The 576,716-nt window shown below is 36.3% G+C and overlaps 1 protein-coding gene across 1 annotated transcript; it reads left to right on the top strand.

Annotated features, from left to right (window-relative positions):
• The first annotated feature begins 226,150 nt into the window (after window positions 1-226,150).
• On the top strand, window positions 226,151-531,377 carry NCAM2 (neural cell adhesion molecule 2). The gene is made up of 18 exons (XM_055703179.1): window positions 226,151-226,329; window positions 385,809-385,883; window positions 386,691-386,897; window positions 389,201-389,344; window positions 394,865-395,002; window positions 400,899-401,016; window positions 406,279-406,439; window positions 413,670-413,815; window positions 432,549-432,699; window positions 445,851-446,038; window positions 447,638-447,734; window positions 459,110-459,283; window positions 482,004-482,123; window positions 484,027-484,148; window positions 493,004-493,184; window positions 517,609-517,813; window positions 522,190-522,309; window positions 528,695-531,377. The coding sequence occupies exons 1-18, from the start codon at window positions 226,278-226,280 to the stop codon at window positions 528,804-528,806; spliced, it is 2,511 nt and encodes an 836-aa protein (XP_055559154.1). The 5' UTR covers window positions 226,151-226,277; the 3' UTR covers window positions 528,807-531,377.
• The last annotated feature ends 45,339 nt before the right edge of the window (window positions 531,378-576,716 follow it).

Here is a 576,716-nt window from a genome sequence, read left to right as displayed (position 1 = left end):
AGGAAAAAAGGAAAAAAGGAAAAAAGGAAAAAAGGAAAAAAGGAAAAAAGGAAAAAAGGAAAAAAGGAAAAGAAAGAAATTATCTTCATTTTTGCATATTTCCTGTGCATGTCATTCAGTACTAAATGTGTTGAATTTACGGAAATGAAATTTTGCATTTTTCAGCTATTTGCTTTCAAAAGCAAAAATCTTAGGTTTGTGAATGTTTGTTGTAAACAATGTTTTGACAGGATTAGACAAAGATTAACCTATTGCATATTTTTTTGGCATGTGACTACCAAAACAGTATACTTTCATTGTTTTTTGACTGAAGGAATGAAACTTATGAATGAGAAGAACAGTAAATGATGAATAACAAACCCATAAAATTGTTCATGAATGCCAGGGTTTTTGCATGCAAAACTAAATATTCATACATAGAACAGTAATTTCCTAAATATTCACATTGAACAAAAACTTCTCTGCATGAGTGTTTGCTAGCAATGAATATTAAGGAGCAGGAACAAGATCTACAGAAACAGCTGTGCAGAACTGAAACAAATGTTCGCTTAACCCTATTTTTGTAGTAGATGTACAGCTCAATTTATCAGGAATCTTTCAGTCCTTACTTATTGCTTCGTCAAGATGCACATATACATAGAGCGAGCTCTTCTATTCCTTCTACACAGTTCTGCCAATTATTGCCATAAATCAGTGTTTTACCTCTTTGCCTCACCTCCACCCCGGTGTTATACAGGACTTGAGATCTCAGGAAAGAAAGAAGAGGGTAACTAAATTATTTCCAAACTGCTGGGTTGGAATTAGATGAAGCATTTTACAACATTCAATGCCTTTCACTTTCTTGTCACAATCGTTAAAGACAAAGGTTCTCAGTGCACTAATGCTGATTTACAGTATTGAAACAAATTGTCATTTTTTGTGAGTTTGAATTTGTAAAGGGAAGTCAAACTCTTGGTATTACAGAATCAGGGATTAATGCTGTCAAGCTAGGTACATTGCACCATTGATCCTCCAAACAGCTTGATAGAGCTACATTTGATTTGGTTGACTGACTTCAGCAATTTAACGTGGAACATGACCTTACAAAAAGAAAATAAAGCACCAGTAATAAATGCATTGCCTGTATAGTAAATTGAAACAAACTGAAGGAGTAGATAACTGAAAGGATAATTGTCCCTTCTTATTAGTGAAATATTTGGTGGTTATGAATAAAGCCCACACTTCCCACTTTAAAGTTATTTCCATTACAATCTCCACTCCTGGTCCCTTAGGACCAGACCATGGTGATTAACATTGCAATGAGCTCCTCACTTGCCCCTGCTCCTCTTGGACTTATTCACAAACTGCAATTGCTTAGGGGTGTACTTGCTCCAAGTGGAGCCTTATCTCTGAACCATATTTAGAAATGCACTGCAAAGTGACAGACAAAAGTGAAAAGAGAGGGGGTTTTTACTATGCCTTCCCCTTTTATGAATACTTTTTAGCACTACATTCTGTCCCTACATTTTGTTAAAACACTACTGAATGATATAATATGATTGCTTTTCAATCACATTTCATATTTTTACTTGCAGTAGATTTTGTTAAAATTATAATGGCCTTTATTGTATGAAAGAACATTTGCATTTGACAGTTTGAGTAGCTCTGAGAATTTTTTGCATTTTACCACATTACTTTTTCGTGGTCCTGGATGGAAATATAAAACTCCAAGAATCCATTTAAGAAAACAGAATCTGTTACAATACAAGTGGACTTCCTACGATTCCCTTAATTTATATTTAATATTGTTATAAGAATTGAGTGCTTTGTCAGGTTACTTTTAAGAATATGTGGATCAAACTTTCTAGAAACACATTGGTACTAATAAGAATAGGTGATTAAATATTTGATTTACTGTTTCACTTCTGAAAATGCCAAGAAGCTCTATTAATCTACTATAAATACAGATTTCATCATGCTTTTCAGCAGTGTACTTTTAGCCAGGGGACTATTGTTAGCTCTTTGTCAATAAACAAAGTCTTGACAAAAAAAATTTTTACTAAATTGTGTCCATTATATCTTTTTTAGAAGTCAATATTCACATATTTGTTGCAGAAATTTTTTTAAAAATTCATATAAAATAGATAGGAAATATCGTGCCTTAAAGATAAGTATTTTTTTTTTCAAGTGGAACTGTTTTTCAGCACAACTTAGCAATATTAGACTTATGAAAGGGTAAGGTTTGATCTTACAAATGCCCTGTATCTGATCTGATCTCTGCTTTCCTTTAGCTATAAACAGCTTCATCAAAATATTGACAGAGGATTTGCAAAAAAAAAAACCCAACCACAACTCACTGATGGAAAGGAAAGCATATCAACCAAACAAGCAAGTTGGGTGGGTTCACTTCAAAGATTTTGAGTACATGTTCTGACACAATTAACATCTTTTCTAATTCATCGTAAGAGTCAACCATTGAAAAGAAGATTTAGTTTCTTCTTGGTTAGGTGGTGTTTGCATTCTATTATTTTTAGCATAGAATGAAAAGGTACTTTGTGCCAAGCCACAAGCTCTAAACAAGCAATTGCTGGAAAATTTAAAAGGCAGTATGAAATGCAAGAGCTCAATGTACTTAATCATGCCTAAGCGTTGCAAAGTTACACCACAGACTAAATAGATTTTGACAGATAATTTCACTGAATACTCCACCCACATTTTAACTTTATGGGTTCAGTCCTATATGCAATGCAATTGACTGGCAGTTTCCAGTTGATTAGCACAGGAATGTGGTTCATCTGCTTCTCAGAGCGGGCAAAAGTAAAGGGATTTGGGGGCATTCCAAGTTGTCAAACATCACAGGCAAGCTGAGGGGACATCAGTCCTTGTTCCTGCCTGTTCAGCTTCAGCTGATATGGAACACCCAATAGATTTGGAAACACTGCTTAAGCCTGCCCACATGTAAATTAAATTTCTAGACTGGAAGAAAAACTAAAACCAGAAAATAGAAAGGCCCCAGGAAATCTGTTGGAGATGTATCTATATAGCAGCTGCAATAAAATAAAAGTCAAGAAGAAATGTATTAAAAAAAATAAATATCAAAGGAAACAAGCCCATCCTACATCTTCCATTTCCTGGTCTCCAGGCTGTATCATGTCTGCCTCCTCCTCACCTAGTTTCCAGGATGATTTGATGGACTTTTACTTTTCCAATCATATGCTGTTACAGGCCAGTTTTACTAAATTACATGGCTGTGGCAGGGAGGCGTTGGTCTCTCTTTCTGCTGCAAGGGAGACCTTGATGCTCAGCACCACATGCACCAATCCCCACACTTCTGATGCAGTATGTGAAACAGTAATTTAAACATTTACAGATGTGTTGCTAGTACTTGCTTTCTCCTCTTCAGCTCTGTATAAACCAGCTATGTATAAAATCAGACCACAGGTTTTAGTCTGAAATGCGGCTTTTATATAGAAAGTTTCAAAAAGAGAAAAAAATCCATGATTAAAACATGATAGAAATTTTCAAGAGGGAGAAAAATATTCTTGATTTTTTAAAATGTTAATATTTTCTTTTAAGTCCTTTAATTAACAATGAAACTCATTCTGCATTCATAGCCCAAAGAAAATTCTATTGGACTCTATATTTAGTGGCTGTTAAACTACATCTATAATTAATATACACATAAAAATGTGAATAAGATTAGAAATGTCAGCATTTGTTTGAAGTGGCAGAAAATTTAACATGCGTTTAAAATTACATTCTTATTCTGCTTTATTAGAAAGCTGTTTGTTTTATTGAAATATATCTTGAGGCTCTATTAAGACAGATACCTGATTCCTGCAAGTTTTGACATCTAGTGTCAAAATCATCTCAAGATTGAAGAGCAAACACTGACTTCTAAAGAATTTACAGTTTTCAACAACCATAAGAATTGGTTGCCTTCTCTGTACTAAATATTGGGGGGGGGGGGGGGGGCGGGGAGCATGCATAGTATGGTTGATTTGCTGGGCATGCATAATGAGGCTACTGCCCATGGCTGAATGCCATCTGGATTACCCCCGACCCCCTCAGATGAGTAAAGTAGGATTTCAAGTTTTAGTTTTTAAAGCATAACAGAAGACATGTTACTTCACTGCTTCCACTGCTTGAATAACTTTTTGTGCTGGTTTACTGTAGAACTACATTGACACCAGTGTCTCTCACAATCATTTGATTTCATGCTTTCAAGGTCCAGTAACAGATCCTAATGCTAATTGTTTACTGTAATTAACAGAGAAAGACATGGCTTCCCCCCCCCTACTGGGATTACCATTATTGGCTGAAAAAAATGATAACAGTGTACATTCACTGTAATTTTCTGTATATTCTTACAAATTCCCTTAAAAATATTAATCATTAATAATCATTAATAACATTAATTGCTGAACATTGTCCCATATTTTCTGTTAAAACAACCCCTCTGAAATTATAGCCAAAACTCAGTGAAGTCCGTGGAAATTCTTCTATGAATGGGTAATGACTCAGACCTTTGGTTAGGCAACTGGTCTCCTCTGGCAGTAAACAAGTATTATGAATTTTCCTCTTAGTCTCTAAAGCAACAGGGTAAAACAGAAGTATCACCGCCTTTCAGTTCTGCAGGTAACACACAGCTCTAACGTAAGTATTTAGGGATTTTATTCAGTGCAAGTGACATTTTGATATCTAATTAAATTGTTCTTTAGAAAAAGAACATCATAAAGCTGGCTTCAAAAGACCATGAAGCTTATTAGTTAAGTACTTGCTCTTTAAAAAGTGCATATTTTATGTCACAAAGTTGTTGGGGGGGTACACTTTCAGTAAAAATGAACTTCTGATATGAATTTACCAAACTGCTCAAAAGGCTGCAGACAGTATCTCATACAGTATATGCAGATTGTTTTCAGAGTGTATTATTTCAGAACAAATAGCCATCATAGCAATGTCATTTTCCGGATTAAATATTATTTCTATTTAATGATATTGTACAGTATCTTCACCTCATTACATTTCATTTTTATATTCTTTTTTGTTATATAAGAGAATCCCATTAAGTTTGTTTAAATAATCTATAAAATCCAGAAGAATGTTGATTTTCCATTTATTCACCCCAGAGAGTTCAGGCCACAAAAAAGCTTCATTTGCTGAAAAAACTGTCAAAAAGAAAAGTATTCAGTTCAAAGAGATATGAAAGATGAAACACCAAGAGAGAGATTATAGTAGTCTCTAATTCATTGGCCTTCCACCTCTTACACTAGCTTTTGTTAAACGTGCAATCCAAATAAAGAGAGAATTGTATTATTTTTGCTATTGCTATTTTCAGACAAAGCAATCACAAAATTACAAAGTCCTTCAGAAGTCTTTTTTCAGACATATCGGATATCTCAACAAAATTAGAATTCAGTATTCACTTTCCATGCCCTTTGAACTCATACTGTCTGCCTTTTGTTTTTCTTTTTGATGGGAAAAGAACCATTTATTACATTCAGAGTGTTTTATTTCAGTGATCACCTGACAGATTCTTATGGGACATCTAAACCAGTTCATTTCTACTATAGGAGGTACTTGCTACTAAAATAAATAAATAAATAAAGTTTATTTTCTCATTTTCTGTCTTTCTTTCTCCATATGAAATGCAAAACATAAATGGAGGTCAATCTCTTCTATTTTACATACAAAGAAAATTGAAATCTAAATTCAGATTCTTGATTTAAACGCAGATTTAGATCTACGGTTTATTTTGTAGCACAAACCCATCACAAACATGGTTCAACATCAGGCTGGATGGGGCTCTGACCAACTTGATCTAGTTGAAGATGCCCTTGCTCATTGCAGGAGGAGTTGGAATAGATGACCATTAAAGGTCCCTTCCAACCCAAACTATTCTATGATTCTATTTTCCAAGACTTCAGGTGTTTTCTGACCTGTATTGAACTGCACTTTTCCTTCTTTTTTTTTTTCTTTTTTTTTTTTTCCTTCAGAAAACATAAACCAAATACTTAGCTTCTGTTAGAGCCAGTAATAGATCCTTCATATTCTTATGTCATAATCTTAATGTATCATATCTGAATAAATGTTGTCTTCTCTCATTTTAATCCCTTAATGTTACTCTGTGATACAGCTATCTCAACAACTCTATTCTACTTTTGTGCATTTGACACTAAGCTATTACTTAAACCATCTCACTTTCTTCTGCATGTCTGCTCATTTTTCAGAATTCAATCCATTTATCTAATTTAGCAAGATTGTGCTGATTGTAGATCCTATCTTCCAAAACAGCTGTGATCCTGCTTAGTCTGCAGTTGAAAATGAAAGTCCAAACATTGCAGAATGAGGTTTAGGATTTTGCTAGGGCCTACTGTTTTGCTTTTTAAAATTATTGTTTGGGAGTTTTGTTTCCATTTGATTTGAGGTTTGGGTTTTGGAATGTTTCTTTTTTCCTAATATTCACTTGATAATTAAAATAAATTGAAACAAGTTACATCTACGGATGAAAGATTTTTTGGGGCATAGGATTCATTCTGATAAAGGGTAACTCAGGGTATCTCAAAGTGCACAAAGTTACTTCCCCACAGTGTTATATATGCACAAGGGCACTGTTGGTGAAAGATCTTACAACATAAGTAAATCACAGTCCATTGCTCACCGGAAAAAAAAAAAAAAAAGCTACTTGTCACAAAGACTGTGTTTTTGTTTATTCAGAAGCACCCTAATCAAAAGGAAATTGCAGCAAACAATTCTTCCTCTTCCTAAGCCCTCAAGTCTACAAAGTTCACCTTCAGTAACTCCACCCTAGTTCTGTCAGCCAAGCACACATTTTGGAGTGATTTTTTTCTATTTTTGGAAAAGACATGCAGAGTCAAAAGTCTAATCTCATGATCAGTAATATGTACTTTAAAAAAGAGTGTAAGTAAGATAAAGTGTTTACTACACATAGTAAGCTCTGTTTTCAGACACCCTGAGGCTTAGACACTTTTTGAGTCAGGTGTATTATCTTTGTGTTTAATAGCCTTCAATGGGTTCTACATCCCAAATACGTCTATTTGGGGTTTTTTGAGTTCAGCTGTAACTTTTTCATATGCTGTAGCTGCAAGTTCCACAGTGATCAAACAGGACTGAAAAGAGTGAAACACACTATGAGGAGCAAATACACAGAGTTAAAAGGAATAGCTAGGTTCATCATTGGGCCATTAATAGATACTATTTCATTAATCGTCTTCATTAATTGGCTGGCAATGTCAAAAAAACCCCAATGCATGTCAACAGTTCACAGTCTAATTCTGATATTGTACTAGAAAGAGCATGATTTTATATGCAAATTAGTATTACCTAATCAGCAGAAAGATAAAAGTGGAAGGTGCAGGAATAAAGTAAGACTAGCAGTTAAGTGTCAACTGATCTCTAATCTAAATGCTAGTGCTAAAACAGCAGTTGGATTTTACTTTGAGAAACAAATCCTCAAAAAACCCAGAAATGAAAACAATCTCAACACTGCAAGTAGAATACTGTCTCATTCATCTTGTTTGAGTCATTCTGCCCCCTTAGCTGTATTTTGGAGGTATTTCCTCTAAGTGCCATTTCTTTTCACATTTTCTGCTATCTTCATGTGGAGTTCATTTACCAGAACTTGCCCCAGTTCTCCAAAGTTTGAGATTCCACTAAAATGGATTACTGACATTCATTACAACATACGATATTTGTAGCTTTTACCTTCCCCTATTTATTTATCAGAGAAATAGTAATATGAAACCTTTCCTCAGAGTTTCTTTCAGTCTGTTCTTTCAGGTGGAAAGGAAAGCAATCACAAACCATTGCAAAAGAAGAAAGAGCAAGCAGATTTTGCAAAAAAATCTCAATTCTTTCATTAAAAAAATATTTTTAAGGACATATCTAAAACATCCCCTTATATACAAATATATCTGCATTAACTGTTACTCTTTGACTTACTGCTTGAAGCAACCCATCAGGTATAAAGAAATTATATCATTATTTCTGTGTAACATTTCTACAGTAAGAACAAGTTTTCCAAGACCAGAGCTTAAGACAAGATCCGTTTTTCTTACTTCCATTTTCTTGCTGGAAAAAAAAATAAGGGTCTCACAGCAGCCTAAACAAATCCAAACTACCGCAGAAGTTGGTGAGAAAAACCACTCCAAGATCCTCCTGTTCATACCTTTTTTTCTTATTCATCTGCTGAGTTATAGCAGCATTTACTTCTTTACTCTTTATTCTAACTATGAAACCTCTCCTTAACTCATCATTACCTTTGAATTCTAAAGATACTGTGCCTGTATTCAGTCACCCTGTACATATGAGTAATACAGAGATATGGGGTAGGGAAAAAAGTGCCAGACAAAGGAAAAAATAGGCAAAAGCTCTCTGAACTGTATCTTTAAAAGCCTAAAAAGCTTAATCTCCATTAGAAAATGCAGGAATGGATGAAAAGCTGGCAGAAGGATAGTAGCAGCAGAGTTGATTGAACATCAGACGTTTCCAAACATTAACCAAATTGTTAATTAATCAACTCAGATATCTCCATAAACACAAGCCTTTTTTACACACACAGGAGCACGTAATGGAGAAAGGAAGACCAATTTTCATGAGGTCTTCAATTCTGTTTTCACTAAAATCTTTTGTTCTATCCTACAGTCATGTTTTGTCATTTTACGAGTACTTTTTGGGGGGTGGGTTTTTTTTGTTTATTTTTACATTAGTAAAGAATTATTATAAAATTGTAAACATGTCATTCTTAGCTGCAACTTAAACTTTCAGGGGAAGTAAGCATGCCAGTCGTGTAAGGAACTTACTGTGTGACACTCCAAAAAAATTGCAAACACATGGCACAACCAAGTCAGTAACAATGTACTTTAATTCACAATACACGTATGAGTTCCCACAGCCTCCTGAACTTGGGTACTTACAGAGGTATTAGCTTTCTTCCCTGAAGTGAAACTGTAAAATAAATAAATAAGTGTTTTCATGCTGTGTGATGCACCAGTAGTCAGAAAGCGGCTCTTTCATCAGGAGTCAGTGCAGGGTTGTTTGCTGAAAAGTATGTCTGGTGGCTAGGGCTACGAGACTTTATATGGGATATAATGACTGTAGTCATTAAAAAGACCTCTGGGCAGTTTTCCTTTTCAAAGAAATTGTACACCAGCTACATACTAATGGCTGATTCTACACTTCCCTCATAGCTTTCCCACCAGGTGAGTCATACTTCATACGGCCTACAGATCTTTTGAGTAACATCTTAACGCATGACTAACAACTACCTTGCTCCAATATAAAATACAATGTGATTTGTCAATATGCAGAATATTTTCCTATACAGGAAAAACTCCTATACAGGAGCCTAAACCTATAGATTTTGTGCACTATGGGTTATGTTCTACCACTGAAAGAAGAGAATTGCACTTGCCCAAGGACTACAGAGTTAGAAGCACACAAAGTAAAGGATGTTGAGCTGGAAATGTCTGGACAGTTATTTTGTTTTTCCTTTAACTCAGTAAGGTTTTCCTATATTTTAAGTGAAGAAAGTCTCCAGCTGTGCAATATTCTATCAGAATGAAGGAATTTTTACAGGCCAAAATCAGTGCCTCTTAGAGTAATGAGTGCTCTCTGGAATGTGGCACAAAATGGCCCTCAGCAAAGCAGAGTTACTGAGGAAATAATAAATAGAACTCCAAACTACCTGAATACAAAATTAAAGAAGGCAGACCAGTGCTACCTGCAAAATATTAGTGTACGAAATGTCCTGCTGTCTCAAAAGCGTGGGCCATCTATTTTGTCTCTTCAGCTGGCATTAGGAGATGCTACTTAGAAATACACAGAGCATGCAAAACTAATCATCATCTGTGGGCTATTCTGCTCATACTCCCTCAGCAACTATAATCTGGTAAGGTCATTAGTACGTTTCTACCTAGTCCTGTATAGTATTTATTCCTGGACTTGCTGTCCAGGAAATTATGTAATCCCTTGAACCTGCTGAGGCTGTCTCCCACCAGCATTTCTTGTGGCAGTAAGTCACACAAGTTTATTGTCTATTGTTTAAAATACCTGTCTCAAATCAATCTTACTAGTTTCATCAAGTGCCTCCTAGTTTTTTTTATTGTGGGTATTGAAAGACAAATCCACATCCAGTTTATGTGCTGCCTCATGACTTGACAAAGTCCTACATTTGCAGATTTGGAGATTTCACTTTGCCTGCCCTGCCCCAGTTTTGGCAGGCTGACACAACATTTCCCTTTACAGAAGCCATATTATCACTTTCGCAACAGAGTGTTTCTGCATGAAATCAGTCTTCTTAATTCATATGACAGATTCTGCATCTTACCTGTGACAGAAGTCAGGCTCACTGGTCTCTGATTCCCTGGACTCTCTGTAGAGCTCAGGAATGGCAAGATACACATAAAGAGCAACTTAAGCCTATAGCAACAAATTACTACTACACGAACTGCCAAAAATGCTTAAATCCACAACCCAAACAAACAGTTATCCCACTACATTCAACATGATCTATTCATTCCTATTCAATGAAAGACATAAGAGTTTATGCTTAGATCATGTCCTTAAGGGCACTGCTGACCTAGAGGAGAGACAAGTATTGCCAGCTAAAGAGCCTCCACTGTGTTAATATTCTCTTGGCACAACAACCAAGCACCAAGATCCAGATTAACTATAATGAGAGCTATACCTGTAATAGTGTCCCAAAATAGACTGTTATTTACTTCCCCTCAAAATTACTGCAGAATAAGTGATTCCAAGCAAATGGCAGAGTGTTTTGATGGAAAAGTATACCGAGCGAGGTTGAAACATCTGAGAACCTAGCACTACAACAATTAGTTTATGTAGACTGCTCATCAGGAGAAATGGTCTGCCATATGTTGACTTTTGTCTAGAACATGAAAACAGAGAGAAAATATGTGTAAATAATTTGCTGGCATCCTCTATTCTGTGTATAGCATGTATAAAGACAGAACTCACCAGTCTTGAAATCTTCAGAGGGACACATGCACAGTGATCAGAAACTTTTGGTATGTGGTTACACATCTCATTAATTCTTTATGCTCTTGATTTTAATAATAATTTCAAGAAGTATTGCAATAAAATGCCAATCCAACTGAGCTAGGAAATCTGATTTGAAAAGCCCTCCCTAAGAATCAGACTGAAATTTTGCCCATGGCCTGTTAACTTGCATTCTAACATCAACAGCAGCTTGACCTAAAACGACTTGCTGTAAAACACCAAATTAAGTAAATATGGGAACATCTAAAATTTTTTTAAAGTAGGTTTTGTATCATCAGAAAAAGAGTGTTTTAATCCACAACTCCTGCCAGTCTACTACTAATGAAAGATTCACTAAATTGTCTTCATAAAGGTCAGAATGCTAATTAGGAAATTCTTTTCAGTGATAAATCAGGGAAGTGGAACAAATGATTAGATCAGCTTTTTCTAGAGTTCAATTAGCCTTCCCTTCATTTTAAAAACATAAGAAAATTAAAAATAAGAGCTGAATTCTGTATCATTAAATATTTCTTCTTTTTTAATTGGATAGAAAATTATCTTGGAAGGTTTGAGTTTATATAAATTACATTTTAGTTAAATTTATGCACATTTTTACATGTACTATTAGTATTTACTTATTAGCAGCAATGCAATTGATGGCTGTAAAATAATTTAAAAGATATCTTCAAGTTAATAAGTGTACTAATAATCGAAACTATATGCTTTTAAATAAAATTCATCTTTCTAAACTACACAGAGTTAAAATACAGCAATATATAAAGAGCAAGCAAAAATATAAAGTGATTTAAATGAATTTAAATGACAAAATATTATTTTTCTGTAAGCCCTCAGACTTTCAGAAATGATCTACCTAGAATTTACAGATATAATGATCCATCTATGTTCCTGAAACAAACAGTGATTAAGAAAACACTGTTAATACCTCAGCAAACTAAAATACTAGCGTTTCTCACTCTTACTTGCAAACTTGCAACACTACTGTAAGTATAAGGCTTGTCATGTATATTGAAAATGTGTACTACTGGACAAAAAATAATCCTTTTGAATTCCAAGGCTGCAGGACAGTCACTATAAACTGTAAATAACTTTGGTTTAATTACAACACCAATTAATACAAACATTTATTATAATAGCATTTTCAGCAAAATGGTAGGGAAGCAGAGGCAAGTTCTTGTACCAGTAGTTCTCAACTCACCATCAAAACTGAACTATTTATGTCCTCTGGAAAATTTCCATGAGCTATAAGGATGTTGTATGCTTAACTAATATACTTCTGATAACAGACAAAGTAGAAAAAAAAGATCCCAAGAAGTTTATATATATAGTATGGGATTAAAATATCCAGGCATGCTATAAAAAGAAAATTAAGTACCCAAATCTCAAAGTCAAACCATGATATAGTCTGGACTCTGCAGTCCTAGGCTTACCTATCAATAGGTGAGAATTTACTCAAGTACTCATTTTTAAATTCTCCCAGGTATGGTGAGATGTGCAGGTATTAACTGGGCTAATAATTGAAGATGATTAATTCATATTTCATTAATATTTGCAGCATATAGAGTCAGACATATTCACATGGATTTCACAGGTTTGGTCTTTTACATAGACAAGACACTGCAAATTTTTGCAAAAGTTCTATTGAACAGATACATATTTTCCCTGACATCTGAGACAAATGACAAATTTAAAACCTTAATGACACCTCCTTCTATATTTATTTTTTTTGATGAAGTTGTATTAGTTAAACTGTATTTTGGACTACGTAAAACAAAATGTGAGCATTTAGCAAATACATACCTGGGCTTGTTTAAAAATCATAGAATCGTTTAAGTTGGAAAAGACCTTTAAGATTATCGAGTTCAATCATTAGCCTAACACTGCCAAGTCCATCACTAAACCATGTCCCTAAGTCCCACAGCTACACATCTTTTAAATACCTCCAGGGATGGTGATTCCACCACCTCCCTGGGCAGCCTGTTCCAATGCTTGACAACCCTTTTAGTGAATAAATTTTCTCTAATACCCAATCTAAAGCACCCCTGGTGCAATTTAAGGCTGTTTCATCTTCTTCTGTTGCTTATTACCTGGGTAATGAGACTGAGCCCACCTCTCTACAACCTCCTTTCAGGTAGTTGTAGAGAGTGATAAGGTCTTCCCTGCGCCCCCTTTTCTACAGACTAAACAACCCCAGTTCCCTCAGCTGCTCTTATTAAGACTTGTGCTCCAGACCCTTCACCAGCTACATTGCTCTTTTTTGGACACACTCCAGCACCTCAACGTCTTTCTTGCAGTGAGGGGCCCAAAACTGAACACAGGATTCAAGGTGCAGCCTCACCAGGGCCCAGAGCAGGGGAACAATCATTGCCCTGGTCCTGCTGGCCACACTGTTTCTGATACAAGCCAGGATGCTATTGCTCTTCTTGGCCACCTGGGCACACTGCCGGCTCATATTCTGCCAGCTGTTGACCAACACCCCCAGGTCCTTTTCCTCCAGACATCTTTCCAGCCACTCTTCCCCAAGCGTGTAACATTGCATGGGGTGGTTGTGACCTAAGTGCAGGACCTGGCAACTAAGCCTTGTTGAACCTCATACCATTAGCCTCAACCCATCCATCCATTCTGTCCATATCCTTCTGCAGAGCCTTCCTATCCTCAAGCAGATCAACACTCCCTCCCATGTTGTTGTTGTCTACAAACTTAATGAGAATGCACTCAATCCTCTTGTCCAAATTGTCAATAAAGATGTTAAATAAAACTGGCCTCAATACTGAGCCCTGAGGAACACCACTTGTGACCAGCTGCCAGCTCATGCACCACAACTCTTGAGCCTGGCCATCCAGCCAACTCTTACCCAGCCAGGTTTTTACCCAGAAAAATGTAGGCTCATTCAAACCATGAAGAGTCAGTTTCTCCAGGAGAAAGCTGTAGGAAATTGTCAATAGTCTTTACTAAAGTCCAGGTAAACAACATCCACAGACTTTCCCTCATCCACTAGGTGGGTCACCTTGTCATAGAATGTCAGGTTCACAAAGCAGGACCTGCCTTTCGTAAACCCATGCTGGCTGGATATGATGCCCTAGTTGTCCTCCATGTGCCATGTGCTGACACTCAGGATGGTCTGCTCCATAACCTTCTCTGGCACTGCGGTCAGGCTGACAGGTCTGTACTTCCCCATATCTACCTTCCTTCCTTTCTTGTAGATGGGCATCACATTTGCTAGCTTCCAGTCAACAGGGACCTCCCTTATTAGCCAGGACTCCTGATAAATGATGCAAAGTGGCTTGCTGAGCTCTTCTGCCACTCCCCCAGTACCCTCAGGTGGATCCCATCTGGCCCCATAGACTTGCGTGTGTGTAAGTGGTGTAGCAGGTCACTGTATGTTTCCCCTTGGATTAGGGGGGATTTATACTGCTTCCTGTCCCTGTCTTCCAGCTCAGGGGGCTGGATACCCTGAGAACAAATGGTCTTGCTATTAAAGACTGAAGCAAAGAAGGCATTAAGTATCTCAGCCTTTTCCTCATCCTTTGTGGCAATATTCCCCCCTGCATCCAATAAAGGATGAAGGTTCTCTTTAGTTCTCCTTTTATTGCTAATGTATTTACAGAAACATTTTTTATTGTTTTTTTACAGCAATAGCCAGATTAAGTTCTAGTTGGGCTTTGGACCTTTTAATTTTCTCCCTGCGTAACCACACATCTTTGTAGTCCCCTTGAGTTGTCTGCCCCTTCTTCCAAAGGTCATAAACTCGGCGGGTTTTTTTCTGAGTTCCAGCCAAAGCTCCCTGCTCAGCCAGGCCAGTCTTCTTCCCCAGCTTGTTTTGGCCCAGTCTGTGAAATGGTACCTGAGCATTCCACAAAGAACAAAAAGTTTGTGAAGAACAGCACATTGTTAGCTTTTGAAAGAGGATGAAATCAAGAGAAAAAATCTGAGGAAACAATTTAGCTTTTACTGATGCCATTCAGAGATGCGGATTTACCTAAGACATGGAGAAAAGCCCACCCTCACTTGACAACACTGAGAGACAGCTTTGCAAGGACTTAGACTTACTCTGTGTTAAGATACACTTAGCTGCATTAGCTAAAGAATATTGTAAGCAAAGATTTCCACCTTTTTTTGAAAAAACACTGTCATCAGTGATTTACAAGTTCTCAATTGCATATCACCACTAAAGAGATATGACCCTTAATCAAGAAAAGGTAATATACCAAAATCCCAGTCACAGAGGAAAAATTCTACACTCAGCACTCAATATGGTGAGAATACGTGCCAGCTTTTAGTGTATTTTAGTATGTATGACTTATTTTGAGCTGTACGTAGGTTGTAGCGCTGACTCAGCTTATTATTATAGTTGTACCCAGAAAGAAGCTACATGTTTACCCCATATCCAGGGTGAGGACAACCCATAGCCCAGCAGCCTGTGAGCTTTGTGAAGCATTGCTGCATGACTTTGGCCCAGCTGATTGAAAAAATCAAGCTGTGAGAAATTAGGTAAACTAAAGATAAAACTGTGCAATAGTCAAGGACTCCAGGGAAGAGTCAAAAGTCCCAATAAAAGGGCAAGAAATCGGAAGACAGCACTTCAACAGGATGAAGGATCATCCTGCACCAAAGTGCAACAGAGCTCACCTTCCCCACCTGGCTACCACTAGCTGCATGTAATGACTCACCAGGTGCCTGTGTCAGGAGTAACAAATAAAATCCCTGCGTCTATACAGTAAAAGGTTCCCCAAAAAAGATAGTGATTAAAGGAATACTGTGGGACCTCTACCTACGCCAAGGAGTAAGAGCGGTTTGAAGGGATTGCATGTCAACCTGTTATTCAACCTCTGAATTTGTGTAGACACAATAGGATTGAACTTAACTAATTTTAAAAACATGGCAGAATCTCTACATGCCCTAAATGTGTAGAAGTCCTTTGATAGATGCTCTGTGTAGTCTAAAACATAAAACTGATAGCAAGATATAAACTTCCAGGCATTATATCACCAGCCCAGTATGGAAGCAGTTTTATGAACTGAACATTGAGCAGAAGCATGTCACAGGTGTGCCAAATAAATGATCTCTGAGAAGATTTACAAGTGCTGGAATAGAAATGCTAAACATAAAAATAGACAGGCAAACATTCTTGATGAGACAGGTTGTACTAACTCCTCATATTTCCCATAGCTACTCGTGTTTTCTAAGTCAAATGTGAGGTGCCTCCAGTGTAATAGAACTTTTCTCAATAACTCACACTTCTATAACTTAAATCAATCCTCTCCCCACATTCTGTCAAAATAAATGTCTCAAGGCCTAGAAATTCAGTCTTTAATGACTAATGCTGTCAGACACTCATAGCACATATCTGCTGGGTGGGTGGAAAACATCAATATGATTTCATTGGAACCAATCAAGAAAAGAACAGAATTTGGTTTTAATGGTCCTGAAGCTTCCTAGACATCTGTTGAAAAAGAAAGAGAGAACAAATCTATGCATTGATTGGGCAGCAGGTATATGACAGAGTACCTCCTGATATTCTCTTTACAGACCTTTTAATCTATATTCCCCAGGTTTCTTTCCCTTGGAAACCAAAATATCATGGAAAATACTGTACACATACAGAATCAGGATGCAACTACAGTTTCCAGGACGTGCTTTACCATCAGTAGCACTCCCAGGCCCCACAGGTGAGAGAGACAGAGACATACTAGCTGCTTCAGGCTAAGATATGTTCCACAGTGTTTAGTCAGCTTAGCTTTGATCATCTAAATCCTGTTAAACTTAGATGCCTTGAATTGCCTAAACATTACACGTAGCCACCAGACACCTTTCCATTACATTTTTGGAAGCTAAGCAAAGGTTTGCTGTCAACACATACCTAAAAATGCCTGTCTACCAGGCTGAACTCAAAATTCAAGGATGGCACAAACTGTGAAACAGTACATTTCAATGTTCTTAAGAAAAACAACAACACTGGATCAGATAAAGGGTCTATTCAGTCCCCTGTGTTTCCCCAGTAATATATAATAAGGGATGCCAAGAGGAGGATAAGAGTAAGCAGGGGTACCTGATATTTCTGGTAGAAATGTTCTTTACCTCCAACTATTTTCATTTTAGTAAGTTGTCCCAGACCAGGAGTAGTCTCACTCTTTTAGCAAGTCTTTGTGAATTACTCTTACATGTATTTTCCAGTCTGGCCTGCAATCTTCATTAATTTATATATCCATGTCACACTGTTGTAATGGGTTGCACAGACCTTTTCTCTGCTATGTGAAGAACCACCTCTTGTATATTTTGAGTCAGCTCTGACTATTCTGAGGCTCACTACTTACACTGGAAGGGAATGTGAACAACTAATCCCTATTTCCTAATGCCATTTAGGATTTTGTAGACCTTTATCTTACCTTCTGTAATCCCAAGACATCTCTTTTACAGCACTAGCTTATTCAGTATTTCTTCATATAGAAGACATTTTTTACCTTTAGTCATTGTCAGATTTCTCAGAACATTTTCCGGTTCAATTATTCTCTTTTAGAGATGAGGGAATCAAGATAAGGGGAATTCCCATACTTTCATATTCAAGGTATGGGTAAACTAGGAATTCTACAGTGTATTGATAACATTCTCTGTATTTTTCTTAATAAAGCCTCAGTAAGTCATAACATTTGATTTTCTTTTTTGTCTGCTACTGTGCACTGAGCTGACATTTTCACAGAATTTTATTCCATAACATCAAGATTTTGCTTCTGCATAGTAATAGTCATCTTAGAGCTTTACATATAATTCATATTTAAAATTAGGATTGCTCTTCCCCACGTTTATCACACTTATGCATACTGAGTTTCATCTGCCATTTATTGCCCAGACACTCAGTATTATAAGGTGTCTTGATAATTTTTCATAGTCAGCATTTATCCTTAGACTCCTCAATAGCTTAATATCATCAGCAAATTTTGTCACTTTGTTGCCCATCTCATTCCCTACTTATGAATGTGTTTCACCACAAACCCCATTGGAATGCCAGTAGTGAATTTCCTCAGTTATGAAACCTGCCCTTTATTCCTGCTTTCCCTTTTTGGTACATTAAACATATTTAACCATTCAAGTGAAGAAAGAGGAAGAACAGCAAAATAATAGCGATATATTTGGAAAGAACCAGTTAAGTAAACCTAAAGAACATGACTTATCTTTCCATGGAAAGTATTATTTTTGCTTCTATGGGTGTGATGAAGATACTGAAAAGATTTATTTAAAGTAATGAGTTCCTAGTGCCAGAAAGACTTCCAAAACACATGTCAACATAAAAACTTCATGCTGATATGAAAATATTCATGCAAAATATCTAGTAGTCAGTACTTAAGCAATCTGATCTATTTCAGATGAGTGCTGTGAAAGTATGAGGGTTTTTGATATGAAGCCTGATGTCTCTAATATACAGCTGTATATAGAAAATTTACAACTCTTATTATCCATATTCTTAATGCTTCATAAACTAATACCCCAAAGCAAAAATAAATTAGTAGCTATTGAGGTTGCCATAAACAGAGATGCTTACAACTGATTACATTAAATTAACTGTTTAATTAAATGCATTTGCCTGGTTGAGTAAAACAACAAACATGTCTTTTTCTAATTGTATTGGTTTCTGCCTTTGGTTCACTGCCCTTTCGTGGGCTAACTATAGCTGATATTAACAAATAATTTTATTGTTTATGAAGCTGTGATAAAAAGCAGATAATCTGAGTTTTAGATTGTCTTCCACATTGATTGAGAAGATCCCCTTCTTTCCTTCTAACCTCAGAGTTAGAACTATTCTGCTAAAAATCGGCACTGTCATCCTGCAATATCTGTGGATATAAGAATGGTAAGGAAATGCTATGCAGGTTGCAGAAGAGTGCTTTTCACTCCTTTTTAAGAGCTCAGAAGACTTGCTCATAGAGCTCAGGGGGAGAGGTTTTCTCATCCTACAAAACATCCTGATTTTTTTTCTTCTTCAATTTCCATTGGGATGAAATCAAGAGCGCTCAAAAAATTCCCCCCAAAAAAGTGGTGGGGGGGGGGAAGGACAACACTTTATACAACTTGTTCTGTTCATTCTGTCAGAGTTCTGGTGAAACAGAGCAGCAGTCAAACCTTTCATCTTCACACCAGGAACTAAACTGCATTTTTTCTCATACGTTAAGTCAGTATCTTATAAGGAATAAGTAACTACCTTAACCACTGGGTAGTTGACTAGTCTGCAGAGAGAAAAAAGAGATTCTTTTTATCTCTCCAATTGAAGAGTCTCACTCAGAAAATGTAATTAGTGAGATTTCATATATTTAATTAAATACATATGAATTAAGACAAACACTTTAACTCCATAGCCCAGAGACATGAACAACCACATCAAAGGCACAATACCAAAGTTCAGTTCTCTATTCCTATGCTTATTTAATTAGCATACAAAGAGGCAGATTTGTATGATACACCCTAGCAGAGCTCCCTGCTGTTGCCATCTTTGAAGAGACTAGATGACCTTTCTTTCTGTCTTGCCTTGATGAGAAAATCTCTCTAAATCTCTGCTTGTAAAAGTTGCACATATGATGCAGAAATGATCTGTTTTTTTCATAAATTCTCATATGTAATGAAAATGTTTTATGTGCAAAAATTTCAGATCAGTTATCCTTTCTTTTTACATGTGCCAAGTAATAGGGTTTTGATTCAGAACAACTTCACACGTCTTTCTGGAAAAGAAGATCATATCTACTTAGAAAGCTTCTGCCACCATAACTTCCCTACAAAAGCCAGCTAAAACAGTTACTTCACACCATTAGGAAAATCCTGTTTCTGAATCAAAATGCAGACAAGCCAGTTGATACTTAGGCTGCAAGGGTAGACACAAATAATTTTTGAAGATATGTTGCTTACCCTTAACGGTTCATGTTTATTAATACATTATTTATTTGTTTGTATTTAACTTATTTTTTGTTGTGGGAAAATGATTTTTATATATATATATATATTTCAATATATGTTGCTCTGTTTGTAAACCACAATTTCTGTAATATTCTTTCTGCTCCTACTGATTATGTTACCTCCCACATTTGTGATGGAATTGATATACACTCATTATACTTAGATTTTTCTGGCACATAATGTTCTAAATAAATAAGCAAAGTCAATAACTCATGCCACTGCTGCAAATGTACTATTAAAAGTGAGACAGTTCCCTGACTCAATCTACAATATAGAACAAATGAAAAATGATTAAAATTATGCCCAGGGCAATATCTATTACTTGTTCAGCATGTGACAATGAAATCCTGTTTAAAATTTGAGGTTTTTAATGAAATGCATTAGAAATTCAGCTGAGAGCTCTTTGCACTATTTCTGTAGTTGTCCTTTCCCTTTGTGAAACAGCTCAGGACCTGAGACGGAGACACGTAGGTTTCACTTAGTGATAAGGCAACTTTTCTTGGTGAAATACCACATTTTGCTTATTTACTTATTTATTTGCTTATTGAAATTTAGAATACTAAGCAAGGAAACTAGCAGGTATTTCTCACCCCATGAAAACCAGAAGAAGAAAAAAATAACACAAACAACAAAAACCCCACAGACATGACTACTTCCATAATGTTCCTAGTTTAGCAGACTCCCTACATCTCAGCTCTTCTCCAGCTGATGGCACACAGAACTAACCTTTTACTCATGTAGTTTTCTTTTTTCTTATTTGGTTTTCAGATTCCTGTGACTTCCTACTGAAATATTGATATATGATTTTGTTTTCTCCCTTTCAATCTAGTGATACGGTGACATTTTTAAATAATTGTTGCAGGGACCATGTACCACTCTTTCACTTCAAGCTCAAGTAATGTGTATGTTCTAAAAACCAGAGGCATTTCAGCATCTTGCATTATGTATACAAAGACTAAGACAAGTATAAGATACTGTAAAGGTCTGAATACTGCAAGAAAATCTTATCTAAGCAAATTTTAAAAGTGCTCAATGTAAGGAAAAAAAAAAGACAGTAAGACCATCGAAACATCTGTAATAAATGTAACATATATTATTATCCTATCTTAGAGTTTTTCAAACTTATTTCCTGCAAAGTATTTGGAAACTTATTTTTTTAATTTATGTTTCGCTTTTTCCAAATCTGTAAAACTTTCTGTTTCTCTGTACATGGCTGTTCCAGGTATCAGAGCACAGTGAAGGTTTTTTGTTTCTACTGTATAGATAGAATAAAGTTGTAATGAGTCCATGCAAAAAGATTCCAGAAAGTCATATTAAAGGAGGTAAGTACATACATATATATATATATATATATATATATGTAAATTGTTGTATTCCCTAAGTCTCCACTTGTGACTCAATTTCTCTTTATTCCTCATCAATAAAGCGAGAGTCAATAATAGGAAGTAAATATTACATTCTTCTCTTTGTTTCTTTGTGTAAGTCAATTTTAGACCTCAAAAGACAGAGAAGTTGCCTCTTTCAAAAATTAACAAAGTACAAAGGCTTTTTTCCAGTATATTTTTCCCTTTTTTTTTCTCTTCCCCACTCCCCCATTTCCCTCATCCAAGAGGGTAAGAATCTGACCTTAAATCCTCTCTTTTTCTAGTTCATGATCATCATTAGCAGCACCAGAATTTTTCTGCTCCAGTGATACCACCTCAGCTGGAGGCTGTCAGCACAGTGAATACAGCTAGCTTGTCTGAGATGGGGTTTATATTCTGCTCAAAGTATCTGCAATCTTACCTTGTTGCCTCCAATCAGGAAGAGAAGACAGGTCGAGACAACATATCTGAAGGTCACAGAAATTCCAATATAGCATTTGGAGAAATATTAGCTGCTTCAAAGCCCAAAGTAACTGCTAATGAACTTGAGCTGCTGAAATCCTTTAGAAAGTAGCTCATTCTGTACACCTTTCTGTCCATGCCAGCAATCCTGCATGAAAATATAGATCCTCTGGCTTTACAGGGAAAGCAATACATTTTCTCCATTAGATCTTGCCAGCATTTAAGACAAGGACTGTAATTTCTCTGTATAGCCCCTTTTTCTATTTCACCATTGCATCATTTTACTGAATATGGTTCAAAAACAGATTCTGTACCTTGTTTCCTGATAGTGCATGGTTTTGCACCTTACATTGATAATAATGATGCTAACATGACATCTCTGAACATGATAGCTCTGAAAAGTCTCCGCAGAACTGTTTTGGGGTTTTTTGTTTGGTTGGTTTGGTTTTTGGGGGGGGGGGGGGGTGTTGGTTTTTTTTGTTTTTGTTTGTTTGTTTGTTTTGGTTTTTTTTAATATGTGCTGTTGTTCCTCAAAATATCTATGTTTGAAAGGCTTGGGAAAGCTCTGAGACCTTCTATAGAAAAATAAAGTCAGTCAAGTAAAACTAAAAAAAGATTGACCTTCGTTTTGAGTTGTTGAAATATTAGGGTGGAGTATTTGCTGAGATATCTTTTGTTCGTTCCTCATTTAATCATTCTGGTTTTGGCTGGAAGAAATTAACCCAAAACTAAGCAAGAGTTTCATGCCCCTCCAAGCTCTATGGTAAGGTGTCTTCAAATACAGATTTCTAAGACCTATTATCCTTTAAAAAACCCCACATATTTTGTTTTTGTTTAAAACTATATAAGATGATGGTGAAAAGAAATTGTAAAATTTAGATTTATCCTCCTCTGATCCTTCCTTAATGACTTCAAGGATTTCACATCATCTTTATTTCAGCTCTGATCAAGTCATAACACAAACGGAAGGTGTAGCAGTACTTAATTTTTTGCTAAGATGATAAATTGTGGCATCATATGAACACTTTTTTTATCATAGGGCTCTGCAAATTTCTCACATGGCACTGCCACCACATGCGTACATATATAAGCCATGTATGGCATGATCAATTGGATAATTTCACAATATATACCTACATATCTATCTATCACACTTTTGTGTCACAAGAGCAGAAAAGGAAACATGCCTTTTATTTCACAAACCAATGAAAAGGAGGGTAAAACCATTAATGTTTAATGTTTTCCATCAGGTAAAGCCTTTTGGATTTTTTTTATAAAAGCATGTGATCACTCAGAAATATGGATCTTAGAAGAACTATCCTCTAAAAGTCATATAAGACTACAATATTTTAAAATAAATTTTAAGTGTATTTTTACAGATGTTGTCTGTGGTATACTATGTGCATTTGTGTTTGAACATCAGTTCTCACCATCTTAATTTTTTAGAAAGTTTTTTAATGATGAAAAATGTGTTGACTTTGCCATTACTGTACAATTTCCCTATAGTAACTACCAAGCTTTGCAAATTCTTACATTAGTTGTCCTTACAGTGCAAGAAAGCTCATCATGATTCTAAGAATTTCCAGGCATGCAATCTATAGAAAATGACCAGCATTGCATACCTAAAAATGGCTTATCATGTAGTATATCATTATATATACAGATATTTATATAATTTTCTTTTCTCATCTACTTTCTGAGCACTCTCTGAGAATCTCACAGCATGTTTTTTGGAAGAGAAATTATCCCAGGAAAAATTTGTGCAGACCTATTTTTATAGAATAATAATAAAAATTAATATCTATTTTTATTTCATTAATTGAAAAGACATCAAAACACAAATACCATCTGTTTGCATTTGGTAAACAACTGACCAACTGCTAGCAGTGACAAATCATTGAACTTAATGTGAAAGCCATGTACTACCAAATCACATATAAGGTAATGCTTAATCCTTAATCAATGAGCCATAAAATTGCTAGGCTGTCTCTAAAGCTTAGTCTGCAGTTGTCTTGCTATCTTCTCTTTCTCTCCTTTTCCCTTTGCAGACACAACTTTCATTCACTGACAGTCTTACTCATTGCCTTCTGCATTCTCCTACACATCACGGCACATGAATTTTTGTTCTTTCAAACTTTACTTTCAACATAGTCCACAAATTTTCTCCAGAAAATTTTGTCCAGAAGTATTTCTTCAAACCACAAGTTCTACTTCTCTTCACACATATGGAGGCTTCTGTGTTTAAAACCCTCTTACACTCCCCATCTGTAGTCTTTTCCAACTCAAACCCACCTGTATTTGTCTACAGAGAGAAAACATAAAAAAATGCTGCTGCTAAGAGTTTGTAAGAATTTTTATAAGGTTACTTTCTTCCTAAGACAGAGGAACATCTGCACTTTACTCAGAGGAATTTCTTTTGGTCACTTGCTTTCTATAAGCCTCAACTACTTGAAGAAATGATCTATAAAAATATATGCAAAAAGGGTTATGAGAGTTCTTGTTACCACCTGTTGTGAAATCAAGAAATAAATAAGAAAAGAAGAAGTATCTTGCATAATGAAATAGCCGATAAAAAGGTGACTTTGGCTCCAAACATAGTCAGGCCACCATTTCTTAATAAAGTACATTAAAAATGTGTGTGTGTCTGTGTCTCTGTGTGTGCCTGTCTCTGTGTGTGTGTGTGTGTGGACAGCTTTTATTAGTTATTCTTTTGAAAAGATGTGTGTGTCCATGTCAGGCAAGACTCAGTTGTAACAGCAAAGCTAAGCCTACTTCAATGTTTAAGGTCACACTAAAATTCTAATATAAGAGGTGGTAGACTTTTTGAGGTCTAAACCCAGCTGAATCTTACATAGAAACTTAGCTGAATTTCAGTAACTGAAAGCATTCATGCCTTTGACATGATCTTCTCTGCCACGGAATTTGAATTTACTCACATGTTGCAAATTCTCAGGTCTTTATTGCACATTAGTAGAGTCAAACCTGGAAATACATGTCACATAGGGGTTTTTTTCCTGTTCTGTAGTAGAGCAGAGCACAGACAAAGAATAATTTGTAGTGAATCACACAATTTTCAGAACTGTTGGTAAATATATATAAAAAAGAAGCAGTAGTTGATTAAGCCTCAAAAAAGTATGTTCTTTTGGATTATACATCATTTTCCTATACTCTTAATGAAAGTAATGTTTTTTGTTGTTTAAAGAAATGTTCTTTCAAAAGGAAAAGGTGAATTATTTAATTTCCAGAGGACTAAGTAAAGATTTTATCACATAATAAATAGTTTATTTTTCTGTGAAAAATATTGCAAAACAGAGAAATTTTGTTTCAACATACATTCCCTTCTTCCTATTTATTCCATCTAAAAAAATGCACTGCATTTGATGTAATTTTGAGCTCCAAAAGGTTTAAACATCCTGCAACTCAGTTTCCAGATATTTGCTATTTATTGGTAGAAAAAGGAACCTGAAAAATGACAAAAAATCCCAACAACAAAAATAACGCAAAAAACAGCCTTCCTCCAACTCCTTACCTAAGTTTTCAACACACATCTGAAGAAAGTAATCCCAAATCCTAAGATTGCTTTTCTGGACACAAGTGAATGGTGCACTTTTGCTTTTCTTGTCTACCATTAACTCTGGTAATAGCATGTGAGCTCTGTCAAGAGCCTGTCAAATTTGTCAGATTTATAACATTATTGTTTGGCTTCCAGGCTCTGCCAAACTTAAAGCAGAGGAAGCTAAGGTGCCTTCAGAAGTTAAGGTTGAAGTTTTTTTCATTATATACAGACACACCACCAACAAAGATTGTACAAATTCTTTTTTCATTTTATTAAGCAGAATTTATAACCCCTGAAATGGAGACTCATGTCTCATTCTCTTACGAAAAAAACAGCTACCTGAAAAGCAGTCCAGAGCAGACAGTTCCTGCCTGTTTCCAAAACAGATTACACCTTCAATTTAGCGTGCTGTCCCTCTAGTTTCCCCTCTATTCCAAGTAAACATTGAGATCTTTCCCATATTGTTGTAGTACCTGTACATCATGATTACAGCAGTGCTAGGGTCACCAGACATAACTTTTGTAACACAATGTAATGCCTTTTTTAAGACCAGCTGGAGGAAAAACAAAGAAGTTTCTGAACACAAATGTAATTTTCAGCTTTTCAGGTGAATTTTTTCCTACAAACATTTTTGTAAAATGTTTAGTTCCCTTACTGAAACTTCTGGATCTTCTGAATTCAACGGAGATTTAAGGATATCTGTGTCAGACATAAGCTCTCAGACTGTTGTATGTTAACTTTATTTTTGTACCAAGGAATTTTTTTACAAAGAGAACAAACAGGTTTTCATATCCTATATATTAAATCCTATAAATGTACTAGATCCTGTTTGTCTGTGTTTCTTTATTCCTTCACTAAGTTTCACCTTGAAAGGAAATAACCTTATTTCATGCCCTATAATGTGTAAAAAGTTATTTGTGATGTAATACTGCTTTAACATCTGTAGAGAGTTCTGTGTCTTCTTTAGAAGTCACCTGTGAATTTCCCATTTCCTCCATGGAATCAATCTCCCAAGACTAGTCCTTTCATTGCTTTCCTCTTCTTCTTCACCCCGTACTTCAGAATAAAATAATGATACTATAAAAATTTTGAGATCAATAGCTTTCTGTAGCAATCTTTTGAAATTGTTTGAAATTAGAATCCTTTGGTTTAGTCGTTCTTCATGGTGAAATCTATCCTCAATTTCCAAATTAATAGAGAGGCTGAATTCTTCTTTATATATTTTATCTATTATCTAATTAATATTATTTAATTGCCCAAAGTGACCCTAGTACCTCTCCTAGTTCTATCTGGAAAAAATGTTTATGATAATTTATCTTAATAATGCAAATCTATTATAATCTTAATTATAGATGGATGTCACTTCTTACAATATATAGGGTGAGAATGGGTTGACAGATTACTAACAATTATGGTCTTACTACTAATTCACATTACTCAGGCAAAGACCTCAGTTTGCGGCTTACAACTTGTAATAAGCTATTTGTCACATAAAAATAGATTAATATCTCAATATTAATCATCATCCTATGCTTTATATTTGCTGATTTATTAAATCATAGTGCACGATCCTAAACTAGAGGGTCATTGAACTTCCCTTTAGGTTTTTATTGTTAGGTAAAGTATTGAAATATTTAATAACAACATCAATGTCACGTTCTACTTATAAGATAGCATAGCAGCAATGCGTTGCTCATCATTGTAATAAAAGGAGACTTTATGGACATTCACTATGAGTCAAGCAGGAGTTCCGGTCATCATTTGTGGATTAAACCTTAAGGAACTGTGGAGACAAATGTCTGCTGGTCCAGACATTGGACTGTAGACACATAAATGTTTTAGATGGGAACATTCACTATTACTGTCTGCAATGGCACTTTATGCTGCAATCCTCTGTTACTTTTATTCCTGTTTTATTTTGTAACACTAGTAAGTAAAACGATGAATTGCTCATGACAGTGTAGTCAAGGTTTCTCTGAATTTTGTTACTGATCTTTTTAATTACATTCATTGCAAACACAGGTACTCATCCTAGACCTGTTATTCATGTAGCACTCAATGAACACTTAAAATTATTAACATATACTCAGAGCTGTTATCAGTAAGTTGTTCAGAAGAACCACCGCTGGGATCCAACAAGGTAGTAATGTCCCTGCTAGGCAGCAGATTTGTTTTCGATAGTCATCTGGTGCCAACCCTTTAGGACTGTTCTGAGACGCTGCCAGACAAAAAAAATTAATGGGTTTACTCTGCCCTTCTAAGAAGCCTGCAAACTAGCTCAATGTGCTGGAAGAAGGCAGTCAGAAAAAGTTCAGGATTAAAATACTCCTAGGTGGATGAATAAATTCATACACAATTATTAAAACCACAAATTTTCCTGAGGGAAGTCAGCAGGAAAAGAAAGCACAGGACACAAGAACCCATGGGATCATGCACAAAATGCTAAGACTGTCAGGTTCACTCTTATGATCGTAATACCTCAAGTATGATAGAGACACATAAATATTGATATTTTAAAATCCTCCTTTCTCTGTGGTTTTTTTTCCCTACTGTTAAATAAAATATATTGTCAAGACAGCTGTCAGTCACTATGCCACTAGCCACAGTTAGCTCAAGGAATGAAGCACAGATTCCTAAAATACTCACACCCTCAGCACAGTAAACAATTGGTTCAGATAGGTGGGTGTTCATGACTGCAGCATGAAGGAGTAAACTGCAAGATTTCACTCCAGTGAGAGGACAAAAATACAGCTAAGACCATGAAAGGGACAAGAAAAGTGCTGGAATGAAAACTAAAAAATACTATTGGATTTCATTAGTGTTCTTCCAACACACACCATCTGATAAGTGCTTTCCTTTTCTTACCTGTGTCACACATTGTATGGAAAGTCAAGCAAGAAGAAGGTATAATGTACTGCTACCTATCATTATTGATGTGTCTATTAAAATGGTTGTATATAAAATATTTCCTAGTAAATACAGTCTGTTTTCCCTATATCATACTTTCTTTATCAGCAGTTTAGGTGCTTTTCATTTTATACATGGAACTCAAAAGATTCAGAACTCATATAATGGAGTGCAGAATTATGGCTTATGTTAACAATTAACTGGGAGTTATATGTTTGTACATCTGCATGTGTGAATTACTGTGTCTCTAAGAATGTTGCTCCCAGTGATAATAATAACAAAAAAAAATTTCTTTGTCCATTAAATCACACATTATGTATTAGGTGTCTTCAGGTGTTACCTCCTTACAAAATTTCCCTTATAAATGGCTTGCTTTCTTAATGAGAAAGATATTATGCTAGATAATTAACTGAATGTAGAAAAAGATACATGAACATTGGAAATAAAATTGGACACAGAACACTTAGAAAAACATGGAGAGAGAAAAAATTCCTCATTAATTACTAAAAAAATGCACTTAATTCACAGATTAACAGAAATTTATATTAGTTTAAAATTTAGTAGTATACCATTGTACTGGTTTGGGCTGGTAAAGAGATAATTCTTTTCAGAGACTATTGCATGGTGCAATGTTTTGGATTTGTGATGAACACAGTGTTGATTACACAGAGATGTTTTAGCTATTGCTGAGCAGTGCTTACACAGAATCAAGGCCTTTTCCGCTTCTCACCCCACCCCACCAGCAAATAGGCTGGAAGTCCACAAGCATCTGGGAAAGCACACAGTTAGGACAGCTCACCTCAATTGACAAAGGGATATTCCATACCATATGTTATCATGCTCAGCAATAAAAGCTGGGGGAAGAAGAAGGAATAGAGGACATTTGGAGTTACTGTGTTTGTCTTCCCAAGTAACCATTATGCGTGATGGAGCCCTGCTTTCCTGGAGATGGCTGAACACCTGCCTGCCCATGGGAAGTGGTGAATGAGTTCCTTGTTTTGCTTTGCTTACATAGATGGCTTTTGCTTTACTTATTAGAATGTCTTCATCTGAACCCATAAGATGTTGCACTTTTACCTTTCCATTTCTCTCCCCTATCTCACCGTGGGGGTGGGGGCTGGGGTGGGGGAAGTGGGGTGAGCAGCTGCAAGAGCTTAGCTGTCTGATGGGTTGAAACTGAATGAAAATTGCCCTTTAAAACAATGATATTAAATACTGAGACCACATTTTAGTCAGGCTGTCAATCTCAAAGGTAGAGAGTTTGACATAGTTAGGAGTTTTCTCTCTTTTTTTAAAAAAAGTTTTCTGTAAAGCCCTGTAACCAGAAAAATGAGCAGCTGAGGCACATGTTTAGAGGGCCAAGTGCTCACTCTTTCAAGAACAGCTGGTATACAAGCAGATTATAAAAAATACAGAAGAAAATGTCAATTTGTATGTACTTTACCATTCCCTAATCCAGAAGCAATTTTATTTGGCCAGTCAAGTTCCTGGGGGACTATAGTACTTATTACATGTCTGCAAACTCAAACCACTTGAATACAGTCTGTTTCTTTCCCTTGAGTCATCTCAAATGAGACAGGAGCCAAACCCACACATCTTTCTCTCCTGATTTTTAGGGGGGAATGGTAAGGGACTGGATTTTCAGTTTGGGAGCTAAGGAGGGTGAGATGCAATTACATTGCAGAAATTCTGCAAATACTTCATCCAATGCTGCAATACACTGCCTTCCTAAAGAGGGGCACATTTCAGAGGCAGATCAGCCTACACAGAAAGGAATAGAATAGAAGCAATTTCTCAACCATACAGAATTGTTTAGCTAAAAAACCACCGAAGCTGTTCCACAAGTATACGTTTGGAAGCAGCAGATTGATTCATCTCTGTACTGATTTAAAGGGACTAGATGTATGCAGAGTCAAAGGACATATCTACACAAAATTATTAAAGGCAGGCTCAGCCCTGCTTTGACCATGGCCCAAGTATTCTCACAGCAGTTGCTGCAACTCTAAAACCATAGGGATATGTAATTGCACAGTGGTGAAACTAATGCATCCCACTGAGACCACAGTGCTCTCACACAACAACGTTGTTACCAGATAAGAGCTGTCTGACTGGTAGACCACTTAGACCACACACAGCGTATCATGGATCTTTTGCACCCATCAGACTATCAACGGAGCCTACATCATCCCATCTTTGTAGAATATAAAATATTGAAAAATTCAGAACACACCAAGATTTGTAAATTAGCAATTACAATCTCAAAACAAAAGGAATCAAATAACTAAAATAAAAAAGAAATTAGAACAAATTCTGAAATTATACAAAAGGATAATCAATATCTGTTAAAATCACACCATTATTGAAAAAAAAAAAAAAAGTTGGAAACAAAATGTATGGCATTTAAATCACTGTGTTTACCAGTCTGTCTTTATCTTCAGGTATACTAGTTTTTCAAGATGTAACACGTACAGTAATTTGGGTGTCCTATTACATATAGTATTACCTTCTTCATTTTCATCTCTCATGAATCTTCTGAGGAACTGTGGTGTATCCTTCTGAATACATCATCATTGCCATTTAAAGATTAAAATTTTTAATTTCTAAAATTTAGAAATATCATAAGTGTGAGTAGAAGAACTGTCCTTATCCCTGGCATATCCATCTCACTAGGCTTTGCTTTAATAATTTTAAATGTATCAGTTATTCCTATAACTCATCTGAAATAACCTGTTATTTTTCTGCTTCCAAATAGGATATGTCACTGCGAAATCAGTCTTATAGAAACAGATTTCAAGCTCACAAAGAACAAAGTTGGATTTCTTTCTTTTCAAGACTGAAAAAAAATGGAAACTCAGTAAATAAGGATATCTGCAGCAGTAAAAGTCACTACTTAAACGTTGATATCTTAGACATGGAATCTTTTTATATTGATCTGAACAGATTTTGACACACTTTGCATCCATCTATAAAATTCTGTATATGAAAGTTCATATCTCATCAATGTATTCCCTTGACCAACTTAGATCTTTTTCACTGGAAGTCTTTTATGTGACTCTTTTAAACAGGTAACACATTCTGCTTTATGTTGTTAGGAAAAAAGTTCATCTTCCAACATCAATAAACCTTGTTGCAGTGAAACAATGTCTTTCAGAACCCAAACCAGTCATAATTTATTTTGTTTGCCTCTGCACAGACAACCCTTACATGCCGTTGGTGTTATTCTCACATTACAGGATCTATCTGTTCTTTTCTGATTGTTTAATTACACCTTTCTGTCAGTGATTTCCCCTTCTGATCCTTTACATGCTTCACATATTGCTACCTGACATCCTTGCTAATTCTTCCTAGTCCAAGGATGAATGTGGTTTTATAATTTTTCTCCAATTGAAGTGACAAATGTTGCCCTCTCTGTGAGGGACTAATAGCATTCTCAGAATGCTTTAAATATCCACCTTGTCCGAGGGACCCATGGACTACCTGTGATCCATAGAAGACTGCAGATCAAGACCACACTGGATCCCAGGGTGGTGAATACTTTCTCTCTTCTCCTTCTTTCCTTCTTCCCCTATTTTCTCGTACATCTCAAGTTTACAGATCCTTATGTCTGAAGTTTGAGAATTCAATTTTACTCTGTTTTCTTGTGCTGTGTGTTTAAGAATTCAAGTTTACAGATCTCTTTGCCACATACCAACTGCAATAAGCGAATGGACCAGTAAAAGTCACTGTTTTACACTAAGTCTCTGAGTAACCATAGTTATTCCTAGTGGCCACGCAGAGAATCAGAAGCAACCTTTCCCTCCTCCCACCAAGCAGGACAGGACACTCGCGCAGGTACTTTCAAAAGTTAAGCAATATGGTGCTGCAATTAGAAACTTAGAACTTCTGAACTCTGCACTTCAAGCAATAGATCCTGTTCAACATTATTTTGTTCAATTTTTGACTGCATTTATCTATGAGATGACATTTTTTTTGAGGCGTAGGCCTGGGTAGATTACAAAGCCTTGTCATTTGCTGTTGCAGCACTTTATTATGTGACATTTACATTGTATTTCATTAGGTTTAACTCCTTCTAAAGAAACTAACTGATATTTGTTACACTTCTTTGATGAACTGTTTTAATATTTTCAGCCTGAGGTTCTCTGATTACATTCTGCCTTAGCTGAAACAGTTATGATATATCATCAACTGCTATATGGATACCCACAATATCCAAAACCATCTATGAAACATTTCACTTGATGAGTTTGCATTGCCTGGGAAGTATAGCAAGTGAAAAGCTCAGACAATTCTTAATCTAATTCAATTTGCCAATTTTTGCCTTTCCTAAAGAGAACAGTAAACTTCCTCTTACCTGAAAATGAGGTAGAGAATCTGCTTGGAATACAGTTCTTCTGTCTCAGAACATCTTTCTGACAGTGTCTGGTGTTCAGAAAAAAACAATCCTCTGCTATGTGTTTATTTGAAAGCTATTGACTCCTAGGAAAGGTTTGGTTGCTTCAGAGATAACCTTCTGTTCTTGCTGTACATCTCCAAGTCCAGCAAATAATATGCAATGACTTGAGAGTACCATACTTAGGATTTCTTTTTAAAGTCTATTTGTCTTTGATGACATTTAAGCAATGATCAGCTTGCTACTATACAGCACTGGGTGCAAACATATATGCTGTGAATAGACTGCCGTAATTCTTAGCTGAGTCAACAAGTATAGATAGTTGTGAACTACTGTATTGAGAGTGGAATTTTTTAAACAGAAGATGCAGAAAGAAACTGAAAACATAATATGTGCATAATCTAAGTCTGAAGAATTGACTTTTACATAAACAAGTTGGAAAGGGATAGAAGATGGAGTAATGAAAAATTGGAATTCAGACTCAGGTTTTGATCAGTTTGAGTACTATTAAATCAAGTATGCATTGGAACTTTCTGTGGGTAATATATAAATAAAATATAATTAGCAGTCATATTTCTAAAATCTTACAGACCTTATTGTTTTGGATAGATAAACTCTACAGTAAAATAAGAATTATACCTATGAACAGGGCATAGAATGGGATACTCAGTAAATGCTTCCACTGAAATGATTCCTAACAGACAACAAGTATACTAAAATGAGATGATTAAGAACCAAGTAAAGAACTAATGGATAAAAGCGCTGTTCTGATTGGTAAAGGTTTCAAGCCTGTACAACAGTACAGATCATCTCAGAAACTGAGCATATATACACACATACATTCAAGTGAACAAGAATAATATGCTGGGTACAAATTACAGTAAGGGTGATTCAACACTGTAGCAAATTAGAAGGAAGCTGTGAATGCTCGCCTTTGATGACTCAAATATACAGTAGGCAAACTACATCTGCCAAAGAGTAATCAAACATTGGTCATCATTTAACTGTCAGTTAACTAAATTAAATGAGATAAAGCATAATTATCTGTGATTTGACTTCAGTTCCTATCAGAAACTAAACAGATTTCCACTTTCCTACATCCTCCCCCTCTTCTTTAGAAACATAGTTTTGGGACAATCCAAAGTGTGTAATTCAAGCCAGTAAAAAATATTTTGCTTTTTTGTAGAACTTTTATCTTTTTCCTTCTGTTCTTACCTTAATAAAGGATTTTTCAATTTTGAAATTATAATCCTAAATATTTTCTTTTTGAAATATTTAAAATTAAATTTTCTCTTTGTAAAAAAAATAATATAATTTAAAAAAAAAAAATGTGTCTGCAGCTATTTCCTAACTTTGAAAATCTATTTGGCCTCCTTGAATTTTACTTTTCATCAAAAATTTGTTTGTGGACTAGGATCACAGCAGGTCAGAGAAGATAATTTAATAGTCACTCTGGCTTCATAAATGCTCTATTCTAAGCCCTAAAGATGAGAATTCAGTAGGAAACCTGTTCATAAAAACAGAGACCAAAGTGTTTTACAGACTATCAAGTTTGACCCTCCATAGCTGATGAAAAGACCTGTATATTAACAACATCACATCTATTGTGAAGAGCACTTGTGGTATTTTGATAAGAGCATAGCAGTTTCTGATGAAAATCAGAATTAGAGAAGGAATATCTCAACTGAGACAGATGATCCAGGTGTTCTTAGCCAGTGCTGATAAGTATCACAAGTTGTGCTGATGGACTGATGATTTAATTTTTTGGGATGCAGAGGTGAAAAAGGAAAACTATTAGAACTGATTGAAGCAACTGACACAAAGGAAAAGTGGTCAATAAATAACATATTAGATGTCTTTCACTCAGACATTACTCTCCTGAATTACCTCATAGTACTTGAGTCTGGTAAAAGGAAGACATAGAGGCTAAAGAAACAGTCTGAAGCTAGTTAGAAATCAAAGAGGAGAGACAGACTGAAAATTTTATTGCAAGAAAACCATAAGTAGATTCTAAATTCAGTTTTTATGCTTTGAAATCTCACATCAAATCTGTCTCCTAGAAGCAAATGTCTTGCCATGAAATGTGTACACTTGAAGCTTGTTTTGTTCTTGGTATTCAGTGATGAGTGATATCATAAAACTATTTTCATATCTAAAAAATATGGTGAAAATTCTACAATGTATTATGACTGTGCATCCACTGTGGAGGAAATGGCATCCATTCACAGGTTGGAATGGAATGGAATGTAACTAGCTTTTGATTTGATCACCATCAAGTGGTAGCCCTTCCCAAATTTATTAGTGTATCATTGAAATATTATGTACTGAATTTCAAGACTATTAGCTGTAAATAAAATGGTCTGGGGCTACCGCTGAAGGATCATGATCTCATAATTTCCTTCCCTATTCCAAAGTTCTGGATGTTTCAAATAGCTCACTATCAAACACCTACATTCCTGTCAAGCACCAGTGTGGTGGGAGTGCTCCTGAATGAGATGAATGTCCTTATTTGTTCCAGCAAGGAAAACGATTTGCCTTGATGAGTCTTTTATATAATTTAGGCAAATGTAGTCAGAGATTATGAATCTTACGTTCTGCCTTGTGAAAGATAAGGTGGTTATGTGCCAAAGAAAACTTTTTTCTTACCTGAAGGATTGGTTTACATTCCTACCTTTGCTCTCTTTGTAGTATCAAGCTTCAAATGTAAGTTCATGAAGTCATACTTTTTGCGGGTTTTGTATCTCACCTATAAAAAAGAGGTATAATTTGGTTTTTCATGTTTATTACATTAAAGCTCTGAGAAGCACTCCCCACACAAGTGTTTATTAACTTAACTGAACTATAAAAATCACTGTAAACAAACATATTCATAAACAGTAACTAGTTTTTAGTCCTGCTGTTTGGGGCATAAAACATGACACTCATTAAAAGATGAGAGCAAAACAGAGGACATTATGTGTTTAAAGTGTCCAACCTACTACTTCACAAATATTTAAATACTATTTGTCTTAATTCTGTGATGACCACCCGTGTCAGACCCAGAAAGGGTCATGAAACCCTATACATTTTGTCATGACTAATATATTTGTTTACCACTTACATATATTTTACATTTATGAAGGTTGTATGAAATGGTTTTTTTACTATTTATTTGGTAATTATAATAATATTTAATTGTTAAAACTATATTATAATTATATATCATATAAATATATATATATATAATTTTAATATAATAAATAAATAACATTATTTCTTATAAGAAAACCATGAAATGGTTTTCTACTAGCTACAAAGGCCACTGAATGTTCCTATGTCTTCAGCGTCCAGCCAAACAGCACTGCTATATCAAGAAAGACACTTCTTAGTGTTCTTACATATATTTGGAAGTAATTTCTGATCTGTTAAACTCAGGATCAAGAGATCATAGATTATTCATGGCATCAAAATTTATCTCCAAAAGGATTAAAACACTCACATTTGCTACCATTAGTGAGAATTTACTTAACTCACTTCTTAATGAAATTTCATTTTCTGTCAAACATTTTACAAAATAACATGAAACTTTTTTGGAAAATAAATATGTTCATAAGACTTTTCATGCCATTAGAGCTTTTGCTGCCTATAACAGATCCAGATGACAGATTGGGTTTTACAGACACTTATTTTCAATTTACTTTTTTTTAAAATTGAGCTCCACTTTCTTAATCTCAACTAAATTTGTTATTTACAGTAAGAAAGTCAACTTGTGATACCACTGATAGGAAAGAAACCTAACTAGTACAGGATTACAAATAAAATTTCTTGAGCAATTTGATCAAAATATAGACAGTGCAATCTTAGGACCTGTACTAGAACAACCCTCCAAACTATAGCCATTTTGTTTAGCGAGCATGAAAACTGAAGAGCCGTTAAACACCCATTGAATGGAATTACTAAAGGAAGGAAAATGACAGCAGGATTTGAATAAGATATTGATTAACACTTTCTTCCTTCTTCACCTTGTAATTCTACCTCATTACCTCTACCTTTTCACTTTTTTGCCTATTATTTTTGATTTATTAACTCCTTAAACTTCAAATAATAGAACTTAAGAGCTAGAAGCATATACTGCAAGCTTTTGTGAGTTTGTACTCATCCTATATTGCATTACCAGAATGCATATATTGTTATTCATTCCCTCAAGACTGCATTTTCTCCTGCTTCTGTGTATTAAAAATGAGCCATTTGAGATTATGATCACTGAAACGTCCCAAGCTGACAGCACAAAGACACTTAAAATGAGTGGCTCTCTAGCTCTGTTAACAGTGTCAGGGTTTGATTATGATTGTGATTCCAGGGATACCTATCACAAACAAATATTTAGTATTTGGTATTAGGAGATAGACATTCATACTTCTATTTAATTCTATTCTAATTATATGGGATGCAATATTAAATATGAAAATATTTGGGTTTCTGAGGTCCAGCGGTTTTATTTTTCTTTCCTAGCTGCCTGTATTGCTATGCATCTGCATCCATATTTAATATTTTTGGAAGGGATAAAAATGGTTACTTGAATTGTGCTAGTTAAACAGTTTAAAGAGGACAGACTGCAGCTGTCATGTAAAGAATAAGAGGAACTAGAGAATACACACTAGGGAACAGTTGGCACAGAGATATAAAGCTTTCACTAGATGCCCACTATCCGAAAAAGCAGGAGGAAAAAATATGTGGAGCAAGTGGTGGGGGAAAAAAGCATAATACAAATAAAAATAAAGAATGCAGTATGCAGTTTCTATTTAGTTTCTCTTTTGGTTTCGCAAGAATCACAATAAGAAGTGATAGTTGACTCTTCTGTCTCTTTTAGGCCACTATTATTCAGGTATTTGAAAACTGAATTTCCCTTCATTTGGAGAAATCAACCCCAGCAGCCTCCAGCCTCCCCCTAGAATCCTGGCAGTTAACTATATCCTTTAAGGTAGATGGACTTTAGGGAAAATCACACACCCCTTTGAAGAATTTACACATCTTTATACCATACACCACTTAATTTCCCCAGCTTTTTATCTAACACTAGAACTGTCCCTTGCCCTTTATTCCTGAGAGCCTTATGGAATACATAACCTAGTTCTTCCCATCCTCTTGCACTTTAGGCCTTATTGTCACTTACCAACACTGCTCTGGTGGTTATTAGCCTTTTACAAATTCATATTAAATTAACAATATAATACCTGTTAAGTATGTATTTCTCCTGTTTTATCCTGGAAAGCCACATATTTGCCTTTATGTGTGCTTTCTTAATGGGGAATGCTAAGGCTGATGAAAAAGCAAAGCTGACTTCACATTAAAAATGAGTTAAAACCTCATAACTCAGCCCCAAGGGCTTTTAAGAAAGAGGACTGAATCTGCAGGCTTACTCTAGCATGAAACTGCTGCTTTCTTCATGCAGAAATCCAGACCCTGTGACGTGCCTGTTGAGAGCTTACTCTAAAACAGCAACTGAAAAACGGTGACCAACAAAAGGCAGCCTCTTAATTGCCATTAGAATGAGTGGAGCATCCTCCTCATTAATGACCTAGAAAGAAATATTCAATTATGATAAATACAAAATAATGCACACCATTCTCTTGAGTCATATAATGCAAACCATTTAATTGTACACACCGTCAGACAACAGCAAGAGCAGGGTGTTACCTAATGGAAGGCAAGCTTGAACCCAATGGGAACCGTGATGGCAGTGCCCTCGCTGGCAGGGCACAGCTCCACAACACCAGCAGCAGACCAGCACAGCACAGCGAGGTCCTACCACCAATCCAGCAAGCACCATGCAAAGGCAAAATACCAAGCCAAATCCAAGGTCAATCCAGGAAACAAATTTTAAGAACAAGGCAGGGGGCAAGCCCACCTACAGCATAGCCAGGGCAGGAATAAGGGTAGGGGCGAAGTGATTGTTTCTCAGAGACAGCCACTGAAATTACCTGGCAGCATCTTAACACAAAGTGCTTTCTTATGCAAGGTGTAATTCAACTGCAGAAAATACAGTCACCAGTTTTAATGGGGGCTAAAGGAATATGTACATTCAGAGCAGTTTTAAGTGAATTCACAGATTTTAAGTCCACCAGTAGATATTATAATTGTGACAGTTGGATCACCTGGTTCTTAATTCCCAAATTGTTGATTGCTGAACTGCAATACTGGAAAAAAGGCCATTACCAACTTTTTCTGGAAACATTTACTGGTCACTGTTAGGAGCATGATGCCTTAGCCTTAGTTTGATCCTTCATTTTCCTACAACAGCCTTTTTATTTTTTCAACAGAATGGATTTATGTCATAACCATAGGGTCAAGGATATGAAAGATCTCATTACAAAATGAAGACATAGAAAAGAAATATGTATAGACAATAAAGTCAAGTAAACAGATGTTGTCCAAAAAATAAATTTTAAAACTATCTGTTAAATCCTAAAAAAACTTTTTACACAACCTAGACAACTAATCTTTGTGTGAGAGGATTAAGCAGGACTTATGTTAAAACTGATGAGGATAAACTGAAAAGAAGGTAAGCGCATTTCCAAAAGAGTCTGAATAGAATAAAACCTAAGTACTCACAGAAAAGCCCAAAACTTCACTAATTAGTTGTGACCTTCCAGTAAATAGGAACCAACTGAAGCTGGTGAAAAGGTATGCAGGAAGCTGCACGGCCAAGGCAAACTATCAGGCAGAATGTGACTGCAGTATCTGAAAGAAATGACCAAGCATCTGCAATAATGCAATGAATACAAAAACTTATCAATCTGAATTGTCATAGTGCTACAGAAGGAGGATGAGCCAGAATCTATTAAGCAGCTCAGCAGAACATTACTGTCACTTTCAGGAAATGTACATAGCAGACTGATATTACAGCAAAGGAATTCTAAGAGAATAAAGAAGGTAAGAAAGGAATCTACAGGTGTCAGAGTAGGATATTATATACTGAATAAATACAGTGTTTTGAGGCGTCTTAGGAAGATACATTGAAACACAGAATACTAATCATTATTAATGCATATAGTTCTGAAAAATCTTGTTATTCTTGTAGAAAATAATAGAGGATAATGGCTGGCTGTGGTATACAAATTAAGTTAGTGAGCATGGTAGGTTAACCTTGGCCACCAGCAAAATGTCCACCCAGCCACTTGCTCACTTTCCCCCTCAGTGGGATGTGCGGTGAAAATAGGAAGACTGAGAATACCTATGGACAGAGGTAAAGACAGGGAGATTTTTTACCAATTAGCATTGCAGACAAAGCAGACGTGTCTTGTGAAAAATTAATTTATTATCAATTAAAATAAATACTTAATTACTGATTTGGGCAGTGGGAAACTATCAACACCTTGCCATCTGCACCCAATACATCAAAAAAGTCTATGTTAAACCAGCATATTTTGACCACTCTCAAGCCAAAACTAATGTATCATTTATTGACAAGAATGAAAAGCAAACCATGCAATTGATCTTACTTGTTGACTACATTGTGAGAACAAGGCTTGAAAGAAAAAATATGGAATGACTTGGACTATGAGTCAGAAATGTAAAGACATAGATATTGAAGGCAAGTATTGACTAAACTTTATCCCAGTTTCTGCACTTTTAGAAAGCAGAAAGGGTAGACAGAATTAAAGTTTTGAGCATTACAACTATTCCTTGTGATCAGTGTTTTTAACAGGAAACCCAAAATTTCTATTAAGTAAACACTAGGCATTTTGTTATCTACAGAACTGGATAACAATGAACAATAATCCAAAAGTAGAAAAAGTGAGAATCAGTAGAGTATTTCTAATGAACACATTACATAACATCTGGACTACAGAAACCTATCCAACAGTAACAATTCCTAAGGCAAACCTGAACGCTTTTTTATTAAATATCTGTGAAGACCAAAAAAAAACGTTGAACAGATAGACCAGGTTATAAAACTTGACAAGTATAAAAGATTCAAGAACACATCAATTGCTAAATTTCTATTGTTTAAAAGATGGATAAAATGGTTTGGAAATGTCTGAAAAATAGAAGCACAAGTATTACTGCTCCAAACACTGTAACAGTGAACTACTAGTAGAATCACAAAATGTTTAAGGTTGTACGGGAACTTGAGATCACTGGGTACAATGCTGTACTCAGGCACAGCCACCTGAGTCTATTACCCCGACCATGTCTAGATGGTTATTGAATGTCTCCAAGGATGGAGACTCCCCAGCCTCTCTGGGCAACCTGAAAGATAGGTAGAAAGCAAGATAGAAAGATAGTGAGTCAGGGATCAAATAGAAAGATAGTTAAAACATTTGAAGGATTGATTTACATTTTTAAAAGTCTGTATGTGTCTTTTGTTTCATAGAGTTCAAGAAGAAATAAGAAAATATACTTACTTGAAATATTAAAGTTTTTGAATTAAGTAGTAAAAAATGGTGTTTTCATTAAAATGTTTGTATGCCTAGCTATATGCAAAGAATACAAGACATTTAATTTAGCTATTACCTATCAAACTACAATTAAGAAGCACAATAGAATCTCACTGATTGTAAGACACTTTTACGTATTAAAAATAATTTCATTAAAAATAGAAATTATTATGGAGATCTGATATATTTTTAGATCAAATGGAAGTGGAGATAAAATTAACAGACTTCAAAGGTGGACTTTCAATCCTTTATTTTAAAGTGTTTTCACTGAACTGAAAGAAGATTATAATTAGAAGGTAGATTTATAATTACAGGGGAAAATGCTGAATGTATCTGTTGATATAAAAGTGAGCAAGATGTCGATAATGAAGTATAAAATGTGTTTCACTAAAACTGTTGAGCTTCTTCAGTTTCTTTTTGTCTCCTAGAGACACACATTCCTGTTAACCTAAAGTGAGAGTTAATATTTCTCTAACTTTATGACATGCCTCTGGTACTACTGAAGTAAAATGCAGGTGCTCAGGGAAAGTTATGGGTGCTTTAGATCCTCCACTAACAGCTCCAAGCACACCATTTTATGTGTTTTGTATTACATGATACAGTTCTTGTCACAGAACTGTGAACCCTCACCCACACTGTGGGAAAATAATGGAAGATTGGTGAGGTGGAGGATTGTAAATACAGTCAAGGGACTTGCAGCTGGGATATTGAGAAACATATATTGTACTAATTGTTCAGCCTTGTGTGTCGGGCAGGTATAACATCTGTGTTTAGATAACATAGGCCTTTGACAGACTTAGAGGAACCCTATCTAACATGCCTGAGATGTGTGCTGTGGGCAAGATCAAAGGACGGTCGTGAATTATGCCTGCTCAAATACCTGAAATATAGGCAAACCCAGCAATTTTAGTAATCCTCTAGCATGGACAGCTACACGGTGGCAGCATTCCCCGTGGGGTGCCTCAGTGGGTTTCTGCTTCAGGGATCCCTGGCTGGTGAGAAATTCTTTCTTTGCATTTCATCTGTGGCTTTGTGTTTTTTCCTGCATCCTGCCTGTGCTGGCTCACACACAGATGTTTAGTTTTTATACCCCATGCAAAGCTTTCTGTTTACACTGGCAATTTCTATCTGCTTAGGATATTCTGTGAACTTATAGCCCTTACATACCGCAGCAAAGAATAACACAAGAATACCTACAGAAATAAAATATCACTTAAATTAGAGACATACGTTTAGATTTTTCCCCTTTTACATTAAGTGAACATTAATTTTGCTTAGCCAAATAACCAGCTCCTTAAATGATGAAGTAAATATCTGCTCCATGCTTCATTAACTCTATTTTTGAGTCCTTTTTACTAAGTCATAGCTTGCCAATAAAGAATATTGCAGTTTTAGTAGGAAGATATCAATGTCTTCTCAATTTATTAAAAAACACTTTAGAGTCTCAATGGATTAAACAATACTATATGCAGAAAAAAGGCAGCAATTCTTTCCCTCAACACCAAACCAACACTTCAGATTTGTGTTCAAAAAAGAGGGTGAGAAACTTACAAAGACTGTAGAAATGTAAAAAAGCTTAAATCTCTAAGGAGTTAAAAATTGAGTTGAATGAAAGTAAATGGATTCCTGCCAATGGAAAAAAATTACATTAAATGCTGTTGGCATATATGATTTGTGAAATCCCATCTTTTAGATGTACCTGCATGCACACTAAGAAACCATCAACTAGCGCAGGACCATGAGAATTAAAACGGCCTTTTGGTTCCAGGACTGGCCCAGAAAACTGATCCTTCCCACAATGTAGCACAAAAGCATATCTTTTATGATAAAAGATGGAAAAACTGACAGATGGGAAAGCTCATATTAAATCTAACCTGCATATTCCCAGGAGCATCTTTATTTCTGTATAAAGAGCAGTAAACAATGTATTTGAAATTGTAAGTTCCTCGGGGCAAAGAAAATTTGTTTTGTGTGTAATCAATTCACTTTCATAAGCTACCCTCCAGCCAGCAGCTGGGCTTTGTGGGTTCAGGTATGATGTAAAAAGAATCTCCTACAGAGTACTACAAACTTGTGACTGCAAATTGAGATGTATCCCTCCACTGTCACACCAGTGTGCCTGCTTGCAAATTGAGACCAGAAGTGCCATAAGTTTGTGTGGAGAGATTTACTATGGCAGGCTATATCACATCCTTGGTGCTCTCTGCTTCCCTTCTCAACCAGCCTTCTAATATCTGTTGCAAGAAAACAGCCTCCACGGAGGCACCTGCACCGAAATATGTGGGAACGAGTTTATTTCTCTCTCAAATGAGCTCATGTTGCAGAGGGCAAAGCTCCAATAAAACAGCTACAGGCCCAGAATGGAGTAGGTTGCTGATTGCTCTAAAAGTCAGGAAACATAATTGTGAGGAGCATGTGTGACAGGTGAGCATGAGGTTGGGGTCCCAGTCTACGGAGGCAGTTCCGGATACGGACAGGTAGTGTAGATAAAAACAGATTAATTAGAAGTACAAATCTGGATTTGGTTATGTGATTGGAGAAAGATGCACGGGGCGAATGAGAAATTGCTTTCAGAACAAATTCAGGTTCTTGCATCTGAATTTTGCCTGGTGCCCTGTATTATGTAAGGCTAATTCTGATTGTAAAATCAAAGAACGGTTTGGGTTGAAAGGGACCTTAAAGGTCAAGTAGTTCCAACCCTGCCCTATCATGTGAACATGTGAACACATCTTTCACTAGGCCAGGTTGCTCAAAGCCCCATCTAGACTGGCCTTGACCATTTCCGGGGATGGGGCATCCACAGCTTCTCTGGGCAACCTGTTGTAGTGTCTCACCACCTTCACAGTAAATAATTTACGTTGAAAAGGACCTCTAGAGTCATCTGGCCCAAACACTTGCTTAAAGCAGGGGCAGCCTAGAGGAGGGGCAGCTTGATCATCAGCAGATGAAAGAGATATCAGAGATATTGCTCCTCTACTCTGCCTTGGTGTCATGGTTTAACCCCACCCAACATCTAAGCACCACCTAGCTGCTGCCTCCCTCCCACCACACTGAGATGGGGGAGATGATTGGAACAGTAAAAGTGCAAAATCCTGTGGGTTGAGGTAAAGTCAGTTTAATAGGTAAAGCAAAAGCTGTGCACACAAGCAAAACAAGGAACTCACTCACTCCTTCCCATCGGCAGGCAGGTGTTCAGCCACCTCCAGGAAAGCAGGGCTCCATCACACATAATGGTTACTTGGGAAGACAAATGCCATCGTTTTGAATGTCCCCCCTTCCTCCTTCTTCTCCTAGCTTATATACTCAACGTGATGTTTATGGTATGGAATATCCCTTTGGCTGGTTTGGGTCAGCTGTCCTGGCTGTGTCCCCTCCCAATTTCTTGTGCTCCTCCCACCCTCCCACTGGTAGGGCCTGAGAAACTAAAAAGTCCTTCACTTGGTATAAACATTACCCAGTTACAACTAAGAATATCAGTATATTATCAACATTATTCTCACACTAAATCAAAAACACAGCATTGCATCAGCTACTAATAAGAAAATTAACTATCTCAGATGAATCCAGGTGAGACCACATCTGGAGTGCTGTGTCCAGTTCTGGCCTTGCCAGTTCAAGAGCAACAGGGAACCACTGGAGAGGGTCCAGTAGGAGGCTACAAAGATGACTGGGGGACTGAAGCATCTCCCTTGTGAGGGAAGGCTGAGAGAGCTGGACCTTTTTAGCCTGGAAAAGAGAAGGCTGAGAGAGGAGCTTGCATACAAATATCCTAAGGGTGAGTGTCTAGAGGATGGTGCCAGGCTATTTTCAGTAGCACCCAGTGACAGGACAAGGGGCAATGGGTACAAAACAAACACAAGAAGTTCTACCTGAACATGACAAAAAACTTTCTTTACTTTGAGAGTGACAGAGCACTGGCACAGTGATGAGAGGCTGTGGAGTCTCCTTCTCTGGAGACATTCAAAACCTGCCTGGACGTGACTCTGTGCAAGCTGCTCCAGAAGAACCTGCTTTAGCAGGGGGTTGGACTAGGTGAGCTCCAGAGGTTCCTTCCAACCCTGACTGTTCTGTGGGATTCTATGATTGCTGTAGTGCAGCAATACATGTCCCTTCCTTGTGTTCGGTGGGTGTTTTCTTTATAATATATTTCTTTCTGTAAGTAAGTTTATCTTTTATCATTTTCTGTAAGACTAAAGGGATGTGGTAAGAATATTTAAATAAAGACAAATATCTGAAAAAGATTACAAATAATCCATCACCTGTCACATACTTATTGTTACAGAGTGCTTAGCAAGCAGAGGACATCTATATAAATTATCTAGATCCACTGTGCATAAAGCAGAAGTGACTCTGTACTCTTGGAAAAGTTAAAAGGAAAAAAAAAAACAAGAAAAAAAACCATACTGAGAAATAGTGGCAGAGAAAAAACAGAAAGACATCACATAAAAAAGTCTAACAAATGCTCTAGACTAAGCAATTTTCTGAGTTAAAAATCCTGATAACCTTCTTAATTAAATGTATATATTCTCAGCTGATATATGTAAAATATCATGGCTCCCTCAAAACTTTTGTTTGTTCTTCATAGATCTCTTTTCATTGATACCTGTCCAATGTGTTACACATGATAAGCTTGATTTTAAACATGGAATCCCAGAAATGTTTTCCAATTGACAGAGCGCATACACTTCCAATTCAGTACTCAGGAGAGCTGAAGCAACTGGAAGTTAATGGCACTGGAAATAGACACAACAATATGCTTGCCATTCTTTGTAAAGGAAAAGGTTTAATTGAAATTCAAGCTGGTCAAACTCTAAACTAACCATAGGGGAGGAAGACTGCCTCTAAAAAATATTTTCCTGATGTTTTTAAAAACATCCTGAAAGGAAGTAGGATTGTAGAAACCATAACGTGCACTCACTGGAATAGATAGAATTACAATATTCCTCAATTTTTCCTGATCTCAACATTCTTACCAATCTTAACAATCTTACTTCCTACAGCATTATAACCTTTGGAAATATAAAGTTCTCAAGGAAATTTTGAATGTCCAGAATGTTAAGAATTGTATATTGTACAATACCAGTAGGGTACTACCCAACTAAGTCACTTGTATCTACAGCCATCCCCCCCAAAATCTAATTTTGGTCTGAAATTTATTCTAGAGAAAGTCTGCTGTGTTCACCAAAACATCTTCTTTGCTCAGGAAGAACAGATCTCTCTCGTGTACGATTTATGAGGACAGATTTTTTTTTATTTATTTTTTTTTTTTAGCTATATTCACATAATACATGAAATCCTTTTCAGAAATTAGAACAGCTTCATGTTCTTCCATCAACAAATCAAAGCTAAAAACACATTTTTCCATATTGAATTTCTGGATTAAGAACTACAAAATGCTAAAAGCCCTGGGTAATTAAGAATAACCATGATTAGAGGTAAACCTACAACAAAGTTTTGTCTTCTATTCCCACAACAGCACAGAGATGAGTAAGAGACAAGATCTGACTCCTTCATTATTATTATTAGATATTTAAACTTGTATTTCAGACTACTTAACAGTTATGTTCTCAGTAGAGGACAAACAGGATACATCTGGATGTCACAATGAATGATTTGGATATCATCTATTAACAAACAGCCCCACAGACAACAAAGTTACCATATTTTATTTATTTATTCAGACATGATCTCAAGTGAAATCAAGAATAGCAGTCATGCACCTGTGATAAGATGAATTTCTATTAGAAGATTGGGATAATGAGTTCTAATCATCTATGAAAAGCCCCATTATCTGGTGACTAAACAGCACATTACCAGTGAAATAAAAAATTATCAAAATGAACTCATCCTAATTTATCCTGAAAAGGTTATCATCAAGTGTATTTCCAGATGGGAAGACCTTTTAAAAAGTTTGTAAAAGAAAATAAATTCAATTGTGAAACATTACAGGGATCTGGTGTAATAAAGTCTAAAAGCTCTAAACAAGGTTTCAGCTTTCACACTACTAAAAATCACCGTATACAAACTGGACATCAAAGGAACAATTGAAAGTGGTTGTGTTCCTAAGCAACACGTTAGATCTCATTATGTTAATGGAGGGTATGATCTTTTCGATTTCACTGCTCTGTTACTTCACTGTCCCCAGAATATCACTGCTCCTTACGATAGGATTGCCATTGCAAGAAGACCAGGATTAAAAGACAAGGCACTCCTTTGAGGACGAATACTCCATTATCTCAATTCATTCTACAGACTTACTAATAAGGTTTATGTAGTCATAATTTCCTTTACAGCCTGAAAAATGTAACTTTCCAATTTCTGAAATATTACAATTAAACCCAGAGAGCTGTAATGTAAGTGGAACTGAAAGGGGTAAGCCCCTTTCTCTACATATGTAACTGGAAATATTATGATAGCAATGACAGAAAAACTGGAAAGGTTAATATTCATTCTGCAAATCTGCTTATCTCCCCTGTTTTCTGAGGTATTTTACCTTTAAAAATCAATCCACAAATGAATGAAATTAAGTTTGTGTTTACTGCCTTGTATGCTGTTATTCTAAGCGTCTTTTATTGATCAATAGTGTTCATCTTGGTATAAGGACAAGCACTACAGAGAGGCACTACAGAGAGTCACAGAATCACAGAACTTGAAGGCACCTCTAGATCATCAGAGTCATCATCTAGTCCAACCTTCTGCTCAAAGCAGGGCCAGCCAAAGAAGATTACTCAGGACCATGTCCAGCTGGATTTTGGATATCTCCAATAATGGAGAGTAGAGAGGAAAATTATCTCCCTTGACCTGCTGGGAACATTCTTCCTAATGCAGTCCAGGACACAGTTTTGTCTCTTAGCACTGCTGGCTTATGGTCAAGTACAGGTCCACCAGGATCTCAGAGCTTCCTCTATGAATTTGCCTTCCAGCCATTCAGTCTCCAGCCTGTACTGCTGCATGGAGCTGTTACTTCCTACATGCAAGACTCGGCATTTGCTCTTTTGAACTTCATAAGATTCCTGTCAGCCATTTCTCCAGCCTGTTAAGGTTCCCGTGAAGGGCAGCACAACCACCTGGTCTACTCCCCACTTTGCCTTTTCTCTCAAGTTTTATCACATGCAAACTTGTTGAGGGCATACTCCATCCTGTCATCCAGGTCATTAATGAAGATGCTGAAAATATTGGCCCTGGTATCAGTCACTGGGGTGTATCACTAGGGACTGGCATCCAGATAGACTTTGTACCACTCTGAGCTCAGAAGTTCAGTCAGCTTTCAGTCCAACTCACTGCCTTCTTACCCAGGCCATACTTCACCAGGTGTCTATGAGGATGTTATGGGAGATAGTGTTAAAAACTTTGCTAAAGTTAAAATAAACAACATACACTGTTCTCCACACATCAACCAAGCCAGTTATCTCTTGATAGAAGGCCTTTAATTTGGTCTGATATGATTTCCATTCATAAATCCATGCTGATTAATCTCTATCACCTTCTTGTGCTTCATATGATACTTGCTATTTGGAAATAGTTACAAGAATTATTTGCTCCATCAGTTTACCAGGGATTAAGTTGAAGCTGACCTGCTTGTAGTTTACTGTATCCTCTTTCTGACCTCTCCTGAAGATTAGGGTGATGTGGCTATGTCTAGTTTGTTTAAATGTGCCATGAGCTGATCCTCTCCCACCAAGAGTATTCAGACTTTTCCTCAAGTCTCAGGGGCCTGGGATTCCTGAAGTCAAATCCTACCAGTAAAGACCAAGGTGAAGAAAACATTGAGTACCTCATACTTTTTAATGTCCTTTGTCACCAGGTCCACTGCCTCATTCAGCAGTGGACCCATATTTTCCCTGGTCTATCTTTTGTTGCTGAGGTACCTGGGGAAGCCCTTCTTGTTGACATTCAGATTGAACTCTAGATGGGTTTTGGTTTTCCTAACCCAAATCCTGGATGTTCAGACAGTATCTTTATTTTCCTCCTGGGTCACTAGACTACGTCTCTTGGAGACAATTAAGAAACTTTTTCTAATTATGTACATGTAGCAAATAAGAGAGTTCACGTAACATTTCACTTTGGTAAAAGATTTGTGTTGAGGTTTTTGTTTTGTTTTCTTTTCTTTTTTCAATTGGAAGCTGTTCTTACATATACGATAGTACTGGATACATTTCCAGCTTGACCAGTTGTTTACAAAAGTATAAAGAACTGCATAAAACTGACCACAGAGCCTTAAAAGGCAGTAGCGCTTCTCGCTATAAAAAATGGATGAAAATGAAGCGCTCTCTGTGAGACAAAACAGTAGCAATTCATAACTATTGCTTAAATGTCAGAAGTGCTTGCAAAACATACAACAGAACTTCATGTTGGTTTTGAGAATTGCTCCCCACTACAGCAAAACACCCAGAGATTTGAGCTTTGGTAAAAGAGTTATCTTTTTCATAGCCATTAGTGACACTTTCATCATGAGTAGGAGGAATACACATAGCACAGTTAAAAAATACTTAAAATGACAAAGTTATTTCCCATAGTTAATTTTCACTATATAAGAATGAACTTGTGCAGAATTTTATACCAGTTAGCCTCTGAATTGTACTCACTCAGGAATGTCACAGCCTTTCTTCCATGTGAGGATATGTTATATTCCAGTAGGGAGCTTTTAGAAGAACTTGACATCATTACCTCTGATAGAATTTCTTTCTTTTTTTGTCGATGGTAACTTTGGTCTGCTGAGACCTTTTCTAGACATTGTTATTCCATCCCTTTTTTGATATTCCTTGTTGTTGATAGTGTGCTTTGAGTCTGTCCTGTTTCTGTAGGTCTATTAATTATATTCCTGTTGATGAAATGGGTGAAAATTCTAATGTATTGCTTTGTGCTTGAGATAAAAGAAAACTAAAATGAAGGATATAGTGCCAAATGACCCTGAAAATTTGTGCCTTGCACAAAGGAATTACACTAGTCATTAACTAATGAGCTGTAAATTGGTGCTTCACCCATGGAAAAATTGCTGCTTCTACTCATTTCCTGAACAGACATCCTCCACGACACTTCTAGCCCTGCTCTTCCTGTGCAAAACCTAACTCCCCTAACTCCCTCTAAGTCCATGAGTCATTGAGTGCAAAAGCCAACACCTCCAACTCACTCAAAGGAAAACACTTTATGTAAGGGTCTCATGGCCCTCTCCTATTATATAATGAGAGATTCTGATTTGCAAGAAAAAGACATGCTGGGATGATCTCCCTGGTAAGGCAGCAGTTCCTGCAGATTTTTGAACTCAGAGGATCCAAGAGAGGCTGTCTCACCGAGAGGCAAGCCCTGGTCAGGCAGATGCTCCTGGCCTTGCTGCTGCTTTCAGCTGCTGTAGAGTTGCTTCAAGCAGTGTGGTTGACCTGGGAGTCAGCGTTTCAAACAAGATGAAGTTACTCACCACAGTACAAGACAGCCTGAAGTCAATGGGATCAGAAGTTACTGCCTCACAGGGAGCAGCATATTTGTGCAAGACAGCTGTTGCTGGTTCTGAGTTCTTGTAGCTGTCCAAGGTCTAACTTTTGCTTAAAAAAATAGCAGGATGGTGCATTAGCTCACACTAGCAATTTAAATAGGCCCCATCTCAAAAATGAGGAATACAGAGTCCAATCTGAAGTCTCTCTCTCACAAAAAATATCTTTCTCATGAATAATATTATTTTTATCAACAAGGAAAAAGGATAACATACCAACAGCATATCTAAGGTCTTACCTCTGATTTCCCCATGTTGTCTAAATAAGAAATATAGAACAGGAACACCTTATTTAACATGCTTCTACCCATTGTTCATCTATAATATACATGATGTAATTAATATTTAGTAATTTATAAACATGCAATAGTAATTATTATACATTAAGTAACATACATTGAGTATGTTTTGCTAATACTTCCAAAATCCTTTTGTTTTACCAGATAGTAGAGGAAAACCACTATAAACTGCAGCTAGATAACTGAACCACAGGTTTTACATGCATCTTAATTTCTGCATATATTTAAATGCAAATTATGTCCCAAATTTCTAGCATACTACATGTAAACACACAATAAATTGGTACTTTCTAATTGTTCTGCCACATCTTCAGATACTATTTAAAAGCATTCTCAGCGGAGAGAAAAAACAGTACCTAAGCATTTTCATTAATTGTATTCAAACTCATTGATTTTTAAACATATTGATGTATTTGATATAAAACCTGGCAGGTCTGGGATTCTTTATTGTTTTTAACAGATCACATTCTGTGTAACTGGCTGGGGTTAAACCATGAAAATTTGTAATAGTCACATTTCGGTAATATGTATGCCATGCTAGGCAAAGGCTTCTTAGTTGCATAATTTTGGTGCCTAGAGACCATTTTTCTGTTTCCATAAGTGCTTCTACAGGTCAATATTCTGAATTGCTTTTAAGTAAATTTAGATCGAAAAAAATCTAGTTTTCCCATTTACACTCTACCTGCCAGTTTATTCAGAAACTGATAGCATTAGGAGTGTGGCTGAATTTTAATAGAAGATTACATTGGATGTGAGCTTAATAGTTCTGTATGCAGTTAAATAGTTTTGTGTTCATTGGTTATCTGAAACCTGGTATTCTATTGAGGAGAAATCAGTAGCTGAGTTAGAAGGAGATATTTAAAGTCCCATGTGTCTGGATGGAATGTATAGTCCAGAAGACTTCTGATGAGTGGTAGAGGAAGAAAATCCCAAACTAAGCAAAACAAAATACAAACAAGCACACATACAAGTTGAACAACAACAACAGCAAAACAAATTACTGAATCCTTCTAATTTAGTGACAAGTGCTATTGTAACAAAAACATACAAGTTTCTGTGAAATGGCAATGCCCTTCAGAAATAAAACCCCAGTATAATGGAATCTGCTTACTAAAAAAGTAAAAGCAAATTTAGCTTTTCTTTACACTCTTGGTTAAACCACAGCCCATCTGCAATGGATGGTAGGACACAGATATTTTTAAACTGGATTTTTTATTGGTGTTTTTTTTTTACTTTATTTTACAGTTTTAATAATAGATATCTGTCCTTCAGAATATTGTAAAATTCCTAATTATCAGATTGCTCGAAACAGAAGGGTATATACCACCTCAGTCCTGCATTCTCATGTATCCTCTGAGACATCCACCTCTGGACACTGTCAAAGACAAAACACTTGGTACAGTTGCTGCCTAACACACTGTTCTTTTGTGCATGGGATCGAACAGTTAATTTAATACCTTGGCCTCCTCATGTGTTATGAACTTTCATGACAATGCTCAGTCATCATCATGTCTAATTTTTAAAATGGTAAAGCCAAATAAACATTTTTAGATCTCTAGCTATTATAACCTGTAAGTGATAGATTAAACAAATCTGTATGGTTTTGGGACTGCTGTCAGCTGGTTGGTCATTTGAGAACTTGCATTAAAAATACATAAATGTGAAAAAAAATTAAAAGAATTATGTGAGACTACCAGGAAAAAAGGTGGAATATTATTTTCTATATTTGAAGGTGCAGTGTTGTTACACCTTGCAAATTAGACATGGCTAATCACATTCATTGACTGGGAAAGAAATCTATACTTCCTTCAGATGTGAAGGTTTATTCAGTTTACTGGTGAGAAAGTGTGCATTAATTATTCTTTCATTGTGGGTTTTTTGCTAACATTAGAGTATGGTGATTGCAAGGAAAAAAGAGAGTTGCCAGGGTTGTTTTTAAGGTTTCATATCTGAATGCTAATCAGATCAGTGATTTCACTGGACATTATGTGATCTGTTTTCATCTCAAAGAAAGACACGGTATACTGTTACAGTATCAAATGAAGGGGAAACACTGCAGACATAAAAGGACTATGCCTTCAAACTGGAACTGATTATAGAGCTGTGTCTAGGTTTACCAGGACAGACCAATAAACAGCCCTCTCATTTGGTTGATAGAAAATTCTCTTGCAATTTTTCAGGTGGATTTTCTGGCTGATTACACTATAAAGTGAGATCCTTAATATAAGATTAAAGGAGTAGATAAATTGTAGAGGAACACATAATTTTAAAATAAATCTCATCCAAATTACAGAAAAATGTTTGTCAAAATACCTTTGCATAACATTTTTAATAATATTTCAGTTTAGCTTTTTAAAAAAACTCATATATAAACTAATATATCCATGGTGACTAAATTAAATGCAAAGTTCATCCTGGTTTTTTAAAAATATAAAAATCACTATGTTAAAAAAAAAAGTGTTACATAACAATTACTTTTGAAAATACTAGTACCATTAATCCTTTCCAAACTTAATTTAGACGTCCCTTTTTTTTTTTTTTTAATGTTATGACAGAACCTTACCACTGCATACAGGTTTTAACTATATTTTCTGGGATTTAAAAAAAAAAAAAAAAAAAAAAGAGAGAAGAAAAGAATCAATCAAACCCAGAAGATATGCCATGCAAACTCCAGCATCTCCTGGTAGATCATCAGTTAAGTCCTAAGCAAACTTCACCTTGAGCTAACCCAATAATTTGCAGGAGCAATAGATTGCCATCTTCTAGATGTACCACAACTAGATTGGAACAAAATATGTATTTGGCCAGTAGGTTTCACTGATACTTACTGACAAGAGAAAGCAATCTGTTCAGCTTCCTGTCATTCTAAGTCCTAGTCCCTTGCTGCTTTAGGCCCGGTTCAAGACTCAAGTCCTGAAAAGCATTTTGTCCTTTCTCACCTGACATCACTATTTATTTATATCTCCACCCCCAGCCCTACAGATGAAAATACTGAAACACAACACCAAAAATATTCATTGAGAGGAAGAATACATATGAAAGCCAACTCTAGATTAAATCACAAAACAGACCAAAGTTAAAGCAACACAAATTCTTACTGCTATTTGTGCTTCATAAATCGTATCACATTGCAGTCTTATCTGCTTGCTTAATTTTCCCAGATAAAATTTATATACAGGTATGCTTCTTTATACATTTTATATGTATATATTCACAAAAACACAGAGAATCTGCCTCCTTCATATATTCTTGGAGTAAATACCTTTTATTTCATGTGCACTGTGTATGGACAGCCTGAATGTGAAAACACATACAAAACCAGGTCAAAAGAAGATATTACGCACTCTTAACATGCTGGAGATAGATCCACAGCTAGAAAAGGCTATCCATCAGTTTTTTAGTCAGCTAAACTTCACGTTACACACAGAAATATGAAATAATTGTATTTATTTACTGCCTTTATTATAAGAAATAACAATCTACTCTTAAATAACCTGTTTTATAAAGCCAAATTTTGACATATAACTATGGCAAATAATAGCCAAGAAAATTATTCACAAAGTATGTTTTTGCAGGTTAAAAAAAGAACAATCACAATACTATATTTCCAAACACCTCCTTCTCTGACATTTATGTTTTAGATTTCTAACATTTTCTGAATATCAATATCAAATAATCTATGAACAATTAATGCACATTGTTAGTTTTAAGGGTTATATGAAGTATCCTAGACTTACAGAACAGTTGATAAAAGGACAGAAAACTCATACTTTTGAATTATCATTAGTCTTATATTTCAAAGAGCTCAAATTATTAAAAAAATCCTTTTGTTAGGGTTTTTGTTTTTAATTTTTAAGAGTCTCAATCATTACAGCTATTAGAATGTAATAAAATGGTTACTCTGTGGAAAGACCATCACAGCAATCATCAATTGTCAAAATGTTATTGTTTGAATAGTAGTCCAATAGCATGAGTGATTTTAAGGAGTAACTCAGATTTGCTCTGACAGAAATCCTGTTTTAAAAATCTACCCTCAACTTTTCCTTCCTTTATGAATGGGAAGTTTTATTTTAAATAGCTGGAAATTACTTTAAGACTTTACAGCTTTTGTACTATTTTTCAGAGACAGCATACCAAGAATCTCTCTACCAAAATCACACTAGTTTAACCTTGGCATAAGTGTTAAGTGAAATCAGGGTTAAGATCCACAGGTTTTTTAAATGAATCTGTTACATTTCATTTTTTGATTGACAGTATTGAGAAAAAAAGGAACAAGAAAGGAAAGATTTTTTAAAGTTGTTTGCATTATATGGAGTAAAATGCTGACTGCTTTTCTTGAGGAGGGGGTGGCAGGGGTTTGAGTGTTCAATAGTTTTTTTGAGGAAGGGGGTTTAAGCTCAGAAGAATAGTTTCTTTTGTACAGAACCATCCTCTTACCTGATTGCACTATTCTTTGCTGTCTGGATCGTACATTTTAGAAGGTCATACCTTAATAAATAAATAAAGCATACTCAAAGTCGTAGGCTGCAATTATGCTCTGAAATAATAATACCAACTCCTGATATCTGTCTTTCTCTATATAACCAAATAATTCAAGATAGTACACCTGGAAAGCTTGCCATCTTGTCATGTCACAGGAAAATACTCACCCCTGAATACTGTGTGCAGATTGGAAAAAAAAATTATGACATTTATTAGGTTATTTGCAACCAGCTTCAAATTACATTGGTGATTTACTTTCCACTTTCATGATTCATAGTTGTAGTTCACTTCAAGGATGATCCCCAGGTAAGATGAACAGAAAAGCCAAAGTCATGTCTAGAACAGCCTTTGTCTTTTATTTATATCAGATTGATTTTGCCAGACTACTTCAAACACTAAAATTACCTTTGTTAATGTTTAGTTAGTATCCTGAAGGCACTCCATGCTGCATTTCAAACTCTTTGCTAACCAACACAAAATTTTGGATGAGTTTAAACAGAAGATCTATCTACCTACATGTCTTGTTTTCCCAGGAAGAGCTGACCAAGTCCTTTGTGAGATTATTTCCTGCTGCCCAGGAAGGACTATGCAGTCTAACTCCTGAAAAAAGCTTGCCTCTGCTATCAATACCACGTGAACTGCTGAGCCTTTGACTACCTGTGTGAACATTGTTATCATCAAATATGCAAAAGAATGAGAAGTAGGGTGAGGAAAAGGAAGAATCAATAACTCCCTTACTACTTTGGCATCTTTAACACTCTTTCTCGCTAGTCTGCATCCTCATATCTCTTCAATTTACCAAGCTGAGGCAACATTCTTTCCTTTCCAGCTATTTAATGGATAGATATTTTAACTTTGTGTCTAACTACTTTCCCCCGTTTTTCTTCTGACTCCAGAATTCTTCCTGAGTTTTCCCCTTCTTGGTCCATCTGTTTTCCCCAGGATTTACCACAGTCTTTTTCTACTTTTGCTACTATCTATACATCTACCTACTGTAGGCTGACTGCCTCCTCATTTGTACCCCATTTGCATCTGTGTCATGGTTTAACCCCAGCCAGCAACCAAGCACCACACAGCTGCTTGCTCACTCCCCACCACCCAGAGGGGTTGGGATGAGAATTGGAAAGGAATATAAAACTGGGGGGTTGAGATAAGAACAATTCAGTAATTTAAACAGAACAAAAAGGTAAGAACAACAACAACAATAACAATAATAATAATAATAATAACAAGAAGAAGAAGAAGAAGAAGAAGAAGAAGAAGTTATAATGGAAAGGTGGGGAAAAGGATAAAATCCAAAGGAATAGGGAGAAAGGAAAACAAGTGGTGTGCACAGTACAGCTGCTCACCACCCACTGACCAGTGCCCAACCAGTCCCCAAGCAATGATCCCGTGGCTCCAGCTAACCCCCCAAGTTTATATACCAAGCATGATGTCCCATGGCATGGAATACCTCTTTGGCTGGTTCAGGTCACCTGTCCTTGCTGTGTCCCCTCCCAGTTCCCCATGCCCCCCAGCCCTCTCACTGGCAGGGCCTAAGAAACTGAAAAATCCTTGACTTACTATAAACATTACCCAGCAACAACTAAAACCATCAGTGTGCTATCAACGCTGTTCTCACATCAGAGCCAAAACACAGCACTGCACTAGCTACTAAGAAGAAAGTTAACTCCATCCCAGCCAAAACCAAGACAATTTGCTTAAAAGCTTCCCTGTTACAATATGACCATGTTACCATGCATGTACATGCACAGCACATGCTTAACACTTTATGCAGACCAGCCAAAGGAGTATCTCTTCTTCTTCTTCCCTGCTGAGAAATGAGCCTCCTTTCTATTCATCTGAACACCTTTCATATCTCACATCCTCTACTTCTTCCTTTTTTGGTTCTTCCTCATAAACACTGCTTTCATCAACAAAATGGGAAAAGGGGAAAAAGGTACTAGACAAAATACACAGAAAGTGAAGGAAAACCAAAATCAAAAAAGGAAATCCACACCATGTACACAGCTAGGGACTGTTACTGTGCTCTCAGTTTAACAGTATTTTCACCGTTCTGTCTTCTGTGCTGGTATCTAGCAGTGTCCATTGTTTTGTATTATTGTCTTTATTATATAATGGCCTACTTAATCCCATTAGTAGTGAAATCATTCTCTACACTTGTCTTCTAACTTTGTTACTTTTCCTGCCACTTGTTTGTTTTTGGTTTTTTTTTTCCAATGGGGAGGATAAACTGCACTATCATCAGTATCAGAGATACAGACACAGCATTGAATTCCAGAGTGGCTTTTTGCTGTTCATCTTTTGTGTTTCCCTCCTATCTTCTCTATTTATTTGATTTTTTTGCCCTTTACTGGTAGTTGAATGTTGAGCTCATGTTTTCATAGAATTTATGAATTCCATCTGAGATTGTTTTCCTGAGTGGTAATAGCCAATCTGGAGTCTATCAAAGCAAATTCATAGGGTAGTTTTGTCCACAAGCATTACTTTGTGTTTACTGACACTAAATTTCATCTATATCCTGTGCCCCATCCACTCAGTATCCTGCTGCATCTCCTTACTGCTGGATTTCTGTTCTGCCCTGAATAACTGTAAGCTATTCAGAAACTGTTCAACTTTTTTTGTGTGATTGTTTCTAAACATGATGAGCATACAACACAGCAGATATTACAGTGTTATTCCAATGGTAGACTCCCTTCTTTATAAACATGGACCACATTTTTTTCTTTTTCTTTCCAGGTTTTATCTAAATGTGAGTGCAAGAAGATTAGACTCATCTTGGAGTTTAGCACCCCTTTGGAGTAAAGGCACAAAAGGCAATGAACAGGTATTAGGAAAAACTTCTTTACCATGAGGGAGGTCAAACACTGGCAGAGGTTTTACAAAGAGGTTATGGAAAATCTATCATTGGAGATATTAGATTTTTGATTGAACAAGGCCCTATAACCGAAGCACAAGTTTGCAACTCCTATACATTTCAAATGTATTTATTGGAATGTAGCTAATATTAGCTTGCCTTGAATGCAAATATAAATGTACTACACAACAGCACGTAGGGTATTCTGCAACATTGTGATGGTGTAGCCAGACAAAATGTATGAGCATTTTACATGAATATGTAGGCAATGGGATCACCAGACATGTGTACCTGCATGTAGGAACCATGCAAGTAGCAAAAGTTTGCAAGACAAAGAAGCAGCAGTATAAGGCACTGCAAATATCCAGATGGAAGAGTTCCGAATAACCTCACCTAAACTGCCCCTGCCTTGAGCAGCGACTTGAACCAGACACCCTCCAAAAGCTGCTTTCAACCAAAGCCATTCTACAGCTGACATATTTTTGTAGCCTAAAGTCTATAGTTATTTACAAACCACAGTAAGTATGATTTCTATATGTACCTCTCCTTTTAGCCTACAAAGTAAACACAAAATTTAGGTTGAAATTATTAGTAGAATAAGTGTGTTCATATTTAAGATAATTGGAGTAGATTAAGTTAACTCCCCTGTTTTAGTGAACATGTATAATGTGTACCAAAACTTTTACACTTAACATTCATACAGAAATTAATATAAACTAAAAATAAAATATTTTTTAAATTATTTCTTCGATCTGATATATAATGTAATATTGTGAAATAATACAGATAATTATACTGGGCTCATCTCAAGCGTGATCCAAAGAAAAACACCTGAAATGTCTTTAGAATTAACTTCAAATAGTCCTATGGTAATATAAATGTGAAGCTTTCTAAGCATATGTGTGGATCTTGAGTGCTTCCAACAATATATGTAATAAATAAACTATTAAGGTATATAACTAATAACTTTTGATTTTAAACCTCTTTGTCTTGAAAGCCAACAGATTTATGAAAACTATGGAGTGATATTAATAAAAATTATAATGTTCATGTTGATGATTAGCTAGGTCACATCAGTCACTAGACCTACAGACTGAGTTTTATTTGACTCAAAGGGACAAGAGTTACAGAGTATTTTATCAATTCATCACAAATTTCCCAATTTTTTCTTTTCAGCTTGTAACCCAGAATCTTTCCCAGTATTTGTCCATTATTTGCTAATGGGCAATTAGCAGGAAGAAACTGAAGAATTTTTCCTGAGCAACCTACAATGGATGCTAAGACAGGAAAAAGATTAAAAGGCTTCCAGGTGGTCTCACCTAGCATCATACATCTGCTATTTCATTACCATTTAACACTAACTAATACTTACTAGAACAGAAAAGGCACTCTGGGAGTTGTACTGATATATTTTCACCTTCTTTGGACAACATATTCTCTACCAACAGAACTTATTAGTAGTGATACTTACTGGCAGACTCTTGCACACAGAGTATTTAAAAGTCTATCTTACAGCTGAGTAGGTGCAACTTGTACTGTACATACCACTGGGCTGTTCTATGAACTTTAGTGCACTGGTTTTAACAAAGAAGCCTGCATGTGGCTCTCACTTAGCACCTGGTGAGCGAGCTACCTGCATCTCTCACCTTATCTTGAAGTAAAGCAGCATGTTTTCAGATACCAACCATTTGTTTGACAGTAGAAATGATTAATAGAATTGCTTACTTCTAAGAACATCCTATAAAAGCTCTCAAGACTACAATGCTGGTGAATCTTTCCAGAGACAGGATCTGCACAGTGAAGTGTGCTGTGTTCTGACTGAAGGTCCATCTGATGCTGCACAACTCAGGCTTCCCAGCATCTGAAAGGACGTAAGTTTATCTATGCTATCCTCTTTTCCTTTCTCATTTTATCTCCAATAAATAATATTTTAATCAATACTTTATGGGCTCTGATTGCTTTTCTTACTGGAATCCATAATTAGCACTTGCAATGTTGTCTTATAGTATTAAATATTTAGCTTTGAAAAATCCAAAAATAAGGACAATGTATATACACCAGTGTACTGTTTGACTTTGTAGTATCAGAATGTCTGATTATGATTATTCAGTATGCGGTGTAGGAAACTGCATTAAGATATAGGGACCACAAAGCAACTCATTTAAATTTTCTCTTGAAGCCTTTGTTAGAGTTTGTGTATGCAATACAAAGAACTTCATATTAGACACCAAAAAAACTTCTCCAAGCCATTTCATCTGTTAAGTTGATGGCTGCATGGCAGAATCCAATGTATTGGCTCTGGAACACAGACTTTTTAGATATTTCTTGGATTCTGAGCATAAATTAGCTCCACCGCTCCCCTACCTAAACCATTATTAATCGCATTTTAAGCTCCTAAAAGCATAACAACACATTATAGTTTATAGAAACAGATTATATCCTATAGCATGAGGAATTGCATTAAAAATCTAGGAAGCCAATCTAGATAGATTTGAAGACTGATGCTGGAACTTATATGTAAATCTTCTAATAGAGAGAAATCCCTTCTGAGAAAACTCAAGTGTGGGCACTTGACATCAGTTTAAAAACAGAATTCAGTTAAATGTTCAGATTCACATTGAGTATTTAGCTTTCCAGTGAGGTATTTAGCTTTCCCATTGCATCAGCCTTTAAAAGTAATAAAACTTTAATTTGTAATAAAACCCAAAACCTTCCAACAGTTATTTGGTGACTATATCTTAAATCACCCTTTCTGAATCCATTGGGAATGGATTTTTTTTTTTTTTTTTTTAATTATTTCTTGAATGGTGAAAATGTCATCTGACTGTTTATGGTAAATGTGTTTCTGTGGGTAAACTAATGACTGACAGAATGACCTGCAGTTCCCTCCCTTGTTTCTGCTGCAGACATGAACAAGCTAGCTATCCAAGAGCCTCACACCCACAATAGCTACTTAACTCAAATGCTCCTAGGGTCAAGCAGTGGGAGTTGGGAGGGTGGAGTGGAAGGTCAGTTTGCACTTACAGCCTGCAGTTTGGGAGCATATACAAAATTATAAAGAAAGACTCCAGAACAGGACTATCCAGGAACAAATGTTCAATATATGAAACACAACAGTGAGACCTCATGTTATCCAGTTATATTAAGACAACCTGCTAAAATCCCCGATGGTAGTTATAGCCAGTGCATGAATCCAAGTAACTCTGGCAGAGCACCATGAAGCAGGAATATCTCTCTGACAATATATATATAATATAGAAAAGCTTTAAATGTGTAATTGACATGTTTAAAAGGGCACTTACCCTTCTTCTGCTTCTTTTTTCCTTAGTTTTGTACTATTATATTGTTGCTTTTTTGGTGCAAATAAAACCGTCAATTGGACAACTAAATAAGGATAAACTAGATCAGGAAATCAGTTTAATGTAGAGATTTTTAAAAGATAAGATCAAACTCCAATCAATTCCTCAAGGTAATTCTCTTATCAGAGTCACAAGCAACTAAAGTAGCATTAAAAAGAGAAAGATGTAAATCTCTGTTAATGGTATTCATACATGAAAGAGACTGCTGGACTACAGCATAAATAATTCTAGTGAAAGCACAAAATGTAATCATATGTTGCTTAAGCAAAGCTGAAAAACACTAAAATATCTTCCCAAGAAACATGGCATGACATTGTAAACACACCAACAAATGCTTTAAGCTGTAATGGTTCTACACTCTAAGGTCACTCAGCTAAAATCTGCTCCAAGTCCTTGCACAGATTTTGTTGTTTTCAGTATTCATGTAAAAGAAACATTGGTCCTTTCCCTATCAGGTGTGCTATGGCTGCTTTTAACTGGCTGCATAAAGATAGATCCTAAACAGAGAGGAAAAAAATTCCAATGTAGAAAATAAATAAATAAATCAATAACATAACTACAACATGATCAGAGGGGAAAACATGAAAGAAACAACATTAAATTAACCATGGAGAGTAAGGATTTGAAATGAACTTAGGATCAAGAAAGAACAATATGCAAATCTAAATAACCCAAGCAAACAGAAAGTCACATATCTCAAGATATCACCTGCATAAAGCATTTCACAACAAAGATCAACATAATTTATTTAAAAAAAAAAGTGGGTAGGGAGGTGTATATATATAGAGAGAGAGAGATGGAGAGATTAAAAGGAATCTATAACAAAGCAAGCGAGCAAACTGACATCAAAGAGCAGTGCCAGATCATTTACTGGGATTATTCCAATTTATAACTCTGAAAAAACATGAAGTGCAGAGAGAGAAAATAAAATAAAAACATTCTTCTATTACAGAACTGAATTGTAACTAGTTTTGTTTCATTTATGGGCAATGAGGTGGCTTCTTTTTTTAGGTGTTCAAAGATCCATTATGGGAATTGGAAGTTGAACATTGAAATACAACAAAATAGCCATCTTTATTTTACAATTTTTGAAAAATGTAGAAAATTTGAAATGTAGAAATGTAGGTTATTTCTACATATGCTAATACAGTTGCTAAGCATGTTTTTATCTTCCCTATAGATCCATTCAAGATGTTGAAAGGCTAAAAGAGAGGAGTAACTCTTTTACACTGGGTTCTTATACAGGCATTCCCAGGATTTGTATGGATGAAGTCTGTAGCCACACAAGGGTGTTACAGAAAGATTGGAAGGGCTGAATGTCAGGCATATATGACCTCTTCCACAGTAACTTTCCCATTAGAAACATATTTTGCACTAAGCAGGTTTATTAGTCAGGGTAACCTATACCTAAACTGTTCTAAACTAAAGCACCACAGACATGTTTAGTGGGGCAAAAGCATTTAGATAGTCATAGATCTTTCAACTGATGTCTTTCTTCAACTTTTTTGTTTGGTTGGTTTTGTTTCTTCGTGTGTTTGTTTTATAGATACATCCTTGGCTGATACTCAGTTCACTGAGAACTACATCCAGAGGAAAGTACACCTCCCCACTGGAAAATCTCAAAGACCTGAATAACAAAGAAAATCTGCTACCCGTTTGTTATCTTTGGATAACCAAAAAATATTATTTTAATCTTCATCACTGTAAAGAAAACATTGAAAATGTAAGCTACAAATAATGAGTGGTTTTACACTAATTTGTGGAGATCCAAAAAATAATCATGAAACAAAGTATTTTATTTCAATGGCTGTTAATTCCAAACATATTTATGACATTTAAAGCAACAGCTCATCACTTTTTATCAGAGTAAAAAAGGAGGCAGAAAAAATATATTTACATATTAGGAATGTGGGCACCCTTGTACTGAAATAACCTGATTTTCCATTCAGTACCCAATTACTACAGTGAAAGATACCTTGCAGGAGGCAGACAATAATGTGACTTTCTTTACAAGGTATTCTTCAACGTTGGAATAGTTAAGGGTCAGTTTAGACTTTGCAACATTGTTTTGTACACCCTTTACAAGACTTCTCCCAGACTTTGTTATTGTAGGTCTAGATTATAATTTTCATTGTTTCACTGCCACCAGACAACTTATAATACCTTACTTTTAGGGGCAACTAACTCACTTTTGGCTATGTCCTCCCACTGGTATAATTGCAAAATCATTGAGATGTCACTGATTCAGCTGGGAAAACCGATGGGGAAGAATTAAACTCCAATTTTCTTTCCAAATACAGCGGAACATAGACATACAATCAAGGCAAATACTAAAAGATTGCACAATGCAGCACCACCACCACCACCACCCCACCCCACCCCAAACCCTTAATCACTCCATTAGTTCCATTATTGAGCAATTGCATAGGCATTAACAGGCATTTCTCTTATCTGGATACCAAAAGATCTTTCTCTTGGCACCAGCTGACACATGCTTATGCTGTATGCCTGGCTATTTGAAAAGAAATTTTCAGCTGGGTAGTTGTTTTTGTCAGTCCAAATATGCACAAGCAAGTACTTTGTTAATGTATGGATATGATAGAACAGTGAACTCAGCAAAACTAGGGTGAATTATACACTGCCAAAGCCATGCTAGTCAACTTACTGGATATTACTCAGGTATGAACTCAGAACAGAAAATAATCACCAAGAACAAACCTAGGTGAAAAGCGATTCCTTGAACTTTTTGACAGGATTTGAAATGAACAGAATTCCTGAAAAAAGGAGAAGGAGAAAAAAAATACAAAAAAGACACCAAAAAAGACACCCAAAAACAAAACCAAAAAGACCAAAGACAAAAACCGAACAGACATCAACAGACACTACTGCTGGGTCTGTCTGAAAAAAACTTTGTATGACTGTTTACAAGGACACAAGAAGGGAAATGAACAGATATGTTTCCTAAGCAGACCAGTCAAGGAATACACAGCAAATAGCAAACATGCTGAAGGAAAACTAAGACAAGCTATGTCCCCAGGTCAGTGAGACTAAAAAAAATTAGGGCAAAATGTATGTAAAGGGATGCCTCCCCTTTTTAGGGTATTTCTTTAGCTAGCTGAAGTACAATCTTACTGGGTCTTGGAAAGTTATAAAATTCTTGTTTTTCTTGCTTCAAATAGTGTGTCATTAAAAAGACAACAAAACAAGGTGGCAGAAAGCCTCACAGAAAGCACATGAGGAGAAAATCCAGGACTGGATGGTACCCAAACAAGGCAGGCTGTCTATGGAACGGCAGGCATGCACCTTTCTGGGTTCAGTGTGCATGAGCTGGAGCTGAAAAGAGCACTGCAGCAAATGTGGTCTTGTAAAAATGAAAAAAGAAGGAATAACAATGCATTAGAATAGCAACTGATGTGTTGCAGGATGAAAAAATTGACCAGTTTGGATAATGTACTGCAAAAGAGAACTTTAGTCTGATGGAAAGGATTAGTATTCATTGAACATGTTTTCTTATCTCAAGGCCAGACATGTTATTTCACATCCACAGTGCAAGCCAATTGCATCATTTATACTAGAAAGGTTGCCCTCCTTCTTGCAAGAAAAAAAGTAGTGCAGGGCATCAATGACAGTGTTTATTACCTCAAATAAAATCACAAATGACAAAAATGTGTTTGCTATCTGTGAGTTTCTCAGTGCACAAAATGGCTGTCTACTTTTATTTGCTGCAGCATGGATAATGGTTCTTTATCAAGAAATAAAAATGTCACCATCTTAAAAATAATACAGTAAAGAAAATGCTTTTGTTTTAGTGTTAATGAGCATAAAGTAAAAGTTGTAAGTATGAAATGGTGATTCAGGGCAAAATTTTGCCTGTAGGTGGGAGGTTTGCTAGTTATCAGCTCTTACTTCCAATAACTATTTTAGAAATCCTCAGCCCTGCTTTTACCAGTAAGGCTGCAACAGCATCCTCTTCCTCATGCTGTTATACAAAACAGTCCTGCTTCAAGTGGGGCTTTGTAACACTACAATTGTAACACAGATTTAACTACAAGGCCACATGCAATGCACCTGACCTTCCTTTGTTTTAAGTCCAGATGCTTGAAAAGATTTTCAGCATCATTACATTAAGATGTATCTAGAAACTACATTTGTTAACAAATACAAAATAAAATAGAAACCAGTTCAAATATTAATTTACAGAATGAAAGCCTGAAGGTTTTGGTTTCTGAGAACTAAGGAATACTTTCAAAATCTGAAAGACTGTCCAAATGTTAGTAGCATTTAAAGAAAAAAATGCCTTTTGAAGTGGTGAGACTGTGGTTTGTGCTGCATATCTGCACCCTAGCGGCTAGGTTTTGGCAGACAGTTTCAGAGAAAACAGGAACTCTAAAAGCCTTAAGAAACCTGCACAAATTGCTATGCATGGATTCCAGCCTGCTGCCCTTCTTTCTCTTTAGAAATGCTCAAATTATAATTTCTGAAATTTATCTTGGCTAATATCTGTTCCATATTACGTGCAACAAGCTGTACAATATTGATTTGACTGTTTACATTTACTAAGAAGAATCAAATTGTATAATGCACAGTGTGAAATTTATACCATTCTGATCATGTACCACATATGAATATAATATTTTACGTTTACTGTACTTGTTAGTTTAGTTCGACCTTTGGAGACTCATTCCTCTGTTCTTGTCATGTTAGTCATCATAAATATCCCTGAATACCTGTTTCATTAACCGCTACTCAGCTTAGCAGTTAGCATAAGGTCAAGCAGAAATAGGGAAGAAGGTGATAAACTGCATTATTTAAACACCACTTTGTTACTAGGTAAAAAGTGGAAACTATGTTTCTAACTTAGCTCTTTAAGGTCTCGTCATTAGCAGTCCATAGCAAATTCTTATCCCTAGCAAAAAGTTACTGTGAAATACTTTGATGGTCAGACTTGTTTCAGCTTCTATGAAACGATTATTGTTTTGAGAGAGAACTGAAAAAAAAAATCAGAATGACAATACTTCTAAATATCTCTCCTCTTTACACCCTAAATATGTAAAAAAATGTTTGTCAAAAAGAATTTTTGACTTAAAGACTATCTGAATGGCTAGCTGCTACTCAAAGAAATTGGTCTAAGAGAAGAAAAAAATAACAGAAACTGTTTGTAATTATTATACAGTGTTTATGTGTACTCATTCAGCTACAAACTGAACTATCCAGTTTATCCTGAAAAGCAGTCTCTTGCATGTTGTCTCCTAACTAGATGGCTGAATGCAGGGAAATACTTGTCTTCAGAGCAATCAGCAAAGGAACTGTTAGAATTCACTGAGCTTCTGAAAAAAAAACCAAAACCAAAACAAAAAAACTCAACCCCCCCCCCCCCAACCCGCCATGCTTTAATCAATATCAATAAAGGTAACTGAAAACAAGATACTTAACTTTTACTGTTTTATTTTACAGCTACAGCAATACTAACAACCAAGTTACCTCAGGCTATGTTTGTGAGACCGTACGTGTCTAAAGATATCTTCCAGGAATAAAGCAGATGGACACAAGTTCAGGTGTTGAACACTAACAGTTCCCTACTGACTTTAGTGGGAGACATATGCATTCTACAGCCCTGTAAATAGGTCACCTTTTCAGTAGTTAGGAAAGAATTAGATTCCTAGCTTTCATTATTTAATGTAACAGTAAGAGCAGACTACCAAATAGAGCATAAATCTCTTTAACTGTGAGATCTTGTTTCTAAGGCACGAGAAATAATTCAAATACCAAATACAGCATTTCAGGGTTAATACCTAGATGTCATCAGAAAAAAATGATGGTTTTATGTACTACAGAAGGTCAGAGTTCTTGGCTGCGAACCAGATAATCTATTTATCCCAAAAAGCAAACTTAGGTATGATGTTCCAACCCAGCTGAACGCAGAAGCCTGTGTGAATGAGTCTATCCACTTCAACCACTTCTCTATCTGATTCATGAGGCTATAAGAGTTCAGATTCTTCAAAACATAACCTCCTGAATGACAGCTGAATGCAGATAACGAGTCAGCATTACTGTGCAACCACCCAGCAAGTGGGTGGCTTCCCCCAGCACCTTTGGAGGATTACTGTTTTTTAAAGAGGTGTGAGGCACAGCTTAGAGGTCATAATTATATACATAGTGATTCTATTGACTGAGATGAGAAGCTAAATAAAAGCAAATTTATTTATACAAAATGTAAAAGCTTCAAGACAACCGAAGCAAAAAAAAATAAAAAAAAATCAAAGTATGATGTCAACTTAATTATAAGAGTATACAGTGAAACTGAAGATTGCAAGTTAGGTATTGAAATACCCTTAGAAAGAAATAGGATGCAGAGCTCTCCCCCTCTGGATGGCCACTTTCATGCCAAACTAAGCAAAGTACAGATGCAGCATTTGTCCAAAATGTAGCCTGTTCCTTTTCTTTTGTTGCAAAGTAAAAATTTTAGCTTACAACTTCTTTTCTTTTTGTTTTTTGTTTTTTTGGTTGTTTGTGGGTTTTTTCCCCAAAATGAACACATTTTATCATGATTTGGAAAGAAGGAGTATTTTATTCTAATTAATCATGTTCCTCACCCCTATGTTAAACGTTCAGTAAGTAAACCAAACGTAAAATGTCATTAAAATGCTTACTCAGTAGGCATTTCATTGAAGTTCCAAGCATTTTCTTCCTTTTAGAAAACTTCTTGCTACATCCACAGCTGCAGTCAGAATAAGGGGGGTTATTATAATTTCTGTGGGGAAATATTCTGGACAATATTTGTTTTGGAGTTATTTTGATTTATTCTTTTTTTAATTTGTTGCGGTTTAAGCTTTTTTTTTACATCAAACTCTTAAGGAATACTGAAGAGTACTAAAGTAGAGGGAAAGCAGTTATGTTGATTTTAATTTTGACCTCTACTCTTCCTAATTAAATGACTAAGATCAAGAAAGTTATTTGATAAAATAAAGCTCCTGGATACCTGGAGTTTCATATGTACACACACACACACATACATATATGTTTAAAGTGTGTCTTTTTCCCCACATCCCATTATGTAATGTGCTACAAAACCAATCAGAGAAAGGAAAATTCATTTTATGTCTACTTCTACAGGGGGAAACATATCCTGAAGTATATAAATATAACAAGGTATTGACATTGCATAGTGGGCCAACAGTTCTGACTACAGTGTTATTTTCTACTGTTTGTGATCTTTAGACAATTCCTAGCCAACTCTGGGAGTATAGTTGCAGCCATCTGCCATCTCTACCTGCAGCATTGGCGATCAAGTAGAGTGGGACCTTTACTTCTTTAGTGCCTCACCTTAGCCTCAGTAAAACAAGGGCTAAACATTCAGCGCAGACCCAGAAGTACCATCTCCTAGCAATCTCTCAATTTTTTTCTTCTGTTAATTCCTTTGAAGGTCAATTCCTAATTGTTTGAGCTGCTTGATTTTGGTTGCTGTTTCCACCAATCACCAGTTCAATTTATCTCTGATAGTCTTTTTTCTCACTTCTTGCACAGATACTCATAAGAAATAATAAAAATGACTCTCCACTTCATCATAAGCATTTAGAGTGGAGAAAATAGCAGAAGAGTGAAAGATGTTTTCAGCTGAAAAGGGTGAAGGTAAATTAAATTAGCAACTAAGTATTTATTCATTATCATATGAATTTTACCTGATGTCAGCTCACTCTTAAAGAAAAAAATGAAGCTGTTCTAGGACCACAAATTTTGCAGTCTCCACATTTTATTTCAGGTGTCATCATCCTTTCAGGAGCAGTGGATTATCCTGCCTTTATTCTTGCCTAGACTAGAAGCTGTTTATGCTGAGAAAACCAAATTCAAAATTAATTGAGATATGTTGACACTCAACAAAAGTCATGATGGTGTGCCTGAAGCAATGTCTATCTTGTTTCAGTACAGGACAATGGTTCTCAGTTCCTGAAAACTTCACAACATACAAGGAAGCAGAAATCTCTGTTGCTTTAAGCTTTCTTAACACATCCTAGCAGTCAAATTTCAGCTTTACCCCATACCTTCTGACTCCTGGTCAAAGTTTGCTGACAGAATGTGTTCAAGACTTGTAGCATGAGCTGATGGCTGTAGTATCGTAACACTGCTAGCTTTCTTGATACCAGTTAGGAACAATATATAAGTAATATATCATCAAGAAGATCTCAAGCTATTCAGTTATACTACCTGTTTCTGCAGTATTACACCATTCATTCAAATTCAGTCACCGTGGTTTCCTTAATGTCACTGATGATGCTTGCCCTATTGAAAATGTCCATGAAAGAAAGATATTAATAGTCACAACTAAAGTAGATCATCAAATGAAAAGCTCAGCTGAATGAACTACAGAGATTTCTTGCTGAGAAATACGGCCTGTATTTATTTTGTAGGCATAAATTTTAATAAATAAATAAATAAATAAATAAATCAAAGTAATAGAAGCAACCTTAAAAGATTTAAGAAACTTGTGAATTCTATGCAGCAGATTAAAACCATAGAAAATCTGAAAGATTGTCTCTGTGTGTCCCAGCCTTCCAAATTGCATGGAGGGAACTCTTCAGAATTTTATCTATTTTATTCCACCATCTGACTCTTCAATAGCTTTTGCGTGGACTGTTTTGCTCTTTTATGTCAAGTTTCTTTCTTTATCCTTCTCTTTCTACATCTTCCCTGATTTTTTTCTTCTAGGTAGACAACAATTTTTATGAGCAACAGCACTTCACAAACTCTTGAGCCATTTTCAGGTACCTTAGACAACAACTTAATGACTTCAAAATTTATACCCATACATGGTGAATGTGCAGATCAAGCTTAAAGCTACAAAAACCTTGAAACATATTCAGAGTGAATATGACAGCACATTTCATTGCTATAAATGAAATATATTAATGGTCCTTTAAAAATTAATAGTACTACGAATAAAGCAAAAGACTAAAGTACAAGTGCCATCAATGCTTTGTGGGTGTTACCAAAGCCACCCAGACTCCTGTCAGTCCCTCCAAATTTTAACTTTCATCACTTCTTCATTCTCTTCTTTTATTTCCACTCTTAAACCAGTGATGATTATATGAATTGAATTATTTTCCCCATGGAGCACTTGTTTGTGAGCAGCTGGCCTGCTCAGCAAGCAAAGTGCTTTCTGTTACCGTGCCTACCAGAAGCCTTTCCATTTTTCAACAGCCATAGCTTAGATCAACCACAGTTGCACACAGCTCTGAATTCATTGTCTGCGGTAAGAGAAGCGTGACATCCATATCTTCAGCTTGTTACATATCCAGCACGGAGTAACTTACTCATGGTGCTTTCAACAGCTGCCTGGATAGCGTGTGTGTGTGTTTGTTTATTGTTGGTGGTGGTGTTTGGTTGTTGTTTTTTTTTTTAAAAAAAGGCAACAACTAGCTGTACTTGGATCATTGCAATGATGTTTGGATTGAAAAGCTGCAGCAGAAATGTCTGACTTTTGTAAGTTTTATTACAGAAAAAATAAAGATAATTTCTTTGCACAGCATGTGGTACCACAGCAGAGTTTAAGGTCCACATGCAGGCCTAGAAATTTAACTACATGAGTGCAACACAGGTTAGAGTTCTGGCATATACTTGTCACAAAAAATAAATGCAATCAGAATCAGCTACCTACTCTACAAAACAATTCTACTCCACTGAGGTTAGCTACAACACAAAACTGATAACCTGCTATGGCCCCTCCTTAATTTGTCACATGATTCTTTCACAAAATGTATCTAATGCTTCAGGAGGTAGAGACAGATAACTACATCTTTATATTTTTTGCCCTGAAGATTTTTCACATGATACTCAATTGCTCATTGAAAGCATATTAAGAATTGCCAGTTTGGGAGTGGATTATAGTTATCTTAAGCAGATTTAGGCCATCCCAGTAAAATAATTTAACTATATTTAGCTTTGTTTTACAGTACTGGGATGAATAAAATGAAGGTCAAAACATGACCATACTATTAAGAAGTTATTGACATTGCATATTTTTTAAATGTCTTTAAAATATATGAAGTGCTTTAGATTTAAATAGTTTCTGTTCTATGACTTTGTAAGAAATAGAAATTGTAAGAAGCTGGTGTTTATTCACATGACTTACAATAACCTACAATAAACATCCTGTAAAGTTCACTTTCCTATTAAAAATGTAATGCTGCCTTCAATAGCCGTCCTTATCCTTATCAGAGAACATTGCTAAGCCCTACAATTTCTCCAAAATTAAAATAAATTTGTGTAGGATATATGAAAGCATTGTAGAGAAAGAATAAGAATTGAACAATTAAGTTTCAATCGATTTTGTTAAATGTTCAAAGACTAGTGATTACATCTGTGAAAAACGCTAAAAAATCTTTACAAATTACAACTTCTGACAAGACAGTAAAATCATCTAGCTAATAAGCAAATAAGAAAACACCTTCCCACATACAGTTGTCCAGGCATTCAATACAGTTATTAGGTTACAACATTAAAGAGATCTGTACTGTCCAACTGTAGAGTTTCAAAGAATTAGCTACAAGTGAAATATACTTTGCTTTTTCATGCTCATCTAACAATATTTCTAAAATATTCAAGTAAACTTAGTGAAAACAGTACTTACACTGAGAGTAAGACTGGTTAAGACGTAGAAGTGCTCACAACACTTAAATCACATGACTTCAGAAACAGTTTTCTCTTTCCATCATAAACTTCTGAATTGCTTCTCTGTTCAGCAGCTCAGTGAATATGAGTTACCTCTGCTCAGACACTGTGTTGAATATTTCTTTTGTAAAAAGATTACCACATAAGTCTCAAACAAAACTGACTGCACTAGGGCCAAATTGGTTGCTGCTGTGGAGACTGTTCAAGGCAGGAAAGCCAAGGACATCTGTTCCTGTCACAGCAATTCCATTTATTCATGTTTCAGACTTAATTGAAAAGTCTCTGAATGTTCAGAAAATTCCATGTGTCATTCCCTTGGTTTTGAGGGGATATGGGTAAAACCCCAAGGGACAACCCTGCAAAGTCCAGTTTAGGAGTTCCATCACATGAAGTAGGATGCCAAGATGCTTTAAGCAAGCAACAGAACATACTCTCCCAGAAAAGTAGTCTAAGTCATTTAGTGGGAATTCTATACTGTATTGTCAAAAACTAGGTCATATAAACAAATTTTGATAAACAAAAGCATTTTAAAAAATCAGATAGAAAAGCACGTGGCCATAATACTGTCTAGTGATGGTTTTCACAAGTTTACCACTCAAACCCTCCATATGCTGGGTCTATCCAATGCCGAAAGTAATTAAAAGCACTAAGTATCTTCTATAAAAAAAAAAAAAAGAAAGAAATCTTAAACCCCATACTTCATGTTATTGTCTTGGTTATTAGTGACTTTGTGTTCTTTAAATTGTTCCAGGTTATATTAGGGGTTTTAGTGTAAAACACAGTTTTGATTAGGAAAGATTTCAATTATAGAGATCTCGGATTCTCTCTTCACTGCTTTTTATACAGTGAAATCTATCAGCCATCAAGGTACCCTTCCAAACCATTTTAGACAAAGTATCTAGTTGAAGTTAATTCAATAGAAATTACAGTAGTTCACTCTGTCAGTATTTTTGACCTAAACTTAAAACCCAGAAGAAAAATTGAGATTAATATTAGATTTCCTGAAACTATCTACGCATAATCCCATAGCTAGCTGGAGATAACCCAGGAGAATAGGATTATAAGAACCTATATTTCAAGAAAGAACCCCTATGTATTTAAAGGTATATTGGTATGAAACGTAAGTGCTCTACTTTTTCCATGGAGTTCTCCTCACCACTCCATAGAGTCTGGTAAATTTAAACAAGACTAACAATCTTACAGGTACTAATACTTTGCTATAAAAAGAGGACTGAAAAACACTTTATTGATAATCCATTGTTCAATAATAGTACACAGCAGCAATTAGAAGAAGTTGTTAATATCAAGAACTCTGTTCTCAATTGACCTAAATTATTTCAATGGATTTATTTTTTATGAATATACTTCCAAAAGTAAGAATTTAGCTATAATTATTAGTCACTGAAATCACAGCCTTAGTCAGCAGAAGTCTAATTGCCAGGTGCTCTCCTACTTATGTATTCCAGAAACATAATTTGAAGTATTTTTGTCCATTTGAGCAAGCTTTCTCATGTAAGTATGTCATGCACAGCCTGAAATGGTAGTCATCAAAACAAGAGTGGATGGATATCTGGAAATACCCATGCAACATAGCTATGTTTGGGTGTGGCCTGGGTCGCAGTGCAGCACCCCATTGCCATAAAGAAGGTTAGGACTGTCCTGCCCTCAAGAAATTCTATATAGTTGCTATTTGTAAGGCTGTCAAACCCAATTAAACACAAATCTTCATGCTCTGAAATAGGAATCTTCCCCCCTTATCATTCTTACTCAAACAAATTCCTATATTTCCCTCCCAAAATAAGCAGAATTGCCTCTAATTTGCAGCATTGCATGATGCAACACACAGAAGTTAATCACAGTATGAATTTTAGCCATACAGAAAAGAAAATGTAATGAAGATTTGATTCAGAAGCAGATTAGTCAAAACCAAACCAAACCAAACCAAAATACTACCTTTATTATAGTATAGCATATGTAAGCAAACTTTACTTCTTAAAATTCACATTTGGAGTTGATGTACATTGATGTTAAAATTAGTAATCTACTCAATATTCTTTACACCAATCATAAAATATTAAAGAATGTGGAAAAGGGTCTTATTTTTAGATTAAGATATATATGGCAAAGGTATTTGTGTTTGCCAAGCATATTCTCAAATGCTAGGAAACATCACATAAGGTCATGCTGCTTCAAGTTGACTAAGGGGTTTTTTTCACTGATTGACAGGGTTTCTGGACAACCGCAAGAATGAGGCAGAAGCTCCATTAAATACGCATGCAAATGTGTAATTTAAGACTCCATTATAATGCTTACATCCAAAGAGACAAAATTAAGTTTGAAGATTCTTAAGTGGTTTCTAAACACTGAAGCATGTGGTAAATCAAAATGGACATCCAAAACCAAAGGCATTCCTTCAAATTTTTGAAGATTTTCACTAACCATCTTGGGTTATGTAATTATGAATATGCCACTACAGTATAATGAGTGTAATTAAAGCTAGTGAGAAACAAAATTATGATTAATAGCACACTGTAATTCTGTGTGTATTATATATTGGGTCTACTCCAACATTCCTTACTCATGTAGAAGTTTAAATAAAGATCTATGGAATCAGATGAAAAGATAGCAAAATTTAACATTCATCTCAATAGTGTGAGTGTCTCTTAAACCAGCACCACCAGCACTTCTATTTATACACTGTGTAGAACAACTATAGGTTTACAGCAACTATAAACTTACAGAAACAACCAGAATTTAGTGTCTAGAAGTTAAGCACCTAAAGCAAAGGAACAGAAGAATTTTTTTGCTCCTAGAATAATTCAACATGGAGATCAGAGTTTAAAGACATACATAAATCATTAAAAAAAAAAACAACAAAAAAAAAACAAAAAACCAGAAAAAACTTGGCTATACATTGAAACATAGAAAAAACATCTCTTTCATAGCTCCACATTTTCTAGATCTAGAATTTGGTGAAATGAATATCCAGGTGGTGTATTTACACCATAAGAAGTTTCAGAAGAGAGGTTTTAATATAACTCCAAGAAAATTAAATTATGACAGAAGCTAGTTTCTTAAGACTTGATTTATTTTTATTTTTCTGTTTTTAACGAGCATTCTTTATTTAAAAAAAAATAAAGGACAGTATCCAGATAAATGATCAGAACTGCAATTGCAGAGCTATGAAAAGTAAGCAAGCAAGCAAATAAATTATTTGCTTTGTGTCAAAAAGTTCATGACAAAATCACAGATGAGATTTTAATTTGACAGGCATTGCCCTAAAAAAAGGTAATTTCTACTGAGAAGCAAACAATTTAACACATACATATGTAACAATTATATATAACTATTTTGTAATTCTATTTCTAACTCTATATTATTTTTATAAATATAAAAGCTGTTATATAACATTAGTTTCTTTAAGGAGTGCATGCCAGACAGAATTTATGGGATTTTAGTCAGTTTGAACACTGCTGATGTTTTTAGTAAGTGCTGTAGTTTCTGCGCTTGCATCCATTTTCAATGACTTCGACAAATTTATTTCCACATATGCATGCCAGTCCTACATATTGATTTTATCTTATCAGGATGATTTACATGCATGACTTTCTGCTGTAAGGATTGGTATCTTAAAAGCAACTGGAGAAAACATGTTTGTACCCGCTTGTGTTAAAGAAAAACGTATAGCCAGCAGACACATTGACCAAGAATGAGTTGAGATACCTGCGCACATTTTTAAAAAAGGAAAAAAGAGGTGTCCTTGCTGAAATTCTCCTCTATTTTATTCTAAAGAGCCCAAAACCCCCAAACAAAGAAAGAAACCCAACCAAAAAGTCAAGGTGAAAGTATTATGCAAGGATATATTTGAATTCTAGGCTACTGATCCCACAAACTTACTGACAGATACTGAGTTCATGTAGCCTGCTTTTGAACCTTGCAGAATAGAGTAAAGCCCATGCAATTCCATCATTCCACCATAGGCTTATAAAGAGAACCCCACTGCCTGGGTGACCTATATCCAAACAACAAAGCAGCCAATCCATCTTGCAGCAGACTAGGAAAATGTACAAAAGCTTTAAATTGGACTGTAAAGATTTAGAAAGCAAAAGGTTTTTGGTGGGGTTTTTTGTTTGGGTTTTTTTTTGGTTGGGTTTTTTTTTTTTTTTTTTTTTACTTTCAGGGACAAACCTTCTGCTAACTGACCATATAACAAAGAATATTCTTCAGTGAGAAGATTGTTCCAGACTTGTACGTCAGTCTGCCCTTTTCACATCACTGTCTGTCGTACAACTGCTTCAGCACTGGTGCATGCCTGAGCTAGCTTGATTATCACCATATTCAGTGAACATGCAGAATTACATCTGTAATTTGAATTACATTCAGTCAGTACTGCTTGATTGTATTTTTAAAATACTATTTGAAAGAGATACTATAAGGAAAATATAAATGCAAAATTGTGAGATATTAACAGTAGCTTCAACTCAGTGCACATGATAAATTACAAGTATCAAGAGCCACGTCAGTCATTCAGAATATTTGTTTGCTGCTGTTTTAATGAAAATAAACTGGGGGCAAAATCTGGTGGGTTGGGAGATTTATGTTGCACATTTTTGTTAATTCAGCTTATGTGGGCTTGATTTTTCCCATTTATCAAACCCCCTCTGGAACAGACAGCTCTGTAAGAGTCCTCTAAGGGATGGCAAGCAGAGCAAGTTAGATAAGTCCTGTTCTCAGCTCACATATCCTCTGATAATAAAATACCAAATCATCCTCACTGCTATCTAGAACTTCTTGCTAAATTCACTTCCACAGTGCGAAGTATGTCGTGGTTTAACCCCGGCCAGCAATTAAGTACCACAGAGCCACTCACTTACTCCCCCGCAAGAGATGCAGAGGAGAATGGGAAGGAATGTAAAACCTGAGGGTTGAGATAAGAACAATTTAATAATTGAAACAGAATAAAAATGAAAGAACAATAATAACAATAATGACAATAACAGTTATAATGAAAAGGAGAAGGGAAAGACTAAAATCCAGAGGGAAAGGAAGAAAGAAACATGCGATGCACAATGCAACTGCTCACCACCTGCCAACTGATGCCCAGCCAGTCCCCAAGCAATGACCCGCATGCCCCAGCCAGCCCCCCAGGCAGATATGCCAGGCACAATGTCCCATGGCATGGAATATCCCTTTGGCTTGTTCGGGTCAGCTGACCTGGCTGTGTCCCCTCCCAATTCCTTGTGCCCCTCCAGCCTTTTCACTAACAAGGCCTGAGTCTCACATCAAAGTCAAAACACAGCACCACACTAGCTTCTAAGGAGATAATTAATTCCATCCCAGCTGAAATCAGGACAAAGTGTTACTATGAAACCAGCTGAATTTTGGACAGATATCCAGGAAGACATTTTAGACGTGAAGAATTAAGGGGGGAAAAAAAAAAAAAAAAAAAAAAAAAAAAAAAAAAAAAAAAAGATTACATTAGAAAAAGGGCAACATTTACTAGCAAAAACAGCATGGAAGAATAAAAGCAGTGGTAACTGGTATTAGCTGCCAATATGCGTATTGTATATACATATACAACACAGGGTTGTATATGGCAACATACAGACTTCTAAAGTCCTAGAAAACTCTTGATCAAGTATTATACAACTGTCACAGAGGACAGAAGGCACAAGGACAATAAATACATTTTTGCATCAGTATGATAAACTATTGACACAAAGAGAGGGTGGCTCAAATAACTCCCTCAATTTCTAAGCCTCTTCCAGGTCATCAGATGGCTCCTTTCATATAGGGGAGAAAATTCCAGCATGGAAGAAATATGCAGGATTGTGTTCCTACAGCAACAGGGGAGGGGGTGGGGGCGGAGGGGAAGCTAGTGGTTAAGGATGAAAAAAGGATTTTTGGACACATCTATATCAAATTAAAATATACAGTCTTAACAATTGTGTCCATTTACACAAATAACTCAGCTTCCCTCTTCTACAGCTGTTTATGTGTTATTTTCCTAGCTCAGTATTCTGTGTTACACTTCTCTACTTCCTTCTGGTTCTGTCTTTATTTTATTTAACAGCTACTTATCTTTATTTCAAAGACATTTCTAGTTTACCAGAGAAGAAAAGCCAGCAGGGGAAGTCTAGATAATTTGCTGCCAGAATGGAGATAGCACAAGGCCACTATCTACAGAATCAGCCTCTATAGCTGCCGATCTCTCTAGCAGTTGCCAAGCGAAGAGTTGTTATATCAACTCCTGTGCATCTTCAAGGAAATGTATACAGAAAGGAATAAAGTAGTCGTGGCTAGAGACAGGTAAAGCAGTGATCCTGGAACCAGCTCTTAAAATGTATCTGAGGAGGCAGATAAGAAAGAACTGTTAACACAGAAGAGGAATTTAAAGAATTGGTGTTTGTCCTAGGTACAGTGCAATAACTCCAAATACATATTTAAGTCATATACATTTTAATCATGCTTTAAGTCATAGATGAGCATGCTGCTACAATAACAAAGTTAGCTGGGTGACCTTAAACCCTGCTGTGACTTACAAATCTGACTCCTGTGAAGGTACACCCATCATGAAGCCACTTATTCTGCCCGTCATGATAGGGTACTATTCTGTCCATAGCAACATACTGCTGAAACAAAGCTCTTAAATGAATTCACTTTTTTGATGAAGCATCATGGAGGGCACCTTGAACTTAATGGCAGCTTGGTTGTGCTTGCAAAGTGTGAAGAAAGTGCAAGTCTCTGAGCTAATATAGCTCAAAGATTAATTTCTAGCCTTAATGATTTTGTGAAACAGCCTTTTGAAATCATTACAATCATACCAATTAGCTTTAAAGTCCTTCTAACAATGTGCCCCCTCTTTCACAAAATATTTCTCAAGCTGCAATGAGGACTTATTTTTATTAATGTATATTCTGGTAAGTGAATCAATAAATTCTTTGTTAATAGTATATTTGTGTCAATTTTACCAGACTGCAGCATTTCCAAGAGACTAAATTTAACAGTAATACAGTCTAAGGACCCAAAACATTACTCAAAAAAAAAAAAAAAAAAAAGAAAAAAGAGAAAAGAAAAAAGAAAAAAAGTGCTGAACTATTAAAATACACATCCTTTCTGTCTTTCTTTTCTGGTGTAAGGGGGTGAAAAAAAGATTCAGCATATATTTAGCTTTAAGAAAAGCTACATAAGATGCTGGAAATGTAGAAATAGTTTATTAAAAAAAATGCACAGATACGATGGCAATACTTGCAGTGACAGTGACTGTAGAGAATTGCCATATACATTGCCTATAAGTATGAATTTTTTTTCATATTTTAGAAGATACATATGTATTCTAGAATAATAACACTTTTTATTACACTTTTTACTTTTAGAATCATACTGAGTCATTTAAAGGATTTTACCTTGGGTTTTTCTACCTTTAAATGTTTCCATTACTCCTAGAATGCATAAAGGTTAGTAACGCAAACATTTATTTGTTTGTGTATACGTGCACCCACAATAAATGAAACACAGCATCTGGACATATTTAATTCAGAAATCACTGAACCAAAGGAATTGGAAATCAAAGCTAAGAGAACAGGCAACAGTAACTGTCATGCTCGAACGGGGATAATATCAACAACATACGCTGCACTCCCCCTAAGGCACGGTTAGACAAGGACAAAATCTTAACAGCATTTGGTGGGGGAGTATGCTTTGGGAGCAGGATGGTCCTCAGACCCAGTTTGGAAAAACTGGTAGCTACCATATAACTGACAATTTCCCATATGGAACAGCTCTTGTTTCTGAGAGCAGTGCTTGGATGAGTCCTACAAAACAGGTCTAGACAACACCCATTACAGAGGTATGGCACGCAGTACTGCTCACAGCCTCAGTAGTGCCTGGACCAAGCTATAGGTATCCACAAGATCAGAACACAATACTCAGGAGTTTTGCTTTATACCCCTTCCTCCATGTTTAATAAAGTTATCCTTGGATTCTTAGTAAAAAGTCTGTAACATCACTCCTTCCCCTCTACTGGTGACAGTTTTTGCTACATGTCTTGTCTGATGGCTTTTGGCAAAATCAGCTGCAATTACTTTTCCAAGTGAAAGATTAGCCTATTCCTGTCTCAGACAAAAGTACTTTGCAATAGCTGGCAGTTGAACAGTATTTAACCTCAAGTGAGAAAACCAAAAAGAATATTAGGTAAGGAAAAAGAAAAGGAGAGCATAAAGTATGCTTCCAATGCCACACGTATGAAGAACTGTACATAGCATGTCTGTCTGTACATAAACATATATGTGTATGTATATATAAGAAATCTTAAATACGTAAGATTCACAATAGTTACTTGTGTTAACTGTATCTGCTTTCAAGACTCATACATGCATTAGTGAAGTGTCTGAAAAAAGATCACTCTGAAACAATTTGAACATCACGGTACCATGATATGCAGATGACAGCCACTATTTACTATGAATCACAGTTGCACTGGGTCTGGCTGGAGTTTTATTCATAACAGCTTTGCATGGTACTGTGGTTGAGATTTGTGACAAAAACAATGCTGATAACACACTAATGTTGTACCTATGGCTGAGTGGTGTCTACACAGCATCAACTCCTCTGTTTCTCACTGCACTCCCAGTGACTAGACTCGGGAGCACAAGAGGTTGGGAGGGGACACAACAAGGCAGATGACCTGAATTAACTAAAGAGATATAATGTCATGACCAACAGTAGAAAGGGAAAAGAAGAGGCTTTAGGGGTGTTAGACACCTTTTGCTCAGGAATTGGCTGGACATTTGTCTGCCCATGGGAGGTGGTAGTAATTGCCTTTGCATCACTTCTGTTTTATTTTCATTCTCTCTTCTTCTACTGGTCCTTTGCTTATTAAGCCATTTTATCTTGACCCACAAGTTTTCTTCTTTTACTCTTCCTTTCTTCCTCTCATCCCACTGGGCAGGGGGAGGAGTGAGAAAGTAGCTGCATGGTGCTTAACTGCCTACCAGGATTAATCCACAAGAAGAGTCTAATTCAAAATAATTATATTTTGCAACAAGTGAAATTATCAAAATTGTTATGTCCACTAATTTAATGGCATCTGTATTCCACCTCATTTTCTGCTGTGAGGTTGGGGTTTGCAAATGATCTAGCTAGTCTCCCTTTCTTCCACCTCCTCATGCTAAGGTTGTGAAAGAAGTGTACAGGAGAGTCACCCTATCATTCAAGAAAAAAAAAAAAACAAGAAAAAAAAAAAACCAAACAACAAACCAGGATGAGATGGTATTCAGTAGCCTGAAAATAGGAAGACGTGAAAAATAAGGTTGGGGAAGGAACTGAGCCAATGAGAAGTTCAGTCAGTTCATCCAGTTGTTGATAACAGTGCCTAGAGTTACAGAGCAAAAAGACCAGTGCGGCTCCTGCAGCTGGCTTCTGCAGCCCCTCACAGCCACTCTTGGGGTGCGGTAGCAATGATGTAGTAAAAGGCTGAATTTGACATGGACGTTGTGCAGCAACTGCCAGTGAAAGTCTTCCCCATTTGAACAGATAACCACCTATTTAACCATCTCCCAGACAGACATACTGTATTTGAAGATAAAAAAGGCGGGTGTGCTACAAGGAAGGTGAAGCCTAAACATTTTTTCAGCTGGAGACGGGGTTACTGCCGCTATATTAACTGTACTTACCCAATATGAGAGGTTTGAACATGACAGGGTGGATGTACGATAAGACATGTAAGGAGGTTGTAGATGAGGCCCATGGCACACATTTGCACTTGTGTTTTACCCATGCATTTTTCAGAAGTTCATGTAGTTGTGCATCTCTAAGTTCTAAATACATTTCTATAATTAATACATTACATACCGTAAACCCCACACACTTTCATGGAGAAAGCAATTTGGAATTGAACTGCTTCAAATTTTCAAAACACTGGCTGTTATCTGAAGTACATTTCATTGACAGTAAATTTGTCTGAATCAAGTATCTTTGATACTGCAAATCTTTGACTGTACAGATGTGTGGATTACTTTAGTTCTCTAGACTTCAGTCGTTTTCAGACATTGTCTCTGGCTTTAATAATACAAACCTACATCAGGTTTCTACCATAAATCTGTTCAGACTTCTAGGAAAAGAATGTAGGTAAATGTATTTGTCCCTAAACTTCTGTGTTAGTAGTAGTAGCGAAACGATTAGTATCCACAGACACTAAAGAAAATTCTCCTGTGGATTTCCACTATTTGTACTTACACAAGCTGGCCTGAAGAGAGCTTGTGTGAAGGGTATATAAAGCAAATCTATTTATCTATTATTTTCAATCAATTTTTTTTCTTTCTTTTAATTCTTCTAATAATGCTAATTTTCAAAAGAAACTTCCATATTGTCTTTTTTGGGAAGGGGTGGTCTTGGCGTATTTAGACAAAAATCTGTTTCACCTAGGTAGGATAGTGCAAAGCAAATAAACAAATGAACTAATGCGAATATTTAACACCTCCCCCCACTGTGTCTTCTGTCTGGAATGTTTGTATAATCCAATTATGAAACAAGACTAGGTTTTGAAGTGTGCAACCTTAAAATAACTTTGAAGATTTTGAATAAGAGGTATCAAAGCCCATTTTCTGTGAAGTAATAAACTAGAGTAATACTTTGCATGACCACTGCATCGTACCTTAATGGAAACTGGCTGTTTGCTTGTTCTACTGTTATTCACACCTCACATGACTTTATTGGTTTTTATATGCTAAGAAGCGAATCTTATATTCATCTGTCAGATTCTTTTAGACAGCATTTCAGAAGTCAAAAGTTGCCACGTCTTCATCCTGTCATTAGAACTGTCCACTAAGTTTACTGTTGTTCACTTTTCCTATGAAAATATTATTTTAGGAACACCAAAACATTTTGTTTGTGTTTTAAAAATTATAAACAAATTCCAGAGTATGCATAAAACTGTATCATAAGAGACAAACATGAACAAGGATTTCTTCATAATTTTTTTGTACAATTCACAAGAGATAAGTAAACTTAAAAACTTCATGACAATGCCAGAGAAAAACATGAAAGTCAGTTCAAAGGAAAACTCACCAAGGTTTTTTGTGTACACACTTTAAAATGTCTGCAGCATTTATGTTTTCACTATCAGCTACCCTGTCACATTACAATATCATGACTAGAGTTCATCAAAATCTAATTCTATGTATAACAAGTACTGTTGTTTTGACTATATGAGATTTCCTTTTCTTTCTTTCCTTTATTGTATTTATTTATTGTGTTTATTTATTTATTTGTTTGAAATACTCTAGACTTTTGTCCTGAAAGGTTTTCAGTGAAATTTTTTCTGAGGTTTTGATTTGTCGCTGCACACCAAGGACTTATTCAAGAGGGGATGTTCCGTTCAGCACTACTTACATCTGACATTCCAAAACTCACTGCAGAGTCATGAATTTAGAATTTAGCAGCTCAATAGCCTTTTAACACTGCAGTGCATGCACATTCAAGTACATACTCCTGGAAATATGAGGGTATGACCATGTAGCAAAATAGAATACTTCCATATACATCACTAAGCACAGTAATTCCAGAATAGCAAGTAGTATAGCTACATTACCACAGAGCTTGAATTATGAATTTATTTACAGCTTTACAAGGCTCTGTTAGGAACTGACCTCCACCCTGTGCTACTTGGCGCCATGTGTTATTCACCTTTTTTTTTTTTTTTTTTATTGTTTGTGTTTGTGTGTTTGGTTTTTGTGGGGTTTTTTCTTTTTGTTTTTGTTTTTATTTTATTGTTACATGTAAAGCATTAACTTGAGGAACAGCCACGTTAAGAAGAATCCCACATATTCCAGAAAATAAGCACTTTGATGAAGTTGTTATTGATGTTCCCTAGAGATGAGACCTAATCCTTTTTATAAGCAGCCCAGTGAAAGAGGCACAGCCTTCTATTTAACTGTTTTGCTCGAAGACTGACATTAACTTTAAATTCTTTATGAAGCTTACGCAATTTAAAATACATTTTCCAATGGGTAGAAAACAACTCAAAATTGAATAGAATATATATCTGACTGTTGCTCAGTTGCATGATACTGGCTTGGAAGAAGGAGGGTGAGGGTTTTCAATCCTCATCTAAGAACCATTTATGCATTTCCCCCAGTGACTAACATTAGACATCATACAATCACAATTTGAAAATTTGTATTTATAATTAATCTCAGCTTTGTTAAATAAAATTCTATTTCTGTAGGTTCAAATAATAACCTTAAAGCCTAAATATTAACTCACCCAATGCATTACCAAAAGTCAGCAGGCTTGAGTTCTTCAGGTCCCCTCTGTAAGATTAATAACACAGGTAAAGGTCCTGTTGAAAACAACAAAAAAAAAAACCAATGGGCTTGCATTTTAGTGACATTCAGACCTCAACCATATGGTGCTTTCCACCTTTTCTAGACAGTTGTAGCAATTCCCATCTCACACAATTGTATTCTGTTCTTGTTCATGAAGCCATTTTTGGCTAATACTTGGAGATACAATATGAGCTACAGAAACGAACATCTCCTCTGCATTTTTCCCTGACCAAGATCAGCTGTCAGGCTGTTCACATGCACTCTCTAAGCCATTATTTATTCCAAATGGTAGATTACTTAGACTTTGACTATTGCCATATCTTTGCTAAAGAACTAGCAATGGCGTAACAATTTCACAGTAAATTATGTCAATTGAATGCCATAAGAAGTAATTATCTTTTTCAATGATGGATTTGTCTCTTCACCAGCTAAGTTATAGCCGTAAACAAAAGATTCTTTCAACAATTCTAGCACTTTAACAAGTGAAATTAGCTAAAACTCAGAGGTGATGGAGTTATTTCTTCCAACTCTATACATATCTGTCTCTCCAAACCAAATTTGTGTGAAAGTCACCATATCCTTAGACAAGTTCCTTACATCAGAAATACTAGGTATAAGGCTGACCTATTGTGATAACAGATGAGAGGATTTTAAAAGTATTAATGATCAAAGGCAGTTTAAAAAAAGAAGTCAGAGAAGATTTAGACTTCTGGCTATATGTTATCAGTGAAACTACTTTGGGACTACTTCAGCCTTTAGCTGAATCAGTGAAGCTGATAGTCTGTCTCACTGGAACAAAAGTAAGCCTGTGAGCCTTCAGCTGTACTTTCAGTCAATGTAATTTCATTCATATTGGTCAAGCTTTAACCTTTAATGATTTTCTGACTAGACATGTGCTTGCTGAATCACTGCTTTGAGTAAATGCTGAAAAAATATCTAGCGGAAACAGTATAATACCACTGTGATCATATTTGCCCTTTGGTTTCATGTAACCCTTCCCCAGCCTACTGTTCTCTGTAGTGTTCAGTGATTTGTAGCCAGCAATTGTCAAGTCTTCATTTGCTTCATGCATATGCACTAAATTAAGCTATTTCCCTCCCACCCATATGGTGGGCTGATATGCACAGATGCTATTACAGAGTTCTGTGCTACATAAAATCCCAGCTGTAAACTTAAAAAAAAAAAAAAAAAAAAAAAAAAAGCAGCTCTTTTACTCATTTTCCAAAAAAAGTAAAATAATGGAAAATAAACCCATAAGGAACTGGATAAACATAAACAGACCCATACAACATCTGACATAGACACAGATCAGGGTTTGAAGATGGAAGAGAAAAGAAAAGGATTAGTAATAGATTATTTCAGACAGAGATAGTAATTAATTAAAGTAATTAATTAAAAAATGCTAATCTCTACAAAATAACAGTTGACAAAATACTTTTGACAGTACTTTGTAACACAAACAAGCTCTTAATTGTTAATGTTTCTCAAAATCCTGGGTTACAGCATTTTTTAAACTGGAGTGAAGAAGTGTAAATATCAGAAAATATGAGTTCTATAGGGCAAAGTAATTAATTGGGAAAAATATCTCCAAACACCTTTGTAAATCCTTTCAGTATTTTGCATCTAACAGGTGCCTTCACCTTTTTAAGCAAACATCCATACTCCTATAATGTTCAGAGTAAGTCTAAAACCACAGCTGAAACCTGAGTTTATCGCAAAGGAAATTATTTTTCACTTCAAAACTGATTATAATTTTGTTACCTTGATGTTTCCATTAAAGTTTGACAGCCACTGCCTACAGTTTCTGATAGTCCTAAGGATCACAAAGCACCCATGCTAGATTCTCAATTTACATTAGTTATCAATAGAATTTGGTGCTTAAGTGTCAATTGTGCCTGTAGGTCATGTGGCTTCTTGTTTGTTTTTTTGTTTTGGGTTTTTTTTGGTGGGTTTTTGTTTGTTTGTCTGTTTGGGTTTTTTGGTTTCTTGAAATTGGAGCCCTAAAATTCAAAGTGTTAATTTCTTTGTAACTGAAATTGTAATTATTGGACAATTTTGACTTCAACTAACAAGTGGCCACTGGAGATCTAGTCCATAAAAGCAAAAACTATACAACTGTTAAACAATATCTTAATTGACAAATTAGAATTTCTTGGAAAATAAGCTTTTACTGGAGCACACAGAAAAATTGTTTGCCATGACATTTCATATTCTGAAAGTAGAGGAGACAAAAAGTCAAGTTTTAAAAGCAAGGTAACCTCTGATCACTTGTGAAACTACTACTGAAAAGACTAATTTAAGACAAGCAGACGGTACGTGGGAGTTTTATTACAGCCTACCCTTGGCAAAATGACCCGGATAACAATTGCTGCTAAAACAGGAGGAAAATGTGTGTCAACAACATGGGTGAATCAAGTAACCAAAACTGTCTGGGAGAGCCCAAAGCTGAAGAAGACAACCATCAGGCAGACTAAAGAGTAACCAAGGAACTACAACGAGACTCTTGCAACAGTGAAGGAGTTAACCTGAAAAGACATCTAAAAGAAGAAAGCAAATTTATAAGTGAGGGAAGAGACCCTGAAGTGAAAGTCGAGCCCTAGTTTGACACTTCTAGAAGTCACACAGGCACAAACACACATACAAACAACACAGAGACAACCCACTGACCCTGGAGATCTCGGTTTTAGCCGGAACTTGCAGCCTTGCCACTGAGCACTGAATAAGCAGCCTCTACACTGCAGCTGGGGGGACCCACATCGGGGGTAACACTGGTAGTACCTACATCCCAGGTGTTCATATGCAGACTCTTGGGGTGTTTTCCCAGTGGCTCATGCATTAGCAAGTTTTAGAGAACTGCACAAGCACACAAAAAGCTGGATCACCCACATATAGTACAGTCCCAGAAAGGGGGTGTGTGCTTGTCATCCACATTGCTCAGGGGTGGGGATGCCCCTAATTGCTTGTGTGATCCATGTGTGTGTGTGTGAGAGAGAGAGAGAGAGAGGGAGAACTCTTTGGGATCTGGTTCTTTATTAACGCTTTGTAAGCAGCCAAGACTGTGGTTTATTCATCCTGCTACTCATATTGATCCTGAAAGTATAGTTCACTCTTTGCCAGCTAATTGCATGTCATTAGTAAATCAATAAAACTACTTCAGTCTTGATTTGCTTTAATTACGTAGATCAGCTTTTCCCTGTGAAAACTGGGCTAGCTTTCTTAAACTTACATATATGAGTATTAGGTAGGATGACCCAAACAAATACAAGGTAGAAATTAAAACTGAGACAAAAAGTCTAGACTAAGTATTTCAAGCACCTTCATCATTGCTCGCTAAATAAATATTCTTCTTTTTACTAAAAACATTTCACTACCTACTACTGAAGTTCAATGTTCTTGTTGCAGGGTCATAGAAGTCAGTGACTTAAACCAGAGCACATCAAAGCTCACTCCATAGTGGAGGTGGGGGGGTGGTGGGGGGTGGTGGGGGCAGGGAAATGTTTTGTATCAATTAAGGGAGAAGTATAGGCTCCAGCCTTGCTCCAAGTTAGAAAACGATTGAACTAAAAAAAAAAAATAAAACAAAAACAAACAAAAACCCCCAAGAAAAAATCTAACTAAATACTAAATAGCAGCAATAAACCTTAAAAACAATGGTTCTTAAGTTCAGGATCTTTAAACTTTATAGCTGTAAGGAATTAAGAGTCCTGAACTAAAGGTTACATAGAACAAGGGGTGACAAAGCAAAGTCATCTGCAGAAGAAGAGTTTGGACCTACAGAAGGTTCAGCCACAGTCCTGCTCAATCTTCTACCCCCAGGAGAAGCATGAACTTTTTCAGCTGAATCCAAGCTAAGGAAAAACAAAGGTGAAAAATATTGCTGTAGTATTACCTCATTTTCCACCAGAAAAACTGTCCCTTGTGGTAAATTGCTAAATCTTACAGGATAAAAATACGTTTTAGTATTTTTTTTATCTAGTCATCATCTGCTTTATGGGCTCAAAAAACATATTGCTGCACAAACTTGTGAGTTCTACTCAATTGCAATCATCTGAACAATGCTTAGCTGAAATGTAGATGTGCCCAGTTTGTTACTGTTATGTAGTGTTAACATAAAGAAAAAGCAATTCATACAGTTTGTGTGCCAAAATATGTGTAGAAAAGAGAACCTTTGCTACAGAGATTCTATAACAGAAACTATGTTCAAAAGTAAATTAAACCAATTTCCAAGTCAGAGCAAATAAATATATGTTTCCTCAGATTGCAACACACTTCGGTTTTTCACTATCAAAAAAAGAGCATGGGTTCAACATTCTTTACTGGGCTCTTTTAGTTTCATAACCTGTGTGTTTGGGACTGCAAAGTTATACAGAGCACCTGAAATCCAGAAGCAACATTTGCATCTTTAGAGAGGTGAGAAAGTTCATGAGTTATCAAGAGGAATGTACAAACTATTTCACAAGCAAATTGGGGAAGATTAGAGTTTCCAGAATAAAGGACTCCAAGAAGGAAATAAGCTGTCACATTTCATCATTAAGATCTCCAGCGAAAACAATTGACCTCTGTCAAAGCACACAGGCCAAGAGAAACACTTGTTTTTCTTATTAAATTTTAATGCAAATTAATTTAGTAAGTTTTCATTCTACTAGTCTGATTTAAAAAAAGGTTTAGTCCTGAAAATCCCTCCATAACTTTAAGATGTTCTATACCTAAAGACGTGATGCTTCACATAACAGGACCCTAGGTCACTCTTGCAGAATCTACTACCCCAGCATGTTTGTCCTGGAAATCCTCTACATTAACAAAAACTTTATTCATACAGAAGATGCACAGGCTAGTTTGAGATCTGGAATTTCAAGAGTTTTAAAGTAAGCAACAATAACAAGAAAATTGCTATCTTCTGGAAAGTTAATGGAGGAACCTAAAAGTACAGGATCCTAGGGAAGTTTTGGGATTTATGAAGATAGAAGGAAATAAATATGTCTTTGCAAAAGTGACAGACAAAATTATCTACAAGACAGTACACACACCCCTTTGGTTGCCAAGTGACTTGCTTGCTTACTTCCTTTGGACACTGGAGTAACTGGGATAATTTGTGAAAAATATTTCTTACCTTGGTGTTACACATTGATTAGGAGTTATATCTTTGCTCTTGAAAGCCATCCCTTCATCTTCCTTTTCTTGTACATAGCACATTTTCCTCATATTAACAAAAGTTGCTCTCTGTGCATTCATGGATAGCTTTTATATAATGTTTGTTCATATCGGTGCCTTTCTGAATACACTTGACATTTTGCCTTTCCAATGATGCAATGGAAAAACAGGACAAAAGTCCACCATGGTTTCCCTTCCTCTTTTTACCACACATACTAGCTGCATATTATCCCACCAATTGCATAGCAGAGGGATTTCATAATCCAAAAGGTGAAAGGAATGCAGAACTTATTCCTGCTACTTGGTACCATTTGTGAAAAGCCAACTAGGAAGATAGAGGAGAGCAAAGACCAGATGTTCGGTTCCTGTTCTCCAACTCTGTTTGAGACCAAAATGTCTATTGTGTTCACACTGAGTATGAACTGTCCTACTCCAATAATCCTAAATATCCGTTTCAGGTATCATCAAGAGCAAGAAGTCTGGCAAGTTATTCTTCATGAATTCAGCAACAGAAAATTAAAAAACTAATTGAAACTTCACAGTATGTGTTATAGTAAAAGGAAGACCAAAAGCAGAATACAAGAGTCTGAAAGGCAAACAAACCAACCAAACCACAGTTTAGTCCTTTTCCTTCACATCATGATGTTGAATTGAATGAAAAGAATTCCACCTTAAGCATACTCAGTATGGTAATTTCTCTATTGTACTCAAATATAAATGAGTAAACAAATTAGAATAGCTTGAATGCTTTCATAAGAGCAGTTTTGAACGGGCAAAAGGAAGAATAGGAGGAGGTTGTCATCACTAAATTGCTTCTCATAAGAATTTACTATATTTTTCTGAAATACAGAATTAAGTGATCACCAAGAGACAGAACTTAATCAAATATACATTCCACCCAGAAAAGACAATTGATGTCTTCCTAAGAGGAACAAAATATGAAAAAAATAATATAAAGTAGAAAACTATTTAGCTGAATCAGTTGCTTCTGCTGCCTTAAATTCAGAGACAGAAAACATTGCTTTATGGTTATCTATTTCTGACACTTTTGGTCTTGCTTTTGTTTAAATACAAAACACAAAGTGAAAACTGTAAGCCCAGCACTCCAATTGTATTATCAGAGTATTATGAGATATTTAAAATTTAAAGAGGTATCTTCAATCTCTTCTACAAATAATACTTTCAATCTTTTGAAAGAAATGCTGTATCATAGACAAAAGAAATTAAAAAAGACCAGAGGAAAGATAAGAAAATTAATCTGATGAGAACATGGAAGACAGCAAACACAGCCTGAACCAGTCAATGGGATCAGTGAGGTGAAAGACAATCTCATTATAAATCCCTAGTCCCCTATAAGGATTTACGTCAGATTTGAGCAGGTTAAGTCATGCCTCAGTTATCCACTCCTTAAATGAGAAAAGAAATGCCTCAATTTCAGGGATTAAAAAAGTTAGGATAATGCAATTAATACTGCAAAAGTACTTGGAAACTACAAAGTAACACAAAGTATTGCTGTCTTTAAGCATGTCATAGCAAGCAGCCCATCAGAATGCAATACAAATTACTGTGAGAATAGGTGAATGGGGAATAAAGAAGATGCAAATGGGGACAAACAGCTATGGGGACAGATAAGACTCAACCAGCTAAATGCAAAGAAGTAGCATAAATCAGTAAGGAAAGTGAGTAAGCAAAGATCATTTAGAGATATATTAAAAAAATTACTACCCATGTCTCCTCCTCCTTCCCTCCAAAATTGTACTAAAGCATAGGCACACTGTACTTTTAGTCATGAAACAGACTCCCTGTATCTCCTGACAACAACCTACTTAAATAGCTGTACTTCAGTTATTGGCATGGTATTTTAAGACTAAGAGGCACTCAGATTTTTCAAAGAAAGAGTGTACCTTCCATAAATCACAGAAAACAAAGGTATAATCAGACTCGGGTGTACATTAGCTTCTTTGTGCCACCCAGTGGTTTAGACGAATACACCTTTCAGTCCAGCTGCAAACCCAGCTGTTGCTAAATGATAAATAATTTGGGGTCTATCTGAAATAAATAAATACAAAAACTCTGAGGAATGTAGTACAAGGTAGCCTCAAGACTGGAGGAGAGTAATAAGGCACATTGTATACATGTCCCATGCTGTTATTTCAAATAAAAAGGACAGGCTCATGTATTGTCTTCCATGTGATTTCTAAAACACCCCTCCCCCTTCCATTTTCACACAGTATGGGGAAACTTAGTATGTCAAGAAAGAAAAATTTATTACAGATATCTTACATGCAGCATTTTCCATAGGGAGGTTGAGACTACCTCTGAGAAGTATGGACTTAGTGAAGATGATGAAAACTAAGTTATGTTAAAAAAAAAAGAAAAGTCATAGTCTGTTAGTGTACGTTATACTGCAAAGATTAATACAGCTATGGTTTAAGAGCGAGAGTCAGATTTCTACATAATGCTTTAGCCTACTTTCTAAAGAGCTTTATCTGGTCATAGACTGAGATTTGAGCTGTCTTGAAAATCTGACTCAATAAGGTTGCTTTTAGAGAGAAAAACATAATTAGCTTATTTACAGTCTGAAACAAACTGCAATCAAATACAAAAGAAGATCCATTCATTAAAACTGAGTTGCATTCACTTTCATTATGTATGAATTTGCCTAATTGCTTGTATAATTCCATTGTTCAAAGGTAAGTAGATTTAAAAGGTTGAAATACAAGTATTAAGAAAGGCAAAGACTTTTATGCTATAAATAAGAAAACTTCAACAGAGGACTACATAAGACTCAATTATTCATATCACATTTGAAAATTACATTCAGCTGTTGTTTGAAAAAAAAATAAGTTGATGGGTTAGTTTGTAGTTATTGTTAGAACACGGAATATTTTTTTTCTTTTCAATTATCAATGTTATAGTTAAAAATGTATCTCCTTAAGCAACATTGTAACTGTATCAGGGCAAGTGAAAAGCACAGAATAACTCTCCCTGTCTTTGCTATCTGAAGTACCACTAATATAATAAATTCCAATCACAATCTCACAAAATGTTTGACGCGGGCGTTTCTTTATTTGTGCTTTGTGGAAGAGTCAGTCACCTGGTAAACATACCATGCCTGATGAATGAAAAGGTACAACATAGACTATTTACACTCCAGAGTTTTTAATTTTGAAATTAGAAAGGAAATATGACTTTCTTGTACTATTGTTTTGGAGGATTTTTTGGAAGGGGGCATGGGTGCAGAGGTGTGTTTTGTTTTTGCCAAGTCAGTAGGTTGGGAGTAGGGAACTGTGACAGCAATATCACTGAAAAGCTAAAAAGCAGAGCAGTAGACCAGCAAAAAGAAGGGTCATGAGTCTATCCTCCAACAGCATTTAACATATCTCATGTGGTTATTTAATGCAGAAGAGAAGTAGGAGCAATTGCAGTGGCAGTAGAAAAGGGGAGTTGGCTGGTAGAGTGGCAGCATAAGTAGAAACACAAAGAATTAGATGTTACTAATATTCTATTGCTTTTAATGAACTAATTTGGATTTTAGATAGATATTCTGTCAGGGTAACAGGCTCTATTTTTCATAAGCAGTAAGTCTGACCTAGTACTGGAGTTTTTCTAACTTTGAATGCAACCTGTTCTGGGTGTTAATTATGTACCCTATTCCTCTGCTAAAGAAAGGGAGAGTGAAGACACAAGTGAGTAGTCTTTTCACAGTTTAATTAAAGTAAATTCTTCTTAATTCAAGCACTTTGTCACAGCTACACTAATTAACCCCAGACACAAACACAAGAAAAAGTGGGAAAAACAATTTGATGGTAGGAGGTTAAATGAAAACTAAGATTTTCCCTGCTTTTCCTCTAAGCCCTGTTTGCCTCTCTCTCCTGGCTGTCTTTGCACCCACTTTTCTTGGGGACCCCAAAGGGATTTTGTCATTTGTTTGTTTGCAGGACTAGGAACAGTCACATTAACCTGTCAGCACTAGTATCCGCAGGCTCCTCCAGCAGCAGGTTTTAAATATAAACAAAACTCCTTCAATCTGTTGTTTAATCAATCAAATAGCAATACTGATTGAGGCCAGATGTATCCCAGTTTCCTTTTTGATTAGTCCTAGGACAGTTAAAGCAGAAAAGGAGGCATATGAGAGATGTTGATTTTAAAATGTGGAAAAGTATCAGGGATTTTGCAATTATGGCTTACAATTGTCCCATTTAAACAAATGCTGTGTCAAAATAGAAAATAAAACAGACTCCATGAGTTACTATCTCTGAATATATTTACACTTCTGTTAAACTAATCTCTACCGGTATAATGTAGGTTATGCACCAGAATAATTTCAGCTCAGGGAATTTTTTTCTTCTTTGTTAAAATGTCAAACTTCAAGTATATTTTAATACCGAAAATTTTTCTTGCAACTTCTTACACACTCACATGTGTTTCTATAATATGCACTGTCTTCGATTGTTTTACTCAGGCATAGTGATTCTTTACATGTAAGTTTATGTAAGCCCATCGCTATGATACTGTTGTAACTGGAGATACGTGCTACCAGTCAGAGGCATGACTGGTTGTGACTGCTTTTCATCAGACTTTTCTCTTCTTTGCAGTTTATTTATCATAGTCTACTAAACTTCTGTTTATCTCTTGTCAAAATCTGTGATATATGAAATTGAATTCAAAATAATTCCCAACTAATTCTATACTTTATAACTATAACTAGCTTCTAGTCAGGTTAAGCCCTACAGTCTTCTTTCACTATGAAAGTTAGGATATAATAAACAACTTTACAAAATACATGTAATTGCCTTATAAATTTAGTTCCTTATTAGTGAGAACTGAAGCACTTGTCTGTACTCTTAATCCAAACTACATTTCAAATGCCTTGAACAGTAAGTGGGATCAATGTAACAAGGGCCAGGAAAACCTCTTTGTCACACAAACTGATTTGAAACCTTCTGCTGAGATCTATTATGTCCTAAGGTATACCTACAGAATGACATAATAAAAATTAATGAATCACAATGATTTCTCCTGAGAAGCTTGTGGACTTGTATTAACAGAAATTCTATAAATTAATTCTCCTTCACATACTGTCTCTTTCACAAGTTGCTTAACTTTTTCTCCTCTTCTTTACACAAAACCCTCACTTGAATTTCTAAATTATTTTTTCCTTTCTGATTCTTGTAGTACCAGAAGTATCCATTTCCTCCTGAAGGTTAACTGAAGGTTAAAATATTCTTTTCAAAATTTGTTAACACAGTAAATTGGCTTTTCACATTGCAAAAGCCCAGACTTCCTGGAATTGAAGCTTTTTGGTTCTGTCTTTTACTTTCCAGGAAGGCAAGTCATTACACTGCATAAACATCCAGTGCATTCACAGATTCCTTGCTTTAGCACATTAGTGATGTTCTCTCCTAAATGAAGGTACAAAATCTTAATGCTGGAAATCTCTACAAAAAAGTTTTTTTATAGTCCAACGAGTGTGGTTATATTTGCCACTGCTGGGGGCAGGCATCAGGCTGTTTTGGGTCTCAAGGGGTGGCTGAGCTGCCCCTGGCCTGGGCAGGGCTGAGCTGGGTTGACCAGGCGACCCGTGGCCAAGCCCCATGGCCCAGCCTGGCTGAGCTCCAGCTCTGGGAGCGCTGCTGGGGAAGGGGCTGACAGCCCAGGCAGCGCCTGCCGGACAAATGACCCAGGGGATATTGGAGGGCTGTGGAGCAGAGAATCCTCACTGTGTCAGGGTTTATGGTACCTGTCACTGTCACCACCCTGGCCCACACAGAGCTGTGCCCTGTGGGGAGAGGGACTGGCTCAGCCTGCACCAGGTCCTGCTTCCGCTGCTCCTTGATAGTCTTCTCCCTGCCCAGACATTTCTCTGCTTTCTCCTTTTCATGCCTTCAGTGTGCTGAGAAAACAATGTACTGGTCAAAGATTACTACACATTTACAGATATTAGAAGTATTTTACAAGGCCCAGCTATGGAGCCAGGCTCTTAGTTCAAGCTGTAGGGCAGCACTTCCCAAGCTGGAGATTGTACCAGTGACAAGTGGAGTCACCAGTCTGGCAGAAATTCAATGGTTTATGTCAGCATTTCAGATTGCAGACCTGATAAGAGTGGCAGGCGCAGTAGGAAAGGATGGAAATTATTTCTGTAGAGCATGATGGTTTTCACTCTGGAGAGCCTCTGTTCAAACCTGAGTCACAGGAAGAATGGCTGCTATTTTCACAAGTATGTGAAACAGTACTTCATCTTCTCACCTCCTCCCCACTGCTTGGCTACCGCTCCTGCCCTTAAGGGAAACTGAACCCCCCATGCAAGTGAAGCTTTAGCCTACTTGGAATAAGGGCCATGCTCACTGGTCCCTAATTGAACCACTACCTTTCACAGCATCAGTATTTTCAGTTTCTCCAGTTCAGCTTGTTAACTTCATGAGTTCTATGTCATGGCCAGTAGCATATCTCGCTATTTCCTCTGACAGTGTGTCTGTATCCCTTTAAATGCACCACATTACCACACTCTGCCCATGGCAAGGAATATTACTTAGAAAGGAATCTGTTGTAAATATTTGTTGTGTTGAAGTTTTTGCTATAAATCTGCCACAGCATCACTGCGGGGTTTGTCTTGGGTTTAGGAGGTCTCAGGAGCTTGATACACCTTTCACAGACACTGCCTTGGAGAGCACTGCCTCTTGAAATCATCAGACTGTAGGTGCTACCAGGCAACCTGACTAAGCAACTGGTGCAAGATGTCTTTTTTTTTTAAATCCATCTAGAGCTATTGCCATTCACATGCTAACACAGATCTACAGCAGCTGAAGACTGATGAGCTTACAAAGACAGGAAGATGTGACACAGAAACTCCTTGAGAACTAGAGGAACAATCTAACACTGATCCTAGAAGCAACTTTGTAATCTGATCAAATGAACAGTTATGTATGCCTAAAGAGAATGTCTTCAGAGAAAGGCAGTCTCATCCAGCACAGTCATCTATGCATCACTTTGGATTTAACATAATACCAGAACAGGGTCCTGTTCTGACAAAGCTACTTGATATTCTAGGTCTCCCCTTTACCCCTAAAAGTTTGGGGGTTGTACACTTATGGGAAAAGATGGTGTTTGAAAACATGCAATGACTTTTTTTTCCATTTAGGATAAATAAATCCTCTGTCTAACTCTGCTGGATACAGCCTGAATAAACTGTTGAAATTCATAAAAGACATGACAGAAAAATACATAATGGGAAGATCTGAAACTGCTGAGGAGCTAAACAAGATCACTGATTCAGCAACTGAACCCCTCCTAGTATTTAATAAAAGACATAGTTTATGTCAAACATTACCCCAATAATTCATCAATTAATTTGGCAATAAAGGTGTCAAAAACACCTGAGTAGAACATGCAGCACAACTTAGATACTTCAGTGCCTTAGCTACAATACTCAATACTTCATTAAGACCCATGAGAAATATGAGCAGATTTCAGCAGAGGTGGAATTTCACCCAAGATCAGCCCAAAGCTCGTCTTTTTCTAATCAGCATTTACCGCTTATTCAGTGTACACTGCTCCATCTCTGAAGAGACTGGATGTTTATTTGACGTTGATCACATGCCTTTTCTTCTTGAATGGTAATGAATAATTGCCCAGGAGACAGAGATTATTCAAGAAATGGAATTTAGCACAGAAAATGTAATAAATATGCGCTGTCCCAGGATGTTTGCAGAAGATGTTCGTATAGCTAATTCTCTAAGCAAACCTCTTAGTTTATAAATTTAAAACATTCCCATTTCCTCAGAATGTGCATACGTCAATTTCTTTAGAGAGCATGCTATTACTACAATATGTATTCCATATGAGTTTTTAATTGAAAATGTAATAGAAATTTTAATATTCTGAATGCATAAAAATCTCAACATTAAAATGCGATTGGTGACACTTATAAGCCTCTGGCCAAAGCACTGTAGTCACATCCCTTCCTATCTTCTTTTCCTTTCATTTCCTTCACTTACAATGTAATGTAAAGATAAGCTAATATTAATTTACAATGGAACATTTCTGTATTAGAGATTATTTGCATTAATTGCTTGCCCTGAGTTGTGTTCATGTCTTCTTACACTTTATACCAATGGCCCTTTTGGATCATAGCTACATTGAAGAAATGCATACAGTACAAAAGTGATAGGTTTCTGCCACATTAAGAAAAACTGATTCATGTTGTATCTATAGATCAAAGGCAAGTAGGAAAAAGAGAGCTACATACAATTAGATGGGAGTCGGACAGAGGGCAGTCAGAAGCTACTGCAAAATTTTGCCATGGGAGGTGAAGCATATTCCTTGAATACCACTAAGCAATTCTTTTCAAACCATTCCTTCTGTATACTTAACACTCTACACACAGAAATAAATGTATGCTTAATTATGGCTGTCCTCTTTCTTTAGGTCAACTAGTTTTTAATGGTATCCATAACATTTCCAGTAATTCTACTATACCCTCCTTTTTCAGGCTTCATATGTTATAGCTTCTCTCCTTGTGAAAGTTTAAAAGTTCAGCAACAATTGCTTGATTAATTACTTTAATTATTAGCTTATGTCTCTTAGTTTTATGAAGTATTGACTTTCAATCAGAGGTTCAATTATGATTCTATGACACCTTATGAAATGGAAAAAGAAGGTTAAAATAGGATCCTTTTCTAGGAATTTACAAACTCATTTATATTCACAGGTTTGCACTTTCCTATTTTTCATCTTGCACCGAAGATACTTTGCTATTCACTGCTGAAAGAATGTCAATATTAGAGAATAAGTAATTGAACCTCTCAATGAGGGCAAGGCACAGCAGCAGAGAAGAAAAAAATATCTTAGCAGAAGGAAAAGTTACTGTCAGTAGGACATTAGGCACCTTAATGCCTTCGGGAGATAGTTGGTATTGCTCTACCAGAAAAGATCCTGAAGATTCAGCTGGTTGCTCCTGCACCAGATTGTCTTCCCTGTTCCTGCTCAGAGACTACTGCCCATTGCCCAGCTGTGCCAGGTCAGTCTCATGTTTAAGCTTAAAAGCTTTTGGCACTTTTTTGCCTCCTGTGGGACCCCTGTGGAGTACACATTACAAGACTGAGGAGGTCAGGAATGTAGAAAACTAAGAGCTGGGCAAGCATACCTGCCACAAAACCTTCAGCCCTCAAGTTTGCTCGTGCTGCTCTGCCACAAGATTTCTACCTGGCACTTTCTCATAATACTCTGACTCATGACTTGGTTTTCATGGTTCTGAATGAGTCCCTTGCAGTTCAGTGAGGAGAAACATGCAGGGCTTGTCAATCACCAACACTGTGTCGGGTTAAAGGCATGCTTTCTTTAATTTTACACACATGTCTATCATATTCCATGGAGTGGGAGAACAATATTTGCCAGATTAACCTAAATTAATTTGTACTACCAGGCAAGATTTGGATGGAACATAGGATATGTTTCAGCCTGCTGAAATGAAAAATCAAATAAGTAATTACCAAATTTAAAATAAAATAAAGAAAGAAGAATTATGTGCTTTGCCTTTTCGAACTGATTTCCAGCACATCTTCTGGATTTTACTGAGCTAAGGACTGACAAGGACAATTCCATATTCTTAGAGCTGCATGCCATTTTTTCAGCAGTGACTTCTCCTTGTAGAATAAATCCCAAATGGGAATCTCTAATGCGAAGAAACTTCCTTATGAACTCCTTCATATAGTGAGAATTCCACTGTGCATAAAACACCCTGGGGACTTCCTGTAACTTATTCATAATTTCTTTTAATTAGAATATTAACTTATGTTCTTTTTATGAATGTAAAGCTGTCTGACATGGCATAGATTTTGCAGAGCAGAGAGGTTTTTGAAATGCCATCTTAATCCTCAGAGGCCAAACATTGTTAGCACCCAACTAATTAGCCATCCACTCAGACATAAAAATGAATCTGTCTTTGATATAATGTAGGGGTGAAGAACTGTATCATAACTGACTTCATCCAAGTTCAAAGCTTATTTCTTTACTATTTAACTTTAGAACCAATTATACAAAAATTTTGAAGTGGAAAGAAAGCTTTTTGTTTACTGGTGATCACCTGCTACAGCAGGTAACCAGGCAGGCCTGCACCAAACCAGACCCAGGGCTGCAGCCTTCCATGCTGGAACACCTCTCTCACAGCAGGCATGTCTCAATTTAAACACTGGGAAAATATTTTTGAGAGATGACTATCACTGAGCTAAATCAAAGCTCAGACAAGCCCTAGAGAGATTTTACGAAGTACCTGACTATTAGCACCACCAGCAATCCAGCTCTAGGCCTCCCCTGAGCAGAGGCTGATTGCCAGCTAAATGGTGTCAGTGTCTGCAGGGGCTTGTGTGGTAGATTAATCGAATCCAGAGTGTTATAATCAAACCCTCTTTCACTTCAGTTGTTATCAGTACCACTGAAAGGCCAAGTCACTTTCTCCACTATGTTACATACTCCCAACTCTCTCAAGGTATTTTTTACTGTCTATAGTAAAAGATGAAATGATCAAAAGCTAGATCTTTAATACTATAGATACAATATCTATATTTCAGGTTAAAAATGAACCAGATGTTACACATACGTCTCCTTACAGATCGTTTGAATTGCAGTCACATAATTCAGGTTGTAATTAACAGCTATTTGATATTTTTCAGGATTTTTTAATTCACCATGCAAACCCTAGCATTTCTTCACCAAATGAGCAAGGTCTGTGCACTAAAGTACAAGCTAAAGTTTAAAGCATAAAGTTCTGAGAAAAAACTTTTACTTTATGAGAACAAACAGTGTGTCAGTTGGAAGTGGTGTTCATGTCAGTTTCCTAAAGTGCCCTGTTAAGGTGCAATTGATTACTAATGAATGCATACAGTTTTTTACTACAACAGAATAGGGAATGCCTTTTCCCTTTGACTTGAATTGAACTTAAAATATTAGACCAACATATAAACCACCCACAGGTCCCTGGTTTCCTTGCACTCTTGTAGAGGAAACGCTTATGTCAAGCATCATTGATATTTAAGATTCTGTAGATCATGCTAGGTAGCGTTAATATAATGGTCAACAGCTTTGATAGGATGAAATTTATAATTGCAACAAGATGTTAAAAAACGCAAGCAGCTTAAATCTTATCTGCAAAAATACCCCAGGACCCTCACAGAATGAAAAACAACTCAGGAGACATAGTTTAACTTGCATATACCTTGCTAGAAAGATAGATCTCATAATGTAACTTCATGTCCCTGAGAAGTAGCTGCATGTATACCGGTTAATTTATTCCAGTGGAAGAAATTTTATTTTCATAGTATTTAGCAAGTTCAGAAAGTTAAAATGACAGATTTGAATTAAAATGGCAAATAATTGTAATAGATACATTTTCCTGCCCTGACAGGAAAGGATAGCTAATAGTAGCAAGGCCTAAAAGAATGCTGTAAGTTTAAAGAAATGTTGGTATAACAGGTTGTAATCACAATGTGAGCCAAAAGTAAATTATTTCTAATTTTCAATTAGATACTGTACAAACTGAAAAGATGTTGTTAAGCAAAATCTTAGCAAGATACTTTTCTTTACAGGTATAACATTGAAATCAGCTGCTGGAAAGAGAAGCAATCTGTGCTGAGGAGAAAGCACACTTGTTTACTCTTTACAGCTGTCCTAGGTTAACCCCAGGCAGCAGCTCAGTCCCACACAGCCCCCCCCTCCATGGGATGGGGAAAGAGTTAGAAGGGTAAAAGAGAGAAAACTTGTGGGTTGAGATCAAGACAGTTAAATTGGTAAAGCAAAAGCCGCACATGCAAGCAAAGCAAGGAATTAATTCACTACTTCCCATCGGCAGGCAGGTGTTCAGCCATCCTCAGGAAAGCAGGGCTTTATCAAGAATAACAGTATTTGGGAAGACAAACACCATCATTCCAAACACCCCCCACACCTCCTTCTTCCCCCAGCTTTTATACAGAGTATGATGTCATATGGTATGGAATATCCATTTGGCTAGTTTGGGTCAGCTGTCCTGCCTGTGTCCCCTCATGACTTCTTGAGCCCCTCCAGCCCTCTCACTGGCAGGGTCTGAGAAGCTGAAAAGTCCTTGAGACTTCAAACACAACCTAGCAACAACTAAAACCATCAGTGTGTTATCAACATTATTGTCACACTAAATCCAAAACACAGCACTGTACCAGCAACTAAGACAACTAACTATCCCAGCTGAAACCAGGACAGCAAGGTAGACTGGGAGCTTCAAGTCCACCACAGCCCTTGCAAACAGGGCCAAGCAGCCACAAGCACACAGCGCATCACTTACAATGACTGAAGATGGAATATAGGAGGAGCATGGTTTGGTTAAGTGTAACTGGCAGATGCTGTAGAGGAAATAATGTGACATACATAGGGAGTTAAGAAGGACAGTAAGCCACGGGGAGCACTTCTGCAACTATTCAGCCAGAAAAAGCACCAAACAGTATACATTTGTTGACTTCAAGATAAGAAATTGCCGTAATAGGGACAAAACTGATAAAATAGAGATCAATTTAGTCAATACAAGCAAAATATGATTGAAATTCAGAGCAAACTATTTAAATCAACAGTCTTCCATTTGCAATAACCTTCCAAAATGCAAAAGATAAGAAGAGTTTAGTACAATTCTTTGCAAACAGCAATGCACCACACACACAAATAATGATTAGAGAAAATGGAAAAGATGTACATGTTGAGTTAAAACTTATGGTCTCAGCAAACATAGAAAACAATAAGCAGTGCTGTATATGGGAATGCATTTGGTTCTCTACAGGCAATCACAACATCCAAGAAAGGATGATCAGATGAGAACTTACAAAAGTAATGCCACATTCATACATATGTACAAGTACTTTGTGAAAATGTGATATGAGTGAATGTAAAGCCTGCCAGACAGCCAGTGAATCAACATCTTTCAGAATGTCTGTGGAAAGAACACAAGTATGATTAAATTCAGGGTCATCTTATGGTACTTAGCCAAAAGCTACTTTTTGCCTTAAGGTGGCAAGATGAAGATTTTAAAGTGTCCTTATGTCCCTTAAGCCCTTAAAACCTCCAGCTCCTTTTCTTCCCTCCCTCCACTTTACCTGAAGGATTCAGGGTACCCCTTTGTTTGCCAAGTTTATGTTCATTAATAACAGCCTAGAAAGAATTCTGTACACCTGGCAAAGCAGAAAATCACAGAGTATTTCAGAAGGAGTTCTGGAAACATTTTCTTCATACAAAAAATGGGTTCTCCCAGCAGAAGTAAACTGAGAATAATGTTTTAGTATTATGGGCTGTGTCGAAGGTAATGTACAAAACAGGCAAACCCATATTTTTTAAACATGTTATTTGTTTCAAAATGTTCACTCAGCATTAATTAGGACTCAAGCTGTTGGCTTCCAATCTTGAGTTCAGACTCCTGCTCGCCCTTTGACACCCACTGGGGCCTGTTATTCCCATTATAAACAGCCATAAATCTCACCAACTCTAATGGGTTTATTGCAGTCCTGCATATGCATCGGGGAGGGGGGCGGGGGGAACGGGACGGGACATAAATGTCTCTACTTGTGCCTTCTGATACCCATAATTGGTTAGTAACTTAATGAGATATTATTTCTAAACCAGCAAAAAACAGTAGGTGTTTTTCTATGCCCTTTAACATGATTTAGTGAGATTTTCAGCTGAAATCATTCTAGATTTCAAATGTGGTTAGTAATTTTTTCAGGCAAACTAAATGCCAACTTCTATCTGAAGACAGTAGAGGCAGGAAGTAAGGGAGAGCTTATGAAAACTTTCTCCTCATTCTGCTCCCTAAAGGACACTGAAAATAAAGCTCTGTCACCATTAAAGTGAGTATATAAATGGATCAATGAATTTGAAGAGGAAGAGGTACAGCAAAGCATGATCCACAAAAGATTTTTTTTCTCGTGAAATATGAACAAAAAAGCTTGTTTCATTAGAACAGAAAAGCAAAGGATAAGGAAGAATAAGATTGCTGTCTTCAGACACAAGGAAATGAACACAAGGGAGAGAAAACAACCACTTGAGCTAAAAAAGGATACTGGCACAAGAACAAACGGACATAAAATGAACATGAATAAATTTAGATTTAATTTACAAACAGGCTCTGAGCCTTCCTACCTATTGAATTTTGAAATGGTCTTTCATTGAAAATAATGGAGACAAGAACTTAAATGCTTACAAGAAAATTCAGTTTTTAAAGCAGTTGAATAGTATAGTGCTTGCAAGGGATTGATTTCATAACCTAGAAGCTTCCTCCCTACCTTATCTGTGTTCATATTCCTTCCCCTTTCTCTCCCCACTGTGGAGAGCACAAAAGTGGAAGTTATAAACACAGTAAAGAAAAAAAAAAAAAAAAAAAAAGGCCTTTTAATAAGCAGAACTTAGTGACACACACATAGTTATGAGGGATAATGGATGTTTGCTACAAAGATGCTATTAATTAATAACACTTTTATTTGACCTAACTATAACTCTGAAATAAAATACCATTTAAAAACTTTTATGTCTTGGTACGCCTCTTGGTATGAATTCACAGTCTCATTCTCAGGCCATGACAAACATTGTCCTGCTAACTGAAAAATTTATTTTAAGGGTCAATAGGACCTGGCACAGTGCTATTTAAACAGCAAATATATCTTTTTATACATTTATATGCAGATTAAAATAATCAGGGTGTTTTGGTGGCAGTAATTCCACTTTGTGGATGTCATCAAACTGCTGATATTTACCATTTGAAAGAAATGAAATTAATGACAGGACTTAAAAGTGTTGAAGTACTATAACATTAGCTCTATACTATAGCTGCTTGAAAAGACATAAATACCATTAAAACCCACTGATTGATCTTTTATAAATTACAGCTGAATGTAAAACAATGCTCAAGTTAATTGACTTTGCATTTTCAGCAAGTACTTTGCCAAGTAATTATTATTTATCTAACAATGGTTTCAATGCAAATTGATGGTGCCTATTTGCTATTAATCTGAAGTCATTGCAAAATACAAATAACAATTACTTTCTGAAATTACCACAAAAACAAAGAGAAAACAATTTTGACACTGGTTTACCCATTCAATTTATAAAAAGGAAACAAACAAAAGACCAACCCTAAATATTACTGTTTATCATTCTTCACTGGCAAATTGCTATGCTAAAAAATAACAAAGATAAATCAAAGGAAAAAAACCCAACTATATATGTGCACATTCCCATTAAAACAGATGCATCAAAGATCTATATGTGCTGCAGTATCTTAATGATCCGTCATGCCTCTCAAGAATATTCCTGGGAAAGCTGCCGGATCTTGAACAGTGTTGTACTTCCCAGCCAAAGGGTTCACCAGACCATGGAATACCAAATTGTGTTCAGAGGAGGCAACTACGTTTAGAACATTAATTGCTTTTCTCTGGGGGATTGCATTTAAAATACCTAGGGGAAGATTTAAAATAGCATTGGGAATGATTGGTTCAAATTAGTAAAACATTTGCTGGGAGGTTATATCCTATCATCAGCACCTGTCATTGGATATAATCTTTTGATAGTAATAAAGCTGAAATATAGAGAAGGATCACTTTGTCCATGCCCTTTGAGCTACTCAAGTTTTGTCAGACACACTGACGACCACCAAAACTCAGTTGTAATACATACTAGTAAATAGCCAACTACCAGTCAGAACTTAGATGAGGACAGAATAATTACTTGGAATTCGAAATTAACAGTAGGGAGAGCAACCTCATTCTTAAAGGAATGATATAGGTTAATAACTGCATATAATCAATGACTCACTATATTGAGATACTGGTTATATAGGGCCACCCTTAAAATAAGGAAAGGACACAATACATAGCAGTTTTTACGGATCAATGACCTAAACAGATTGCCTTGCAACTTCCTTTTGGTCCAGCCTAGGATATGGGAGCAGGAGGATCAACCATCTAACACTGCTCTAAACATAGCCATAGCAACTCAGGGGAAAGCCATACTGAAAGATTCACCTGCACTCAGTACTATAGGAGTATCCCTTCAGGGCTGTGATCCTACTGTCACTTTAGGTTGGTATATTCACCTGTTGATGCTAAAAAGAACAGTCCTATAGTGACCCATTCACCCCCACAATTCTCATTCAGCCAGGCCAACAGCTGTGTCTTGAGCCAATTCAGGGAATTAGTCCGGGTGAAAACCTGTTATTTTCCGTTTAGCCATAGGCTGGCTTCCCTCTCAGTGCACCTGCTCTGACCTTGCTCATTTCATAAATACACTACATACTACAAACTTCCTTGCGTACTGCAAGTCAAAATTCAGTCTTTCTCTTTCTAGGAATCATTTTTAAATACCTTATTTTGACACTTCTGAGCCTTTCCTTTGTTTAAAGGATTTCTAACTTCCCTTAAATCTTCCAGAAGAAAAGAAAGAACCTATCTCAACTGTGTCGGCCTTTGCAATTTCAGTTATTTGGTAAAATAGCTTCTTTTTCAATTTGCTGTAGTAACCTGTATGATAACTTTATGTTACCCAGTCAGCAAAGGCATAGATTCATTTTGCAATGTGGCAATCATCTCCAAGACAACATATGAAATGCTAAATCATTCAGGAATAGATAACTCAAGGTATAGAAAACTCTAACCAGAGTCTACCAGATAAATCTCTGAAAAAAAACCCCCAAAACCAAAGACAGTTGCACCAAAGTCTTGAATAGTCATTTATTTCTATTAATATACCCACAGTGCAATATGTATTTGTCATGCAATTCATCCCTGACATTGTGTAGTTGAATTAGCTGTGCATTTGACTTCATCTAACCAATTATACAGACACCAGACTGAATTTACTGTTACATACAAAATAAGTAACCAACACTTAGAATAGATATAGAAACCGAAACGTCTTTTCTGAGATAAAATAGACATATTCAGAGACAGGATACAAAAACTCCAGATGAGTGGGTATTTCAAATACTGTCCCAGTGGGTATCAGAGAATACACGCTATGATCATTGGTTGCATTGCTTTGCCAGATGAAACCTGAACATTGTCTGAAAAAAAACCACCAAACACCAAACAGAACACAGAGTTTTATATGCAAGTCAATAATGTAATATAAGAATTATTTTAGAATTTTAGCTAGCATTGCAAACAAGTTGTTAGATTCCAGTCTTAATGAAGGAACAATTAGGGGTATCTCACTATTGGTACTTCATTGGCATTTCTGATTAGTTGGATAACTGAACAAGAGGGAGCAAAAGGAGGTTTCCTTGGTTCCTTCCCTTTCTCTTGTGTCTATACAGGCAGGGTTGGATGTAGGCTGAGAAAATTCTGTTTGAAATAATGCTTCCACAAAGTGGAAATAATTTCTCTTTTCTTGGCCTTTCATGCTGTGAAGTATTTAGTATTAATAATTTCATCCTAGAAAAAAAATCACTGCAATCTGGAGATTTCTAAACATTCATGCTTTGATTCATCAACCAAATTCACTGCATGAAAAGCCTGGAAGAACAGTTTGTTTTCTTCTACAGGTTTTCTTTTTTTCATAATAGTTATTCAAATGCATGGTACTAACATACGGTGCTGGACAATCTTCCTGGCATAATATGTACAGTATTCACATATCTGTATGTTAACTAAAATATTCAGTCCAGATTAACTACTACTGCACTGCTCTGGATATATTTTAGTACTGTGGAAGAAATATTGATGTACATTATGGCCCAGTGTAGGTTGCAGGTGTATTGAATCACATGATATCAAACAAACAAACATTCCACCCACCACCACCCCACCCCACTCCCTCTGCCCAGATACAAATACTAAAGGATCTTCTTTTGCACTGAAACTAATATATGGCATAGAATACCACATTAAAATTATTTTAAAAATAAGGTGGCATTATACCTAAAAATATGTAATGATTTAAGGATTGCTTAAGTCCTCCTAAGCTTGAAAAATCAGTTATACACTCATAGTATTGGGATTTGACTCAGCCTATGCTGTAACAAGGACTAACTTTTAACCATAAGAGAATTGGTGCTATGTTGCTGGAGTACTTCATCAGGTGGCGATTTAGTTCAATGACACAGCATTATGGGGAGAGATTTGATTTGGAGATTGAATTTTTTCAGGCTGCTCTTCGGAAGGTCTACAAGACTGAGGACAAAAAGAAATAAGATTTTCTATCTGAATCTATGCTTGCATTCTGTTTGGTTCTCTTGCACCATTTCTAACATATCTGTATAAAGAGGACAATGATGTAATGCAGCAGCAGACTGCTGAGGTAATACTATGAATAACTCTCATCATGTTTTTCTTTCAGCTGTTCAGCTTAACTCTTCTGAAGTGCAGACCAGATTTCTGATTTCTTAAAAGCTTTGTACAGAATTAGACTGTTGGGATATTATCTGTAAAACTTAGGTGTTCAGATGTCCTTCTAAGCTTTCCTAAACAGAGTACCTTTCAATATCTTAGTAATGGCATAGTTCAGCTTCACAGTTGCCCTTGAAACAATTTCTACAATGCATGTAACATAAATAGCATAACTTGCCTGAACTTGCAATGAGGCGATTGATCAATTTGTAAAGCAGAAATCTCTTGACTGTACCTAAAGTAAGACAAATCCTGTGACTTGCTTCTAGCAGCAAGTTTTTCATTCAGACATTATTTGGCAAATCCAGGGATCTGACATTAAAGCTTATACTTGTAAGCAGAGCTGATTTTATGCTAAAATAATCTGAAATTCTGTTAGGTGGTCATCCTTGAGTTGGTTTGTTTGTTTGCTTTTCTGCAAAAAACAGCCATTGGTTTAGCACATTTCCATTCCACTTTCATTCTCAAGATGTTAAGCGTGATGGGCCAGCCGACTTGCACACAGTGAAAAATTTCTGTACAGCTTCAGAAGCAAGTCCTAGTCTAACAGCTCCCATACCAGTTCTACTAGTTTTAGCAGTTTCCATCAAGGGTGGAAACTTTTTTACCAGGGTACCCTGTCACGTAGTCTACAAGTCTGTGTGTCTGTAAAGAAATGAAGAGAGTCTCTAGACATAGATACTCCTAGCTCTTGATTTATCACATAATCTGTCTCTCATATCAGGCTTTCCTGGAGCAAACATCTAACTATGTCTGAAGGGAGCTATGGTAGGTAGCCATAAACTCCTCTAAAGGGACAAGGTGAAACAAGGACTGTGGGTTTTATAAAGCTCAGCATGATAATTCTAGGCATATCCCATGTAGTCCAAATAAAATCCATCCTCACCTCATGTTTCTCTCCCTTTTGGGCAAACAGCATTAAATGGAGAACTGTAACTCATGCATGATTCTCTGACATGAAAAGTTTGTGAAGGACCTGTACACTATGGTCAAAACACCCCATAAATTGTAATATCACTGAGATCAACATATGATATAAGATATTTACATTTGTATGTTGGGTTTTTTTCTTTAGAAATGTTTAAAGTTAATTGCAAGTCAACTAATAAAGGTATGCACAAGGTACTCTTCCTATTGGGATGGCATCTACTCGTCCCAGAAGGATATTACTGCAATACACGGCAGGAGTGTTTCATTATGCTGTATGACATAGTGGGCACACATCTATATGTCAGTGCACAAACATATACAGTTAAAATGTTCCTTGTCCATTTCATAAGAAAGAGGTGCCAAAAAAGAATTCTTTTCTTGTCTTCTTTTCCTCTGAAAAATACCTAAGAGCACAAAAGCATGGCCAGAAGTTCATCAAACTTGGGATCTGTTGGCCCTGCAGGAGGAATGAATGCAGAAAAACTAAAGCCTTAGGAACCATCCTGCTTACAGGCAACATCTAGGCTGCAGGCGTGACTGCCCTCACTGAGCTTAGCTATCATCATGTTATATCATAGCTTTTAGCGTGACAAACATTTTTCTGGAGGGCAATTTAATTGTTTCTGTACAGAAATAAAGCTGCTTTGTGGGTATAGATTTCATGATATAGTCTCATCAGGGCAAGTAAAGTAGACCAACTCTAAATGCCCTTTTCAGTGTGAAGAAAGACTGCAGACTCAAGATGGTTAATTTTTTTATCAGAAAGTCACTCCACAAAGCAGATGCTCTGACAACCTAAACACTTTCAGCTGTTAAGAGTAATTCATGAAGATTTAAATTGCAATGATACTATTTGTATCCCTTTTGGCTTCCTATACATCTGCATCATGGCAAGTGGCATATCTATAGTAATTCTAATTCAACCTGTCACACAACTGCTTAACTTCATTTTGGGTATTGTGTCCTACACATCAGGAGAATGATCCTAGTCTCTAGGATTCAAAAGCGGAAAACAGATGTCCTGATTTGTGATCCTTTGTAACACAATATCCATGGAAGCTTAGAAATGAGCTAGAATGGTGTTCAATCTTCCGTCTTGTTTTATTCTATTTTGTGCAGTTTTTTTCTTCAAGTTTTGAGTGATATATGAAAGCCCATAAAATTGGACAGAAGATACACGTAAGTGGCATTCAGGTTTCATTTCTAAATGGGAACTTTGCCCTTCTGTGAATCTGATAAATGTACCTCTCTGCCAGCCATTTCCTCTGGTAAAGCTTTTAAAAGGGCTTTTACCAATCACTACTGGCATTCCTAGAAAAAAAAGTTGTGTGCAGCATGAAAGGAAGCACCTGAATGGTTCAGTGGTGTCTGCCTGAAGGGATATGTTAAAGAAGAAATATTCGAACAACAAGATTTATTAAAGTAAATGTCCAATTTCTACGACAGAAAGCTTGACTCGCTTAACCACAAACCATCTGGGAATATTCCCTTATTCTCTTTCTCACTCTCTTTCCTAAATCTGGATTTATATGTAGAGGGGAGGCATGATGACTGAGGTCTGATATGACATTTATCTTCACAAGTGAGGAAACTAATAAATCACCAATGACATTACCACAAGTGAGTTCTAAGGTCTCCTCACAAGTGAAGATAAATGACATATCAGACCAAAGCCAGCATATATTACATGAAAAACCTAATAAGTCTCACTCTCAACATAGCTGGATTTGATGGACATGACTGAACTTATGCTACATTTCAAATCCACCACCCAGAGAAAAAGAAATTAAATTTGCCAGCCAAATAAAATCACTCACCACTGAAACAACTTTAGTACATTTCAGCTTTTTGCCATGCTACTGCTCTGCAGATCAACAAGTATCAACGTGGTTGTATAAATCAATTTAAAATGTCCTTATGAAACAAGGTATCATTAACTTAATTTTCAGTGCATGAAACATACCTGACACTCATGCCTTGGGCAATATAAGATGCTTATAAAATTTTACATAACCATGTCTGTATGAACATTTCCATCTACCTGAAATATGTACAGCTAGCTTTTATTTTAGGCATTACAGAGGACTGTAAGATTTCACAACAGCTTGTGGTCTTCCATAAGGTTGTTAGTGGCAGCTTTGTTAAAAAGCTGAGAGGTTTTAGAATTTCTAATTAGTTTAGGAGTACAATATTCTTCCTAGAATGTGATACCTGCAACTGAGATATGTCAAAAGCATGTGTGAATCAGGTGCTGGCAGCAATTGTTTAGGGAAAGTATATAATAATATACTTGGCATAGAGATGAGTACTTCCTCCAGCTTTTGAGCAATTAATGGCTGAAAGATTTCCTGAGCCGGACATAGCATCTGAATCATTACGTTGAGGAGGCAGATGTTTTATCTATATTATGGCGTTTGAAACCCAAAGTCTAATGCTAATCTTAGCCTATTTTGATGATACTGACAAAATTCTGCAGTGGAAAGAAAGAAACTCATCTGAAGCTGGTCTTGTGTGGAATTTGCTGGGATCAGAGCTAGTTTCATAAAATTTGAGAGTAACAATGTTGTAGGTCCATGAACAGAAATGTTGATAAAGGTACGTTTCAAGTCTTGTCCAGCTACATAGATCATCATGCTTTTACCCTTTCAGTCCTGTCTCATTTACAGATATTAAAATATTTCCAAGATTATTCTCAGGTTTTAATCTAAAAATCTCCTGGGGTAATGCTCCACTTAGAAACGATGTCTCTGCAATAATATTGTATTTCACATTAATTTAGTGTACTTGTAATCAAGTCCCCTCAAGGTAGAAGACTGAGTGGCATAGCAACTAAAAAGAATTGTGTTTTTCACATTGCTTATATTACATTTTGGTCACGTGCAAAAATTAGTGAGAATCCAGGTAAGTGCTAATCAAGGCATTCAACAGCCTGCAAGGTTAAGAAAACAGAAATTAAATAATCTTAACACAGTGACAGGGCACAGCACAGGCAGGGGTGGCCCAGGGCAGCATGGGCCATGGGGCCATCAGGGTGGCGCAGTGTCCTCCATCCCCAGCCACCTCATGCCACAGCCCCCAGATAACAGGCAGTGCAGAGAGGGCCTGACCCACAATGGGTTTAAATGCATCTATAGCAACAGTGGTTTAGAAATAGTTGTGCCGTTTTAGCATAGCCTTGTCTAAGTATCATTTTCATTTCATTGGTGAGAAAGTGAAAGGAGATAACAAAGTTAAATGGTCTAATATCAGAAAAAACATTCATTACTCTTAACACTAATTCTTAGCTTTAAAGCAAACCACTGCCGTAGTTATATTGACTTGCTTTCAACTATACTCATCTTCCAATATATCATACCTATGAAAGAATAGACACCTGCAGACTTATGAGTCTAGAATTTAACTTTTGCAAATGTAATCAGAAACTAAGATTAATAAAAATATTTCTTTTCTGTTTGCCCAAATTGCTTGCAAAGGCCTGAGTAAATAGGGTAGAAGTCAGAAACAAACTGTAAACCAGTTGAAAACAACATTAAAAAAGATTTATCCAGTTTTGTTATTGAAGTTAAATGACATAAAACTATCTGGGAAACAAACAGATGAAAGTTTAAAGGAATAATTTTTATCAATATTCCTGATTTCTAACATAATGAAGAATTTTTAAAGTAAACTTTTCCTTCTGATATCATTGGAATAGTAGTAAAGAAGTTCTGGAGAGAAAGGGGAGAACCAGATTATCTGTACACAGTTAAAACTGGTTTGTGAAAGCCTATGTGGTTAATTCTAAGTATTAAAAATAAACTGAATTGAACAATAACATATATGGATTTTTTTTTTCTTTTTTTTCTTTAACACTCTTTAAGGTATTAAATTATGGTCAGGTTAAGGCTTAAAATTCGGGTGATTTTACTATGTTTGACAGTAAAGATATGCATATGGGAACTAAATATTTGAAAGACAAGAAATACCAAGAGAATTCCTACCCTTCCTCAATTGTAACAATGAGACAAGGGCTTGTAGCGTCCACTGAATTAACAGTACAAGAAAACAATGACCTTTTTTTAAAAAAAAAAAACAAAAAACACCCCCCCCCCCCAAAAAAAAACAACTTTATATAGTTTTTCTGATGCATTTAACTAAGCCATTAAGAAGAAAAACTTATTAATACCCATGCAACAAGTCAATAGACTGCCCTTGGGAATGAAGTTCACAGTTTCCAAAGGGAAGAAGAAATATAAGCTTTACTCTGAATACAGAAGTATTTTCCTGGGAAATCTTTAATTTTCACAAAAAAACCTTTCTTTGGCTTTGGAGTCTTCCAATAATAAGGTTTCCCAGATAAAAGAAGAAAAAAAAAAAAAAAAAAAGAAGGGAAAAAGGCTTTGGTTTTGCTTTCAATGACTTGAACATTTCTCTAGAAGAACTGGATGAAGAATGATTCTTTTATATGGCTGTAAAATATATGCATTTTATTCATTAAGTTTAACTTGTAATCTCTAGGGACATTTCTTGCACATTACACTATTTCTCACTCTCTCCCCATTCTATTATCCTTTGCCTTATAGCTTTCTTTTGTGGTATAATGTTTCAATAAACATGTTTTTGTTTAAACCAAACTTCAGCTAATTACTTATCTGAATAATGTTTAGTAAATGGAGAACTGCCAAACAAAATAATTTTCTCTAAAAATAAACAGAATGCTTTGAAAAAAGTGAACTTAAATTAATTTTCTGTAGGATTGTGTATTTGCCACTTCATTCTTACATCACAGACATATACCTTCTTTGCTCCTAGAGGACTTACAGGTACAGACCAGTGTTTGATTATTATTTCTTTTTCTCCTCTTGTTTCTAAGGTTTGCATTTTTTCATGTATTTCATTGTTTAATAAGAATAATTTCAATTGGAAAGCCATTCTAGTGAGTCATCTAGTCCACCTTAGCACAGCAGAGGGATTGATTTGGTGTCTTGTCTCACACATTCCCAGCACATGGTATCTTGTCTAGCACTGAACAATTCACTGTTGACAACTGTAAAACATGCCTTGGCAGGCTGTCCAACTGCCTAACTATATTCACAGTCGAAGGCGTTTTTTTCCCTCCTACTCCTAAACTTATATTTTCCAGCCTTGAAAGAAAACTGTATGCTTGCATACATTCAGTAGGATGATAAAATCTAATACTCTGTTAGTAAAACCAAGTAATGCCTTGCATGGCATTTTATAGCCATGAAGCCTTTTTTTTTTTTTTTTTTTTTTTTTTTTTTCTTCAAACTAATGACTCATAATAAGGCAATTGAGCAATTAAGCAGGATAAATGTATTACACCTGTACTTTTAAGAGGTACATTTTTAGCATATGGCAAACAGTTTTAACCAGTGTATTCTTATAATTAAATGTCTCAGCTCTAACTCCCCCACTTTGGGTCACTTTTTATACATGCAGGAAACTTTTACCAGGCACGAAGACAACCTGCAAGAGAGATATACAATTTAGACCACAAAACATTATTTTTCCATTAATTGCCCAAACAATCTGCTGTCTATGTAACAAGCTAAGCTTTAATGGGCTCGCCACCACCAGTGAGACATCTAGTGAGCCTCTACCACCAGGCTGATTTTGGTCAAGTGAACAAGAGTCAACCTCCACCATCCCTTGAAAAGGATTGGTTCTTCAGGTTGCTATATACTGCTTCCCTGCATTTCTTTTTCTTAGGGTTTTATAAGAGTTTTTACAATAAATTTTCATGTTAGTGGCTTTTTTTCCAAACCATTTTGCTGCTAAACATTGTCTTCTCAATTGTCTTGTCTAGGTTTTAACTTTCCTTATGTTATGTGGCTCTGACATACCTATCTTTCAACAATTTCTCAGTAAAACTGCACCAAGGTCACAGAGTTGTGCCACAACAAACCAAAGCCTATATAACAGGCAACTCAGTCCCTGGGCTGAAGGTTACACAGTTGTCAGCCTTTAAAAGCAGATTGTTTCATCCTAACTCCTCTTACATTTACCATATGTAAAAAACAGTAAGACAGCACTTGTCATATCATGTACTGTTACTATTACACAAACATAACAGGTCATGATTAACTTTTTGCCTAGTGATTTCTCCTCTATGAAACAATCATGTGATGCTTTTCTGTTTGATATGAAATATACCACTGTTAGTCTAACTTTACTTCCCCAGATTATTGTTACATCCACTGCCTGCAGGTCGTACCCTGTAACTGGGAAAACATTGCCTACTGCCAAAACAGTCCATACTGTCATAAATCCTGTAAGAAAGAAAAAAGACTAGGCAAGATCAGGTCTCTTGAGTCTTCAGAACAAATTAGATGCTGAATTTGTACAAGTAGTAGAAATTCAATAGGAAGCAAATCTTTTCAAAAACTCCTTTAAATTAAGCCATGAGCATGGAAGTTATCTACTAATTTGGGCTGAAAGGAAAGGTAGGGACATTTTTATACCTAACCCATATAACTCTCACTTGCAGCTAAGTGGTCAATTGAATTTCTTATTAACACAGTCTCTAGAAATCAATTAATCAGCATCTTTATTGCCTAGAACAACTTCAATCAATGCTCTTCCTCTCTTCTGAAACAAAATAACCAATTGCTTTTACAAACTCTCCACACTTTTTGCAATCTCCCTTATACCTTTAAAAAAAATTCTATTCAGCATTTGAAACATGGTCTTTTAAACCAAAAAGGAAAAACCATCCTGGTTTCTGCAAACAGATGTAGAGTCCCTAGAGTTATTCAATATCATTGCTACGTATCTATTGATTTTTGGTACTTTCCTTTAAAAGATCATGTTTTCAGTTGCCTGCAATTTAGGCAGACTTTACTCAGACATATTTTTTCTCTTGCTGGATATCATGCTCATGTAAGTGTGTCAGAAAATTTCACTCAAAAGAGTTTAGCAATTTCAAAGAAAAGAGGAACATGTTGTTTCTCTTGTCCATCCCTTCTGCTGCAGCTATACCTCCCATATATTTAATAAATTTGGCATAAAAATTCCCAGGCTGTCAAGACTCCCACTTCAGTGTTTGACCTGCATTTCATTTACTGCTTCTGCACCACTGCTGGAGTACCATGCAGGTCCCATGAGTAGGCATATCACACCTTGTCCCCAGGCTAAATCACACACAGAGAAAAAAAACAGGACCAGAAGTTGGTGAGGTTAGGGGGAGGGAAGGACAGGAAGTTGGCTGGGACAGAAAATAAAGGCTAGACTCCAACATTAATCTTCCCCTTTATCTGTAGTCCTCTGGCCTTTCCAGATACACAAATGGTAACCGGAGATAATCCCAACATCTCTAAATTTTCTTTAGTACTAAATTATGATGAATAGTCACAATCTTACTGTTGTGTGGAGTAAAATATTCAGATGTATTTAGACTCAAAAACATATCCATAACATGGAAATGTAATTCAAACTAATAGCATAATGTATTCACCTAAGTATATGCAAGTCAGGCAGAAACAAAGTAAAAGATTTTAATATTGCTGGAACTGCATTTTCAATTGAAAATTGTTGTTGAACTGTTTTAATATGTCCCTATATAGAGGATTAAAGTCTTCTTACAAACTGTTCTCAAGTCTGCTGCCTTCAGCCTATTGTACTTCATACAGCCTCTGGCTTCTTTCACTCAGGCTGCAAACTCCTTCCTCTAGCGGAATTTACCATTCATATGCTCAAAGGCTTTTTGCCAGCTGGATGTTAACAGAGTACACAGAAAGGAACCAGCCAATTTCTTACAGTATTTCCTCTAATCTTTATTCTCTCTTTCATATTATTTCTCTTCCTTCTGTTCTCTGTTCCCTGCTTCAATGGAATTCTAAATCTTCATATAGGTCTCACTGTATTGATAATATGAAGTCATTACAAAACATAATATTTTTTTCCCTAGCCTCATTCTCCAAAGGTAATGATTGACTTTAAACCCCTTACACCTAAAAGAAACCCCACTACCCAACCTACAAAGCCAAACAGTAAAAAACTTAAACTAAGAAATGCATAAGAACTAGAGATTGGTGGGGTGGGGTGTTAGTCAGAATATATTTTTTTTACTGAAAATCTGTTTTCAGAGCTTTTAAGTCAATTTCAAATTATTAGCAGTATCCAGAGAGTTCAGAAATTACTTCCTCTCTTCTTACTTTCACTTCATGACTCGAGTTGTGAAGAGCTGTAGCCTGGGGGAAAAAATAACAGCACTGAACATTTTAAATCATGAAAATGTACAACAAAAGCTCACAAAATTGATCTGTGCGTGGTGTTTCATTTTCTGCAAATGCACATTTTTTTGCTGCTGTTGTCACTATTAAATATTTAGCACTTAGGTAGTGTCTTGCAAGCATTAGGAAAATAAGTAACATTAGCATATTTTACATATTAGGAGCACTTCAGAAGAAGACAGTCAGATGAATATGAGCCAGCAGTGTGCCCAGGTGGCCAAGGCAGCCAAAAGCATCCTGGCTTGTATCAGAAACAGTGTGGCCAGCAGGACCAGGGCAGTGATCGTCCCCCTGTACTCGGCACTGGTGAGGCTGCACCTCAAATACTGTGTTCAGTTTCTGGCCCCCCACTGCAAGAAAGACATTGAGGTGCTGGAGTGTGTCCAAAGGACAACAGGCCTGGCAAAGGGTCTGGAGAGCTCTTATCTTGTCTAAAGAAGTCTTATGAGGAGCAGCTGAGGGAACTGGGGTTGTTTGGCCTGGAGAAAAGAAGGCTTAAGGGAGACCTTGTCACTCTCTACAACTACCTGAAAGGAGGTTGTAATTACATGGGTGTCACTCTCTTCTCCTAAGTAACAAGCAATAGGACAAGAGGAAATAGCCTCAAGTTGCACCAGAGGGGGTTTAAATTGGATATTAGGAAAAATTGCTTCATGGGTAGGGTTATCAAGCAGTGGACCAGACTTCCCAGGCAAGTGGTTGAGTCACCATCCTTGGAGGCATTTAAAAGTTGTGTAGAATGCAGCACTTAAGGACATGGTTTAGTGGTGGGCTTGGCAGTGTTAGGTTAATGGTTGGACTTGATGATCTTAAAAGTCTTTTAAAATCTAAACCATGCTACAATTCTGATTCTAAGTGCTAGTCATATATGAGGGCTGCAGCTAGAGGATCAGTACTGTAGGCAAAAAAAAAAAAAAAAAAAGAGGGGGTATTTGCTGCCGGCTTAGCGTCACTGTTCTTCTTGGTGTGATGCAGTGTGCCCTACTGACAATACCTGTCTCCAACCCTGAGCTTACCCCTAGCGCTGTAAATCCAACACCGGGCACATTTACCCACCACTCCAGAATAAGTGGCCTGGAGATGCACAGAGAAGGGTACATTTACCACACCTGACCCATAAAGCCCAGTCTTTCCACACCCGTGATAGAGGCTGTTTCTGAACACACGCAGTAAATCTGTCCTATTGGTCTTGCACACACAAAACAAGGCATCTTTCACTAACACTTCTACAAAATAATAATTCTTTGAGGCTAGAACCTTCAGCCTGAAATGGCAAAAGCACCTACATCACTGGCGGCATTTTCAAATTAATTCAGCTGGATCCACCTGAAAGTTTAGCCCTAGTACCTGTGGCCCTCCAAGGAGGATATAAGAGGAGTTTGAATACCTTAGTAGTGTGCTGGATTCTTGACCTGCAACTGAAAGAGATTACTACTTTTAAAGATAGGAGACATTTGTGTGGTTTTAGTAGCTGGAAGATGGTGAATGTTTTCCTGAGGAACTGTATATATGAGGGCTGCTAACTACTTGGGCGAGCACATAAGAGGCTAATAATCTCTTTCTTAAGTTGTGGGTGGGTTGTTTGGGTTATTTTCTTATTTATTTAAATAGTTTTGCAAAAGACTTTAAGACTTACAAAAGTCTCAAAGGCTTTTTTGTTTTAAGAAAGATGTAATTGGTAACATGCAGCTGCTTTAAGTAGCTTCTCATGCCTTTTGCCGAGCTCTGGATAAGATAGAAAAAAAGTGTGAGTTTTTTCATTTGTTTTTAGAATTGTGAGTGTCAATGCTTTATGATGCAGAAGTTATTCTGCATGACTTATTTAATGTTATGAGAGAAGCCCTTGTCAGCTTTAGTTTTTCATATTAAGCACTGCTCCTCTCATGTTGTTTTATTTGCCTATCTTTCAGGAAAAAGAAAGAGGGTATAAAAATGAAAAACTACTACCCAAAATTTCCAGAACAATAATACTGTTCTGTATTCATTTACTTTTGAGTTCTTGATTATCTTTAAGTGTAAATTCCATTAAAAGTATGAAATTAGAATATTTTTTCCCCTGTGTAATGCTTTAAATAGTAATTCTGCCTCCTTATTCTTTCCCTTTTCCAAGGCACCCTTTCAGACCTCCAGATGCTAGTTATTGCAAGATGTGAATTCATTAGGGCAGCTCTATTTGTAAAAGAAACTTTTGTAATATCTGAATTTAAAATTATGTAGACAAATAAATAAGAAAGGAGACTGAGAGTAGAAGAAGGTAATGAGAGAAGGTCTAGAAAGATGCATTGGCTAAAGCTAGTCATAAATGACCATTAGTCTAAACAGTCCCATCTGGCAGAGATCTACAGGTTTCGCAGGAGAGGTAAGTTTTAAGGAAGGATTTAAAAGAGGATAAGGTGATACTATCTCCAAGATTATCATTGACAGATGAAATAGGCAAAGATTTGAAATGGAAAGTAAATTTCTAAGTACTCTACTTTTAAATCCAAGAATTCCACTGTGAAATAATTAATTTGTCCTCTTTGGTAATCTGGAGGGTTTTGCATGGATAGTAGGCTGGAGAAGTTTGGTGGTCTGGAGACTTACATGGATGCTTTATCTGTATAATAGTCTCCTGTTTAGTTGAAAAATAAAATGTCAGAGCCTTAATAAGGCAAGTTCAAGGCATGTAGTTGTCAGGTGAGTTCGTATGTCTGTGTAGGAGATGGTGGGGGAAAGCTATCTTCTCCAACCATTACAAGTTATGCAAAAACTCATCTCTTGTTGGCTGGTGTATTTATCTGTTAAACTTTTATTTTGTTATAAGTCTTATGAAGTAAAATGTCATGTAGCTTGATGAAGGGATGTTTCAACAGTGCTCTGTTCAAACATGTTTTTTCCCTTTTGCATTTGTTGTGGTTTAACCCTAGCTGGCAACTAAGCACCACACAGCTGCTTGCTTACTCCCACCCTCCCCCACTACCCTGGCCCTGGTGGAATGGGGTAGAGAATTGGGAGGGTAAGTGAGAAAACTTGTGGAATGAGATCAGGATGGTTTATTAGGTAAAGAAAAAGCTGTGCACGCAAACAAAACAAGGAATCAATTCACCACTTCCCATGGGCAGGCAGGTGTTCAGCCATCTCCAGGAAAGCAGGGCTCCATCACACATCACAGTTACTTGAGAAGACAAATGCTGTAACTCCAAACGTCCCCTCCCTTCCTTCTTCTTTCCGCAGCTTTATATGCAGAGCATGGCATCATATGGTATGGGATATCCCTTTGGTCAGTTGGGGTCAGCTGTTCCAGCTGTGTCAGCTTCTTGTGCACCCCAAGCACACTCATTGGTGAGGTTGTATGTTAACAGAAAAAGCCTTCGTGCTCTGTAAGCACTGTTCAGCAATAGCTAGAATATCCATGTATTATCAAGACTGTTTCCAGCACAAATCCAAAGCATCCCCATACTAGCTACTCTCAAGAAAATTACCTTTATCCCAGCCAAAACTAGCACATTCTCCAGCCCTTATTTGATACCATTTACTTCATTCTTGGGTACCATGCTATCCACTACAACCTCATTAACCACCACCCCCACTCCCATCCTTTGACATAATACACAGATATAATTCCCTCAGTCTATGGATCACCCCTATAAAATGTCCATTGAGTTCACTCAGCCCATGACTTTGGGGATCCATCTGCCATGGTCGTTATTCAGGACAGGAGAGGTGGTGGGTTGCATGGAGTTACTGGGCACTAAATTCACCTTAGGTTGGGTCACTTCTGCACTTGCTCTGCTTCTTGTAACACTTGTCCTCCACTGTTTTGGGTGGTTTCTGTTACAATAATTCTTTTAACGTGCAAGTCAAATCCTAGGTTACAACAATTTGAAATTATTTACATTACGTTCTCCACCCCTGGTCCCTCAGTACCAGACCATGGTGTTTAACATTGCAATGAACTCCTCCCCTTGCCTCTGCTCTGGCTTGGACTTATTCACAGGCTGCAGTGCCTCAGAGGTGTAACTGCTCCAAGTGGAGCCTTATCTACAAGTTGGAGTCTCTTCTGGGGTATACCAGCTGTGGCATAGACTTATACATAGCCACAGTTGCTTTGAGGTGCACCTGTTCAAGCGTGGCCTTACTCATGGCCCACAATGCCTTTGGAGACATAACTGCTACAGTGTGGCCTTACACACAGCCACAGTTTCTTCGGAAGCGAATCTGCTCTGATGTTGCCTTACCCCTGGCTGTTGTCCCTCCAGGGATATACCTGCTCTCTTGTGGGTTTATCCATAACCACATGCTTCAACATGCTCCAGCATGACCTCACATACAGCCAGAGATACTTCTAGGTGTACCTTCTCCATCATGGGCTTATCCTTGGGCCACAATCCTTTCAGAGCTGTACCTGCTGTGGCATGGACATAACTATGGCCACAGATGCTTTGAGATTTACCTGCTTTGGTGCGTCCTGCTCCCATGTAAACTCATCCACAGGTTGCTGTCCCTTCAACTTGAGTTCACACTGGAGTTTCAACCTGTCCAGTACAGTAGCACAGAAACAGCAGTGATGCCCTGGTCATTTGCCAGCCCAGGTACCTGGCCACTGCTGTTACCAAAATGTTCCCAGGCACAGCAGAGTAAGATAAGAAGCAAGCAGTGGAATCAAAAAGAATACACTAACAAGCACTAGACTCTAATATATAATAAGGCAAGCAAGCTTCATGGCAAGTACAGAAGCCTGTCAATTAATAGCTAAGCAGCAATAACAGCTGTAAATTCCATCAAGTACATTCCAGTCAAATCAGTCCTTCTTTCAAACTCTTTGAGCCTCATGATGGGTGCAGAAAAGAACTGTGTGGTTTAGCCTTAGCTGTCAACTAAGCACACACAGCTGCTTGCTTGTTCCTACCCTCCCCCACCACCCAGCCCTGGTGGGGTAGGGGAGAGAATCTGAAGAGTAAAGTGAGAAAACTTGTGGGCTGAAATGAATATAGCTTAATAGGTAAAGCAAAATCTTTGCATGCAAGTAAAGCAAAACAAGGAATTAATTAACTTCCCATCAGCAGGCAGGTGTTCAGCCATCTCCAGCAAAACAGGGTTCCACCATGGATACCAATTACTTGGGAAGGCAAACATCATCACTTCAGATTTCCCCCCCTTTCCTTCTTCTTTCTCCACCTTTTCTTGCTGAGCATGACATCATATGGTATGGAATATCCCTTTGGTCAATTGGGGTCAGGTGTCCCAGCTGTGCCTCATCCTAGTTTCTTGTGGACCCCCAGCCTACTTGTGGGTAAGGTGGTGTGAGAGGCAGAAACAGCCTGGATTCTGTGCAAACACTGCTCAGCAACAAAAATATCCCTTTATTATCAACACTGTTTTCAGTGTAAATCCAAAACATAGCCCCATACTAACTACTCTGAAGAAAAATAACTTTTTCCCAGCCAAAACCAGTGCACCAGTCAATTCTTCACTCTCTTCTTTGAAGTTGTAATGAATTAATCTTCTAGAAGGTGGATCTATAAAAAGAAGTTTATGCCATAGAATGTGTCAGAAAACTTTAAGATGGTTTTGCCTAAAACCCTATGTGTCTGCATACCGGTCCAATAGAGAGTCGTCCTTGTTATCTATTTCAAAATATGTCCTATTTTTGTGTAGAGTTTAACAGTGGCATGTTGAATTTTTTTCCTTTTTTTTTTTTCTTCTTTTTTTTCTTTGCCCTCCCCTCTTGCTGAGAACACTGCTTTTATGGTTCGTCACTAAGTATCTGGTACAGTTTAGTTTTCTCAAGTTTGTTGCAGAACACTGCTTTTCGAATTAGTTTCTACAGAAGTAGATTTTTGGATTAAAAAAAAAAATGCAACAAAAGCGTTCTTCAGAATAGGCTACAGAATTGAATGGTGCGCTTGAGGTAAGTGATATCATGAAAAAGTCCAGGATGCTAAGGAGATTGTGAAAACTGCTCAAAGGGAAAATGTCTGCAATGAAAACCTGGCTAATCCAAAATATATTCTACTTTCCCCCTTTATATGCATGAACTGCAATAATTTGTTTGCTTTGGGCAACTTAAATGCTGAAGAAGAGGAAACTGTATAACCAGACCTGCTGAAACTGCTAGCAGGGAGGGGTGGGTGGTGGAAGGTGGGAAAAAAAGCTATTTTTAAAAGAAAGTTAATGTTCTCTGATGGTGGAGCCTTGACTTTCAGCACAGTGTTTACTGCTGTTCCCTTCAGCTTCTGTTTTTACTAGGTTTATATTGCCAGACCCGTGGTGCCCCACTTCTGCAGTTCTGCTATCTTACCCTTTACACATCATTCTTGTAGAACTTTCTGCAATGACAGCGGAATTGTGACCAAAAAACACAGGTTAAGTATATTGAGAAACAACAGGTTACATATATGTGAAACCTATCTGAAATAAGGAAGATCACCACTGGGAAAATGTAATCATAAGTCTCTGAAAATACACAAAACATTTCCATATAGAAATTGTGAATTATCTTTGTTTTTGTAATCCAACAAACTGCACTCTGCAGACTGTTTACAACAGACTTTGAAATTCCACATCTTTCCAGTGAGTTTAATGTGGATTATGTCCACTTAATCAAGGCAAAATACCGAATAAAGCTAAATGCTAGCAACCTTTTGCTGTATATGCTATTGAGCAAAACTTGTACTAACTATCTATTAAACAACATGTTAAACTAAGCTATGTTTTTAATAGTTGGAGAGCCAAGACTTGGTTGCTAATGGGCCTTGACATGTGCAGCAACAGTCAGAATAATTTCACTAACTGGTATCACAGAACCGCCCCGGCTGGAAGGGACCTCAAAAGATCATCTGGACCAAGCTTTTGTGGTAAAGGGAGCCTAGATAAGACTAGCACCCTGTCCAGTCACATCCAGTGATGAGACTCTACCATGTCCCAGGGGAGGCTGTTCCAGTGATTGGCTGGTCTCACTGTAAAAATAAATACATACGTAAATAAATACATTTCCTATACTGAAAAGGAAACTTTTCTCGTGCAATTTGTGCATGTTGCCCCTTGTCTTCTCCATATGGCTCTCTGTGAAAAGAGAACCTCTGTCCTTTTTGTAGCTGCCCTTTAAGCACTGGAGTATTGCTATGAGGTCCTGCCTGAGCCTTCCCTTCTCCAGGGGGGGAAAAAGACTTAACTCCTTCTGTCTTTATTCATAGGGCAAGTTCTCCTAGTCCTTTGATCATCAAAAGGATGCTTGACTGGAATGGGATTAATGACAATACTCAAAATTAGTACGCTTATAAAGCTTTTTTTATATATAGTCCTGTTTAAAAAAGGACAACATAAATGCCTTTCGACTTACATTTACAGTTAGGTGTTGCCATTCAGTAAACTTTGGCACTCTTTTCTTGATAGGCACTTCATATTCAAGAGTGTCTGCACCTCTGAGCTCTTGACGGTACAGAATCATGGCATGTCCTAGTATCTCATAATTCTGAAATAAGCTGATATTTAAATATATAATAATAATAATAATATAAAATAAATAATATCATAATAAAGAAGATAAAAAGGCCTACATTTCAAGTCCTTACGCTCTGGGTCGGTTCTGAAATCAGAAAAAAATACTTGTTTCCAAATCTGAAGTACTTCTTTTTTATTTATTTTTTAACACATAAAACTATCATTTGCTCTTCTCATTCACTTGTTTAGCACTGGTCATCTGCATCGAAAGCAATAATAGTTAGTCTTTCACACCTCTTGGTGTGGTGTGTCAGTTTGTTTGGGTTTGGGTTTTGATTTTTGTAAACATGGTTATAGTGTTGTTATGAACTCCACATACTTGTGTGGTGTGTGTCTGGGGTTTTTGTTGTTGAAATGGTGTACTATACCTCTTGGAGTATAGAGATACAGATAGGCAGCACTCCTTAGCAGGAAGAAGAGGCTGTTCCTGCCCTCCTGTTTCAAGCTGAGCCTGCTCAAGCAGGGCAGAAATATTCAAAAGTCTTAGGGGCAGCTGGAAAGAGTCAAGGAGATTGGGGTCTTGTCAGCTTGGAGAGCTTGAAAAACAGCTGGGAAGCACAGAAATCAGCCAGTGAGGCTTCAGGTATAAGAGAAAGAAAAGCTTCCTAGGGCTTGAATGGGATATTGCACTGTTTCTCACCACTGGCGAGTTGGCTGGCATCAGGCTGGAAACAAGAACTTGCCTGAAAGGATAGAACAGGCAGAGTGAAGTACCATGGGTTTAAACTACATGTTTCTTGTCTTTCTGGCCTAGACACCTCAAGAATATCTATCTTTTAAAATATCCCTCTTGTTCCTAGCCTAAAAGAACTTGGCTTTAAACTGTAAAAGCATTTTGTCATTTTCAGAAGATGCCTGTGGGGGACAGTCTAAACAGATTTGTTTCAGGTTTCTTGCTAATTTGGGGCTGCAGCTATGATGGGAAAGGTAGGGGAAAAGATACTTCCGTAGCTATAATACACTTATCCCATTATCTCATATGAGTAAATCAGCATCTAGCCTACAACAAGCTGTAATTTATTTTTTTTTTTAAAGCACACAGGATAACATGGTAGGTGTTAACTTTCAAAAGGAAATAAAAGAAGATCTAGAGAAAGTTATCACAAAGACAATCCAAAATGGCCCCAAATCCTGTGACTGGCTTTAAAGATAAATGTTTAAAAAATACTAATCTGAAGGAGGAGGAATCTCGTTACAAACCTAGTGGCTTCTGAGTCTTTAAGATATATTTGACACACACTTTTAAACTCTTCTCTGCATCAAGAAAAATTAAATTTCCTTTTTATAAAGAAGATTAAGATTCCTGTCTTTGAGAGCCTGGGCTTTGATTAAAAGCTCAAATATCTGCAGACCACCAAAATCATGGCAGTTGGGAACAAATGAGTGGTGTGTCTGATTTGTGTTTTGTTTTGTTGTAGGTTTGCTTTTTCTTTTAACAAAAGTAAACCTAACTCCTGAACTAATTAGTAGGTTTACTTGACAATCATGGAATGAATAATTTTTATGTACAGATTCAGTGCTAAAGTGCCATGTACAGAAATTTGTGCATTAGGGAATATAGCATTAGCTCAAAGTTGCAGGCTTCAAAGATCATGACAAGACAAAATCCAGAAGAATTTAAAAATACCAAGCTCAGTGGGAGTTCAGGCTTACTTTTAGACTCTTGAACTTTTACACCTGATGTCAACCTTGTTGTTTACACACAGGGTATGTTTGAAATTTCCTCTTTTGAAAAAGGAGTCCCTGGGTTACTTGTATGACAGCAGAAACATATAGTTTGAAAAGTATCACATGAGTAATGACTCCATTACAGACCTGGAAAACACTGGAGAATGTATTACAAGATACAATAAGAAAAGTTTGGATTTCAGTTTTGAAGACCAGACCTTGTATTAACAGAGTACTCTTATAACTTTCTACAATCTCCTATATGGTCTGTATGGTGTCTTATTTCTTTAAAATGTACTGTTTTCAAGTTTTTCAAATTATTGAACTCCAACTCCTTACACTAAGAAGATAAATCTTGAACAGCAGCTCTTATTGTGAAAAGAATTGATAAGGTGTAAAGTCTTGTCAAATGGACAAGAGTCTGTCAAGCTCCCGATCATCCTGAAGCCTTAAAGCTTCACGCATCAACAATGCTCCTGTCATCCTAAACAGCTTTAATTTTTTAGCTTGGTTTCCTTGGGAAATGAACTCTGTAATCAAAGTAAGTCTGTCTTTCTGGCTGCAAATCAGTCTTAAGTTATCTGTGACTGAGTTAGCAAATTCCAAAGAAATTTCACAGGATACAGGAAGCATCAAGTGGTTTTCTTTGTTTCCTGCAGGAGGTGGACAGGTGGTAGGAAGAGTACCTGTTTAGCACTGTTAGGGAGGGGAAAGCTATTACCTGAAGCTTATGCTTTAATAATTATTGTGGAATATAAACTCAAGCTCAGCTTTGACATTTTTGTCGTGATTTCATCACCTGCAGAACTTTGTTTCACAAATTCTAGTGGGTTTGGTTTGCTTTGTTTCTTTGTTGATTTTGTTTGTTTGGGGGAGGGGGTAGTTTGGTTGTTGGGGTTTTTTTTCAGAAGCGCTTGTATATTATTATTGTCAGATGCTATTTTCCTGTGAAAGCATGGTCACATCTTCTGCAAAGCAGCACACACCACATTCAGGAAGAGAAGTTGTCCCACTTTGCTTTCCTTTGGTAAATTGTGCAAAATAAGACGGATTGTTACGTCCAGTGGCAGGTGTGATGTGTGGTGTATGCAGTCCTGCTTTTCCTGTTGCCCCATCTCAGAGTTCTGTTGTAGCATACAACACAGCTCTAGCTTCCTTGTATGGAAATCAAATCACATTAGGAAAGGTGGACATCTAGTCTCAGAGCGGTGCATGCTTGGGTGCTCTTCCAAACCAAACTTCTTTACCTGTTTTTTAATGTAAGCAGAGTCCAAATGTGCCCACAATATTGATTTTAATGTGAAATTACAATTTACTTTTTGAGGCAAATCTAAAAAATAGATGTCTGCTCCAAGTGTTCTGAATTTCCCTTATATTTCCACTGCAGTCAATGAGGGAAAACAGTCAGCTCAAGACAGAGGAGGAACCTAGACAACCTGCTTCAAGTAAATCATTTGTTCTAACTATCCAATTAACTTTGACAGCTAATTTTAGGAGATTTAAGTCTCTTCCTGCTTGTTTGACAATTGTACTGAGGGTTTAGCAGGTATTTTATAAACCTCTGAAAATCTAGTTTAAAAAAAAAAAAACACCCAGTCTGTGCAAATCTTTCAAGGGGACTGCTATAACGGAATAGATCTGAAATGTATGGGGCTTGTGGGTTATTTCCCTGAGTTGTGCAGTCACACTTCTAGTGCTGCCTGGGATTGTGTTTAGGCTGCATGGCTGGGGTGATGCTCCGAAAGGTGGCAAGGTGAGAAGCTGGTTTTTTTGTTCTCTGTCTACTGCTCTGTTCATTAGCAGTTCCAACCTCTTTGAAAAGAAGTAACACAGGTACATAGAGTTCTTTTGCAGTGCCTATCGTATATTGGGGGAAGTAGTATTAGGCATCCAGCTTTTCTGTTCTTGGCAGTAGGCTGCTGTGGTGCATGTTTGTACTGCTGTCTAGTGAAATACTTCGGTTGCAAAGGGAGGAAAAATACAGTGGTCATTTCTTTGTGGCATCAACTCTTATGTTCTAATACTGTCTAAACTTGACAAAATGCATTTTAAACTAGAAAGAGGTTTGAATTCTACTCTATCCTTTCTTGTCTCTGGATGGGAATACCGGCATGTCTAGCAGGGTTAATAGAAGTGAGTGTACCTTCTTACTCGCTGTGTGAGCATCATGGTTTTGCCCTCTTCAGAAGCAGCTTTCTTCCTATTCTACTTATAGGATCTAAAGCTGGAAACAGTACCAAGTCAAAGAATGTTTCTGACTTCAGGGACTTCTCATGCAAGGCACTAGGGCTATATAGGAACACTGTGCTTCTGAGGGTTTTCTACTTTGAAATGTTTTGTCTTTGGCTCCACATGAGGATTCAGTGTGGATCTGAACTGTTCCTGGCATCTTTTCCTAAAGCTCCTTAAGGGGGTGTGGGGAGTATATCTATGTACTTTATCCTTGTAGTAAAGTTCATTGCTTTTTCACAAAAGCAAAGGCAAAGACACAGGTAAAGAAAGCTGCAGAATTGTCACGTATGCTGAAAACCTGCTGTTAAATCTGTAGGTGAAATGGCAGGTGATCCCTTGAAAGCAACATCTCCGTCTGCCCTGCTGCTGATCTGGTCTTTTATGTAGTGGAGGAAAAAAACCCCACAGTAGCTAACAAGTACAAATGTGAAGTCTAAAGTAGCAACCTGCAATGTTTCATCCTCAGTTCTGCATTCCCACTGCACTGTGCTATCATCAACAGATGCTTTTCACTAGCATGCAGCTTCTTGTTGGGTAGGGAAACTGATAGCTGACAGAGGAGAGTGAGGAAGTCTGAGGAGAAATTAATAAAAAACATGCCTCTGTTAAAGGAGGGAGGGGGGGGGGGGGGGGGGAAATGTGTTAATTGAAAAAGACAGAAGAGGCTGGGAAGGAAAAGTGAGGAAACCTTTAGCCACATATGGAACAAATACGTTCAAAGGCCTCCAGAGAGGTGCAGTAGCAAAGAAAAACTCTTGCCAAAAAGAAATTAACTACAGTGTTAGGATTTGTGATAAGGGCTCTTTAAACTTTAATAATCCTTACACGTATGAATGATATTTATGGTCATCTGCATAATGTCAGTTAAGACTATGGAATAAGACCTGAAACACAAGTACCTAACTTTGGGGAAATGTTAGCATCTGCAGCCACCGTGTATCGGTGTTAGCAGCAACACTCACATCTGGTTTGGGGTTTTTTTGCTGTAGTTTTAATAGCTGGGGGGGGGGTTGGTTGGTTTGTTTGTTTGTTTGTTTGTTTGTTTGTTTTATATTGACAACATTCTCCTTATTGCCTGCTCCAAGCCCTGCATATCATTGCCCCTTTCCACTATGTCAGAGTCCTAATACAGAATTTTTTATTTCCAGAAAAAGGAGTTAAAGGAACAGGAATAGCCTGCACATGCACCAGCAACCTAATAAAGTATTTAGTGTAGAAGGAAGTGGTGGAAACAGTAAAAGACCTGTAGGAGTAAAACTGCATAAAAGGATCTGAAATTTACCTCAAAGCATACTTCACTGGGGTGTGGATTTTCAGAAGAATATAAAATTAGCCTGTACAGTTGGCTTCTGGAGAAGACTGCTTAACTACCGAGCTCAATTCTAATGCACAGTAGAGAGGAGGGGAAGAGGACAAAGACCTCAAGCAGAGGGCCAGAAGAAGGATAAGCTGATGAGAGAATATTGCTTTGAAGAAGTAGGTTAGCAAAAGGACACTGTCAACCTTTCAGTATGCTACAATTTTGCTGCATTTCACACGCTGCATGCAGATTGTGCTAAAGCCCTTACAGAAATAGAAGTATGCAGCATGTCCCGTATCCTGTACCCTTACTCTTCTGAGAGAGAAGAGTGACTGGAGGTCATAGTCCTTGCTGGCATCAGCAGGTACAGCTTGCCTGGAGTCAGTGGAGCTGAACACCCACTCCTGGCAGCAGTATCTTGTCCTTGTCGACTGTATTTTTCATAGCCACATGACAACATTTCAAAGTGTTACTATTGAGAATATACATTCAATAAAGATGATAATACAGTACATAACATTCTGGGTATGTTATCCACTTATTTCTGTTGTGTAGATTATGTTTATCACCTGAGATAGAATAATATACTTAAGGCAAAGAAAACTACTTTTTTTTTTTTTTTTTTCTCAGAAAATAATTTTCTAAATGCACTGGAAGAAGAAGCTTGCTTTCCTTCTGGGTAGAATAAATACCTTTTTTTTGTCTGAATGAATCATTTTCATCTTCCCATTACTGTGATTTCAGCTCTGCAAAAGCATGACTCCTGTAGATGGCAACAGGGATTTTCTAGTGATTATTGCATAGACGTACATGCATAGAATATTTCAACACTATTATGCCAAGTGTAGATGCTGCAGAAGCACAGCTTCTTGCCTTCCCCTCCCCCCCGCCCCCCCCCCCCCCCCTTTCCTTTCTTTCTTCCAAGCAATTGTCGGTGTTGGGCTTGCTAGTGACTGTATCTGAAATAGATTGGGGTGTGTGGAATAGCTACAGAGAATAAAAACCTAAAGTAGCTAAGAGACAATCATGTTGGATGTCCAATGCTGCTGCCCCAGGCCTCTGAAGACTGTACCCCCCAATGGTAAGCATAACTGATTCAGGAATGTTTCATGGTGTCTTGGGTTTGGAATATAGGTCTGTGGATTTTTGGGTTTTCTTGGGTAGGTGTAGAGGGTGTTTAGGTTTTCTTGGTGGTGCCTGTTCTTTCTCCTCTCTCCTGAGAGAGAAAAGACCCAGAGACCTGGTGAGAGAATGACGTGAAGGTCTGGAGCAGGAAGGAGAGAGGCTTTTGCGACAGGTATGAGAGAGGTATTGCCTGGAAAACAGCAGCTCTGAGCTCATTCAGACTCTCTCCCATGCTTTTGTTCTGAATAAATTAAACTGTGTTTAAAGATGAGTGGCACTGTTTTCACCTTGGTATCAGAGATACTGCTGGATAAAGACTTCTTGGCAGTACAGTCTCAAGGATAGGACTAAACTCAGTTTTATAGAAACAAGAAAATAATTCTGGGAACAGGGTCCTTGGGCACAAGGGAGAAGAGGCAGAGGGCTAGGAGGAACTATGAGACATGAGCAGCTGGAGTTACGGAGGCTGTAGGTTGAGAATACAGCAAGGAGTTGGTGGAGACATCGCTTTGTAGATGGAAAAAGGGGTGGAGAGGGATGAGTGAAGCTAGAAATGGGGAAAGGGACTTTAGAGGAGCAGGCTGCTGTTTTCCTTCTCATTCTGGGCAACTCTGGTTATTCTGGGTCCTGTTCTATGAGAGTATAGGCACTGAGATAAGCCTCTGATACAAGATCTATGCAAATGATCATAATGAACTTCACATGTCTTTGAAATGCTACAAGAAGCTTTGAGACTAACTGAAATGTCTGGAACTTAGGATGAGCAATGGAGTCCAGAAAATAAAAAACCTGCTTGAAGGGAATTAATCAATAGCTGCTGTAACCCAGAATAGTTAATATACAAGATTTTTATTCCAAAGTGAGTGTTTATCTACCTCTCAAGAATATCAAGAAGAAAAAAACCCCAGGATATAATATGGGTGGGTTCAAGAACTAAGAAAGGAAAAGAAAACATTTTTCTTGCTTTCTCTACTGTCAAGAGACTTAGGTTTTGTGGTTTTGGTTTGTTGGTTTTTGTTTTTTTTTTTTCCTAGTAGGTAAGGGGGGTGTAAACAAAAGGGCTGAATAAAAATTTAAATAATCAAAATATATGTTTCAGTAAAATCAAATGTTCTGTTAGGGATCCAGTGATGGCAAATACTTATTACTGCAGCATTTATTTAAATGTCTGAATTAATAAAATAATCACTTCCTTGTCTGCCATGATAATTAAAATATTTGTTGTACACAAAAATGCATACACATTTTGTCTTCTATTTACCTGGCATTTTTGACAAAACAGTCATTTTCAGAGAGGTAAAACTTATGGACAATCTTCATGTTGTGACTGCTAATGCAGTAGCATGAAATTTATTTCATCAAATGATAAATACACAATGTGTTCGGATTACAAAAATTCTACTGTATAATCTTTTTAATTGTGCTGGGCAAGCCAAGAAAATTTTGAGCAACCTGCTTTGATATCAGATTAGGTAAACTGGTCGAAACAATTAACTTTCACCTGCATCACAGAGAGGCCTAACAGATAGAGATAGGCACGTGACTTAAGAGTTGGAAAAAGAGCCTGAAATTCCTATGCCATATTGCCAAGTCTCAAATTAAGTCATAGTTCCTCTTAGCAATTTAACTTCTGGGAAGATGGAGGGAAGGAGGGCAGGATTTGTTCTATCCCACCTGGCTGTAGCATTATACAACAGATGTCTGAGTGAGCCATGCTAGGTTTCTGTTATGGTCAGTGCAACAGGTCTTCAAGGTGAGGCTCATCTCAGCCTGTTTTAGCATTGTCATCTGAAATTATGTGATTCACACCAATGATACTCCCGTTTCTCTTCCCTAGTTACATACCCTGTGTGATTACATTACAGATCTCTATGAATGAGTTAATGTATTGCCAGGCAGATGACTCCTAGCCTATCATGGTCTAACTGGGCAACAGAAACTGTGACTTGCCTGAGATTTGGCATCATGACAAAACTGAAATAAAGATTTATATTCCTAGGCTTAGGTTAGGGTGTATCTTGTCTGTAAGTTATGGTGGATAAATCCCATAATGAAGTAAACATAGACAAATTCTGCCCTTCTTTTCTTGCTATTTGCCGGATGCATGAATAGAGGTTTCTACGTGCCACTATAAAACAATAATGTGGTTTTTTTTCATCACATAGTAGTCATAGGTTTATAAAGAATGGACTTTGCTTTAAAAAATATAAAGCACAAAACACCTCCCCATAACTCACAGAACTTTATAGTCCTTCCTGAACCAACAATGAAGTGTGGAAATTACCACAGCAGATATAATAAGCTACATATTCAAAGTTATGCTGATGGAATTGCAATTGTCTATAATAGGCAACATGATTGATTTACACATGTACAGTAAACACTTGCATTTGTAAGTTAAATTTCCATAAATACCAACACAATGTTTGAATATCAAGAAGAAATATGTTTCAGCTTTGTTTGAATTTTTTAATCAATCAGTTTGTTTGGGAGAGTGGGGGAAACATCCTCTTAAACTCTAACACAAGTTATTCTGGAATGGTGATCTGTATTAGAACTGTCTGAGAAAGTAAATAGTGGGTTCAAGTATCTGCATCAAAGTGGAAAAACTTGTCAAGTGTTCTCCAGGGACTTGATATCGAACTATGCAAATTAGAGTTAAGACTCTTATATAGTTCAGTAGGATAGAATTTGTCATTTGCATATCATCATCATTATTGCTTTGGAAGTGGGAGGGGGACACAGTGTTAATGACATTCACAGCTTGTCATAAATTGAGAAGAGTTGGTAGTGCTAACTGAGAAGATGATAACAAAGAAACTAACAGAAATGCAATGCAAGCCAAGTGACTTCAGTGTAAACTAAAATGTACAAAGGAGGCAGGAAATGGAAAATATGCTCCAGTAAGGACGCAGACTGGTGGTAGACAGTAAAGCTGGCTGAATACTGAAATACTAATTCTTAAATAATTATCCCCTAAGGAAATGTCAGCACTTGCAGCTAGTTAACTATTTGGATGGTTCAAACAAGTAACAGATTAGAAATGTGTTTGTCTTATGCTGTAGCCACAAAAAATGGACTAAGTTTCAATATGGAGGTTACAAGTACCCATCACAGAAACTGTCTTTCTAGAGATCTGATGTACTAGGCACTGTCATACCTATCAATCAGTGGAAGAGATTTGGATATAAGTGATGAAAAAGCCTTGTAGATTTGGGGGAATTTCTCAAAAGGGATTGAGTGGTAAGACCCAGTTCAAAATCCTTTGAGAACAGTAGCTCCCAGCAATTTACAGAGAAACGATGCAAGTTTCCAAATTCCCAGAGAGATTTCTGTGATTCATTGTCCAGCCCATACAAGGACACTACTGTAAGCAGCAAAGGGAATGGCTTAGCCAATGCAGCAGCAAAACTGGGGCTTGCCAAACTGTGGTAAAGATTATGACAGTTTCTTCAGATGAGAGCTCATGGCCTGATGTCAACCATCCAAGAAAATTATGTCAATCAAACGTGAAAAATGAAGAAAAAGAACAGTGGAGGAAATGGGAAGCAGTAGAAGATGAAGACAGAATATGCACCACAGGGGAAAACCTGTCTTACTGAAAAAATACTTGATGACTATAGCTAGGTGGTTCCATGATAAAGCTCATGAAGGAGTGGAAGCAGCGGCTAGTGAAGTACAGGAAGTATGGGTGGCACTGGGTGTCTATGCAGCTGCTAAAAGAATTATTAATGCCTGTCCTGCCTGTCAGAAATCTTCAAATATAAAACCTGCACATGAATTGGGAAGTTGACCCTGTGCTTTTTTCTCAGTCCAAAAACTGCAAGTAGATTGTGCTGATACACAGTCTGTGGATATAAACATTTGCTACTGATAGTAGACCAATTATCAAGGTGAGTGGAGGCTTTCACAACAAGATAAGCAGACACTGGAGGAGAAAAAAAGCTCTCTTAAAGAAATTATTATTTAAGATGAATCTTAATCAGACCAGAGTCACTGAATCAGACAGAGGGTCACATTTCACAGCAGAAATAATTGACCGACTTTATAAAATTTAAGAATAGAAAAAAGCTTGACATTCCTTATCAGCTTCAAGCATCTGGGTAGGCAGAAAGGATGGATTGAACTATTAAGGAATGAATAGCTAAAACTAGCACACATACAGGGTTAAAATGGTTAGAAGCATTAAATTTAGACTTATGGGACATTTGAAAGGCCCTTAGACAACCTTTAGATCTATTGCCTGCCAAAGTCCTTTTTGGGAGATATTTAGCTATACTGGTGACTTACATCCCAGACAAAACCTGTTTCCTGAACGGAGATGAGCATTTAACACACTGTGTTCTAAGTTTACAAAAAAAGTTTCAAAATTAAAGGGAGTCATGCTCAATGGTATCAGCCCATACCTCTGGAGATCCAGGTACATTATCTGCAGCCCAGGGATAAAGTTTTAATTAAAGTACTTTCCTGTAAATCTAAATTGGAACCCAGGTAGGAAGGGCTGTATACTGTCTTATTAAGCTCTTTCTTTGCTGTAAAAGTTACAGGAAAGGAAGCTTGGATGCACCACTGACATGTCAAATGGTTGCCAGAGGATCATTTAGGGAAAGAACAACAACTGGTGAAGGAAGATTTTACCATAGCCACTGTTTTAGAAACTGAAACCATTTGCATTTCTTTTCCAGAGCTGCTTAGACATAAGATTTCCAAGTGCCTGAGGAAATTACGGAAATTTTACAGGTAAAGTTATTAACCTTCACTGTGTTTTTTACATGGATAGAAGGAGTATCTAAATCTATACAGCCTCAATACAAGGAGAATGAAAATGTCTATTTCAGTCTATCACAAACCATAGTCCAAATTACTAATAAAACTAACTGTTGGATATGTACTTACCTTCTGAGCCACTAAGCTTCAAACATTCCCCTGTTAGGGATCCCTATACCAAATAATTATTGGCCTAACTTTCGGACAAATACTACTTTCCATTGAGACCACATCAACTCACAACAACGGGAGGTGGTAATCCCAGAACCAAAGAAAAAATATGCAATGTGTAAAAATTCATGGTTGCCCCAATCAACCTAAGATCCTCTACAGTAGTACTACCCCTGTTGGCAACTTTAATGATTGTAACCAAAGAATGAAAGTAGGAATAGCAGGAATAGTTGGGGACTTTGCTAATACACCTTAGCCTATACCTGAAGTGAAAGTGTCATTTTGGATATGTGGTAAGAGAGCTTGCAAAACATTAGCAGTTAATTGGGAACTTATAACTTCGGAACCATTACTCCTAATATTTCTGTGTTCTCAAATTTAGCTATGGAATCAGGATTGTGGTTACAAACATTTCTTCATAGGACCAAACATAGTAATCCACTAGTAGAAAGGCCAACCACATTCCATTTCTTCAACAGATGGTTTCTTCCTTGGTTGGGAGTGATTTAGAAATGTTAACATTTCAGTGGCAATAGAATTTTTTGGCAGTACTCCTGATGCAATTGTAGCATTACAAGAAGAGGTTTCACAACTCTCCAAAATTTCACTGCAAAACAGAATGGCATTAGATACTTTGTTAGCCTCAGAAGGGGGAATATGTACAATTACTAATACCAGTTGTTGCATTTATGTTGACCAGAGTGGGAGATTTTCAGCTGATGTCTGGAAGTTGTGGGAACAAGTAAAATTAATGCATGATGTGCAATTGGATAATATTTCAACACAATTCCAAGAAGTATGGTCTTGGCTCACCACCAGGATACCAGATTTAGGAGCCTGGGTAAAATGAATTCTTTATGGGTTATTGATTTTTATAATAAACTTTGTAATACTGTTTCTCTGTATTCAGTGTTGTAATATTTGCTGTACTCAACTGTGCTCACATCTTAGAGGCTACAGATATTCAGCTCTCAGACTAAATAACAGGAGTGTTAATAAAAAGAAGGGCAGGACTGTTCTGGAAGGAACCATTATATAGTTAAAACTTAGCAATAGTAGTTTAACATTAGTAGACTAAGCCTATAGGCCATGGTACGTGGCCTGTAACAAACACATTACAACATGCCAGAGAGCTAACCACAAAATCCATTGAAACTGACCTAGGAGGATGTGAAACGGGTTATAAAACCATTGTATATTGCATAAAAGGATAGCTGCCTAGTAACCGAACAACACACAAATCAAACCAATAAGAAGCGAGAAGACCCCCAGATTTTACTGGGGGTCTATTTTTATTACTGTTACTACATGTGTAGAAAACACATCTGTACAAATACACATGAAAGGCAAAACATTAACATGCAGTCTCTAATCCGCTATGTAGCCCTATTTGAGTAAGGGTCAGATTTCCCTGGTCACTTGAAGAAATTGTTATTTTCCAGGCTGCAGCTCTTCAGTGAACTTTAGTAGCTGCAGGTTCTGTATTCAGGCTGATCCCCTGATCCCTGATCTTGGACCTAAAGTGTTATTCCACAGTAGAGTGTGTGTGGCAGGGCAGGGGGGGGAACTATAATTTGTCTATTAGCACTTTTATTCTAAATCCACTCAATGTTACACTTCACACATCCACGAGTGACATTCTATGCATTAATAAACAACTAAGCAAAAGTTTTGCTATAACACATGCCATGCTTTTTCTCCCCTTCCGCAGATCTCTGTTGAAACTTCCCTGCATATATAACTTTTAAGAACATCAACTGACAGAGGGAGGTCAACTGATAAGAAAATATGTCAGGCGTAACATCGATATTACATAGCGACACAGCCTGAGGTGACAGGGTATTTAGTTTTTTCTGTAGCAGCAAGTTGTCTAGGAAGGAAGCACTTACAATGCAGTACAAATTCTCTACATGTGTATGCATCCTTTATATTTGCAATCAAGAACACTATTTTCCCCAGCTAGAAAAATTGTCTTCTGGTTCGCTGTTCACAAAAGTCTCGAAGCAGTACGCATGTTGACAGTGTCAGATAGTAACACAAACCAAAGTTTATCTCAAGGGTATCTACAGGCTGCTGTATGCAGCAAAGTGAGGTGCTTAATGCAAGTTGCGGTATCTACTACTATTTTTAAAGTCAATGTAAATCCCAGAAGAAAGCTGGGGAATGTATATATTGATCTACTAAGGATGAAGAACCAAATAAACTGACTTAAAACCAGTCTTATAGTGGAAGCATTCATTTCATGTCCTTACACACTGCTTGAATTTTGCAGTTAAAAGTCAACAAGCAGAATTTTACAGGCCGTTAGTCTATATGTGAATTATTGCCCCTGGGTGTTGTAGAAATGAAAAACACTGTTTCATTTTAGAAATGCTCTTTTCTATGCAATTAAAATTTCATAATGATATTTAGGCACATCAGTTTAGAACATGTGCCTGGTAACTGGATCAGCATTAAAGACTTTAATATTGCCTTTGGAACAGTTGGTCTCTGGATTTAGAATCCACAAAATGAAAGAATTAGACAAAAGATAGGAGCTGCTATTGTCCATAGCAGTAAATGCTTCTATGTAATTGGTAAGTTTATCAAAATACACATACTCAAGAGCCCTGAATATTTTGAAATCATTTGTTGCAAAACTCACGTTAACCTGTTAAATTATAAACTTTTAAAAATCCTCAGTATGAAATCAACTACAGTGAATCATTTATCTGTCTGTCATCCAGGGAGGCTAGAATGGCTGCTACTGAATGTTTTTTTAACAATCTTTTGAGATTGTGTAAAGTACCTTTTATACATTAACATCGGGCAAAAGAGAAAAGACACATTTGGAGCATACAAGCAAGGCAAACTACAAAAGCCAGAGCTTTCAAATTTAAATATATAATTTAAAGATGCTTTTACTTTTGAATTTGCAGAGGTTTGTCAGCATATATCTGAGCCATAATGCTATTTAAATGCAGGGGTTTGTCTGTATCAGGTTTCTGATTGAAACAAGATAAAAAGCTGTTTGAATTCATTGTTCATGTGTGTTTGTAGAGCAAAAAGCTATCCCACACAAGTGTCAAATTAGATTTATTTTTTTTTTTTTTCCTTCTGCTTGATTCATAAGGCACAAGGATTGTGGTTCTTTTTACATTTCAGACAGACAGAAAAAATCTTTCATTTAAAAATGACATTGTGAAGATATCTCTTTCTTAGCAGCTACTTAATAACATGTTTTTTACTTTTCTTTCAGAATATAAAGTTCTTTCTAGAAAGAATATTAAAGACTACTAGAACAATTTGTACTATCATCAAAATTATATGATGAAATGCTACTATGTAAGCAAATAAACTTTAATCAGAAAAGTCTTTTAGAGAGTTCAATTCTTACCACATCAATTGAGGCTTATCTAACAGGTATGCTTGTATTTCTGCTGACTGCATATATCAATGTGGAAGAGTTGTTAAAAGTAGTGAAATCTAATTTAAAAATCTCACCTCTAAATCCAAATGCTTCTTTGAGTCACTGATTTCTCACTTCCATTTCAGCCTGCCTCACAAACTGGACAAGCACAGTCCGTGTTTCCCTTCTTCAAAACACACTTGTCTGCTGTTGCAAAATGGTAACTTTTCATGTCTCTATTTTTTCTGTTTAATTCAGTGTTTAAAGCATTTGCTTGAAGCTTCTTTTCATTCTCCATTCAACTTACCTACTATACCCATAGCAAAACATTTTCTAATAGCCTTTTTCCAAAGCATGTGCTACACTATATCTGTACCTTCTCTGCTTCTGCAGTTCTTGGTGGCAAATTCCTTAAACTGTTACTGTTAGCTGTTTCTAATTATTTTTCCTTTTTTTCTAACTTATTCCCCTCTACTCCCCTTCAGCTTCTGTCATCATTACTTTTTGCATGTAGATTCTTGTAAATTGTAAGTTTTCAGGTTCATGCTTTTTCCTTAACAAACTTTATGGGAAAGCTCATGCCCACACGTGGTATTACTAAATCTGTCAGTAACTTAGTGCTTTACTTCTGACTTCAATCTTGTTTCTTCAGTCCTGTATCTTCTATATCCTGATGTTAGTCCTGTATAACTGGCTGTCAGACTAAACTTATTAAAGGCAAACCAAATGCATGTACCTCTCTGGAGCTGTTAATTCTTTACTTGTTCATATTTCCTTATACACTGGGAAATAGTGGATATTTTAGGGGTTGTGTGGGTTTTTTCATTTTTTTTTTCAAGCAGTGTCATGGGCTACCTGAGAACAATGAAGAGCACTTCCCATCTCTTATCTAAATACACAGATATATTTCTCTCTCAAGTAATCTACTTATTTCACAATAAAGGGCAAAATCAAGCTGTGTACTTATGTAACTAAAACCTTACAACATACATGAGCTCTCCCCTTCCCAACACACGTACTTCTGCAAAGTTAAAGAACATTCCTTTCTCCTTCAGCCCTGTTCTGCCCTGGGAACTGGAGCTCAAGCCCTATAAGGGCCTTTTACATTTATAGACGAGGTGCATTAAATTACAGTCTCTTATAAGAGTTTTGTGGACAATTGATGCAAGAAAGCTGGAGAGCAACCAAGATGGAAGAAAAGGCTTAGGCTGGTGTTCCTATCGTGCTGGGGTTTTTTTGTTTTTTGGTTTTTTTGTTTTTTGTTTTTTGTTTTTTAATACAGAACTATTGACACTTTGCAGTATCATGAGGATCGTTTAAAGCTTGATGTTAATTCCACCAAATTACTTCCTGAAAGCCAAGTGTGTACAAGTAAACACGGCACTTTAAAACAAATTGTATCTGCACATCCTTACTAACTGTATCTCTGATGGACTTATAACCACTACAGGTTTGTAACTTTAAAGTGCTGTATTGAATGGTGCCCTCTAGATTAACAAAAGGTAGTAAAGAATGCACATGGGATGACTACAATGAGAAGTGAGGGTAAAAGGGCTTCCCCAGCCCCACCCCCTACCCCCCTGCCCTTTGATTCTTGGGTTTGGGGTTAGGGAGGTAGTTGCTAGATAAAGAGCAGAACATACTGCTTGGTTAAGAAGAACAAAGGAGTACCTGTTATCCTATGATTTTTTTCCTGAATGGTCTGGTCTTTGGAGGACTAAATTTAGTTTAATTTTCTTTGATTGCTTTTCATTGGGTTACCAGTGCAATAGTATTAAAAGTCTCTCAGCTTAACTTCCTTAAGAGAACCGTTAATTCCCTGCTCCCAGACCTGGATTTTCCCTTAGTAACTTTGTTGATCAGAGGGAGAAACTTTTTTTTATTCCATTGCATAACAAGAAGTTATGTTTTAAAGCTTTGGAAATTCTAGAGCAAAATGTTATAAGGACCTTTATTTTGTTACCAGACTTCCTAACAGAGGGAAAGGCATACATTTGAAGATTACTGAACATGACCTACCTGTGTAGGTGTTAAGCTATTGCTATATCCATCCACTATCTTGCTAAAAACTGACACCAGAACTACGGTAGACAAGTGTAATATGCAGTCTGAGAAGACATATGCTGTCCCATATCCCCATAGTTCCCAACCCCCATCTCCACTCCCCATAGCTCCTGCACTGCTCAGAGTTGGGGAGGGGGATGGCGACAGGGGAGATGTTGGGGAAGAAGGAGCAAAGTTGAGCCTAATAAGCAGGGGAGAAGGTTTATTTTTGGTTTTGTCTTTCTTTCTTTCTATCCCTCTCTAATTTAATTGGCAATCAATTAAATTATTTTTTCCCAAGCTGAGCCTGTTTTGCTTGTGGTGGTAACTGGTAAGTGCTCCCTCTCTATCTCAGTCCATGAGCTCTTCCGTATTATTTTCTCCCCATCCTGCCTGGTTGAGGAGGGGGAGTGAGAGAGCAGCTGGATGGAGGTGTGGCAGCCAGACAAGGTCAACTGACCACAGTGTGAAAGCTTCACTCAGTGAAGTTGAGGGAGATCAACATAAAGGGTACATCAGTAGCCATGAGAGAAGCCTAACTAGGACAGCTGTTCTAATATATTAAACATTTCCCTAGGCACTTTCACACTCTCTTTTCTTAAGATGTCAGTCACATCTTCCAGATATGTCTCTTCTGGCTCTCCTCCCCCTGGGATAAAGGAAAACAGTATAGCAGCAATATTATGTGGTGCTCTGTGTAGCTGCAAATGTCCTCCACAGCCGGAGAAGGAAGGTGGGGACTTTGGTAAGAGAACAGAATCACTTCCAAAGTTTCAGTTGGCATTAACAGGCCTGATATTTGAACACCATCAGCAACACTAAACTGCCAGAATACATATAGTTATGGTACTTCATATGCTTTTTCAAATAACTTTAGGGGGTTTCTGTTTGGGTTTTTTTGTTTTGTTTTGGGGTTTTTTTGTTGGTTTTTTTATTATTTTTAATTTGGATTTAAGGCTGAGGATGTGATACCAAACCCAGACTTTCTTAATTATGATTGTTCATCAGTCCTCTGGTATCTTCAAGTTTTAGTCTGTCATTCTTGCTCATTTGGGCCAAGCATTACAGTATCTCCAGTACATGTACTGCCACACTTGAGCTTGAATTCCTTTTAAAATACATTCTTGGTTTTCTTTTTCTTTTTCTTTTTTTTTTCCCTCCTGCTTCTCTAATAAAGTTGCAGTTATATCATGATGTTCCAGAAATATGTAGCAGCTACACCTGTCAATGCACTGGTCTTTATCTGTTAGCTTCCTTATCTGCTAGCCTGCTGATTTATCAAGCAAGCTCCTACTATGAAGATTCCAAAATGATACACTTTTGACAATAGAAGAACACTTTATTCCCATTACATGTAGCCTTAAGTATACACATTACTCATACCAATACTGTCATTTATTGACAGTGCTGAACTGTCAGTGTACTAGTTAACGCAGTTAGGTGCTGCAGCTTCAGTTGCTAGACAGAATGACATTTTGCTCACGGAGCTTATTATTATATTTTGTTTTTATACACTGGATTAAAGCCAAAACACAGACTGGTTTACAAGAAAAAAATAAAAACTAAACCAGGAATGGTTAACTGTTTGCACAATGTTTCACAGAATTTGGAGATAGATCAAAGCTTGTACCAAACTGGTGAGCTGAATTGTGTGGGTGGGTTTTATTGTTCTTTTAGAGAGGCTTACATCTATAAATGTGAAAGTATCGAATATTAATAAACTTCAACTTAATGGAAATATTAGCTTCAAATTAGATCATTTAAATGAACTAACCCATGTTAGAATGGAATACAAAACATTCATAAGAAGATTCTTGATTCTGAATTTAGGAGATAATTCTGTAGAGATTTGTGAAAAATATGAAGAAACACTATCAAAGCAAAACAAATGGGAATGTGCAAATATGTATTTAACATGGGTTAAAATGGCTTGTGTTGATAATGGAGAATACTATTTCCAGGACACTGCTTCCAAGATGCCGCTCATCATAAAATGGAAAAATGTTGCTTATATCAAGGTAAAAAATCTGCACTGTGATAGGACTACACTACAGGTGACATGTCAGCAGTTAAGAAGCATTCAAGAAACATAGTGAGGTTCTGACAGCTGTCATCTTTTTTTCTTTTTTCTTCCATGTTGTGTGTGTGAACCTGGCCAGAGCATTCAGATGCCTTGAATGGTGATTGTATGTGCCAAAAGTCATCTTGATTAAAGATTTCAAAAACAAAACCCCATCCTTTCTCCTTTATAAGTACTTCCATTAAATTTTATTACACTATTTTCTTGCAATTCTAAACTTTTAGGGTCTTGATGTTCCAGAAAGTCATATTTGTTTACTGACTTTAATAAAATTCCTAGCTTTTAGAAACTCCAAGAAACACACACTTGCCTTTTAACCTACTTTAGATGTTTTGGCCTCTGTTGTGGTTAGATCAAGGCAACAATATTTTCAGCCTGTAGGACTCTAGTCCTACAGTAATTTACTGATGTATTGTTCTGAAAGTGTATTTCATGAAAAATGGGAGGAATGCCTTCTAAAATGAATCCTGACCTAAAAACCAACATCAGTACTCTGCATTCATCATCGATGCTGAGTTTAAGCAATTCGATTTATACTGGTACTACTGGCCTATGAAGTACTGATATTTTTTTTTAAAAAAAAAAAAAGAAAGAAAGAAAGAAAAAAGAAAAAATAAAAGAAAAAGGGGAAAAATATTATTCCCCATCTCAGAGCTCAAAAATTTTAAAGTTAGGTCTCTAAAGGCACATTCGCTCTCTGAAAACAGGGTTCATTTTGTTAATTGTCTGATTTGAGAGTCTTTGGGATATACTTGGATTGTGATTTAGTCACATCTATTAGACCCCTAGTTAGCAAAGTGCAATGTTCTTTTTTTGATCTGAAATACCAGCTCTTAAGGGAAACACCAAATGCTGAAAGAAAATTGCACTTTCATGTAGGAGTGTAAAGCACAGATGCTTCTAAGTGATATAGAAGAGTCACTTTGAGCCTCTTGTTGCATTACTGAGACTTGTGGCTTAGTCCATGAATAGAAGCTGAACACAATCACTGTTTAAATTTAGAAAAATCTACATTTAGGTCTCTTTTCCTATCCTATCTTTTCAATAAATTTAAGCAAGTTAGAATAGTGCAGCAATTGTTTTTCATGAAGCCCCTGGAGTCCTGCTAAGTGGTGCACACCCAAGACTTATCCTGACAATCTGATGACAAGGAACCTGAACACACACAATCCTTTCACATGTAGATGTGTTTGAACAAGAAGAAATTCCCATCGTGTTTGCCATCACCAATCATAAAGGTTAAACTTGCCGTTTTTTCACTGCACAGGTTCAGTGTGCAAACAATTTACAAGGATTTGCATAAGTGCAACGAGAAACCTGCATATTATATTAAATATATCTTCTTATCAGATTGCCCTTTTTGCACATCTTATTTCTTCAGTGGCAATGCACAAACAATTTAGGAGCAGAAACATCAAGTGGGATGCTGAATTGGTGCTGCCTCAGCCTGTTCTTGGTACCACTTGTGCAGTTGTCGGTCTTTCAGATGCTCCTTTTCAGCACAGGTGTCTCACCACAGACAGTATTGCTTCAGCTGTGCAAGGATGAGAATAGATTTTAGACCCTTTTTTAGCGTCAGTATCTTGGTTCTTCACTAGCTTTAGCCATAAGGCATAAAGTAGTTCTTTGCCTAGAGTGGAATGCCTAACTCACTTGCTCTTTCTCTTCTCAAAAGTGATTTTGTCCTCCACTATCAATAATATACATTAAAAAAATAGTCAAAAAAACTACAAACAAAAGTATTTTCAGAAAATGTATGAGAGCTTTGTGAGAAAGTAGATAGCAAAAAGTAATTAAAGGAAAAGAAGAGAGAGGAAGTAGGGAACAGGACAGGGTAACAATTCATAAATTTTAAGTTCCACTCAAGCTATGCCATTTAATATTTCTTTTACTCTATTCCCATGCATATAATGCACACTGTATACCATCAGGACTTTTAAAGCTATAAGAAATGTTAAGAGATTGAGAAGCACAACAGTCTATTTTTGTCAGGTCGTAATGTCATAATGTCCTTGGACATCACACATTTCTGTTTTATAATGCATCAAGGGATTTGTGCAAACTGTATCTGTTTGTAAAGCTACAGCAGCATATCTGATAGCAAACCCCTCATATTCTTCTTAAGTCTGCTCTCTGTGCTAGAGCTGGTTTTGCAGTTAGTAAAGGATGTTCTAACAGCATAGTCATAGACAACTTCTATAGGAATGTTTCCTGGTATGCATTACCATCAGCTTTCCCTTTAAACATGGCAAAGTTAAGAAACTGCAGCCATAAATTAGCCATCTGGTAACTGATGATTCATTTCTGTCCCTTAGGGATAGCAATTTTGCTTTGCTTTTCCTTAAAACTTGGGTTTGCATGTGCTCCCAAAAGAATAAATTTTCAGGGGATTCACCGAGTTCAGTACTACTGTCCTCCTTGACATACTCTCTCTTTTGCAAAAGCACTGGTAGTGACAGATGTTTCTAGGGTCCGATCACTTTTGTGTGTGAGTGAAGCCATTGTAGGTTTACGCAGCCATGGATTTCAGAGCATTCAGTCCTGGTCTCCTTGACATTAGAGTTATTAAACTATGCTGAAACAGAGCTGCAAAAAGTTCCTCTACCTGCCTGTGCACACTTTCAAACACCCTGCTTATGGATAATGATGCTAACTCTTCCACTCTTTCTTGGAATTTTTTAATGAACAGAGGGAAAACTTAAAACATTGCTGGAAAGAGTTTTGCTTAGTTACACTCTCTGCCTTGTCCTGCCTGTTAGTCTTTGAGAAAATTAGATGTAAATAAGGGAGGACTGGAGAAAGATCATTCTTCAGTCTCTAGAAGTCTTTATTTTACAGGAAAATGACCCCTTGTTATTTTAGCACTGTTAACACACTTGCAAGGGAAAAAAAAGTAATCATAAATGTTCTAGTTCTGCATTTATGCAGGAACCTGATATTTGTATGCTAAAAGGTGATAACTACTGAAGTTATAATTAGAATGTTTGGTAAGAAGGGGGAAATGGTATAGTAATTAAGGTTGAGCTGTCCTTTAAATTCATCTCCATAACATTTAAATGCATTCATTAACTCAATACATAATTGGGAGGCACGCCATTAATGCAACAGTTCTGAATGTTTATCAAATTACTTCCAATCATTGGTGTATCTTGATGATGCCTGGCAATCCGGTATATGGACATCAATAAAATACTAATTATGAAATACTAATTGTAATCACTCCATAAGGTCTAAAAAGAAGCATCACTGTTTAAATTAAATTAAGTTAATTTTATTGACTTAATTATTGAAGGATGAGCTGTTCTGAGCTGTAAAATTCAGAACTGACATTTCAGATTACTTCCATACTTGAATTAATGCCAAATCTTCTAAAAGCAAAGACCAAAAACAAATAGATGCTGGAGATAATAGGTCATGCAAATTAACACACGCTTGCTCACCAACTGTTGAAAAAGATTTTGTTTAAAAATCAGTTATAAAATTTTTTTTTTTGCTTTTCAGCAGGAGAAAAAAACCAGCTCTATAATCTCAAGTAAGCCGCCTCTGCTTGTCACGTAGTTAGATAAACTACAATTGCAATAGGAACTGCTGTTAACAGCTAGGCAAAATATGTAGGTAACTCACAACTTGCTCTGATTTATTTATTTATTTCTCTTTACTTCTCTGTAGTCTCATTTCCCAATGTCTGGTCTCACAGCTAACCCTAAGGCAATATATTTGATCATTAATCTTTTCATTCATAAATTCTAGAGCATTAATAATGTAATGAATAGTCTAAGTTGAAGGAAATGTTACTATCCAAATCTTACAGATATTTAAATACTCTCTGATTTGTTTTCCACTGCATTAGGAATTATTTAACTCATGTTTGACTGCCACTTGTAATAATGAAATAATTACTTACAGGCATGCTTATAAACTTTATCAGGATTTGTTCACAGTTAACTGGTTGGTTTGTAAAATAATTATGCAAGCAAATACAGTTTTATATTCAGAGCTTTATTTTGTTTTATATAACAAATAATAACAAGGCAGTTTGGAGGGGACAGGGTCATATGGTGGTTTTGACTCAGATAGAGTTAATTTTCTTAATAGTAGCTGTTATGGGGCTATGTTTTGGATCTGTGCTGAAAACCGTTGATAACAGAGGGATGTTTTTGTTATTGGTGAGCAGTGCTCAGTGCTTACAAAACATTAAGACCTTTTATGTTTCTTACACCACCTCGCCAGCGAGCAGGCTGAGGGTACACTAGAAGTTGGGTGGGGACACAGCCGGGACAGCTGACCCGAACTGACCAAAGGGATATTCCATACTGTGTGACGTCACGCTCGCATATAAAGTTATAGCACTGGAGTTATAGCATTTAGAATCATAAAATCACAGAGTCGTAGAATCATTTAGGTTGGAAAAGACCTTTAAGATCGTCAAATCCAACTGTTAACCTACGACTGCCAAGTCCACCTCTAAACCGTGCCTCTAAGTGCCACACCTAGATTTTTTAAAAAACAATTCCATGGATGGTAATTCCACCGCCTCGTCTTTCAATGAAGAATTTTTTCCTAATATTCAGTCTAAATCTCCCCTGGCACAACTTGAGGTCATTTCTTTTTTTCTATCACTTGCCACCTGGGCAAAGAAACTTACCCCCACCTATATACAACCTCCTTTCAGTTAGTTGTAGAAAGACCCTTTTTTTCCAGACTAGACAACCCCAGTTCCCTCAGACAGTCCTCGTAGGATTTGTGCTCTACACCTCATACCAGCTTTGTTGTCCTTCTTTGGACATACTCCAGCACCTCAATGTCTTTCTTGTAGTGAGTGGCTCAATACCAAACACAGTATTTGAGGTGCAGCCTTACCAGTCCCAAGTACAAGGGTACGATCACTTCCCTCATCCTGCTGGCCACGCTCTTTTTGATACAAGCCAGGGTGCCTTTGGCCTGCTTGGCCACCCGGGCACACTGCTGACTCATGTTCAGCTGGCTGTCAGCCAGCACCCCCAGGTCCTTTTCCTCCAGGCAGTTCCCAGCCACTCTGCCCCCAGCCTGAAGCACTACGTGGGGTTGGTGTGATCCAAGTGCAGGACCCGGCACCGAGCCTTGTTGAATCTCATACAGTTGGCCTTGGCCCATTGATCCAGCCTGTCCAGATTCCTCTGCAGAGCCTTCCTGCCCTCAAGCAGACCAAAACTCCCACCCAACTTGGTGTTTGCAAACTTAGTGAGGGTGCACTTGATCCCCTTGTCCAGATCATCAATAAAGATATTAAACAGGACTGGCCCCAGCACTGGGGAACACCACTTGTGCCTAGCTGCCAGCTGGATGTCATTATGTTCACCACCACTCTTTGGGCTTGGCCATCCACCCAGCTTTTATCCAGCACAGAGTGCACCTGTCCAAGCCCTGAACAGCCAGTTTCTACAGGAGACTGCTGTGGGAGACAGTCACAAAGGCTTTACTATGGTCCAGGTAGACAACATCCACAGACCTTCCCTCATCCACTAGGCAGGTCATCTTGTCATAGAAGGAGATGAGGTTCACAAAGCAGGACCTGCCTTTCATAAAGTCATGCTGGCTGGATATGATGCCCCAGTTGTCCTGCACATGCAACATGATGGCACTCGGGGTGATCTGCTCCGTAACCTTCCCCGGCACTGAGGTCAGGCTGGCAGGCCTGTAGTGCCCTGGACCCTCCTTCCTGCTCTTCTTGTAGATGGGTGTCATGTCGTCTAACCTCCAGTCTTCTGGGACCTCTCTGGTTATCCAGGACTTCTGACAAATGATGGAGAGTGGCTCGGTGAGCACTTCCATCAGTTCCCTCATCACCTTTGGGTGGATCCCATCCAGCCTCATAGACTTGTGTTTGTCTAAGTGGAGCAGCAGGTCACTAACCATTTCCTCCTGGATTATGGGGACTTCATTCAACTCTTCATCCTTGTCTTCCAGCTCAGGGGGCTGAGTACCCTGAGGGTAACTCGTCTTACTGAGGCAAAGATGTCATTAAGCACCTCAGCCTTTGTGGCAATGTTCCCTGCTGCACCCTGTAAAGAATGCAGATTATCCTTGGCCCTCCTTTTGTTTCTGATGTATTTGTAAACGCATTTTTTGTTATCCTTTATGACAGTGGCCAGCCTGAGTTCTAGCTGGTCTTTTGCCTTCTGAATTTTCTCTCCCTGCATAACTTAATGACATCCTTATAGTCCTCTTGAGTTGCCTGCCTCTTCTTCCAAAGGTCATAAACTGTGGGGTTTTCCTGAATTCCAGCCAAAGCTCTCTGTTCAGCCAGGCTGGTCTTCTTCCCCACCAGCTCATCTTTGGGCGCACTAGTCTTCAAAGGGTATTATACTGTGTGATGGAGCCCTGCTTTTCTGGAGATGGCTGAACACCTGCCTGCCGATGGGAAGTGAGGAATGAATTCCTTGTTTTGCTTTGCTTGGTTTTTGCTTTACTTATTAAACTGTCTTGATCTCAACCCACAAGGTTTATCACTTTTCTGATTCTCTCCCCCATCCCACTGGGAGAGGAGTGAGGAAGGGGCTGGGTGGGGCTGAAAATTACTTTTTCTAGTGACTTTTCTTCGAAAGTGACTTTTGCTACCCTAAAATTCTGAACTTATCACTGGTCATTGCACATCAACAGCTCTTAGTATCAACCAGATACTCTGAGCCCAAAAGTGAAAGAAGAAACCAAAAAAAACACAGTGTAGGAGTTTATCTGGACTAGGTATGCCTCTTCCTCCTCTCTCCATGTTTTGTTAATTAAAACTGATTGGTGACATCAGAGTTGGTTTCCTTATATGGAGGACCTCACAGGAACTAGGTGAGCAGTGTCATCTAACTCTAGGAAAGAACAACTATTTAGACTAAAGCTTAGAGTCATTTTAGTGCTTTCTGGTTGCTCCAGTAGAAGCAATCAAGGTAGTTGGGCTGCTGATCTCTACAGGGAAGCCTGGCTCCTTTGAGACAGGGAGAAATTATGTGTCATGTGTAAATAATTATATGAATCAAGTGGGAATGGAAAGGCAGATGTAATCATGTAGAAAGCAACACTGCATAAAAGGATCTTGGGGTAATCATGAACTGCAGTCTGCATATGTTGGGGTGGGGTGTGGAGTTGGTAGTAAGAATGCATTTGGCTGTATGGACAGAAATGCCTAGGGGGTTATTTATGCTGCTTTGCTTATGATGTACCAGTGGGATTGGCAAGGCAGGTGGAGGAGGTGGAGGGGTGCGGTTTTGACACTGCTTGAAGAAACTTGGGGATAGACCAAGTCTTAAGGAATGTAACACAAGCACAAGACTGAAAAGAATGGGTTTGGGTATTTATTGATAACTTTACAAGTTCATAGTTCTTGGATCATAGTGAGGACATCTTTGGGAACTACTATGACCATGCTCTACCTTTGTAGTTCTATGAAACCTATTTCTTCAGCATACCTCAAGGCTATGTTGATTACTATGGATTCACTACTGTCACAAGTTCGCTAACGCTAATATAACATGGACTAAAGGAAAATCAGAAGTGGAGGGGTTTCAGAAACTAACAGCTGGCTTTGCTAGTGCAAAATTGGAACTTGGTGTTCAGTGGTTTCAGAATACAAGGGTTACTGATTTTAGTCCTGTTCTGTCCGATTTAGTATTTCTTGGCTTGCTTGGTTAACTAAATCCTTTATTGAACATTTGGATAGATGAAAGGCCTATTTCGCTATCGCCAAAGTAGCTCTAAAATCACAGTAGGGTATATTTGGAAGACTGAGAGTGAAATGGAAATATCTAATAGCCATGCAAATGCTGAGCAATGGCTACCTTGTGGTATAAGAGCTTACTGTGTTTTGTGTGGTGTGGCATATTATACTGTACATTAAGCTGCAGAGATCTTGTCATGGTAAACTTTTCCTCTTAAAACACTATGCAATTTCAAATACTTTTTCTTTAATCCTTTCTGACAACATGTGAAAAATTTCTAGTGAAACTTCATTTGCCTCTTAGGAAAATTACCAATTTAGAAAATAGTGGAGGTACTAATGATATTAGATGCACGAACTGTCAGTCAGAACAAGAAAAGGCAAAGCAAGCCAAACTTTAGATTGACACACTATAAACAAACAAAGCTGTTCAACTTTCATAGCAGTGAGAGGGACACGTACAAAATTATGTCTTGAGTAACAGGAAGATGAAGACTTACACCTACAGTAATTATTCCACGCCTAGTGGAAATGTTGCGCCTGAAGAACCAGGTGGGAGTTTCAGAACTCATCATTCTCCTCATCCTGGGTTATGAACCATGGTTCTGGGCAAAAGCCTGTGGAGGGAGCTGTCGCTTTCAGAAAGCAGAGTTCCCTGAAGAATGAAGGATATAGTTGCTTTCTGATAATACTGGTAGTTGTGATGCTTGTAAAAGTATTCCTTTAGCACAATCTCCAGCAAAATTATTGTCTTGAGCCTTTTCTTGTATACTCTGTCCTTCTCCCTTACCACTTCTCTGTCTCTTGCCTCACAGCAAGGCTCCTCCTTTCCTCTTATTAGGCATAGACTGGGAGGTTGACCACTGAGGCCAACTGAACACTATTCCTACTAGACCAGGAGGTTTTTGGCCTTGGCTATCAGCAGGATTCAACTTTATGTTCTTAGGAAAGTTGATGACATTTAAAAAGTTGTTATTGCACCTATTTGAGTTGCCATGGGAACACTGATAACACGTTTCACTTCTTCCATAATCTCTTCTCATTATCTTCCTGAAGATAAGTCATCTACTACCTAATTTTCTGGGCATCTAAGCACTTATTTCACATAATGTCTTTTTTTGTCTTTTTTTTTTTTTCTTTTTCTTTCCCCCCCTCCCCCCTTTATTAGAGAAAATTTGGGAGCTGCTTGTATGCCACTCATACAGTCTCATCACAACTGACTTTGTATGTCACTGGTTAGAACAAAGGTTGGACAGAAGTTATAGTTTGTAGGTAGAAGTAAGATAAGGAAAAGTGGGACAGAACTGGGAAACAGAATCATAGAATTTTCAGGTTGGAGAAGACCTTTAATAGGTTTAATAGGTTAGTATTCATTCTGCAGTGGACTGGGAAGCACTTCCATCAAGGATATGATAAAGCAACTGAAAGGAGGGGACTGTTCATGTATTCAAAGGGCAGAGAAGTAGCATCAAGGTCATGGTATGGCTTGTCACAGTATTCCTTAGAATGCTGTGGCATTGCCAAGATCCCAAGATTGATAAGAGAGTATGAAATGTCACTGTTTCATTGCATTCAGACAACAGTAGATCAATTCTGTGTCTGAAGTTTTGTTTCATATGACCACGCAAGGTGTACCACAAAAGTTCTGCAGTGAGAGTCCTGTGTCTTCGGAGCTAGTCATCTTAATAAACTATTGTAAATCAGGCAAGTATCTGAGAACCTTGATATATTGGTGTTTCCCTGTCTGAGACCTGCTTTGAAGATTGTATGATGAATGTGGATTTTAATGATAATTCTTAAATATGTAATTCACAGAGATATGAAGTGGAATGTATTTGGTTTATGTGGCAAGGTTTTGGTAGCAGGGGGTCTACAGAAGTGCCTTCTGTGGGAAGCTGTTAGAAATTTCTTCCCCTATATCCAATAGAGCCAATGCCAGTCAGGTCTAAGACGGACCTGCCACTGGCCAAAGCTGAGCCCATCAGTGACAGTAGTAGCACCTCTGGGATAACATATTTACAAAAGGGGGGGTAAAACAGACATCTCTCAAGGTTACTCCTACTCCTCAAGGTTAAGAGATTTCTTGCCACAACAGATGAACTATAAGTTATTAATAACATACTAAACCTGTAAAAATCTTAACTAAATGATTTAAAGAATTGATTGTGCCCATATGATCCCTGAGCTATAAACCATTGAACAAGTCTGAGACTAAGTCTGGATCCAGCCACACGTAAACTGCCCTCTGAGGAGGGGCTTAGAATGCAAGGGGGTCCTTTCTGAACCTCATGACTTGACAGGAGGGTGTCCCTGACAGTTATGTCTGACTCTGTCCTCTGTGCAGTAAATACTCAAATGTACTTTGCCATCAAATCTCGTTAAACCACTGTCATATTTACTATCAAACTTTGTTCAATTGCTGTTTCATATCAATAAATATATTATTACTCTCTTATGAGTGAAGTGCATCACTCCCTCCACAACACTGGACCATGCCAGCACCCACTCTAAGTGCCATCTTGCAGAAAGTAAAGTTTACGGATGGCCTCTGGAAAAAGGATATTATATGCAGCTCCTCCCTATAGTGCAACTATCTGGAGTGCTGTCAGCGTAAAATAAGGGAAAAAATTCAGGACCGTAGTCTAGTTTGAGATTCTTGCCTTTGTGACATGAGTATAGTCTAGAGAATGTACTTTTTTTCCAGATTTGCTGTCGTAGACTTTTCTACTGTAGCGGCTGATGTTATACAACTGTGTACTTTTTTCTTCCCAGTGCATATCATGTTACAAAGTTACGTGCCTCTTGGAACATGCAAAGGCAAATGGTCCACAACCAGCTTTGTTAGGCAATTCCAGAGCAGAAGAGCTACAATATAAAATGCCAGAATATTACAGACAATGCAGGAAAGTAGTTGGAAGATGGCCAACCTAGTACAAAAGCTATGCATGAACCTTACTTATACTGAAATAACAGAAATAACTTAATTCATTTTAAAAACTCATTTGAGAATTTGCATCAACTGGCCAGTTAACTCAAAGTAAGGATTGTGCTATGTGATCACAGGGCATTATAATTTGGAAAAAAAAAAAACACCCCAAGAGTTGATGAAAAATTAAATCTCTGTCTAGATAAGAGCTTGAACATCTGTGACCTTCCAAACTTTGTCTTGACTTTGTAAGGGAAATACTGATAAATTAAATATAGAATAGGACATGTATTTTTTTATTAATGATAATATTCTACTCTGAAAGCATCTCTGAATTTTTAAAATCACAGACTCTTTTGCTATTCCTATCCTCATTTATTTGTTGTTTTGTCATTATTCTTCACAACTGTTTCTACTGTCTCTTAAAAGATTGTTCATGCAACTGACCTATGGTATGGTATTACAGCTGCATGCAACCAAATCTATCATATAACTCATATATATATATATTTGAATTTGTTTGCTGCCTTATGCTCAAATCTATAACTACACTATTGTCTGCTATTGTCTCTGCTTTCATTTCCCAAACCCCTCTTTTTCCCTGTTTATAGTTCCATCTGCACATACAGAACTTTACATTGTTCACAAGTCCAGAAAATTCATCCCTTGTCCCATTCTTAAAAAAAAAATTAGCAGTCGTAAATGCTGTGTTCTCTCCCTAGGATTCTTAACTGGCAGGAATTCCTCAAGCACTTTTAGGCAATAGTCACATCACCTAGCTTCAGAAGGCCAGTTCCCAGGATCTTGGAACATCTACTTCTCTCTATTGACTACTTTTTTAAAAAAAGTAATAATATTAGAGAAAAACGCATTTCTCACTCCAAAGTGTATATGTGGTGTATTTACCTGCAGAAAGTGAGTGTCATAAATAGAAATGTGATTTCCACTACATGGATATGGAGCCAAGGGATTATGCCCTTTTATCACTCCATAAAATTCTACAAGTTAAATTAGTCACATAAAACCTGCAATCAATTCACATGGCTTCTTTCCTTTTTGCGAGCTTAAATCCAGCCCTCTCTGAGAAGTAGTTGGATGCATGCTAGGTTTCGTGTTACTCTGGAGTGTAGTCTACCTCAGTCACATCTGTCGCAGTGTTAACACCTGGTAAGGGTAGGTAGTCACTGAGCCAGAAAGGGTGCACAAAGGATTCAATGAAAATCCCTGTGCAGAGTTTGTGTTGCTTAATCCACAGTTTGTAGTACCTATTTCTATTGCTCACAGCCACAAGAAAATAATAAATTGAAACTCGTAGATGGACTGAGTGATGTGTGATACTGCCTGTGGCACAGGAGTTGCTCATTATTGTCAGTGGAACAGCAAACATAGGGGTACACTTTACTGACCTTAGTCCCTCTGAAAAGTATCATTATTGTAATGGAGGTCACATAAGTACTTTAACTTCACTTGCCTTTCAACTTTTTGTTATTTCAGGAAGTATAGGAAGTGGTTTACAATCTCTGGTAACATGTAGAAGCGTAACTGATTTTTTTTAACATAACTGAATTTCTATATATTTACATCATGGATTAGAAAGGGCTGGATTTTTAGTTTCTTGTGTAATGCCTGTACTGGACAAGGATAAATTAATCTGTGGAGCTACAATTTGGAAGCAGGTGCTACTTGATTTTTAAAAAAAAATAATCTTCAGGTGTACCAGTAACATCATGCAAATTGAGGAAAAAAAAACTTCTGCTACTAAGTGCTACCCTTAGCCTTTGGATAAATATTAAAGGCAAGCTCTTGTTGATTTCTGTTTTCTGTAAAAATAAGTTTCATTTTGCCATCCTAATTTAGCTACAGATATCTACATACGCTGTTGCCTGTTGAAATTCTTGTGAACCATTGTTTCAGACAGAAGTAATTATATCAAGCAGCAGATAACCCTGGATTTCAGTAGTGCAACGTCACATGATGTTAAGTCACTCCCTGCCTGATGCATACAATTTCTGGTTTTCTGTGTGGAAAGCCACAGGAGAGCTACCCCTGGCCTTCCATGAATGAAAAGCAAGCTCTGTTCAAGTGTCACCCCCTTCCAAAGCATATGGGGGGTGTGGGACTCGCATAGGTGTTGCTGTCAGAGCTTTGACTACAGCAGCTTCCACAAACCAAGACACCCCCTCATTCAGAGCTGTTGTGCCAACATGTGGAGGGGGAATGACACTGCTTTGACCACAACCATCACTGTTGACACCCGTGGGTGGTGCTCCTCAAGTTCAGGGTGGAGGTGATAGTAATTGTAGCCAATCTTCTACTGATGTTGTTCCATCGAACCCAGAAAAGTCAGTGATCTCCCTGTACTGAAGATTTGCAAGGCTTCAAATGATGCAATCTCCCTTTGTCTTCTGTGAAGTAAGGAATAATGTATGCAGAGAGCTGAATTCTTTTGTTCTATCATATGCAGTAAAGCCTGGGGTGGAGTGGGGGTTTAGATAGTGTATTGAGTATGTAATGATTACTTAACTCTAACATCATTCACTTCTGATGTTAAAAGTTTACTTTATATTCATATAGGCTTTTCTGTTGGTTGAATGATAAAGTGACAGTGAAATATTTATTTCAGCTGAGGAGCAACATATCTGTGCTCCAAACAGTTTACAGAACACACTGCACTAGATCCTCTATGACTTTATGCAAAGCGCAAGACTGATCTTTCTGAGTAAATGTGCTACTTTGCCTTCTCTGAGTGTACATATTAGTCTGTTATTGTGGGCTATTTGATACTGGGATATTTCTAGAAGCTACTGCTCTTTAGAAATAGGCTGAAATATGATTTCAAACATTCCTAAATCTAACAAAAAATGTGAAGATAAACATAAGATTTTTAACAGCAAACAGTTATCTGCAATGAAGACATGTTTTTTCTAAATTGATACAGAAAATATTTTACAAAGGTATTAAAGCTGAAACTATGAAACACTCGATGCAAATACATATGCAGGAAAGATTTTCTTACTTACACGGTGGAGCTTAACCTGAGGTCCAGAAGCTGCACAAAGTTCAGTCCTCCAAATTGCACCCAATTTCTTCTTGGCATCTCTCCAAAGGTCCTATAGACATTGGCAGTCATTATGATACACTGCTCCCATGAGTTTTAGTTGTCTTCCCTGAAGGTTTGACACATAGCTGAATAAGTCCTCCCCAGTTAATTGACAGATATTTATCTCTGTCTTATGACTAGAATGCCAGTTCACATGAAATACATACATCTGCTATATGCTAGATTCAGCAGCAGCAAGCACCCAAGCTGGGTGGGCCTGAGCCCCATAGCTGCACTGTGGGGAAGAAGTGAGGGATTACCATGGGAGACTCCCGGTGTGGGGGATGGAGATCACTGTCTGCTGACCCAGCCTGCTGTCCAGGAAGGTTTGATGCTTGCCAGGGGTTCAGAGAGGACATCATGGAGAAGCTGCTGAAACTTGTTTGGCCCTTAGGTGGTCCTCATGGCTACTTTGAAAAGCCACAAAGATGAGTAAGGGACTACAGTATCTCCCATACCAGGAAAGGCTGAGAGAGCTGCGACTGTTTAGCCTGGAGAAAAGAAGGCTCAGGGTGGGTCTCATTAACATAAATAATTACCTGAAGGGAGACTGCAAAGAAGACAGAGCCAGGCTGTTTTCATAGGTGCCCAGTGGCAGGATAAGAGGCAATGGGCACAAAACGAAACACGGTAGGCTTCATATGATGAGGAAACACTTCTTTGCTGTGAGAGTTACTGAGGACTGGAACAGGTTGCCCAGTGAAGTTGTACAGTCTCCATCCTTGATGAGATTCAAAAGCCATCTGGACCGGCTCTAGGTGGTCCTTCTTGAATAGGAAGGTTACACAAGATGACCTCCAGAGGTCCCTTCCAACCTCAACCATTCTCTGAGACTAAGACATGTCTTAGTAGGTATAGTCAAGTAGATTAATTGTATACAAGGCACCAATGTTATCGTCATGCAACTGAGCCAATATTTGAATAAAAATATTTTGCTTTTTATTTTTAAATGTAAAAATAACTTTTATTTAACCTCAGTTCTTGTAGCTGAAATATGCATTTTTATCTCCTAGCCTTCCCTCAGAGATATTAAAAAAATTTAAAAATCATTCTAACAGAAGTGCTTGCAGTCTGACAAAGAGCAGATTTGGTGAAGTATTCTTGGTAAATCATCTAAGCAGGTATGATAGGTATATGCTTGGAACATTCACAGACAAGTGCCAGAAAATGAATGCTTGTGGAAGTTGCAAGCATATAAAAATGCATAACTTCTTTGCATTCCAGAGCATGCCAGGAGTATGGAAATGTATACTATTTGTACTGACAGAGGACCTGAATATAGAAACACATTCAGAAAAATACAGGGGTTTTGGTCATTTTAAAAATAATGGCTTTTAAAAAAAGATAGAGATCAAAAGATACAAAAGTAGCAGTTGCTTCAAGTTAAGGTGGTATTTCTGATAAGATTAAGATATTGTTCTGAAAATTTGGCATAGTTGAGAGATTTTTTTTCTTTTCTTTGGTACTAGTGATATTATTAAAGTACTCCTATAATCTATCATATGTCATATGAAATTTTCTTTATATAATTATTTGTGAACGGTGTACAATCATGAAATTTCAGGAATATGTTTTATCAATCTCATTTCAGAAGAACAGCAAATGTTGCTTGCTGTTGGATTGCCCTAGAGAATTGTTTCAGTTTCCTCCCCTCTCCCGCCCAAGCTTGAGACTATATCTGAATTTATTTAAATTCCATTATTCAATTTATATTAGAGAGCAAGAGAGATATAAGCAAGCAAGGCATAAAAGCCTTGACCTGTAAGTAAGATGTTGCTTTAATAGCCTTAAATACTGTTATTCCAATTGAGATGTCCAGTATCGAAAGTGAGATAAGATGCAGAGTTAGGGGGGCAATTAAGTGAAAAAGCACTTTTTGTCAGAGAGTTGGAAATAAAATTGAAAATGCATTTGAGGAAATTGAAAATATGTTTTGGAGGCCAGATTGCAAGTACTCCTAGGAGAAGTATGGAGGTAATGCCTCTCTGTTCCAGTTGTCCCCTGCTCTGGCAACACAGCAGGGGCTCGTGTCAGTACAGGCACTGAAAGAGAGGCTCTATTTCCATGTTGACTATTTCAACATCCCTAGAAACCTTGTGATGATTATTTTTAGGGCCAAAGTGGTGTGACTTAGATCGGAGGGTGGCAAGTGCTTCAGGAGATGCCGACGCTTGTCCCATTATGTTAATCCTCATGGGAAAAAACTCTCTGGTGGAGGAATAACAAAGATAATCCAATTCTCAGATCACACTCAATGCCTCAGTGACATTTCCTAAGGAAACTGTCATAAGGTTTATTAGTGCTTAAGTTAATAATTCTGATAGCATGGAAAACTAAAGGATTTGATTAATATCACAAGTAGTGGAGAAACTGCTTTTGATAAAAGTTCTTTATTGCCTCAAAAGCCATACAGAGAAGAACAAGTATATCTGAAATTTATTTCAGATTATTATGGCCATTATTATTTTTTTTGTGTGCCTTCTTTTACCTTTTCCCCATTTTCTGCTTTTCTTTTCTTCTCTTTTTTACTATTTATACAAACCAGATAACATTTACCAAAATTTGATAGATACTGTTAAAGAACTCTGCAATGTATTTAAAAATAAATTAAGCACAGTAGAATGTCTGAGGATTATTTTTTTTTTAACATGAGAAATAAATGCTGGGATTAATGGGTTAAACATAACCAAGATCAGTGTCCTAGTTTAACAAGTATCTTGCCATTGGTAGCATGGCGTTTCTCCATTTATTTGTGGAATAGGTATACTAATGTGACATACCACCAGTGTTGAATTTTGAATTAATGTAATTCCCTGCATACACAAGATATTAATGCATGGAAGTATGCTGGTTTACTTTGTTTTAATTTTCTTTTAAAACTGAAAATATCGTAAAATTCTCAGGCATACTTGTTGGTATCTCCTTGAACAACTACAAATGACTCTATCTTGCTCTGTTTTAGTATCTTCTTTTGTTGTAATGTTTTCTACAGCCTACAAAGCAGATATCAACTATAGCCTATATAGGAATGAATTTAGAGTGGAATATACTGTTAATGAAAATACAATGTTTTGAATATTCTTTAAAATATTTGTTAGCATTTTAATATGTGCACCCTCCACTTGTTAGTAAACATTAGAAATTTTCACAAGACTTATTTCTGCTTGCTTATTTTTTAATGAAATATTAACCCAGCATTCAAATATTACATAATTGAGGATCCAGGTCTGCTGTTTCCTATATGTCACTGTAAAAAGCTGGTGAGATGAGCAGCCTGTACTATAATGTATTAAATCAGCCTTCATCATGTTTTGTGCCCATCTTGTTGAAAGTACCTGTAGAAAGTAAATGTGTGGGTTTTGCCTTCTCTTTGTGTCTCATGCACAAAAAGCAACATAGAGGCCACTCACAAATCAAGTTACTAATGGAAAATATTTCTTCTTGTTTTCAGAGTGCCTGGGAGTATCCTGCCATCTCTCTGTTCCTTCCCTGTAACATGCTGAAAAAACCCTAATTTCTGGAAAAAGGAAGACAAACATCTGTGTGTAGCTAGCTCTGAGTTCTGCATAATCAACCAATAAGTTATAATGGAAATAGATGACACCACAAATTCCTCTAGTGTAGTCATATGTTTAAAAGAAAAGTATAAGGCAGGTATCCAAACTGAAAGGAAAAATAGTATGTGTTGAAGGGCAGAAACCAGGTTGTGATCTGAATTCTACTTTTACATATGTCTGGCAGAGCAGAAGGGTTAATGATTAGTTCCTTCTCTTGGCATTTCCAATCTGCCAATTTAATTCTTCATTTGTCTGTTATTTATTTAGTTGGCTTTCTTCTTTTCTTTGGATTTGGGTTTGGATAGGGTGTTTCCTGCTGGCTGTTCAAATTCTCTCCAAGAAATGAGGTAACTGGAAGCTAAATTGGCAATGCTTAAGACTGCTATGAGTACGTGAGTATTTAGGCTAAAAAACTTGCTTGGCTTGCTCTTAAAAATTAGTGAGTACAAAGCTAGTATTTACTGGTTTGTTTAGCCTATTGCCATTTGATTGACACTGACTTATTATATGTTTTTTTCTGCTTATGGATGAAAATAAGATATATCTTAGAGAACAAAGGGTTCATCAAATTGTTAGAAGAACATACTAGCTGAAGCATCTAAGAATCTATCTTTTTCAGGACCCAACCAGAATTGTAAACATACTCTTATTTATCTGATAGCATACACAAACACAGATGTGGACAGTTGGATTTGAAAGGTGTTTGTTGGCAGTGGACATCTGAATATGTTGATATCAAATAAAAGCTCCAACACAGCTAGTGGAAGGAGGTCCTGGTTTCCTCAGTTTGGTTGTCACAAAATTCACTTCATCGGAGAGGGTGTGGAAAGTTAGAGGAAACTCTTCCTTTTCCTATTACTGACTACAAATCTGTTTCACTCATTTCATAACTCCAGGGATTTCCCTCAGAATGGTCTTTGTGACCAGAATCAAGTCTGCAATGAAACAGCATGACCCTGTGCACAGTCTGTTCTTGGCTATAGTTAATTGTCCTTTGTTGTGTTTCAACATTCTTTCAAATTTATATTGAAAACTGCTGTTCCTTGCATTCACTTTTAGTTGGAACAAGTCTGGAGTTATATGTTACTTTTGCATGTTACACACAAGGGAAAACATCTAAATATTGCATAATACCATAAAGGCTTCTGAAGAACAGTAAACATGATCCCCAATGACAACCACAGAACAACTTGTTAAGGTGATTGCATATATAAATCAGGATCTGAATTTAAAAGAAAGAAAATCACAACTAGATTATACTTCAGAAGTAGAATTATCAGAAGAAAGGAAGGAAAGTTGTGTTAAGGCTTTCAAGTACCAGGCATTCCACCACATATGCAGTCTTGCCATGGCATTACATAGCACAGAAAACTGCCTTGCTTTTCTTCTCAGATAATGTACCATGCTTTGAAATTTTTTCAGAAGTTATTACACATTGTCTCATGATGGTGATGATGAAGATTACGATGTGAAAACAATTTAAGTTCAGATACCATCACAACTGTATTGCTGTCATATCCATTGCTTTTCACATCCTAAACTTGGTAGAAAACCACAGTTTGAATCTTTGGAAGCAAAAATACAGTATTTTGAACTAAAAATGCCTATCCAAAAAAAGGCAAATGCAAAAATACTGTGCCTACCAGTCTCTTTGTCTATCTGACCCACAGAAATGTTTTTATCCCTTTGGAAAAGAATGCTGGGGGGGGGGGGGTGTAGAGAATACAGTGCTTTTTATATACTTTCTCTAAAGTTAATTTATCAGTTATTCCTACAGCTTTATTTATTCAGAACTCAAATCTTCCAGCCTTTGACTTAGTTCTGTTAAATCTTACACTCCTGTAAATCTCCATTCTGGCTAAAGGGGCACACCTTTTCACTTTTTGAGCATTTCTAAACCAGAAGTTGCTGGCATTTGGGTTGTACCTGGGATCCAATCTGCATTTTATGATGTACTGAAAGCTACATTTTCTATCCGGTGCCTGAGCAGTTTAAATCCTTGGAGGTTTTCAAGACCTGGCTGGCTAAAGCCCTGAGCAGCCTTGTCTGACTCCAGAGCTGACACAGCTTTGGGCAGGAGGTTGAACCTCCTGAGGGCCCTTCCAGCCTGCAGTTATTATATGACAGCTTGAGAAGATGCAATTCCCTAACAAACAAACTGTGAACAAGTGTTATTGAAGATATGAACTCAGAAATTAAAATGAGAAACATAAGCCTAAAAACTAGATTCTGCCACACAAAGAGAAGTGTGTTAAACATTCTGCATTTCCAAAGGAACATGAGATTAAGTTGGGGTGTCTGTGTGTGGTTTTTTGGGTTTTTTTAAGTCTGTAGTAAAAGGACTGGGCTTGAATTCGTGAATTGGGATAAACTGGAATTTACCTGAAAAAGTCCAAAATGTGGCCCTGAAATATCCTCTTCAGCTTCCTCTTAGCACTTGGAAGAATGTCATTAAGTTTACTAAGTCATGTAACATGATGGCTGTCGGTCAGTTGCTTCCCTTAATGTCTCTGAACTCAAAGGAAAAAGTACACAAATATTGTATAACTACAATTTTCATTTCAATAGAAAAAGTAAGTGTAGAAGAAAAGACTTGTAAGTGAGTGTTTTCTCTTCCCACACAACATGGGAGCATCCTTTGTGGGTTACTGAGGAATTCACGCACACCAAGAGCTCTTGAAAATGCTCTCCATTCAGGATAAGCTCTGATCATAACTTGGACAGTTCTTCAAATCAATTGACTGCAAACCATAAATCAATAGGAATTACGATCCTTTTATTCTAGCACCCACTTAGTAGCTTATTTCATTGTTCCAGCAAGATTTACAGTGTCAGCTGTATTTGAACATTTTAAATATTGCTAAAGTAGATCCTGTTGTAGCAGGAGAGAAGGCAAAAAAAACAGCTTCATGCAAAACTTCAGTGGCAATTCTAATGTCAATAATTTATAATTTTAAGTGTCTGTCTTGTGATTGCTATAATTTTTGTTGTTCAGCTTTATAAACACAGATTTTCTCACAAACATTATGGAATATGTATTCTCCCTACAACAGGTTTCCATGTTACATGAAATTTAAACCAGGGATTTATTTATTTTTCAAGGTGAATTGCTGTTAGAAAAGTTTTTTCTAATTAGTCGGTGCATTTCATCAGATCATCATAATTTTGCTTGGTATTTGTAAATAATATTATCCCCCTTACAGAGTCTTTTTCCAGGAGTGGTAACTGTCTTTAAAGGCAATAATGTTTTCAAAGATTCCTGGTTAGAGAACAAATCAATAGCTAAAAGGAAAGTAGAGATTATTCAGTGAGAAGACATAGCCTGAAAAACTGAAAAATTACATAAGTAGATCTTTCTATCACCTTTGTTTAGAAGTCTGGAAGAAAGTAGTTGAGGTTGGATGTGGTACAAAATTACTCTTGTCAGCAGTAGTGCTAACTAGTAGATGGGAATGTATTGCTGAAAGAAGATTTTGAGATGGGAGTATATGGCCTGAAGTTCTGAGATTAAAGAGTAATTTTTATTCCTTAGCAACTTACTGCTGCCCTTATTACACTGATTATATACTTCTAGATGCTGCATATTTGGCTTTAGCCTGCTTTCCCAAAATCCCCATCACCTCTTGACTTAAATCGGATTGTAAAGATCCAGCCTGGACATCATAGCTGTAAATATTCTGTAGAGAAAATGTAGGTGTTGAAAGCTCTTATGCAATAAGTCTATCACTTTAGCTGCACCATCTAACAGTCCTTGGAATTACCAATTATTTTTCTCCCAACTCATAAATCACAAAAAGGAAGGATACCTATTTTTCTCACCTTATCTAGATAGTAATCAGAAATATCTCTGTCATGTTGATTTTTAGAAGAGTCAAATCTAATATAAATTCTGTATATAACAAACATTGGTCATCCCCAGTAAAAATGGGAAGACAGTAGACATCAACAATATCAAATTTGTTATATGGTATGCTAAAGAAAATATTACCATAAATGTCAATAGGCTGTGTATTTGTGTCAATTTGACGGTAAGAGCAAATGTTAAAAGCATTAACCATAGAAAGATCATTCCAATTTCTGTAAGTTATATAACTGTGATGTCAATAAAAGACATGTAAAAAAATAAAGTGAAAAATTGGAATAATGGAGCAACTTCTTTGGACTTTAAAGTAAACAAGTGTAGTTTTTTTCAGTCTTCTCATTTCTTCTCCAGAACTGCAATTCCTTACAACACAGTAAAAAGCATTTTCTGCAAAATTCTTAAGCAGCAAATTTCTGCAAGTGGAAATAAAATAAAAGAAATGAAAGGAATTATTTATTATTTTGCCTAGTGCTGAGAGATGTTTTTCAGTATCTGTTTGTTTTACGTGCCACTCAGATACTTTCTCAAGCAAACTTACCTGACACCCTGACAGTGACAAAAGGAACTTTCTTTTCACTTTTTCTGTTCTTCTGTTGCCATAAAAATCTGCACTATAAATGACCTTTGAAATAAAGCATCCACAGCAATGTTCCATAGCTCTCATAAAATGAACTCTCTAATTAGTTGGATTTTTTTTTTTTTTTTTTTTGGAGGAACGTGTAAAAGGGCACAGTAAGTAGAACTGAACTGCTGCTGCTCATACCCATGAGTATCCAATGTTTAATTCAATAGCCTAAGTTTTCAAAACCACAGAAAGTGAAGCAGCAGAATGTGGCACTCCACATGCAGCTCAGCCCTTTCTGGGTTTCTTAGTGAATACCCAGCTGAGCAGTACCTTCTACAGCTCTTTATATGTTTTTAGGCCTTCACATGTCTCTGCTAAATGAAAATGCTGACAGGTTAAAAAAATCAGTTCTCTGCTCCTGCCATTAAGAGATATAGTAAAAGTTAGTTTGAAGCTGCTTTCATTCAGAGGCATATTCTGGAACAGTACAGTCTGCAATATTTGTAATTAGGCAAAGAATAAAATCTTGTTGTATACCCCAAGGATGAACTGAAGTACCTGAGGTGGTCCAGGCAGCCTTTTGTCCTTACTGACAGACTGCTTATCTGTAGCCCTGCTGCTACAGGTTGCAATTGCCTGGCTGTTTGCTGCTTTCTTGCCAGCAGAGCTTCCAGGGAAGTGCAGACGGTGCACAGGAGTAGTACACAAGGTGTAATGCACAGTTCTTGCTGGTCACTCTAAGGAAGCCGGGAACAGCCATGCAGATGGAATTAGTACCTGATTCTCTCCAGTGTCATTATAGAATTTATATTAATTCTGAATTTTTGCATTATTGTTGCTTCTATTACATCTGTTTTGTTCATAAATGCAGAGCATTCTGTCAAGTTTTTAATTCCTAAATCTTTAGTAAATATGGAAGCAACAAAGTAATACAGATGCCGATATGCAAAAATTCATGTAAATGTTGTATTTGACATAGGCTACCAGCACACATCAGCAGCATTGGACTCCTAGCAGAATTTGGTTAAACTCTTAAATTTCAGGGATTAGGGGTTTTATCGGTTGATTTTCTGTTTGGGTTTTGTGTTTTTGTTTTGTTTTGCCATGTGCTAATGAAAGACAAGTTATGCTTTGAAGCATTTTTCCTAAAAACATATCTTGTGTAACAGGGTAGTGTAGACAGTAAATCAATTGGGTGGTAAAGTACTTTTAACTTTACTTCTGCCTTAAAAGGAAAAATATACTGAATGCCAGCTATCTCTATCATGGAAAGAAAGCTCTCATTTCTTGTGATAACTTGCTGCCACCAGCGGTTCTGGGCGTGAAGGTGTGTGATGTAGATTAATTGTTTTCAAGTAAATATGCAAGAAAGGTGGAAGAACAAACATGCACACGCAGTTTTGATATGGATATTCCCTAACTTCTTAGAAATTGGCTTTACAAAGATGATTTTTTTTTTTTGAGACAGATATTATTTCTTAGCATTCCAGATGTAATCCACATAGTGGAGTTATCTTTAACCGTGGCTTTTTTTTAGGGGTGGGAGTGGGGTGGGGGTGGGGTTAGTGTGCATTAAGAGGAAAGTACACTTCTCCCTGCTTTTACTTTGCTTTTAAAATTAGTCTAATTGATGTAACTGGAATTTTTTTTAATCACCATGTAGGAGACTATTTTTCACAGAGGAAAAGGAGCTGAACTTTTCGTAAAGATTAGTCTAAATGTCACTAGTGACAGCTCAAAATAAAAAAGTTCTATAAGCAGTGCATTTGTGTTGCAAGTAGTGTATTAGGAGACTTATTTTTAGTTTTCTTCCCAGTTTTAGAGTTTACTTATCCTGTAAAATCTAGGCATTTCAATCATATTTCCAGTCCCACAGTGGAAAAAGTTTGGGGACAGAAATTTGGACATGAATATTCCATATTTTAGCTGAGAGGTTTTGATCACTACAGACTCAATCTCTGCTTTTGAAGAGTAACTCCCAAGAGAGACTGAGATCCACAAGAGAATAGCAAATTAGCCAGTGGTTTCTCCTCCACTCCGCGCCCCACCCCCCCCCTTCTCTTTTTGATCAGAAATTCCATCCTTGTCAAGAGACGTTTTCCAGGTCAAAAGTTTTGATGAAATGGGTATGTTTTCAATGGAAAAAAAGACAGACAACTTTGTCAAAATGTTTCTGGAGAGCTATGCTTTTGACAAAACTTTACCTTTAAATCCAGGAATGATTAGATGGTTAAAGGCAGTGAAATTCTCCAAACCATTTCAAGTTTAATAAAAGTACATGTAACATTGTCTACACACAAGGACATACAATTCTGAGTCTAATGAAGTCAGTGGAAACAGTGTCTACATATTTTTTCCATGGAGCCAAGATTTCATGCTCTTATAACCTTGCTTACGGGCAAAGAGGACTCACGCTTGTATGTAAGGAAAGCCAAGAATTGTTAGTATAACTAAAATCCTAAGTTCAATCATTATTAATCCAGATGTAATTGTTACAGAAAAAGAAAGAAAAAATAATGCAGTTAAAATTGTTGAACACACATCTTACTTTCTACCCCATCTCCTGGAGCCACGCTTACCCTCCACTGCTCCTCTCGATCCTGAGGTCGAGGGTTTCATGCTGGTGCTCAGAGGGGATGTGTGTTATGGGAGTCCTCAGTACCTGGAGTCCTTTACTGACAGGAGTATGATGCTGATGTTGATCATTTCTTCTTCCTTTGTCTAGGATCCGCTTGGGTTATTTTTTACAGATTTAGTAACACACTTTTACATCTTTCTGCTTCTTCACTGTCATAACAGAACTGTGTATCCCTACACTGAGTCTTTGTGTTAGTTGTGAATATCTTGTTCTGCAGAGTAACTTCTTGTTGCTGCTATCTATAAAAAGCCGTAGTTGTATCACACAAAATTAAATGAAAGTAGGACAAACTAGCCATGGATACCTGGTCAATTAGAGAAACTGCAGTCACAGCTAAACCAAGTAAAACAAAACTGCGGACAAGTCAAAATCAGCTTACACAGAGCAGGACTGACTAACCACAGCACTAAGGCCTTGCAAACTCAATGCAGTCCTAATGTTCCATTACTAGCAATGGCAATGCCATGCCACAGGATTACAGTTTTTAGTGAATAAGGAGAACATGTGCCATAATCGTTATGAGATGGGATTATCCCAACGGTATGCTGTAATATATTTTTTGTGGTACTAGGAGAAATGACTGGTCAACCAATGATGAGTTCAGGACACCTAACAGCCAATTCAGTGCACAGATCCTAGAGATACTCTGTGTTGTAAGGATTGATTTTTAGCAAATTGCAATAACCTAGTACATTACACAGAAGTGGATAAAAGACAGAGAGCAGAAGTCAATAATGCTTTCCTTGCCTCTGACCTCCCTAGGGAGTTCAACAGTCACCTTGTAATTATTAGTGGATTGGACACAATTTTCAAAAACCACAGAGTGACTACAGGATCTGAGGCTTGCAGATTCCTCCAGAAAAACTTTTGAATCTTGTACTATTGTGGAAGTCAAAATGGTGGAAACGCTAAAAAAAAAAATGCTTAATTAATGCTTACAATCTTGATCCTTTCCCAGGTGAGAGACTACTAAGTAGGTAGTCTGCCTTATAACTGAAATGAAACAACAGTTGCCATCCCTTGCGGCTGAAGGATGACAAAGGCGAAAGCAATTAAATCTCTGTTCCATTATACCTGTTGGCAAAGCTGATCATTCACAGGTAGCTTGCTACATGTGGCTTGAATAACAAGGTGCACAACATCTACAAGTCTGGGCAATTAAACTGACATGTCAGTAGCTCCATTCAGCTATTCTGCCTGAAGAGGAGAAGTTTCATTATATCACAGTTACAAATAGTGCTACAACTGTGGGAAAAACATGTGACTTGCAGAAACTATTGTATAGAATAATAATATGTAGGCATTTGTCTGTAAAAACATTTACATTCAGCAGGTCATAGAAAACTTAGGTTTGATTTATGTAATCATTTTTAGTTTGTCAGATAGAAAATTCCTTTGCATTTGGTATGAAACTCTGTGGCTTCTGTGTCAGTAAGTTGGAATTTTGTCTGCTCATAACTTGCAGTAGCTGCTATGGTATTTGTAATGGTGAATGCACCCTATTAATTTTTTATCATCAGATTTTGTTACACATGAGCTTGACTGCTTTTACAGATTGGTATGTTGCACACTTACCCTAAATGACTGAGAAGTTTAGAAAAAAAACTTTACTGATCAGAAAGAGCCCAAATCTAGAGATGTTCAGATAACAGGTCATAAGCTGACGTTCTCAGCAGTCATGCTGTCTTTGGCTCCGTACTGGCTTTGTGAACAGAGAAGCACTTAATCCACTGTGAATCCCTGTTGAAAGTTAAGTGAACTGTTTGGTTTTCCTGTCTTGGTTACTTCTGATTACATTCTTAGAGTCGAAGAGAAGACTCACTGTAATTTCATTGCTTGATGTTTAGGTCTGTGTGATTTTTTTTTGTTGTTGTTGTTTCCTTTCTGCATTTTCTTCAGACCTCAAAATATTGGAAACTTTGACTAGTAGTGTTTAACACTATTCAAAATACATTTCACAGAGATAATATGCATATTTATGAAATCATTAAGTACTGTACACAAAACCCACACTCAATATTAAATTAACATAATAATTGCTATATTTACAGTCCTTGATACTTTCTTGTAACCTCTAGGAAGGAACTCCAATATTTCTTTGATTCCTGTAGAGTTCCTGGTGTCAACAGATATCTGTCAGGGAAAATGATTCTCACATTTTTGCAGGGATATTAGCTCCTGATGGTTACAATGTCCCTTTTCTAACATGTATAAGTAAAGTGAAGCTGTGTGGTATGAGGGAAAGGGAGGTCTTGCAGAAATAATATTGTGGGGGTTTATCATAACTTGGTACTTTCTAAAGTGCTTTCATATTACTTGGTACTTTCACATTTTATAGATCATTATTACAATATTTTTCAACCAAAATAATTCTAAATAATTTCTGCTCCAAAACATCTTGTATTATTTATCTAAGAAAACCTATTTTTCTGAGTTTCCTTTGGCCGTGGCTGCTCACCCCTTATGAGATAAGCAGCATTGCTCAACCTGCCTCAAGAAAAACAGAACATTGAAATCCTGAAGTACCTTTTGACTGAGTTTTCTAGAAGCTGTTTGTCGTGGTTTAACCCTGGCCGGCAACCAAGCCCAACACAGCCGCTGGCTCACTTCCCTTCACCCAGAGGGATGGGGAGGAGGATCGGCAAGGAATGTAAAACTCAGGTGTCGAGATAAGAACAACTTAATTGGTAAAGCAAAAGCCACGCACACAAGCAAAGCAAAACAAGGAATTCATTCACCACTTCCCATGGGCAGGCAGCTGTTCAGCCATCCCCAGGACAGCCGGGCTCCATTGCGTGTAATGGTTACTCAGGAAGACAAATGCCGCAATGCCAAATGACCCCACCTTCCTTCTTCTTCCCCCAGTTTATATACTCAGTATGACATCCCATGGAATGGAATATCCCTCTGGCTAGTTCAAGTCACCTGTCCTGGCTATGTCTTCTCCCAATTTCCCATGCCCCTCCAGCCCTCTGGCTGGAAGGGCCCAAGGAACTGAAAAGATCTTGATTTAGTATAAACATCACCCAGAAACAACTAAAAACATCAGTGTCCTGTCAACATTGTTCTCACACCAGAGACAAAGCACAGCCCTGCACCAGCTGTTAAGAAGAAAATTAACTCTGTTCCAGCTGAAACCAGGACACTGTTGTTCAAGAAGACTCTTTTATCTAAAGGCTTCAGAAAAATAAGGACATAAAAATATAACATCAGACTATTTGTAACAGGATTAGACAGTAGAGTGGACTGAAGAAGTTTGCCCAATGTAGTACAGAGTGGATGGCAAGTTTAAGGGAGCCTGTAAGGTCTTATTTTACCCTCTTCCCATTTATTCCCTTTGAGAATGTATAATGCCATTGATATCTCACCTATCAGTAGGATATTTTAAATCTATTAAGTGTTGTACTCATCTTTTTTTTTTTTTTTCCCCCTACCCTTGAGCAAACAGAAAGTGATATTTTGTTTATATTTATTTAATAACATGCAGGAAAACCATGTCAGAAAAATTATGTGAAAGTGTGTTTTCTACATTGTATCCTGAGGGCAGTAAGATTGCTGGTTGTTCTGGGCTCCAGTGCTAATGAATTATCTCGGTGCAGACACGACACTGACTAGCTTTTGCTGGAATGCTTCATCCTGAGTCTACTGCCTGAAGTGAAAATTCCATATTGCGTGGAAAAATATAACATTGGTTTACTTGATAATAGTAAGCTGATAAAATTCTAAAATCAATATTCAGATTGACATAGCACCTCTGGCCAAACCAAAATCCTAATTGAAACTGTATGGCTGACCTATATTCCATATTGTAAGACATATGTTAGAATGGCCTGAAGCATTATTTTTTTCCCAGATTCAGATTCCTATCAACTAGGTGTGCATCCAGCAACATGTAATATGAAGGCAGTGATGATTCATTGTCAGAATGCAACGAAACTGAATAACTCTATCTCCTTGAAATATCCAGCCAATGTTTTCTTAGGTTGCATAATGCATTATTAAGTTCTTACTAAGTCAGCTGATGGGCATTCAGATTCTGATGACTGTATGACTATCAGCCACCTAAAATAGTACCTCTCAGACAGAAGCTGGTGATATTCCGGATGAGTTCTTGTCCAGCATTTTACTTGCCCTTTTATCAGTTCAGATATCTAAGTAGAAAATAAGCAGGTATTTCTGAATTCTCTACATTTAAGAAAAAATGCAGACACATTGCTGGAGTTCAGTTTAAAAAGAAAAAAAAAATAGAAAAGATATCTGTGGAACAGATATACAGTAAGATCTAGAGAATGTATTTTGCTAAATAAAAGCCAAATGTGTTGCACTTAGTCGTGTTCCCCTTTTTTCTGTTCTTTCACCTCTTTCTACTGGAACAATTTCACCCCTAAAAATAAATAATAAAAAAATCCCTCGGACCTTTCCATGCTGTTTATGGATGGTCTAAACCAGAAGAAAATTTAGTGGCTTTGAGATTCCTAAGTCCTTAACCTTTTCAGTGTTGAGAGGAAAGCAATAATGAATGAGCTTTAATTGTAGCCTACAACTTACTGTAGCCATCTGTGTCCAAAAAGTTATGGTGGCAGCTATCTAATGTTGTTATGCTTAAGAACCTGTCAACACTGGCACTGTAAATCCCATTCGACTGCTCTTTGGAACTTGGCCATAAAAAAGTGCTTCAAATTGAACCTTGCTGTGCATGGCTTTAGACTAACAGCTTTTCCTTTTTCTTCATACATATTTTAAATTAAATGGATTTTCAGTAAGCAAGAATAAAAGAAAGCTATACTTAAGGAAATAGGAGTTTTCATAGTAGTTCATTCATTTTGTCTTTATTGCTCAGCCACTAAAGAAGAAATAGATAAGATAAAAGCATTAATTTTATTTCTTTCATATCCTGTTTCTTACTCATATGGGTTTATTTATCACTAGCATCATTCAGGCATGCAGTATCTCTCCTCTTTCCTACCTCCTGTCTGTTTCATCTGTATTTTCAGTTTGTTCCTTTTTTCCCATGCTTTCTCAAGTATTTCTAAGGTCTTCCAAATGGCTTCCCAGTTACATTCAGTTACAGTTATACTGCTGTTGTAATAGAAAGCCTATGACAGATCTCCAGCTGCTGCAACTATCCCTTTTTTCTTACCTATGTTTCTTTATTCCTTTAGTATTTCTCACTTAATCTGACCTTTACATTCTCACTTTTCTACTTTTCATTATCTTTGCTAAGCCTTCTGATTGAAACACAAATGAGAAATATTGGTGTCTTCAAATATCTTTTTTTCTGTCTATCTATTTATTTATACCTTCTGGTAAGATGTAGATTAGCAGTGGTTGAAACAAAAGGTTTCCTATCTTTTTACTTTCTTGGAGTGTTTCTTCCCATTCATGATACACCACCTTCTTCTGTACAGGTCTAGTTTTGCACTGGAAGAAATCAAAACATCTCAGATTACAAGCATGAATAGCTGCTTTTCCTCATTTCTCCCAATAAAAGGCCCAGTTCTCAATGAGGTTCCAGCATACTTTTAAGACTTTCCTAAAGCCATCATTACAGTCTGACAGAACACACATCACAGTGGGCAACAGATAAAAGAGGAAAATATGTAACAAGTTTTGCCAGAAAATACAGAAATAAAACAGTAAAATTAAAATGACAATACAAAATCTATTTATAGGTAAGATAATTTTTTTTTGTTACATAACAGCACAGTGAAAAATACCATAACAGACAAATTGCTTTTTTCTAAGAATCCTTATATTTGATACAGGAATTATAAGAAATAAAAGCTGAGACTTTCTTTAGTTAAATTAAGACTGATTAGTTACAGCATGCACTAGCACTGAGGACTTTCATACCTTGCGTGCATTGTAGAGAGAAAACAAGTAACTACAAAAGTATGTCCACAGTGGCAATGATAAAATGTTACCATATTAGCACTTTGATATCACAGTAGTCTTTGGGACCCATGAGTGAATTTTATTGACTACAAATGAATTGCATATTCACAATTGCACATCAGGGAAGGGAGAGGAAGAGCAGAAAATTAAAAAAAAACAAAAACAAACAAACTCTGTAATCTTGGAAATATATTGATACTCAAGAAGATACAGGTAAAAGAAAATAATAAATTAAGCCCTCTTCACTAACAACATGCATTTGAATAACTTCATACCGTATAATATGGTTAATTCAACAAAAATATTTTTGAGAAATCCTAATATTTCAAAATGTTTTGTTTATTCTTCACATCCAGTATTAGTATGTTTTTGCTCACATTTTAATATTCAAGTTCTCACAAAAAGGTATTACATGGAACTCCAATCCTACCAATGATTTTCATAGTGGTCAGCTGTTATTTTTACCACCTGTGTTTATAAAAGATCTAAAGCTGAAGATATCTAGTGACCTGCCATTTACATTTATCATCCACAGTGATAGATCCATTATCTTTGTTGCTTTGCTATATAAATATATTAGCTGAATAACTGTTAGAGACTACTATTTAATCTGAAAAGTTTTTAACCTTCTTACAATTATTTCTATTAAATGTAGTAATTCTGACTACTGATAGGACTAGCTACTAACCCGACATTTCGAAAGTAAATTTTATTTAAAATATTTCCCTAAGTGAGCTTTATTTCAGTGATCATAAGCTTGGTATCTATGGCACACCTATGCATTTTGCTAACCAAAAGCTCCAGTTCTAGTGTCAATTACTAGTAACAGTACAGTACAGTATCACCACAAATTAATACCATCTGTCAACATGATAAGTATCAAGCTGGGTTTTTCAAACAGGTCAGCTTTTCTCTCACTGAAGTATGTGTAAAGAATAATATTTTTGAAAATGAAAAGAAGAGGCCAAACTCAATAATGTACTTATCAGTACATCAGGAATAGAAATGGCAGAACAGGATTTTACCCCCAGCAGATAACATAATATTACAATTACAATCATGCACTAAGTCTGCCTCTATAGATTTTTTCCCCCTTTTTAAAAATAAATATGGCTTAGAACTGTCACTATACCTTTGTGTAAGTCAGTTGTGTACCAGTCTACTTCCTTATGGCTATTGGATGGCCTTTCAAAGGTTACATTTGGTTTCATTCCAATTTTGTCTGAAAACAGCAGAAAGGTAACTATTGGAAACCAACTACCTCATGTATTGTTCTTCCTTATCAGAGGAATCATTTTTCTCATCTGTAATGACATAAAGAGGTACTGCAACTAGGATGAACAGATATCTTACTGTCAACTATATACTTGGTCCTGCTCTGGCAAATGCTCCAAGGAAGGGGCTATAAGGAAGAGGTTTAGGTCTGGGACTGCTGCCTGCAGCACAACAGTTTTCTTTTTACTGGCTCTATTCTACTGAATCTAATACTCAAGATTCAGATGATAAAAGTAATATGTAACATCTTTGTCTTTTGAACTTTAATCCATGCCTGACACTATGGTGGGTAACTGCTTTGCCTTGTGACACCAGGCTTAAACAGACTAACAGGCACAAAAAATTAAGTCATTGTGCTTGTGAACCAAGCCAAAAATGTTAAAGTCATCCTTGACATCTATACTTGAAGAAACATCTGAGTTTTGCATTTAAGTTAGGGCTAGCTGGTGTTACATGATGCTGTGTTGGCTACTGTTTCTGAGTAATAAAATATATTAAATTTTCCTGCAATGCTTTAGTATCACTGTACTACCTTAAATAAATGCTTATTACAAAGAAAATAATTCTGAATTTTCCAAGATCTTGGTAATAGTTAGAAAAGGTCAAACATGGCTTCTTTAGGCTGGCTGCTAATGTAGGTGAAAATAGCTTCTGTCTCCATGTGGTGATAGAGATCAAAAAAGTAAAGCGCTTGGAGGGAAAAGCAGGTTTCTTCAGACTTCTGTGCTTGTCCCACAGAGACAAAGCAGAATAGAAAAGGATGTAATATTCTTATCACAAGGCTGCATTGTGCATGCTTTTGAAATGTGAAGGAGCTTTTTGCTTATTTGAAGTGAGAACGTTGCCAAAATGAGTAGTCAAATTAATTAAGTACAATATTTGCCAGTTGTGATGTCCAGACAAGCACCTACAGATTTTATGGAGGAGGAATCATAGGGAAATTGCCAAAGTCTCAAAACATTTTTCTTCTTAACCTCACAAGCAATTGTCACCTCATGTCATTCTTTTTTTTTTTTTGCTACAGTTCGCAATTTCATAGAAGAAATGATTAGTGATACCATGCGTCATTAACTATGTGGCTGAAGTTTAAGCCCCCAGAAAAAGTGAGCCAACTTAATTTTCATTGTAGAACTACCAGCTCCAGCATGTTACTTCTTGAACCAGCAGAGGCTGAACTCACAGAGAAAGTATTGATTTCAGATCCTCTAGGAATGGTGCATCTCATGTAATCCAACTGTTATCACCTGCTGATTCATCAGAAATGGTTTTCAGGGAGTTCAACCTTTCTTGGCAGAAGGCACTTTTTGGTGTAGTGGTAATAACATATCTAGGTATTTATAATATACCCAGGTATTTATAATATACCCAGCACCATATCACCTTAATGCTTAAATTGAATCACTAGCTAGAATTTTCTCTTTCTTTTCCTATTTCATAATCCAAAGCAAATGAAGATAATTGGATGCTCTATCTATGAAAGCAATCAAGCTAAGTAATACCCTAATACTGGGCAAAATGCTTTAGTGTTTTTTTTTAAAAATACTCATTTTTCTTATCTGAAATTCAAGGATGCCCTGCCAAATGACAATGAATCTTCATAATACTTTGGATTTGTCATTGTTCCAATTTTTCTGCTGTTCTCTGAAACTTCTTTTTTAAAATTACAAACTTTAAACAGACTTGTTAGGTCATTGTTGGTTGAATCACAGTATTTATCAGTCAGGAGAATAAAATAATCTGGAGATTCCATAATTCCTGACTTTTCAATAAAAAATCCCCAGACTGTAGGGACTGTGTGCAAACCAGCACCCGTGAATTACCCATTTGGCTGACATTTATAGTGCAGAGAACCAGGGGAACCGGGTTGAATCATTTATATGTGTGACCATTGTTTCATTTCTCTTTTTGGCTGGACCCATTATTACTTCCATAAATTAGCTTAGGGTATGGTTCCCAACTGACTTATTTTGTTTGAGCAAAACTCCTTTAAACTCCTTGATACTCATTGATGAAATAGCTAACTATGCTATAATGTCCTTGATTTTAATGACACATTAACTGTACTTTCTCATTAATGATATGTCTATTATACCTCTCCATACTTCTCCTTATTATCTTGTTATCCCCTTAAGTCACAGCTAATGTTAAGATAAGATCCCAAGGCTTCAATTGGAAAAATACCTCTAAAGCCCATTACAGGAGTCCCAGACAAGCCAGAAGGCTCTCAGTCAGTTTAGCATTTTGTAAGAAATTTGTATTTATTAATTTAATCATTAAATATAAAGATTAAAATATAAGCAAATACCAACTACAGATTAAATGAAATTTAAATTAATTGAAATAAAACATTTCAGTATTATTGAAATAATAGTATAAATGATTCAGTTTGTCTTCTTATAAGTGTTAACCTTACCACGAAACTTTGGTTGCATCATTGGCAACACGTATTAAATTTATATTCAGTTATTAAGCTAATATTCAAGTTTTACACTAAAGACTATGAAATACTGAATTCAAATATTATTAGAAGGGAACATAATATAATGTATGTTTAATTAAATTCTAGCTTGTACTTTTCATTTTTATTTGCAACCTATACTTATTAAGCTGTTTGAAAGATTATTTACTTCATAGTCGCTTTTTCCTATAACTTTATGTTTTCCTATACAGAGATTAAAGTATTTAAAATGTTTATAAACTCTAGAATTTCTGTGTGCTCTGCTAATGACAAGATGAATTAACTGTATGCACCCATGTAGCTGTTAATAAGTTGTAAAAACCAAGAACATTCAGAATGTTTTATTAAAAATATCTGCAACATTACTTTCATCAGTATTATGTCAATTACAACTGATGTTCTAGGTGTCACCTAATAGTACCCACAATATCATAAGTATTTTTCAAGACCCAAGCAAAGGTTCAGCCCTTACACAGAAGAGCCTATAATGAAAAGGAAATTTGAGCAACCCCAAGGAGTAGCGTGAGAATAAGCTGAGGTGTAGATGTGAAGTGAGATGATGTTGTCTCTCAGCTCCCCAGCCTATATGTAAGTTCTATCCACCTGTGTTTTGCAAACTGAAATAGGAGTTATCAGTCATAACCTCCTGGGTCATGGGTGTTTTAAAAAAAAATAAATAATGTTTACACAATTAGAGGGAGAAGAATGCAGGGCAAGCTGGGAGTTTTGATCAATTTGTAAACATTGTGAATGCAAGGATGAAGAAGGAGAAAAAAACAATGTATAAAGGCTAATGAACTTGTGCTTTGTTAATTAACTTTTAGAACTTCTGGTTGACTGAAGTATTTTCCATAAGGGTGGTCACATATTGAAATTCTACTTTCGGGGCCTTAAAATATGATAGCCTTTATGCCACTTGCATGTTTTGGGATGATATGAGGGTAAGAAGCTATAACGGGACTGTGAGAAGCAGGGCATGGCAGTATCTTTGCTTTTCTGTATATCCATCAAGATTTAGTTCCTTTCTTACAGATCATACAGCTGCTAGAGTCACACATATCTCACATCTTCTGGGCATCTTTCATGTGCCCCATATTCCCTTGCTTTCCCAGAGGAACCCAGACAAAGCACCAACAGAAAAATGAAGCAGAGAGTCCATAAATGTAATTGAGTTTTTAACTGGCCAGAGAAAAGCCTGAGCAGAGGTAACAAGTTTGTTCTTAAGGTAGTTGAAAGGGTTAGGTTGTCACTCATACCCTATTGATTTTGCATTGTTGATGACATATATGCATCTTTCTTTTCCGAAGGTATACCTACCAGTATTTAATTGGATTATTTGCTTGCTTGCTATAAAGTTTTCTAGTAGATTCTTCCCTCTTGAGGAGCTTAAGAGCTGAGATTTGAAGCTGGAAATGAAGACTTAAATATGAAACTCTATGGAGTAAATTTGAAATGTAAATGCAAATGTGTTCTGCTGCTTTTCATAAAATTCCCATGTCTGATTTTGTACCATTATACTGGTACATTGAACTTGATTTTTCAATTGGTCTATGTGCATCTTCTCAATTAACTAATCTGAAAAGTTACGGTTTTGAGTCTTGTTCACTGGGCTTGTTAGCAAATGAATGAGGTGAGAACAGGGAAGAAAAGGACAATGGAATGTAGAGAAACAACAACCCAAATCTGAAATTTTCAAAAGCTCTTTCACTGTGGAAAGTTCTTCAATGTAAATTTTTAAAGTTACTTAGGAAATATCTGCAAATGGTCACAGCATAAAAGCTGAAGTTGTCACCTATTTAACCAAATCCAGGTAATCTTAATAGCAGACTTCTGAATAAGACCATCTAAGGACAGCCTAGATTCAAAACTATGATAGCATAGATACCATGTTTTCAAACCCAATCTATTCTCCTTAGTGAGTTACTCATGTGTTGTGAATATTCAAGTTTTAAGTGCCAGTTAACAACAGTCTATGATGATTTTTGCATCTGCCTGTTTGTATAATGTAGTTGTGTTGTTAGGTGTCTGTAGAAAAAAAAGAAAGAAAAAAAAACAAAGGACAATTTTAAAAGCACAAGACAAATCTTTAAGCTTAACATATTTACATAGCAGACCCACTAAACTATTTGTGAAAGGACAAATATATCTTTGGAAGTTGTTTTCTTTTCTTCAGGTAGAAACAATTAAAAAATGCATATTAATAACACTCAAAATCTAGTTACAGCCTAGGTGGATCCATGTAGGCCCAGTACAGAGTCCAGCTATATACTATCCTTAGCAGTAGTTAATCTGAAAAGAGAGTCAAGAATAATTTTTGTATATGTTTATTAATTCTGCTTTTTGGTGTTTTTCCTTGTCTTTCTCCCACACACCCACAGCCTGCAATTTATCTGGTCCTTCATTGGAAAGAGAAAAGACTGGGTGTAGGTGGAAACCAACATCCTCCTGCCCCATTACTCTCTCCCACTGTCACATCTTAGATAAAATGGGCTAAGTTAGAAAAATAGGCCTGCCATCATCTAGTCATTGAAAACTGAATGAGTTTTCATAACAAAGAAATTGCTTTTTCTTTCTTGCATGCTGGTTTTTTTTCAGTCTTGCTGATTTACTTTTATGCATTTCTCATCGAGCTATTAAATGCCATAATAGATTTTCTTTTACTGTGAAGCTGTATTGCTAACTTTGGAGAGGAAAGGAATCCCTCTTTTCTAATTGATGCTCTAAAATACAGTAAACTGGATGATGAATTAAACTTTCTGTGTGAGAGAAAGGTCGTCTTTGTGAATAATGCATTAGGCTTTGTTTAAACCATATAGATTTTATTTGCTTTTTATTAACTTACTACATTTGACACCGCTTCTGCATTTTTCCACCCCTTCTCCCCCTGGGGATGTTTTCTAATAAGGCATTTCATAAAATGTATAATTTCTTTTTTATCCTAAGTAGATCTAGATACAAGACAAACACATTGTTATTGTAGAAGTACTATGTTTACATCCCCTGGGTGGGAACTGGTTGCTATGGAATATTTTAAATTCATGTGTATGTATATCAAAGATCAACTATTTTTTTTAAACTTTGGGCCTAGTTTGTAAAACTTATTACCATGCATGATATTTGCTGTTTCCTGGGCCCCCTCTAGAGTTCTGTAGATACATATGGTCAATTATGCACACAGGTTTAATAAAAGGGGTGTTGGGTGTGGGTGTCCCTTGTCACACACACAACTATGAAAATAGCTGCTGTTGTTTACTATTTTTTTTTGTCCAGTAGTGCATTGCTATACTTGTGGTCTTTGACTCTATTGAGCTAACTATTGTTAAACCTATCTGTGCATTTGTCTGTCCCTTACTGCCTGAGCAGTTAAGTTACTGATTTTATTGTCACCATCTGTTGTGAAGATGGGGCACACTCCCTCCACTTTACAAATATGATTTTTATGAAGGTCACAGAGACATGTGGTTGAGCCAGGGACTAAAATCTTACTCATTTCCAAATCTGCACTGATGGTAGAACCAACTCCATTTAGCTATATGAACAATGTATGGTATGCTATATAGTAATATGTGGTAGCTATATGAACCATAGGAGGCTTTCTTCTTTTCAAGTCATACAACTTACTGCTTGGAAAAAGCCAGCCTACTCCCTGTTAAATGAGTATCAAGTTTAGGAAGGCTCACCCTTCTTTCAAAGTATTATTGCCTGTTAGACTGTGATCCTTTTTATCACTGTTCTAGTCCTGGCTTTTTCCATCAGGGCATTCTTCCTTTAGCAGCTGTAGCCTACCTGACCTCTTCAGTTGTGCTTGAATAAAGAGAACCCAAAAGCCCGAGTGATGGCTGTTGAACCTACTGTAAGTGTTTACTGATGTTTCAGACTTTTTCTTTCATGTGGCAACACACAGAACGGATCATGTCTTTGTCAACTCTGTTAAATACCAATTAAATAGTTCTAGAGCTAAGCTAGATTGAATTCCTGAATACCTGGATAATTTCATGTGTTCTTCACTAAACATTTTAATCACCAGGCCTGTAATGAAGATATGAATGTGGCAAATAAAACGAACACAATTTAATGAGAAAACAAGAAATTTAAATCCTTGGGTCGTGAAATAGACGTAGCACTAAATACATAATTGCATGAATTTCAATAACATATTTCAGTGACCAGTATTTGGGCATAGTGTTTTTCATAGAAGATTTGTGTTTTGTCAGACTTTACACCTATTGGAGTGAATAATTAAAAATGCATAGCTCATTGCATATGTATAGCATACCATTTACTTACAGCTCAGCATCATTAGTTGCAACAAAGACTGAAAAATCCAAGTGCATAAGAAACGTGTTTTGCAGAACACAACTTAGTTGACCTAAACAGAATTACAAACACCTGTCTCTGAAGCTAGTTGCCCTTGCTGTTCTTATGTCCATGGAATAAATATGCAGTTCTGGGGCACAGCAGATACTGTATCACACTGTAAGAGTGACTCCTTCATTCTGCTGAATACAAAGGCAGCCTTAAGGTGATTAGTTCAGACATTGATATCTACTTGGTTCTTTGATCCTAACATCTGTGTGCTTCAAGCTGATAGATGGTTGATTGCCTTTAAGCAGAGTGGCTCCTTAAAGGTGGCAACTGGGTCCTTATTTGCTCCTGTGAAAAGCTAATTGTGTATCATCTCTGACAAAGCATTGCTTACTGTGTGGGATCAGCACACTGTCTTAAAAACAGAATGACAAACTGACAAGATATTTTTATTTTTATTTTTCATATTTATTTACTTATTTTAATTCAAATTATCTGAGAATGCAAATTTAATTTAAGAAAGAAAACATATATTGTGGCTATTTAGGTGAGCATTGGAAACCCCACCTAAAAAAAAAAGAATAAGTGAGAAATGTGAACATGTGCATATATATACACTGATGCATTTGTTTCTGTCACAGCACTGTATGGATAAAATGGGATATTTTCTTGCATTGCACGTTACCTGAACAGAGTGCAGTCACTTCAGACAGTTGTAGTCAAAGCTGTTGCAAGCGCTGCAGTCAGCCGCTTTGCTAGTTACGCAGTGGAAGAGACTTTAATCTCTTGCAACTTGCTTCAGTCATGTCAGGACACAGTAGTACCCAGATGTAATATTGTTGCACCTCACCTTAAAATGGTCTCTGTGTGTTCCTCACCTGTTCTTTCACTCCTCCCTGCCTACCCTCTCTCGAGCTGATTTACAGGAGATATAAAGCCATCTTCCTGCTGCTGTGTCTCTACTGACAGTGACTGTTTGCACCTCTCTCTATACTACACTTTTCTCTCTCTGGTTTCAAATATTTCCCTTTATGGTCTGTTCATTTTTGCCCCTTCAGGGAAGATTGGGCACTTAAGTATATCAATCTGATGAGCAAGAGTGTAAGCCTGGAGAAGCCAGGAATATTGGATACTAGTCAAGTCTCCATGGCAGTAAGTATGTGATTTCTTGCCTTTCAAGCCAAGAAAATGTGCAAAGACAGTAAGTGCTAGACTATAATATACACCAATAATGAGTTTCCAAAATCAAACACTGAGAACAGTGACAACTCAAAGTTTTAGTTCTAGGGTTGGTGATTTTTTTCATTTCTAAGTTTTATTTTCCTTCGTTTTAGGACAGCATGAGAAGAGAAAAAAGGAAGGAAGAAGAGGAAAAGATAAAAAAGAGTAAGTAAGAGCAGGGAGTGAGGTGTGAGTTGTTTCCACTTAGTGAGATCTTTTCTCCTAAATTCACATAGCTCACTGATGGTAATGAGGCAGTTAGCAATGCTTTCCCATTACATCTCAATAACCCAGGTAGGAACCAAACAAGCCAAAATACATTGTCAGTATTCCCTGAACTGATTTATGTTTGCAGCTTTTTTGTGGTTTTGTTTGTTTTTTCTTTTTTAAAACTCAAAAATAGGAAGAGTTATGCATTTAATTCCCTAAATGCAGTTTTTAGAGTCTACCTGAGGAAATACATGTTTCATCTAATATATTAGCTAGAAAGCTGTCATTGCAATGATTAATTTGCTTTAGTTTGTTTCACTGCAGACTACAGCTGTTTTGTGTATCTGTGTCCAAAGTGCATGGGCACAGCAGAACTTTACAAACTTGTATTGACCATAATAACATCCTGACACACAGTAATCAACAAAAAGGTAAGTCAACAACCTTGCAGTGATACTTAGAAAAACACAATACTTCTTGGTCTAACGTTTGATAATATAAACACATTTCCAATTCTTTTTTTAAAGGGTTGTTAGTGCTGAATGATTTGTTTATATAGTGATTTGCAGCCTTAGACTTGTTCTCAGCCACATATTTCAGTGAAAAATCTACCACCAGAACAACCCTGAAAGGTTTATAATTGTGCCTATTTGAAAGCATATGAACTGATATACAGAAAGGTTGTGACATGCCCAAGATTATGCAAGTCCATCTGAAGAGCAAGAACAGAACTCAACTGGTAACACAGTCAGCCCTGTCTCATTTTATTCCCTGCTGTGCCCCAGCTGTCCTAATATTTTAGATAAATTGGTGCCTGGAAGAAACCCAGGGAGCTCACACTGAACACACGTAAGATGTGGCAGATATAGAGAAGGAAAATAGTTTGAGAGGCAAGCTGAAATTATGGCTTTATTTTCAACTAAGGAGAGTCATCTTCTGAATCTTGAGAAAATGTCTGAATTTTTCACTGCTTCTTTAGAAAGCAAAACAAAGCATCTAGGGGCATACTTTGTCAGCTCTTAGTCGAGTGATGGAGCTTTGTCTTCTGTTTTTTTCTGATAAGACTTTCATAAAGTCCATGGCTGGAACAGCACCCCAAAATGTCGTGAAGATTAGGAACAGAGACAAAATGTCTCTGCCTCACATTATGTTCCCTTTCCACAGAGGGAAGAGCTCTTTCATCGCGCCTGCAGTAAGCCTCAGGAAAATGGATGCTCCACTACAGCTTCACAGGAAGGCTGTTGTCACCATCTTCTTCAGGCACAGATGTGGATCCAGCAAATCAGTCCTGCTTCTGGGAGGAGCCCTGAGAGACACAGGGTCTGAACAGTTTTCTTTTTGAAAAGTTTTCTTTTTTGGAGTGGTAGTTGGTCATTCCTTGTTTCTTAATTTACCACCCAGTCACTTTCTACCTCTGAGGGAAAGGAACTTGGTTTCTCCCAGCTTTGTATGGGATCTCTGCAGCTGGAAGCCCACCTGGATTAGGGTCCACCAGTGCAGATTCTGAGCAGTTTTCTAAATACAAGTAGTAGCCACAGCAGGTCTCACTAGTAAGTGGCTGTGCCTTATCTCCTTACTGAGGACCACAAGAAGCCTTGTGATCATTGGAGTGGTACTAAGGTACTAACCAAAGTAAGGGTGCATATATGCTTGTATACTGCTGGCAGTATAACATAAACCTGAGATTTGATGCTGCTTGGAAATTCCATGAGAGGTCCCCTTCGAATAAGCTTGTCCAAAGAAAACTGCCAAGCTGCCAAAACAAAAAAACAAACAAACACGCAAAAAAACCCCTTATCAACCACTACCAAAGTTAACTAGAATTTTGCAGTGAGCTTCACCTGGACCAACACCTGACTTCCAGCCAAAAAAGATGCAAGGCAGGTGTGCTCTGTAACACACCCAGCAGTCTTGCTTCCAGAGGGTGCAGCACGAGTCCATTCTTGCTGGAGTCTGCAGTTTCTCTCCAACTCTAACAAAAAATAGGGAGGAAAATGAGGATGGAATGTGGTCTTCTGACAAGATGCAGTTAGGACACACTTCAATCCACATCTGAGTCAGGAGCTAGCAAGTGTTCCCTTGTCATAATGACAATGAAGAATCTAAGGGAGAAAATTCACAGAGAAATCTATCATTTGAATTTATCAAGGTATGTGTTTACAATTTCAGCTGTGACATGAATTTTGAATACTACAGAGTAGGTTTTCATTCTTTCTCTGTATCCATAAGGCTCTTGTGTACTATGATTTTCTATTGAAAGTTTAAGATCTAATTAGTAGCCATTGCTGGTGTAGAGTAAAAAATGTTCCTGATTCTGAGGCCTGAAATCAGACTTTGTTTTATAATATTTTATTTCAGATAATCTGCTAAAGTTCTGAACGCTTAAAATCGTAAGAAAGGAGGAATATTTTATTGATGAACTAGCAGTAATTTAGTCTTCTTTGAAGGTAATAAGTTTTAATGAAAATGAAGTAGTATGAACTGTCATAGTGCTGCTAAAACAGCATTAACAAGTATTATATAGAATGACTAGAGACCTAATAGTGTGACTGCAACAGCCAAGACAGTACTATAAATAGAGAAAGCCAACAAGTCAAAATGCTGATAATATACCACAGCTCTATAAATTGTTCTACCTAATAAATAGATTGATTTGCTAAATAAAATACTATTACTACATCATCCCTGTTCATCTTTGGTTTCTGTTCTTCCCACTTAGAAATTAATTGCTATCTTGGGTTAAGGTTTGTAGTGTCACAGGCAAATGTAAAGAGTCATTGCAAAGACTGAGGAGATCTAGTAGCAGACCTTATGACTTACCTTTTAAGAAACGTTTTCCTTCTTTGGTGCATATAATCTTGCACAACCATTCTTTGTGCATGGTCATGGGTTTTTCATTCAACTGGTATCAATATAAAATTATTGTTTTAAAGCTCCTGTCATGTTAGAAAATAGTTATATATGAGGAAAGCAACCCTCTGTAGGGTGCAGATAAAAAGGAGTAATATGCAGGCAATGACAATGTTAAGCTGCCACACTGTTCTGTCAAATACAGTCATACAATTGCAATTATACTTGGAGTTACATTGTGTGTTTCTTGCATAGTTATTACATAAGTTTCACTTCTACACGAGGTCTGTATTGGTGCACTCTCTTTGAATGCTACTGAAAACAAACCAGAATCTAATACTGTGGACAGTAGAATTGGAGCTTCATTGAGGAGGAGAAGGAGGTTCACTGTCATTTTTGTTGATTTATTGAGCTGAAAACCAGGAGAAAGACAACAGATTGAAGGCTAAGAAGAAGCTATAACTACATGAGGGAATGTAGCTGTAGCTGGAAATTCAGGAGGAAGCTATGGTGTGAGGGTTTATACAGGTCTCTGATAAAGGATCAGACAGCCAAAATGATTCATTATGATCCATTAACATTACTTTGTTCTTACAAATATCATGGCAGCTAATATATTACTTTAAAACAAATTTCAAACTATACTGTAAGTTGCTGATAATTGCAAGCAAGGTGAAATAAGACTGTTCAGGAATCAGTACAAAAATTATAATGTAATGTCAATAGAAATGGTCAATAGAAATCTAGTTAAATCAAACAAACTCCATCAAAATTCCAAATACATACACTAAGAGGAAAAGAATTTTCTCCATAATGGTCTAATAGGATATTCTTACCATTGGTGGGGAGAGGAGGGAAGTTTAATTTATTCTGTACTTATACTTAAAACTTTAGGTTTACAACTCCTTTTTCTTTTTTTTTTTTTATTCTTTTTCAAGAAGGTTGAAGTGAAGGAAATACTTCTAAGTAAGTTTTATTCTTAGAATAGATGAAGAATACATAAGTACTTAGTTGTATTGCTAAGTTATGGCATTAGAATTATCTTAAAAGTTATACATTTTCACAAGGTGTGAACACCATTTATTTTTCTGAGACTATATTTTCAGTATTTTTGCAGTTGCTTCAGTGGTGCACTGTTATTTTTCAGTTAAAAAAAAAAAACAACACAAAAACAAACCACGGTCATAATAAAGCCTTCTATATTATGTCATAATTTTTATTTGGTTTAATTGTTATCAATCTATTGGTTAACATTACATGAGAGAGTGAAAAATTACCCATACATGTACACACCTTCTCTCTACCTCTTAATTCTCTTCCACTCTCTTGTCTAGATAAAATTTTTCCCACCATACAACTGAATTTTCAGAACAAATTGGAAATGACATTTTGGTCATGGAAGAACTTCAATATTCAACTTTCATGATTGTTCAAACAGTAGCATACATCTTTCACGGTTTCTGTTTGTTTCTTTCTCATTTTCCCCCTTTTTAGGGTTTGTGGGACAGGAAGTTATTGTTAGGGTGTTTTATTTTCAGTTTGTCAACAGAAAAAAAGTTACCACCATTTTTACATCCCATTCAGGGCAGAAGAAGTAATGGAAATTTTTTAAGCAACATGACAATTTCATTTTCCAGTTTACCAAAAAAGCCATAATTGAGATTATGGTCTTCCTCAAATTATTTTACTGTTATTTTCTAACACTCCCAGTGCAACTGTAACTGACAAATGAGTCCTATATGTTTATGTAATTTAACTGGTAAATGGTGAATCAAATCAGGCTGTACAGCTTGTCACATTACGTTCTATTCTGGATCAACACTCCCTTGGATAATTGGACATTTGTATATTTAACATTTTTAAGTCTGCATTTTCATACAAGTCTACATGTTATTTGCCATGTGAGTGGGAGGTGAGGTTCCTCAAGGGACTGGGAATATACTTATTGAAATTAACTGTGTAAAGCATTGAAATGACAGGTTTTGTTTGAGGGTGTTGAGGTAATTTTAACAATTGAGTTAACAAAGGAATTACATGTGGTTTGCAAGCTTAGAACCTTATTAATCATAACAAATAATATATTATTTTACTGTTTTGTGCTTATATAAAAATAGATGTGCCTAGTCTTTCAGACAGGCTGGACTTGGCTTGAGACATCAAGAAAATCTTCTCAATAGGAATGAAATATAGGAAATTAATATTAAATGTTAAAGCTTTGAGAACATAATGTTTTTAAAAAAGTTCATAGAAAGTTTTATCATTTTACAGTACACATAGCTAAAGGACAAAGAAACAACTGAGAAGAGGGCTTGAATTTTATGAGAAAGCATGCAATTAATACAGTTCACTCCTGCTTTGCAATAAGGTGCAATGTATTTCAAGTTTCTAGTAGAAGGTACCATGACCTGATGTGAACAATAATTTGAAAGAACTGGTCACAGTGATCATTTCATATCAATGTAAACAGACTTTCTATTCACAAATCATTTATAAATAGAGTAACTATTTCAGCACTGTCAGCCTAAGGTGAATGTAGCTGTGAGGGAGAATGTGATGAGCTGTCATTTGGCTCTTCAGTGTTTGCTATTGGCACATAATTATGTATTGTCAGTCACCCACATCTCAGGTCACTGTTCTGCTCACTAATTTTTTGAGAAAAGAAGTTTAGCAAGTGAAGCAAAATGAAAACTCCTATTGCCATAGGGACAGTGTGTTTCGTGTGGTAGTATGGATATTTTTACTAAACAGCAGGCTTTTTTTTTTATTAAAACAGTTATGCAAGTAGTAATCCATTCACTTAAATGTTTTCAAATAGCAAGACATAAAGGTCATAAATAAATCAAACTGCTATGTGATCATCAAAGAATTTTATATTTCAGTGTTCTGCTCTACTTAAGTTTTACTAATCCAAATTTTGTAATTGATTTGTCCTGTGTCACTGATACAACGTTTGTGATTCAAATTCCAGAAGTGCTGTGCAAACTAAACTGCAGCTCCTGTTGACTCAGGAAACTGCATACACCCAACTTGACTGGGCCTCCCCCATGCCCTAACTGTATCTGTAAAATGAAGGTAATAATTCCTAGCTATTCTAGAGGTTGCCATAATGAATAAGCTATTAATATTATATGCAGATATGAGAATATGTAAATATGCCTAAGCACCAGATTTTGCCAAGGAAAGGGGAAAAAAAAACCCCTCTGATCTAGTATCTCCTTAAATATACCTTCTTGGTTCAGTAGCTAAGACACTATTCAAAGTACTTCAGAAGCGCAGCAGAGTAATTGAGGTACAGAAGTACTTCACATTTGATATACTGAAGGAGCTCCAAATAGTGATATTAATGGGGATTTTTTGTCCCTTTTACTCTCTATGCACTGTCAAAAGCTGAAGATCATTGTTTTTCTATGACAGAGAATGGAATAAAGCTGAGCCAAATAAAGCTTCTATACAAAAAGCTTTTGTAGTCTTTACTGTATCTCAGGCTTCTAGTCAATGCTGTGCATGGAAGGGTTGCTCAGACTATTTGATATGCAAACGAATCATGTATCAAGTGTGATAAAACTGAACACACCATTCAATTTTCACAAACTTCTTCTATCTGCTTAAATTTTGACTTATGTTTGAATTCTCTTAGGAAACTGGACTGTAGTATTTTGTCTTCTCAGCTACTCTTGGCATTTTTCTCTATTTGACTAGTTAATTGCTCAAATCATTCTTCAAGCACTGGTCAGAATTAGCACAACACTGCTTATAGTAACACCCACCCCTCCAAAGATGAATGGATTACAGTTCAATAATATGTATTTTAGTGAGATAGCATGATGATATTAAGCAATTATTGCGTTTTCTGCTTCTGTTTGGTTTTTTTTGTTGTTTTTTTTTTTTTTTAATTGTACTGGAAATTAAGTCACCACAGAAAGCTGAGTCACCCATCTTGAAAGGCGCTGGGGACCTCTGTGAAGATCTTGTGTTCTTTTAGTAGAGCTAAATCAAGAACAAAGAAGCACGTGTACCTAGACATGTTCTCACTGTCTTAATTCTTATTTTCATACTGGATATAGACTATCATACGGAATTTGTTCCTCTAAACAGGCATGTTGACTTGCTGATAGATCCTTGAATAAAACAGGCTAACATTTTGGCTGTTTACAGACAACCCAACTACTTTTTTGCAGGGAAGAATAGGCTTGTTACTTGCTAGGTAACTACATAACTTCTGAATTTCAGTTCCCCATTTTATAAGTCAGTGAAATAATACTTCCTGAAGCTGTTGTGTGAAAAATTTACTTGATATCTTTGTTTACTTAAATAAAGGTGACATGTAAGTCCAAGCCTGTATGTTTTCTTGGTCTGATTTTGATAAGACTGCCAGTTCTGACAGGTTCTGTCATGAGCTGGAGAACAAGGAGCTCCCAAAGGAGTCCAGTCCCCTGCTCTCTTGGTTGCTTTTGTGATTTCTTCCCTCCGGAGAACCAAGGGATATGACTGCAGACGCTGCTGCTGCTGCACTTTCTTGGGGTAGTGATCACTTGACATGATCTGAGAATGGACCCTGTTGACCATGTCTTCCTAATATTTTCCTACTTAAAATCAATCAACTGTTTTCTAACTTTCATGCTTTCAACTCTGTTATGGGTAGAATGATGGATGACTTCTCATTACGCAGACAATTAAAATATTTTACCCTGAGGCAAATCTTCATGTTGACATTCTTAGTAAAATTCAAGGTGTTTTCATGACCTTTAAAGCTCTGGGTAGACCACAGCCCTGTTACTGCAGCTGAGATAAGCTGGAAGAAAACTCATGTTTGTGCCTTGGTTTGAGGATGCCATTCCGAGAACTGCCTCTGGAATCTGCCTGTTTTGGCAGTTTATCAGAATTCAAGTCTAGTGACCTTCAGATTAAAAAAAAAAAAAAAAAAAAGAATGAAATGCTAAACATTAAAAAGAAAGCAAGCCATATCTACTTTTTCTTCTGATCTTTTTAGCTCAACTCTTGACTGCCTTAACAAAGGCCATAGCTGATACCAATATAAATACAAAGGGCCTCCTCCCTTTTGGTTATTTCTTTTGCATGTCTTTTCAAAACAGAACTTGTTTCACAGAATAAGTTACCACAACTTTTTTTTTAGTTTATCTACACAAGATAATGTTAATTAACTTGTTTTCTCAGTAGCTTTGCATTTTCCTTCCAGTGGCTGAATATGTTTATTCTCCTGTCTTCCCAGTAGGAACGTGTCACATACATTTGAACATACTGTATTGTATTATTAGTGCCATTCAGAATGTCTGTCTTAAATAGCACTAGAGACATTGTTCTTGCTTTCCCAGGAAATTAGGTTAGTGAATACTGCATGCCAGTAATTAATGAATGACCAAGTTACTTCATTGCTTCTGGGAATTTTGACAATGTCATTTGTATTTTTCACTCTAACTTTGTCATATTTATTGCTAGAATTTCAGCGGTCAAAAAAGTTTGAACATCAGGAAAAAGAAACATGAGAATATCACAACAAAACTTATAGTAAATAGTTGTAACATATGCATTACATCAAGAGCAGATAATACCATGTAAGTCTTAGGAACCAAAGGGGCTCTTACTCAAACTGTTAAACTGTCAACTGCTTTGTGGCCCTCTGTTTGTATGCATGAAATGTTTTAAGGCTATTGGAAAAGGTCAGAGACCTTCAAAAAAAAACAAACAAGCCAAAAAGCAGATTTATTTCCTTAGAAAAGTAGAAGGATGGTAAAGGAGGGTTTCTTCTGTCCTTGGGGTTTGGGAAAAACTCTAAGGATACAGCACATTTATAGTAATAAGATCCTGGAGTTTTTCATAAGCTCAAATCACCTCTTGCCTTTGACAATGGTCCCTCAAAAGCTACTTCAACTTCCTCTGAGTCAGTGGAAAACCTTCTAGTGATTTCAAGCGAATTGGATGAGATTTTAAATGCAGTTATCCAGCTGCACAATTAACAGCCAGAAAAGCACATTCTATAAATTATTTTGCTATTTAGGGATACATTTAGCATGTCCTCGTAATATCAATTAACTGGGAGAAGAATGACTCATCCAAGCCTTCTCTAAATCCATTAAGTCAATATCTGACTCACTTTTTGTGGTATGAAAAACGGTCTGTTCACTAAATTCACTCTGGATTTTTATCAGATCATCCAGACTGCATTAAACTGAACTGCAATTGAGGCAAAAAATTGTGGCCAGAAAATGCCAAGTTATAGTAGAAAAAAACAGGGCTTAATGTGCCATACTGCTAGGTTTTGCCATTTGACTGAAGACACTTTGGCCCTAAGTGGTATGGGAGCTTTAGGAGGATCCCTAAAGGTGAGATCATACAGCAGTGCCTGCATGGCACTACTGCTGGAGATGCAGGATGCTTGTCCTCACAGCCAGGACCCTCAGGTCCTCTCCGACAGCCCGAGTGCATTGCTTGCAGTGGTGGACTCGTGGGCCATTTCCAAATTACTAGCAGCAATGTCCCTGTGCTTCCTTTGAGGAAAATTTTTTGCAGCCCCTAAGAGCTAGGAGACATCCAGATGTCTTTTTCTTGCTGGTTAGTTGGATGAAGCATAGCTTGTGGGTTTATGTCAGGGGCTTCTGGGGTTGAGTTTAATAAAGAAAGTGGTCAGGGAGAATGAATTACCTGCAGCAAGGTTTTGGGAGAGGGGACCATACTGGAGGACACACTGGAAGCAAGTTTTCAACACATCTTAGGAAACAACTTTTAACACTGGTCCAACCAAACCAGTTGCTTAAAACCTGAAATGCAGTCAGTAAAACTCTTACTCTCCCAATGCCACATTATGCTTAGAGAATGTGACCATGGGCTGAATATATTTTACATTTTCAAATTATTGACTGCACAAGCAACATTAATATTGATGTCAAAACGTGCAGGGGCACTGTTTTGTTGTTCAGCTGAAAGGCGATCATTAAAGAGGTAGATTTACTTACCATAACTCACTGAAATGAATCTAGAAAGCAGCACTTTAATAAATTAAATGCATAGGCAAAGTGAAGTTCAGACTGTACAGTTATTTCAATTAAGTTTTCATAAGAAACTATTACACTATTTTCCCCAAAGTATGCTGTGGTAACTCCTATGGTATCCCAGTTTCGTTAACTTTCCCCCAGAAACTATAAAGATATTTATGCCTAAAATCATTCACTAAGGACTATGATAATGTTCAGATAGGAATCCTAATCATTTTTTCACTTGGGCATGAAATCTTTGTAATTCTAACTTATTTCAAAAAAACAACATTTCTTCTTTGGTGCAAGTACAGATTTTATGTTATATGGGAAAATACTATCATACATGCTCTCATTTTCATTTGTAGTCCTTTCTTCTACAAAACTTCCTTATATTTTTAGTATCTTCCTTTCACTCTGTAGAAACTTAATCTTTTCTGAACATTTAGGTCAAATATTCTGTTTCAGCCACCACCTTTTCACATAAGTCTTAGAGAACTTCTGTATGTCCTACAAAGAAATACATTTTATTCTCTGTAATTGTGATCATATGTAATCTTACTAAAGAATGCTTTTATTTTTCTGATTTGGTACAGCCAGCCCACAGTTTTTGGCAAAGGCTACTTGGCCCCGTTTTCAGAGGTTGCTCTTGCTGGACAATGATATGTCTGTTTTCCTGGCTCCACAGACTACTTGCCACTTGTGTCACTTATATTTCCCTTATATCAATAAGGGGAAATAAGAGAGTTACTTAGAAGAACAATGGTCTGAATTCTTAGAAAAGGCCGTGGACTGCTTTTCTGCTTTGATCTGTTTTGATTTACTTCTGGAAATAAATAAAATCTTAAAGTGACATGTCTGGATCATAGGATATAGGGGGACTAAGAACACTCAAGGGACCCTTCCTGCTGCTGCACCCCTTTTCTTACTAGGTACAAAACAGAAGCTTATCCGGCCTCTTCAAGAAAATCTTCAGTGATACAGATCTTGCACACTTTCTGGGCAAAAAAGGAGTGCTTTATTATCTAATCTTTACAGAGATTTTTCCAATGTCTGGCATCTTTTTCTCTGTATTTTCTTCATTATTGACATGAAAAACTGGCTACTTCCGTCCTTGTGGAAGCAGCCTTTGCGCATTTGAAAACAGATATAATGTTATTTTTTGTTTGCTTGGGGGTTTTTTGTTCTACTGTTAACTAAACAATTTCATTTCAATCATTATTTGTTAATAGTATCCTTACTGATTTCACTCTGATTTAATTTTAATGGGTTCATTTTTTCTTGGCCTTTGAAGTCCAAAAGCCTACAGCATTTTTACTACTCCAATTCCACTTCATGCTCTGAGGACCTAACAATGCAAAATAAAGTAGCATTAATTTAAGTTTACACATCTGATAGCCTATGTTCTTTTTTATTGTCCGTAGTTTGCCTTTTCCCAAGCAGTCTGAGATTGCTCATGATCAATTGCAATTATGAATCCTTAGCTTCACTTCTAGAAAGCTAGTAGCTAACATCTTGTACGCACACCATATTCTTTCATGTAAACACTGAAACGTTCTGATTTTGTTTTGTTTTTTTTTATATACTTTAACTATTTTTTTTCTTTTCTTTACAGACCACTTCTTCAGTTCGCCATCATCCTGAATTCTAATCCCAGTCCCAAAAAGTTTGCAATCCCTGTGATGTCATGTGCCCTGAAGTACATCAAAAGAGCTGGTAACTTGAAATCAAGTTCATTCCACCTTGGTATGGAAAGCAGCATCCTCTCTCAGTGCCACAGAAAACTGAAATTCAGGTCATAGTTTGTATAATATGAAGACAAGGAAATTCATTCTTTGCTTTTAGGCAGTGATTTGCAGCTTGTCTGTCTAGCAGCAGCAGTGGTATCCTCAGTCTAACCATCAGCTAATCTAGAATAACGTGTAGTTCCGTATGCATTTAATTTCCATCAGAAGCAGAACAGATAGGACTGAAGAATTATATATTTTCACATGTGTTAATTTATTTATACACATGTACTTATATGTATGTGTGTTAATGCACAGATTGGTCTCCTGCCATGTGTCAGACACTCCTAGTGCTCTTCAGTTCATTAAAACTCCATAAAAGGCTGCAGTGTAGCATTTTCTTAGGAGCCAGAAAGAAGGTAGCACATGTCTTGGTCTAGCTACCATTTTATTGTTTGGCAAGCAGAGAAATATGGATGTAAGCCACATATCAGCCTGCTAACATTTCTGTGAAAATAACCTCCAACTGCTTTGAGACAGATTTTGTTTGTAAACAGAACTTGCTACTGTTTGGATGGTGACCACTTCTAGTCTATCTGCTCTCCTCCTTTTTTCTGTGTTGTATTGGTAAAGAACTGTGAGCACTGAAACTCACAGACAACTTAAGCAACATTCAAATGCCAGCCTTTCTGTATGTGCTGCCTATCCTTACGTAATATAAGCTACGGACACAGAAAATTCAGTAGTGTACCAGATATCTTTGGCTTATGATACCTAAAGGCTTATGATAAAGTCATTGAGTAACTTATCAAAGCAAAACTAAATAATACCATTTCACATTCTTTAACATCCACATTCTATATTCACTAAAAAGACCACACTAGCTCCTGAATTCTGAATATAAGTCACATTATAATCATTCTAATGTCTTACTTGCCTTGACAAGATTAAAGTACTGGCACGTTCCTATTCTGAATCAGTTTCAGAATTAGAGGAAAACTTTCAGGCTTACATTAAGAACACTCTCACAATTTGATTATTTTTTTAAATAAAAAATCTAAATCTAAAATGCTACCACTTTAGAAAATATAGGATGAAAAAAAGTATCTTCTTTCTTTTACCACCGTTAGTTGCAAAGTGGTGCTTTCAAGATTTATGGAAACTAATCTAATTATAGTACTCTTTCTTGTGTGTTTTGTTTATTTTTTTAATTATTATTATCGATATGTTGTAATTATGAAAGACAAGGTCATAAAAACTGCTTGGAAAAATGTTCCCAGCAAAGACGTTTTGATACAGCTAGAGAAGAAATCTGGTGCTATGCTTAAAGAATGAAACTTTTAAGTCTCTTGAAAGTAGAATTGGATTTCTGTGATTAATGTTTGTTCTGCCCCCTTGTGGTTGTGGAGTCCAGTAGGGCACAGTTATGATTGTCTATTTTTCTTATTTGCGACTATTTTAAAAACAAACGTTTTGTATAGTTCCAGTGATGTACTTTTCCCGGAATCTGTATAGACCAAAAACACAACGAAAAAAGTTCTGATAGATACAAGGCAACGCATATGAACAATGGATAGATGAATGGTTATAATTCAAAGTAGTTTTCCAAAAAGATACATTTTTACATTGTGAAAGCTCAAAAAATTTGCATATAAGCAATCATTTTATCAAAAAGTAATACTAATGGAAAAAGGATAGAAATAAAGAATAATTTAAACTTTAAGCAGCTTTTCCACTGTGGTTTTACTGATACAACTCAGTAGCAGGGATGTTTTTCTTTCCTACACGAAAAAACAATTACCTTTGCAGTTTAATTCACCCAAAGCCAAAATTCATAACGTAATTCTATTATGTTTGTAGGAGTGTGTGTCTGTATGCCAAGTTTTTATTTATATAGACAAATTCTGGAAACATTTCACTTAATTTTGGAAAGGTCCTAGAGTTTGTCATAGATTAATTCTTAGACAGCAGGTCAAATTTTTAAATCAAGAGATAATGTAGTAGACAAAGTCCATGACTCTTCTGTCAGTGATGACTTGTTGTCATTTGAAGACCAGGAATTAGCTGGTCTTAAAGATAAATTTTCTTAGTATTCTGCTTTCTGCTACACAGAGAAGATAAGGTTATATTGTTACCTAATTGACTTTCAAACTTTCAGTAGAAAATACATTAAAATACTTTATAGGCAATTGTTGTTTAATTCCAGTTTAAATTAAAGATCCACAATCATTAAGTGGTATTCTTTAAATTTTATTTGAAGTAATAAAGTTAATGTTTTTATTAGTCTTCAATATCTTCAAAACTCTGTCCCATGGCCCCAAAAATCAAACAAAAAAACCCCAAATATTTTTTTTCATTGAAGCTTCAAAATAATTGAATTTTTATCCTTTTTGTTTTCCTTTCATTTTCTTTTTTTGTTTTAAATGGGCTTGTAAGTTCTGTGATTCTATGTAAAATACATTTTTTACACATACAGTAAGATACACCAAGCCTCTCTCATCCATACAGACACATCCACAAGGCATATAATATTAAATATGTATAACAATTTTTTGTGTGAGACATATATGCCTCTGTATATTTTTAACCCAAACCATGTCCTGATCTGTACAGCCATAAAATGCACTGTAGGAACGGAGCTATAGAAAAAGCATTGGATGGATAGGTATCAATCACACCATGGTCTGTAACCTGACTGAACTCAAACACCAACACAAAGTCTTTGCAAGCCATTATGTTTTCAGCTTGATTGCCAAGCGAACATATCCTCTAGGATCAAACTCTTTCTCTCTGGCGTCCTCTTCAACCCAAGTAGTGAACCTGTTGGCTTAATACAGTCACAACTGTCTGGAGGGAAGAGATAATCAAATGCATAAAAAACCCAGACAGCCTGACCAAAGGAGAGATTTCTGTTGGTGTCATAATTGTAAGGAAAGTTACAATATGCTCTCTCCTATCATTAGACTGGATAGTCAAGCTCTTGTTCAGTATGGATTAAGAAATGAGATGCTGAGTTTTAATTACAGAATATTCCTGTGACCTTGTATACAGAACAGATCTCTTCAAGGTCCTTGTCCTGCAAATGATTGCCCATGGTGACTGCACCTGTGACAAGACTGATTTTCAAAAAGTACCACTGTAATGGCCCTTGGAGGCAGCTTATGACATTGTGAGGCAACAGCACTTTGGGGAGGCTTGCAAATGTGTCTGTCTTCTACTCATGATTTTTATTACGGTGTCCAATGTTACTGAACTTTCAAAAAGATAGGTAGCAGGCCAGCAGAGTAAACACAATTTGAAGAGTCACAAGTTCACTGTTAATAGCTTTTATTAGCCCAAAAGCTAACAAGATATTTTGCATAACATCAAATTAAGTCTGCTTTAATGAAAATAGCACTCATATTGGCACGAAAGTACTCTGTGGGAGATTATATAAAGTGGATGCAGAAACAGCAGAAAATGTTAGTCTGTCCCAGTTAAAAAGTAATTGTTTGGGAAATGTGAATCTTTTGGAAATGAGTCCTCAACAGTTTTTTATCTCATGGAGACTGTAACTTCACATCCATCATCTGCACCTCAGATAATTCATGCCTGTTAAGGTAGTGTTCCTTGGTTCCTGCAGATAAGTCACATTGTTGGGTGACTTAAAAAGGATCTGGAGTAGGGAGATCAGGGCCTTTTGGGACAAACTGGGTTCTAGAGAAATTTGTGTAACAGGAATGCATTTATAATAATTGCTGCTGAATTTGTGTGTGTGGAGTAATATATGGGTTATACATGTTACAATATCGTACTTTTCATCATTCCCACAGAAGGTGAGTTGAGGTTATGAGGTTTCATAGCTGCTGCAACTATTGGGCTGCTGTGAGGCTTATGAAGCAGCTGTACAGCTTTCTTCTTTTCTAACTGTGCATCTGCCACCATAGAGCATAATGGTGCCAGGCTTTTTACAGAGCATGTAGTTATTTGTACGGTTTTGTATCCATCTAATCTAATGCTTTCCTAATGAACTCTTCACTGTGAAATTGGTGCTTTCTTGAATATGAGAAGAGTAAATCCTTGGAATTCCTGCCTGCTTTTTAGACTACACTGAGACCATGTGCCATTAAACATTTGTATTCATGAATATTTAAGCATATTTGTTCTTGTATTGATTTTGTACAATGCCTCTGGGTGTCCCCTAGCAGCACTCCCTATGTAAAACTAAGCAAGTGAGTGACTTTGGAGGGTGTAGGGCTTAAGAAATCCATAAATATGTATTTACATAAGTAAAGGATATAGTCAGTGTGTTAATATTTCATTTCCTTGCTGTGCTTCCATTCTGTGTCAAACTCTTAATGTTAAACAAGTCCTAGACTTCTTTTTTTTCATGTTCTTGAACACCCTGATGTACTTACAAAGATATCTAATGTTCTACGCTGCATAAAATGCATATTCTTCTTACTATTTTAAACTCTCTTTTCCCAGGCTATCAGTGCTTTTTGCTTTTTCTTTTATTTTTTTTTCCAAATAATTAGTCTTTCTTTTTATTTTGTGCTAACCCTGTAAGATGTTTTAATAGGTATCTGTACAATAGCAAGTACCACAGACTCCCAGCTTTCTTGGCTAGAATGGAGAATTGGGTAACAGCTTCTTCCACTCTAGTACTGAGATAAAGTTACATAGCTAGCTCTGTGTTATGCTTACCCTTTCATTTGTAATATAATATATAGGATATAGGAGATAGATAGATATATGATAACCCGATTAAATTCCTATTCTTGAAATTTTTTTGTGAAACATACAATATTACTTATAGGTATGAGATTACAAGATATTCCAGGGCCTGTATGTTATGTGCGTATTGTAGGCAAACTAATTTACCAGCATTTTGTTTCCTTTGGTTAACACAGTGCCTCCACTGATGTGCTGGGTGGATTCAGCAAAACATTTTAACAGATGGTAAAATGGAGGGTTACCTCTTGGTGTCACTGTATGTTATGAGTGCTTAGCTGTGTCTCTGCATCACATAACAGATGCTCTACAAACAGCTGGAAAGAAAGAATCAGCAAAACGAAGAAACATTGCAATGCTATATGGCACTTTCTTGATTAGTTGGGGTCATTGGCATGCAGTATCCAGATGAAAATATGTATTTAAGCACATCATTCCAAAGTCTCTGCCCTAGCAAATGAAGATAGCTCCACCAGCTCCATTGCTTGATAATAGAAAAGATGGAAATTATTTTTAAAAGGTGGAACTGTCAGTGGTGTCACCAGCTAGCATATACGATCTCTCTCCAGAAAGCATACTAGAAAATTTCTGAATGTAACTTTCTCTGCAAATATCTTCTGTGCTGTCTTACATATTGGAAAGATAATAGCTTGCTTTTTCTTCTTGGGGTGAAAGATAATAGTCTTCACTACTGACAGAAAATATGGAATATTTTGGAAAACATGGAATTATTTATTTTTACATCTTGCCTACACTGATATTACTGAGATGTTTATCTTTTACATGTCCAAAAGAGAGACCAAGACAATCAGAGCTGGATTCACATTCTAAACAACTGAGGAAATCTGTTCAACCCTCTTTGCTTGAATAATCTGTTCAGAAACATCACATGATCTTTTCTACAAGGAGTAGAAAATTATTCAGTGCAAGTTACATGAGTTTGAACAGTAATAAGCAAAGACTATCTTAATTTCCAAATACTCCCAGACCTTCCTTATGATTGTAATTTAGCTGTTTCCTAGCCAAAGTTTTGACAAACTGAATTTGATATTACAGTACCTTGTATTGAAGAAGTGTCACTTGTACTGAGTTTCCTGGGCCTGGTGCTGCATTTAACAGCTGACGCAACTTCAGAAAAGCTCACTATGTTCTTAGCCAGCCATGACAACCATATCCCTTGTTTGAAATCAGTATTTTCTGAGCTACACTTGGAAAGATTTGTCTTTGGAATACCACTTCACACTATCCACATTGTGCTGCCACGGCGTGCACCCACCAAGTCTCTTCAGATTCAGCTATGACCCCTGAACATCCAGTTCAACTACCAGAATTGCAACGATCCCAAAGTCTGATGCTGCCCAGTGCACAGCAGCTGAAGAATCTGATGACTATTTAAGACTGTCTGCCACTAAGATAAAAATGGTCCTTACCTCCTTAGATGCACATCATCTCTATCACTTAGTTAATGAAAATTCATTATATAATTTGTATAATTCCTCTCCTATTTCTTTTCCTTTCTTAATTGTTTCTCTCATGATAGTGCACTGTCCTTACTTAGATCATAAATGTATTATCATTTACAACAGAGCAGCTGTATTTTTATTTTGAACTTTCAATGTTTGACCTGTAAATAAAACTCCCCAGAAAAACTGGGAAGAATGTTTCTTAGGTACTATATGAGACACTAAATTTAATGGGTATAGGTTGTCATCAGCTGATGTTAGTGAATGACTTAACTCAGTACATACAAACTGACTCAGTGCACTAATATTTACAAAGTCAGGGCCTTACGCTTGAACGGCTCCTGCAGATATGAAACTCCTCATTAGTTTCCTGAGAGCTTGAAACATGTTCACCTTTTATAATGTATTTTAAACTCTGTTAAAAATAACATGTTGTGAGCAACAATCTAGGAAGTACTACTGATTTGGCAGGGAGACTAGCAAAAAAGTCTAATAGGCTTTCTTCATCAGTAATTTCTGTGATTCAGTTAACTGCGATAACACGGCCAGTTATGTAATTTTAAACTAATTAAACCTGTAAACATTCCCTTCTCAAAGAGCTTATGTGCTTATGTACTCTGACAAATTAAACAAACTACTGATAATAGAAAATGAACCAACCACTTAAGTAAAATCTATTCTCATGTTTTGTTCAACCATTTCATTAGTAGTTCTCCAAATCAGTCAGAAATTGACACAAAAATTTCAGGTTTTGAAAAGAAGGATACTTTTTTTCTGTTTCTGAAGTTTGGGAGGGTTTTGCTGACAGGAGAGGTATGGGTGGCATAAAGAAAAAAGCTACCTTTTTAGGTTAGATCACAGAATGGTCAGGGTTGGATGGGACCTGTGGTGATCATCTAATTCAACCCATCTGCTAAAGCAGGTTCACCTAGAGCAGCTTGCACAAAATTGCATCCAGGCTGGTTTTGAGTATCTACAGAGGAGACTCCGCAGCTTCTCTGGGCAGCCTGTTGCAGTACTCTGTCACTCTCAAAGTAAGTTTTTGCCTCATATTCAGATGGAATTTCTGAATATCACATTGGCACAATATCTCAACATATAACACAGTATGTCATAATCTACAGGACTGTGTAGATTATTTCCCTTAGTATATATCAAATATGTGTGCATACAAAGACCAAAATGTTTATTAATTACAACTGGATCGGAAGCAAAGTTCTTTCATAGAGAATGAATTGTAAACGAACTGCATCTGAAATGGATTTAGATGGACTTCATCACCCAGAAAACTATTTTTAACCCCTTAGGAAGAAATACCTGCCCATAGCCCATAAGTTTCTCATTGTTGAAGGAAACAGAGAATAAATGGGGTGCTTTAAGAAGCCCATACCACTTTCTTTACAACCTACTCTACCTTCAAGACACCTGTAATTTAGGTTAAAATGTGGTGAGAGTTGAAATCCAGATAGTCTGTAGGAAGGTCAGTTTCCCAAAGCTAACTGTATTTTTGATATTAGCTTATACCTAATGTTTTGGTTTGGTCACTTATTTGTTGTCTTCTATTCATATTTCTATTGATTAAAGGTGATTTTATCTTTTTAGTACTATCTGAAATGATACTTTTTGTGTAAATATTATCTTAAAGATTTCCAAGTTCTTTAAATTTGCTCTATATTTATGCTCAAAAGTTAATTTAGTGTTTTATTTTACAAGATAATTTTAAGCAAATTTATGTTCACTCTGACTTTGCATTACTCTAATATACTTCTTGATAATGAATAATACACATCTAATGATTTGAAAGCTTCAAATCATTGAAAGCTTCAAAGCTTCTATGACATCCTAGCTCCAAGAATATTTTTAAAGTGAATTTACAATGATTGCCAGTATTGAACATTTTAAATACAGAATCACAGAATGATTGAGGCAGGAAGGCATTGTCTAGTTCCACGCTATGCCCAAAGCTGGGTCAGCCAGAGCAGGTTGCTTAGGATTGTGTTCAGTCAGGTTGTGAATACCTAAAGGTGGAGTCAAAAAGTATCCTGGACAACCTGCTACAGTGTTTGGCCACCCTCACAATAAAAGTTTCTTAATTTTAAACGGAAATTCCTGTATTTTGACTTGTGCCTGTTGTCTTTTGTTATCTCACTGGGCACGACTGAGAACAGTCTGGTGGTGCATGCACTACACTTTGGTCGTCCTTAGCCTTCTCTGCTCCAGGATGAACTGTTCCCGCTTTCCTAGCCTCTTCTTACATGACAGATGCTCCAGGTTCTTCACCATCTCTGCCTCTCTTTTACTGGGGAACCCAGGACTAGAAAGAGTACTCCAGATGTGTCTCACCAGAGCTGGGTAGGAGGGAAGGACCTTCCTTAGTTTGCCAGCTGTTCTCTGCCTAATGCAGCCCAGGAGACTGTTGATGTCTTTGCTGCACAGAAGCGTTGCTGGATCATGGTCCACTTGGCGTTGAACAGAACATCCTGGGTTTTCTCTGCAAAGCTGCTTTCCAGCCAGTGGGCTACCAGCAGGATTGGTAAAGATGTTTTTGCCCCATTTGGTCGGGTGGATCCCATCTCTCTCTCCCAGTCCTCCATCCCCAGAGAGGGTCCCGTGGTCACAAAAGAGAAACTCTTGCCATCAAAACCATCTGCACACTCAGGCATTGACCTTCAAGATCCATTTACTCCTCAAACCTCTCTCTCTCACCAGAATGATCAAAGAGACACCACCTGGCAGCCATGCCCTGGAGCCTCTACTCCAGAGCTGTGTAGTTAGATTTGATATACTCTAGGTCTCCCCTGGCAGTACTGCTGGTGCCCATATGGGAGAACATTGGGAGTAACTGGAGGAGGTCTGGATGAGCCTCAGCAGCCTCTCCATGATGTCCTAGCTCCAAGACCCTGACAAGCAGCAAACCTCCCTGGAGAGCAGGCTAGGCTGGCAGGAGGGGGCCTGTGTCCCCTCCAGAAGGTGATCTCCTATTGGCACATCCCCTGGTGCTGCCATTTCAAGCACTCTGCTGAACACAGCTTCCAGCCCAAGTGCAGTCCAGGGAAAGCTGGAGTCATCCTGGTGCTAAAGACCTCCAGCTTCTACAGTCAGGGGATCTCCATCTCCCAACCCAATAAGCACAAGTGTATCCCCTTTCCTGGGTAAACTTGGGGGTTGAGGCTCACCTCATACCTGTGTTGTCAAAAGACGGACCTCAGATGGAGGTCTGTCTCCTCCGTGCCATCCCTGGTGCTATGCTGGCTGTTGTCCTCCTCCTGCAGCTCCTCTGCCAGGGGACACAGCCCCTGTGCCAGCAACCACTTAGTGCAGGCAAGGACGCATCTCCTCCAGGCCCAGGGGGAGGCCACCGCTGTCTCCACAGTCCCAAACCTGCAGAGCTGGTTTGACACAAGTGCCCCAACAGGCTGGGTAGCTGGGGTACAGGGGTGCTGGGGGCTGTGCCCTGCAGGGCGTCACCAACACTGCTGCACTTAGGGTCATGGTGACACTGCCCTCTGCAAAGCTTCCTCCTCCATTCTGTGCCCCCTCCACCGTACCCTGCTCCACAAAATGCTGCATCTTTTGGCTGCCTCTGTTAGCAACAGAATGCATTTTAAAGAACTGATTTGTTTGCTTGGATGTGGTTTAAAAGTGACTTCAGATGTTGGCACTCTTACACAAAACCTAAAAGTCAGTAGTTTACTTCTTCATACTAGTTCAATTCACCTTGGATTCAAAAAGTCTTAATCATAATGCTATAAAGCTTCAGCAACATGGATTCATGATTACTTTTTGCTACATTTTCATTCTGCTTCTCCACTAACATGTTTTATTAGAAATATTTCAAAAGAAGTAGCAGAAACAGGTCAGGACCTGGTATATTTTCTATGACAATGTAATGACAGAATGGGATTCTGAGAGTCTCTCATTGAAGCAGAAAGTAAAACAAAAACTAAAGTAAAACAAAATCAGTACTAACTCCCAAGTGCCTTACAGAGTTGTATATATATAAATCTACAAATATATCTGGAAAAAATAAATAAATTACCAAACGGTTCAAACCTGCCAAAATTATGTCTGATTCCCAAAATAGTTAATTGAGAAAGATAACATAAATGGAATGTCTGAGAAGGATGCTTTCTATACCACTTCCATAAGACAGTGGTTGAACCTTATGATATGCAGCAGTATACTTTTACTACTATGTAGTATTTGCAAAATGCAAATAACCTTATTAGGATCTACAATTTATTGCAGATAAGGGGAATATACTTTCAAATTAGTAGATTTTCTACCTCTTCATTTCTTCATTCCACTTACACAAATAAATATAATGTTGCCGTAATCACTTATTGCCACAGATCAAGGAAACGCTTCCTTTCTACCTTTGCAAGATACCAGAAAAGTGCAATAATTATCAACTTACTGTTTTGACTTAGCAAAATGTCCACAATGTTTTGGACCAAAATACAGTCTTTGTTACAAAACTTACATTACTCATCTGCTAATTTCCTGTAAAATAACTGTTCCTTGTCCTGAACAAAATTAGCTTTATATAAAGATTTCTTTTACTATTTAGATATTCAGTCCTGATTTGCTCTTTTGATCATGCATGAAATTACTTTGTCATCACTACTAGAAAAAATATGACTCGCAAACCCTTGTAAACCTTAAAGAAGGTGATGATTTTTTTGATAAAAATCTGGATTTATTTTTTTTTATTTTAATACTTATTTCTTCCTTTTTGTTGGTGAACTATATTTTAATAACATTTACTTACTAGCTCTGGGAAAACCCCCACATCTTAATTGCATCTAAGTTGGTTTACTACTCAGATTATTTTAGATATAACTGCTCTTCCTCTCTGCAAACTTTTTAAATGCCTTTCTTCCAATGCTGTTCATTTAGCTTCCTTTTTATACTTCTGACTAAATAGAACATTCTTCTCTTTCCAAGCCTAGTGAAAAGAGCAGCACTCAATACTGATATTTGCAGTATTGTACTCATCACATATATTCATTTCTGCCTGTTCCTTCTCACTCATGCTATTTGTCTTTACTCCACAAGTTAGCTTTTTATCCATATAGAGTGCATATATCTCCTGCAATACCAGATGACCTTGCTGAAAGTCATCTTTGGGTGGTCGTGTAATAGAGATTTCATAAGGTTTCTTTTAAGGATGTACATTCTGTCCAAAAGTTCTCTGACAAATCCTGTGTATTATTTGCTTGTATATAACTGTTATGTTTGTCTTTTGTGAAAACATCTTGATAAACCTTAAACAATGTTGCTGTTAGTTTTTCCCTGTTTTGTCTTTAGTCAGCATTATCTTGTTTGGTTTATGTAACCCGAGATGTGGATTATTTTTTTTTTAACTATTACTTCTGATTGGAAAGGCTTCCACCATCTCATTTATTGTTTCCCTGCCCCCCCCCCCCCCCCGCCCCGTTTTATAATAAATCCTGTTGATTTTAATGTGTTCCTTAGATACGTTTCTTTCTTCAAATAGTTCTTTTTTCTCCTCATGTAATGCTAGTCTCCTTCAGGTTTTTGCTCTTGTTCTGATTTGTTATGAGTGTTGCCCTGTTCTTTCTTCAGCCTTTTTTCCTCTTTTGAGAATTTTGAAGCAACAAGTTCATGTAAATAGCTCATGGTGACAGTCACCTCTACCAGTAAATTATCCCCACCGTATCTTAAAGGGTTACCCACTCCAAAAACATCTTTTCCCCTTAATATCTCTACAGTAATGTTATTTCATTCTTGGCTTCACATTTCCTTAAAATTGTTTTTCCATTCCTTTGGCCTCATTCTATAAACCTCCTATTCTTTTCTATGCTTGAAGTGTTTTGTGGTTTATGTTTCACACTTTATTCTTTTTATATTATGATAATGCCCATGCACTTCTGAAATATCTTTTATGTGAAGACCTATATGCTTTATAATAACTAATGAGTTGAGCTGTGTTACAGAAATTACATATGCCAGCCACCGTAACAGTTTGACTCCAGGTTTCCACATAAGCTGAAAGATAGATTCTTTATGAAAGTACTTTTTATTAGTAGTGCTACAGATCAAGCTAGGTGCCTCCAAAAAGGGATCCTGGACAAAAAAAATCTCGGGGCAATTATACCCTTACAATCTAAGTTCCCACCCCTCATGCAATAGTTCAGACCAATAGTAAAACTAAGGTCTGGGTTCTTCTTCCTTTTTATTGGCTTGGTTTGTTTGCTGTTTTGTTACTAAGCAGTTCCTAAATGGTCATCTTCTTACACAGTATCACATTGTTTTTGGTCAGTTTCAGCCAAATGTTGTAATATGGTTGCTACAGTTCATATACCACAATCCATAAGCTTTGTCTAACTACTAAAGTTTAAGCTGCTAGCTTTGTCTGCTTTAGCTATTATTAATGTTTAAGCTGCTAGCTGTAAATTTCAGCTAACTTCCACAAAAGCTCTCAGTACAGTATAAGAAGTCATGTCTATTGTTTCCATATTAGTAAACAGAAACAAAGGCACCAGAGTAAGCCAGCTGACTTCTTGGAGCAAAGTACTCTATCATTCAAACTGTAAGAAATGCAATCTGGTTTCCTTGTTTTGTTGTGGGGCTTGGTAGTTTGTTGGGTTTTTTTACTGTTCTGTTTATCACAATATGCTTCTCTTATAAATAAGGTGTTTCTATAATTATTATTTCCTTTTCATTCACTGATAGTCTCTACAACTACTATATGTTTTGCCATTTAACCTTGCAAAGCTATCAGAAAAGAAAGAGAACAATATTTTATAAGCTCTTTCAAGTTCTTTATATTGTGACCTTTCTCATACTCAGCATAGCAGTTCCCCTAGTACAAGAGACTCTTCTGAGTACATGTTGTGTTTATATATTTTTGCGTACTTTAAAAAGTCAAAATCTAGAAAAAGTAATTGATAATTCCCTTCTGTGCATATGTTACATTTGAATTTTTAATTATATGATGATAATTACATTTCAAGGTTGTGATGTAGGCATATGCAGCACTGTCAGATTGATGTACAGCTAGTTATCCCTTAAATTGCTTCTTTTGATGATGTCTCTAATATAAATGCTTCTCAGTAGAGACCACTTTACTAAAACATTAATACAATGTATGCTCTTATAGTAATAAGTATGTTTTAGCTTTACAGTAATATGTGTATTTTTTGATTCCATCTGTTTTTAAATTGCTGGGTTTGGTGTCGTGTAATGCTATTCTCTGCTTCTTATGCTATGTGTCTGTGCTGATTTTGGCTGGGATAAAGTTAATTTTCTTCAGAGTAGCTACTATGGGGCATTGTTTTGTATTTGTGCTACAAACAGTGTTGGTAATACAGGGATGTTTTCATTACTGCTGAGCAATGCTTACAGAGTCAAGGGCTGTTCTGCTTCTCACCCCACCCCACCAGCAAGAGGTTGGGCAGGGGCACAGCTGGGACAGATGACACAAACTGACCAAAGGGACATTCCATACCATATGATGTCATGCTCAGCATACAAAGCTGGAGGAAGAAGAAGGAAAGGAAGGGGAATGTTCGCATTTACCGTGTTTGCCTTCCCAAGTAACTGTTATGCGTGAAGGAGCCCTGCTTTCCTGGAGATGGCTGAACCTGCTCATGGGAAGCAGTGAATGAATTCCATGTTTTGATTTGCTTGTGTGTTTGGCTTTTTCTTTACCTATTACACTGTCTTTAACTCAACCCATGAGTTCTCTCACTTTTACCCTTCTGATTCTCTACCCCATCCCACCAGGGGGGAGTGGGCGAGTGGCTGTGTGGGGCTTAGTTTCTGCTATAAAACACAACAGCGTTTTATAGCAAATTTTCACGACCACCCTGCTCTCTTTATTGTCACATATTGAGCAATGGAGATTTTACCCAATATGTAGGGTTTTTCCCAAGATCCTTCCAATCTCTGCATGCTTTCACAAATGTCACTTCTACCCAATTATAAAACATGATTCTATTTTCTGCCAATTCAGTGATGTCTTTGGAGAGTCATACTGCCACTCTCTTTATGTAGTCAATGCCTGTCCCTGCATCAGAAACAGTACAGGGAGCAAACATGAAGTACTGCACTGTGCAAATCACAACTGGTCTTTTCAGTAATTCAGTTTATTTTTTTTATTTGCCTGGCCTTCACTTTTGGCAAGGAATATTGCTCTCTCAAAATTGTTTTACAGTGTTTCCTTTGGAGAAGAAAAGGTGAGGGAAAGCAAAGGAAAACAAATTATGTTGTTGCTTGTGTGAGTTGTTCTCACAATCAAAACCTCACTGTGTCATATCATGACATAAACCACCAAACAAACTAGCAGCCCCGGGGTCAAGATGTTTATGATTAGAAAATATCATAAAGGCTTGATTTTGTCTACCCTATGGAAAAAGACTTTCACTTTCCTGCATTAAGAGCCTAATCAAACCCCACATAAGTACAACTCTACTTCAGGATGAATCAGAGCAGCAAAATGTAACTCAGCTCTTTCATTTACAGACAAAGTCCTTCTAAAAAGATGACAAGACAAGTAGAAGCAAATGCTGTCATGGAGAGATATCTAATTTTAGCAGCTTATCTAGTTCAATAGTCATCTCTAACTTTCAGTTGAATAGCTGGATGCAGCTGAAGTAATACAGATTGAGGTCTTCACTGTGTGATTATGGTATCACCATGCAGCTCCCTTGCTGTAGATTCATACAGACAATGTGGACTGTGCACAGACGGTACATGTTATGGGTGTATACTTGTGTAGTGAAGGCTTAAAAAAGTAGGGAAGAAACAGGAGTTGCAGTACTTCATCCTTATATTCCCATATATACTAGCTTGCAATATTCCCCTATGTGTCAAAGGCAAATTTTAATAAACAGTATCTGCTACACAGCCAGAGGAAAAATACAATATCCTACAGAACAGAAAAAGAAATATGAAATATAAAAGATAAAAGAAGTTACTAATCTTTAATCATGTCCACTCTGAACAAGTCAATACTTCTTCCAGATGCTGGAGTTGTCGTCTTGTCTACTAAACCTATTAACAACTTTCTTTTAAAGGCAGTGTTAGCAGACCAAAACCCAGGGAAGGTCTGTAATCCACAGCTATGTTTTAATATGAGTATAGAATTTATACAATAAGGATAGATCCAATTGTGACCTTTCCTGCAGAAAATAGTTTAAGTTCTCATATTGTGCTTGAGTTTGTTTCCTGGGCAAAAATCACATACTATTGAATTCTCTGCCAGATCAGGGCAGACGTTCCCCAAGGCCACCAATCTTGACTAGCTTTTCACACCAAGCTCTTACTCTTGAATTATGAATGTTTTCTTTGCAGTGTGCCTCTTTGAGGATGTCTCTTTATATCTGGTAGATTCAAATAGCATTAGAGGCATTGTAAACGGGTGCAGTTGGCTGCTTATTATCTTTTTCTTTCCTTCCAGTTGGTTTGCACTAGTGTCACTCCTGCTATGGTTATCTTTCCTGAGTAAAAAAAAAAACAAACAACCAACCACAACCAAACCACCTAACAAAAAAAAAAGGAAAAAAAGCACAATTTTTCTACATGCATCTTTGATCAAAACTGTACCTGAAAACTCCTTTTCCTTTTAGTAAGACTGTACCAGTTTTAGTAAAAATGCTTGATTTTTGTTCTTCCCTTTGAGACTTAGGACAGTATGGAGGAAATACTTCAGTTAAGATGACTGATACTAAAGCCAACTATTACCTTCTTATGCCAATGCTACTAAATTATAAAATGCAGTAAGTTGTGGGCTAAGTAGAGGTGATCCTCAGTCTGTCTACAGAGGTGATACAGAAAAGAATTTTATAGTTGTGACCTGAACTTTAACGAGAAACTGTCTAAATATCCAAAGAAGTAATTGCAATGTTTTTAGCGTAGATGCCCCTACAGTTCTCTTAAAGGCTCTTATTAGCCCATTATACCCCAATTTATATATTCTATGGCAAAGTTAATTTACATCACTTTCTAAACTATAGGCCTAATTCACACTGTTCCTGAAAAGCAGGAGCAACAGTCTCCTTATACCTGATTAGCAGCTATGCTGAATGATGAGCATAATTCTGTTGCAGATTTTTTTCCAGTTTGTAACTAGTCAAAGAATATCTTTCCCAATAAATCCACAAAAAAACAGCTTATTGCTTCCAGAATGCGGTCCACATACAAACTGGGAGAAAGAGTATATATGTGTGTATACATATATAGACATGTATTTATGTATCTTTTTTAAACATAAATCTTCATACACATTCCCTTTAAAGCACATGGAAGCACAAACATATGTGCACATTTCTACTAAAAGTTAAATTTTTTTTCTTGTGTCTGATGAAATACTGATAAGGTACTCAAAATGAATAATACTGTCCTTTAACAGATAAACACAAAAGAGTATCTAAACATGTCCTGTCTTTGCTTCCTCTCATTATTCTATCCACTATTTCTCAAACCAACTTCAATTCAGATTTTTACTGCCAAGAGGAAATTAAAGAAAATGTGATCTTCATGGAGTGCAGTTTCTCTTTCAAACAGTCAGTAAACACTTTGCTGCTTTTAATATTTTCATGCCTTTGGCAACCACCTGTTTTGTTTGTGTCTTAAAGCCTAAGATAATTCCAAGAAATAAACATTCAGCACAAAGTTCAGGGAATTCAACAGATCATTCCTATAACTGATAATTGAAGAGTGCCCTTCAAACAGGGTGCAAAAATGGAAAACAATGTTGCACTGAATGACCAGGGTACTTTTATGATCCCAGCAGTCACAACTCCCCTTTTCTTGTTCAGGTGTTTAATACCAAACATCTTGCAGCAGCTTCTTTTTCTCCTTTTCACCCCCAGTAATCTGGGATTTGATTTTTTTTTTTGTTTGTTTTATGTTTTATTAAAAATTACTTATTGGATCAGAGGAATATAGTAGAGATACTTCCATGTATACTGGTATGGATAGTTAACTTCAATTACAGAGTACGCAGTTCCTGATGATCAAGGCAAACAGAAGTATTTGGTTTTAATGGGCTATTTTATGTTTTCTTCTTGTTTCTTTCATTTTGGACAATAAAAACTGTCCTTGCAAATATAACACAGTCTCTAGGCTGGAAGTTCAAGCAAAAAGAACTTCTTTTGTTCTTTATTAGAGTATTCCTCAGCAGAAAGGTAATAAGGTACAAATTACAGCCCACCATATACATACAGAATTCTCCCAAACCTGTTCATTGCACAATTGTGTCATTTTTTAATTTCAAAACTTCATTTTTTTTACTTGAGATTAATTAATATTCTGGGAACTTAGATAAGCACCCATTTGTACAAATCTCAGTAGGTTAAAGGGCCATTTCCTGTGTCAGACACAAGCACTGGAGTTGTGTTGGGTTGCTGTATTCTCATAAACGGTGGGTACACTGCACTTTTTGTTGCCTAAAACAAGATAGAGGGTTCCAGCTCTTCCATAGGCCAATCAGAAGTTTTTTGGCCAATATGTGTGTTATAGATTTTTTACAGGTGTAGGGCCTTTAATTACTATAGTTAATTGAAATAAACTATTTCATTTTTCTATGGTTTAGTGAAACATCACTCTTAAATCAAATATTTTTGGTAAAGCTAATCCAAGGTAAAACATTTTCTAATAGGCTAATTTTTCCCCCCCCTTTGTCAGCTATGAAAACCTTTTTCCTCCTTGAAAGAGTTAAAAAATACCCTGGCAAAGACTTAGTTACGTTTTGAAAAAATCACTATTTTTTTATAGTTAAAAAAAATAATAATTTGCTGTAATGGTAGATCTTCATATCATTGGAGAACTCATTCATAAAGGTGCCAACAATCGATCATTAAAAAAATATATATCCTTACATGAGACATAAAGAAAATAGTTTTAGAATGAGAGCAAGAATCAGAAACTTACAGCTGAAGACAGAAATAAAGTTTAAGTCTTAAAATTATGGGGAAAGAATAAATAGAAACAGACTGATAATAACATACCATTACCTCAAATACGTCAAGTTTGATCCAGTTGAAGTTGCTGTCAAAATGTCTTTATTTCTCAGGCGCTCCTCTCTGCAGGTATGAACATGGATGTGAATGCACTGAGGTCCTGTGAACATTTTCTTTGCTTTCCAGCAGATATAGTGCCCAGTGTTCTTCTAGTAGGGTATATGAAATCAGAAACAGACTACAACAGACTATCTGACCTTAGGATATTTGAAACTGGGGAGACTGGTCTGTATTTTAGCCATTTTTATGACAGTCGAAGGAACAGAAGCTTGCAATCTCTTCTTCGAGCAGAACTCTGGAGAGCTTGGTCATTGTGTTTTTCAGACTATTGCTCCCCCAGATACCCTCTAGGTAATCCACCTTAATTAACATAAAGCTGTTTGGTTTAGATCTATTTTACCACTAAGCATACCTTTGATTTTTCTTAGATCAATTTACAGCTGCAGATACTTTCAGACAAGAGAAAGTATAGTGTCCTTGCATTGCTTAATATATGCATTATGATGGAAGGCAGTGTAAATCATACCATGATACCATTTATATGTGGTAGAATAAGACATATGCAAATTCAGAATGAATAAAGAAAATACTTACACAACTTTGTCAAGTTGGTCTCCATAAAGCTTTGCTAAAGATTGAAACTTAAAAGAGATTTTAAAAGTGAATGAAGCTTTCACATGAACAAGAATATCTGCAATTATCAGCTATTGTTTTTTGAAAGTATTAGACATTTGACCATCTGCTGGTTTGGAGGTTTTTTTGAGTCATCCATTGAGTTGGCCACTAATGCATAAATAATGGAGAAATAAACAGACAAATTTTCTGTTCTACGGTGGCAATTTTGATGTTCCTACAGCAAACAATGTTTTCAGATGTTTCTAAATTCACTGTTGTTTAAAAAAAATTAAAAACCCTAAAACTTCAAAAATGCTTTTCATCTAATGCAGAGCACAGCAGCCATCACAGATTTTCAACATAATGAACTACAATTCCATTAAACAATGATCTTCTACTTGCTACTCAGGTGAATGGCCGTACCTCTGTAGGCTTCATAAAGCCCTGAGTAATCTAATTTAATTTTGAAATTATTCCTTTTTCAGTAGAAAAGAAAGACAACATGACCTCCAGAGGTCCTTTGCAACCTAACTGGGTTTTTGCTTCCATGATTTGCAATTGTATTCCAAGTAAATCTTGATTACGTTGTCCAAGCTAGAAATGATCAAAAATATAATAAGCAGAACTTTCTGATGAACCAGATCTAGTCTATGGAACTCTGTATTCCAGGAATAAAACTCATAAAAATACTGACAACAATTAGAATCAAATGCAAAATCCATTTTCCTGTTTAGCTGTTCAAAGGTACCTCCTTCCAAAGTGTGAACACACATGTACATCAGCACCTACATCTGTTAGTCTTTAAGGGGAAGTGTATCCCTTTTTCCAGCTGAGGGTTTCAAACACTAAGACAGTAAGTACTTATATTTAGTCATTTAAGAGTCATTTGCCTCTCAGCAGATAACTAGTAGTACATGAAGGGAAATACTTGCTCTCTTGAGTTTTAGACTCTTAAGTGAAAATATTGCAGCTGTTTTGAACATATATAAAAACATAATTTTCTAGGGGCCTTGACTCTCTGTTTACTTTCATGGTTTTGTGAAAATACTCGCTTTTCTAGATTAGTTTTTTTCCTCTTTTTGAATGCTACATGTGCATAGATCGTGGCGTGAAGAGTTTAAGAAATCATATCATTTGGTATTTAAAGTGGTATAGCTATGAAAATATAGGCGTACAACTTTGCATTTCAAATGGCTAGATAAAATGTTTTCAACATTAAAGTAAAAAAAAAAGGATATCTGCATTGATTTTTCTCCCCTGTATTTCCTTCTTTTTTTTTCTTTTTTTAAAGAAAAAATGAATAGATGAGAAGAAAGTAAGTACACTACAGTACAGTACTCAGACAAAAAGGGATACATTGTTTTACACAGGAGTCTCAGTAACACATTATTGTAAACTTTCTGGGTGTTAAAGCCAAAGAAAAGCAAAATCTCATTTTCCTTCTCTTTTCCTTCAAAAGACTTCTAAGGATTGAGGAGCCCTCTGAAAATGACTGCTCTGTTGACTTTTGTGAAAAGGGTTATCTATAAAAAGGCACCCTCTCAGCTCTGCAAATCTTACTCACTTTGAGTAAGAAAACAGTCTGAAATCACATTGGATACCACAGGAGGTTTTGCTTGATCACAGAAAGAAAAATCTAGATCCTTATTTCCAAATCCCATTTAGACCACAATTAAAACACTGATACAAAATAACTCTGTCAAGCTGGCTCCCAAGTAGAAACACTGCAAGCAAGGGCAATAAAATAATCAGGAAAGGCTCAGTGCCATTGTGAAATATATTACTGGCTGCAAGGTTTGTGATTTTTGAGCCAGTTTAAATAAATGACATGTGAAAAATAGAAAGTTTGGCTTGAAGTCATATGTACTGTTAATGAGATTTTGGCAAATATAGTTGCAATATTTATTAAAATACCTTCACAAATGTTAATATCATGGCCAATTTAGATTTATAGAATTCTTTTTGTGTTTTCTTATACCACAGATTACCACAACATGTGAGCTAGAGCTGTAATGTGCATCACCATGACATCTTCTATACATGTTAGTTGTGAGCTGCCTGTCTGTTCTTGTAACAGAGAGTAAGCACATACTTCTTGCACCCTTAGGCCATCAAAAGGTTTTTTTAAAAGTGCATGCTCCAGTTCAGTAGCCATGTTAACACTGTGGATGACAACTTGGGGCACAACAATATTTTGAGTACCCAGCTTATGTGAAAGTTTGGCCAAAACATGATCTGCAGAAGTATAAAAATAAAAAGCAAACATGGGCTGCAATCAGAAATAGCAGGCAAATTATATTTTTATAGGTATCAAAGCATGCTAAGGCAACAACATTTTAATAGACTCTATTAAAGGAAAATACCAAGAGAACAATTAACAACTCACCTAAGGATCTTTTTTTAAAAAAAGGGAGAGAGAAAAAAATGGAAGAATAATGTCTAGAAATAATGAAAATTGACTGAGATATGGATATGGAGGGTCAAAACTGAGTGTATCTACTAACCCTTATAAAAGAATCACACTGAGAGGAGTTTTATTGTGCAGTAGCACATATAACACAGGATAAGGTGGATTGCGCTACTCCTAAAAATGGTCTGAACCATTACTTTGTTTAGAGCCGTCTCATGAGAGCAAACAAAAGGTATTGGATAGTGATTCTGATATCTCATCATTCTTCATAAGACGGTCCCAAAATTATCTTACTATAGAAAGAGTTGTTAAGTGTAATTGTTTTTTAAATGCCACTCCTAACACATAGTATGATGCACGTGAATCACAGTCATTCCTTCTTCTTTAGTAGTTGTTTTTGGTGTTTTTGGTTTTTTGGTTGTTTTTTTTTTTAAGAAATGCCAGTTTTCCTAGCACTTAATAATAATTACTATTATTATTTAAATTAATCACACACATAAATGGAACTTGAGTTTATAGTGATCATTATTTACAGCTGGTTGGAATTTCACAAGAAGGATGCTATTAAGAAGAAAAGGAAGAAATACTTTCATGTTTCTTATGCTTAAACATACTCAAGTGGAGATTTAGTTGCTAATTAATGTAAATGAAAAAACATGAACATCTCAACACCCTCTATGGTTGCTTTGTGTGGCATCATAGAAGTCACTCAGTAGGAGGAAAGGTTCCTGAGGCAACCAGGATGCTAAGAGAAAGGAAAATACTACAGAAAGATTTAAGGGATTCTTTCACTTGGGAATCATATGACAGTCACAGAATTCCAGAAGGGCTGAGGCAGGAATAGTCTAGTCCAGGGGTCCTCAAACTTTTTAAACAGGGGGCCGGCATGCTGATGAAGTGGCAGGCAGTCATCTGCGGCTGCTTGGTTTCCCCTCCAACACCCGCCGGCGGGGGGGGGGGGGGGGGGGGGGGGCGGGGGTTGTAAATACCGGGGGGCGGATTGAGGACCCTGGGGGGCCGTATCCAGCCCACGGGCCGTAGTTTGAGGACCCTTGCTAGTCCAACACCCTTGATCGAGCAGGGTCAGCCAAAGTAGGTTGACAAGGACTATGTTCAGTCAGGTTTTGAGTATCTCCAAGCATAGAGATTCAACAATGTCTCTAGGAAACCATCCTCAAAGTAAGAGATTTACCTTAATTTTATGTGGTGCTTCCTGTACTTCAGTTTATACCCATTGTCTGTTACTGGGCACCACTGAGCAGCCTGACTCCACCTTCTTTCCTGTCCTCCATCACATATTTCTACAAACTGAAAGAATCCCCCGAAATGTTCTCTGTTCCAGGCTGAATACTGCCATCTCTCTCAGCATCCCCTCATATATCAATCAGATGCTCCCAGCCCTTAATCATCCTCGTGGCCCTGTGTTGGACTCACGCCAGTACATCTCTGTCTCTCTTGTATGGGGGAACCTAGCACTGGACCCACCACTCCAAATGTGTCTCATTTGTCATTCTTTATGAGCTTTTCCACCAATACAGATAGTCCCAAATGCAAAAAAAAAAAAAAAAAAAAACAAACCAAAAAACCCAAAAAACTTCAGTAAGTACCCTGGATCAAAAGCAGGCAGTGCCATGGAGATACTACTCTATTTCTGTACCACTTCAGTGGGTCTTGATTCCATCTATTTCTATGTGTAGAGGGAACAATCCAATCCTTACCACTTTTGAATTCTTTTTTTTTTTGTTTTGGTTTTGGTTATGTTCTGCTAAGTTGCTAAATTAAACAGAGAAATTCCTGAAAAAAAATATTTTTAAAATATTTTTTATTAATGTCTTATAGAATATTTTTTTAACTCTCCTGACAAATATTGATCGTTCCCAAAACTCCACACTTTCTTTTCCCTATTAAGTACAAATCAGCGCAGCAATATATACAGTACATTGATTTCTCTTACTTGTCAAAAACATAACTGATGATTTCATCAGTATTATTGGCACAGTTGTTCCAAAAAAAGGATTTCTTAGCTTGTTTTTCCTGATGATCTTGCTTCTTCCACAGTAATGTAAATATTCTGCAGTGTCATGCTTCATCTGTGGCAACTATGAGATTTTTAAATGTTCTTTTTATTTTCAAAGAATGTACCTAGAACTGAGGCTTCTACCTATGAAGTTGTAAGAGAGGTTTCTTATGATTTTAAAAATGTTGTTAAATACTGCATTTAAATTATGGCAGAAATTGCCAGAAGGATGTCCTTTGCTTAATTCTGAGTTCTGATCTCATTTACTGTGCCTCCAGCTGTTCTGGGGCGTAAATAAATTACCATTGTTGAATAGTCTAAGTTTAAAGAGCCTGAATGTATGGATAGACATCATGTGTACCTGAAGATAGGAACTGAAACACCTGGAAACTAGATCTTTGAGGACCTCATTTTAAAAGTATTTCAGTAGAAAGAGATCTTTATGCTTTCACAGGGCCAATCAAGCTCTGAGAAGGTTGAGGTCTGCTCACATAAAACAGTCAGGAAAATTTAGGCCTTTGTATATTTTAAAGTTTATTTCCCAGCCAGATTTTTCTTAAGTTTTCAGCTTGTAACATATAGAACTGTAGAACAGGTTACCCTGTGTGATAAAATTCGCAAATACAACACCTCTCAAACAAACATATTTAATTAGTTAATATTAAAAATGCACACAAATTTTAACTCTTTTAGACCTGTTGTAAAAAAAGGCATAAACAAGTGCATTGTAAAACTTACCATTATTATTTTATATATGTTTAATTTCAGTATGATTGTCACCAGCATATCTATGTACCATTGGTTGTTTGCTTCCTTATTTTAATTTAAATATCCTTCCAAGTGAGTTTTGCCTTGCTCAGAGAATTTTTAGTGCCCTACAAAATTTGCTGTTCCATAACTATTGTTCTTGATATACCACACTCTGTTAATGTGGGTAGTAAATAAATAAACTTGAATGGATGAAAAAAAAAAACACACCAAACCTCTGGAAAATTAAGTACCTCCAAAGCAAAATCCTATATATGTGTCAATGCACTTTGGATAACATAGATTTGCTTAACAATGCAAGATTCTGCACACAGACACACAGACACAGACACACCCCACCCCCCCCCACCCCCCCGACAAATATAATGACATTTGCCAACTCAAATGGTAATTCACTAAAAAACATTCATTATTTACACTGAAAATCTGAACAAGGAAGCAATGAAAAAGGAGTTCCCTGTTATACTTAAGGATATTGGAAATTTATTTAAAATTTTTCCATAAAGATAATTATATTTTTTTTTTCTAAATTATGGAAGATACGTGTGTTGCAATCTGGCTGTAAAAAAACCCCACCTATCTGTGGGTGTAAAAATAATTCACTAGAAATCAGGAGTTCATTCTCATCTGTACTACTGTGTTTAATTCCTTAGCTTACCAAAAGTTATAACAGATATCGAAGGATAATGAAAAACATATTAGAAATACAGGAGGAAAAACAGGTGAGATAATGATTTAATTGGGATCACACCATTTAGAAAAGATATAGGAAGTTGTTTACTTCTACAATACAGTGCCCAGAGGAACCAAACCAAGCATTCATCTTTCAAATTTAATCAAATATGAAACTAATGAAAGAAAATGTTGTGTAACCAACATGGCTAACTTTTGAAACTGCTTGCTGTATCAAGATGCTAGAAGGTGTCAAGAGCTCAGAATATCTCAGTAAAGGAGCAGAACTTGTAAAGTTCTGGATCTGAAATTAAATTAAAAGGTAAGTGTTAGTATAAACTATGCAGTTTATATCATATGTCTTTGTAACAGCCTGGAGTTAAAATACACATTCTTTTGATTTTCCTGTCACTGTTTAGTCAATAATCGCTTCCTGAATTCACAGCTGAACACTTTCATCATGACCTTTCCTCCTCTAGTTCAGAACTAGCGATATGGACACAGTTCTTTTATCACTTGTAAAAATCAATATACCCCAAACTCTATGTGTTCCCTTTCCCCTATACTTATGTATATAAATAAAGACTTATTTCAAAGTCCTCCATAAAGGTTTCACTGACTGTTGACATCCCCCATACCAGCCATCATACATCCTTGCTCACTTGTATCACATACAAGTCAACAGTTACCCAGTTCCAATGAAAAATGGGAGAGTGATGTGGATCAGGGTAGCTGGATGGCTCTGAATCTCAGATACTCTGATCTGAGCGGTGCTTAAAATGTGCAGCACATTTAGCATCACAATATAGAACTGTAACCCAAAGGTATCCATAAACTTTCTAATTTTCACTATGCCTAATTTTACATTCTGTAGATAAGTTTTCTTTCTTTGGTCTGGGTTTTTGTATGTTTCTAGTCTTTGATGTTAATGGAAGTACGGACGGCTGAATGAGTGTGATTTACATTTTGTTCTGAATGTCTCTGAAATTCATCATGATTCAAAGCACTTCAGGGAACAAGTTTCACAGTCACAGAACAGCAGCTGAGAAAGGTCTATGTTTTGCACACAAACCACTCTAAAAACAACTGCTCTTCAAATTCTCACCATGTTGCAATCATTCCTGGCTATTCCACTTGCTGAAATAACTTCTGCACATCTTGGCTAAGGCCAGCAAATCTTGTTGTCTCTTCAGTGCTGCAGTAATAAAATATTCTTGAAGGTCTCTTCAAATAACTTAACTGATACTGCACTAAACCAGATATTAGTACTTGCGTGATATGGTAATACAGTTCATGGAGGAATCATTTTTGTCTAAAAGATGGTAACAAAAGGCTGGTGGGACTTCAGTAACCAAAAGCAGGTGTTTACAATTCTCAGACATGACGGTGACAGTTCCAGTGATCTAAGGAATTGCAGAAATTTGTTAAACATTATTTGACAGCATCCACAATATTCCCAGATCAAATAAAGAAAAAAAAGGCCAAACGAAGATTCTTTGCTCTAGAAATTGTATGAATTAAAACACTGCCAACTAATAGGAAAGAAGGGTGCTAGCAGTAAAAAAAGGTGTGTGGGTGTGTTCATAAGCAGCCCACAGAACAGGTAAAGTACACAACTGACATGTTGCTAAATATGTAGGCAGTTATATTTGAGCCAGCTGGAGCACCTTAACATTGGCAGTTTCATTTTCAGGTAAAATGATAATATAAAAAAATCAGGTAAAAATATCTGAAGCTGATAGCGATGGGATAGTAACTATTGAGAGTTCATGTTTTTTGAGTAACTGATCTAAAAAGAGGAATAAAGTCACATGTCTAGTAATGTGGTAACCTGGAATATACAAAAATCTGTCTCTTGACAGAACCTTGTCTCATCTCTTAAACGCTACTTTGCTGCACTAGACACAGAAGTGTACAATGCTTCCTTCAGACATATAAATTCAGCTTATTGATTTCTTTTGTCAGCACAATGTTTTATATTGTAACCAAATTAGCACACTGTACTTCAAGCAACCTTGCTCTCTTCAAAAATTAAGCAGTGGCCTTCACCTGGACAAAATTATTTTACACATACCCTTGTCATTATTCAGTTACAGAAATGATACAGGAAATTATCCTATGTACACAAAATCCATGACTCTCTTCTTAGTATCTGAATATTTTCAAGATTGTTTTAAGTTTCTCTAACAGGAGGGAGAGTTCTTTATTTAAAGTGACTTGAAACAGAGTGGAAACAATGTGTTGCCTCTTTCTCATAAAATGTTAATCCAAAATGATAGCAATTTTACATCTTTATGAAGGTCTCTATAAGATGTGAAGAACTTAGAACATAATAGTAGTGCAAACATTTATGAAACTGTCTTTTGTTTATTGTGCATCATTTCCTCACCACAATAATGTTGTTGTTCACTGTTGTATAATTTATCTTAGTGCCACTTTAATTGTGTTTTCAGTGTTCATAGGAAGGCATCCTATTTGGGATAATTACTCACTTTGGAGATGATCAGCAATTTGGTTCATGAGCACCTCTGAAAATTACCCTGCCTGCAGAAGGCATTTTCCTGCAAGTGCAATATACCGGGTTTGCAAGGAGGGATATTTTGTCCTTTCATTTTCTCTCTCCTTTCCTGCCCCAAAACACATTTGATAATTGCTCTAGGACATGCCAATTTCCTTACAACTCTACACCAGTTATTTCTAGACATGTGATCTCTCTGTGCTATCTTTGTAACTGCGCCATTATTGTAAATTCCCCTAAAATTCTCATCTAATCTTAAGGTGCTTCCTTAACATTTCAGTAAGACAAGTAAGCAAATCCAGCTGGATCTCTTGGCAACTAGGGTGTCCACAGGGAAACATGTATTTCAGTATAAATATCCATTATGAAATCATCACCAAGATTTAAGTTTCTGTATTTAATTACATTTGCATTGAACATGTAATCATCAATCAATTTAAAAATAAAGTAATCCTTGCAAAAGCACCATGGAGATGTTTCTTGACAAGAGCAGTCACAGCAAGTTTACAGATCCTCAGTTCTTGTAAACTGACTTAAGTGCAGTGATGATAGCTTAAAATGGTTCTGTTGCCATAGACAAATGTTGCCACTTTCTTTCATACTAGCTGATAGGCTACTGCATAAACAATCTCACTGAGCAAAACAAGTAAGTAACATGGGGTAAAATTAATACTTTCTGTCTTTTTGCTAACTTCACAGGCAGTAAAAATTTGTAGGAGAAAAGCTGCATATGACAGCACAGTTGTGAAAGCTGGAGGCTATTGTGTGACAGATAAAAGACAGGGAACTTACAGATATATCCACTTTGAGTCTGAGTATGGTATCCTAAACCATCTAAAAGTACTAATCAAACATGTATGTAATATTAGGTAATATTTTCCCTTCTTTTCTCCGGAGATTTTTCCGGGAAGTCTTTTCAGTCACTGGAGTTGTATTTTAATTGCTTCAAGGACCTATCAAGGTTGATGTCCCAATTTTTGGAATAACTGTCCTCATAGATTATTATACTTCTTGATGTTGCACCTCTTGACCGTTCATATGGGATAATACTCACTGTAGTTTATTTCTGATCTTATTTTCTTACATAGCATGAAAATATGCATGTTTTCTGCCAGCATATTTGTTATGCATGTGCTACTATACGGAAATCATGTTTTCTGATTCCTTAGTCTAAGTACAGCCATTGAACTCCAAGTCAGGTTTCCCTCCAGGAAACCACATGCTCTTTAAAGAAAAGTGCTATTAGCCAAAGAATGGCAAATACTACAGGTGTGTTGTTATTGAAATTGATTAATGTTTTACAGTGTTTACTTTGAAGTGTTCATCTTTTGGTTCATTTAATGTATGGTCACAAACACCAAGAGTCATATAGATACGGATGGCAGAAATGCTGAGGACTTTCCCTCCATCTTTCTCATCCGTTTGCTTGACCTCACCGTGATATGCTGTTGTGGTTCACTATGATACATTTTTTTATAGATCTTTCTCCTGTAACAAATTAGTTGTTTCATAAGCAGCAGGAACAATGAAGACCTGCATACTTATGTACTTTTTTCCCCTCCGCTCCTCTCCATCCCTCCACTGCATGGTCTCAGGGTGTGTGCATATACCTTTTAGGTGGTGTATGTGACAAGAGTACTTGGAGCTGCTTGTCTACTGATGGATGAACCAGCTGCTGCCTCTTCCTTCAGTGAGGTTTCTGTATTTTACAGTAGTACTACAAGAATGTGAATACCTTGAGATTTATATCCATCTTTTCCAGTTTTACTCCATTGCTTCAGAGAGGTGAAGAGCTTGTTCCTCTTTTCCTTGAGTAGCTGGAGTAAACCCAGATTTTTCCAAATCTTGTAGCAATATGGTGTAGAGTCTACATGGCAGGCTCTGCTCACTGCTGCAGCCAAGTAATTAGGTAGACTTCTCGGGACAAGGAAGCCTGTTTGGAAACAAAACATCCTCATTCCATTTCAAAGGAGCAAGAACTGGCCACTCAGATCTGACGCTGCTGAAATTCTCATCACAATTATGATTTTAAACAAGAAAACCTGGATAGCAGCATTCTTTCTACTATGTTTAGTTCTTGTGGGGAAAGGGATTTCCTACTTGCATCCGTATTGAGTTATGGTAGGGTGTCTACTGTATGAATATGGATTTCAATCCTTGCACTTCTGCAACTGTGCAGATCAAGGTGCTTCTGTACTACTTTGGCCCTTAAATAAAGCAGACTTTAATAGATGTTAAGGTACGTGTACTAATTATTTGGTTTTAGTTATTAATAATGTTTTCATTTTCTTTATTTATTCCACTTTTGATGGGTACTAATGCTTCAAATATATTAAAGATAAATTCGAACAATTTGGCATCTTACTCACTTCATAGTGAGAGTTTCTTGCTTTTTGCCCAGTAAGATTTATACTTAATCTTAAGGGTTTTATTTTATACTTGTTTTCATAACCTTTCTGTATCAATCTATTAATAGACTTCTATTTCTGTAGTTCGGTACTGGGGCTGACAGAACCTTCTTATCTGGGAAAACTCCTTCACCAAAATACTTCCTTTTGTTGTGTCTTCCTCAGCCTGCACTAAAGGCCCCAGTCAAAACTTTCTGCAATTAGGCATCTCTCATGACATTTGGGAGCAGAATGGCTCCTAAATATAAATCCAGTTCTCACCTAAAATGTTTTGCTGAAGCTGACATATTTTGGATTTCCAAAACTGTATGAGAAATAACAGTTCCATTCCCACTTAAATATACATGAAAATGAATCTGTTCGTTTTATACTAGGTTACAGAAGTCTTTGGTTTCAAAAGCAGGGCCACATGGTATATAGCTGAGGTTCTGATTTATGTGGTGCAGATTAACCAACAGCAGGAAACTTTCACTCTCCCCTCTACCAGCATTTTCTGTACATGTTCCCAAGTGTCCTAAAACATCTTCTGAAGAAAGACATTCAGTTTTATCACCTATCTCCTTGATCCCAGCAAGATTTGACATGATTTCTTTCTCCTAGATTTTGTAATTTTGTAAGACTACTGTGAAGCAAGAGTCAAACTGAAGATACCAATGGTGTCGTCTGTGTTAGTTTTCTGCAAAAGGACTTTCTATCTCCCTCCTCCCCAAAATCTAAACTTCCTTGAAAAGGGCAAAAAAAAGGGGGGGTGGAAAAATTATTAGGGATGTGTTAATTTGGATTCGTCTTTGATTAAGTACTATTACTGCTGCTTCACATTAGTCTAAATCCATTTCTACCTCCTTTCATGTATCATACAGGTGGTGACACATTTATAGAAGCTGCTTCGGAGACCACAGCTTAATTACCCGCCCCTCCCCCCCATTACCCCTTCAAAGTCAAGCTGGACAAAACCCCACCTCTTCTCTTTAACGCAGGTATTTTTTTCCCCCCCTTACAAAGCAAGATCCTCAATAAGACAGCACTGAGGCATCAAATAGGTAAGCAATTTATTTTTTATCGGTTTTATTTGACGCAGCGTAAATAGCAGAGGTATTTTTCCTCTCTGTTACTATAATAACAGAAGTCAAAACAAGTGAATTCCCAGACACCTAAATGAATAGGTACAGACTCAGCGCGATTAAAGACGCGCCCGTACGCGAGGCTCCCAGCGGTCCCGCTCCCCAGCGGCGCTGCAGCACGTTACCGCACGCAGGAGGAGCGGGGGGATGGCCGGGCCCCGCGCAGCCTCCGCGCAGCCCCGGCCCGCTCCGCTCCCGCGCACGAGCGCCCGGCGGCAGCGCGCCCGCCGCCCGCTGAGGGAAGCGCGGCGGGCAGCCGCTGGGGGCGCCACCGCCGCGAGCCAGGGCGCCGCCGGCGGGAACGGGGGTGCCGAGGCCGCGCCAGCCCCCTCGGTGTGTGCCCCTCGCGCTCCAGGCTCTCCCTGCCCAGCGGGCTGGGGCTTCCCGGTAGGATTCTCCGACAAGCCGCAGCCGCCTCGCCCTTTATTTAGGCTGTTTCCTCGCAGGCGACGGCGCAGGGAGCACGCTCCGAGGAGCAGAAATTGCCTCTCCCCGCCGGGGGGCTGCCAGAGGGCGGGGAGGAGGGACGGAGGGAGGCTTTGAGCCTGCGGCAGCCTTTCAGAACGGCGGAGGAATCAACCGGCGCTGCCGCTCGTCGGTGGCGTGGCCCTGCCTGTGGCGCGGAGGGATCCGCGCGGGCTGCCGTGTTCCCGCCTCCTGCGCGGCGGCCGCCGGCTCCCTGATATAGTGCGGCACGGGGAGGCGCTGGCAGTCACTTGGCGAGCAGCGCTCCGCGGGTGCGGGGCTGAGCGGGAGGGCGCGGACGGCAGCGGGGTTTGTCTGTGCTGGCCGAGCACCTCCAACTTGGAACTGTCCGCCGGCGCGAGCTCCTGAACATGAGCCTCCTGCCTCTCTACCTGCTCGGATTGCTCCTCAGTAGCGGGCAAGGTAGGAGCAGGGCTGATTTTTTTTTTTTTTAAATAATTATTTTTCTTACCTATATTGTCTGTTCGTTCAGATTAACGTGTAACCGGAAAAGAAATGGGCAAAAAATAAAGCAATGTTGTCACCCCCCTGGAGCCTAATTAAAAAGGACCTAAAACTTGCTTCATCGCAAACCCCCCCCCCCCTTTTTTTTTTTTTAAGTCAAGTCTTCAAGAGGTATCATTTATGAGGGGGGGAAAAAAAAAAAAAAAAGCTGGAAGGAGCTAAGTGCACTTAGCTGCTTTGCATGGGGTTTCGTAATTTTTTGGGCGATAAATGTAGGAGGGAGATAACCGATTAACAAAATATATGTGTCGGGGATCGCGCTTTAAAATATGCGTCTGCTTGAGGGGAAGGCAACGTGGGCTTCATTTTTAGGACCGGAGAGAAGTGCTGTCGGTGGGGCCAGTGAGAAATGTGACCTGAAGTCTGCCTGTCGGGGTTTCTCCTCTTCTGGGGACCGCGCCTGTCGCTGTGCGGGGACACCGAGCCCCCCGGCCCGGGGGTGGTGGCGGAGGGCACGGCGCGGGCGTGTGCGCGGCTGCAGGCACTTTGCGATGAAATAACGCCGCGGGGGCAGGTGTGTGCGGGCGCGGGGCGTGCGGAGGTTACGCCTCTGGGCACTGTTCGCCTTTTGCATATGTATGTGCATTTAAACAGACAGCGCTCCGTAAAATACGGGCTTAGGGGTTGCGGTGTGGCTGGGGTTTTGTGGTTGTTTTCAGGGGGCTTGAAAGACTGATTTTTGGATGTCACACCTTGAGCATTTGTGCTACTTGAGGAGGCGGGGAGGGGAAGGGCCGCCGGGAGCGCGTTCCCGCGGGGTGCGGCACGGCGAGGGTGCCCCTCGGTGAGGGACGAGCGCGGGGTTCCGAAACTGTCCGGGCAAGTTTCTGGCGTTCCTGAGGGGCCGCCGTGGGCTGCGGAGCCGCGCCAGGCTGCTTGTGCCTCCTGTGGGATACCCTCTGCGAGACGCCTGAAAGCGCTGCATTGCCTGTACTTGAGGGGATGGGAGGAGGCCAGCGCTCGGGGCCGTTGTGAGGAGGTTTTGGGGTGGCGTGGGGGAATCAAAATCCCACCTAGGTGTCGGCGGAGGCGTGGGAGCGGCGGGGACCGGCCCTCGGCCCCTGGTGCCGCCACCTTACAGCAGGGGGCGGTAGAGCTCCACGGCGGCCGCCCGTGCTCCGGCAGTGCCCGGCGCCGGGACTGGGGCGGCTTCGCCTCCCCGCCGACCCCCGCCGCGGGCACCGAGGGGGCGCGCCGGGGCGCGGGAAGGTGCAGCCATCCGCAGGCATCTGCAGGCACCCGCGGTCCAGGGCGGAATGTCTCACCCAGACGCTGCACGGTGTTTTGTGAGAGTGCAGTGAGATCTGTTGCGCTTGAGGGGAGGGGGGAAAAGTGTGTGTGTGTGGGGGGGAGGGCAGGCAGGCACCGTGCCTTGAGGTATTAAAACTGCAGCTATGAAGGTCTCCTTCAATGCGTTAATCGCTACACCTCATACTATACAGACGTTTTGTCTCGTCGATAAGTAGCAAAGAGCCACCAGATGCTGTCAATTTATACAGAAATGTTTTTGTGCTTTGGCCACCTCGGGAAGAGCTCTGAAGGTCTCCCGATTAGCAGCTATTCAGAAACAGTCCGGAGGCTTTTCAGCATAGCCAGCGCTGGGGATGGTAAAGGAGGAGGAGAACGGGAAAGCTTCCTTCAGGCTTTGCATTGATCTACCTAGGTGTAATGTGTATAGAGATGTGCTCTGTGGTTCCTCTAACGGAGGAATGATAGAAAGCTAGTTTGTGAAGTGTGATTACTGCAGCGTAGGAGGATTACATAGTTTTGGTATCTTACTATCACAAATGTCAGGAGATAAATAATGGAGTGAAATTCTAGATGCTATTAAGCTGTGTTTTAAAAATTATAGGGGGATAGATATGAGGGGGAGATAGAAGAGGAGGAAAGCTGAATAAATATAACGTTGATAGTAAGTTATGTCTCAATTTTGAAAAACAGGGTTGGGTGTTTTTTTGGTGGTTTTTGTTGTTTTGTTTTTGTGTGGTGTGTGGTTTTTTTTTTTTTTATAAAAGGAGTGAATTGTATTGGCAAGGGGAAGATTAAAATTTTTGAACTGGCTGTAGAAATAGCAGGAACACGCAGCCTCAATCCACAGCAGGGGGTAGTAAATGGGAGTGGGAAAACATCTGCGTGTGGAAAATATTCCCATATAGGTTGCTAGGGGAGAAGAAAATTCTACAGTGGTGTGGTGTTTTTTTTTTTAATTTTAATAAGCTTCATTATGGTGAGGGTTTTATTGTGCAATTCATATTTCTTGAAGTAACCTCCTTGAAGTAATCTTGAGAATTTTTTTGAAGTGATTCAAATAATTTGAGAGGCTATTACAAATATTCTTGAGATTTGTCTCCTTTTGGGAATGCAGTGGTGGGTAACACAGATGATCAATTGAAGGTTGTGGTGTTTGTGAGGGGTGTTTTTCTTTTGTGTGGTTTTTTTGTTTGTTTTCTGAGAAAACTAGTGTTGTCAGCGTATTAGATGATAATTATGGGTTTTTTTTCTAATCCTAAAGTAGAGATAAGAGTGTGGATGGTTCAAAAGAAAGCCACTAACTAGATTTGGGTCATTTGCTTTGGAAATACTGAAAGTCTTAGGCTGAGGATTTATATTTCTGAGACTATAGCTGCAGTAGATTTTTATGAAGAATGACTGAAGCTTTTTCTTTGGGAAGTGCTGGTGTTTAAGAATAGGGAAGAGGGAACTGGGATGTATTTGTTCCATTTCAGAGAATCAGAGTGGTTTGAAAACAAGTAGCAGAGCAACCCCCTCCCCCAGCTCCTTTAAGTTAAGAGCTTATGAATGTCATAATTATCTACCAGGGCCAAATATTCTCTCTCCTAATTTCATCACAAGGGAGGAGTTTAACTAGCAATGCTATTATGCTAAAACAAAAGGATTTTTTTCTTAAACTTACAAAGCTGTCTAGACAATTCATCCAGAGTGAAAGACCTAAATTTAATTAGCTTTGCTTCAATAAGAAATGAAACAAAACACACACACAGCACCCCCCAACAAAACAGCCTACTTCATTCTGTAAATCTGCTTGTTAACACATACAGTGATACAATGCTCAGAGGAGGGGGCTTCATTGGCTTTTACTAGTGTCTAGGAAGACTGACTTATAGTGGATGAAATGGACATCTTCCCATAAGACAAAATCCTGTTTATCACTCTGCATAATATACATTTCTTCGGGTTAGCAAGTTTTTGTTAATTTGCAGTAGGAAATGTTTTCCTTGTAGAATTTAATCTATTTATGCTCATCCAGGAGATTCATAGCAGTGAGTACTTGTTCAGTCATTGTGCTTTAAGTTTTCTCTTTTCACTGCTTTGATACTGAGTTTGTTTTTGTTTTTCCTGAAGAGTTTCTCTTACAAGTGCTTATAAGGGACTACTTGTTAATAAGGAACATCCCCCAGAAGAGATGCCAGCATGTGCATCTTATTCATTACAGTGCAGTCACTTTCTAGAATCCTGCTTCTTTCTGCTTTTTGTGTAGGGAGTCCATGAAATTTGGAATTTTTGAAATCAATTTTACTGGATTAAGCAGAACTAATATTTTACTCCAGTTGTGTACAGAAATCTAAAATATATCCTGAGACTTCAGCGAACAATAATTTTCTGCTACCAGTTGATTTATACAATTGCATATAACATTAAAATGCATTTACTACCTTGTTCTTTTTCCTTTTCACCCTTAATAAAAAAAATCAGAAAAAACATATTTGATTTGCTGGTTTAGCCTATGTACCTCCTCTTCAGGTGAAGATGAAAATCAAAATATCTGCCTGAAAATAAACCTTGACTGATGAGGTGTTCTGAAAGATTGACTTAAGAATGGCTGGTTGAGAAATACGTAGACAGTTTTGTTTCATGCACTGCTATACAAAGTAGTTAGTTATTTTTGTTGTTTGCAGTGGCTCTAAATCATGAAATGTGTGAAAGATAAAGTCATGGAAATAAAGCTTTAAAGTCTTGAAAGAGGCTGAATAGTGTTTGACTTTTACAGGACAGTTCATGTATTTATTTAGATAACTAAATATTTTTATCTGTGGGAATGGTATTGGAGTTTTATGGCTATGTATGATTTGCCTTTCCTGGCCTTCTTCCTCAACAAGTATTCTGAGAATAAATACTGTATTTGTTAGCCCTTTCATTGACCTTTTCTTTGAGGCACCTTTCCCAAGTATATTCATGTTTACTTACTGATTTTTCTTCCAATTTATTCCAGTAATTCCCCAGTTACATTCAGAACATTCCATTTGATTCCAGTACAATTCAGTCAAATTAATATGACATTTTGGGAAACGTGTTAACTACACTGTAATTTGTGGCTGAGAGTTGAAAATCTGTTATTGAAAGAGTAGGACATAGATTTCTCCAGATAAAGAATCTGGATAATAACTGGTGTTTATATTTTAAACAGTTTCTACTGACTAATTCATGCCAGATGTTTTGTTTGGTTTATAACACAGACCTTAATTTTATAAAATAAAGGCAGGGTACTTGATGAAGCGTGTCCTGAGGTTTTACATGTCCCAGGTCATTTGAGTTTTATTTTCGATGTCTCTTGAAATTCAGAAATGGGAGAGAATACTTCAGGATATCATGATGTATTCAAATCTGAAGTTGGAGTCTGATGGACTAGATCCAGGCCTATTGGTATCTAGTATATCTTATCATCACTTTTTTTTTGACCTAATCAATTAATCATGGCCTAATTTAACCTAGTAATTATGTCCCATTTCCCCCCCGCCTCAGTGTATTTAACTGCTTTCTAGTTTAGGTATCTGACTAAAATTATCAAATATTTGGTAACTAGTTTAAAACTCAGAATGAATTTGAATATTAAATAGAGCGTTCTTGCTGTTACTTGAAGAATCTAAGGATTTCCAGCTTCAGTAACATAATCCTGCATTCTTTCACAAAATCTTTTTATTGCTTTTGTAGCTCAGTTTCTTTTAATATTGTGATTATATGGATTTGGATATTTGTAAAAGATATCAGGAAAATGAAAAGGGTTAATTTAAAATGGCAAAATACTCTTCAAATGTCTTGTGTTATACTGTAACATCTTAAATGGGGTATCTTTAAAAATACCAAGCTTCTTATTTTTGATACATTGCTGAATTTTTATAGTAGTTGTTATCATTTGATGATATCGTTAATTGGAGAAGACACTTTCTGATTTGCTCTGCTGTAGATGAGCTCAGAATCTACCTCTTAATTTATAGAATGAAAAGAATAAAGGAGGAATAAAAAAAGAATATAAACAGAGTAATTTGTCTGGCTACAGCTATTTGTGTTGACAGCTTATGATATTAAAATCTTTTTGTACTGGAGAAGAAATCCATTTAAAAAACACTCAAAAGTTATGTGGAAAGGAAACAAAGAATACACGTGTATACACAAATCTACTTCTTAGGAAACCTTACTTAACAAGAACCCTAAGCCTTTGAATAACCTGCATTTGAGTAGCTCCACAGAAGCAGTGTTGGTTACTGTCTTCCCCCCCCCTCTTTTTGCATCCATGCATCAAAACCTGGATCATAAATGATGTGACACAGGAGTAGTAACTACAGATATTAAGATCGGCTGCAGAATGAGATATTTATAATGTAGTTGTTAAATACAAAGATGACTGAGCATTGTGGCCAAACTCTACTGACTCTAGGCAGAGGAGAATTTCCGTTGACTTAATTTTGCGTTTGCATGAGAAGTAGGACAAGTTCCTTAAAAGCAAATATTTTACTGTCTCAAGTTAATTTGGGAAGGAGGTATACAGTGAAGTATATGATGTAAAAATTCATTGCACAGTTTCTGACTATTTAAGAATGTTACTAGCATTTAAAAAAAACAAACCAAACATCTTCTGAAATGTTTTACCTGTTTTCTGCTCCTTTTAGAAAAGAAAAAAGCAGTTGTTTGATTTTACCTGTTTTTTAATATAATATACAAGGAGCATTGCCAATAGGATAAAGAGATCAAGTCTTGTAAAAAAAGTTTTTAACAAATAATTTCAGTAAGCCTGGAGATCTACTAACAAAAGCTGTAATTTGCCACCAGTTTCCATGATCTGAGTATAACCTTATCTGAAATAACCAGTTTGTGGATGGACAACATCCAGATAAAATTGGGAAACAACATTAAGTACTAAAGGTTTTAGTCAGTTTCTTCATTGGTCCTGCATATCATTACTGAAATAAATTTCTTTTTAGCCAAGTACTATGTAAGTTCCTTCAAGAACTAGCTTTCCATAAGAAACATAAAACATTGAAATGTCAATTTATGTTTATTTAAGATGTGGCTTTTTTCCAGGAAAAAGTGAAGAGGGGAGCAAATGTGGCTTTTTTTTTTGTCCAGTTACATTTTTCTTCCTACATAAATTTTTATTGTGACTTTAGAAGGTTATGCTGGTTTTCAGTGTTCTAATTACCTGAGTAGTATAACTAAACAGCAGAGAAAAGTTGATGAGTAACTTCCTAATTCAGCAAAATTCAAAGTAATACACAATATACCTGTAGCATATTAATAACTTAATAGGGTACGAATAAAAAGTCATTTTTCAGAATGACCTTTCCAGTTAGCTAACAGTAAGCTATTTACAATGCACTTGTAGCCTAACTAACAATACCACTTGTTTGACTGGCTATGAGCTGAAATTCATATTTGAAATTCATATAAGAAGTTGCTTTTCTCATCACTTTGCCCGAGAGGTGCCATTTGGAGCATACTATGAATTCAGTTTAAAAACAAAATCATTGCCATCAATTTTCTTGCTACTAAAACATTGCACCATATTCAGTCAAGCTGCAAGCAATTTCAAACCCATTAACTTCATAGACCTTTGTACTGCAGCTGAATTTTGTTTGTATGAAGTCAGGTCTATACTTAAAATGAAGTATTTAAAGAGAGACACATAAAGCATTGTATGGAGATCTTTGTGGCATGTGTTGCGGGTAGACATAAACAGGTAGGGAGAAGTAATTTTTATACCAATCACATAAAATTAACTTTCTTTATTATAACGAGAAAGATGTAATAAAGCCTACAATGTTATTATGTCAATATTATGTGTTTATGTTATCTGAAGTAGTCAAAGCAAAATAAACTGAAGATCCAGGGCATGGGTGACAGGGTAAAAAAAGGGGAATGTGTTAAATGTACCGAAGATCAGTTAACAGCAATAACATAAGGTAGCATTTTTTTTTAAGGTTCTTGAACATCCCATACTCAAACTTGTGTTCACTGGGTCAGAGGAAAGACTGATGTACTCTAGTGACCTCTATCTGAAAAAGACTCAAGGCAAGAGTTGTAAAGAAACAAAGTACAGAACAAGAACAGTGTGATATTTCTGCCAGTGCACACTACAGCATTCAGGAATATGTCAGGTTATATCTGTGTGATCTTCCTTAATAATCTTGGCAGATCTTTGTTGCATGAATTTGTTATTAAACCTGTCAATACTTTGATCTACTTGGTACACTGTGTCAACAACTTAAACAAGAGAAAAAGGCTAAAAAGCCTGAAAAAAAAAATTAAATGTTTAGACCCTCAGTTGCTGTGTTGTAAGTAATGGAGTAATATTAGTTCTTCCTTTTACTCTTCCATGACATTAATATTTGTATGTATCACAGAGAAGCCGCCCATTTCTTGTGTGACAGGCTCAGAACTACAGGTTATATTCATGGACTTTCCGGTGACTTAATTGCATTTTTTGTTTGGTGTCTCTTTCCAGCTTCTTAGAAAATATTTTATTCCTTTTCCTAGCTTTCTGGTTATGGTTATCTTAATTTAACACATGGTAATAGGAAGTATTTGAATTTTAAGCTGATTTGCATCAAGCCAATTGTCAAAACCCCTCCTTCTTCGTAAGTATTTCTTTTGCACTGTAATCAGTTCTGCCTTACAAGAGTGTGGGGGTTAAAAGTGAGCAGTTGCCCTGTAAAATGAAAGCTGAGAGAGATTTGATTGCTGGGAAGACAACTCCCAGAGATGAGCACAGAGACTGTGCGGAGGTACTTGAAAGGGAAGCATGATATATGAGTAAATGGATATAAACTGGTTACAAAAAAACCTCTTCATGATGAAAATTAATTTCTGGCCAAAAAAGCAGTGACTCTAGAGCATTATAAGAGTGAGAGGGAAGAAGTATGGTTCTTTGTAAGACGGTTCTTTATTAAGCGTGAAAGGATTACATTTAATGGGTCACCAGAATGTCCCAGGAGATCCCTTCAAATTATGTGCTTCTAAGACATTCTTCATATAAAAGTTCTCAAGACATTGGGGGAAAAATAATTTTCAAATTGCTGAATGATACTTTCCAGAAAACATAATTGAGTTTCTCATCTATTAATAGGTGTTACATAGCAGATATTACTACTTAATTCAGTAAGAATTGCCAGAGTCTTTGGTGCCTGTTGCAAATTCTGCTGGTGTCACTAGATGTTATCCATACATTTTTTAAAAAAATAAATAAAAAAAAATTCCTCTCTAGAGTTGTTTCTGGGAAAACTTAAAAAAAAAAATCACTTGGGTGTAAAACCACTTTTTTTATTATTTTCCCTTTTTTAATGTCTGATTTTTTCTCACTTGCTGACATCCCTTTGAAAGTAGAAGAAAACTGTTCTCTGAAAATGCAACTTTAAATGATTTGTCTGCATATAGAGAATTACAAAGATAAAATGCACAACACTGAAATGTGTTTTTTTGCTGATCATTGAATGATTTTTGTATCAGACATCCATATTTCACAATAGAAGTTTTGCTTTTGTTGCTTTCTGCTTGCCTTTTGTCCCTGAATTCCAATTTTTGAAATCTTGTCTGGGATTTGAAATTCAGGATGAATTATACCCAGCTAGGCATTGCCATCAGTAATAAATAATGCTATCATCGTGTGCTCCTGTGCTTTCTGTGTTGGGAATAATACCCTAACTTTATATTTATGAAAAAATGCTGATTTTTTTCCAATTAAGACTGTCTATGGTATAATATGAATGCTACATCTATCTCTAACCTGTAGAGTGTATTTTAAGAAAACAATGTTATGTGAGATGAGTTCTTTCTGGTGACATAACTGTGCACACCCTGCAGCTGAAGTCAATGGAGACTTGTGTGCCAAGGGTACTGTTTCGGGGGTTGTACTGATTGCAGCTTTCAGAGTCTGATTGAAGCTTTAAGGAGTTGTATAACTCCCATGTGAGTATGTGGGAATTTTGATTTAGTGAAGAATAGGAAATCAAGCTCTAACTTTATGTATATTTAAGTAGTGGGCATGTTTATGAACTAGTGCTGAAAAAGTATGGGGCTAATAGAGCAGCACAGAAGAACTAACAACTAATGGGATGTTCTGATGTGCCAGGTTCTATTCAAGACAGTGCATGAGACAAAAAGGATATTTTTCTCTGTGTATGTTACTGTGTTTTTTAATAGTAAACCCAAAGACATAAGGTACAGATTTCATTTGCCCCCCCCCCCCCCCCCCCCCCCCCCCCCCCGGGGGAACATGAAAAGTTGAGTTTCATGCAATTAATCATTACCATCACTTAGTTGTAGCTGAGGTCATAGCTGTATTGGAGGTTACCATTTAGTATAACAATTATTCATTTGGTTTTATTCGTGTTTTTGAGAGTTTTGATTTACTTGTTTGTTTTTGGTCTGTGGCTTTGTGACACGAGTCAAAATTGTTCCTTACATGTTCAGTATTCAGGTTGTGCCTGTAAGTCTGTAAGTGTACTGTCTGAATGATGTTAAATGGATTTGTGCTAGTTTATGGCAGTTCCACACATTGGGTTCAGCAGCTTTTAGCATTTAGGTGAAATAATCTTCCCCAGCATCTTTGCATTACATGTCTGTGAGTGTCTTTGTATGTACACAAGCTGTTATAATCGAGAATTTATGTTGCTGGGTTTGAAAAATCTGTCATAGGTGATGTTTTCTATACAATTCTCCTAAAGTCATGGTAGGCTTATTCTTATTTTACCATTCTTGGAAGTAAATTTACAGATATGTGTTTAATGTCACAGTAGTGGGTTTCCATTCTGAGTGTGTGATTTGCTTACACGCTGCTATTTTTAAAGTGAATTTTGATCTTTTTCTCTATCATTTGCAAACATTAGTATACATTGGAAGTTTCCTAGGTGTGTTCTAAATCCTCAAGAATAACATGCTTCATTCTGTGCAGCCCTTTATGGGCCACACTCTGATAGCATTTTTTTCTGTTTTTGTTGTTGTGTGGTTTGTATTTTTTTTAGGTGTGTTTTTTGTACTTTTTTTTTTTTCCCTGGGTACATGAGTGAACACCTTATCTGCTATATGTAAGAGAAGACCTGGCTGGGGAAACTATTGTTTCCTGTAAAAATGTTGATGAAAAGAAAATATAGTTCTGTATGAGTCGTGCATTTTTCATTTTTAGCTACTCCAGATCTCATTTAAAAAAAACAAAGCAAACAACCACAACTAAACAAAACCAAGTACTCCTTTTCAAGAGAGAAAAGTCCTTTTGTTATTAGTTGGAGTTCTGACATTCCTCCTTCTGTGTCTATTTTAAACTACGAAGTACAACTGTAGCAAATGGGTGACTGAAAAATTAAAAGAAAAATAAACTTTTACGTTATTGTGACTATTTTAAAAGCTACTCTAAAGAAATCTTACTTACTCTTTTTTTGTGATGGTGAATGTTGAAGTGCTTTAATGCACCTTAAATGTGTTTGTGACTATTTTCCAGACTATGAAGCCCATTGAATGCAGTCGTGAAAGGTTTCTAAATAGTCTGTGTTTATACCTATATACAATGTATATATTGACTTATATAAGTATATAAGTCAAAGAAAGCTAGCCTTGCAGAAAACCTTTTTTTGTTCATAACTACACAGTAAATGTATTACATGTGACCTGCAGGCATTAAAGAATTAACATCTCTATCAACCTATAGAACAATATTTCTGTAGTAATGTTTTGTTTTTACCTATGAAAATGGCATAATGAGTTTCGTAGCTACAGTTGTGAAAGTTTGTTTGATCAGAAACAACAGTGTTGTAATGGGGAGGCAGGGAAAGGGAAACTCAAGCAGCAGGAAGGAACATCTCATATTTACTGAAGGTGCATGTTTTCTTCAAAGAAGAGATGCTTCTCTCCTTGGTGTGGTTTTTTTTTGTTTAGCTGTGTTTTTATTTTATTTTGGGGGTGATGGTGATGTTAAAATAATACTGTTTTCATAATCCAGGTGTGTGTTAAAGCATCACACAATGTCTGAAAGACTTCATACTTGATACCTCTAAGTAAGGCTTGTCTTAGAGTCTTTTCCGCTTGACAGGCCTTGTGTTTAGCAGAGTTGTGTTTTTTTGTCATAAGAACACTGAAGACTGAATGAATGTCAGTTGGACTGTCTGCTATTTCTATTTGAACTGTAGCCACGTTTGCAAATATGTGTTCCAAGATTATTTTGCTTGAATTATCAAATAAGTTTAAAAAGTAGTAACCTAAAACTCAGTTACCTGAGGTTTTTCTGCAATTCAGTCCTAAAAATAGCTGCACACGTCTATGAAAAAGAATTACTGAAACAGCAAAAAGGAGACTATAAGCTTTTCTAAGCAGTTGCTAGGGGAAAAAAAAAAGTGCACAGTTAGGCAAAAGTTACTTTTCACAGTTAACACTTCTATACAAAATAAGCATTTGCGTTATCAGTCTGAGTTTAATTTTTCATGAAATATCTTTATGTAAGGCTTAATTCTTCATGGAGTTAGGAATTGTGTTGTGGTTTTTCTTAATATTTACATTATAAAAATACTTTTGGGGTCCTGCTGACATACAAGGAGTAAAATGAGAGTGGAAACAGTTAACCTTCTCAGATTCATTGAGTTAAGACTGAGCTTTGGCCTACATCTATTTGGCAGAATCTCTCTTCTCTAGTAATATTTCCATTCGCTTGCATTGTGCAATGTAACAGCATTATATAAACTGAATTTTTGATGTATGATGAGGAGAGGTAAATATTTCTATGGTAAAACTTTTGATTTCAGCCTCTTACATGCGGATAGTCAGTTTACAACCTGGCAGTAAAAAGTGTAGTTTTTTTACTGGTTTCTACCAGCAAATCATGAATCACATACTTCATTTTTCAGTTCTTACAAGCATCAAGTAAAACACATGCTTTCGTTATCAGAGTACAGTATCTGTGTGCTAAAAGTACACGGTCCATCTATTCAATGTCATATACATCTAGGTGTTCGCATAAAATCTATTATAACTGACACAAATGGCATCTTTATTAGAAAATCTCCATCCTTATTTAGCATTCTTTAGCTTTTCTCTTCAGCTGTTTTATACTTTAGAAATAGTTTCTGCAGATCAGAGAAGTCAAGACCACCTTTTTTCTGTTTTCCTAGAAGGTTGTCTACTAAACAATGTGTGTTCCATAATTACCTGTTCAGTATTATAGATGAAATCTAAAAATGCTTTTGTCTACTTGTCTTCAGAACATGTGTGCCACCCAGTATCAGTAACATGCTGAGGAATTCTCAGTATGAAATGTACTAATCCTCATAATTCCCTACTTTTGCAATGGTGAGGCTGGAGGTAAGTTAGCAGGTATGTCCACTTATTCTCTTCTAGGCAGATGCAAAGTCTCTTGCACATGTTCCTAGTTAGCTGAAGACAAACTAGCTTCAAAAACTGAAACTGCTGTTCCTTTGACAGTGCTTGAACAAAATGTTGTTACGGCTTATTAACATTAGCGCAGTGTTGTGGTAATTACAGATGCACAAACTGCCATCAGGTTGCATCTGGCCAACTCGGAGAGTGTGTCTGCCTGCCAAAGATTGTGTTGACATGCCTACAGCAAGATAAAGGCAGGACAGTGCAAACATCCTCAAGTTAAAGAAAACCTAAACCAGTAAATCTAAATGGCACAGCATTGTCCTTATGCCCCAAAATGCCCACACCTGTCAGGAAGAGGAGAACTGGAGGAAGACTTTTGACTCCAAGTAAATAGTTCCATTTGTCATAGGCTGTGACCATGTTGACATAAATGTATTGTTTACAGGCTTAAGCTGAGTTAAGGTCTCTCTGCATCATATTTATTCACATTTTTGCTGATGTCGTAAGCACAGCTAGCCTTGTCCAGAGTTGTGCATATATGACCTAAATAGAGAAGATGTCACACAGAGCAATAAATTCAGTTCAGGGTCCCAAGTATTTTTCGTGGTATCCTAAAAGCTGAACCATCTTTTTGGACATTTGATGCTATTCCATAAATTCTGAGAAGCTACGCTGACTGATATTCTAACTTTATTAGGGGCATTTAATGTAGCACATCGCTCTGAGAGTGCCCATGCAGTTTATGTTCATGAAACAGCATCCTTTTGGAAGAGAGTCCGGTACCAGATTTAAACTGATATAACTAGAGTGCACGTGAGCTACCAGTGAGAAAGGAAATCCTGGCTTTATTAAATCATTAATACTTGAAAAGTGTTTTAAATTTAAAAGCAATTACTGTATCTTCAATCAAACTATATTTTTTTCCTTTGTAAAAATAAGAGACACTCAATCCAATAGATTAAATACCATTTCTAGACAATAGAATAGATATCCATTTAAACAGGGAAGAACTGTTTCATGAAGTAGTACGAGAGACTATAGTGTTCTTATTAGAACATTGCTAGCTGGCAGGAAACCTGGGTTCTCCCATTGTGAAGCTTTGTGGCAGTACAAATAACTACTTGTGCCTGAGGATTTTTACCTGTTAATATGGCCCAGTGTATACTCTGAATCAACTAATTCAGGCAGCAGAAAGAAAGGGGAGACGTTAATGTTGCATCTTAGACATAAATCATTACTTAATATGTTGGATTTTGTTTTAATTCTGTCGTAGTCAGTGAAACAAATACCTGAATTTTACTGCTTTGGTTTTGCTAAAATTTGTTTCTCTGTTTTCACATCCACATCCTTGCTTTAATGCAGTATTTCTTTACAAAACAGAAGTTATGCCCTGTGGATGTTTTCTCTTTTCTTAATTGTACCAAGAATCCCCATTTTATTGATGTGAAATGAAACATAAAGAAACTTGATCAAGGTCAAAGTCCATTGTGCATCCAGAATTTAGCTAGCTGTCCTGATTTCATTCTAGGATGCTTTAACAGTCACCCTGCTTTTTTTATGATAAGATATGGAGTCAAAACTGACATTAAAATATGCAGGGACTGTAAATGGATTTCACTGTTGTCTTTTAGGATTGTGCATGCTAGTTCCAGCAGCTCTGTCTTAAATGGGCTTTATCTGAGGGTAGAGTGTTTGGTGGATGTGGTCATTTGGCATTCCTTTAGCATCCTTAGGAATATCCCCAGAAATCCTTATTTAAAATCCGCAAATTAGCAAGCGGAATGCTCAGGGCTTGCTGGTTTTGTTTTTTTTTTTGGGTGGTGTTCTGTTTTGTTTGGTTGGGTTTTATGTTGTGTGTTGTTTGTTTCTTTTTTTTTAAGAAGACAAGGAAACAAAATAGAAATGTGTTTTGTGGTGGGAAAGTAGGCTTGAGGGGGGGAGGAAAAAGGAAAACAAACACCACCAACACAAAACCAAAAACCCCACCCTACAGATTCCCTAAGATCTGTGTTTAAATGTTTTTTTATGTTCCTCACTCGCTGTTCTGACACTGCATCAGAAATTACATTTTTGTACTTTTGAAATAATAGCTGTCATCATTTATGTCTTCGAGGAATGAAAGTGAATAACCAAATTGTTTTCTTTCCATGGCCAAGCAGGCTGTTTTGGTGGTCAAGGCTGGCTGTGAAAGCTGAACTGGTAACGTTCTAGGTAGATGAAATTGGGTGAGAAATATGCTGTCAGTATTGATAGGCTCAGGATCTGACCAAACTTTTCTTCTTCTTTTTTGCTAACTTCATTTACTAAAATTGCCAGACTGAGTATCTGTTGTGTTGTGATTTCGTATGTTTTTGGAGTTAAGGTGGACCTACCTTTGTCTTCCTGAGTTTTGTTTCCTTTGAAATAAAAGTGGGATGGTGTTACACAGCTGTCTGTGTATGATCTTCAAACACAATGAAATACCAGTACAAAAATGCCAAATTAATTGCTGGTAATGTTTCAAACACAGAAACAGCGAAATAATATTAGTTCCATCATCTGTTTATATATATATATAAAAAGGCAATAATATTACTTATGCAAGTGTTTTGAGCAAGCATTTTGCAGGGTGCCAAATGCTGGTACAACCTCTGTGGATTCTTTAATCCACCCACAGAGCAAAAATGAGGAGGGCAATGAAATGTGGCTTGGAACACACATTTCACTGATCCCCTAGCACAAATGAGAGAACAGAGTAATTAGAGGGGCAGAATTTATGCGTTCCCTGCCTTGTTTGTACACATAAGGGGTTATCTATTGCTGCAGATTGGATTAGCTGTATAAATAGCAGCATTATTTATTTAAAGTCAGGTCTCAAAGACTTGGAAAAGAATAGTAGTAGAACAAGAAGGGGATTGTGAAAAGAAGAGGTACAGAGAATGCAGCTCTACCTGTGTACAGGTAACTCATGTAACCAGTGTATAACTGGATGCATTTAATATAGCAGAATTTCTTTTTCACTGCTGGCCATGTAGAGAGCTTCAGGCTCAATATTTGACCAGAAGCTTTAAACCTGTATATCAGGGCGATTGAAATTACATATTTTAAACCAATCGTATCATAAATTAAAAAAAAATCACCACCTCCTCCTGAGTATCTATGAATATTCATACTTCTTCCCCAGACAACTTGCAGAAATTTATGATGTGCCTTCCAAATAAACATATAGAGTTGGTTCTTTGGAGTCAACAATGCAACTTCTATTTAAGTTCTCTAGTGCTTGGATTTTGTTCAGTGTACTGTCAATTAGGTACTGAAAGGAATGTTTTGGGAAGCTTCCCTGGCTACATCCATGGTGACATAAGAGGCACAAACAAGTGGCTCTGCAGAGGTTCATCAGTGGTCTGAGATACACTACTCCTCTCCTTGGTTCCACAGGGCTAAAAAGAAGGTTTCCTCTTTCCTATGGAGACTACTTGGATGAAGAAAAGTATGACCAAACAAGTTCAATTATGATTAATATTGATAGCATTTACCACTGAAGTAACTCCATAAAGAAAGGTAGTATGCCTTGGTCAAAGATAGTAGGACACTTCCTGGTTTTGATTGTTTTTGTGTGGTTTTTTGTTTGCTTTTTTTTAAACTAATTTCTCTATTTAGTTGGATCCTTAATAAATATTTTTTAATTTCTTTGATCTTTAATTAGCATCTTCTCAAATCAGGCTTTTTTTGGGGAAGTTGAAATCTAAATGCTTGTAAGTTTGTGTGTCATTTAAATACTTCTTGAAAATGATGTATCTTACTAAAAAGTATCCATTTGTTACTTAAATGAAAATGACTTTGTTTTTTTTTCTCATATTTAAATAGACTGCCTGGCAAGAACATTTATAATTATATTAGAAGTTACAATTTGCTGCATGTAATATGTATCTTGATTTTTCTAATCTCGATTGTTGTTTTTTCAGGCTAAATCTGTCACTTTAAATTTGATGGTTTATTTAATCTCCAGTCTTAAATGCAGCCTTCTAAACGAGGGATCTTTTTGAGTGCAAAGTTCGTTGTCATGTTGCTAGTGTGTGTTTCTGACCAGCATGCAAAGTAGCTCTAATCCATACATTCTTTTTTTTCCTTACTGGGATAGCTGCCAGATCTATGTCAGCGATTAACTTCTGAATGTGTCAGCTGTAACAAATACAGTTCATTGTTTCTTGACTAGTTAACAGCTAGTTAAAAGGCAGGAACAGCTCAAATGAAAGGGGAGTACTGTACATTTTGTATCTAAAATATTCGGGCTGTTAAAACTACTTAGAGAAAGAAAAAAATCTAGGATTTAGGTGGGATTTTTTGGTAGACAAAAATACTTGGCTGATTCTTCAAATAATAATAAAAAAAAACAAAACCCCAAACAAACCACCAAACCCCAGATCACTGGATAATGAAGTTGCGATGAAATTATTTTCAGTTACAGGTAATTATTAATGAAGGGTTACATAATTCAGTATTTAAGCCTCTTTTTCACTCATGTGAAAAGCAAAACTGTGTTGTTCCCCCCCCCCAAAAAAAAAAAAACAAACCAACAAACAACCAAAAGAAAACACAAAACCAAACTCAACCAAATAAACAACATCAAACAACCTACAAGAAATTTCTCTCTGTTAAAATAAGATCTGAGACATTGGTTAGAAAGAGTATCACAATAAAGGAAAATACCTTGACTTAATTTTCATACTGTCACATTCTCTAATTATCTGGAGCAAAGTGCAAAATCCGTTTAGAGGGGAGAGTTAATGATATTTTTCATCCCCACAGACATACATTTTAAAATTATTAATTTTTTTTTGCAGACTCTTTGCACAAAGTCACAACTTTTATGTTCATGTTTTGTTTATGTTACGTTCGGCAAATTTTCCTGTGCGAGTGAATGTGCATGGTTTGCTGTAAGCATTTTAAAACCAGTGTGTTTTATTAGTTCTTTAATCTTCATGTAGACCTTTTTCCTAAATTAAACTATTGCAACAGAAGAATTTTGCAATTCAGACAATTTTTGTATATGTAGGACTTTCTGTAATTTTTATTTTAAAAGTTGTTGTTCTTAATGTTCTGTCTTGTTGAGCTGAACATGAAGATACTGGTAGTAAATGAAGACAAAAGGGGCTGCTGTATCTTGCATAAGAGAGCAGATTCAGTTGTTTTCTCACAATGATGCAGAATTGTTTTTGTTGACTAGCTTGCTTGAGCCCTGTTATTTTCTAGTTGCATAAGTGAAAGGTTTGAGTGTCCTATAAGGCAGAGGAAGCCATGTAACAAAATGTCAGTAACCTAACAAAAGGGGAAAATCTCTACTGCTACATATGAAACCAACCAAAAACCTCATTGGAAAACACATATCAGGATCATGCTGAATGTGTGCTTAAGCAATTGACAGCGAAATACACTGCTGTGTGAATTTTTAAATGCAAGGAAACTTGTGGAAAAACTTTAAAATAAAATGTTAAACAAATAAGTTAGGTGTTTTAAGAAAGTGAAAGTGAGGGAGAAATAGTTTGGTATATCTAGAAATCATAGACTTTCTGTAGAGATTTGTGGAATAAAATGCTACCTCTCAACTTGTTCACAGTAGTGTGGTCTAATCAGAAAGTAGTGACTGCTCCCAGTGTACAGATTGTGAATCTACAGTCCCAGTCCTTCAGGACTTACTCTCCTGCTCTGTGCCACCCCCACCCTCATTCCCCTAGTTTCCTTTTTACACAGGAGTAATGTTTCCTTCAAAAAGGGATTCCAGACAGTGTGTTCCACTATACATGAATCAGAATTTTTTTATATTTGTAGTACATTATTCTCCGTATCTGTTGAATACTGGTTGAGTCATAAGTGGGATTTGTTTGTATACCATCAATTTACTCAGTGTGCATGGTAGAAGACAGGAGTGGCACTTCCCTCGCGCCCTCTTCATATTATAGTAGATCTGGAGCCTTTGGAGAAAAAAAATTGAAAAAATAAATCAAGAATTTCAGTAATTTCTGTCTGATATATAAACTATCTTCAACTCAAGTTATAAAGATATAGCTTGTTTTTTCCTGAAGTCTCAACCACCTTCATCATAATTTCCTACTACTGATTTTTGTAACTCTTCTTGATCATGCTGCTGACTGTGAAACATATTCTGAGGTATCCCATGCATTCTTGAATCCAGAATCTTTGAAATTAGTTACTGCAATGCCAAGATTTTGTAAGGAGGGAAAGAGGAACTAAAAAAGGTAAAGAGAAAGTGAATTTTGGAAATAGATAGGAACATTTCTGCATTGAAAGTGGAAGCCAAAATGAATGAGCAGGTAATATCAATCCTGTGATCTTGAACGGAACTGAAGATTCAGTGGCAAATGCTATACCTTTGTTTAAAAGCTAGAGGAAAGATGCCTGGCCAGTACAAGCTTGCTGCTCTAACAAATAGTGGGCAAGACTGTGTGTGTTCAAATAGATTCATCTCATCTCTTTTAAATATAATAACTTTATGTAGTTATGCCATTGTCCCAGATTCCAATGAAATCTATTTTTCTAAACATTCTTTACAAGTCTGGTAATCCATTTTCAAGAATAAATGTTAATGCAAGATGAGAAAGTAGGCATTAGAGCATGCAAGAAAATGGGCTTGTTTATTTTAAAGTGAGGAGGGGATATTTCTGGAGTCTCTAAATAAATTCTAGAGTTGTAAGTGGAAGAAAGGAGAATTACTCTTTAAGTTAAACTGTGCTTGGTGCAAGATTGAATGGATTTGAACTGACTGGACAATTTTAGTCTGAAAATGTAAAGTTCCATCCATAACAGCAAGGAAAACATGGAACAGCTTTTAAAATAATGTTTGTATAAAAACTAAGTGACTTTAAGAAAGAGGTAAAGGGATTTCAGAGGGATGTTGTAATGTTGTGCCTACAGAGGGACACTAGAATCTTTTACCCCCAAAAGTGCTGTTCTCCTGCATTCTTGAGTTAGTTTTGTAACTAAACCCTGAAATTTCTCCTTTAAGTTTGTATTTAGTAAGTAAAGTACATTAAAATTAGCTATTTAATTTCACTCATGTCATGTTCTGATTATGAATTAGTGATTAATTAAATCCAAAAATTTGAAATTGAAAACAGGTTGCATTTAATAAGTAAGTTGAAGATATGCCTGTAGAATCTACTCCTGTACACTAAAAGAAATGCTTTCTAAATGCTTTGACTTCACAAAATAAGTAGCAGTTCTTAAATAATGGAAATAATAATGATGACGACGATTAGAAAACACAAAAGCATGAGTTTTCCATGGAACTGACATGAACTGTTCTGGGGATCTTTAAAGAAGAATCTGTTTTTTAGAGAAGTCCTACCCAAATAAGCTTCACCAAGCTGTCACTGAAAACATGAAATCAAATATCAGTATTTGTATTCTCTGTGGAGATGACCTGAGAAAGTGACTCATCCTGAAGAGCAAGAATTTTACTTGTGACTCTTGTCTATGTTTTTAAAGAATTAATGATAAGGTGCTGGAGAATCATTGTACTATCTGCAAAAAGAAATATTCAGAATTGCTGTTTCCATTAATTAGTCATAAGACAGTTATGAAATATAAAATAACTTCATTCTGCGAAGTTGTTATAGGTGGAAGAATAATAAAAAATAGCTGATTCTTTAACATATTTTGCAATGTTTTCATGAAGGAAAAAATAGATGCTCTGCAACTTACAGGAATTATACAACTACAGTACTGTAATAAAAAATGTGTTGGTTAGAAAGACATCAATAGATGGGCATATTTCATAGAGGACTTGAAGTCTAGGTAGAGGTACTTGAGACTATAATTTCCTGGACTGTAAGAAATTTGCAGCAAGTCCTTGGTAAGTAGTTTCATATTAGCAGTATATATAACTAACAGGTTTCTAATAATTTATATTGGGAGGGCAAGATACAATTGCCAGAACTCAGACCACATTTGACACATCACAACTGCCAAATTTCTGCATTCTCCCTATGGTAATTTTACAATTTCTTCAATTGAGCTGTGTGTTTGGTTTTGGTGGGTTTTGTTAGTGTTTTTTTTGTCTTGGCCTTCCCCAGGCAGTACAGAAAGCTTGAACCCAGAATATAGACAGATATTCTCCTAAAATATATTGTATTTATGCTTTCAATTAATGCTATAGAAGCAAACCTAACTTGGAAAAAGAGAGAATCATAGTGCTCACAAGTAACTTACATTCAAAAAGTCAAGATCTTTAAGATTCTTAAAAAGCAAGGACAAGTGGAAAAAGATTTTGTTCTGGAATGCTTCATATCTTCTCTTATGAAAAAGCACTCAGGACATACTATCCAAATTGTGTAACTTAACAAACATTTCCTTCTTCAGTTATAGGTACTCTACTCATGCAAGTCAAAGATATATAGGCTTCAACTTAAATTTGCATTGCTCTGTCATTTAGTGTTAACTATTGAAATCTAAAAAAAAAGTCCTGTAATATTGGTCAGATTTTTCTAATCAGATACATCTGATTAGTATCACTGAAATCAATGAAGGACAGAAATTGATACCATGACTAAATTCATATGATTTGGAAGTATAGCAAACTATCCATGTATAGTACATAATTTATTTGTAGCTGTAGTTTGTGGCAGACAAGGTTTTCCAGTCTTTGTTTTTCCCTGTTCATCAACTCATAATTCCTTGAATGCCTTTTTACTTCAGTGTTAAACTTGGACCTTACTATACCATCAGAAAACATGGATAACAATTTGAAGTAGATGAACTTTTGCAAGTTTGGAAGATGCTACTTTGTTATTGCTTGCATGTAACTACTCTTCACATTGCAACCTTGCATACCTATGTATCAAATACTAGAATAATACTGAGTGTTCTCAAGCTTCTGGAAACATCTGATCTCTACGTCTGGTCCATGTTCAAATGCTTTTCCAGGCTCACATTAAATCATTAAGTGGTATCATAACTCCAATTTAATAAATCCTTAGTCAATACATCTCATCAGTGATTCCTTATTAGATCTTTTTACAAAATAATAAGCACAGGATGTCCATCTGCATTCTTCAAACACGCTGGGCTAGGTTTAACTCAGTGAGAGACTTCTAATTGAGAAATAATTGGCTGCTTTTAAGAACACCTCTGAAACACGAAATCTTCACTTTGACAGTTTACTCTTCATTTTATGATATATTAAAACATGTGTCTAAGGAATACGATGGATTCAAGTTGATTCATTTGTGTTTATTCCCTACTTGCAGTGTCATAATTCTGTATTTGAAAAAAGGTAACAAAGTATAATTAAAAAGACTTAATATTTCTTGTGATATTGATAACACTTACATTGTGTTGTCTGCCCAGAGAGGAAATTGTGTTACAAATCAAAGTAAAAAGAACACTCAAATGCGTACTATGAAAAGATTGATATAAAAAAAGAATGTAAAATGGGTGCTCTCAAGACAATTACATGTGAAGATGACTTTTTTAAAGTTCTGAAGGATTAAACCAAAGCAAAATTGTAATAAAGAATAGAGAATGTCATCCTAAATATAAAGAAAAGACTGATGCCTAATTTTAGTTTTTGTGTAATACAAAATAGCTGAAAAAATATGTAAGTACACAGCTAGACATGCGAAGTAACCATGCATTTTTTCATATGAGAAACTGACTGTATCTTTGCTTTGATATGCAATTTGAATTAAAGCTAAATTGGAGGTTCAATGCTTTTAACTTTGTTTTGCCATGGAGCCATCTGTAAACTTTTCCACCAACCTAACTCCTTATAATACTCCTGATAGCAAATCTTTTCTGTTGGTGCATGCCCTTGGAAAAGGGAGGAGTTAATGAAGAGGAGAGTATGTTCTAGCTACTACAGTATCTTTGGCTGGAAATACCCAGCTAAATGCTGATATGGGGTCTTCCCTGTTTCTCAGCCTTCTTTGCCTTTTCCTCCTTGTTTTCATTGCCTACCTTCAGTAAAGACTTAATGATGAAATAAATGCTTGCTTTTCCTTCCTGTTATCAAAACCACAAAGGTGCATATGAGTGGATTGCATTGCTAGCATAGGTCATGAAAAACACAGGGTGACTCTACTACATCATTCAAATGTTGTATTTGGTTGGTTGTTTTCTAAAGTGGTTTGTATTCCTTTCAAAAGTACATGTTGTGTTGTGAAGCTATACAGTACAAGTGGCATGGCAGACCTTGAGGAAAACCATGTGCTGTTCCCATATAACACTCTAATCTGTCTCTGTGAAGGGAGCAGTCAGGTATTGTCTTTAGACAACTGCTGCTTCTCTAACACATCCAACAGAAACCAGACAAGTGTATATTTCTAGTGATAGTAGTAAAAAAAGCCAGTTGTCAATCAAACTCATGACCTGATTGCCTCAAATTACTTTGTCTATTGTTTCTGTTAGTCATTCACATATACACACCCTCCTTCAGGTGAAATAGTGTAATGCTGCAGAATTGCACTTGAACTGGTCCTCCAGTTTGGTGACTGCTGCTGAGCCTTTATAAAGGATTTCTATATATTTTGAATTTTTAAGATCAAATCTGAGAATAATTTTAGATTTATTTTCCAAATATTGGCCCTCATGTATGTTAAAGTTGGCAGTAGGTAGAAAATATATGCAAGAGTTAAGTAGTTTAATTCGGGTTCCATTTTCATTGACTTTTAAAAAAAATTACCATAAAAATTTTAGGTTATAGAATTCTTCCTACTGTCTCTTTACATAAATAGGTAGTTTCTTATTAAATTGTCTCCACCTGGTGGCAGTATGTCATAGCTAGCAACAGAGTAACAAGCAGAACTGGAGCTTTTATTATTTTTTTTCTTTACAGAAACATAACATCAAAGCTAGTTAAATCAGATGAGTCATTTATTGCTTAAAAAATCCTGTAGATGTGCTTAAAATATTTTAAAGCTTAACTGTGGTGTCTTCTATGTAATTTCATGTAAGCACTATATGGATCTTTAACTGAGAAGTATCCCACATGTAAATGCCTTCAAAATACAAGTCTGTGGCCAAAAGCTCTGTTAGCATAACTCTGTTAGTGCCTGCATTACTTCAGTTCAAAAGATCAATGCAAGTATTTCAATGGGTAATGCCAACACTCAAGTGTTTCCCATATATGATGCTAATATTCCTGCAGCTGTAAAATATGGATCAGGTTGTGCAAAGTTTGCATAAAATACAAAGAAATGCTCTTTGCTGAAGCACAGAATTACTAGTTTTCCTCATTGAAGAAAGAAAACATTTCTAGAACAAGCACAGTATCAACCTATATTTTCAAAATACGGTTTTCAGAACTTGCCTACAAGACTTCATATCACAGCTGTCAGAACAAGGTTTAAATTGGAAGCTATACAAGGAATTATGTGTAATTTAAGGGAAGTACTACATATGACTAAGATTTTTACAGAAAAAACAATTATTTGGTTATCCATAACTGAGTGGTTATTTTGTCTTACAAATAAAGTTATCTTTTACTTCTTAGAAACTTACATCTTAAAACTAAAATTTGAAGAGTACTGCAGAATAATTCTGAAGTTTCAATTGGAGAGAAATTTAGATACTATGCTGTATTTCCAGAAAGTCTTATGACCAAAGGAAACTACAGCATCCCTGGATGGTGTAAAGTGCTTTCACTAGCTTAATTATTGTATGAAATCTTCTGTTAACATCAGGAGAGAATTCTAAGGCAATAGTTACGTTTTTTTCCTGTGGAAAGTACTTTTTTTTGACAAAAAAAAAAAAAAAAATCTCAAACGCAGTTGTAGATACTATAGCCTGAAACTACAGTGGTCGTGGAAATATTTACTTTGATTTTGCACCCACCCAAAAAAAAGTTACTGTCCAAGCACCTTTGATCAGAGCTAGTTAGCTTTTGAGGACTTGTAGAAATCATGTTTTGCTAATTGAAAAGCTTTTAAATGTATCTGTTTATATGTATTATGATTTGTCATCTGTTAAGTTTATAAACATTGAATCAAGCACAATTTTTTAATTGTCTTGTTTTTGTTTTGTTTTTTTAAATTGGCCTTTACTTCACCTTTTCAAAGAAGTTAGCCTTTTTATTATTGAGTTTAGGTGGTAGCATGTGTTACTTTGTTAAACAGTCTTTATGCAGTGTGATTTCTTTTGATATAGCTGTTTACAAAGTATACTGGCTAGTGATGAGTTCTTTATTAGTTTAAACATAATTGTAAGGAACTTACAGCTTGAACCTCATATGGGAAAGCTAAAATGTTTTTTTTTACAGATGGCGCGGGGGTGGGGGGAAGAACTGGCTGTCACAATCCAAAAAGAAGCTTGTATCTTTCTGGCAAAGTGCATGTGTTCTGCTCAGACCTTCGTGTATGCGTAGGTTTTTGGTGTGGTGTGGATTTTCTTGGGTATTTATGTCTGTATAGATACTATCTAACCCATCATTCTGGGTGAGAACTAAAGAATCCAGGTTGAAGTCATCTTACGCTTAATAGGCCACAGAAACTGTGGTCTATATGCACTAAATAGAGCAAGGGACACAGGATAGTTAATTACTTGCTGAAAACATCACTTCTGTGCAGTGTGACTTAAAATGTTTGGTTGTACTTTCCTTATTTTTCTATAGTGTAAGGTGCATAAAATATGAATTCAGGGAAGAAAGGGGACAGCCAGAGTCCCAACCAAGTAAATAATATTCACATAGCAGAACAACTAATCTTTCTTAAAAGTCAAGCCATACATCTGGGAATACTATGTTGCTTTGTTATGTCGCATTCCTCTAAAAGAATTGGCTGAGGCAATGTTTTTATTAGGATCTCTTTTCTCTTCATAGTAAGCTTTTGTGTGGAAAAAGGCTTCCATTTTTATTTGATCCATCAAGTAGTTCCTAGGCTGTTAATGTATTTCTGATTTTATCAATAGTTATATTTTTTGCTAGTTATTATTTAAGAGCTATAAAAATGAAATTAATATTAAATCAAGAAAGAAGACTGATAATTACCTTCTTTTATATGCTAGTGTATTTCAGCCTGCAGTTGTTGAACTGACTGGCTTTAACTAACTAGATGTGGTAGTATCAGCTATAGGGTAAATGTGATAAAACTATGCTTGTTAATGAAAGTGAAGTTCAAGCAATGAAGAATTTCCTGCTTTGATTTGCAGGTTTTTTTATTATAAAAGCTATTACTTCTTGTAGCTTTTTTAATCTTACGAAAGTGATAAAATAAGAAACACTGAAAATTTGTTGGGGAAGGTTTCATTTGCATGATAGAGATCTTCAGCTGGAAACTTAAGGCCCAGGTCGGGTACTATGATGTCTTCATACTGCTTCAGAAGTTCAGACCACCAGATCCCCAGTTGCCCATTTTCTTTCAGAAATTTGTACCACTTGTAAGGCTGATGCTTTATGCTGTCCTTCTGGGAAAGCAAGAAGGCTTCTTCTGGGGCCTGCTCATTCCTCTTTACTTGTATGGAGTGAAGCGATGTAGCAGCCCTGTGAGGCTTCTCTTGCTTTTTGTATATAGGCTTATAGGAAGCCTGTGAGTGCCTTATTACCTCAGCAGAGGTCCACATCTTGAGTCACATTCATGTCTTGGTGGTTAGTTTTTACTTTAGCAGAATCGGTGTTTGTTGGTGTGCAGGCATTTTGGTGGTTGTCTTGAGATGTGTGGGACTTTTTTTGTGTTTGTATTTACAGTACTAGAAAATAACAAGACTTTTTGAATTTTTGCTGCTTGCTGTGTTGAGGAAAGAAAAACAAGGAGCCTTTGAAGTCACAGTTGTTAAAGTAGACAATAATAGAATTCAGATATTTGAAAATGTTAAAGCAAACCCAACCATTATTAGGTTAATACCTGAGCAAAATTGATAGCAAATGAATATTCAAGTACTTTATTACCTCTGAAAAACTGACTAGTAATATAATCTTTCACTACTGTAAAGGTATCTGAAATAGTAGAGTAAAACATAGCGTTTAAATTAATTTCTTTACTATAGAAAAATCATTTGTTCAAATAGTATGTACTTGAAGCCTGTGAAGTTCTTATGAAACATGGTAAGAAATAATAAAACCCTTGTGGAATTGGCTTGGGAATCTCCTTACATAATACTTCAATAGCTGTGTAATTTAATACTTTTGGCCACTTCTTTCTTTTGACTCTAACATCTAATTGCTCATAACATACTGTGCCCTTACCTTAGCAAATTTGTTACTGTTTACAGTGAAAGTGAGAGATTGTTTTAAGCCTTTTCTTCCTGATTTTTCTCAGTGGTGCCCCCCCCAACCCAACCCAAGCAATTTATTAGGGTAAGTACAACAAAATATAACCAAACAACTGTATTTTTTGAAGTAATGTAGTGATGTTCTTTGTTCTGTATGAGGTATGAGAGTTCAACTAAGTTTGTAATGGAGCTTATTCTAGAAACTGACTTCTAAGCCTTAAGATACTTAACTATGCCACAAATAGGCTGTGAACTTAGGCATACTCTTTGTATTGTCTGTTTAGACTGATCTTTAGTAAAAATTCTTATGCTGTGGCATGTAACTTGATTTCTTCATATTTTAATATTGAAGAAATTCAGCAAATTAAGCAACTGAGTGTTCATACAGTGATGTACTTCTACCTATGCACTTGCTGCTACCACCAAAAAGAACTGCATAATCAAGTTATGTGGGAAATATCTTAGGGTGATGTAAATACTAACTCTTAAACAATATGGTACCACATCCCTGTTGAGGCTTCAGGAGTTACTTCTAATTGTGCAGAGACTGGTTTATAGGCTGGTGCTAATAAAGGAAACTTCTGCAAAATATAAGTACAGCAACAAACTTTTTTTCCTCCTTCAAAAGCATTGGAATATATTGAGCTTTAGCATTCTTCCAGTAAGGGTATAAATGCACTGAAACAACCATGGTATATCCTTGTCTGGGCACTCTTTTTTGTATATTATTTTCTAACAGAGAAAAATCTTTATGAATGAGTGTAATATTTTTTGAATAATCATGATTATGCAGCGCCATTTTAAATATATTGAATTATTTGTACTTTTCTGTGGCCTCTAAGTCAAGACAGGACAATAAGGTAAAACTTTAGATTACTGCTTAATTACTAAAAGAGTGAAACTAGGACAGATAGTTTATTGCTGATGTTGCCAGGATGTGTTTATTTGGGGGAGACTGAATCCATACTATGTCAGAAAGACAGATGAACTCTTAAACACTCAATAGGTTTTCTGGTGGTTCTCAGTCTTGGAGTTCATCCAAGTGTATTTCATGGTGTGTCTTAATAAAGCGCCTGGTACTTTGATGCTTGGTGTTGATGCAAACTTTACTCCCTTTAATAACAGTGCTGTTAAGGAACATGAAGCCTTGAGGTTTTGTTGTTCATTGGCTGGGTTTTTTCCCAAGTTTCTAGGCTTAAAAAGGTATATAAATGATATTTTTAATGAATTTATGACTAAAAAAAAGTGTTGAAATCAAGTAGCTACACTAACTTTTAACAAGACTGAAATTTTAACTGCCTAAGCCACTATGCATTTCTGGAAAGTTATAAAATAAAGCTTAGTAACAGTTTGTAAAATAAGTCAGTGACAGGTGCAGCTTCTCAATTTAAATGGATATTTTGAGGAAACCCCTTAATACCTAGGACTCATGTTTGTGTTCCATAATCATTCTCAAATCAGATCTATATTGCTTGCATATGTAACATTGCTGTTTATGACTTTGTTATCCGTTTTTACTTCTGTGTACCAATTATAGCCATATTTGTGGTGTAGAGTAAAACTAATAATGGTTTAAAATTAAAGTAGGATCTCAGCCTACATTGTTTTTTCATTTAGTAATCTATATTGAAATTCTGGGTGGTGTTGTGGTTTTGGTTTTTTTTGTTGTGGTTTCCCCCCCCCCCCCCCCCCCCCCCGGCCCCCTAAAGTGCTAAATACCTTATAAATAACCACCTCAGAATTCATATTATGACAACCTGGATAGGTGGCAAGGTACATACAACAATAGTTCTACATTGTACTGATTTTGAAGGGTTTAGAAATGACATAATTTGTCTTTGGGCTCTTCAATTGATTCCAACAAGAATAAGTTAATGTAAAAGTGTAGTACTGAAATTATCTACAGATTCTGGTGTGCATATCTTGTAATTCTCAGAGGGACCTCTTGTAATACTTGACATGTACCATCATATGATCAGACCTACATCCAGTCAGTAAAGCATATGCTACTTTAGACATCTGTGATCATAGCAAGACAGTTTTGCTTTTGTTTCAGGTGCAGAAAATGCTATATTGCTGAGTTCCATCTGTCTGTAAATTTTCAGAGGAAAGCTTGCATGCATACAGAGGAAAAGAAAGAAGGAATCTTACCCTTACAAATAGCTGTAACTCATTAAACTTGTAGTCTGTGTGCATGATCAGCTTGGGGATTAAAAATACCCATATACCCATCTCTAGCTTGGAAATGAGCAGTAGTCAGTTCAATAATCTAACAAGATCTTTCTTTAATGTACCTAAAAGTTTTAACCTTCTGTCAGTCACAATAATGGAAAAATAGGACAAATCTAAGAGGATGAAGAATGGTAGATTTTTATATTTCTAGATAGGTTTGAGGGAATACAGCTGAAAGATGTTTTGAGATTCAGCATAAGCCTTTTCACAGCACAGAAAACAAGTTAGCTCTATGTGATAGATACGAGGATCAACTGTAGAGAAGGCAAAGGAATTTGAGCAGCCCTGAAAATGTTCATGTCCCATTTCCCTGTCATGGGGAAAGCTCAAACCTTTGTCCTTAGCTGTCACTGGCTCCAGACCTCTGTGTATTGCAATGTTGAACAATTACATGGGGAATATGTGGCTCTCTTCTCTCATGCCTGTTGCTTTTGCATTCTTGAATAAACCAGTCCAAATCAGCCCTGCCATTTGTGTTGGGTATATGGTTATCCTGGTCACCAGGTAGCAAGTGATCTTACTTCTAAGACACTCTAGTATATTTCTGCTGTTCTGGTAGACTCTGTTTGCTCAACTGTTAAGCATTATAGCACTGTGAATAATAATACAACCATTACCTGAAAAGAAAAAGACTTTTCGATTTCTGTTGTGTGAAAACTTAATATAACGTAGTTTGGTGATGCAGATTCTATTGGCCAAGCACTAGATTCAGATAGATGTAATTCTTACAGGTGGAAAATATGGAGTGGGGGGAGGAGCAATGTGGTTTGTGATAAAGCCTCTGCCTGCAATGTACCAAAATCCCCAGGGTCAAATACATTTTATTTTAAAATGGAACAACTGACAAAAGCCTGGAGAGTAAATATATTTGAGACCTCTGATATCTTGTTCTTGTAGCTTGGGTGTTGATGTTTTTAATGTCAAAGACTTTCTTACCATCATATAGAATACCACTGATTTTTATCAAAAAAACTGCATTAATAATGTACTTTAAAAATGTTCAATTGCAAGATAAACTTGAATGTAGAATTGTGGCTTGGCAGATCTGTCCCTAAAGCAGAAGTTAATTCTGCCTTTCATTCTGTCCTTCACTACTTTAAATGTCACCTGATAGAAAAATTAGAGAAGAACTAGCTTTAAACTGTGTCCTTTTACACTTGAAACTTTAAGGGCAGAAAGCGAAACATCCTATATGGAGTAATAATGAATTGACTCCACAATTATGTTTACCAGTTCAGTTAAAATGGAACAAACATTTGTTATTAGGGTTGACAACTTCCATAGTCCTTAATACTAGTGGAAGGAAAGAGTAATTCCCAAAGCTTTGCCAGCAGAAATATGTTGTCTGTGGGGGTGGTGTCTTCCTCACCTTGGGTCTACCTGGAGTATATTTAGTGTTTACTTTAAATCAAGTGCTTATTTACTTTTTCTTTGTGTGTTGCTGCATTTGTTTTTTTTTTTGTTTGTTTTGTTTTGCTGGTTTGTTGTTTGTGTGTGTGCTTGGTTTTTTTTTTAGTTTTCCTAGGGTCATTGCTTTGTTAGAGTTGTGGACTAACCACAGGCATTATGACTGCAAGAAGTTCAACTAAAGCTAAAATTAATTTAGGAAAATGTCACCTGACCACTAGATGACTGCTGCCACAATTAAACTAATATCAGCTCAGGCCAATACAAGTCCAGAGAAGTCTGTTACCAGAGAAGTGAATATAAAAATCATATTTACTTAATACATCTATATATCCTAAAGAGGAACAACTCATGAATCTAGTTCTTAGTCCTTAACTCTTGCTCTACATTTTTCTTTGAAATTATACCATACTTCTTAAATTCTCTTTTTCTATTTATGGATTTTTTGCATGGTTCCAAGACAGCATGAAAAACTACCCATTTCAGTGAAAGATTAAGATTCAGTTAACATTTACAGAGACATCTTTCTTTTTTCTCCAGGTAAGTGTGCAAGTAAAAGTGAAAGAATGTTACACATTCACCTTACCCAAAAATGAACTTCTAAAAAGCAAAATGGCAAATGATTTTGTATTTGCCTCTTCTCATTTCTCTGTGAAGAGCTACTTTCTCCAAGTAAGAGTCGTTAGGCAAATTTGCATGGCAAAAAGTATGTTTCATTATCGGGATTGTTTGTAGAATTAAAGTAGTGAATTATAGTTCATACAGCAAATGCATTCATCATGTGGTATTATGTGACCTTTCAAAAGTGAATGACAACTCCAGTCCTTGTGTTCTACAATGTGTAAATTTCACAGCAGTAAAAGAGTTAAAATCTGCAAGTTCTATGTGTGTGTTTTTTCTTGTTATATGTTTAAGTGACCATGAAAATTCATCCTTTGGTAAGTTGCTATTTGGTTTTAGAATAGCTATTTCTTCTAATGTGTAGATCTGCTACTGCAGTGTCTCTATTTTATTTAAGCTTAGTGGTAAGCATGATCATTAAAGATCAGAGGAACTAGGAGTTTATAGCAAATTTTATTTTTTCTCCCTGGTGAAATAACTTATTTAACATATTTTAAATCCTTCATCTAGTCTCACTACAAAAAGATACCCAAAGTTACCCAATAGATGCAACTGACTGGTTTACTTCCCAGAAAACAGGGGTTCATTCAAAAAGTGGAAACCGCTTCGCTTGCAGTCAGCCTCCAATGTTTGATAATGTTGAACTTAAACTGAAGTATTGGAATAATGATTCTATTCCTCTGAAGTTCACCTGCAGTCAGTGGAACATGTATTCTTTTAATATAATACAAAGAAAATAAGTAACTGAAAACCCATAATGCCCTTATGAGGGACACAGTGAGCAGACTCTGTTAACTGTATATACGATAATATATATTGTATGTATAGATTTCTGCTTATTTACATATAAGCTTAGTAGTGGACAAAGGTTAAAGACAAAAATCTATGCTTGAAAGAAATTTTCATCACTTAACTAACTTCTAAAGCTTAACTTCAGACTTCTTTCTATCAATTTACAAAATTATCTGTTTCGTGTAATGACTTGAAACAGAAAATGATCTCGTGCAAGCACACTTTAGTGGTCCTTGGAGATTTTGTCATTCCTTCGACAATCTATTTTAGTTTTCTGGTTTGCAGGAGACCATTGGCAATATTCTCTCATTTCTTCCAGACAGTAATTAATTTTGCCTTTTCATTTAAAACTAGTAACAGCTTTCCACCTTAAATTCAGTGAAAGAAAGCAGTTTGCAGAAACATTATCTAAAGATACACAAGGAGAATAAATAGAAGTTTTAAAAGTGCCAGAGTACATTATTTAGTTCTCCTAACTAGACATCTATTTATGCAGTTCTTTAAATGCAATAGTGCCTGGCTGACTTAGGTAGCTAGATCCTTTGCAAATCTAATTGAATCAAAAAAGTAACTACTGAAGTTAATTAGCTAACAGTGGAGTCTGCTGTAACATTTGTGGTTTTTTGGGTGATGATTGTGTTGTGTTGTTTTTTTTTGTTTTTTTTTTTTAGATGCAAAATTAGAAGTTTTCTGTGCTCTGAGTTCTCTTCTGCACATCCTTCCAAACTACTTTTACTCTTTCTGGAATAATTTGAATTAGTTATAATAATTAGTGATGTTTTATAGAATGTTATTACAAGTACTCCAAATCTTCCATGGTTGGTGGGGGTTTTTTTGGGCAGGTTTTCTATTTGCTGTTTTTCGTTTGGGTTTGGTTTGGTGGTTTGTGTTGTGTATGTTTTAGGTGTGTTTTTGTTGGGGATTTTTGTTTGTTTGTTTTTTTTTTTAACCTGGCTCTGCAACTATTCAGTACTTTCATTTTGCTGTAGAGAGTATAACTTACTTGTTCTTGCTCTTGAATGGCATTGCTCTATTTTTGACTCCACAACAAAGAAAATTAGAGTCTTTAAGCTGTGTGTTTTATTCTCACTGACAACTGTCACTTCAGGCAGACCCTAAATACTGCTGAATTCTATACCTCTAAGTGATCGGCAACAGGAGTCAAGATGGAGCAGACTTATCAAACAAGTCATGAGAATGGTGACATGACTAAAAAAACCCAAGTAATTTTCATTAGAAATCTTTTCTTAAGCTCCTGTTATGTTTAAAGACATACACTGTCATTTGTCTTCTCATGGGCAATCTTGATAATGCCTCAACTCCTCCCCACCTGTCGAAACTGTTAAAATTATCTTTTGTAGTGCTGGATTTTTTAACTCTTAAATGTAAGAATTAAAGCAGAGGCAGTCATTTTAAGTTTGAACTCCATCTGTGCTGTCTGAAAAAAACAATGGAAGGCATAGAGAAACCACACCTGGGAGGTGGTAAGTTTCTTAAATAGACCATGTGAGCTTTTGAAGTCCAGCTTAGATGCAAACTCAGACAGATGTAACTTCAACACTAATAAAACTCCAGCATCATTGTGCCACATCTGGATGCTGCTAGTTGCAGCTACAGAAGTGTTAGGACTTGAAACATTTGTCATACACAGTTGTATCTCAACTTTGCAGTGATTATTTTATATGTTAATATATTTTTAAGTTGGACATGCGTATGCCTGAGCGTAAACAGTCAGGAGAGGGGCTAAGAAAGAAATAGATATGCATCGCTGTGTGGCACTTGCGCAGTTCCTGTTCCCTCATAATATGGCAGGAGTAAGATTCCACACCAAGCAGTCTGAACTTGTAGTATCAGTGTCTGTTGGTATACTAATTTGAACCTAAATTAACTCAGTTAATGCTAATTCTAGTATTAAACCTTGTTAAAGTTATTAACCAACCTCTCCAATTCTGTCACCTAACATCACTACCATTTCTCTCACAGTCACTGTTGCTGCCTTCTAATGACAAATGTCCAGTATAGTAAAACATTTTTGCAGGCTTTGTGCACATCAATACATATGCAGGCTCACAGATATTTTTTTTATTTTTTTTTTATTTAAGAAGGCTAATTCCATAACGGTACCCAAAATAGAAGCAGATTCTGTAAGTTTTAGATTTTCAGTTTCTCAGACTGAATTCAAGAAATCAAACAAAAAAAGTTAAGTATTTAAGGCCATCCTATTTGATAAGGTTTCCCTTCACAGGGAAAGGAAACAGAATTTTTCTTTCTCATCCTCATATGGTCAGGAAAAAACCTTCTTTTTAGTTTTTTAAGCTTCCGTATATTAACTATGAGATGTTGGCCACTTCCTACAAGATTTCTGATAGCTTGAAAAGGTCCTTGTTTTTCTTCTCTAGGAGGCAGCTGTTGGTGGCAGAAGAGCTTCCCTAAACGTTAGTACTCTGCCAACTCTCTCTCTAGTCTGACCACAACTAAACAGCAGCTTGTATTTGGTGATTATTTTTAGTGATATCATATCAGGGAAAAAAGAAACACTTTTTTCTTTCCCCCAGCCTCAGGGACACTAGGGTTAGGTTAGGTTCTATGTGATGTTTTTGGATACAGAAAATCCAACTAGGAATTCTAAAATTCCGTCTGGTTGATAAAGCAATTGAGATCAAATAACTGTCATCAGGGAATAGAGGCATAAAGGAACAAGCATCTTAAAGTTCCAGTGTGAAAGGAGAGGTGCTGAATGAAGATGTTATTTGGAAATGAAATTAATTGACCATATTGTCAATGGGAATGCAGTGGAGAGCAGTTACAAGGATTAGGAACATTTTGGCCGAACTGTCTCTAAGAAACAGATGTAGTTTATATGGGGAGAGTTGGGTGTATGTGGTGTTATTGAATTACTGGAGAAGGATCTGGAAACAAGGTACTCTATATGGTAGATGACATGATAGTAATGAACACTAGGCAGAACAGCAGTCCAATACAGTTTCTCAGTACCAATTTTTAAATCCTAAAACTGAAAAGTGATTTGCATAGCAGTGTTTTGAGTTGCTTTACTTTAAATACTGGGCTCTGGAGTACCCTCTAGCTATGCTTTTTCAGAGTTAAAAAAAAGAAAGTGTAAAGAACATGAAAGGTGATGATATGATTTGGTTTCTTACACTGCTGAAATTCAAGGCAGTATGTCACAGTAGGTTATGAGGAAATCTCTACTTTCTCCAGTTTTTCCTCTAATGGGATGGACCAGAGAAGTGTCTCTTCTTTTTCTTTACATGTATTTTTCCATGCATCCATGCGATGGAGTATCATCTGCAAGAGGAATTACCTGCCTGTTCTGCTTTAACTGCTGCTGTAGATAACCCTACTTTCCATCTCAATGGAATAGGAAGTCCAAATATAGAAGCACTACTTTACTGTCATTCTAAAAGTAATGAAATCCATAACCTTTTAATTTCTTTGTCTCTTTGGTGTAATTAGTTAATGTAACAGTATCACCCTGATTTACACTGGACTGCATGTTGTATATGAGACAAACATAAATGAAGATAAGTTTAACTAGTCAAATGTAATTAAAACAATTTTAATACCTGAGATAATTTGCATACCATAAGGTGCTGTCCATAGAAATCAAGCATGATTTCTAAAATGTCAGGGCTTGATGCAGTCTTTTTGCAGAACTTTCTGTGGTTTGGATGTTAGTGTTGTTCTTTTGGATCTTGTTACTCAGTAAAGCTTAAAAAGTAGCAAACGTATTGTGCTCCCTTAAAAATTATGCTGTGGTTTTATTTTTAAGTGAAATATGTATTCACAGGTATGCTGTTCCCCTATCCCCCCCTTTTTCTCAGCGAAAAGCTAAGTTCCATCAGAAGCCATGATTTCAGCGACAGAAATATACTCTTTGAATTTCATATCCTGAAATGCAGTTTCGTTTATCAAGCAAATGTCAAAGCAAATAAGTTGTATTCATTCTAGACTTCACGTTGATAGTAGTTTCAGAATAGATTTTGGAGATGAGTTATATATTCTCACTGCAGCTAATTCTGACATATGAAATGGAAAAAGTATGTTAATACGTTTTTGAATTTTGTGTTGCTGTAGAACATAAATTTTAATATGACCTTAAAATATACAAAACAGGTTTTGCTGTACCCTTTTATGCTTCTGTGGGGAGCTGACTGAAAATGTGGATGTAAAATTCAGATAAGTAAATGACACTTTAACCTGTGAGTGCTATCTCAACAGGATCAGATCAGTTGAATTACTGAATAATATATTCTGTGTCTAACAGAAAAAAAAATTCTCTTTGGTAGCTTGACTTCTGTGATAATTTATTATATTTAAAATTTATATCTATAACATTTTTTCATCTAAATCAATCTGGTACTGCATGTGCTGTATTGCAAAGTATCTTCAATAACTATTTTTTATAAAAAAGATGAAGTTCAGATCTCTATCTTTACTTGACGTTAACTGTACTTTGTCTAATAGCCTGAATATTTATATTTATAATTAGCTCATGGAAAGGATTGTGGAAGGGAAAAACATTTACTTCTTTCTAAATAAGTGGAAAATGCAGACTGAGCAAAATGAAATTCAACAGTCCTCAGTATGAAAGAAGTCGGTGTTGTTTATAAATGAGTTTAAGAACATGCAAAGCAGGTTCAAACCAGATATCCTGATTCTGTTGGTATTCCAATTCCTAGCTACTGCCACCACCACCATTTTTTTTTCTTTGTCAAATATTTGAATCTCTCTCTCTCTCTCTCTCTCCACTCCGCCCCCCCCTCCCCCCCCCCCCCCCCCCCCCTTCAGTCAGTCTTTAGCACTTAGCTTCATTTATCTGGAATGCTGATTAGAAAATTCCAAAAGTTAAATAAAATTAGACAGTTTTCCAGGGAATTTGCCTATCAGTGGACTGAAACTATTATTGGTTAACGGTTTGAGGAAATCTGTTTGCAAAGGTAGTGGAATCTCCCTTCTTTAGTTGGATCTTGTGGTGTGTTGATCTGTAGGAAACTTTGGCTCCTTACTGAGTCATTATCCTTGGCAACAGGATGAGGGGGGAGCATTGTCTGGGCCCCCAAATTCTTTACCCAAGTGTTCAGGTCCCCCTGTCAATGCCAATGATACCCTGTGAATAAACATCAAAGGGAAGAGGTCTTAGAAACCTCAGCAGTCTCTGTTATATCCAAGATCTTAGTCTTGGGTGAGCATGCACATGGGCCAGGTCAGAAGATGAGTAACTGTCACTCCCAGGAGGAGTCCCTCATGATGATACCCATCACTTTTGCTTTGTAGCACTTTGTGTTTCATTGGTCAGGTATGGCCAACCCAAATGCTTTTCAATCGGAGCTTGTTACAACTTCCCTGTTGCTGCTCCTGTACCTAGTCAACAACCAAAGCTGGCAAAGATGATTCTTGCACAAAGTGTTTTAACGCACCTCAGTCCATATTCTGATGTATCCTGTGTTTTTCTTCAAAAAGAGATTACATTATTGATTAAATATTTATTACTGAGATAAAAAAATACTATTAGCGTTACGAAGCTATTCACCTTTATTTTCACATTAGAAAGGAAGCTTGTTGAGAGTAATTTCAGTCCATCTTTGCCGCTGTTAATATGAAAGATATCTGAACCAATGACTGAAACTACTTTTGACAGCAGCTTTTTTTTTAAACCTAGTTGTAAAATTATTAAAACATTTGTGGGTGGATAGAATTGCTGTGCTGCTTAGAAATGTCAGATTAGCCTGCTAGTGTTTGAGGCTATTATGATGTCCTTAATTGTAAATTTGCATAAAATACTACAAAATTAGTTAATACCACTAATGCTCATTGAAATAATTGTGATTGAAAGAAAAGAATTGGACCCTCAGTACCTGAAACAATTATCTATTCTAAGAAGTGTCCTTTCTCTGCTCTGAGATAGATGTTGCAAGAAAGAGGTTACGTTCCTGGTTTATCACTAAAATTGTCTCCAATATTTCCAAAAGTTTGCCATGTGTAATGTATTCATGCTATAATAAGGAAAAATGGCAACCTGACTCTTGAAAATTTTGGATTACTTGTTGGTATTAGGAGTTACCACTTCTTTAACAGAGTTTAATTGTTTGTGGTAGAAGTGATAACTTTTTTTTTTTTTTGGGGGGGGGGGGGGGAACATAATGTTGAAATGTATGTAAATATTTGTAACTTACTAGGCTGTATTATCATGTTTACGTTGGATCAGCCAGTGTTTGTTGGAGAATGATAATTATGTTATGCCAGAAATCCTGTGGCAAGTGATGTTTAACAGTAGTGAATTTTGATGTACTACTAGCTATGTTAACAAAAATAATGTTGGAGGGATTATAGGACTTCCCCTATAGGAGTAGGTACATCTACTAAATGTCATAATTACAAAAAATCCCAACCAACCAAAAAATACACACACAGAGAAATGAGAAAAAGCTAAACAAGCTTAACTAAACAAAAGCTAACCAATCCCAACTGGAGGTGAAAAATGCATGTAAAATCCTGGAAAAAGATGGAGAAAGTAAATTGTTTTGTAATCAGAGAAAAGTTCCACGAGTATGAATGTGTTTTTCTGGATATTTAGCTGGCATATTGTTGGAGTATTTTCTCTTCTATATATGCAGTAGCAGGTTTGGATTTTAGATTTAGTATTGAGATTAATTTGCAGCAGAATAGTATTATTTCAGTTTGAGGTATCTGATGACTGGTGTTACCTAAAGGACAGAAAATTCTTGGGAGACTTCACTAGGTAATGGAGATGATAAATTTGCTAAACAGAAAATGTGTTCATCCTGAAAGGTACATATTCTGTCATTGAAAATAGTATATGATTGAGCTTGAGTCTATCTTCTGGAATATGTATGAACTGGAAGATTCAGTATACCTATGCACTCAACAGTATCGTATAAACAGAGCTCTATTCCCAGCACCCGCCACTCCCCATCATTCTGTGTACAAAATAGAATCACCTGAGCTTATTTGGAAGTGTTGTAATCCTCTGCCTTTTCTGTTCCCTTAAAAGAAACCAAACTTCATCTTTGCATGCCAAGTAAGATCAGTACAGTAATTGAAGACATGATCTTACGATTGAAGATAAAGACAATACAATTCTCAGATGAATTACTACCTCAGTTCTGAGTGGCAATGCTGAGTATTACCTGGTTTTAGGTTTTAATTACAAACATAGATTTTCATGACTTGAATACCTACCTAGGCAGTAATTTTACTGGCTATGCCAACTGAAATTATGTACAAGTAAGGAATGTTGACTGAAGAGTGGCAAACCTAATGAAGTTGACCTTCGTTTGTTTTCATCAGAGGGAGGTTATAAAAAGAAAGTATTGATTTGACTTACAACATTCTTCCAATTTTATTGTTACAATAGTTAGTGATTTTTTTATTTTTTTTAAATTGATAAGGTTTTGTGGTCTGGCAATTTTGAAGGCTCCCATGCGACCCTAGGATTCTGTATTATTTTGATTTTATTTTTTTTCTATTCAGTTAATGCTCATTCCTTTTTGCTTACACTCAAGTAGTGAGGTGCCACACTGCTTCTGTCTGTATAGCAAGGCATTCCATAACCAGGAAATTTGGCACAGCAGTTCGGTTTTGCATGTTATATGAAGTTTGCAGTCAGTCTGATTATAGAAGTGTCCAGTAGGTTTCTGAGATTAAACTTAGTGTATTTATATTCATAGGTGATTTAGGAGATTGACCTGCTTCCAGAAAACTTGATTGCTGTTTTTTTTTTTGTCAGATACAAGAGAATTTCAAATCTAATATTTTACACATAGCATATATTAGGAGGCTAGTTAATTAATCAATCAGAAAATTAATTTAAAGCATTAACATTTTCCACTGTATCTCTGTTTATCTTTTTACCCTATTAGTTAACATATCAATATTCATAGGTAGAAGCATCCACATAATACAAAAATATGCATGATATATCTATATATCCAATGCTTCTCAAATTATACAGCTACTCTCAGTTTAAACATACCCAATGATAATTCCTGTATGATAAACAATTATTTTCTAATTCTCTTGCCAGCAGAAATCAGTTTTACAATTCAGTGAAATAAGAGTCTCAATAGAAATATGCATATCAAGTTGGTGTGCCCTAATGACACATACTGGAAAAAATAAAGTTTAATTCTTCCAGAACAAAAAAAGGATTGTAGGAGTAGTGATGGACAGAGGCTATAATCTGCTCTTACTTTCCTGCCACTTCAAATTGTTTACAATCTATAAGCTCAAACTACGCAAACCTCAGGCATACTGGTATTTACAGATCTTCAGTGTCATTTGGAAGATACCAAGCTAAATTGTAAACTAATATGAATCAAATTACAAAGAAGGATATACTTGTAATCAGCCACATGTATGAGAAATATGATCTAAAAGAAGGGTAGGCTTTTCATAGATCCATATGGGGTTTTGTACAGAGGGTAAAAGTGGAATTTAGTAAAAGGGGTGATTTGGGTGATGACTAATAATTGCATTAATCTTGTTCATAGTATAGGAGTTTATGGAAAAAACTCTCTAGATACGTTTAAATGTATAGACCTGAAAAATACTTTGGAAATACAGTGTGTAGTTGTGAACTTAGAATTACTTTCAAGATTTGGTAATGTGAGTAATGAAATGAGTCATAGATCTGGAAATAAGTGTTTTGATGCCCTTGTGGAAGAGGCTACCAAAATGAATAACAAAATATAAACCTTATTAATAAAAAGGTAACTTTAGCATTTTCTCAGTTACACTAAAAATTCGAGTCATTAAAAATTGACGTAGTTTATTTACAGAGTTTACATCATGATGAAATTTTACATTGCCTTTGCATAATAACTTTCCTAATCATATTAAACAAGATGAAAAATGGAAGAGAAATTATTAAATACACTTTCAAAAAAAAATAATCACTAAGATAAATAATGTTGAGGTAAGTGATTTAAGTCAGACTTAAAACAAAGGTAGTTTTAAGTCAGAACTAATCTGTCTGACCACTTCAGAAACTCACCCACACACTGACAATTTCCCATTAGAATTCCCATTTCAGTGGAATAAGTTATAAAATAAATAGAACCAAAAAGTTACTATCATGTTAGTTTTTTTATTAAGAAACTGACTCTGAATTATTTTAGTTTCTCTCAAGTACTTTATTTATACTATTATGCAAAAATCCTACAAAAGTCTAAATTCCTTAATTTAACTATCTTAAATTCCCTAACTATGTGCAAACTTTCAGATCCTCTAAATAAGAAATTAGATGAGATCCATTGACTTATATTAATCCACATATTACTGTATAATATTTGAGTCTTTTGCTGATTGCTTTGGAATGATCTGGTTGATGTGTCTGTAGTTACTTTTTCAGTTGTTTGTGTTCTGCTGTCCTATGGAACTTTCCAATACATACTGAAAAGCAATATTAACTTCAAGGAAACTCCTTTACAGTTCTTCTAAATGTCCTTATTGCAAGTGATCCAAATACGATGATGTCAAAACAGCCACTACAAAACAAATCCCTGAACAGCAATATTTTAGAAGATATGCTATCATTATCATGGTTTGATTACACTGGTTATTCTGGCTTTTTCCCCATTAAAATTTTGCAAACACTTCTGTGTGATTATTGATGGTTCTATGACACTGAGTAACCATTGCATACATTTTAGGATTCATTAAATTATTTTAAATTAAATTAAATTGCCTTGGTATGAAATAAAGCTGCATAAAATGTAATTAAACCAAAGTATACGCTATTATTTTCAATGAAGGATGCTATAGTTTTGTGGTTTAACTCTGGTAGGCAGCTAAGCCTCACTCAGCTGCTTGTTCATTCATCCCTCCAGCAGATGGAGGAGAGAATCTGAAGGGCAAAGGTGAATAAACTCGTGGGGAGGTAAACACAGTCTACGTAAAGCAAAAGCTGCACATGCAAGCAAAGCAAAATGAATTCATTAATCGCTTCCCATGGGCAGGCAGGTGTTCAGCCAGTTCGTGGAAAGCTGGGCTCTATTGAGTGTAACTGTTACTTGGGAAGACAAACACCTTAACTCAAAATGTCTCCCATCTTCTCCTACCTTCTATTTCTGGGCATGATGTCGTGGTATGCAATATCCCTTTGGCCAGCTGGGGTTACTGTTCCAGTTGTTTCCCCTTCCAAATTGTGCTCCCCCAGCCTATTCACTGGTGGGGTGGGGTGAGAAGCAAAGAAGGGGTTTGACGCGGTGTAAGCACTGCTCAGCAGTAATGAAAACATCGCTGTATTATCAACACTGTACTGCAAATCCAAACCATAGACACACTAGCTACTCTGAAGAAAGTTAACTCCATCCCAGCCAGAACAAGTGCATACAGTCATAACTAAAAAATACTAATAGAAATTGTGACCCTCTCCTTCCACGATAAAAACTAAATATGTGGCTAGTATTGTGACTTAGTGAAATCTCATCACTGTGAGTTGTACTTCATAGCTGGCAGATGTCAGCCTTCTTGGTTGGACTCAAAGGACCTCCTTTTAGACTCTGGAAAGGACATACTATTGTGCTTCTACCAGATACTGTGTTGTTACTTCAGTACATTCAGTTGAAAATTCAGTGCAACTTCAGAGTGCTATGCTATATTATAGTTTTAAGTCTTTTTCTAATGGAGTAAATATGGATAGTGCCATATATTAAATTTATATATATATGTGTGTGCATGTATGTAAAATACGTAGTAAAGGTGGCATAGAGTCCTAAAGAGCAACAGTATTAATTCATTCTCCCTTGAAATACAAAACAATGGCCATCATATCAAGTTCTGTCATTTGTGAATTCTCCCAGGAATCTCTGGTGAATGCGGACTTGTCCTGGCAACTTGCTTGGAACAATTCAGTATTTACTTCCTCAATAGCTGCTTTTTAGACTTTCAATTCAGAGGTATCCTAAGGCATATTGCCTGTATAATAGGATTGTAACATAGGGATCTTCCCAGACTGAACATACCTCCAAGAACTGTTTTTTCTCCTGTGGTCTTGTCTTTCCTGAATGTTCCTTCTGTTCCATTGCCATGTATTCTAGTCTACTCTTGACTGCTTAGGTAAAGGGGTATTATTTTATATATATTTTTTTAATGGTTCTTCAGATTATTTTTTGTCTTTTGTGCTTTTATGCTTACCTTTCTTGGAGGTTTTCCTTTTCTTTTTTTTGCTTTTCTTTTAAGGTGGACATAACTCAATTTTTATGGAGCATTCCTGCTTGGCTTCAGCAAATCTTCTTTCATTGTGATTCAGTCATTCTAGTCCAGAGATTCACGGGAACCACAGGAGAGCAGGAAAAAAACCCCAAAACCAAACAAAAAACCCCAAACCCCCAAAACTAAAACAACACGTAGTGTTACCATGTGTCGGTACAATGCAGTGCTTTTAATAGTGGGTGATGTTCTTATGGTAGACTGTAACCAATCATTACATTTTTGCCTTTTTCAAGAGAGTTGTCCTTTTCTCTATTAGAGTACAATTTTTCTTTTTTTCCTTATATCCTCAATTTTGTTTAAATAGTGCAATTTAGTTGCATACAACTGTTAACTGTAATACAGTATAATGACTAACTTCCTTAACAAAACTGGATATTTCACCAGAAATTATAGAAAGGGGAAGGGCAAGGACCATTTGGGAAAACAAAACAACCCCCACAAAATAAACTAACAAACCCACCCCAAAGCAAACAGTCTTTTGAACTGAAAGGAAATTTTTTTTAAAAAAACTAATATATAAGAATGTTTCTGCCAATATAACACTCTTGTTACCTCACTCCTGCTTAACAAAAAAAAAAATACTTCAGACTGTAAAGCTTTAACTTGCTCATAAAGCTTGTTCAGAGAGTGTCTCCCATTGCTTTGACTCCTTTTTGTATAAAGCAGTGACAAACTGTAACCAACTTTTCTGCTGTCTGGGAAATGTCAAGCAGAGTTCATCCTTGGTTTACTGTCACGCAGATACCTGGATCTGTAACATAAAAATCTGGGCTTTTTGAGAGAATTAAACTGTTCATAATGTCTTATAAGATATTACTATTTCTAGTACTGCTATGAAAGCTTTCCTTTGGATAAATACCTTGACTATTCATAGAGAATCTGGTTCTGAAGCTTTGCAACAACCCTAAGAAAAGCTGGGTCAAAATTTGTTTTGTATAGATTGTTTTTGAATTTTTTATTTGCTTTGTTCTCAGAATGGCATGGGAAAATAGATTGAGAACCAAAGAAAATATTTTTCTTTGCCTTATGAAGGAATAATGTGGTACATATTATGAAGGTATACTAGAATTAAATCTCATGCTCTGTCACAGATGGAGTGATGCACTGCACTCAGAGAATCAGGAATTCCAGTAGAAGAATTCCAGTCAGTACATATAAATTATTTAATTGGTGGAGTACTTTGGGAAGTTGCATGTTCCACTGAGCCTACTGTGGTTTGAGATTCCTTTTCAATAAGCCATTAGTTCTTTCTGCTGTTCCACTTGATTGAGGGTGGTATGGGGTGTGGAATATCCATTTAATTCTCTGTTGTTTTGCCCAGTCTTGCAATTCCTTACACGAAAAGTGTGAACCATTATCCCTTTGGATAAAAACAGGAGCAGGTAGATTTGAAAACCAAAATGATAGCCCTTGCACTGTAGTTTGCCCACTGCCTTTCTGACAGTTGGGACAAGCAAGCCAGAGACTACTTCCATCCCTGTGAGGATGTATTGATAACCCACAGAGGATTTAAATGACCAGATGTAATCAATTTGCTATGTAAACTATAAAGTTGTCCCTTCATTGATATGTAGAGGTGGTGCTTTAGCAGGATGATCTGCTTGTAATTTCAATCTGTGCTGGGGACACTCTTTAAGAACAGTTCCACTAGTTTTTCTGTTTACAGGCCAGCCTTTCCTTTGTGTAGCAAACTGAAGTGCTGCTTTACCTGTGTGGCCCAGGTTTTAATGCAACCATTCTTCCAATTGATACTACTCGGGATTTAAGCTGACTCTTCCTAATTTCAGTTAGCTACCTCTTGATTCCACTTTATGGCTGGTTGCTTATCCTTATGAGCTTTTACTAATCCCATCCTGAAAAGCATTTTCCTGGCTATCTGTAGTAATAATTGCCAATCTTTGTTTCTCTAAACTGGGGGTCTGCTTCCCAATTCAAGGTTTCTTATTGACTGTGTGGCACCAGCCCACGCAGCATAGGAGATGAGATTTTTTTTATTTTTTTTTTTTACTCCACTCTGTGCTGACAAAACAACTGCTCTTATTTTTCCTATTTGTGCACTGCCTTCACCTTCCTCTATTAGTTGTTTGCCGGTGGTCATATCTAATGTAACAGCCTTAAATAGCCATTTACAGTTTTTGCTGAAGCATCCATAAACCAAATGTTATATGCTGGTGTACCCTTAGTAAGGGTTGTTGCATTCAGAATGGGCAAAAGTTTAAAAAGCTGTTGTAACGTTGAAGGGTAAGTTTATGAACATCTGTAGTTTGGACAGTTTAGTGTGTCCTTCAATTAATTGCATAACTTCCACAACTCCTGTTAGGTAGGCATACCATTTTCTGATAGCGGGGTTTTGTGCAACTCCTTCTGGGGGAGCAGCCCCCCTTAGCATTGTTTCACATCTTGGGGGAGTGAGACTAAAAGCTCTGCAATTGTGGATGAATATTTATACCCCTGTGTGAGTCTGTTAAAGATATATTGTATTCCCTGCTAAGTGAAAGCAAACTTATCTTTATCCTTCTCCTTCAAGGGAACCATAAAGAACATATATTTTACCTTTAGTGTCACCATCCATGGGTGTGCAGCTGCTTGTACAGTAGCTGTTCAGTTTGCAATATTTGGTACAGCAGCTGTTAGTGGGGCTGTATTAACATTCAGGCACCAATAATCAACTGTTACAGGCCACCTCCCATCTGGTTTCCAGACTGACCAGACAGGTGAGTTATATGGGGAGTGGGTTCTGGAGACAATTTGACATTCCTGCAAATCAGCTGTGAATGTAGAAATTCAGTTTTGTGCAGCAGCAGAAATGAGATACTGTGGTATGTTAGTAATTTTTGGGAGTGCAGAGGCTGTGCACAGTACCCACACTGGAGCCTCCCTGTTTCTGCTAGGGTTGGGATAGATGTTTGAGATGAGGACCATACACTGTCAGGTTGCCAGGTGCCAGGTTCGCCAGTTTAAAACATCAAAGCCTAAAATATTTTCATGATGGTCTTTAATTGCAAGGCAAGTAGTTGACATGCACTTCTCGCCCGGGAGCTATAGATTGACCTTGGCAGTTTGACACACACTTGCTCTGTTCATGCAGGTAATCTTAACTCTGCTGTCTTTATAGCATGTCCAGTTTCTTGGCATATTGTTGCATATTGAAATTTGTGCTCCCATATCTATTAAAAACTTAACTAATTGACCCTGAGGAGGACCAACTGGCATTAAAATTTATGGATCACTGTCATTTATCCACTGATAAGCCTCCACTTTCTGGAGAGGCGTGCCCAATTGCTTTCTGGGCATTAAGCTCCCCCCACCCCACCCCCTTTATCCAACCCCCTTCATGTCTTTCAATTCTTCCCTAGGGGAGAGGAAGGGATTGTCTCACTTTCTGGGGTCTGGTGTGGAAGGAGTTGAAATACAGTCCTTCCTTTCACTGTTTCTGGAATGCTTCAATCAGACTCAAGATAATGGCAGTAGGCTAACCTTGAATTGTAGCTCTGGGAATGCCTAGGGCCTAATGCATTCCTCCATAATTAATTTATCCATTCTCAGACTTCTGTTTGCAGATTTTGAAATTTCTTTTCCCTTGATCTAGTTGCTGTTCCCAGTTTCATGGGTCTTACTTTACAATCTCTTCCCCAGGGCTTCATGTTTTGTTTTTCAGCTGGTGCATTGTCCCAGTCCATTTCACAACTGTAGTTGACAAATCCGTGCGTTAATTCCACCCATTTAGGGAATTGTTTCAGGATTGCCATTGCCCGATTTTTATTGTATTCAGTATCTCTTTTAATCTCGTCCTGTTTTGCAGCTACATAGTGTTTAATAATTGCCAGGGTTCCTTTAATCAGGGGTTTTAACAATGCAAAATCTACTGTAGCAGACAGTGGTACATCATGGGGTCCTTGTTCTTGAATGGCAACTTCTTGAGAAAAGAATCTTTTGTGAAGGCTGTAGAGACCTCACATGGAGATTTGATGGGATTATGGAGGGTTCACCTTGCTCCGTGGTGTCTGTTCTGCCAGCCCAATAAGCTACTCGGCTGGTGATAGAACGGGGTGTATTTGTCAGGTCAGGTCCTAAAAGTAAGATGACTCCTGGACACAATCATTTTCTTTGTCCTCACTCAACATTATGCAGTTGCTGCCATTTAGATATACTTGCCACAAGTACTCGTTTTCACCTGGGTTTCTCTTATATCTCTTTTGCAGAATTGTTAATTGCAAGGGATCCTAGGGCATGGTTGGCATAGTATGTGACATGATCACCCTGAGGTCCCATAGTTCTTTCTGTTTTGTCAACAAGTCTGTCTTCATATTCAGGAGGACTTGTGGGGAACAAAGCATCGTCCTCTTCTGACTCACTGTCATTGGGATCACCTCAGATGTCACCATCACAGTTTTCAGGGAATGCTATCAGTTTCCTGATCTGTACAATGCCAGGGAGGCAGGCAGCCTGCTTATAAGCATCATATCTACCTTTTCTTTCAACTGTTTGTCCTTTTTCCTTCTGTAACTGTCTCTGCAGTTGTTCAGTTTTTAAAGGCAGTAATACCACACTTGCCTTTCTACTTTCAGTTTCTTTCTCTAGGTCCGGCTCCTTTCTACTCTCTTTTTTTATATACAGCTTCTGAACAGGTACCTAGCATCTTTCAGATTACTCCTTTCCTTTTGCCATCCTTTTTACTACCCCTAGTTACCTCTAGGTGCTATTCAATGGCTTCCCAAATATGCCAGCTGTCATGAGCCCATTCATCTGAAGGTGGGCCTCTGATTGACTCCATGCCTCCATAAATAATCAGCGATACTACTTGCCATCCTGCTGACTGTGCTGATTTGTCATCACTGGGGTGATGTATTTCACTTGTAAGAGAGAAGCAACAATGTTAAATTGCTGGTTTATATCAATAAACATAACGTTTGATAGTAGAAGTGGCAGTGGTTTAACAAAATTCAATGGTAAGGTACACTTGGTTATTTACTGCATGGAGGACATGACACCCTCCCGTTCATTCATGAGGTTCAGAAGGGACAGCCTTGCATTCTAAACCCCTTCTCAGAGGGGGTTTAGGTGCAGCTGGATCCAGACTTAGTCCCAGACTTGGTCAGATGGTTTGTCTAAAGGATTGTATATATGCAATCAATCCTTTATATCACTTGGCTAAGATTTCAATGTTTAGCATGCTATTAATCACTTACAAGAATCTGTTGTAGTGAAGAATCTCTTAATCTCAGAGTAGTAAGGGATCTCTACAGCAGGTGTAACCTTGAGAGGTGTCCCTGCTCAAGGGGAGATCTTGTGTAGCTGCCATGCAGAAGAGCTCAACGGGTGCTGGGCTTTCCCCTATTTATGGAGTAAGATGAATGACACAGTGATATTTGCATACCAGCTACACATTTAGATTCTTCCAAACTTGACTTGAGTTTGATCTTGACCAGAAATGTGGCTAGGTGGACACATTGCTCAAATGAGCCCTTGTGTTAGCTATTGTTTGTCTTTCCAAAATCCTCGTTGAGCCATCACAATCAGATGCATCCATTATGACCACTGCTGATGGTTATCACTTGAGCAGAGTTATGGGAAATGATGGTCAAGTTGAGACAGGGAGAGGTGCAGAGCATATCATCACGTGCTCCTAGAACAAGAAATTTGCCTTGTAGCTTATTCAGAAAATTGTTTCAAGATACATCTTTTCTAGTCTCTTTTTTTTTTTTAATGAAATACAAATCATATTTGGTAATCTCCTTAATACCAATACCAATTTTGAGCATTCATACAAGAATAAGAATTTATATAGCATTTGTTTAACACTGTATTTGCTTTCTCCTTTGAGTTGAATGATTGTCCAACAGTGTATGTTACAGAAATGAAGCTGGATGGAGAAAGAAAAAAACATAACTTGTTCTTTTATCTATCTGCCTGGTCTTTAGGAATTTTATGTCCTTTAAAATGCTTGTTTTATTCTGTGTTCTAGATCTTCCATTTTCAACTTTTTCTAACCTGTTTGTGTTCCCTAGCTGCCTATCCTCTGCTTTGTCAATGGTAAATCAACAAAAATGTCACTCCTAAACAACGTTAGGAGAACTTTCAGCAATAAAGTTTCTGAGGCTTCTGTATCTGTTTTGTTATTGTGGTTTTATTTTGAACTTCTAAATTTATTTCCAGTGAAACGGGAAAACTTTGCATGGTGTTTCTAAATCATAATAGCTTCTAGTTCCTTCTTGGAAATGCTTTTTGATTTTAGTTTTTTTGGGGTTTGGGGAGAACTTTTTGTTTTTGCTTTTGCCCTGCTTCTTGTTTTTATGCTAGAACAGTTGTTTAAAGCCTATTACTCTTCCCCACCCCCCTGCTTCAAAAGTGGTTTTTTTCATTGCTTTGATAAAATTCTAACTCTCTAGAACTATTAATTATTTCAATTTGTGAGAAAATGAATGAATGAATGTCAATGAGTGGGATGAAATCAACTTCTGTTGGTAGGGTTTGTAGTGGTAGTTTAAGATGAAACATCAATTTTGGGTTAGATACAGGTGTGAGACAACTGGAAACTACTGCAGTAAACAATGCATTTTTCTTTATTCCAGTGTTATCCTGTATATGTAGTAGTTTCTAGGGTATAATGGAAGCAACCAGAATGATATTGGAAAGTGATTAGTCTGATACAGAGTACCTTGATGGAAACCTTATGTATAAATATCTTAAACAGCTGATAAATGTGATAAGAGCTGATAATGAACTAAATTGTCCAAAAGATGGGTATTTTATATTAACACTTGTGCTTATGGTTAGTTGGGGGGTTTTTGTAGTGTCTTTATTAATGCTCTCCATGTAAAACGAAGATTTAATACATGTAGCTCAGCTAGGATATTCTGTAAACCTCCAACATAATATTTTATAAACCAGGTGGATGTATAGAATTAAATTGTTTTTCTTTTAACTTGCATTTTCAAAAAATGCATGTTTTGCAGCCTTTTCTAACCATAAATTATATATTACCTACTCTAGGTGAACCTGCTTTAGCAGGGGCTTGGACTAGATGATCTTCAGACGTGCCTTCTATCCCTGACCTTTCTGTGTGATTCTGTGTGATTTGTATTTGTTAGTCACATGTTACATGTGTACAAATCGCATTGCTTAAACTTTTGATGCAAAAGACAATACAAAATACCAGATATTACGTTCGGTTTTGGGTTTTCTTATGGAAATCATTACGGCCTTGAACGTGGAACACAGACATCATGTGGTTTGATAAAATATTTTATTATTCTCGTATTGCATCGAAGCCACTTCACTATTACACAAAATTGTTGATAGTAAATTGTTTTTTGTAATGAGTGGGAAGTCATGTCAAGTTATCCTTTATACAATTTTTTCAACAGGTGTCATGATGCAACTGTTACATTTCTCAAAAAAAAAAAAGTGTTTACTTAGTCTATACTCGGCACTCAGGACTAACATGTGGGTCAAGCATGAATTGACACCTACCACCCATCCTTTGTCTTGTGTTCTAGGAGTACAGTAATCTAATACTATCCAAGACAGGTTGTTCAATTTTGTTGTAAAATATGAGCATTGGGAGGTTACGGAGGAGAGGAAAAACATAAAACTTCTGCTGCATGTTGTATAAGGATATTAACTGCATATATCCCACTGCATATATGTCCAGTTCAATCTAAATCATTAATATCTTTTTCCATTAGGACTACATACATTTTTCTAATTCAGATTTCAAAATTTGGTAGTGGTAACTTGGTTTTGTTGTCAGTATTCCAGATGTATACATCTGACTAATCATCACCTGACATACTGTAGATCCTTTCAGGACTTTACTTCCGAGACAGGTCAGTATGATTTCTTCTGATAGCAAAATGGGCTACTTGTGCCACTTACATGCAAGTGATTTATGAAATTCTTTGCTGTTAGCACTATAAACATGTCAGTACCCTGTGTCACTGGTACAGTACATAGGAAAATAACTCCTGTGAGAAAGTTTTTTCCAAGTCTCGTGTGAAATCATCAGTTAAGAACTTCTACTTCTTGTTTAAAAATGGAAAAACTGAGTTAAAGTTGCTGAAGCTGCTGACATTCTTTGTATAATTCCTTATAAATTTGACTTTGAGATATTTTCCAGCTCTGCAGCTGTGTTTGAGGCTTCTTAACTTCTACCGTGCCAAGTATGTCTGCTAAGCCAATTCAAGGAGCTAAACCTTAAGCCAATAACATCTTGAAATAAGTTACTTACAGTAATGTTTTGATTAGTTTGCTGATCTGTCTTTCATTCTGTAACTGTCAGTTATGTGCCAGTTGTAGATACGTATTTCTGTTGTTCCTTGTTTATTGTTGGCCAATTAAAACCATTATCATGTTTTGAAAGTGTTATCAAGTGTATCATATGAATCAAGGATGCTGGCACAGACTACTTTTATGAGCAGAGATTGATACCAAATAGTTGCACCATTTTGTACTCACAACATGTGTTTATCACTGCTTTTTCTGAACAGCGTATATGAAAGACTTCATTGGTTTTGGAAAGATTCATTTACTGTCTAGTAGTCTGTCCACTGGCAGTTATTTTATACCTATTCATTTGTATTTAGTTTGGAAAAAAAAAAAAAATCTCCCCTTCCCTCCTCTCTGGGTGATGACATATTTATTCACCCATAAAGCTACTAGTGAAAATATGTGGAACCTGTGAGACTTAAGTTCTGTAACTTTTGTATATCATTGCAGTATCTGCATCATTGCTGCTTACAAGGTTTGAGGTACTTTTGAGGGGAAAAGAGCAACACTTATCATTTAGAAGCTCTTTGAGTTTTCTGAGGTATTCTGTTGCCTTTTTAACTATTATGTTTTTACATAGAGCTTATGTAGTGGACTGTTCTATCTAACAACTACTAGATTCTCCCTGCTGAGAGTGATAACAAAGGGCTGGTGAATATAGTAGTATTTATTTAAAATACCATATAACCTTTACATAAAAATTGTTACTGTCACTAGAAAGTAATCAAATGTTCTTATGGTTGGGATGGGTAGCTTAAATAATTTTTAGTAATGCTTTTATTGCAGTTTATAGTTAGTTTCATGTTAATTTGACATAAGTGCTACTTGTTTTCTGACTGAAAAAGTGTTGCTGACTGTTCTGACTTGATTTTTATTTAAAAAAGAAAAATACAAAAAAATCTACTACTTGTTTTCTAGACAGAGTGGATTTTGAAAAAGGCGCTCTCAGAATAATAACCTAAACTGTTTGAGTCAGATAAGAGTCCAGAAAGAACAAAACTCTTCTGAAACAGCAACTGAGTATCTACCCCACATAATTTAATAAAGATAGGATCATCTTGGCTAAATGGAGAACATTTAATAGCACTTGGGGACCCTCTAAAATATGAGTCATCTTTACAAGACTGCAAGAGATGATAGGGGACATGTAGGAGACACATCGCCTTCGGAAGGGCTTCCTTGAGGCGGGGTGGGATATCCTCGGTCACTTAAAATGCTGTGTTTATGCAACTAAATCCCACTGAGTGTATAGCACATGGAGGCCTGTAAGTATAGACCCTAAAGAATTGTGTAACACTTTGCAATAACTGACAGTACCTATTAGAATGGGGGTGGAAAGGGAAAAGGGGAATGTAGCACTAGACTTCTAAGAGTAACAGAAACAGCCAAATTGAATTGACCCACAATCGATATACATCTAAATAGATAATTTGATGCAGTGACAAAATGGCTTAACTAAACAGGAAGCACATAAAGTGTGTTTGTCTTAAGTTTTAAAGTAGTAGTGTCCTTGTTAGCTGAACAAATATGAAAATAATATTTATGTAACTTAATTTACGATGAATCAGTTTGCAAGAACCTATAGTAGTTTGTATTGCTTGCTGTGCATATAGTGGACTGCGGTTTGACAATTTGACCTTTTTCAAAGGCTTGCAGTAAGACGTAGGAGGGTATTCTGTACACCTAAACCATTTTGATCTCCATTCACAGAGGTGTAATCAAATTATTTCCTCATGGATTTACAATAATACAGTATCAGACTATTTTTATATGTCTAATCTTATTGAACCTTGACACTGCACAAGAGCAGCAGATGGACATAAAGAATGCATAAGCAATGGAAAAATATAGTGTTGTGTCTCATAATGCTGAAATTGGGAGGAATAAATTTCTTACATTAAGTAATATGATGCAGGCACCTACTTTTAAATTGAAGGACTTATTCCAGGTCCTGTAAACTCCTTTAACTGTGACCTTTTACTACAGCATATGCTGAGTGAGAGGGGTGACGAAACCCTTTGCGCCTTTTTTTTTTTTCCCCTCCAGTGGATTCTTTTTATAATTATTCCTTTCTTTACACTCTTAACAAATCCTAATGACTTCGTGTAACTCTTCTATGACACTGAAAGGAAAGGCAGATTTCACTCACTCCTGCCTTATTGTCCATAGTTATTCAGATCAAAACTCAGGACTGAAAAACATTATCCTCTTTATACTTTAGGAATGATCACTCATGTTAATTGGAAGATAAATGCTTTTTACTAACAGTAAGCATAATAATTTTCATTTTAGACAAATCATCCACAACTTTAGGAAAGCTTAAGCATACATAACGGTTTCAGTTCAAAAAAACTAGTCACAGCAAAATCCCTAATTTGATTCCTACTGATACTTAAAAATTATATAGAAGTATCAGAGAGGGTCCGTTTTCTGTAAAGATTAGATATGCTTTTCAAATGCATATTCATACATGCTTATGTTTATTAATAAATGACCAAAATTATAAAGTGTTTTATTTCTATAAGTATCAGGTAAAATATCTAAGTTTTGTTGATGGTTCATGAGGAAAGCCCCCAAATTCTTAGTTACTTCTCAGATTAATCCTTCACTGATATTTGACCTATAATGTGTTTCATACTAGTTAAGTTGTTCATGTGTATAAGCCACTATTTAAGAGGATTTTAAGGTTTGTGTGTGTTTGTGTGGTGTTTTGTTTTTTTTTTAATGTTGGGTCATATCAAAAGAAAATAATTTCAGAATTAACATTGAATTAACACTGGCTGAATTAGTTTTAAATACCTAATTTTACCATGAAATGTGATTTCTAATTTCTAAACTGTAAAATGTAGTATGCTTGGCCTAGAATCTATTTATCAATTGATAATTGAATGCTACAGAGAACAATTTGATTAAAGTACAGTTTTTATCTTTTTTTCTGTTCTTCCAAGAAATAGCTTCTCTCTAAGCTAAGTCTACAGGTATACTTGAAGAGACTTTTATATTTTGAACTAAATTAAATAAGTCATATTTCAAATGTATATTTACTGTCCTTCTGAGTGTGTTTGGAAGTCTGAACGATGAAAGCTATTTTAGGTTCCTGCTTTCTGCAGAGAAACTGGGAATGGGAGAGAACAGAAGGTAGATGCTCTTTTGTAATATTTTTCATCTTGGTTTTGATGTTATCTGTGGATTTTTAGATTGTTCAGAATGCTAAACATTCTGCTGATTGCTATGAGTAACCCCAAACAGAATATTTGTGATAATGGGTGACATTTAATACTCACACGGATTTTAATGTTACTTCCATATTTATGTGCATATAATGGTGTTTAATTATATGCTAACAGTACTCTATTACAGGTGAAACTCGTATCTCTTTAGAATTAGTTTTCCTAAAAAATGTCATCCATGGATCCTTGAAGTTCTTTTATGGGATTTTTCAGTGAAATGTAGAGAATGGGTGAAAATTAGCAACCAACAATAACAGAAATGTGTTTGTGTATAAATTGTACAGTAAGGTTGTGATCATCCTGAAAGCCTTTCCATATTGATGCTGGAAGCCTGGGTATGGAGGGGCAATAGATTGTTTTTCATTTATTTCTAATTAATCTTAAGAGCTTCTCCTTTTAATTGTTATACCCAGAGTATGGAAAAGCTCTACCTAGAGTAATATATTACTTATGAGTATTATTATGTGTTCTATAGTGCAATTATTCACTGTTTTGTTTTTTAACCAGATTCTCTCATTAATTCCACCTGCACACACCCCCACTTGGAGACATTAAAGAATGAACTACTTGTTGTTTACCTGCGAACATGAGAAGATTTTTAAGCTTTTATGATTATTTTTTTCTTCGAGCTTTTTTGTAAGGTTTTCAGCTAGCATTTTTGTGTTACAAACTTTGGTCTGTAAACTGTGTCTTAACTTTTTAAAGGACTTTTTTTTTTTAGCTGTATGTGCTGAGTTTAGCTCAAAACCTCTTCAAAGGTGCTTTCAAAGAAGAAAGATTTCAAAAAATAAACCTCAAAATTTCTGAAGATGAAAAGTAGTATACAATAGTATAAAATTGTTGAGTGTGGGTGGCAAATTCTTAGCAGCGGAGGAAAGGGCCTGCAGGGGTGGCTTTTGTGAGAGGTGTCCAGCTATGCCATCAAGCCACTGCCGGACACAGGTGAGCTCATCAGTCGACTTGCTGGTGTCTCTGGAAAAATATATTTAAGAAAGGACAAAACACTACACAAGCACTAAGGGGAGGAAAAAAGTGTGAGGAACAATCCTACAAACATCAAGGTCAAAGGAGGGTGTAGGTGGTGTGCTTTAGGTGCTGGAGCAGAGACTCCCCCTCAGCCCATGGTGCAGTACATACCTCCCTGTGGCAAGGACCACACCAGTACAGACATCCACACTGCAGCCCATGGAGGACCACACTCTGGAGCAGATGGATATTCCCTGAAAGAACTGCAGCTTGTGGAATACCCATGCTGAAGTGGGTTCTTCTGACAGGATCTGTGGCTCATGGAGGACCCATGCTGGAACAGGCATACTGTGAAGCAATGCTGCCTGTGGAAAGGACCCATGCTTGAGCAGGTTTGTCCTGAAGGAGGACTGAGCCTGTGGGAAGAACCCACATTGAATCAAAGGAAAATTGTGAGAAGGAAGGAGCAGCAGAGTGAAGCTGTTCTGGACTGACCACAACATATCTTGCATCAGTCTTTCACTGCTCAAGGTGGGAGAGGAGGTAGAGAAAACAGGAATGAAGGAGTGAAGTTGAGTCTAGGATAAGGGAGTAAGGGGAAAAGTGCTGTTTATAATGTTTGTCTTTTTTTCTCATCATTCAACTTTATCTTAATTAGCAATAAGTCAAATCAATTTTCCCCAAGTTCAGTCGATGTTCCTTATGACAGTAATTGATGAGTGATCTTCCTGTCTTTTTCTAACGCACAAGCTCTTACATCTTTTGTCCCCCTGTCCTGTTGGGGAAGTGAGAGTGGGTGAGTGGGTGGCTTGCAATCAGCCAAGGTCAACCCACTACACAGAAAGCAATCTTTTAAGAAAACACTTTTAAGGGCTGTGGTCTCCATTCTTGGCGATATTAAAAACTGTACTAAGTCCCTGCCAGTCTGCTCTGTGTGACCTTGATCTGAGCATGGTGCTTGGACTCTGTGGCCTCTAGTGGTGTCTTCGTGCCTCAGCCAGCCTCTGACTTCATGGTTCTGTGAAGTGCCTAGCAGTGGGAACGAGACCCATCCTTACTTTTCTAACAGGTGAATGTCTATTCCTTTTCCTTGACATGTACAAAGTTAGTATCATTATATGCTGTTTTGTGTTCATCATGAACATGAAAATGTTTGTTTCATTTTTGTGTTTTTCCTATTGGGGCAAATTTTTTGAAGCATTTGGTGCAACACAGGTAGTTCACATTTTCAAAAAAAATAATTCTAGAAATCCTTTTTCCATAATTCAGCAAAGCTGCAGAATGTTACCAAAAGTGAGGGAGGACAAACCCACTTGGCTGCAATGCTCAGTTCTTGCTGCAGTTGTGGTTTTAAGGGGGTTTGGGTTTTTTTGTTTCTTTGGGTTTGGGGTTTTTTTGGTTGGTTGGTTTTGTTTTGGTGCTTGATGGGTGGTGCTGGGGTTGCTTTGTTTTTTCCAGCATGTAGTACTGACCCCTACTGGATATAGCAGGCAGTTTTACTTGACTTTAGCGTGAAGCAGAACTATACAAATGGTCAAGGCCTATTCATTGTAAGTGGAACTTTTACTGCCTTTATTGAGGCAGATTTAAAGTACGATTAACTTTGAAAGTTAATGTACAACAACACTACTGTATTAGGTATTTAAAAACCTAGTCTTTCACCTTATCTATTTTTAATATTTTTCTGTGCATTTGCTTATATGTATAAGTTGCATCAAATGAACATTTGGCAAGGGGAAAGGTAAGAGGGAATATGGGAGTATCTATTCTGAACTTTTTCCTGTGCTCTTATTGCCAGTTGCTTCTGTAATCAAATATGTGCTCTATTCACAATGCTTAGTCATGCTTTTTGCTAATTGTTTCAGTATATGTAAGTCAAAGGGAGTATCAGTTGTATATTTATGTATTTATTAATCTATAGGTATATAAATTTATATATATAGTATGTCTATATTTAATATGTAGTTAAAAAATTCTGTGTCAACACAAGGTCCATAACTTCAAGTTACAATGCAGACAGAGACTGAGTTTTACTCCTTCCATTTCACCATAGAGAAAAGCTGATGTGGCCTTTGGGTCTACAGGAAGTATAGTCACCTTTTCGTTTCTTTTATGAGAATGTTATCTTTTCAACAAAAAACATCTTGTCAGTACTTGAACTTGCACTTTCATTGATATCTTTCAACACAGCAGTTTTTCTGGGACAGTATCTATGGTAAAACTTTTTAGTATGGTCAAGCATTTTAAGTGTTTTCATCTGGTAGGGGTCAGTACCATTTGCTACCTTTTGCAGGCTCTTGCTTTACAACAGTTTTAATCTGTCAGATCCTACATAAGATCCCTTCAAAAAACCCCAAACATTTGTAAACTAAATATGGGTTAGATACAGGGAATATATTATAGATCAGATGCTTCTATAATACTATCAGATACAGGTTTTTGACATTTAGTCTCATAAAAGGCTATGCTCTACATATTTCCTTTTAATAATTCTTCCTGCTTGCTGAATTTTTTTTTGTGTCTTTTTGCTTCTTTTCATTGCAGGCTTTAGTTCTGCTTCTAAGGTGTATATAAATGTCTTTTTTCCACTTGAAGTATTTTCATACATCCAAGTCTAGTTGACACTGGATTTCAACCTAGAGACTAAGACGCAAAGATTTTTTTCTTGACCTGAGCAGCTTTGTTCTTTTTTACAAGTTCAGCCTTGATCAGGCATGAAGAGGAAAGGATATGTTAACACAACACTGAAAAATATGTGTTTACTAGTATGGTTATAAATGATTCAGATATTAAGGAAACAAAAATAGTTTGAGAAACTGGGAAATACTGATTTGGCAAATCAGATTTCCTTTTAACTCCACATACCTCTGCTGTGTTTGTATTATGAATCCTTTCCCTTATTTACAACCTCTATGAGACTTTCAAACTTGCTTTTTGTGTCATAACTTACTGTGTTACTCTTTATGACTAATAGTTTGTTTTGTCATGAGTTATCTTGTGTAAGTACCTAAATATCATCTAACTGATCTGTTTCATACCGTCTCCAACCTTCACAAAGTTGCAACGTTACGGGGGAAAAAAAAAAAAAAAAATTAAGACCTTTGTTTTTCTGTGATGTGTGTTGAAGAGAAGCTATATGTTCAAGCTTGTTGATCTCATCAATCTACTTGGCTTGTTGTTTGTATCTTGTAGAGGAGGAAAATGGATGTGAAGTCGGTACTGTCAGAGTTGGCAGTGATTCACAGAAAGTAAATTAACCATATCACCGTCGGCTTCCTTGTAAAAAATTTGTCAAAGGTATCTCTCAGAATAGGAGTGTTACAGTATGTCTGTCACTCAGAGCTGGTAGCTGGTACCATGGTTTTTTCTGGTGTACTTGACTAAATGTACTTCCCAACTGCTACATTTAATGTTAAAAACACACTCTTCTGAATTTCTTGTTGCTATTACAGAATTCAGTTTTCACTTAGGCTCCAAAGATTAAAGTAGAATGCATCTGGAAGGCTACTAGACACACTATTACTGGATATAATACTAATACTTATTAATACTGAATTTTACAAATACTGGATTTTTAAAGTCACTCTTGTGACGATCAGGACTTAATTAGCTATGCATATTTGTAAACAAGTCTCAAAATAACTACAATGATTTATTAGTTACTAGGCATCTTTCACTTTTTTAAAATAACTTTGCATTAGTAGCATATTTCAGTTTGTTGCATAGCTGTTAGCCTGACAATGGATCTATTATGAAAAGCATTGTCAAATATTGCTTGAAAAATCTAACTGTGCTGTATTCACTGAATTTTATTTTTCGTAACAGTTGTTTTCAAAGAACTTCAAAAGGTTAGTTAAGTGTGACCTCCCTGTCTGAATCAATATTTGCTGTCATATATCAGACTACACTGTGTAATTTGTTTCACTACATCACTAAAGATCATTTCTAAATTCGTTCCTATGTGACATCATGCATTTCCTGGTTTTAATCATTGTGTCTTAAGATAGTCTTTATTTCTTAAACTTATTTGTGCTGTTGAGGTATGAGGAGTCATCCCTTTGACACAAAGTCATATTCTTACATGTCTTAGGAAGAGTTAAGTAGATCTGCTGTCTGTATTCATGTTAGCAGTTGCTTTTAATTACTGGCTGTGTCACTCAAATGCTTTTCCTTGGGGAAAAAAGTGCTAGATATAAGTTAGATAAAAATGCGTGTAACTGGTTCTGAACAAATTTTTAAGAAACAGCTGTTTAGAAGGCATGTTGTTGTGTTACAACTGCTTATTCTTATTCTGTAACAGTTTCCTATGCATTTCAGTACAAACACCTGTATCAAAATGCTACTTTATCTTCCCATACAACATGTATGTTCTGATACAACCTACTTTTTATGATTAAGCCTGTAGTTGCTACTTCAGACGCCTCTGTGCTACTGATGGCTCACCGTGGAAGTGCTGAGGATGTGGCATTGTTTGCATAGTCCTCTCTCTTTAGACCCTTGTTTCTTGTTGCTTCTGAAGACAGGGTGGTGCTGTAGGTACTCTGACTGAAAAGAGCAACTGTTTTGTTGCTCATGTGACAGCTCGTAACAGACATCAGACTGGAGCACTCCGCTTTATACCCAAGGGTGAAAATTCTTCTTTACATTCTAGTTTATTTAGCAATCAAGTGTAGCTTGATATAGGGGAAAAAGGAAAAAAAAAAAAAAGCTCAAGGCTTTTGTGTGAGCACTACACAAATAATTGCTGATTAGTACTACGAAAAAATAATTTTTGGAAATTAGCATTGTGGATTTACACAACGTTCTAGGTATGATTTTGTTATTTTTTATATCAGTGCAACATTTTCGGTTTATGTGAAACTGCAAAGCCATCTGGATAATTTTATTTGCTATTTGCTTACAGAAAACTGCAAGGTTAGGAGACACAGGTTGTGAAGAAGTATATTCTTCTCCTCTCCTGAATTTATGGTGTACTTTTTTTGCCAAGTATTAGTGTCTCCAGTGCTTTACAGAAGAGATCTATTAGAAACGTTAGATGCTTTGAGAGACAAAATCTCTAGAAGTAATTTTTACTTCAATATTTTTAGCAGTATGACTGTATTTTGTGTGCCCAGTACTTAGTGAAAGTCTTTGAAGAGTCTCACTGATTCAGCCGGTTATCAGGGTTTGTTTGGGGTTTTATTTCTTTGTGTTTCTAAATGGTGATTCCACAGTTCTTTACTGACCACCTGTAAATTAGTACTAATGAGACCTCATTTAGAGCCCTTGGCTGAAGCCCAGTCATCATGTTAGAGATACCTGATGGGATTAAGTAGTTCAAACAGATGTAGAATAGGAAAAGTCAGTAGGACAAAAAAAGTAACAGAACATATCATATAAGAAAAGCCTGAAGAGTGTGTGTGTGTCTCTGTGAATGTGCTTAAGTTAGTGACTCCATGTCATTTTATTAGCTCAGGCAGAATACTATGCCTTTGCCTTTCAGACTCCCCAATTTGGTTCACATCCAGCTCAAGGTAGTGGTGAGGCTCTCATCTACCCCAGCCCGCTCAGATAACAATTTTGTTGTTTTAGCTCAGCAAGATGAATGTTATGTTTAAATGTCTTCCCTTCTGTGAGAGGGAGGAATCGTAAAATCTGATAAAAAGTTTGCCAGATTTCAAGCATTAATTTGGTGGGAAATTGGAAGGGAGGCTCCTAATTGCCAGCCAAGTCAGATTCTAAGATAGACTTTCAGTGAAAATATTACTGGGGGATCAGGAGTGGGAAATAGATCTTGGATAGTTTATGGTTATAGTTACATGAATGAGGAAATTTTCTGTGATAATGCAGGATGGCCCTCCTATTTCTTTTGTGTAGTCCATTAACTTCTGAAAGCACTCTTGTTGACTTTTTACATGTTTATGTAAAACAGTTGACAATTTCAAAATGAATAAACTTAAATGGGAGACATTTAGTTAGGGTCATTATCATCACATCATGAGGTTTCAAAAAAGATACTGCTGTAGGAGATACGATTATAAAATAATATTACTTGTTTATTTACAAAGGATATACATCAACACAAAGAATTAAAATGCATTGTTTGTTCTTCTGTACTTGTGTACTCACTGCAGATTGCATTTACCTCTAATTCTATATTCCTGCTAGAGAAATTTATTTTACTTTTTTGTTATTTCTACTTCCATTATCACCCGATTTCATCTCTTTTTGTCTCTTCTTTCTTACAGTCTTTTCTGCCCTCTCTGTTTTGATTTCTTTAATTCTAAGATATATCTTCCAGAAAATAACTTACTCTAGACTTCATCCCATAGTTTGATTTTTATCATTGTAAAATGCAAAGGTATTGAGTCAGTCTGTGTGCACACTTCTGTAGGAAAATAATGAGAACTATTGCCGCGATGAGAGACGGGATGCTGTTTGATGCAAACAAATGTTGATTTATTGTACAGAAGCATGAGTTTATACACATTTTCAGAAGCTGTGCATTTTAAACAGGTTGGTTCTTGAAGCTAAGCATTGCATACTAGGCAATCCCTGATTGGTGGTTAACTACCATCAATTAACAGCAAGGTGTTACCTCTCCTTGGCGCCATCTGTCCCCCACTCCCTTATGCTCTCTCAGCATGTGTCTGTTCACACTCCTTGTCCTCCCAGGGTTCATGACCTACAAGCTCGAGCACATTCCCCTCAGCTGATTGCCACGCATGGTCCCGATTTCCAGCCCACTCCTGCATCTCCCCCTTCCTGTTGCACAAAAAGAACTTTTGAAACCGAAGGAGTCATTAGTTTTTGTAAACATTGTAAAAAAAAAAAAGGTATAAGTAATAGAACAAATAAAAAAGCACTAAGACAGATATAATTGTCTTTACTAAACTTCTTAACCATCCCAAAATGCCCCAGCCACTAAACAGTTTATCTAACCAATCCCAAGTATCACTCTGTTGGAGATGGGAAATTCCATCCTTCAATTGTTGGATGCTAGCATGAATCAACTCTGAATGATCTGAAAGGTTCATGCTATTCATTGATCGGGAGGATGATCCGGAGGATGATCGGAGTCCTCACTGGATGATTGTGGTAGGGATTCACGGAAGGGTCGTACGTTCTTCACCGGAATCCACCTGGGGCCTTTTTCTGTGGAAATACAAGTATAACCTCTTCCCCATGTCCCAAGAGGATATGGTCCCATAATCTTGCCTGTTTCTGGATCACGGACCAACACCGGAGGTTTAATTTGTTCCTCAAGTGAAGCATTTGCATTAAAATACCGAACTATTGGAGGATTATTATCTATTAAGGAACAATTCAAAAAATTGAAAACGTACAGAGCTTTCTTTAGTCGTTCCTCAGGGGTTGCAGTCCGCATCCCCCTTTTTGTTGTTGTAGTAAGCGTTTCAAAGTCTGATGAGAGCGTTCAGTTAAAGATTGACCTGTAGGGGAATGAGGAGTACCGGTCATGTGAGTTATGCCCCATGAGTCAAGAAAGTCTTTTGTTGCAGCTGAGATATATGCGGGACCATTGTCCGTTTTTATTTGGGAGGGTATGCCCAAGGTGGCAAAAGCATGCATCAAATGCTTGTGGACATCGTGAGCTTTCTCTCCTGTGTGACAAGAAGAAAACAGAGCACCTGAAAAGGAGTCAATAGAGGAATGGACATATTTTAGTTTACCAAACTCAGGATAATGTGTAACGCCCATTTGCCATAGTTGTAAGCTCTGTAGTCCTCTAGGATTAACCCCTCCTGCTATGGACGAAAAGGAATGTCTTTGGCAGTCAGGACATACGGTGATAATATTAGACGTTTGATGGGAGGTAATCCCAAACTGCCGTTTGAGACCTCAGCATTCTGGTGAAAGAAAGAATGGCTTAGTTTAGCCTGTGCTAGACAATCTGGTAGGACTTGTACTGGTAATGTGAGCATATCAGCTCGTTGATTCTCTTCTGTAATAAAGCCAGGTAAAGAGGTATGTGCCCTGACATGCATAACAAAATAGGGGTGAGGGTGAGAGACTAAGAGAAGGACAAGCTCTTGTAATAAGGCAAACGGTTCAGAATGTGAGACATCGCGTAGTACAGATGCTTCAGCTCATTCTAAAATCCCTGCAACATAAGCTGAATCAGTAACAAGATTAAGCGGTGTGGACCACCTTTGAAAAACTCAAAACAACTGCAGACAGTTCCACTATCTGAGGAGAACCAGGAACAGTTTCTATGTGAGTCCCATCATCCACACTGGTCATCCCACCATAAAATGACAGATTTGTGCGATTTTCCAGACCCATCTGTAAACACAGTAAAAGCTTGTAATGGCTGATCGCTCATTTTTGGCTTGGATATTAAGTGAAGGTCAATATTAAGCAGCTTATGTGAAGGTGCATGGGATATGAGTTGACCTGTATAGTCCGCCAATGCCATAACGAAGGCATCTGACTGCTGATAAAGCCATTGTAAATACATGCTTGTCGCAGGTAAACAGATACGAGCGAAGTCTACTCCTGATAGTGTTAATAAGCGTTGTCTAGCTTTAATTATCAGTAAAGCAAACATCTCATGCTGTGTTGAAATAGTTTTTGTAGGTTGATTTGATTAAAAAAACCCATTTGATAAACAACAGAGGGTCTGATTTCTGAGAATCCCATTGAAATATTAACACATGAGGCTATCGAGCGGGATTCAAAATAATCAAATGAAAAGGTAATTCAGGAGCCCACCGATGTACTTGTCTGTGAGTCTGTTGTAGCAACCTTTTCCAAAGAGTCAATGGCTTCTGGACTAAGGCTGCAGGGGGAACACGAGTCAGTATTCCCTTTAAGCAGTTCAAATAAAGGACTTAAGTCTGCATTAGAAATTCCCAACAGCAGCCAGACCCAATTAATTGTTCTGGGCAATTTCTGTACATCATGCAAGTTTATGTCTGTCTGTATCTGTAAACGCTGGGGAACTATAGTTTGAATTCTTATACGCCAACTTAAGTACTTCCATGGGGGTATTTTTTGAATTTTTTCTGGTGCAATACAGAGGCCTGCTGAATTAACAGCAGCTGCGACAAGGGCTACAGCTTCCTCCATGACCTCATGATGTTGTGCAGCCACTAGGATGTCGTCCATATAATGGTACAGTAGGGTATTAGGCATTGCAGCCCTAACAGGGTTAAGTATCTTAGCTGCATACCACTGGCAGATTGTGTGACTGTTCTTCATTCCTTGTGGCAGCACAACCCACTGGTATCTTAGCAATGGGGCTTGCATGTTGACGCTAGGGACTGAAAAGGCAAATTTAGGAACATCATCTGGGTGTAGTGGGGTATTAGAAAGACAGTCTTTGAGATCAGTAACAGTCAAATGCCAGCATCAAGGAATCATAGTGGGGGGCGGGAGTCCTGGTTGGAGGACTCCCATGTCTTCCATAGCATCATTAATTTTTCTGAGATCATGGAGCAAGCACCACTTGCCAGTTTATTTTTTAATAACAAAAACAGGTGAATTCCAGGGGCTAGTAGAGGGTACAATATGTCCTTTGGACAGTTGCTCCGAGACTAAATTTTGGAGTGCGCAAAGTTTCTCCAGAGGGAGGGGCCATTGAGCCACCCAAATGGGGGCATCGGTTTTCCAGGTTATTTTTAGGGTGTCGCACACTTCAATGGCCCCATCTAAAAATTGGTTCGGATAGACATTCCCCATTGTGAAAATACATCGCGTCCCTACAAAACCATAGGGACTGGTAATACAAAAGGTTTAACAGAAGCCACATGTCCCTCTGGTCCCCAGATTTGAATTGGTCCCAAATTTTGACGGCTGTTACGGTCCCCCCAATCCCAGCCAATGTCTGAGAGACATTAGGCAGTGGCCATTGCAGAGGCTGTTTAGTTTGAGAAATTACTGTGACGTCAGCTCTGGTATCAATAATCCCACTTAACACTATTTGCTGCTTTTCGCAGATAAGAGTACATTGACATACAGGCCGTTTCTGAGAAATAGATTGCACCCACAAAATTTGCGGATTCCCTGTAGATCCAAACCTTCCCCGCCTTTGATGAGATTGGCTGGGGACGGGGGAATTTGCCCCCGCTGGAATCAATATCAATTGTGCTATACTGCTACCTTTCAGTGTTGCACAGGGAGGAAACGGGGTCCATGCCATAATCTTAATTTCATCAGTACTGTCAGAGTCAATGACCCCTGGCAGTACAAAAAGTCCCGACAATGTTATAGAGGATCTACCTAACAATAACACTTGTGTTTTAGGGGGTAAGGGTCCTGAGAAATCTGTGGACAATAAGTGAACCGAGGGATCGAGTAACGTTACTATGTGGGAGGTTGCCAGGTCCAATCCAGCGCTGCCTGAGGTTGCTCGACGAAGACTCGAGGTGCTGTTGCTTCCCTCCGTCGGGGTTGGAATGTCGGCTGTGGCACTTGTGTCTGCGCGCGTCGCTGCCCTGTGCTCTGCGATCGGTTTCCCTGTATTGGTTGACCTTGGAAATCATACTTAGAATGACATTGATTAGCATGATGACGCCCTTTTTGGCATACAGGGCAGTACCCAGGGGCTTGGTGATTAGCCCCTTTATTCATAGCCAGACAATTCTGTTCTTAAGTGACCTGGTTTGCTACAGCCGTAACGAATTACCGTGCCTGACGGACCACGTACAGTTGCAAAAGCAGCAGCCAAAACCTCAAAATTGTGCTCCACAGTGCCGATTCTATTGCAGGCTTCTATCATTTTGATCAATGTGGGGTCTGGTTTAGGAAGAGATTTCAACAGTTTTTTGCAATCTACATTAGCATTTTCCGCAGCTAATTTCAATGACAATATTTCCCGCGCTTCCGCGTTATCCACCTGATGCTCTAAAGCAGTTTTTAGTCTGTCAATAAATTCCATGTAGGACTCACCGGGTCCTTGAGTAATAATTATAAAAGCTTTCTGCGGCTTTTGTGAGTCAGGGATTTTAAGAAGAGCCTTTTTTGCTTCCTCATGGACTGCTTTAAGAGCCTCCCGAGGGATATTCCGAGCTTGGGCTGCCGGGTCAGAGCACCAACTTGTACCAGTAAGGTGTTCTATGGTCAGTGCAGCCATAGCTGCATTGCTGTGACCCACATAGGTGAGGAGGAGTGCCTGAAGGCCCCCCCTCCAATGTGAGTCCCATAACGCGTATTGAGTTGGAGTTAATGACAGCCGTGCTAGAGACTTAAGATCATTAGGAGTCATAACATATGTATCAAAACCAGAAGATAACAGACTTGCAAAATAAGGAGAGGAAAGCCCGTGCTTGGTAACAGTGCAACGCATTTCCTTAATTACTGGAAAAGACAAAGCCTCCCACCAAGCCCCCCAACCCTGATAAAGCACGGGGGCCAATATTGTTTTAGCAATGTCCAGGTCTCCTCCTTTCAAGGCTTGACGCCTTATGCTAGCCCACACATTGCATGGGTCGGGGGGGTATAAATCTGGCTCTTTTTCAGGGTCCACCAGCCCCAGATCAAAGGGGTCTTCCTCTGGGGGGGTAACCTGTGGCAAAAACCTTCAAGGGGTCAGGTGGTTTCAGGTCCTCCGGTGGTAACAGAGGTGCCGTAGGAAAGTTTTGTGTGTGTGTCTCCCCTCTGCCCCTCCTCACTCCCCCCCCCCCCCCCCCCCGCTTTCTCTCTGTAACTTTTTTCCTGTGCTTTCAAAATCTTAAAAATGCTTCTCCACCATGGGAGCATGCGCTGTGCTTCAGCATCCCCCAATGTAGCCGCATCCCGTAATTTTACCCCCACATCCTCCCAGAGTTCTCGCATAAAAATATTAGATGTAGTTAAAGCGGGAACTTTCACCTGTACCCATCTAAGGAGTGCCTTGAGATCATGCCCAGGAATATTCTTTTCATGCTAATTAAGGAGAGCTTTCATAAGCTCATATGTCTCTTTCTGGGGAAGACACCTGATTCCACATGTTTTCCACAGCTCGCCTCTAAATTCCAGAGGGACTTTTTTTTTCAAATCCTGCTTCCTTTCAGCAGCTCATTCAACGTTCTGTGGGACTCGTGACCTGCTGCTCAGCCTGGCAGTTCATAAACCCATCACGTTGGGGTCACCAATTTGCCGTCATGAGAGATGGGATGCTGTTTGATGCAAACAAAATGTCGATTTATTTTACAGAAGCATGAGTTATATATATTTTCAGAAGCTGCACGTTTTAAACAGGTTGGTTCTTGAAGCTAAGCATTGCATGCTAGGCAATCCCTGATTGGTGGTTAATACCATCAATTAAAAGCAACGTGTTACCTCTCCTTGGTGCCATCGCTCCCCCCCCCCCCCCCCCTTATGCTCTCTCAGCATGGCTCATCATGTTAATTGTTGTGTCTGTTCACACTCCTTGTCCTCCCAGGGTTAGTGACCTACAAGCTCGAGCACATTCCCCTCAGCTAACCGATTGCCACGCATGGCCCTGATTTCCAGCCCACTCCTGCAAACTATTGCTCACTTATGTTCACTGAAAAGTGTAGATTTAGGATTTAAAGTCCTTCATTGACTACTATGTTCTATTCCAACAAGCCTGAAAGAAGTGCTTTCTTAAATTTTTTTGAGCCTTTTTTATAGATGCATTTGGCATTATACATTAATCTTTAATTATACTTCTGTATTATATTCTTAGGTGAGACGCTGCTCCTTTCTAAGTACCTAGTATCTTCATTTTAACTTGAGACCATGTCATATATCTGTGTATTGACTGACCTTGGGAGCGAGAACCAAAGTGTCTCTTCTTCTTCAATAACTTCTGAATGCAAACAGACTTCTTTGTTACAGGCTTGCCATCTGAGTCTGGTGTGAATGTGGAAGATGGGGAAGTAAAGACAGATTAATTTTTTGCTTGGTTTTGTAACTTGTGGCTGGAGAGATACAATGTAATGTATGCCTATCTGTCTTAAAGATGAGAGCATCTTCTAGGTAACTGTGGCACCTGAATATGGCAATATTATCATTATAGATTATTAAATCACCATGCAATGTACAATAAATATCTTCTGCATCTGTTTTAAGTCTGAATTTCTTAGACTTTTACTCTTCCTTTGTGTAGTTAGGAACGCCTCTGTTCTAGTGTCCACTGGAACTGTTGCATGGAATGTCCATTACTGCCGATGGCAACTCACTGCATAAACTCTCATTCATGAGAACGAGGATATATTCCTTTTCATTATTTCAACAGACATTTATGAAGCTTCTTTAAGAAATGTTTTAGCAACAATTGAGTGCTAATAACTTGGCCAAATGAGCATAGGCTTTCAGAAATTACATGTAACATGTTGACATCAAAAGTTACCTTTCTTGCTGCAAGTGTAGGGCCTCTACTTTTTTTTTTTTTCTTCTAGGAGATTGCTATTCAACTCTGCTTTAATTTATAATTGAATAGTTTTCATTTTCTAATCTTTAGACATCCACAGAGAGAATAAATTTATCTCTCTTGTATTCATCACTAACTGAACTAGTTTGTTAGTGCTCCCCCTTGGATCCAGTTAGAAGAAGGCGTAAGGGGACAGTGGGTTGCACAAAGGCTTGATCTTACTCTAACAAGGTTAAAATAAAGAACATCCCCAATTATGACAGACAGGGCAACGTTTGGTGGTCTCATGGTTTTAATTCCTCTTTAGGCAAGCCTTTCTCTATTGTTTGTACAGGCAACCTAAGAGGATTAACCATCTTATTTTCATTTCTTCTCTTTTCAAGCTGTGCTAATCACCAGAACTTCAGGAAGAATATATGACATTGGCTGACTTTTTTATGATTTTTCCCTGACATATGAGTGAGCAAAGTGTGAGTGCGAGGGTGTTGACTATGACAATGAGTACTTGAAATGGGATTAAAGAAGTGAAGGTAAAGTTTTGTAGGAATAATAATTTTCCAAAGCAATTACTTTTACATGCTGGGAAGCATTTGATTTAGAAGCTTGGTAAAGTAAAAAGTGAACACAAATTTCTCACCATCTTATGAAAATTATATAGGAAGTATATAAAAGAAGAATTACTACAAAAGATATAAAGCTTTTTTAAGTGACTGTCTTTAAGAATGGTGTTATAGAACAACATTTCTATGGAGGCTATTTTGTATAGTACTGTGGTCCCACTGAAGACTTTTGAGTAAGTAGTCATAGCTGTTAATTCAAATTAAATAATTGATAATTGTAATAATAATAATAATACCCCTTACTTTGCTCACTCCCTCTTCCCATGCTTCCGAAATGGTATGATGCTGTAAAACTCTGCTGTCATTAAGAAATATTTGCCATCAGGCAAAAGCAATATTTCATGAAAACTAGACCATGAATGACAATTATCTCCTTCCATCTACCTTATAGACAATGATTTCATATACAGCCCTTTTTATATAGGTTTTCAGAGGGAATACATTTTTCCAAATCTTTATAGATTTGTTGTGATTATACCTCTCTGTCTTTATTCATCAAAAATGCTCTAGTGAAAAATATGAGATGCCCTAATTAACATTAACATTGTTGGGTTTTTGTAGATGCACACCCACCCCCCCACCCCTCCCCAGTATTGCTGTAACAAAGAAACAAGTCAGGGTTTTAGTTTCTTTACGTTTTAAGAAAAGACCGCGTAAGACGACTGTTTTCTGAATGCTTTGAATGTTTTTTAAAAATGTGTGCAGATTTTGCAACTGATTTGAAAGGATGTATATTCATTATATATATTATATATATATTCATTATAGATAAATTATCCAGTAGATGCATGTCCAGTATTCTATAATCTTGACTGTTTTCTTAAGAAGAAAACAGTTAAAAGTTTAGTGCTAAAATCAATGTGAGCAGTATGCAGCTGTTTTTCTTGTTTCCAATCTGAAACTTAAATTATCTAAAGTTCATATAAGTGAATTACAAAAGATCAGAATGGAATTCTATGATTCCTGAAATTCTAGAGGAGACGTGCATTTGGGTGAATCTGATATATTATGGTTATGTTAGCCTAGAAGATGCTGTTATTATTTTTAGACTAGCTTTTGCAGTTTGTATTCTAGTGATAGATCCAGACGAAGACTTTCACAAATAGAAAATAGTTTCATGACAAAAAAGAATCTTGAAAATTTGAAGGTGTGTCAAGACTGGCAGAAGTTGTTTTAAAATGGGTATCGGTGGTCTAGGGAAGCCACTCGAGGCATAGCATTTTGTTTGAAGTCCAGAAAATAACACCGGAATGTTTTCATGTCTAACTCTGCAAAAGGGAGATGGGGGAAGAGAGGGGAAGGATGCTATCCATGCTCTGGTTACCAGGTCTGAAATTAAACTTCATGAGCCTGAACAAAGCACTTACTGTTCAGGGAGGAACAGTAGACAAACAAATGCAAAATTAGATCTACCCAAGCTTGAAGAGAGTTGTTAAGAAGGGAGAATGATAAATGTCCAATTAAGAAAGGAAATAGAAGAATCTGGAGAACTCAGTGGACTTAATTTTGTACTTAGCAGATCATAATGATAATTATGTCATATTCCTTAAATCTAAGCTGAGTTTAAGGAGAAAGGCTTTACTAAACAGTTTCTCTTTCATTACCACAGTTTGCATTTATGTGGAAAGGGAAGATTAGTGAGTTTTGGGGCTTTTTTACCTTTGCCAAGTTCAAAATTCCTCTCCCTAGAATCATAACTTGTCTGATTGTCAAACTTCATTAGATTTAATACAAACTTGTGACTGCCAACTGATGGAAATTAATGGGGTTTGGTTTGATGGGTGTGTTTTTTGTTTGTTGGTTGATGGCATTATTTTTGACTAAGGGGCCTTTAGCCATAAGTAAGAAATAAACCTGGTAGTCCTACAGTTGATACTGTTATAATCTCCTAATTGTTCTCAGACAGACAGCTCTTTATGGCTGTATTTAAAATCTAGTATGTGATAGTTGCTTTTAGAGTTTCATAACTTTTTTCGAAGGTTTTAGGGGATCATATTTTTTTTGGCAGAAAGGTAATGCAAGTTTGGGAAGCCTTTTTGGCATATGCTTTCTGTGTGACAGTGTAAGACAGTCTTTAAAACTTTGGAGGATGTTTAACTGTATAACCTGCATCCTCAGATTGACAATTGCGTCTTCATAAAATAAATAGATAGAATAAAAAGATTTTAGATACAGTTATCACTTAAATCCATCTGAAGAATAGAACCATCCTTTGAAATTAACACTGAAGCTGTCTGAAAAATTACTGTCTTCAGTGTAGGTATGACATGTATGCTTGCCTGAAATATTAAGGGAAACTAATACTTTCAAAGCTATCTGGGGTGTCATCTTTGTGTTTAGCTACAAAAAACCCAAGCTTAATGGTTTGTCACCTCTGCAGGTCCTTGACTAGTGAAAAGAGAAATAATTCATTTAGATGAAAAAAAAATACTTTGTCAATAACTTCTTTAGGATGATGCTAAACTTAATTAAAAAAAAACAAACAAAACACAACACTCCCCCCCAAAACAAAACAAAACAAAACCCTCCAAACCAAACAACAACAACAAAACACCAAAACAAAAACCCAACAAGGAAACCCAAACAAGCCCTCTTTTGGATGATATTAAATAGAAAAATAGAAATAAACTAAGATAGCTTTTCACTTTAGTATCTCTTTAGTTTTGTATTATCTTCTTTCAGATTACCATACTGATCTCATGTCTAAATTAATGTAAGAGCAAATGGCCTGCATACAATTGGAAAACTGCACAGAAGTGCAGGCAGTGTTGAATGCAATAACCAATAGCATATGATTACTCTTCTCAAATGCTTTTAGGTCTAGATTGAAAAAAATGTTGTATGGATGCCTGTGACTCCCTGCAGGTGAGGTCTTGAGAGAAGGGGAATGGTTAGACATAATTTTCTACTTCAGACTAAAATGCCCACTCCAGTTATTGGATAATTAAATTTTAACACCATGATTGCAAAAGATGTCCATTTCTATGAGCATGCAATTTTACCTGTGCCTGTAGCATTATTTTTCTCCTGAAATTAATGTTATGAATAAAAGCTAGCAACTTTAGTTTTTTAAAAAAAACATTATGATTGTTGCTTATTAATCAGCACATAATATTTCCTCTACTTTTATGTTTTCTGGATTATCTTGCTTTTGGTGGATGTGTTGATTCTTTCAAACAAAAATTGTGTAAAGCCCTAATAATAGATCCTCTCATTCAGTTAAGTATAAATGTGAGCAAAACCCTAGGACTATTGCCACTATTTACCAGCATGTAGTATGGTTAGCTAGACAGACTTTGATATAACTTCGGTCTGCCACAGTGCAGGTAGCAGTATGTCATATCCATTCATTTGTAGGCTGGGTTCTGCTGTTTTATTTGGAGAAAACATGTTTATTAAAATTGCTGACTACTATAGTAACTTATTCTGTGGATGCAGCACATTATCTATATGTCTAAACATTTGTAACCTGCCAATAAATGGTCCTCTAGGCAGTTCATGATCTTCTGTTGGCCACCAGAGCAAACTATTATGCCATAAGAAGAAACCGTATGGGTATTAATTATTTGGTGTTTCTATGCACTTGCATAATTTCATGCTGTATTTTGTTCTCACTTTTTCCCATGTACGTTCAATAACTTTAAAAAAAGAAGACTTTACATATAGCCATGTTTTAATATTAGTAAATGATACTGAAATAAAATACTGATTATTTTAAACTGATTCAGTTCAGTGTTTGGAAGTTAGAGATTATTGTGAAGGAAATTATTTTTGCTAATACGTTTAATAAATACCAGTAACTGTAATCTTTAGAACACTGTAGAAAAGGGCTACCTGGAAAGTACAAAACAGTCCAGAAGGAAGTTATACTGTAGGAATTTGGCTCATGTATCCACTTGCACTTATATATACCATGTGCTTGTTACATGAATCAAAAGAGGATGAAAATGTGCTGGAAATTTCAGTGGCCTGACAGAGTATAATGACTTAATTTTATCCCTGTATCCTCCAGGAGGCAGTTTACGGCATCGTTAAAGCCAACTCATGGTAACTATTGATTAATGTTAATTGTTACAACAGCAATCACAAAACCATTCTACTTAGGCTGTTGAATTTCAGTTCAACTCTTGAATTAATTATCCAAAACTCAAAATTTGACAGTCCACATATGGTCTTGAATATCCTTAGGACAAATACAGGAATATCTGTCCCCAGTGCTCTGTTGTCTGTTCCACAGAGATTGTTTAATTACTGTGTCCACTCCTCCTTTCTTCAATTAAACTGACCTTGCAAATATATTTGGAGTTTAATTCCAAATGTACCTAGCTGCCATCATGGAAAGGTAAGGAAGTTCAAGTCCATGTCTATGAGCTTGCAATTTCACGTTTTCTTCCATGCATATGCTTTTTCTAGCAATCTCTTTAGATTAATTATTTTTAAGTCAAACATACTTGGATCACATTGTCATCTTTTCTTAACATCTGTAGTTAGTTATGTACAATTCTGCAGTGGTACTCTCATACTTCATTAGAACTGTAGTGTTCTGAAGAGATAGTTACATGTTCCAAAAGCAAGTGCTGTGAAGTGAGCAAAAGTGTACAGAACATGGTTTAATCAGTATCTCTCTTTTAACAAGATTCATTGAATTCATATTGCTTACATTTGACTGCAGAACCACCTTTAGTCAACATTCAACAAGTTGTGCAGAAGACAGTTGCCATGATTCATGCCTTAAGAGTAGTAAGTCCTTATAGTTACTGTTCTGCTACTAGAACTTTCTGGCCTGTGAAATCTGTGGCTTGCAGAATGGCACTTGGGTGTCTGGAACCTGATGTGCAAGCCGTGGCTCTGTAGGTATCTGGTCACCTCTTTCTCCAATAGAACTTTGTATGTCTGATCTTAACTAACAGCTAAGTTGAGTTTGTGAGTTGCTCTGTTTTAACAGACTGAAAACTTTTATGTGGATTAGTGGATATTTTTTTCTTTTCATATCTACTTCTAAATAAAAATACTATGTCAGTGGTATAACAGTGAAGTTTTGATGGTTGTGTGTAGTGGCTACTATCAAAAAATATTTTCTCTTTTTCCAGTCTTCTCAGAATTTGATTACTCTTAGTTTGAAACATTTGACTTTGTTAACAGCCAGTGACACGTGCGGTGTCTGTTTTCTTAGTGTTTCATGTAGTGTCCCCTAACTATGTTAGCCAGCAGCCTCTAAGTAAATCAGAAGTCTGCCTTTGCCAGGTAATATTTAGCACCTCTAAGAATTTACAGTAGCTAAGTTGTGAGGTTTCAAATGAAAGGAGTGTTTGTGTACATTGTAGATTGGGATGACAGGCTCTGTAATTAGCCTTTGAGCCTTATGTCCTAATGTACACAAAACTACCTTCAAAATTTTTTTTTCTAAACCTAATGCAAAAGTTACTCATCTAGGAGTGACAAAATTACTTCTTTAACTACAGTCTCATATTTGTAAGTGCCCAAATGGTACTGAACTGTCAGAAGTGACCAGTCCATGAAATGTGAAAGATCCTGTGGCCAGTTCCTGAAACTAGGCTTGCATCTGAGTCTTTAGGTTCTGTATATTACATTCTTCAACTTAGAACTTATTACTCTGCTGTTATGAACTGTAATGTCTGTGCAAAGCTTCTTGGGTATTTTCTGTAATGAATGCTAGAGCACATGCAGTAATTCTGTTAAAAACTCTGTGACATAAAATGTAGCCTTTTACAACTACTTTAAGGTCATAGTTTGGTAGAGTAAGGAAAGAATGAAAATATCACAGAAAATTATCTCACAAAAAGTAGGAGGTAACATTTGAAATGTATAAAAATATTTATATTTTCATATACATTTTCTCCTGTGTGACAAATAAAAAAACCATTATGAATAATGCCAAAGCAATCAGATTGTCTGGTTTTTAAAAACTAACAGTTTTTATTTGTTTTAATCTGTCATTCTTATGGTAATTGCTATAAGACCAAGACAGGCCATATTCTGGCCACTGCAAATGTTTCCTTATAAGCCACATAACCTGAGCTGAAAGCAGTTTGGAAGTATTTTTTTCTTTTAACAGCGGGAAAAGGAAATCCCTTCAAAAGGGTATTGTGAAATTCTTTGGGAAGATTTCACTAATTAGTTTATTATTAAAAGGGAGGGTTTCAATGATACAAAATATCTGCAAAAATGGCCATCCTGAAGAAAATGTTTGAAATATTTCCTATTTAGATTGTACAAGCTTACTACAATAACTATGTTATTTTATATATAGCATCTAACACAATTGCAAAGTGCTCCGTATCACCTTTGGAAACTGCTGACAAACAGCAGAAGCTTTTGCAGTTAATATCTGAAGTTTACAAATGTTACCTTCATGGGTTGAGTTTTTAAAAGGCACATTTTCAATTCAGTCACAAATCTTAAATGATGTTAAAATTTTTAGTTACTTGAGATTTTAACAGCATGTGGTGAACAAGAGTTCTATATTGTGATTTACATAATGTAAAGTGCAGGTAAGATCTTGTCTTTCGTGTGAGTGCTATTGTATCTAGTAATGTAATTCAGTTATTCTAACTTGTAATACAACCATTGGTAGACTTTGACTTCCACGATCCAATGCAGTGAAAGTCATCAACTGATCAATTGAAAACCCACCAAAGAAATTAGAGGGACATGTTTTCTGCTGCTTCTTTTCTGCTTCCGCTGCTGCTTCCTCGTTATTATTAGTTCTCATAAAGAAAAAATACGGAAGGAAGAACCTGTTTTGGTGTCGTCTTGGCATACAAGTTTTTAATGAATGAAATGAATTCATGGTAAAAAAGTCTACTAATCAAAAATGTACAAATAAGCTACTACTAAATTTTAGTTTTAGCATTTGATGATAACAAGTGTCACGTGAAAAGAGGCTGGTGTGTGTGTATAGATTTTCTTGACCTCTAGTGTTTGACCTGTCTGTCAGTGTACCAGGAAAGCCAAGGCCCTTGTGCATGACCAGTCTGTCAGTGTCCTGTTACAGGGACCCTTCACTGATCAGTCCCACTGGATCAGAGGGTGATTCGACTGACTTGTTCAGGGAAACACACCAGTAGCATCGCGGGGGAGCTCTCAGTGGGTCTGCCCACTTTATTCAAATATGTTAATCTTCTGCTGACAACTGCTAGTGCCCACAAAGGACTAACACTAACAGTTTACGGAATAACACTTTTTATTATAAAATTGTGACAAGTTAAGGTTTGTGATTGCCAGTGATAGGGACTGTCTGCAAAAACAAGCTTGAAATGATATATAACCAAACTATATATTGCCAAAATATTAATCACGAATAACAACTTGCATGAGTTAGTTACGTAGAATACAGATTAACATAGCAGAAATAGAGTAATAAAACTGAAATAATAGATAAATACAAATAATAGAGAAAAGATAGAGGAATAAGAAATGTAAAATTGAACATAAGAAACATGGACCTACTGATCTCTGATTAGCTATCTTGTTTTTTACAGTCTGATGCAAAGTTTAGAAATAAAATTCTGTCCAGAAGTCACTAATCCACTTCTCCATAAGAATAAAATGTATATGTCAAATTTTAGTAGTGTTGTTTGACTGCTAGAGTATTACTAATAAACTTGACTTCAGTGTACCAAAGGAACTATCTGAAAGAGGAAAAATAGCCTTTAAAAATTCATATTGCAGGCTCCTAATCAGACTTTGGATATATTTGAAATAATCCATGTACTATTCTTTTCAATTTTCAAAGTCCTTCTTAAAACTAAGATCACAAATTATGTATGAAAGATGGATTTTCAGCACTTGAGAGTAAAAAGATGATGTTGGGGTCCACATGTAAATTATATTATTTGTATTTGCCTTTATCACAAAGGCACTGAAACAACACATGTATAAAACATACTTTCATTATTCAGAATCTTTTATTTTGTTGTGGTCTAAACCAAGTATCCTTCTCATGTTCTCCACTGAATTGAAGCTGTTTCCTCTAGCGGGGAAGAGAAATGGCATCAACAGGTACTTGCTGAATTAAAGTTGAGTAAGTGGTTAACCTTAGGATCAGAGAAACTGTTATTGCTCAACAAGCTGCATTTCCTGTCCTTTCTTTGCCCCATTTTCACACTTTTGAGTCTAGATTTTTCAAATTATGTACTGCACGTGGTTAAGAAAGGGTTGTGACTCCACTTGCTGTATATGGAAATAAAATTAAAATTCTAAGAATGTTTAAACCCATTAAAGTATAAGCAAAATATATTTGGGGGTGTTTGAAAGGCATTTGACTTGTCAAATTGATTATAAAACAGGTATGTTTGATAGCAATGGAGTGAATATATTTATAAAGTAACTTGGATGGCCTTGACATTTAGGAGGAAAACAAAAATGGAATGACTGATCAGACATGCAGTTATTTGTGCACAATGCAGGACTGACTTAGATTTGTTTCTAAACAAGTATCTGATTATTGCAAAACTGTGTGTATATATTGCATCCAAATTCTAGTTAGCATTCAAATCAGAATTGGGAGTTTACATGGTATATTGAAGAGGTAGTTGGTGTCAACCAACAACTGAAAAATGTAAAATTTCATCTGTTTGAAGTGTCAGCAATAACTCAAAAAATATTATAGAGATCCTTGATCATGGAAATAATATTTAAAAGCTTTATCAGTTGCAGATATTTATTATGTCATGGCTTAACCACTTGAGGTCTGGAGAAAAAGCTTTAGAAAAAAATTCATAAGTCACATCAGACAAAGTGTTTGACATTATTTAGATAATAGATAATCAGAGGTTCAATTTTTCAGTGATTGCTTATAAAAAATATTAGGGATTAAAATAATTACTGGTGTCTTTTTCCTTATAGATTTTGTAGGAAGCTACACAGCTTTGCTTGTTAAGTGCTTAGGGAAAGCAATCAGTTCATCAAAGGTTAATATATGACCAATTATTTTTAACAATGTAACTTCTCTCTGAAAAACACACAAAAGGTCTGGATATCTGGGTAAATGAAAGTAATGTTATGATAGTTTCTGAGTGATATGGTTTAATTAGGAGAACTGACAAGGAAGTACTTTGTTTTTTCTTTCTCCCATGGTTTCCATTTTAATTATTCATTGTTGAAATTATTTTAAGAGTTTTGAAAATAAACTGTAAAAAATACATAATTGTTGATAAATGTTCTATATGCAGTAGTGAAATGTACACTGGTGTCTACTTAAGACTTAATTTCTTCTGTCTCATCTGATTCTGGAGGCACCGTTCTAGTGCTGGACTTTGTGCCACTGATCACACCTTGAGCCAGCAGCACAGCCGGTGTTGAGCTGACCTCACTGTCTGCTGATCTATCCTATGCCTCATCAGTTTGTCTATGAGTATGTTATGTGTTCAGAATTTTCTGAATGTTTAAATGTAATGGATTTATGTGCATAAATCTGTGCTGGCTACACCCAGTCACCTTCTTGTGCTTCATATGTTTGGAAATAGGTTCCAGGATTATTTGTTCCATCATATTCTCAGGGATCAAGGTGAGGCTGACTGACCTGTACTTTCCTGGATACTCTTGACTACTCTCAAAGATAAGGGTGACACTTACTTTCTTGCACTCCTCAGGCACCTCTCCTGATCACATCATTTTTTCCAAGATGATCAAGAGTGGCCTCTCAGTGACACTGGCCAGCTCCCTTTGCACTCATGGAGCATCCCATCAAGCCCTATGGATGTGTGTATGTCCACTCTGTTTAAATGTTCTCTTACCTGATCCGCCCCCACCCAGGGTAGGTCTGTCTTAATTTGTACTTTCCTGGTGTCAGACACCTCAGATTCCCGAGAGCGAATTTTCTCAGTAAGACTAAGGTGAAGAAGTCACTATATACCTCAGACTTTTCCATATCCTTCAGCAACAGGTCTCCTGTCCCATTCAGTACTGGGCCCACATTTTCCATGGTCTTAATTTTACTACTCATGAATCTGTATAAGTCCCTTCTGTCGCTCTTCATGTTCCTTGCAAGATTTGACTCCAAGTGGATATTGGCTTTCCTAACTCTATCCCTACACACTCATACTGCGTCTCTGTTTTACTCATGGGTCATCTGAGGGATCTCTTGAACCCCTCTTCTCCCTAGGACTGTGTCTAATGGAATTTTTCCACAACTTTGTTTTTCCAAGTATGACATTATTTCTTTTCCATCCATTTTCACTCAGGAGATTTTCATGCATCTTCAAAAGCTTTACTTTTGCATAAAAAAGATTCTTCCAAAATTTACAGAGCTACAATAATATCCTTCCCTTAAATCTTTGCTTCCTCTTGCAATCTGTCAATATTTTCATACATTCAGGTGACTCCTGTGCAGTGTTGGTTACTGTTTTCTAGTGCTGTCTCTTTCTGTCCACCAAGAATTTCCTTACTATTTTTTGAACAATAAATTGGAGAAGTAAAATAAGCTTTTAAGTTTGTTATGTACCACTAGGATAAAGGGAAAAAGAATAGTTACAAGGACAAGTTTAATGGAATACATTTCTGTGTCTACAACAGTAGGTAATCAAAGTGCCTACGTTACGGGCAATTCACTATAGCATGAATCCATGAATCTCTAAAACGTAAGGAAAACCTGCTTAATTTTAGTAAACATTGCTTTTCCTGTGAAGTGATACACTCTTTGTTTTTATGTACTATAGTTAGAAAATATTGAAGGGATGACAATGGAAGATAATAGATAGACATTAAAATGTTGCTGCTTGAATCTGGTCAATTATGGTACCTGACCCATGCACTAACTTTATTCGATGTGATAGTCCCTCTATGTATATATTTTTCTCTCCCGAAGCAGATGTTAAGCATTTCCATAAAGTCATACTGCAATTTTATTATTTTTTATGGGTTTATGTTTTTAAGGGTTAACTGGAGAAATAATTACTGCAACTAATGACAAATTATTTTATATCCACTTAAGCACTGCAAGCTTCTTGGGCATGCTTTCGCTGATACATTCATGCTGTTTTGTCTTCTGGGTATAGAAAACCCTAATGAGGTTACCTGCTGTTTGTACTTACTAAGTTTTTGGACTTGTCCACATGATTCAATGTAGTGATATACTGGTGACCCCTGAGTCAGCTCCTGCAGAGATACCAGCTGATACCAAGTAATGCAATCATGCCTTCAGGAGGCAGGGATCAAACTTGTAAGTTCCTCTGAGGAATGCTTTTCTGATTCAGCTTGGAGAATGCTAGTTTGAGGTCAAGAGCAAAAAGCCTTGAGTTACTGACCAGCTTGCTAGATGATGTTCAGTGGTGGTTTCCTTAGCACTTTAGTTAGTCCACTTTGTATTTCTTATAAGGAGTTGAAAACAGCAAAGCTATCAGTTTTGATACTTAACTTTAATTGTGAATAACTGGGCTGCAAACTTACTATAAATGTAAAAATACTTAAAATGAAATATGAGATGCATCATTCTTCTGGCTATGGCTTAATCCAGGGGTCTTCAAACTACAGCCTGCGGGCCGGATACGGCCCCCCAGGGTCCTAAATCTGCCCCCTGATATTTACAGACACCCCCCCCCCCCCCCCCCCGCTGGGGGTTGGGGGGGAAACCAAGCAGCTGCAGATGACTGCCTGCCACTTCATCTGCATGTCGGCCCCCTGTTTAAAAAAGTTTGAGGACCCCTGGCTTAATCAATGGCAAAGAGAAGCAGTATGCACTCATCCAATAAAGGGGACTGTAGTGTCTGTGAATGGAAAAGATGCAATGTAAATTCCAGTAAGTATGCCATGGTAATCAAAAAGAAAATAGACTTTATTGATACCTAACCAGAACTGGGTTTGTTTGGGTTGGTTTTTTTTTCAATCTAGAGAAAGTAATAGGTGAATAAAAAGAGTCATGTTACTCTGTGGTAAGTGTGGAAGTTCATATTTTTCTGGAGTATTTTGAAATAAAGATGTTGCATTGTAGATGGAAGTAGTCAGTCTTCAATCATAGAAAGTAGAATCTATTTGGTTCATCAGTATGGGTACTAATGCACATGTTCAAGCTAAGAGGCCTTTTATAATTTAGTATTGTGACATTGCTTAAAAATAAGTTATTTGATTTGTTCCCTCTCTATTACTGGAATGGATAACTGGAATTCACAATTAGATTACAGGAGGGGAAGGATAAGTAGGGAAATCTAGAGAAGACTAGATGGAAACAATCAAAACCAGAATATTGTTGTGTGGCTTTTTTTTTGGTGCCTTTTTTTTAAAAAAAAAAAGAAGTTACTGACTTGTTATGTAGTTTGTTATACATTCAGAAAAATATTGTCCAAAATATGAAAAATTAACTTAACACATGTATGTTTTCTTAAAGAAAATCTAGACACAAACAAAATTCTGGCAGGAGTTATTTTTAAAACCTATGAAGGAATCCCCCTCTTTAACCTAAAAAATATCTTGGTTCTGTTTTTATTTTGTGGAGGTTCTCCTTAGTCATTTCATTTGCAGATGTAACTGAACCACAATATTCATTATGTAAAAGGTCACTTATCTAAGTACTTCCTAGATCCACATATGCATACCTCACTCTATTCCAGACTCAGCTACGTATATTCCAATACTGAATGTCTTTGACAAAAGTCAAAGGTCTGTGGAAAGAAGTTACAGCAATAAAAATGCAGTAGTTGTTAAATGCAGTTGCTGTTATGAGTAAAGAATATTTTCCCAAAGTAAACCTTGCATCTTCAGAATTGCTCTAGTACTCCCGTTATTGTATCTTCCCTGTTTTGTGTTTCCCATATAAATTACCTTCCAGGAACTATCAATTTGAAATCTTTTAAGAAAGTCTGCAGCATCGCATCATAATACGTTAGGAAACAAACAAAAATCCTGTGTGTTTTTGTAATTTTTCAATATTTCTCCACAAAGTCTGAGCTTAAAATAAAACTACCTTTAGTTATCTAATATTTGTTTGTATTTTCCCCACTCTTTATTTCTTGCTCTTTCCATTGTTGCTTAAGGCTAGTAAAAAGTCTAGCATCTTATAAAAACAAGTATATTTGGAATCAGCTGGTGATTGAAGAGATATCATATAATTTCTGTATGATTGTTTTATGGATAAAAGCAAGATGAAGATTATTTTGTGAACTTGTTTCTATTACTTCAAATAGGAAAAGAAGGAAGAGTTATGGAAGAAGGAGGACGAAAGTAGCTAATGCCATTATTGTCTGTTGTATTCTAAGACTTTTTTATACAGCACTTAAAACAGACAGACAGGATCTTCAGTATGCCATCTGCTTAGTTACTTTGAATGCTCATAATCTATTACTTTTGGAAATGGTATTAAATACATTTTTTTTTATTTTTATATCATCTTGCTCTTCCTAATCATCTCTAATCCATACTCATACACCTGTTTTATCTGTCAGTAATGCCAAATGAAAAACTTGCTATTATAAAGGGTTGATTATAGCTGACTGCTAGAGAAAAACCTGGTATAGCTATTTCCTTGACTGGAATTAGTATTAGGAATGACAAGAGAAATATTACTGGTATTTATCCTGACATGACCTGGTCATTGCCCAATGAATGACTGTGAAAGGAATTAAACAGTGATTTAAACTCACAGTTTCCGTTTGTTCACAGTAGGAATTGCATTACAGCTGGGTGGTTGGCTAAAGACCCCAGAATGAACTCTTACCTTCCCTTAAGATGGTCAGAATTTGACCATTTTGTCCAATAGTACAGAATTTTTATATTGATTGTGGTGCTTCTAGCTCTTCCCTCCTTCCTTACTCCATGTGCATATCCTTTTAGCCCATAAAATAGCTGTGAAAATACTCTGTTTGGTTATAGACCTAGATATTAAATGATTATGTAATACATACACATCTGCAGACAAGTACTATTGTTTATGGAAAACACATTACATTAAAAATTAAAATATGTATGAAAATGTTCCCATACAGTTTACAGAAGTTTAGTTTCCCCTTGTGTTCTGAAATACTGGATAACTGTGGTTTTAGGCAGAACAATTTTCAGTAAACATTTTACACGTTTTTTCAGTATGTTTGCACATTTTTTAGCTAGGAAAGTACTTATTGTTTCAATAGTGTATTTCATTGCGTCCTGTTATTCTTAGGATCTCCCTTCTCCTGAGTGTGTTGAAGATATGTTCAGTAGCTAATGTAGAAAAAGATAAGATCTAGTTAGGACTGAGTTTTGGGTTTAATTCTGTAGAATAATGCAAACTTCTTTTCTACTTATCCTAGAAGAGGCTACTCATATTAAAAGTAGGAAACCTGAGGCACATATTTCTGGTTCTGAAATTTTTCTGGAAGTTAAATTAATACTATGATTGCAGCAAGTAGTTACTTTGTGTCTCAGGCCCAAATTGTACGAGAGGTGATACTAACAATTTACACTATTTAAAAATTATTCTAAGAATGTTTTCCTATAGTAGAGATGAGGGTGTGTCAACATGGAAGAAGTGCAAATAGGATATTATGTGTCTCCCAGTTGAATGAATGGTTAAAAAATCATGTCTAGTAGGAAATTATCACTATGGTTATACAAGTATTTTAAGCAAGAATTTTAAAAATTGAGAATAAAACCCCATAACAGAGTTAAAGTATTCTTCTGTAATTCAAACATTATACTAGTTTTAAAATACGCTATGAGCTACACAAACCTCATAGCTGCAGTCTCATATGAGGTCAAATGTAGCTGTTGTGTGAAGAATCAGGGATGAAATGAGCCACAGAAAAGCTGCAATTGTCACATGACTCTACTACAGTAACCAGCATTAATGGAGAGAGAGGAAATAATGTGTCATCTGCATTTATCCATGACCAGAAGTGGTAGGTGTTTAAATATTTCCTAAACTATTCCTTCTACTTGTTAACACAACTTTTCAACATTGTTTGGCTTAAGTTTCTGTTTGTATTTTTTTCTTCACCCAAAGATAACTATCTGTGTGTCTCTTTCTATGGCCTTTTCATGTATGTTAATGATTTTCCTCCAGTGTTATGGGGAGCATACAGCTCAATATTCTTTTCCACTAAAATGGAAAATTATGCTGTCTATGTTACAGTGTCTTGATGTGGGTGCATAAACCCAAGAAGGACTGAAATACTGAAAGATTGAGGTTCTGGCCTATAAGCATACATACAAACACATTTGCATATGGAAAATAATATGGAGTAGTAACAGTAGTAGAAATAGATAGTGCATAGTTCTATGCAGAAAGGTACATAAAATATCTTACTAAAAAAAAAGCTTGCATTTCAGCATGTTGATGTGACAGTGAGTGTATTACTAAATGTCTTAGACATCATATTATGTAGTTTTAATTATTGATATCTGAGACACTGAAGTTAGGAGAAAAGCAAACTAGATGCATATCTATGAGATTATATGGCAGTAAAATCTTGAACTCAAATGTAAAAACATAATGCTTAATATTTTACAATTTTTTTTTTTGCTAGACCCCTTTACAAATTGTTCTATCTGTATTTAAATTATTACTATACTCAATTTGGATGAGAAAACTTTTATTGTAAATTATTTGATTCACTATGACTATGTCAGGCAAAAGTCTTCTGCCTAAATTATGAGCCCCACCCCTAATTTTCTGTTTGTCAGATTTGATGGAAAATTAAATTATTTTGGTCTATAAATAGAAGAAAGTACATTATGTTGGTAGACTTACATGATCAAATCTTCTACTGTGTCTTAGGGCATTGGTTGACTAGCAGAAGTCAATTGGGCCTACTAGTGAGAAGAATCCAACATAAGGCTTTTAACTTGAGGGTTTAATGGATATTAGCATAGGCGAAACTCAAAACAGGTAGTGCATAGTCAGTGTGTTAATCAAGATTTGCTGCCTTTTCTTATTTGAGTCAGACTTTTACATATGTATACAGCAGTCCAAGATCTTTCTCTGATTATTCAGTAGGACTGAGTATGTTTAAATCTGCCCATATGAACTCAACTTCCAAAAAACAGCATAAACTTTATAGTGACTATTCCATAGTAAAGATAGCTTTTATTTTTTAATGTTTAGCTTTTTTAAGCTTATTAAAATGATCATATTTTTTTGAAAATAAGCTTCTGGGAGTTTATGAAAATGTCATATAGGTTGAGAGATTGTTGAATTGTAGACTAGACTAAATTGAAAAAGCCTCTTCATGGCTGAAAGCTTTCAGCTAGTACGGACCTTCCATGAAGACGTCACACTGTTTGAAACAAATGCACTGAGTTTCAGGTTGCAGCTGTGTTCCAAGGTGTTCCTTGCAGAAGACTTGGAAAATCAGCAGCATTCGTTCACCTAGAAAATGTGATCATTTTCTGTAAGTGAAACACCAACACAGATTCTTACTAAAATGGCTAAGAGGTTAGAGTGAGGTAAAGCCAGGCTGGTATTAAACTTGTTTTTAATGAGTTCATATAAATATTTTATAATCTTATACATGAAAAATGACAAATTTTTTTCCTGAACAATTTGTATTAGAATATAAAGATGTTTGGTTACAGGGCTATTAGAATATATGGAAATAAACATCACTGTGGCATATTGTCTTTGTGGCCTACTTCATCACCTGAAACTTGAGATGCTAATTCTTCTTTCTTATTTGCCTTGTTTCTTTAGACTGTCTAGGATCACCTCTTGCCATGAAAATATCTTGATTTTTCTGTGATTGTAGTATACATTTCATACTTTAAAACACAGTATTTTGTTAGAAAATATTTAATTCATAAAATTTAATGCAATTTGTGTATTTGTTAGTATGGTGAAATTACTTGGAGAGTCAGAAACCACTGGTGTGGTAAAATAAAATGAATACTTTTCCTAGAAAAATGAGAAAACAAAATACTGTTTTCAGTAGGAGTTTTTCTGACTGTTAGCGACACAATACTGTAGTAATTTTAATTTTATTTTTATTTTTTTATGATGTGCTGCTAATTACCTGTCTGGCTGATTGATGCCTTAGCTGTTATTCTCTTTGGAAATGGTGGAATTTCTCTTATTTCTAGAATGGTACATTTTTTTTTTGTTTTCTTTTTTTTTTTTTTTTCCCCCTTCTTTTCCCTGTCAGTTTCACTGATTGGGTATATGAACCCTTTAAAAAGGTTCTTTTTGTAAATCTTAAATTAACATCAGTTCCATAGCATGATTTTTTTTTCCTGCTCCCATGCAGGTTCTTACAAACATTTGTCAAAAAATGTGTTTCTTCCAACACTGGAAGAAAGATGTCAGCTAGTTTGAATGGTAATCATTTTATTGTTTTTTACGTTTGAAGGAGAAAATACTTTTCCAAATTGCTGACTTCGAAGTACAGCTTGGCTTGTACACTTAACTGTATGTATTGGGTCTGGCTGAGCCCCACAGTAGCCAGATGGTGGGCAAGATCTTGGGAGGGGACATAACCAGGACAGCTGACCCAAACTGACCAGTGGAGCTATTCCATACCATATGACATCTGCTCAGATATAAAAGCTAAGAGAAAGGAAGCAGAAGGGGAGGCTTTTGCTATTTATGATGTTTGCCTTCCAGAGCAACTACTATGCATACTGAAGCCCTGCTTCTCAGGAAGTGGCTGAACATCGCCTGCTGATGGGAAGTAGAGAATAACATCTTTTGTTTTCCTTTGCTTCTGCACGTTCTGACTTTTGCTATTGCTTCATTAAACTACCGTTATCTTGACCCACAAGTTTGTTTTTTTCCATCTTATTCTCCTCCCCCTGCCCTGTTCTGCTGAGGAGGGTAGTGGTAGAGGCTTGGTGGGCACCTTGGTGGCATCCAGCCAAGGGCAACCACCACACTGTACTATGAAAAAAATTGTTTCATCTGAAAGATTAATTTTTACTTACAGAATTGTGGTTTAGCCAGGCTTCCAGCCAACCAGTTATTTGAGGTTTATACATTTTATATGTCTATAGTCTCCAAAGAGATGTCATTAAACTCTGGTAATTGTTACTTTTCAAAAGGACATGCAGTTATAAATAAATGCTTTAGCGTTAATTTCTGAGGAACAAACTAGGGGATTTATTTGTGTGGATTTCATTAGTGGATTTCATTAATGGGATTTGCACAATAAAAAATCCCTGTACTTTAATATTGTAAATAACTTTTTGTGTATTTGCTGTTTAATTTGCAGTATTGCTCCCTACTATGAGCTAGATAATGCAAAACTCTTGGAAGAAAAGACTATTCCCTATTGCATGTGGTGCATATGTTGTAAAGCCAGAGTCATATTGCAATGTCACAGGTCAAAAAAACATTAAGCAGCAAGCTGGGGGTGGGCGGTGGGGCACAAAAAATCGTGTTCTTAGTTGTTGGAACAGATGGTGCTTCCATAAATTTTGGCGATAATACGGAATGTCCTACTGAAACAGCGTGGCTTTGGCTTGTAGCCCTTGACTGTTTTCCCTGGTGGTTGTACCAGGTATCCAAGGTTACATTCAAGAACAGCTGTTTTACACAGATTGTAGCAAATTTGATGTCTGTCTTTCAGTTCCAGGGGAAATCCTGTAAGTGTTGTTGAAAGTTCGGCTGCTCCAGGAGTGCCATAAGCAAAACATACTGTGGTATGCATCACCGTTAATTAAATGTTCTTATTAGATGATTGTTTAAGCACCTTTTCCTGTTTCTGTCATTTTAAATAAAGGTGCTGTTCTATTTGAATTCTCTCAGAAGTTCAGATGTAGATAATTTAAGATTTAGTGTTTGTTCTTGATGTTAATATCTATAGATTATTTCCTATTAAAAAGAAAAACCAAAAGTAGAAATTCTTCCCTCAGATAATTGTATTAGTGCAGAGTATTCAAAATCATCACTACCTTTGTTCATCTTCCTATTCATTTCTCATTTCATTCTGAAATGAATTGGAGAAGAGTTTTGAACATGAAAAAAGTATTACAAAAGTGTAGCAGCATGAGACACATAAATATGTTTAATTAAATTTAGTATGAGACTGTTTAACTTGTTTTCACTTCAGGCAGATTTGCATGAGAATCTTAACTTAAAACAGGATAGAAGATGCAGACTGGATAAGGTTTTATTTGAAGGTCCTCCTTAGTTAAAATTGTGGTGTTGCATGTGCATAAGAAGAATTTTGAGTGATATGGCTGTAAGTACATGTTTCAAAACAGTCATTAAATTGAATCTATTCTAGAACATATATTTAAGAAGTTTTGGGAAAAAAGTTAGTGTCAAGGCCATATGTACATGCCAATACATTCTAATTTGCAATTGGTATTATTTTTCATACTGCATTTTACAGTTATCAACTGTTCTCATCAAGTTCTGTCTATTATAAATAGCAGCTTTTGAAATGTATCTTAAATATGAACCTCAGTGCTATATAAACAGGACTTAATTCTAACTACTTGTGAAAAATCTTTATTCTGAAAATGACTGTTCTTACAACTTAAGTTCTGTTATGCTTTTGTCTCTGCATTCTAGGAGGTGCAGGTTTTATGTGTGTCATACTTATTGAGGATTTTCTCTGTCTCAAAAAAATCACATTTAAGTGAGAGAAAATCTCATAAATTTTTATTTAAAAAGAGCAGTGCGAAAACTGTTGTACATGCTACCTCCACAGGCAAGCTTACAGTTTCATTGTGTATAGAAGTTCCCTACTTCAATTCTTCTTACCAGATCCACATTATATTGTCTTTGGGAAAGTTTGCAAGGCCATTCAATTAATGTGTCCCTTCTACTCGCTGTTCTGCCACTAAGATTTGCAAGTAATTTTTGCTTTATAGCTGTTATAGGCTATGTGCATCTGGTAAATTCCTGCTTTGTTTCCAATATTCCTTGATTTTCTAAAGCAAAGTGACATAACTATTAAAATTAAAATGGTATTTCTAAAATAAGTGCTATCTGCAGGATAGGACATATTAATGGATATTTGAAAATATGATATACCTCGTGATATATATTAAATATGATTATTGTCCTTTTTTACAGCTCCTGAATTACTAAGCACTTTATGTATGATGTTGGATGTTAATGTTCGATGATTTAGAAAGGAGTTGAAGCTCTTCAGTATGAATAATAGAGAAGTAATTTCAATGTTTATTATGGGAGATTCATAGGAATTGTAACTGATAACTTGCAACCTATTGCTTTTTTTTGTTTCTACTATTTCTCTGCTGTATCTCTCTGTTGCTTAAATTCTCTTAAAGAGCTTGTGAAGCTTTTTGGAGTTTATAGTTTCTTTCATTTCTCAATCTTCATGGTTTGTTAAAGCAGTATGAAGATGCTTTTCTTTTCCTTTATGGAAATACACTGAATATACCTAAGGCCAAACTGTATCTTTAAAATAATTGCCTCAGTTTACTGAGGAGTCATATTCTTGATCATCGGAGCAATGTGGTGTGGGTTTTTTTGGTTTGTTTGTTTGTTTTGTTTAGTTTTTAATGAAATGTGTTCAAAGATGTGGCATTTTTTCAACTTCAAAAGACTTTACAATTCCCATAGTAAAGGTATCCACTTGCAGTCTGGTCTTCTATTTCATGCAGCTGTCAGTGAAGCAACTGAGGCTCAGAAAACATGGTGAAGAAACATTAAACATTTTTTTGCAGTGCAAAGTTTTTTATATACAGTTCTACAAAATAAAACCATTCAGGTTACATTTTATAAATATTATTTCCCAATATGTTAAAAATATAAAATTAAATCCTCAATTGCAATATCTATGCAATTGGACGTATTTGTAAATTTAAAAATTGTATTCAACTTTCCCTTGAGTTTTCTTCTTGACTATCTATAGTCAAAATAATTTGTTTTATTCTCATACCCTACCCATGAGACAGGATTGTTCAATCACTATGTGCTCAATTACTAATTATTTATCATTTTCTACAAAGCTGTAGTTTTTTTCTGGTTCTGACAAGGTGGACTGCGTATCACGTGTCTACATTTTCCTGGGATAATTTGAAAAGTTTGAGGTGTGAGGAAGTAGTATCTAAAATCCTTGTGTTTAGAAAGACTTGGAAAAGAAAAGGAATGGCTGAGCTTTCAACAAAATCAGGGAACTCATGTTCAGCTTGGGCTGTGACTAGCACTCGCCTTCACCACTGTTCAGAGCTTCCCAGGTGCGGAGCACTCCTTAGCCAGTGTCTCCCTAAACTGGCTTCAAGCTCCCTTTAAGCACACAGGGTGGGGAGCATACTGGGACAGGCCTCACTAATCCATCTAATTATAGGTACAGATTCATGTTGGGGAAAAAACAAATATAAAAATCCTTTTTTCTCAACTGTTGCGTTATAACGTGTAATTCATGTCACTCACTCACATTCTCTCATGCACACATTTTTGTGGCTAGATTTTCTTGCTTCTGTTTTTATTCTTTCTTGAGTTCCTTTCTGAATAAAAATAAATCCAGGACCAATATTTAATCTGTTTATGGCTGTGATGGATTATTAGCAAGAGTAATAAAATTCATCTTCATGCAGGACATCACGAGGCTATGAATGACTTTAAGAGATAATTTAGTGCCTTAATTTGTCTGCTGTAGTTAATGCATAACTGTACATGGGATTTTTGATAGAGGAGGAGAATAAATCCCCTTTGATTCTGAAATAGTGTTCATTACTGGCAGGAAAGAAGGAAGGAAGAAATGGAGAAGCAGAACAAAACCTAAACTAAGACACTGAAGATCCTTCAATAATCAAAGGATCAGTGACTTAATTACAAATTTAAAACAATGGGTTTTATCCCTAAAAGGTATTGCAGTGTTGGGTTTGGGGGGTGAAAGAGAAAAAGAAGGAACTGACTGGTTAGTCTGTCCTTAGCTGTTATGATAATGTGAGCAATTACCACATGCCCTTTCTCTTAAAAGAGAGCTCTTTTATCTGTGGCATTGAATTATATTATCCATAATAGTTGCGAGATTTAATGGTGGTGAAAAAACAAACAAAATACCATGTTTCAATCACCATGTTATGTTAAATTCACAGGTGTTATAAAATTAGCATAGATTGAAACGTAGCTGATTGTTTCACTGAATATGCTTTTATTTCTTCCTTTAAAATTAGTATATGTAGGTGTTTGTGGAGTTTATTTCTCCCTAGCCTGATGTTTTTCAAACCTTGCCATTTACCTAAGTAATCATTCTGGAATCATTTGCTAGTAAATGCAACTGTATGAAAACAGGTAGATGAGAATATTGATATAACCAGTTATACAGCAATTTTTAAATGTTTAATTTTCCAGTTAGGCTATCCTAATCATCCTTGTATTTCTTCTAAGTTGCTGTGCACAGCTGAAGACAAGGACAGAATGGTCCAAGGACTAATTGGTAGGTTTGATTATTGACTGTACTAGGATTTTCTTATGCTCAGCTTTTGAGATCAGATCTGTCTTGGATCCCTGATTACATTTGCGGAGGTAGCCAGGGTACTTTTCAGTGTTCAACAACATCTAGACGTCTTGCAGGAAATAATGAGAAAGTAGAGAATTTTAAAAACATGTAACAAGAGTTAGCTTACTCCTGCAGTCCTTAGAAGAAAATTTCTATTGCATGTATCATTGTTTTGTACAAATCCAAACATAACACCTTTGGTGAACTGAAATAAATAAGCAAATATGTTTAATTATAAATTATACATCACAGTGTGTATCTCCTCCAACAGTCGTTTCTTCATCTTACGCAAATCAAACCATAGATATATCATCACAAAATCTGAATTTTAAGTCTCATTGGCATGATAGAAACTGACAATCGTAAAATTTTTAACAGCAGACAGGCATTCCTACATAGTTATCTTGTTGTCTTCATAATAAATATGATCAGAGAAAATAAAGATTCAAAGTCTGTTATTTCCAGGTGTTTTTTGAGGAGCTGATATTGAGAATTTGTAAGCCAAGCAAAATTCCTTTGTCCATAAAACGGTTGGTTCTTAGTAAATGTGAGAAAAATCTGGGCCTTCATTCTTCAACAGCTAGGTAACCATCCCAGAGCTGAAGTTTTAACTGGTATATTTTGAAACTTAATATTCTTTTATTTGGAGGTTCATTTTACTCATTCCTTGTGCGCAGACTGCTTGCTTAGATTGCAGTTAGTCTACCTCAAAAGAGATCAGGCTCTTTGCCTGGAAATGGGATGGGTTTGTACTTACCTGTCAACCTGCTACGATAAAGTATGCATGCGCATGCACCTACTAGATATGTTGTAACTTCAAAATTTCCCAAAATGTGTTTTGTGCACATCCATACTACTTCAGACTGTTTCCTGTCAAATGCACAATGGGCTAGAACTGTTGTTTTCTGAAGTCCGTGTCGTTCCCCCCCCCCCCCCCCCCCCCCCGGTTAGGCAATCCCCTGGGTGTGCCATGGCCTGTGTACACTTACTTGGGAGCGCTCACCCAACAGTCAACCAGGGCCAAAGTGCAGAGACAGACATCTTAGTACCTCACTTGTTATATAACATCTTAGAGGTCAGATTTGTTTTCGAGAAAATGAGGACAGTGGGTTCACATCAGTCTGAGAGAAATGCAAATGGTATCTTCTCCCCCTCAGCAGAGTTCAGAACTCTGTCTTATCTGTCAGGATCTATGTCTCCTTAGATGCGTGAAGGACAACCATATATATACACTGAGGAGATATTTATCTTGTGCGTATTGTGAGGCTGGCAACACAGTATGAACTTTGTTCTAGTGTTGTCAGAAGATCTTGTTTCAGTATTGGTAAGCCAAACAAAACCAGTCTTTGTAATTATAAAGTAGGACAAAATGGATCCTTCATTTCTAAAAGTACTAATTCTGAAATAATATGCCAAATAAATGCAAAATGAGAATTTTCATTCATGTATAAACAGTAGATATTTTTTTAACATACAACAGTATAGCTGATGAAAAATAATCACAATTTATTATACTTAAGATAGCCAAAATAAATATGCAGCTTTTAAATATTTGCAGTTCTAAATGTTGTTCTGTTACACATAGGTAGTTATGTAAGAGTTTCAGGGTTTTGTGTTTTGGTTTTTTTTTTATTATTATTTTTTTTTAAACAGTAAAAATACCTTATATTCTGAAGGTCTAATATGATTGCTAGTCAGCCCAAGACAGTTTCTGAAGTGTACCAAATGGTATGATTTATTTATATATAGTTCTCTCACTGCCTTTTGGTATCCATGCATACAGAGATGCATACTTTTAGACCAGCTTCCTGGTTTTTGCTAATACAGGTAATGAGCTGAAAGGTTTTTAAAAGCTAGGTTAAGTTTATCTTAGAATATCAGCATATAGAAAATGCTTTGAACAGCACTGTCAAAATACGGAACTGTAGTTCACAGGAATTACTGTATGTTTTTTAGACTGGCCCAATTGTACTGTATTATCACTTTTTGTGTGTGTGTAACAGACAGATACTGAACTCGGCAGAAGGTAAATAAAAGACAATGGATCTTTTAGAACAAGAAGGCCCTTTTGTAATACACTTTGCTTCTTGCAAAATTGCCATGGAAATTAAAATTTTATATACACAGAAAAACGCACTGCAAGTTTTTTTTGTTATGTTTGTTAAGATTAACCACGGTTACCTCTTCAGTCTCTTTCATAGGAAGAGTCCTACTGAAGACAACTGGCTTTTCTGAGGGGTGAAGGAGAGAGGGATTTTTTGTACAGCTTTAGGAAAGGCAAATATTAACATCCTTAGTTTTAAGCTTTTTTGAGACTACAATTGAAGAATGTATCAGCAGTCACTATCAGGAAATACAGATCGCTAACTCCAAGATGGTTTTGATTTTGGGCAAATGAAGAGTATTGGAGGGGGCACTACTCTGTCAGAATGCAGAAAACAGGATTGTTAGCTTAACCAGGATGAGTGGCCAGGAGCTGATTACCTGGAATACATTTAATAGCATTTAAATTCTGTTTTGTCAAAACCTGTGAAATCTTGTGTTGGATTATAGGGACAGCCATATGCTGACTTGGCGGGGTTCTTTAAAATATTCCAATAATACTTTGGCTAGAATTAGAGCTCTAAAGAGAAGACTAAAGCTGTAGCAGTAGCTTTTGGCATCTTTTTCATGCAGTTAATCATGAAGTAGAACCCTTGCAAAGTAGGACATCAAGAGTTCTAGTTCGCTGAAGTTCTAGCTTAAGAATCTGTCATAAATATTTGATATGCTAGATGTGTTTAATATAGGATGAATCTATAATGAAAATAAACCAAATTTCTCCTTTGCCTGTTTGACTTCTAACAGAGAAGCTCTTTTGTGGCTGAGAAATTACACATTCTGAAATGCGAGTGTAACCAAGAGTTCCCTATTTCCTACCAACCTACTCTTTACCTACTTAAGCCAAGACTAACCCTGCATGCTGTTGTTTCTCCATTGCTGAGGCCCAGCAGAGCACCTCTCCTCATTGGCCTGTCACTTCGGTTAGGAAGTTGTCTCTGATGCTATGCAGGAACCCCCTGGATTGCTCATAGCCTGCTGTGTTGTCCCTCCAGCAGACAATGGAATGACATTCCCTCATGAGGACCAGGGCTTGTGAATGTGAGACTGCTCCTAGCTGCCTGTGGAAGGCCTCATCCACTTGTTCTTCCTCACAAGTGGCCTATAGCAGACACCAACTATGATGTCACCTTTACCTGTCTTCTCTTTAATCCTCACACATAAGCTCTCAGTTGGCTCATCATCCATTGCCAGGCAGAGCTCCATGTATTCCAGCTGTTCTCTCTTTGTATGTTAAGTAAGGTCCCTGTTGTCCCTCGTGAGTCCCCCCCCACCTCTTATCAAACTGCTGAGTAAACATTGAGTATGTCAAATAATGTGTCAGGAAACATTACAATATTGATAGAACACTTACTGAAAAAAGCTGTTACTTCTTTTGACAGGTCACACAAGTTGTTATATATTTAAAAACTTCCTGCTAATCCAGTATACAAGGAATAAAGCTAGAATAATTTCTGCAGTTTATTAGTATTTTGCAAGCTGTTATGGGCTTGTTGGAGTTCAGGGAAGGGAGATGGGAGTTATACAGATTTGAATATGTATCTGGCAAGCCACAGAATCTAAAGGAAATACCGGATTGCATTTTACATGTTTCTAAGCTTTATACATGTGAATCCGAAGAACAACTTTTTGGCTGAATTTTTTTGCTTTAATTCCTGAAGTGCAAGTAGAATCATAGGATGAAGTCTGAAAAAGCTTTATTGTGTTGAAATTAGAGTTGTGAACCCTTTCATCTCATTCACCTTTTCTCTGATCAGGTTGTCAAAAAAAGTGTAGTCTTCAGCACCATGTCTAAACCACTTGGAGGGTGGTGTTTTTTGTTTTTTTAAATTTTGAGCTCTTTGGAATAGCCATGTATACTTTGTCTTTCAAATTCTATTTTAGAAGGCTGCAGTTCCCTGTAAATTAAACCAGTGGATTTTAGTGTAAGAAGGGTTGGCAGTTACGGGTTAGGGTACTTCATCTGGACCAGGGAAATGAAGATTCATTTGCCTGGTGTATATAAGGCAATGGCTAGCGCTACTTATTCAATTAGAGAAGCAGTTAGTCATGAAAATCAGGTTATTTATAGTGGCTGTCAGAGATACTTCTTTCTATGGAAGGAAGGGTGTTGTGTTAGAGGCTTTCCGCATATCCTTCCTTTCCCAATCTCCAGTACCTAGGGATATGTACTAGGTGACTAGAAGCTGCTGCTGCTGCTGTGTTAGGTAGAAGAGAGAGAATACCAGAGGGTTTAAGAACAGTCTAAAGAGGAGTGATCCCATACAGGAAAGACATAAGACATCCTATAAGGGGAAGCTGGGATGAGACACACTTCTAAATTCTTACTAAAACCTATGACTTCTGCAAAACCCTGCAAAAACCAGTGGATTCTTGCAGAAAATTAGTTCTTTCTAATTATCTAAGAATTCTTAAATTGGCTTTGTTCCAAAAGCCAGTTAGAGTAGGAGGAAAGAGAAGTGAAGAGACAGTTCAGGATTAGTTACTTACAAACTGCTTTTGGTCACTGGGTATTAAGGATGCCTATGCTCTGTTTCTTGCTCTGTCAGAAAGTTTATTTGAACTCTTGGACCAGATACTTTTCTTCTTGGTGCCTCAACTTACTGAGTAAAATTTGAGATTCTTCTACTCCTTTTTACCTGTTTTTAAAATCTTGTTCTGTGTATAGTGTTCTTCATATGCATTGGCCATAGAGCCTCCTGTACAACATCTCTGTATAAAAAAAGTTCTGAGAGGAGGGGTTGCACAGTATTAAGGGGATGCAAACAATAATAAAATATTATTTGAAAATGTTGATGACTAGATGTTTTAAACCTATGATTCTCTTTTGTTAAATTTTATGAGGATAGGATAATGAGAATAGAAAAAGTCAATGGGACAGAGAGTAGTATAACATTGGGTATGTTTCAGAAAATTTTACCTATCTAAATGTTGTTGGCATTGTAGAATTCAGATATATGAAAGTTTGATGGAAGTTGGAAGGCTAACTGGATTTTTTACTAGCTTTGTTGAATGAGAGGGAGTTGTAGAGCACTCAGTAGGCAGTATTCAGATTGTCAGTCCACCCAAACCCCAGTTCTCCAACACTAACCCTAAACTCAACCTCAACCTTGATGTCTAAATGCGGTGCATGCTTTGGAGCAAAGAATTCCTAGCAATTTTGCCTAGTCTTTCCCATTTAGACTCACAGAACAGGCAAGCAGACTGCTTCTTTCTTTTTTGATTTGGACACTGAAAAGAAACGCCTAATCTCTGACTAGCTTCTGTTGAAGGATTAAGACATAAATTATGTTAATTCATTTAGAGTACATTGGATTCAATGCAAGACTCACCACTTTCCTCTCAGAACTTCAAGTGATTGGCGGGTAGATAGAAGACATATTTCAAAATGTGTTAGTACTGTGAGTACTACTTCAACCTGAAGAAATTTCATCTTATATCTCCTCTTTCCTTGTTACTGCTTTCAGCCTGGATAGTCAGATGCACACTGGCATCAGGATGCTTCACAGACAGTTAAAGCATGACTTTGTTACAGTCAAGAGTGAACTAGGTGGTGAAATGGAGTTAAATGAGAAGGAGTCTGCTTCCTTTTCCAGTGGTGGTTTTGTATTCACTTTCATTTTTATTAGGTTAAAAAAGCTTAAATGGTCCTTTGAACAAGAACAGGGCTAATTGTCTTATATTGGTGTCTGGTTCCCTGTCTGAAGAGAAATATTTTCATAGAATTATAGAATCATTCAGGTTAGAAAAGACCCTTAAGGTCACAGAGTCCAGCCATTAACCTAACACTACCAAGTCCACCACTAAACCATGTTTCTGAGCACCACATTCATTACACATTACATTAAATGGAATAGTTATTCATTCAGACTATAGGTTTGGGAACACAGGGAGGACCTTAAACAGGTGCATATGGAAGTGGGTAGTACCCTATTGGTGCAGGACAGTTGAGCTGCTTCATCTGTTGAAGTAGAATCTAATTTCATGGTAAGTAGCATATCTGTCTAGAGTCTCATATATTAATCAGACACATAAATTATTAAAGAATTCTGCAACAATATATTAATAGTATCCTGAGAGAATTATTTGTGTATTGTGTACTATGGTAGTGAAATGAGAACTGTGTTTTTAAGACACTATTTTATTAGATGCCATTAACAAAACTGTTGCTGTCTACGAAAGAAATAAATGCTTTTGCTTCTACTTGCTCCTGACTAGGTATCATTTTGTGTACCTTATTTATTCAGTATACCAATTTAAAATTACATATTGAAGCTTAAATGACAGACAGTTTAGAAAATGAAGCCTACGAAGAAGCCTACAAGTACAGAACTGTATAGAGTTATCATAAAAGAGAACAAAAGGGAGAAAGTTGATAGTATAGAGAAAGGGAAAGATTTATAAGTTGGGCAAGATCCAGCAGTTGTTTGATAGTAGGAACAGAGAAAGTAGGCAGTTATGGAAAGTAATAGAGAAAACATTACCAGAGAAATGTGTGAAAATGTTTAGTCTCCAGAATGAACCAAGCGTATTCTACAGCTGTTTTAAGCTACACGAAGATGCTCTGTTGAGGCAACCACCACCAAATACTGATAAATAGAGACTTTTATTCTTTTAAATTTATGCTTCATAAATGGGTTTATTATCAAGTTGTTCAAGTTATCCTGCTTCATAAGCCTAGCCGTTTACTTTCTGGTGTCTTACCAAATACATATTATACCATTCTAAATGGTTTATTGAACTACCCAAGAATTTGTATGGTTCTTCAGTTACTGTTCCTTCACTGAGTATATGAATTGTCAATTTCACTTTAATGACATTTAAAAGGCTCAAGTTTACTGCTTCAATGTCATAACTGCAGGTACCAAAGAAGTTCTCTGTCAGGGAGGACTGAAAAATCTCTGGAAAAGTATTGTGCCCTCACTTGTTTGTGCCTCGTTGATTTTTAAAGTACTGGTAGGTAAGCAAAAATGTTGACATCATCTAATGTCAGAGATAATTTATTGGTTCGTTAATACCATGCTTTTCAAGTTTCCTGAAATAATGATCCATCTGAGGAGTAGCATCTGTTTTGTATGCAGTAAAGGACCTTTAGTTTGGCAACCTGTTAATCTACTTAAGTGCATGTAAAAAAGCATGTGAATCAGTACATTTCATGTCAAATGTGTCTTTGAATGCTCTGTTTTCATTCATGTTATCATGCAGATTAAGTTAATTAGTGGACTTTTTCTTTTAAGATTTAATGGATAGGGTGATTAATATCATTTAACATAAGAAATACTTAATCTTCCCCTCTTGGTTGTGATTTTGCAAGCTAAGGAGGAGTGATTTATGTTAGAAGACTACAGATTAAGCAAATAAAGCCTCAAGAGACTCTTCTGAGAATCTTGTGTGTGCTCTTTCAGAATGAACATTCAATCAGTTTTCTAGAGTAAGGTGTGCAAGGTCTGAATTGCTACAGAAGCCGTGGTTTTGTGTGTTGTTTAGAAAAGCTCTTACCCCTGACAGGTACCACTGTTAAAATATTATGGCCTTTTTTCGGAGGTCGGTTTTGGGTCTTAAATACGTCTTTTGTTTGAACAGTTACAGTGTACTTTATGTTTGAAATTACAGCTGTCTTGCTGTATTTATTGCTGTCATTTTTCTAATTAAAATCATTTGGGCACAAGGATTAACTGCCCTTTATTGCACTTTGGGTTATAAAAAGATCTGGGAAAGTATATAGAGAAGTAAGTGTTTTAATGATGTCAAACCTAGGAAAAAAAGCTTCAAAACTAGGTAAGTCCAGAAACTGCAAATCTTTTGTGTATTTCAACATAGATATTAAATTAATTTATTTATCTCCCAAGCATTTTTATAGATTTGCCTGGCCAGAATGTTGATCAAATCTAAACGGAATTTGTGCATAAGTATCTCTGTACTTGCGCTGTAATACTTTCTCTCATAATGCTTTTCAACATGAAATCCTTTCAAGATCAAGATATTACAGAGAGAGGGAATTTAGCAAAAGAGGTGGCTATGAAATAAATATAAAGTTTGTGTGAAATTATGCACAAAGGATAAAAGATGTTTCTATATATATCTAAAATCAATAGAGTGTATGAATATTCATCAGAGTGCAAGAAAAATGGAAAAGAAATCTTCCTAGTCCACAGGACAGTCAAAAGATTTATGTTGTTACTTGTAAGAATGTCCAGATTATGTGTTACAAACATTAAGGATGGTTATGAAATTGAGTACAATGTCTATATAAATAAGATTTTACATTTTGAGGTTCTGCTTCAGATAGGAAAGCTGTAAATGGACAAAAAAGTAATTTAAGTAGAAATCAAAGGTAAATAAATAGAGATATAATCACCGATAAGTCTCATTTGCATGGTTTGCTAAGAAGGGAAGGAGGACACAATAAATTATTAATATATTGCTTCCTTTAACTGAGTTCTGTGTTCTCCACTTGGTCTCATGGATGTTTAAACATATACCAAGATGGATATTTCAGTTATATAAATCTCTAGTAAGTTCCTGTTCAGTTACTGAGCTTTTCTGCTGTTAGAAGTTGTTAGTTCTAAAATTTCTTATATTTAATCAACATATTGGCTCTTAAGAGTGAATATAAATTTTTAAGCTGCGTAATCTGTGAAAAAAGCAGGATATATGGTGAACTAGGATTGTTTGTAGGAAATCCTGTTAGAAAATAAGGTAAATTTTGAAAACGCAAATCAGGATGAGCAGGTATACCAAGAATTTTGGACAAAGAGTCTGATGGAAAGTTTTGTTAAAAACGACAAAGTTCATGCAGTAACAAAACAAACAAAAAAATCGTAACGTTATCATGTAGCAAACATCCTTTGAGGAGAAGTTTGGGAGAAATATATTACTTAGCCTACAAACATCAGGGGATGTATTTGCTATGGCCGCTAGATTAACTTTCTGGGAACTTGGAAATATAATGTTCCAGGCAGGAATCTGAATCTGATATTTCCTCTGGATTTGTTGACAGGCCATTTGCTCCTGCAGTGTTCATGGAACTGTCAAGAAAATCATTGAAAGTAGAAAGGACTACTTTTTTTTTTCTTTTTTTTTTTTGTAAAGTGGAGGGGTGGGGTCTGTATTCTCATGCCTTCAGCACAAAATTCTTTTAAGAAACTTTGCTGGAGGGGTGTGTATATGAGTGTATATATCTATTTAATTGCTAGGTGAAGAAAAAAACCCAACAACTTTAAACAAGTGCAAACAGCAAGGTATACTTTCTTGATTTTTATTTTTTTTCCTGCTTGACTGTTTGTAACTTTTCTGCTTGTTTTTTTCTATTGTAAGGATGAGGAAGGAGCAGTAGTAGATAAGAGTCTGATAGACTGTGAGAATTTCTGCTCTGTGCAGCTAGTGCATCTGTATGATTAATTTGCAATGAACTATGTTTTTGAAGCAATGCCTTTTTTCAGTGTATACCCTAGAGAGAGTCCTGACTGTTGCAAATAGGTAAGTTAGAATTATTTTTCTCCACTGTAATATAGATATTCTGTTGGATGTGAAGAATTAATAATTTTCCAAATCAATATGATTTTTATTCTGCGCACTAAACAGTGCATTTTTGTTTACTAATTAGAAGTTCAATACAGGCTTATGTATTTTCCTTGCACAGCAGACAGAACAGGATGATCACATCATTTTTGAGGTGCTGGTTTGGATTAAAAAAATGTTACCTGCAATTTCATTTTCATACAAAGCAGCTGCTTGGTTGCAGGTTTTATATTATCATCATCATAATCATAATTATTTTTAAATCTTATTGTTGTTATTGTTATTGTCCTATCCTTTGTTTTCCCTTGTAATCCTTTACATTACTACTCCTCCCACCCCCAGCCAAAAATAAAGAAAAGAAAAATACCTTAGTGGCTAAATTCTAAATTCTGCTGCAGGAATTCTTTTCGTCACCAAGGAAGTTAACATGTAATACCAACATAATGTGCTGATTTTGCTTTAGATAATATCTTACAATTCATATAAAAAGTCTCCCAGAACTATTTTTTTAAGAACTGGTTTAATATATTCCTCTTGTGACCAAATTTATTTTCAGAGTTGTTTATTTTAAATGAAAAACTATTAATTTTATTTTCTGCTGTTCCTATTTTTAAGTAAGAGGAGCACAGGTGGGGGCTGCTTTTGGGTTTTGTCATCAATGCATTCACTGTATAATTCACAAATACATATTCTATAGAAATTGAGTGCTATCTTTTAAAAAAATGCAAATGACTTTATAAATGACTGTTGCAGCCTCAAAAAAAGAGCTTATTTTTCTTATTATCACAGTCAATCACAGTCAATGTGGATGAACATACTTATGTTGATTGATTGAAAAAAGGTTTCCAATAAGAGATGAACTCTAATACTAAACAGTGCATGAGAATTCCTGTAATGCTGGATAGTGCATAACCTTCAAATAACTTAATTTCTGATAAGACAATTTTTTCCCCTCCACTTTAGTGCAAGGTAAAATGATGACAAATGATTATTTAACAATAGATTATTACTTCTACTACTACTTATTTTTTCTTAATAACTGAATTACTCTCTGGCAAAATAGATTATAACGGAGGTTTTAATGTAGTAGCTTTGTCAAATCATTATTTTTCTTTCTGAAGAGCTGTGTTTGTGCAGTTCTGATGATGAATTTGAGAAGCACTAGCGTGCTTCTCAAATCTATCTCATTATTCAAAGTCCGGTTTTTCCACAGCCTGAAACAATGCCTTTCATTAGCAACTTACTAGAGCCTGCAATGTACAGTAAAAAGAAAAGAAAAGATAAACCCAAACCAAAAAGGGTAATAAATACCAGATAAGAAAGGCAAAAGTGTTCAGACTGTTAGGACAGATAATTTATAAATTGTCTTTACAAGTTTAAATCCAAGGAAAGTGTGCTATTAAAGCTCATCTCTCAACTGCTTTTCCGTGTGATAGGTATTTCTGTCCGAAGTATTTTTTATTGGTTTTAGTACAGGATATAAGGGACTTAAACAAATCTAAACACATATGGTGGGATTAATTTGCTTTGTTTTAGACATCTATATCTTGATTCCTCTTATCAGCAATGAAGGAAAGTACTTTGAGAAACTCAATTGATTTATTCTCCTAAAGAACATGCCTTCCCTAGAATGGAAGGGATTTATACTGATGTATTTAGTCATTATAAGGACAAGGCATTAAATTCTCGCTCTGTGCCAAATAAAGTTGTGCTTTTAGTGTTGTATTTAGAAACCACAGATAACCTACATTATGTGCCTTGAATTTTGTACCAGTAATTCCTACTATCAGCCTCTTCTTTGATCTAACTGTAGGGAGTTTCTCTGTCTGAGATCCTGCACAGCTGAGTTTCTGCAGCCCTTACCTGTAAATGTTGATTTGACAGCAGTGCAGTATAAAATGCCATTTTCTAGGCATCCGCTTTCAAGTTATTAAACGTCTTCCAATTGTTCCTCAGAACAGAGCAACTGAAATATGTCTGTACTAGTTCAACCTAAGAATTTGATTTTAGTTTATTGATGTCCTGCTTCTTTCCAGAAAGGTGCAAAATGATGGGTTCTATTTGAAACTAAATAGTGGCTGTCTGTAATTAGTGTGACATTTCCAATGGTTCTAATGGAATGAAGAATTTTAATCTCAGGAGATGATACCTGTTAACAAAGTGATTACCATTTCAGAAATAATACTGTATGTCATAGCCTGTGGCCATTATTTTTTAATTGTGGTGAACATGATGAAGGCCGTGTTGCTAAGAATTACCAAATGTATGGCTTAATTAAGCTATTAAGGATGAATAGTTGTTCCCATTAAAATTATTTAAAATAAAAGATACAGTCTATTCCAATTATTGACTCCTACCTGTAATTTCCGTTTGGAAAATAATTGTATCAACTGAAGTGTTGCTTTTTGGTTTTTTGTGTTTGTTGTTTTGTTTTTTTAAAATATATATTTTAGGTACATTTTAGTTTGAGATTTTTAGAGGACATGCCAAAATCAATTTTCTTTCTCTTAGAACCCCTCTTGCCTGTTCTTACTAGATTACTAGCAAATCTGTTTCTACAATCCTGAAATCTAAAGCATTCTTAAGTCTGCATGACTGGATTTTGAACTATTCCATTTTCAATCAGAGGTTCTTGGAGCACTTATAAAACCTAGTGAGGCAAAGAAAAGTGACTTGTCACTTCTTTTTGGCCATTAATTTGCCTGTGTGTAAGAAATCAATTGCTGATAGCCATAACTGCCCATCATGACTCTTCATGACTATCTCTCTAGTAAGTTTAAATATGACAGCCTGAAATCTCCAAGCCCAGCCTTCTTTCCTTTATGTGATGTGATTTTTGTACATGTACATATTTGGGATATTTGAAAGATGCAGGAGATGGAAAATATGAGATAACTTTTGCCATTTCTTCATTTCATTTCTACATGATTCATTAGTATAAAATGTAGTGGAGTTTATGTTTACTTAGTTTTTCTGAATATACCAAGCAAGCTTTGATGAAATTGGGTTTAAGTATTTGAACCTGGACTGTTTGACTTTTAAATGCAAAAGATTCATCTGCCATGCTCACTAAGACCATGAAATAAGTTAGAAAAATGACAACTGCTTAACAACTATTCAGTTTTGCTTCTATTAAAAAAATAAGTATTGTAAGTGGGTTTGGTTTTTTTTTTTTTTTGAGATTAAAAAAAACCAACAAAAAACGACCCACAAATAAGAAAGAAAAAGAAAAAATTCAGTGCTCACTTTACATACTTGCAGTGATTTAAGGTCTTATTGAACCCACCATAGCATTTCCAGTACTAAGAAAGAAACTCAATGCTTCATATTCTAGGCCTAAAAGCTGTGGGGGCAGTGAGATGACAGTTTTGCAAAATACAAATTTATTTATACATACAAAACTAAAACAGGGTATTAGAGCCTATTCAGGAGTATCTATTTTTAATACGTAATAATCCCATTAGCAACACAGTGTTTCTTATGTCATACACAGTATAACGTAAAATGTAACAGAAGAGCCTAAGGCTTTCAGCTTTGAGAAATTTAATTTCACATCTAGCCAAAAATGATTCATCCTTCATTGTGACATTAAACCCAGATCAACTTTTTTTAAGGCTGAATTCTCGCTGTCTCCTGTCCTTGTAATCTCATAGATTGATTGTTACTTGTATCCTAGGTATGAAACTTGGATAAAAGTTAAAGGAGGGAGAGAGCAGGGTGCAGCAGAGTAAATGTGAGTGAGCAGCTCAGCAGCTTACAACTTGGGAAGAAATAGTTCATCTTTATCTCCTCTCTCTTCTCTTGCTGGAGATACTGAGTCAATAATAGCAGTACTAGCTTTGATTGTGGCATAGTTCTTTACACTTACATATGTAACTGTACAGAAACATATATGCATTTATGTACAGTGCTTATATTCCCTATTCCCAGAATTAACTTTAATATGGGGGTTTCAAAGAGGAAAAAACCCATCAGGTCTGCTAGGAACAGAACAGATATTTTTTTTTTACCTCGAACAACAGAGCAAATCAAGGAGGCTAGCTTTTCTGTACATGCTGGCATCTCTAACCAGAGAAAAGTGATTTATTTTTGGAAGCTAGCTATAAAATTAATAAAGAACAGAGCAAAGAAAAAGACATTTCACTTTAATCTGTTTTCTACTTACTTACTCCTACTATATGTTTCCAAAAACTTAATCTAAGTCTGGATAAGCTTTCTGTATATTTTTGTTCTCCCTCTCCCCCTTCTCCTAAAAGGAAGCATGTTACGCTCCTCCAAAAGCTTATTCATGTCTCTCTTTGTTCATCTTTCCCAGCCATGCTTCAAGGCCATATTTGTGAGAGCACCGGTGAGGGTGGCCAGGGGTGATGGATCTGTGGGTCCATCAGGGCAGTATGGTGCCTCCCACCTTGAACAATCCAGTGAGCTGAGCCTGGTTGGGACAGGGATGGTGACAGAGGTCAGCTACAGCCTGGCCATCCCCAGCTTCTACTGCAGGCCCTGGGCCCAGCTAGGAAGGCAGACCCTGGGTCAGGATAAGAGGGGTCCAGGGCAGTGCTTGGCTCAGTGGGTCCCAGGGCAAGGCCAGAGCTGACAGCAGTCCCAGGGGCAGCAGCCATCCAAGGAGGCCTCTCCCTGTCTGGGACCACCCCCACCCAGACCCCAGGGAGCTGCTGTAGGACTGCTTTCCTATGGTAGAAATTGTAGTTACAATTCTCACGTGACTGCTGTGTGAAGTTCTTTATAACTTACCACAATAGTTACTATTGTGCAGTTAAGTGCTGATGGCCGTGTTCCTTGATATCACCAAGTCAAGCTGGTCAGACCTGAGAGGTCACCAGGTGCAAGGGAAACCAGAACCAATGTGGGCTGTGTTCTTCCCTTCTTTATTCTCTCAATAATGATGTTTTATGTTTCTCTCCCCTCCCCAAAAGGAGATGATCTCATCTGTTCTTGACATTGTTGATCATATTTTTGGGACTAGGGCTTGCTCTAGTTTAGCCAGACATCTTTCTTGCTTATTCTATGGGATTATTCTGGTTCCATCAGACATCTTTCCTGCTTGTTCAGTGGGTTTATTCTGGTGGTAACAGACATCCTTCCCACATTCTCTGCAGGATTATTTTGTTTCACAAAACGTCTGTTTTGTTTTTTCTACATCCTTAGTTCTTAACCTTGCAGATTTTACTACGTGTACAAGTTTTCTTGTATCCAGTTTGGAGAAGTGTCTTCGTCTATGTAGATTAAGATGTCAATCTAAACTAAGAGGGTCACAGAGTTTTCTGCTCTCATAGAGGATCTCTGCAGAAAAAAAAAAAAAAAAAAAAAGAATAAACTCTACATTTTATTTTCAAGCTGGCAAATGTGACCAATAATAATGAAGCTTAACTTGTTCATTAGAATGTTTACTTTGCTCATACAAATAAATTAAAAAAAAAACCAAACCAACCAGTTTATTTCACAAGGTAACCCTATAATTCTGGTTCATTTACCTATAAAAATAGCATGTAATGAATACAATTGTAAGGTTAACAGTTGGTCCCAGTATGATTGTTCCTTCTTTAGATTAACTGGAATAATTCAAGACAGAGAACATCTTAACATTACAGTGTTACATTTCATTTGAAGTCAGTAGTGCTTGTTTGCCTCAGAATACTACTATTTTACTACTTCTGCTAGTTCTTTAATGTGTCTAAGTTGAATCATTCTACGTGGTGAATTTTAAATAAAGACAGCTCTGATTCTTTTCCACCCTAGGAAGATGAACACTTGGAATGTGTCTTACCACTTCTGCATATGGTATTCTTATTTTGTATTGTAAACTTCCACTTTTTGAGCATCCCAGCTAATTCTAATAATTTGATGGTCTAAATTTATTCTCCTTTGAGATCAATCCCTAGTGAAGGTCTGTGCTGGTAGAGAAGCAGTGTCTGTTATCAGAAAAAAATGTTTTTAAAAAATTAATACCACCTGAAAGCCAGTATAAGAATTGCATGGAAAGCTACCAGGTATTTCTGGTGAGATGTGTTTGTAGACATTAAAATGGTAGTGTAGCAAAGTTCCACAATAAATTCAAATAAAATGCATTTTCTTTTTTGAATATTTAACTCTGTTAATTTTAAAACCAATTCTTCTGTCTAGGCTGCATTTATAATAGATAAACTCTTCTTGTCATGTAGAATGAGGATTAGGAATTAAATACTTATGAATGAGTCCATGAGACTCGCAAGGAGAATAGATGTATTTGAAAGCCAATGACAGTGGCCTTTTTGTACTTGTATAAAACTTGTGGTGGCTTAGATTTAGATTCCTCTCTAGCTGGTCTCAAGTTCTTGGGCAACATTAATATAATTTTAATGCAAAATATAGTTCTGTAGGTGTGTTGCAGGTTGTCTCCTTTGGAAAAAAAAACCTTTTTCTCCTAGCTAGACACATAACTGTGGCTTTGCAGGCTCTGCAGCTTGTGTTGTGCATGTGTGGGAGCATACATGTACGAGTCTGAACCAGTCTATTTCAGTGCAGTCCAAAGTAGACTTAACTATGTCGGATTATTAAGCTTTTGGGCATGATATGATATTTTGGCCTTCATATTATGCCGTTGTAGAGGGAGACCATGTGCATCTGCTGAAAGAGATGAAACTGTAGGAAACTGTATTCAACAGAAGAATTAATGTAATGGTAATTAAATTGGCAGATGCGTTAAAGCAATCCTTTGGCATATAGTATGTTTTATTTATATTATACATGTTTAAATTCAGAAGAATTGAGCAGACGTCTTGAAATGTTCTTCAGCACTAAAGACAAGTGCAAATATTTGCAAATATGATCAAATTATGCAGCTATCAAATACAATTTTCTGTAATTAGTGGTTAACCAGAAGTTGTTGACTTTGTAATTACATGACAATTCTAAAGGAAGTTCCCCTTTAATTTGTCTTGGTAAATACCTCCAATGCAGTCAGAATTTAAATGCAACACAGTTGTGCTTTGACTCATCAGCTGCAAGGCTAGCTAAGCTACAGGAAGAAAAATATGAGGAGGCAGAATTTTCTGCCTTTTGAGACATTTATATACTGAAAAAAAAGTGTTACTTAATAATTATCTGGAATGTTGTCCTACCAGAACTGAAGCAGTGACTAATTGGCTGTCTCAGAGATATTCGGCACTAAAAGGAAAAGGTATTAAAGAAAACAGAAAAGTATTAATTGGAATGTGGAACTCAGGAGGAATGTAGATACTTGTTAAAGTCTGAAGGAAAATGAATGATGTGCAAAGTAGAAAAACATGGTGACCAGAAAAAGAATTGGTAATACCAGAAAATAAAAACTACTTCTTTTACAAGCTGCCGCATTTTGAAACAAAGCAACAAGAGGAAAGATAATAAAAAAAGGATATAAGCAGTCAGTGTTGCTCTGAGAGGAAAATCCCAGTGCAATCTAAAACAGTCTAAAATGCGGAACAAGCCTACAAGTAATAGATCCAGTGACAGGGTGACTGGATTGTCAGTATTTTTTTCTACATGAAATAGAAGAAATACAGAAATAATCAAAATTGTAAACTGGATGTGAAAATATCTTAATCTTAAGTATTTCAGGAAAGAGAGCTAGAGGTTTCTGGGTCAATTAAAATGGAATAATGTATCAGCCTGTGGGGGGGAAAAACCAAAACGAAAACGTTTAGATTATTACAAAACAAACTGAGCAGAATACTAGGAAATACTTAGACATACGCACTCTGGATATTTGGATATCCTTCCATATTTTTTCCTGTGAAGCAGAAGACTTTTCTGTCAAGAGACAAATGGAGAGAACACAGCTGTTTGAGTTGTCCAACCAGCAAATTAATTGTCTAGCCTTGAAGGATTTAAGTTATAAGAAGTATAAATGACTAATGAATAATTTTCTTGTGCATGGGATAGCCAGAATATACTGGCCTAAAGTGTTGTGTATTCATTGATTAATACTTGCAAAAATAAATGACATAATTTATGCTAGTTTTGAAAGTGTGGTTAATATTACTTTTCATTTATCAGTGATTTATCGTCCTGTGACATTCTTGCATTATACATAGCCATACCTCTGAAATACTGGTAGTTAATACGTTATATAATTTTGGCCATAAATAGTCTTTCCATTTTCTATGAGAGAAAAAAATGGAAGTTTGAAGGAGTATGGATTAAGTGTAATTTTATAATACAATCATACAGATATAATTTCAAGATTTTTAAAAATTCTTTGCTATTGAATGGCAGCCCACCACTGCATATGTCGCAGGAGAATTGTATTATCTCATACTGATTAATCTGAAGATGCCCAATTGTGAGGCAAGAAGGGTAAACAAGAAGTCTCTTACAGAGAGAGCTGAAAATTGGCAGACTCCCACGTGTGACCTTGGACTTGATTCAACTGTCATCTTCCATACAAAGAAGCTGGAAAAGAACCCATGGATGTGTGCATAATTCTGAACTCTTTTTATTTAATTAATGGGTGACAGCAGTTTAACTGCATAGAAAGGTACTTTTTTCCTTATTATTTGGCTAACATCAAATTTCTTTAGTGTTATTAAAGTCCAAGTCCAGTTGTCCAGAATAATACAGTAGATTGAGTGTGCATATGGTCCAAGCACATTTGTCTCAGAAACGTCAATTTGTTGTTGATTTCATTAATTCAGTATTGTGTAGGAAAGCTGGCTATGGAGTTAGAGCTCTTTCATGTCTCGTTGTACTCCTTCCAGCTGATAGGACAGCTGCAGTCAATAAGCAATGTTCTAAGAAAGTTTTCGAAACTTTTTGGTATAAGTGAATCCCAAAAATATGGTCAGAAAGATAGGCTGAATTATATGAAGAGGGAGGTCTTCCATGGAGATTTGAATTGTTCACTTGGTAACATTTTAAGCCATGCATATATGTAGGAAGATAAAGTGAGGAGGATAGCGAAGGAAGACAGGATGGAAAGAAAAAAACAGAAGTTAGTGAGCTCTGGCATATGTGGGTGAAAAAAAAGGAAGGGAACACAACCAATCAACTATAACAGATCAGTTGAAAAAAAATACAAAACAAACCAACCAAAGGAAAAAAAACCCCAACAACCAACCAACAAATACAAACACCAAAACCAAAGAGGAAGGTGGGCATAGTGAAAAGGTTTACAGCAGGAGAGGATCCAAGCAAAAGAGGATTTTGTGGGTGTGGACAAAAAGTAGAGTTGCTGGGTTAAGAGAATGCCAGAATCAGAAAAAAGCAGACACTTGTAATTACAAAAAACTCAGAATAATGCAGTCTTTCTCTTCCTAATGCTCTGAATGGCCTGAATATAAGCTGGAACTACAGTATGCTTTACTTAGAGTGGACATAGAAGTAGGAGTAACAGATGTGTCTTGAGAAGAGCTCAACTGTGCACTGTTGTACACTATTTCTTCAGTATAGGACCAAAAAATTCTCTTAAGAGCACAGATGTTTTGTCATTCAAAAGTTAAATTATGAGTTTAGGATGTATTTTAAGCAATAGTTACAACTTCAATAATTGAAACATCTATCTAGTTTTATGTGCTACTGAGGTAGAAGTAGGGTTTTTTGGAAAACGTTATTTTTCTGTGTAGTAGATGTCTTCCCATTATCCACAACTCCCGTGTTAATGCCTGTATGACTGTTTTTGCAACTGTTAATTTAATATCAATCAGTAAGTCATGCTGACATTTTTTAGCATGATTCTTTAGATATTCTCAGACGTGTCTTAAAATGTATTTGTTCTGTGATCCATTAAGGTTGTTAATAGTATCTTCACATGATGCACAGTTCATTTTTATCCTAATGTTATGAGGACAAATGTATTACTTATTTGAAATAAGAAGGCTGGCTTTGGTACATTTGCAAAAGGTATATAAAACTGAAGGTTTTAGTGCTGGTCAGACTTCCAGAACAATAACACATTTGGTGTATATTGGTGCATGGAAATCTAATTGAAACTGTAATTAAATGCTGTTTTCTTTTAATAAAAAGACTGATGGGGCAGCAACTGCCCCATGGATTTCCTAAATAGCAGGAAAATTGAGAAACAATCCATTTTGAATACCTTTTCACCTTACTAGCTGTTCTTCCTGCTACTCTCTATATAGTCAGATTTTTTTCCTATTCTCAACTCAGCCATACTACTAATGTGAATTTTCACAGTAGTGAATGTACTACTGAGGATTGCCCCCAAATTTCAAAACTGTTCTCATTGTTCCAGGTTGCTGAACATGTGATGACATGATAGTTCGTTGGAAGTTGAGAGAGCATTTAACTTGTTCCTACATATGAAGAAAAGTGTTCTTTTTCTGTATTGTATCTCTTTGATCCTCATAGTGCCTCCTGTTACTGTCAATGGTAACAGCTGTAATAGCATCCTAAAAATAGGGCTTGTTTATAAATATGTATGTGTAGGAAATCCAAACTTCTGTCTAATGGCCATGCCAAAAATGTGTAATACTACTAATAATAACCAGCTGCATGTGACCACACGGCAAAATACTTGTAATAAAAATAACGTAAGATAATATTGTATCAACCTAATGAAAGTTCAAATATACATTCTGCAATTAAATGAGGAATTTAGGTGATGATGGAGTGAAGGAGAGGGAGGAAGACTATGTTCTAATACTTTGAAAGATAATTCCACTGAATTTTCAAGTTGATTTGTCTTGAAAACATCTTGACACAATTGCTACACTTCACTTGTCCTATGTTCCTCAGCAGAAGAGTTCTTAAAGCTTTACTGAATTGAGTGTGCATTATTGTGTCCGCTTTCTAACTACGAGAGTGAACCAGAGCTAGCTCTAGTGATTCTGCAGTACCTGAGAATATCCACTACCCTTTCTGTGGAGTGCAGTGCTGTTCTTCTGTCAGCGTTACATGTTTCACAGTTTTCAGATCCTACCAGCAAAATGTCACCGTGACTGCAGTTTTTATTCCAAACCATTTCCTCTGGGTTGTCACACCTACAATTTTCCTCTCAAATTCTCACTATTATGCACCTATGATTTTTTTCTACTAATAAATTAATCCTCACGATGAAAATCTGTTTAAGTTTTTAAACTGACATCTGGTATACCTGAGTGCTTTTGTTTTGTGTAAGTCTAAATTCAATGAAACATCTCTTTTGGGACATGCTACCTTCTTTGTTGTTGTTCCTTTTGCAACAAAGATCAAAGTAGTGGCACAAAGTGAGAATAGTTAAAATTAGAATTATTTAATGAAGTCCTGGAGCTTCAGTTACTTTTTATGATTGTGCATGAGTAATGTAGCCTGTTCTGTGATTTAGGTTTTGGGTGGCATTGTTCGGTGGGTTACCATTTTGTTAAAAAAAAATATTTTATTTTTAAATCTCTAATTATATTCTGCTTTTGGGCACAGTTGTCCAATAATGTGAGAACAAACTATGTGTGTGTATTATTTCCATACAAAAAATGGATATATTGGTGCACTTTGAAATAAGTGTGATTTTTTTAGTGATTACCTGATATCAATGTTTGATATGCAAAAATGTTTTCCCTTACTTTGAGATCTTAATGGGCAGATAAGCTGTCTTTCCTCACTACAAAATGATATTTGCAGTGACATAGGATCCCTTACAGCTATTCATGACTAACTAAAGAGGCAAGATGAGAAAAAAATACTGGCATGTACTATTTACTGAGGACAGTAAGTTAATGAAATATTGCTTTCCTGCACAGATCAGTAGTAGTTGATATTTTATAATAGCTAAAGTGAAGCTGAACTGAAACTACATGGGAAAGAGTTACATCTTCAGAATGAGAGGAAAAAAGTTTAAGTACAACTACTTTATAAGCTGAGTACGTTGAAGTATTGCAAGTGTCAGCTTTACAAGGATGTGCAATGACTGATTGGCAGTCAATGCAATGATGATTGATAAGTGACTTCTCTTTTTCTATTCTGAGGAGACTGGCTGAGACACTGAATTTTGAAATAGAGACTGTCCTTGAAACTTTCCTAAATGCTGTTAGCAGAGCAGGATTGTGGCGTTCTGCTCCATTTATATTTCCAATATTTGTTCTTTCGTTTGGAAGAGCTAATGTCAACATCAGATAAACTTTTCACAATGCCGTGTGTTTTCTTTCTTTTGTCATTACACAGAAGTCATACACAGCAATCAATGAAAATTTTGTCTGGGAGAAGATGGTTGGACTAGGTCGTTGTTAATGATTGTGTAATCACAGAAACAGAGATTTCGATCACAGAACTGTTTATCTGTATGTGAGGGTGGTTTGTTTTTTTATTGTGATTCAGATGCTGCAGCTGAATATGAGAACTAGAACTGTTGACCATGACATTGCATGGCTGTAACAGTATGTAGTAGCAGCACTCTACAGAAAGATAATAAAGTAGTAGTGACTCCATATTAAGATAATAATAAGAGGGGGATAGTAGGGCCACTTAAAAATGTTGTTATTTTTAAACTTAAGGCTAGTCTTTCCCATCTTTCAATATTTAGTAAAGCCCATACTTGCAAATTGCCAGAAAATAGAAATTTCACTGAGGTGTAGCCTTAGATGGAAGGAAAAAAGCTTTAACATGTATTTGTGAGCCTGTGTGCCCATATCTATGTAGATGAACTGAGAGTACAATTGAATTTTCTTAGCTGAAAATCTGCCATTCAAAGACAACAAGGCAGAAATCTATGGAAAAAAATTGGAGCAGGGGGAGGGAATTGGGAGAGATTTTTTTTCCTGATTTTATAGTGGAAGTAGTATTAATCGGTGACCAGATAACATATCAAATAATCAGATGGATAAATTACTAGTTGTGTGGTTTGCGGCTTGTGTTGTTGTTTTGTTGGGGTTTTTTTCTAATAAAAGCCTACTGGATAAAATGCACCGTGCATTGTACCATGACAAGCTCCAGAAGAAATAGTTTCCAAATTCATGCATTAAAATACTATTTTGTGGAAATTTCTCTAGCTTAACTAAAACTGTAAACCATCATAAAATGGAGCATTTTTAGTGTTAAATTGGTGCTATGAAGTGGTGACCCTAAGCAAAAAATACTTTTTACAGTAACTTATTTTAATCTTGCTAAAAAATACTTCGTTTTCAAAAGTGGTATGTTTCGTGGGTAAGGGGAGAAGTTCCAAAGTTCTTTATTGATGATATGCAATATGTACAACTGACTAAAATGCATGGGCTAACACTAGTCAGATTACTGTTTATCTTGGTCGTCAGGTGAAACTTCTTTGTCTTATTCACAGAAAAGGACAGTGAACTGGAACTGTGAATATGTTCAAAACCAAGCAAAACTGTGATCCAGAATGTCTCTGACTTTTTAGCTGTGTAATGTTTGCCTTGAAAGAGCTTTGGGAGAATTTAAGAGTGTACGCAAATGGCCCTGCTAAGGAAAAGCAAGGTCTGTTTCGTTTTTGGCAATAAGCAGAAATGAGTCTTCTTTGGAAAAGTTTGTAACTATAAATAAGTAGTCATGTTTTCTGAGTTTCTGACAAAATAGACTTTCTCTCCAAATGCTATGTGTTTCTTGTGACTGAATGACTTTGTTATACATGTACAATCAATAATCCTGCACATTCATTTAATTTCATTTATTTTGCTACTTCTGGTTATACACTCATACTATGCAATCTGATGACTTTGCAGTTGTATATTAAGTGTTATCATTATCATCTATCATGTTTGTTTGCTTATTCTCTCCCTAGAGAATTATGATGAGATGTTTTGTTTCTTTGCTTTCAATTATTTCTAGTTCAGGTACACACAGACATATGTACTCCAGCAAATATATTTTTAGGAGAATCAAAACCAGAGACAATTACCTAGAGCTGAAAACTATGGAAATGAAGTTTCTTTAGTCTCTTGCTTTCTGGTCTTGATCCAAACTCATGAAGTCTGTTTAGTGTACGGTTTTATGGTAATCTTACTATCAACACTTTCATTGCCTAGCGTGGCAAAGCTATCAACTGTAGATTTCACCTGGAGCTTTAATACTATCTGTCTATCTTTTAGTTTGTAAACTCATTAAGGACTATTTTAAAGTGAGAGAGGTTTACCTGTTCTCCAGTAATCACTGAAGAACAATTTTTAAATTGACAAAATTAAGGGAGTAAAATAATGACAGCTTCACATACGTTGAAGGCCTTTAATGTGTTTAGTTTTGTTGCTTGGTGTTAGGTTTGTTGGGGTTTTTTTGTTGTTGTTTCTGTTTTTATTAGTTTTGTTTGTGGTTTTTTTGGTTGTTTTTTTTCTTCCTAGTGGAGGCACTGTATTGGATTACTTACCTATGTTAGAGATTGGGACAATCACCATCGAAAATTGGAAGAAAAAGTGAAATCATGTGTGTTCAGCATTTGTGGCAGTGGGATATTTTGAGAATTTTTATCAGGGGATGAGAAATACAGAATATCATATGTACTGTGTTAGTACCTATGAAGAGGCAATGTGTTGGCATAAAGTTTTGTAGGTCATAACTAACACTAAAAAAATTCAGAATTTTAGTGTGAGAAATACTTTGTAGAAATAACATTAAGTAGTAATTAAATCCATGGGTATGTGACAGAATATTCCAGATTGATGATCAAACTTTATACTGGCTTTTTAATTCCATTGCTAAGTGGCAGACAACCAAATAATTGAAGTATTAACGTGGATGTAATTTCACAGTTCAAAAGGACAGGGATCCTTTTGTCTACAAAAAACCCCAACAAACCAAACAAACTAAAAAAACCAACAAACAAAACAATAAAAACACACACCCCAAAACAACAACAACCACCAAAAAACCAAACAAACAAATAAAAAAAAAAGAAAAACAAAGCACCACAAACAACCCATTTTTCTTGATTTGTTGGCCAGGAAGGTAGTCATCATCAAACTGAGTGAGTAGAACCTGTTATGTTATATCCCTGTCCTTGTCACAATCAGCCGCCTCCTTTTCAGGAAGATGATCTGATTGGACCAGAGTGTGGGTGAACACCACACTGGTCAATTAGTTTAATTTCCAGTTGAATATTCTATCTTATATTAATATATAATACTAAAATTAAGCTACAGAGAGTTTCCAGTAAAGTGTATTTCTTCCTCCTGCTCTTCATATTCTTACGGCTTAGTACGTTTTACTGCTGTTCTGTCATTTGCTTTGGCAGTGAAAATTAAAAATCAGTTCATGCATAACTGGTAATTGTACATTAAATAATCTCAACAATTATACAATCTCAATACTTTCAAACCCTCAGCGCCTGGACTGAGAAAAATAAATGGGCAGCATATTGCTTAGAGGCTTTAAAGTCATGCAGGTTTCTCAGTATGAACAGGATGTTTGTAGTTGTGAACGTCACTATCAAAAATTATGCAAGCCAAGAAAAAACCATAACACACACAACCTAGGACTCAAGAAGAATATCATTATAAAAAATAAAAATAGATGAGTTTGATTTTAAATGGCAATTGATATCAAAAGTGAAGAACATGGAAACTGGCACTAAGATGAAAATCATTATGGGAACAGATGTGATATCAACTAGATAGAGAAGGATGTAGAAGCTTGGAATGCAGGTTTTTCCAATATATGTACAAATGTGGTTTACAGTAAGAAGTTAAGAATTTAGAATTGCTTTTTAAGAAAATATTTGCAGAACAGATCTGCTATATAACTACAGTGATCCAGGTCCACACCTTCCTTTGAAAGGGTGTGTGTGTGTGTTTAAAACCTATAGCAAAATTAAAATACTTTATAATAACAGTATCTTTGGCTTTAAATAATTCATGAATGCCTTATAAGAGAATATGGGAGAGAAACTGTGATCTGATGTGCCTAGTTCTCTGTGTGGAAGAGCAAAAAGAGACCTAATTCTCAGAGTTCAGGTAGAGGGAACTTGTAATTTTAGGGCAAAGGATCCAAGGGTTGTTTTGTGTGACTTGTTTATGAACGTGAGGCAAAATCACATTCGATTGGCTTCTGCAACTGCATTTCAAAAGCTCCCAACTTTGACACATGAATAATTTCTGGGCTTCTGCAATTAATTATGCATGCCTATTAAAAGTTGTGAGGCAGTGTTGAACCAATGGTAGGCGATGACTTTACCACATAGATGTTTTCATAGTGCCAAAGTCTCCAGTTTTGTATTATGAAGATGATAGACACCACACAAAGTTGGAACAAGGAGTAGGCATATGTTTCATAGCCATATGAGCTGTTTATCTATCAAAATATTCATATAATAATGAAAAATCTGAAAATTTATGCAGTAGAAGGAGATTAACTTAAAAAAAAAAAAAAAAACCACCATAAAAAAATTTTCATTGTTATTCCTTGTTGGGTCGTATCTGTTTGACTAAAATTTGGTCTGTCTTTTTAGAACAGCAATGGATTGTTTATTTTCTTATTTGCCCTTGGTGTTATATCATGAAAAATTTGTCACGTTAGTATGTCATCATGTCATTGTAGTGTTAGAATAATGCCCGTTCATGAGATACCACCTAACCATTATGGAATTAAATTAAAGTACACTGAAGCCTATTCCAAGAGAATCAAATCTAGGTGTAGTCACTGTCTTGTCTAAATACTTCCTTACCTACCTAATGTTTTTCTTCTTCTTTCTCCTCCTTTGTATAGTTTTTTCTCTCAAGTTAGCCTAGTCTGAAACTTCTTACTTGTTGGCATTCATCGGGAAAAAAGGAGAAATGTTAAGGATTGCTGCTGCACTTGGGAACTACAGCTGAAAATCAGTAGAATATTAAGGAACTAAGGAAATGTATTAGGCAATTTTCTTAGTCTTGTTAACCTTCATTTTGCTGGTTGCAGGGCTTTTTGCTAGCTCTCACGTTGCATGAATCTAGTAATAAAGATTCAATTGATTGTAATGACAGATGGATGGTGTCTAACTTAAGAAACGGTAAATGTAGGTGGAAACTTGCATCCTTTTAAATGATTATTTAATCCCTGCTGCAAGCTACTTCTGAAGGCTTTTTTTATATTAGTACTTTTATCTTCTGTTTATGTAAATCTAAATATGTTGCATCTTTTAAAATAATTTTTTTACTAAATATATATTATTTCTACATATATATTTCATATTTCACATTGTGGCTTAACCCAGCAGGAAGCTAAGACCTATGCTAAGACCCACACAGCTGCTCACATCCCCCACCCCAGCAGAGTGAGGGAAAGAATTGGAAGGGCAGAAGTGAGATAAAACTGAGAATAAATTTTGAATTGAGATAAAAAGTTTAAGAAGTGAAGCAAAAGCTTTGCCTGCAAGCAAAGCAAAGGCATACATTCACTGTTCCCCACTGACAGACAGGTGTCTAGCTGCTTCCAGGAAAGCAAGACTCCAGCGTGTTACGGTTGCTTGAGAAGACAAACGCAGTAACTTGCGAACAACCCTCCTGCTTCTTCCTGTCCGTGAGGTTTGATTGCTGAGCACATCATGGGCTATGAAATATTTCTGTGGTCAGTTGAGGTCAACTATCCCTACTGTGTCCTCTCCCAACCCCTTAGCCATCTCCAGCCAACCCGCTGGAGGAAGGAGAAAAACCCTTGAAGGATGTGCAAGCACTGCTCAGCAACAGCCTCAACAGTAGTGTGTCACTAACACTGCTTCAGTCACAAATGCAAAGCACAGCATGTTGCGGGCTGCTATGAAGTAAGTACAAATATTTATCTACAATACTGTTCATTCTGTATTTTATTGAACTGTGTTAATATGGCCAATGTTGAAGTTAGGCTTTATCATTTTATGGTTTCCAAGTGTTCCTGGAACCCATTTTTGAAGATAGGTGTAACATCTGCCACATTTCAGTCCTTGGTTATCAAGGTAGCTTTGAGAAAGAAGTTATGTAGAGCAGGTATTAGTTGAGCTGTTTTATCCCTGAGTTCCTCCTGAACTTGATTGATTAGTCCCACTTCTAGGTGATCCCTTCCTGCTCACTCTGTTGATTTGTTCCGTAAGTGCTTCCACCAGTGCTTTAATTTGAGACAAACCCTTTGGTGTGTCCTCCATAGAGGAGGTTTCTGATGTAAAACTCTTCCATGGATCATAGAGAAGCAAAACATCTCTGTCACCTTAGCTTCTTAGAATGCTTTCTTTATCCTGTGATCACATATTGGTCCTATATACTCTTTGTCAGGCTCTTGCTTCTGATGTGCTTTAGAAAGGATTTATCAACGTTTTTTATGTCTTTTCCAAGCTGTTCCTCAGGTGTTCTCCCCCACACCCCCCCTTCATTGCCTTAACCTATTGTTACATTTGACCTTGCAGCGTTTGTGAGCCTTTCGATATGGAGGCAGCTTCAGCTTTTAAAACCAATCTTTATTCTTCCATTAGCTATGTTGCTTCATTTAGTCTTTCTCAAGTCTGTCTTCCAAAGGAAAGCGAGGAGTACCAGTTTACTCTGTCTTTCTTAGTTTCATTTAATAGTCTCCATGCTAGTGAATAATGAACTATGTACGATTTATTTAAAGAACAAAGTGCCCGCATTTTCGTTTGTTCAAGAGTTGATAAACGTTCAGAGACCCTCATTACTGACTTTGAGGATGCACTAAATTCTTGAATTGGTGACGTAAAGAATGTACTAATTACCGAGGCTTCAGATTTCTGTTATCTTTAAAAAGACACCTGGTCCTAATGATATGAAGAAATTGTATGGAATAGGGACAATAAGTTAAGTGTAAATATATTTACTCAAAGAATGTAGGTATAGTAATTAGGTCATGTAACCATATAGTTTGAAAGAATTAATGAAATAACTAATGAAAGAAGGGGTCTGTTTCTCTAACTTTCTCTAACATGGACCTGTTTATAAGTTATCTAGAGGGAATGACTAAAAGAAACAAGAATAAGAAACAAATAGTTGACAAGGGCATAAATTAGCTCAAACAGATAAGAACACTGCAAACTTGCAAGACCATCACATTCCAGGCAAAGGGTGAAAAGTACACCATGAGGAAGACCTACGGCCTTCCTCCCAAAGACCACTGCCCACATCCCGGAGACCCCTGCCCACAATTCTTGGAAGAATTTGCACAAGCGCGAAGGACTGATAAGCTAATAAACTTACAAAGTGAGAGTAGGCGGGTTTAGGTAGTGAATATGTATAGGCGTTAATTGAATATTCATTGTTTTATTGTATGAATATGAGATAGTTCGTCACTTCGGGTGTGCATGACTTTGGTGGAGCGATCCCCCCACGCACCCAGCGCTGCTGAATAAAGATAACCTCCGCTCACTCAAAAAATGGTGGCTGATTCTTTAATTCACTAGTGCAAAAATATAAATTTCTTACCCATCTTTTTAGCTTCTTTTTAACTCACTTGGTTATTTTTCATTACTTGTCTTTCAGTCAGTAATAGAGTCTACTATGTATTACAGCATTTCATGCAATTTCTATACTTGGAGGACACCAGATATGAAAGGATGAGATTCATTTTGTTTAAGTGGGTGGGAGAAATGATCCCTTTGGGAGAGGAGAGGAAGAGGGGAGTAGAGGAAGGGATATTTGGAACAAAATTAATCCAGGAAAATTCTTGTTTCATTTTTGTTTAAAAAAATACGACCGCTTTTATGGGTGGGTTCCTTCTGTAATGATGCTTTTGGATAACTCATGTAGACCAAATTACTCAAGTGAATTGCTTACTCCTTCCTTGTTTTTAAAGGCAATGTGCTAGCCTCTTTTAAAAATACAGCCCAAGGGAAAGCTGTCAAAAAACCTACTAAAATCTTTGTGTTCTTACTGCCACTTACTGTGAAAATGCCTTACCAAGAAAATACTGCTACTTAACAATCCATGTGTTCTGTACAAAGAAGCATCTAAATCTTTTTTCCTCTACTCTACATCTGGCTAACGTTCTGTATTTAAAATCTAAGGAATATTATATTTCTTGAGATTTACACAAAACTTCAAAAATTAATATGGAAAACTATTAGATTTCAAGATCGTACTCTAGCGTGAAAAAAGCTGTTCTTATTATAATATCAAAGTACTATACATGTGCATAAGTATTTGAAATAGTTCTTTTTGAGGACTTGCAGCTGTAGGAATTTAGCATGTTTGAGCTTCTGGTGAAGACCCAGTGTCCTTACTTGATCAATATTCCTGTTGACTGCAGTGTTTCTTTTTCTGAGCTGTTTCACATAAGATTTAAAAAGCAAGACAGCCTTCAGATTAAAACAAGGGGAAAATTAAAAACAGAGCCACTTGTGATTGTTTAAATATAAAATATGATTTTAATGAGGGTGTACTACATCTTAGTTTTACACATTCTCTTTAAAAAGAGGCTTGCATTAACACATACTTTTTAATGTTAAAAAATTTGCTCCCAATGAGAAAAATACTAGCAAATACTGTATACTTTTCATGGAAATCTTCAAATTTCTAATGCCCTTTTATTATAACATATTTTGGAAGAGTTTATTTTGGGTGATGAGGAGAGGGAAGATTTCAATAAATGTGATTTACTAGCTCAATATAGAAATGTAATATGTGACCCACTACAATTTTCATAGTAAATCACCTGCCTAAATGCCATTTTCTGATTTTCAGCTTTAGGAGAATCTTTAAAATATGCATTTCTCATCTGTGATGCTAAAAAATATTACTATAATAATAGAACAGTTCTTAAACATAAAAAATGATTGAAAATATCTATAAACTGAGATAATGAACATTATTTTCACATGTTGTGAAACTCATCCTACATTGTGACAAGATTGTAACCACATTTCATTTTTATAGAAATTGATGACACATCATCCATTTATTTACTGTAAGTTCCAACAGCATGTAGATAATGACACATGTAAGTTTGCTACTGTATAGCAAGGGATAAATAATATAATCAACTGAATATATCATGTACACATTAGAGAAATACTAAAATCTGAGGCATGTTGAGTATTAATATTTGCTAAGTCTTATACATAGCTTTTTCTCCCAAACAGCTTTCCCACATGGGGTGGAGAACTGTAGACATTGTCTATTCTTTGTGATATGTGCCCTTTCTTTCAGCTGAGGAAATCATTAGAACAGCGATTTCCAAAACCTGAAACATTGCTTTGAATTCTTCATTGCAGGATATCTACATGTACCTTCCACTCCCGTTCTCCCATTTTTCCTCTGTCCAGTCCTACCAAATTACTTTGTTTTCTAACTTGTTTGTTGCCTGTGTGAAGAATTAGATGAGGACATTATTGTGGGTAGATCTGGGGCTACAGCTCTAGATTTATGTGGGAAATAGGCAAAGCAGGGACTATAGAGCCTGAAGTTAGTGAAAACTCAGGCTGAGACAGCTGAAATTTCAGGGATAAGAGTCTCTGCCTGTCTGACAGGCAGAATGCCTGGTTTAGTTCAGTTGCTTATTGGGGGGTGGGGGGAAGGCTGTCTGTAGTAACTGTTACTGTTAGGTAGCTGGTATTGTGTATGTGTGTGCAATGATACTTTTTTTTTTTTTCCTGAGTGAGCCGTTATCATGTTTTATGTGTGATGACTTAGAAGAATCCATTTATGAGTTTACGTGGATCACAGATATGTTGTTAAAACATATCTGAATTAGGCCTGAAAGAAGCCACATGAGTCACAGGAACAGTGCTATATCAGTGCAGTGTAGCCAACACCTTGGACCACAGCAATAAAAAAGATCTTTTATTCTGATCGCCTTTTTTTGACTTTTGTGTTAAAGGCATGCATGTGGGAGTGCAAAGTTGCTTCAAAGTGAAAAGGTCAGGACTGTAACTTTGTAATGCAATGTTCAAAATGGGGGAAATGACAGAGTGAATTAATGGTAAGCAAAATAGCTGTAGAAGGAAATGCATTCAAAAAGATAACAGCCAGGCAGGAGAGATTGCCAGTACACTCAGAATAATGCTTAGAAATATATTCAAATATAATCAAAAAACTAAAGTAAATTTTTCGAAAGCAATCATTCCAGAAAACTGCCATATTTTAAAACTGACTTAAATGTAGTGTCATCAGGCTGAAATTCATAAATGGACCTAACTTGAGAAAATATTCCTGTTTTACCAGGGCTCTGAAACCCTGCATTGTATATTTTTTTACTTTTGCTATGGAATAGCATCCTCAATGTAAAAAGCACGTATTGCTGTAACAGGAAAGTTGTCCGTTTGCATCTATGTTGCCCGCAGAATATCTGTCCTTTAATTATTGGTCACATAGTCTCAGTAAGCACTGTTTGTACAAAGTCCTCTGGGAGAAATAGCTGTGTAAATGTGCGTATTACTACTGTGTCTAATACACTGTTCCCTGTATGTTCCCTGATTCACACAAGTGGAAAAAAAAAAAAACCAACCACCAATTGTTGCGCAGAGAGAATGAATATTTATTCCAGCAAGCATACAGAAATTCAGGAAAAAAGGCTATGGCTTCACCAATAAAACCATTAAAGGAACTGTAAAGGCTTATTGGTTTAATGGGTTTGGGTTTTTGTTCTTCCAAAATAGTAGCGTATTTTCTTCTTTGGAAGCTAGGATGCCATCAACAACAATCAGTTATTTAGCAATAAAAGATCAAAATCTGGTTACATAATATTATAACTCATTCCTGTTTACAAGAGTAGTTACAAACTATTATTCATCAGCATGGTCATTCCTCTGAGGTTGTTCATAAAGAGTATACCTTACCCAAATTCCAGAGTAATGGCTCTGGCTGCTTTCGAAACAGAAGTAAAGAATAGTATCGCAGTGAATCCAGAATTTACCTGTGAATTTGCCAAGATTTCCTTGTTGCTGTTAACTTGAGGGGTGGGGGCAGTGGGTGAGAGGATGGAGAAAGATTCCTTAAGGTATCTGAAGTCATTCTGAATGCAAGATTTTATTTTTTTCACAAGGCAAAATGCTTTACCAACATGGGAGACAAATCCGGATGTTACTAAATGCTGAGGGGATTAATGTATTTTTCAAGTGGAAGTATTCTATATATCTGTGTGTACGTATGCACACGTTAAGATACATGTACGCATGTAATTGTGCACACACTGAAGCTCTATGCAGAGTTTAGACAATAAACTGAAACCACTCTTTTCAAACTCCTGCTGACAATAAGGGTATCAGTTTTTAAAGCTTTTGTTTAGGTCAGATTCAGTGGTGGCTCTACACGGATTCTGTGCAGTTAGAGTATCAGTAAGACTGAAAAGGCAGAGTTGTCACCAAATCTGGCTTTATTATAAAAGCATCTCTTTGGAAATGGGACTTGTTCTTTTCCTGGTGTATATTACATCTGTTGATGGAAAGATTTACAGATCTGTAGCCCTTGTAATGCTGAACTGTTATATATTAGCACATACAACATTTAACTACGTGATGGAAAAGCTGACCATGAGAGAAGTGATTATGTGCAAGTCTTTCATTTTACTTTATTTTTTAAATCTAAATTTAGCTTTTGTATATTTGTAGTTAATTCTAAGTTAATTGCTATATAGCAGTGCTGAGTTGATTTTGTTGTAACAGGAAAAGATGGAGGAAGCTAACTGATTTTTTTTAATGTTACTTGCGTGAAGGAAATTTAGTACTTTGTAGGAGTCAACCATTGCTTTTGGAGTTGTTGCTCCTTATCTTCTTCACATATCAAAGGCCTGATAATGGTGTCCAGAAAACCCTGCTAAAACCAGTGGTAGTCCTGTAAAGTAAAGATTGATAAGTTCATGAAGCAAGCAACAAACCAGATTTTTCTATTTATTCCACTTTTGTTGCCCAGTTGTGTCTCTTGGCAGTTTACAACAAGGTTGAAGTACTGTAGCAAAAAGTAGGGAAGTAATTGTCCATGTAGTTGACTTGTTCCTTGGCAAGTGATGTGGGACTAATGTACACGGTGTCAGCGTGATGAAGTAATATTTTGTACTTAATTAATCTAAAATCCTGAATAACCTTTCAGACACTTAAAGACTGTCAGGAAGATACTTGTTCTTAAAAAATTCTAGCTACAATATTAGCTTCTAAAGCTATGAAATTAAACAAAAGATTATTTTGGTTTAGGAAGAGGGGAATATGCTGCAGTTCTGTATGTGTGGTACAGATGCTCATAAAAGAAGATTCTTAAATGTATGAGGAGGAGAGTGATAGTGGAAGTCTCCTTACCAGAATTGAATGAGTAATTTACAAAAGATAACTTAATTTCACTTAAAACTTTTGGGATGGGGATCACGATTACAAATAGTGAACATCAAGCACAAAGTATTTGCTGGTTCAGTCAGTTGTCTTAGGAACAGCTCTCTAATCTGTTTTAGTGATTTATCATCAGTAAAATGTACATACTGCTTTATTTTACAGTTGTTTGCTGTCAGCTGGTCCACTTCATAGGTCTATTTATTACTGAATTCATTAACACAAGTTAAATAGCTTTGGAAAGGTCTTAAAAAATGACCTTTTTAATGTTCAATACTACTATATTTGTGTCATAATGTACATATTATGCAAACTACTAATACATAATATACAAACTATTATATTTTCTATCAGAAATAGTGTGGCCAGCAAGACTAGGGAAGCGATTGCCCTCTGTACTCGGCATGGGTGAGGCTGCATCTCAAATACCATGTTCAGTTTTGGGCCCCTGGCTACAAGAAAGACGTTGAGGTGCTGGAGCGTGTCCAAAGGAGAGCAATGAAGATTGTCTAGAGAGCAAATCTTAAGAGCAGCTGAGGGATCTGTGCTTGTTTAGCCTTGAGAAAAGGAGGCTCAGGGGAGACCTTATTGCTCTCTACAGCTATGTGAAAGGAGGTAGCAAGGTGGGTGTTGGTCTCTTCTCCCAAGTAACAAGTGATAGGACAAAAGGAAATCACCTCAAGTTGCAGCAGGAGAGGTTTAGTGCTGCGATGGAGAGACAGGACGCAGCTTGATGCAAGCAAATGTCAATTTATTGTACAGAAGCACGAGTTTATATACACTTTCAGAAGCTGCGCATTTTAAACAGGTTGGTTCTTGAAGCTAAGCATTGCATGCTAGGCAATCCCTGATTGGTGGTTAACTACCATCAATTAACAGCAAGGTGTTCCCTCTCCTTGGCGCCATCCTTGGCGCCATCCGTCCCCCACACTCCTATGCTCTCTCAGCATGGCTCATCCTGTTAACTGTTGTGTCTATACAAGCTCGAGCACATTCCCCTCAGCTAACTGATTGCCACGCATGGTCCTAATTTCCAGCCCGCTCCTGCAGTTTAGTTTGGTTATTAGGAAAACTTTCTTCACTGAAGGGGTTATCAAGCGTAGGAACAGGCTGCTCAGGGAAGTGGTTGGGTCACCATCCCTGTAAGTATTTAAAAGACGTGTAGATGTGGCACTTAGGGACATAGTTTAGTGATGGACTTGGCAGTTAGATTTAGGATTGGACTCTGATCTTAAAAGCTCTTTTCTAACTTAAATGATTCTCTAATTCTATACAAGTAGTAAAAGAAAACTTTGAACTGCTGAGTAGAGTATCCAGGATTATGAAGCAGCAAAATGTGTTGCAGAGCAAATTATTCGTACAGTCTCTCTAGGCAAACACAAATTAATGCTGTATTTGGGTGGCATACACACAGGGTAAAGTCCATTACTTTGTATATTAATACCAAAGTACTACTATACAGAATTAACGAGTGAACTTAATGGTCAAGCTAGTCTAATAAAAACTTTCTGGATGCAAGTCAGAGCTGCTTCCAAGGGCAGTAAACCCTCCCTGTGAACAAATTGTCTTTTGTTGTCTTAAGAAAATTGGAAAGATGCTGTGAATTTCCCTTTTTTTATGAGGAGAAGATAGCATAAGATAGAGGGAAATCGATATTGCCTACCATGTCCTATCTATGACTATCTACTGGAACAGAGAAATCAATTTCTTTGTGATTTGTGATTGTGCCAAAAACATTTTGGGATAGGTAGGCTTGCTTTGGAAAGACAGCATACAGAGTTCAGTTATGTTTGTATGTATATGGTTTTAGTGAGTCTTTGGTTCTTTCTTAGAAACTGAAAGTACTGCTGCACATTATTTGGAGGAAAACAACGTATGGAAAATTATTTTAGGTGACATTCAAGATTGCCCTGGAACACAGGAAATAAATGAGGAAAGTCCTAGGGGAGTTCTTGACATGGACATTTTTTGTAGGCAACAAATATCCTGTCGGAGTATTTTGTGAGCTGTTGCAATTCAGGTACGTAAGGAGAAACTGGGAGACTGATAGGAGAAGCTGCTGGTGTAGTAATTCGTTATATTTGCATTGTTCCAACAGTATTGGTTACAGAAAGAAAACATTTAGCAGGCTACAAAAGAGGAATACAGAAACATTGCCTGAATTTTCAGTGATGTCGATAGAAAAACCAAAGCTCAACTTGGATTGAGAATGACCAGTGACATCAATGGCAGCAAGAGCTTCCACCATTACATTGACAACGGAGCACTGAGCAAGCACATGCGGGTCTGCAGATGAATGAGCTATTTAGGAACAAGCAGATACAGCTAACACTGAGGTAATCAATGCCTCCTTTGCCTTGATTTTCATTGACAAGGTCTCCTAGCCTGTACCTAGTGACACAGTTCAAGAAGGAGAGGATCTGCAAGTAATGGAGGATTATCAAATAAGGAATCTTTTGAGAAGTCTTGACAAATACCATTATAGGACCTGACAGGATGCATCTGAAGATTTTGAGAGCTCTCATATAATTGCAAGGGTATTCCCTATCAACTTTGCAAGTGGGGGAGAGTCCCAGTGACTGGAGAAAAGCTAATGCTACAGCCATCTTTAAAAAATGGCAAGAAGGAAATTTAGGAATTACAGGCCATTCAGCCCCAGGAAAAATCTTGGAGTGAGTTCTCTCAAAAGCTGTTTCTGGGCATATTAAGAAGAATAAGATGATTTGGAATAGCCAGCAATTATTTAGCAAGAATGGATTGTACTTGTCCAGTTCAATTGCATTCTGTGATAAAATCATGAGATCCATGGATGTGGGGATATCAGCAGGTGTTCTTCACTTTGACTTTAGCAAGTTTTTTCATGCGGTCTCCCATAGAATCCTTATATCCAGGTTGGGATGTTGTGTCTGGAAGAGTTAATGAAACTAGATGGATGAAAAACTAGCAGGATCATTTGGCTCAAAAGAAAGTAGTTAGATTTGGATTCTACCTGGAGGGTTATTTCCAAGTAGAGTTCCTTTGGGTTCTGACCTATCTTGTTTGACGTCTTTATCAGTTACCTGGAGAAGGAGGCAGTGGACCCTCCAGTTTGGTGTTGTAGCTGGAGGGCAGGGTTTTCATTCGGAGAAGACTGAAATTCAAAGAATGGGCCAGCAGCAGCCTTGTGAAATTCAACAAGGACAAATGCAGCCTCTAGTACCTGGAATGGGCTGACCGCCTGCAGTCATGCAGACTGGACACTTGCTGGTAGGGGAGCGGCTTTGCTGAAAAGGACTTGTGGGTCCTGGTGGACAGCCACCTAAGCATAGTTCAGGAGGAGAGGAAAAAGTGAATGCTGTCATGAGGAGAATAAATGGGTGGAATAAACGGACGAGGAGAAAATCTGATTTGGATTATATCTCAGTAGGAGAGACGAAGGTCAGATAAACTTCAAAGGGAACAGAATACAGCACTCCACGCATACATGTATAGAATTTTTGACAGATAAATGGCTGGTGATAATTTCTCATTTTCTTTCTCCAACTTTTAACATTTCTAAGCAAGAGAGAATCCTGTCTAGTATTTGAAACTGATACCTTCAGATAAAAAAAAAAAAAAAAAGAAAAAAAAATGTGTTCAGCACAATGTAAAGCAAGAATAGTGATTAATTCACAGGAGTCTTGAGGGACTTATCCAATGATGTTTGTGAAGTTTCTTAGATTTTTTCATTAATGGAATTTTTCACATAATGGTAAATTTTGAAAATTATTTTCCCAAATTTGTATCTTCAGAATTCAAGTGGTTTTAATATTGCTACTTTATTGACTGAGATGTTAAAGACAAAGGCATGTTTAATGGTACGTGTTTTGCAATGATCTGGCAAATGAATCATTGTTAATAATACAATGTCTGTTTAATTTCATTTAAGGGAAAAAAAAAGAAAGAAAAGAAAGTAGAAAAATGCTAGAAGCAGACTTTTTTCTAATTTCTGTAGGGAGATGGTGTTGATTCGCTAGCTCAAACTGTAGTAAATTTAACAAAGCTGCTTGCATATAATGAACATATTGCAAAGCAGTCAATATAACTTGCCTATTAAATTAGAGGAACTTAATAAACAATCCTTAAATGTATTCCTCAGTATAATTTTTGTTTCTACAGACACAATTTATAGGGACATTCATCAATCATTTTAACGTTTATTATTGCACAATATAAGTGTGTTTTCATTTCATACTAAGAAATGTTATTAAAATATTTAATTAACAAGCGAAATCTAATATTGTACATTTTGTTTTCATCATGGATTCGAGTATTATCTAAATTAAATCTATAAAAATTATAAATGGTGTTGCACTGAGCAGCAGTAATATGAAATTGGAAAGATTAACTTGTTTAATATGTTTGCTTATCTTTAACAGTTAGATTCAGATGTTCTTTATTTCAGAGTTCTTTATTTGCACTTTTAGATTTTTAACTAAATGTCACATAACACTGTACTCTGCTGAAAATAACCTATGATATGCACAGGTGTGGCTAATCTATTTCTTATACTTCTCTTTCTATTCCTAAATCTTCCGGAGCCTTGCCTTGTTGTGATTATGAAGCAGGTATTGCAGAGCACAGTTTAGGATTTAAGTCATGTGAGGATTCCAGTTCTTCTTCCAAACTTGAATCAATGTCGTATAGGAACATCCTCTTCAGGATTTTTCTGTTTGCACTGCGAAGTGCAGTAACAATTGGAGAGTCGGTTTGAAAAGAAATCAGTTGAAACTCAGTTTTCTGGAAGCATCTGTGCTTCATCAGAAAGTTCAATGAATATTTTAACATCATCATTCCCAAAGTAACAGAACGTCTCATCAACAAATCTCAGCCTTCTGGTAGGATAGTCCCTGGCTTCCTCTGTCCTGTGCACAAACCAATCTTTTAAAGACCTCACTAAAAACAGGCTCTAAAAAACTTTGTCAGCTCATACAACGTTCAATTCTTTGCCTGTGTTCAGAAGTATAATTCTGAATACTTCTGAAATGCATACTTCCGAATATGTATTCATGTGTATTTCAGAGATTTAGACTTCAAAATACCAAACCAACCACAAATTAGTCATGCAGACACTCAACTGTGCATATACATACCTCTTGTTGCTTGAAGCATATGTTTATTTTTGTTCCTTGTCCCTCACGTTTGGAGCATGAGCTTATTAGAGTTATGTGTCTGCCATCACTTTAGTTTTTCTCAAGTACTTTTGTGAGAGAGATGAATTATTTCTGTTATTTTTAATGTCTGGCAATGGGATCTGTAATTAAAATAAATGACCTCTTCAGAGGACTGAGTGAGCAGCTGTGTGGTACTTAGTTACTGGCTGGGGTTAAACCATGACAGCAGCCAATTTTCCAGAAGTTGTTTACGAAGCTGAGGTGATTTAACTCCTTTGCAACTCTTTGTCTAAGGAGTTCAGCACTGGGACAGGCTTCTGTACCTTTCCCTCAAAGTGTTATGATGATAGACACTCTGAGAAGTTTCAAATACAAGCACCCATAACAAAACAGAAGGAGATAGGAGCACCCGTATCAAAACAGGCAGGAGACCAATGGGGAAAAAAATAGATGTCTTAGCAGTCTATGCACTTCATAGAAACACAAGAAGTTTGATGAACTGGCTTCGTCCATTTGTCCTTTTCTACTGACACCAAAAAAGATTTTTCTGAGATAGATTTCTAAACTGGATTTCTTCGTTTATCTCTTCCCTTGCAAGACAGGCCCTGAATAAAAATTTTATGAAACACATTTGTCCAACAAAATAGAATTTATGGAATTTTCTGTTGTCTTAATAGGGTCTGCTGATCCTGTAAATCTGCCTCACCGTGAGACACATTTTCTACCTTTCCAGTTCACTTAATGGAGCAAAAGAAGTCTAATTTATCTCTTGGTTCAGTTAAAGAACCGTCATACCCTGCTGGAATATCTCAATTTTTGTAACAAAAGATTGCCTTCAAATTCTTGAAGGGTCAGTCACAGCACTTCTACTGGTGAAAGAGCTGCAGTCCTGTGGAAGACAGAGTTTGAATGCAATGTCCCTGGCAGTCTGACTTCTACTGATTTACTTACAGTTATAGTCTAGTTACAGTTACTTGTGTCAGTGAAAATGTCCTTTTTCATGACAGCTACTTCTATGGGAAGGTTGAAAGAGTCAAACTTTCTGTTTTATTTCCTATATACCATGTTCTCACTGGATAAAGTACCCTGTAGAAGCTATTTACAGCTCTCCTAAGGTGATTTGAGAATTCTAGCTGAGCCAGGAAATTAATTTACCTGTCTTCTTTTTCTAAACTTGATGCATACAGAGTTTATCCTTCCTACTCAGTGTCATTTAGGGGATTGGTTTTGGAGGTGTTTCTCTCATGCCTTCTTGAAATGTTTAAAAAATACTTCCAAGACTATTCCTTTGCGGGCTAAGAAGTTGCTGTAATCTCTGTGCTGAGACTCTTAATTTGATAATGCTGCTTGTGAGGTCTCCAAATTCATAGTGAAAGTGAGTGCACTTCTGGAGTTCAAACTAAATGGGAGGTACCACTTAGAAATAGATGTGACAACTGCCAAGCTGCCACTAGGTGTTCCACAACTAATTTAGCAAATCCCTTGCCATCCTCAATCAATTCAGGAATGAAACAGGAGTGTATGCTGTCTCTTTTAATTTTCTTTCACTGAAACATTCCGAGATGCACCTCCAGTGTTAATGTATATCTAGTCTATCACTGGAATGCTAAAGCAATGTTTTTATGCTAGTAATTTGAAATCTTTGACATGTGCAGTCATTGCATATGCATTACTTTCAATTCACACTCCATTGTGTCTCAAAGCCTTTCCCAGACCATCTGCCCCTGGAATTCTGCTGATGAGAGGGACAGAGGGGTTTATTTTACTTTGTTCTGTCTTATTTTCATGAGCTGACTACAAGTTCTTAAAACAGCAGAACAACTCTGGTGTTCACTGATGCACACCATGAATGCACACGTAAACTGGACATCTCAAAAGGTTAATAAATGTGCGTAGGTTACTCAATAGTATGGAAACTTTTCATTTTCTCTCCTTATATTCTTTGGCAGGAAAGACTGAGTACAAGCCATCTGATCATTTCTTCACTGTTTTTGTATTTCTGGTCCAGATTACCTATAAGTAATAAAACTCCAGAAATACAAGAAGGTCTATGAGACCTTCTAGTGATACTAGAGGTATCACTGAGAAGTCAAAGTGTAAGGGGGTGCCGGTTTGAAGGAGGGATAAAAAAAAAACCCAACAGACTTTTAGGTGAGAAATTTTCTGATATTTCATATGAAGCTTTCTGTCCATAAATGTATGCATTTTTTAATTTAGCATTCCTCTGAAAAATAGACAGTAGAAAGACTATTTTGAGCCTCCCTTGCCAACATACTAGATTTCCAGTGTTACTAAAGCATTCTGCAATGAATGGTAGTGGCATGAACACAGAAGTTTATCTTTCAAATTTGAAGTTATCTGCTATATAGTACTTGCTTTTATGTGAAAACTGGCACATTGGGCTTATTAAGTATTATATTTCTTTCTTTATTATTTTTTCCCAGGGGAAAATTAGAGGGAAAATAGAGCAGATTATGTTGCACGTTGTGTGTACTGCTATAGAAGTCCAAGATTATATTCGGTTTTCAGAATCTGATTAGGCTCTTTCAGTTCTTTGAACCTCCAGTCTCCAAACCTAATTCAGCCTGCATAAATACAGATGAAATATCTCGATTTATATTGTAAATAAATAAATAAATAATGATTTGCTTAATGTGATGAGTCTTCTGGCTTATGCTACTTCTTTGTAAGGTACTAGCGCTCTAGCAAAATGTCATCATCAGTTAAGCATGCATACATATTGTGTATTTTTTCCAAGTGTGTATTTTATGGGGGAAAAAAGGCTTTTATCTCTTTATATGGTAAATATGAATGGAAATGGAATGAAAAAATAATGATTTTCAGTTGATTTGCAGCATTTTTATACAAATAACTGAGGTTGGTCAAACATCTTTTTTTCAATGGATTCACAGTTAAGATAGTATTGCTGCTTAGTCCTTATTTGGGGGTTACTAGTTGATGCTTACCATGTGATGAAAGCAAGTCTGCATAATTAAAGATGTACACCTGCCATTAGCACAAGTGGTGATATTTTGTGAAGACTTTTTTTTTATTTTACTATGTTATTTTTTTCAGAAGTTTAAATATAATAGAAAACAATACAGTCTTTTCAGTGATTTTTTTTTTTTTTAATATCAATTCAGGCTTCAAGGATATTCGTTTGCTGTTTGCTATATTTTATCACAATAATCTGGACAGTATTAAATTGTTGGTTTTATATCAAAGACCACATCTTTTCCTCATGTGATACTTCTAAATAAAATAGCTTAGACTTATGTTTTCATTATGCTTAGTACAAATAAACAGTTTCAAGGTGGATTTATAATTGAACACTAAAGGGAAAAAAAATAGTCTTATTTGTATACTGTAACAATTACATTCAATTTTTCATAGGGTTATTTGTGTGGAGTGTATTCTTCAAGATGATTTGATGCACTGAAGTGATTTTCCAGTTGAGTGACATCTGTAGGATAAGGAAGATTGCAGAAAAAAACATTTCCTACTAAGAGGAGCATCTCTTGACATGCGTTAAAGCATCTACAAGCTGTCTTAGCATTGACTTGTTAGTACAGAACTCAAATTCATTGTAAGGGTTGGTGGTGAGTCTGTTAGGAGGAACAGCTTCTAGCTTCTGTTCAGGGTGTTAAAATGGTAACTGTGTCTTCTGAGCTCCACCCCTAGACAAGAAAGAGTATTTCTATCTCTTTTTCGTAAGTTTCTCTTTTTGATAAATCTTTTTGTGTACAGTTTCACATGCAAGCCCCTTTTCTATAATTGACATGGAAACATCTTCAGAGTTTTGTTAGTCCCCATAGTTCCTTCTCTCATAGTTTTTGTTTTGGTTTTTGTTTGTTTTTTTTTTTTTTTTACTTCAGGTTCTTAGTGGTTTAGGATCTGCAATGGAGAACAAGCTGTTTCTGAAACTTTTTCCAATTATATTGCTTCCTTGAGTCAGTTTTTTGTATCAGTCAGCAGTGGAGCTGAAACTTAACTCCCAGCCATGGCATTAGCCACATTATTCCTGGAAAATACATAGTTTTTTTACAAAAGTATGTTGTATTATATATGTGGACAAGTACTTAATTAATTTTAGCAATTATTACACAATGTATGCAAATTGTGGAAAGCAACAGTTATTCATTTAGGTCTCCCTGGATTTCCTCAGGCAATGAGCTGGAAAAAGTCATGGTTTGTCATAATGCATTAGGTTGGTTAAGTAAAACTAGAGATTATTTATTAATCTGTTAGTTCAGTAGGCAACATAAATATTCATAAAAATTGAAAGTATATTTCAAGATCTATGTGGATTTCTGGGTGAATTCTTTATAATTAATAAAACATTTTTATTTTACTTTGTTATCTCTAGTTTTAATTTTCATGTATCATACTAGAACTCCAGTGTTGCTGGCTTTGTATATAACAACAATTTGCATTTTTCCTAAGAGTGGTTCAAATAGGAGTTTTTAATATTACAACCATTTGCCTCTGTTGCTTAAGCTGCTGGATATTACCCTTTTCTATAAACCATATGGCAGAGGGGATGTGAGACACTCAGTACTGAGTTATGTGTAAAGGTATGATTTAGTATGCAGCAGAAATATATCAAGCGAATACTGCTGAATCATGAGCATGTGCAGAAAAGTAAGGATTAGGCCTAAGAAATATTTAGTAAAGGTGACTGTATAAGTTAAATGGTCAGAGATCTAGCCAGGTAATGTGTGAGAATTAAAAAGCCCAAATCAGACAACCATGAATATAGATATTTGTGTGGATATAAGAACTATTATTTCATTCCAAATATATTCAGTAATGGATAGAGCTTCATTTTCTAATGCAAACAAGGATTTTGCATGTTTTATCAAAATACACAGAAACATAGTCACATTTTCAAATGCTGGATATTCAGCCCTCCTGTAAACTGGAACCTTTCAAGTTATGTCACAAATATATATCAGATATATGTAGAGTCAAATATATATGAAATATATATCACAATAGATATGACAAATATGTATCAAGTATCTTGGTATATTGGTTCTTGGGGGGTGTTAGGCTATTCATGTTAGATTCCTTTTGCCATTGGTTGGGGGGGGGTGTGGTGTGTGTGTGAAGAAAGGGCACTTGGAGGTTGTGAATCAACTGATACATTTTAAATACCTATTTTAGGATACAATGAATTGGCTCTAAAAGTGTGAATTTCCTTCTACTGACTAGATGTCATTTGGGACATTACCTAAAATAGGCCATTTAAATTTGGCCAGATGAATGATGCCCACAGTGTTTCTAGTGCACTACCGTAATGCAGCTAGTAGATCATTGTGGTCTGCAGATTGTGTTTTGGATAACTAATAGTGATCCAAATAATTTATAAAATTCAAACTAAGTTTTAATAATTTATTATCTAAGCTGATGGACAGAGATTACCTAAAAAGGAGCAAATAAGATTTTGTCTGAAAAAATAATCTTAGTATTTTGTTCTATGCCAGAGCATGTTTCTAATTCTGTTGCATTTTTGGGAAACTGCTGCGGAGTCGTATAGTACTCAGGTCATAGAGGTGGTTTCACTGATTTTGTTAGTAGCAGGCAACAGGGATCTGTTCCACTCCTCTTGTCTGAGACACATGCTTAAAAAGAGTTGTCATGTGGAAATATATGGCATGGGTCGGAGGGCTAATCAGAGAGCAATAAAATGACTGGCCACTGACCCCATAAAATAAAAGTTCATAAAACAAGTAAGTCAAAATATCAGTTATATCAATGAAAGAAATACTTTCAATTTCCTGCAGCATGGAAAGTTTCACCACTTACAGAATCATACAACGAATTTATTGCTATTTCCATTTCATAAATTCATTACCCTACAGAACTTTGTTTCACCAGTATTTTCTTCTCAAGGTTTATATAGAAGGTATGCTAGGATTGACTGATACTAATGAAGAATTTTGTAAAATTCCTTTGTTGTGTTTTTTTCTCTTTTACAAACTAAAATATTCAGAGTGGAAAAAACCTGATATGGTACATTTTTCTTACATTCGTAAAGGGGTGTCACATCACATCTGACCAAAATAACCATATATGTAGAGATAATTGCTACACATTCTGTTTGCAGTTTTCAGCCTCAAGGTGAAAATGGCTCTGTAGTATGTTGTGATACTCATGTAAAAGAGAGAACACCTGGGTTCCAATTCCTGTTCAGTATATGTTTAATTATTCATGCAAAGCAAACATCCTCGGGAGAGAGACTGAGAGTACTCCACTACAAATTATCTTGTAGCTTTGAGGTAGAGATGCTGCCTTTAAAAATGAGCAGTCCATATTCAAACCTTGTTATGGGTAAAAGGGAGCATATTATATAAATGGCACTAAGAATTTATTATTGATCGTTTTAAATTTAAACTTCTTTGTAGTCTTATAAAAATTTTGAGGGGTTTTCGGTGTTTTTTTTTAAATTTTTTTATGAAAATCATTCCTGGTGTTTATCACTTTTTGATAGTTTACTGTCTGGGTCCTAATGTTGACAACTTAAGTACTTGGGGAATGGAGGTGAGGGGGTTTATTACAATTCATCATCATCTTCAGGTCTTTGCTAGGAGGAGTTCAGTGCCTGTGGAGTTGTTGTTCATAGTTCATCCTCCTATTTCAAAAGGAGCGTGAAGTTGATGCTTTCTTGCTACTCAGTCTTGATTACATGTGGGTTTATTTTTGGGGTTTTATCCCTACCTGCTGTGCCAGTGGGAGGAAGGAGTGAGCACTGCCCCACAGCCCTCCAATGTCCCTGGGTCATTGGTCCAGCAGGCGCTGCCTGGGCTGTCAGCCCCTTCCCCAGCAGCGCTCCCAGAGCTGGAGCTCAGCCAGGCTGGGCCATGGGGCTTGGCCACGGGGCACCTGGTCAACCCAGCTCAGCCCTGCCCAGGCCAGGGGCAGCCCAGCCACCCCCAGGACCTGCCACAGCCTGATGCCTGCTCCCAGCAGTGGCAAATATGTTTACTGGGCCACACAGGCAGTAAGAGACTGATTCTAAAAATTATACATTCTGTAAGAGTGTGCTCACTGAGCTTAAAAAAATAGGGAGCTTGCAGAGCAAGATTCAAAATAGTAACACATCCCACTTGACCCATACCAAGAGACACTTCTGATATTTTATAGGAAATATGGCAGTATAGTAATTTAACAATAAACACTTTTTATTTAATGGATTGGCACAGTAGTTATTTTGGTGGCTTCTTTACAACCATTATGTATTTACATTTTAAGTGGCTGAGCAAACTGATTAAATATAATTGAACTGAATAAAATTGCACACCTAGAAAATGAGGCTTATGCAATTATATTTTGTTTCTGTAATTTCCCTTAATAAGTATAGGATTCAATGGCCAATTTCAGAGAGACCTGACAGTCATAGAGTCCTTAAAGATACAGTTATGCTCCTGAGTGTCTTCGAAATCTGCAGCAGAATGTTCACCTTTCTAAGGAAGGGCTTTTAGTTAAGGGATGTGAGAAAGCATTGGCATAATGTTAGAGATTTAAGTGCTTGAATCAAAGTTGTCAGTTTCTCATCCTATGGAAGCAACTTTTAATGTGTAACCTGAAACAAGTTTCATAATCGGTTTAATTCAGCAGCAGCTATCACCGCCACCAAAATCAATGGTGCTGCTTTGTGCTGCTCCTTTTACTGAAAGAAGGTAGGGTTGGCTGTTTTGAGAAGAAGGGACAATACTACTGAATGATGAGAGATGTATTTGGAACTATTTACAGAAGTGATTGCAGATAGAGGGAAACACTTTGATATCAATGCTGGAACAAAAAGTTATATTTATTTTATATATATAGATATAGATATGTAGTCTGTTACCCATATATATGCTGCTATTACAGTTCTATATGTGATCATCATCACATGATTTTTTGATCTAATTTGTTTATTTGATTTTTTAATAAGGTGTTTCTCTTAGGAAAAAAAAAAAGGATGAGTTTGGTTTGCATTTTAAAGAACAGAATTCCATAGGTATCACATTTCCAAGTGTATTTTCTATTTAGAATAATGTAATTGGTTATTTTTGCTAGTAACATGAAGAAAATTCTGAGAAACTAACGCTATTGGGAGTGGCAGTAGGAAGACAGGAGATTTATATCCCAGGAACAATACATCAAAAAAGTCTAGAACTGGAGATTTTGTTTTTTATTATTTAAATGTTACATCCCAGATATGAGAAAAGATATAACTATTAGTACACAAAGCTATTCAGTGATCAGCACAGCATTATTTGATACAGGTTGTGTTCAGGGACTTGGTGGTGGAAATAGAATTACAATCCTAATTATATTCCTTTGGTTCTGAAATTCATTATAATAAAATATGTTTCTTGATTGTTGTAGAAAATAAAAATTTTGTTTAGTCCTTGCATATTCAAAAGTAACATGACATAGAAAAAAATTCCCAGTTACTTATGAAATATCATCTTTAAAAAGCCTAGTTTCCAAGCATAGCTGGGAATTGCAATTCAAACTACTTCTGAAATTCTGTTTGATGTTATGTCAGTTGGAAAGCCCTAATGAATTATAATGATCTGACTAAGCATTGTGCTTCAGTTAGAGAAAAGGCTGTAGAATTCTATAAAATCGGGAGATAACGGAGGAAAGGAACAAGAAATTATTATATACATTGTTATACTCAGAATAGGAGAAGGCGGAAATGCTCAGTGAAAAAATCTGGTGCCAACTGAAGAACAGGAATTTCTTTTTGGAAAAGTATAATTAAATAATGTAATTAATTGTCAGCAGTTTTTGAGGAAGCTAGAAATTTTAAGATGATACTAAAGATGCTGTAACAGGATGGATAATTGCAAGGGCTGTTTGAATGCTTCAAACAGACCTTTGGATGCCAAATTGCCAGTATGTGGAGTAAAAAATGAAAAACAAAATGGTACAAATTTGTGTTGATTCCTTGGATTCTCTTTTTTTTTCACTGCTCTAAGAACTGCAGTACTGGCTAGTTAGACCTGTGTCCTGACCTGTTTTATCGGTTTTAGCCTGAAATTCAGTTTATTTGTGCTTATGTACCAAAACCACTTGTAATCTTTAAAATAGCTATAACTTGACCAGTATAACTTTTGATCAGAGGAATTATGGGAGCCTTAATAAATATATATTTAAAGTCATGAAAAGGTTGAATATTTTTTAAACTTATGATTATCTCGTACTTTAGATGGTTCGCTTATTAATTTGTCTGGCTAATTTTATATTAATTGCAACCCTGTTGGTTTTCAATTAGAAAGCTTTCAAAGCAATCTTTTGAGAGAAAATTAGTTTCCTAAATCAAGATAATTAAAGAAGGGAACTTGCTAGTACCCATACAATAGCATTCAAAGATCAAAGAGTTTAAAGGTTAAAAAAAAAGTTTGAAAAGTCAGTCTGATTTCTTGAGATCTCTGGCAGTGTCACTTATTTATAAGCATTTCCTTGAACTTCTAATTTTTTTGAAACAGAAAGAATATTTATGCCACAGACTGCTTTTATAATCCAGACACAGGGCTCATGAGGCTGTTCTGACATTTTTCCACAAGTCAAAGAGAATACTTTAGCTCTATTTAAACAGCAGTAATTTAAGGTTTTTTATAATACCTTAATAGGCAGTCATTCTTAAGTTGTTTTTCTTCGTCAATAGTACTTCCAATACCCAGTGATAATAATATCTGTTCTTTGCCTATTTTTTAATATCTAACTTTTGAAGCTTCATGTCATTTCCACAAAAGTATCATAAAACTTTGCAAACATATCTCTTTTCAGGTGAATTCATTCAGTCGGAATATTTGAAACAAAAACTATTTTAGATTATGAAAAGTAATTTTTAAAATTCTAATTTATAATTCTAGACCTGTGTAGTTCTCATTATTATAATTTTTACACTATAGGGTGCCTCTACATTAGCACTGGATCACCAGTGTACTTTGGAGCATTATTTCCCAGATAGCCATTCCTACCATGTTTTGGCTCATGTTACGGAATGATCCCAAAGCAAGCAGACTGGGTTCTGTTGAAACTAAACTGAAACATATACCCAAAATACATCTAAAGAACTCTTACCCACTGAAGGCCTTTCAGTTCACAGGACCAACACACTGCTAGTCCATAATAAAATTTCTCAAACTTGTACAGCATGAGCTTCAAGAGGTCAGTCCCAAAGATTTTCTATTTTGCTACACTGGCAGCTAATGCAGACACAAGCAAGGGACCTGGCCCTGCCAACATTCGCCAGTTCATAGGTCAAGGCTGCACATTTTCATTTATAGATAACCCCCTTATTAAAGAGACTGAGCACTTTGCTCAGGGAAACCCAGTGAAAACTTTGCATTTGTGCACACGAATTATACGCTTCTAGCAGTATCTTATAAATACTATAATTTTTATGTAGTCTTTGAGAAAATTGAAATTGACTTGATTCTACATCTTCATCCAGGCTGATCATGTCCATAGGTTGTGTAAGTTCTAATACAACTTCTGTATCCTTTGATGGAAGATATTTGAACCATGGAAAACTATTCTTATTTTAATAATTACAATTAACATCTTCCCTAGATTTTTTCTGCAGGAGCGCCCCGCATGCAGTATATCTGGGGCCAAGTCAGTAATTTATTAAAACACACAGATAATTAGTTTTTTCTCTGATAGACATTCTGCTATCTGTGTTCAATTAAATATTTAAAGAGGCATTAGTATTCCTACCAAAGATAATTCATGCTGTTAAAATCAATATCCTGGACTGACTTAATCATAGAACTAGTATCAGGATAATAGTTCCATAATGTATTATAGAGGTTCTTTACCATATATTAGTTCCCTGTTGTCCTAGTGGTGACTTTAGCTGCATGGATCAAAGGCTAAAAATTATCAGTAGAAATCTCGCTTAATATATAGAGAAGTCTGCCAAACTTTATTTAGAATTATCAAACTTTCTGTTGAGTACTTTCAGTGGTATCTGTTGAACACTCAGTTAATCAGCAGCAAAACTTGTTGCAGCCAATAGCAGTTATATTTCATGATATTTGTTTCCCAGATAACTGTTCTGTTTTCCTAAGTGTTGTATTATTATTAGTTAACTGCTGATTTTGAAGGCAGTGGTAATACTTGAATAGTTAAAAAAGAGGTAGTTAATTGGTGAAGCCCTTTATTAGACATCTACATTATTTCCCAAAGTCAAGTAAAACATATCTTCTAGTAGTTCTAATGAATCTGTAAACTCTATATCCTGACTTTTAAACATATTGCATCTCTGCATATATTTTGAAATGTGACATGGAATACAAGAACGTACAAGCATATGTTTCTATATAAGAATGTAAGTATTCCATACCCAAATACAGGCAGTTACCTTGGATATAATTTTGGTGTATCTATAATCTTTATTTTCCATAAGATTGTTAAGAATAATGAATAACAGTTTCTGTAATGAGATTAAAGTAATTATAAATTAACACCCGAGCAACTGAATTTTTAGACTTTGAAACAGAGAAATAGATGCTTAACAGTAGGATCTGTATTTTCACACTTGAGGATTCAGGGTCAGATCCTTTCTGATTGCAAAGGTCTTGGAAGACCGTATCATATATGGAAAAAAAAAATACGTTAATGCATATGTAAAAATAAAACTTTTATTTGCTATAATGGAGTACTTTATGCGGAAGAAATGTGTTTGAGCTTATCCAAAGATCGAGAGCTTTGTCATGTGTTTTACACTTGAACTGCCTAGTTACAGGAAAATGGTGTAAATAGAAATCCAATCTTCATGTCCACATTTTAAATATTTATTATATAATTGTCAAGGAGCATTCTCATTGATGTTAAAATACTTAATTGCATCAGCTGAAAATATGACCTTTTTTCCACAACAGTGTTACAGGAAAAATATCCTTAATTGTTCTCCATGTTTTTCTTAGGTAGGACCGTGCTGCTTTGAGTAAATCAGTAAGGGTACTCTGATACATGAGCTTCCAGCAGTTGTAGTTTTGATAATGTGATATTAGGATTGTGCATTATGACAACTGCTTAATACTGGGTTCCTTATGGTGATCTTTCTCATACAAACACTATCTCTGTTAATGTTGCTTTACAGATAGGAATGATAACTTCTTGTTACAGGAAAAGGAAAAAGTTTTAACGTCAATATTAAATAAAAATGCTTAAGTTTTTTGCTTAGGTATAAAATACATATATACAACAGTTTTGGCTTAGCATTAAGTGGTTTTACATATTGGGATGTGATAGACTCTTCATATTCTGTCAGAGGTACTTAATACAGATTTGATTAGCTTGTTAAATCACTTTGTTTCTTGAGAGGTTTTCTCTGACCTATCATCTGTTTAGATTATCAGATGGATTATCTATGTTTATTTCTTAATTTGATAGGAAAAATATTTTAATTTGTCTTCCTGTCTCCTAACTTTGATGGTATTTCTCTTAGAATCACAAGGTTATAGAAAGGTTGGTTAGGAAACGTCTCTGGAGGCCAACTCTTCCAAGTCTTCTGTTTATAGCAAGACTGTCACAAGCATTCAGTCTGATCATGGCTTTGTTGAGTCAATCCTTCAAGGATATAGACACCACAACTTGCATGACCTTTTCTGATGATACACTCTTGTTCTAGTGATATTTTTTTTCCCCCATGATCTCCACAGTTTGTGGTCTTGCCAATTTTATGTTGTCCAACAACATATATAATGAGAAGAGCTTGGCTCTGAATCTTGGTAAACTGTTTCAATAAGTTGTATGCAGTTATTACCTTGATACTTAGCTTGATAATTTGCCAGAACAAACAAACCAGTTTCCTTCATAATTTCTTCATGAGACTTTTGCTCTAAGCCTCTGACCGTAGACTTTTTCTGGACACTTCTAGATTCTGCATGTGCCTCATGAACTAAGAGCACAAAAAAACGGACACAGTACTTCAGGTGTGACCTCATCATTATCGATTAGAAGGTTGGAGGAGAATTCATTTAAAGTAGCTGCTCGGATGTCATTCAGAAATAATTTTTTTTCTTTTTCAGATAATTTAAAATAAATCAGAGAATTATCTTTTTATGTCTTTTAATCTTTTATCTAAGATACTTCCTTTTGTATGTTATAAATTTACAATTAAATTGAATATTACTCCACATATATTAGCAAGTCTTAAATTAATTGAGATAATGAGGGAAAGATTTTAAACTTTTAAAATTTTATCTATATTCATTTTAGCTTCTAATATAAGATTCTAAACAAACCGCACATGAAAGAGAAATTTTCTTATTTGACCAAGGTAACATCTAAGATTGGAAGTAAGCCATGCTGTGGGCTGGGGTTGGATAAGACAACCTGTAGAGGTGACCTCCAACCTAAATAATTATATGATTTTCTCTGTTTTTCAGATATACAGAAAAAAATCATTTTTTCACAAATCAATTAAACCATCCCTGATTTAGCCAGGGTGTTTATGTGGATCACCAGCTTTATGCTGAATAAAAATAGTCACCAGTCAGGTAATTGAATTATTTCTGTGCACAGGTTAGCCTTTCTTTTATATCCTCTAATATACCTATCCTTTTAATATAATTATCTATATACTAAGGCAGCAAGACAAGGTCTTAAAGATATTGAATATACTTAGTGCAATGATAAGCTGTTTTTTAAAAGTGGGTTGGGAGTGTTCAGCATTATGGAGGTTCTGTGCATAAGAAGGTATTGTCTTTGCAAAGGAATGTGATGTTGACTTAAGAGCGATAGTCAAATACCTTCTGCACACAACAGATGTGGTATCTCCAACAGTCACACTTCTTTAACAATGATTTCTCAGCCTTTTTTGGACAGACATTTATTAGATCCAGTTTTGTGTTTCTTCAGAATTTAGCTATTCAGGGTAAGACTTTGTGGTGAAGGAATATTTTTCTTAAGCATTTTCATTTTTATTGAGTATTGAATATCTTGAGTTGATCACTAAGAAAAATCATCATCAACTTAAGTGCTGTCATCTGGCATCTCTTAACATTGTTCAGGTAATTTATGGTTTGAGGGTTTTTTGTTTTGGTTTTGTTTATTTAAATGGGGTTTTGATACTAAATATAACAGTAACAAACTCATCACTGACCTATATATATAGTTTACAAATAGGATAACATTAAATTACGGATAAAAATATATGCAACAATAATTCTAGGTTTGTGTGCCATTGAAACATAGCAATATTTTTTAAAAGGTTTCAGTGAAAGATAAAATATATTTATACGAATAATTATATATCAGTTTTTTTCTGAATAAGACTGAGTACTTGGTTAATGTACTATAACGATTTTAAATTACTTTTTCTTGTAAATTCCAGAAGTAGAAATTAAAGGAATATGAGAACATGTATCAAAATGGCTAATTCTCCATCCTATGCTTCCAATACCTTCCCATCTAAGCAGAATTTTCTTAAGAGTAAGGAAGATTAGCGGCTGAATGCAGATATTATTTCTGTTCTTAGATTCAATCCCAGTTCATATTTTCAAGTCTTGGATACATTACTAATAATGCAAAACCTGAGTACTGGATTGTGGACTTTTGCATTTCAAAACGTGGGTGCAAGTTTTTCAAGGAATCGATGGAAGGAAGAGAAAATAAAAAACATAATTCAAAGTAAAATCACTCTGTACTGAGTGACTCTATAATCACACTATACTGAGTGAAATGATGAATCCATAAATTCAAATTCCATGCAATTTGGAGTGTCTCGGGAAACGCCCACCTTTTATAAGGAGCATACAAAGTGACTTGCCAAGAGAAAAGCTGCAAGTGCTTAAATCTGAAATTAGACACTGGCTAGATCTATATGTCTGGCAGCAGGAAGTCCCTGTAGCCATTTCTCCATGCCCTGATGACATCTGTCCTCATTAGGACAGCAGATTTCAGAAATAGACTGTGAATAGGGCAATTCATTTGTCTTTGAGCTATTAATTCATTTTATTGAGATGTCAGACAGACATCCTTGGGTCACATTTCCACAATGTCTTTGTCAACTCTTGCAATTAAAAATGTGGGGTTTGTGTAGTTGAAGTTGGTACTCTGATTTCATTATGCAGTTCCAAGAAATGGAAATGAACTACTTTACGCTTGTATTGAAGAAAACTCCTGACAGAGTCTGTATGTGATTTCTGAGGCACGAAATGTTTTTTCTAGATCAGTCCCTTCTCTGGAACAGGTAACATTTGGATGTGTTGCCTTTCACAAGGCGGGGGGGGACGACCAACCCCCCAAAAAACAAAACAAAACCCCACAAATCTGTGAGAAAAGCCAATGCAGTTGGTTGTTTAAAGGTTTTTTGAATCAGGGTTAAAATACTCTGTCCAGCTACAAAGACATTGATTAGTCGGTGTGTTTCATTCAAGATGTAATTAACTAAACACTGTGCTTTCTGTTGCTGACTAGTTTACATATTGTTCTGTTTTAACTTATTTGCTGCCAAGTGGTACTTTTTATAGAGACTACTATATTTTTAGCAAAAGTTGTCAAAAGACAAGTTTTATGAAACTGCAATGACTTCTGTATCTGGCCATCTACTTTTTTGTTAATCTCACCTAATAACTTTTGAACTCAAAGGCTGATTTCAGCATTTTCCTGGCGAGAATTGAGGGAAAGGGACTGATTGTGCTTTCATTGCAGAGAACTTTTGTTAGTCAGGATACTTTGCTTTCATAGTTATGTGATTTTATTTCTTGCCCTGTATTTATTAGAGTACTGTCTTTTAGCAACTATATTTTCATCTTTGAGAAGTCTCTTTAAACATACTTCACATTGGAAACAAACATTGTGTGACTCCTCTGTAGAATACGCTTGAAGTAGACATTTTTGTGGGGATGTGTTGTGTAATGTTTAAGAATAGGAAAATTTTTGGCTCCTGCTATAAGACATAGAGGAATTCATTCTTCACAATATTTTCTAGCACTCGTTAGAATCATAAGAAAGTTTGATTGATTAACTGGGATCTTGAAATGTCCAGGGCTTTGGATACGATTTTGAAAGTATCTTGCAGGGTCTGCCAGAATCAGAAGAACTTTTCTGATGTTTTGCCGGTTGACACAGAAAGATTATGCCAGTAGTTTTTCTCTTCTTACCCTCTTTTCATTAGATTAGTGGTGTTGAATTGGTTGTATGATCATTTGAAGGGTTAATGGGTTTGACATTCAACAAAAACATTGTGTATAATTTTTGCCCTGAAGTTTGAGACAGGTTTTGTTTAGATTTAGATTACAAAGGCCAAGTACTTAAAAAGAATGCTGGCTCAATCCAGTATCTCTGCAATTTGAAGAAGAGCTATTAGTTGGTTTTGAAGAAAGAATTTTGTCAGTGATTCAGCTTGACTTTTTTGTCTAACTCCTCGTATCAGTGTCATGTTTTCTGCTGCTGTTCTGAAAGCAGCATGAATGTACTCTTCAATTAGGGTGTCTTTGTTCAGTTACTCTCTTAATATGTTATTACACTTGTGCTGACTACTAAGCAACAATGGAGAAATGTGGTTTTCAAAATTTTCTATCTCAGCATAACAAACATTGAATATGATGAAAAAATACAAGGCACACTTATAGCATGAGTGCTTCTTTTCAGCAACATTTCTAAGGTTTGTGGCTCTAAAATGAAGTTTATGGTTTTGGATAAACCCTTACATTTAATTTTTCCCTGTATTGTGTCTGATTTACTGATCTATGATAAAAGATTGCCCAGTGGAGCGGGGGAAGGCAAGGTAGATTTTTGTGTTAAAAAAATCATACAGACTCACATAGACCAACTGAGGCAGGAAGGCACCTCTGGAGATCACTTGGTCCAATCTGCTCAAGAGCAGAATCAGCCAGAACAGGATGCTCGGGTCTGTGTCCAGTCATTTTTAGTATCTCCAAGGATGGAGAATCAGCAGTCTCTCTATGCAGCCAGTTCCAGTGTTTGATCACCTTCACACTAAAAAGTGTTTTTGTTGCATTTAAACAGAACTTCCTGTATTTGAGGTGGTGCATATTGCCACTTGTCCTGTCACCGAGCACCACTGAGAAGAGCCTGGTCCCTCTTTACTCCCTCCATCAGATATTTATACACTTGAATGAGATCACCTGCCCCAAACCTTCTCTCTTCCAGGCTGAACAGTCCCAGCTCTCTCAGTCTCTCCCCAGAGGTGAGAGACGTCTTCAAGTTGCAGCACATCTGTGATACAGACACTGTATCCCTATGATATGCTTTATGAACTGCTTCTTGTGAAGGCCTGTACAAATATTGCATAACAGTAGGTAAGAGGAGGTTATATAATAAACTACATTTTAAATTTATTAATTTTCAAAATATTCCTGTTCAACTAAATACTGCCAGCCATACCATCATTGTTTTCTCTTTACTAAGGATAATGTATTTTTTTTAGTTTTTCTAGTCAGCTTGTATCACTCTGCTTACAAGCTTTTAAGTTTTGCAAATTTTATTAAACCCATTTTAGATTAGATTTAAAAACAAACAAAACAAAACAAAAAACCCCAACTAAACATATACCCATAGAATCATTCAGGTTGGAAAAGGTCTTTTAAGACTATTGACCAACCATAAACCTAACACTGCGAAATCCACCACTAAACCATGTCCCTAAGTGCCACATCTACTCATCTTAAATATCTCCAGGGATAATGATTCAACCACCTCCCTGGGCAGCCTGTTTCTATGCTTGGTAACCCCTTCAGTGAAGAAAGTTTTCCTAATATATAATCTAAACCTCCCCTGGTGCAGCTTGAGCTGATTTGCTTTTGTTTTATAATTTCTTACTGGGGGGGGGGGGGCGGGAACAAAACACCAAAAAACCAACCCTGCCCACCAAGGTCATGTGCCCAGCCTGCCACTTATTTGTTCTTCTACACGTCTCATCCTAGATTGCTAAAAATCTCTTTCTTTGAAGATTAAGTTGTTAATTTTTCAGGTTTGTCTTTAGAGGTACTTCCAGTTTTTAGAAGAGTCTACCTTTTATGTAGAAGAAATTGTAAAATTAAAAATTCCCTGACTATATAGTTCCACAGGTTGGGGAATCATGTTTCTTAAAACGTAAATGTATAGGCTCGTGGAATACTTCCCCCCGCCCCGTTTATTCCTTCCAGAAAGAAACATTTTAAGTTTGAGGAGATTTTCTTAAGGTTGTATTAAGCTTTGATAAGTATATATCATCCTATTTATATTGTTTTTTCTCACGTATTTATCTATCTATGACATCAACGTATGACAAAGATTCCCCAGTATGTTCCTCTGCACTTAAAATAACTTAATATTCTGTTAAGTAGTAAATTTTAAACTTCACTGTTCTATCCATTCTTAACAAGAAGCTCTATTGAGTTTAGCTAGAACAACTTAAATAGAATTAAATATCTGCATTATGTCATGCATGACAGAACCCTTTTTATCGCTAAAGTCCTCCAAAGTTCTTACCTTTCACTTACAGAAAGTGAAGTTTTGGCACTTTCTTGCCAAAACAAGACTTCAAGTGTATCAAGTTAGATATCTGGACTTTTTTTTTTTTTTTTTTTTTCTAATGTGGATCTCTTTTTAATTTTGATTTTCCGTAATGAGCTTCTAAGCCATGATTAGAAAATGTTTATATGGATTAAATATTGATCAAGTATTTTTTAGAATATCTGAATAAGGTTGGGCATGTAAATAGGGCATGTAAATATCTATATGTAAATATTTACATCATTATCACGTCTTGAGTTCTGAGGGATCTGAGCTCCCAATATCAGCCTACCTGGAAATGTCAATAAAACTCACAATGTTTATATTTGTATGTTTATTTCTAAACCATAATTTCCGTGAGTTTGGGGGTGGCAGTAGCGAGTAACTTCTGTTTGAGATAAGTCTTGCAAATAAACAATCAGACTTTAAGCAATGTCCTGTTTTATAGTTTTTTACTCTCTCTGCTCAGATATTATTAGTATCTATTTTACTGGTTTTGCTGCTAGTGTCATAGGAAGGACTATTTAACAGGGGATTTTCTTACTATGCTTCAGTGTTTGTGCCACCGTTGCACCAAATGGTGGTGCAACTAATGATGTTGGTTCCCTCACATTGTGTGTTTCACCCAGAAGGCAGTTTGAACTTTGGGCGACTTCTAGCTCTTCTCATCAGGGAAAATGACACTTCAGCAGATGTGGGAAATGAATTCATGATGACACAAAGACTATTTTGTCTATCAAAAAATAAGAAACTCTGTAGTCTGTAAGACAGAAATTCAACAAGGAATCCATAAGGATTAAAATAAAATCTTAGAACTTCATATCGGTACTGTGTTTCATACTGACAAATCCAAATTAATGCTAATGGTATGAAATGGAAAGTTCACTTATACTGAACTGCTTAATTAATTGTGAAACTTGATGTCAAACAATTAAAAATGTAACTAACATCTCTCAGTACTGTCATACCCTGGAGAAGTGATGATTTGTGATTTAATAGTAGCCTGCCCACTACAAAGTTCAAAAACATCCAGCCTCCATAAGGTTTAAAGTTTTGTTTATTGGCTTTGCAGATGTAGTTTGACTTTCAGATATTTCTACAAAATTAATTTAATATATCTTCATTCATAAGGAAAAAAATCATATCATTCTTACAGGATATACTGTCTGAATAGAAAACTATATAGTTTATTAAACTACAAAAACAAATACAGAAAAAATCTAACAGTACATTTAAATGATAAAATGTTGAATGAGTTCAATTTGAACAGGCGATTTGGATTAAATTTTCACTGTAGGTTCACACACACATAGAAAAAGAGTTATTCTTTACTATTATTTTTATTCCCAGAGGGTTACAAATGTATTAGGTGTTTTTAAACACTGCAAGTCTTACAGACTTTATGAGCTCAACAAGAATATCATCTCCTTTCCAGTGGGCATGCAGATAATAAGATTTCTTCTCCTTTGACAGTTCACTTGGATGTAAAAGAGATATCACAGTATGTGTTAAAATTCTGTTTTTCCTAACATATTTTTGTGGGTTTGCCATTTAATCATGATAATTTTAGTAATGATGTCATTGGCTTTAATGGTCATCTCTTATGTAACATCTGGCTGCATGCCATTCTGTCTTCAAAGGTCTACAGTATTGGAGTCCGTTTCACTGTCTATATGAAAAAAAAAATAGTGCCTTAGAGGACTTAAGACATCTCTGAACATTATTTCCATTTAGTGATTCCATCTCTCAGGTGCAAATAGCTTAAAAGACATTAATTCAGCTCCATTTTATACTGGGTTTTTTAATGGAATAATTTAGGGCATTGCTCCACGCTTCATGAGTGATTACTCAGGGAAACAGCTCAAATCAGACTTTTTCTTACAGAACTTTAATTTTATGGATTATATACTGGTTTTGTATTTCTGATTTTGCTGAGTTCATAGTTGAAATAGGTTAACTGATAGAGAATTAAAAAAATAACCTAAAAAGGCATTTGTCCTAAATAAAAAGCCCTTGAATTGTCTGATACTTAACAAATTCAGTGCACATTTAATAATTTCTGTTTCCTCATTTCAGCTTAATAGTCCAAATGAATGTATGATATTAAAAAAAAAAAAAAAGCAAAGCACCCTTTTTGATTTTTCAAAGTGTATTAAAACTAGAACATATTAGAAATTAAGACAGAATCCATTTCTGCAAGGAATTTGTTAGTGGAATCACAGAATCATCAGATTTAGAAGGAACCTCTGGAGACCATCCAGTCCAACCCCCTGCTAAAGCAGATTCACCTAGAGCAGGTTGCACAGTATTGCGTCCAGATGGGTTTTGAATGCCTTCAGAGTAGGAGACTCTACAGCCTCTCTGGGCAGCCTGCTCTAGTGCTCAGTCACCTTCAGTGTAAAGAAGTTCTTCCTCATATTCGGACGGAATTCTTGTGTTGCAGTTTGTGTCCCTTGCCCCTTGTCCTGTCACAGGGCACTACTGAAAAGAGCCCGGCCCCATCCTCCTGGCACTCATCCTTGAGATATTTGCATGCATTGATAAGCTCCACTCTCAGTCTTCTCCAGACTAAACAGGCCCAGCTCTCTCAGCCTTTCCTCGTAAGCGAAATGCTCCAGTCCCCCAGTCATCTTTGTAGCCCTGCACTGGACCCTCTCCAGTAGTTCCTTGTCTCTCTTGAACTGGGGAGCCCAGCACTGGACACAGCACTCTAAATGCAGCCTAACCAGGGCAGAGTAGAGCAGGAGGATCACTCTCAACCTGCTCACCACTCTCCTTCTAATGCACCCCAGGATCCCATTGGCCATATTTGCCACCAGGGCACACTGCTGGCTCATGGTCAGCTTGCAATCCACCAGAACTCCCAGGTTCATCTTTGCAGAGCTGCCTTCCAGCAGGTCAGCCCTCAGCCTGTACTGGTGGATGGGGTTGATCTTCCCTAGGTGTAGGATCCTACACTTGCCTTTGTTGAATTTCACTAGACTCCTCTCCACCCAACTCTCTAGCTTGTCCATGTCTCGCTGAATGGCAGCGCAGCCTGTGGTGTATCAGCTACTCCTCCCAGTTTTGTATCATCAGCAAATGATGAGGGTACACTCAGTCCCTTCATCCAGGTCATTGATGAGTAAGTTGAATAGGACTGGACCCAGTACTGAACTCTAGGGAGCACTGCTAGCTACAGGCCGCTCTACAGTGCTGCTGATCACAACCCTCTGAGCTCTGCCATTCAGCCAGTTCTCATTCCACCTCACTGTCCACTCTTATAGTCCACACTTCCTGAGTTTACATATGAGGGTGTTACGGGAGACAGTGTCAGAAGATTTGCTGACGTCAAGGTAGACAAATCCACTGTGGTCCCCTTATCTACTGAGCTAGTTATTCCATCATAGAAGGCTATCAGGTCGGTTGGGCGTGATTTCCCACTGGTGAATCCATGTTGACTGTTCCTGATGACCTTCTTTTCCTCCACATGCTTCAAGATGATCTCCAAGATGAGCTGTTCCATCACCTTTCCAGGGATGGAGTTGAGGCTGACTGGCTCGTAGTTTCCCAGGTCCTTCTTCTTGCCCTTTTTGAAGACTGGAGTGACATTTGCTTTTCTACAGTCCTCAGGCACCTCCCCTGTCCTCCAGGACCTTTCAAAGATAATGGAGAGTGGCTTCACAGTAACATCTGCCAGCTCCCTCGGCACTTGGGAGTGCATCGCATTGGGGCCCATGGATTTCTGGGTGTCAAGTTTACTTAAATGATCCTGGTCATTCAAGGGAAAGTCTTCCTTTCTCCAGACTTCCTCTCTTGCTTCCAGCATCTGGGAAACCTGAGGGCTGGCCTTGGCAGTAAAGACTGAAGCAAAGGTGGCATTCAGTAACTATTTTCTTGTTGTCCTTCATCACCAGGGCACCAACCTCATTCAGCAGCAGGCCCACACATTCTGTAGTCATTCTTTTCCTGCATGTACATGATGTACATGAGTTGCAGCTGAGTGAACTGAGGTTGCATAGCCTAGAGAGCAGGAAGCTTGAGGGGGGACTTCATGGCTCTCTACAACTACCTGAAAGGAGGTTGTAGGCAGGTGGAGGTAGGTCTCTTCTTCCAGATAACAAGCAATAGGGCAAGAGGAAACAGACTGAGGTTGTGCCAGGGGAGGTTTAGATTGAATATTAGGAAAAAAAATCTTCATTGAAAGGGAGGTCAAACGTTGGAACAGACTGCCTGCCCAGGGAAGTGGTGGAATCACCATCCCTGGCAGTGTTTAAAAAACACATAGATGTGGTGCTTAGAGGCATGGATTAGTGGTGGACTTGGCACTCCTGGCTAAACTGTTGGTCTTGATGGACTTGATGATATTAATGGTCTTTTACAATCTAAATGATTCCATGATTCCAATCCCTTCTTGCTGTCCTTGATCTCCCTTGCCAGATTTAATTCCAAACGGACCTTAGCTTTCCTCATCATCTCCCTGCATATTCTGACAACATTCCTATATTCCTCCCAAGTGGCCTGTCCCTTTTTCCACATCCCGTAAACGTCCTTATCTGTTTCAGTTTTGCCAAAAACTCCTTGGTCATCCCCGCAGGCCTCCTGCCCTCTCCGCTTAATTTCTTACTCATAGGGATGCACTTATCTTGGACTTGGAGGAAGTGATGCTTGAATATTAGCCAGCTCTCTTGGACCCCCATAAGTTCTAGAACCCTAACCCATGGGATTCCTTCTCATTCATAGCCCATCCCTTTCATGTGGGGGTCAGTGGATTTAAACAGAATATTCTCAGAAGCCTGCATAATAAAGGGGAAAAAAAGAGTAACTGGGTGAATGGTTGTTCTGGGATTGAATTTGATACCAATTAAAAACTTACTAATTTCTTCATGCTCAAGAATAATGAAGCCAAGTTTGCTAAGTATATTAGTTATTAAATACTAATGTAATAATTTACTGAAAGCAAAGCCACATCCATGTAAATTTGCTTACTACAGGAAGTGAAAGCACGCTAATAGCCTGGGGTATAACTATGGTCAGAGGAATTATGCTGGAAAGTCTTGCGCTCTACTTGTTTTTCAAAGAAGCCACTATCAGCCATCCAAATCAGTTTCTGTAGCTATCACTCCTCTCCTTAGTTCCATTTGATCCCAAGCTTTTCCTTGTTTTGTTTTCCTAGCTGTGTCCTTTCCTTTTTACTGCTTTTGCATTGCCCACTTCATTTTGTGGGTTTGCAGGCCAACAGATTTATAAAGACTCCTCCATAGCACAGTGCTGTTTCATTGTTCAAAAGTAAATTCTAAAATGCATTCATATGTGTTGATGTAGTGTGAAACTGTTCAACTATATTATAACAAATTTACATTGTGGAAACTGGGGCAGAATATGGTATATTTTGGTTTTTGGTAACTGCCTGGTGTCGTAATTTTCAATACAATCAAAATGAAGTTTTTCAGGTTTTCTGAGTGTTTTGGTGGTTTCTTTTTAAGAAATGGAATTATCAAGAAGTTGCTGAATGGAGTTACTAGTTGGAGCAGAGCTTTACCCACTACTTTGCAGATTTTATTCAAATATTATCTCCTTTTCCTTTTTGGTTTGTTATACATATATATGTTTTAAATATACATTTCTATATTATAAAAACATAATATGTTTTAATGTATTGCTAAGTGACAATAGAAGTATATATGCGAGTGATTTAGGGTTACAATTTTTCTAAGCTTTCACTGATGACACCTCACTTTGGTTGCATTAGTTAATCATCTGTGTAGACCAGGGGTCCTCAAACTGCGGCCCGTGGGATGCATATGGCCCCCCAGGGTCCTCAATCCGCCCCCCGGTATTTACAGACACACACACACCCCCACACCCTCCGCTGGGGCTGCGGGGGAAACCGAGCAGCCGCAGATGACTGCCTGCCACTTCATCTGCGCGCCCCCTGTTTAAAAAGTTTGAGGACCCCTGGTGTAGACAGAGCTATCACAGGTTTGTGATGCTAGTCCTGAAACGTGAAAGATACTACTGCAAAAGGGACTGAAATCAATTAGTCTACTAGATACTGGGTCTTATGAATAAAATCACCTGTCTCCATATTTAACAGAACAAATGGATCTCTTATTAATATTCTTACTTATCCTCCTAAGTGATTTTTAAACCCATTAAGGAATAATTCAACAGAATCCTCTTAGTGTAATACGGCTGATAATAGGGTGGGTTTTTTTTATAATGCCTGTGATCAAAAGGGAAGGGATTGGTTGTATCACCTAGTGCTAATAGTGGAGGGTTTTTTCTGTAAAATTGCACATGTACTGAAGACTGAGTGAAACCCTGTCTGACTTCAGTTTTCCTAGAACAGGTACACTACAGTAGCATTACATTCAACAGTGCTCTAGCTGAAGAGATCTTCTAGATCTTGCCTTTTTAATTTTTTATTTATTTATTTATTTATTGCTAGTTAGGTAACGTCCTTGGAAAAATGGGAAGAAGCAGTATTTTGTGAGATCTCTGAAGAAGTTGCTGTTCATTTCTGGGCTTGATTTAACATAGTTAAACAGCCTCTATGGACTTGAATTTCTGGAATGTCTTCACTGGCCTGATAAAATAAGCATTCGCCTGTGTATTCAAAGACTTTCAGACCAGTCTGGTACAAACAACTGCCTTTTATATTAAGCCGTTAGCTCTTAGTGTACAGCAATCACTTGAACTGTGTGTACATTGCATGCCATCCATCAGAGTTTATAATAACCTAATGTGCCTATATAGTTCTTTAAATAAATGTGGAATAAAACTTTCTGGATGTGTTGTCTCTTTCCAATATTTTATTTTCAGTAAGTGATTAATTGATCTTCTCCTAGAGCAGTATGACACTATTTGCTGACTACCTACAAGCACAGATTGCTAGACTAATCACTTGGGCAATATTTTTCATTCCGGTTTGCATGAAGCAGTATTTTTTTATTTACATGAAACGGAGCTAGGAAAATTATGAGCCTGGAAAAATTGGACAGATGGTCTTCTATTTTTCTATCTCATTTATATTAAATTGCCATATGTAGAAAATATGATTTCCTTTTGGTTTCAGAGATGTAGCTAGCATGTCTCCATGGTTTATAATTGCACTTGTGCTAAGAATTTTAAATAGAGTTCTGCCCTTTGCCAAAACTGTGTTACAGTCTCAAATGTAGATTTCATTGATGAAGGAAAAATATTCTCTAACTTTGCTTTTTACCTCTCATCATGCAGTTCCTTACATTCTTTCTAACATTTATTACTGAATCTGTTGTATTTACATAGTTCAACATCAGTTATTACAGTTATTGGAACTAAGCAATGAAATTGTTCTTGAAGCAATACTGCTGAAATGTGAATGTATATATTTCTGAAGCAACTATGCAAGACTACATACTCTATAAAAAATATAGTACCAGTCACATGGTGGCATAGGAGCTAAAAAGTGAGTCAGTGATTTGAAATAAATGCCTGGGCTCTAATCTCTTGAAATTCCCCAACCTCTGAATTTGTTGTTACCAACCAGCACTTACATGTCTTGAGGTTAAAGTGAAACTTACCCTGACAGGTAAATAAAGAAATGAGGCTTTGAGTAGCCTCCTGGGTGACTAATTACTCCTTAATGCTTATGAAAACAAAAATAAAACTTTGTCTGAAACTCATTTCCTTTTCTACTCTTAAGCTTGCCCTTTGCTTCTGGTACCATGGATGTAAAGACCATAGATGATAACAAGCACATTAGTTTCTTTCTCTGTCAGTGCTCTGCATGTGTCCTAAAGTAGTCTTCACTGTGTTCCTTGCTATTGCAATGAGAATGGTCCTAGTACCTCCTCTGGTTCTAGATTCAACATTTTTACAATCCACTCAGTTTCTTCCTGATCTCTAGGCACTCATGCCCTCTTCCTGATGGTCTTTATCAACTGAAAAGTTTGGATATTAGCAAACTGCACACAGATATTTACTTTTACCTGAAGTAGGATATGTTCTTGGGAGCTTTTTGGTTTTTTTCTTCTTGACTATTGTCTTATGGGAGGCAGGGTATAAAACAATAATAAAAATTAAAAAGTAAGTTCAGTCATGATGATGTCCTCAGTAATAGTATCCACAGTTCGGGACATCTCATTAAGAATGTTATTTACTGTTCAGATCTTTAATTTATCTGTAGTTGGTTTTGTTGGGATTTTTTTCCTGTTGATGTTTTGTTTGTTTTGGTTTTGGGGTGGTTTGTTTTTTTTTTAGAAAATACCCAATTCTGTTAAATTTAGTTTCGCAAACTGCTACTGAAATAATCCAATTTTCTTTGCCTTTTTTTGGTTTTCCTTTTGGTGTCTAGTCTAACCTGCTCAAAGCATAGTCAGTTACAAAGACAGAACAGATTGTTCAAGGCTTTATCCAGTGAGCTCTTAAAAACTGAATGCATAATCTTTCTGGACAATCTGCTCCACTGTCTGACTGTCCACATCATGAATATTTTTTTTTTCCTTATGCTCAGCCTGAACCTCTCATTTCAGCTTTTCTTTCATGTAGGCGTAAATACACCATACTGCCATACACCACTGTGAAAAGCCTGGCTCCATCTTCTTGATGAATTCCCCATAGATACACATGGGTGGCTGCTAGGTTCCCCTGCAGCTCTTTCTTCTGTAGACTGAGTAAGCCTAGCTCTCCCCAGCCTCTCCTGACTGGTTATATGACTCCCAACAAGTTATTACCTCCCAGCTGCAGAACTTAACATTCATCTTTACTGAATATTACGGCATTCCTGTTGATAAAGTCTTCCAGTCTATCTAGGTCAATGACCTCCTTCACATCATTGATAAGGATGTTAAATAGGACAAATCCCAAGACAGAGCCCTAATAGTCTTTACTACTACTACCACCCTTTACCAGCCTAGTTGTCCATTCATCCAGACTGTAACACCCTAACTTGATGTGGTGGGTTGGGTCAAACACGCACACAGCTGCTTCCTCTCTTCTCCCACCTCCAGCAAGAGAGGGATGGAAATACGAAGATTGGGAGTGAGAAAACTCAGGGGTCAAGATATAGACAGGAAAATCCCTGTGAAGTTACTGTTGTCTGCAAAACAGACTGTAGTTGGGGAATTTAACTTTATTTATTAACCATTAACATAAACATTTAATTACTGACTTGAGTATTGGAAAACGAAGATGACAAATACTTAAACACTTACGGAAAACACCTTTCTTCCCCTTTGTGAGGTTCCAGATGCCTCTTTCCTCATTCTTAGTCTCCACTCGCCCTCAGTGCAGGTTACACTCCATCCTTTCAGTGAAGTGACGGGTGAAGCAAGAGGTTGGGGTGAGGACATACCTAGTGCTTTCTTTCTGCCATTCCTTCTTCCTTACTCTTTTCTTCCACTGCTCCTTCTAACTGATTTCCACTGTTCCATTGTGGGTTATCCACAGGCCACAGTCCTTTTAAGGGTGTACTTGCTCTAGCATGGGCTTATGCACAGCCACAGTACCTTCAGGGGTGTCACCAGCTGTGCCATGGAGTACTTCCTGTCATGCTGGCCTTCTTGTTCCTCTCTCTTGGTGTTCTAAGAGGTGCCACAAACTCCTCCAATTGCCTCAGCTGTGTCCTGCAGTGGGTTCATTGTGAAGCTGGCTAGAACTGACTGTGTCTGTCACAGCACAACCTCTGATCTCCCTCCCACAGTAGTCACCCCTGCAATCATCCCTGCTACCAAAAGCTTGCCATTTATACCCAATACACTTCAATATAAGAATATTGTGGGAGGCACTGTTAAAAGCCTTGGTAAAGTCAAGGTAATTGCCACCAGCTGTGTTTTCCTCACCCACAAGACTAGTCATTTTATCCTAGAAGACGGTGGAATTGGTCAGGCATGATTTATTCTTGGTCAGTCTATGTCAAGTGTTCCGCATCACCTTGTTCTCATTTAGGTTTTGGGTTCATGTTCATGTGTGTTTCTATCTCTTTTTCATTAATTTTATCCTCAGTTTTAGGATGTGAGGCTGTTACCCTTCATGCAACATCTTTTCATTATTTTGATTATTTCTCTACCTCCCTCTATATACTCCAGCTCAAAAGATACACTGCTTAGCTGAAACTTCTCAGATTTGTTTAATAGGCTCTATAGTATAGAATGAGAAAATACAAAAACTGAATATATAAAATTTAAAATCATAAATGCCAACATTTACTGACAATGTACTTTATATCTTTCAGCTCTACTTCAAGTTACAATTTCACTTAGCAAAGTTGAGCTCAGTGTCGGTGAATCCAAGTTCTTCACATGCACAGGTATTTACTCATTTTACTTGTACATACATATTTTTTGTTATATTTTGAACCTTCTATGTGATTTGAAACTGAAATCATTGTTTCTCAATATTAATTTAAATTTGCATGTATTTGTATATTCACATTGACTTGTGAGAAACGTGATAAATAGTAGTTCTTCAATGTCTTCATGTTTCCAGTCTAGTAACTATTCATTTCAGGCTCTGAATCACTCAATTTGAATTGTCTATATCAGTACAGGTAATTTATATCTGTTAGGATGCTTCTTTAGTTAAAATATTTTCACTTGTCTAAACTAAGGAGCTAAATAAGCTACTAGGCTTAGCTTTAGTATACTTTCCAATCTAACGAGACATCCAAAGAGTCTTTTCTGGTGGGTGAGATATCAGTCAGGAGAAGAGGAGTATGCATTTGCAGCTCTCTGATGTGGATCCTTGATGTTGCTGAGTTGCCATCTTCTAATGACAATGACACATGGCATGACTACACTGACAACACAACTGACTTATGATTTTACCTGTTCATCCAGTGACTGCTGTACAGCCTGTTTCTTTCCTTTAACACTTTATATCTTTCTGTGGTGTTGGTTTTTTTTCCCTCTTGAACCCTTGAGCTGCTATTTATCCTGTCTCAGCAATCATACGTCTGCATGCAGTTTTGTCTCGCTTGTCTTTCTACAGACTTTCTCACAACACTCATAATTTAGCAATTCTCTGACATTGTGTTTTGTGTATTGGTGAAGTATATATGTTGCTTAATGTCTGCCTGACCTTCTAATATTGGATTGTTTTTTGGTTTTGTTTGTAGCCATTGGTGAACCTGACAGCATAGATTGGTACAATCCACAAGGAGAGAAGATTGTTTCTAGTCAGAGAGTGGTTGTTCAGAAAGAAGGTGTTCGATCGCGTCTAACCATTTATAATGCAGATATAGAAGATGCTGGTATATATCGGTGTCAAGCAACAGATGCTAAAGGACAAACTCAAGAAGCTACTGTTGTTTTGGAAATTTATCGTAAGTAAAATATTATAAATTAAAAAAATAAAGACTTATGTTTTAAGAGCTACTGCTATTGAGAAAGTAAAGCCTATCAAAATATCTTCCCAGGCTCTGAAACTTATGTTACAAATAATTGCATCTTCCACAGTTTCATTAATAGTCATGATGATGAAGACTTAAGGAAGTGGATAGCCACTTTGTAATATTGTAGATCACTTTTTCTTTGTATCTCAGAATGCCATATTCTGAGGGTGCACTCTGTGCCTCTCAGGGAAAAGACAAAATATGAGAAAAAAGTTATGCCAATGTAATTCTTATTATAAATATACCTACAATGTATTTCAAGTATGTGCATAAATATAAGTGCAGGAAGTGCAATATATGTAATTAAAAAGGTGGAATTAGTTATTTTTTTGTCAGCCTTTTCCTGATTTTGGCCGTATAATGGAATTTGCCATAAAACATTGAAGCTTACTGTGATAAGCAACAAAGATGCATGTAAATTACAAACTAATTGAGGAGTACATTTGAAAAGTAAATACATTCTGTTGTAGTAAGAGATTCCTCAAGACATTTTTTTTTGGTTGGCTGTTTGGTTGGTTTGGTTTAAAATTTATTTAAATAGCTTAACTTTGTACTATATTCCTTAGACCAATCAAAAATGCCTAAGAACAATACATTAAACAACTACACAGAGAAGATATAAGGCAAGGCCTTTGTTGATGAAAGTGTGAGACATATGCCAGCAGACTTTGAGCTGAGTTATTCTCTAATTTCATTGGGGAATAGTTTTTTTTTGACATTCATTAAAAAATTATGGATATACTGAGCACTAAGGATATGCAGTGAGACAGAAAATACAGAAAAGAATCATAAAGCATTACTTCTGAAAGATACAGGTTACTCAGATAACAAAAGACATATAATTTTTTAAAAAATCTATTGATAAAACAAACATTAAAATAGTCATAGCAGTCAAAAGTGATTACACGATGGCTCGAAAGCTGGCAGTTCAAAGGATTTCAAATTTTGTGCCATTTGTACGCTTCACAATACCAGTCACTTCATTAGCAAACTGTTGAGCAAGGCTGAAATCTTTTGAAGTATTCACATGTGGTAATTTTAAGAATTCTGAGGTTAGGTAATTCTGAAGACCTACACAGGAAATGTGAAGGTTTGTGGGAACTGACATATAAAAGCTTAATTATTCATATTTGTGATGTATTGTAAGGAAAAAGGCAGATACGCTGTATTTCTAGGGTCTAGTTCAGTAGTCACTGATGTCTGTGAGAGTTTTTCTTCTGACTTACATATGGTCAAATACTTCAAATATTTCACACAAATACTTTGTGAAACTACACAAGACATATATGTAATAAAAGTGTGCTCCCTCTGCTTTGGTAATTGTGGATTATTTGAGCCTCACTCATATCAATACAAAAAGGTGGAGATGGACTTACATCTCCGACTTATGTTCTCCAAAGTGCCTTCTGAAATGTAATTGGCAGTCTTTGATCCATAGGTCTGACCATAGGTCAGTTTGTTTCTTTTGTGTGCAAGATTTTGTCAGGCAATTTGTTTCTGCATTAGATCTTTCATGAGATCATGGATTAATGCCACTTTGGACTTCTAACACTAAATTATAGTAATACTGAACTTATTCAACCCACTAACAAAATTAAGTATCCCGTTTGGTTATTTGTGGTTGGTAAAATTAAAAGCTTCATCAGTCCTAAAAAGATAATCTTGGTTATTTCTTCAAGAAAAATACTACAAATGCTTATGACTTGATAATACTACATTTTTTCCATATAGTTTCCCATTGGCTTTTAAGAGTTTGTGTTTTACATAGCTTATGTTTTTCATAGTCAGTGAAGCTAAAATTCCACCTTTTTAATTAGACTTTCCCAAATAATCTGGATGATTTTGATGGAATAAAAAAATGAGGTTTTAATTCAATAATAAGATCATGAGGTATAAAACACACAAGACAGAAAATGTACTATTAACCTGAATATATAAACCTCTAAACAAATAGAGTTTCAAAACTGGGCTCTGGAAGACTGAAAACACTGAAAAATGTATTTCTAAAACATGCCTAATTTATATAAATAAAGCAAAGATTTTCATAATGCAAAATGATTGTAAATGGTCCAAGACCATTTGAGTCTTACCTGGGAAAATTATATTATATAAATAATTCTGTATTGTCACAATGAGAAGGCTTAATAGTCAGTTTACCTAAATTGGTGTCACATATAATTTTAATGCTAAGTGAACTGGTAACTCTTACTGTATTCTGTTTTCTTCCTTTTCAGAAAAGCTCACTTTCCGAGACATAATATCTCCACAAGAGTTCAGACAGGGAGAAGATGCAGAAGTTGTTTGCCGCGTTACTAGTTCACCTGCTCCCATTGTCAGCTGGTTGTATAGGAATGAGGAAGTCACAACTATTGCTGACAGTTAGTATTTTGGTAACTCTTTAAGTTATACATTCTAATTAATATTAAAATATATTGTAAAAGAAGACTAATCACATTTATAGTGGAGGATTTTGATTAGCCCATCACCTTAGTAGAATTTAACCAGGTTCTGTAGTCTATAGAGAATCCATATGCAATGGTTTCCTTCATGTATCATTTTTTCTAATTGGGAATTCTGTCTAGATGTAACATGAGGGTCAAAGTGACAAAAGATTGCTGGGAGCTCCTTCACAGGAACTCTTCCTGGACTGCCATGTATGTAGGAGTTTAATACATTTTTATAACATACACAGACAAACTTCAATGTGCATGCAAAGCTATGACACTGACCAAACACTTCATTGACTTTGGTATACTTGCACAGTAGCTCAGAGAATTCCAGGTCAATAGATTTTTTGCACTATTGTGAGAGTTTATTTGTATGAGTGTAAGTTACCCTTTGAGTTACAAGCAACAGAGATATAGGTGATCTGCTTAGGCTAGATACCCTAAAAGCTAGACTGATAAAGTCAGGCGAAGATGGATCTCATCTTCCCCCTATGCAAGTTTTAAGCCTGTAGAGAGACAATTAATTAGGCATATAGAATTTATTTGATTTACACCCTCAAATACTGTGAACCATTTTTTCAGTGCTGTCTCAATAGTTGTCTTTGCCTTTATGGAAAACAAGACTTTCCATGTTTTCTCTGGAAACGAAACTAACATTGTTGATGAACCAGCTGATCCACCTTCTCATCAGTCTTTATCTCTGCGTGTACTAAAAGTTAAGGTTGCAGTGTATGCACTTAAAATTATTGTTCTTTTGAAATTAGATATTATTTTTTATTTAAAGTGAAAATGAAAAGTTATATTTAGTCTCTTACGACATCACATAAATATGGAGCAGTTGGTGTGGAAAAAATAAGCTTGTTTGATGTTTCTGGACTCAAACTCCTCTCCATTTTGAAAGGAAAATTTAAATAAACTTTCTTATTTAGTATTTCCTATCCTTTCTGTCATCTAGACATAAAGAAGATACAGCAAACTTCTACCCTTAGAAAAAATTAGTTGAAATTTTGATACATGTAAATAAATAATGAGTGCAGGTAATACACAGAAGATTTTGACAAATAAGAACTCTGAAGACAAAACAAAATTTGGCTATTTAGCAAAAAGTCTTTTTCCAGGATGCAGCTCAGAGCTTGAAAAAGAAAAACTGCCTCAGGAACTCTCTCTTTCTTTTTTTTTTTTAATTGGCATTTTATTTGTTTTTCCAAACAATCTGGCTGATGTAGGGTTAGCAATGGAAATAATGCAACATTTTATTTCTTTCTCAAAATAATTTTGTAACACTCTGAGATGTTAAATTTCAATGTGTAAATTTGTCTTTTTCACCATTTTCTCTCAAAATGCTTGAAATGTGACAAGGTATGAAAACAGAAACCGGTTTTAATTTAAACAATATACTTTCCTTATGTTCTGATCTAGAGCAGTACCCAAATAAGATCTCAGTTATACTTGGGAGGAAGTGACCTTTTCAATCATGTAAAAATAGGACATTGTGATCTTTCTGAGTTTTGGTTATGTCTATATGGGTTTATAATGCAGGTGGAAAAAGATAATACCCAAAGTCTTACAGTTAAGAATCTTTTCTCATGCCTTGTGAAATAAAAAGACTCTATTTTTTATTAAATTTCCAGCTTAAAAATTTCCAATAAAGGATCAGTTCCTATAACCTATTCACATAATTTAAAATTAAGTAGCATCAGATTTGTCTGTCATATTTTATATGGTGCCTATTAAAAAAGAAGTAACTAATATTCTTGTTGGGTTTTAGTTCATAGTAAGCTAAAATACTGAATAATTTCATATGCAAACTGAATTGTATGTTGCAGGTTTTTTAGGATTATGAGAAAGCAGCTTCAATTTTAAGCATTTAGCACTGGCATAGTAGGAAGACATGAGATAATGGCATTACTTTAATTTCATGGCTTTTCTGTTATATTCTTGCCCATTCTGTTGTATATGTTACAACTAGTAGGATTTTTGCAGCACAGACTTTTGACTATTTCAGCTTTGCAAATTCTTGACAGTTGCTAGTATCTATGTTTGTATGTTCCATTTGAACATAAGATTGATTTCTTCTCCCAGAACGCCTGTGCTCAAAATCAGAAGTGAAGATTTAAAAGATTTTTCCTGTGTAGTAGGCCCGTAGCTGAAATAGCCATAGGTGAAATAGCCTATCACCATTATGAATTAATTTTGAATGTTCCCAAAACCTTATCTGCTCTACTGGTAGATCATCCTAGGATTTATATGCTCTTTTCAGTTCTATGAAGAAAGTAAGAAAGAAACTGTGGGAGTGGCTGTCCATCATTCCTTGCTAAAAGAAAAGAACACAACAATCCTAGGTGAACAGTGACCTCCAAAAGTCTTTCTGGTCTTGCATTCCTTAAGATTTAATAGGGCAATATATAAAGCATCATTTCCTTGAAATGTTCTAAGGTTTTCTTTTTTGTTATCTACAGCTGAATTGTTATGACTCATAATTCCATTGTAAGAGACTTAGGGACATTTTGCTAGCTCTGAAAGTGAATGGGCTTGTTTTCATTCATCAGATCTTATGTGGAGTTGTGAGTGTTTTGCTTTGCAATTTATTTGCAGTTATTTGCAATTATTTGCAATAATTTGCAATTACACAATACTAGGGCTTCAAAGGACATTAAATGCAACTCATTCTACATTGCTTAAAGCAAATGTAGAAATTGTGTGTACAGACATTTTTATATTAGTTTATGGTTGGTGTTGACTTTAGAAGTAGGATAACTGCCCCAGTTAGTACAAATATGCTACATATATATATTGCCTACTATCTGTATAAATATGCATGTTTTATTGTGTTGCTGCTCAAATCATTAAGGTATGTGAGAATTCCGCTATCAGATTAGCAGTTTTCTATAAATATAGCATATGTGTGTTATGTAACTATAATTCATGTAGAAAATAGTATCTTGTGTAAAACTGGATAGAAAATATTGGGGACTGGTGCATCCTTCATGTTTTCTGTATGCTTTGATATATTCTGTTATTTCATGCTCTTAATTATGTAATACTATTACATTTTTTTTCCTCAAGCTCTGATTATGAAGCACTGAAAAAATATAGGCAATCCCTCTTGCCCTCCATACCGCTTAACATTTGATTTGACTGAAGGGGAAGATGGTGCAACTGTGCTAAATTAGGCATTTGAAGTTGAATGAGTTGAGTCCAGAAACAGAGTGACCAACAGGAGGAGTGTAGTACCCCGTCATTGTCCACATCCACCAACTGTAATCTGTTTAGTATAGGACACAGTTTTTATTAGGGTATCCACAGGACAGTGAACTTTATGTCTGCATAGCTTTCCTGTGAATCATGTTGTATTACTAGTTTATTCCACTGCTCTGAACCTCCTGAGTGTTCCATAGTATATATGAGTCCACCCAGATCTAACCTGTGTCTGTCAAGATTGCAGTGCATTTGTTGACCTAGCTGGTCTACGCACAATTGATTCCTGTTGAATGAGAAGAATATAATCGTATACTTAGTAGCATTTTTACAGCAGTGTGAACTGTTCTTTCACAAACCTACCAAAGGATAAAACATGGAGAGCAATGGTTTCTAAAGTCACACATTCAATTCATATTTCATTTTTTAAGTTGCCTTAAAATACAAGGCACATTAATTTTGTCTCTATGTAGACAGTATTAGTGGCAGAAAAAGACCCAAAATCTTTTTCTTCTGCTATACCTACTTATGAGAATCTCTCTGCTGTATTCATTATGTTATTCTTAAAAAGTTTAAAAGATAGCCATTCAACATCTACAGTTTTTGTTTCCTGTTACTAAATGAAACTTACTTTTTCAGCATTTTAAAGCAATAAAGGTGATCTCCAGTCCTCTCGTTCACCTCACACATTAAATATTTATGTTAACAACAAAAAAATACCACAAAAAAGAAAGGTTACCAATGCTTAAAGAGGGGCTACGTATCACCTTTCCAAAACATATTGAAGCATAGCTCTCTGGGAATTGTGTAGGCACAGGAAAGAAAAATATTATATAATTTGTATGTGGTAGTGTGTGAAATGGAATTAATGTTCAAGCATGACTTTAATAAACTAGACACAATTAGCGTAAAAGTGCTGAGGTTATTGATTTCCTTTAAAACTCTGTCAGGTGAAGCATAATTACATTTTCTTTTTTCATTTTGTTCTTAATTTTCTGAAAGAGTTCTTGGTAACAAAACAGAACTGACAAGGCATAAAAAGCTGTTTTGTTAGTAAATATGTATGTGCATATATATCTTCTATGAATAGACTCTTAACTTTATGACTACATAAAAGCTTTTCTACCAAGTGTTGTTTATCACTGTTTTTCAATATCAGTGTTGTGTCATGAGAAATCTAGCACACTTTAAAAATCTAGCAGAATCAAAATGGAAAGCAAAGTGAAAAAATGACACTTGGTTGCTAGTTAAAACTGAAAACTAGTAAATCTCATCATCCTTCAATACTGAAAGGATGACACTAGCGCAAATAGAACAAGAAAGACCGCTGAATAACATGTACACAGGTTCTTAAAAAACTAAGTGTGGTGAATTGCAGGAAGTAATTCTTCTCCAAAGACTCCATTAATATTGACTAGTTATGGTGGATTGACCTTGGCCAGTTTCCAGGCATCCACCCAGCCACTCTCTCACTTACCCTTCGCAACAGGTGTGGTGGGTTGACTCTGGCTGGATGCCTGGTGCCCACCAAAGCCACTCTCCACTCCTCCACCTCAACTGGACAGAGGAGGGAAAATACAATGGAAGCCTCATGGGTCAAAATGAGGGCAGGGAGAGAGATCATTCCCTAATTACCTTCACAGGGAAAACTTGCTTCATGAAAAAATAATTTGATTTATTACCAATCAAATCAGAGTGCAATAATGAGAAATATCCTCATTGTTATTATTATATTACTCAAAACTGAGTAATAGTGAATGAGCAAAGAAACAGGAGGAAGGAAAGAAGGCAAGGAAGCTGAGAAAAGATTAAGCATAAGCTGCAAAATGGGCACAAAGACAGTTGGTTAATTTAGATGAGAGAGGGAAGACACATATTCTGACTTATTCTGTTATAAATTGCTTGATTTATCTTTTTTCCATTTCTTTAATCTGTTTGATATTCTGTGTAGGTGTTAATGAATATTCCACTCATTTTGCAACAATTCATAAATTTAACTTACATTCAATGACTCCTCAAAGTAAGTAGGAAGTTATGGATGAAAAATCCATACTGAATTTTAGGAAACAGCAATATATTTTGGAGTAGGAAAAAACCAAATTTATCAGCTGAGATTTTACTTTTAAACTGAGAAATGTTTTGCCAATGAGCATTCTGATTGTACGGAGACAGTACATAAATATAACTCATTAAGTTAGCATTCGTCATGTCTTGGTTTACTAACAGTACTTGATCTCTTACTTGCCTTTCTAGATCGATTTGCAGTATTAGCAAACAATAATCTCCAAATTCTTAACATCAATAAAAGTGATGAAGGAGTATACAGATGTGAAGGAAGAGTGGAAGCAAGAGGAGAAATTGACTTTCGGGATATAATTGTTATTGTGAATGGTAAGGAGTAAAAGTTATTGAATTGACTTCTTACTTTATTATCATAGTCTATTTTAAAATATATCAGCTTCTATAAGTATCCTGATTAAACTAGTTAATATAGTTGTCATGTCTGTTTAGTATTGTTTTCCTACAAATGTATTTGTTTAATACTTGAAAAAAAATCTATACTGTGTAAGTACAATTAATTGCATTTCATAATATCAGTATATATTTATGTAAAACCTGGATTATTGTTTTTAATCATTCACAAAATAATCACTGCAACAAATGAGTTTCAGATTATAATATATAGTACTTCAGTTCACCCTTTGTTTTTCAGTGTTTTGTCATTTGTTAAAAATCCACACTTGATTTTTCATAGTTATTTGCCTTCATTGCATTTACATATTTTAACTGTCCAAAAAGCAACATGTATTTTACTAAGATTAACAGTATTATGTATAGATTTTTAACATTTTATTTTTATGAGGAGTAAAATACATAACAAGTTATCTGAAAAGTGGCATTATATATTTTATTGGTTTATAATACAACCCTAAGATGGAATATGAATGGTTTAAGACAATATGGAACGTTTAGCTCAACCTCCCTCATAAATTCAGGGTTGACCTGTTGAAAAATAAATCTCTCTTCATATATTGTCTGGAAAGGACACAGTTCATAAAGGGAATTTTTAATCTAAGCTTTCTGTTTAATGTTGTTTTTCAATTAAACTGCTTCCATCAGGCTTATTAGGTTCTGAGTTTAGATGCTTTGTCCTTGACTGGTCCTTCTTGGCAAACCTCAGTTTACAAAAGTTATTATGTAAGTTGAATTTTCCATTAATTTCAGGACAAAGATCAGATTCTGACACAAGTGTTATTTAATCCTTATAGTCAAGCAGCAAACTTTGAAACAGAATTTTTATATTATTGTAGATAGTATACAGACAGTGGCAAGGAAATGGGTGATTATCCTACGTATTGTGATAGAATATAACAGTACATGTTCTATGTACTGTGAAGCTCCCCCAACAAATTGCTTTCCTCTCTGTGCATTGTGGTGCTGTGTTACCTTGAGTCCTGGTTATGCACAGTTCCAACAGCACATCTGATAGTATTTTAAATCCTCAGTGACATTTTCTTCTGCTGCTATTTATGTACGTGGTTATGAACCTACATTCTGAACACCTTGCATTTCTATCTGATATTTACATTCAGTTGAGATGAGAGGGAGCCTACTTTAACCTAAAATGTCAGATTGCAGCTATAGTCTGACTTCACATCACCTATTGGTGGTTTATATCCACAAATTTGCTTCTTCATATGTTTATTATGACTCTAGACAAGAATGCTAACACTCTCTTTACCTCTAGACTTCAGTTCACAGCGTTGGGAGCAGGAGTTGCTAACTGATTCTGACGTGGCTGCTCATGTAGAGTGGTATCAATTAAGAGCTGTTTTCTGCTTGATTTATAGGAATAAATATGTTTTAATATAAAAAGCTGAATGTATTAAATTTGGCCCAAGAAGGCTTTTAGAGCAATATTAAAAATCTGAAAGAAAGAAAAATCGTAGTACTCTTTGGAGAAAAGGAAAACCTATGAATGAATTTGATTCAGAAAAGAAAATGGGGAAAAAGGAGCAATGGAGCAGTCTGTAGGTCACTAAAAGCTACTTAGCTGTATTTCCACCATGTATTCTTTTTCCAAAAAAGTAAGCAATAATATTGGCTTAGGAGGATAATCAAAGCTTAGTATAAAAAGTTATCATGATAGTGTTTGTATGTAGAAACTATTAAAAGTTAGAAATTTACTGTTTATTTACTTGTATTACAATAGTGCCTACAGAATCTACAGAAGGATCTAAGATCTATACAAACACATAGTAAGAAGTATACAAGGTCTCCAAAGCTGGATAAACCACAGCTAAAGAACATAGAAATAGGAATGTTATAGGAAAGCTGACACACCACAGAATGCATACTTTCAAGGCTTAAAATTTTAAAGGTTTTGTGACAGTTGTAGGGAGAGGAGACTATAGAGAATTATTATATTAATAATTAAATTAATATTATTAGTCTTTGCTCTTTACACTTGTATTTAGGGTTTACAGTAGAAATATATTCTCAGGAGGAATATAGGGGCTGGTGTTGTAGCTTTGCTGATTTATTTTGAGAGTGGAAGAATTCTCCATGTATGATGTTTCTCTTCTGCAAATAGTATATGAGTATGTTGCTTTTCAAATATCTTCTTTATTATAGAGCAAGAGTTGATATTGTTTATACTTCTGCAAATATGATGTATTCCAATGCTTATATGTACTTCACTGAAAAATGTAAGCTATGGTACAACTGTGCGAAATCCTGGATTCCCTTTTGCAAGGACAGTGACAAAGTTTTAATTAAAGAAGAAAGATATTAGCTATCTTTTTACTCATTGCCCTCTAGATAGAGTGTTATCCATGCTGCAGGTGACCCATACATGCTCTGATTCAGGACAAAGATTTGAACTAAGGTCACCTCTTCTGTGAACAAGAACTTCATTCAGTACTGTTTCCTTGCCTCTGTCCATCTAAAGAGGGAGGAGAGAGAGAGTAGAAAAACATTTTGAGAGGTTGAGAGCACCCCAACCTTAAAACAAAGTAATGAAGACCACTTCCTCACAGGTAGATGGTATGAGATCAAATCCTCTCAAGAGGAGGAGAAAATTAAATCTAGTATGAAACATAAATCTCATATTTAAGAACAAGATATAAATTCCCTCTTGGGCCATTTTGGACATAAATGAGTCGTTTCTGCCCATGTGGATGATACTTGCCTACAGAATGGTTTCTTCTGGTATGTGGAGGCAAGAAAAATGAACCACCACTAGAACTATTACTATAAAATGAAGGGTTGACCTTGCAACCACAAGAATAAAATGATTAAATAGTTGAACATAGTGGTCACTTACATCTACACATAAAGTTAATGTTGTAGAGATGTATTTCATTTTGAAGAGAAGGAATTAGAGAAGACAATGGTATGTGTCTTGAAAATATTTCTTCCATTCTCTACTGTGCCTGGCCGCTAAGCTGATTGATACAGTATTGGCTAATTCACTCCTGAGAAAGATGTAAATAACAGGAAGTAGAAATGAAATGGGTAACGTTTCTGTCAGACTGTAGTAGAGTATGTTCTTTTATATACCAGGTTCAAAACTAGCTGACCATAGCTGCAGTTATGACTCAAGTCACATGCACATAGTTTTAAAAACTATAAAGTGTAAAAGAAACTATTTTGAAAGCACAGTGTTCTGGTTAGTGTTGCAAGACTGGGATTCTGTGGTGAAGAGTTTGACGGTGAAGGCCTGGAAATGAAGCAGAAATCCTCTCGCTACCAACTTATGGAAAAGATGAAAGCTGAGTAAATTTGAAAAGGAAGTGTTAAAATACATTTCCCTAGATTATCAGTCCATGAATTTGGAGATGCGTTGTTCTGGGGACATGGTATTTCCATATCCAATCTGTAGCCCAGGAAATTTCAGATAGGGAAGAAATTATATGTGAAACATACTTAACATAAAAATCTGTGAAAGCAACATAAGTATATTTTAGAAAACATCTTTAGTTTTAGCTTGCTGTTTGTTATAATATAGGGTTTTTTTGGTAAAATGCTTCAAAAATTATATCTGAACAGAATGCAGATTTTAAAATAATTAAAATCTTGTAACAAAGCTTGATATATAAAATGTAGTTTTTAATTTATGGAATATTGGGGGTATAATGGGTAATAACTTGAAATACACTTGAGCTGGAATATCTCTATGAAATCTAGTGTTTAGGTATCTTTTTCTACTAGCAACACTGAAATTTATATAGCATTTTTTCACTGCTGGTATTTACAGTGTGGTCTAAATGGCAAGATGTTTTGGTTTGCTTTGTTTTTTGAAAAAAAGGTGGTTAATGTAAAATAGAACAAAATAATTCCAGTCTTCCTGAAAAAAACCTGCTTATTTTTCTCTCCTCCCCCCCCCCCCCCCCCCCCAATCCCCACCCCCAGTGGTCTTGTTGATTTATTTCTTTAAGTTTTCTTCACTGTCTGGGCAGTTCCATAAATGGAATAGACATCCTGATCTCAACTGACATTAATGAAAAAATTGTTTTCACTCTAAATGTGACTGGATTGTGCCACTTTGCTGTAAGTGTGAAATGTGAGAGACTTGCCAGTACAGATTTGGCTTTTCCTCTTTTAGGTTCACGCTTTAGTTCCATCCTACATACATACAAGAACAAAACCAAAGAAAAACAGATCTTTTCCCAGAAAGAATGATGAGAAAAACAAAATTTGACTTTTGAAAAGAAGAAATAATATTTCATTTTGTTGTTATTGCAGTAACTCTTTGAACATTGAAGCACTTCAGTAATGTGCTGCATTTCACAGTCCTGCAGTTAGTTGTGAGCAGCAAAGAACCTGCTACTTCTGGCAAAGAATTGTTTCACCTTCTCATGTTACCGAGTATTTTTCCAGGCCTAGACGTTAGAATGCATTGCAAAATGGCTAAAATGTATTAAATGCTTTATAAGTGACCTTTTTTCGTGAAAGATGGATAAGTTGTTGTTGCACAACAGAACTGTTTTGTATTCTGGGTAATGCCCCATGCAATTTCAGAGAGGAAAGAAGTGATCTGTGAAACACAGAAGTACATAACAACATTTACTTACTGATCATTGGTAATTCTGGTGCATTACATTCAAAATAATTTTATATATTTAAGGTTCAGAAGGTGGAAAGACTTCTGATTAAAACTGAAATATTTGGTGCAAAGCAAATGAAGTTGTTTCTCAACGGTTGTGGGAAGAGTTTGTGCAGAAGTACAAAGGGAAGCCAAAAGCAAATACATTGGGGTTGCCTGTTTTTTCTTCTTTTCTCTAGTGAAAGTTCAAGCTAAAAACTGAGTCATTCTGATGACAGGATGTTTTTGCTGAGACGTATAGTTCTGAAGATCTAATCTTCTTTTCCCTTTCCTTTCACTTTCCCTGACATTCCTTCTTTACCATGTATCCTCTTCCAGTCTGCTGGGATTGTTTTTATTTGTCTATTTGTTTGATAGTTAATGGAAACATGTTAGGGATAGCTGTCTTAAAATTACCATATGAGCAGAGATGTTAAATATCAGCGTTTGAGTTGTTTTGTCTTAAATCCTATTGCTTTTTTTTTTTTTTTTCCCTTTTTTCCTGCTGGATAGAAGTTCCCTGCAAACTGTTACAATTTTAGTCATAACTTCATCCCATCAAGAACAGACAAAATATGTCATTCTCAGACCACAATTACAATTTCTGGAAATACAATTTCCAAAAATAGATTGTTTCCATTGGGTTCTATCACATTTCACCTTTTGAAGCTGGTGAGACTCCTGCCCAGGAAATATGCAGGAGTTCAGTAAAGAGAATTAAATACACATAATCGACTACTACATACTGACACCTGTTTTAAAAAGGACTGTCTGACATAAGTACATATTTGCATGTTAGCTTTATAATCGAATGAAAGAGAAAAAAGACTAGAGAGATATTTTCATTTGAGATAGGTAAATTAGTGCCCATCATAACTCCGTTGTGTCTTACACATGCTAGGTATAACTTCAGTCACTTAAAAATTTTCTGTAAGAAAATTGAAGGAGTGCTGAAAAAAGCTTTTAAAAATTTATTCTATTGAGGGGGGAAAAAAGTTTATAAATGTCCTGATAATATTAAAAATCTAGTAATAGTGATTCATGTAACATGTGTTACAGGTTACAAGTGTAAATTGATCCCTAAGTGTAACCATAAATTCCAAAATTAGTAAAGGATCCTATCCTGTGCTTTAAATTTCTCAAGAAACACATGAAACAATTTAGTTTTTCAGTAATAGGACATAATGTTTTATTTTTCAGTTCCCCCTGCAATTACTCTGCTACAGAAGTCCTTTAATGCCACTGCAGATCGGGGAGAAGCAATAACTTTGTTCTGCAGAGCCACTGGATCACCTCCACCTGAAATCAGTTGGTATAGGTAAGTTCAGTTGAAGTCTACACATCATAACACATTGCTTTAATGCGTCATGATTTTCTATCACAGTCTATTAAGCTATGCAACCTTCATTTCTTAACTGAATTTTAAAAGCATTTGCTCTCCAATTCTGTTATAATGTCTAAAGCTAGATTCAGCGTTAATGAGTGAATGAACTCACACAAACTGAATTGCACTCAGGTCACCAGCAAGTGAGATAAATGTAAAAGGTAACTAAAATATTATATTGATATGATATCCTCCTATTTGAGCAGAAACAAATAAAGCTGAAACAATGAATTCATGTCTCAAAAGCAATACAAGCAAAGGTCTCAACTTTTGCACACAAATTCATCAGGTAAAAACATGCTGCATTTATGCAATGAATAAATAATCAATACAGTTCAGCAACACTGATAACAAAGATAGTATTTTCCCCATCTGTAAAAATAGATTCTAACCCTAACTCCATTTCAATGACATTCAGGAGGTATGGCTTTAGACACCCCTAGGACATCAGAGTGTTTTCATTGAATAAATTTCAAGGGTATATTACGTAATTTTTAAAGTGTAGTATGTTTTGAAAATGGAACTGCTTTTAAGTTTGTGTGTGGTTTTTTTATGATGTCAATGAAATAAACATAGTATAGTTATGTCATTTGGGAACACCATATAACATTCGTAAAAGTTTTAATATCCATCCACTCTATATTCTATTTTAACAAAGATATGCATCAGTCCTGGGATATAAGGTATCTCAGATACTTCATATCAGTGCACATTTCTGTTTTAGACCTGAAAAATGCGCATCTTCTTATATTATTTCAGGCAAATTAAAAGGTCATTGTATTTTTAAAAGGGACATACAACAGATTTTCATTTCCTTTGCAATCTGAACAATGTTAGATTCATTTTAAATGTTAGCTTCCTTTGACTTGACACCGTTATCTTAACATGCCATAAGTTAAATATGGATTTAAATTTTTCTCATGTGCAATATGGATCTCAGGAGATGTAAATAATTAGAATACAATGTTAATTCCTTAATGTGACTTAGAATTCAAAATTTAATGAAAAGGAGAATGAAGAAAACCAAAATATGTAGAGCCCAAATTAAAGAACTGCTGCTAAATTCAAAGTAAGTAATTTTTTACAAAGTCTGCCTTACCTGGCCAGAATTAATAAGAGTTGTCTGTAATTTGGTATCCTAAATCGCCTTGTTGTAAGGCAACCAGCATTAATGTTGTACATTATTAAGAAAGAAAGCATAAATTTCCACAGTTTGTGATATCTCTGATTATAGTTGTGGGCTTTTTCTAATATTTTATAAATATTACACTATGTACTTAGGCTGTGTCTTGGAGGCATGCTTATCACTATGTCTACTGATAAGAACTTACTGAAGGATTTTCCTTTGGTTTGTCAGCCCCTGAGGCAACCGACTGACTTGTTAAACCATTCATTAAATATCTTGATGAAGTTTTTACAAAAGCTTCACAGGCTTGTGTACTGGATACTGAATCTTAAATGCATAAGCTTCTTTTCTGTTCCTATTTACGGAACCATCTCATAGCGAGTAATATTGGATTATGTGCCTCTCTTCCCTGTTTTTGGGGCGGTTTGTTCTTCCCCCGCCCCCCCTTCATTCTCTTTTTATTTTGTCTCATTAGGCCACAAATTCTTGACAATGGAAAATGCTTGCTTTTTTATTTGCTGGCAGTGAGAGATTGTAAAGCAGTAGCTGGAAAAGGCCCCGGTCTCTATGACAGAATCTAATTATTAATACGCAAGCAGGGGAAAAAAGATGGGAGGAACTAAACTATTTTTTCTAGAGAAAGCAAACTTGATTCTAAATTCTGGTTTTCAGTGCTAATTTTCTGTGTCAAATTCCTGAAATTTCTGTCCCGAACTGTTCAGGTCACTTTTCACTCACATATAGGTAGCCAGTTAAAAAGATTCAGTCAGCTAATACCTTCTTCTTGTCCTTGGACTTACCTTGCAAATATGTCAAGACAAAGTCCCTAGTTTTCTAGAATACTTCAGATACTTTTTCTTTAACAATTAGACTGAATGTAGGAAAACTAGATCAACATAATCCTTGATTTTGAGAAAAATCTAAAAAGCATTGTCCATGGTAGGAATGTCTATGAAAACTGATGTATCTATTATTAATATGATTGTCATCCATTGAGAACCTAATTGAAACCATCTATCAGCATTAATGGCTAAGGTGTCATATTCCCAATTTCATCCTGTTTAGTTTATTTTTTGATGTTGAATGTAAGCTGATACTAACTTCAGTTTTATGCTTTTTAAATAAACAAGTGGAATTCTTGAATTTCATTAAGCACTAATGCTGATTTTGCAAGGATTATGACTTTTGGTTACAGCAAGCTGTGGGAATCGTGTTCAGTTTTATTCCCAACTGCACAGTTTATCTATGTGAGTTCAGTCATTTTGTTTAATTTGCCTCAGGTTAACCATTTGTAAAATGGGCAGGTATAATGGAGTGACTTATTGGAAGTCTGTTTTCTGAATGCATAGCTATGCTAAGAGAAAAAGTCTAGAGAGATGCAAACTTTTATAACAGAGAAAAATGTTTCCTTTGTAAAACATTCAAAAGTACACAGAGAATTCTGGAGAGCTGAAGAAAAAGTTCTGATAAACAGGGTGGGAATGATTTCTACTCAGTTCTGCTGGATGTTTTTCATTATATGTTATAGAAAGTATATCCATACCTGTTGAGATGTTTCAGTAAGATTAAAGACCAGTTTTATACACAGTTCAGTGTTCTCATGTCTATGTTGCCCTTTAAAATTGGCTCTGGCACCAATTATTCTCTCATTCCCTGTATTGAAGTTTCTTTAGCCAGGCCTGCGTTATTTGGATCTATCATTATGTAGTCTTACATTCCTTAAAATACACTGATATTTTAGTCAAATAAAAAATAATTTATCCTGATCTTATTTTCTCTCATTTCCTTTTTGGTTTCCAGTGAACTGATTTAACAGGTCAACTTCAGCTTGAGCATGAAAAATGGCTGTATTTTTAAACCAAAATGACAGTACTGTTGAGGTATCTTATATGTTCCTCTGTGTTGACTGTAAGCAAGATGCTGGACAGAAGAGTAATTTCAAGTCTTAAACTCTAAGACAGTAGATAATGTAGTAAAGCTTTAACCTTTTATGTTGACCCTTTTCATTTCCAGGTGCTGGCAATGTTGAGATTTTGTCAATTTAAAATTAAGGTGTCTACACTTAAGTGTCAATCTTTTAAAAAAAAAAAAAGAAGAAAAAAAAAAGCATTACTTCACTTACAAATTAGTCACTTTGAAAAAACTGGTCAAGCAAAAAGGTCAGCAAGATTTAGTTGCTGCTCTATTTAATATCCATATGTTCTTTGTTGGTATTTCATAGACCCAGAGAATCTAATTCTTTTACGACTTAACTGATATCTCTATTGAAGCTGATATTACATTAGTGTAAAGCATAACCTTCAGAGAGGCAATACACTAATACAATTACATTAGCCAGGACTGAAAGATAAAGGTCCATATGTACAGGTCAGGAACTGGAAATCTACTTACGTGTATGGTTTTACTGAAAACACGATGATTGTTTACTTATGTGGAGATAATTTAAATTAGTAAAGTTTAGCTGGATCAATCTATTATCTTTACTGACAGGACTTAGAGTTATCTGAAAAAAAGAAGTAACCTGCTTTTAATGTTATTAATGTTTTCCTGTTCTCCAATATCGACATCAATCTGAACCTTTCCTCTTCACTACAGTGTCCAAGGAAACAGTCATAATCTCATTTCTGCTTAGAAATAGTCATAGATACAGGTGAAGTTTGTGATAACAGGCATTTGTAAAATACTTCTGACTTTGGATATAGATTTTTGTTTCCTAACAGAAATCACTAGATTGTTTTTGTGAAACTACTTATGTGGAAAATTAGACCTTTTCTGTTCTGCAAAAAAATTTCCATTTTTGCTTTGGAAAGGAGATTAACAAAAATCACAATAATGTCTTGAACGGACAGCTATGTGGATTAGAGTTATTTACATAAATGTTACTGAAATGCTGGCTATATAGATGCCCGGGGAATCCTGTTAATAGATATAAATGTTACCAAGAAAGAAGTAGTATTCTCACTTTTAAGGAAAATAATACGTCAGAAAATATTAAATATATATAGCTGGTAGCATTATCTGAGAAGGTGGTAAAAAACAGTGTTGTTCAAGTCCAAAACTAGGCATATTGAATAGTAATACATATTGGTTTCATTTTATAAATAGGTTGTTTTCAAAAGTTGGCCTTGTCAGCAGGATTACCAATGCTTATGAAAATCAAGCAAGTTATATGTAGGTGCTTATTAGAAGGGGTTGCTGATGACTCAACAGAAATAAGACCAAAACAAGCCTACAGCAAACTAAGCAGAAGAAATTAAAAAAATAAAATAAAATGCAATCTTAAAGAAAGGAGCTCTTTTGAAAACTGCGTATGCCAAGGTGCTCACATGGACCAGTCAAGCCTCAATCAGCCCTCAGAATTGTTCACAGGTTTTATTATATCTGTACCATCTGGTCAGAACTCATTCTAACTTCTGGAGACATGCCTGCTTACTAAGTTGTGGCTAGCCAACAACAACCGAGTGGAAATAATTTGGAAGAGTTCTTTATGTGCCAATAGGCTCTACATGTATGTAATGTATTTTTTTATAAGTTGGTACCTGGTTACTAATGTGAACTGCAATAGTTACATTTAGAAAATACACTTTAAAATGTTTATCACGTACAAGACTGTATTTGTCTAACCTGCTCCTTCTATCCTTCCTTAAGTGTAAGCCATATGTTAGAGTTCTAGTCACAAGAATGTTTTTAACATTAAGTCAATATTGATCATTTAGGAATAAAGATAATATAATATTTTTAATATGCATATACCTTAGAACCTCACAACAAAATTGTAAAGCTGGGGTCTTGAACATCAAAATGCAGTTAAGAATTTTTTCTTTGTGCACATATAATTATTCTTAAGAAAAAACACCGTGATCCTGCAGAACAATTTTTGTTATGCTAAAATCAGCTCCCTTCAATACATGCTGCCAATTTATATCACGTGGGTCAATGCATTTTTGAGGCTAGCATAATAACATTCTCTTCCCTCAAATATTATTTTCAACATATTGATGCCTCCATAGCGCATTGTTTCAGAGTTTGGAACCTACCAGTTGATTTCTCCATTGTTCTTTTTTTTTAAGGAATGGTAAACTTATTGAAGAAAATGAAAAATATATGCTGAGAAGAAGCAATACAGAACTAACAATAAGAGATATAAAAAATATTGATGCAGGTCCTTATATCTGTAATGTTAAAAACAAAGCAGGAAATGATAAAAAACAAACATTCCTTCAAGTTTTTGGTAAGTACTGCATAGTATGTTCCATCCTCCCTTTTTAAATGTAAACAGTAGGAAACTGAGGTGATAATTCACAAATTTCAGTGGAACAGTATTTCTGCTAGTTGTCTACTGGTGCAGCAAACCACTGTATAATTTTACAGCCTTTTCATCCCGGCTGGCTACTTTAACCTTTACACCTGAATTTAATTTTGAAAAGGCTGTCTGTGGCATTTGCTTTTCTACTATTCAGATACAGTACAATGGAGTGTTAAATTGTTAATTTTAATTCACTCTGCTTTTCCTTTAAAAGTTGGCTGCTTTAAAGAAAAGCAGGAAGAAAAAGAGAAGAAAATTCTGACAGGGGAAAACTACATTATTTGGTCTTTTAAGCAGTACTTTTTTTGATATGACACTATGCAGAGGTGTTCCTGATTTTTTAATTTGTTTTCCTTTCTTGTTTTTTTTTTATTTTTTTTAAGTGCATGATTGCAGATGTAGTCACAAAAGTATTGTCTGATCTGACTTTCAAAGGATAAATGTAGTCACAGGAAACCCCTTTATTTTCTTTCTATGCTATACCACCCAATATTTGAAGTTTTTTATAGCTGTAGCTAGTGAGAGTAGGCATCTGTGAGAATGTAGAAAACTTCCCTCAGAAACATTATGTAGGATCAAGGCTATAGATTACTTATGAAAAACCTACAAAAAGATAATGTGTTGGGTAGTTTTTTACAGTAACTATAGCTTGTCGTAGAGAGAAACACTATTCATATTTGAAGAGCTAAAGCATGTACTTAGGACCATGGAAAATTAAATTTAAGGTTCCAGTTAAAACTAATAATAATTTATACAAAGTGAAACAGTTCTAACAGGAGAGGGTAATTTAAAACTTGCATTGCAAGAGCTAAGCTGTTGGGTTGGATAATACTGTCCTTTGGGATCTGGGAGCCTGAGGCTGAAGCCATGTGTCAGGTGAGTAGGTCAGCTGTGTCTGTGTGCATTCCACTGCCTTTCCTATTTGAGAAGCTCTTCATAGCCCTCCATGCTGTGCTGTCTCCCGTGCTCCGTACTCCGGATGGGTTGCCTAACCATTGGGCTAATTTGTTGTTCTGAGGTACTTGAAAGTTATTCTCAATTACTTTTCAAAGGAAAGAAGATTAAATACAATTTTATATTTCATCCCACCTTCAAGATGCATTACATCTTGAAGTTTTTTTGGAAAACCGAAACATTTGATTTCCAAAATTGAACAAAAAATTAATAATAAAAAAATAAAGAACTAGAAAAGACTTGCTAGTTTTCATATGAGTTAGAGAAGTTTCAGACATAAATAATTTTGTTTATTGAGTAATTTTAAGTGTGGCTTAATTTTACTTAGTTTTTGCCTAGGGCAAGGTAACTTTTTTGTTGAAGGAATAGGGAAAGGGAGACACCAGACTAAGAGTAAGTACTTTCTATGTATGTTCTTCCATCTTTTATTAACCACTCTTCTGGGAACCCCCTGGAAAGCTAAATCCAAATTATTTAATAGATAGGATAAGTTTGATTCATTTTGAACCTGCACAACCTTTTTGTTTCCATGACATCCCAAACTCCTAAATTTTTTAAATAATTTCTTTCTTGCATGAAAAAAATGTTTCTTATGTTTAAAGCCTATTTATATATTTGGCTAAGAATTATAATTTTAAAATAAAAAGTGAAAGATACTTCCATATGTTCTTCACATCAAGTATAGTTTTCTCATTGGTTCATTTGTTTTCTAAGCTGTGAGCTTCCAGTCTATTTAGTTTCTCCTGCTGTGGGAGCTGTTATGAATCTTTGAACCACATGTTCCTGTGCTTTTCTGGTTACAATACCCTGTCTGTGAAATAATAAGCAGGAATGGTACACAGGGTTCACATTGTGGAGGAAAGTCTTGGTGTAGGTATTTTACATACATAATCAGTGGGAGGGCAGCCTGAGCTTATAAAAAACATTTCATTGGCATTTCAGTAGTTCCTGACAATAGTAGTTCCTGACATTCATGAAAGTCGAATGAATACCTCAAGATGCATTACAGAAGACCCTTTACAATTATTGTGTAATTTAAGCACATACTTCTTTTTTTTTAATACTTTCTAGATGTCTTTTTAAGTATAATCTGATTTTTTTTTATAGCAGGAAGTTTTTGCAGCTGTGTTTAATATGGCTTTTATTGGTTATTGAGAGAAATATGTGCTATTATTAATTTATGATCTGTCACCAAGGCAGATGAGACGAAATGTAACAGACCTCTCCTGTCTTATACCTCTTAAATGTGTTCCAAATACTAAAATTCAAAATATTTGTATTAATTTAGGCCATCACAAAACATGTATCTTCGAACCAAAGAGGTTGTACTGAGTCTATGAGATTGGGGTGAGAAGCTGCATTTGTTTTACATTTACAGTGCTCAGAATACACCGAACTAGTTTCCCTTTAAGCTTAAGAAGTATATTAACATGTTTTGGCACGGATTTTGGTTTGGTGGTTATATAGATTTTTTTGCTAAGATACCATTCAATACATATATGGAAGCTCTTCATTTCAATTCACTGGAATAAATGACTCTGTAAAGGGAATCCATGGATCTCTGTACAGAACTATTGTACCTGCTCATCCTAGATATTATGAAGTAAACCAATGGCAGCTTCACAAAGTGCAATTCATGTGGTGTCAAAAGTTCATACATCTTCTATATTCCTTCTTCCTCCCTCATATGTCCTTACCTGTTTGGAACACCTCTACTTTTTTAAAATAAAAATTATACAGTCTACAATGTCAGTGATGCCGGTTCTCTCAAAAGACAAGTCGTAAATCCCTTTGTGTGTGAAGTAGTAATACCATTTTAACATGTACAAAGACTCAGGTTTATCATGCACTACATCAAGTCAACACTTCATACTGGTGTGTGTACTAATCCTTATTATGTCAGAAATCAAGTTTCAGGAATCTGTTTCTTAGAGATTTCCTTGTTGGGCTCTAGCTTTTTTGCTAAATTCAATTTGTACCAGCAGTTTCCAGGAGGATGGGGTTGCAGTTTTGCTACCTGATTCAAATGTGGCTGTGCAAGTAGATAGCATGAGTATGATTCCTCATGTATGACGTTAACCAAGAGATCCTATCAGGCAGCGATACAGACATATACTAAGCCTCTCACCAGTAAATCCATGTTTGTATTCATAACAAGCTGTCTAAAGCAGTTCTTTTGATGAGATACAATCAGGACTATCTCAAGCTTTATACATGTGCTGCTTCCCAAGTCCGATGAAACTCTTTTGTCAAAGGTATGGGTAGAACTCTGTGAATTCAATAAATTGTGTACCTTTTCCAAGGAATCAGTTGTAAGCAACCAGTCTAGAACCTCACACTGCTATCCATGTTCTTTTTAAACTTTTTTGGAAGCTATAGGTATACAGCAATGAGCTTAGCCCTTGTCTGTGATGAATCCAGAAGAGACCAAGAAAGGAACCTGAAAGAAACTTGTTCATTGAGGGAATGTTAGAGAACTTAACACCAACCTTCTCTGCTCAGACAGCAAACTTTCCAACCAGTAGATGTTATTTCTGTATTTGGCTGCATCACTCTGTTAATATTTTAAAAAGGCATGTCCGGTAGTAAGCAGTTATTTACCTTCCAAATAAAGTAATTTTAATTAAACTTAAGCATAACTCCTTTCCACATTTAAGCCTTCTTTCATTTCAGTCAGCTCATTCAGTTTACAATTTTTCAAGTACATTATAATACAAATATTTCAATATTTTTGACTGAAGAAACCAGCAAAGACCTGAAAGCTTCCTGGATTTATTTTCCAAGATGCTATATTTTCATTTGTTTCATGTTTGCCAAAGTATGGCAAGCAAATGCAAATTCACTTTGAGAATGATCTTGTCAATTTAGAAAGAACAGTTAAATTGGGGGTGGGAAACAACTGCGTCAGTATTTCTGTCAATACTAGACTTGGCACTCTGAAATAAATATTGTTATTTACATGTACACATAAGTATTTTAATGTTTTTCCAGTATCCAAATTGTCATTAGAAAGTTGTCAAATACTGTTAAAACTTCTAGTCAATAGCAAATTATGACTCATGACCTACAAAAGTGAAGCAATTAAACAATATCCACCATATGAGCTCTCTTCTTCCTAGGAATAACTGTCAGCTAGATAAATTTGATGTTTAATCAGTGCTTATTTCTTTAAATGTCAGCTGCTTATGTCTAAAATGTCAAGATAATTTTTTTGTCTTGCAGTGATCCATCTGAAGAAGGCCTTACAAATTTAGAATATGTCTAAGATTTAAAATTGGAAATTATTAATTATGTTTTAGAACATGCATAATCTGGAGCAGATCCTATTGTTTTTCATGTTGCCCAGATGGGGATATCCTCATGTTATGGAAATAATGTAATTCCAAATTTTTGGAAATTTCTGGCATAAAATACTGTAGATTATACCTTTCTGATGAGTGGTATATCTGCTATAGGTCTTTCCTTGTTTCCAGGGTTGATATTATAATCAAAGGAAAGAAAGGAAAGAGCAGATTATATTGTAGCTCAGAGACAGAGCTACAGAGTACCTTGGTACCAAGGTAAATTATTTCATAGGCATTTGGATGATCCTCAAAGTGAGAACAATAACTGAAGTTATTTTTAAGTTTAACATAGTTATCTTGTCTCTCAAATTCTTTTTTGTAGTTCTTTCAACTGGCATCCCTTGTTGTACCACTGAGGAGAGTTTCAGCCTTTCTCAGCCAAATTGATGTTATGTTAAAGCAGTTATGCTTTGCTTACTACCTTCTACTGCTTCCAGTAAAGCTGGATTCAGTTGACATTTCAAGAGCCCCTGATCACTCAGGGTATTTCCTTTCTGCACTCACCGTACTTTATATCTTAATGAAGCAGTATATTGGTTCAGTGGTTTGTTAGGTAAAATATTACTTATTTTTCGTCTCTATGCAGTAAACACACAATAGATTATTTGTAATAGGCAAGGGTGAACAGACAGTAGACAAGCAACAGAAGAAGTATAGAGATAAGGAATGAGAAGTGAGACCAAGAATGGTGTGGTGGAAATGAATAAAAGAGAGGTATGTGATGTGTCTGCATATAGCATATGTGAACCTTGTTTTGTTAGTTATTTTTATTGGTGGTGCTGAATGCAGAAGCTTTGAGACAACAGTCATAAATGAAATAGTGGTCATAAAAATAAACAGAAGACCAGACATAAGGAAAATATTTTTCACCATGAGGACAGTCAGGCACTGGAACAAGCTGGTGAGAAAGTCTCTATTCTGGGCATTTTTCAAGGTGGTGCACAACAAATCCCTGAGCAATCTGAACTGAACAGTCTGTTGACTGTGCTGATGAGGAGGTTGATCAAGATGACCTCCTGGAGTCCCTTCAACCTGAATTATTCTCTTTCCCCTTTTGATCCACTAAAAACATTAGTCCTCTGCACAGCATATGCTTTAGTAACTGCTTTAGAAAATAGATTACCTCTCTGTTTATTTTCTGCTTCATATACAATATACCATAGTAGGGCTTCCACAAAAGCAAAACTCGGGAAAACTTCCTAGAAAATACATTGCTTTCAACAAGTGTACTTAATGTTGACAAACTCAATGTTAAGAGCTGCCGTAACTTAATTCACTCATATAAACTTAATTCATTGCTTTTGGGTCTAAACATATTCTGTCATATTCTTATTACATGATTACATGTTGGGTTTTACAGTGGGATGAGTGTCTGCTTCAATATGTAAAGATAGGTTCAGAGAAACTTATTAATGATTATATATGAGTGAATATGTAGAACCCAAACATTTTTAATTAAGATACTTGAATGCCATGGAAGAGAGTAATATTCTATGCACATTTTACAACTAGTTCTTCTATGATACTGTACAAACAAATCCCCTAAATAAAAGTGTTCACATGTAACCAGAAATTGTATTGCATATGTAAACAACCTGACAAGGTACAGTACAGTTTGAGAGCTGTATTTGCTGTGTACTCGTGGCTATAAAGTGGAATGATTTGAAGAATGTAAACAATATTTGGAATTTTTCAAATGTATCTTACTACCAATTTACACAGTAAGTAAAGATGAACAGGTTTGTATCAGAGGACTCTGCAGTTCTTAAGTGTTAAAAACAGTACAATATGTTTGTTACCCAGGGATTTTGTTAAATTCAGTGATTTCTGTAAGGCAGTTAGATATTGCTAAAGATTACAGTCCAAGAATATGAATATACTTTATTTTTTCCAAATAATTTGTATTTGAAGACAAACACAGATTATTGCAGAATCAAAGAATGCCAAAGAATGAGTCAGGAAGGCACCTCTGGAGACCATCCAGTTCAACCCCCTGATCAGAGCAGGGTCAGCCAGAGCATGTCTCAGAACCATGTATAGCTGGGGTTTGAATATTTTCAAGGATGGAGACTCCAGAGTCTCCTGAGCAGCTTGTTCTACCATTTAGTCACCTTCTCAGTAAGAAAGGTTTTTCCTCTTCCTGTGTTTCAGTTTGTGCCCATTGCCTCTTGTCCTGTCACCAGGCACCACTAAGAAGATTCTGGCTCTATCTGTAATCACCTCTATCAGATATTTATATGCATGGCTAAGATCCCTGGAGCCTTCTCTACTCAGGGGTGAATTGCTGGCTCATTGTCAACTTCTTCTGCACCAGGACACTCTGGACCTTCCCTGCAGAGCTGCTTGCCAGCCAGCCAGCACCCAGACTGCACTGATGCATGGAGTTATTCCTGCCCAGGTGCGGGACCATCATGGAATCACTGAATCTTTGCTTCATTCCTGAAGTGCCAGAGGGTAGCTAGAGCAGGCTAGTACCTAAGGGACAGTGGGCCAGGAGGAAAATAGGCAATCACAGCAACCAAGGAAGGGGCTCATCAGCCAGGACCTATTCCACACTACCCCAGTGAGGGAGCAGGCGGCCCTGAGGGTGCCAACCATGCTGAGCCAGGAGTCCAGGTCATCTGCATACAGAGATGGTTCTCATGCAACTTGAAGTCTGAAGAGTTTATCACTCTTATAGATGGTAACATTAAACCTTTAGTTCATCCTAAGTACAAAAAAACCCAAACAAACCACAAAAAAACCCAAATGTGAATGTACTTTAACAAAAAAAAAAAAAAAAAAAGTGGTTTAAAAAATAGACTTTGACATGACATTCTTTGTGCAGGATGAGTAATGTAATTTGTATTTTTAACAGTACAGCCTCAAATAATACAACTTAAAAATGAAACCACGTTTGAGAATGGGAAAGCCACGCTCATCTGTGAAGCAGAAGGAGAACCAATCCCAGAGATTACTTGGAAGAGGGCCATTGATGGAATAACCTTCTCGGAAGGTGACAAGGTAAATCAGCCTTTAATGTCTAAAGTATCTAAATATGTACTGTCTGGCTAATATTTTTATAAGCAGAAAATTAATTTAGAAATAGATTAATTCTATGTTCTTCTGGAATTGGAAGGAATTTCTACTTTCCAAGGTAATAACAGCAATGTGGAGATTCTAAAAATTAAATTTAAAAAAAAAAAAACAAAAAGCAATTAAAGTGCTGAAAGGTAATTCATCTTATCAGGCCTAAATTTTCATATATAATCCTTAAGAGTTTCAGTTTCATCTTGATCATAATGGCTGCCCATAGCCTTTCTTGAATATGTTTAGACCCTTTCCATTGTTTCTCAAAATGCAGTGGAGCCTATAAAAGTCTGAAATAAAATACTCTGAATACTTTGGTGTTCTTTATTTCCCACTTCTGAAGCGTTGGGGTTTTTTTCCCCATTTTTCTGTTACATTTTTCTTTACACAGAGCAAGTAGTCTATAACTAAAAATAGAGCCTATTTTCCTATTTTGTTTTCCCATTTTCATGTTTTATTAAAAAAGTAAGTTGAATAAAGGTTACAGTATGACGATGAAGAAAGTCGGTTACAGTAGGAACAAAACCTGTAATTAGATGGGATGGTGAAAGCAAAGGAAACTGTAATGTTATTCCTAACCATGCAGATAACAAGCTCTTCCTACAGAGCCCTTTTTCCTTTTGAACAAGTTTTTTTCTTAATTCCCTTACATAAACTATAGATTTTCACTGTGCTGGTTAAAGTATGAGATGCCATCTTCCTGGCTGGCTAATTCTGAATTTTAACTCCAGATAGCCAAATAGCTAAATACTGGCTTCTTGCGGATGTTTGCGTATTCATAGGTGTTGTTTAAAAAAAACAATTGACAAACCTACATTGCAGTCATGCTACTGAGGGAATTAGATACATAGTAAGTCACTCAGTGTATAGGGAATTGCTGTATATTAGGGAATTACATATTTCCATTATTTGTGCTCTCAAGGTAAATGTCTGGTCTGGTCTAGTCTCGGACTTGACCTTTTCTCTAATTGAGGCAGTTTATGTGAGACTCTGTCTGCCATTTTCCTGCTATGTCATTTCAATTTTGCAGCAAGATAACAGTATTTATATAGTATTTTTTTCTAATAGTTTTGCATTAAAATGAAGTTTATCTTCTCCTTAAATATTTCAAGTCAAAGGTCATCTTTCTGACCCACAAAGACTACACTTGGTTCAAAGGCTACAAGTGTAGGCTTCCACTTCTGTTTGGAATGTTTGTAAAAAAACTTTCTTATATCAGAAATGAAAAATGAAAGCAAATCACAGAAACAAGATTAACAATGTTGGTGCAGTTGAAACCTGAAGTTTATCCAGTGCTTATATAAGACATTATTACATTCTTAATTCAAACTGCAGATGGTTAAACTGTCTAGACATGTTACTGTAGCTTTCTCTGAACTGTGGCTCGACTGAGTAATACTGAAAACCAAACTAAAACCTATATTCACTTTCTACTAGTGTGCTGATACACTATATGTGGATGATAAAAAGATGAGAATAAATGCAGTTATATGGTTTCCTTTTTTTCTTGCCAATGAGAGAACTCCGTGTATAGCTCATGGGAGAGTTTATGCTTAATGTTGAATAAGTTTTCTGTAATAGTCTATATGTTCTTGAGCTATAAAATATGCTGCTGGATTTACCCTGTGGTTCTCAATATCCAGGGTGCCAAAGCCTTGGCTTGTGCTTTACTACCAATTTAGGTGAATACAAAACGAAACTGGTAGTAATTAAATTGTTCAATAATTGTTGAATAATAAAGCAATGTTTTGCACACAGGAAGAGAAGGAAAAAGTGAACTGAAGAAAGTGGGGAAGAAGGGGGGGGGGGGCATTGTAACATAGTTTTTAATTGAAAATATTACTTACATGTGATAACTTTTGAAGTAATGTCTAATCACCAGACATACTTGCATAAACATAAAAATCATCATCTACATTCAGTGAATTAATCTTTTGAATTTTTTACCAGTTTTAAAACATTTTTTAGTACAGACTGCACTTTATACAAATTTTTTGTTGAATTAAGAATATCTTTAGGGGGTTATTTTTTTCTGTGGAAGATGGAAGAACTGTTCTAATTATAATATTCACATGATGATGATTAAAAAACACAGAAAGTCTTGCTCTTATTTTTTAATTATTTTATTTCTTTTAGTATGTAGATCCTCAATTATGTCATTCTTGTTTTGCTAAAATGCAAGTATACCTTGTGTGGATAAGGGAGAAGTCTGAATGTAAGATCATTCTTAGCCTGCATGGATTCAAAATATTTCTTTCAAATGATAGATAGGGCTTATAACCAGGACATAGACTTTTCTGAGTTTTGAAATGATTATGTCCAAAAGAATGGAAAATATGCACCAAAGTCATAGATCAAAGAAATAACCCTGCTGGGCTTAAGGAGGATAATGTTAATGAGTGAGAGGTCTATAATTATCTCTTAGGAAAATATAGCTTTGATAAAGGATTTTCAGTACATCAGAAGTGTGTACTTGAAAGTTGAAGGCAAGTGAGTGCAAACCAGAAGCAAAGAAGCCTTTTCTTCTCATTTTATGAGTTAGCCTTTGGAACAATCTACCTCACAGTGTGTGGTCCTTCTTACACTGAGAATTTGAAATAAAGGTGGCTTTCCCCTTCCTCTGACCTCTCTTGAAATTTTAAATGGAAAGTTTTCCAGGAGGTCACATTAGGTGACTTCTGTAATCCTTTTATGGCTCTATAACCCATAAATACATGAGTGTGTAACCCTGAGTAAATGAATGATTATGTGTGACAGAAGGTGTTTGGCTCACCCTTAAAGATTTGAAAATGGAAATGAACATCTAGTCCAAGATTCATATGCTATTGCAGTGTCAAGCCAAAACTCTCTGCTTGGTGCATATACTCTGCCTCTGCACCTCTAGTCCCTGACTCCCCAGTATTGTAAGTCTTTTCACTAACATTCCAACCTGGCCATGCCTCTTCTGGCTGTGGTTCAAAATGCCATGTTGCTACAGACCTCTGTGGATCCAGCAGGCCTGGCCCTTTTCCCAGTGAAAAGAGCAGGCAGGAGAAGTGTTGCTTTTTGTAGAACAGAAGGAAGGATATTGATTGGATTTGGTTTGCTGTAACCACTTATAAAATAGATTTTGAAGATGCACATACATATCTACACATATACCTGAAGGAGAGCGTATCCTGATCCTCTGAACAAAAATGTCATTGGTTGCTGTGCGGACTGCAGAACTGTGAGGGCAGTTTCACGCTCTACTTTTCTAGTATCTGATTCTAGCAGAAATATGAAAGCTGACCAATGTTGCTTGTAATTACCATTTCAAGCCTTGTTTTGGAATACAAATGACAATAACAGATGGGGCTTGTTATGAGACAGTTTCACCACTGTATGCAGCATGTGTCCAAAGAGGCAATCTGCTCTGAAGAATTTATGATCTAAACATGTAAAATGAATGAATGAAGTCAGTGCAGAGAGGTCACAGTCCAGAACCTGGTACTCAGCTTTGATCATGCCTCAAGTGTGGGGTAACTGATTAACAGAAAAATGAAACAAACAAAAAAAAAGATAATTTGCAACTTGGATGTTGGACTTAAGACATATGAAATTATACTGTATTTGTCTATATTTGACACAGATTCACCAAATGTCTTTAAAATATGTTAAAGTATTCTTCTTGTATCCACAAGTAAAAAAAAGAAACAAAAAAAAAAGAAAAAAGAAAAAAAGTGATTTTAACCTCATAATGTAGACTACAGAAATAGCTTGAGTTCTGCTTCCTTCCGTCTACCTACTATTACAATAATAATCTGGCTGTCCCCATGAAATTTCCTGTAACATTGTTTTTAAATATTGCAGAGCTCAGACCAATAGTTAAATTCTTTTCCAAGTTTGAATTTGCTTTATGTTGGCATGCAAATCATAACTATTTGTAGCTTGTAGAGTTTTTCACAGTTTTCATGGTCAGACAACAGGCAAATGTGAAGAATTTGGGGGATGTTTTGTCTTTTCTTTGAAAGGTCAACTCTGCCTCCCCCTATGCCTGTTAACTCCACTTCAGCTATTACGAGAGTTAGTAAAAATAACCTGATTTTTTTTTTTACTCCCTGTGAAAGTTGTCACTGCACAAAAAGAAGCAGTGTTCCAGTGTCAGCAAATTGCGTTGCCTTTCTTGCGAGATAGTAGTGAGAGCTCTGTTACATTTTTTCACATCCAGGATCAGGTCTTTATTTGAAATGAATCACCCAAAATGAGGAGATGAAGCTGTATCTAGGGTATTTTACTTGATTCCAGGAGATTTCTTTCTTTTTTTCTGAGCTACAAATCCCAATCTTTGTAAATTAATCTCAGGAACTTTTGTTCTTTGAATAATTGGAAAAAATATAAGAGGCAAGTTCCTTGCCTTATAGAAGAAAATTTTTATAACCTGTTTCACCTATGTGTTGTGTGAACGGCTTCTACTTACAATATCATAGAATATTTTTCCTGTTGTAATATTAGCATATCTTAGCCTGCAGGCCAGAACAGTTTATGTAGCCAGCTGCAGCTGTGTTTGATTATGCAGTTGAGACATTCTGCAAACAAATCAGTCAGGCATTACATATTTTTTTGTATTTTGTTCTTAACACCAAAATTAATAGTGATGGGCTTCACATTGTAAGGCTATATAATAGAAGAGTAAGATTATTGTGACTGGAAAGAGAAGTTAAATAAATGGACATGAGAGTGAGTAGAAAGCAGGAAGGTGGCCTTAAATGTTAGGTAATTAGTGCTGTTGGGAATATACAGATTTATACCCTGTGACATATGCAAAACATGGAGCACATACGAGCACTGGATACTACTATACTCTCACCAGTCGTCAGATCTATAGAAATCTGCGTACGTTTTGAGGCTCCTTCATCTCTATGGCACGTTCAGCTACACTAATATGGAGTTGGGACAAACTGTCCAGTGAAATAGAAAAAGCTAAACACAGAGTGGACAGTCTTGGGAGGTAACAGTATTTTAGTAGGAAGATTCATTTGGGAGGGGTAAGATTGCACGCAGTTAGAAATGAAAAACAGCTTCCCTGGGTGAGCTGAGGAGTAAAGCTGCAAGCCAATGTGGATATTTCAAAGTCCTTAAGTAGCCCAATCACTCATCTGAGTTCCACATGCTCTTTCAGGTAACACCACCTGCAGTAATACGTAAATGAAGCCAAAACTGAAGCTAGAAATCACCTCTTCCCCAACACAGGCTTGGTTGGTGTTTATATTGACAACTCAATAATAAATCCCTGCTACGTGGCCAAAGGGCCCTTCAGATTTGTTCCTCTTTTAGGAGATAAATGAAATGCTTTGTTACCCAGACTAGACCCAAATGGCTTTACATACACACAGCCATGTATGTATTCGTGTTGTGTGAATGTGAGTGATTGTATTGGTATTATACTAGCTCAGAATTCTCTCATTTGTGCAAATTTTTCTTTTCAGTAAAATTTTAAGGTCAGTTTCCATTGGGACATAAATAAGTAAACAGAGACAAGGTTCTTGATTCTACAAAGATAACAAAAAGCCAAGAATGTTTAAAACTTAATAAATCTTCTGTAATAAAAGCTTAGACAACCTAGAGAAAAAAAGATGTTTATTTAGGAACGTCATGAATTTAATCAATTGTTTAACATGATACCTTAAATTAAGTACAAAGGTTTTGTTCATTCTGTAAATGGATAATCATAGTTCTAACAAATTTATATTACAAACTTCAGAATTCTCTCTCATTTAGTCCATTTTGCTTATGTACTACCTATGCACCAAGTAGATATTTTTGGGTGTTTTTTATGGGTTTTGGTGCTGCATTTACTGCCTGAAATGAAGCCATACAGGCTTGGAAATGGCATTTCTTTCCCTTCCAATATTAGCTTTTTCCACTGAGTCATCAGTGATGATATTCCCCGTGTTACACTAATGAAGACTGAAATTATCAGGGAACTTTTTATGGACCAACATTTCCTATGATACCAGTGGAGCTTGGACTTGAATATTCATTCATTCCTTCCACTACACAAAAGATCATTTCTTGAGCTTCTGCCTAAGTATCAGTTGAATTATCTGCTAATGGTTTAATAACTTTCAACTTGTCTGATGAAATAGAGATCCTGTATCTGATGATACATTAAGTCATACAGCCACACTTTTTACACTGGAGTAATTTGGTAGTATTACATAGTGTTACATTTTCTATGTACCATGGAAACTCCTAGGAAATTATCAAAATCAATGGCACAGTCAACAGTGCAGTGCTGGCAAAATGTATTTTAATCTATTAAAACCTGTCAGCAGTTTTCTTGACTTCAAAGGTAGTTTGAATACCCTTGCATATTAGGAGAAAATAAGTATTTAGACTTTTGGCAAAACCAAGATGAAAGCAAATAACCTGGATTCTCTTTTTCAATCTCTTTTGGTTTGTTTAACAATTTTTCTACACTCTTTGTAATGATTAGTTCTTAGTAATTTATTAATGTCCTTAATATACTGTTAAAAAAGCACATTTTCCTATCACAGTTTCACTGTACCATCTCCTTGTGTGCATCTACACATATGCTATCTACCTATTAATGCCAGTTCTCAGATTTCAAACACAGTCAGGTTATGGCAGTTTAACATGACGGTGCTGATGGCCCAGTGTACGTCTATCATCTGTGAAAGGATGCTGGGCAACCTAACCTAAAGCATAATGCAAGAGTCTTATTTCTTTGCATTGGCAAAAGTGAAGACTGCACAATCCCTTACCGACAGCTTCTGAAATTCAGCAAACTATTTCTCAGGACTGCGTAACTGAACCATAGGTTTGAGCTCTGATTCATGGTCAGAATAACTCCCATCTCTGCACGGACTCAACATGTGTAATTAAAATTTCTAAATGTTGCAATAACATAAATAACCTAAATAATGTTACCAACAATAAGCTGGGTTTTGTCTTTCTATAAATTTCTGCTTTTACAAATTAAGTAGTGACATTTATGCCAAAGGTCAATGAAATAATAGCATGTGGTAATCTTTACCTTACTACAAGCTCATTATCTAACATGCTTTAATATGTCTTGTAGGTAGCTGATACATAATGTTAAAGCCCTCAGGGTGATATTACTTGGTAAAAATTTATTGAATTAACAAGTACTCTATAAATGTTCCATTTCTTAAAATAGTATACAAAAGTGGATATTTAATATAGAATTTTACATTAAGAATACAGTTTAGTGAATATTTAGAGTTCCAGACTGAAAAAATACCATTTTACCAGCACATTTCAGAAGCGTCATTTGGAGTTATGGTCTGTAGAACAAAATATATTTTCTGTTTTAATTTAGAAAATGTAAAAATAAGTACAGAATCTCATCAGAAAGTACAGTTGCTTCCTTTACAGCTTTTTAATGTAGAGGAAAAAAAAAATAATTAGTATATATTGTGATGAGACAAACATAATGTTTATGGTATGGAACATGTGATGTTATTTAGACCACAGTTACCAGTGCTTCCTTACCGCAAATTCAAAGTGATTTCAGTAATACCAAAACTATAGTAAACTCTATTGAGATAAAACTCTCACTATCTCACCCAAAAGCAACACTGTAGGCATTTAAAATTAAGAACTCTAAGAACTTTAAGATTCATGGATATTCTTTAAGAATTCCTGAACTCACAGGTCATCATGTCATCATATTTAGCAAATATGCCCTAATTAAACAATTGTTACAAATAACCCTAATTATGTTTAAAAATATTTACAAATTCTGTATGAAAATGTACAGATTTATATAAATAGATTGTTCTTTTTGTCTTTATTACCTTTACCATCATATTTGTTAAAAAAAATTGTATGGCTATAAAATATTATACATGCATCATACACCTTGTAGCAAATGCCAAAATATTAAATAATATGGGTGTGGGGGTGTGTGTTGCTGAAGAGATATCCTCAGCAAATGTATGTTTTGGCAATTTCATTGGTAACTTTGTTTCTTGGATAAGATGTTGGGAGGTAGTAGCTGTACAAAAGAGAAGGAGAACTCTTACCCTTACCAGCAGCCCACCAAGAGGCCATCTGCTGCCCCTAGTCTCCTCTGCTCCAATGTGGATCCTTCCCACAGGCTGCAGTTCTTCAAAAACTGTTCCCGCGTGCGTCTTTTCTGCAGGGTGCAGTCCTTCAGGAACAGACTGCTCCAGCAAGGGTCCCATGTCCTGCCAGGAGCCTGCTTTGGAGCGGGCTCTCCATGGGCTGCAGCTTTTTTAAGGGCACATGCACCTGCTGTGGCATGAGGTCTTCACATGCTTCAGTGTGGATATTCACTCCACCATGGACCTCCATGGGCTGCAGGGGGACAACCTGCTTCAACATGGTCTTCACCACAGCTCCAGGGGAATCTCTGCTTGGGTGCCTGGATCACCTCCACTCCTTCTTCCTTCTCCCACCTTGGTGTCTGCAGGAGCTTGTTTCTCACACTTTTTTCCTCATTCCTCTTTTTCCTTTCCTTCCTCACCCAGAAAACTGATTACCTTCCTTCAGGCTGCCCTCTCTCCTCCCAGTTTGCCTACATACCTGAGAATCCTAGAGCTGTGACTAATTTTTTTAGCTGTGATTAATTTATCCACATGGTGTCTCCAGTTTATGTGTTATTACAGATGTTTCTTCAGCAATGTACTATGCATAACTTCTGATAATTTAATTTAATAATACATATTCCTTACATTTCCTGAATTGTGCAGTGGAGTATGAAATGCTTTAAGCTGACTGAAAATAAACTATAGATTGGTTCTAGGGTTTTGCTTCTCAGTAATGCTTTCCCTAGCAGAATGACATACGGGGTTTTATGCTACCATGTTGCAATCTCTGCTTTCTACATTGTTTCAGACTCTAGTAGCAGCATATTTTTTCATAATAGTTTCCACCCAATTTGACTGATATGTTCAGCATAATCTTTTATTTATATACATACATATAAATAAATTTTAAAATGTAATTAGATAAAACCTATTGGATGATACCAGGTAAATAAAATAACTAGAAAACAAATATTTCTATGCCTTTTCAGATATGTCCAGCGTAGCTCATTTTCTCCATTTTACATGCTACTGCAAAAATTTTCTGTTGTTTCTTCCATTCCAAAAAGCCATACAGAATTGTCAGGCTTTGTGAACAAAGGCATTTTATTCTGTGAGGTCTGGATCTGGGTCCTTCTTGCAGACAATTCACCTGCTCTTCATGACTTAAATTATGCATTTCTGGCTTCTTGTGCCTTTCCTTCCCCTAAGGAGGCCTTGTTGCATATCTATTGCACTGCAGGACTCCCCCTCATCCCAGTTTCCAGACAGACTTCCTATGTGCTCTTTAGCCATAGTAACTTTAATAAAATATACATCACCTTCACAGAAAACTGGAAAGGATCCCAAGCTGCATACAAGCACTGAACAAACAAATAAGAGAAAGTAAAATTTTGATCCCCTCCCCACCCCCACCCCCCAAAAAAAAAAGCCCATGTTGTGCTGCTCTGTGTTGCATAGCTGTATACCTTCACCACATCAGTTATTCCTGCAAGTAAAGCTAAACTTTATCATGATCTAAACCTGAATTCTATGAAAATGAATGTAAATATATAATGCATTAAGCTCAGCTTGAGTTTCTCAGAGTAGCTGTCATTTTAAAGGTTCCTTTGTATTCTTCCATAGCAGTTTTGTGAGCAAGAGGGGCATACAACCCATATTTACCCAAGAATTTGTTGTCAGTCCAAGTAATATTTTATCAGTTTATACAAAATAAAACTATGCTTCCTTCCCTGCCTCTGGTCAATCTAAAGGTACCTTTGTCCATTTTGTACTGCAGTAAGCTTACATGCTTTGTCTTCATGGGTTTCCAGCTAAAAGTTGTTTTGGTTTCTTTTGTTGTTTTGGGCTTTTTTTTCTTTTTTACTGTTTTCCCCTGTTAAAGTTACAGAACTGCCTCCCCCATTCCTAATTAAGACAAAGAGCTAATGTTTGCTAGTTAGATCTTCACCATATATGGTACTTAGCAAAGAGCTAACCAGAAACAAATTCAGATAGTTACCTGATGATTAGGGACTTGCTATCTTTAAGCAAACTGAAATCACCTCAGACCAAGGTGACCCCTGGCAAGTCCCAAGACCCTGCACTGGAGCAGAGCTCTTACTAGCAACAGGAGAACCATGCGTACTGGGCTACAACCCCTGCCCGAAGGAAAGCTGGGATCCTAGTGCTTGATGTTTTCGTGTTCTTTCACAGTTTCGTAACTCCATCCGTATGGGCGGTTCAGTGTGGTACAGTGGTAGAGTTTGACTGTACTAGTTACTTCTACAGCTGCAGTCATTTATACTTCAGATTCGAATTGACCCAAACAGAAACAGGACCAGATTGAAGTTCCAAGTCAGAATAACCATACCTGTTGCTACTGATGCTGTATATATTTAATAGTGAGTATTCTTGTTGAGATGCACAGAGATTGAGTAATACACTGAAGAATGAATTCTGGCAGATCACATAGAACCCATACTGACACATGTTTGGGGTCATATTCTTATGCTAGAGTCCTCCCTTACTCATCCTTTGCAGGAAGACCTTGTAACTCCAATGTGCATTGAAGTTACAAATGCTTTGCAAGCATTTTAAAGATTGAACAAAGCTGATGTATAATCACCTGTGTCTTACTCTCATTTATCCAAAGAATCCAGTCACAATAAGATTTGATTGTCTAAAGTAAGATGTAGCTGTATAGTAAAATCATTATTTTTAGTGGCTGTTTTATATGAGGTCTGTATTACATAAAAGCATTGTACTTAATGGTCTTATTCCTGAGAATTTTGCTGGTTTGGATCCATCTGAGTCAGCTATATTAATGGCATCACAGCAGTGTTGGAGTAGATTCAGAGCAGCAAAATTCTTAGATATAAAACCTTTAAATACAGTATTTACGATTGAATCAGAATTTCTAATACAAAGTACTTAAGTAATTATTACAGTTTTAATATTTCTGTTATAAACACTCATTTGTCGTTACTATTGTTATTTTCTGTGACCAACACTAATGTTTGTTTTCCTCTACAAGCTTTTTTCAGATGATGCTAATATTTTTGCCATTAATAATCATCAACCATTTCTTTCTTGTGATTTGCATCTTTAGCACAAGTAATCTTGAATGGCTGATCATCATATTTTTTCTCTTTATTATTTCTCTTTCATACATTTTTGTGAGTAAAAACCAATCAAAGGAAAGAAGTTCAGTGTTCTGTTTCATGTCTTAGTGGTTTTGGTGTATCATATGTCCTGTGTCATCTCAAAACATAACAACTTAAGTTTGAAAGAAATGCCAGCATGAATCAATCAAATATCAGTTCATAATTTGTAAGAGTTATATGAAGCTTTCAAGAATACATTTTTCCCGAGATTGTACATGCTGTTAACAACCTGCATAGATCTCATTACTATTTCCATCTGAATTCTTTAAAAGTAACTGCTATGTCTGCAGATGAACAGAAAATCAAAACAAACGTTATTTTTTTTTCTTCAAGATTAATTTTTTGTGACGTCCCTGGTGTCACACTATAGATCTACAAAGAATAAATTCTTCAGTAATTTCTTCCTTGTGGAAATACAAATTCTTAACAAATACAGGAGTCTGCAGCATGCTGACATATGTTTAACCAGCTGCAGTTCTAAAAGAATCACAAGGTCTCCTATAAAAATCACTGAAGTCCAAGACACTGCTGTAGCATTATTCTGCTTCACTGGACGTTAAGGCATATGCACGTAGCAATACTCTGGAATTTTCTGCTGTCTCCAACAGGTGCATGGATAAAATACATTTACCTGAAGAAAATGGGAAATATTGTGAATATACCATCCATAATCCAGAAGGGAGCTTCCATCAGCTTCTACACGATGATGGCTGTTGTGACTAACAGCCCTTTCTCATCATCAAAGGTAGATTTTTAGATTAGGAATTGCTGGTCACTTACATTAATAGACTTCTGGAATTTTATCATCATTTAGTATCAGTACGTCAGGTTGCAGAAGTTCTTATCTTTCATGCTGCTTCAAGGAACAGTTTCATGAGCAATTATGACCTGCTTAAATCTCACGTATAAGAAACATTAGCCTGAAGTATGTGATCTGAGGTTTTCCTCTCATGTGGATATCAACACAACCCGAAATCAGAAAGCATCCTAAAAAATATTGTTATTCATGAAATTCCAAAGGTGATTCTGTTAATCAGTATTTGTTTTTTCCTTGAAAATTCAGTGATGTGTACTCAGAACATGACCGAGACAACGTAATGAGTTGGCAGGTTTTGACAATTTGATCTGAAGAAGGAAGAGCTAGGCATAAAATTAAAACAGGTTCTTTATAATATTTTTGATACTTCCCATCCTGCAATGTGAGGATCTTCTATGATGGATATCTGCAGCAGCTCCTTTGGAGGAACTTGAAAAAGTCCTGCAGTTTTTACTCAACTTATATCTTCTCACAATGACTGTTCTTGAGTATGTGCACCATGATTTACAAAAGAAATAACATTCAATTTTAAGCCACTTTTTCTTCATATTTTCTGTTGTTAACACATGCAGTGCTCATCAAAATAGCACTGAAGTACATAAGGTGTCAGAAGACATATTTGGTAAATATGTGACAGGCAAAACTGGCCTACATTGGTGTAACTATGGACAGTAATGGCACTTTGATCATAATTAAGCTTTAAACATCAAAACAAAACCTAAAAAAGGTATTTCAGCATGTCTGGATTTTAAATATAGGGATTTTTTTGCTTGCATTCTTGCACTTGGACTTTAAGGGATGAAGGAGTGCTTTGTCAGCCAAACAGTAAACTCTGTAGGAGGGAAGATAATCAACACAAAGTTACAGCTGCTCTAACCATCCAAGTAATATTACCAAAATCCAGCTACAAACAAGACACCAATTTCTGCATCTGTTCTCACCTTCCACTCTTGCTTTCAGCCAGCTGAAAATGCATGTTTTGGCACCTGTACAACTTCATCTCATTTGCTGCTACAGTTCCTCAGTGGGAGCTGGAGAAATGGTTGATAAATGAAATTCAACCACTAATCACACCATCCACCTCTCTACAGTTTCTACAGTTGAAAAAGAATGACAGTTTCTAAGCGTCATCATAAGCTAATCCTCTGTTTCTGAGAAATTACATTTTTTTTACTACAATGGCAATGGAATTGTACAGATTGAACACTCCGTGGTACCTGAATAAGTTATTCTGTCCCAGAAGCTGTTCTTATCTCTTTGTGGATGTTGTTGTCTCATCACATTCCTATTCTCTCTGCATGTGGAACCCTTGAAATACAGTTGTCATCATTCTGGTACTACCCTGGGGGCTCTGAAACATGGTTTTGGCCGTTCATCAACAGTCAGGTCAGCATCAGCTGGCCAGGACTATGGGAATATTCATGTGTGGAAATCCAAATCATGTGAGAAGTTTGGGAAAAAAGAGCATGACAGAAAAAGTCGGGTAGTAGAGCAGCATATATGTCATGACAAGAATTTTATCAAAATCAAGCATACATGTATTTACTTTTACAGAATCTGAAGAATTACTCTCAAGTGATAAGATACTTTCCATTTTATTATTAGACTAGGATTCATTTGGGTTAAGCTACATATTCTGAGCAAAAATATAGCAAGTGCAGAAGGTTCTCACCTTTTGGGGTTTTTTTGTTTGTTTGTTCATTTGTTTTCAGAAGGTAATATTTTATAATTAAGTGTTGCCATTATGAAAAATTTTACTTGGAGACCTGTATAGAAGAGTTGTCATTTCTTTGACAATGACAGAGAACTAGATTGCTATCAGTATTCACAATAAGAGGTGTTTTTCTGTGAAATGTTAAATTTTTAATTTAAGGAATGTGGGGTTTATGTGAATGAAGTCACAAAGTCAGCTGTAGCTGAGTAAAATGCTATTAAAGTCTCTGCTGAGGATTTCTCACTTGTTTTTTAGCTTTATGCTGATGAGGGGGGGGGGGGGGGGAGGGAACACTACCAAAGCCCCAGAAAAGCCACTTTTATTTATGAATTCTATGAAATTTTCCATTTAAAATTGATATTTCTTATTGATTTTATTATGATTTCCCAGATGCTATAAAAAGGTAACTTCTGAAGACCTTGTTTAATTTTCAGGACACACAGTGGTCTGTTTACTGAAATTATTCTTCCAATGTCTTAGAGTGTGTCAATTAACATGCTTGCTCACTGGTCTTTCTAAAGAAATACGCACATCTGTGTGGGACTGTGTTGACTACATATGTTTTTCAAACATCTCTGATTATTCGTGCTCCATGGTGATAGGTGATGCAGAGTAATTCAGTGAATGAGCAGAAATCATGAGTACTGAACTACAGAGACTGTTCTGGTTGTCTAGATTTTTGTTTTGTTTACTTTTTATACTCTATTAATACTAAGAAATAAAAGCATGTGTACTTGATCGATCTTGCAGAAAACACCTTAGTACATATTTTGCATGTCTATCAGTAAAGCATTTGAAAAGAACAAAACGGTATTCTAATTTACTAGGTGTCCATTATTACTTCAAGCAGACTTGAGAGTTACTGGCATTATTAATTCATGGAATTTATATCTGTATTTTGATTTGTCAGCAGTGGCAGCTCCAGTGTTTTTATCCTGGTGGGTATTTCTACTGAGGACTGCTGGGCAGGTGCAGTGTGCTTGGTGTTCCCGTGTGTGCTGTCTCTTCCTCTTGTGTTGGGTTACGGTGCCAGACACGGTGCTGACGTGTGCTCTCCATACTCAGTGCAGGAGGGGAAATAAGCCTCAGAAAGATTTTACCAAGGGTATAAAGTTCTGGTGCACGCAGACCCCAAGGTTAGTGCTGCCCCTGTCTGACATTGTGTATTTGCTGTTCAAAGTTAAATAAGAAGAGTGATGTTATGGATCAGTATGAATGCAGACTTCTGCTTTGCCAGTGTATGGTGGACTTGTCAGCGCTAGGTTAACGGTTGGACTTGATGGTCTTAAAGGTCTTTTCCAACCTAAATCGTTCTATGATTCTGTATTCTAGTTTTGATGATGCCCTTTACAAGAACAGGACAATATAATTAGCATGGTTTCAAATCTTGATTCAGGCTAACACTGCATATTTTTGACTCAGTGTCGTCTTTGCTCTCTGTTGTAGTCAGCTTCTCTGTCTCTGCTGTGTGCCTGATGTTCATTCCTAGCTGGGCTGCAGCATGACTGCACTGTTATTGTACGTCTTGTGTCATCACAACATGTCCTTGACAGAACATGTGCCAGATCTGATTTATACCACGGATCAATATAACAGCCAGAGTTGTTAGTATGGTCCTTGTGAAAATTCATCATACTAGCTAGCCTTTTTCATTTACATGTGTTAATCTCCAACATATTCTGGGAATCCTGTCTAGATATAGGCAACTGCTTCAAAACATTTTATCTTTTTTATTTAATTGTATGTTAATGGAATGTAATCTGTATTTGCACTCTTGTTTTCTTTCACGTGTTTCTGTGTTCAGGAATGTCAGCTGCACAGTAAATTTTTAATCACGTATCGCACCATGTTTGCAAAAAAATTAATGGAATTTTATATTAATCCATCTGCACACTAGAGTGAGGGGACAGGACTTCTTAAACTGTTCATGAAGGAGTGGCAGTATGATATGCATTCTGAGCAATGCAGCAGAGGGTATCTTACGTATTTCACATTCCAAAGAGACTCTTGTAATCTCTTTCAGACAATTTTGGAAAAAAATGAAGTTAACTTTAGTAAATATATGTTTTTATGATAATTTGGGCCAAATGTTCTTGCCTACAATTGTTACATGTTTTACTTGGTTTTGAGGACTCTGCTTAACCTCATAGACCTCTTTCAAAATGCTTATTACCATATATTTGACGATGAGAATAGGTGATGTGGTTATGCAAAAATCTCCTATGATTCAGAGTATATATGAAATTGGTGTTTGCCCCGACTAAAATCTAAGCCTATATTATGTCATTCATATTTAAATACTTTTTTTTTCCTCATATATGAGAACATAGGAAAGTTATTTTGGGTACAGACCAGATTTTTTCCAGCAGTATTAGAAAACAGATAAACTAGAAGCAACATTGAAAATTTACTGTAAAAGCTATTTAATTTTAAGCATCTTTTTGCTTATTTTCATTAACCTTTTTTATTTTAACGTCAATTAGCACTCATGACTATGGTTTAGAATGTATGGAATTAATTATAGTGAAATATATAGTGAAGTCTACAGTGAATTCTGGTATTTGGGATTAATATTGAACTGATGCAATTTTTCTTTGTTATCAAATACAAAATAGCACTGCAGATTTTATACTCCTGTAAGAATACCTTTCATGACTTTAGTAAGGAGTATAAATAACTTAACTCTATTCACAGGAATCCTGTTGACTATACTGCACAGAAGGTACAAATAGTACAGATTTATCTTTCTGAGTGAAAAACTACAATTTGGAATGGGTATATTTTATATTTTTATTTTTATTTTTTCTGGTTTTACATATATGCTTCTAATAACCTTTTACTGAAACAGAAAATTGAGTTAGCTGAATAATCTCTGATCTAATTTGAAAAATCATGTTGAAAGAACTTCAGTGAATGTGCCATTACAGCTATAGGTCAATATAATTTCACAGAAAGACACTGCATTGTGCAAGGGGAAGGTATATTGTAATATACAATAAGGAAGCCAAAGAATATTTTTCTCAAAATAAAATACCTGTTCTCTACTACTACTCTGTTGCACAGAGCCACCTTACTGCTTTAGGAGGACATCTCTTTAATGAATCAGTAATACAGTATTTACTATGTGTCTGTGATTCATAGTCACATAGTATATGTCTTCTCACAGTTTTAAAAGTGACTTCTTAGGGAAATATTGTAACTAAGATAAAATCAGAAATGAAATTGCTAAAGTGTATATACATTTTAGGGAGTAATAATGTGGATTTATAACTGTATTACATACTTGATATTTTAGAAAAGCAGCAAATAATCCATAGGTAAATAATGGTGTTATTAACTATTATAGCTATAGGTATAAATATAGATATAATACTTTGTATAACAGAAATCAGGAAACTATTTAATGTTTTATTTTAAAGAAATTTCATCTTAATTATGCCAAGAGTTCCCTCCAAAAACCATGACATTCAGTACTGTAGCATGTTTACTAGTAACTTCATAACTTCTCTCCTTCTTTTTATAAATGTATAATAAAAATAGAATTTTTCAGCTTTAGAAATTACCTAAGAGATAACAAAGTGGTCTTATTTACTAATTTTTACGAGTCCAGAGAGGTTTAGGTTTGTTCTTGCATTAGAATTCCATAACTTTAATTTACATACTTATGCTGTGAGATTTTCCACAGGAAACAAAATTCAGTGTTCTTAGATTCTGATGTGGGATTAGAATACTTTTCTTTCCATAGTAAATATAGAATACAGAATGATTTATACAACTGCTTTATGTCAAGTATTTTAAGAACTAAATTATGTGCATTTTACCTGTATTCAGTGAAGAAACAATTGTAGAGCGTTAAAAGCTCAGTCATTTAAATATCAGCTGCTACTTGGTGAGTATTTAGTGTAAAAAGCATTAAAGTTGAATATATGTATTATAGGATTGGACATTAAAGCATATTTCAAGTTTAAATGTGATACAGTGAAATAGTTAATCATGTTTGCTCCCTTTTCCACTTTCCTCAACAATGAAGGTAGGTAAATACCAGTATTTTTTATAAGCCTTTTTTTTCCTTAAATGAAAAAAGTGAAACAAAGAAGCAAAGCAAGTTTTCCAAAGCTACAAAACAAATAAAGAGTTTTGTTTTGTTAGAACCAGATTATTTTTTTCCTCAGATATACTATACCATGAAGTTTAGAGTGTCAAGCAGAGGATTTTTTTGTAACTGTTTTATATAGTTATATATAATATTTTTATACTTTTGAAATTCAAATAATTTGGGGGGAGGGGAAGGGGAGCTGTTATGGATAAGCATTTTTATGAAGCTGCTAAATATAAAATTTATGTTCTAGAAAATCAGAAGCCAACATTCATTTTTCTCCCTTGCCTTTTTCCATGCAATAGAAACGAAATTCAGAAATTCCAGTTGCACTTATGGAGCTTCTGATAAGAAAATGTGAATTATGAAAATAGATCTATGACTGGATTTTTGTTTTGATCATTGTTGGAGGGAATATTTCTATTCAGTTTTTAAGGACAAAAGAGCTAATGCTAAACGTAATGTATGAGACTGATTTTACATGTATGCGTTTTCATTAACTGCAGCATCATAACAAAATGAGTAAGATCATAAAGATTTGGAGTATGCAGTTCACTGTTCCAGTCATAAGTGGATCTATTTTGTGCATTACCTTGACAATGTTCCTTTAAGCATGTACTTATTCCTTTGTAAAGTGCCTAGAAAAGGAATATATTTTTCCATATTTTTTTCTTTATTTGAAAAATTCAAAAGTTGCTTAGCTGTCAGTAATAACTTCACCATAGGTGAAGAGATGCTTTCAGTCATACTTATCAATGGTGTTTAATATATAAAATATTCATAAATATACATATTTTTATATATATAAAACCTTTCTTTTTCCTGAATCAATGTAAACAGAGCCCAGATGGCCGTATAGAAGTCAAAGGGCAGCATGGAAAATCGTCACTGCATATTAAAGATGTGAAGTTGTCAGATTCAGGGAGATATGACTGTGAAGCTGCAAGTAGAATTGGTGGGCATCAAAAGAGCATGTACCTTGATATTGAATGTAAGTTCTAATATTTTGTTTTCTCTTTTAAATTTATTTTAAAAGAAAAAAAAAAAAAAGTACATTCTTAATGGAAGGTCAGTTTTTCCTGGTAATTCATATTTAAAATTGCATAATTTAAGAAAGCATGTCATATTAGTTAGTGATACTGAATTCTGTGGAGGAATCCTGTCTTTCTGAAGTCGACAAGACCCTTGTTGGTGATTTAAGCAGGACAGAATTTCATCTGAAATCATATTCCATTGGTATTACCCACTAACTTAAGGCTAAGCAAAGGCTTCAAATCCTTGGTCTATTGGAGACTGCTGGGGGTGAAAAGAATACTTTTGGTATAAGGTAAGGACTGATTTGGGAAACAGCTCAGTCTGGATCTTAGCCTTCTCAGATTCAACAGTCTTCTGGGTTTTTTTTCCTAGTTCTATAATTTACTAATCCCCAACAAGTCTCTAGCCCCTGTTATAAACCCTCCTGGAGTTACCAAGTTTGTGACAGTCTCTTTCAGAGATTGTCTTTATTCAAAGCTCTTGAAATCTATCCAGGAGAAAAGGAGATTATTTTTGTTTAGAGAAGAGTCTGATATTTTAGAAACCAATCAGAGAATAGAAATTTAAATATACAAAAATTCATTAGAAAATTGTCTCTTCAAATTAATGAGACAGGTTTTAAAAAACGAAAACAAGCAACAAAAAAAATCCTTCTTTTGTATTTCATTGGTTTTCTATTTTGCTAGAGATTTTCTAGATACATTTGTTCTACATTTCCAATATAGCTTGAGTGAATCTGTTTGAAATTGAGACTTTGAAAAGAAAAAGTCTTTCTAGTGGGAAGGCAGAAGCTGGAATAAGATCTGTGGCACAGAAAGATAAATAATGGTTGCAGAGTTGCTGCAGTGGCTGAGTTCTGAAAGTAACTTAGTACACAGTTGCATTTTCCATCTTTTTGGCAGGCAAACAATGCATTATGACGTAGGAAATAAATCTGAAAGGAAAATGAGAAATGGTCAAAGTTGTAATTGGATGTTAGGAATGGAGAGTTTTGCTAACCCAGGAAACTCAAGAAATAAATACAGTATCTAAGAATAAAGGGATATGAAAGCGCTAAATATTATTATTCTTTTGGTAACATGTTAATTTACAGTATTTTCTTCTTTAATGAGTGCACTGGTGCACTGATTATTTATTTTGTATGTATATAAAAAAAAATATGGCTTTACTGAATAAAAATGCAATTTCAGTGAAGTTCCTATAAACTTTCTGTAAAATCTTGTCCTACTCAACATGTAGTGATATTAAATGTATTGTTTGATTAAGGTTATGTAGCCTTTATGCTGTAAAATTAAATATTAATACCTTTTGTATTCAGAAGAGAAAGATAGGATACATCACATTTTATGAAACATGCACAATTGAAATTAAGAATTTATTAGCAGCACAGAATTCATATTAAATGATTGATAAAATACATTATTATAGTCTAAGACACCTTTCAGGGTGAAAGTTTAAGAACAGATGTTAAGAATTCAAAAGTAACATATTCTCATTATGGTATGACAGACTTAATTTTGAGTATGTGTGGGAACAACCGAATATAGTATATGAAAAAAATGGAATAGCATATTGGTTTAAGTCTGAATTAATGCCTTGGTAGACACACTTTTTGATACAACATAAAATTTTCTACAATTCAGAAATCTTCTGAGAAAACACAGTTTTTAAAGGAACGTAGAAATACTATTTGATCATCAGAGATTTCACACATTGTAATGATTGTTTATAATATACAAGGCAATTTAATTTTTTTTGGTCTTGCATAGAATTATGGCATTTCTAAGACTGGAGTTTTCAGTTTAAAATATTTCGACTGATAATGATGTTTAAACCAAATATATGTTTTTCCAGTACAGGTGTCCTTGAATAACCAAGTACATCTTTCTCCATATCTCTTATGTGTCAGGTATTTTTATAATGCAAAGCAAATACTTTTGGGGTGATACAATAAAAGTCTGTCTCTATTCATATTCTGTTTAACAAGTCAGAGAATTGTTTTTGCTTGCCTTGAAAATAACTGCAGTGGTGTATGCACTGCAAGTATAGCTTTTTTCTCTTGCCTAGGAAAGAAAACACTTGTCTAATGGTGAAGACTTTTTCTGTTCTTTAAAAACGTGTCCTCAGGAGGAAGTGTCTTCACTCAAGCCTTATCTCCCATCAGTCTAGTCTCTGTCCTAAACTTCTGGAATGAAACAGTCTCTTCAAAGAACCTATCAGTACCTCATTGCCACCATTTCCATACAATGCTGTGTTGTCATAAGGCACATGCTCCCATCACATTTTTAAATGTCACTACAGTCAAACAGGCCTAATGGAGACAGAGCACTCTGGTGTCTCATCCTTTTACTTACTGACCCCTATCAAAGACTTGAACTGACATTGAGATTGCACAGTTTCTGCACTTTATCCCTATTCTCTGTTGGGGTTGCTTGTGATGATAAGAGCAGTTTTTCAGGACAGGAAGAGATTATCAGGTTTGATACCAATTGGGCACAGTTAACCCTGGCTTTTATCTGAAGTAAATGCTAGGCAGACATGAATTGTAGAGAACCCAGAGGATTTCTTACTACAAAGTTATCCTTGTGGTTAGTTATTTTAGCTTTCCTTATATTAAGTATGAAAAGTAAATCAAACTACATGACAGATACCATTAGAAATATTATTTACTAATAGTTTTCATTAACTGCCAAATTTGATTGTATGTATGAAGCGTTTTGTGTATTAGATGATGATGATGATGATAATAATAATAATAATAATAGAAGTAACTGATTGTTCCTGTGTGATGGCAGTTATTATGTATATGAGGTATTGTGTATTAAGGTCTGTCTGCAGTGATTATCATAGAGAAATAGCTATTTCTTTTAATAAAAACTATGATAGAAATAGATAAAAAGTAGATGAAGTAGGAGATACTCTAAGATGAGGTTTTCAGAAGGGCCTGAGAAAGTTAAATGTACAAATACCAGTGCATTATATCTTGATTTGTACATATAACCCTATCAGGTGCTTTTCAAAGTTAGTTCTCCTATGCAGATGTTTACATTTCCATATGGTGTGTTTTGCCTTTTTAGCTGAGACATAGTTATTAAAAAAAATATATGCTAGGGTTATAAAGAAGTCTTAAAAAAACTAATTAAGACCTGACTAAAAGAAAAAAAATTCTGATGAGAGAACACATTTATTTATTGGGTTCCACAAATTATTCACTGCAATTATTAGCATTAGAGAATGAAAATAATTTTGACATGTTAAGATATGCTGGTTTGTGTTTCTTCATAAATTAGTCTTAGTTAGGATGCGCTGACGGTATTACTAAGTTGGAAAGGATTTAAACAAGCCAGTAATGATCAGTTACCTTACAGTTTTCCCTTCATTGTATTCAAACTGTCATTAATACAGTCAGAAGTATTCACAGCACTCAGTTGTGTACTCCTAGGTGCACACATTGTGTAAGATGCTGGTCTCTCTCAGTGCTCTGCATCACCAAGTGGAAATTCTTTTGGAGAATCCTTGTGTTACTGAAGAAACGTATTAAGCCATGTTATTTGGAAAGGTCTGCGTTCTTACATATACTACCTGAGAAGCATCGTAACTTACAGTCTCTTATAGATGCAATTACCATCTTTCACATCACTCTATTTCACTTAAAAGCCCCCAAACTCAATATTGATACTGCAGTTATTAGATATGCTGGACGGTCCAGAAATGCTTACCTCCTCACTATATACAAAGTTTAATATTTTGGATGATTCTAATAATCAACCATCACAAACATATTACCTTGAGTAATGTGGTATATTTTTATATGAGATCAGCCAGTTGAGTTCTTGACAAATAACTTCTTAGAAAGGAATGTCTAAAAAAACCCCAAAACGCCCACATTTACAAAATTGAAAGTGTCTTCCAAAAATGAGGTTTTTGTACTACCGGTTTTCATCCAAATCTGAATTTTGTAGTTACATTCCTTATTAGTTAAGTACCAACATTCAGCGATACCAAAAACAAAAATTGTGCAGCATGTGCAGCATAGTCTTTACCTGTAAAGAAACCTGTGCAATGTTTAGTATACTACTGTATTGCTTATCAGAAACAGTCTTTTTTTCTTTTTTTTTCTTTCCCCCACCACAAATGAAATCAACCTTATTAATCTTACAGTATTGTACTTTGTTTACTAAGTTGATTACTCTTTTGGCTTTTCACCGTGTTTTATGTTAGTGAGTTGTATTGCCCTATGCTTAATGCAGATGCTTTGGATTCATGCTATTTAATTTTACAACTTTGCAAAAGTATACAACATTGCTTAAAAGCAGGTTGGACAAACTGAGCTACAAATTGTATTTACCTTCAAGGAAGCAAGACTTTGAATCAGTGAAAATACTACTGTTGCAGTGTGTGCAGCATGTCACAGATGTGATGGATATCATAAATGTGGCAAATGTCACGAAGGTTTCAGCTACCTATTGCTATCATAAATGCAGACAGTTCATGCTTTGGATTTGGTCTCTGTTAAAAAAAAAATCAATGTAGCAGCATCCCATTACTAGTCACAGAATGGTTGAGACTGGAAATGATTGCCTCTTGTCCTGTCCCTGGACACCACTGAGAAGAGTCTGACCGTCCTCTTTACACCCTCCCTTCAGCTATTAATCATGAGGGCCCTGCCCTGTCTTTTTATCACAGACAGAAAACAAAACTGATAAGCACAATCATATGGCCTAAGAAGGAGTCAAATAACAAGAAAAGCAATCTAGAGAAAAAAAAATAATTCAAATATTCTGAAAAATGTTGCATCTTTTCTATTAAAAATATTACTGGTTTTAGTTACATTTCTTCCTGTCAAATTATAGGTTTAAATAAGAAAGCATGAAATATATGCTTTTGATGTGACTTTGGAGATCATGAATGTCACTTGTAAGATTTATAATTTTCTTTCTTTGACTACCTTGTGCACTTGCATAGAAGCAAATTTGATAAGTCATTGCAGAGACTTACAGGGGCTAAGAATGTTCAATTCTGAGCAAAAGATGAGTTGATGAGTTTTATCACATAAAGTCACTTTGCAAAAACCATTCACCAAAACTCCCTGTAATGAAGCAGAGATTAATGCATCTGTTGTCTCTTTCTGATGTTACAACAGTAAGTGTGACAAAGTGGCTAAAATTGTACTTTGTTCATCTGTATAGTAAATCTTCCTATTCTTTAGCCCCAAAGGGTGTAAAAATACTTCATTATAGAAAATCAATATTGAAAACTTTTGGCCTATATATGTTACTGACTTGTTAAAATGTGATATTCATGTTAGGAAATCCTCTAAATTTTTACCTAATAGAGCTCTGTACTGCATGTTTTTGTTAATCTTGCAATAAGCTTAATGTCATTTAAAGTAGATTTTTAATAACATTGGATGTTTTTCTTTTAATAGTAGAATTATTTTTTTTAACAAAAAGAGTATTTTAGATTTTATTCCGTTTCTATTTAATAATTTGCTTAATTTTTAATAGGTATATATGCCTCAGCATCTTTCCTTACTAGCATAACTTTTTACCTGTGCACTTATGAAACATAAAGGTAAAAAAAAAAAAAAAAGGAAGACAGAATTTTTGATTTCCTTGACGATGATTCTATTTCATGAGTTGGTCTTACAGGCTAAAATTGTTATATATTTATAATCATAATTAATGCATAAATCGTAAACTGGTTTTTGTACTTCCAAAACTCAACACAGTTTTCCAAGTAATTTCATACTAAATTAGGTGTAGTTTATATTATACAATGATGACATTTGATTGAAAAAAAGACAGCATAGCCTTTGTCCTCTGTTCCTCCAAGATATATCCAGCAAAGCAGAAGCAATACACCTAAGAATTATGAAGAAAATAATCCGGTGGTATGATAAGTCTGATGTTGAAACCTTGAAATGTGAACAGAACAAAATACCTTAAATTGAGATTTGTAATCTCTTTTTTTTTTTTTCCCCTCTGTTAACTTCCCTTAACTGCAGAATTCAGGGCATTACTTGGAGTTGGTATCTTTGCTATGTCAGTCACTAGTCACAGGTTAGCACATGCTTGAGAAAGAGACTTCCAGTATTATTTACCCTAAACCTGAGGCATGTAGCATTGGTTGCAATACCTGGGGGCAGGTCTCTGCACCACAGAGCCTGCCGCTGAGCTGCTGTTGTTGGACACACTGGGAGCAGCACAGGGCTAACGTAAGGAGTCGAATAGTGAGTCTGAGCACACTGTGCTGGGGTCTGAGGTATATAATGTATAGACATAGGGGCACCACATGCTGGAAATGGAGTTGGGTGTACAAGGTAATTTTAGCCATGCTGTTTGGATTTTTAGTCCTTAAAGTTTCTCAGAGATATTTTTGTTGTTTTCTGGACCGCTCTGTGTGTAAAAACAGGAAGAACAATTAAGATTGGAGGTGGTGGGAAGAGAGAGAGATTAGGGAATGGAGGGAAGCTATCAGTAGGACTCATGTTGTGGAGGTAAGGAAGACAGATGGGAAAATACAGAAGGTAAACACACAAAGCTAGACTCTGTTCTGAAAATATGACCAGAAGGATAGGAAGAGAGATGGGGGTTAGGATCCTGATTTGAGAAAGACGTAGTATTTTTTCACTTTTGTCTATGAGAGAATTATGTAACATAATATATGAAGCCAGAAGTCTGGCCATCCTAAATTATTCCCATAATTCTGTCCTGGAATACATGTAACAATTGAAAGTTTTGTACAAGTAATTGGCAACACCTGATCATTTTATTACTAAAATAAAAATTGCTGCTAATGTGAGAGATCTGTAAGGGGAGCCACCCTGTTCTAGTTCTGATGACGTGTTCTTGGTGACTTGCTGATATAAAAAATGACTGATAGATATATGCAGCAGTTTCTTTTAAACGTCATTATTGGCATACTTAGCTTATTTTATCTAACTATGTTTTCTTTACAATTTGTTCTATTTTAGACAAGTTTAGACAATTTTAGGCAGGTTTATCTATTCACAATAAATATTTCTATGAACGCAAAATATCTCGGAATTTTTCTTTGTTTAGTTTTGTGGTTTGTTTTTTGGATTTGGGTGTTTTGGGTTTTTTTAAATGGTCAACCAAATACAATTTCTTAATTTCAAGTGGAGTTCAAAGAAAAATAGGTAGATTGAATTTATGTGACTCCGGCAGGACTGAGCACCAGAACAATGCATTGCTTTTACTGCCCACCATTTAAGGTTGAAGGTGGCATTATTAACAACATGTATTGCATCTAGCTAAAAGATACCTTATCTTTTTCTCTATGTTAATGGAAATGGAGAAATTAGTGTGGTGATTGGATATTAAAAATAATACCACAGTCAAGGCTATGAGGGACTAGTATTGCTTGCCATTAATAGGGGGCTCTTACATAAACTGTATAAGTAGTAGATAGTACATCATAGTATTGAATATCAATCTTTTATTGTAATGCATTTTGAGAGGAACCAAGAGTCTAGGGCAGGGGAAAGGAAACATTACTAAGAGCAGTGTTTCCTGTCACATGCTGTGACAGAAATATGTACCTCTGCAAAACTGCTGATCTCAAACTTTTGAAATGATCAGCTGGATTCTGCAAAAAACCCTCTGGTTTTAGGTAATAATCGTGACAATTTAAAACCTTATATATGACGAATTTCATTTGCTTTTCTATTTCAAAACTTCACGTGCAGATCTTGCATGTTTTTCCTTGCAGCCACATGATCGTGATAGTATCAGTAAAATTGTGAGTTAGTAACCCTGAAGTTCTGTAGTTCCTGTCTTCCTTTTAAGTATGATTATATATTAAAATCTAATCATCTAGCCTCATTTCTTAAATCTTTCTAATAATATTTCTTGTTCCAAAAAAATACACGACAGTTATTGTACCTGTCTGGGGAGGTTCTGCTTTACCTCCAAGGAAAAGCTATTCATTCCAAAATATTAACTACTGCGAAACAAGTATGAGGAACAAAATACAAGAGAAAGAGAGATGCCTGTTAACCAAGTTGTGGTGGAGTTAATTTAGAATAATAAATTATAAACTTATAATTTTTTTATAATTATACAATATTTATACTATTATATAATAATTTAATAAAATTTATAGTAATAAGAATAAAAAATAAGGTGCTTACAGGATGGGTGGCAAGGACACTAGATTTGCTAGAGGATGTAGTTTATTAAAAGTAATTGTTGATAGGAAACATGCCTGTGTTAACCATCTAAGAGAGAGGTTTCCAATAATATACTACAGAAAATGTCCCAGCATCTTAGACCTGACATTGTATGATCCAGGAAAGGAAATTATTCAAGGAATAAATAGCCAAAAGTTTGAAAACCTATGTTCTTAAGTAAAGAAGTGTAAATCTGATTCTGAATCTAGTTTGCTGTTATAGTTGTCTGGACACGTGCTGAATCAGGTAATTTGCCATATCTAATTTTGTGTATAATGCTGAACACACGCCAGAGCTGGATCTTTGAAGTCATCAGTTGAATTATTCTGGATGAGGCAGATGATATATTAGTCTGTTCTTGAATCACTGTTCTCAGACATTATACCTAACAAGGACATTCAAATGCTAGAGACAGTTCTCAGGTCAGAGTTTGCTTCTCTTACATAGTTCTCTTATGCAGGTTATCCAAATCGCTTCTCCTAATTGGAGTGCTAACTTATCAGTTTCTTTCTTGTGTGGGAAAATGAACAATTTGAGTTTAGCTGATGCTGGAGCCTCAGTATTAACTACTCTAAAATGTCATTCTAAAGTTATAATTATAGAATCCTACTCTCATACAATACTTTTGTTTAATTTTGTACCATTGGGATATAGTCTTTGTTCCTTCTAGGCATCTTTTTTCATTTAGATCACCTCATCTCTTCAAAATAATACTCTGTCTTTCACCATTCAAGCTTATAACACCACTCCTGAACTTTATAATATCCTGGGCTGCATAAAAAGAAGTGTGACCGGCAGGCCAAGGAAGGTGATTCTTCCTCTCTACTCACCTTTTGGGAGATCCCACCTGGAGTACTGTTTCTAGCCCTGGGGTCCCCAGCACAAGAAAGGCACAGACCTGTTAGAGCAGATCCAGAGAAGGGACACAAAAATTATCAGAGGGCTGGAACACCTTTCCCATGAAGAAAGCCTGAGAGGGCTGGGATTGTTCAGCCTGGAGAAAAGGCAGCTCCAGGGAGACCTTATTGTGCCTATCAAAACTTCAAGGGTGCTGATAATAAAGAGGAGGATGGACTTTTTAGTAGGGCCTGTAGCAACAGAACTAGGAGCAACAGTTTTAAACTAAAAGAGAGTCATTTCAGATTAGAAGTAAGGAAGAAACTTTCCATAATGAACATGGTGAGACACTGGAACAGGTTGCCCAGGGAAGCTGTGGATGCTGCATCCCTAGAAATATTCAAGGATGGGTTAGATTAGACTTTGAGCAAACTGATCTAGTGGAAAATGCCCCCGTCCATGGCCAGGGGTCTGGACTAGATGATCTTTAAAGGTCCCTTCCAACCCAAACCATTCTATGATTCTATGATTTATTGTGTGCCTATATGAATATGAACAGCAGTAGCTTTTGTACATTAGGTTTGTTTGTTGTTGGGGTTTTTTTTCAGTATAGGGCCATAAGGTTCAGATATAAGATGATCAGGGTTGCTTTTTGTAAAAATGAAGTGTATTCAGGCTCCTAGTTCTGTATTTAGCTATTTAGAAGTCCAGTATATTGTCTTAACTGGTAGTACTTTATGTACAAAAGTGTAAAAAGATCAATTCACTTACACCCTGAAGTGTTTGGTTTGTTTTTGGTTTTTTTTGTCAGGTGTAAATTAATCCTGAGCTACAAGGAGTTAAGCAGCATATGTTTTTATTTTTTAATGGTTTAAACTTTCTCAGTGATCTGCAGGGAAGCTTTTTTCTTTTTGTATAGTACATATATTGCATTTAAGTATCCTCAACATATATCAACATATAAGAGGGTCCACTTTCTAATTTCTACTTGGTTATACTTCATTTTCAGTTGATAGAATCTCTTGATTTCTGTTTATTCACTTAATTTGTTTCTTAGTTATTCTAGAATACTGGAGGGATCAGATATTGTAGATATGTAAAATAGTCAAACTTATGTTTTCAATGTCTTGGCTTTAAGGTTTGTTATTTTTTCATGTTGTATTTTATATTAAACATTGTGTGCTTCTATTTGATAAATAATAATCCTGTAACCATTTAAGCATAATATGCTACAGTTAGTGAAGTAGAACAGACCAGAAAAAACAAAATCTCTTTACACCAGTTATTCCCTTCAAAATATTTTTTAAAAATTGTGTTTTATTTTATAAGGAATGTAAAATTTTTATTACTTGTACTGTTAAGAATTTTTTATGGTATTATTTTCTTTGTGTGAAATATATACTCCATGTATCTTAATCTATTCCTGACTAGGAAATCAAAAATCATCTCACTTAAGACCATTTGTCTGAATCAAGCCTTTAGCATGATGCTCTTCTTCCTGCTATACTGGAGTTTTTGTGCTGCTCGAGAAATGTCTGCAAGGGCTTTATTACCTAGACTTTCTGAGAGGGAAAATGTGAAGCTGTTTTTGTTTAGGAATGTTTTACATTTGAGAATTGTTGATTTTGGAATATCTTTTTATTGGATGGAATTTTAGTACTATTTGTGTTTTATGATGTTAAAACTGTTAGTACCTGTAGTTATGTATAGATGACAGTCTATAACTCACCTATTCTTTTAAAATATAAAGAAACAGATACTATAGGCATTCAAAACCTACTTTCAGAAGAGAAAGCAGTCTGAGATGGAAGTCCCTATTCTTCTAAATGCTTTACCTGTGGTATATAAGTATACCCTACTTTTTTACTTGTAAAACTTTTTAAATACGAAATGAGTTTGCCATGTTTATTTAAATCAACAGAGAGCATCAAACCACATGATGTTACTTAGGAAGGAAAGTTAGTCAGATTCAGACAGAATGCTTTCCTGTCTTCCAGCTTCATGCCAGTGTTCATTAATGGAGTAAATATAAATATTTTCTTATTCTAATAAATTGTGCATTGGAGGACGGTGCTTATCTAAAATGTGTTGTGGAGTAACTACATTCTGTGCCTCATGAACACTCTGATGAGATTTCTGATCCATATGTTGAACACATTAGGTGCAAAACCAGTCTGCCACGCAGAAGTCAGTTTGTGCAGTTTTCCTTCAAGTGGCTCCTACTACTAACTGAATTTCCAGAGCAAAGGCCAGGGCTCTGACTCTGAGATTCCTGACCATACTTAAGCATTAAGCAGGCATGTGCAATTTGCTTTTTTCTTCATAAAGTTCCACTTGTGTGAGGTGTCACATCCTGAAGCTTCTTTGATAGTTCATTCTTTGCATTAAGATGTTTAGACAATTAAATATATATTTTTAAAGATCTATGGAAGTCAAGGAGCACTGGAATTACTTATTAAAACATTTGGAAAAGAATAAGTTCCTGTATCTGGTAAATAAATTCATAGGAAAACATACTTTACTTACTTTGATGAAACTACTTGCTTTCCTACAAAAACAAGGGCTGGACAGGTATTAAGAAAAATGCTGCTGGTGTTGAGCAATTTAGCAGCCTTGTCTGTTGCTCTGTGATTTAAAACATACTGATAACAGGGTTTTTCAGTCAATGCCTGCCTGCATGCATGCAGCAGCATGATGTCACCAAAAAGTTGTAATTTTTGACAAAAGCAAACACAGAAGGATGTTGAAAATGTGCACTTCAGCAGCAAGGAAGTAGTTTTAAACCATTCCTGAAGCTATTTTTTTTTTTTTTTTTACTTTAGTTAAATGTGCTCAGTTCTGGTCTCTGATAGACCTATTAGATATTTTCTAGTCTAGTGTTAAACGGTTTCTGAGAAGACCAGAATACAATTTCCAGAGACACATCTAGAATCTTTTAAGAGCTATTTATCAAAATAAACATATATACCTACATATTTTAAATATTAAAAGGAGATACTATGACACCAGCTGTAAAAGTGCTAGAGCCTTTCCTTGACTTTCAGGAATATAAAGAATATTTTATTAATACTCAAGGTATAATATGAAAGGGATAAAAAAAACATTAAAAAATTATAAATAAATATTCCGTAGACAAAAAGTATGATTCACCCAAGACATAAGTAGAAAAGAAAGGAAAGTATTACTCCCTCTCTTTTTCTAGAGACCATTAAACTGTTCCTGTTATCCAGAGAAACAGCAAGCAGATAATTCTTATCACTGCTGGCATTGTGATTGGAAAACTATAGTTTGTAAACCAGCAGTTTCGTCTGTGTCAGACTCTGTGTTTGGCTGCATGTTTAATGTAGCCATTTATAGGCAGGTTTGTAAGGAAGACGGATCATCTTTTGGCTTGTCAGTAGCTTGATGATTTCATAAGAAACTGGTATAAAGATTTTTCTAAATTGTGTACCGATACAGACAATATTTTTTCCAAAATAGGTAGAATATGTAGCAACATTTTAGGTATTCTTTTATTATTTTTTTGTCTTCTAGGTTTATTCATACAACTAAACATCTCTCTTTGGAAGGATTTCATAAAGTATAAGATACTTCCAGTGAGAAGTGGGTAAAGCTTTTACATGTCTATGAAGATTTGGAGAGTGAATGTAATTTCTCCATAGCAAAAGATGAGACTATAAAATCAGCAAATAAATAGATTATATATATGAGTTTCATAGGTCACCTCCTTTTGTCATACAGATGGGTGTCTGAAGAGTTTCTCATCCTCAGGAAGAAATGCTCTTTGTCATTTCTAAGATAATGTCTTTCAAGGGCCTTATGTGGCCTCATGCTAAATATCATTAGCAGGTGTTCTCTTCCTGAAAATTTCAGCTGAAACAGTTTCAGCAGAGGAGAAAGCTACCAAAATAAAGGCTCAAGAAATGCAAGCTTGAATACTGGTGTTTTCATTATCCATAATGGATCACTACAGTAATCAATTGAAATTTCTATGTGGATATGAATGCTTGGATAGGGGTATGTGGCTTGTTTTACCAGAACAGTTAATATATTTGTGTATTACTTCTTTTTTCCAGATGCTCCAATGTTTGTCTCAAATCAAACCATGTATTACTCCTGGGAAGGCAATCCCATCAATATAAGCTGTGAAGTGCTAGCAAATCCGTCTGCCTCAGTTCAGTGGAGAAGAGGAAAATTAGTTTTACCAGTAAAAAATACAACACATCTGAAGACCTACAGTACAGGAAGAAAGCTGATACTAGAGGTAAGACTTTAAATGGGAATCAGTGTGGTGGCATTAATGAGTTCCTTCCTCGGTCTGGCAACATTGCAAGTACTGTGGAATACATTTAAGGACAAAACTTACAATTTAATAAGTAAAGGTGGTGTTTGTTTTTTTTTCTTTCCAAAACCCCCCACCTATTTATGAACTGATTTATCTCCACATTTCTTGTGAGCAGTTAGAAAATAAACCTTATTTACATGGCTTCTGCTTTGTGCTCAGTTTTCCATCTGCATTGAACAACAAAAAAAGCAATTTCCTTTCCTTGCAAGTCAATAAATACATAAATAAATACAAAATTAACCCATCAAGTTAATACTAAAAATCAAAGTGACTACCTGTTAGGTCCTTGGTATATACAAAAAGGTTTGTGTGGCTTCAGTCAAGAACAAAGCAGAAGGGTAAAGTGATAATAAACTGCAATTAGCTTTGATTACAATTGTTTTCTCATGGAGGGATTGGAAAAATAAGAAATAAGCTCCCTTCTGTTATCTAACAAGTACATGTAAGAACAAAACCTGAGAAAGGCCAAAGACAAAGACTGGACCTTAATAATCCATTTACTTTAACTTGACTACACGGTTAATGACTCAGCAGTGGTGTATAGCAAATCATCATCCTTAATTAATCATTTCACAACAAAGTGTAACCGGTGTCCCCAGCCCTGGTCTTACCTGTTACAGGGATGACATACAGTCTTCCTCAAGTGTGGAAGAAGTTAAGTTTTCTCCATTTCTTTCTAGTATTTCTTCTCAGTTGCCATGGGAAAAGAAGTTGAGAAGCACTGGAGTGGGGTATCTCTTTCAGATCCCAAGCAAGAGGTGTACAGTGAAATGAAAAAAAAACCCTGTTTTTTTCCTGAAGTCCAAACAAGTAACCTCATGTCTTGTAGTAGAGGATATATATTTAAAAAGATACAGTCTTACTCTTGTCTGAAGGTCATCATTAGGTTTGTTTTTTATTTTAAGTAAAACTTACAACACAAAATGTGCTTTGCAGTTGGTGGTTCTTTAAGAGCTCTTCCATTCTACTGTCACCTGACTAGATTCCAGCAGGGCATTAGCTCCCTGTGATATCTATTACCTGTTCTGTCTTAAATGCTTATTCACCTGAATTTACATTTAAGCCACATCCCTTACATGTTATTTTCTCCCCAAATGTCTGTTATATTGTGAATGCTGCAAACAATAAGAAGTTTAATATTATTCTTGTATCATCTATAGTTATCAGCAACTTTCAGACCTTTCACTGCTTAATTAGTGAAAACATCAGTTTGTGCAAATAGCACAATAACACAACAGTCTATGAAAAAATGTGGTTTCTTAGATTTTTTTCTTGTTTACAAGTGAAATGGTAAAGATGAACAATGTCACCATTTTCCATTATTTGATATTCTAATTTGAATTTGAGAGAGGGGCATTTAACATATTTAGATCTGTATTTGGAGAATATAATAGATAAGCTGAAGCAAGAACACATCTACATATTGGTTAAGGAAAACAGATTTGTGTTTCTGATTTTTTTAAAGAACTTTCATATTTGGTTAGAAACTACTATTTACAAACTGTATTCATTTTAAAGATTGCTCCCACATCTGACAGTGATTTTGGACGATATAATTGTACAGCCACAAACAGAATAGGAACCAGATATCAGGAGTATACACTTGGTCAAGCTGGTAAGTTAAAAAGTTGTTTCCTTTTCTTTAAGTATTTTTTTCTTTTTTAATCAAAATTAAGTTCAGGCACACTCTTCTTTTTATTTTATTCCAATAGAATGTTTGCAGTTAATTTTATTTCTCTAAAAGTTGGGTTGAAATATAGATGAAAATAAACTATTCCCTCAGAATATGAATCTTCTTTGGATTTAATGTTAAGGCCTTCTGAAATCTTAAAAAAATTATATTAGTCTAACTTTTCTTCCCTTTGCTCTTACTATATCCTACATTTAAAACAGTTTATTTTGTTACTTTAGCGGAGACACATGGGTTTCGGGCAGTAAAAAAAAGAAAGAATTAGGAAAGTCTTTTTTTCCTTTTTCTCCCTGGTATTTTCTTGATAAACAAAGGATGGAAAAAGACTGAAATACTTCAGCAAAGAATTTTTATCTTTTTCATGTGCACTTCCACTTATTTAAAAACATATTTTGACCCAGAGAGCTAGATTGAATTAATTTAAGCTCTGAGGTGTTCTACAACCAGTTCTTACAAAATTTCTGAATATTTCTAGGTCCCTCTATTGTGGATTAGGTAAATATAAAGATATAACTGTATCTTTGTTCTTTGAAATAACAATTGAGAGTAAATGATAGTTTGTTAGTATCTGTTTCAATTACATTTTCTTGTGGAATGGACTAACACTTCTTCAGCAAGCTTAGAGGTCTCCCAGCATGTGGATCTCAGTATTTAGATGATGCAAATTGTTCTACTTTTAATGATGTCTGTGGAGTTATAATGCAGTTTACAGTACCAAAAGAACAGCCATACTGAAAGCTATACACTCCTTGTGATGCATTGTGATGGACCATTTTCATCAAGTAACTTTCAGGTCATACCATACTGCCAGTCTGGCTGATACATAACAAGGGGACAGGTAGAAATAAGGTCTCATATAATGGTTTTTTTAAAAGTAGGTCTCATATATTTTTTATGAACTTGAATATTTCAGCTATAACTTTTGGTTATATTTTTTTAAAAAATAAGAAAATAGACTTTTTGGAGCTCTGCTAGGAGGACTTTTGGAGGTGCATTGCTGAAATGTGTGCATCCAGTCATAGGGAGGCTGTCTTACCTGGTCTGGTATTTTAATATCTATAGTTTTTCTCAGTAGGGTAATTATTTTCATTTAATGTCTCAAGAGTTATGAAAAGCATTTTTTTATTAAGAAATTTCTTGGAAGTTCTACACAGCACTGAAAGATTTTCCCATTACCTCTAAAGGATGGATTAGCACCATATTTTACCATGAATACTATACAATTTTTCTTGTTTTTGCATAGTCATCAAAAGAGCTGAGCTTCCTAAAACAGGAAATTGTGGGGGTTTATGGAAAAACCAGCAAATTTCTATATGGCACAATTTTACCTCATCAAGAAGATCCATTCCTCTTCATTTTACAACTTTCTGGGGTATTTAGCTGTGTGTAGATCTGCAATTTGATCTTCCTTTTATAGCTACATGTGGCTAATGAGAAATATATTACCTTTTCCTTTTGTATTTAACCATATTAGTCCTAGCTAAGTCCTGATTTCATTAAACACTTTTTTCCACGTTACAAAACTCTCTCCTATGTAAGAACTCACACAATCTAATACAAACCTAAAATTTATTTTTTTGTGAAAAGAAATTCCAGAAGAGAAGTTTATAGAATCTTCATTCTTGTTTATCATCGTTTACCTGGTTGATCCAGTTTATTTCAATGGAATTACTTGAATAATTGAGTTTCTGTAATAGGGCTGAAGTTGTGACTGTAGCAGTTCATCAGTACTACATGTGGCACTAAATATGAAAAATAAGTACTCCCTGTGATGCTTAAATTTGAGGTAGTAATAGAAAAGCCTTAAACTTAAGGAAAGACATAATTAATTTCTATACCAACTAATTTGTCTCTAATTAAGGCATCTCTAGACTTGTGGGAAGTTAACATTGATTTGAATAGGTAAACTATATCTATTATGTGTATATTATTTTTGCCATCATTAAATTTAGGAAGTAGATTTAACCTTTACATGTCTCAGGACTTGATTTTCTATATATTCAAGACTAGCGCAAGGTTGCATAGATACATTAAATTCATTAAAAAAAAAAGGGGGGGGGGATTGCACATAATTCTCTGATTTTAGTAATTTACATCTATCTCTCTTCAGTACCAGGCTTTCTCTTTGGGGCGACGTGCATCTGTTGATTCAACAGCAGCACTGGTTCTGCTTGTCCTGCTGGGATAAGTGGACACTTGTTTCTGGAGTATCACCTCTTAAGATTTATTACCTGTGTTGCTTCACTGAAAGGGAAAAGCAGTAGAAGGGCAATGTGAAAGCCGCTAGGATAATTTCTCAGTTTCTCTCAGAAGCAGAAGACTTGCCACTAGCAGTCTTTCTTAAACCCATGAACATAAATGATAGGAAAGGGAAAGGAAAATCCCCTTTGCATCCCTCTGGTGTCTTACCAGAAAAGATGAGAAAGTAGAACAATTATGCCAATGAAAACAGAGGAAATAAGGTTGTGATCATTGCTGTGCACTGCTTTTTCATTAAGATGTATATACATGTGAGCGCATCTCAGTAGATTGATGTGGTGCTTAGGGACATGGTTTAGTGGTGGACTTGGTGATCCTGGGTTAACAGTTCTTAAGGATGTTAAAGATCCTTTCCAATCTAAATGATTCTGTGATATTCTGTATCTGCTGATCTTTCTCGTAGATTTTCAAATCAGTATCTCATCACAATGCATGAAACTGCATGATAATTATTTTCGCTGTGTATTTCTCTCCTGCTTTTACAAATAATTAATAATTCTTAATACAAGGTAATTCTCATTAATAATTGAAAAATAACATGATATTTTGATTATGCATTGTATTTCAGCAAATAGAACCTCTAGAAATTCAAGTGAGATCAAATAACTCCATACAAGTTCTAATTCTGTATAATCCAACTATATCACAGACTTTATTGATGCCAGTTTTTGAAACAGGTTACTATTCTCTACTTTTGCAACAGTTCGCTTAACATTTTTCAGACAATTCTTCAGGAAAATTGATGAATACTTAAAAATATGTATTGGAGTTATAAGCATAAAAAGGTAAGTCAGGGTATATTTAGTGAATATGTAATGAATGAAAGATTATGGGGAGTTATTAGTAAAGCGTGGGCTATATATGGACATTCTATATAATGATATGAAATGCAGAAAAGAGAACGAACTCAAGTTTTGTAGTAATAATAATAATAATGAGCCAGTATCCTTAACATAAGCCATTTGTAAGGTAGTATTTATGTGAGGCTGGGAACACTGAGTTTGGGGGTGTCAGGGCTCCATCGTACTAGGCACTACTTACAGTAGTGTAATGCACAATATTCAGTATCCTAAAAGATTGACATTTTTATCATTTGCATCTAAATAGACAATTTTTGAGGGAAAAAACAGCAAATAACAAATGTAGATCACTGTTACAAATTTTGCACTTAAACTAGAATCAGCTGGAAATGAAAAACAACCAGGGAGATAGAGGATAAAACCATCATAATAATTACAGTTATAAAATGTCAAATGCAGCTTTCTTCCTAGTTTTACTACCTCTCTTGCTTTACTCTGGTAGATTAGGAAGCCCTAATGATTGATATTAAAGCCTATAATTTTTTTTCATGCATTTCAGTAAAGCCTGGGTTTCCTTCTGGCTTTGATTGTAAATACTAATGCTGGGGTGTAGCACACTTTCTCAGTAGCTCTGTTGGGGAAAAATAAATACTCTTTCTCCCTGGGACACAGTATTAAGCAAAGTATGCTGATAGGATAAATTTTACAAATAATGATCATTTTAATGAATAGTTCCCTTTGAAAATTCTGCAGGAATTACATTGCTTCATGTTTTGTTCCATTTTTCTGCTTTGCTGTTTTTCAGCAGAATAGAGTTACCTTTTATTTTTTAATTTACTGCTAGTTAAAAAGTGGCCATACTGTCACAATGCCATTATCTTTATTTCTGTTGCCCTCCTTAAGAAATTAGACTTATTGATGATAGAAAAAAAAAATTCAGAATTTAGATGCAATTTGCAGCCCTACTATTTTGTATGACAGGAAAACTATAACCATTCACTTAAATTATACAGAGCTACTGAATCAGCCTGAATTCCAGACACTTTCATTTAAACCTTTCAAAACAATTGAAGAACTGCAGCCTGTTTAAGGTTTTGCACTGAAAGGTGTTGGCCATTACTGGTAAATGGTGAGAAACCAGCACTTTTTGAAAGCTTATTTGGATATGCTCACCATCTGACTTGCGGTGGTCAACTTGTAAAAATACTACATGGTTGACATGACTCTTTTTCATTGCGTAAACATTTAAATTGCTGTGTGAGTGACATGTAGAATGCAAAAAGAACCACAGTCTTTTTCATTTCTTGCCACTGCAAATTACTTACTTCATGTACAACCACACCTTTTGTTTTAGAAGTCTACTTGTACTCTGTTTTTTCTCTATGACAGGCTTAGGCTTTGGCAAGCTAGGTGAGGTTGACAGATTATCTCAATGGCTGTAAGAGCCTGAGATGAGCACAGATATTCCTAGATTTTCCCAGATCTATTTTAGTCATAGTTTATGTGAAATATCAGTATGAATGGAGATGGCACTAACTAGCAAAGCATTTTTCCTTTTTATTGAGATCTCAGTGTCATTGTTTTCAGTGTTTTTGTATGAAGAAGTAGGAAAATGTGTGGCCATGAGTAGTCTAGGATTATGTTGTTGAAATAGGTAATCTATTATCTTAAAATGGTAAAGGTTAAGGTTGTGATACAGAGAGCTAAACTGTATTTTTTGAGTAATTTTTTTTTCTTTAAATATTAACGTGTATTTTGCACGTAGCAGCCTGAATCCAGAGCCCCTAAAAATTAAAACTATGATTCACCTCTAAGGCTCTCATGGCCTTACTCATCCTAGACTTCCCCTTCCCCTTCTTTCTTCTGTTCTAGGATGGCAAAGGTGTTAAAAGCTCAGATAAATACTCCAAGCCTTTCTTTCAGTCTTTGCACCTGGAAGGATACTTTCTTTTTTGATGAAAGCTGAGATTGTGGTCTCACTCTGTCATGTCTGGAACATCAGCTCAGTACGGAGATATACAGTGCCTTAAGTGTAACAGGATCAACGTCTGGCACAAACCATACTAATAGGCAGTGAACACAGCATACAAATTAGCTACATCATACAACTCTGACGATGAATTTCAAACTTGTCTTGCCAAATCATCCCTATTACATGTTTTGCACAGCACATTATAGAACATCAAGGATTTTACAGCATTTAGAGGTGATGACACATAAGAATACTTAAAGAAATGAGGTGCTATATCTGTTTCCTTTCTACAACACTATTAAAGCAAATTAAAAAACAAAATATGTTCTATGATGTCATTAGATACTGAGCATTCACATGCCACTATTTAATTAAACATATTTTAAGCATTCTGTATACAGAGAAGGTCAATGAATATGGAGAATAATAACATCAAAAGCAAATGAAGACATGGGAAAGACAATAACTAAGCTGCACAGAAATTACATTCTTTAACCTGTTTTACATAATCAAGTCATGCTCAAAATATGATAAGGTTGATCGATAACTGACAAGGACTACAACATCAAATTTAACAGTTTATTAATCTGGATTTGTGGTGCTGGCACTTTGGTGCTGGTTAATGGATGGGGTTTTTTTTCTCCAAACATCTGGGCTTTCACACAAGCAAAATAAAATCAAAGAAGTAGGATTTCATTTTCCCTGGAGAGTAATGTAAAAAACCAAACAAACAAAAAAAAAAAACCCAAAAAGATAATAATTCAGTTCCAAGATCACGTTATGGGATGATGATGATTTAATTTTTGTATTGTTTTTTTAAGGATTCCTAAGTTGCTTTCACTGTATAACTTTTCCCTCGCTGTTGCCAAAATCCCATGTACCTCCACAAAAATATGAGCAGATCTGAACTGTAGTTCTCTGTTCTAAAACTTGCCATTCACATCTTTGGCAGCATCTGTTCTGATCTGGGAAGACTGGAGCCGGGGAGATTCTTTGTTATACCCAGAGTAAGACACAAACGAGGACAAATGCTGCTAATCAAGGAAATGCATATATATATATATATATATATATATATATATATATATATATATATATAAAATAGTTACATAACCAAAACATTCATGTGTTGTGGCAAGCAAATAGCCATAGGAAAGAGAGGGAAAGACAGCAGAGGAGAAAATCTAGCAAGCAGTCAGGACAGAGTTGCAAGAGACAGTCTGGCGTTCCGCCAGTCCATAGTCTCCGTTCACGTCGGTGGTGGGGGTCTCTGGATGACCACTGACTGTTTGGTGGCCCAGCCTTTTACAGGGCGTTCAAGGAGGGCCACCTCCCAGACAGTGGCAGTACCGCATTCCTCTGGGGGGCACATGCAATCGCTGTGTAGGTGGGGTGATCGTCCATGTCTAGGCACGACCCTCACGGGGGCGAGGCCTTTCCTTGCCCTTGGCCAAAACACAATGTCAGGCAGCGGTTGGCTCCTTATCTCTTCACAACCATTAAGTCTTGCAGGAGCCCCGCTAACAAGCTTTGAGACAGTCAGTTTGAGATACGGTCTCCCACAGCATCAGCTAAATGATTTTTACTAAAAAACTAAACAACAACATATTTTCAGTAAGTCTATGTGTGAAACTATCAATGCAGTAATGGTGTTTTGCTTTGTGTGCATATATCTTATTTTCATTTGTTATTTCTGCATTTATTTGCTAGCTGTGGTCCTGTTTCCTAATTAATTCCTTATTTTTCCAGAATTCCCAGTGATTTGGTAAATCTACTGCAGTTTTCCCAAAGCAAGGACAACCAGACAAGACTGAGCCTAACTTGTAGATTTAATACTGAATTTCTCTCCATTCTGGGGATGTACAAGCATGAACTATTTCATAGCAATCTTTCACTCCAAAGATCTAGTCCCCAGCCCCATCTCTTTCCCTGACATGATCCTGATTCCATTTACGTTCAGCATTTAGACATAGTTATTTTCAGTCAATATATGTGCCATATATACAGAGGTGGGAAAAGCTGCAGGACTGCACTAGGTACATATTGACATGAGATAGGAGACAAGAGCTAACTGGAAGATAAATCTCTGACCACACTATCTTCTTTCACACCATCACTTCCTTTTCTCCATTTATACCTAGGACTGCTAAACTCTAAAAAGGAAAATTATTTTCTTCCATAAAACTATCCAAAAAATAGCTGTAAATAGAATCCATAGTGATAAATCATGATCATTTATTGAACAGGTTAGGTAATAATAGTGATAGACTTGAAAGAGCATTTACGTATGAGTGGAGATAAATATGTACTCATAATTCTGTGTGTAGTTCTCTATCAGCTGCAGTAATGTTTTTTGAAACCAAATGAATACTGCTTAATTTAGGCCGATATATCATGAAGTTCATTTGTGCTAACCAGCTTTATCTGCTGAGTACAAAATACATCAAGTGCAATTTTACACTTATTATTTGGGGATTTTTTTATTTATTTTATTTTTAAGGAATTCTTACGTGAATACAGTCACATACTGAATTAAAGGAATAGACACTGTGGAAAAAAGATGAAGTTGACTAAACGTCTAACACTTTTCAATGACTTGTTTTAATTTAAAGGTTGAACTTTTGCTGACATCCCTTGTTTTGACAGCAGTATAATGACAACAAAGCTAGCAGTGGAATTTCTAAGAAAGTATACCAGTATATGTGCTATCACTAAGTGATCTTTAGATAACAGAAAAGAAATCACATACTTTTTCTACCATCTAGTCCTTCAACTTATATGCATAACTGTATATGAAAGAGTAATGACTGCCCATAGATAAACTCCTCTTAAGATTCATTTGGACAGTTGGGTTTAGAAGGAAAAGGAACAAGAGCCATCCATAGTTCTATCCTTTCAGAGTATACAGCTTTGCAAATTATTCTTCACTCCTGGTAAACATTGAGCCAAAAGCCTTGCAATTCTAACATGAAAATGATGGCGATACTCCAAATAATTTCAGCAGACAGGGGACAGCTCAAATGCTGGAATGTTTAGCTAGATCAGGACCAGAGGGCTGTTAATCTTGCACGATCAAATTCATACTCATTAGAGAACTACAGAATTAGATTCAGTTCATTATACTGCTCATAAAAAAAGTTAAAGATTTACCTAGTCTGAAACAGATAGTAGGTATTTTATTGTATCTTAATGGAATTGTTACTATTTATTTCTGATTTTGACTAGGAATGTGTCTCCTGTTGTATTTTCTTCAAGTGCTTCACTCTTTTCTTGGAAACTGATATATTTCAACTCTGAAAACTGCATAAAAGTTACCTACAAGTGTAGGTTGCTTAGATTTTAGGATGCATATTTAAAATAGTACTGTGGACATATTTCAAACTTAAATGAGTTTTAAACATATTTCATTGTGCTAGTTATGCAAGTTATTTTGCTAGTTATGCTAGTTATTTTACTGGGTTTTCACAGGAGCTTAATTTTATGCTTATTACCAAATGGAGTCATATCTTCATTTGGCAGAAATTATACCTGAATCTGCAGTAGAGAACATAAGGTTCTTCCTGAAGGATCACTTCTTCCCTATGCACCATTTACTGTAGATAATTATACGCAGGCATACACACAAGGAGAAGATCTCCTTAACATTTTGAAAGTCAGGAACAGAGTGGATAGGTAAATAACACATTTTTGTTTCATACTATTGACCAAATAATTGTTTGGATCCAAACTGAAGTAACAGTGAATTGCCGTATAAAAAAAAGCATACAAAAGCTAACATAAAAATAGCCCAAGTGTAATTAAATATTCATTCAACCCTAAATTTTTAAGTTGTTTCATTTTGTACTCTTTTAACAGGAAAAGAATAAAAGTGTTTAGAAATTATTTATAAATATGGTAGATATCCACAGCTCCTTTTAGCTTTCGGCTAAATCAAAAGAGTGTTCATCTGCAGCACTGGAGAGTTATATTAATTTTCACAAGTGTTTGGTATCCACATCACTCACACAGTGCCATGCTGCTTTAGTCTTTAGTTTGCCTATCCTGAACTGCTTTGCTGACATTCTTATGCTGCATTTTTCCCACCCCTCTCAGAACCATCTTTTGAGCTAGGGAGAGAAAGAATCTGTACACAGAATACCACTTAAGGTATTGTCGCTATTGGGCAGGAAAAAAAAAATAGTATTGCTCTCGGCTGTAAAGAGAATCTGGAGGAGAGGGGTCACAAGTCGGTTCTAATCCTCATCCTCCTCTGACTTAGGGATCAATGCTTACCTAGCAAGCAAATCATATAACTAATTATTCTTCTGTGTGATCACAGAAAAAAAAAAAAAAAGTATGTTTTTTGAACAGATTTACTTTTTTTTAAAAAAAAAAAAACAACAATATGACTTGTTGATCAATTTTGGAAAAGTTTTAAAACCTGGATCTGTGTTCTCCTGGATGCATAGCATACTGCTTACCTTTGGTCAGTCTATCTGACCATAAACCTTGAATTCCTCTCTGCAGAGTAATACAGCTTCACTAAGAAGGATAAAAATTTCTTGCAACATCCCATATCCTGATGAAATTAATGTTTTCTGGATTAAGAAAGAATTTGAAGTTTGAATCCCTCAAGCTGAGATTTGCCTTCTACTCAAATATTTAACATCAGGGATTCATATAGTTGTGTCTATAAGTAAAAGATATTAAAGCTGTTCATCCATGTGAATAAATCTGTGCTACGTTTAACGCAATGAGCACCAAGCATTGGAGGTTTCAGGAGACCTATATTCAGAAATGCTAAGTGTGGAAAGACACAGAGGTATGATATTAGCATTAAGACAGCAACTCTGACAACTCTTAGAAAAATGTAGGTGCCTGATTATTAAAAGGTTATAAAAATCAGCCCCTTTAGAGCAGCTTTGCCAGATGTTCTTTTCCTGAGAATTTGTGGCTGAATATGTCCTTGAACCACTCTTTAATATTTTATAGAAATTTTTGGCTCATTTTCATTCAAGTACCAATACTAGGTGAAGCTCAGATTGATTCTCTTTTTATTCCCAACTGTCTGACAGCCCTTGAATAAAGACTACATTTTATGTAAATGGTTCAGTACCCACTAACTGAATGATAGAATCATAGAATAATAGAATCATTTAGGTTGGAAAAGACCTCTGACATCATCACGTCCAACTGTTAACCCAGGACTGCCAAGTCCACTACTAAACCATGTCCCTAAGCATGGCAGAGTGCATAGGCTTTGGCTCAATTTCTCGCATGTCCTTATAAATATACCTTCTATACCATGGAGACAAAAGCAATGTCAAATCTATAAGCAGGTATGGAAATAATTGTCAGATGTATCACAAGAGAAAATTTTAGTGGTATTTCAAATCCCTGGTTTTCTGTCCACACAAACTGAAATTCTTCGTAGTATTTTCAGTACAATTTTTTGTAATTACAACACTTTAAAATACAGAACAATTAGAAAGGAAAGTCTTTTGTGTTCTATGTGTCAGTTTGGTCGTACTTGCAGAAGTAGCATAACGTTTCTATTTTTAGAGATGTACTAACCCCAAGGATAATTTTTTGCTCTTGTTTCATATCTAGCATCTCAATGGCTGCAGACACCTATTTTGTTTTCATAGTTACTTTCTGCTTTGAAAGATATGCACTTGCTTTTAATTTCAGATAAAATGTTTCTTTCAACCTATTCCACAAATTATTTCTTAAACTGGAAAGAGAATAGAAGCTTTCTACTAATATACCTTTCTAGTAGCCTGGAATCCACTCTTTCAAAAAAAGAAAAAATTTATTCATGTTTTCAGCTGTATTTCAGAGTTTCATAAAAATGGCCAAACCATTTATGCAGTTTTGTCATAATCTTATTTGGAAGAATTCAGACTCTGAATGATCTATTTAGCCATAACTGTTCTTATTGTTAAATTTTATATAAAGTTTGATATTCTCTTTCACATAATTATACAGTAAACAAATAATCTCTTACACTGATTTATGACTAAATTAGCTATTAAAAAGGATCATACTATAAAAGAAAGGCAGAAATGGAAAATATTTTTGCATAACTTCAGCATACAAGAAAATAAATGTGGTTTTCTTATAGTTCTGTATTAGAAAGTTTAAGTTCTTTATCTAATGCAAACATTATTGTATCATAATCATGTTTTCTTCCCTTCAAATTGCTAAGGAGACTTTTTGAGGTAGATTATCAACTGTTTAGGTCTGCCTAGTTGCTGCTGATTATTAAATTGATGTTTGTACTTTTTTAGATGTGCCATCAAATCCTTATGGAGTACGAGTTTTAGAGTTGTCACAAACCACTGCCAAAGTTTCATTCAATAAGCCAGATTCACATGGAGGTGTGCCCATTCATCATTACCAAGTGGATGTAAAAGAAGTAGCCTCAGAAACCTGGAAAATTGTTCGCTCCCATGGAGTTCAAAGTAAGTATACAGAAAATAAATGGAATTATTTTAACTGAAAAGAATGTCAAGGGAAAGCAAGCAAGCATATGCTGATTCTTTATTTCTCCATTAGGCTTAGTCCGGTAGCTGTATCTTCAGTTAACTTTAATGCAGACCTCTTTACACCAATTAGAAATTTTACTGTAATCTTGTAAAAGTCAACTGTTACTTTTTAGTTTTAAAAAAGTTTAGTGAAAAAAATTACAATTATTTTACATTTTTCACTGTTCAGTCAAGTAGATAAGAATATTTTTGAATCTATAAATTTCAAAGAGTAGAAATCACATAGCAGTTAGTTTGAGAATATGCAGTACATATGCAGTTAACTTAAAAATTTTAGGTACGCTATTATGTAATATTTAATCCTGGGCATTAATTACTGATTTTGAGCTACTCAGTAACCTTTCTACATACCTGTTAATATTCATCATGACTGTTTCAAAAGCATATCTACAAAGTATTTTTCAACAAACATTAGATGCCTTCTTTGCACTCCTCTAAAGTCAGAAAACAGTGTAAGCCTCCCCAAATTGAGAAGAATTCTTCAAGTACGTTCCAAGTTGGGGTGTTTATGCAGAGTAATGTTAAGAAAATACATTCAAGAGATCAGTAACCACTTGCATTCTTATTTACCCCTTGGTATTTTTAACAGGTAGGGCAAGTTAAAGCAGCCCCAACAGCCTTCTGATTTATACAGCAGGAGGTGAATTGTTGCAGCTATCAGCATAGTAATGGGAGAAAAAAATGTAGCAAATTATCTAATATGTGTTATTTTTTTCCCTTTCACATCCCATAATCCACACACAGAAATTCTGGATTGAGCAGAGCATGTTCCAAATTACCATTATTTCAAAAAAAACATGTAATGAACATGTCATCAACATAAATTCAAAGAAACATAATGACTTTTTATCTTTTGTTTTTCTTAACCAAACACAGTAACTGTAAATCATAGTAGCATTCATTTCAGTCCGGTATAGCTTGTGTTTCTTTCAGTACTAGAAGATCTAAAGAAGATAATGTGTTTCTTCTAGCTGCAGGCTTACACATTAATGGACACTAGTGTACCAATTCTCTTCTTTTCATGTTACGTTTCAGACCAAGTTTGAGACTTTTTTCTCATAGCTACTTCCTTCAACGAATTTACAGTAAGTTTCTTTGATGAGAACTACAACATACCAAATACTAAAACCTGAAGTGACCAGTCTGTGTTAGTAGGGTACAATGCACTGAAATGAGAGCAAACCCAGGGACTGCAGAGTGCAATCACACAGACAATTTAAAGATAAATCCAGAAAAAAAAAAAAAAGGTCTTCCCCCTAAAACTTTCTTTCCTATAATTTCTGTTAATGTGAAGTTTATAAAAAATCAGCGATTACATTAGGAAAGATGTATACTTGACAGACCCTTGTTGTTATTGGAGTTGACAGGAGCTGCCTTCTTCAGTAGTTCACACTTTGATTTTTGAACATTCTTTCGGCATGACATGTTTTTAAGTTGTTGTATACAGTTGTTTTATTCATTTGGAGATTTCTATATAACATGAATTGATCTTCTTGGAATTATTTTAGTGCAATATCTCTTTGAATTATTCTAATATTTAAAAGCAGAGTAGAGTAGCAGGTACAAGTATCTGCAGCCCTTATGAAGACAATACCATTGTGAAGTTGACTGTAAGTATTTAGGATCTCTGCTGCCATCCCTACTAAAATTGGATATACAGCTCCTTTGAGAAGAAGGCTGTATTAGTTTCAGCATGCCGTCATGTTATTTCCCCACATCTCCCTTTTGTGCAATTTTCCTTTTTTTCAGTTTATTCTCCTTTCTTGCTTGGAAGTTTTCAGGGGCTTTACCTTCTTTCAAGTACATATTTTCCTCTTCATGTCATTGTCCCTAGCTGTAACGCTGAGAGGTCACACTAGTTTTGGACATCTTGGAAGTACTTCTTAATGGCATGTATTATCAAAGACTATTCCAAGTGATGACAAAAAATAGTAAATATGAAAAACCTGAGAAGTTATCTTGGTATACAAATAGGTATACTTAGATAAATATTGGGAAGGTAAACTTTACTGAGATGACAGTGGGCAATTTTAAAAATTAATGCTAGATCCATAATTAATTCATGATGTTTTCTGAAATCTCTTTGTATACCCCTGCATAGAAAGATTGAGATTGTTTATCTTGTATTTTTTTCTGAATTTCTCTCTGAACTACTTCAGAAATCAAAAACTACTTTAGAATTTCAAGTATTTGCTATGCAGAAGGCATCTTGTTTTTGTAAACCTTGTTGGTGCTACACTATGTAATTTGATAGAGAAATCAAAAGGGATCTGGTTTCATTTATCATAAGTTCTTGCATATATTCTATAATGAGTTAAAAACTTGTTCTATTTGTGAGGTGCTGTAGGGCCAAACCAGAAAAACAAGATGTGTTACTGAAACACAGACTGAGCAGCCAGGAGCAGAAAAAGCCTTTGGAGGTGGACATGCCAAAAAACAGTATTTGTGGGAGGTTTTCTGACAAAAATACTGCTAAGTGTAACTGGAGGATTTCAGAACAGATTAGCCTTTGCTTGTTTTCTGAGCATTCGGAAAGTTTCAGCAAGTTTTCTAAAGCATGTTTAAACTTCTCTCCATTTACGTTTTAGCATACTTACAATGTCATTGTAAGAAAATATTGAGATATCCTATTCTAAAACCCTCTTTTTGGTTACTGGAAGGTTTTTTAAAGAAGCTTCTCTTAGTATGAAGGCTTTTTTTTTTTTCTTTATGCTTTTTGAGACATTTAGGATACTTTCAAGTCTTCTGAATGATTAAAAAAAATAAATGTTTTGGAGACAGTTAGACAGTTTCTCATTGTGCTTAGGGAACTATGGACCACTTTTCTACCATGCCTCAACATCTTCTCAGCTGAGTGACGAGAATGTTTAGACTACACACAGTCAGTATTTTGTATTAGGATTTGTAGTTGGGTCATCATAATTTTCATCTTGGTCAATATTCCTTAGTGGAAAAAAATATATTTTTTTTTCACATTTAAGGGGCAAGTTTATGGCTAAGATTAAGATATAAATGCTGTTTACACAAGGACAGTTAACTGCTTGCACAGCTCAAGTAATGATGCATACATAATGCATGAGTCATGATTTTTTCCCAGCAGCCAGTGATAAACTACGATGAAATTTTACAGGATGTCTTTTTATCAGGCTGATTTAACTCAGGAGTGATAAAACAGCACTGCAGCCCTTTCTTGCCAGCGTAGGTAATGTGTAAATTCCAAGACCATCTTTTAGGGGAAAGAGGCAGAAAAACTTACATGCAGGAGAAAATAGTGCCTGGGAGGCTCTTAGCCTTCCAATACAGAGATTGTCAAGACTAAACTGGGTCTTCTGGTCCCTCTCTACTATTACCAGAAGGAATAGTGTAGTTGTCTTCATACAGGCACAGAGAACAGCCATAAACTCATAAAATAAATGAAAACTATATTTTTAAATGAAACAAACATTGTGGAAATGTGCCTACAGAAGTTAGTTTATAAATAAAATGTTAATGAATAATGAACAGATGTTCCAAAAGATTTTTGAAATTGATTGATCATAATGCTAACAAGTCATTAATGCTCTTAGGATTGTGATGCAATAGCTATGTATAAAACTTTCTACAAGTAGGTTTATAATTAACTGGGTGTTTTTAAATGAAAAATACAATAGATGCTTACCAAAGTTATTAGGCATTCTTATGTAATTAATCATCCAGTAAATACGAATAAGTTTAATCAGAAAAATTAAAGAGTATGAAATGGATTCAGTGCAAATCTGTTCAAAAAGCCTGCAATTCTTTTCATCTAGGAAGAACGCTGCCAGTTTCTTCAAAGAATCCCTCAAAAGGTAGCTTTTGTCTCAATCTCTACTAGTCTGAACTGTTTTCAGATTAAATTAAAGAGAAAATCCCAGAGTCTTGGAGCTGTAGCCAAAAATATCTGTTTCTCTATTCCCTCTCCTTTGTCTTTTATAATGAAGAAGATTTCATTTGGAAGTCTGTGCTGATTGCAGCTATTGAAGGAGAGCACAGAAAGTGGAGCAATCATTCTGATACACCAACTTCAGACTCTTTAGGGATTTAAAAGTCATAATCAACACTATCATAGTTCATCAAGAGATCAGTGAGCAAATGATAGCCAGATTTCTCTGCAGTTGTTAGGTGCTTTTCTGATTATGCAAACTGTTTTGTTGCAGGGTAGCTGCAAATCTGTTCGTAGCTCCACTTTACAGTGACAATGCAGTAGGGTCTCCCTGTGGGCTGGAGTCCAGAGGACAGGGGGGTGAGCAGGGACAGTCAGAGCTAACAGTGCCCTCAGGGTCCAGACATTTATGACCCTGTCAGTAGTACAAAGTCCACTAATCTTGAAGTAACAGAAATGCACATAATATTGGCAAAGTTCATTCTCCGAGAAGAGTTTGCATCCTTTCAGCCAGAGAGCTGGTAAATCCCTGAGTGTGGGATATTGACCATCCACCATCAAGAAGGAGATAAGAACCAGTGAAGAGCATTTGCCATGCTTTCTTCCGTAGACACTAAGAAACGAGTGAGAAGGTGAAGATACCTTTGCTGGGAAAAGTTGTCTTACCACAATATTCTGTGCAGTTTTATTTTTTTTTTTTTAATGACGTTCACTTATCAGTTTCTGAGTAACCAGCTTAGACTTAATAAGAAAAAGCCTTCATTATTTTTTCCCTTTCAAACAGTATTGAGTTTTCCAAGGAAGAAATGGAATGGACTCAGAGACTGAAAATGACAGTGAAATTCAGTTCCAAAAGTCCCTTCAGTCCCTCAGAAAGCACCAATGGTATAACTAACCGAAAATCCATCAAGGTCTTGTTTCATCTTAATAGCGTTATAAACACTACTAATTCTGGTTCACAGGTAGCAAATAATGCATTCATAAAGAAAAGGACTTGGCTTATACACAGTCCTTAAACCACTGTGGAGGTGTGCTTGAAACCTGAAAAAAATACACTCTGAAAACTTGTATGTCTTCAACAGGAATACATAAAACTTCATTTTGCAGTCAGTCAAACTCAGAATATAATGGGTATGGCCTCTGAAACTAGCTATTTTTCATTCCTTTTTCACATTTACAGACAGACAGAGAAATGTGTCAATGGATCTTTCTTTTCAAAGCATTAAATTTTATATAGGAATGAAATTCCAAGGAAAACCAGTTTCTGCATTTCTAGTGCCCCTCAATTTGCTGGTGACAGAGTAACATAATACAGTAAAACCCCAGACCATATTAAGATGATAATGGAAATTCACCTATGGGATATGTGAATGGTTGGCATTTTCATTTTAGGGAACAGAGAGACACATTTGGGGAATTATGTAGCCAGTAATCTCTCTCTCACATGTGTCTCCCCCTATTTTTTCTCTTGCTTCCTCCAAACTGCAGCAAGTATTTTTACTCCCCTCTCTGAAAGGGAAAAAATGCAGTCTTCTTTTAAGAGATTTTCACAACTTTCTGCTGTCCTTTCATTAGGTCAATAGCTTTTTGATATGATATTCATCTCATGCATGTAGTGTATTTAGTATTTGTGTATTGTTCTTGTGTTTGGAAATTCTCAGATTTAAAATCAAAATAGCTTTTTTAATATTTATTTTCATCTATTGCTTTTCATGATTTTTTAGGAATGGTTTGATAGAATTCTAATTTTTTGTACTTTTTAATTTTTGAAATTAAATTATTATTATTTTACATAAAATCTCAATAAATAGGGAAGTCTGCTTGAAGAACAGGTAAAGGAAAGTCTACTCATTTCTTTAATGTTTTAAAATGTTTAGCAACATTTTAAAAAGGTTCAAGGTTTTCTGAGTTTTTAAGGAAGCTCCTAAAGCAGCAATGTCTAGATGATTTAGAATTTCTTATATTGGTAGCAAATTGTAGCATGAAATTACTTCAGGAAAGTGCATATAGCAGGACTTACAGATGGTAAAGTTGCAGCATCTTTACAATTACACCTTGCAAAACACTATTATTAAACAATAATAAGAAAGGAGAACTAAATTGTAGTTTAGAAGGAAACAATACATTTCAGTCATTCATGTTTTTCTTTAACAGTGTAAACTTCATAAATTCGTGGCAGATGAAAATACAGAACCTATTTTGAATACCTTACCATTTTTTACATAAGGTGTTGTTTGTTTGTTTGTTTTTTCTTAAAGCATTTGCCTACTGGTATATTAATGTAAAATTAGCTGTAGTCATGTTAGTCACTGGTGAATCTGAGGATATTAATATGTAGTGATGCCCTAAAAATAACTTACTCAAAGAATGCCTATTCTGACATAATTTTTAATGCACTAAGTTCAGGTAACTACACAATGTGACAACCTTACATTATTCTTAACTTTCTACCTTAAAAATTAAAAATGTCTCGTATAGTATATTTTTCTGAAAATTAAACAAACAACAAAACCCACCAAACAAAACAAAACAGCTGGGCTTAACTAGTGTCTCTAAGTCTTGGTTTTTTTTCAGGAAGTATTCTGTTGGGTTACAAGTCTTTTAACCAAATTATTCCTGGAGTTGTAAGGCAGCATTTGTAGGATATTAACATAAAATATTTTCTATAATGGAAAAATTATATAATCTAAAGTTAAACTACATTTCCAAAAACATGGGGTAGAAGAAAGAATACAGAAAATGAACATGATATGAAAGCTGCTTTTCTGAATCTGTTTATGTCTTTTGAATTTTAATTGTCAAGCATGTTTTCTCTTTCTTCTTTGGATGGCAAAAAGTAGATGTTTTATGAAATAATGCACCAAATATAATGTGATTCAATAATGAGTGTATTATTTGTAAATATATTTCATGCAGTAATATCAAAACGTGCCAGCGATGCTTCATCAACATATGCTTACAATTTTTTTTTTACTGAGTATTTTGTTGAAGCAGACAATTTTGAAAGTCTTGCGGTAGCATAATCAGGCTATGTACGAAAAGCAGTTTAATATTTTGTTAAATATAAGTGTTTTTAAAACTTTCCATTATAATGCAAAATGAAAGGATGAAAAACATTACAGCCTAACAAATGTTGAAGTCTGTTCTTTGTACAAGAAAATGAAATCCATTGACAGGTGGACTACAAGTGGTATTATGTTACATATCTGAAAGATAAACATAACATATAGAAAGAATCAAAGGCATTTTTCTTAAGAAAAAAATACTAAGAAAGTTTGTACAGCATCTTATCTTTTGCAAATTGAAGATCAATAAATGTAATATTTTGGTTTTAACTATTAAGGGGTTCTCAGACTTTAAGCACTACTGCGGGTACTTGCTTTCAACATAACAACTTCTTTTCTCTCTGCTTCTTGACAAGTTGGAGATCAAATCTGGAATTAGTAATTCTTTGTTATTTCACATTCAAATCTCAGCAGGTTCAGTTCATTTTTTTTCATCTAAGTACATTAAATTTCATGTACTTTGTGAAATCATAGAATAATTTTGAAGCAAAGGGACCTTGTGATCATTGGCTCCAAACCCCGCAGGTCACAGCAAAGCCAGCTTCCAAGTTTTGTTAGGGCTTTGTCCTGAGTTTTGAACTTCTCTATTACTGGAAATTACATATTTAGTGGTTCGTTTGAGAAACAAGGCATTTCTTAAACAAGGTCTCATCTGTACTATTTTTTCACATGCATTTAACATATTTTTTTTTAGGCATGTTCTAGTAGAGAAAGGATTTTCTGTTACACAAGATCTGCTTTTGAATTGCTGTGCTGTGTGTTATGCTTGGTACTGTTGCTCTTTTTACTATACGTGTCCTTAAAGTTAGAGGAAGTTATGTACATACCAGTGTTGATGAGGTAATTAAAACTTGAAGTGTTCTAGCTCTGTAATGCTTTTTACTTTTGAATTGGCTATGCCAGTGAGAAGGCATGCCTGAGTGTAGGCAAACCTTATTATAATTCTTCTAGTCAAAAAATATTCAGTGATTTTAAAATAAGGACATTCCATTTTCTTTTTTACTTTTTATAGTACATATAATGTTCCAAGCAATGAAATGGTGTTTTTTTCCTGTGTCTGTGCAGTTAAGAGTTTTGGGTAAAACTACTGAACTTCATATTCTGTCTTCAAGCAAGAGTTTCTGAGAGACATCACACAAACAGATATTCTCTCAGAAGACTACAATTTTATAGTACATGGTTTTCCACTGAGATTTCAGAAACACCATTATGGAAAAAGATATTCTTTCTTATGGTAAAATATATCAATTACTGGATCTTATTATTGTCACAGGGAGGAAATTGAATTGTCATGTACTACATCTTAGATTTTAGGGTTTGTACTTTTTGCTTCTTTTGTACTGAAGCATGAAAGTATGTACCCCATTGATTACTAAAACGCTCTCCCAGTGTAACAATACTTCATCTTTAAACTGGGAAGACTTTCAAATGGATTCCTGAGGGATATGAACCCCATATCATTAAATAGTTTTCATAATGAGTTTAAAGATTAAGTATAGTATATCTGTATAATTTGTAGATCTAACAGAAATAAGTTGCAAATATTTTGGTAGCCTAGGTCAGCATTCAAAATTGTTTTAATAGTTGAAAATCTTCAATAATGTCTAGTGCAAGCTGCTAAAAGCAGAAGGAAAAAAATGTTCATTAACCTGTTCCTGTAGCTGCCTGTCAAAATTTGGGGAAATGCATTTTTAGTAAGTATTTGAGATATTGAATTCCTTGGCATATCTGTCAGATTTGGCTTCCTATGACATAAATTGTGATCACATTCAGGTCTAAAATGACACTGTCTATTCCTGAGAAGTGTTTCTTCATTTCTGGAATATCATGTATGTATTGCAGAAATTTAGAAGTACCTGAAGTCTCTGGGATTTTTGTACATGTTAAATGATGCCATAAGTCATTCAGAAAACACTCCTGGGTTCTGAATTCAGCTTTGGAATCTGGTTCTCCATTTAGCAGACCATTAGGCAGTCAATTTAAGACCATTGAAAACCTGGATTAAAAAAAACTGGAAAACCAAACCCCAAAAATTTGTTGCCACTTTATACCCAACTTGTACCTGAGCAATTCAGACACAACATGGAGGATTTTAAAATGTCACATTGATTGTCATATTGTCAAATTTACTTAAATTAACGGTTTAACTTTTTAAGAAATTGTCTGTTGTCAATAGGTAATAAATGATAATACTGAAAAAATAAATAGATCATTCCTAATATAAGTTAAAATACTTATGGTACTATTGCTAAGCCTAAACTCATGACTTTTCTTTTTCAAAAGAAACTGTATAATTAGGTGGATTCAAAAATAGTTTTCTCAACTTAAACCAACTTTCAAATTACAAGAATGCGGGAGTTGCATATACATATATTATTAAGCTATAGTGATGTAAGATGCCCTACAAATAAGAAGTCCTTAATGTTAATAAATCTGAATTCTTGGGATAAAATTGTGTGATACCATTTGCAATATGTCATACAATTAAGAGAAAAAAATGTGATAGAATGGATGCAATTTACAACCAATATATAGTACTATTAAATAGTAGGGAAAAGATCATTTCTTATTGAAATTAATTTGTGTGTACACCTGCATGTAAGAAAGTTATTCAGCCCTCTCATTCTGTCTCTATACTATTCTTGGCCTCTGTCCAGCTTAATCTTTGCTGTAAAAGTCTCATGTGGGTGGTAAGGTTGGTCTGTTAATAAATGTCTTAAAATAAATTACATGGACCAATTAGAGGGACTGGAAAGTGAGAAGAAACGTAAAGGGGAATCTACATTTAAGTATTTCATATTTTTACACAGACCTAAAACATTAGGAGAATGAAATGTACTTTCAAAATTCAAAGCTAAAGAAAATGTCATAAGAAGAGAACCCAGACAATTTACTTCACAGCAGGAGTTCATAACTAAAAGCAACTGAGTGTTATGTAGATATAAACACTGCCAATATCTGAGGCTTCTCTCCTCTTCAGTAGCTTGTAATTCTGTTTTTGCAATTGCATTTAGTCAAACAGTCAAAGCTCATTGCAAAACGTGATTTATGTTCAAGTGTGGGTTTTTTTTAAAAACACGGACTTTGAAATCTGTAAGAACAAATGCAAGATACTTTGATTTCAAGAAGCATGTAGTAAATATTTTAAGAAGCAATTAAGTGGAGAATCCCTTTTTCCAAATACATTTCACCTGTTGTTCGTCTGTTATGATTACTCCTGGCTACTCTGTGTTTAGACCTTTTCGGGCTTTTTATGATGGGACACTCTGAAGCAAATTTGCAGTGCACATTCTGAACTGATGTAAAGGTCTTGCTGATCTGGCTTGGAAAGGTAAATCTTGTTAAAAGTGATGCAGTGCAATACTGGATATGAGTAACTGATAAATGAAACACATGGTGCAGCTGCAAATTTTGTCTTTCAAATCTGTATTGTATTCATCTGCATTTATTTTGCATTGCTAATATGCTTACAAAAAGGTAAACTACATTTATGGAATATTTATACATATATAAACTTCTGCTGCATTTTTAATATGAAACAGAAAAATGTTCCTGGAGGATAGCATATTCTTTAAGTATCTTCAAGGTCACTGAAAGGCAGAGTAGTTATGAACAGAGTTTGCATTCTGCTGCATTCAACAATGAGAACGGAGAGATAGCATATCCCTATCTGTATTACATTTCATGATATCACTAAATTAATCTCCTTTTTATCACTTTTTTTCTCTCTACTCTTTCTCCGTTGGCAAGAAATAAAGTATAGGATGCAGAAATAGAATGGGGATGAGGAAGAAAAAGTTATGAATGAAAATTATCTTTGCATGTAAGAAGCAAAAGAACAGTTGTTGAAATCATCACTCATGTCAACCTTGAGGTCTTTGCTTTTTGACAGTACTGAATGTCACTAAAAGACACATTTGGCATCACATTTTAGTCCCTTTGCTTGTTGCTGTGAGGATGACATGCTTGATGATAGCAATCACCAGGAGCTGGTTTGTTCTTTCCTCAAGTGGTGGTGGTGATATTTTTTCCAGCTCCTGCATTTGGTAACAGAGCACGTAGTCATAGAGTATCTTTTTCTCACACTTTGTGTACTCTGGAGTTGAAAATTGCATAGGTTAGAGGAATGACAGACAGAACTCCTATGTCATAACCTGCTTCTTAGGTAACTCCCAAGACTGCAGCAAATTGGTCATAGGACAATTAGTATTAATGAGAGCTTCGAGTTTAAAAAATCTGGTCAGTGATAATGCACCATTCAAGAGAAGTGCATAGGAAATCACTTTTGTTGGCATTCAGGCTTAGTGGCTTGTTTGGAACATAAAAATGAGTAAGTAGTTTAGAAAAGAGAAAATCATGCATTACATTTCTAATAATTAAGTAATTGGTATTTTATAGTACGTAATTGTACATTGGTAAAATTGAGAAAAGATGTAGATTTTATATATGTTGTTCTGTTTAGTACTATTGGTATGCAGAATTAAAACTGAAAAATGTTGGGAGTTTCAAATAGCAGTCTCAATTGACTTGCAAGGCTTGTTAACGCACATTAATTTGCCTGTTAAAAAAAATCACTACTTCTATGAGCAGAGCATTAGAAATTTTTGTGCTCTGTAGATATTCCTTTGGCTTAGCATTAAGAATTCCTGAATTCTTGATATATCTCTCTTGGAGCTTTGTGATAGTACAGATATATTTGTAGTAATAAAAAAAAAAATGTTAATTTTCTTAGGTGTTTCATGTCCATCTAGTTAAGAAAGGCCATCTCTTATTTTTATCTCTAACATAGTGCGGTTTTGTAACACTGTAAGAAAACTAGTGAATTGTATAACAATTCACTATATATATAATAATATATATTACTAGTAATAATATAAACTATATATATAATAATATAACAATTGTGATAAGTAAAAAAACCTAGGGAGTTTCATGAAATATCTTAAATCTGTTGCAAAGTCTCAAAGGATAAAAAAGATCATTGTAGCTGGGCAGAACTTGGCTGACAATAGGAAGATGGTGCAATTAAAAGTAAACTGTCATTTTCTTAGCCTTTGAAAGCATTTTCTGTAAGGTTTGGGTGGAGGGGTGGGGTTTTTGTGGTGGTTTTTGTGTGTTTTTTTGTGGTAAAAAGTCAAGATATTTGGACCAGTAATCAGTTATTATTTTAGGAGAAGTTGTTTGTTTGGATCTGACTTACACCCTGCTCTACTAAAAGCAGTCACCAGATGCTTACCCAGTTTTACCAGCTTCAAGTGGCAGTTGTGTCACACCGAAAGGAGCTTGCCTGCTCAGCCTCTTGAAAATAGATCTGAACTCACTCTGTGAAGTCAGTCAGGTGGAAATCAGCTCCATCTAAAGCTGTGCACCTGGGCACGGTTCTGCCCTCAGACTGGCAAGCCCCGTTTGCTGGTGACTGTGGTGATGCAGAAGTGTGGTGTCTTGACTCAGGTGGGAAGTCACCCATGTCACATGTCAGTGTATTGCCAGAATGTACCAAGGTCTCCCATACCTGCCTTTCTTGAACAGTAATATGGTCCTCAATACTCTGGGCTTGCCGCACTGTTAGCCACCATATACATATTTGACCTAATGTATTCCAGATGCACGGTGGAAACTACTGTGGACTTCATGCTTAGAAGATACAAGGTTTGTCTGCTATGAATTCAGGGAGGCCTACCTCACCTTTTTCTCAAGATCTCTCAGTAACAAAGAAATCACAGATGGAGTTTGGAATGTAGAAGACCCTTTTCAACTCCGGTTTTGTGTTGCAAATTTCAAATGGAATATTGGCTCTACAACAGGATCTCCACATTAGGAACAGCAGAAAAACAGGCAGGAAAAACTGAAATACAAGTAATTCTTTCTGCCCTACAAGGAAGTGCAAGAGATTCTAGATTCTGGCATATATGAGATAGACTAGGGTAGGATACAGTCTGATTTATACAGTTGAAGAATGAGAGAAAATGGTGTAACTGCAGCAAGCATAGAAGAAACGAAGTATGCATTCATAGTTAACCCCCAGTCTCCCCCCTCAAAATATTCTCCTTCTTTCAATAATACAGGGTGGATTCGGATTCAGACCTTGATATAAGACAGGGAAAACATAGTGGCATTAGCTAAAATCTAACAACCAGCATGTTCTTTGTAGTCTCCTATTAAAGGGAATCCTTGTTCACCTTAGAAGACCCTGTTTTATTTTGTGGGTCATCTCCCAGTAAACATTGTTTTTAGGTTTGAAGGGTGTTCAAAAAGAGAAAAAAAATGGAATAAATGAAACAGTATAAATGATCTTAATAAGAGCCTTAAGTGCCCTTCTGCAATGAGATTAACACAGTTATTCCTTTACTGCATATTGTAGTATTGTATATTCACTCAATAAAATGTTACTTACTTAGAAGACTTAATTTCATTGTCTTTATGTGTTCATATTGGCAATGGAAGTTCAGGTATTCAGTGGCCTAGAAATTTTTGTTATAGGAAAACTTTAAAACTAATGTCTACAGAAAATAAATTTAATTTGTGGAAGGTTTAACTTCATCAGATTATATTTAGCATTGTAATTTGTACTATAAAAATCACAGCAATTATAGTCACATAAATATTTAATAACGAACCCTCATGCTGCTAAACCGAGAACATTAGTCACATGTTAGAAAGCATTTTGAACAGTACCTTCTTTTTGCGTGATTAGGGGAATATCTGGTAGCAGTCCAAATCCCCATTGATTTTACTGTATTGTTTTATTGTTTCATAAAAAGTTCTAAGTGGAGCCCTTTTCAAATGGCTGGCTGTTTCTTCAAGCAGTAGACTTTAAAATCCTTGCATTAAGAAGTGCACAATAGTTTTATAGCAGAGGAGAAAATGGGGTTTCAAGAACCAAGGTAGTATTCACCTTTAATTTATAGATCATGGAAAAATTACTTGGAAGGAACCTCTAAAATTTATCTGGTCCAGCTACCTCCTTGAAGCAGGCTTGGTGCCAATCCTGGATCAGGTCAGGCACGGCTTTGTCTAACTAGGTCTCAAACCACAAGGATGGAGATTCCTCACCCTTTTGTCTTGGTGTAATTTGTTTCAGTGCTTCATTTCCCTCCCATCATGTAAGTGTTTCTAGTATCTGGTCTGAACATGCCCACCTGCAGCTTGTGACTGTTGCCTTTGTTATGCTATTTGCCACTGTTGAGAAGAATTTCACCCCACTGTTTCTGTCTCCACTGCAAAGGTGTGGTAGGTGACTGTTAATCACCTCTTGTCATTCTCTTAATCAGACTCAATAAGCCTGGACACCTTTGTATTGTGCCCTAGGATTCTCTTGGTAGCTCTCTGCTGGACCCTGTCTGGTTTCTTTTTGTTCCTGGACACACAGTCCCAGGTTTGTCCCTACATAACTCGAGTGGGACAATAAGTTTTCCCCAATCTGCCAGCTCCAAATACAGCCCGCGCAGGCAGGCTGCCATGCTGGTCACATTGAGCTATGCAGCCTGGTCTGGATGTGTTGGCCTGCTGCGTGCATCTGTTCCTACATGAACCTTTCAGCCTCACTAGAAAGACCCTTTCACCCTTGCCCCAAAGACCTACATGTATCTTTGATCTATCCAAGGTTTCTATTGGGCATCTTCTTGATGCCTGCATGGCTGAACATCAACGGATAGGCTTAGCCAGACAAGACTCTGCTGTCTCTGCTGCTGTCGCTATTTTACCTTCAGTAGAATTAGAGAACTGGGATTTGGGCTAACATGTTTTAAACTACAAGAGTGCGATCAGTTCTTCTAAGGCCTGAGCCAAAGGTCACCAGTCTCCATGATATTCATTTCCATAATTTTGACTGACTTAATTTAATGCTTCTAAATTTTAAGTTAACAAAAGATTAGCCATCAATGAAAGTTGTTTAATTTATCATCAAATAACACTTCAGAACACCCACAATCCTATGCACACAAAAATGTGACAAATTATTTCTTAAAAGCTGGTTCTAAAATATTTATTTATTTATTTAAAGCAAAGGTTCAATGAGTACTTGGAGGAGACCTGACATTTTAAAAGTTGGGTTATTCAAAGAGCATTTGGGTTTAAAATGCATTTAAACTGTGGGTTTATGTATTTCCATTTTAGTCTATTGAATTGTGTAAAGATTTGGTTTATTAAGTATGCCTTTGTTTAACTTAATAAGATCTTACAGGGAATATCAACTGTTTCAAGCACTCTCTCTCTCCCAAACCTTAAATATAGTGGTACCGAGTAAGTTTTTAATTGTCTGTTCTTTCATTCTTCTTTCCTTTTCCCCTTCCATTCCCTGCTGTCCTCCCTTTCCTGTTCCTTCCCTTCCATTTGCGTTCCCTTTATGATATACAAGTACCTTTTAGGGAAGTTAACTGTATTTGTAAAAAATTGGTATTAAGCAATTGGGATTGGTCATCATAAAGGTACTATAGAAAATTTTAAAAATAAAAATGTGGAGAAAAGGATAGAAAAGAGAGGTGGGGTGGGGCGAGGTGGGGTGGGGCGGGGCGGGGTGGGGTGGGGTGGGTTGGGTTGGGTTGAGGTTTTTTGCCCAAAAAATGTATCATCCCAATACTCAGTGAAACTTTGAGTATCTTTGCATTTTAAGGCGTGTTACTACAGTTGAAGGAAGGAAGCACATCTTGTTAGCATGATAAAAAAATATTGGTTTTGTTGTCCCCTGCAAAAAACATAATTTTGTAAGAGACTTCTTACTAAAAACTAAACCAACATGTAATGTTTTTGTGCACATTAGAGTTAAATAGAATGTAATCAAAATAGCAACATAAGATATTTATAAAGGAACAATACAGAAACAATTGAATGAAAGCAGTGTTGTGTCACACCTGAAGAAAGGAAAGTTGATTATGGGGCAAAACGTTGGGTTATATAAGAATATAAAGAAATTAAAGAGAAAAGAAATTTGGAAAACTGGCCTACATCAGTTTTAGCTGATGATATGAAAAAATAGGAAAGTTAGGACAAAAGCCGATTATTTTATGGGTAATCAGTATATCCATTGCATATATTTTCTCATTGTATATTCATAAATTCACATTTTATACTATTAGAAGGTTTCTTTGTGGAAGAGAAGATTCTGCAACTTTAGTGTACTAAAGAAAATAGCAGCTAGAAAACTTGAGTTAACAAGTGAACTACGGATATATGAACTACTTCTAATTTGCAATAGATATTGTTTTACTAATCCAAAAGGATTTTGTTATACGCTGAAAGCAATGGAGAAGTACAAAATATTTTAGACAACTATAGGATAAAAGTATAATTAGCATGGTTTCATTTCATTTTAAATTAGAATGTGTGTTTGAAAAATCCCATTTTAATGGTGGTAATGAAAATCTGTCAAAGGTAAATCCTAGTTGCAGAGGATTGTGGATAGGACAAAAGGCTAATGAGTACAAGTCACAGAATTTGTTCATAAGATGTTATATGTTATTGTCAAGTTGAGATAACAAAAGTGTGAAGGAGGTATCATGATAATATGGGCTTTTTTATCAGTGGGAGTACAAATAGTTTTTGTCAGCCTGTAGCCTAAAATTATTAAATACAATTTTTTTTTTTTTTCATTTTTCTTAACACTAGTTTGTGTAAATTAATTATTTGATATGCAGTTCATGCAAATATGTTTCTACTATTCTACAAATATGAATAAGGTTATGGAAACAGTTTACTGATACAATGATCCATCTCAGTAAATTGCTTTTGTTCCAGGAATGTTTCTCCTAGTTTTTTGTTTGTTTGTTTGTTTGTTTCTAAAATGTATGCTGTGCTGTGATTTAGATTAAATACAGGTTGAATTAAGAGTGTTTTTAAAATAAATAAACTAGAAAATTAATTTCTAAAGAAAACCTATTCATTGTTACATCCTAAGTATCTTAAATGACAAAACCCATCTTCTGGATTCATACTGATTCAATGTATTATAAACTGTGTTATCAATCAGCAAATTTGGTCTTTTCTGGGGACTTTGGATTAAACTCTTGCTTGATTTATTTTCATTAATTTATAGCAGTGTACATTTTGTAACTGTAGTTGTCCCATAGATTACTTAATCTTTTCTTTTTTTGATAAAAATAGCTATCAAAGATAATCCCCTGAATGATTTCATGCTGGGGATGCTACTTCTGGTTCAATTTGTATACCGACACCTCAGAATCCCACATACTAAAAATAAAAAATAAATACATAGAGAAAAGGAGTTTAATGAGATAATTGTGTTTTGGAGGCTGTACACAAAATATTAAAACAATTTTTGCCAAGTACATTTTTTACATCAAATACTGAAAGGGATTTTATAAGGGAATTATTAATGTTCCTGAACATTATATTATATTAATTTTACCTGATATGCCACACGATTTATCTTTATTTACAGGCAAATTATATATATTCACAGTTAATTAAGCCACTACAATTTTTATTCCAAAATAATGCAGTCATTATACATTATAGTGCGAACAATGATGGAAATTCCTGACAGAGCCATTCTCTCTGATTTTTAAAATGGTTATATTTGTTTCTGTGTATACATTTTACAGAATGACTTAAGGCTTGATATTGTCTCCATATAATTAATAGAAGTTACTCCAATGATTTCACTGGCAGTAGGGTTCACTACCATTATGATTATTTTCATGTAATGTCAGCTTCAAATATTTTCATTAATAAAGCTCATTTATTTTTGTTAGTGGAATTCTGACATTTATAGCCAGATGCTTGAAACAGTATTTATGAAATTCATTGTTATTTAGGCAAGGCAGACAGATGGAACCAAGACAATGTGGCTGTTTCTGCATATGAATAAACATTTTGCCTATTGTGTTGAAATTTTTTTTATTTTTTTTTTTCCTGTATTTCGCCCTCGTGGCAATTTCTAACTTCATTTTGTCAACATTCCTGTGAGCTAACTTGGTGAGGCTCGGCTAAAAAAAAAAGCTTTTATACTCTTCCTCTTCCTGTGCAAACACATGTATTAAACAAAACAGTGTTGCTGATCCCAGGCAGAATGAAGTTTTGGGAGAAATTCTCCAGACTGTTTGGCATGTACAAAAATACAAGACATTTGCACAGGACATCAGTACCATAGGTTCCTCACTGTTCTCTCATCACATGTGCTACTACCATAGGTTCCTCACTGATTTCTTCCCATACTTTTTTTTTCAGTCCTTAAAAAAAACTGACTCATCATCACAGAGAAACCTGTTTAAGCTTAATTAAAATGCTCTTAATTTTTCCCTCTGAAAGACATTGAAGTATTTACAGGGGACTCAATTTTTCCTTAAGAGTAATAAAACAATGAGGAAAAGGTGCAGCAAAGTGCTGCTGAATCAAACCACCATGTGTTAACCTGCATTATATTTGATCATCATTCAGTCTGCGTAGTAATAGAGATACAGACAAGAGGGGGGAAAAATAGGGAAAAAAAACATCCTGATATCTGTAATACTTCTTTGAGAGAAATTTTGCACTGCTGCCACTGTCAAATATATTTGAGTGAAGATGATATTTCAGCAATGATATGTCTCAGCTACTTTGTTTCAAAATAAATTTATATCCTACTTTAGTTAGATCTGACATCCTCAAGGGGCTGAATTTGGATCTGGAAGAACATTGTTCTATGCAACAGATAGCTCTCCTATGAGAACAGTGCATTGATGTGATATTTCTGTTAATTAACCTCATATAAGATCTACTTTGGGATTAATGTAGTGTAACTGTACTATTAGTTCCTCTAACCTTCCTTGCTTTGGTGATGGTTTATGTGCTATATCACAGTTCTTTAGAAGATTTCTGGGCTAAGTTTCTGTTGGTGCAGACAATTCAATATGCCAGACATTTCCCCTCTCATTCTACTGTAATAAGATAATATAAACAACCTACCCCTGGACCAGAAAAGCAGCTGGGAATTTTTTGTTGGTTGGTTGGTTGGTTGGTTGTTTTTTTATCGACTTGGATTTATGGTACAATTTATTTCACAGCAAATCTGTCAGATGTTGTTTTCCTATGGTTCATCTTGACAGCATTTAAGATCCTGCAATAATAAATTAAAGTTTTCTCGCTGAAATGCTTACACTCTGAAATAGTATGGACTTCTGCATTTTTCCTACCTGAAATATTTGTGTCGGTTTTTTTCTGTACTGCATTTTTCCTTCAATGTTTTAGATTTTCTTGCAAATTAGAATAATCTATATAATAAAAAATAAGGACATTATTTTTATTGTTACTTAAACTAGGATTCTTGCCACAGAATAGGTTAAACTGAATTTTGCTGTTCAGTAATGTTTAATTCTTTTTGGTTCTTGTGTGCCTTTTTAAGATCTGGTCTACATTTTTTTTTTTTAAAAAAAAAAAAAGTTCCTTACATACCCTGTCATAAAAGTATTTACAATTTTATCTTAAACTCTCTATACAGTATATTAAACCAAAACAACTGCTTATTTCCTCTGTCATGAACTCCTCCACAGGTACCATGTGACTTGCAGCCTACCTTTCTTCTTATAAATGGAAAACACTAAGGTCTGAGCTTATTATTAACATGTGCATCATGTTAATTGACCCCAGGAATACCTGCAGAGTTCACAAGAGAATATTCTAGGTTTTTCCTCTTTGGAGTAGTTCTTCAGAGTCTGCTTCTGAATGTTACCAGTTACTATATGAATAATCCCAGCAAAATCAATCAGTGGACAACATTGTATTCTCCAGATAAAATGTGCAGATACTGTGAAGAGGAAAGCAGTATAAAAACAGAAACAGTAGTTAGAACAGGTAGAAAAAGATGGAAAAAATTAATATCGTACTGTGAAAAAAATAAAGGACTTTAACTTTCAGTATATTTGGGACTTGATATATGCAAATGAATATACCATTGCCATAATTCACACATAGGTATGCAGTGGACCAATTGTTTTCAAATTCAGATACTTAAAGTCCTATGTTTCTTTCAGAATATTATTTGAAATTTTTTATATCTAATTACTTCAGTGGTCATTGAAAATGGTAACCAAAATATCCTTTGTGGCCAGGGCTGTGAGCTATGGACTTCTGTAAAAAGAGTTTCACTTGTATATAGAAAGATGATTAAGCTGATTTTATACTTACATGACAAATATGTACCTTTAAAAAAGCCATGTTTATTAGGTATTCTTTTCCATTCTCAACATTCTCAAAAATGTAAAATATTTAGCAGTCAGTGAAAGTTTTATTACCTATATTATTTTTAAGCCATGCACTCTTGTTACATTTTTGGGACAGTTCCTTAATCTTACTGATTTATTCTAAATATTCTTTTACAATTAGAATATTTAAAGTGTTCTTATCAAGAATGGTTGTTTTCTTTGTTTTCCAGGAGGACATAAATACATTTTTTTCTAAATATATCCACATCATAATATCACTGATACCAAGTAGTCCCAGTTTTTGAGGACATATGCTGTCAGGTTTAGTTGGGTTAGTTCCATAAATGTATTTGTAACAGTAATTGTATCTCGGCACATTGCGCCATGCAGGGGATTCTAAAGTAGACACTGGTTCTTTAAATTCTGCATATACAAGTAATTTTATTAATTTAGATAGGCCCCAGGAGTCACTCAAGTGTTTATAGAACTGGATCCTGAGGTTTTATGTAGTTAACACATTCGTATTTTATTAAGTGTAGTCTCATAGTCATGCTTTTATGTTGTTTAAATTTTAAAAACATTTACAGTAACTCTAATTTTTAGTATGCCCCAAGGTTTATTTTTAGTGAAATTATTCAGCCTTGGAAAGTAATCATGGCTGAAAGGCAAGTCAAACACTGCTACTGTTTGGTTTAGGTTTTAAATTTCATTTTACCATAACAGAATGTTATGTGTTATAATCCTTCTTTTCTCTGAATTCTGTTCTTATTTTCATGATGGTATTTTATTTTTCATGACATGGTTATACTTCATAGTTTGATATTTTTAAACTTCATGAAAATGATAAAGCTAAAATGTGCTGGAAGACACACAATTCTACTGTTGTTTTTTTTTTACAGGAAAGCAGTTATCATGTTTCAATGACAAATTCATGCAAAGTGCTTACAATAGAGTGTGAAATGTAAAAGTTGCTGTTTTTCCAAGATTTGTTAAATCCCTTTAACTGCACATGTAATAGGACCTCTGTCTGTCTGCTGCAGAAAAAAAGAAACATAAATTCTAGTAAATCTGGACTCAAAAGACTAACAAAGAGCACTGACAGAAATAATTATACTTTCATTAAATATATAACTTGAAAAGCAAGTCTAAAGTGACTATTAAAATATTCCTCTATAATGAATAGAACTAGCTCTCTAGAGACTAAGAGACTACTGGCTCTTTTTCAAGACAAGGATCTATATCCTCTTGTAAGATCATACAGCCCCTGCTTTTCTGGGCAAGAGAAATACCAATGTGCTTCAAGTAAAGTCCATCCGATTTACATCCATTCCCTGGTATGAATCTCACATCTGGAGAGCTCATCACAGAGCTGGCAAAAATCAAGCGAGCAACTGCTGTAGAGAGAGTAAAAGGAAGCTTTCTTGTAAAGGCTGGATAATGGTCCAAGAACTCTGTGTGGATTGAAGTTTCCAAGTGCATATTCAACATTGATATTAGTAATATACGGTATTATGGTGTATGTAATATGCAGTAATATGTTGTGTTTCCATAAAGGATCCTGGAATCCAACGTCCTTTTCCTGGATTTTGTTTCTAGATTTGTTTCAGAAACAATATTCTTAGTATTTGGTTGCAACACCAGTATTCTTAGTACTATACATTTATTTTATTTTATTTTATTTTTAGCTAGTTCTTCCCCATTTTCTGCTTCTGATGGCATCTCCAGGTAGAATCAGAGAGAGGTTCAGGCAATGTGAAAGATTGCTGCAAGGGATTCAGACTTGATTTCTGAAAGCATGTCCTAAGTTCAAACCTATTTTCTTCCCAAATAACTTTGTTGTTGTTGTTATAACTGAATATGCATTTCCATACACCTCCTCACAATTATGTACAAGCACATCTAACTCACTTTCTAGTCCTTAGTAGATAACTCAGAACTCTTCCTTTCATCATCATACCCATCATCATTTTTGGTCTTGAATACATTGTTGAACCGCTAGAGCACAAGAACGAGTAATTCACCACTTAGGTGCATGTAGTTGCATCTAGGAGCATAGGCCAAGGATGGTTGATACTTCTCTCCGTGAAGGAAAAATGACAAGTTATGAACTGTATGGAAGTGGCTTAAATGGGCATCAGATGGATGCTCATTGTCAGCTAGGAGGAAGGAAATTCCCATAATTATTTGCTAGATTCATGTCTCTTGTGCTCACCATCTGAACATATATCAATTCCCATCAAGGTTCTTAATTGTTGCCTATAGCTTCTGTAACACTGATATTAAATTCCTTCAGAATTTAGACTTGCTCTGTCACAACAATGTTTTTATGCAGGTGGAAAAAATAAATGTTAAAAAAAAAGTACTATTAGCACTCAACAAGAAAGCTAAGGTTGGATCCACTAGACTTATTAGAAAATGGGACTTGTAAATTGCAAATGAAGCAAATTATGAAATTTCCTGACTTTTTTTTTTTTTTTTAGGTTTATTGCTTCATCAAATTTTGTTCCCATATTTTTGTGTTTCCTTTTCTTTAGCAATGGTTGTTCTCAGCAATTTGGAACCAAATACAACATACGAAATCAAAGTAGCTGCTGTAAATGGAAAAGGGCAAGGAGAGTACAGCAAAATTGAGATCTTTCAGACCTTACCTGTCCGTAAGTAATACTTGTGCTATTAAATGAAAACGTAAATTATTATTACAATATATTATCTCCAGATCAGCTAATTTAAAGTTCTGTTTCACTGTGGATAATATGTTTTATATGTATACACTATTTCCCAGTGTATAACATCAGTCTTTACATTGTTTCTCAGAAATCATATTTTGTTCCTCTTATTCCATCCCCCACCCCACCCACCCCCCACCGGATAGTATGAATGAACTTAAATTGGAGAATTTATCCTATGTTTTTGACACGTAGACAAATCTTTGTCTTACATTCAAGAGCACAAACCATGAAAGATATTAGATTAAGGAGTTTTTCTCATTTACACTCAGGGTATTATAGACATCTGTGAGAATGAACTAGCCCATTCTGGAGACATTTCTTCAGCAAACTATGCTGCCGCAAATTTTGCAATTATCAAACCTGAAACAGAAATCTTAATCTATGGAAAAGTTATGAGAATAAATTGTTTTAATTATGATTACATGCAAATCATAAATGCTATGGAGTCAATTCTATATTTGTAGTAACCTTTATATACAAGAAATTGAGATTTAAATATCAGGGCTAATGAAAAATATTTTTCTCAGATTACTTTTACACAGAAACAATAATAAATAAATCAAACAGAAAGGGAGACGAAAAATAAAGGAAGTACCGGATGGCACTGTATAGTGCTTAAACAGGTATACAAAAATACATCAGCAACTATTACCAGACTAGTCTTTCATAAATCTGTTGCAACTGAACTGTTTTCTGAGTAGGGCATTACTCGGTATAGTTAACAATACTGGCAATAATGGAATTAACAAGAAAAGTCAAGGGACTACAAAGAACACAAAAATATTTCTGTGCTATTGTATTATGTTGATATCGATATATTTCTTCTGTCTCAAACTGGTAACTTGGCAGCTTTCGAATTTCTTTTTTGCTTAAACCATAAATATATTGAATGACAGATAAAAAAAATTGCCGTTACTCATACGGAACATTATACCTGATAGAAAAATTATAGAAACTGATAGAAATCATATATATGTTATCTGGTAGAAAGCTAGGCAAGTTCTATGTTGAGAACTAAGTCAGTTTATCTTTGGACAAGGGATAAACACAAACATTACAAATATTTCGGAAGGAACTGTATCTTTCTGGGTGAATGCAAATTTACAAACATTTTGAAGATAAGAAACTTCAGTATGACATGTTCATTTAAGATCTGATTTAAAGCTTTATAATAAGCATTGCATATAGAAATGATAATTTGTGAATTTTGATTAGCAAATGGCTTAGGCTGGCTATTAACCCTTCAGTTTTATGTTTAAGATTATTTTTATCCTTTCATTGCAGAGAAAATTATTTTTACTTTTAGAATTTTTTTCTTTACGTTAATTCTTAATATAGACTATTCTGAAAATATCTAGTTTTTTCTTGGCACATTTATTGATAAGTTAATTTACTTAATATCTGTATTACAATATAGATCTCACACAAGGAACTAAAGCTCATGCTTAATGTTAAGGATGCTTTCCTGTAAAATAGCGTTAATCTCAGACTTCAGTGTGAGTAGCAGGTTACCAGTTTTGCTGAACTGATGGCTAAATAATTTCTGAAGTAAATTACATTTGAAATTGTCAAACATTGGAAGGTGTGAAAGAAACAAATATACAAATATTTTTCTCATACTTTATGTAATTTTGTTTCCTTGTGTGAGCTAATTAATATACATTAGAACATACTTTAAGCAAAATATTTAACACACGTATTAAGGTTGTTCTGCAGTTTTTGGAAGGCTCATGTTAAAGATTTTGATTAATAAATGATGGACAAGTTCCCAGGTGTAATTTATGACTTATTGCTAAATTATCATCTACTTTTTTTTCCCCTTGTTTAGGGGAGCCAAGCCCCCCTTCAATTCATGGACAACCGGAAAGTGGCAAGAGTTTTAAACTTAGCATAACTAAACAAGATGATGGAGGTGCCCCCATTTTGGAATATATTGTCAAATACAGAAGTGTAAGTATTTCAGTTAATCACAGTAGGTGGGGTTTGCTTAGTAATATTTGCTTGTAGTGTAGAGAAGACTGCTGATACAATTTGAAGTGTAACAAAATGGTTTACATACTACAAAAAGAAAAGACGATATAGTATAGTATGTTTCCTTTTGTGACTAGGTTGCTAATGCCAGATTATAAAATAAATAAAAAATAAACAAACAAAACAACAAAAAAAGAAAGAAGAGCACCCTGTTCTTCCTGTAGGTATAACTGAAAGCTCATTCTAACAAGAACAGTATATTACCTGTTTTGTTACATGGTAAAGAAATATTCATGTTCAGCTCCCAAAAGTGCAGTAAATTAGCAGACGTTAAAGTTACATAATTATGGGTTGTTTGAACATCAAATTATTAACTTGTTACGTATGCATCTGTATTGGTAGATAGCATCCTAGAGCTAGAAAGCTGTATTCCAGTGTTCCATATTAATTTTAAATGAGATTAATTATATGATTACATATCATATTTTCTGTCTTCCCAGATTCCAAGGCTCAGCTTGAAAAAGCCAAATAATTGGCAAATTGTTAGTACTTTCATACGTTTCAGTGTACATATCAGTTATTTTTAACAGCCATTGTGCAAAGTTCATTGGACTGCTTTCTGGCAAGTTTAGAAAATAGGCCTTTCTGCGATGTGTAATTAATTTTTCTGTGAAAATAAAATGGTGGAATTTTTTTATTATTAAAGGAGATAAATATATCCTTCCTTTCCTGATATGCTGTGTTTAGAAATTATTCAGTTGAAGAAGGAACTATAGAGCTGGCAAAAGCAATGGATTCAATTCTGAACCGTGCATTTTCTAATAATTTCTTTGTGTTATTTTAGGAAGATTATACAACTTTTAGCTGACTAGGGCCAGTAAACAGACATTTTACTAGAGTGTAACAGCAGATTTACATGTCCGTTTTGAGACTCTAAAAGAGATTGGGAATGTAACATCAGATATTAAACTCATTAAACAGAAGGCAGCGAGGTCTGCATTGAACAGAAATAAGCAATCTTTGAGGAATTAAATGTAGAACCTATTTCAGTGTTCCCAAAAAGGAAAAGCCATTTCCTTATTTTGTAATAGTTTTTGTCACATTTCCTGATGGTTCATATATTGTAACATTTTGATGGTAGCTCTAGGATTATCCAAGTACTAAACCTGGCATGTAAAATGGTTTTCCTAAGGTAAGTATAACCAAAGAAGATTGATAGCTCCAAATGGATTGAGAATACTTTGGTAGATTAATAGTAGCCTGAGGGAATAACCAGCAGTTATTCTGATATCAGTGATCCCTAAATCTTAATTGACCTTCTTAGATAACTCAGTCCAGTGAGTACAATTGGCATAGAAGAAAAGTAATTGTGAAGAAGAGAGAGACTAGGAAAATATGCAATGCAAAATACAATGAAGTTTTGTGGAATTGAACTTCCCAGTTAGATTACAATGCCTCTAAGTATTTATAATTGAAACGATAAGAAAATAAACTGTTTGCCTATAATATATGCATGCAGTATATAGAGTTTATGGAGTATTGCGTCCAGTTGTGGGCTCCACAGTTCAAGAGAGACAGAGAACTACTGGAACGGGTTCAGTGGAAAGCCATGAAGATGATTAGGGGGCTGGAGCATCTCCCTTATGGGGAAAGGCTGAGAGAGCCGGGCCTGTTTAGTCTGGGCAAGAGAAGACTGAGATGGGAGCTTATCAATGTATGCAGACATCTTAAGGGCGCGTGTCAGGAGGCTGGGGCCAGGCTCTTTTCAGCGGTGCCCAACGACAGGACAAGGGGCAACAGGCACAAACTGCAACACAAGAAGTTCCATTTAAATATGTGGAAGAACTTCTTTATACTGAGGGTGACGGAGCGGTGGAGCAGGCTGCCCAGAGAGGCTGTAGAGTCTCCTTCTCTGGAGACATTCAAAACCCATCTGGACGCAATACTGTGCGACCTGCTGCAGGTGAACCTGCTTTAGCAGGGGGCTGGACTGGGTGGTCTGCAGAGGTCCCCTCAACCCTGACCATTCTGTGATTCAGTGAATTTAATCTGCTCTGTGATTTAAGTATGCAAAGTGATTTTGGATCTATCCTGAATATTTTTGGAAACCTGATTTTGATCTAGTTTTTTGACTGAGGTACAATATTGTACTTTAAAAGATTGCTTTTCATGTGTATTATTGAAAGATAAATGTACAGTTTAAGCAGTAACTGGAAACCTAATAGGTTTTCTGAAGTAGATAGGTTTTACTTGGACCTCAAATCTTTATCTCCTTAAGCTTCCAATTGAAAAAGCTATTTGACTAAATTAAAGGGCTTTGCACAACTAAAAAGCACAATCATTTTTTGTGGTTTAATCAGAATGAATGGATGCTATTTAAAGTTCTTAATTATCTGTTGACTGCTTCTCTTCTATCTTCCCCGTTGGTTGTATTTAATCAGCTTTCCTATAACTCTTGCCAGCCTCATTACTGGCACCTGGACCAATGTATTTGCTTGCATGTTTAAAGAGCATATTAGATAACAAGCTATATATCAGTGGCATTTTCTTCTTTGTGTTTCATAACAGCTTATGTGTTATTAAGAGGCAGTTCCCTCATATTTAAGTTTTATACAGTTTTGTTTTGTTTTGTTTTTTAACTGGGTGAGCAGCCTTTAAGATACTATAGCAATATTATAGCCTGGTTTAGGGCAACTGATGAGTTTCATTTTTCTGGAAATCACATTTCATTCCATCCAGTATTGCTTTCCTAACATCAGTTTATTCATGTCACAGGCAGGACTTACTAACTAATCAGATAATAAGAAGCTTTATATTTTGTACTGTATTCCAGAGAAGTAGGTAATATGCAATTGTTTATGAGTAGCAGCCTCAAATTGGTTCACACTTGCACGAAGTAAGTCAAGACAGTCTTATAAAGCTTCACTGATGGAGTCTGAAGCTGGTGGCATACATTGAGTTCAAAGTTACCTGAGGAAAGAATAGGAGGAGAAAGCGAAAGACAAAGAAAGACTGTTCCCCTTTAACCAGCCAGGAAGAGCAGTGATGGGGATCTCTGATGCAGGAGGTGACAGCCCAACTACATATCTTGTAGTAACTTTAATTTTAATGGGGACTGACTTAAGCTCCCCTATGTTTGTCTGTGCTTATGGTACTCTTCAAGTTGTCTGGGGAACATATGTTGAGATGCTGCTGTTCCACAGTGGATGTTGAGCTTTATGCATGTAAATTATTGGGGAAATGGGTACCGAGTTTGTAAATGGCTATTACCTGCTGTGTTATTTACTACGTACTATAGTAGTAAACTAAAAGCTAGAGGGGAGGGTTGAAGAGATTATACAGACTAAGGGGAAGGTGGGGAGGTAAGGAGGGCCAGGAAGAAGGAGCACTTGGGATACAGGGGACAGACTACCACAGCACCTCACGACAGGTGAGTGACCAGGCACAGACCTGCAAGAGAAAGGCGGGCTCCAAAGCAGCCTTTGGAAGGTATTAGCACAGGTTAAGCTTAGCACCAGAAACAGCATGCAAGCAGTGTGTGATCACCATACAGGAATAATCGCTATATGATTATGATGATCACAAGCCAAAGTTTGTGCTGACCACTCAAGTGCATTTTGACTGTGATGGATATTACGCAGCTGCATGTATTGCAATTGTGAATTTGTGCTGGTACATAATGTTGCCTACTGTTCCCTGCAAATATCTATCACTCTTTTATCTTGAAAAGATTTGTTCCCAGCCTTCAGATATTATTTTAGTACCATATTCTGAATTACTTCATAAGGGTTAAAAAGCAAGTGTTGAAATAAGCTTCTTAAGTGACTAGAAAAGGGAATTCTGTTTCTATACTTTCAGGACATAGAATGCCAACAGTAAGCTAGAATAAAAAAGGGGGAGAAGATAGATTTAATTTTTCCCTGGCAGGCCAATTTTCAATAAAAATTTGGAATTAGAATTAAATAATAAAAATATCCATCTTTATGGTTATGAACTTTTAGGTAGAAGCAAGAAAAAAATACTAAAATCCTAGTTTGAAAAACAATAACAGTATTTAACTTACCTTTTATGTTCATACTTATGTTTGGAGGAACTGTTAGAGGAGCAGTTAGTTTTTGCAGGCCTAAAAGTTGTTCACCATGTTGACCTGTGACAGTGTTAGTATTAATGCTCTGAATTTTGGCAGTGATGAGTTTTTGATTGATATGCTATGTGCTTCACTCTTGTGTGACTGTGTCAATGGAGGACTGTGTTCATTTTTGCTCCTTTATGATAGGTTCTAGAACAAACCTCTGCAAATATGAATCATTTAAAAAAAGTAGTTTCTCATTTACTCCCACTCCGAGATACCTACCATAAAACATTTAAATGTTTTTGCATCTCCAAGTTCCACTTCACCTGCCAGTTCCTTGGACTTTCTCTGCATTTTAACACTATGTACATTATTCACCATTTTGTGCTTTGTTCGGTATTTGTCTTATATTAACCAGACCTACAAAGCATCCTTATGTAATGAATACTTGTGAAGTCACTGCTTTAAAATATCAGATTGTCTTCTGTGAGGATTTCTTGATATTTTTTCCTGCCAGCTTTCAAGATAGTGTGGCATCTCTGCCCGCTTTTTATCGTAGGGATCACCATAATAACAAGTCTGTCTGAACTGAACTTTCAGCACAACAATTTAGGGAAGATGGAGAATAAGGGGAAGGGTTGAAAGGGGTTAATCACTTTTCCTCACTTTTTATGAGTTCCCAAAGAATGTGATCTTGGGTGGGATGTAAAATGAACGTTAGAGAGATGTTATTTTCTAGACTAGTGAATAGGTGCCTAAACAGTGGATTGGCTTTACTTCCACTGTTGTTAGAGGTGCCCTCAGTTTTGAGAGGCAGCCAAGTCCTGGTAGACTAGAATTTCACACTTCTTTGTTTACTCTTTTTTTTTGTCAGGGTATTTAGGTGCTTAGGTTGCTCACAGCTGTCTTATAAATCTAGCTCTTGGACACTTCTGAGATAAAATTGGCTGATGCTTGCATTTAAAGCCAATGTGCACACAAGTTAAGATTTTTTTTGTTGTTGCGTTTTTTGAGTGGTGAGGTTTTTGGTTTGGGATTTGTTTTGGGTTTGGGTGGTGTTTTTTTGTAGTGTCATTAGTCTCTGGTATTGTCACAGGTTTGTTTCAAGCAAGGACTTATACTGGGAAGCGGACAGTGTGAACCTAAGGCTTAAGAGTGATGGAAGCGGGCAGTTAACAGTCCCAGAAATTGCCAGTCTCACAGCATCAGTGACCTTCTGTAAAGGAGTATTTCTGCGTTATATGAAACAAAATGAAATGCAAATAAAGGAACAGTTTAATCTCTAAGGTTGCAGATCTAATTACAATTTCTGAAAATGTGCATTTGTTGGTGGATGTTAATGATAAAACTGCTAATAGTAAATGATTGTTGAAGACATCTATATTAACTCACCCATGAAATTTGACTGTAGTTTGTGATTTAGAAGCTTCTTTCATGTGTTGTAGAACACTGTGCATATGTAGAGCTTTCTGTACGTTTTAAGCAGTATTAATAGCAGAACAGCCTAATAAAGTTTGGAGTGTTCTTTTCCAGTTCTACTTTCTGCTCAGCTACCAATTAAAGGGTCTTCACACTAACAGGGAGATTTGTAGGAAGATTTAACTGACAAGATTCTTGTTTTGTGTTCTCATCCCTCTCCATTTCTGCACTAATAGTAAAATAAATCTGGACTCATTACTGAGCTCTACTTCGTAAAAAGTATGTGAAAAAGGGTGTGAAATAAGAGCTATAATGAAGGACATTGCAGTTACTTTCTTTTTTTCTTTAAGATGCCAAAAGCAGACTATTCTGGAAGACTTCATCTGTTTGTCTTTAGCAGACAACTTGCTTTCCAGATACATTCTTTATTCTTCTTACTCCTAACTTGTGTTTGTCACTCTTCGTAAAACATTTTGTTGTCTTTGAGCTCAGAGCTTAGACTTCATTTCATTTATCTCAATCCACCCAGGTGGCTTCAGTTGAAACTTTTCACTTATTCTTATGTCTGCAGAAGAGCAGCCTCATACAGAAACCATTATAGTTTTCCTTCCAAATCTTAAGCTCTTTGTATTCATCACATATAATTCTATAGGATTGTCATGGTTTAACCCTGGCTGGCAACCAAGCACCATGCAGCCACTTGCTGACTCCCCCTCACCCAGAGGGATGGGGAGGAGAATCAGAAAGGAATGTAAAACTCAGGGGTTGAGATAAGAACAATTTAATTGGAAAAACAAAAGCTGCACATGCAAGCAAAGCCAAACAAGGAATTCATTCACCATTTCCCATGGGCAGGCAGGTGTTCAGCCATCCCCAGGAAAGCAGAGCTCCGTCATGTGTAACGGTCACTTGGGAAGACAAATGCCATAATGCGGAATGTCCCCCCTTCCTTCTTCTTCCCCCAGTTTATATACTCAGCATGATGTCATATGGTATGGAATACCTCTTTGGCTAGTTTGGGTCACCTGTCCTGGCTGTGTCCCCTCCCAAATTCCCGTGCCTCTCCAGCCTTCTCGCTTGCAGGGCCCAAGAAACTGAAATGTCCTTGACTGAGTGTAAACATCACCCAACAACAACCAAAACCATCAGTGTCCTATCAACCTTGTTCTCACACCAAATCCAAAGCACAGCTGTGCACCAGCTGCTAAGAAGAAAAAAAAACACTGTATCCCAGCTGAAACCAGGACAAGGGTTTTTTCAAAATATACTTATATATCTGCTTGCAGTGCTGTCTCTTCCACCTGCAGGAACCATATTAGCCTAAATCTTTATTTTCCAATTCAGTGTATTTTTTTTTCTCTTGTGATTCTGAACACCTTTGGAATTCCCCAGTGTATTCATGTGGTTGTATGTGCACACACCAAGACCATGTGTGGATCTTCTGATTTCTATTATGCTGATATTCTTTGGAATCTAGGTGTATTATTATTTTTTCTAACTACTCTCAAACCTCAACAATTTAAGCAGCCATTAAAATATGTTGCTGTGTAACATTATTATTCCTAATATTACTAAGAAGCATATGCATATCGCAATCAGCATTAATCCATTTTATTTTAGAAGCCCCATACAAAAATATATTTTGTAAAGGTAGTTTGATATAGTGATAAGTGGGTTCAGTCAGTGAAATGTAAATGTAGGGGGATTCGCTCAGTGGCATGTCAGATGATTGCAAGAGAGACTATCCATGTGGATATGGGAAGATATCCTGGACAGAAAATACCAGTTTCACTGTATGATGAGTAAACTATTTTTACTCCAGTGTATCTAGGTTTTTTCATTATTTCTATTGTGACTACCATTCTGATGTTTTTCATTGGTCTACTGCTACACCAGGTAGGCATTTTCACCTTGCTGCAAATGTTTCTGAAATGTTTTGTTGCTGTATTTTAATCATTCCCAGGACTGTCATCTGTCAGTACCCATGTCAGTACAGAAGAAGCAAGGAAGAGGTTAAGAAAAGGTGAAGTTAGTGTGGAAAAAACATCACACTCAGCACTGATAGCAAATAATTCACTGCAACAGTGCACATAAGGGACTTTAGTCTGTCACTCTATTTTCTGAACACTGGAGTAAAAAAAAAAAAAATCCAACTCCCAAACACACATAAGGAGCATGATTGGGCCCTGACTGTCTAATTTAGATGCTATTTTCTTTGGCACTTGTATCAGTCAAGAGCAAGATGCTTCAACAAAGAGCCTAAATATAAGCTGCTGAGAAGCCTAATAGTCTGCAGCAAAAAGTTATACTTCCCTGTTATGGAAGGGTTTTTTTCCTAGAATTGTTACGGCCACTGACTGCGTCTGAGTTTTTGTATAGGTTGGATGGGTAGGATTTGCCTCTCAGCCGTAGTTCTTGCCACTTTATTGTACATCAGTATTTAGTAAGAATAGGACTGCGTGGATTCTTACTGTTAGTGATACTCTATTAAACAAGATGGGGTTTGTGTTTGACAGTATATATTGTTTTATCCTTTTAACCTATTAGTTTTGTAATTCTCATTTGTATCAAGAATAATTAAATATATTATGCACTAGAAGGAGAAATTACAAAGGCAAGTGTTCCAGATCTATGAAATGGCAGAATTAAGGTTGCAACTGAAGTCATCATTTGTTGCCTTTGCAGCAGTGTCTTAGATAAATATCTGAATTATTAGAACTCTTGTTTTTTTCTCTGGAACACCGTCTTAATGATTTACATCTATGCTGTCACCAGCGTAGAGGTAGGACTGCATACTTTCTCAATGGTGTTTATGTCATTGCACTCAGCCTGGTTTGCTAACTAACTATAGTACCACATATTTCTGCAGTTAGTGTATATTTTTCTTTCTCTAACTAATGTATGATATAAGCACAGCTTGCATTCATGAACAATTCAAGTTTGGGTTTAATGGCAAGTTTATTTTAAAGAACATTGATCAAAATATAATTGTAACATCTATATAAAGTAAACCTTTTACAGAATTTATTCTTAGCAGCATTTGTAAATAATTATCCTGCTGTTCCCCAAGGCAAACAACAGAATTTGAGCAAAGCATAAATTGAAGCCAAAAGGTTAAAAGGGATTGCTTAAAAAACACCTAAATCCACATTGTGGAAACTGATTAGGGGTGGTCAAAATTATAAAAAGCCTAGAGTACCCAGAACTCCATAATTAGATTATTTGAATATTCAAAACCTCTGTAAATGAAATTTCATAAATTTTGTGCATCATGTAGACACATAGTTTAGACAAATAATACAAGATTTTTTGGGAATTTAAACCAATATTTGCATCTTTACAGAAAGATAAGGAAGACCAGTGGCTAGAGAAAAAAGTGCAGGGCAGTAGAGACCACATCATCTTAGAGCACCTTCAATGGACCATGGGTTATGAAGTACAAATTACAGCTGCCAACAGACTGGGTTATTCTGAACCAACATTGTATGAATTCAGCATGCCACCAAAGCCCAACATTATTACAGGTAAGTTAATTTTAGAGTGTTCTTTCTAAGAATTATATTGTTATTCATAGTACACTAATGTGTGTAGCAGAACATACAGTAACTGAAGTAGTCTTGAACTGACAAAGCCCAGGATCCCATACTCTATCCAAAAACTTGATTCAAAACCCTTAAATGGGACCTCATTTCCCACTTTTAGTAATAAACTCATTTGTAAGTGCAGAACAAAGATTGAATCTTCAACTCAGGTGATGACGGTTAACAAGAAATACAGTGTTTAAGATACACCTGCTGTACATTTTTAAGTTGCCTTGTACTGCCTGTTTGTCTGTTGTAAGCAATTTAGTGGCCAGAATTCTTGATTACAGTCCGATCTCTACATGTGCATTAAGACACGCAGGTAATAAAGGTATTTTAGCGTCCGATAAGGTCAAGACTTCAAATAGTCCTGTCGAGATACTGTCTTACTGATTCACCCTAACACGGTCAGCATGCAGCCTTCTGTTAGGCCTGTTTACAAGCTTTGAAATCTATAGAAATGTTGTTCATATTTTTAAGTGTGTAAGTAGGAAGGTTTGTGATTTTTTTTTTAACAGGAAAACTGCATAGTAGTTAAGAGTGAGTGTGTCTCAATAACTAACCTATCAAATTTTAATGCTTCCCAATGTAAAGTTATATTTTGGTTCATCAATGCAAAATTATTTCATTTGCAATAAACTTAAAATATAATGGTAATTTCTGATATATTACAGGTATTTTTTATTTTTCTGAAGTGAATGTTATGAGGAAGAGATTTAAAATTTTTAATGTAAATTATGAGTTGATATCTTTAATAATTAATTCCAAGTTAGATGTGTCATCATTACATTGTAAAAACAGGTGCAAAATCCTCTAACAGTATTTTCTGTATGCTCTATCTTAAACTATTAGAGTATTAGAATCAAATCAAAATCTCACCAAACAAATGTAATATCCAATATATTAAAATGTAAACCATATAAATACCTGTGTTTCTACCTCAGCATCTGACTAGCGTCAATCTCAGTAAAGTGGCAAAGAGTTTGAATGAGTCATAGACTATTGTGTCATTGGAAAAATTTGAAATAACTAATTTTTTTCTGTCTATTAAAAGTTTTCCTCAAATATATTTTCAGGGAAATTATCTCAAGATCTGTGCAAAGTTATTTTTTTTAATATCCCATAGTAATTTGTTGATATTGGAATCATTGTTACTTGCATCTGTTAATTAATTTCTTAATTCATTAATAGGTTCAGATCCAGTTCTAATACAAATATTTGGCTTATGCACTTGAATTGCAGTAGGAAGGGTTGATTTGCACCTTGATTGAAATTCAGAGCCTCAGTAGGTCCTGTGTACTTGTTTTTAGCAGATAGTGCCCTGTGATTACCATCATTCAGGAAGAAAATTTCACTACATGATCAAAAAAGAAAAGGGTAAAAGAAATGTAAGAAAGCTTGTCCCAAGTAAACAAAAATATTTGTCAAGTAGAAAAACAGATAAAACCTTGCTTAGGCAAATGGAAGGGATAAGCCATTTTTCAATTTTCTGTATTTGAAACACAAATCTTACTTGTTTTGCAGTGCACGCTTAACTCCAACCTGTTATAATTAAAGTGTTCCGTATTACTGCCACAGATGCTGTAACTGAGAGAAACATGATATGCCTCTGTAAATGGTGATGTAGGCGACCTCTAGACATTTACGTAAAAAGCAGCTTAATTAATCTAGTTTCCAAAGATAGATAGATTGTTTCTGTTTGAACACAGTTTTATAGGTATTTAGGGGCTTTTTCCATTCAGTGCTCCCCCATAACCTCTAAGTAGTAGTAAGAAGTCTGTTACACTATTTAACACCAGGCCTTCTTTATATGAATCGTTATTGCAATTATGATTGTGGAACTAATTAGTTTCCTTGACAACTGTTTTTGCAAAGCCTGAAAAGACTGTGAAATTCCCATCATAAGAATATTCTGTAGGCAATTTTTGAAAGTATGTCAAAAGGCACTTAGAATCAGTGCAGCATTATGTTCATATCCATGAGTCAGTATGTTTATCTTGTTTTGAAATAGCATAATATTATTGCAATATAATATATATAACACTTTGTTGCAAAAGTATGAACCTACTCTTTCAAAACCTGATAGATAACGTGTATAAAATGCTTAACTTTGAGCAGAGTAATTCTTCTATCAGTTGGTCAACTCGGATGATGCACTGTTTGTCTGCTTTGAGGCTTAGGTGTTGGCAGCTCGGCATCCACTGCTAGGTCCAAAGGACGTAGGCAACAAGAATGAAATTAGGTAGACTTTTGAACTAAATCTTCATCACCTATCCTGTGCTTACTTAACAGCCTCTAATGACTGAAATTTGATTCCCAATTATTCATATAATTATTAGAAAAGTTGCTAGGACTCATGAAGGTCTTCATCAGTGTGTGCCCAGATCTATGGCATTTCAGCTGAACTGCATTTCTGTCTTGCTCTAAATGTAATTAAAAACCAAAGTATCTGTAGATCCTATGTATGCAATCTCATGGATACTATTTATCCAAGAGAATTTTGGGATCCCCTAAGTATCATAATGGGTAATTATACCTAACACACTATTCTGGTGAAAATGTGTGCCATCTAATGCAATAAATCAGAGACCTGGAGAGAGATGGAGGCAAGGATACATTTGGTGTCCTTTGATAAGTGCTTACCAGGGAAATGGGAGTGATTACAAGAAATAAAACTTTGGTTCTGATTGCTGCAGAAGGTGCTTGGTTGTGCTTTCGAAAGCCATTGGATATAAGGCAGAAGTAGTAATCCCTGAGGGCAGGGACTGGAAGCCAAAACTCTACTTATGCGAATAAACATCTCCTGTGGGCACTGAATCCACAACTTCTGTTTGCTAGGGAAGTGTGCAAGTACCAGCTCCTGGCTGGCAGTCAGGTTCTATCATAACACGATATGATATTATTCCGTTAAGAGTCTTAGGTCTAGGAAGGAGCTTGAGACAGCGAATTGCTGTCTGGGATCAGTGAGATGTATAAATAAGACAGACGTTCCTTTAAATTTTCATATGGTTGGCCTCAGCAGCCTCCAACTACAGATGTACTTGATTTTCTAATTTCTGCTCCTAGGCCTACAACACAGTCTTCATTCACTGAATCACTCAAATTTAAGATTAGTTCCTCAGAATTTGTAATCCTTTTAGTAAAGGTTGCCTGGTTTTCTGAAGGGTTTACCAAAGGAACCTTGTACTGAGTTTGAGAAACACTCAGCAAACCAACTTCTTGACAACTTTGTTTTGAATACACTTAAAAGACTTCGCATTAAGTAAATATATGTATAAATATATTGATGTATGTGTATACAATATATACACATTACTGTACATTATTGTATATTTAATTTTACTTCCTACTTTTTTGAGTTATTCTTTTCAGTCAGTAATTTCATCTTTGTATTTCACCTTTTTGTTAGGCATATGAGCATCTATTTCAAAATCATGCTTTGAAGTAAGAGTGATGTAGTATTTTATGTATTCCAAAATCTCACTAGGGATGTTAGTTGCGAGTACTTGCAGGCAGATGCAACTCTACCATTGGTGTACTTGCCTCTGACTGAAATCTTTATCAGATGTTAAGTACTGCTTTGTGATATTTTAGAACATTTTGTTCTGCTTCTCCATAGTGTTAAGCTGCTTCCAGTCCAGTAAGAAAAAGGGGATTCTCAAAGGAGCTGTGTGCCTTAGCTATTAGCTCTTAGCTCTTTATCAACGTTAGGACAGTGCAGACTAGCGTCTGCAGACATAGCAAACCCTCTGACTAGGTGTCACTTGGAACAGCTGAGCTCCATCAGAGCTGACACCACTGCCCATTTTTATGGGCCTATTTACTCTTTCTCAGAAGACCAGAGATAGAGAACCTGTCTTTGTACTGTTCAGCTGGTACAAAAGTGTCCAAATCAGCTGTCATTCTTAACCATTACTAGTGCAACCTGCAAACACATCTACATTAAATTAATCTTAAAAGAAGATGAAATGGAAGGTGTTAAAAGAGGATGTTTTCTGCAGGTGTTAGATATCTCTTCAGAAATTAGCAGCAGAAGATTTATGCAGGTGCTGCCTTCCAAAGGCTTTTATCCAGTCAGTGCTGTTTCTCTGGAAGGCAAGTAGATATATTAAAAATGGTTGCAAGTTGTGTTTTATCATAAGGGGTTTTTTCTTCATTATAAATTCATGACTTAGAGCAACAGTGGGAAAATGAGAAAAGCATTTGGGGATAATTAGAAGCCCTTAGACCTATTTCTCTCACTTTGTGATGTTGGTTGGTTTGGTGTTTTTAACTTCCAAGACTGCATGAACTGTGAGAATATTTTTTTTTATTAACATCCTTGAAATAATTTTAATCCTTGATGCATCTCATTTACTTTTTTTTCAATGCATGTGTGTCATCAGTACTTAAAATCATAGAGTAATAGGCAGAGGGACAATCTGTGGTATTTTCTCTCATCTTCACTAGTAGTAAAGATAATGCTCTTGATGCCAAGCATGATTTTTATCAGTAGTTTTTACAAAAATGCAGTATTAGGATCTCCAGTGGTGTCAGAGTGAATGAAAAATAAAAAGAACTCTTAACTATGCTTCAGGTGTCTGTGTGTATAAGTGTATTTGAATTTGTGTATGTGCATTTTATGATGTATTAAATAGACAAAATAGGACTTTTGAACTACACACACAGGGTTTTGTTAGAATAGAAGCTGGGATAATGAGCTTTTTTCATCCAGAAACTGAAAATGACTAAGTACAGAAAAATAGAAATAAGTGTCCGTGGTGCTCAAAATTTTCTTTCAGGGAAAGTCTTTTTCTTTCATTTTGCTCTCAGTTAAGCAATTAATTGACTTTTTTTGGGTAGAAATAAATTCTGATCTCATCTGTGTAGCTGGTTTAAGTTTTTGTTCTTGTCATGTTTTGCTGCTAAACAACAGACACTTGCTGCAGGTGTTCTCCTTGTCTCTCATATCCCTTCACCCTGATACATGAAGCTGCCAGAGACTCTCCGGGGCACAGTCTCCCTAGCTCTGAAGGGAGGCACGACCTCCCTTTTCTCCAGAAAGGTTGACTTGACCCTGACAACGCATCAGCTAAGAGAAGCCAAAAAGCAGCCGCCTTCATTCTTGTTCTGTACCCCACCACAAAAACACGTGGTATTTTTTTACTTACCAGAACTATGAATCAACTTTCATTCTGAACAGTTCTTGTGTCCTTTGAAGTATCAGCCCATTTCTCCAGCCTTTTGCGGTCTGTCTGGATGGCAGCACAACCATCTGGTGTATCAGCCACTCCTCTGAGATCTGTGTCATCAGCAAAGCTGCTGAGTGTATGCTTTGCCTCATCATCCAAATCATTCATGATGTTGAACAAGACTGGACCCCATGTTGACCCCTGGGGTACACTGCTAATCACTGTCCTCCCACTAGATTTCACGGCATTGATCAGCACCCTCTGGACCCAGCCATTCAGCCAGTTCTCAATTCCACCTCACAGTCTGCTTATCCAGCCCATATATCAGTAGCTTCTCTATGAGGACCTTATGGAAGACAGTGTTGAAAGCCTTACTGAAGTCAACATAAATATGCACTATTCTCCTTTCATCTACCAAGCCAGTCAGTGCATCATAGGAGGTTACCAGGTTACCTTGGTCAGGCATGACTTTGCCTTCGTGAACCAGTGCTGACTACTTTTGATGTAGTGGTTCTTCATGTGCCTAGAAACAGTGTCCTGGATCAGTTGCTCCATCACCTTCCCAGGGACTAAGGTGAGGCTGATTGGCCTGTAGATCCCCAAGCCATCCTTCCTGCCCCTTCTAAGGTCCCCTTCCCTCCATCCTCAGGGATCTCTACCAATCTCCATGAACATTCAAAGACTATTGAGAATAGCCTTGCAATGGCAGCTCCCTCAGAACTTGCGGGCGCATGCCATCAGAACCTAGGGACCTATGTGTACCCAGTTTTCTGACCCAATCCTTGCTCAAGAATTTCCTCACATCTCCAGATCCTTAGATTTCCAAAGACAATGATCTCTCTGTTTATTTTCTAGGTTTCTATTTATAGCTCTTCTTCCCATAAAACTTTTTTCCTTCCTCACTTCCACTTCAGTAGGAACAACAGCATTCTTCAGGCCAGGCCGAGTTTCAGTTATATTCTTGGTATTTTTTGTCTCAGTACACAATCAGTAACCCATGTGCTTTTGCAGATACAAACTGAGTGTCTTTTTTTTAACTTAGACAACAATTTTGTGGGTAATGAACAAGGAAGACTGTACATATTCCCTCTTGAGCATTTTGCAGAACTGCTGATAACCAGCATTAACCATTAGTGATCATATGTAGATCGGTTGAAGAGAAGCCCTTTCCAGGTACAATGTGCTATTTCAAAACAGGACCACATTCAGAGGCAGAGTTAGCTATGAGGTAATGTCAGCAGCTGGCTCCTGGTACTTATTCTTAGTTTTAGGAAATGTTATGTTGCATCCTTAAAAGTTAAATTAGGAGAATTGTGGGGCTCAGAAGTAATTTTTTTTGTAGTCTCTTTCCATAGAAAAAGCTAGAAAGGCTGCCAGTAGCTACTTGAGGTAAGACTAAGTCATCACTTGTGGCTTTTAAATTTCCTGTTTAAAACTCGAGAAAACAACTGTAGAATTATATTATGTAGTGATTCTTCAGGAATAGCATTTTGGCCTGATTTTCAGCTTATGGCTTGTGACCACACCACCTGTCCACATATATGTGTCTGTATATCTGCACAAACATCCATGAGTTTGTGTCTTTTGATAACTTTTGAATGTGGTTAGCAATTTCAATGAATTTGCCAGAGGCTTCAAAAATAGTACATTCCTGTAAAGTTTTTAAAATAGGTATCTGAGGATAGAAATAAAATTCTTTGTAGCTCAGCAAGGAAAATACTGTATTAGAAATTTTGCACACTTTTAACAATTGGAATAACGGGAAAAAGTAGTGGTAACTTTCTGACCTTCGATCTTTGTACCGACTTGTTTAGCAACAATAAATTTAAACCAACAAATAAAAAGAAAAGCACAGAAGGAGTGTGAAGATATTTCCAAAGGTAAAATTTCCATTCTGAGGATCAGAAGTTCTAAGACCATGATGGGTCTGTGTACTGCTTCATACATTAAAAGATTCCTTACCCTATCTCTACAGCTTTAACTAGTTAGGTTTTTAGCTAAATCTAAAATGTAGAACAGAATACAGTAGTCAAAAAGGAAAGCCTTTAGGGTGTTAGTCTCCTAGTAGTTCTCATCATATTCCCAAGGCAAAGAAGAGCGGCAGCATTATCCTCTTGAAGTCACCTGCATCATTTTCTCATGGGCTGAAGGATATTCCAAAAGGCTATTCCAAAACCACACCTTGAAAATGAAGGCTTTCATCCATCTTTTGTTCAGATCATAATTCTGAGATAAAAGTGTAAATCAAGGTCTTCATCATGTACTGCTATACTGGAAGAAAAAAAAAATTATTTTCTGAAGTTCTGAAGGGGGTTGAGTGAATAGATTAAGTGTGTCTTTGAGATCTCGTGCTTTGAGAATAGGTGTTGGTAGGAATCACACCAATCAGATAAATTAATATCCAAAACTTCAGAAAGATGACAGCCCCCACAAAATCTATTTGCTTTTGCTTTGCAAGCCAGTATTAGAATTTGCTGAGTAAGAACCATTGCTCATCAGATCCTGGAGATGAACATTGTGGTGATAGAGCATTTGTTCTTGTAGGCTACAAGGAGTTGTGTTTGCTCCATTCCCTGCAAATACTCACGAGTTTTGCATGAAAAGGGATAGAAATGGCTTACTAAAATTGATAGAACTTATTTTATATGAATCAGAAAGGCTTACACTATCAGTTGCATCAGAGATAGTCAGAGGCCAAAAAAAAAACCCCAACATTATTTTTTATAAAATAGCACTTACAGTACAGCTGTCATGGGAATTCACTATCACTGTGTACTAGAAAAGCAGTAGAATGCTAGAAAAAAAACTAATAATATTCAAAGAGCCACCCTGTATTCACAGAACTTTTGCTTTAAAAGGAATTTATTTATTTATCTATTTTTACCTTGTGATTTAAGTCTGCTTAGCTTGCTGAATGCTATAAGTAAAAAAGAAAAAAATCGTAGATGTTGAATGTTGAAGTGCTAGGCCACACTTCTCAAGTGTGGTTCTCTTATTTGCCTAGAATATTTATTATAAGTAATTGCTGACACTATGTTGCTTTATAATTAAAAAAAACATAAGTGCCATTTAAAAGATTAAATTGTTAGATATATTCTCTAAAAATATTGAAAAGCTGTGTTATTAAAATAACTGTGGAAGTTTAATGTGTCAGGAATCTTTTTGCTATGAATATAAGAACCAAACTGTTTCTTAATAAAAAGAACCAGTAATGAATTTTTAACAGTCATAATTTCTTGTAAAATTTGTATCATTAAAAACACCACAGTAGGTACATGAGTGAGGATGGGGTAAAGTCTATAACAGCTCTTAGTTTATTTATATTGCTGTCTTTTCTGCTTGATAATTGTCTACACTCAGATGTATATTTGTGCAAGAGCATGGAAATCTGTATTATAAGATAGTGCCTTAGTTAAACATTATACATCCACATACCGAAGACAAGTTTGCCACAAGAACATATTTGCAAAATAACAGCTCCATGATTTAAACTAAATTTGAGGTGTGATGCAAAAAAACCCTAAAAGGTACAAATCCAAAAACCTAAAACCCCTTTCATTTTGGGTACCACTTTAATTCTGCATGTCTTGGTCATATATTTGTGGAAAGAGATAACAATTTATCCACTACTTGCCTTTCTCTTCAGACTGTGAGCTCTCTAGAATCAGAGACATACCCCAATGTATTGTGCTACGATGTCACAAATCATCCTCTACACTGATTTTAACCTTAAATAAATTATTTTAAAGCTTTAATAATTATAACAAGAAACTGATATATCAGTTTAAATTAGAAAGTGAGAGCTGAACAGTTTTTATCTACTTCCATTACAATTTCTTAAAATTCACTTTTTAAAGTAAGTAAATTAAGATGTAACCAAGGTTATTGTCCATAGTATATAAAGGTTTCTACATTTCCATTTCTTTTCAAGTCTCTTTTGAAACAGTAGGCTAACACTGGTATTAATCACTATCCATGTAATTACTGTGTCACTGTAGCTGAAAAAAAAAATATACAGTCAAGGAGATTAAGATGTTTAAACATATAAAATATTGCATAAACTTGACTGTATTTTCTGCCAAAAAGTAAACTTTCAATATAAATAAAAGAAAATACATATGCAAGCTTCACATATTGCACATTGCACTGGATTGCATCCAGAAATACTGGTGAGGGCTTGACTGTAAGTTGCATGTTTTGAAAACCAACTTTGTTTTGTTCCCACCCTAGGTTAAAGTCAATACCTATTGACTAGCTGCCTGTGCTAATTGCATTGGTTATTCATATTTCAAGTGGACTTATGTCTATATTATTGATGCCAGTTTTGGCAGTGGTCCATTTGGACTCCTACAATAATTCAGGAACAAGATAAACTTATTAGCAAGAAGAAGCACCTAAACAAGTTTCTCTCTTCTTTATCCCCACGCACAATCAGAACCTTCTTTTTATGTAATTCTTGACCTTTTTTACAGTTTCTGCTTTCAGCCTATGGTGCTTGTTGTTGCTCCAAATAGTCACTATTTCTGATAGATGTTGCATTGTAGTTTCCTTAGTTCCAAGTACCTCTAACATGAGTGACACATGAAAGATTGTATTTAGGTTGGGCATTGGCTGAATAGTATTGAATCTTGTGAGGAAACAAGAATTGGTTGCATGCCTCAGATTAAGTGCTTAAATAAATGTTTTTATAGTTAGACCAAAGAGTTTACCACTTTGACCTCTGTGGAGAACCACATGTTGCTGCTATTAAGGTACACCTTTTCTATGATTTGAGTACTTTGTTATCCAGATTTGCTCAGAGTGCTTCAATGGTTGCCATTTCATCCACACTTTAATCATAATTTCATGTTTCTATTAGTGTCTTTCAGGTCATTGTCTTTGGCACAATGTAATTATTTTTTATCTTTTTTCTTTCCCACTGTCACCTTTTTTCCTTTTGATACTTTATTTTTTGTGTTCTATCAACTTTTTCATTTTTTTTCTCAAATTTACTTATTTTTCACACTCTTGATTTTCTGTAACAATTCTTATCCACACAGATAGATGCTCTGAAGCTACTAGACGTGAAAATGGAGGCCAGTCCCTGCAGCTGAATGCTGCTGGTTTCTCTTTCATTATAGTCATAAGTTTCTGGTGCATGTCTTGATGCTGTTGATAAGGCAAGCAATATGTTTTCTTCCTTTCCCTCTTAATTTTATTTTTACAGGAAAATAAACACAGACCTGTATAAAAAAATGTACTTTTCTATATTTCTTCTAAAGTTTCCATTCCTAGTTAATATCCTAAATAGCGTAATTACTTCACTCTGTGCATGCAAAATTCTTCATCTGTCTTTTTGGAAACCTTGTAAGTTTTGTGACAAAGCAACAGATGATGCGTGGCTCTTCTGTCTGACAGAACTTGGAGAATGTAACATTGAATTTGATCAATGTTGTTTGATTCTATTTTCTCAACTGTGTTTACAAGTCTGTGCAGAGACCTTTACCATTGTGAGTCACACAGCTTTCCAGGTGGACCATCAACTGGTCCTTCATGAGACTGTTTTTATTCTGTATTAATCCTTTTCAGAGCTGTGCTTATACTAGCTCCTTCCATGATGTACTTAAAACTGTATGCTTAATATAGATGTTTTGTACTTTCTAGTGGGTTTTAACCAACATTTCTTCCCTAATTTATAATCTATGAATTGTTTTAGTTCATAGTATTTCATTTTGTATACTTTTTCTATGCCTCTCTGCAGCCATGCCTAAGCACATAATATAGATCTCTACCCACAAAACTCACTTCTTGTGACTGTAATGGTGCCACATTCCATTTCATGTCATATGTTGGACTAGAAGCTCCAGGGAGCTCAATTTCAACCTTTATTAAAGAATGGGGAAACTAGTTTTCCCTATTTCACATGTTAAGAGAATAGCTTAGAAACTCTGCAACTAGAACAATGTATACAAAGCCTCAGAAAAAAAGTTAATTTAGTAAGAGTCCACATAGACATCTTACTGCATATATTTGATTTTTGAATTTTTGTAGTTGACTAAGTTTATGGTTCATTCCACTGTTGCATACAGAATAACCCAAGAAAGCAATGCCCTTTAGGGCTAAGGCAGAATTAACTTTTTTAAGAATTTATAATAAATTAACAATATATGTTGATACCCACCCCCCCCACACCCCCCCAGTTAATTTCTTTGAGGGCTTCTTTTATAACTTTGAAATTAGTAGGTCAAATTTAAGTTTTTATGTATCTTCACCCATGTAAGCATAGAAATAGTGATTGTAGTCGGTTTTGCCAGTTTCAGTTTATTCTTGGAAGTCTACTTTAAACCATCATTAATAAAAACTCTTCTTATCTACAGCAAATAACAATCATTTTTGAAAACTGGCCTGCGTCCCAAGTAAGATGTCTTCAAGATGTATGTGTATAAATTTGAAGACTTAATTAATTGACAGAAATACTTTTTTAAAAAATTACATATTTTGTGTAATGAAGTAGCTGGAATTCAAACAAATGCCATTCCAAAAACATTGGATCATTGTGATCTCTAGAAAATCTCTCTGTGTTAAGTGGGGCCACTGTTTCATCTGCAGCCCTTGCCACTACGCTCTAGTACTTTAGCCTAATGCCGTGTCATTAATTTGAAATCAATTACATTGACTTGTGCCCGGCATGTATGGTGAAGAGATAGAATTTCTATTCCAATCTTGTAAAAGGCTAAATTTTGGGTTCCCAGTCAGAGTCAGTTGGGTGAAAACCTGTTTTTCCATGCACAATGTGAATTTATGCATTGACTTTGTTATTTAGTTTTATAAGTGTTATGCTTATAACAAAAACTATTTATGTGTTTAATGTTTAAGCATTTATTGAACTTACAGACAATAATTAAAGAAGGATAGGGATCTTAACATTAAACTACGTTTTTAAATGAAACTTTTTATACTGTGATACAGAGGATTTGGAATTGCTAGCTACACATAACAGTTTTAAAAAGCTTTGAGGTGTGAGAACATATTTTCAATTGAGTATAACTCTGACAAGTGCTATTTCTTATGCTGAATTTTTTTTAGGAGAATAATCACCTTGGGCAGGAACTTTTGCAAGATGCTTCATATTTTTCTAACCATTTCCAAAACTTTAAAACAGTGAAAATGTTCGTTGTTTTCCGTATTTCTTTTCCTGTGGTAACAAACAAAAGAACTGCGAGTACATCTCTACTTACGATCACAGAGCTGAGATTTGGCAAATATGCAGTATGTAGATGCTCCTTGTATTCCCAAGGCGGGGGGGGGGGGGGGGGGGGGGGGGGGGGGGAGGGGAATAAACCTGCCCAAGTCTGTCCTCATCAGAAGCCCCTGAAAATCTTAATTCAGAACGTCAGCAGTGAATAGTTTGATGTCCCCTGAGTGTGCATCAGCACAAGCACACCATGATCTGCTGCCGGGAGCTCTTTATGAGTTTGTGAGAGCACAGTGGTGCATAAACACCAGAGCTCCTTGTTGGGCCATGGGAGCGTAAAATTCTTTTGAGAGGATGTTGTCTGCAATCACATCCCTTTTGCATTCTGATCCCATTTTAAGATAGGGACTGGATGCATATAAGGACACAGAATTTTCTCTTGTGGACACAATAGAGTTAGAGTGCTGTTCCAAATAATAAAGAAAACCAAATTCCAGATACAATCAGAACTAGTGAGCACATGCCATTGGATTGAAAGGTCTTGAGTAAAACTATATGGTCTTACGGAATGAAACATAAAACAGGATCTCATTAAGGTTGAATAGACAGTCCAATTCTGGTATTTTTTGCACCATTTTCCTAATTTCCGAAAATTTGAAACCTTAAAATCTACTAAATATGTTCTTACATATTTTACTTGTCATATATTTGTCTTTATTCTTACTTCCTTAATAAAGCAAGACAGGAGACTATATATATAGATACACACAGGTATGTATAAAAGAAGAAAAACGGAAAGTTCTAAATCGTTTTCCTACTCTGGTGAGACATTTTAAGTTCTCTTCACCAGTTATAAATCTATTAACGGGTAATTCTTACATTGCAGATAAGTATATAAGACAGATAGGAATTAGGGCACAGAGACTGATCGACTGTGAGCTCTCCAAACATATTGTGAAAGAGCTAATGAAAAGCCTTGAGAAATTTTAGAAGCTAAATATACATTATAAATGACAAGTTGGCTTTTATCCTCAGTGTCACAATGCCAGTGGGATAAAGAGAAAAATTTGGATCACTTACCTTTTTCCAAACTGATAGTAGCTTCAGCTGGTAACTACATAAGTTTACACTGTTAAATGAGAGAAATTTTAGGTCTGTTCCATTTTATATTCTTCTATGTTATGCATTTTGAGTTTATCAGGTAGTATGAATATGATCCTTTGCTTTTGGCCCTAGTCTTCCCATTAGAGTCCAAAGAGGATGAGTTAATCCGGTATTACAGGGATTCTATGACAGCAGAGCCAGACAGTTCTGGGCAGCGTCCCAAAACCTCTGTAATGAGAAAGAGAAAGAGGAAGAGGATGTCCTTGGGTTGTCATTTATCTCCTGAGATGAATAACTAATATGGTTTTGTTTGTATTTCCCTTTATGAATGTTTCTGTCTTTAAAAACAATGAGAGCAAGATTATTTAACAATATTTTGTGCAATCTGTGGGAAGATACAGAAGATTTTAAAATCTTGTCTTCCTACAGACATGAATGTAGAAAAAGTGAAGAGACATTTGCAAATTAAATTATAATTGGTAGGTATAGACTGAGCAGATTTAAAATTGTAGTTTAAACTGTATTAAAATGATAAATATGTCTTCATAAATTGAATTTATTATTCTGCTGTCATTAGTACTTAAATGTTATATAAGTAAATTTGTTCCTTTAAAAGTAGTAATTTTAAAAGGGATTTTAGGTCTTATGATTGACAGTGTAAAATGTTACCGTTTTTTCAACATTGTCACATATTTTGAAATGCTAATATTCAACTGTCTGTAATACTGAAGTTCTAAAATAGTCTACACTGAACTTATGTCTTAAATCCAAATTGGTGACACAGAAGCTTACAAAGGGTAATGACTGTTCTGTGATATAGCAGTATATCAATAAGGAATATTATTCTTTACATGTTTTGATTTACAAACTGTTGAGTCTAAGGCTGGCTTCTTTCCTAATGAGGTTTTACTTGTTGTCTTTCTTGTTTCCAGTGTTTTGACAAGTTACTAACATTTACAAATTATTATGAATCCAAGTATTTACATAATACAACCTCACACATGATCCTTCATTTATTACAGTCGGGTTGTTAGAATATAAATTGCTGTCTAGCTGAATAGGAAAAATATTGCCCAGAAAAAGACACATATACTGCATACATTGGAAAAAAGGTTTTATGAGGTGTACAAAGCATACTGTTATCAAGCAACAATATAATGTTCCATTTATTTTTTGATGGAAGTATGAGGCCAAGCACTGATGTAAAAAATATGATGTGCATATGAAAAATATATATTTATAAGATAAACAGACCTAGTGGTTTAATTACATAAGTAACAATATGAATACTCAATTAGATTTCTGGGTCTTACCATGTATTATTTTTCCAGCATGCAAACCTCATTCACTAAATTTAATAGCTCCATTTATGTGTGTGAAAATTTAAAATTAACTAATTAAACCTAACAAACCAATTTAAAACAAAAAAAAAGGAGGTAATGGAGACTCGTATACAATTTGTGATTGTGCTAACAGTCTCCAATCTTCTATTCGTTGTCCAGAATGTTGATTTCTAATTGATTATTTTTTTCAGGATTTTTAGGAGGACAGGAAAAATACCTTTAACTTTTAGAAAGTACTTTAAACAATACCAAGACAAATGTACCTTCTGAAGTCTATGGCATCACCAAAATCTTTGCTAGCTGCATCTAGAACTCATTAGAGCTTACCACATTGTACTTAATCCATCCCATTTCTCCAGACGTACAAGGCTTCTCCAGTTTTCCTTTCATACTCATTTATCAGGCTTACTGTATAAGTGATGAAAATTCACAAGGAAAATCTTATTCCTTGTAATGCCAGTGACAACGTCCTAATAAAGCCAATGTGTCAAATATCAACTAGCAACTTTGCCTGTTTAGAAAGAGTAGCTATATGGAAGCTGTATGCTTGACAGTTATGTTAAGTTTAGGTGTTTTGCAAGAGCTAGATCAAGGAATACCTTTTCTTGTTCATTTTTATCTGTTCTAAAGTCTTGAGAAACTGTAGTAAAAATTCTTGTCACCATAGTTCCATTATGATGTATGATATTCTTATTAATAGTTCTGTATATCTATTTTACATTTAGCATTTTTGTAGAGGCCATTTCTATTTAATATTTTATTTTCATATAATTTTGATTATATTACATGTTAAGCGAGCTGTAAAACAAGCAAAGTAAATCTTACCCAGTGTATGTTTCCAACAGAATTACATTTGAAAATATATACAATGTATGAAAAATTACTTTTAAAAATACTGCAAGCACTGCAGTTCCTGTGAGTTTCTATTTTCAAAAACAGTATGAAAGGCAAGAAAAAGATCTGGATTTAAAGCAGTTTATTTTCATTTGTGAAACGGTGACATTTTTTTTTTTTTAATCTCATTCCTGTTTCACTACCATTTTGCTCCACTGATTTCTTTTATGCAGGCAGTATTTTCTGTCATCTTTCTTCATTTTCCCTGAAGAATGTCTGCATAGTGTAATTGTAATGTCCCTCAGCATCTTTCCAAAGTGTCAAGAAATGTATGTAACTTTGTGCGTCTTTCATCTGTTGTTCAAAGTTCATTTTAGTTTATGCAACTTCTGTCTTCGTTTTTGTAATAAAGAAAACTGACTTAAACCGTTCCTATCTGTATTTTCTTTATTACTGATAAATGTTGGGTTTATTGTATTGCCTACATTATGTATTTTGTAACTGAAGAGATTTTTTATTGTTGCATCAATATTTCAATAGTAAACCTCAGTGTTTTATCCAGTAGTGACTATTAAAAAAAAGCAAAGCCCACACACTGAAAAAACCTCCAAACAATAAAAAATCATTAAAATTAGAGTTCCTCAATTTCTAGTTTGGTTCATATTATGTGGCTGCCATGGTACTCCATTAATGTAGCAAGTATGTGAAATATCTGTATAAATATGCAGTCTGAGCACTTGATCTGTACTGATTTAATCTGCCTGCTTGAATCCACTGTATCCCAAAAGGCAGATGTTTTAATACTGGGAGAAATTAGAATGGTACACGACATTTTTATACCAAGTACAACCCTACTGGCAGTTGTGGTTTTACTAGTGTAACTATTTCAAGTAAAAACATGCACTGTATCCTGGCAGCACTCATTAAACTTCTCTTTTTGTAGCTAATGCTATAAAATAATTATACATTTAAAATATTACTCCAATAAATGTTTCTCAAAACTGTTGCTTGTATTTATGTATGTCTTTTAGAGCTAAAAGGAAGTGCTGTCAAACCTGAAATATTTTATGAATTCAAATACAATTGGAACACAGTTTGGCTTTTTTACAGGTCTCCTGACTACAGTGCTCTGGTTACAGCTGTCACCCAGTATAAAGATGCAAAACTCTCTCAGATTTCTGTGGTATGTGCACAGTGAGATTTTGAATTATCCTAAATAACACAATTAAAATAATTTATCCTTTTATGTCAATAGCAGTACTGTAGCCACACGTAAGTGTATGTTTTCAATACCCATGTCAATCTTAATTGATCTGCGCAGCTTCTTAAAAAATCTTCCAAGAGACGTGTTCAGTAAATCTGCTGTCAGTGTTAATGGAGGAAACTGGGACACAGAAACTTATTCATTTCCCCATAACCTTCTAAAACCTGGGTGCAGAGCTGATGCCAAAACCTCCACAAAGCTGCTGTCGTTGCACAACATCTGCCCCCTCAATACACAGAAGAGCTGAGATCTCTGCAGGCTTTTCTGAGGGGTTTCCCATAGAAGCAGGCAATGGTAAAAAAATGCTCTTTACTACGGTAACTGAGTAAATGCATGAAAAAGGGGATGTAGCTTCCTGATAACTATTTATGCATGTTCAAATGCTTCTGAAGGCTGCTTATGGGTAGTTTGATGATGCCAGGATAATTTTTGAAAACTTTGCTTAAAAAATAATAAACCACAGCTACAAAGACTATTTTCACAACGCAGCACACTTTGTCTAGGTAATACAGCCTTCTTTCCGTTCCCTTCTTATCCCTCAGTGGATGCGGACAAGACATTATTGACAGGAACACTCAAGCTACCATTTGTATTACAACACTTGTTTTATTTAGCTATTTTAATTTATGTCTTTTTTAAGACACATTTATGTGAAAAATGCTGTAAAGTGCCGTTAAAGTAAATGAGAAGTCAAGTCCTACTTAGTACCCAGAAAGAGTCATAATAAAAAATTCACCTGTAAAATTTAGAGGGAAAAGTAATTCCAGAAAACTTGTTGGAAAGACATTCTTTGCCATATTAAAGAAAAGCTCCCTCACTCAGATAAGTTTTAGAAAGCCATAACATTTCTGATAGATACCATTTTACATATTTTCATTTCAGTGGCTCACATCTCTGTATCTGATAATCCTGGTGGCATCACAGGCTCCCTTAACTATGAATGCCCGTTGCTTCTGTGTGTCATTTTCTATGGTACACAGCCTCTTCTTTATGGCTCCTCTTGCTGCCAGTGAAACCTTTGAAACTCCACTGCAATCAGACTCAGATTTTGTTGGAGATGGTAGACAATGAACATATGTCAAATATGGGTAGAAGAAAGTTAGAGGAAACCTCCTCTTTAGTTATTTAGTTACATCAGGATCAGTAATGCTGTCCCCTTTATTTTTCAAAGCTGTGTGTCAAGCGTATCTGTCAGAACATATTACTCAGTCGTGCAGTACAGAGCACATATCCTCATGTGCTTGTACTCTGCCCTACAGCAGTATCTGTCCTACCAGAAAGTTACAGGAGAAATCACTCCGGAAGAAAAAGCATTAAAATTAATGTCAATTATAGCCTTGTTAGCATCTTTTTGTATTAAGGAATGGGATAGAAAAGAATGTTACTGTCACGGTCTCTTTTGCATCATATATTACCCCAGTAAATGTTGCACAGAATCATAATAATTTTTTAAAAGTTGATGCTGCAACTGTATTGATTTGTTTATTTTATTTGAAGGTAGACATGTAGCTGCTGGGCACTTACCTGGCTCAAAAGCCAAGCTTTATTAGTTTAAATTGCTAAAAGCAGCTCATGCAGCTCTGGCTGTGGCAGCCACATTATAGGAGCTTGTTTAGGTGAGGCAGGGGGATCATTGGTTGTTTAGTCCTTTTTGTCTGCCATGATTTTTATCTCAGTAAGGAACAGGATTGCTTAGTAATGGGACGTGCTTGTACAAAGCTAAGAAAAGGTTCCTCTTCTAATTAATATAGTCTTCCAGCATCATCACATTCTCATGAAAATGCTGGGTATGAGTTCATGCTGGGTGCCTGTAACTTGTAAGATTTGGTGGGTGTCATACAGTCCTTGCATTCTGATCAGCCACCGTGAAGGAGTGGAGGAAACAGCTCTGTGGAAACACCTCTTGGACATTTCCTGTTGGAAAATGAAGGAGGAAGGTGTTTTGACAGGCAGTGAGCAAAGTTATGCAAGTCCCACAATTTATATATGTCCATTTTCAATACAAGAAAATGCAAATCATTAAAAGGCAGTGAAATACAGACATCAGACATAATTATTTTTAAGACAAATGGCTTTTTTAGCTGCTTTCAACTGAGAAATTATTTCCACTTATTGTGTACAAGTTTGAATGTACTTATATCCCCAAAATTTAAAAAAAAAAAAAAAATAAAAAAAGGAAGCATTTTGAATCATCTGGAAACAAATGAGTAATTGCAATGACTAAAATGAAGAACTATCCTTTGTGTATTTGCAATACTTGTACTTCCAACACCCACCTCATAGTATTTGTGTAAATTTTTATATCTGGGATAGACCTGTATTATAGATGCATGTTACCTATCTGGAATTCTATAACATTTCCAGTATACGCTTTTGATTTTGCTATGTTTTGGGGTTTGTTTGTTGGTGGTTTTTTTTCTCATTATATGGTTGCTGTTTGGATTTGTATCCTTTTCTTTGTCCCCTCTCCAGATCTTTATCTTGGCAATGCTTGTTCTAGTAATGGTCTTGGCCTTCCACTGTTATAGTTTTAACTGGTAGAAAAACCTTCTACAGCTGTTTAACTTTTTGGTACTACATTATGATTGTTTGGATGCTTATCAATGGATACTAATTTTTAAGATCTATGTTTTCAATTTTTTGAGAGGTTTTGTATAAGTATATACATTTTGTAAGCCTTTGATTCTAAGAAATGTTCCAGATCATATAAAAATTAAAGACAACATTCCTGGACAGTGCAGAAGTAATAAACCATCACGGTTGGACAGCCTTTCTAAGAGGCTTAACAGGGCAGTTCAAGAAGATAATAAACAAAAGTATGCTTTGGTTTCTGCTGCTACCCGGTGCAGTATTTTCAATTCATCATCTAGCTCATAATTTTCAACTATTTTAGCTCAAGACCAGTTCCTTCTTTAGGTTCAGACTAACCTAAAAGAAACTACAAACTTATGCATAATATCCCTGCACATTCAAATCTAACTGCCAGATGCTACCCTATAAGCATAGGAAAGTGTTTTATATCATTGGGGTTTTTTTATTAAAAATATAAATGACTGTAAAACGTTAAGGACGATGTAGAATCATGTCTTTAATCTTTCCTTTAATCTATGCCTGCTGAGCAAGAGGGGAAGGAAAGAAAAGCACAAAAAGGTGCTTTTATTTTTCAACAAAACACTGAGTGAGTGAGGTTGGAAGGGACCTCTGGAGGTCATCTTGTCCAAACCTCCTGCTCAAGCAGCGTATTCACTAAAAAGCTTGCAATTATTATTTTGTTGTACCAGCAACTGAATATATACAATGTGATCCTATAAGAGTACAGAGAAATTCTGTCACATTGAGGGACATACATTCATATAACATCAGTCCAAATATGTGAATATTGCATATTAAGTTCTTGCCTCTTTGTGCAGAAAAAACAGCTTTAGTTTTCCATGTACAAAGTGTACTGTATACTCTGTGTACATATGTAGATGGTGGCTCTCTCTTTGGACCTGCTTCCCTTTAGAGTATCTGATATAGACCCCTTAAAGGAATTTGCTTTGAATTTACATTTGAAGGTCCAGAAAATTTATCTTTCCAGTTAGTTGTCTTCACTGGGAAATTCTGGTTTACTTCCCAAAGCACTTCATTGCTCCTTTCCTATTCAAATAATGATTTGTGCAGAAGCGTTCAATTATTTTGTTAGAAGTTAGAAATACAACTTGCTGAGTAACTGGGAACTTGAAAATTGGCATTACTTTCTAGGGAATTTATAGAAACTTTCTTCAAATATATTTTTTATTACATTTCTGAAAGTTTTACAGTCTTTGTCCCATAAGTATTCATTCATAAACACTTATTTGAAAAAGTAGATGAAGTGACTTTGTTTGAAGTTGGCAGTTCCCTTCAGTATCATGGCAAAGTTTATTATATTATTTATGCCATATTTTATATAACAAAAAGCATATCATTTTAAATTTAGCACGTTTTTGAGAAATTATAACTAAAACTCATTCAGAACTATGGAACCTAAGGGTCTTTTAAATAAATAAATAAATAATTTTAAATATGTGTGTTTTCAACTAGAAAAAAGGTATATAATGTATAAATACTTTATTGTTGTAGAACACAAAGTGAAACTAGTATTTTGAGTCCATTTGGTACATACTGAAACACTGTAAAAAACCCCAAAACTTTGAAATCATTGCTGCTTATAACATTTTTTTAAATTCTTTAAGAATTATTGCAGTAAAGCTAATCCTGATTTAATTTAGGGCAAAGCTTTTTGATAACAAAGGTATTTTTCAAAGTTGGTTGAAAGGCTGTATCTAGTATGACATTCACATTTCATCCAGTCACAGAATTAGTACTTCTGTTAATGTCATAAGATACTAAGACAAAATTTCACGTTGGTTTGGTACCATAGATATATGAGGATATGATTTTTGAGAGCAGTCAGTAGGTCTGTCTGCTTTAATAGTAATTGGCATTAGTTTTACACCTTACTTTTGTGGGAGCAAATAGACCCAGCAAAAAGTCCCAGCAATTTAAGAAAGAACATAATTGAGCCAAATGATTTTTAAAAAATATATAATTTTCTATAGTTTTATTAATATTAAAATTAATCATTGCACAGATACTTTTAAAACACAAGACAGTCCACTTTCTGCCCCTTTTCAGAAGAAGAAAGTACATAAAGAGCCTAAGACAGGTGAGAGGCTGATGACAGCAACGTTCCTTGCTACGCCACAGGATGTGACCATGTTCCTGTCACTCCTTGAGGTGTGGGAGATAAAGGAGAGAAATGTTGGGAAAGTATTGACAATCTTAAGAAATCAAACTTTCAAATGTTGTGAAATAGAAACCTGTACAAACAAATGGGTTGCAAGTAGGAAAACTAGGAGCTGGGACACCCCAAGTAAGGCAGGAGTAAGGCTGGGGCATGCTGAATTAAAAGAAAATTATCAATCATAAAGAAATAGACAAATATGTACCAGTCAAATACTTAGGTTTCAGATGCCTCACCAATACCAAGAAGATTAAAAGTAAAAAACAAAGTCTTCCCCTCAACTATGGCAAATGGATATGAATATCATTGTACAGAGGAACAATATTATTATTATAAACTTTCACTTGCTAGTGAAAATATTGCGTAGGCTCTTCTGCCACTGAATCATTCAGGGTGGGATGCTTGCCACATCATAATGTTCCAGTGATAGTGGAAATGCTGTTTACATCAGTGAAAAATGTATTTCCCCATGGTAAAGACTTCATAATACCGCATTAAAAACAAACAAACAAACAAACAAAAAACTTAAAATACAACAGCAGCAAAACAACCCTGAATTAATCCCTTTAAAAATATGAATTAAAAGGCTCTTAATTTTTCTCCTACACATTCTCTTTAGTGTTTAAGAAGGTATAGAGATGAAAACATCACTGTATAATGTCTCTAGAACTGGACTTCATAAAATTTATTATAATATATTATAGCTGTTATTACAGCTGTTGAAATATATTTGAGCTTTCCAGTTCACTATAATAAAATATCTATTTATATCTTCATGACAATTCAGGCTGGTAAATACAAATGACTGAAGTTTTTAAAAAGTCATCAAGTAGATGGGTGGATATATGGATAAAGTAAGTTTTGGCAGATCTATCTAAAATTACAATATTTAACTAGGAACCTTGATGTTAAAAAACAGAAAGATTGTGAATTCATGTGAAATGTCAACTTCCAACATTGCTGATGGGGCAATGCATGTTACATCATTGCATTGCTGTGCCATTGGTTTTGTGATTTATATAGTATTTTTTAAGTCTTTCTGAAGAAAGAAAAATTGTTTTGAATGTCTGTTTATCTGCTTATCCATCCATGTAAATATATACATTGAATTCTAGCTTCTTGCTTAATAACATTCTGAAGAATAGTTCTATAATAAAACGATCCATACAAAAGACAGTGAAATCAATTGCATAAAAAGTAAAATGTTCTCTTTCTGTTGAAAAAAGTTTTTGCTTTTCCATTTAAGAGTTTTATCACATAGAGAAACAAAGCATATATTTCTATTGGTATGTATTAATTTTAAAGTCCTCAAGAAAATAATTTTCAAATTATATTTGAAAGGGTAAACAGATATTTTTTTAAAAAAATATTTAAGCAACAATACAAAAACTTAAATGATACTCTTAATCTGAAAAGAGTTCACAATGTATTAGGGAGGTGGAAGAAAAAGATGAAGATAATAGTAGTAGCCCCATTAAAACATGTATATTATATTACATTATATTATGTTTTGGTGTCTGTTACAACAGTATTCAAGTAATTTCCTGCCAGAAAAATCCTGCTTTTATTTTGGTAATGGGCATAGGTACAGCTGCAAAGGAAATATACCCCTCCGTTGCTGACTTACACATCACTCCAAGGCGTGGGAACACTAAGTGAGCGATGCTGATGTACAACACCAACAGTTCAGAACACCCAGTTCCACTCCCCTCTGGAGTTTGCTCAGGTCATAGCATCACACAAGGCAATTGTCACTAGCCAATTTCTGAGCTAGAGTGACACCTTGAATTAGCTGGGTGCATGAACCGTTACTGAGGTGACTATTCCCCTGCCTAGTTTATTGATCACATAGAAGTCCTATGCTTTATAAGGGTCATCTGGGTTCACAAACACAATACTTGTTCTGAGAACCACAGTATTCAAACCAGTCTGCAGCATTACTGTCTGTTACGGAAATGCCAGCTGAGTCAAAACATTCAAATATTTTTTCCCTGAGATTTGTAATGAAGTAAAATTAGCTGAGCATCAGCTTTCATAATACAAATGCAGAAACAAGATCAGGTGTGGAATATGTTTAGTTTTAAGTTTATGAATGTATTTTCAAGGCGCAAAACTATAGAAAATGAGGTCCTAACCCTGTAATAATTTAATAATATGCACAGTTTTCCTCATACTAATTTATTTAAGACTAAGCATGTGCAACTGTTTGCAGATTAAACAGCTTGAATTCATTTCATTGAAGAATTTTTCATTCTACTTAAATTTACAAAAGTAAATACTGTTTTGGCACTGTCTTAAACCTTCCAGTAATTCTGCTTAACACCACTGCTAATTAATTGTATTTGAAATGTGAAAAAGACAACTTAAATCAACTATTATTGTGTAGAACATTTAAAATATTTTTCCTAGGCTGCATACTGATACTCTCGGAATGTGAATATGTGGTTTTATTTGTTATTAATGTCATTTAATCTCCGTGACCATATTGAATTTTGGTGATGGAAAAATATATAGAAAAGATTTTTTTTGGTGATTTTTTATATCATGTTGAATACCTGCTTAATCTTCGGGACTGTTTATTTCCATTAATTTCTGAATGGTTGACTTCTAAACATCCTTTAGTCTCCTGGCTTACAGCTTAAAAGCTCTCGAAAATGCTCTTCTTTGGGATGAATTTTATTAATGAATTTCATTTTTTTTTCCTTGAAGACACTCTTTTTAATGGTCTTGGACTTGGTACTGTCATTGGCCTGGGAGTGGCAGCCCTGTTGTTAATCCTGGTTGTGACTGATGTTAGCTGCTTCTTTGTACGACAATGTGGATTGCTAATGTGCATCACCAGGAGGATCTGTGGGAAAAAGAGTGGTTCAAGTGGAAAAAGTAAAGAACTGGAAGAAGGAAAGGCTGCTTACTTGTGAGTATCCATCATATATTTCGGAAACTTCATTAACAGATAAAATTGGCTGTCCAACTTAGATGAAGTTTATGGCCATTTTGTTGTGTGGCAAAGGGAATTAATAAAATGTTTCTATTACATGGAAAGGTGTTCCTCTGAACTGTATAGAATTGTTTGTGATCAAATATTGCCTTAAAAGAAAACTGGACATTAAAAAGGCATTTGGCGTACCTGCTTTTAAGATGGTCTCTTTGTGCAGCTTGACATGAAGGAAATCAATCATAATGCAGTAATAGTTACAAGCACATCTTTGATCCATGAGGAACAGGTAAGAGAGTGTTGTAACTGCATTTCTGCAAGTCTTTGAGCTGCTGATACCCAAAACCTCAGCATATGGTTTTGGCAGCACCAGTAAATCTGGGAGTAAAGGAAATGGTAGCATAGAGAAAACTGTGAAAGAATTTGTCTTCTTGGGTGTAGCACTCCGTAGAAAATCTTGTTTCTTGCCTGTAGACTTCAGGAATAAAAAGTATTGGTGATTTTTAAAAGTAGGAGTGCTGACTTGGATGTGGATGAAATGCTGGTGAGCATGATTGTTCTTCATAGCAACAGTCAATAGTTGCTAAACATAAGTGGGAATAAACAATCCTGATTCTCACAAATACCCTTCAGTAGTGGCTACTTCATCAGACAAATCAGAATTAACTGTTCATTTATGTGCAAATATGTTCCCTTAAATGATAAGGGTCGACGGTGAGATCTCTGGTGAAACAGTTCAAGGACTGATTGCATAAAATAGTAGTACTTCAAAGACCCAATGTTTACAGGGTTTTCAAAAGGTAAGCTGGCGAGAGGATGGCTTGGAGTGCTTCATTTTAGGCACTTCCATTTCTTTACTTAAAAAAAATGCCTAATTTCCTCATTATGTTCTTCTGATAGACTTATGCATGCGCTGTAATATTTCTGAGAATGCTTTGTGTGGTTTAAATAACATTTACTGGTCCAATTCCAGTGTGCTCTAGCTCTCCCAGTAGTCAGACCTTGCAGTTCATTCTCCTGCAGCTTCCCAGATCCCATCCTTCCCCAGATGCCTGTACGGCAGATCAGATGTTGCAGCCCTGATTATTCATAGCCGATTGGGCTTCTGTGTTGTCAGTAGTGGAGGTGTGTCTTTTTTTTTGGTTTAGTTCTTGCTATTGGGATGCAGAGACTGTCTTAGGTAATGATTATATTTCTTGGTTGGGTTCTCAACCCTTTTGGAAACATCTCTGTAGAACTAAATCAGTCATAAGCAGGCACAGAGTATTTACATCAAATAATGCTTCTGAATAGAAGTTATGCCATAAAATAGCTGTTTCCTAATTCTCTGCAGCTTTACTGTAAGAGAATGAATAACAGCATATTTTTCTACTGTGTGAAGCCAACATGTCTGGGTCAATCGAATCAAGATGTGAAGCTTCTGGCTGTGACTCAGCTGTCTTTTCCTATTGAGCACAACACTTCAGTTTATGCTTTAATTTCCCATTCAAGAAGTGACCAAATATGAGCTGGTGTACGGACTTCCCTGAATGGGAAGACTTTAGGGAGCTAAAGTTGCAAATGTCACCTGACAGCAGTTTATACCTTGCTATCAGCATCTCATACCCAAATGCCATCCCAGACTGTCCCAGAAAAGCATAAAGCTGGTCACTTAATTCCTCTATTACACTTCTTTTGCAAGACCAATTATTTTATTTCTTATTTTATTATATTTCTTTCCTTGTTGAAGTGATCTTCTGTCAGTAAGAACTTAAAATATTTGGGACTGTTCTTATTTTAGCGTGTTCTCTGCATAAATAAAATGTCAGGCTAGAATTTTAAGACAGGCTTGAAGAGCCAAAATTTGAATCTATTTTGTGCCAACTGCTGTTCCCTAAAAGACACTGACATTTCCCGGTTTTAAATATGTCAGTTTGCATTCTGGATTTTTGAGTGGGTTTATGGTACAGTTCTTTGTTACATTTTGGTTGTAGGATATACATGTAGTCGTTATGTTCCATATGTAATGAATATAGATGATACAATGCTGTAACATTCACAGAGCCACCTGGAACAGAAATTACATAATGCCTTTCCTACAAATCAGTTTCCCTTCTGTGGAATTTTTAATTGTTTTGCAGTTTGTACTTTCTCTACAGATCAATTCCTCATTCCTCTGTGAATGCTGTTTATGAATAACTTCTTTTTTAGGCTTTTGGTCATGCAATAATGTATGTTTCTCTGTAAGACTGTAGATAGACAGACAAGCCAGGTGGAACTTGCCATTCCTTCCACCAGTCCTCCTATGATACATTATCTTTTCACAGATATGAAGTAGCCATGACAGTTCTGTGCATCATCTACAGAAATTAGGATTGTATCCATTTCTGTATCTTAAGGTAGAATTTCACTTGCAGAAGTGAATAAGCCCATACAGTTGTGTGGGGTTTTTTAAATAACCAGAATCTTTTACTTCTACCTATTAATTCTTCCCCGGTCAACTTCTTGGCTACACATTATCTGTACTATACTCAACCAACAAAGATTTTCCTTGAGCATACCTGCCAGTATAGAGTTTTCCAGGTGCTTCCTGAAGAGATGGATTATTGCAGTTGTAACTGCCTGTTTAACAATTATATTTTCAGGAAAAATTTGAAAATGTGAGATATGAATTAGACAAGGGTTTAGCTATGTCTTTGCTATGGCACATAGCAGTCTGACTGCTCTCTAGAATATCACAGGTCCAGAAAATAATCTGTTAAATAAAAAGTGATTATCTGTAACTCAGTTACCCTGTGTTTCCAGACTGCAGCTGATGAAGTTCCAGGATACACTTCCTGACCTGATGACAGGGATTAAATATTTACATGAAAAGTGGTTATATTTTGGAAATATCAAATATATCTTCGGTATCTTTCGATGTACCTTTTGAGAGTAAAATTATATGCAAGTTAATCAGTACTAATATTGTTAATACTTCTGTAACAGTGAGCAGTGATTTCCATGTCATGGTCATATTATTGAAAGCCCTGTGGAGAAGGACTTGGGGGTACCAGTGGATGAAAAGCTGGACATGAGCCTTCAAGATGCACTTGCAGCCCAGAAAGCCAATCTTACCCTGGGCTGCATGAAATGAAGTGTGGGCACCAGTTCAAGAGAGGTGATTCTGTCCCTCTACTCCACTCTGGTGAGACCCCATTTGGACTACAGTGTCCAGCTCTGGAGTCCTTAGTACAGGAAAGACATGGACCTGTTGCAGTGAGTCCAGAGGAGGGCCATGAAGGTGATCAGAGGGCTGGAACACCTCTCCCACGAGGACAATCTGAGAGAGTTGGGATTGTACAGCATGGAGAAGAGAATGCTCCAGGAAGACCTTATTGTGGCCTTTCAATACTTAAAGAGAGCTTATAAGAAAGATGGAGATAGGCTTTTTAGCAGGGGTTGTTGTGATAGGACAAAAGGTAATGGTTGTACAGTGATAGAAGGTAGATTTAGCTTGGACATAGGGAAGAAATTTTTTGTGATGAGGGTGGTGAGACTCTAGAACACGTTGCCCAGAGAGGTGATAGATGCCCCATACCTGGAAACATTCAAGGTCTGGTTGGATGGGGCTCTGAGTAACATGATCTAGTTGAAGATGCCCCTGCTCATTCCAGGGCATTGGGACTAAATGACCTATAAAGGTCCCTTCCAACCCAAACTATTCTGTGATTCTGTGATTATCAACAAAAGCATGACAATACTCTCTGCTTCATCCTCCTTACAAGTCATTGTCCGATTAGCACAAAGTTTATTCATTTACTTATATGTAAGGTACTAACTTTTGTTGCTAAATGGGGGAAAATATGACACAGAAACAATGAGTTTCTTCTAGCAGTATGAGCAGAAGGGACTAGATTCTTAATATACAAGGACTCTTTACCCTGTTCTGGCAGCCAGGATTGTCACAGTCTCAGAAGATTAAAGTACATACCTGCAGTGTGTATACTAACATACAGGCTCTTTACACTGCCAGAAAAGTTCAAGCATATCTAGGCATCAAGTCCTTTATCTGTTATACTAGGCTAGGAGAGTTTACATCTATCCACATGAACAGGCCATCGTCTTATTATTTAGTCATAAACAAAATGCTCTTTTGAGATGCTAATCCATTATGTTTGCAGATTTTTGTAAGTAACCATGGATACAGGATGCTTTGAAGACTTCAAGGAGCTGGGAACACGCTGTCAAATGTGTCTCAGTAGTGGTAGTCACTGATAATTAGTTCTGCCTTCTCTTTGCCGACTTTTGAGGGAAGGGACCTTGGTAATTAGTTCTGCGCAATGTATGTGGTTAATATGATGATATGAATCTAGGACTCTTTTAACAATTTTTAGGAAAGATGGATCAAAAGAGCCAATAGTGGAAATGAGAACGGAGGATGAAAGAATTACCAGTCATGAAGATGGGAGCCCAGTAAATGAGCCCAATGAGACAACACCTCTCACAGAACCAGAGTAAGTAGCCTGATGTTCTCCAGAGCTTCACACAAGTCCCTCCTGACTGCATGGATGCACGGGGCTTCCCATGCTCTGGGAAAGGGAGATACACAGCATCACCAGAGCAGTGTGCTGTGGCAATGCAGTGTAAAAGTGTGATTTTAATTGATCTAAATCATGGTTCATCACATACAGCAGCTGAGGTTATCACTAGATTTTTTTCTCTTCTTTCTGTGACCCAGAGTACAACCACATCTGGGCATTTTCCAGCCCTTGGCAGTGCCGTGGTAGCAGCAATCCTGCAACAGATCTTTTACACTACCACCTGTTTGGAACTTAGCAAGTATCCAGGGAAAATTTCTAGCCTTCCCTGCTGCCCTAACTCCCAAGGAGCTCCTTCTGTTCTCTTGGTGAAAACAGACCTTGTGTCAGGGCAGAGGGTACAGGCAGCCTGCGCTGCCCTCCACAGCCCACCGGTCCCCCCACCCATGGACCAGGAGCCCCACATCAGCTCCAGCTTTGTCAGCAGCCTGTGCCCAGCCCTGGCCCCAGTAGGAGGCAGACCTGCACCCCGCTGCCACCCCCAGCTCTGCCTGCTGTAATCAGGGGCTGGAGTGTGAGGGCAAGGCTCTGCCTGTGCTCTGTGGCTCTCGTGCTGCACCAGAGCTTGCCCCTGCTGCTCCCAGCCAAACTCCAACCCACATGGGGAGCCATGGCCAGCAGAGGCAGGTCACAGCCCTGCCACCTCCTCTCAGCCCCAGCACCTGCAGTTACCTCGCACCCCCAGCCCTCCTGACCCTTCAGGGGTGGCTGAGCAGGAGTACAAGGATGGTTTTAGTCATTTGCAACTGATCTTTACCACCTACCCAGCCATTATTAACCACTCTGTGGGAAAAGTTTCTTGACTTTCAGGAATGTCCTCAGGCTGAGTCACACACAGATCCCCACAGGCACCCTGAATGCAGGGCACAATGATCCCATGCTGCAGAAACCCAGCTTCCCACAGGGTGGTCCTGCTTTCAGTCATGTAGCTGAGAGTTTAGCTTGGTATTTAAGTCCATGTGGTGTAATTGGATTAATAGTGCTGAAGGGCAGCCCCTTTGCTTGGTTCCCTCATGCCCCCTTCCCGCCCCCGTAGGCTCCTCCCAGCACAGGGCTGCAGCAGTTCTCCCCTGGGCTTGCAGGCCCTGGCTGCCTCCTGAGGCACAGGGACCAGCCTCGGGCTCCGGGATCCTGGGTGCCAGTGGCCAGGCCCACTCCTCCGTGTTTCTGCTCCAGCCCCTGGAACAGATTAAACTGGGTGGAGTGGTTTGTGTTTGTACCTGAATAGTGCTTTTCAAATCCTGTGTGGAGGATAAAGCGACATTTGTGATAGGGCACAAGCAAGCCGGTATTTTGCTAAGCTTACTATTACAATGAGAGCTTCTGAGATTTTTTTTTTTCTTCTGAAAATTTAGTTTGAAGAGAAACTAGTATTTTAACAAAGATGATGAAAGTACCTTTCCTTCTATTGAGAGCCAACCCAGTGTTGTTAAAAAAACATGAACTGATTACTCAAGAGTTTAATTTCTGAGCCCCCAAATTTGATTGATTTGAAATTATTAAAGAAAGCTCCAAATTTTTCTGATTTGAGCCTAAAACTTTTAATGTGTTGTGAAAATCTCCTAGTTAAATCTGTCAGGGCTATGAAGACACTTCTGTATAAATACAGAAACTCATCTGTTGATTATTTGATGGACCATGCTGTTTTTTAAAAGGAGAGGATGTTCTTACAAAACAGTCTTTTGATCTTTCTGAAAATTCACCAAAATTGCCTTCCTTACCATTATCTAGAACTGCAAAAGCCAGAACTTTTAATAAGGGAGAAGCCTGTCTTACTCATTTTTGTTGGCATTTGTACTACATGAGAGGGTACTACACTGCACATTAAGCTATATACTTCTTTAAAAGAACCTGTACCTGAAAACTTCAAAGATCTGGTAATTAAATAATTATGGAATTTGTTGAATGACTAGTTATATGTTTGTTCTTCATATTAGAATTTATAATGAGGTGCACTGTAGAGAGCCTGCAGTTTTCTAAGGAGTCAGGAATGTAGTTATAAACATTGCACAAGTCCAGTGAGCCTTGGATATGTTAGTGGCCAAGGCACAAGGGCCACCTATTTTCATGCTTCAAGACTATTTGTAGCACAAGATCTTGCAAATACAAATGAGATGCATCTAGCAAGGAACATGATATCAGCAAAGATTAAGTTCAGTTCTTCCTGCTTGTCCCAGTCATTAGAACAGCTGACAGGAGTGAACTATGAGAAAATTAAAATAAAAAATGTGTTATTATCTTAGGGGAGGGAGAAAGAATCAGTCACTAGTGGCACGAAAAAATAACCACATCATAGGAACAACTGATAAGGAGTTTGATGGGTATTATGTCCTTGGGAGAATAGGACTGCTAAGATTAATAATTATGACCATTTCCTCCTTGGTAATTTCATCTCCCACAACCAATGGCAAAAGGCAGCAGTCCAAGGTACAGCTGGACAGAGGTCAGCTAAAGGTTCAAGACAATGTCACATAGGAAACCAAAGATGAATAGAGCATCACACAATCAGGACATCTGAAAGGACACTGGTACTAGGAGAACATGGAAAGACCTTCTGCTCAGACACAGGGCATAACTGATGAAACACAGAAGCAACAGAAAGTATGGGTGAGATGTCACTGAAGGAAAGGAGGACACAATAGGGTAGAAGTCTCTCCGTAGGAATAACAAAAAAACACATCGTCAACAGCAAGGGCTATCAGCCAGAAATGGCATATGCTGGGCAGGGCAAAGATGACATGCGGATCTTGGAGCGAAGAGCTTAGTCTGCAGGAAGGAAGAGTTTCAAGGACCTTCCAGACAGGCAATGTTCATATAAGGTGGGATTCATTCTAATTATGGCTGCCCTAAAGGTATACAAGATTAGCTTTCAGTTTAAATTATATGAAATATTTTGAATAATTAGTTAAATTGTTTTGAATAACACCAAATTACACTCAGAACTTTAAATGCACTTTAAGCATTTGTGGGAAATAATTAATAAAGAGATTACTTCCTCTTACAAAAATAGAGTATTTTTATTATATTGCTCAGCATATTATACAGCAGTCTAAGTTTTACCTTAACTCAGATGATTCTTGTTAAAGCCACGTTTGGGATCCAGTCATGACAGATGAGCACAAAGCACTTTTACCTGCAAGTCAACAAGTTTTAATAATGCTGGCAGGAAATCAGTTTAAGCTGTGCATTTCACATTATGTTTCTGAAATATGATTAAAATACCGCAGCAATGTGGGACTATAATTGCACTTAGTCTGACATTATTGTATTTCTAATCTAGGTTGAGTTTTTCTTAGCATTAATGAAGCTGGGTGAATTCTGGTATCAGAATGGCTAGGAGACATTTTACTATAAAACAGGAATGTAAACATTCTATTTCAGGTTTTGTATGTGTAATATAAGCTGTCTATTGCAGTTAGGCCACATGCAGTGCTGGAGGGAGTCAATATGATTAATGCTCGGTAATAGCTAGCATCTGATTAAAGCAAAAGAACCTTTTAAAGTTCTCTAGTCATCTGTTTGGTTTTGGGTTTTTTTTTTTGGTTTGTTTGGTTTTTTGTTTTTTTTTTTCAAAAAAAGCATTTATCATATAATGTTTTAAGATTTTAAACTATTACTCTGACCAGCTGAAAAATACAGAATTATTTCAGATACTTGTAGCTAAATAAAAATTAAGGGTAGGCAAATTGGTGTAATTAGAACATTTAAAGTTTATTTAATTAATTAAAAGAGGAAAATGATTGAATCCGTTAATATAGATTGAATATTAATTAATATTTTAAACAAATGGAGAGAAAAATTCCAGAATAACAAAAGAGTTATCATAGTCAAAAAGGATAATGTCTAATAATAACTGAAATGATAACTTCACATCACATCATAAAAAAACCCACAAGTTTTCGAAGACAATAAGGTCAAAGAACAGTGAAAGGACATTTTGATGAGGAAAACTTGTGTCCTGGTTTTGGCTGAGATAGAGTTAGTTTTCTTCTCAGTAGCTGGTACAGTCTGTGTTTTGAATTTAGTATGAGAATAATGCTGATAACACACTGTTTTAGTTGTTGCCAAGTAGTTCTTACTCTAAATCAAGGACTTTTCAGTTTCCCATGCTGGGCCAGTAAGCAGGTGCACAAGAAACCAGGAGGGAGCAGAGTCAGAACAGCTGATCTGAACTAGCCAAAGGGATATTCCATAGTATAGAATGCAATGCTGAGTATATAAACTGGGAGGAATTGGCTGGGAGGGACCGATTGCTGCTTGAGGACTGGCTGGGCATTGGTCAGCAGCTGGTGAGCAACTGTGTTGTGCGTGTGTCAGTTGGGTTTTTTCCTTAGTCTTTATTTTTCTCTCTCCCTCTCCTCTTCATTAAAATTATTGTTAGTGTTGTTGTTATTAATATTTTTACTTTATTTCAATTTTTAAACTGTTATTAACTCAACTCACAGGTTGTACCTTTTTCCAATTCTCCTTCCCATCCCACGATGGGTGGTGGAATGGGGGGAGTGAGTGAGCGGCTGCATGGTACTTAGCTGGGGTTAAACCACAACAACTTGTGAAACTATCTATTTGTAGTTGTTTGGGGTTTTTTTTCTTTTTTCTTCCTTGCTTGCATTGAAAGCGAGGCTAATTTTATTACACTGTTTGCATGAACATGGATTTCAGTAATATCTAGTATCCTTCAACAGGGTTCTAGTAAATCTTCCTATTTCAGGTAATTTGAAATTATTTCTAACATGCTCTTAATCCACTTCTCCAAAATGAATTTATTTAAAATTCCATACATTATATTCTTTCAACTGTCCAATTTTTACTTTGACTAAATACTTTCTTCCTTTCAGCACCACCTTTTGAGCTATTACTCTGCCTTTATATAAAATTAGATAAAATTAAGTCTTTTTTTTAATAATAGTTTAAGTGCTTTGCATTATCAGGCCTTTAACACAGGTGCCTGCTTACCTAAAATGCATCTCATGAGCTGCATTTCCTCTGCCCCAGTGTTTTATCATCTTTTAAAAAGAGATTTGTATTGATTCTACTGTTTCCATTCTTTCAACGATCATGTTGTGGGCTGAAATCTGTTTCCTTTGGGTATGCCATGTGAAGCAGACAATTATTAGAGACCTCCCTCTGTGCTCAAAGACAGCTGATATATATCCCACATATTTTACTGTAGTAGTACAAGTTAGTCTTGTCTTTGATTTCTCTCAGATACAGGTTGTGCCATTGTTTAACCTCTAGATAAACAACATCTTTCTTAGTTCGTTTCAGACAGCCTAAATTTCATAACACTGGGAATTTGGGTATTTCTTTCTTTTGTTTGTTGTTATTAAACACGGTTATTACAAGACATTCCTAAGGGATTCCTCAGATAGGTTTTGAACAGTATATTGCTCTTTGGGATATCAAAGCAATCACAGTGGAAGTTTGCTGAAACATTTAACAGTTATAATGAATAAAAAAGGCATATGCATACTATTCCCTAGTTAAAAACCAGAAAGCAAACCCAAAATGGAATCATGATTAACAGCTTTTGTGCCCAGGAGACATTATTACAGGAATGTCTGAGTAAACCATACATATTTTTGACAGCTAACTACTGGCAGTAGGGAATCAATGATTTTCAAGACCTTTTTGAATGAAATCAGTGTTTTGTCTTTCCTGTAAATTAAGGGTGGGGACTCTTGCCACTGGAATTAAGAATTAGAAAACTCTACAGGGTTTTCACTGAGTTAGTCTTAAAAGAGCTATGAGATTGTGCGATCTAGGGAAAATAAATTGTAGAGGTTTCTAAATAATGAAATAACTTCCACTACTTCCCTGTGCTATAAGAAGTTCTTTCCTTCATCTGTGTCTTGGCATAACCTCCAATGATAGATGTCTTCTTTTTTATATAATTGAATTTACATTTAGAAAAAGAGTACAGTCTAGATACAACCAAAGGCTTGACTGTAAATGTTTCACAGTATCCTAGGGAACGTACATGTCTGTATTGTCTTGGGTCAAGTTATTTGGCATTGTATTGTTTCTTTTGCTTTATTGAAGAAACTGCATTTTGAGCAGCCACAGTGTTCTTATGGTGTGCCATTTAGCTTTTTCTGACTTTATAGAAATGGAAAGAGTTAATATAAATCTATTTAAAAGCAAAGTACCTTAGTGCTCATAATAAAATAATTATACATTATTTTAAATAAATTATGTTTCTAGAAACACTGTCAACTGTCTAAACAATACTTACGTTGTAGACTAAAATTCCAGATTGTGTTATATATGTGTTACCATGATTCTTCTTTTCTCCTGATAGGAAGCTGCCACTAAAGGAGGAAAACGGGAAAGAAGCTTTAAATCCAGAAACCATAGAAATCAAAGTTGCTAATGACATCATCCAGTCAAAAGAAGATGATAGCAAAGCATAATAAGATAAACTACAGCTGTCTGGATAATGCATTTGGATTGAAGTAACCCTGTGACCAAAACTTTACAGCTGACCTTAATTTCTTGGGAAACTTAAGCTTGGAATAGTTAGTACATGTGTACATATGATGAAACAGTTTCTGTCTACAGTTCCTTTCTATTTTTTGTTAATGGTTTTAGTATGTAGTTTTGCTGACACCAAGTCCCATGGTATAAATTTGAAAAATCTGCAGAATAAGAACTGTAATTTATTATATGACAAAGTATGTCTATTTAGAAGATAGTTACAAAGCACCCCTAACCACAAACAACCCATCAGGTCTCTTCAGATCTACAGTGCAAGCTACATACATAAAGTGTGCCATATACTACTGTATTTGTTTCCATTTATAATAAAACAACAGTTCAGGTTGCCTTTAAAAAGAAAGAAAACCAGTCCCAGTATAATATTTAAGACCTTAGCACTGGCAGACACTCAGTAGTCATTCCAGCTGTGCTTATCACTTGAAGCAAACAAAAAATAAAAGACACTCTTCAACACAGAGCCAGCTCCACCTGCAGTTTCACCTAGGTTCTTCAGTAAAACAGAAAGTTGATAACCAAGTTGTACAGATTGAAATAAAATTGGCTAAATATATTGTAGCAGTATATTGGTCTTATCCTAACTACATGAGTGTGACTCTGAAAGGCTCCAGGATTTTCAGTGCTTCAGGTTTTCTGTATTAAAGTTTTGGAGGCTGCATGCAAACTAAAATGCAGCAAAGGTATAAAACCTCTTTTTTATCATAATCTGGCTTCAAGTGAAACCTTACAATAAACACAAGCTCAAATTAATTGTTCCAACATATATATTTATACATATATAGTATTTTTTCTTCTTTTAGTTCTAACCATTTAGTCAAGGGATAAAACTGCATTTTAGTGTAGTAGATACATTTTCTCCCAAAATCAGTACGTGAATATTAAAAGTTTGCCTTATTAAAGTAGCACTTGTTCATTTATGATTTCACACCCTTCATCTTAACAAAAAAAACCCAGTAAGAACAGATAGAAAGGAGGACTTTGGCTAAACAGTTAGGAACAGTTTTAAATTACTAGTTAGTAGCATCTTGTATTAAACAAAATACATTTTTTCCTGTGGAGCATTCCTTAATAAAATCTTTTTTATTATTCTGGTTAACATGCACCGCTCTGAAATTTGACTGATACAAAATTCATTCATATTTTTTATCATTGATTTAATGGTGCCACTAACTGGATGTATTTTGTTTCCATTCCAGCATACTGTATTTACTCTTTACCACTCTGCGAAATCTTGCTTTGGAAGAAGTAGATAAACCATATGGAAAACTAGATTGGAAAAATCTGCTTATCAGCATTAAATTGTAGAGTTCCTTGTGGATTTTCCACGTCAAAATCACACCTGAGTGTAGCTAAGGTGTAGCTTTACTCAGCAAATTACATCCTCTCCATGCTGTATCTGAATTTTTTTCATATTTGAAGTCTTTACGCTTCCCAGTTTCCCACAGAATGTTACCAATCCTTAGCTGATATTTCATAGTGATGGCAAAGTGGTTGACTTTTGTGCAGTAAAGTTGGAAGTGAAATGTAAAGAGTGTCCTTAAATTAGGAGGAAAATAGCAGGTTAACCTTGTTAACCCAAGCTTTTGTGCATTTGGAAGAACTGAGGAGGATATATTTAATTCATAGATCTTTCTTATTTATCAAACAAATAATTTTATGTTTTTTTCTTTTTCAACTTTTCTTCACTTTGGGTAATATCTACAATGAACCAAATAGTTGAGGATAGAGGCATAGCACTGGTGTGGCTAGGATAAGAGGCCAAGTTCCCACAAAACCAGTACCAAACTGAAAAGAATGGGTAAGAAGAGATTACAATGTGGAATGAAAATCATGAAAGAGAATAATGTCTTCAAATAAGTTTCTTTAAATGCTAAGGCACTACTTCTGGGTGAAGGAGTGATGAAGACGTTCCTTTATGACCTCTCACTGTAACTCCCATGTACTGAGCAGCTGGTACTACCAAATAGCTGCTAATCTATTAAATTTCTGTCCTGTTTCTTTGAGTAAGTACACACTGAGCAGGACTACCCCTTAATCTGTAATTAAGAGAACCAGTTGTCTCATTTATATATATATATGAATATCTATTCTTTCTACAAAGTATGTATTTGCAGCTGGGCTTTCTCCCTCTATCAAAATTCAAGGAAGGGACCTGGAAAATTCCAGCAGTTGAGAATAATGTGGTTGGTGTGGCTTCAACATTTGCATCCCACATCATCTCCGACAGAATGAGGATGAAGGTAGGAAACATCCTCTTCTACCTGCCTTCACAAAGTTAGGTGGTGCCATGCATACTCATGTAAGTCAAGCTTCACTAGGCAAACGGTGCTTTTTCTGAAGCCAGCAAGATCATTTGCACAACAAGGTTCCTATACAATGTGGGCAGAGCTAACAGTGCCTAGGCTCAACTATAGATGCATTTCAAACTTTAGTGCTTCTTATTGAGACTTACACATATAAACTTCATGACCTAACAGCTATGTATTGTTTTTGGGGGGATTAGTTTTGAGGGTTTGGTGGGGGGGGTTGGTTTTGGTTGTTTGTTTTTTTTTCCCTGATATTGCCTTTAATTACAATGTGAAGGAATTAGAGAATTTAAGAGGTCTCAGCACATTTATTATTAATATACCTGTGCTACTCTTTACAAGTAAAATATACTGCAAAATTATTTCAATATCAGGATCAAAATCATTTCCCACTATGTTAGATTACAAATGAAAAGCTATTTCCAGAAATATTTCTTTTCTTCCTGCTGTTAAGTCTCTTGACAGTTGGGCTATGTGAGGGCTGAGAATTAACCAGTTCTACACTGATGGACTGTCCAAGCATACCTTTTGGTCTGTGTATTAATAGGTTATCTCTTGTGCTTTGACTCTGTGCTGTGCAGGAGAAAGCCAAACTGTAACTATGAAATAATACTTTAAAACACTGATATTTAAAAATATTTCCAAATGAGGGACAGCGCATTGTAATTTTTAAGATATGTGTAGAACTGGAATAACATAATTTCTTTATTTTCTTTTCCTATTCTAGACTAAAAAGAAAAAAAACAGGTATCTGTATAAATGTCACTTTTACTGTCTAAAAGTAATTTTAAGTGTTAGTATGAAATGTCAGAAGAGTTGACAAAATATAACTATTTGTAAAAGTAATCTGAATTGTTACACTAACATACTCCAGGGACAAGGGTGGGAGGGAGCCATTTAAATTATTCATGATGTGGAATGTGGCAGTGACAATCTCTCTTCAACAAAAAATAAGGAGTAAAATCAAGTAAAATGACTTAGAGCTTCTTGTTATTATTTTTTTAGTAGAACTGCATTCTGATTTACTATAATCGTAACAAAAGTTTTAATTAATGTTTTACAATTTAATATACAAATGTACTCTGGAGAGTTTTTTCTGGGTTTATTTGGGATTTTTTGACTTTAAGATATTTTTTTTTGTGGTTGCAGAAATATTTACTATTCTGGTGATGCTAATGCCTAATGTGACAAAGATTAATTTTTTTAGGCCTCAGTCTTGCAAGAAATTTGTGTTGCTGAACCCACCCCTCGTATGGCACCCCACTGCCATCAGTTGGGTCGATGTAAGCAGGAGAATCAATGTACTTTCATAGGACAGCTTGCAGGATTGGGCCTAATTTCTGTCTCTTCATAGATATATACAACGTAGTTACACAGTGATAGTCATCTACAAAGGCTGTTTGACAACAGTCCCTGGTATAGTGAATTCCACCTGCTGTCTTCAGCCTCTGCATTGATGTTCATCAAAAAAAAGTGGCTTTTTTTATATGTTGGTAATTACTTTGATTATTTATTTAAGTGCCAATCATAGAACTGTAGTATAATAATCATGCCATTTTTCTGTTTCCTAGACCAGATAATGGAAATGTATTTGTGCCTTTTGATAGCATGCCACTCTGCTTTATTAAAGAAAAGTCTTCAATAATTTGTCTACAAAGCCTGTTTAAAATATTTGAAAGCTTTACCATGACATACTTTTCTACTCAAATACTCATCTAAAGTGAACTGGAAGTAGTATTCTCAAGTCACGTAAATATCTTAAACACAAAATTAGCAAAATCTATTGAGATCACAATTCTAGTGAGGGTCATAGTAGGTGTATTGCTGTTGAAAAGATTCAAGTAGATGGAGCACGAGGGGTGTGTAGGGGTGTTTTGACCAATTTATCAAGTTGAAGAGTCAGATAGAAAGTTTCCTTAGTTCTATTTAGGTACTTTGACCTAAAACATTAAAATCTTTTCTCAAATCTGAGAGATGATGTGGAGCATCTTCCCACCATTTTACCTCTGGAGTAAAACTGCAGTGAATATTTGTTTTGCAGTCATTTGTGGCCTCACCATCTCTGTGTAAGCTGTCATAGGAAGTAATATCTTTGTAGAGTAATTGTTGTGTCTGTTGGGTGAATTCACTCCTGATTTATTAAAGGGCCTCCAAAAAGACCATTTACTGAAAAAGCTGAAGACCCCCATTATCAATTAATCTATGGAGGGGTGCCAAGAGTGCTGCAAGAAGGGACACAGTGGAATCCAGGTCCCACTGGGCTTAAGACACAAACTGTCCTCAGTGGGGTCTGAATTTCGTCCATCCATCTCAGCAAAGCTCTGCATGTCCTCAGCTTATGGACTCACTTTTGTGAATCAGACTTCTAGTTGTAAGTGGAACTTAAATATCCTGCCAGGCTCCTGCCAACATTTTACACAGAGGAGGTTTTCCTATTAGGAGTTTGTACTGATCAGGAAATGTTGATAAAAACACCTGATCACATCTTTATCCCATACATTACTAATGCCCAGAAATAAAATAAAGCATCCCTCTAAATAATGCATTGTGATTGCGATACTTCTTTAGGCAAAGACGAAAACATTCTAAGAAGTAATGTTTCTTCTTAAATCCCTTTGTTTAACTTCTGATACTTGTGCTGATTGGTGCAAAGCTACCATGGTTAAATAAATCTTTTTTAAAAAGAATCTACCCCCCCTTTTCAGATTTTTTTCATATCATTTCTTGGAGTACCCAATCCACTTGACAGCAATTCTGTAGTGGTGGGGGAAAACCACTCACTAAGTTTTAAGTGATCTTCAGTACTTCCACTGTGCATATACATGTGTTCTTTATGTCATTTTATTTGAACCTGAGCCAAACATAAGCCTTTCTATTACAAATTTGGCTTTGGATCAGGTTCTGAGAAATCAGTTTACTAGTCTCTCTTTCCTCTTAACAGGCATTGTGAGCTTCATGATGTTTGACTTTCAAACTTGATTATTGGCCATTTTTAGCCCAGAGAAATGAAATAAATATTTATTGCCAAATTTGTATTGGCATCTTTTAAGTCACAGGTGAGATCGGGAGCGGGTGAGATGACCAGATGCAGTGCCACCAGAATTCAGGAAAGCCACTACCAGAGAGAACAGGTGCCAAAGAGTGAGCCGAGAGAGGGCTCAGATACTGGGAGCATCTCTTGCTAGAAGTGACAAGGGAAATGGGGAGCTACTGAAACAAGAGGGCTGTGAAAACCAGAGGAGGGGGAGCATTAACCCTGCTGTATCCTTTAACTCTACCGTGTAAGTAGGCTATATTTTTACAACTAATATGCAGGGTTGGGGAAAGGGCAAACAAACCCTCAGAGTCTCTATAGATCAGTGACAAATAGATAAGTCAGATCCCCCCAGGAGGATAATTTCATTGCTCATGGTGTAGAGTTCTCACTAAGGATTTTGAACTACTTAGATAAGGGTTTTTTTACAAAAAAAAAGCTTTCCTGCTACAATGAGCACTCAGTATGTATTTGTATGCTGTGTACGATATAAGCTAAAGCATACCATATATTGTTTTTGTTATTCCACACATTGTCAACAGCCCACTTGCGATATATACCACCTGAATTCTATATTAATAAGTTAGCTACCACTGGAGCTAGTTTGTTTATTGTTTCAAAATCTTATGTCCCTATGAAATGCTGTGTATATATATATATCTCTATACTGTAAAAAGAAGTAATATCGCAGATGCTGGTTTTGTATTTATGAAAGACATTGAAAGTATGGCTTAAAGTATATCGATTATTTGTCACTCTTCACCATTTGTATATTAATAGTAAAGATACTTTTACTTTAATGAAGTGTTGTAGTTACATTTATTTTTGCTAAGTGTCTTTCTGTCAAGATGTCTGATTCAGTAGGAGTCTTCTTGCCAAAAGCAAACATATCAATTATTTCCTCTTCATTATAGAAGTACTGCATAATGCCCAAGCAGCCCTGCAATTTATTATTCTCTTTTCTGTCAAAATACATCACTGCTATTGAACACTACTGTTGGAGCATCCTGAGTCTCCAACGGAGCTTGAGGCCCATTATTATCAGTCCCCTAAATGTTAGTGCTGAAAAATAATCTTTTTTTTTTTCCAAAGAATACCATCACAACATTTTAAAGGTATTTCGTATAAGCCAGCAAAAGATAGCATCAGCAGAAGCTAGCTTGTTTTGCCAAACTTTGAGCCTTCCAAATGTCTTGTAACTGTGTTAGCACCACCAGGAACTGGTCATAAGAGGTCAGGCACCTTCTGCAATGAAATGGGCTTTTACTGCATTGCTGGTTTGTTTTCCACTAAGATGGAAAACAGGCAAAGCACACCTCAGACAACATAACCACTTCCCTGAAACGGCAGAGGAACATTAGGACCACTGTTTTATCACCAATAAAATGAAGCCTCCTAAGAGACTGAAATCCCATTGAAATGTGCTAGATCGTGTACTTGTACCTAAGCATCAGCTTTCTGAGTGCCACCTAAGCTCTAATAAACCTCACCAGCCAAAGAATGGAGGACCTGCACATAGGAAAAAAAAAATGTTTTGCCCAGCAAAGTCTCCACAGCTGCATCTTCCTTCTTCCACAGATCCTTAAGCTCTGACCCTGCAGACATCTGCAGACATGTGCTTCCCTAAATGTCAGTGGCAGCATCAACAATTAGCAAAAGGGTCTCCTGGAATTGAAAAACTGAGCCTGAGAGAACTGGTGTTAACAGTTGGTTAATAGAGAGATGGTTGACATCAGTGTGCCACTGAAAGTTTTTCATAGTCATGTGTGTTGATCAGGAAAAGCCAGACTTCATCAAATGATGCATAGATTTAGTTCAGGTATCTCAAGAGTCAAATCAGTTCAGTGCATAGGCCACAGGATAGGTCCCCCTTTAATTTACAGGTGAGCAGTAAATACAACTATGGCAAATTACTGATTATGTAAAAATAATGCACGAATCTTCAGAAACAGACTCAACTTTGTAAAATTCAGCCTTGCTGATATATATCATGCTTTGATGTATTTCAAACATGTTACTCAAAATACAAGTAAAATTATTTAAAAGTATATTCAGCTACCTTGATAAGGAGAATTTATTTACCCATGTCATTAATAGATTAGACACAGATAACACTGCACACACACACACAAAAAACCAAACCAAAGAGAAAACACAACCAAAGAAGAAATGTCACTTACACTGCATTCTTGGCAAAAGATAACTTTCTCATTTGAGCCCTAGCAGATCTAATAAACCAACTATATTTCTAAGATCATTCCTATTTGGAAAATGCTTATGTTTGGGGATACATTTAAAGTTCATTGGTGATATATCAAACACTTACTACAAAGAAATAGCTCAAAATTAAACTTAGTGTCAGTTAAATTTCTGTAAAAATCCCTTATGTAGCAAAAAATATCTATCAGTCAGATTGAACAAAGCAATGAAACACGTCCACAGTTGGTACCACTATAAAGCGTTGTCAGTGGTGCTGCTGAAGAAGCACAATGAACCACATCTGGCAGCAGGATGATCAGGTCATGTAACATTTCTAGAATTCATTCAGACACTCTGATGTTAAGGTGAAAAAAAAGTTTTGAATTGAAAAGTTTTTTCTACTAAGCAGATGTCATCTTTTAGGACTAAACTAGTGAAGGAGAAATTATATCTTTCGATTTTTAAATTAAAAATGAGTTTCATTGTCTTAGTTCATGACACGATGAATGAATTTTACTTTGGCACTTATTTTATCACAGAGTGGGAAAAAAAAAATAATCATGTACTTGTATCCAAAGAACTAAATCATCTTTAACCACAAAAAAATAGGACAAAAAAAAAAAAAAGTGCTGTGACACTTTCCAAAGCAATAAAAAATAAACGTTATGGGTTTTTTGAAGAATTGTTTTCAAATGGATTTACTAACTACAGGTATCTTTAAAAATAAAATAATTTGGAGGATGTAATGACTCCTTGCACACAGTGTACTGCGAGTTTAACTGAAAGCACGCTTGCAACAAAATTCAAACTACTGTGTAATAAGTAGGGCAGAATGAAAGTGGTGATGTATATTAGAGGCTTCCTATGAAAACTTTACATTATAGACAATTTTTTTCATGAAGCCATTCCCTAATGGGATGAAAGTGTTAATTGTTGCACTGAAGTAATGGTTCTGCCTTTCCTGGTATTCATGGCATGCCTGGCTGCAGCACTTTGTTCTATCCTTTTCTCTGTAAAGCATACATTCGGCAGAAAATAGTATCTTTTCAAAAATTAAAGACACTTTGTAAAACACAGTTTTCACTTCTGTGAGTAAATAAAACACCTCTTGCATAATCTGGTGATATAATACACAGCAATAATATCACTGCCATGTATACTGTCAGTGTACAGTGGTTCTAATTTCATAAGGAAATTTTGTGGTGTCTGTCCTTCACCAAGGCAACATAAGCTCCTTATGCTGAAACACTCTATGGCCATCTGAAGGATTCATGTTTTTGTTTGGTGATGAAGCTATGGGAACCTGAACATGGTGCATATGTGACCAAAGAAAGTGTTTGGTTATTTTCTGTGAGCTTGATTCCAACATCAGTCCAGGATTTCTGAAGATACCACTCTCTATCTGCAGGTTGTGGGCATGAGAGGGAAGCAGTAATGTAGAGGCATAAAAGTAATTGAAGCCACTCTACCGAGCTGATGAATGTGCTGCTAACTCAACCAAGTAGAAAACAAACACACACACACACACCCAAAAAAAACCAAATAAAAAAAAAAATCCTGAAATTCAGTGAAGGCCCTAACTGAGTTAAGTTTAGGCCCTGAAACTCAGTGAAGCCCCTAAATGAGGTAGGTGTAGGCCCTACAAGTCAGTGAAGGCCTTAAACACAATGAAAGCCCTAAAGTGAGAGAAATTTAGAACGTAAAACTGGACAAAAGGCCACAAATCCAGTGAAGACCCTAACTGAGTGTACGCCCTCAAATTTGGTGTAAGCCCTAACCGAGGTAAGTTTAAGTCCTGAAACTTGGGAAGGGCCCTAAATGGGGAAAGTTTTGGACCCCAAACTCACCAAGTTGGGGGTCCAAACAACACCAAAACAACTAAAAGTTCAATTTATTTAATGCTTTTGAAAGATAACCATTGTCAAGGTGTCACGAGGGCAGGTAGCTCTCTGGCAGAGGGGGACCCATGTGTGTTCTGGGAGGATTTGGGAGCCAGGACCTCTCCCACCACCCCCAGCCTGGGAGCGGGGTGGCGGGGCAGGGGAGAGGCAGCTGGGGCAGCCCCAGCCCCAGTAAGCCCACAGGGGTGATGCAGAGCCAAAGTCAGCCCAGGTAGTAAGGTTCAGCCTGGTCTGTGGGTGCAGCTGGGATGGGGACAGTCTACCTGAAGTGCTTCTGGGGCAGGGACTGATGGCCCTGCAAGGCTGACATGGGGTCCTGGGTCATGGGCAGGGTGGGGGAAGCCCCAGGGTTGGGCAGGGACAATCTGGGCTGTCAGGGCCTGGACAGTCAGAGAGGAAATTCACAGAGCGAGAAGTGTATATATTCTCAGACTTGGGTTAAAGGCTTAGGAGGAAAAAAACATGTTTTGGAGATGGGAATTGTTTAAGTGCCCATTGCCAACATGTTGAAGCAATAAGGTGTTGATCATTCTGATGATTCAGGTTAAGCATTTTCTCAGCTGAGAAAAGTAGTCTAAGCGTACTCTTTGCAGATTGCTTTTGTTGTATTTTGTGTGAGATCCTTGGGAGATAAGCTCCTTGTACTTTGTAATTTGTCTTAAGTGGGAGAGCAGAAGACTGACAGAGAGAAAGGCTGAAGCACTGGATTAGGGGTCAGAGGATCCAGTTTCCATTTTGGATGCCAGTTGCTTGGATTGTGCAAATCAATTGCCAGTACAAAGTAATGTTTCTTTTCCTTTCCTTGTCTATTTTGTGCTAGAGATTTATGGACCCATTTATCTTGCTGATTTCTGTGAGACTACATGCAATAAAAATAAGAACAAGCATAAACTGTTTGCAAGATTTAAACGGTAGATTAAACGTGGGTTTTGTTGGGTCTCGTGGCAGTGAAATCTTTTTGCTGACGCTTCATGAAGTGTTAGTATGCTTGTGCTTTAATGTATCAGAGCATTCGATTCTTGAAATACAGATATTACTGATCACATTTAGCACTTGAGTTGTTACCACTGTCTGAGCATGAGTACAATAGGCAAGTCCTGGGCAGAGGATATCTGTATGAATGATGTTCAAGTGGCAAGCTAGCCAAAGCAGACCTGTTATCAGTAATTGTGATACTGTTAACTTTACCCCAAAGAATTCTGAATTCTTTTTCAAGTTACGAGAAACTGAATGTCCATGCTAGGCTTCAAAAACCTATGGTGTCTTGACAGATTATGCTCTCTGTTGAGACATATTGCTCTGAAGGGCTGCCAGTTACTTCTATGTGAAAGGGCAAACATGAATTAGCTTATCATTCATAAAACTTATTTCTTCCCTACATTCATAAAATTTCATAAAAATTCATAAAATTTCTTCCCTACAGCAGACCACTCAAATTTCCTTGGAAATGCTTAAGTAACAGACAACAAAGGAAGCACTAACTTAGCAGCAGTATTTCCCATAATATATTTTTTGCAAACATACTTAACTGTCTGTAACTGCAAAATTAATCTCTTCTAGGATTTCTTTTCTTTTTCCTTACTAGGCTTTTTTGAGGGCAGCACTATAACTTCAAAGGGGTTAAACAAATGCCGGTGAGATGTGACCATTTTGCAAATGGCTGGTGCTCCCAACTTTGTTCTTTCCCAGAGGTAAGTATGTTTAGGTGGTGGTGTTACAGTTTTCTCTCATGTTTCTAAGAAAAGGAGTTATTGGTAGAGGGACTTTAACAGGCAAACTTTTGTTAAACAAGCTTTATTGTTTAGATACTCTAGCTTGTATTGCTGGAGTATCTAAAAGCCCCCAGCAGGCTGAGGTGGTGTGGAAACAGATTTACAGTCACAAAAAGTCAAGAGTCAAAAAATAGAAAAGTAGGGGAGAGAGGAGAAGGGAAAGCCGACGCAATAAATCAATATGAAATCTATACTGGGGGCAATAATTATGGGTTTAATAATGTTTAATCATATTTTATTCTGAAGAGGAGTGGCAAGAGTGAGGGAATTACCAGGACTTCAGTGAAATGGTATACAGTTAAGCAAATGATGTATTAGATGGTTAGTGAAAGCAATTAGAGTTAAAAAGTGTAGAAGTTTAAGTGAAACCAAAAAAAAGTAATTTTTGGGCAGAAAATAGGGGGGGTTTAAACAATGCAAAGTGATAGAGAGAGATCTATTACGCTGACCTGGAGAAGAGTGAAATGTTACATGGATACTGCAGGAAACTTGTGCTGCGCTGCTGGGGGAGTGGGCAAATGCCTGCGTAAATGATTATCTTTGGAGGGTGTGTAGACTTTCTAATCTGATACTTTTCACTGGTAACCCCGGTTGATGATTAGGAGAATTTTACCCTAATTCTTCATAAGTTTCCTGATATAACTTGTCACTCTTCCATACAGTGGCTGTATTTCCTGCTTAGCTGTTATGGTTTTCCTGGGTGTGCACATTGATGGTAGCTTTATCAAATTCCCGGTGAAGTCCTGGTCCTGTCTTACTTTGGTATGCTGGTGAAAACTGATGTGCCTGCACAGTGGTTTATTAAAAACAGACTTCACAAAAGAAGCAAAGGAGGGTAAAGCCTGTGTTCTCACTTTTTCCAGTCTTCAGCCTTGATCTATTGTAAAGCCACTGGAAGGTATAATTTACAAATTGTACTAAACCAAGCTGTTCTTTGTGGAGGTTTTTTTTTTTGTTTTACTTTTTGGGTTTGGTTTTGGTTTTTTTTTTGCTTGTTTGTTTTGGGGTTTTTTTGTTTTGGGTTTTTCCCAGATATTCCTTTGGGATTCTGACCTGCATAATGTGGGTCTGTTCTTATAGTACTGAACACAAAACTGTCACTGAAACATTTTTCTTTTTTTCTGCAAGCAATTCATTTCCTCCCTCTCAGGCTCTATTTCACTGATTTTACTGACAACCATGTAGCATCTAGGTGTGCTGCAAAACCCTGTCTGAGGTAGAATTTTTGCAGAGTTCAGATAAATTGTATTCCCTGCATCTTGTCTTTTTATGGATTTTTTTTTTTATTTTTAAGTAGCCTTAGGGATGGATTAAGCTCAATTTATATAATTGGATATTTATTCCACTGTGTCCCTGTCAATCTTGAATTGTAAACAAGACAAACACAAGAAGCATACTGTATCTTCTTTCTTCCTTTCTCTGTGCACAGGCAATTTCTTGGGGCTTTGGACCATTCATGTACCTATACATTCACAACCCTATTGCATGGCTTCTAGTTCTTACCATAATTGTGGTCATAACAGCTCCATGGCTTTGATGTCAAAAATGTGTCAGGCAGAAGTTTGTCCTTGAATTTGTATGTTTTACCCCAGTCATTTAGCTGAGCAAGTAGGCAGATCATAGCAGTGTGGTGGACAACTGAGCATATGCATCATTAGAAGATTTTGGTGGTACTTGTTTTTTTCTTAGCAACTGATGCCTCAGACAGATGTGCCCTCTTAGTCAGGTGGACTGGGAGAAGACATGACAGTGGGATGCCAGGCTTTGTAAATGTTAATTTGACATTAATTTTTATGGAGACAATTTAAGGCTACAATGAGTATATGTAAAAGTTTCCTAAGGGTGCGGGCATGGTGCCTTTCTGTGATAAGTTAGGTGAAGAGTCTCTCATACCCCCCCTGTCAGCAATCAGTTTTGTGTGGGTGGAACTATGCTGTATTGCGGTTAACAGCAGTGAGCATGTGAGCTAGCTAAGTGCTATTTTGAGTTTCTTTAATAATATGGATTAGGCCTCTAGCCCACAGTGGGCTACTGCTGTCATTGCAGTAAAGGGGTTAGATGATTTAATCTGATTTACCATTTTTATTGTAACAAACTTATCTATTGGAATAGGGTTGACTTACTTTTACATTTATTTCTGTTTACTTGGCTCTTGCTAGACCTGCTTACAGAATGATGATGTAATATGCTTGTCTTAAAAATCTCTACTACAGTAGAATAACAGGTACCTATGTAAAAAATGGCTAGTTCGTGGACCTTTGTTTATTCATACACTTTCTTTTGTTAATCCTCACTTGTATCACTTCAAGTGAGTTCAAATCAGGCTGTGATTTTCTAGAAGCAAAATGGACTGTGAATATCTCCCAAAATCCTGAAAGCATTGCAGTAGGTGATACTGTTAAGATACTAATGGAAGTTGCTGCCTCCTTGTATCCAAGGGTGTTTAGAAAAAATCCAGTGTATTTGGTAATATGAAATACTCTCTAAAAATTAGTTCCAACTCACACTAAAATGAGTTTCTGTCCTGTGTTGTCTTTACAGCCAAACTGATCAATCTTTGTTTGCCTGTTACTAGGAGTCTGTTAACAAGAGATTGTCAGTCTCATGGATGGCTGCTAGCATACAGTAAGAGATATATTAGACTATAGCAGAAACTTGCAATGACAGTTGCAGTCTCTTCTCCTTACTACCTTTGTGCCACTGCACAAGCTGCCATCACATCATGCTGCATTTAGAATTACAAGGACTTATAATTGCCTTTAAAAGAAATTTCAGCTTGTAAATGAAGATATACCATATTTCTGGATTTCATAGGTTATTGGGGTAAGCTTAAAATATAATAGCAGTGTAATTTAAGATTTTATTAGATCTGAGTTGGGATGGATGTAGACTACTTATACATAACCTCTAGGAACAGCTTCTTTTCTGTGTTCTTACGTTCCACTACATGTTACTTTTTCATAGCATAAAAAAAGAGAGCATTTTCCCAAAGGAAAGGTTTTCAGCTTGTTAGATACACAGATAGATATGGATTGTTTGTTTTGGGGTTTTTCCTTAACAGTTTAATTTCTTCAGTGAGAAAAATCTGCACTTGCATATGAATTGAGATAGATTCATCACTCACTACACACTACAAAATATTTCAGAAATAATCATAATTGCTTCCTTTTCATCACAATATTGTACCAGCTTGACTTCTTTTGCCAAGCAACCTTCTCAGACCATCCAGAACTGCCAAAACATCTGAGATAATACACATTCAATTACAGCATTATAAAGATAAACCATCTGTGCTAAGGTTTCCACTGTTGCATGAGAATGAAAATAGGACTATTCAATATCCCAGATAGGTTTTTATAAGTCCCAACATGACATAAATGAATTGAGTTAAGTCAGTCCCTAGAATTGTTAAATGACCATCATAGATTTTACCACCTACAATTAAAACCAAAATTAGAAAGACTATGTTGGATATGCTGTGGAATCCATTGAGAGTGAAGTAAATTGTTTCAGTGCATTCAATGGCTAGTAATAATTTTATCAAAGCTTCACTTTTCTAATGGAAACAAACTCAATCCACATTTGAGAAGTCTGGAAGTAGGCTTTCTTTATTTATTCACCATACATGTTTTCTCTTATGTCCTGCACTTAACTTCAGTAAATCTGTCTTTATACAGGTATAACCCATTCCTTATGCTGCAGTCTCTCTGAGGTTCCTCTGGCATTGACAGGAACAAAGCTGTGTGCAGAAGATTAAGTGCTGTACGCCCCACGGTTGGTTCTTTATATTCACTGATGGTTCATAAACAAGTCTACATCTCAGTACAGCTCTTGCCTAAGATTATTATGTATATACATTTTAAGCAAGGTCTGCTATATTTGCTAAGCTAAAATAAACGTATTAGTATGCAAGACTTAACATAGTATGCTAATTTAAACCCATTTAGTTTTTTTAATTTTCACTAGAATGATTTCTACCTTTTGTTAAAAATAATTAAAATCCTCCACTTGTGCAGCAGCATGGGGGGTTAGATAGAGGGAGAAGAAAAGTTCTCACTGCCTAGTTAGTTATTGTTCTAACAGCATTCCCAATGACATAAATAGAAATATAGTGCATACAAAATGTTAGGTATGGATACAAACCAATTTCTGTTACATGCATACTGTGCTACACAAAAAATGGAGCAGGAAAAAATGGAGCAGGAAGGCAGAAGAAAAAGCTGGATAGTGAGATGCTGAAAAGAGAGTTATCCATAAGAAAATAAGTTTTGCTTTGGTTTATTTTCTGTATTTTTCCAGTTATAAAACAACCTCTTCTGTGATCTAACATTAGACCATGCCAGGTCTGTTCAATTGGTGTGTGATTTCCTATGTTAGTGAAGAAAGGATCATAGAATTACAGAATTTTTTAGGTTGGAAAGCACCTTTGAGATCATCAGTTCCCACCATTAACCTGGGATTGCCAAGTCCCTCACTAAACCATATCCCTACACCCCACATCTATTGTTTTTTTAAACACTGCCAGGGATGGTGATTCCACCACGTCCCTGGGCAGCCTGTTCCAATGCTTCAACACCCTTTCAGTGGAGAAATTTTTCCTCATATCCAATCTAAACCTCCCCTGGTGCAAGTTGAGGCCATTTCCTCTTGTCCTATTGTTTGTTGTCTGGAAGAAGAGACCTACCCCCACCTGCCTACAGCCTCCTCTCAGGTAGTTGTAGAGAGCACTAAGATCCCTCCTCAGCCTCCTCCTCTCCAGACTAAACAACCCCAGATCCCTCAGCCACTGCTCATAAGACTTGTTCTCCAGACCCTTCACCAGCTGAATTACCTTTCTTTGGACACACTCCAGCACCTCTATGTCCCTCTTGAGGTGAGTGGCCTGAAACTGAACACAGCATTTGAGGTGCAGCCTCACCAGTGTGAGTACAGGGGAGCGATCACTTCCCTAGTCCTGCTGGCCACACTATTTTGGATACAAGCCAGGATGCTGTTGGCCTTCTTGGCCACCTGGGCACACTGCTGGCTTGTGTTCAGCTGGCTGTCAACCAGCACCCCCAGGTCCTTTTCCTCCAGGCAGCTTTCCAGCCACTCTGCCCCAAGCCTGTAGGGTTGTGTGGGGTTGTTGTGACCCAAGTGCAGGACCCAGCACTTCTCCTTGCTGAAGTTCATACAATTGGCATCAGCCCATCAGTCCAGACTGTCCAGATCCCTCTGTAAAGCCTTCCTGCCCTCAAGTCGATCAACACTCCAACCCAACTTGGTGTCATCTGCAAACTTACTGAGGGTGCACTCAGTACCCTTGAGTCCAGATCATTGATAAAGATATTAAACAGAACTGGCCAAGGATGATGAGATGCCATGGCTATTAGAACTATCCCTCCTTGTATGGATAAGAGGACTCTAAATACAGAGTGGAGGTGCCCCACTCACTCTCATTGATGTTTAGCTGGGAACATGACTGACCATCTTCAGCTCTGTCTGAACTCTGGCTACAAGCTAATCAACAGGAATTCCCTGTCTTCTCACCCATTATTTTAGCACAGCTGCTGCAGGAAGTCTGGAGAGTACCAAGGTAAGATTTTTGCACTCACTCATATTGCAGGGAAGCTTGTTGGTATCACACTGGCCCATGATACCACCTCTGAGCAGGAAAGACCCAGCCTCTAAAAAGACTGTACTTCTCAGAGTAATACAGGTTGAAACTGAAACAGCTGTTTCCCAACATGCTGGGTATTTAAGATGCATGTTCCTCTTTACATTGGGTATATTTAAAGCTAGAAGTCTGTGAATCCTCTGTGTCTGGTGTTTGTTCTCAGCCTGTGTGAAGGTAAGGCTTTTGTCCATCCTCATTTGTGATTTCAGCCCCTGAAGGGACACCTAAATGTGCCAGGTAGAGAGGTCTGTTTTGTACCCTAACAAGATGATCAAGCTGCTGGTGTGTACTGATACAGCCCCACCCAAATCACTCTAGGTCCAGCCAACTGCCTTGAAAGGGTCACGTCTTTGCAAATCTTAATAGGGGCCTTTTGCTCCTTTACCACAAAATTTCATATCTAACTTGTCCTTCTCTTTCTCTGTTGCAGAGAATATAATTTCAGTTTTTCATAGCTGACAAGCTGTCATGTATGAAAAGTTGGTTATGACAGTGATGAAGCACAAGCTTCTTAAGCTGGCCTTATATTTGAAAAGGCCAGTTATTAATATATTTAATAAGGATTAAAAGATACAGGAGGGAAAGTATCAAATTAGCTTCTCAGCAAGTCACATGTTGACTCTACCATGTTAAAGCACAAGGATTCTGAATTATTTTATAATTCTTCACTGCTGTGAGACTGGAGGTGACAACATAGGAATAGCTCTGGATAGAGACTTAGAAACTTCAATTCTATTTTATTGCATAATTCCTTCCCCCCGCCCCCCCCATAAGGCAGTCCATTTAATCTCTTTTTTTCCCCAGCTCGCTAAATACAACACATTTGTTTGTTTTCTTCATGTCTTATCCTGTCCCTTGCCTATCATATCTAATAAAGTTGCAGCCTTGGACTTTCAGCTCTTCTCGTGTCTATGCCCAAAACCTAACATTACAGGTTGTGTGGTTCATTTGAGCTATTGCAATATAGTTCAATAAAATAAATGAAGATGTACATAGTTACAAATTATTATTATAGATAAGAAAGAATACACCATATGCAGGAAAGGAAGAACCGAGATTTTATAGTTAACCTGACAAAATATAAGACCTAATCAGAATATGATAGCTGTTACTAGTCCAGAAATTCAAACACAGTCCAAATTAGTAGAGAAAAGCCTTATTAATAATAATGCCATTAAAATTGTTAAATAAGATAACATTTTGGGGTGTTATGCTTCCCTATCCAATAACTCTCTGAGTCTGATGGTCAAATGTTTGAGCCTTCCTCAAGAAAAGAGGCAGAAGCTTTTCAACCACCCATAGTGTCTTCGCCAGGATGAACATTATCTTCATGGTTCCTTTCTTATCAGTGCTGGGATACACTTGGATTTCTTTTTATGCATTTTCCCATTCCTACCTACTCCCCCCTGCTCCCAGTGAAGGGGTGAAAGCTGCCCTGCAGCCTCCCAGTATCCCCGGGGCCATTTGTCCAGCAGGCGCTGCCTGGGCTGTCAGCCCCTTCCCCAGCAGCGCTCCCAGAGCTGGAGCTCAGCCAGGCTGGGCCATGGGGCTTGGCCACGGGGCACCTGGTCAACCCAGCTCAGCCCTGCCCAGGCCAGGGGCAGCCCAGCCACTCACTGAAATCCGGTCTATGATCAACTGAACACAAAGCCTATAGAATTTCACAACTAATGACAAAATTATATTTATTGGGCTTAAATGTGAAGAAAAATACTCCCATCTGAGTTTAGGAGGAGGGTATGACCATTATTGCTGCTGGTTTTAAATTGAATTGACTGACCCTTCTCTCCCATCTACTAAAATATTTTTATAACAGGCACACCTACGTGCTGCTGCTGACTTAGGAAACTTTCAGAATGAGGCAGCAAACCTGAATGTAAAGGTATTTTGAAAGGTGATTGAATCAGCCGTATGACCCTGAGCTTTTCAGAAGCATATATCAACATGCAATGGTTAATACTCGCATCTGAGTCTGCATGCAAATCAAACATTGACTGATAGTTCAGGATAATCATGTATATTTATAACATGTAGATGTACATTCTTTTCTGAAATTAAGTGAGCTGCTGAATCAAAGCCTCAGCATTGTAGAATTCACACATATTATGGTGTGATAGTAAATGCTGAGCAGAGCTGGTTACAGACTTACCGTTTATTTAATGGAGAGTTTAGGGAGGTGGAAGATGATACTCCATCAAATCATACAAGTTCATTCTAGGACGAATCAAGTAGTACTAATATAGGAGTGGTAACTCTAAGGGTTATAATTAGTCCTCATTTTTTTCAGGTAGTGTTTTGTTTTGCTTGTGTACTCCTATTTATGTTTAAGAAAGTATTGCTGATCTTTTTTTTTCATGTCTGTTAACATAAGAAAATTATTTAAAATTCTGTTTATTGTTGTGGTGTTCCATAGTTAATGATCTTGCTAAGATACTAGGACTTTGTTGTCATCCACACGAGAAATACAAGATATTTTACTAATATCATGTTGTGGTTTGAACCCAGCCAGCAACTAAGTACGTTGCTTGACCGCTCCCCCACCACCCCGAGGGATGGGGGAGTGGGGAAGTGTCATGGTTTAACCCTGGCTGGCAACCAAGCACCACGCAGCTGCTCGCTCACTCCCCCTCACCCAGAGGGATGGGAAGGAGAATCAGAAAGGAATGTAAAACTCAGGGGTTGCGATAAGAACAATTTAATAGGTAAAGCAAAGGCCATGTACACAAGCAAAGCAAAACATGGAATTCATTCACAGCTTCCCATGGGCAGGCAGGTGTTTGTCCATCCCCAGGACAGCTGGGCTCCATCACACATAACAGTTACTCGAGAAGACAAACGCCATCATGTCAGATGTTCCCCATTCTTTCTTCTTCCCCCAGTTTATATACTCAGCATGATGTCATATGGTATCGAATACCTCTTTGGCTAGCTTGAGTCCTGGCTGTGTCCCCTCCCCGTTTCCCATGCCCCTCCAGCCCTCTGGCTGGCAGGGCCCAAGAAACCAGAAAGTCCTTGATTTATTATAAACATCACCCAAAACCAACCAAAAGCATCAGTGTGCCATCAACATTGTTCTTACACCAAATCCAAAACACAGCACTGTCCTAGCTACTAAGAAGAAAACTAACTCTATCCCAGCTGAAACCAGGACAGGGAGATAACTGGGAAAAAGGTGAACCTCATAGGTTGAAATAAGAACAATTTAATAATTAAAATTTGAGCACCTGAACTGAAAAATTTCAGCATAGAAGGACATTTCTGTGTACTTTTGGGTATATAGTTTCTGTGCATCTTTTTCAAACACCAGAAAAACAAGTTCTTTTCTGTGAACATCCCTTTTCAGTTTTTCCTCTCATGAAGAAAAGTGAGAGGGAAAAAGACTTTCTTGGCATGGGTCCCCCACAGTGGTAAGTATCGCAGAGAGGTACAAGTGAGGAGAAGGCAGCAGTGCTGCTGGGGAAGAGGCAAGTGTGTAAGCCAGTGCTGTCACTGTGAGAAGCAGTTGTGGACCCATATACTCAGATATTGTCAGGACCCTTACTTTCCAAAAAGAAGTTTCTCAGTGGGCAGCCTAGATTTTAATGCTTAATGCTTTAAGCATTTCTAGAAATATTTCCATTCTGGAGAAATCTTTCATGCATATATACTTATATAAACACACGCCAAGTGTCTGTTACTGACTGTTCTGATTTTATGGTGGGGCCCTTAATTAAGATGACATGGATTCTGGTTCATGAAGGTGGACAAGAGAATGGCAGGAGAATCTACAGGGATTTTACTGTATTATTTTTTACCCTCATGGCATAAATACTCTATTTTCCGTCTACCACTCTCTGAAAATTACTTCATCTCTGTATACTTCAAGAAAAACTGTATTTTGAGAGTCTATAATCTCTAAAATTCAGGGCAAACTCAGCTGTACAGAAATATTTCCCTACAATTTTTAAAAGATGAGATGAGCAGGCTTCATGTTGTAAACAGATTTTCTCACATGAAAATCATGTTAATGGCAGCCCTATAAATGTAGTAGGTCCAAGAAAAACTTGAACACTTGGCCTCCAAAGGAAAAACACATAATTTGCTTTTCTAAAAAGCTGTGTATATCCTTTGCGACTTCATGAAATCCTGAAGTGAAAGCATCTAATAAACTACAAATAGGGAGAGAAAAACATTAAAAAAAAAAGAAAAAACAAACAACCAAAAAACCCCCCCCAAAAAACCTCCAAGCAAAACCAAGAATGTGATTGCAATGGTAACATACTCTGATGGTTTTCAAGGTCTCAACTTCCCATGTGGTCATAGTGAACAGATGACCAACTATGAGAAATTGTACTTAATGATGGATGATGGCTGTTTTACTGAGTCAATATTCTTATAGTTTTGACTTTCACATAATATGTAATTCACATACTAAGACAGAGATGCTTTATTCAGTATTTACACAAGTTGTCTGCATTATTCTATGCTATAGTTTTTATTTTCAGCTCTTACCTTCTCTTGCTTTTTCCTCTACCTGTAGCTTATTTCAACTAACTGGTTTCTTTTCCATCTTACATCTTATTCCAAGTCTGTCATGTGAACAACTATAGCCAAATTCCAGCTGAAGCCTCTGCTGTGTATAAAAAAATTATATATATCAAAAAGTAGTGTAATTAAAAGTTATGTATTACTGAAATTTCTACCATTTACTTGTATCCTTCTCATGTCTTCAGTGTAAAATGTGGGAACATTGTTATTTTGCCCCGGTATTCAATGTCGCTTTTTTAGATTTTTAATCTGTTTCATTAATTTGTTTATTTTTAATAGTAGTGGAATAGATATACATTTTGAGATCATGCCAATGTGACACAACAGATGCTGATGTAAGCTTTGAATGATTTCTCTTAATACTTAAGTTTGCTCTGTCCAGAGATAGAAGTTATATAGGTGACTGAAATGTGATATGTTGGTATTTAGGTTTCAAAACACCAAGTTTGAAACTTGTCTGGAATCTGTCTTTAAGCGCAGGCAAGGAAGGGGCTCTGAAAGTGTATTTGTCTCCTCCATGTCAATTTGCAGCTCTACGCTAGCTGAAGTATGTTATTTGACACAGTAACCTTGACTCACAAGATTTTATTGACAATTGCAGCCCTTTGCCAAATCTGTCTTTATTTTTGCACAACTTCTGGCTGTCCTTGTTAGGATACATTAGTGTCAAACTGAGGAATGCTGATTAGGAAAGACAAGTCGTGTACCATACACAGGCTTACTATCACAGTCCCATTTAAATGAGGGTATAATGTCTTTTGGCTCTGTGGAGCACATATAATTTTAGATGCCTTCTTCTCTGTTCCTTCCCTCTTCCCCCACCCTTTTCTTTGATAAGCAATAGTTTGCTTAACTAAAGGTAGTGATGAAAATTAAATATCTGCCAAGGTTAAAAATAAGTAAGCCTGGACAACTAGACTTGGATTCAAAATAGGACAGCAGAGAGGAATAGACTTATTTTGGAAATGTGCAGTGACTGAGGCTCAGACTTCTGTGAAGAGGTCTTGAAGGAGACAAACTAAAAGCTTGTACCTGAGCAAAGACCAAAGCCTGAAGGTCAGGAGAGATGTATCTGAGATGCTTTTTCCATGGATGTCTGCTAGTTGTTTGACTTCAGATTTTACTCAAAGCTCAGTAATTGCTCTCTATTTTAGCTCATTAGTAAGAGTGTTCTACAAAGCATGCCCTTTGGAATATGTTCATTTGTGTGTTCATATATGTGTATGTACATATATACACATATATACATTTGATTTCCCAGTGTCCCTAATCCTAAGAGAGCAGTATGTTAGGGCTTATAAACCCCCACATTTTAATTAACAGGACCTGGAATAACAGAACAACTACATTCTCAGGCTGTCTGTCATATAGTTTTATGTTTTGCTGCTAGATAATATAAGTTACACTGTAGTTAAAGATGAATGTGGATGTTATATTTTCCATAATGTATAATGTACAACATCTTAAGGTGAGTGACCAATAATGAAAACCTCTAGAAATGTATGTATCTGGAACTTGCTTTATGAGCATCTTGTACTCTGAAAGTTGAAAGAAAGCATAGCTTGTCATATAAACTGTCTCAGATGAAACCTGTATAATTATGGACAATTTCCTGAGTAGAAGGGGTATTAAAACAAAATAAACAAACCACCATGCAATATATGGAAACAATCATTTCACTGCATTTATCAGGGAGGAGGTGCAAAGCTAATGATATTAAGCAAAATGATGGAACAGGCAGAAAATAGATGAGAGGCATCATATTAATGATAATTTTATTATATTCCTGGACTACCAGTAGGAATCGTTGCAATGTTCACTCCTTTCCATTTGTTATCCCATGGAGTCTTCATTGAGGGCTATAAGAATGCTGGCAGAAGCAGGCATACATAATCACAGTATTGGAAGTGGAGTAGTTACTGCAGTGTAGTCAAAATGTCAGTAAGTGATTTTCCAGAATTCAATGTTCATTTGAGGATGGATCAATAAAAGGATGTTGCTGAAAAATAACAGGAAAAAAGCAAAAGTATTTATGCAAAAAGCATGAGGAAAAGGTTGTAATGGCAAGGATCCAAAATTTTATAGTATGAATACTCCAGCGTTTAAAAAGTTTGGTAGAATAAGAGGAATTCAATTTTGTGGATGCCATCAAACCAATGCTAGTATATGCAACTTCTTCCTCCTGTCTTGCAAAAGCTTATGATGGTAAATTGTCTTAGGCTGAAAACCTCCAAAAGCAGATCTTGCAGTTCATTGCATTTTGTGAAGGAATTCCATTTAGTTCCTTTCACAGTCATGTTTTCTTGTTCCTTTTATAAATGCACCTGTTGGAGTGATTTATCTTGTGTGCTTGGATGACATTAGTAGTAAGTTAAGCTCTACATATCAGGTCATCACCTCCTAATGTTGATGGAATTCTGAAGTTCAGAGGCCTTCCAGCAGTTTATAGTTTTGTGTTGTTCTGCTGTATAAAATAACTTAGCACAGAAGCCGTGCTTCTGAACAAACCATCTGCAGGTATTGATGTAGCTTTTTAACTTTTCATCCTTTTTTTTTTTAATATTATTCTAAGAGGATACAGGGTGTCATTGAAAAAATGTACACCTGTAAATTATTGAGCATTATATATAAAATAGTAAAAATCCCATTTATAAAATCACAGAATGGTTGAGGTTGAAAGACATCTCTGGAGGTCACCTGATCTGATCGCCCTGCTGGAGCAGGGCCACCTAGAGCCACCATGCCCAGAACTGCATCCAGATGTTTTTTTAATATCTTCAAGGAGGGAGACTGCAATCTCTCTTGACAACCTGTGTCAGTGCTCAGTCACCCTTACAGTGTAGAAAGTGTTTTCCTATAACTTAGGCAGAGCCTCCTGTGTTTTAATTTCTGCCCATTGCCTCTTATGCAGTTACTGAACACCACGGAAAAGAGTGTGGCTCCATCCACTTTGCAGCCTTTCAGTTATTTATATACATTTATAAGATCCCCCTGAGCCTTCTCTTCTCCAGGCTGAACAGTCCTAGATCTCTTAGTCTTTCACCTAGGGAGAGTTCCTTAATCATCTTTGTGGTCCTTCACTGGACTCTGTCCAGTATGTCCTTGTCTCTATTTTGCTGGGAAGCCCAGAACTGGACACAACACTCTAGGTGTGGCCTCGCCAGCGCTGAGCAGGGGGCAAGGATCACCTCCCTCCATCTGCTGGCAATGCTTTGCCTAATGCATCTCAGGGTACAGTTCACCTTCTTTGCTGGAATCTGACATCTCTGGCTCATGTAAATGCCTTCATGTGCCTTCTTGCTGGTTTTTCCACTTACTTATTTTTCCTGTCTACACAAGTGGGGAAAAAAAATAAATCTGCTGATCTACTTACTTTTGAAGAACCAAAAGGTATCTGAAAAATTATGAAGCTTAAACCCTTACTCAGAAAAGACAGGAAACAAACATAACATTTTGAACAGGTTTGTTTCACTCTCTTTTCCATGAATAGAAGGTATATTATTACAAATACTGCTATAAGAAGCCAATGCAAAATGTTAAATTACAAGAAACTTTCATATGGTTTAAAAAAAAAAAACAAACCTAGAGATGACATAACCAGACCTCAAAAATATTCTGAGAAATTGATTCAAAAAAAGATCTGGATTTATAGCTCTGCTCTTGAAAATTCAGAAATTTCATGTTAATGGTGCCAGAAAATTAAAAGGAGGAATAAGAAAACAAGAGAAAAATGCACTAACCTAATGGCGAAGTGAACAGTAGTGACCTTCCGAATCCGTCTGTGCCAATGACATTTCAGTGTGGAACTTCCCAGAATAATTCAGATAAACCCTTTCAGGAGTAGATGAGACGATCTATTGCAACAATGTTCCTGCAGCTAATATGAACAAAGGCAGAAAACAATACTTCAGTGATCATGCCTTTGGTCCTGCTAATCTGGTTTTGGCAGAGGTTAGTTGCAAATGTGTTTACTACTGAAGCCATTTATTAGTTAAGCGTCAAAATATAAAACCAACTGCACATACTGAAAATACATAGATTTCCTTCTTTGCTGACAAGATTTAGAACTTTAAATTGGCAACTGTCTACAGGTTGAGGCACGAAGTATGCACTGACCAAGAATTATGTGTGTCAGTATTCATTGGCATGAATAAGCAAATAAAAATTTGGGTTGTTCCTGGCAGGATTCAGCTTTACTTTTCAAGAAAAACTGAGATGTATATAGTTTTAGAAGGGTTCTTGTCTTCCTTTCTGTGTTATGGTGATAGTTTCAAACTCATTGTTGCTTCCTCAATTCAGTATTTAGTCTAAGACTTTAAAGAAAAAAGATTTTGATGCCACAGTAAAAAATTAAGAACTTTTAATATTCTCATGTTTGTGTTCTAGTAGTGCATGGAGGTTAGGTAAGCTATATTACAGGGCTCCATTGCATTAGTTACTGTTTAAACATGCCTCAAGAAAAAGTCCAATTATTAAGAGCTTTATCCAGTTTTGACAAAGTGTAATGGTGTAATTGTGCATTTTATTGTTATGCCTTCATCCGCACATTATTCATAGAATCATAGTATCATTTAGGTTGGAAAGAACCTTTGAGATCATGAAGTCCAACCATTAACCCAGGACTGCCAAGTCCACCGCTAAACCATATCCCTAAGCCCCACATCTGCGCACTTTTTTGAACACTTGCAGGGATGGTGATTCCACCACCTCCCCGGGCAGCCTGTTCCAACACCCTTTCAGTGAAGAGTTTTTCCTCATATCCAATCTAAACCTCCCCTTGTGCAACTTGAAGCCGTTTCCTCTTGTCCTATTATTGTTTGTTGCCTGGGAGAAGAGATGTACCCCTACATGCATACAACCTCTTGTCATGTAGTTGTAGAGAGCCACCTGGGCACACTTCTGGCTCATGTTTAGCTGGCTGTCAACCAGCACCCCGGGTCCTTTTCCAGGATGTCTAGGCAGCTTCGCAGACACTCCTCCCCAAGCCTGTAGTGCTGTGTGGGGTTGTTGTAGCCCAAGTGCAGGACCGAGAACTTCTTGCTGAACCTGATATAATTGGCCTCAGCCCATCAATCCAGCCTGTCCAGATCTTTTTTCAGAGCCTTGCTACCCTCAAATCGATCAACACTCCAGCCCAACTGGGTGTCATCTTTATATTTACTGAGAGTGCACTCAATCCCCTTGTCCAGACTGTCGATAAAGATATTAAAGAAAACTGACCCCAGCAGCGAGCCCTGGGGAACACCACTTGTGACCATTTGCCAGATGGATGTGACTCCATTTACCACAACTCTGGGCTCAGCTATCTAGTAAAATTTTTACCCAATGAAGAATATATCCTTTCAAACCCTGAGCAGCCAGTTTCTCCAGGAGAATGCTGTGGGAGACAGTGCCAAAGGCTTTAGTAAGGTCCAGCTAAACAACATCCACAGACTTTCCCTTATCCATTAGGCAGCTCATCTTGTCATAGAAGGAGATGAGGTTCACAAAGCAGGACCTGCCTTTCATAAACCCATGCTGGCTGGGCCTGATCTCCAACTTGTCCTGCACGTGCCATGTGATGGCACTCAGGATGATCTGCTCTGTAACCTTCCCCGGCACCGAGGTCAGGCTGGCAGGCCTGTAGTTCCCTGAATCCCCCTTCCTCCCCTTCTGGTAGATGGGTGTCATGTTGTCTAACCTCCAGTCTTCTGGGACCTCCCTGGTTATCCAGGACTGCTGATAAATGATGGAGAATGTCTCGGTGAGCACTTCCACCAGCTCCCTCAGTACCCTTGGGTGGATCCCACCTGGCCCCATAGAGCTATGTGTGTCTAGATAGTATAGCAGGTCTCTGACCATTTCCCCTTGGATAAGGTTGTGGGGTTTTTTTCTGTTTCTCATCCCTGTCTTCCAGCTCAGGGGGCTGAGTACCCTGAGGGTGACTGGTCTTACTATTAAAGGCTGAGGCAAAGAAAGCATTAAGCTCCCTAGCCTTTTCCTCATCCATTGTGACAATGTTCCTCACTGCACCCAACAGAGGATGCAGATTAACCTTGTCCCTCCTGTTGTTTCTAATGCAGTTGTAAATGTATTTTTTGTTATCTTTTATAGCAGTGGTCAGCCTGAGTTCTAGTTGGGCTTTCGCCTTTCTAGTCTTCTCCCTTGTATAACCTAACAACATCCTTATAGTCCTCCAGGGCTGTCTACCCCTTCTTGAAAAGGCGATAAACTGTTTTTCTCCCTGAGCTCCAGCCAACCTTCTCTGTTCAGCCGGGCTGGTCTTCTTCCCTGCCAGCTTGTTTTCGGCCCATGGGGATGGCCTACTCCTGTGCCTTTAAGACTTAATTCTTGAAGAGTGTCTGGTCTTCCTGAACACCTTGGCCCTTCAGGACTGTCTCCCAAGGGACTTTGTCAACCAATCTCCTAAACAGACCAAAGTCTGCCCTCTGGGAGCCCAAGTAGCAGTTCTGTTGACCCTCCTCCTTACTTCCCTGAGAACTGAAAACTCTGCCATCTCATGATTGCTGTGCCCAAGATGTCCTCCAACCACCACATCACCCACCAGTCCTTCACTGTTCATAAACAGCAGGCCCAGCAGGGCATTTCCCCTGGTTAGCTCAGTGACCAGCTGTGTCAGAAAGTTCTCATCCACACACTCAATGAACCTCCTAGACTGTTTCCTCTCCACTGTGTTATATTTCCAATGGAAAATTCATTTGGATTCAAGTTAAAAAATCTGTGAAGTGGCTACTTATTAAATTTTAAATTGTACATGGCTTTACATGAGAAAGAATCCATCCCTTCTTTTGTCCCTAAGAAAGCTGTTGATACAATCCCTGCTATTAGTGAGGTATGGCATCCCAGCAATAATTTTGTCAGAAATTATGGTAATTCCATGGTGCAATGCAGCAAGTACTATTGCTGTCATGTTATATCCTGATAAATACGTATAGTTACCTTGTGTCATTACAGTAAATGCACTTCATCAGATCTGGCATGAAGGAGAGAGATACTGCTCTTCTGATCATTTGCATCTTAAAACTCTCATTTGTGTAGATTTCTGCTTAAGTAACTTTAAAAAGTAGTTCTCATTTTCAAATTACATCTTCAGTCATGTGTTGTTTTGTTTTTTTTTTTAAGACAGAAATGAAAAAGAAAAAAAAAACAAACTTTGCTCCTGCAAAACATATGCTGCTCAGCAGTCTTGAGAAAGAAGGTATAAAAGGAGATTTTGCGGAACAAAGAGCTACTCCCGAACTAACATGCCCCAGAGATCCTTCCAGCCTTGTAACTTCTTTACTTTGAAACTAGCTAATCTGTATTCCTTGATCTCAAACGTGGCAGTATCTCCGAGAAAGGTGAACAAACTCTCAGGTTATTGGATTCCAAATCATTATATTGTTACTTCCAGTGACTGTTAGCTTATATTTATTGAAACAAATCCTTCCAGCCTTACATCCAGTTTGGGAGATTCTCTCTATGGAAACTGTTCAAGCCACTATTCAGAAAGACGCCTAAAATATGACTAAGAATACTCTTGTACCCTTTCCTGTGTTGGAATATTTCTATGTTACCTAATAAACAGGTAATTAATATAAAAGCAAATACATAAACCCATTGGAAACTTAAGCTTATATTCAGTGACATCAGTGATATGTTTTGATGTGATGTCTAGGAGGACTTTAGCATTCATACTAGCAAACAAAGCAGCAGGAAGTATAGATGCCAAAAAACCCCCTGTTGATTAGTCCTTATCCCCATATAGTGACTCTAAAATAAAGGCATTTCAAGTGAGCTAACATTTTAAAACATTGATCATCAGGGCCACTGAGTGCATTACGTTTTTCTTCCCCTATACACCGCTTTAATTAAAAATAGGTATTTGTGTAGTGCTGCAGTTCTTCAAAGTTTTGATAACTTTGAACTGACTTTCATCTCTGTTCAGGTAAGTTCATCATGGTAATAACATTTTATAGTCTTTTCAATTTTCATTTTCACCTATTTTATGAACACCTTCGTAACAACATAAAGGGTTCTTCTTCTATGCCAAAATGCTAATCAAATACCTCTTCTATTACTAATAAAAAATGTAAGATTTTTACCCCTTTCACTGAAGCTTTTGTGTATATCTGTGTATATATAACACATTTCCTGATGAGACTATCAGGTAAAAGGATAAAGGAGTTCACAGATCCTTCTACTAGCTCGTTAATCTAGTATTTCAAAGAATATTAAATCCATGCAGCAAAGCACATAACATATGAGTTTAAGCACGTGCTTATGTTCCTTTCTATTCAGCATAGTACTAAAATAATGAATTTAAAATTAAATATATATTTAAGAGTTTAAATAAGTGCTTAATCACTCTTCCCATTAGGGATACTATCTTGACAGACGAACTCTAATGATTAAACACTTTGCTGAGTTAGAGTCTTAAGCATCTGCCTAATTTAAGCAGTAAATCCTATTGAAACCAATGGGACTTACCCTGATTAAGTCTGTCACTGAACTAGGGTAAAAGTGAGAGACTGATAATCCTGAGCAACCTAAAGTCTGGCAAGCAGGCACTGAAACTAGTCCAGACAATGAAGTATGAATTACAGCTCCCCATCTAGTCGTGTCTATAAGCACAAAATTCAAATGGTGCCAATCTCTTAGCAGATGAATCATACCGTAGAACAGCTCGAGAATACATGTATTAAAGCAGGTAGCTACGTGTAAACTAAAAGAACAAAAACATCTTAAATTGATTTTTTTCAGTACCCCTGTTCCATGCTTTGTTCTTCTGTGCTCTGGAGTTTGTCAGGATTCTGCTTGTGTGTTGCTTTTTCCAGTCTTCTTTCCTTCTGCCTTTCAACACAGTCACAAAATAATTCAAAGAAAATGAACAAATGAACAAAAGATAATACTATGTATGCTTCCAGCCACATGAAATGGTATGAATCTCTCTAATGCCAGACTAAATTCTCTTCCCTGATATCCTGTACCCAAAGAACAGAAAGTTAGTAGCCTTATACAGATAGGTAGAGGCAACATGACCAAAATAACTCCACCCCAATAGAAGTGGAACTTTTGGAACGTTTGTGTTCTACAACCCAGTAAATATAGTATTGCCACTGCTTGGGGCAAATATCAGGCTGTGGCAGGTCCTGGGGGTGGCTGAGCGGGGTTTACGAGGCACCCTGTGGCCATTGCCCAGCCTGGCTGAGCTCCAGCTCTGGGAGCGCTGCCGGGGAAGGGGCTGACAGCCCCAGGCAGCGCCCGCTGGACAAACGGCCCCGGGAATACTGCAGAGAAGATTTCACCCTTTTCATGTGAGCAGAGGGAAGGAAGCAGGTAAGATGCAAATGTATGAAAATATATCCAAGTGGCCTGTGGCACTGAAAAGGAAGGCACCCCCAGCACCTACATCATACCCCTCCCAGTGACAGCTGAGGACACTGATGATTGTCTGTGACACTCCCCATCTCTTTGCCTGGGGAACACTGAAACTGTTGACCATCAGACCCAGATGGACTTCACAAGCATGGGCATATAGAAAGGAAGGACTAGGAAGGTCTTTTTTAATATAAGCATATATAAATATATGTATAACAATTTTAATTATTGCAACTTTTCTGTATTAGGTAATTTAAGCTAATAGAATACCAAAACATTAAGTAGACTGATAATAAATTCTTGGGTCCACGTATATGGTGTACTCACTTTTACCCATAATGAGATGTTGAGTGTAACAGTCCCCCCGCGCAGGTGTTGGAAATGCACATTTAATACTTTGTGGTCATGTATGAAAAGGACCTTATTCTCATTTCACAGGGAAAGTGAGGAGAAACCCTGAAAATTCAGTTTAAAGAAGTTAAAACTGAGAAGGTTGTCCCATTGCCTAATTTTGGATCTTTTTGCTAGTTAGGCTTCTTTTTCATTTGGTAAAGAGGAGTGTGCTTCAGCTGAAAGCTGTCAGGAGCCTAACTACCATCTGGAATAACATTTTTCATAGATGTGTTGCTACCTATTTAGAGTTTCTAAGGAACTTAAGATGCAATTGCAAGATACATGTTTTTGGCAGTTACTGCTTTTGTTCAACTGTTCTCTTCTCAAAATTACATGGACTGCTGTGATTTTGTTGTTTCATGTTTTTTGGGGATGGGGAGGTATCTGTGGGTGTTTTTTGTTACTGTTTTCTTTTTAAAAAGGGGGTTTTGAGGGTGGACAGGGTGTTTGTATTTGTAAAGTATTTATGAGTGCTGTTCAGAGACCACTCTCACTTAAATTATACTGTTTGAGTGTTTTCAACACCTATACCTCCCCTTGCCTCCCCCAACACAAGAAACTATGTCTGTTGGTCAAGGCAATTATTTTAACCTCCACCTTGTTAATGATGTACTCATAGTGCAGGCCCAGAAGGAGCTGCAGTGTAAGGAGCTTTCTGTATAACAATGCAGAAAGAGCTGTGGTCTTTTTTTAGACTGCATATTTATTTTTGCCCCTCTAATCTAGGGTAATCCCTAAAAACCTTTAAGAACTGTCCCTTAGGATTTCTTTTGTTCCATCAATGGAGAAGCAAATGTCCCTCATCATCTGGACTGGTTGGTTTGAGAGAGATCACCTTCTACCCAATTTTCCTGCCTCAGTGTGTGATGCTTAACTGAACGCCTGGAGGGACAGCATGTCCTTTTTCTCAGGTTCAGCCCAAGAACTCTTAGTTTGCTCCCAACAAAAAAACTTGAGTTTCAGGTATGTATGTATGTGCATGAGATCCCCTCCCCATTCCCCTGACAACTGATTGTTCCTGTGTTTTAATAATGTTTCCCATCAGGGAAATTTAAGAGTAGGCCTGTTTCTATATAAAGTTCTGTGTGGGTATTAAGAGACAAGGGAGAAAAACAAACAAAAAAACCAAAAAGCAGAGAAAAAAATCATTACATTTTTTGAGGAACAGTGAGGGAGGAATATCTTGGTAAAAGCTCATTTGTGGGTGCTCCCAGTAGGGCTCTTGGTATAACATTTTGGTATATCATCCAAACCATTCATGCCTGAAAAAGTTTCCTATTTAAGCTTGTTTTGAATATTTTTTTTGTGGCCTAAGACTCTACGTTTTCATTTTATATATGGTACTGAATTTTGGGGCCAGTTTACTATTTTTTTCATTTTTGGCATGACAGAGTACAGCTGTAAGGTGAGGGAAAAAACATTGGTTCCAAATTAGAGAATCTGTCATATATGCATGTTGCAAAAGGCTCAAGGCAAAATGAATTTAGGAAAAATAAGACCAAAAGTACCACAAAATTTTCAGGTCAGATGTAAACATACCAATTCAATACTCTAGCAGCTGGCTTGCCTCTCCCTAAAAACTGAAATTCAGATATCTTGATATGCTTCCTTCCCACCTTGTAACCTGTTCCTTCCCACCTTGTAACCTGTTCTGTGGGAAAAGGGAAGCAAAACTTCCTAAACTCAGCTGTTATTGGAGGCTTGCATTTTGATGTCTCATGCTGCCCTTGTTTTCTTTGTGTCCGATGAAATCAAATACTATTTCCCAATTATGACAGAAAGAGAACAGCTGAGCTTTTGCAGGCTTTTCCTTTTGTTGGATATAGTAAACAAGGTACTCAATGATTGTAGCAGATGTCTCCGATTTGAACCTTTTACCTCTTTCCACGGAGCAAATGCTAGGGATGATCAAAATCTGGAGATGAGCCTGCAGATAGCAGGAACGATGCAGGAGCATGGCCAGCAGCCCTAGGAATTCAGTCATTATTCCCAGCAGCTTAATTTTCTGATCAATCATGCTGATCACATGTTCCTTTTTTTTTTAGTAGCATATTCTGCCATTCCTCCTCCTGGCATGTTTCTCTCCCATCTCCAGAAATGTATTTATTTATATTTGAACACATCTTTCCCTTAGACCCCGAGGGACCCACCTTTACCCTTGTGACCTTTGTCAGGGACATGTACAGTGGCAATGAGTACACCCTCAGCAAGGTCACAAGCTGAGAGAGTTTGAATTGTTTAGCTTAGGGAAGAGAATCCAGGGAGACCTTATAGCAGCCTGCTAGTACCTAAAGGGGTCCTGCAGGAAAGATGGGGAGGGGCGCTTTGTGAGGGAGTGTAGTCATAGGGTGAGGGGTAACAGTTTTAAACTAAAAGAGCGTAGATTTAGATTAGATATTAGAAATAATTTTTTTGTCATGAGGGTGGTGAGACACTGGAACACGTTGCCCAGAGAAGTTGTGGATGCCCCATCCCTGGAAGTGTTCAAGGCCAGGCTGGATGGGGCTTTGAGCAACCTGGTCTGGTGGAAGGTGTCCATGCTCATGGCAGGGGGGTTGGAACTGGGTGATCTTTAAGGTCCCTTCCAACTCAAACCGTTTTATGACTCTATGACCCTGGTGCCTCTACCACTAACTCCACAACTTGGGTGCCCACTCCCTGCCTGACACACCGACCACAACAGAATGCCTTGTCACGGCCACTTGAACAAGTTGTGCCTTATCATGCCTCAAGATCAGTTTTGGGGCTGAACGGAGGGGAGGGTTTGGGCCATCTGGCCTGATGCCAAACACGGGTGTGCCCATGCTATTCGTGGGCATCTGTTTCTTCCACTGCTGCCACTGCTGATGTGTTGAGAGGAAGCATGGTTCCTATGTGGCACTTTGTCACCCTGTGAGGCAGGTAGTGGTGGTGGGAAGCTGGCCCAGGGTGCCTGGCCATGAGCTGTATGGGGTGCGTTTGCTCTTAGTTTGGCATCTTTTGGAAAATAAAATATATTAAAAAAAAAAAAAAAAAGTGAAATATTACACTTGCTACTAGTGAAATTTGCCACAACCGTATTTCTGTCCCACTGTCCTTCCCCTCTGCCCCCACATACACTGATTTGGCAGCTCCTCTGCTGTCAGGGATCTCTGTTCTGAGTGACAGATGTGAGATAGTAGGGCTTGTAGGGTTTAAGTTGTGTGGTCTTTGTATTAATGTGGTTTGGGATTGTTCTGGTGGGTTTTTTTTTTGGTTTTGGTTTTTTTTTTTTTCTTTTTTTTTGTGGATGGTTGTGCTTGGTCTAAGTTTTGGTGAGGTTGCTGTGCCAATGGGGTGGTGAGATGAGTGTGGTGGACTGCCAGATATTGTAGCTGCTCAGTACTTTACTTGGAGGCCTAGACTTTTGTTCAGATGGAAATATTGGCAGAAAGGGGGGCACATGGGGCTGGGTAGATGGGGAAGAATATAAGAAGGTGCAAATGTGTGTGTGTGAGAGAGAGAGAAAGAGAGAATATATGAGAGTGAGAGGGTGAAAACATGACATGTAAGGTCAGTATATAGTCATGATGAGAACCAAGGTAAAAGGGCCAGATTTGCTGACTGAATTCAGTTTGACTGTGAGGAATTTGTGGTTTACGGTGAACATCAGAAAGTGTAAGTGCAAAACCAGAATTTATACAAAGTGGCTAGGGGTGAAAGTAGGGGTGAAAGAAGCCAGTATTTGGAGGAGAGACATCAGTTTACATTCTCTAAACCATTCTTGCTGGGCCATAGAAATCTAATCACAAGTTATATCTGCTGTCTTTATTGATGTTTTAGTAGTAACTGTTCCAGGAGCATTAAAGCAGAGCAGATATACTCTTAAATATTTTTTTTACCCACTGTTACAGTTCAAACATAGAATGGTAAGCAGTTACAGACTCAGCCTTACCTAAAACTACGTAGCAGTTTTACCCATTGGGCCAAAAGAAAATTACTTTTGTTTTTTTTAACATCCACCTGGTGAATTTTAGTCTTCCTTTCAAAGCAGGATAACAAACTTCCATTTTTATGGCTGATAGATGAACTTGGGCTAAAGTTGAGTCATGCTTCTGGTTAGTCTGCTGGCTTTTACAAATGAAATGCTGCCTCCCCCTGCAAAAAAAAGCAGTGGAGACAGATGGTATAGCAACTAACAGTTGGCTAACATAGCCCGAGAAATGTGTGGTGCTGGCAGGGGTGGGGATGTGTTTCATATGACTGGATTGACTGGAATGATTAAGGCTGCCGTTGAATAATTGTGCAGAGTGATCTTCAGCAGAGACACTAAAGGTTTTTTTTTTCTCCTAGTAGAGCCATCAGATAATGTGACAATATATGTCTTATTATCCACTGTTTACAAATTAATACCCACTGTAAGCATATTAAGTTCTGGCAGGGCAACTCTTGTATGTCAAGTAGCACAGAGAGTCAGCTGCAGGGTTTTGGCTTTGTTGTGAGCTTGCACTGACTGCAGGCCATTCACTACTGATCCGCTGGGCTTGGCAAGCTGTGATAGATGGAATACGAGACTCAGCTATGTAAAGTGCTAAGTACTGTTTTGTAGTAAACATTTTTTGCAAGTCTGCATTTGTTTATTAATGGTATGTGACTAGATGAAATGAAAAATCTTGCCCCAAGTTATTGTTCTTAAGAGTATAACAGCCATTTCCCGAGTTGGTGTGGCTCTAGAGGAATGATAAATATACCACAGAAAGCTTGTATGGGGCACATTTTTATATTTACAATGCTGTAGAAAGACATGTAAGCCCACTTGAAGATTCCTTCCAAGCTGGAACTTTCTGGCTTCCCTGTGTGATCTGAGCAATATATTCAGTTTTCTGATCATCACGACTTTGAAACATCAGATTTCCCAGTTAATCATTATCAGTTGGCTTGAAGAATTTCAAGATATGTCATTTCTGCCATGTTCATAAACTTCTGTGGCTCCTTGGAGGCTATGTATTGGGAAAAAATAATCTAAGTGTATTACTCCTTCAAGGAGCAAGGATAATGAAAACATACCTTTCTTTTTTTCTTCATTAATATCGTAATTTGCTATTGTCATATTCCAGTTTATGTGCTCCTTGTTGACATGTTAGTATTACTGTAGATCACTTTAAGACAATTAAGTGGGTTATATAAGAGATAAAGAGGAAATTATACTAGCTATAAAAATAAAGCGAAGAATTGAATTGTAGCTCCTTTAAAGGGAATATTCTTTTTAAGGTTGTTAGAAGTAGGATCATATGTTTGCTACTAAATTTGACTAAAAGCAGGCATGACATATTCCAGTGTTTGCTACCCAAATTCTTTCCTATTCCTTTTTCTTTTTCTTACTTTTCCTGATTTTTTTTTCTTCTTTAGGATTCATGTTTCCTACATAAATCACACATGCTTAATGAGGTCCATAACGGAATCCTGTAGCCTTGTATTTTTTCTGTTTCCTAAATTTTGCAGTGCATTTGTTCCTACATGTATACTGGGTAACAGTAGTGGTTCTACTGCATGTCTAAATTCAGTGATCATTCTAAAGCTTATTCTTAATAGCACACATATTCATAAGAAAGCTTTTGCTTTCTTCGCCTGCTTTAAAGATTTATGTTGTGTAAGAACTAACAGCATATTGGAATGAGAATGACCAGTGATACTGAATACGCATTTTAACTGGAGAGAACCTTGCACTAAACATGACTAGAAGATGTCAGAGGGATTAGATTAAATAACCATCTGCTCTAGCATGCAGCTGTGGCATACTTTTAAGTTATGTGGCCCCTATAATATTGCTATTTTTTTCTCCTCCAACCAGCAGGCTAACCTGGAGATGCATTAGCTACTTTGCATAGAGGGATTTTTTGTGTAAAAACTGAGGTGTTCCTAACAAGCTGAGGTCTGGGATAGCAATATTTTTTTTTTCACTGCTGTTAGACTGCTGAGGATAAATGCTAAGCTGACCAGTGCTGTGGGGTTTCTCAAGCCTTTCTTTACAGAGTGGGATAGGTAATATCAACCCATTAGGTGCTGAGTGGATGGAACATGGCATACTATCCAGAATGCTTCCCTCTTTCCTCTTGAATTAGTTTGAGTCTGTCCAGAGATGGTATGGGCTGAATTAGTTCAGGAACTACTACAATTTAGAAAATAATGAGGAATGTGGTTGGAAAGCATCATATAATTGGCAGTAAAGAATGTGTTCTCATTACTTCCCTCATTGGTCTGTGTGATGTTGAAGGTAAAGGGGAAGTAAAATATGTGTTTGAGTGACTCTTCGGAAAGGTAACCTGGAGAAAAAAGGGAGATTATAAATAGCCACTCACAGTGTGAATAGGTGAAGGAACACTGCAGTTGTCTGCTTTTCTTTGCCATGCTCATGAGCTTTGCATACGTGCAAATGCTATGTTGTCTCATGTGGGTGATGTTTGAATCTTGTCTCCATAGATGCAGTTTCCAGGAACAAAAAATCGTCACCTTCAGTGATCTGTCAGCTATCTCCTCTGTGTTTTTTTTAATTTTGATGTAGATATCACCAGATATGTATTTCTCAGAAAAGAAAACCATTACTATTTTAAAGTATGTAAGGAACTGAAATATTTGATTTTTTAACCATGTTCTTGGATATTTTGCTTATGTGAAATATTGCATGGGGACACTTAGATACAGTGATACCTGAGTGGATGTGTGGTTTCTGAGGATGGGACTTAAGGATAACGTTATCCAGAGACATCAGCAAGTTTATTTGTCCAAGCCTGGCTTTAATGAATTGCCTTTGGTCAATTTTTGTCCTGTTTCCATATGCTGAGAGAGGAGACATATATATGTATATAATTACATGTTCTGCTCATCAACTGTTCTTGAAACCACAGTTCAGTTTGAACTAAATTTAATGGAAGGCTTGAGGACACAAAGTTAGTAAAAGCTTGGAGGGAAACCAAAACTAAGGATGTAACTAGTGGAGGGGCAAGTACCAGTTGGGTCCTGCCTGGAAGAAAAAGCCAGCTGGCTGATGAGTGCATGTGCTTTGACCAGTCAGTCAGAACACGCAGAGCTCAGTGTTGTGCCTGCCTGCAATTACCCAAACTTGACCCAGCACACAAGGACTTAGGGCTGAGTTGGCAGTACTGTAAAGGACTGAGGAAAGCGCTGGTTGATATGAATCTGTAAGAACAGTCTTGATTAATTTTGCATCATACAAAATGTCTTGCTTTATTGATGTTTTCTAGAGCAGAGAGAACTGGATCTGTTTTGTAGATGATGACTTGAATATTTCTTACAGTTTCTGTGCTTCTGTGATCGTTTTGCCTTAAGAGGGTTAATAGGAGGTCTAGAAACATTATTTTCTTAATCTTGAACATTTCTGTTGGACCTCTTACCAAAAGCTTTTTTTTGTTACTCCAGCATTATGATTTCCATTAGTTATGGGTGGAATGATGAATAAGTTTTAGAATTAATCAATTTCATAAATCCATGGCATGCAATGAAAGGAGCTTCTTGTGCTGTAAGTGTAACAAAAATTCATGTTGGGGATATAATTCTATGGAAATTAATCATTCAGGGTATGTTATGAAGGATGGAAATACTTCTACAACTTTCAAATGTTGCATTTGAGCTGAAAATAAGTCGAAAGACAGTGAAAATGTACCATTTTAAAGATAAAATAAATTAGGGCTCCTCTAACTGACATGTTTGAAAAGGACAAAATAGAACCAGCAGATAAAATACTAATGGTTGACATAGAAATGACTGATAGTAAAACTTTACTTGATAGTAAAGAATTTTCTTCTGAAATGACAGGTTAACATCATTTGCAATAAAATGCATGTTTTCTCAGAATTTCAGATTTCAAAGCCAAAATAGAGGTGCTTAAAATTCTTTTGCTTTGTGACAAAAAATTGCATTCCTTCAGCTGCGTATTGCAATAAGATGTTGGTCTAGCATATATTAATACTTTGAAAACTTAACACAGTTGTGATGTTTGTCTTGTTTCCTCAAATCTTGGTTGCAAAATAGAACTGTATTATGGAGGGGGAAAAAAAGTATTTATTGACAAGGAGCTTTGTGGGGAAGAGGAGCAAATTATAACAAAGATGAAAATCAAAGATAGTTCTGTCTATCACGCTTTGAGGGAAAGTTGTGCAAGTTTGCATATGTGTTCATGGCTCTGAAGGAATAAAGTACAGTGAGAAAAGTGGAGGAAGGTGAAGAGGTTGACATATGAAAAGGAAAGAACGTGTTAAGTTTCATGACTCCCCCACTTATTGTCTGTTAGAAATACTTCAAGCAAAAAGTGAATATCTTCAAAGGGAATTTCAGCTCCCATTGGCAGTGAATTTTTGTAAGGAGGCTTATTTTCCCTGTGGAAACATATCTGATTTTAATCACTCCAGTAAGCAATTGGTTTCTTTTATGGGCTTTAATTCAGTATGCTTTATGAGTCCAAACCTTTCTTCCTCATGTGAGTTTTGGCTGGGTGAGGCGAGAGGAATTAGGCCCTAAAATACCATGATGCTTGGCTTAAGGGGGTTCTAAATCATACAATAAAAGCATTTAGAGGTTCATGTTCTCCATGGCATGCATATGTAATTCCTGTAGATGTTAACAGAAATTCTTACCATTACTTTCAAGGTCAGAGTTGTATTAACTGCTGAATTGGAGCCCTTAAAGCGTCTTCGTACTTCAGTGGTATCTCCATGACTGAAGTCAAAGGCAGTTGCTGGTAGCTTTTCACCTGTGAAGGACAGAAAGTGTAATTTACCAGGGTCAGCCTGAGTGCTGTTGAGTTAAATTGTGTGTAGATTTTGCTCTTAGGCAAAGACCCTTCAGTCACTACTGTCTAAAGGAAAGTGAGAAGGGCTTATGACCATTCCCAGGGATATTGCTTAATTTATGAGCTTGTTGGAGCTTCTAGGAAGCCTGTCTTTATGTAAGATAAGCTGCTTTTGTAGACTTTTCTGATACCAGGTGAATCTTCCTCTTAATTTCTGGGAACAAATTCAATTCTTAGCTATATCAAGGGCAAAAATTTGATGGTTATAAGCATTATGCTTGTGAAGAGAAAAAAAAATATCAAGGAACTGGTGAAGTGAAAGCATTTATTTGAGATTTTATCCATGTGTGTTTTAGGGGAGAAGCATGTAGTGCTGTCAAGACCAGTGCTTTCAACCAAACCCATAAAGAGTTTATCTCAAGTTGCTGGGAAAACAAAGCAATGTGGGATATCTACAGTTGTTGACATTCAGGATGATCTTATTTATGCTACTTAAATAAATTTCCACAATGTATTGCTTACTGTTGACTTGCATTACCAATTATACCCATACTGCTGAAGATGTCTATTATTACGGAACAAAACCTAATTGTATATTGCATTGTTTCACTTGGGCTCCTGAGACTAATACCACAATTTATAATGTGATGCAGAGAATATACTTATGCAGTCAAAGCAGTTTGGTTAAGGGCACAGAATGAAAAGCAGTGCTGTTTTGGTGACAATGCTTCAGTTTAACACTGGTGTTTCTGGAAAAAGTCATGTGTGTCCCCATCCCCCCTAACGTTCCAGCAAAAAAAAAAAATCCTAATAAAATCAAAATTGCATTTCATAGTGTATTTCCATATGTTTATTGCACTTCAGTAGTTTGAATAAAGGAGAAATAAGCTTATTTTGGCAATAAACTGTGCCTTCCAATAGCCAGTTAGGAAGCCTAGGCACAACACTGCTTAGTTGTAGGTATAATTCATTGTAACATAATACTCGGGCTGGAATGTAAACTTGTAGAACTAAAAATGATTTTTCTGTATCTAGTATATTTAAGAAGGAATTAAGACAATTCATATGCCATTGGTAAAAATGAGCAAAAATGTGTAATTTTGAAAAAGATAGTTTAAAAGAGATGAAATACATAAACCCCATCTCTCCACCACTTTGCATTATAACTTCACAGTAATTGTCAAAAGGATTCTAAAGAAAAATGTAGGCATGAAGTGGGATAAAGGAATAAATGTTTGACTTATTGGGAAGTATCTAATTATATATGCTGCTGGTGAAGAGTTTGATGCTAAAGACTGTACAGACAGCATCACCTTTGAAGTTATCAGGAGTTTTTTCCTGTGTAAGATCAGGAGAAATGTGTATCTTGATTTTTAAATTCTGTCTGTTAGTGTTAAGCCACTGCCACCAATGGCAGCATGAAAGTTGCACTGTACCTTCAGTAAGATGCAACATTCTTGATTCAATCTAGTTACTGGAAGTTGACATTTCACACTTCAGCTCAGATCTATAATGAAGTACAGGAGCAGGAAATGTATTTGGCTTGCACTTCTATGCCACCCACAGAACAGCCTGAATATTTCTCAGATTTTGTGCAGAGCAGGGGAGATTATTTCTGTTAACAGTTTCAAATGTCAGTAAGCAAGACCAACCCTTGCATCGCTCTTATGGAATAGTTAAGCATTTTTTGAAATATCCCATCTCCGTGGTTCACATTCAGCTTAGATGACATAGGTAAGATGAGTTACTATTAGATAAGGTTCTGAAACATGACAGTTTCTGTGTGCACGTGTGCAATGTGCTTTTACATTAAGCAATTACTCCGTATGCCAGATTCAGCTGTTTGCATTGGTTTTGGCTGGGCACATATTTTAAAGCCTTATATTATATACAGGAAACTTAGCAAATAAGATGTTTTCTGGTTCAGCTACAGCAGAAGCAGCAGTACACTGTCTCTGTACTGGGGCTGTTGACTCCTGACAATGCTTTTGAGTGTCCAGCCACCAAAATTTTCTTCTGAGCAGGATAAATGCCAATTGAGCAGGATAAATTAAATGATGCAGTGCTTTAAATGTCAGTTGAAGAAAGCATTGTGTATAAGTTTTGATTTGTAAAGTCATTGTGATAATCTGAGAGAAGTATTCAGGTACAGTATATGAATTTTTCATGGTGTTAGGGATTTTATGTATTGGTGTCAGACTGCAAACTTCATTTTGAGTGTACATTTTGTTTTCTGCCACGTCTGCCTTCTCTGTTCATACTGAGCTAAACTCAAGGAGGTGTCAGAACAAAATCTCGTACCTGCATGGAGCCAACAATAAGGGATAGTCTAATTTTAACTGTCTATTCAAATGAAATATACTTTGGGGAAAAAAGATGGGGATCACCCTTCCTAGTTCCTGTGTAGGGTAAGATTTCAGATCTGAACTTGAAAATCAAGTAAGCGACAGTATGTCACCTGGCAGGAAGCTGTTACCTCTCTTGGTCAGAGAATTTCTGATCAGCTTTGACAGGCCAACTGGAAAGTTTTTACAGCCATGTGTTAATAGGAAAATGAAGATGTGGTTAGATGTATATGCATTCTGTCTTTGGCTTAGTTTGATTAGTGTAGGTAAGAGTTACACTGGACATTACGGAAACAAGTTTGTCCTAGTGGTCAGAATTCATTGCATAATCACTGGGGAGCTGCTGCTGTGTACTGGTGAATGGTAAGACATCTTGTGACACCTCCTGTTTGATACTGACAGTTCTATTGTGTGCTAATCTATCCTTCAGGTACCCTTGTACTTCTCTTTGTTGTGATGGCTACAGAGATTACCTAAATTCCCTCATAAGAGAGAGATCCAGTGCTTTGTAGGGTCAACTTTGCCCAGGGTTGACCCTGGCCCTGACTTAAAGGACTAGGATTTAGAGGATGATGATAAATAGTATGTGAACTGAAGCAAGAAAATGCATTTGTATTTTTGTAGATCTTCTGACGCGGAGTTGTTTGGAGATTTCTTGCAGACTTCTGTGATTATTTACTTTCATTGATGCGTACCTCCAAAATGTTTGTAAGAGACAACTTTGGGCAGTTAAGTGCCCGAGCAGTGAAGGTGATGGGGTCTTGGCATTCTGCGGGGTCTTGGACAGGTGGAGAGCCTGTGTCTAGGGAGGCACCCGAAAATCAGACACAGCAGAGAGGTTGCAGACTGTTGAGATTGATGAAAACTAATCACACATGAGTCTCTGATGGAATTGTAGTAATGCTGGTATTGGTCACCACACACACATTTGCAAACATCCTAGCACAGTTGCGGGAGGAGAAAAATCATTGTTCTCTGAAAGAGTTTTGTTCTTGTCTTTTTTAAATAAAGGTCAAACAATCTGAAAATACTTATTGCCTCAATGTTCAGGGAAGTGCAACAGCATGTTAGAGTGAAACTGTAGGAAAGAATTTTAAAAATAAATCACTGAACGTCCTGAGTTTTCTAGTTTTAGAAATCAGGGGAGGGGGCGAACATCAAATGGACTAGATTATCCAGTCCTTTGATATATGTGGAAAAAACCTAAAATACTCTGGTTTTTGTCGATTCCTGCCATTGTCCCCTTTTAAGGTATTGATTAGATTAAAACATCTGTGGTTATCATGTAAGAGAGCTGGGGACTCTGTATCTCAGGGGACATGCTGTTGAACAACAGAAGTGGTCTGACTAATGAATAATTTAAATGCACATTCTTGACTGTTGTAGAATGACCTTTGATTGGAAGCCTGACAAAAATTCTAAATTACAAAACTGGATAATTCTTATAAAATGGCATAGTTCTTATGTCTCCTCCTCTTAGCTTCCCATTTGAAAAAGCTGTTTGTGTATGTAGCTAAGCAGTCATTTGATTTCTTGTGTAAGTGATGCATCTTAAGGTGTTCAGAGAGGACCTATGAGTAGCAGTGAGAAAAATGCAGGTCTGTCTTTCATCTGGCTGGGGCATGTGCAACTTTACTGCTGACAGGTTTTAACATGATAGGTAAAGGGTGTAAAATTTGAAATGGGGAAAGAGTCCCACAGAAAAGTGTTACACCTTAGGTTGTGACTGGTATTTTAGGACAGCATATCAAACCTATCTGTGTGTAAGGACCTTCAGGGTCTGTTTTAAATATGTCCAAAATCTGAGAGTGTTTTATGCTGCTGGAGTTGTGTCTCAGAAGGTTCTTCTGAGCCCGGTGAGTCTTGGGAGTGAGGGCAACCTTTTGCATGGTGAGATTGTAGAGCCCACCCTTGGCATCTCCAGTGATGAGGGAAAGCATAAACACAAAGCACACAACCTTCCTAAAAGCCTTAGACAGACCATCTGTTGGGTCAGAAACATTGCCCAGTGAGCTATGCATGTGAGTACTCATGGTAGTTGTGGGGGAGGGGAAGCTGAGAAGACTGTAAACATCCTGCTGACTTCTGGTACTTGAAAGGCCAAAGAAGGCCTGTTTTCCAGAACATAGCATCTTTCAGTGAGCAGAACCTTATATTAGTTGAGTCTTCTGGTCCCCTACCTTCATCTGGCCTGGCACATCCCGGGGGATGTGGGGTCCCTGGCAGTCTATAGGAGTGTTCTGTGCTCTGACTAGATGGCAGAAGTCATCAGGTACAACGGGAAAGAATTTCTGCTTGGAAGTTAGGATTAGTAACAGCATACATTATCACAACTCAACAGTAATTTTCCAAGATAATATAGTAAAACATGGTATCTTTTATATTTTTTTCATATTAGACTAGTCTCTTGCTTCATTCTTTTTCTACTTAACTAGCCTGAGTAATTCTCTAAAGAGAAACCAACCTACCAAAATTTCCACAGTGGAATTGTCTTTTAATGTATTCTGAATCTTTTATCTTTGAGCAGAAGTGGTATTCAGTGGTCATGTAAGAAGTATACATTTATTTTGAGTGGATAAATTCCAACAACCTTTTTTCAGTAAAACAGTTCATTTCAAATGTCGGCTACCATACTTAAGATCAGTGTGTCTTGAGGACATATGTAAAGCTAAGTAGTCTCGTGCATCAGAGTAAAACAAAATACATGTTTCAGAATTTTCAAAGCATCATCAATTCTGTGACAAGAAAATGTTTTTTAATAATACATTTATTGGGGAACATGAGGGTTGGAATTGTCTAAAGGAAGAACTTGATTTTTTTATTAATTTGAGCTACACTGGTTTCAATTCCTTTGTATTTGCTACAGCAGCTGAAGAATGACAGCATATATTTTATGTACATAAAATGTAGGTATATGCCTGTGCACTTGTCCATGTATTTTGAAAGACTGACTAAAAATTAGGAAGGACAAGCACATGAAAAAGTGGGGGCAGCAAGACTTCTTTTTCTATTTATGTTGCCATAAAATTGTCAATGTCTTCCATAGGTTGTGAGCGTATTTGAAGTATACGTTTCAGAGCTGCCTTCCTGAAAGAAGGAAAGAGCATGATACATTTCAATTACCTGATGTATTTTCAAATGGGTGTTTCCAGGTCAGCTAATCATGTAGGCTCTGCGTGATCAGTGGACAGTAAAAGAAACCTCCAATAGAAGGTTATCATTCTGTTCTTTTATAGGTATTTAAAGATAGGTAAGTTGGGTGAGATGAATTTTGCCCAAATAGTAGAAGTGATCAAACAAGGTCTTTGCATAGTAATATTTCAGTCATTTGTAAAGACTACTTTTTACTTGTAAACCTGTAGTATGTCACTGGAGTTAGAAGCTTGCAGGAAAACAGGAACAGTGCCTTTGTGTTTGAAATGAAATAACATGGTTTGAACTAGGCCTGAGCTATTTTTTTAAATAAAACAGGATGTTGAGTGAATTTCAGACCTATTGTATTATACAACTTAAGACATGTAGTAAAAACATTTAAGTATCGCACTGGCACAGACATTGGGATGCTTAGACACACTTTTCGATAGGAATGTGTCTATTTTTATGCAGCAAAATGGTTACTCCTTTGCCTTTTAAGACTTATTCTTTACCTGTCTTTTTGCATGTATTTGGGAAATGTTTTGATGTTGTGATTAAATAAAATACCCGAGATCATCATGTCTCATATGTATGCAATGTCACACTGATAATACTGGCTACAAATTTTAAACTTTCTTTCTAGAGTAGAAATGCTAACTCTGTAAGTCTAGAAATGCCTGTAATGCTACAAAATGGAGCAATTACTCTGCATTCAAGCCCCTCTTGCACTGAGGCAGAGATAGTATTCAGACTTGCCTATCAGAAAAGGACGGGTGAAAATCCTCTCACTATCCTTAGCAGTCCCATACCAAAAGTACTGTGCCTTGCTATTTTCCTCTGTTTGTCTGAAATGTTAGAGTGATGTTGGAGGCTGAAAGAAGCAAGCCCAGTGCATACTATTTTCCAGCTTTCTTCGGCTATCCTACTGACTCCTGAGGGAAATGTCAGCTTTGCTTGTAGCAAGAGAAGGGCTGCTTTGAATTGCATCAGCATCACAGTATTTTGAATATTTTCTGGCAGTGCAAACCTACTTTATATACACTGTTCAGGTAAGCTGGAGTTCTGGGAGATGTAGTCCTGTCTTTAAATACTTGAAATAATAAAAAGAGAAATGTTTTATCACCAGTAGGATTGACGTAGTCATCACTGACCTATCAAAAACTGATGGATGGCTGTAGGAGCAACTTATTTTCTGTGTTCTCAATCCATAGTTAAGGTGAAGGGGGTTTTATATGAATTTAGGACAGGGAGACTTAGGACAGATGAAGGGTATTTACAGCATGTTTAGAAGCGAATTGTCAAATACCAAACTATTTCAAATATTAGTTTGTATTAGAGGATTTTTTACTGGTGAGAAGTTTGGGGATTACTTATATACTTAATCATCTGCATACTTTATAACTTTAGCTGTTTTAACTTGCTACTTTTTAGTTGTTGCTAGCAATATTTTTGATTCATTGTAAATTTTTTTTTGTCACTAGTATCTGAAGAACAGGGAGGTCTGAGGTTTGAGAATCTGAAAAAAAACAAACCCAAAGTCATATTTTTGTAGTATTCACCAGGAGGAGACTTCTTGGATAACCTTAGGAACGATGAATTTCATTAACTTAGCTCCCCCTAACTGTGATCTTAAATTGCAATCTTCTGCTAAAGTAAGAGGCTCTGTTTCTTTCAGATAACCTGGCTTCATCTCTCTTCTTTGGGAGAGCTAGACAGTAGGTCTATCTGTGTTATGGGATTCATCTCACTGATGTAGTGACCTTGTTTTCATGGCTAGACTTCATTTCATCAATACCCTATTTGGAAGCCTGTACTTGAATCTTTTCATAAGTAGTTCAGATATGCATCATGCTTTTCACATGCATGTTTTTACACAAACAATGGCCCCCTCTGGCCCTTTTATAAGCCCTGAATGCATCTCAATTCACTGAACATAGATTGGAAATCAGTGGAGTATGTATAGTCTTGTGCTGTGTTCTTGAGACTTTAGGAGAAATTAATGAAGCAGATGGGCAATAAAACGCAGGAGACCACAACAAATCAGGCAGTGTTAAGGATAAGGGGGCGTGGGGCTGAAATGGACTGATTATATATATCAAATCTGCAATGTCCTGAAAATGAGGAGCAACTTTACACCAGTTTCACAAGCTAACATTCTTGAAGTACTTCAGAATAGCATAAAGCAGCAGGAGTGTTGATATAGCCTTAAATCTTAAATGAATAAAGAAAAATACATTTTGCTATCTTTGCCTCCATCACTGGCTATAATAGCTGCCTGCTGTACCTCCTCAAGAGCTGATGCCAGTGTTGCCACATTCAACTTGCAGCACAGCTAAAACACGGGATTGTTTTGTGTGTACGAATGTGCAAGCAGGCGTGAACCTGAGCACTCACAGAAGCCCCCGCTGTGAAGTAGTGTGCCTTCACCGCGTGCTG

This window comes from Falco cherrug, chromosome 2, assembly GCF_023634085.1.
Source record: "Falco cherrug isolate bFalChe1 chromosome 2, bFalChe1.pri, whole genome shotgun sequence".
NCBI classification, from domain to species: Eukaryota; Metazoa; Chordata; class Aves; order Falconiformes; family Falconidae; genus Falco; species Falco cherrug.
Note: the sequence above shows the minus strand (reverse complement) of the source record. Positions and strands in the feature narration are given on the sequence as shown.

What these genes read in the sequence shown, in the direction of transcription:
- NCAM2 (XM_055703179.1), top strand. Translation starts at nt 226,278, where the DNA reads ATGAGCCTCCTGCCTCTCTACCTGCTCGGATTGCTCCTCAGTAGCGGG. An exon ending in GCTCCTCAGTAGCGGGCAAG is followed by an intron (nt 226,330 to 385,808) that starts GTAGGAGCAGGG and finishes TATATCTTTCAG; the next exon opens with CTCTACTTCAAGTTACAATT. An exon ending in GTATACACTTGGTCAAGCTG is followed by an intron (nt 447,735 to 459,109) that starts GTAAGTTAAAAA and finishes GTACTTTTTTAG; the next exon opens with ATGTGCCATCAAATCCTTAT.